The 476,670-nt window shown below is 37.2% G+C and overlaps 1 protein-coding gene across 1 annotated transcript; it reads left to right on the forward strand.

Annotated features, from left to right (window-relative positions):
- Window positions 1-52,456: 52,456 nt before the first annotated feature.
- On the forward strand, window positions 52,457-400,207 carry LARGE1 (LARGE xylosyl- and glucuronyltransferase 1). The gene is made up of 15 exons (XM_026695460.2): window positions 52,457-53,568; window positions 139,165-139,348; window positions 200,481-200,782; window positions 206,611-206,693; window positions 230,967-231,090; window positions 250,680-250,851; window positions 306,410-306,514; window positions 323,884-323,996; window positions 329,632-329,757; window positions 353,329-353,484; window positions 367,677-367,840; window positions 373,043-373,321; window positions 386,142-386,288; window positions 393,154-393,349; window positions 398,569-400,207. Exons 2-15 carry the CDS (start codon window positions 139,243-139,245, stop codon window positions 398,764-398,766), a joined length of 2,271 nt encoding a protein of 756 aa, XP_026551245.1. The 5' UTR covers window positions 52,457-53,568; window positions 139,165-139,242; the 3' UTR covers window positions 398,767-400,207.
- The last annotated feature ends 76,463 nt before the right edge of the window (window positions 400,208-476,670 follow it).

The raw sequence follows: 476,670 nt of genomic DNA on the forward strand, positions 1-476,670 counted from the left end.
TAAATTCAAGATTGGCCAGCTATAACTTGCCAGGATATAAGGGTGAGGGAAACAGATATATCAGGATTCTATTGTTATGCCCTGAAATAATGAAGTGGTAATTCTTCTGAAGTCTATTTTTCAATCTTGTCAGAATGATTGTAGAATTCCTCTAGAATCTCCTTTATATACTCTTATATTTAATTTTGTATTGTAAAATATATTAAAGACTATTTACCCACTCAATAATGCATTTGATAAGCTTATCGTCATCATTGTCAGGCATTCAGTTATGTCTGACCCTCAGGCACTCTATGGATCAGCACTCTCCATGCGGTCCTGCAACACCGCACCTTCAGATCAGTGATGGGATTCAAATAATTTACTACCAGTTCTGTGGCCATAACTTGGTGGGTGTGGCACGGGAAAGATACTGTAAAATCTCCATTCTCTCCCCACCCCACGAACCTACTTCCCAGCTCCGTTCTCCTGTGCAGGGCAACAAAAGAAGACCCAGACGATCAGCTGGGAATTGGGAGGCATAGAATAGATGGGGGTGGGGCCAGTCAGAAGTGGTATTCCGAACTTCTCAAAATTTCCACTACCAGTTCTCCAGAACTGGTCAGAACCTGTTGAGTACCACTTCTGCTTCAGATCCACCAGTGTCATACTTTATAGCAGGGATGTCAAACTCAATTTCATTGAGGGCTGCATCAGGTTTGTGTTTGACCTCAGGAGGCTGGGGGAGCATGGCCAGGGTGAGTGTGACCAGCTTGATGTCACTCATTGATACTCCATTTTCTGCCTTGACAGCCTCCTGGAGCCCTCTGCCAGTAAAAATGGAAACCAGGGAGGCTGCACGTGGCTTTCTCAGGCTCCATTTTTGCTGGCAGAGGGCTCCTGGAGGCCATCACAGCCAAAAACAGAGCTTGGACAGGCTGTATGCAGCCTTCCTGAGCTCTGTTTTTACTGGCAGAGGGTTTCAGGAGGCCCTTCTGAACTCCATTTTCTCTGGCAAAGGCACCATGGGATGGTCCTTTGCTGTTTTGTGGATGGGCCCATGGGCCATATCTAAGCACCTCATGGGCCAGATGCAGCCTGCAGTCCTTGAGTTACACACCTTAGCTTTATAGTGTCCAGCCAATGGATACTAGAGTGCCTCCTTCTCTTTTTTCTGCAGCATGATTAACTTTTTAATTGAGTCAGATCATATGACATGTGTCACAGCCTCTGCTTGGCTTCAAGTAATATTTTTGATGAGATTCAGCTTAGGATTTCTTGTTTGTTATTTTTGCAATCTATGGAATGTGTAATAGTCACCTCCAGCACCACAGTATCCAGCAAAACACACATACAAATTGCTCGAACATCTATATACATGAATATCCTAGTTTGCTGCCGGAGGAATTCTGGGTGTTGAAATTCACACAAAGTGAAGGTTTAAAGTAGCCAAGGTTTAGAAACATTAGCCTAAATTCTGCCTTTTCCTCAATACTCTGCTCTTATGTCATTTCATTCATACTAAACTAATAGTAACAAGTATATGATAGGTCCCTTGTGCTAAATTATGTAGTCTAAAAAAATGCTGAAAACAACAATCTAATCCAAAACAAAACAAAAAAAATCGAATTACAATTACATGTAAATTGATGTACTTAAAGTGAATCAGTTTTACACTGAGATGTTTTGAAGTGTGGGGAAATCATAACCACTCTGATATAGTCTCCCCCAAAATATTCCAAAGGAAACACTTTTCAACACAGATGGAAATATTGGTGAAAGCATCCGGATTTTGATTCACCCCAGTGGACTCAAAATGCTAGACAAAATGGATTTTATTTAGTGAATGCTGCCATTTTATGGGGGAGGGGGCAGACATGGAGACTCTGACAATAAATCAATAATTCCTTTTGCTTCAGGAACAGAGTTCATTATTGATGGGAGAGAAAGTAATATGCACTTCATTTTTTTAAAGGAAACAAAGCTAGAGGTTTGTAAAAGGATCACCTTTGGAACTTTTGTTATTTTAGCCCATAGCTTAGGGGCAACCTGTCAGTTTTGTTCTAGTATATTTCATCTAAAATAAATGTTATGACAGTTGCAAAGGCCATAAAGGAAATCCTTGGCCTCCCAAAGTATAAATGAGCAATCTCCATTATGAAAAGGGCACTGGAGATCTAGGGAATGCTTCTGCTGACCTCTTTTGATGGGGAATTTGCTGGTTAATGCACACAATCCAGGTTACAGAAGAAACCAATTATAAAGCAATTATGTAAGGACAGCCTGTCAACTTCTTTGATTGGCTGACTATGTGTAACCTTCTTTTATTGAAAGAAGGTGTCATATATAAAGTAACTAGCACAAAGAATAAGTCAGAATACATATGAAAACATCACTAGCATACAAAGTCACAACAGTTCACTCTGATTATATTTCATTTTTCCATAGATTTTACTAAAGCTACGTAAACAAAGCAACCATTCAAGAAAGAGATAAAGGGGCATTGTGGAAATTACAGGGTGAATATGCTCTGTTAGTGATTTCATCACGGTGATTCATGATGAACAATAGTAATTGTCAAGATCATCACAAGAAGACACTGAGTCCTAAAAGATACTTTTATCAGGGACTCACATGAACAAATAGTTCAACACCAAGTTACAGAATTTAATTTTCTATGGAACATTGGGCATTGGACCATCTGATTATCATTGTTTAATCATCTATAAAACCCCATTCTATTTTTTTAAAGAGGATATCTTGATTTTATGTTAATCTGTACTTTACTAGTTCATTTTTAAAAACACCCAAGAGGCAAGGTTAAGAAAAAGAAGTGGGGATTGTTAATTTATTTACTTACAAGTGCATATATCATTCATGTTTTGCTAAAATCCCCAAATAATTTATAATGAAATCATGAACATGCAAAATAAAATAATGCAACAACTTACATAGTAAATCAATCAATTAAAAATTAATAGCATGGAACATGAACATGAACATGAAGCATGAACAACTGTTAAGAGGAGGTGTTGCCATGGGATACTCAGAGAAATGCTTTAGCAGACAAATGGAGCTTTAATTGTCAGTGGAAATATACTAAACCAGCAATCCACTTCAAGTCAGTAAGGAGTTAATTTTTATTTTGGGCATCATAACAAAAAGTATATCACTGATGACTGAATTTCAACTGGCCAGTGAACTAAGCATCCTTTTTTGAATGTTAAAACTGAGGAGGATTACTTCTTGGATAACCTAGTCCCAAGCTACTTAGGGCTTGAACATAGCTTGCTGGTATTCTGCAGAAGACTGGTATTTTTGTAACAAAGCATTCCATTCTACAATCCAACTGCTGTGTTCTGCATTATCTTCCCACTTCTGAATATTTTCAAGGTTGTTTGAATATCACAAGTACCCAGGTTTTTGGTTACCAGTGTAAGGATCATAAGCCACCTGGGAAAGCCAAGAGGAATAATCAAAACGATAAAAAATGAAAGTTAGAATATTTTGGACATGTGATGTGACACTCGAAAAATATGGCATACTTTACTTAATCCTCCAAGGAAAGATTGAAGGCAAACGAGGTCCAAGCTGAAGAAAAACATCTTGGCTTCAAAATCGAAGGGACTGGAAATAAGGAGAAACTTTCTGACAGCGAGAACAATCAACCAATGGAGCAGCTTGCCATCGGAAGTTGTGGGAGCGCCATCACCTGAGACTTTCAAAAAGAGATTGGACTGCCATTTGTCAGAAATGGTGTAGGGTAGGGGTGTCCAACCTTGGCAACTTTAAGACTTGTGGACTTCAACTCCCAGAATTCCTCAGCCAGCTTTGCTGGCTGAGGAATTCTGGGAGTGAAGTCCACAAGTCTTAAAGTTGCCAAGGTTGGACACCCTGGTGTAGGGTCTCCTGCTTGGGGCAGGGGGTTTGGACTAGATGACCTACAAGGTCCCTTCCAACTCTGATTAGCTATTAAATTTGTTTGGACAAAGCTCAACAGCACTTTTTTGTGCAGCTGTTGACAAAAATAGGATTGCCAACATGATCGCCAATGTCCGATGTTGGATATGGCATAAGAAGAAGAAGATAAGGATCCACTCTGCTAGAATACATCAATGTCATATCAGCTGTAGGAAGTAGTTTGGATGATTGGTCATGTCACTGTCTAATGTCAAAAGCAAACTTATAAGTGTGTCTAGGTTGTTTGTTCCTTCCACCTTTCAGAGAGAAAGCAATGCAATCCAGAATAAGTAATTTATGTAATGCTCAGATCTGGATTGTATTACTCACAGGTGTAATAGGAATACAAAGGAGAAAGGAGCACATGCTGAACCAAGCATAATGACATCACAAAGCAAGGTCTGCACCTTTTAAACTTGTCACAATGTCAGATTTAATGATTCTGACAATGCCACAGAATGTCAGCTTGTTTGCTTTCAACCAGCACAGCATTGTATCAAAGCATTGTTCCATTTTTGTATGACTTCCACAATACCTTCCAACAGATGTTAATATTTAACAATGTGCGAAAAGGTGTTTTTTTTTTAAAGATATCTTGTGGCTACAAGAAATTGTATTGTGAAACCCCTGTTGCTCCAGAATTTACACACACACACACACACACACGGCTGAAAAGAAAAGTGAACATTTAATGTAAAAATCTTGGGACATATGCTTCATCCAGGTGATTCCTTTGTACACACATTCCTAAATTAAAGCATGTGAAATTACATGGAATATTCTCATGTGAGCAAGAGCAAATTTTACTTTGTTACTTACTCTCTATGGCAGGGATGTCAAACTCACGTCATCACAGAAGTATCATGTAACATACTGGGACTTTTTTCCCTTTGCTAAAATGGGTGTGGCTAGTATGTGATGCATCTGGCCTGTGGGCCAGGAGTTTGACAGTCCTGCTCTATGGGATCTTCTTCCCTTTCTCGGTTTAGACTTCTAGATGGATCATGTGATCCAGATAATCCATGGTAATAGCCTGTAATAATTATGTTTAAGTTCATACCAATTCATGTGTTTATTAGCTATTGCACAAAACAATAAAACATTGTGCAGAATACAAGCCATGGGTAGATTCGTGCTTCAATTCAAGTTGCAACAGTTTAGTTCAACTTCATTCAAGTTTATTAAGCATGTTGCTATTCTTATTGGAAAGATTGAAAGAAGTGAAAAAGTGGAGACATGGCAGCTGATAGGATTCAATGGATTACTTGGGTATCTTTGGAAGAGCTGGAGATAAGCAGGAAGGCAACTAGTTGTCCATAAAGTGACCAGGAATTGAGCTCAACTCAATTACATTTATCTAATTAACTAACTATAAGCCATTACACAAGGTTTATATAAAATAAGGAGCAAAACAATCAAGGTGTTGTTCACCACATTAAAGGAAAGAATCTCCTTTGCAATAAATTACTCTGACCTTTACTTACTTGATCTGCAATTTTAAAGCTGCCAAAGCAAAAGAAGCTATAGTACATATTAGGAGATTTGTCTGTTGTGATGATAATAGCAGCACCATTTTGTCCTCATCAGAATGTAGATGAAAGGGATGAAATACCTTAAGGATTTTATCCTGTAACAATTAATACAAAGAACAGTAAAGCAAGTAACAAATCAGATACCCAGTCTGGTTGTACACACAGAACCTTTTTACCAATCAGATTTGATGAAATCTCCCATTGATCATTGTGGTTTAATTAGATATTATTAATCCTAGTGGTGCACACATTCATCAAAAGTTTTGTCCTATTTGATATGTTCTTGGACTATAATGAAACCCCTGAGCTTCTATCTTGCCAAATTAGCAGAGATTCAAAATAAGCAGGTCTTTACATTCCCCTTTTATTGCATATAAAATGTGCAAAAACATTTTAAAATCTCCTTGAACAATCTGTTTGGTTAAGATTTTAATGCATTTATTGAAGATGTTGACAGTTAAGAGGGAAATTTATGGTTCATAAAAATAGACATAGCAATTCCCATTTTGAACAGTAAAATCAGGAGATGACACATGATAATTGCAAGTCAACACTTAAAAGTAACAAACGAGCCTCTAAATTATATTTATAAACTTTACAAACTGGTTCACACTTAACCTTGTTTAAATTATTCAGGAAGCCAGATGTGCAGTTCTGTTTCTTATAAACAAATGAATGAAAATGAAATTTAAAATAAACAAATGAATGAAAAGGAAATTTAAAATTGATAATTTTTTTCTGTGTGACTGAACATATTCAGAATGTATTACAGAATATTACATTTGCTTTGCAATATTAATTTTGGACAGAATATGAAAAGATTGCTTGACTGAAATCTGATGTCATCATATGCATTTGAAAGTCAATAGTTATTATTATGTAGCAGTAACACTAACAATATAATTATGGAATATTGTCTCTCTTTTATGAATGGTACAGCTATTATACAGTTATTACAAAGCTGAATGATTGCTGAAATGCATTAGCAAAAACATGTATATGAACATTTTCTTGATGATGATTTTTTAAAGAAACTAACAAATTGTATCTATCTTTTTCATAAAATTCAAGAGCAGCTTCTAGTTAAAATAGATATATTTGTTTTTATATGACCTTCCTCAATTCACCCCAGCTGAACCTTTGCACAAATTTCAAATCCACAGACCCATTTATCCAATTGAAAAAAACATAACTGGACTGTTGAATGCAGTATTTCATTTAATTATTAAGCCTCCCTCCCTCCCTCCCTTTGAAAAGGAAAAAATAATGCCCTCAACCTGTAGAATAAAGACCACTGGCAGTCTATAAAAATATTACATAGATACATAATGGATACACAGTGTCATCATCATCCCATGTATCCATTACTCATAATGTAATTTGCCTTACAAACAGCCTCATGTGACATAATAGACACTAAATTTAAATCAAAGAACTCAAAAATGGGAACCATCACTTTTGGCATGGTTAAGAATGTGGAAATGGATTGAAAATACAGTCCTTTATCTGAAAAGACAGTAAGTTCAAACTATCTTGCTTACATTTAGATTCTTACTATGTTACAGAGCCCCTGATTATGACATCGAACATGTAAACAAGCTAAATTCACTACTAACATGGGCAACATACTACCCACACACTTTTATCTTTCTTGGTAACTTCAATCTACCTCACATTAACTGGACCCTAAATGAATGTAAAACTGAACCCATACATTCAACCTTCTACAATGCTGAAACAAACCTGGGACTGAAACAACTAGTAACCAACAATACTCGACTTAACAACTGCCTCGATCTCATCTTCTGCAATAGCTTGAATTCAATTTACGGAATACAAATTAAAGAACCCTTTTCCAACAGTGACCACAGCATGATTGACTTTTGTCTCAACATACTTCCACACAAAAATCAACACAATGATGTGATCCCCAATTATAACTGCAAAAAAGGCAACGATGATCTTATAGACAATGATCTCTCATCCCTTTATTAGCAATTTCTATTCACTGGATGCAATACTGTTGAAGACCATTACAACATATTTTTACTTGAAGTCAAAAGAATCATCAAACTATATGTACCAATAACAACTCCAAAACCCAGAAAAAACAGATTACCCATAACAATAAGGAAGCTTGAATCCAAAAGGAGATCACTTTGGCGAAAAAACAAATCTGGTCATCTTGCCAACTTCAAAAGCCGATACAAAAATTTATGCTACCGGATAAAGACTGAATGCACCAATTATCACATTAAACAAGAGGAAAATCTTTTACGCACCAATTCCACCCGTACTTTCTACAATTTTGTAAACAACAAACTAAAAGACTCAAGGTCCATCCCACCCCTGAAAGGACCTAATGGCAAAGACTGCAATGACGACACTATTAAAGCCAACCTCTTTAACACATTCTTTGGCTCAGTATTTGTAAAAAGCAATGGATCATGCCCAGTTTTTCCTGGTCAAACCACAGACAACTACAATGATCTAATACATATCGATTTTACAGTAGATAATGTTGAAAAAGCACTACGCAATCTAAAACCATCTCTATCCATTAGACTAGACGGAATATGTGCCTACTTCTTAAAAAAGCTATCCACTGCCATAGCCGAACTTCTAAGCATAATCTTCTAAAAATCTTTCAGGACCAGCTCCTTGCCTAACCTATGGTCACAAGCCACAGTCATCCCCATCTTCAAAAAGGGAGACCCCAGTCTAGTTGAAAATTACAGACCAATCTCTTTATGCTGCATCACTGTAAAGTCATGGAATCAATTATTAACCAATCCATTATCCTCCACTTGAAGACAAACAACGTACTCTCTAATAAACAATTTGGTTTCAGAAAAAAAAAACTATCCTGCAATCTGCAACTCTCACACTGCAAAAACATATGGACTACACAACTCAATCAGGACAAAGCAATAGACGGAATCTACATAGACTTCTGTAAAGCCTTTGATTCAGTGGTACATGACAAACTACTCCTAAGACTAAAATCTTATGGTATCTCTGGACACCTGCATAACTGGATAGAAGCATTCCTGTCAAACAGACAACAAATGGTCAAAATTGGGAGTGTCCTATCAAACTCTGTACCTGTTAATAGTGGTGTCCCCCAAGGCAGTGTTCTAGGACCAACTCTCTTCATACTCTACATAAATGACCTCTGTGATCATATTAAGAACAACTGTGTCCTCTTCGCTGACGATGTAAAGCTATTCAACACCACAGACAATACTGCTACCCTTCAAAAATACTTCGACTATGTATCAAAATGGTCAAACAAATGGCAACTTCAAATCTCAACAAAGAAATGCTCTGTCTTACATATTGGCAAAAAAAATCAGAAAATAAAATACAGGCTGAATAGTCAAGACCTTGTTGAGGATCCAAACTTTGTCAAGGATCTTGGAGTACTCAGGTCTAATGATCTAAGTGCTAGAGCCCAATGTAACTACATAGCCAAAAAGACGTTAAGAGTTGTTAACCTAATCTTACGTAGCTTTTTCTCTGGTAATATTACACTACTAACTAGAGCATACAAAACATTTGCGAGACCAATACTCGAATACAGCTCATCAGTCTGGAACCCATATCATGTATCTGATATTAACACAGTTGAGGAAGTTCAGAAATATTTCACAAGAAGAGTTCTCCGCTCCTCTACTCATTGCAGAATACCTTATGCCACCAGGCCTGAAACTCTAGACCTAGAAAACTAGAACTACGCTGCCTTCGGTCCAATCTAAGTATAGTATATAAAATCATACATTGCAATGTCCTATCTGTCAATGAATACTTCAGCTTCAACCATAACAATACAAGAGCAAACAGTAGATACAAACTCAAGGTTAATTGCACCAAACTTGGCTGTAGGAAATACGACTTCAGCAACAGAGTGGTCAATGTCTGGAATACAAGTCTACCTGACTCTGTGGTTTCTTCCCCAAACTCCCCAAACTTTAACCTTAGACTTTCTACTATTGTCCTCACCCTTTTCCTAAGAGGTCTGTAGGGGGCGTGCATAAGCGCACCAATCATGCCTACCCTCCCTCTCCTATTGTTTCTTTTATTTTTCTTATATCTATCCATGTATTCATAACTATATTTTTACTTATACCTATTATCTTGTAAGCAATTGACAAACCAAATTTTAAAAAATAAATAAATAAAAATGTGTCTTCCAATGCTTTGGATTACATGGCATCTGGGGGGAGAAGGAGAGAGACAGAGACAGAGACAGAGACAAACACAGAGAGAGGGAGAGACAGAGACAGAGAAAGGGAGAGAAAGACAGAGAAACACACACACACACACACACACACACAAGGGGAGGGAGAAAGAGAGAAAGAGAATCTTTCCTATCCTGATTTTGGGAAGAGGACAAAATAGAGTAGAGTGAAGTAGAGTAGAGTAGAGTAGAGTAGAGTAGAGTAGAGTAGAGTATTGGCCAAGTGTGATTAAATACACAAGAAATTTGCCTCTGATGCATAAGCTCTCAGTGTACACACTAAACAACAAAATAATCAAAATCATAATAACAAAGAATAATAATCATAATAATGATACCAATAGTGGAACAGATGACAAGGATAAAAGTAATATAGCCATACTACATGGGTAATATATTTAGATGTAAGACTTAACTGTAGAAATTAAGTATTCAGCAGAGTGATGGCATTAGGAAAACAACTGACTTTGTGTCGACTTGTTACTTGCTACTCTGTAGCAGCATCCCCAGGAGAAGAGTTTATAACCAGGATGTGAGGGGTCTGTAAATATTTTCTCAGCCCTCTTTCTCACCCATGCAGTATACAAGTCCTCAATGGAAGGCAGGCTGGCTTCAGTTGTTATTTTCTGCAAACCTAATAATTCATTGAAGTTTTTTGTACCTGTCCTGTTTGGTTGCTGTACCATACTAGACAGTTATAGACGTACACATCACAAACACAATAATTCCTCTGTAAACTGCATCAGCAGCTCCTGCGGCAGTCTGAACCTTCTGAGTTGATGTAGGAAGAGCATTCTTTCTTTTTAATGATGGTTCTAATGTTAGATATCTAAGATAAGTCAAATGTTCTGAGAACAGGCTAAATTTAAGGTGAATAATGGATATCCCTGATTTAATCTAGTGGTGAAGGCATCAAGCCAGAAATGTTAGGTATCCATTTCAAATCCTGGGAGACTATAGAACCCCCAAACTTGAAGGATTCTACTGTTGATACTCTGTTGTCTAATATAATAAGAAGTGGTAGAACAGGAGGTAAAAATGGCCAGCGACCCCACAGGCATCCAAAATATAGATGGCAAGACACCATCAACAAAGATATGCAAACCATGGGCCTGGAGAGGCAGCTGACTGGGAAAAGTGGTGTTGAAGGATCTGAAAAGCAGACCCTGCACCTGCAGGAATACACTAGGAAGAAGAAAAAGAGGAGGAGGAGGTTAAAATAATACTGTTAAATTATTGAAAATAATACTATAATGATACAACATAGACCTCCCTGATTACTATGGCCATTTCTTTAAGTGAGTGTCCTTGCCAGCTCGAGTGCAAAAACTGGCCTATCTTGGATTAATCCTATAATCTGAGACATTCTGCATCAGAAGTGGGATTCCAAAATTTTTACTACCTGTTGTGTGGGTGTGGCTTGGTGAGCGTGGTGTGGCTTGGTGGGCATCTCAGGAGAAGGTTATGCAAAATCCCATTCCCTCACCACCCCACCAACCTGCTTTACAACTCTTGTGCAAAGCAACAAAAGAAGACCCAGCCAATCAGCTGGGGCTCAGGAGGCAGAGAATAGATGGGGGGGGGAGCAGTCAGAGGTGGTATTTGCCAGTTCTCCAAACTACTCAAAATTTCCGCTACCAATTTTCCAGAACTGGTCAGAACCTGCTGAATACCATCTCTATTGTGGAGATTCATTCAAGCCAATTCTGAGTTCTGAAGTCCTGGACTTTTTCCTCTAGTTCGACTCAGGCCTTATACAGGTAGTACACACTTCAAAGTTATAGGCTTCCATGAAACTAATAAAATATAAACATACTTCTTCCTTAACCTATTTTCCCCGCAACAACATTCCTTTGGATTGAGTGGGCTGAGAGAGAATGATTTATTTGCCCAAAGGCACTACACTGATATGTTTAAATTAATAATAAGAATATTAAATAAATATGGGATAACCAGAAAGCATGTCCAATTCATATGTTAACATGTTTTCATATTTACTTACATCTCTACCATGGAAAGATAGATAACTAACTCTTTAGAATATCCACTGAGATGTTCAGTAAACCTATAGTAAAGCTCCTTTTAGAAATTAGCCTAACTGAGAAGATGACAAATATTTTAACCAAACATATTGAAATACAGCAATTTAATGCAAGTATATTCTTTCTGTAGCTACTCTAAAACTGTAATTAGCACCATGTTGATTTAAGTTAAACATTCTTAAGCCATTTTTTTTAAAAAAACTTTTATATACTATATGTAAATAGGAATTATCACAGAGTCTGTTTCTCATGAGAACAAGGCTTATATTTAAATCTTCTTCTAAATAACATCCAGATTAATGTCTTTAATTCACAGAATACAACCTAATCAATCTAAAATTAGGCCTCCATACCTACTGAGATTTCAAGAAAAAACAAATAATAATTTCCCACTTGCATCTTTAGTGGTTCATATTCAGAATAGTTTTTATTCCCAAAAATCTCAGAAATAAATACTGTATATATGTGCAGTGATACGATTAAAAGTTTTCATATGGGTGTTGTAATCTTAAAAAGAGAAAACCTTTCATGAGGTCTGCCTGTCCCATGACAAATTTGTCAACATCTTACTGAATTTTCAGAAATATCTAAGTAGAATTAAGGTAGATAGTCCACTTAAACATACTGTATATCTTAAATCTGGAAATAAAATTCATTTTCATATTTATTTTTTTCTAATAAATTAATATTTTCAATAATCTTTGCCTTAATTGGCACCATGACAAAATTCAAACCTATGACAATTATATGGTTTTCAATATCAACATCCATTAACATTTTTCTCAGAGTTATTCTTTGCTTCTGAAGAATTTTTAAGCAATAAACAAATCCCAAATAAAAAGTTCTTATCAACTGAGAATAGATTAGATTTGTGCAGTTAACTGTATATCTACAGTATGTAACATATTGTTGTATCATATCCACAACATCAGGAAAATAATTTTGATCATTTATTACAGGAAATTTATACTTTAAAATGTTCTCTGCATAAAATAACAGTTTGTATTCACTTCCAGACTATTTGTATACTATATATCAGTGATGGACATGAGAGGGATGCAAGAGGTCGCCTGGAAGAACTCCATTGCGCATGCACATGCGCCACCTGCCCAACAGCTGATTGTTGGGTATCTGGTGCACATGTGTGGGGGTGTACGGGAGATGCATGTGCATGCGCAGAGACATACAGCGTGCACAGAGGGGGTCACATGCACATGCACAGGGGGCATTGGGGGCAGTGTGCATGGCCTTCTAGGTGCTGGCATGCAAGCACACGCAGTTTTCGTCATAGGAGCCGAAAAGGGTTAGCCTCGACTGCTATATATTGTCTAAGATAAGTCAAATGTTCTGAGAAAGGTTAAGTTTAAGTTGAATAATGGATATCCAGGGGTGGGATTCTACCAGTTCTGTCCGGTTCTATAGAATTCCTTGTTAACTTTCTAAGCAGTTTGGAGAACCAGTAGTTAGAAGCAATCTCCTTTTGTTTTGTTTTTTTCCACCCTTATTACATTCTTGCCAGTACGCCTAGACTTCCTGTCTCCGGAGCTGCTGAGACTTGACTTTCTTAAAGGGGAAGAGTTGTTTTAAGATTTTTACACTGCTGTTGGGAGGAAATACTTCTCTGGACAATCAGCACTTAGAAGAAATAATTGAATAATGAAGCAATGCTTTTAGTGACAGGGAACCAATATGAGTGACATTCAGCAAGTTTTCTTGGCCATCTAGAAAGATTGACATTCAAATGTGAGTTTACATACTCTTTCTGAGTTTTGGTCTAAAGCTGGTTTTTGGCAAAGGTTAATTCTGTGCTTGGTGATGTTTAATCCTGTGTTTATTGATAGGATAATTTTCCCTATTCAGCTTCAATAAGCAACAGCTACTGTTGTGATTTAATTATTTATATTGTGTTTGATTTTTTTTTCCTGCCTCATGGTTTCTTTTTCTATCTAGGGAGGGGGTCTTCCTCCACTGCATCTGCAACTGTCCTTTTGGGGTATACCTCCAAGAGGCAGGATGCAAGCTCGGCACTGATTTTTTTACTACCTTTCTGGGGGCATGTAACCTTTCCTTAAATCTGGATGATTTGAAATTTCCTTAGGATATCTTGTGAAGTGAGTGAGACCAGCTGGTATCTTTAAGTGGTGCAAATGGATATAAGGATTGTTTTTCTGGACAACTTAAATGACCTCTCTGCTGAAGGGTTTCACTTTATGAGCAAGAGTTGGTTATCATTGCATTTTAACTACTATTTTCATTCCTCAAGATGCTCTGGCAGCCTGCCTGATTTGTAACTCTGGCTTGCAGGTATTTTTAATTGAATGATTGGTATAGGGCAGCTTTTTGCAAGCAAAGAAGCTTTTTGTATTTTTGTGCAGGTAATCCTTGAGTTACAACAGTTCATTTAGTGACCATTCAAACTTACCATGGCACTGAAAAAAGTGACTTATGACCATTTTTCACACTTATGACCATTGCAGCTTCCCCACTGTCATGAGAGGCCAGGCAAGGAGAAGCCAGACATGAGTGATGTTGAGTTGGCCATGCCCACCCAGTCACATAACCACCAACCCACACCTACCAACTAAGTGATGCCCACAGAACCGGTTGTTTAAAAAACTGAATCCCACCCCTGTGGATATCCCTAATTTAGTTTAGTGGTGAAGGCATCAAGCCAGAAACTAGGAGACTGTGGGTTTTAGTCCTGCTTTTAGGTATAAAAGCTGGCTGCGTGACTTTAGGCCAGTGAATGACACCAAGTTCTCATGGCAAGCCAGTTAGTCAATTTCTGTCACAAACAAGGATCAACGCTTAACTTCTGATTGATCTGAAAAAAAGCAACCTGCATTTGTGGAAAACCCCCAGGAAGGAGGGGGTGGGGGAATGATATCCCTGATGAGTTTGAGAGCACATTTTATTTGATGTAAAAATAATAGCATCAGTAATAACCTGAGGAGACAGTCTAAATTATAATTTTATTATAATTCAGGAACCAGACTATGCACAATGTATGATTGATTGTATGTTTTTTATAACCTACATAGATCAATTGTAATTCATATTTTCCACCTACATTTAACAAGATAATCTCACCAAATGATAAGAGAAGGACTCCTTTTGAAAGGATTCATAATATAACTAAATGGTATAGGAGCTAAGCTTTTTTTCCAAAACCCACTTGAACTAGAGGACTTCCCAGTTTTCATCAAATTAATAGTATATAATATTTCTTGTAAAGTTAAAAGTACAGCTAAATCTACTAAGTGAGCTTGAGAATTATTTGAACCGTTTATTTTATGTTAAAGATCAATCTGCTCATCTGGGATCTCCAGATTCAAGCTATAAAGTCAAGTATAAAAATATAAAAATCACAAATTTATTGCTCCTGAGTCATTATATATTTTACCCATGGAGTCCTTAATTGTAGATATTATATTATGTTGTTGCAGTTGTTTCAGTTGAGAGACCAACAATTTTCCTGTTTTTTTTCTCCTGTTCCCAATAAATCTGCTTTATATGCTTTAATGAATATTCAATTTTGAAAATGTACAAATGACCAAGTTGCGGCTTGGCAGATATAAAAGCTTTATATAATTCCAAGAGGATTTCTGGTACAGATATTTAAAAGTTCCATGACTTCTTTCCCAAATTAGAATAAGTAGTTTCTTCTCCTTCTCCTTCTCCTCCTCTTCCTCCTCCTCCTCTCTTCCCCTCCCCTTTTCTTCTTCCTCTCCCTCCCTTCCCCTTTCCCTTCTTCTTCACATATGTGATAGTCTGACCCTGTACAAAAGCTCATAAGGCCTCCAGGTCAACATTCAATTTCATGCTTACTTGAAAGAAACAGTAATTTTCTGTTTATTTATTTCTCTTTGGCTAAGATCAAATGTCGTATAAGTTTATTTTTATTTTTTGAAATTATATTATTTCTTTTATACAGCTTATTTCCATACAAATCTGCTTAACCCCAGGGTAGCAGAAACAAACCACATTTTATACCTGTTGATATTCCTAAATTTAAGCAAGTTTGCAATGTGAAACCCCATGTGCACAGAGTATAATACATAGAATCAAATGCAGTATGGGTAATCTTATATTTTTGTTGCTTTATATCTGCTCTTAAAAAGTCAAGGTTTTGTGAAGCACGGAATGGCATGGTAAAAAGATAAAAAAATACAAACTTTGATGGTGTGATTCCAGACCGATCATTTAAAGAGAGTTGGTTATTAAGGCTGTGTCTAAAATTCCTTAGTCTGCTTTATTAGGTCTCCTGATAATGCAAGTAATTGTGGCTCAGCATAGAGAAGAGGAAAAGTTAGAAACTGGGGCCCCTCTTTACTGTCCCATCTACCCATTCAAACATATAGGTAGTCCTCGACTTACAACCATAATCAGGATTGGAATTTTCATACAAAGTCATTGTGGTCATAACATGAGTCAGACCCAATTTTACCATTTTTACAATGGGCATTAAGCAAATCACCATGACCGTAAGTGTGAACCAATTCTTTTGAATTGGGTTTTTTTTCCTGGAAACCATCAAAATAAAGTTGCAAATCATGATCACCTAACTGCAGGGCATTGCAATCATTCATAATGGTGACCCAGTTGCCAAGCCTCAAATTATTTTACTACATTCAAAACCAAACTTCTGGCATAGTTTCCAATGAATAATTCTGGCAACTCAGTCATTACCTGTTTCAGAGGTGGGATTCAAAAAAACTTACTACCAGTTCTGTGGGCGTGGCTTGGTGGGTGTGGCTTGGTGGGCATGGCAGGGGAAGGATACTGTAAAATCTCCATTCCCTCCCTTCCTGGGGGAAGGTTACCACTGGTTGTCTGAACTACTCAACATTTCTGCTACCTGTTCTCCAGAACTGGTCAGAACCTGCTGATCCTGTTTCTAATCGGTTTGCAAAGTATTGGCATAGTATATGTGCAGGTCCATGCATGTGGCCTTTTGCAATGAGAGAAGGACATTTTGTCAATAAACAGATTTTATAAGTGATGCCCAAGATTTTTTGGTGTGGCACCAGTGCTGGAACCACCATAGTTGCTTCATGCCATAATCTTTCCATTTCAATTTTCAGACCTTGATACTTTGTGTTCTTCTTCAGTTCTTTGTCTTTTATTCTGTTACTTCCTGGTTATGTCACATCAATTATGCACACTATTTTTCTTTTCAGCCACAGACATATCTGGTGTCTTATGATCCAAGACTTTCTCAGTATATATTTGAAAATTCCATAACGTTTTAACATACTCATTTTCAATTATTTTTTCAACTATATGTTCTTATCTATTTTTTATTACAGCCACATAATAATTTTACAGATGTTCCAGTGAATCATTTAGGCAATTCAATTATGTCATTGTTTATAATTACCGTGCATGATTTTCTTGGACAAGCTGAATATATGATCTACTGTTTCTTTTCCTTCTTTTCACATTCTGGACTTTGAGTCGTTTTGTTCCTTTTTTTAAATGTTCCAGTTGTAAGCCATTGCCAGGTCTTATCTTTATCCACTTTCAGCCTAAGCTTTTGTAAAAATTGACCCTGTAATGCTTTCCTTGTCAATATTCTGTTAGTGTTTTATTAGATTATTTTCATATTCACTTTTTATTTCATGCACGTTCAGTAAATTCCAATTTTTAACCTGCTTGTCCTTGGCTGTCTTTAACATAATCAGTGAATGCATTTTCTTCTTGCTTAACAGTTTGTTTCACTTGAAATAAACCTCTGCCCCCATTTCTTCAGCTTAGGTATAATCTATCTATCAATATTATTATGGGATATAATGCAGAGTGAATAGTCCTCAGGAGTTTGTTTGTTTTTTTGATCCAAACTGTTCAGCTCAGCATGTGTCTAGTTAATAATTCTGGTAGTATATCATATCCACCAGCACAGGTTTTCAAAAGACTGTGCCATGTTATATTATTTGAATACCTGTTGACCTCTCAATCTTATTCAATATTATATATCTTAAATATTCAGTTCTGGCAACTGAGTTTATCAGAATATATGCTCGCTTCACTCTCCTTTTGCTATTCTTTATGGAGAATGAAGAGGGAACTGTAAATCAAAAGATGATGGGAAAAGCAAGCATTAAATGGGCACTAAGACTTCTGAAATATCTGTTGACCACTTAGCCATGATTTTGAGCTCTCTGCTTGACAAATATCCCATGCAAACTATAATTCTTTTCACACTCAGTTGTATCACAATTTGCATGTTTTATATCCTTTCATTTATAAAATGTTTTTTTTCTTGGGGAAAAACATGTTATTTGATCATGTTTACTTGTAATTATTCAAAACAGGAGGGTGCAATGACTCAGCAGTTAAAAATACTGGGTTTGTCAGCTGGAAAGCCAACAGCCTGGGTTCGATAACTACGTTAAAGGATGTAAAAGGATGATCTTCAGAGATGGTATTCAGCAGGTTCTGACCAGTTCTGGAGAACCAGTAGAGGAAATTTTGAATAGTTCAGAGAACCGGCAAATACCATCTCTGACTGACCCCACCCTCATCTATTCTCTGCCTGCCACACACACCAGTAGTAACACAGGTTGCATAAAAAGCTTAGAAATCAAAATTGAGATCTGTACTTCCACATCATAACTTATTGCAGAAATTCTCTAGTAACCAAAATCCATCTTTGGTAAGATAGACTAGGAATGTTGGAAGTCCTAGGCAATGGATTGTGATTGCTGCTGCTGATATTATTATTAATAGTTCATAGTATCACTAATAATAATAACTTCCAAGTTTATTGGGGGGGATTAGGTCTCAATGGTTTTTCAACTTTTAGTGTTAATAAACCACTTGTTTCTTTGATCAAGTTTATGTAATTTAATAATGTATCCTCTATTTAAAATTTGGGTAATATCTGGAGAAGATGAGAAAATAAATTCATAGTCACAAAACTGCTAGCAAATTGTTAGGTGCTACTACCGGTATGAAGCAAAGCTCTTTGATGCTATCAGTCTAATTGCTCTCTGCTTTGCTGTTTGCATGTTGTTTGATTGAAGCCCCAGTTTTTCTCAGCAAGTCTTGATGAGGGTGAAGATCTTCCCTCGACAGGGACAGTTTTCCTCCTGAAAAGAGATGACCTTTACTTTCCATTTGCAATCAAGGAGCCTCCATCTCAATATTGGGCCTACCCAGATCTGAAAAGATTTTAATATTTTAGTATTTATTTGACTTGTCAAACGCTTACTAGATACAGGTATAAGAATAAACATAGTTTTGAATACATGAGATAGATACTTATAAGAAAAATAAAAAGAAACAATAGGACAGGGACGGTAGGCATGATTGGTGCGCTTATGCACAACCCCCTACAGGCCTCTTAGGAAGGGGGTGAGGTCAATAGTAGACAGTCTAAGGTTAAAGTTTTGGGGGTTTGGGGAAGAAACCACAGAATCAGGTAGACTTGTATTCCAAACATTGACCACTCTGTTGCTGAAGTCGTATTTCCTACAGCCAAGTTTGGTGCAGTTAACCTTGAGTTTGTATCTATTGTTTGCTCTTGTATTGTTATGGTTGAAGCTGAAGTATTCATTTGCAGGTAGAACATTGCAATGTATGATTTTATATACTATATTTAGATCAGACCGGAGGTGGCATAGTTCTAGGTTTTCTAGGTCAAGAGTTTCAAGTCTGGTGGCATAAGGTATTCTGCAATGAGTAGAGGAGCGGAGAACTCTTCTTGTGAAATATTTCTGGACTTTCTCAACTGTGTTAATATCAGATACGTAATGTGGGTTCCAGACTGGTGAGCTGTATTTGAGTATTCGTCTAGCAAATGTTTTGTATGCTCTAGTTAGTAGCGTGATATTACCAGAGAAAAAGCTATGTAAGATTAGGTTAACAACTCTTAATGCCTTTTTGGCTATGTAGTTACAGTGGGCTCTAGCACTTAGATCATTAGAGATGAGTACTCCAAGGTCCTTGACAAAGTTTGGATCCTCAACAAGGTCTTGATTATTTAGCTGGTATTTTATTTTCTGATTATTATTTTTTTGCCAATATGTAAGACAGAGCATTTATTTGTTGAGAGTTGATGTTGCCATTTGATTGACCATTCTGATACATAGTCAAGGTCTTTTTGGAGGGTAGTAGTATTGTCTGTGATGTTGAATAGCTTTACATCATCAGCAAAGAGAATGCAGTTGCTCTTAATATGATCACAGAGGTCATTTATGTAGAGTATAAAAATGATGTAAACAACTGTTCATAATACAAACCATCTGTGTTTATTTCTTTTAAATCATGCCTTTAAAAACTCTAAGTGAAAAATCTAGGGTCACCTTAAAGATGAATTCACATAATACCATTTAGAGTAGTTTGTTCCCTGTCACAAATTCTCAAGTCTCTACTGCCAGGTAGAAAAGTTTTCTGGGAGTTTTTTTCCCCTCTAAATTCTCATTAAATTTGCTGAAAGAAATTTTGTTTTAGAAGCACTTTTATAGGGGAAAAATGAATCTGAAAGCAGATGGAATTTGTACCATGTTTACATAACTCTTTATATGGTCTGAAGATATTTACTTCCTATCCTGCCATCCTGAGGCCTCATATTTAGACAGACAACAAAAAAGGAAAAGGGAGGGTGAATTTTAATATAAAAAAATCAGTTCCTTGGCCATTATTTCAATATAGCAGATGGGAGTTAGCAATCACCATCATATTTTCTTTGGGATGAAAAACAGGGGTGAGATTCAACCGGTGTTACTATTAATTCGGAACTTACATTTTGCGTGCGCGTGTAATACAACAAAAGCTGTGCCTCCCAGAGAGCTGATAAGTGCTGCGCACAGATGCGCAACATTTGAAAAAAGCCTTTTTTACTGATTTGTCAGCCTCAGCTGTGACACGCAAAGCAGCTGAGCCACACAAAGCAACTGAAGTTGAAAAAGCAGGAAATAAAGGTCAGGTAAGAGCCTGGGTGGGCGGGTGGACCAAACACCAGCAGACACAGAACCGGTTCTGTGGCTGCTCTTCAGGTTCTACAGAGGTGGACAGAACCGGTAGCATCCCACCCCTGATGATAAACCAGAAAGCAAAACACAAATATCCATCCCATCAAGTCCAAAGAAAGTCTGGAATGGTATAGGATTTCCTGCTATGGACAGTGGGCTGGACTAGAAGACCTCCAGGGTCCCTTCCAACCCTCTAATTCTATTTTCTATATTTTATGTTCTATGAAATAAGTATCCATTATTTCCTATTGCTGGAACATTCTAACTATTTCAAGTTTTGTTCCATTTAGATTCAACCAATCTGAATTTTGTCCTATTAGAACAAAACTAATTCAATACCTTCCAATAAAACAGTTTGAATGGGGCATTTTTGTCCGGAGTTCATCATGAAACACCCTTATGCATAGCCATAAAAATAAGACAATACAATATAAAACTGAAACCTCTTTCAAGAAGAAGAAAAAAAGTAATATTTCAAATTATAAGTGAGATTTCAGTAAAGTTTTATGATGTAGACTAGAATCTTATTACCATACTGCCTATAAAACCACCTAGTTTCTAGCAGGCCCATTTTATTCAATCAATTTTTATTATAGTAACTGACCAGTGCAAAATAACATAACAAATAAGCAAAGCATTAACACAAAAATCATATTGGCACAGTCTGGATAAAGCTAAGGGCAAAAATAATTCACTGTTAATTTGTTTCCTAAAGAGCAATTTAGCAGATTTGACAAGCTGAAGTACAACATTTGGCCACATTAAGAGTAACAGCTGTACCTGCCAATGAAAAGGAAGTACTGTATAAAAGATATCTGATGTACCTAACTGATTAGTCAAAACCAGAAAATATGAATGGCACAAATACTTCAGCAAACTAGGCAAAATAATTGGACAGGAATCAGGGTTTCAGCCTCCCCAAGGGCAGATATGGAAGAATATGAAGATATCTAACATTCAGGATTACTGGTGTTGAAACATTAAACTGAACCAGAGTAAATACTTTACTTAGCTCCTGGGTGGTTAGATAAATAATGTTTGTTGGATATGTTTAAAAATCCTTCATAGTAAATGGTATCTCGTAATTTAATCAGATCCTGTTGGTGCTCACAACCTAAAGTTCTTTGTCTAATACAGTAATTGGCTTTGCTTTTCATATATATAGGCAGGTGAAACCGATTTGGATTTTACATTTCTACATTAATTGAACTGAAAATTGTCACAATGAGAGATGACAAGTTGTAGTAGATATGTATAGGGATCAAGCACCCACAACTCTGGGAAGCAAACCGTTCTATTGATTAATTGTTCTCACTGTCAGGAAATTTCTTCATAGTTTCAGATTAGATCTCTCTTTCATAAGCTTCCATCTTTTGCTTCTTGTCCTACCCCCAAGTGCTTTGAAGAATAAGTAAAAAAAAAACCCTTATTTGTTACAGCCTATCGAGTACTGGAAGACAGCTGTCGTGTCCCCCCCAATCTTCTCTTTAGTAGGCTAGACATACCTAGTTCCCTTAACTGATCCTAATAACAGTTTAGTCTCTAGTCCTGTTATCATCTTTGTTCTTTTCTGCACACTTTCTAGGACATCAGCCTCTTTTTGTATTGTGATGATCAGAACTAGACACAGTATTGACCTCACTAGTGTCCTTCAGTATTTCATTTTCCAATGTTTCCCATGTGCCCTGAACTGTTTTTTCTCCTAGGATTTTCATCCATGAAATTCTTCATAACCTGTCCCTTAGTTTGTGGAAGTCATCTCTCTTAAAGTCTAACACACTGGTCTGACTTTGTTTAGTCACTTGTGCCTGCATTATGATGCATTCTAATAATAGTGCTGCTCTATATTACGCTTCACGTTTTCCCTGTTTGTTATTCAAACTCTGAGCATTAACGTAAAGGCATCTAAGTTCATTGTGACTGATCTTGCATTTGCTTCTTATGTCTCCTCTTTTATACCTCTTCTTTCTCATCATTTACCTCCTCATTTTTGGCTAATTGTCTTGTGGATTATGCTTGGGTTTTAGTCTAAAAGTTTGGTCTCCTCTCCTTCCAGTTTTACTTTAAAGCCCTTCAGATAAACAACATAATAAAACATAACTAAAAGCACAATTAAAGCAGAATTAAAAACAAGGTTAAGATTTATAGATAAACTAAAACTCAAAGTAAAAAAAAATCAGAAGACTAAAAAAGTTAACAAAACTGGAAATTCTTTCAAACCACCAGCCACTCCCAGGGTTGCATCACACTCTTAGACACACACACCTGTGCTAATTTGCAGGGCCAGAACTTAACACTTAACACCCCCACTCTTCTGGGGGTTCATGTCACCTCTGTAGATAAGAAACAAATACTAAAAATCCAATAATCTGGAGGACATCAGGAGGGGGAAGATTGGTTAATTTCTTAGAGACTGGCTAAAGTTTTTTTTTTTCATAAATAAAATGCTTATCAGGTTTTCACTGATAATTTGCCAGAGTGGAACGCCTTAAACAATGTTCCTCTCTATCACCACAGTCTGCCAGAAAAGTACTAATCCATCAACCTAAATATCTCAGTATTTATACAATATTTAGGATTAGGATTACGTTCTTGAATCAGCTCACTAAAACACTGAATTATTTAAAACTGATCAAAAGATAATTGTAAAATGTTGCACTGTATACGTTTCTTCTGGATTCATAAAAAAGAAAACTTGTTGTATGCTTAGATGAAGCAATGAATAGAAAAATATTTGAAGGAGAGGAGCAGATTATGTGCTGCAATTTGGAATTTCAAGTAGTAGAAAAGCAAATAATCCTTCACCTGAGAGCCAGTGTAATTTAGATGCTGCTGGATTAGGAAGATGAATGTTCTACTTTCTGCTAACAAAGTGAACCAAATTTATTTTAAAAATGAGATAAACTTTGCACACATGTTGTGAAAGTATATAAAATGCTTATTTGTTCAGGATTTTACTCTGCAAAAATTTGCTACACAAATAATTGGTATTATTAATATTTATACAGCTGCTATCTCCACAAATGATAATTAAAGGCTAGACAAAATTTATATCAACATACTTTCTTCATACAAAGCGCCTCTGTGTATTTCTACCCATTCTTTAAAGTGATTGCCAGGAGACAGGTCATGATTAATTTACTAGGATAATGTAAAAACTTGACATATTCTTTAACAATATTTGTTATTTAAATGCTGAAGTAGCTTATTTTATTATCTTAGTGTGTTTGGCCTTGGGATTGATTCATTTGCTTATAGGTATTCTCCAAGTGCATATACCTGGTGATAATTCCTACAGTCTGGCAGGTATTCTCTGTCAATGACAGAATAAGCCTTCTTTCAAAGACACAATTCTTCCCTTAAACTAAAGCCAGTTCCTTTCTAATTAGCATCATAGTTCTGGGGTGTGAAATGGTAAACCTTTCTGAAGTTAATGAGGCAATTCTGGGAACAATTAAACCTTCCAAGTATGAAGGCGCACAAATTTAATAGAAAAAATGTTGAGAAGTAAAGTCTTCATTTGTGCCACAGCTAAAGAACACTCTGGTTCTATGATTCAGTATCAGTTATATGATTAGATTTTAAACAATGAGTTAAATATACTTATTTCTTTGAGTATAGATAGGAGAGAAAGGATGCATTAACTATAATAGAATACAAATTAATTTATGTTTTCTTATCTCTCACATTCACTGGCCTTATGAATATAATAAATTATTTGATTTGATAAAAAGCAAAGATTGGACAATTAATAATAAGTTATTAATAACATCACTAAGAATATCATTGTGTGACATAAAACTAGGCTGTAAGGCACATGGAGTATCAAGGAAGCACGTTGGGGAAGGTAATCAGGTAAAATAAAAAAATGAGCTAAATTGATGAGAGTTGTGAAACTATACAGATTTTTTTTTAAATACCCTAAGTATACTTATTTATAATCATTAAGTCATCTTAGCCATGAGCCAAAACAGATAACAGAATCATAAATGAAGTTTTACTGTGTTCAATGATGTTAACTTCCATGAGCTGCAATGATAAAGGAACTAGACTTCCTTTAAGACTATAATAACTTGATTATTATTTCAATGTATAACCCAATATTTCAATCCTATCTAAAATACAAAATACAAAATAAGTGAGTAGCAGAGTGTTTAACAAAATAAGTAAGGAGTAGCAATGGTTGCTGAAATTGGGTATGTCTAGTTTAATGAAAAGAAGAACTAGGGGTGATAACAGTGTTCCAATATCTCAGGGGTTGCCACAAAGAAGAGGGAGTCTAGCTATTCTCCAAAACACCTTAGGGCAGGACAAGAAGCAAGGGATGGAAACTAATGAAGGAGAGAAGCAATCTAGAACTAAGGAGAAATTTCCTGACAGTGAGAACAATGAATCACTGGAACAACTTGCCTCCAGAAGTTGTAAATGCTCTAACACTAGAATTTTTAAAGAAGAGATTGGGTAACCATTTGTCTGAAATGGTATAGGGTTTCCTGTCTAAGCAGGGGGTTGGACTAGAAGACCTCCAAGGTCCCTTCCAACTCTGTTTTTCCATTCTAATCCTATAAACTAAGATTTCACCAATCTGGTAATCTTCAAGTTGATGGTCTTCAGCAACCATAATATTCCCATCCAGATATTGGGACTTATCTTGATAACATCGATTTGGACAAGGCTGGTATAAATTAATAGCTTTAAAGAATTAGTAGGATGATATTGTTTCTAAAAGCATGTTCTTAGGTTTGTAATTAAGGCTTCGTGATCTATGGGAGGAATAAATTCCTCTAAAAATTACTCAACAGAATTCCTATAAAAGAACATAAATGCCTATGTATTTTGGAAGACACTGCCTCAGCAAGAGCACATATCCTTCTTATACATTCAAATTGGCACAAATATTTAATTGCACCTTTTTAAACTACTAGCCACTGCAAAACAGATGCCAATCTTATTCTTTATCTCTTGACAGACACCTCAAAGATGACCTCTGGGAGAATAACTGAATTCTGCTTGATTGCACCCCTGTTCATTGTGTGATAATATCATTTTTCCTGTTAAGAACCTTATGGCGCTTCAGGGCAAAATGTTAAAACCCTGCATGTTATAACTTTACAATATTAAGCAATAGTTTGTGATACTAAATACATTTACATTCATTTATTCATGCTTACCTTCCTACAGATATCACTTAAGTAGCTTAAAATTTTAGTCACTACTGAATTAAAGTTTAAGTATTCACTGTTTCTATTTTTAGCTATTGTAATTTGCTTAATACATTCATCATCTGCCTTATATCCTATTTTTTTATATCTTACTGTTGCATTGTTATAATGTTTTAGTTTACTTCTAATTCATTGTCTTAAAATTATACTCAGCTTTGGTTACTGAACATTATAAAGTTTAAATGAATTGTATCCATGGCAAAACCTGTACTAGGATAAGACGGCACACTGTTTTAACATTAGTATTGCTGAGGCTCTCTCAGATTAGAAGACTGTTATGAAGACATAACAACAACAACAACAACAACAACAACAACAACAGTTGCTAGTACAAATTTGTGCCACAATTCCATGCAACTGAAACAAGACTAATTCAGTTTGTAATAAAGTGCCAGTAGTGAAAATATTCCTTTCTTGTGTAAAAATACAAATTTACGTTTCAGTTTCAGATGAATACTATGCAACCTTAGAAAAAGATGAACATTTTTTTCTTGCTGAATTTTTGAGATACATTTCAGGAATTATCACTGGTGGTCATTAGATCTGTATCAGTGTCTGTGAGTGAGCACAGATTTTCAAATTTTACCCTATAGTTAACTTTTTGACAGTATTTGTAGCACTCGTTCTGTTGTGATCATGAATTAATTAGACCAGTGTTTCTCAAACTCCATAATTTTAAGATGTATGACTTCAACACCCAATCTTGCCCAGACAGGCTCCATCCAGGAATTCTGGGAGCTGAAACCCAGATTGATTGAAACTGAGATTGATTGATCGATTACCTGCATTAGACCTTATAACTGTTTTAAGATGTAAAATTTACTTCACATCATAAAGCTTGCTTACTGGACATCTTCTAGATAATTTTTCTATTGCAAAGCTTTTGGCTGTCTTCTATAGAAAGCAATCCTGCTGGTCTAGGTTAGGTAAACCCTGCAGGTCCTGCTATGAATATAATTGTGTTGCATTCAGTGCCATGCAAAGCAGAAACTGGATATTAAGCATTTAGCACAGACTTCATGAGTTCTTCATCCTCTCCCCATGACTTCCCTCCTCATGCCCCACTGGCTATATATTCCACTGCCAGCTTGATATTTCAATGAAAAGTCTAAACAACTTTCAATCTATCTTACAGCATATATGTGATTTTTGTGTCTCCTGCTTCAAAAAGGTAACACAGAAAATCAATGGGGCTAAAATGGGGCTAAAATCTAAATAGAAAGAAGACCTCTGTCTCCAAATTCAGATATTTATTTGAATTACAGAACAACAGAATTGGAAGGTACCTTTGAGGTCTTCTAGCCCAACCCTTTGATCAAGCAGGAAACTATACCATTTCAGATGAATGGTTGTCTAATGTCTTTTGGAGTGTTGGAGTACCCTCAACTTCTGGAGACAAGTCGTTCCACTGGTTAATTGTTCTGTCAGGAAATTTCCCCTTAATTCCCAATAACTTCTGTCCTTGGTTAATTTCAATCCATTGCTTGTCCTGTCTTCAGACGTTTTGGAAAATAGGTTGACACTGTTAGGAGTGACAGTCACCTAACAGTTGGGTTGGCGATATATAAACCAGGATAGTTATTTAATGTTGTTTCTTTAAGAGAATGATGTAATTGTGATTGGCTGAGGTTCCTCCAACGGCCATAAGATGGAGCCAGAAATCTGGTTTCTTTCTCCTTACATTTTCTGTTTTGCCGTATTTGCCTGATTGTCATTCTACTTGGATTACTGTGAGTTTTTGCAACTGTTAGCAAACTCCGTTTACTGAACTTTGTTTATGATACTTGACTTCGTTTTTGGATTATCCCTGGACTGATACTGACTGCTTTAATTGTGTATGATTTGGACTGTTTGTTGGACTTTGTTTACCCGTTTACTGGAAGTAAAACCTACATTTTACTATTCAGTGTATCTGTATGCTGGTCATGTGTTATTCAACATCACTCTCACTATGTTTCCCTGAGTGCACTCATTCTCCTAACAGGGAATACCTCAACAGACACCCTCCTTCTTTGTTGCAGTCCCTTAGATATTGGAACAATGCTTTTCCTTGATATTTTGTGTTTGTGATTAAATAGGCTCCAAATGCAAATATCATAATTGAACTAGTAAAATTAGAAGAACCATTAGCTGGCCGCAAAGCATTACAGTTTTCTGCATTGTCTTTCTTTTTGAAAAATAATTATAAAAGTCTGCTTTTATATTTTAGCCTTTCATTCATAGTGGCCGTATTTTAATCTAGCATCTGAACTTTTAGTAATACTGTTATGCAGTATTTTTACATTTTAAAATTATGTCTTCTTTGAAATTTATGCGTCAGCTTTAAAATTCAGCTCTCACATTTCATGGAATGAGGGGTGGAGGAGTTAAAAAGTTCAAAGTTATTCTGTATGTTGTATTAAGAAATTCTAGTTGCAGTTAATTGGTTCTCGTGATTGTAGAAGTGGGAGGATAGAAGGTAGATTCTGTGTAACAAGCACGAAAATAATTTCACTTTGGGAAATTGCCTTTGACATGCCAGGTCTGTTTCTAAATAAATCAATTGGAGAGAAAATGTCTCGGAGTGATTGATATCATGGATACTTTCTGGATGCCTTACATTATGGTTGTATGCTATTATGCTTTTTAGTAAGAAACAAAGCATAGTATAGTATTATATGATATTATCATATATGATCACCTGACTATTGAGATCATTTATCTCTCCTAGTATTTGGCCACTTAGTATTAAATCACTAAACTACACAGATTAAAGGAAGTTGTCTATTGGGATCTTAAAAGCACATTTCTTTATGTCAATGGCTGTCCTAGGAAAGGTCTCCCAGACTGCAAGGTCTGCTAGATTTTTGGAGGGTATTGAAGACTTAATTCATCTCTCAAACCTATTGCTAAAATAACCTAAGATGACCCCTTTGAGCTACGAATAACAGGGATCTGGGAGGTCTTTAGTCCAAACCTCTGCTTAAGCAGGAGACCCTATATCATTCCAAACAGCTGTCCAATCTCTTCTTAAAAACCTCCAGTGATGGAGCATCCACAACTTCTAAAGGCAAGTCATTCCACTAATTAATTGTTGTTGCTGAGAGGAAATTTTTTCCTTAATTCTAGGTTGGATCTTTCTCTGATACCGTTATTTCTTGCCCTGTTTGCTGCTTCTGATGCAGGTGTGTGTTTTGTTGCTGCCTGTTCTTTTGTTGCCATGTTTTTCATGTTTCTTTTGTACTGCCCAGGGTCATAGAATTGAGGCATTTTACAAATATAAATAAACAAACAAACAAATAAATAAATAAGCTATCATGGCAGTGGTGGGTTTCAAAGTGGTTTACCACTGTTTCAGTGAGCGTGGCTTGGTGGTTGTGCTTTGCCAAATGCACACTATGTGCACGCACAGAGGCTTTCCTATTCACCTCCTGCAATCCTACACTCTCCCTGTGTCTTCAACAGCTAATGCGTGGCTATCTGCTGTGTCACGCAAAGCAGCTGCACTTCAAAAGCAGGAAATAAAGGTCAGTATGGGAGCCTGGGTGGCTGGTTGGACCCAACAGCAGATCGTCGGAGTGAACTGGTTCTGTCTCAGCTGATCTTCAGAGCTACCAGCTTGGCAGAACTGGGAAGAACTGATAGCATCCCATCTCTGCATCATGGGCTGGCTTCAGTGGGATTGTCCAGCACATAGCTATGTTAAATAAAATAAAGCAAATAAATCTACTGACCATATAGAGTTTTGCAGCTCAGATATGGGAGCTGTAGCTTCCAGAAGTTCCAAAAATGCAGGATTTTTTTTTTTAAAAGAGATGCTTGGATCTCATGTTGCCTGGAATTGATTTTGGGCTCATCAATCCAAACAGTCCTCTTTAGTACAGAGAGATTTGGTATTCAGATCAGTGGTTCAACTCCCAAGTTGTAAGGTTTTGTAGAATGTTCCATTCCTGTATTTTGTTCCCATGTTGGCTCAGAAGTGTATGAATTCTCCCCAAAATAACAGAGATACTCCTGTGTGACTAGAGCTTTCTTGTAAGATTGAAGCATCATGGGATCAATGTGGCTTTTGAATGCCCCTCAGCTTCATTCAGTAAAATACAAATTGGACCAGTTTGTGATTGTCCACCTATCTTTTGTTCAATATCATTTTGTTGTCATCAGCATTCTATTCCCTGTATTTCAGTTGAAAATTCCCTTTGTTTCCCATTGAGTTCTTTCTACCAACCCACATAGCCACACACAGTACACAGACCTTGTGCAAGTGTTATGCTGATCTGTTGTTCTCTTTTATGGTCCCTACTCTTCTCATCTAGGTAATAGTACCCCTGATACCTAGAGGCCTCATCATTCTTACTCATTATGCCAAGCTTGCTTCTTACTTATCACCTACCTCCTATGCTAAACAACATTGATTGGAAGCACAATTCTCTATCCATCCTATTCTTTTGAAATTATGATAACTCCCTGACTAGATTCACACAAATCCAAAGCACATACATCCCAAAGCATACATCCTCAATCTCAAATTATCTATCTCAATAACCTATAGTTTAATTTAACCATAATGTATAAAGTGTGTACAGCACAATGGCTGGCTTCATACAACAAGCGCTAATATGCTTGCAATATAAATTAGTTTAGAGTTTGTAGCTCAACATGCTGTGGGAGATATGCTGTGTGTTGCTTATGTGAAGCCCTAATGTGGCCTATTTGTTTTGACAAAACAGGAATTGCATTTTGTTAATCTAGGGTTAGGGCTTAGTTTACTATGTGAATTTACTAGAAAAATAATAATTGTGGTTTATAAAAATATTGAATGGCTATGCACTTTGCAAAATTAAAAACCAGCCCATTGGCTTACCACAATGCAAAGAGCAGGTTGTTCTCTTTTGAGAAAAACATTTTTCATATTACTGCCAGTTTATACAGCATGAGAAACTAGAAAAATCATGGAGACTACTATATACTGAAATAAATTGTGCTTGGCTGAGAACTCAGGCAAATATTTAAGAGATATAAAAATGATTTAATAGGTATAACAGAGATCTGTAGGGATGACTATCATGACTGGAATATAACAACTAAAGGATATAATTTGTTCAAAAGGAACAATCTCTGAACCAGAAAGCTCATAGGTAGTTGGGGAGTGTGCTACCAAAGTAAGTGAACAGGAACAGAGAAGTTGTGCAATATTGCTGGTGAGCCAAGTGACAAGAACAAATGTACTAGGGGTGGGCGGAGCTGGTGTCACAACGATATGGCACGCGATCTTGGATGTCTGAGATCGCTGCCGATATCTTTGCTCCTGGATGGTCCTATTGGATCTAAACCGTCCTGAAGAGATGGTGAAAGTGAAGAGTGCATCCTGTCGATCCCAGGGATACTGCAAAGTCCCTGGTAGATCCAGGAGAAACTCTTCTTGCCAGCAGCAAAGAGACAGCCATTAAAGCTGCTGAAGTTGGGACAGCTCCAAAACGGAAGAGAACAGAAAGAGAGAGTGTGCCGGTTTGGTGAGAACTTTTTTTATTCTAAGATCTGAAAGGACACCCTAAGGAAAAGAAAGGATCTCTAAAAGTTTTGACAGAAGTGATTAAGCGGCGATTTTAAACAGGAATGTCAAAGTAATGTTTTTTTTTCTCATTGCTGGATTTTCTATATATGATCTTGTATTTTGAAACTGGACTGTTTTTTTCATTTATATCTATTTTTTTCTTCTCCTTTTTGATTTTGTGATATTTTAGGCTAGAGGCTCCCTTTAGCTATTTCATTTTTCTTAAATATCTTTTTTTTTTAATTATTAATTCTTATTATATCCTGCTCGGAAAAGGAGGGGGAAAGTGAGAGCAAACAAACTTTGTAACACTGCCAACTAGAGGCTTGAAAATATTCTATTTCCCTGTGACCAGACAAAGCTGTGAAAGAAAGAACTGAGACTCTTTTTCCAGGACATTGCTATTTGATAAGATAGAGGGAAGAGCGTGGGAGAGTATTATTGCAGGTGCTCTTCTGGGTTTCTATCAATAGCTGGAGTCTGGTGTTGAAACTTAGAGGGAAAAAAGGTGATAAGTTTTTGGAGAAGAGAGATATAATAAGAGCCTTGGATAATTAAACAAAGTGCAGTGTGCCCTTTTTACTTTTTCTAAGTTGTGCTATCCCTCCTCACCAGCTTTATTGTATTTCTTTTTATTTATTTATTTATTGTAATCACTATATGGGTTTTTGGCTTTGCTGAAGCTTGTCTTTGTTTTTCTTTTTTTTCTTTGGAAGTCCAACTTCTTCATTTGCTTTTTATTTTAAAGGGATAGTCTTAAAAGCCTTTTTTTTCCTTTCCTGGTATTTTTGTTTTTTTCATCTACCTTTCTGGTTTATTCTTATGTACTTTTTTCTATTTGAGACCTTTCAATTGGATTAAGGTGTTGAAGAACCTGAAGAATTTTTACTTTTACTTTTTTCCCCCTTTTCTTCTTAAGCCTTTTTCTTCATCTATCTATTGATTGGATTAAGGTATACAAGAACCTGAAGAAATTTTGTCCTCCCTTCTTTTTTCTTTTTCTTTTTTTTATTATTGGACTTCTTTTTTCTACTATTTTTATTCTGAACTATAATTGGTTACTTCACAATTGGATTAAGGTTTAGAAGAACCTGAAGATTTTGAATTGCTTAAAATGAATAGGAAATTTACAGCTCCTGGTTCTTCAACTTCTACTTCTTCCTCTCCACCATCTGGAGGACAACGTTCAATACAGACAATGTTAAAGCAAGAAAAAGAACAAGAAAAAGTGACTCTGCAGATGATTATGCAAGGAATTCAAAATATTCAAGCAAGATCAGAGAATATTGAAAAGAAAATAGAGAACATCGAACAAAGAACAGAGAACATTGAACAAAGAACAGAAAACATTGAACAAAGAACAGAGAACAGAGAACATTGAACAAAGAACAGGGAAAACCAATGAAAAAGTGGAGAACATCCAACAAATGATGGTGAAGTATGACGAGAGATTCCAAAAAATTGAAGATACACAAAGAGACAAGAAGATTGGAGATACTGATAATAGATTAACGGAGGTTGAACAAGATAAAAGTGGTATGCTGAGATGGGAGATGGATAGATCAGAATTCTATCTTAGATTTCAAAACGTAGAGGAAGAAAAAGGACAAAACTTAGCTGAGATAATGATAGAAATACTGGCTGAAGCTTTGGAAATAACTCAAGAGAAGATGATGGATGGAATAGATGAGGTTTATTGAGTTTTCACAAGATATGTGATGAGAAATAACCTACCAAGAGAAGTTCATATTAGATTTACAAAGAAAGCCATTAAAACGCAAATATTGTAAGTGGCAAAAGAGAAAACATTGAAATACAGAGATAAGGAGATTGTGGTCTTGAAACAAATACCCAGAAGAGTGAGAGAGATGAGAAGAGAATATCGATTCCTGACTAAAATGCTACTTAAAAAAAGAGGTGAATTATAGATGGCTGATTCCAGAAGGTTTAATGTTCACATGGCAAGAACAAAGACATAGAATTGACTCAATTGAGAAAGCAGAATTATTTTATACAGAATTTTTTGGAGAGAAAAAGGAAGAGGCAGAAGAAGAGATCTCACTAATTGAATTCCAAGAGGACTGCCAAATGGTGACTGAAAAAGAAGAAGACGCAGTAGGTGGAAAGGTGGAAGCCAAAGAACAATGTGAACTAAGATCTGCTAAACCTAACTATAAAATATAACCATGGAAGAGAAAAAATTGATTACAATTAATATACAAGGACTTAACTCAGTCGTTAAAAGAAGGAAAACCTTTCATAAATTAGAGAAATTAAAATTTGATATAATTTGTCTACAAGAAGTACATATTAAAAAACAATATGAACAATTGTTGGTACAGCCAAACTTAGGGAAAATATTTACTTCCTTGACACAATGTAAGAAAAAGAGAAGTGGTTTATATATTAAAGAGACCACCCCAGCAAAATTGATCTATACCAATGATGATGGAAGAATACTAATGGTGGAAATAATGGACAATAATATGAAAACACTCCTGATTGCAATTTATGCTCTGAATGACAAACAAGAAGAATTCTACAAAAAATTACATATGAAAATAATTGAACTGGACTATGCTAATATAGTTATGATGGGAGATTTTAATGGAATTGTAGACAATAAATTGGACTATACAGCACAAAAAACAATAAAGCAAAACAGAAAGATTCTCCCTAAATCTTTTTTTTAAATGGTAGATGAAATAAACTTAAAAGATACATGGAGAGAAAGAAATGCTAAAACTAAACAATACACCTTCTATTCAAATAGACACTTATCATGGTCCAGAATAGATATGATATGGATGTCAACAGAATTAATAATTAACATTCAAGAAATAAATATTGAAACAAGTACCTGGGCAGATCACAATCCAATGACAATTAAATGGAAAGGTCAAAAAAGAAGATATAGATGGGTGTTAAATAATACTATTTTAAAGGAAAAAGATTTCACGCAGTGGATGGAGAAAGAATTGGCTTTTTTCTTTAGAAAAAACAAAAAAGAAGATACATCAATTCAGAATGTATGGGATATAATGAAGGCACATGTTAGAGGCTTGATAATAGACTATACAAGGAAAAGGAATACTATGAAAAGACTAGCCTCTAAGGCCCTAGAGGATGAGCATAAAAGACTTGAAAAAGAGCTACAGAAAATGCCACAGAAAAAGGACATCAAGCTAAAAATGGATATAATTAAACACAAAATGAATCAAATAGAAAAAGAAGAATTAGCACAGAAAATTAGAGGTGCTAAACAGAACTACTTTGAAGACGCAAACAAACCAGGTAGATGGTTAGCATATAAACTGAGAAAGGAGAAAGAATCAAGGAAAATATTGCAATTAATAGATGACCAAGGCCAAATTTGTCATGGTAGCAAAGAGAAGAAGGAAATCATTCGAGACTTCTATGGGAAATTATATATGCAAGAGAATATTGATGAGGAAAGAGTTAAACAGTACTTACAGAATGCTAATTTACCTCAGATATGTAAAGAGACTGAAAAAATGTTAGAAAGCAATATAACGATGATGGAGTTAAGTGAAGCACTCAAGAAGCAAAATAATGGAAAGGCATCAGGCCCAGATGGACTTCTGGCAGAATTTTATAAACATTACAAGAATCGTTGAATCTTCCATTGCTAGAAGTTATGAATGAAGTTATGTTAAAGAAGAAGATACCTAAATCATGGTCAGAAGCCTATATTACACTTATTCTAAAAGAGGAGGCCTACCCATTACAAATTAAGAACTATAGACCCATTTCTCTACTAAATGAAGATTATAAAATCTTTGCTTCAATATTGGCAGAAAGACTTAAAAAATATTTAAATAATTTTATCCATTCTGATCAAAATGGATTTCTGCCACAGAGACAAATTAAAGACAATATGAGAGTAATCTTGGACACCTTGGAATACTACGACGCACATCCTGAAAAACAAATGGCCCTGATATTTCTAGATGCACAGAAGGCATTTGATAATGTGAATTGGCGATTCGTGTTATTACTGTTGGAACAGATGGGTTTTGCTAGAAAATTTATTCAAGCAATAGAAGCTATATATTATAAGCAGATGGCAAAGGTAATGATAGAGGAAGAACTGACAGACTCTATCAATATAAGAAAAGGAACAAGACAAGGGTGCCCACTATCACCTTTGTTGTTTGTGTTAACTTTGGAAGTGTTAAACAGAAATATTAGAGATGAAAAGAATATAAAAGGAATGAAAATCAAAAAGGAAGAATTTAAGTTGCAAGCATTTGCAGATGATCTGGTTTTCATCTTAGAAGACCCTTTAGAAATAGCATCAATATTGATAGAAAAGATAGAGACATATAGAAAGGTGGCTGGTTTGAAAATAAATAAAGATAAGACAAAGATCTTGACAAAGAATATGCTATTAAGACAAAAGGAAGAACTGGCAGACCTATTGAAAATTCAGGTCACGAATAAGATTAAGTACTTGGGGATATATTTGACAGCAAGATGTAGTACATTAAAAGAGAATAATTATATTAAATTTAAACAGCAGTCAGCGCTAGATTTGGCGAAATGCGAAAACTTACAACTGTCACTAATAGAGAGAATTTCAACAATCAAGATGAATATATTACCCAGAATTTTATATTTGTTTCAAACAATTCCATTAGGCTTGGAAAAGACTATTTTGAAGACTTAAATAAAATTGTGTTGAAATATATATGGCAAGGTAAGAAAGCGAGAATAAAGTTAAAACTTTTGCAAGATGCTAGAATTAGAGGAAGGATTTGGTTTGCCTAATTGGGAGTTGTACTACCAAGCTACAAATCTGATGTGGGTTAAGGAATGGATAACACTAAGAAATACTAGATTGTTAACATTAGAAGGACATGATTTGTTGTTGGGGTGGCATGCTTTTTTATGGTATAAAGGAACTAAAACACAGGGGTATTTTAGAAGACATTGTATAGGGGGTGCTTTGTGGTTAAACTGGGAGAAGATTAAAAGACAATGTTATTTGAAAATTCCAGTTTGGTTATCGACTATTGAAGCATTTTCATATCCTATGACATGTCCTCATGACATTGCCTTCCTTTGAACCATTCTTCACATTTGAAGGAGCTTAACATTAGTTTTAACAGTTCAAATTTCAAAATAACATATTTGCTCTCAAGAGTCAGGGTACTATGGTGGTTAATGCATCAGGCTAGAAACTAGAGGTTGTGAGGTCCAATCCCACCTTAGATATAAAGACGGTGACTTTGGGGCAAAATCTACAATACTTCCTCAACAAAGAGTGTGGGACCTGTCCAGCAATTACATGTCACTTTAGATTGCTACAGGCACGTCACGTCACTTCCCTTCCAAAACCTGAGCAGCATTTCCCAAGCCCTTATCTCAGAGATCTTGGTCAGTGGAAACTGGTGATGGTAGCAGAGAGACTCTACACAAGGAAGCAAGAGAGAGACCATGAATGAAAGTAAAAAACGTAGCATTCTGAAGCATTTTTTTCAGATTAGCATTAAACCCATGTTTATAAGTAGTCTAATAAAGAGCTGATAAGACATAGAAGAAGGGCATGATCTGTGGTGGTGCAGAGGTTAGAATGCAGTACTGCAGTGTACTTCTGCTGATTGCTGGCTGCCTGCAATTTTGCAGTTTGAATCTCACCAGGCTCAAGGATGACTCAGCCTTCCATCTTCCAAGGTCTGTAAAATGAGGACTCAGATTGTTGAGAACAATATGCTGATCCTGTAAACATATAGTGGGGGCTGCAAAGCACCGTGAAGCAGTATGTAAGTCTAAGTGCTATTGCTGTCTCCTCATAATGTGTCAACTGTTTTTCAGTTGGGTGATATGTGCTGTCTTATGGCACGTTGACTCTGCTTTGCTGCTAGGCTGAGAGGAGTGGCAGAAAATGATAAACCACTCTTTTCTATTAGGTCCTTGGTTTGTGGTGATCTGGAGAGGTGAAGGAGAACTTAGCTCAAAAAAATTAAAAAAAATGAATTTCTCGACTTCTTTCCTTTATAATCTAAACTAGAAATCCTAAAAGCAATATGCTATCTGCATGGGATGCAGGAGAGAGAGAAGTAAAGATGTTAGTTAAAATGGTATGATCAAACCCTTTTTGTATACATAGCAAGGTTTCTCACAAACATACACAAAGAGGTAGAGAACCACTCCAATTACCATCTTGCCTAGTTTATCTCCTCCTAGTAGTTGCCCCCCTCCCCCAGACCTCTGATATATATTAGAAGGAAGTTTAAGGTTGTTTACACAAAAATTCCAGTGAATATTCTACTTTCAAATAAAAGTACATACTTGCCTATAAATAGACAGTCTAACAATCTTGAAGTGAATAACTAGCTAAGGCAATTTAAAATTGCAAAATCCTAGCTGAGTTAGTTTTCAAGGAAGATATAAGAATGTTGAATTAAATTGTCCACCTCTTCTGCATGGGTGGATGTTCTAAAATAAACCCTTTTAATCTTACCCAGATGTTTTCAATAATGCTTCTAAATACAGGGAAATGAATTTATTCTGAGTCTTCTTCAGATAAGAAACTACTTTTCCCCACTTTATATTAGGTGTATATCTTAAAAAAAAAAAAAAAAGCTTGATTATATTATTTGAATTCCATATTCTAGTCATGACTCTCATTCCACTAGTTCTTAGGACACCTATCAGAACATGTTTGCCTTCCCATGTTAGGATTTTCAGTTCTTTTCTTCCCCCTTTATCCAAAAATATGTTTATTGGTTTATGGTTTAGTGTTTTAGAATGGCACTCAATATTTCACCATATCTAACTGTTTGTTCCTTTATCATGGAGAAGACTATAAGTGCTCTCCATTGTCCCATATTAAAAAAAGTGAAGATAAAAATTATTGTTAGAAAAAGTTCTAACAATTGAAATTAGAAATAAAAATCTTAACAATAAAAACAGTTGGTAATGGAACCTATTACCCACAGAAGTGTGGTGCTCCCCAATACATGGTGCATTCAAGAGGAACCTTAATATTGTCTATCAGTGATTGTTTAAAATTTGGATTCTTGTACAGGGATTGCATTCATAGGTCCACATGGCCTCTTCCTAGTCTATAATACTATGACTAACAGGAATAGGCACATAGCTCTTTGTTCAAATATACAGTCAAAGTAGCGTCTTGTTTTCTGCATGAATAACATTAACTTTTTAAAATTGCATTTAGGATTAGTTGTGAAATGCTAATTAATGGTCATCTTCTCTGAGGCTGTTAAAAATTCATTCGATCATTTGAAGGTGATTAGTACAGTCATAAAAGAGAAGCAAGATAAAAGCTGAACTCTGCTTCTTGTTCTTTAGTCCTTGTTTTGCAGAAGAAAATAGATTTACAGGTACCTAGATATTTAATTAGTACACATGTATGTTCCAAAATACATATTCATAAACTTTTAAGCTTGGTAATTTTGAGAAATACTTATTAAGCCTGATCAAGGACTGCATAAATAGCTGGAATATTATTTTCTTTTCTTTCCTTTTCCAATATGGTACCCAATCAACATGATTGCCACAGATTTATGGGGGTGGGGTACTTAAGGGAAGTAAAGATGTGATTGAGAGAACATTTTTAGTAGTAAGAAAGTGGACATATAGGAGAAAGAGATAAGGAGAAAGAAGCACTAAGGGTGAGTATAAGGTACTGAGGGGAAGAGAAAACAACAGAAGACACAAGGAAAAAAATCCCCTATCCTCTCAGGGGGATCATGATGGCAAGGAACAAATAACCCACAAGGGGTAGAAGGAGTTAATCTAAGAGGACATTGGACTGGCAATTCAGAAAGAGGAAAACTGACAGTTTTATACTAGTCCCTTCTATCTGTGCTGTCTCGCACACACACACATACACACACACAAAACCATGGGATTTAATGGGTTTATTAATATCCCTCAGCAATTTCCTTCATCAAAACCCAGGACTGTCTCATTTGAGTCCAGTCAAAACCAGACCAATGCTACTCCACAGAGCAATGGCCAATGAGTTCATAAAGCACTTGAAAGTTTCCCAAACAAGACAAATCCATCAGACAAAATTAAATCCACAATACAAGAGGGTTCATGAGGTACAATCCAAAGTCAAAGTACCATGTTAATCCAAAGCAAGGCAGTTAATCCAAAGCAAGGAATCACAATGACCTGGAAACATGCAGCTAGGAAATGAACACATTGTTCCCAGCATTGTCTCCATCTGTCTTCTGTGCTAATACAGCCGCTTTCATTGCAGCCCATTAAGAGGGACAAGGCTTCTCTGATCCTGCCTTTTCTCTGCCCTACATGTTCTTGCATCACTGCAGAAGGCAGTTCTTTTTCCTCATCACTTACTGGCTGCAGCTGCATGCTTTCCCCACCTGAAGCCTCAGAGCTATCCTGTTGCAGCTTTGCTTCAGCCAATAACTCTGAGCTGTCATACGTTTTTTCCCCATCAACCACTCCCCCTCACTTGGACTCATAAACCCTGACTCGGAGCCGTTGACCAAGCCCCTCCTGATGTGCTAGGGACTGGTCATCCTCTTTTCAACTGACATCCAGAGAAGTATCTGAGGAAGCATCTGGGGCAGGCATTATATTCATTTCCCAGGATACAGGAGACCACACTGCTCCTGTTAATGAATACTAGGTCCGTATGTAGTCAGGTGATAGTTATCCATGCTTCAGAGGAGAATGAACACATAAATCTTGTATAATTCTGTTTCAGTGAGGATGGAAATGTAGTTTCATCAGAGATTTGCTGTCCAGGTTTCATGTATTTCAGAACTCCAAGACAGCCAAGATTGTAAGGCGGGGAAGGTGGTATTGCAACGATCCTGCACAAGACCGTGGTTGTAACCAAGTATGTTGCTTTACAACTGACTTGATATAAGAGCCTATATTTGAAGCACAGCTGCAAAGACACTCGAGGGTACATTTATGGTAGATTAGTCACTTAACTGGACACAGTAACTATCTTTTGTATTAAAAAGGCAGTGAGTATCATTTTATTTAATAGTGTATGGGGTTAAAAGAGATGTTCATCTGTCGCTTGCGTTTTTTCACACGGCCGTGCTTTCCGCGTGGACCATTTCGTTGATTTTTGGCGCAGGCCAATGGTCTCCTGCGCCCGTCGGTTCCCCCGAACGCGGTAGCATTGGATGTGTGTTTTGTAGTGGACGGACAAAAACGGACACCAGTGCCACGGTGGGCACGGCACAGGCGATACGAATGAGAATGGCCAGAGGATCCTGGACTTTGCCGACTCCCATGATATGACCATCACGAATACCTGCTTCATTAGGCGAGAATCTCAACTCCTCACCTACCATAGCAGAAACGGGAGCCACCACACACAGATCGACTACATCATCGTACGACGAAGAGCTGCTAAAAACGTGCTCAACGCCAAGGTGTACCCGTACGAATCGAGCAGTCAGCACAGGCCGCTGATGGCGAAGATCAGGATCAGCAAGCCCAAGACCAGGATTGACAAAAGAAATGCAGACCAGCCACGAATCAAGTGGTGGAACCAGAAGAAGATGGCGGGACCCCTCATCAAACCGGAGCAGTTCCCGCAGATGGTCGACGGGCCACAGGAAGCGTGGTCCATGCTGAAGAGCACTGTTCACACTGCCGGCTGCCAACAGCTTGGTTGCACCAAGCCAGGACGGAGACGCATCGAACGAGATACATGGCTCTGGACACCGGAAGTACAAGATGCCGTACACCTGAAGAAACGGCTCTACAAGGCCTTTCTTCAGGACAAGACCAGCGAGAAGCTCTGCGAATACAAGGCGGCCAAAAAGGCAGCCAAGAAAGCAGTAGCGACAGCCAGAAGCTCCCACTACGATGACATCTACGAGAAGCTGAACACGCGAGAAGGCGAGAATGAGATCTACCGCCTAGCCAAAAGCAGACACAGGAAGACCCTGGACATTGACCAGTTTCATGGGATCAACGACTTTAAAGGGGAAATTTGATCGTCAACCCCAGAGACGCCGGAGAGGTGGCGGCAATACTTTGAGAAGATCTCCACCGAGGAGTTCCCACACCCACGAACCCCGCGAGGTGACCCAGTTGAAGGCCCAGTCTCAGGCATTTATGCCAGCGGGTCGCCGACGCCATCAAGGCCATGAAAACGGTAAGGCAACAGGACCAGACGACATCCCTGCCGACTTCTGGAAAAAGGCACTACCGGGCTCGGCATTGTGGCTGTGCGAGCTGTTCAACAACATCGTCTCCACGGGAAAAGTGCCACACGACTGGTACCGCAGCACCACTGTTCCGATCTGGAAGGGAAAGGGCAGCCCAGCGGACTGCTCCAACTACAGACCGGTCAGGTTACTGTCACACACTATGAAGATCTTTGAACGCGTCCTTGATAAGCGCATTCGGGACACCGTCGACATCAGCGTCAACCAGGCTGGATTCATCAAGAACTGCGGCACCACCGACGCCATCTTCGGTGTGCGGATGCTGATGGAGGCTCACAGAGAGAAGAAAATCCGCTCCACACCGCCTTCCTAGACTTGGAAAAGGCCTTGACCGAGTCCCGCACGATCTCATCTGGTACGCACTGCGAGACCACGGCGTGCCTGAGCTGCTCGTACAATGGGTCCAACTCCTATACAGATGTCACAAAAGCCGTGTAAAGCGGCAGCTGGGATATCAGAGGAGTTTAATATTACCCGGCGTACACCAGGGCTCTGCTCTCTCACCACTGCTGTTCATTCTGGTGATGGACACAATTACACACGACCTGTACACGCCCGCCCCATGGACACTGCTCTACGCCGATGATGTGTTCCTGGCCAACCTGTGCAAGGCTGAACTAGAGCACCGAGTCCAACAGTGGCACGACCGCCTCGAGCAGTTCGGGCTCCGGCTGAACCTAAAGAAGTCCGAATACCTGACCACTGACAATGAAATGACAGGCTCCATCCACGTGAATGGGCAGGAGCTACCGCGCGCCTCCACCTTCAAGTACCTGGGAACTACTCTTGGGGAAGAAGGCCTACTACAAACTGAGGTGGCAGCCAGGATCAATGCAGCGTGGGGCAAATGGAAGTCCGTCACGGGCGTCCTCTGTGACAAGAAGATGCCGTGCGCCTGAAGGCGAAAATCTATAACTCTGTGGTGCGCCCGTGGCCATATACGGCGCAGAGTGCTGGCCGACTCACCAAAGAAGTCGAAAGCAGACTCCAGATAATGGAGATGCGAATGCTCCGATGGTCGGTAGGCCTCACCCTACTCGATCGCGTCAGGAACGAAGAAGTGCGAGACGGTTCAACGTCGTGCCCATCCCCACGGTCATGAGGCAGTCCCGGCTACGATGGTTCGGCCACGTGAGCCGCGCCAAGGAAGAATCCATCATCAAATCTGTAATGAAGGTGACTGTCAGAGGAGCGAGACCGCGTGGTAGACCTAAACAACGCTGGATGGACACGATCAAGGCCGATCTAGAGATCGCGAAGGCAGACCCGACACACGTGGCAGACAGAGAGGTGTGGAAGCAGTACTCAAGGACATTAGCGGACCTCGCCCGAGCGCGAGACAAACGCTGAAGAAAAAGAAGAAGAAGAAGAAGAAGTTCATCTGTCGTGTTTTGCTTGCTTATTTTCATACCTTTTAATTGGTAGTTTTTTAAATCAAAGTTTTATTGGTATATTGGTAGAATTCTTGTTTTTATTATTGTAGGATGGTGGATTGTAAGCCACTTAGGGTCCTGGAACAGGGCTGAATTTACTGTAATAAATAAATAAACTCAGAATTGTTGGCAGTATTAGTAGATGATGAGATAGATTGTGATCCACGAAAATGGTATAATTATTATTTTTTGCCTCTAAGTATAACGGTATGTTGGAATGACGTTGAGAGATGATGAGGGGCAAAACAGATGCTGCCTAGGGAATTATCTGCCTATTGGTCAAAGAGATTCAAAAAGGAACCTCCCTAACTTCTCAGGCTGTGAAAGAGATTTGCAAGATCCTGTTAATGTAGCTTTAACATCTACAATAAAGTAGAATTAGCACATCTGGTTATGTTTCCTGTCTGATCTGCCTGTAAAAGCTAACATTAAGACCCCTAAGGCCTTAAATCTTTTCATGCTTCCATGAGATTGATAGGTAAAACTGTATACAATGGGACGAGATACCGTCAACCCTCTCAAGTAAACCAGACAGAAAATGCAATTCTCTACAATTTGAGAAAGGGGCAGCAGAGTCCTTTCTGAGTCCCTTGTCTCACTCAAACTCCAGCTGTGGACTATGCTGTCTCTTATCTGACTATTCCATAGGCAGCATCTCTGGCCTGGTCTCCCAAGTCTTTTCCACATACCATTACATTGGACTTGAAAGCCAAGCAGGGCCAGGCATTAATACTTTGGACAGGGAATTAGGGCTGAGAATAAGTATGGGAACTTGAAAAGAAAAGAATAATGGCAAGCCATGTCCACACCATTACCAATCAAATTGCAGAGATGTTTCCATGAAGTGACCAGAAGTTGAATTTTATTTAGCAAAGAATCTTTTACATTCTCTTGAAGCCTTCTAGGAAAAAAAAATAAGATTATTTGTAGTGGTATTAATGCAGCACATCTATTAAACTCTTTATTATATAACAAGTTAGAATCAGGCATTTTAGATATGGAACATTGTCTATCAAATTACTACTACTATCAGTCCTTTATTTAATTACCTGAAGATTCTGAGTAATTTCATTTTAATCTCTTATTTGTTAGTTTACTAGTTTAGCATTTATTGGTTTTGTGGTTCAGTATTCTGTATTTAGCTAGGCTTATTCTAACATAAGAAACCGATTTGGAATTTAATGTACCATATTCTCATCTCTCATATATTCAGCAGATCAACAATTAAGTAATCCAGCTTTTCAGCATTTTAGATCTTTTGCTATATGCTAGCATTTGTATTTATATTTTATTTCAGCAGATTTACCTTTAATATATAATCTGTTTAGAATTTAGCATTCTCTATTTTGGTATTTAACATATTAGCAATTAAGTTACTTAGCTTTTTAGTATTTTAGATTATCTTTAATATTTTAGCTCTTATGTTTATATTCTGTCCTAACTAGCTCTGTCATAATTGTGTAATGTATTCAGAATTTCTCTTGTCATGAGCTTTGTAATTCAAATAAATTTGCTAAACAGAATTTGTATCCAATATTAGTTTACTAAGATTTTCAGGACTGTTTTAGAATATACTTTTCACTTTGTTAGCACAAACTGAACTCTATCTGGGCACACTGATGATATCTTTATTATCCAAATTCATAAAGAGAAGGCACCTGAGATATTTCATTGGGACATCAACAACCTGTCAATTTCTGGCTGGAGTATTTCCATGTGACATGCTTGCTTTCTGAACTCTACAGGGAAGCTACATAATGAACATTGGGAAATATCTTATGGCTATTAATTGGGAAATTGCTGATGGCTCCTAATATCTCTATGTTTTCACCCAATAATTTCATACTCAAACCACATGACATAGACAAATAGGGTATACTCAAACCACATGACGGGGACAAATGGGTTAAGCTAGACAGGTAACTAAATGATTTACCTGTACAAGATTTTAAGGTGGACTGTGAAACAAAAGGAAAGCTAGACAGTAAAAACTGCTAGGGGCGAGACCCCTTTTTCTATTCACAAGAACTCCTAACAGTTCTGAAAAATCATAGGTATGGGGGAAAGGGGAAAATGTAAAATGTTAATCATGATACAAAGTGACATAGTCATTCTGGGATATGTATTTGAAAGGCAACAAAACGCAACAAAAATAACCTTAATATAGCTGCCAAGAGACTCACAATCATTCAGACCATGACTTGGATTTACCCATGCTATCAGGGTTGCATGCTTGATGGCAAAGGCAGGTTGTGTGAAGTTTTCCAGAAATATCATTTTCTTCAATTGATCAGAAAAGGGGAAAAAGCGTCCCATGGTGTGTCTCCTATTCAGGATTTTTACACAATTATTCATGGCATGCATTTCTATTTCTCCAGCCCCCATATGAAATGGATGGGTTAAAGGGAAAGAATTTGGAAAATGGCATGTGCCAAACGGTTCTCTTGGCTGTTTAAAATTATTCTTTTAAAAAAAAAAATTCAAAGGGTAATTTATAACAACCATGACTTTATATCTACTGAGAAAAAAGAATACTGAAAGATGTGGCTGGTAGTTCATATCCAAGTCTTTGTGACTTGATTCGTGACTGCGATTAGCCACACTTAATCATAGTTTATCCAAAAAGCTAGGGTCACACAATATGCTACATTATATATCAAGACTTCCATACAACATGTTTTGGGTACATACAACAAGTTAAGCTGAAATGATTATATAAGAGCTTACGGATACAACAAATAAACCCTGCTAGTAAAAATAAGACAGCCTGGTCTTGTCATCCTGCATTCAGAACTCTCCCCAGGCTTCATGAGGTTTATTTCCAAGTAAATGCACCTAAAATTGTAGACAGCTAATACACTAAACACTTCTGACTGCTGTGTGTTCTTTTAGCTGTTTTCAGAGAGCAGCAAAATGATCACAGAGACAAATTCTATTACATTTCATTTTTCAAAAAAGTAAAAGAAATAGCATTAACATCTGACGTGTGAATGAGAACTAGGAAATTAGGTATTATTTTAGTATGTTGAATGTCAACATTTTAATGGCATGAGGAACATTAGATGTTACTTTGCTGCGTGGGGGACAAATCCCATGTAGAATTTTGTTTTTTAAAAGAAAAATATACAACAGTTTAGCTAGAAAGAAGATGAGATGAATATTCTCTCCTGAACCTAAATGTGCATCGATAGATTGATTATGTGTCATCAACTTGGTGTTGATTCTTAGCAACCTCATAGATTTTCTTCATGATGATAAATCCTTAATCTGGTCTTTCAAGTGTTGCCACAGTATACCCACAGCCACTGTAATTCAGTTCATCCTCCTTGCTCTTTGTTGTCCTCTTCTCTTTCCTTCCTTTCTTCTCTTCTCACTGTTCCCAACATTAGAGGTTTCCCCAGAGAACTAGGCCTTCACATAATGTGTTTCAAGCAGGATAATTTAAGCCGGGTGATTTCTGCCTCAAGTGAGAATTCTGGGTTGTTTTGTTCAATGTTCCATTTGTTTGTTTTGTTAGCTGGTATTCTCCATGGTATTCTCCGAAGTCTTCTCCAACACCAAAGTTCAAAAACATCAATACTTTTTCTATCCAGCATCTTCAAAGTCCAATTTTCATTTCACAGAATATCAGAGGGAATACCAAGTTAGCACTATTCTGATGCTTGTAGGTATACACAGTATTTGAATAAGTTTTCGAGGCTTTGAAGGCTGTTCCACCAAGTGCTAGTCTGCAGCGTATTTCTAGACTTTATTTAAATATTTCATTTAAAATGTTTAATTTTAGTCCATTCTTTTACTGTGCCCCTTGACATTTATTCTTAGCATTTACAAATTCTTTGCTTTTCAGCCACCAGGGTAATGTCATAGGGATCACGCAAGTTATTGATATTTCTTCGTTCTATTTTAAATTACGCTCATCTTCTTTCCATCCAGCTTCCCTTATTGTACATTCAGCATATGGGTTGCATAAATAAGGGGAGAGTATACAGCCTTATCTCACTTGTCAACCTGAAGCCAGACTGCTTCGCCATGTTCTGCCTGTATTGTGGTTTCCTGAGTTGCAGACAGATTTTGCATGAGGACAAATGAGATGATTTGGAATTCCCATTTTTCTAAGCACATTCTATAACTTGACATGACTGACACAACTAAAATCTTTTTTTTTTAAATTATGCAACGAAGCACATACTGACTTTTTGATATTCGTTGTCTTTCTCAATTATCCAGCTTGCATCAGCAATGTCTCATGTTCCCCATTTTTTTTTTCTAAAGCCAGCCTGAACACCTGGCATCTTCTTTTTCATGTAAGGCTCTAATCTGCATTGGATGATTGTGAGCATTATTTTGCTAGCATGTGAAATTAAGGATATTATGAGATGGTTTGCACATTCTGTTATACTTCCTATTTTTTTTTTATTGGAACGTGGATCAGCCTCTCCCAATCTTTGAGCCACTGGGTAATTCTTCAGATTTGCTGGCATCACTTAATTAGAATCTTTACCGATTCTGTTCATTTTCATATTTTGGGGATATCCCATCAATTCCACTAGCTGTCCAGTAACAGAAATGCTGATCTGACTTCATTTTCTAGTACTACAAATTCTTGTAAATAAGAAACATCTTCTAAGGTATATAGGATGTTCACTTCTCTAATTTATACTATTTCTGTATGCTCCTTTCACCTTTATTTTATCTTTTTGAATCTGTCCAATGGTGTCCTGTATTCCAAACTGGAATTTCTTTTTGAGTTCAGAGATCTTTTGGAATATTTTCCTTGTTTTTCTACACCTGTTCCCATCTTCAAAGTTCTTGTAGATATTGTTGTAATACCGCTTCTTGTCTTTTCTAACAAACAATTAGAAACACCTGTGAAATTCTTTGTGAAGATTCTTCTTGAGGTTTTTGTTTTGCTTGGCTTTGGTTTCTCTTATCAAATTCCAGTTTGTTCTGACATCCAGTTTGCTTTCTTCTCTTTCATCTTTGGTAATCTCTTCACATTCATCCTTAATGACTTTCTTAAATTCATCCCACAGTTCCTCTAGTTCTCCATCAATAAAGTTCAAAACTTCAAAGCAATTCTCCATCAATGAAGTTCAAAACTTCAAAGCATTTTCTCCTTGAAAATGGTGGATATATATGGGATATACCTTAGATGACCCTGCTTGGGATACCTTGACATATTTCTGGATTCTTCCTTCATTATTCCCAGGAACACCTGCACTACAATGAGACAATACATAAAGACTCTTGGGGGTGAGATAAATATGCATACTTAATTTTATTTTCAGTTCCAGTATCTATTAGAAACTAAGATGATCCCAAAATGACTTAATGTCAAAATGAAGCACCTTGCATCATGACAGATGTCACTTACCCTCATCTCCTTCCTCTCCAGAAGACACATGACTTCATGCATGTTTACTGAGCAGACCACTGGACTTCAATATAAAGAGAACATCTTGTTCCACATGGTACTAGGTTCAGTTGGACACATTTCAGTTAACAGAAAACAGGCTGGTGTTGGGAAAGAAACATTCATGGAAAAACTACTACTACTACTGCTACAAACGTGTGGCCCATTTCTTTGTTCAAGGTAGCTAAATAGGTAAACATTTGTTTGATGGATAAACATAATTCCTGATATGTTTCTAAAATTGTAATTTGAGTACAATTCCAGATTTAGAGATACTTCTAAGTTAAAAGACTATCCACTTTCCATTGTGTTGCCTCACACCAATGTTATTATCAACCAGCCATCCTCATTACCAATTACTCATTACTCTGTCTCTCTCGTGACTCCTTACTGAATCTTATTCTCTTGATTTATGTGTGTGCCAGGTGTCACAGGTAACATGATTGGTTTTCTCCACTGGGTTTGCTGCCCTTCTTCCTAAGCACATTACTACTAATGGGAAAATGTCCACCAATTGGATTACTGAAGCATGAGTAAGTGGATCTGTTGTTATGCAATTCTATAATTTTTAAAAATCTTCCTGGCTGTTTCTTCTGTTCTTCTTGCCATATCCATTTGAGTTTCTCAGATATTCCAGAGAATGTGAATTAAGAAACATAGGGAAATATGTTTCCCAAACAACTAAAGTGAAAAGTATAATTAGAAATATTAGAGCAGAAATAGTCTCTCTAACAGGGTACACAAACATGTGATGATTTTGCATCTATCCATGTCATTTAGAACCATAGAACTGATATTGATAAGTGGCCAGATGACAGCGGTGGGATTCAAATTTTTTTACTACCCGTTTTGTGGGCATGGCTTGGTGAGTGTGGCAGGAGAAGGATACTGTAAAATCTCCAATTAGAGGTGCTATTTGTTGGTGCTCCGAACTTATTCAAAATGTCCGCTATCGGCTCTCCAGAACTGGTCAGAACCTGCTGAATACCACCTCTTCCAGATGACATAGGGCCATCCTTCTCAACATTTCCAAAACAACTCTGGTCATCCCGGCAACAGGTTAGCTATTAAATCTCCAAGATAATCAGTATTGTTATGGAATAAAGTTGACTTTATATACCTTGAATCTGTGGTGAATAACAAAGATTTAAGGGAGAAACAAACTACTTACATTCTAGTACAGGGCTCACCAACCTTGGAAATTTTAAGCCTGGTGGACTTTAACTCCCATAATCCCCTAGCCAGCAAAGCAAAACTGGCTGGGGAATTCTGGGAATTGAAGTCCACCAGGCTTAAAGTTGCCAAGGTTGGAGACTCCTGTTCTAGTATATTAAGTGATCACACAAGGCTGTTTTCACTTATTGACTTGAGATGAGCCAACCTCATTAAGAGATAAGACTGAAAATATCAGGGAATAATATTGAGATTATGAACTAAAGTAGGGATGGGTCTTTGAATAAATCTCCTGAAGATAAGTTTTAAGATAAACATAACTTACTTAAATATGGCCTTAAGGTCTGAAATACGTCTGTTCCAAAAAAAGAAACCAGATTTCTTCTTTTCACGCATGTTAAAGCACTTGAGCTGGCAGTGAACTATACCAGCCTAAAATATCATGTCCCCACAGGCAATTTCTATCTTCCCATCAGCATGATACCAACAAATGGTGCTTTCCTTATTTATGGTGTACAGGACTAATTAAGACAGGCATTTCTGATTCCCCTGGCTTTCTTTCTTTCTCCTCCACAGTTGGCTGGAAAACACCTACCAAACACTCTCTTGGCTAGACTTGCAATTGACCAGATAGACTTTGGCCATCTGCCAAAAATTGTTCTGTTTTTACACAAATGTTTTGTGCAGGTACATTCAAAGATAACTTGTCAGCAGAAGTTGCAGATTTTGGAATTAGTTCTGAACCCATGTCTAAAAGCAGCCTAAACTACAACTGTTGGGCAGAAATGCTGTGAAGTAGCAGAGAGAAAACTTCCACTTCACTGTGCGGCTATTTTCAACTATTACAAGTATTATGTCTGGTCCACTGGAAGTAGCCAATTTGAAATAATTCCTCCGCTGCCCACAGAGCCACAGTGGAGTGGCTCTGGAAGGCCATCTGTCAGACTCCAGAGGAGGATGAATGGTCACACCACTCTTAAGTGACCAGTAAATTCAGGATCGATTCCACTCAGAGGTAGCCATCTAATGATGACCCTGACCAAATGGGTCATGAAATGTGTCAGACTCCTTGTCCTGTGAAAACTGAAGCAATCTGTTACTTAAAAGGGAAGCAATACTGCATCCACTTTTGGTCACTATTCTATAAAAAAAAGTTGTTGAGACTCTAGAAAAAGTGCAGAGAAGAGCAACCAGGTTGATTAGGGGACTGGAGACTAAAACATATGAAGAATGGTTACAGGAACTGGGCTTGGCTAGTCTAGTTAAGAGAAGGACCAGGGGAGACATGATAGCAGTCTTCCAATATTTGAGGGGCTGCCACGGAGAGGAAGGGATCAAGCTATTTTCTAAAGCGCCTGTAGGCCAGAAAAGGAATAATAGATGGAAACTGAACAAGGAGAGATTCAACCTGGAAATAAGGAGAAACTTTCTGACAATGAGAACAATCAAGCAATGGAACAGCTTGCCCTTGGAAATTGTGGAGCTTCATCACTGGAGGCTTTCAAAAAGAGACTGTCAGAAATGATGTAGGGTCTCCTGCTTGGGTGCGGTGTGGGTTGGACTACAAGGCCCCTTCCAACTCTTGTTAATCTTCAATTGGCTCAGGATGAGTTGAAGCTGTCTCAGATAAAGCTTGTGGATGTGGTGAAGGAAACATCATGAAACAAAACAAAAGGGTAGCAAGGACATATCATGCCGGAGACAGGGCAGGTGTGGAACTTGTGGCTCCACCGGATGTCTCTAAGTGCACCCAGCACTGTGGGTGATGTGCATATGTACGCATGCAGAAAGAGGGAGTATGGAAGAGATCATTCGTTGAGAACACAACCCACGAAGTGCCAGTTTCAGAGAAGTCCCCATGGAAACCGGGAAGACCGCAAGACAAGCACAAAATGTTTGTGGAACTAAAACAGAAGCATCAGCTTGCCAGGGTCTACTTTCTGGCTTCAGTTTTGTTTTTTTTTAAAAAAAAAGTCAGCTTCTTTTTCGCTCCGAAAGCCTTCAATTTGGAAAACGTGAAACCGTCAGAGTCACCTCGAAGTGATCAAAGTGCCCCCATCTCCTGGCAAACTTTTAGTCGAGCAAACGTTCCTTGGGACGGGAAAGCAGGATGGTGAAATTAGGAGGTGAGCCTAAGCGCCGCGCGCCGCTTCTAAAGTTTGGAACGAGCAGAGAAAACCCACATGTGGGTCTCTTTCCCGCCCCCTTTGTGGAGCTTTGGATCTGGAACACCCCCAACCCCCCACGAGCCCTTTGCATCTCTCGCCACAGGTAGTCCGCGGCGCGGAGTCCCGCGGCGCTCTCCGAGTAGGAAGCGCAAACGTGAGACCGCGGGCACTTGTTCCCTTCGGGTACTTGGGCCCGGACCAGATTATTCCCACCCCCACGCGCCTCCACCGGTGCCTATCAGGTGGAGGAACAGAGCCGGGCGACCTTAAGGGTCTTATCCTGGAGCAACCCGGTACGTGAGAAAGAAGGGTCCTTCCAGTTGCTTCCTTCGCGGGACTGGAATCAAAGGTCGCCCAACCGCCGGCCGCTCGCTCCCCTTTCTGGCTCGCTCTCCCGGAGCGGATGAAGGAGACACTGGAGGAGGAGGAGGAGGAGGAGGCGGCGGGGCGGGGGGGGGGGAGAAGGGGGAGGGCCTCTGCAGCAGGGGGCCTCTCCTGGTTGGGCCCTCGTGCGCCGCCTGTCACTGGGCGGCGTGTATGTCGGGGGCCTGGCCCCGCCTCGCCTCTTCGCAGCCCGCGGCGCGGACAGAGATGACACAGAGCCTCGGTGGCTACAGCTGCCTTGAGCCGCGGCTCTTTGCTCCTCTACCGTCCTGAGGCCGGGTGGGCGCGAGGGCGAGGAGTCTCTTGGCATCGCCCGCGAGGAGGAGGAGAAGGAGAAGGAGGAGGGGAAAGAGGGAGGGAGGGAGGGAACGGCGGCGGCGGCGGCGCTGCTGCCGCCGCTTTCAGTCGGCTTCCCCGCAAGCGAGAGAGAGGCTTACCCCGGGCAGTAGCTTTGCTTAAGCGCCGCCCGGGAGCCCGCCTTCCCCTGTGGAGAGGGGGCCGCTCGTCTGCTGGCATGGTGGCATTTGGACCGGCGGCGGCAGGGCGCTGCTGAGAAAAAGCCCAGCCGGCGACCCGAGAGTGAAGGAGTGAGTGAAGCCAAAGCAGCAGCCCCAAGCGCAGCGCAGCTTTCCAGGCCGGGCCGCCTAGCTCTTCCTCTTAGTCGCCCGCGATCTTCTAAGGGGCTTTCCCCGCCAGCCTCGCCAAACTACAAGCCGGGCCTGGCGTTCCCCGCAAGGCGTGCCTGCAGGCCCCGGGGAGGCCGCGGCGGAGCTTGGCAGACGCGCCTCTGCCCCGGCCACCTCGGGGTCCCGCGGGCCGACGCCGGCGGGGGTCTCTGTGCGGCTCGGGGCGCGCGTGGCCAGCTCTAGGGAGTTGCCTCCCCCAAGGCAGCATGGAGAAAGACGGAGCGGGCAGGCCCTGAAGAGGCAGCCGGGGAGAGGGGGGCTCCTGATTCCTCCCCGCTCCCCCCACCCCCCAGTTCCGCTGATCTCACCCAAATTGGGCCGACGGGAGCTTCCCCAGGCTGGGACCGCTGAAGGGACTCCGCAGCGCCGGGCTCATTTGGAGCGGAGCCTTGTTTTCTGTGGCAGCTTCCCCCCCCCCCCCCCCCCGTTCCCAGCATTTCCAGCGAATTAAAGCCGGACCAGGACGAGGGGCTTGTCTCCTGCTCTCCCGGCGAGTTCCTACGGCGGAGCAAAACAACCACTCGGTCTAGAAAGGGCCAGTGTCACCCAGGGATCCCCCACTGGCAGAGACTTGACAGCTTTCCGCGGCGGCGGCAGCAACCACAGAAAAGGTAAAGGGTTGCTCAGGGCTTGGGCGGTGATGCTCGATCGGCTTGGCGTTGCTTTGTGGGGAAGAAGGAAAAGGGGAGCGCTTCCCCCCCTCTTTGGTTGTTTTTTTTTTGTCCCTCTCTCTTGAAATTCTCGTGCACTTCGATCCCGCACATATTTCTGTAGAAGGAAATGTGCCTTCTATGCCCCCCACTCTCCAAGGGTCTGATAGAATTGTAGCGTTAAGGCTTCTGATCCAAAGAAAGTGGTTTATTGTACACGTAACATTGATACATTGATACATTGTACATATAACACTGCATCCTTGGGAATAAACATCCCAGGTCTGAATGGATCTGCACAGGATCACAGCAACTTTGAAAACATTCGCTAGTAGTAGATGATGTACCTTTTTCAGGAGCTGACAAAGAACGGCGAGATTTTATTTGGAACATAAGGCACTTGTGTAAGATTGAAACTCCTCTGTAGAAAAAGTAACTTTTGACTGCTTTTCACTTTTTTTAAAAAAAGAAAAACGTTGTTTCTGGATCTGGGACTTTAAAAAGTTGGGAGAAATGTCACTTGTTACCTGCCATTGAAAAGATTGTTTCAGGACACTTTGTAAGTGAACAAGTTGGGCGAAGTGGACTCCCCCCCCCCAATACTTTGGTACTCTGGTAGTGTTCAGCTTGAACACAAAATATTTCAACTTATTAGTGAGATTAGTGAGAATCTCCTCACTGACCTCAATCAGATATTTTCACTGTAGAGTCCAGACTGCATGACAGCATGCCGGGGGAGTGGTGGGGGCAGTGTTAGAATCCTATTAGTATCACTATTGCATTATATGCCACTTTTATAAAAAGGGATTAGAAGGTGGAATAGCAAAGAGGAGCATGTTTATAGTTAGAGTACAAAATCCTGTTAATCTCAGCATTTATACAAATACGTAATTTTTGAGCCAGTTCTTAATAAGAGAGAATGTGAAGCATGTCTTAGGCATTGAGAAAAAAGAGAAATTTGCCATGGAATGAAAGATATGAATGAAGCAGATGAAAATTTAGAAACAAATGTGCAGTTTGTCCATAAACATGTGTATCCCTAACTAAAAATCAGTTTGCCAAATGAGGCATATGTTTTAATAATTTGTGATATTAACTATAATTGGAAATGTGATCTGCAGAAATATTAATAAATGTAATAAAATCTCCAATGAGCAGCTTTGATTAACTTGAAAGCTTTCCTTTTATATCCGAATTATATTACATAGTATCTTTTGTTTATAATGAAACAGCTAGCAAAAGACCTTCTTCTTTATCTAAAAATACTTTTTAGTGTATCCACACCTGAAGGTATGTTAATTAGCATGCTAGAAAGGTCATTTCAACATTTTCACAAGCAAGCTTTCTGGCTGCTTTGACTTAACCGATTACATTCAATAAAGAGCTGTCACATTATCAGCTGTGTCCACTTCTTTTCCAGGATGAATGGGCAGTAAACATTTTTCAGTCTTTGAATTTATTAAAGCCAGTCTCCTCCTTTAATAGACAATGTGGTTAAATGGGATCTTTTCAAGGAATAGATTGCTTTCAACTCCTTAAGTACAGTGTTAGATGACTATTTAATTGAAAGGAGGGTGTATTATACACTGCTTACATTTATGTAACAGATTTTTGTTGTTATACTGTCTGTGTATTATATCATTTAATTCATTAAGTTCATCTCCCTCGGGAACAAATAAACAATGTATTGACTCTGTAGAGGTAACATGAATTTGTCAAGCCTTTCTTTAAGTATTGCTATAAATATTCCTAATTTATAGTCTGCATTCCACATCCACCTGATATAGCCCTCTTTTGGCTGTGTAAAATTTTTCTTAATGGAGACTCCTTTTGTATTATCATTAAAGACAGCAAGTAAAGGTTTTGTCATAGCTGACTGATTCTGGAGGCATATGTGAAAATGTTTTAATTAAACAACTGTAAAATCCTGAAGAGTTAACCCCAAATTTCTCTCTTCATTTTATTTTTATTTGTGCTTAGAATGGAATATGATAGACAAACCTAGACGTCAAGAGGTAAAATCATTAACTTAGTATGCTAAGCAGTGTTGCATAACTATAGTATACTTTTTAATGTAACAAACTAACTTTTTAAAATGTATTTCACTTTGTTCACCGAACCCAAGAGCTATTGAGTGACTCTTAAGTCTGATCCTACATAACCCACTTTGCATAAATTTAGTAGATTAATGAATTTGCTATGCGGTAAATATGTGGGAGTTATGTTGTTTTGTCTTGACCACCCTGAGATTTGAATTCAAGATGCCAAGTTAGAGTGGTATACAATTTGCAGTGTTGTAGGCAAATGAACAAGTGTGGGCATTTTGGACTGGAGAACAATAATTTAGTTTTTAGCTTAAATACTGGAAGTAGAGCTGGGAAGAACATGAACATCTGACAAGAACATGAATGAACACAAATTCTAAATAACTCTCTCATAATATTTGGAAATTTTCATGTTATTAATGTTTTCTAATAGAATATTTATAGACTTTATTTTCTCAAACTTTGTGGGAAAGAAAACTGAAGTGACCACTGGGATTTTCAGATAAGTCTTTAAATCATAATTCAGGATTGATTTGTAAGCAGATATGACAAACTAACTTTTAATATAACTAACTTTTTAAAATGTAAAATTACATAGGATCAGACTTAAGAGTCACTCAATAGCTCTTGAGTTATTTTATTCGGTGAACAAAGTGAAATACATTTTAAAAAGTTAGTTATATTAAAAAGTTAGTTATGCAATACTGCTTAGCATACTAAATTAATGATTTTACCCCTTGACGTCTAGGTTTGTCTGTCATAGCCATGTTTCCCTGGCTTTGACTCCAATTATGAATTCTCTCAGGCTTCCGTTTAACTTTAGTAAAATTAAGAGGTTTGAGTAATTATTTCATCATGTAGTTATACGGGAATGCTAAATTAAATGTGTTAGTGAGTGTGTGTTAGATGCTAATTCAGATCAAGTATAAGAAGTTATGCACTATACTTTTTGGAATCTTAGTACATTAGCTGTTAAAAATAATGATGACCCTTTTAGCTAAGAGGACATGCATCTTAATAAGATGAATGATAAATCACTCTGTACTCAAAATGTCATATAAATTAGTCTTTATAGCCTTTGTACTTGAGAAATACAGAAACTTTGATAAATGAACTGAAGGTTGCTTACCTTTCCCCTGTAGTTTCAAGAAGCACCTGTGAGTACTCCATTGGAATAATATTTTAATTTTATATATCAACAGTTCTAAATTGCTATTTGTATTCTTCAATCTTCTATTCAGCAATATATTAGAGCAAATACTATTGTTGCTATTCTTGGCCTCTCTTGGTACATTGGAAATCTAGTAACTACAATGTGCCCAAATTTTAATAAGATTGATAGAAAAATATAAATTAAAATTAAGTAGGTTCAGGAATTCCTACTACCTTGACATTCTTTTTCATTGATGGGATCACAACTTTGTGATCATTAAGGCTTAAAGGGCAGGTAAAAATCTGCAGTGGCTGCATAGTTATTGATAGGAAATTGACTTGGCAGCTTTGCGGTTGAGGGTGTACAAGTTATGCCATCTATATTAAGGTTAGTACATTCCCCCCCCTCCCATTTTTTCTCCCCGAGTCCTACTTAGAATCAGTATTTTGGCTGAATGTCTTGGCTGATGTCATGCATTAGCAGTTTTTTTCCCCCTTCCATTTAATCATCTGATTCTTGGAGACTGTCTAGATAAATCTTTACATTTTTCTTGGCAAAGATTTTTTTAAAAAGTGGTTTACCATTCCTTCCTTCCCTAGAGCTGAGAGAAAGTGACTGGCCCAAGGTTACCCAGCAGGCTTTGTGGCCAAGTCAGCATTGGAACTCAGAGCTTTCTGGTTTTTATACTGGCTTTCTGATTAGCAAATACTTATAATAACTATACTTTGGGAATGCACTGGAAGAATATACTTGAATATGTACTATTAGTAGTGCTAGAAGGTAAAACTAATAGCTATGAAAATGGAAGATATCCTGTCTGTTTTTTACACACACACACACACACACACACACACACACACACGTAGATTTTCATGGGTACAGGTATGTAGGTCTAGGTGTGTTCGGGTCTTTTCCCGTGTAAGATTAATCTTATACAGGAAAAGACCCGAACACATCTAAACTACATACGTATGTGTGTGTGTGTGTGTGTGTGTGTGTGTATGTGTGTGTGTGTGTGTGTGTGTGTGTGTGTGTGTGTGTGTGTGTATATATATATATATATATATGATTTGAAATGTCATCATACAGACTTTTAATAAACCTTTAAGATGTTGAAGAAGTACACATGAAAGAGAATTAGAATAGGGCTGAATACTAAAATGCTAGGTACTGTATGCAAGCTATTGAACTTTATTGGAATTCTAAGACTTCTTTAAGTACAATGTTGAACAGATTAACATGGAATTTACAAATATACTACGGGGTTGAAACAAAACTATATATTTTTCTGATCGTGATTATTATTAGAACATTTCGGCTAGGTAAAGTTGTTTTCTTCACAAATAAATTTCATTGGTGCACAGAACTATCTCTTATGTGAGTTTTATTCAGCATCTGTTATTTTGTGTCTCTCTTTTGGAAATGAAATGTTCTTATGTATTCTGCAGTGATGCACAATGCTACAAATTTGCCTAATCATCTAAGCATTTCTTGTAACACAGATATCTATGTACTCTATGTACAATATGGAAATAGAAGTATTCTAAAAATACTTAGAAATAGAAGTATTCAAAGTATTCCATATTGGCCGTCAAAATCCAGTTTTCATAATTGTCCTTTTTAATTATGTATCTTGGAGCTCAGATATTGGGATAAATTGATACTAGACAAGAGTGGCCATAAAGTGATTGGTTTAATTGGCTATGTTGGTATAATTCTAGAAACCATAATGCTTATGCTTTTTTTTCAACAAAAATGTGTTCACATTAAGTACATTATATGTGAAGTCAGGTAGTACAAAAAGACTGGTGGATAATTTGGGATGGAGGACTATTCCCTGATTACAAACTTTGACTCTGTACATGGATCATGACCTATTTCCTTGAGTTTGGGTTTAAAATGTTACATTGAGGCTAATATTTTAAAATTGAAGTAGGTAAGGGAAAATCTTGTTTTGCGTTCTCCTTTGTTGCAACTAAGAGCTCCTATGTTGCAACTATGTTGCACCTAGGAGCCTCCATAGAATATATAAACATTGCGATCACTTTTGTACTTTACAGTGAATTTTAGACACCAGAAGCTTTGCTTTTAAAGAAGAATTTGCAATCACTGTGAAGTTGCTTTTGTTGACCCACAAAAGTTGGTCACACCTGATTCAAAACAAGTCTATGTAACGTTCTTTATAGTATTAGATTTTTGCTTTTGTAAACTCCAGATAAAATGTATTTATAGGAAATCAATTATTTTGACCAAAAAAGCTCAATAAAATTCTGTATTCTGTTATTAAATTTGATTGGGGGGGGTTACTTGTTTGTTTTTATTTGTAAAAAATAAGCAGCATGTAAAAATGCAAGTTTCAAACATTAATTTTACTTGGTTGTTGTCAATACTCATATTTTGTACTGACCACATGCCACTGGTGAATTACTTGTTAGATATTTGCTTTCCAGTTATATAAACCACAAACCCAATGAGCAAACTACAGAAAATTTCAACTTAAATTTTTTCTAGCTAAGATTGTAAGGAAAAAAAACATACATTCTCTAGAGACATTACTGAGAACCCAAAGGTAGTGTTAATGAATGTGTAGGCATGCTGAAATTCAAAAATAGAATTAGAACAATTGAGTTGAAGTCTCTTTATATTTTTCCCTTCTGATTTTAATGATGGTTTTGGATGAACAGCAATCAGTATTAATCACAAGCCTTTTGGGTAATCAGACATTTCTGGCACCAAAAATGCCATCTTCCACCTGCAGCAAAACCAATAATATATGTCTTGTTCTTTGATAACAACTTGCTTCTCCTATACATTCTTGAATTCACTTTAGGTTTTGGTGCAAATGAGAATTGACAGTAGTATCTATAATATCTCTCAGGCTTAACTGCCTAGAGATACTGTATATATAAGCCATAGCTAAGCAACAGCAACATGGAAGATTTCTATCATCGTCACAAGGCAAAACTCAATCAATGTGAATGTATGCCACATTAATGCATTTCATGCTCTGTTGGTTTCCCATTTAATCTTGGATACAATTCAAGTTTTGATGCTCCTCATTTATGATTTTCAGGATTGATGCAAATTCTATTAAAGTCCACGAGAAGGTTTCACGGGTCTTCCACTGGGTTTAGAAGAACTCTAGTTTGTTAAAGTCACACTTCTTTGTGTGTTATAGTTGGTGTGTTATAGTTGGTGTGTTGTAGCAAAGCATCAATACTATTACATATCTCCCTGTTAAACTTGTGCAGAGTATACAGATAGTTACTTAATGACTGGTCGCTTAGTAACCATTCAGAGTTACAACAAATCCCCCAAAGGGTGGGTATTACTCTTTTCTGGAGTTCTGATGGCTGCACTTATCCCCACAGTCACATGACTTCATTTCAGATCCTGGCAACTGGCTCACCTTTTCTGATGATTGCAATGTTTCTTAGTCACATGGCCATGGTTAATGACATTTTTTTGCCTATTTTCAGCAGTTTCTGGCAAAAAATACCCATAGGAATACATTGATTTGCTTAGCAACCTTTGTATTTGTTTAATAACCATTGTAAAAAAAAAAATCAAGTCACATAGGTGCTTCAACATATAACCAGCATGACTTACAGTGGAAATTCTAGGCTCCATTAAGCACATAATATTGTCACATATTAACTCATGTCAAGGACTACCCATATGCTCATTTTTTAAAGATAGGACCAATTAGATTTTTAAGAAAAGTTTCAGAACCCAGCTTCAGATATACTGATAATTCCACCATGACTTTCCCTCTTCCTGGTTTGAAGTTTATAAGATTAGGAATAGAAAGAGAAGAACAAAATTTCTTCTTTCTTATAGTACTGTCTGTTCTTCTGTAATTTGAATCCATATTCTATGTCATCCTTCTAGAATGGTAAAACCTTAACCTTAATTGATACCAACTGGCTCCTATTGAACTACTTAAAAACACAATTTTAGTGTATAAAATGTAATTAATAATAAGATTCATAGGCATTGAAACAATGTGTTGCAAATGTTCTTAAAATTTCTCTTAATTCTAAAGTGACATTTCTGTAAAGGATTTCACAGATTCATTGGAAGCTCTTACTAGGAGGCAAAGTAAACAAATGAGATCTTGTTCAGGTGGAGTGATTTTCAAAATACCATATGCTAAGAATTTTATGGAGGCATCATAAGTTTCTTGGTGTCTATTTTTAAGAACAATATGTGACTATACTTACTATGTCACATAACTTTAATCTCGCCTATTTAAGACTCTTGGGTTGTACTTATGAACTTAAAGATATTTGGAACAATTTAAATCAGTAAACCCAATCTTGCTTGGTGCAGAAATACAAGTTAAAGCATCTCTGATGAGCATTTGTCATCTTGAATGCATTCAGTAAAATTAAATGAATTCTATCACAACCTTGGGGAATTAGTTCCATTCCCAAACTATTTTTAATATTAGAAAGGTGTTCTTTTCTTATATTCATTCACAGTCTGTCTTCCTGTAATTTGATTCCATTATTCCATGTCTTCCCTTCTGGAATGCTAAAGTACAAGTCTTGGCTTCTGTATAGAGTAATATCCTTCAGGTATGTCAGAAGTGTGGTATCCTATTTTTTTTTTTTTTGTTCTCTTTTCAAGACTACATTCAGTTTTTCCAGTCTCTATTTCCAGGATCTAGTTTCCCTAAGTATCCTTGCAGTGCATTTTGTCTTGTTAAACTTTCATGACTATGACACAGTACTCAAGGTAGGTTTAACCAGTAAAGATTAAAGTACAGCTGCTACTTTCTATAATTTTGGAACTATAATTTTGTTTGATGCTGCATCAAGTTGCATTATTCTTTCATCCATATCCCTACATTATCTGCCAATTTTTAATGTTCATTAGGACACATACAATTTTTTTAAAATGGTTGTTTTTATAAAGGATACTCAAGGATTTTGTCCTTTCTCAAAGCCTTTCTGAACAATTTTCCAAAACAAGGGAAAGTTTGTGTGTTTTACAGAAGACAAATAACTTCAACAAATTACACTTCTCTCTCTCAGTCATCAAGTGCAGTGTCACACTTTACTGTTTATCCCAGGGGTACTTGACCTAACCTTCAAGGGTTTATAACACATCTCAAAGCTAATGGTAGATTCTACATATTCTATGCATTCTCTTTCTATATATGTTGTAGTTCACATACATTACATAGAATGTGGCTAACTAATCAGATTAATATTTGTGTGCCTATGAAATTGTCAGAGCGTTTGGCAACATGACTACCTTTATGAGATAACCCAGGAGCAACACACATCACATAGAGACTTATACATTTTCTTCATTTATGTTTTTCTTGGTATCTTAATTGATCTTTGAAGTCTTTTGGTATTTTCTTTTTGTAAAAAACAAAGACAAAGTGCTGCTTTTCAAGAAGTTACTTTTATTCTAAGGTAGGAATCCATTAACCTTTATTCTTAGGTTAATGGATTCTGGTGTATGTGCAAATCAGTCACATGATAATTCTGGAAACTTTGTTGTCAGGTGGGCATTTGAAGAAGTGCTGTTTGTAATAGCAATAGCACTTAGACATATATTCTACTTCACAGTGCTTTACAACCGTCTCTGGAGTCAGCCTATTGCCCCCAACAGTCTGGGTCCTCAATTTATCAATCTCGCAAGGATGGAAGGCTGAGTCAACCTTGAGCCAGTAAGAATCAAATTGCAGGCAGTCATTGTGCGACCACGGCTCTTATACTGTTAGATACAGAATAATCTCCTAGAGCATAGGTTGGATCTGGTTCTGAAGAACAATCTTAATGATACTAATCAGATATCTTACATATCTGCTATTCTGTTTGCTTTTTATTGCATCTATCCTTTTCAGAACTGCTTTGGAAAATGAAAGGTAGATGATTTCTTTCACATGGAAAAGAGCACTCAAATGACTTTTTTCTCTAGATTTCATTGGACATTTCACAATAAAGCAATTATTACCTTTCTGATATAATCTACCTTTAGGCCAATCTTTATCTCAGCACTATTTGTATGTCTAACACATCTTATACAAAGGAGAAAGCAAAACTACTCTTTTTTACCAGCTGGGAAGCAAAAGAGAAAGGATGATTATTGCTAAGGTGATACTTCCTCTTTTTTGTTTCCGGTATGCCATTTTACCAATGCTTCATAGGTTGATAAAGGTTTAAAACAGAGGTGGTATTCAGCAGGTTCTGACCAGTTCTGTAGAACCAGTAGCGGAAATTTTGAGTAGTTCGAAGAACCGGCAAATACCACCTGTGACTAGAGATTTTACAGTATCCTTCCCCTGCCACACCCACCAAGCCATGCCCAGAGAACTGGTAGTAAAAATATTTGAATCCCACCACTGGTTTAAAGGAGCAATTTTAAAGACAGATCACAGTTAACTACATGGTACTAGGTATGAAGTAAAATTATCAAGCAGAATGATAGTTGGTGAATGGTATAAAAAGGGCAATTTCTCCAATAACAGATTCTAGATTTTTTTTCTTCCTTAAAAGCAGAACAAACGTAATAAAAACATAATTTCTCTTTATATAATGGTAACAATATTAAAGGAAAGCATGATTATAAGTAATTCCTCAACTTACAACCAATCATTTAGCACCCGTTCAATGTTACAATGACACTGGGAAAAGTGTTGACCAGTTCTACCAGTAATGACTGTCGCAGCTTCCCCACAGTCACAAAATCAAAATTTGGGAGCTTGGCAGCTGACATGTATTTATAGAAATTGCAGCATCCCAGGGCTATGTGCTCAGCATTTGTGACTTTCCCTTTTGACGAGCAAGTTAATGGGAAAAGCTGGGCTTGATTAATGACCATACGATTCACTTAATAACTACAAAGATGTGCTGACCAATAAAAATGGTTGTAAAATTGGGCCTGACTTACTTAACAACCACATTCCTTAAGCAATGGAAATTCTGGTCCCTATTTTGATCGTAAGTTGATGACTGCTGTATTATAACCTTATTATTTAGGATCTCAAGACTCAGTCTGAATTAATTCCTGTCATATAAGTGATTCCTTATGCTAAGCAGCATTTATAAGTCCACAGTTGCTTCAAATTTTCACAGTGGATACGAGAAGACAGAAGCATAAAACAAGGGTATGATTTACTGCAATTTCATAAATTGATTTGGGGGTCTTTTGTTTGTTGACTCTTGTTCCTTGGAGATTGTGTCTTCTGAATCTGCTTTATAGTTCTGGAAATGGGAGCTCACAGTAAGAATAGCTTGTTGCTTCCAGAAAAAGCAGTCCTGACTGTGAAATACAATAATATTCTCATGTTTTTTTCTTTTGCTGACTTATGAACATAACAGGAAACTGAAAATGATACACATTTTATATAATCAATATAATTATAGTGTGAATTGTCATGCGGCACAAATTGAAACATAATAATTCATAAATAATTCAGTTCACTTGAATGGAATTTACTACCCTCTGAGTTTAGGATTTGGCACTGGGAGCTTTGAAAACAGAAATTGTTGGGGTATATTTTATAAGCATTTAAACTTGTGTGCACATTGAAACTTTCTGTTTGGACTAAGCAAGAGTAAGTGAAAAATGGTAAAGGAATGTGAAAGAATAAGCAAAGACATTAAAAGCATGAGATAAGAAAAGGAAACAAAGTTAAATTTAGTTTATCCCAACATCATTTACTATACCTCAATATACCTTTCTAACTTTGCAAACCATCTTGACTTCTATGGTATCCATATACTGGTTCAGAAAGACACAAACATTTAGATATAATCTAAAACACTGTTATGTTCACTGTCCAGGAAACAAAAATGAAACTGGAATGATTAAGGTGTATATGATAGGTATGCCAAACACATTCACATAGGGAATTATCTGTAAACAGGAATCAACAGATTTTGGGTGGACTTCATGATGTAACAAATATGTCTTTTCACCTGGAAAAGTCCCAGTAGCCACATATTGTCATTTGGTTAGAGACAGCAGACAAGTACTAGTTGTCTTGACGATGCAAAGACAAATGTGTCTACCTAGCTTAGAAAGTCAGATATGTCTGATGATACAAATAGAAAACTAAAAGTTCTAAAACTTAACAAAAGATCAAATTGAAATAAGATATTAGCATGAACCAGTTAAGACTGAGGAAATGTATTGTTTTTTTGGTGATGATAATACTATTTGCTATACATTTTTAATACTGCACATAAACATTTGCCTTACATCTTCACTTTTGTATTTTGGACATATTTTTGGCATTCTTCCTACTGCTGTGAAAAGGAACAATAACTGAAAGCAAGCATCCTTTCCTTGTTCCTTTTGTGATTGTGGCTAAAAAAAAATCCACAAAATGTATAAAAATGTATCCTCCCTTTTCTTTAGTTATAACCTTGTAATGGAAAAAGGTGGCTGTTCTAAAACTACTCTTTCTTTTTAAATATCATCTAAGCAGCTGTCCTGTTGTGACTTCAATAATGCATTATTTCATGTTCAGAGGATTTAATGTGTTTTTTTTGTGCGTGTGATTTTTGTGAGTTGCAGTTAGATGATAAGAAAAATCACAGTAATAAGCTAGATGTAAATGCCTGCTGACTTCTAAAAATTTTAAACAACTGAATTTCCCTCAAGTTTTCCAAATATTGCATGGCTTGTTCATAGACATGAGATCCTAGAAAAGATTCAGCAATGATGAATGTCTTACCTTGCTGATGAATTCAATAGGTAAGTAATCTTAGTTAAATATTATGTTATATAGGTGAGAGAATGATGGCAAACCAGCTATTATATTGTTCAGAAAATTTAATCTCTAAAATTGATAAATAAATAGCAGCTGAGAAATGTTTGACTATGAAATAATTTATTTGAACCTGAGGTGTAAGGAATCCATGTTTATGACATATGCACTTAAGAAATGTTTTGAATTTGTACTGGGACTGAAGTTTGCTTTCTTTTGTAAAATCTTCAACATGAACGTTACATTCCACTTTTGTTTTTTGTTTTTTTTGCTTTTGTGTATGATTTCTTATTCATTTGTCTATATTAAGTATAAACCATCTGTGATAGAAAATGTTGAGTTAGGGCCATGATGGCGAACCTGTGGCATGCACAGCCAACTCTGCGGGCACGTGAGCCGTCACCCCACCTCAGTTCCATGGCGCATGTGCGCGCGCCTCCCACCAGACACCTGATTTTTGGGTATCTGTCATGCATGCGTGGGGAGCGGGGTGCATGAGGGAGAGCATGGGGGTCCTGCGTGCATATGCAGGGGGCGGGGGAGGTCATGCATGCATTGCATTATGGGTACAGGGTTTCGACACGTGACAACAAAAAGGTTAGCCATCACTGAGTTAGGGGCTATAAATATTTTAAATACAATTCAAGGCAGGAAAACCTGGTGCCTGTGTTACAGTCATAATACGAAGAAGACTTCAAGTATCTACTGCTTAATAAATTATTAGAATTATAATTTATTAAAAGGCACAATATGATACCAGATCTATTGTGCTGCCAACAACCTTGAATAATAATTTAGTAAAATAAAACACTAACTTTTTATACTATAATATAGGTACTCGTTAACTTATAACCATTCATTTAGGGATGATTCAAAGTTAGGACAATCTTGGAAAAAGCAATCTGTACTCACAACTAATGACCATTGTCCACTTCCACAGTCATGTAACTGCAATTTGAGCACTTGACAATTAGGTCACATTTATGATTGGATGCAGCATCCTGTGGTCACGTTACTGTGATGTGTGACCTTTTTTGCCAGACCGAGTCTTTTAACAACCACATGATTTGCTTACAACCACCAAGAAATGGTTGTAAAATCAGGTCTGGTCATGTGATAACTTGACTCCAGCAATTTATAACCAAAATTCTGGTCCTAATTTTCATAAGTTTAGGACTACCTGTAAGCCATAGGAATATGTGCTACAAGTAAAAATTGGGATATGCCTTGTGCTATTGGCATATTAAATTCTACTCTGTAACTAAGTTTACCCCATAGCATCTGTCGAACTACATTTCCATTCCCTTTAGGCACTCCGAAATATACATTTTATCTGCTTGTTTCAGAAACATCTATAAAATAAATGTATTTTCTGTGTGTGTTTTCTGTCATGTTATGTGTATAGTTTATACATCAAAACCAGCAAAAATAAATGTAAGTCATTTCCCCGTTGAACTTTTAATGCCATATAGTACCTGTGAACCCAGATTTTTATTAAACTCCTTGGCTGTACTTTTTCTGTAGTTGCTGAATTGTTGTAGTGTCATATTATTTTTTACCACACTTCATTAATTCACAGGTAGTTTATAGCTCCAGTTCAAAATGACTATCTTGTTTTTCTCAACCCCACCTGAGAAAATGAATGGGATGTGGGAGAAAGAAAGCACTCTGAGTAGCAAATTACTAATTAGGAATTCAACCATTTGCTTTTTAGTTAGAAATTTTTTCATCAGCTCATTGATTCTGTGCATGCCTCTATATAATTTATATATGCACAATATCTCTCATGAATAGAGTTTGCTAACGAGTGTCACTCTCTCCAAGGGTAAAATGTTTCTTTTGGGTTTTTTATCTCTGGAAAATTGAGGTATTTTTAAAGAGTTCTCTGGACAAGACGTGTGTGTGTGTGTGTATGTGTGATGTTTTAAACTGAAGGACTAGATCATTCAGTGAACATATATATCAACATGTATATCATATCTGAATATCATATATCATATCATATATCATGTCTTCTTTCTAGAGAATGCCTGTGGAATTGAGAAAAGCTAAACGACTTTTCATTGCATTTTAAAATTAATATTGTTGCTTCAATTAGCTGCTGTCCCTGATCTTATTCAGTAAGGTTTTTTTAAATATATTTTCATTGTTGATTGTCTGGTAATGATTTTGGATGATGAATAACGCAAACTGGTCCTCAACAAACTTGTAGATTTGCTTATGCTTTTAAGTTTAACTTTTTACCTTTATAACTGGTCCATAACTATCTCATATTTGTTGACAAAATCCACTGAACTATATTTATTTGTGTTTGGGGGAAAGCTTTATAGATTTCTGGATTTCATCCTAAATGTTAAGGATAAAAATTATCTTCTTGTCACCTGTTTCTCCTCTCTCCTTTCAAAACAATTACCATTTATTGTGGCTGGAGCACAATAAATGAATGAATGCAAATATGAAAAAGCAATATATGCCCTGTAAAGTTTTGGACATATGTGGACATAATATCATTATTCAAATAGTATTCAAAAAGAACCATCCATTTCTTTTTCCCCAACTATTTCTTGTGATTAACTGGAATGTTTAGAGCAAATGTCCATCTTTAAAGGTCCAGTTTTGCTTGAACTTCAGTTTTCTGACAAATGTCACACATTATCCTCAAACACCCTCCTGTACAATGAAGAATTCATAGTGGATTCTATGAAGCTGAACTGCCTTAGCTCTGATGCAGCAAAGCAGCTCAAATCATAACATTTTCATCACTATGCTTTGTAATTGATATAGGATTCTTCTGTAAAATGCTATTTTCGATTTTCACCAAACATATCTCTCATCCTGTGGCTAAATAACTCTAATTTTAACTTTCTGCCCAGAGCACATTGTTCCAGAAGTGTTGGTCTTTTCCTAGATGTTCAGGGCAAATGTTAGTCTTGCCTTGATGACATACCTACTATGTAGATCTAGATTTTCCCTCCAATGGGCTGGACTGGTAAATTTTGACACCATTTGTGCAAGAGCTACCTTTACATGATGAAATTCTAGAGTTTTTAGGACTTCTTCCAAATTATGCAGTCTGCTATTGGACTGAACTTGCTGAGATGGCCTGGCTTGAGCAAGTTGGCATTTGCTTGAAATTTTCTCCACTTGTAGATAATGTATATTTGTGTGTATTTCTGTGTATATGAATGTATACTGGAATAGATGAAAGCTCAATTGGTAGGGCAATTACAAGGTGATATCACTGAAGGAGGGTACACTTAGATTTCTGTGAGTATGGCAATCATGAAATAGCTGTTTTTCTCTCCCTCCTTTCCTTTAGTTTGCATGCTTTTAAAATGCATTTTACTACCAAAAATAGTGATAGTTTTATGATAGAATTCAGCACAGTAAAGAATCCTTCTGCCTCATGTCACCCATGGGGAAGAATGTCTTTATCCAAGGTATGTTTTCAGAGCTTGGCACATTCATGTACCTAACAATGTTTGAGATCTCCTTATTTTATTCATTTCAGTTTAGAATGAATTCTAAATTCTTAATGATGATGATGTTATTAATTCAGTTGGGTCCGACTCTTGGAAATTCTGTGGGCCACATCTTCTGATCTTGCACTACTTCTTTGAATTTTTCAATGCTCTGACCAGTGTCATCTTTGATGGTGTCAGGCCATGGTGTGTTCTTTGACATCTTGGTTTCTTTTTACCACTAATTCTTTCAAACATAATTGCTTTCTTCAGTGAATTCCCCCGCATAACGTCTGGTGCTATGTATTCCAGTACTTGTTTGTTTGTCACCTTTGCTATATAAGGAATATGTAGGAGCCTTCTCCAACATCATAGCTAAAAAAAAATAGAGAGATTTTCTTCCTGTCTTGCTTTTTTAAGGTCCAACTTTCATAACCATAGCTAATGAATTCTGCAATATGTCCAAATACGTAGTTCAGTTCAGTTTTCTAGACATGCTTATGTAAGGAAAAGGAATATGCTTTACAATAGTGCAAATGTAATTTGTAAAATAGCATTTTATATGTCCCAGAGGCAATATTAAAAAATTCGGGAATATTGCAGATATAGGCAGTAGTATCTCTAATGCAAGACTTACCGTATATATTCACTGTCAAATGATCTAACTTGCTTTATTCTTTTTATCTCTTCTGTTTTTCTAATAGCTTTAAAAGATGGGTAAAGAATGGAAGTGCTAAACAACTATTAAACTTACACTTAGGAAAGAAAGCATTATTTTGAGTTTATTCACTGATATTTTACCATTGTTAACAATGTGGTCTATTTTGTAACTTCAGTGTAGTTTAAAAAATGTAATAAAGAAAAGTATAATGTAGTTAGATTTTTCATGTTAGGTGCAACCATTAAAAAAAAAAATCTCACGAAGTGGTTTTGGGACATATAATAATTTTGATACAATGCCTACATTATGTCACATTCCTTCATTCCATTATATCTGGTAATTCTGCCCTATTTTTTCTCTGTCTAGTCTTCAGAAAACTATAATTTGATATACTGGAGAAACAGCTAGTTATTATTTACACTCTCCCTGAAAATGAGAGTTGGAAACCAATTTTTCTTTTTAGTTTTCAGACTTAGGTAAAAAGCTTCAAACAAAAAAAAAGATACATGAAGGAATAATGAAGGAACGTCATGAACATCTCAAATTTTGGTTACTCAATGCATTTAGTTATCTTAGTCTATACTATTTTAATACAAAATTGAAAGGTTTTTTTAAAATGAATAATTAGGTCAAAGAGTAACTTCCTTTCTGTAAATTATATGCCCTAACATTAATTTTATGAAATTGATCATAAAGTTTTGTTCTCATAAAGCAAAAGAATACAGTCCTTACTCATTAATTTTATCAGATAGCAAACTCACTAATTACTGCCTTCTGTGGTAACACTGCAGATTAATTTCTTAAAGCAACATAACTGTCAGGCTTAGATTCAGAAATGAATCTGTGAGATCCAATTGACTCCAATCCTTTTGTTTTCTTATACCAAATAGAAACTTGTCATCCATTTATCCATCCATTCATCCAAGTTGGGAATGGGAAATTTCTAAGTTGGCAAAATCTTCCCCCTCTGCTGCTGTAGGTGCACCTTCCATCACAGTAACAAAATACATACACTATACATGCACTTAGTAGAAAGGTTACATCAAACAATTAGAATATTTTTTTTCTATTAGATTCATATGTCAGTTTAGTAGTACTCCCCCTTTTAAAGTTCCCATTATGAATAATGACCCAACCAAACATTTTGTCTTGAGTACAGTAGTATGGTTTGCCTTCAAAATGACATGGGATTGAGGAATTTATGTCAGTTGAGTGCTTCCATTCATATTTTCCTGAAGGGGAGAAGTCCTGTGTGTCTGTGCTAAATCACCAGACACTATATTGGGAAATATGCACATGCCACTTTTTTCCTGGAAAGCGGTTCCATGTCTTCTTTAAACTTCAGTGGCAATTCAATTCTTCTTATAAAAGAATGGAAGTCAGTAATTGGACTGACAGCTTGCCAAAATGAATAAACAGAGTCAGAGTGAGTTTCTTGTTGTTTGCATTTAAATAAGAATGCATTGTGCTTTGCTTAATGTGAACTGCATGACAGATCTATATATAATTATTTTATTGAGGATAATTTGCATAAGAAATGCCATCTGAATTAAGCAAAGGGTTTTATTTTGTCCAGGATTTTGTTTCACAATAGCCAGCCATATGAATTTGGGCAATGCACAAGCATGGAATGTGTGAAGCATGTTGGCTATAATTCAAGAAGTGTTAGATGCTCTGACTAACAGGTATATTATCGTCTGTTATAAAATTTTATCTTAAATTGATATCACCACATTTGATGGCAACAAATTCCATAGTTTGACTTGGTGTTACATACAGACGTAATTATTGTTATTGGATTCAAATAGGATAGTATTTAGTTTTAATGGATGATCCTGATTTCTGTGTAAGTGAGAGAGAGAAAGGAGGAGGGAAAACTTTCTCTCCATGTTTTCTGCATCATGGAATTCAAGAAAAGCATCTGTAAAGTTATAATGACATATGGTGCTTTTGTTATTCTTTTGAGACAAGACATTTATGAATTTTTAATTTACTATAAGGTTTAATATGTTTTATTTATATACATTTTTAATATGAAGGATCAGTATTTTGTCTGTTTTTGCAATATTGAGGTAAATATTGAGGTAAACTCAGGATGATGTTACCCTTAGTTTTGTAGTTGTAAAGGAGTCATACTTAAAACCTCTGATTCTTAATGACTTGATGACATAAATGTGATTTAAATAAACTCAGTTCTTTCATCAAAATACTGGCTCTGAGCTACATAAGTGCTTATATAGTTATGTGGATAAAAAAATGGATGGATGAGTTGATAATCCATTTGATGTATTTCTTTCAGGTCAATACAGTATGAGAATTCAGGTAAGAGATAATAGCTTTGAATTATTTGTTGTACAATTCTATATTTACTTAAATGCACTCTGCTGGCTAGAAAAGTTCATAGAATAGCTTACGGAGCAATAAAAGGAAGATACTCTCTGCCATCAGGTTTGCAATGTGAAGAGAAATGAAACAAAACAGGTTCGTTTCAATAGAAATTTCTTCCTAGGAAAGAAAGGTGGTATCTTAGACAATCAGATCCCAAGTCTTCCAGGAATTTAAAATTATACCCAATGTATTAAAACTGTTTTTAAAACATAAATGTTTGCAGATCTTCAAACCCAGGCACCACGTTTGCATGATGTTGTACAAAGTTTACTTGCCTGGCCACCTTTTCCATCTAATAAAGTTTTTGGATAGACAGAAGTAGAGTGCATTGCACTCTGAGATATAATAAAGCATGGGCAAATTCAACTACTTGGCTTTTTTCAACCTATGTCATCATCCTAGCCATTGTTTACCCATTGAAGGATGAAAGCCTCTTCTGTGTGTTTCCAATCAATATAATATTGAGCTTTCTTTTGTCAATTGGGCCCGCAATACTTGCTGATGTCATTGCTCCATCTTGTTTCAGGTCTCTTTCATGGATGCTTTTTATTAAGTGGAATCCTTTCTATGACTGCTTAGTCCACCTGCCATCAGCTGATGTAGCAGACATGATTATGCAGTCTTAACAGTACTCCTTTCTATAATGATCAATGAATGTTCAGATTGCAGGAATGCGCAACTTTATACAGCTAGTTTTATCATAAACAGGTGGAATAGAAATAGTATAAGAGGAACCACATATAAACCTCTAAAATTAATTTTTTATTCTTCTTTAATCAGGTGGAGTAATCGCTGAATTGTAGTTGATTAGAATATGGAGGCTACAGGCCAATTGAATGGTGTTCCTTCCATATCAGGACAAAGTGTTATTCCTTAACACTTTTGATTGGCCCCATCATTGATTTCTTCCAGAATCTGCATTAGAATCAGCTCTGCTGTCTTTGGAAAAACTGTCTGTACTTTGTAGATTTCCTGTTAAAGACCTCCTACCTGATTGCTTAATTCCAGATTTTATAAGACTGAGGGGACAGGCGTTTCATTGGAGTGCATTCTCAGAATCTGAGGATGATGACAGAAGTTTACTTACATGTACTTCTATATGCTAATAGACTTTTCCTGAGGATTCCTCATTCTAATATTTTGCCCTGCAAAGTAAACTGAAGCACAAAGAGAGAGAATCCAGGATTTTTCAGACAGTGTAATGAAGAATAGGAAGAAAGTGTTTAATTTAAACCATTTTCTTGCAAAACTAACGATTTCTAGCTGAAGACTTGGTTATCTATGAATCGTTCATACATATACACACAGAATATCTAAATATATAAGCAAATAAAATCTCACATTGAAATATATGTAATAACAAATCATATATATATATTCTTAAGTTTTCGTGGGTATCTATATGAATGGTATTCAGCTTTGTTCAGGTATTTTCCCACGTCATTATAGTTGTGCTTTTAAAGTTGTAGCAATGTTTTGGCAGAATCTCATCTGCCATCATCAGGCTTCTGTATTGTGTTCTGTATTGTGTCCAGACGTACACACTACAGAAGCCTGATGATGGCAGATGAGATTCTGCCAAAACATTGCTACAACTTTAAAGCACAACTATAATGACGTGGGAAAATACCCGAACAAAGCTGAATACCATTCATGTAAGTACCCACGAAAACTTAAGAAAACACACACACACACACACACACACACACACACACATTATTTTCTGAAAGTCCAAAAGCACCATATTCCTAAGATGCGCAAAGGCAAACCTCAAGTGCTTTATAAAAATAAGTATAATGAGCCTTAGTGAAGACTGACTTTAGCACAATAGCAAAAAATTAACACTAATTGCTTCTATTATAATATTAGGAACAATTAAATCATTATTCATTAAACATTCATTAAATTATATTTTTATAAAACATTTTTATATTTTTTGGGCTCTTTGTCTTATAAATGAGATTCTGTCCATGGCTATACTGTATTTTGCACATCATATTTGCTACTAAAGGTGTTCCTTAATAGTTGTTGCTTAGTACTGTTTCATAACCAATAAAAATCTTTCTATATGCTGATTAACTAATAGCCAAACAGTATCTTGGTGACTAATCAAATATCTTAGGATGTTGTGATCAGTGGTGGGATTCAAATTGTTTTCCCTAAGGTTCAGTGGACGTGGCTTGATGAGTGTGCTTTGCATGCTTACGTGTGCCTTGCACATGCATGCGGCAAACACATGCTTTTCACATGTGCAGAGGCTTTCCTACTGACCTCCTGCACTCTCCCTGTGTCTTCAACAGTTGATATGTGGCAATCCACTGTGCCGTGCAACTGAGCTTCAAAAACAGGAAATGAAGATCAGTATAGACCTGGGGCAAGCAGGTGGGACCAGCAGCTGATCATTGGAGCGAACCAGTTCTCTCCCAGATTATCTCTGGAGCTACCAGTTGGGCTGAACTGGTAGAATCCCACTCCTGGTTGTGGTCCTCATCTCTATATAAATTGTTTTCTTATATGTATGTGTTTTGGTGTTAGTGAAGAATCAAAGCAACTTTTCATGGCTTTTACCTGAGTGGTTTAGAGCATATAAAACAAATAAAATTTCATGGAGGTAATATGTAGACCTGTGCAAAGTCCTAAGACACATTCTGCACAATTAAACTAGGGCCTAGAGCAGAGCCACCAATGAGTAAAACAACTACTTGACTTGTGTATATGTGCAGAAAAGATATTCCATTGAAGTGGCTAGGCACAGGGAAGCTGTCCACCTCAATCACTCAGTTGATACAGATAATCAGAGTTGGAAGGGACCTCTTAGGTCATCTATTCCAACCCCCACCCAAGCGGGAGACCCTATACCATTTCTGACAAATGTCAGTCCGATCTCTTCTTGAAAGTCTCTTAAAAGTTGAAGGTGCTTGTTGAAGATGCTTGGAAAAGTGGCTTGTTTTCCATGTTGTAGTGCTGCTGTACTCTATCACTTGGATACTAGGCAGTTCTGCTTAACCTATATGAACAGTTCATACAGATCTATCAATAACATATGACCATGCATCAGTACACTTGGAAAATAGGGAGGTCTATCCTCTAAATATTGAGCCAACTCTAAGTAAAGCTAAGGGGAGAGTAGCCAAAATGTATTTGTGAGTATATATACACATGACAGCAGGTTTTAAAAAATACTGGATGAGTCTGCACATGAAAGTCTTCCAGAATAATAGATTAATACATTATTTTCTTTAACTGCTGTCCTTGGTAAGATATTTCTTTTACACTATTAATTGGAGCTGTCAGTGTGAATACTGAAGCAATAACAGTAGTTTTGAATGCAGAGACAGGAATTAGTCACAGGTTTGAAAGCATCATCCCCTAATGGTTTATAGAAGATTAGTGTATAAAGTGAATGGCTTCACTTTTCACATTCAGTTTCTATTTAATTTTAAGAATTTAATTCAGATCATGTATAAATTTAATAAGATAGGGTTCAGAAAATCATGCCACCTAAAATATTATTGAACTCTTTTATCATCAATTAACCAAAATGGCAAGTGCTAAAAAACATGATTGAAGTTGTAGCCTTCTATTGACTGCCACTATTTTATTAAGTCAGACCAAATATCAAATAATCTGAATTTATTTCTGTTCAATAATTGACACTGACTGTGACTTAGTCAGTATACAATAGAATTATATATTTAAATAATTTAAGTACTGGGGGTTTTGAAATTTAGGCAAATTGCAGATTTATAATGAAATTCTTTGCAGGTTTTCTTATGTACTGAAATACTTGCTATTTTATAGTATGTATTAATTTGCAACACAGGGATACAGAAAGTCTACATATCCCTGTTAAAATGCCATGTTTTTGAGATATAAAAAAATTAGACCAAGATAAATTGTCTCAGAATTTTTTTCACCTTTAATATAACATAAGAGCCATGGTGGTACAGTGGTTAGGATATAGTACCGTAGGCTACTTCTGCTGACTGTCGGCTGCCTGCAATTTGGCTGTAAACTTTAAAGCACTGTGAAGCGGTATATAAGTCTAAGTACTATTGCTATACCACCTGTACAAGTCCATTGAAAATCTGAAAAATCTGAATACTATTCTCTCTTAATTCTTTTGGAACCCAATCATAGCCTGTCCATTTAGAATTTGAGGTGAGCATGTATGTGTGAATATGAGAAAGCAGTCTATTAAACCAACAATAAAAGTTGCAAATCCATTTGTCTATCACCTGAGTCTCTAAACCAGGGGTGTCAAACTCGATTTCACTGAGGGCTGCATCAACGGTTTGTGTTTGACCTCAGAGGGTGGGGTGGGGGCATGGCCAGAATGATATCACTTGTGTTGGGGGGCACCTGTGGTGGTCCTAGTGCTCTGCTGGTGAAAATGGACTCCCAAGCTCTGTTTTTGCCTGGGATGGTTTCTTGCAACTCCCTGCCAGTGAAAATGGAGCTTGGGGGGCCATGCAGGCGGCCCTCATGAGCTCTGTTTTCACTGGCAGAGGCACCATGGGCTGGTCCCTTCCCTATTTCCAGGATGGTCCCACGGACCAGATCTAAGCACCCTGTACAGGGGCCAGATCCAGCCCCCGGGCCTTTAGCTTGACACCCCTGCTCTAAACAAAGAGGTTACAGGTAGTCCCCACAGCAAGAATTGGCATTTTATCCCATAAAAGCAAATATTTTTATTTCCAATTTTAATTGGTAGAAATATCCATTTAGAGAAAAGAAGTTTGGGAACTATTGCTTTAACTGGAAATTTAGTGGTTAGGCACAGATTAACTAAGTTCTTATTTGTCTCTATTGGGATTTTTCAGATGATGAATTAGATTCCAGTGCAAATGAAGTGTGACAGAATACAATCTACATAATTAACTCAGAGAAGAACTGGTGATCTAGCATAGTGACATTGCATGGAACTGCATGTGATTGATTCCAGGAGGCTTAAAAAAAGAAGTCATATATAAGCTAAAACCTTTTATTATACTACAAATAATAAAACTTAACTAGAAGTTGAAGACTATGTTAATCTTTTTCATTTGCAATGAAAAAACTGTTCTCCAAATTATCAGAATTATCGAATTATCAGAATTATCACTACAAACAAGATGTAATACTAGTTATACTTCCTTTTGGGCTTTCAGTGCTTCTGATATAAAGAAATTTTATTTATTTTCTTGTTCATTTACTTTGGTACTATTTTAGCTGACTCTCTTACTGAAGATTGAAAAAAGATTGTTTGCTTTCAAAAAGCAGTAAAGTAAGTAGCAGCCATATGATACAGGGAAGAAATGAGGTTATAGTTCAAGGTGAAAGTTGTTATTGCTTAATAATGCTGATACACTCATCCCAATACTTTACTATGACATATTTCTTTGTGAAGCCAATCCTTTAGGTTGGGTTTGAAATCAAAACTGAATTAAATTTAGATTACATGGATTCTTGACTTGGAACTAGAGTCTATTAAATCAACATAATTTGCTTTCAGAAAAATTTGGATTTGATGTAAATGTTCCTGTTTTTCCCCCCTCTCACTTAATGGATTAGGTTATATAAGTTTAGGACCTAAATTAGACTCCTAGATTTATATCATTTTTTTAAATAAAAAATTTATTTGGGTTTTCACAAAACAAAATACAAGTAAAATTTCTTTTTTTTTTAGAATAGCATGGTCCCAGGTTATCCCTTCTCCATACAGACACAAATTCAATTTCATATTCATCTTTGTGTTCTTATTATTATTAATAATATTAATTATTATAATTATAATAATAATAATTATTATTATAGTAATATCTTATTACTATTTTAACATTTTCTCAATAATTTTTCCCTTCCCTTAGTTTTCTCAGCCTTACTTTTAACTATCTCATTCCTTTCTAAATTCAATTATATGTATCTTTTTCTAAGTTTCAATACCTTTCTAGTCATCATATTTATACTTTTGTCTGTCCTGTTTCAATTTCATATTTTCTTTTCTCATTAAACAAAATTTTTCCCTGTAGTTACTAATTGGAGTATGACACCTTTGTATCTTTTAATTTTTATCCATTCAGCTCTTTTTTAAACTTCAATTTATGCCTTTACAATTATAACATTCAACATAACACATAACTTCCAGTCAAATTCTGATTGGTACATTCTTAAAATACGCACTAAGTTCTTAAAGAGAATATATATATATAACAACAATAACTAAAATACTTATTCTATTCCAATTCAGCTCTATCATTAATGTTAGTTATAATCTTTGACATCTTTAACATTTCTTTTCAATAGGATATCATACTTCCAGAAACACTTATAATATTTCCATATTTTTTCATGTTTCTTTCATATTCCTCTTCACTTAAATTTTTATAACACATTTATAATAATTAACATGTTCCCCTCCTTTCCTAATTTCATTCTCTCATTCTCTTTATTTCATTTATTTATTAAACATTCCATTACATTACAATGAGTATTTTATCTAGCATTTTAATCACACTTGTTTCATATTTTCAAAGTTCATTTCTATTTCTAATATAACAATACTATCTTATGTACCCTTGTAGAATCCCCCTTTCAATTAAGTTTTCACCCATTATCTCTGTGTCTTGTACATTTTCCCTGTTTCTCTGTGTCCTGTTTCTGTCCTTTATAATTTCTTTTCCTTTCCCTCTTCTCCCTCTTCTTCTCCCTTCTCTTTTTGACCCTTTCTCTAATTCTGATTCTCTTTTCTGTAATCCTCTCTTCTATTTCTTCCTAATGTTATAATTACTTTTCAAACTTTTCTTTTGGGGGTTGTTTTTTTCAGATCTTAAATGTTTCACTCTCTTTTCCCCCATTCCCTTTCTTTTCCCCACATAGAAATACTTGGTCATTGAAAATGGCTTCTTTGTCCTGCTCTTCTTGTTCTATAGGCATTTCTTGTTGTTTCTCATAGTTCAGGATCTCCATTTCTAAAAATTGAAATACGAAGCCAAAAGAATATCTTCCTTCTTATGTGCCTTCTTTCTGTTTTTTAAGTTCCATTCTCAATTCTTCCAAGACTGATACCATTTTAAAAACTTTTAAACAGCCACCTGATTAATTTTAGTCCTTTAAATCCAACAGCCAAAAATCCAAAAATCACCAAGTAATCCAAATAATCCAAAGCTGTTTCTTCTTGGTTCTTTTTTCCACTTTCTCTTCCTGGGGTTCTATTATTTTGTTACAAAGTTTCAGTTAAAATGTATCTTTTAGGAATCTTATTAAAGTTTCACTGTTAATTCATTTCACTTCCAGGTGGTCTCCTCCATTTTTCCAACTCCCACCCTTTTGCTTTTTTCCCAAGTTTTTGGGAGTCCAGAAATCTTTATTATCCCTTTGACATTTTATTTTCAGCTTAAATACCTGTTAATGTCAAAGTGGATTTTTGCCAGTTTCTTGCTTAAATCTCTTAGTTGTCAATATAGGGAAGAAAAGAAAAAAACCCAAATCCTTTCCCTTCCCTCTCTCATCCACCACTTCAAAGTCTTCTTTGGGAACAATGTTGTTCTTTATACTTCAAATTCCAGGGTACCTTGTATTGTTGTTTTTCCAGTTCGACCCGGTCAGCCAAAACTTTATCTTCTTATCTTCCTCCTACACATTCTTTTCCGGTCGAGTTCTTCTTTGAGGTGGCCATTTCTGACCACCACTACAACCGCCTTTGGGAAAGGGAGTAAGGCCAACTGGGGAGGAGAGATGCAACTCTCCTCAACCCTGCTGGCAGTCTCCCCCTTCTTCACTAACTCTACAGGGTGGCTTAGCCCCAAAACCAGCTGGCTCGGGGCGCTGCAGCAGTGAGCACAGATCAAAACTGAGCACAATTGCAGATTTCAGTCTGTTGCCAAAGAAGCTCAAACCGGAAGCCTGATTTATATCATTTTTATTAGCTAACTCTCTACAGAAATAAGCAGAAAAATGTGTATCCTATTATATAATGCCATCCAAGGTATAACTGCTCCCAGTCCCAAATATTGCTTTTAAAGTGTAATATTTCTGGAATACTTAATAGTCTACATGTGTATATACTTGTATGTCAAGCTGTTTAGGACCAGACTTCATGAAATAGTTATCAAAGAGAAAGCTTAGTGGTGACTAAGAATGGATTTTTGAAATGTATACTTATTGACTACTTTGAAGTGTTTTATTTTTAAATAAGAATTACTTTTCTTAATTTTAAGCCTTCCTCCCACTTTCCCCTAAATAATCTTTTAGAGCTTGATACCTTCCATCTTTGACTCAACCTTCTTTGTGTGTGTGTGTGCGTGTGCGTGTGTGTGTGTGTGCGTGTGTATTGTTTTCATGTAGGACTGCATGGAATTTTGTAATTAAAGATATTGTGGCTATTTCTGTAGCAATGATAATACTATGCTAATAGTGCATCTCAGATACATTTTTCTTTGTGCAAAGTGATTTTGCAATATATACACCAAATTAGAAATACTATATAAGCCACCTTGCTAAAATCAGGGAAATTCCATGGTATGTATTATGCAAAGCAAGCTTTAAACTTTAAGAATAAAAGGAGCCTGTTCATCTCCCCCAGAAATGACAAATTCGTTAAATGGTCTTCAGAATTAATGTGTTTAGGAATCATTTGGGAAATAATATAAAACATGTAACAAGAGTTGAATGGAATTGCTTGGTTGAGGCCTTTTAGCTTAGACTCAAAGGAGTATGTACACAGTGGTATTTGCACATCCTTGATACTTTCGGTCAGAATGGTAAAAACAGTGCTGCAGCATAATACTTCAAGATCTTCCTCTTTTGGCTTGTGTCCTGAGAGTGCAGTTCTACTTCTATCTCTTCCCCTTGTCTGACTCTGCCTACAGACACATTGGATACAAGGTTGGCTGGAATTCTGAATTGCAGTGCTCCTATGATTTAAAATATACCACAAACACATCGCCTGCGGTAATAAACAATTAAATAATATTTTATTGTTTAGTTTTATATGAAAATGCTAAAGGCTTCACTTGCTGTCTTCTTTTAATTTTTAGAAATAATAAAAAGTATAAACACAGCTAGTTATGGACCAGCCCATTTAATGTCTTGACATGGTCTAAAAAAGATGCCTGGTACCTAAGAGAAATATTAATTCAAAACCAAAGAGTGACCCTACTTATACCACTGAGAGTAGATGCACATTGGTATGCTTGCATTTGGAAGAGAATTATTGTGTTTTGCTGTTTGATTTTTATCCTGCTTGTTTTTACTTCAGACATTACTGTATTCAAATCAAACTGAAATGGGCTTGATTTCTCCCTTGGTGAGACTGAGGAAAGTGAAAGAAAGTGTATAAAAAAGAGAGAGAGAAAAAAAAAGGAAAACCCAACAGCAAATATTTTGGAAAGTCCTAATATTTCTGGTTTCAATATTAATCCTTGTTGCAGCAGGGTATTAAATAAACAGAGTTCCTGAATCAGATACAAGGAGGTAGTTTGCAAACAACCAAAGAAATAATTTATAGTCTTATTGCTGCCCAGTTGCTGGGTGAGTGTGGCATGGTGAGTGTGGCCTACCAGAACTTTCGGGTGGGCCATTTTTTGCCTTCCCAGGGGTCCAGAGACATCCCTTGGGCCTCTAGGAGGGCAAAAACGGCCTCCCCCAGGCTCTGGGGGCCCTCAGAAGCTGGAAACAGGCCCATCTTGTGACTTCTGGTACTACTGGTAGGGCCGTTTTTCACCTTCCCAAGGGTCCAGAGGCTTCCCTCAGGCCTCCAGGAGGGCGAAAATGGCCTCCTTCAGGCTCTGGAGGCCCTCTGGAAGCTGGAAATGGGCCCATTTCCAGACTTCCGGAAGGCCCATTTCCCCCCCTCCCAGAGCTTCTGTACGGACCCTGCACTCAAAAATGGGCTGCATGGAGATTCCTGGGAGGGGAGAAGTGGGCAGAGCGGGGCCAACTGGTTGGTTCAAATACCGGTTGGGCAAACCAGATGCAAATTTAACATCCGGTTCACCTGAACTCGTCCAAACTGGTAGATCCCACTCCTGACCAGGTGGCTGCTTTTCCAGTTCAGTTGTGGTTGAGTCTATCCTTGTAAAATATTATGAGAACTAAACCAATTAAAACCATCTAAACTAGCACAACCAATTGACACCAGTTTGAGGGAAGCTTGTACATGGTGATTAAAAGGTAATCATAGTAGTTATTGAATATCAATTCGTATATGCATGGTATAGGACCAGTTGCTGCAAAATAAGTATTTCTTCCAAATGGCAGTAATTTGCACTAATCATTAAAGATTTATTAAGGCATTAGAAAAAAACAATTAAAAGAATGGAATCTATCAATTATTTTAAAATGAAAGGCACTGAATGATCCAGTTCTGTTTGTTTGTTTGTTTGTTTGTTTGTTTCGGATTCGTAGGTTAAAAATTGCCATCTTGTTTCAGAGCTAGGTTTTCTACAGTAGGCAGCTGAATCATTTTGGAAAATAGTATTAAACTGAAAGCTATCTTTAATTCTAGTCATCTGGTGGCTTTTTGCATTCTTTTGTTTTAATTGACCTTTTCATTGCCTTTCTCGTAAAATTAGATGCATTATCCAAATATTGCTCAGCCCTAAACATGGCCACTTAAATCTAATGGTCAGTGTTGTATGCCCTGGTACTCTATTCTAAAATATAATTATTTTTTTCCGATCATTTTTCAAATCCATATACATACATATAAATAGATAGCGTTTAGAGATAGTTGGAGGTAGCAAGGAATATTTGTTATGCATTCTCTAAAGCATTTCTCTACCAACGTTCACTGAACTAGCACGGTTGATTTCAGTCCATAAGCTTTCAATCAGGAGGCTTTCATTCTGTGATGGATTGAGGCTGATCATAATTACATCATGATTGTGATCATAATATATACTCATATACATACTGTTTTCCTATGCAACAGCTTCAGAATGTGTACCATTTTTAATACATTTAATTTTATTTTTCATTTTCCCAAAGTTTCAGAAATTCTTTGGGTGACAGATATTTCACATTTCAATGGAGCGGACAACAAGTAAATAGCAAATAATTTTAGTTTTGGACCAGTCTGAATAATGATTAAGAAGTAGGATTATGAGCTTTGCATGCCAAATATAATAAGAGGGCAGTGAAGTAAAACACTGAGTCTGAATAGATGCAGAAACTTTAAGCATAAGGGCTGTTATTATAACTTCTTTCTGTCAACAACTGACATGTAGCAAAAATAAATCTGTAGAGACATTGAGGAATGTAGAAGGACAAGGCAAAAGGTCTTTGAGACAGAATTTTAGATTTGTGAATTGTACTCAGAAGCTCAAACATGTGCCAATTGACACATGGGTTGCTGAATTTTGAATTATTGGTGGCTTTTGAATAGGCTTTAAATGCAGAGAGCATTGCATGAAAAGTAAGAATATAAGTTATAGTGACAAGGTCTTCTCACCCTAGGAAGATCTACAACTGGTACACCACGCAAACTACAGAAAAACCTCCTAGAATTGACTTCCATTTGCTATAGCATCAAGTGTTGTGACTCTGGGAAGACCTCAAAAACAAACTGGAATTAACAGACAATATCCATGCTTAGATATCAGTTCTGTCTTGCTTGGGTTTAATACTAGACTGCTTTGTATTATCTAATCCAGTGTTTCTTATTTTCTTTCCTCTTATGAACCCTTCCCACTTTCAAAGAAACTGTAGGTCTCAAAAACAGCTTTTGTTTGTGGGTTATATTTAACCATGTTTTTGTATTAAAAATTAAAATTGATGCATCCACTGCCAATATTGCAACTCACAATTGTTTGATGGGATTTTAATATTTTATTACTTCTCAGCATAGGCTGGCAAATAATTTTGTTTTTTCTGACCCTTGAGAGGGTCTTGGGGAAACCTCAGAGGTTCTTGAACTATACTTTAACAAACACTGATCTAACTCTTTATAGTCTTTATAGCCCCAAATTGACAATTGCCCCATACACACAACCTACTGTAGATATTACAACATTTAATTTGTAATGCTTTTTTTGGGGGGGGGGGAAATACTGCAATATTCTAACTTCTGGTAGATATTAAAAATAAGTGGGAGAGCAAGGCTAATAACAGGTCATCTGTCCTAACCACATATTCACAACTGACCTGCAGATTCTTATAGATCATTAATAGTAAATGGGACAACAGGCAGAATGAGGTCTTTTAGTACCAGGGAATGTAATCTGTCCTGATGTTGTCACTTGGCACTCCTACATCTATCACCACTGCTATCTTCTGGTCCTTAATCTACTACCAAGATGTGTGGTTGATACATAGAAATCCAATCTGGAGGACCCTCAGGATCTTAGCTATTATTCTCCATGATCTTTTGTGGAAGCTCACATTAGGATGTAGGAGAATGTAGTCCATACACTATACAGATGTTCCTCTGCACAATGCCAGCTGCTTGATTTGTCATACAGTGTATGGTGATCCTGCCTGTATCTTACACCCTGCCACTATCTGCTAAACTCTCTAAGGTCTTTCTGCACAGTCTGCATCTTGGATGCTGTCTAATGTAGTAGAACCCTGTTGCTATGGATATGGGGCTTAATGCTGTTCTTGTGTACAGTGGTGGTGGCACAATGATTAGAATGCAGTACTGGAGACTAACTCAGTGCTCACTCCAGGAGTTCAACCCGACCAGCTCAAGGTTGTTGCAGCCTTCCATCCTTCCAAGGTCGGTAAAATGAGGACCCAGATTGTTAGGGGCAATATGCTGATTCTGTAAACTGCTTAGAAAGGGCTGTAAAACACTGTGAAGCACTATATAAATCTAAGTGCTATTGCTATGATAAGTGTCTCAGTGCTGTCTTTTAATCTAGCCCTTTACCACCCACTGTTAGAATTTCCCAATATCAGCTACTGTAGCTATTTGTTGATGATATATCACATGCGAGGTCTAGTCTTTCCATGCCATTCCCTCTGCTTGATCTTGCTCCCATATTAGCTTCTCCTCAGGCATTCTCTCAGCAGCTCTTCTCTGAGTGTCATCTTACTAATTATCTAAATGCTGTAGGTTTCAGCCATGACATTGGTTTTGACACTTATCAGACTCTGCCTGACCTCTTTCCTGCTGATATACAATCTCTCAATATTGGACTTGGAATAGAAACCTATGTACATTTTGAGGAGCTTCTGGGTGTCCCCATTGGAAGTCTCTGTGTCCACCTTTAGCCGGTTCACTATACCACTAGGGATTCTGACGACTGGCAGAGCATATATGTTGTTGGCATGAATCTCATTCTGCCCATTGAGCTGGCTCTTCAGGACTTGTTTTAACCTTTGATGTATTTGGATGATGTTTCCTTGACTCCTCAGTGTGGCTCCCGTTGACTATGGAATACCAAAGTATTCGTATATCTGGTCTGTGTGTCTCCTATATTGCCTGCTGATAGTTCCACTCAGTCTGTCTTAATTATCTTCCCTCTGTTTATTACCAGCTCGCCACTCTTCTCTAGTCCAAATAATATTCCAGTCTTTTCACTATAGGTCTGTGTTATGGTGATCAATGAGTGGCTGCCTCATTCACTTTTGGTGTCTGATGGTAGTTTCACTCTTGAACTTGTAGCTGTATCTAGTCCTTGTGATGATTTTGCGGAGGTGATGGCTCTGCACAACAGCAGTGTGGACATTACATCATCTTGGTTTATGGCACACTCGATATCTATTTTCATGAGCTGTCTTGTTTTCCAGTATTGTCTTCAGCTGTCCCATTAAGTTCTTGAGCAAGTGTCCTGTTGACTTTATATAGTACTATATATTCACAGATCCATGTATGTAGCAATGAGCTGTAGTTTTTCCTATAGTCAATCTAAACTGTGCTCAGATTGGTCTGTCTAGATCTGCTCTATGTATGAGAAACTGATATTTAAGCCTCTAGTGTTGTTCCCAGTGGCCTTCTGAGCAATGCTGATCCATTTGATCCTGTAGCTTGGCCTGATAGATCTTCCCATGTTGTGGGGAGTTATTGGCTTGTAATTGGGTGGTGCTATTGCCTTCATAACAAGCACTGCCTTCCTTGGGTTATCTGGATGGGTGCCTATTGCTAGAAGCTGGTTCATCTGTGCTGCTGCTGGGTGTTCATGCACTGTTGTTAGTTTCCTTAGTCAGTGAATGATCAAAGTCCAACCCAGGTGCTGACCAGCTCTTTATTTTCTTGACCCACTGTTTGATGTCTGCTACTTGATGGTGTTTGGTTCCTGCACTGAGATATTGCTGTGGGTTGTTTTCAGGTCCTGCAGCCACTTTGCATAGATGTTATGTGTCTTTTCTTTCTCCCATATGTTCTTTCAATGCTGTTCAGTTCCTGTTGTTGGAGGCTCTGTGTTACTGTGTTGTTCCATTACATTTGGGAGTATACATGCATACAGTTTTAGAAATTAAGTGACCTAAATTATTGGTAAGGGAAAGAGGAATCTGCTTGAATAAATACTCCTCCCAAACCTTTATTTAGTTGAAATAAAAATAAAATAAAAAGCAACAGTGTAATGTACTTAATTTGTGCAATTCCCACTCTGTTATTCTTGAAAGTCTGAACAAATTTCCAAATGCAAAAGAGGATCTTAAGACTCTTACTTGTTGCATTGTTACCAACTAGAAAAGAATAAAGTTAACAGGCACAATACACATAAAAAGGGATAGACTTCAATTTTCATAGTCATGTCATCATATTAAGTATTTTGACTACTCTGTATATGCCAGGTTTTAAATAACTTCCAGTGTGATGTCCAAGAGTCCAATATTGGAAGTGGTATTGAAAGTGGTAAATGAAATGCTATAGGCAGTTGATTTATAGAGTTTAACTGCAGTTAATTTTATTCCAGACTTTTTGACCACTCATTAGAAGTTAATACGTGGAGAATAGAATGCTGTGCATGGAAGGTGAGAGGAGGGAAATAAATGGCTTGTTGAATGTGTTCTCAACCTCTTTCAAGTTTGTTAATCAGCAGCTCATGAAATCTTCAAATACAGATTTCTTCTCTGATTTAGTATTCCTAATTAATCTGATTTTACAAATATCAAGTCTGTTCGTGCAGTTTTCCTTTTCTTTACAGGTTTTACTCATACTGCTATGTACATGTAATTAATGCACAATTAAGTGCACTGATGAAAAATAAAATGAAAAAAGAAAGTTGATCATACAGGAAAAAATGCTGTAAAATCTGCAGTGCCAGTGACATCTTCAAATAAAAGTTGTCTATGTGAAATTGTCAAAATAATATCATGCACCTTTATCCATAGAACATTCTTTATAATGCCTCTGAACTGAAAGCATTATTCCACATAGGTCAAAACATAGAAGGAGAAGGGGTTGCTTATTGTGAAATCTTACTGCTAACTCTGCCTCTCTGCATTTGCCAGTTTTTTTAAAAAGGAAATGTATCTCATACAGTTTCATAGAAACAGTAACAATTTTAAATTGGGTAGCTTGAAGTAATAGTAATCAAGTTAAATATTTCAGCTGATGCAATTTGATAATGGCAAAATATAATAAAACAACGCCTCTAGACTTCTAGCCTATAGTTTAGACAATTTGGAAGCATAATGTTGAATCCTACAATTACAAAATAAACCTATGCTGGCTCCATCGTGTTCTGCTACTTGTCAAATATATCATTCTAATTAAATAATTAAGGACTGTTCCTCAAACCTGCTGTGTTAGCAGGGATATTCATAAGATTTCTTTACTATCTTTGGTACAGAAACTGGTAGCATTATTTGAATACCAGGTTAGAGGTACTGGTTCAAATGTTAAAAATAACCTCAGAATATGTATACAGGTTTTTGAATGCAGGTGCATGACTTAAAAATTTGCCAGATCTGCAGCCTTTTCCAAGCAAATTGAGAGGCACAAGTGAAAGCTATGTCATAGCAGTATTGTTCAAAAACTAAGAAAGGGGATTGCCTGCCCGGCATGAATCTGTTGTACCAGTTGCAGGCAGAAAAAGAGCAAACACATGCCTAGGGTGCCAATTGGCAGTCTATTTGTTTTATAAGTACAGCACATGAAGTGTGTATAAATACAGGATGGGGGTAGGGGCGGTGTCCCCTATCCTGTATTTATACACACTTCATGTGCTGTACTTATAAATTTGTTTCCATGTTGGCTGTGCCTTTATTTAAAAGCAAACTTCAGTGCTAAGCAAGTTAAAATTAAATTGACAGAATGCTATAGTAAATATCAAATGATATTCTTGTTATGGCATATTTGATATGTGATATTTTGCAAGGACCTCCTCTTTAGGAGACCTAGCCATTCTTTTTTCTTTTCAAGGGGAAGAAGGATTACTCTGTTGACAGAGCATGCAAAATTCTAGATCCCTCTCTGGATTTCTGAAATGCTTGGCTCAGTTAGAAGTAAGACAAGAGAGTAAGTAGGGACACAATGGGGAAATACACTGAGCTGTTTGCATAGTGTGCCTCTGCTGCTGCCACCACATTCCTTTTGATGTATATTTCCCATTGTGTGCCTTCTTACTCTCTTGTAATCCCTTCATCACCAATCTTTCCACTCTGCAAGGGGCGGGGAGAGAAACCCAGGTCAGATACAGGACAATATATACTGGCTGCAATAGCAATCATATGACAGAAGGAGGCCACAAAGGTTATAAATGCAACATTGGTTGCACTTGTGCCATTATTGTCTTGTTTTGTGTTACATCTTCCATCACATTTACATGTTTCTCTGATTTGAAAGCATTTGATCGCATTTTTGCCCAGTGCATTGTTAATGTTTCTGATCAAAATATATACATATTTGTAAATATATATCATATTTATATCACATAAAGTGTTTCGATTTCCTTTCTGTTTGCTCCTAATATAATTGTCAACTGATCTAAGTAATGATCTGGGAATAGTTTATAACACTGCTGAAAACCAAAAAAATATTGAGATATCTATGCATGTTAAATGTATACCCTATTCAACCAGCACATTGAACAATGCACTACTGGTAAATTATTGCATTTATTTTTAAATGAGTTACTTAAAGTAATTATAAATTTCATGGCTTGTATATACCACTCAAATAGTATCTACTTAAGCATTGCCTCTTTACAAAGTAAATCTTTGAAATGGATATAGTCTTACTTTCCTAGGACTCTTAAGATCAATGTTCTTCATTATTAGCACGATTTTGAAACGATGTAATAACAATCTATATCAACAAATTTGCATGTCAAGAAGGAGCTTGCTTGTAATGGGACTCTGCTGAAAGAGTAAGTCTAAGGTTACCAAATGCTGAAACATGTTTTTGTGTCAAGACAGTGGGATTTAAGCATATAAAGGCATGTCATTGTAATTTGTTGCAAATGCTGCTAACTACTTTTTATGGGAAAATGTATCTGCATGAACACTTCTAATTTATATTAAGTTGTACCTCTTTTCAATGCTGTCTATTAATTTTTTGCTAATGGCTATTCAGTGCAATGAAATAAATGGGAAAAAGTACTTCCGAGTCCCTGAGAACATGAATGTAGCACCTGTCTGTAACTCTCTAAAGTATTCTTTTTCTTGGAAAATACGCAGATATGATACAGTTATATGCAGATGCTACACTTGTGTTCCTGCAAACTCACCAAGTGTCTTTTCTAACTCATTTCTAATAGACCACAGCTTTATTATCTATAAACAAATATGTTGAGCTGAGCTATGCCTTTTAATACTTTTTCACACTTCAGATTCATTGCCTAATAACATTGATGATTCAACCATTTAATTTAAAAAATGAGAACATAAAACACAATTGCCCATTTATTTTTTCAGCAGTAATGCTAACCTTTGCAAGGACACTAACTCATTATATAAGCTGTATCTCCATTTACAGTATATTATAATTATGTCTAATTACAGGGAAATCGCATCCCTCCATCTTGTAGTACGTTTAATTCAGTAGTCCAGATAATCTGAGATTAGGAGATCATTCAGAAATTTAACATGGTTTGGAAATACTACAAAAAAATAAATGAATGTAGCCTGGCCTTTAAAAAGCCTGTGGATTCCTGATGTATGAATTATAATAGGATTTATAAAACTATCTGGTAGTGGTGTGCTTCCAGTTTGGACCGGTTCGACCAAACGGTAGTAAAAAAAAGCCTCCCACGATCAGCTGAGAGGAGGAAAAAAGCCTCCAGCAATCAGATGAGAGCAGAAAGAACAGAAAAACACAGGATCAGCCCTCCTACCGGTCCCTGCACTTTTCTCTTCTTTATCCTCTTAGCTGATTGGTGCTGCAGGCCTCAGCTGGTGTGTGGAAAAGCTGCGTGTGCGATCATCGAAACAGGAGTGGAACATGGAGGATCCAACTGCTGAAACTATCTAATCCTAAAACAACCAGATAATCTAAAACTTAAAATAATTCCTCAAAAGCAGTTTGAAGTTGATGGACGGGACTGCCCTCTGCAGCTTCCTGAAAGAGAGGTGGCTGCTTTAAACAGTTTCGGAGTAGTGTTATTATGCTCCAAAGTTTCTTTCGCTAACTGAATCCAAAATATTTCACCATAATAATAGATATTTCCCTTTTTTAATGCTTTGGCAAGCTACTGTTGGGCTGATCATTCTTATTTTTAGATCAGCTACACTAAAAATAGAAAACAAGGAAACAATGCACCATCAATCTTTTCTTTTGAAGCCAAAATTCAGTGAACAGTTTTGAGCTTGTGAGATGAATGTTGATTTGGAATTAACTTACTATTCAAGTAATGTCCTGTTATACTGAAAAGATTTTTAATAGGGAGCCACAAAAGAATTTAAAATGTATTTTCTCTCATTGCCGCTCCCCCAATAATTTTCAGTCATTTCTTTTCTTTTGGGAGGAATGAGGTGGTAATAACATTTTGTTTTGGAATTACTCTAGCTTAGTTTCTTCATTTCTTCTTCTGTTGTTTTTAATATCTACCTGGTTTCTAAGTTAGAATTTATACGATCATTTACACTTGTAGGTACTGGCCCCTGGAAGTTACATTTCTTGTGAATTGCAAGTTGTTTGTACACAGGGAATCTTCCCTTCTCAAGGAACAGCCATTATCCAGGTTGAAAGTTGAAATGTTAATGCAATATAATTTATTATAGCAATATTAAATGTTTATTCACCATAACAATAGTACATAATTTATTAAATATTTCAATTAATATATCAAGAACAATTATATTGTTCTATTGTAGTGGTCAGTTTTTTGTTTTTTGTTTTAAAAAAGATTTCCTCAGAAGGCCAATGTTCAAAGTAAGCTTTCTGTAGTTAGAATTTAGACCAGGGGTCTTCAAACTTGACAGCTTAAAGACTTGTGGACTTTAACTCCCAGTATTCCTCCTCCAGTCATGTTAGCTCAGGAATTGCCAAGTTTGAAGACCCTTGATTTAGACTTAGAAGTGGGTGTGTAGGGTCTCTAACAATGTTTTAAGCTCTAAGCACATAGCACTGAATAACAAGAAGTGACCTTCCTATAATCTTCTTGGCTGTCCTTACCATTCTCTGTATGGACTTTCTATCTGAGGCATTGCTGCCACCAAACCAAACAGTGATGCAGTTTGCTAAAATGCTCTCAATTGTGCCTGTATAAAAAATGGCCAGGACAGAAGAAGAATGTGCTCTCCACACCTGATGCTGGAAATGCAGATACTGGTTTGCACACTTCACTAAGGATGACGTGTGGAGAGACCAATTCAGATTGTTAGTTATCTGCTCTCCCACATACTTAATACTGTTGATACCTCTACAACTGCCTCCTTGATACTAAGTGAAATATTGTCTATGCTGGCTCTTTCTAAAATCTGCAATGATATCCTTTGTTTTATCAGTATTTAGAACCAGGTTACTTTTATTGTACCAGTCCACCAGAGCCTATAAGCATATTCATTCAGTTACTAGATATTGTAGTCAATGGGGCATATTTTGTAATGCAAAATATATTTTCCTTTTGGATGTTATTACAATTCTTGGAGTAATGTTATTGCCTCATATAATTACTAAGAAGAAACCTCATCTATAGTCAAGGATGCTTTCCAGGTCATAAGGCTCCATTACATGAACTTAACCGGAATATATACTGGGAGGAATTGGTGTCCTTTCCACAAATCTCTGGAGTACATACTTTGAGAGAGTGATCTGGATAATTAAAAATATGTGGTTCAAATTAAATGCATTCATTGACATTTATTTGGATAAAACCCTAGTCTCATGGTTGACTCAGATTGTTGATATATATGAGAAACTTTAAAGACAACATTAAACTTTTAAATGAAACTATAACCTCCATGAAGTAATTCATATATGTCTGGAATGAATGTTTACAGCCAGGCTACTTTTTCTGGCATCTTTCCTTGCAGGAATCTTGTTTCCAAAATAGTCATATATGTTTCTTTTCTATGTTTTCTTTTAACTGTATTTGAGTGCACATGTTTTCTGCAATCTAAGCGACAAAAGAACATGTTAAGTGACATAGTTAGATTAATGGCCTTAACAGGCCATGTAACAGCAATAAGAGCCAATAGATATGACAACCACAGAAGAATCTAATCAAGTCTCTTCTTCCCCCATTAAATAAAATAGAGTAGCAATAAGGAGTCTATGTGTTTTCTCATATTTTTTGCTACCACTTCAAAAATGTCAGGACGGAAGGTCTATTTTCCTTTAAAAAAAAAGCGAAGCATACGATTTAACCTGTTCTATGCAGTGTCGCTGTATTTGTATATCTCGTGTGAAGCATCTGCTGTCCTTTAACATATTGACAAGTTTGGGTTTTTTGTGTTGGGGGAATGGTGGATGGGTAGGGATGATCAATCTGAGTCTGCTTTCAGAATCACGTGGAAAATGGGACTAGAAGAGTAAAAGAATGTTCTATCTAACTAATATTTCTCTTTTCCTTAACATTTTCCCTAATAGTTCTGTATTTAGTATATGTCAATGTAGTATATGTTAAATGGGACGGGGTATTAGTGGGCCAATGGCAATATTTCAACACTCATGTCTCCAATGTATATGACTTCTAATGAAACTATGGGCAATTTTATTGATAATCTTTGTAAGTTAATTCTGGGTGGCAAATAGAAATAAAAACAACGTAGGAAATAATTGTCAACATCCCAATAGTTAACTTGGAGGGAACAACATACAACTAGCTCCTCTATTCACCCAAGCCCAAGGATGAAGCAAGAGACAGATCAGAAAGTGTCCTAAAGGAGAGTGGGTAGGAACTATTGAAATAGGAGGGCAGGGTGTTCCAGTTTCATAGGGCAGGTCCTGTAGTAGAAAAGGCGAATCCTATCAGTTGACATTACTTGATGCCAATTTTGTCTGAATTGATAAAAATCACATGAGATAGACCAATAACACAGAATGGGGAGGGGGGAGGTTCTCCATTGAAATTTGGACCAGATGACCTACAAGGCCCCGTCCAATTCTGTTAATCTGAAATAGAATGTCTGTTAATCCAAATAGGAATTTTCAAATGCATATTTTGTACATGCATAAAAGATGAATGGAATATTTTGCATAAATGTTCCATATATATTATGTACACATAAAATGGGATACAAAAATTAGTGAATTGATGTTTTCCATTAGAACTATCCCACTAAATCAAGATCTGCTTAAAGTTTACTGTAATCTAAAAAATTCAAATATTACCACTTAGGGAAAAATGACTTTTGAATTTTGATCACTAGAGAAAGATAGGGACTTACATTAACCACACAGTATCCTCTTAAGAGACTAGAAGGTTTTCATCATTTATGTGATGATCTGGGGTGTGGCACAGAGGCAACAAAGTCAAATAAGCAATTAGAGTCCCTTTATTATCTTCAACTTTGCCCCCAATGTCCACGGTACCTTCGGCTGGAGAAAAACTCTCCTAGGAACAGCCTCTAACTTTAGAAAATTCAGTCCAAAACAAGGTACACACAAACTGTAACTTAAAATTCAAACAAACCAAACTGAAGTAATTAGCTTGACAGGGCAGGAGAAGGAATGTCAGACTTGAAAGCATGGCAAAACTCACACAGTTGGGAAGATGCCAGGAACATAGATAAGCCACAACGATACAAGATAAATTCATGTTTGCTCCCAACAACTGGCTGCACGCAGCTTCCTTTTTTTATACACTGTGTTCCCACTTCAGCTAATGAAGGAAATCAGGGGCCCTTTCCTCCCCTGTAAGCCATGCAGCCCATGTTGCTCTCTTCTCTGTTCCTCCCTGCGTGCCCTAGGATGAAGAGAGGGTGGGCTTGGGTCTTCCTCTGAATTCCCTCTCCCTTGTTCTACCTCTTTGCTGCTCTACCCAGCTGGACTTTGCCCTTCCCCAGTTTCTTCCACAGCCAGTGGAACCACACTCCCACTCCCTGTCAGCTGTTCGGCTTCCTCCTCCAAGTCAGATTCGGACAGGGGCATGACAATTTGTTTATAGTTGCTAGAAATTCAGAGAAGCAAGGCAAAAATCAGAATTTCAATTGGCTCAAAAGCATCACATACAGTACAACCTAAAGAATAGAAGTATCCCAGCTTAGTTAAAGATTTGACACAAGGTCCTTATTCATTTGTTTCTGTTGAGTGAGAAGGCTTAATTTGTGCATGTGTTCTCTGGAATTTCTCATACATTTAAATATGAGTTGCTGCACTACCCATATATCTTATTTGTGTGACAGATGTTCCTTTATTCTCATTCTTTAACTGTGGAGTACTTTCATTTTTTGTGACATTGTTAATGTAGCAGGAACTTGAATAGTGTCATTAAATTCAGAGTTTTTTTGAGTAATAGAAAATAAGTTTGTGTCAAAAAGTCTGTGTCTTTATTGAGATGGGAATCCTTAAGTTGCAGCTAAATTTCCTGCAATACTAGTGCAATCTGATAGCTTAATCTTTTCCCCCAGGGGAACAGCATTAAAGATCTGAAGTGGTCACAGTGCTCAGTGTTCCTCATCCAATCAACTGCTTAGTCTTGGAAGAGGGAACTGTTTCCTTAGTTGTAAAAACTTTGCTGCCGTGTTTTGGTTGCATTGAAATATCGTCTACAAGAAGATAGAGGCAGAGGTAGAGATAGAAAGAAGAAATCGAGGCAAGGGAAAGAAAAGTAAAATAAAAAGAAATGTGTGTGGATAAACAACAAAATACCAGTAAATAAGCAAGGATTTACAATTATAAAATTTAAAATTTGTTGTTTCATTCGCTTTCCTCTACCAGCAAAATCTTCCTAAAGTTATGATGAAAATTACCTAACCTAATCGGCCATGATCAGCCATGATGCCTGCTAGAACTTGCACTGAATATCTCCTAGAATCACAGTAGTCCCCCGTTTTTAAATCTCAAACATTTGATAAGTTCATAAAATTTGTCTTTAAAAGTTGCATGGAATATAGAGATTAGGTGCCCTGGTGGCACAGTGGTACGAATGCAGTATTGTAGATTAACTCTGCCCACAGTCTGGAGTTTGAGCCTAATTGGGTTTGAGGTTGATTCAGCTTTTCATTCTTTCCAAAGTCAGTCAAATGAGGACCCATATTTGGGGGGGCAATATGCTGACTTTGTAAAACTCTCAGAGTGTGTTGTAAAGCACTTTGGAGGAGCAGTATATAAGTCTACGTGCTATTGCTATTAATAAAATGTTTTGGCTGTTTAATTTTGATCAACTTGATCCAAGAGATTAAAGAATAATCAGCTGGTAATCATTCTCACTGTCCATATGAGAGGAGAATGTTCCAAAAGTTGTGGTTGCTGGTTATACTTCTAAAGGATGTGGTTAATATAAGATATTAAAAGAATAAATGGCTGAAAGACATCTGATGTTTTCTAGACCATTAAATCACATAACTCAAAATTACATTTATATGTCATAATGTGTATTCTTGAGTGAGCTTTACGTGCTGAGTGTCAGTATGTGCAATTCTAGAGCCTAAATGCCCCAAGGTATTTTGTGTGGTTTAAAACTATTTGGGTTTCAGATTGCAGTTACCATTTTCAGTTCTTTTGATAGATTTATACAAACACACACACACACACACACACCAACACATACACACACACACACACACACACACACACCATTCCTAAGTTATTTCAGTCTAGGATAATTATGCCCCTACTACCTGAAGAATCTTCAAGGAAGATTTTGACACCATTTAGCCAGCTTTCATAATGAAAAAAAAAAATCACAATGCATAGCTTGCAGCATTGGATCTGAATGAATTTTGTTGGTTATTGCTTTTCTGTCCAAATTTTCATCATAACTTTAGGAAGATTTTGCTGGTAGAGGAAAGCGAATGAAACAACAAATTTTAAATTTTATAATTGTAAATCCTTGCTTATTTACTGGTATTTTGTTGCTTATCCACACACATCTCTTTTTATTTTACTTTTCTTTCCCTTGCCTCGATTTCTGCTTTCTATCTCTACCTCTGCCTCTATCTTATTGTAGACAAGCCATGTAGACCTTTGAAAAGATATGCAAATGCCATGATATATCTATAGCTATATCGTGGCAATGCTATCTACAGCAAGTCCAGGCATTGCTATCACTTTGATATTTTATGAAAGCAAAAGTTGGATTTTGAAGAAGTGTGATAGGAAGAATATTGATATTGTTGAATTTTGTTATCCAGAGTTCAAAGATATCCAAGAATGGACAGCCAAGAAAAGAAAACCAATGGGTCATTGATCAACCCAGTATTCTTACTTTGAGAAACAAATGATCAGGCTGAATTAGTCTACTTTGGACACATTGTACAAAGGCCTTGCTCTCTGGAGATGGCTCCAATGCTAGGAAAGGTGAAAAGAAAAAGAAGACTATGACAAGAAGAAAAATGGAAGGCTCAATTACGATAGAGATAAATACACCATTGGAAGGCCACATTAGGTATAGATCATCATGGAGAATATAATTGCTAGGAACATGACACAAAATCAGTCATTCAATTTTTAAATTTATGAATTTCTCAGTTATGAAACTCACAGTATTATCTTTAAAAAACCACCTTAGTTACCGATGTGACCTTTTTCCCATCAAATGCTCTCTGCTAGATGTGTGGTCTCTATGTGAAAGGATTGAATCTGCATTTCAGTGTTCTCTGTTTCCAAATAGGAGCATTTTGGCGAGAAAACAAGCTGGTTTATAGAATGGAATAGTAAGAGCTATGTCTTCAAGTTTCAAATAAACACTAAATATGTGTTGATTAATATATTCATTTTAAAATTAAAACATTTACGAGATACAGAGTATGTGCTACCAATGGGGAAAATTGTGCTCTGCAAAAATACAAACAATGTGTCAAATATATTAATTCAAGCCTATTGATGAGTATAGACTAGCTACAAGAAAGGAATTATATTAAAGAAAAATAAATTTCAGTTGATGCAACATTCTGCAGAGAAATAGCAATAATGATAGAAAGCTATGTTGTCACAAACATTTATAAGTGTTTTTCTGTTTTCTAAGAAAAGTGCCTAGTTATGTTTCATAAAATCTGTGAAGTGGGGAGGGGTTCTGATTTTTATTTTTAATGTTTGCTTTAGAAAATCAAATATTCAAAGTAGAATTAAAATTATGTGCAAATGGTGTATTTTCAGCAAGAGAAGGATTCTTTTGCATTCTAAAATTCACTTTTGAACTTCATTGTGAAATGGACAATGTCATTTAATTATTTCAGGAATATAAAAACTGCTGGAAAAGTTACTCAAGATGTATTATCCCTTACAGATACAGTAACTACCCTGATCATAGGAATAATTCATCAGAATAATGTTGAGGTAAATCTTCTGTATAAAATTTATCCATAAAAATTAGAAAAAGTAAGAGGAAATAAATTTCTTGTTAAATGCAATGCGAAAAATGTTGTTTTTGTTGCATGTTGCAGCATTTTAAGTCTCTATGCTAAATTTTAAAAAACTCAAAACCTACCATGATCAATACATTAGTCATAGAAACATTGAATTATGTGGAGTCAATGATAAGATAATAGTTTAAGTTCAAAAATTTTGCATTTACTTGGCTTATTATCTTACTAACATATAATACATATCAGTGTCAGGCTTCATAATAAGCCAACTGAAATCCAAAACTTCTGTCACATCATGCCTTTGATAAATTTCACTTTAAGAAGCAGTGTACCACAAAGCAAGCAGATAACACAAATGCTAAGAAAAACAGCAAAAACATGTTTACAAAGAATTAGTTCATACAGACTGCTTAGTTCAGAGTTATCATTGTTTTAATGGAAAGCACCCTGACAGTTTTGAACAAGAAGCTTTAGTTCATATGTAATCAGAAATCATTGTCAAAGTTTTGTGCAAGGCAAAGAAAGAATATAATGAATCGTATCTCCAAAATAAGTGCAAGAAATTATCATTTCCATGTGCTCTACAAGGATGGCTCTGCAGCAGAATAGAATTTGAGAAGAGGTTAGAATCCAAACAGTTTCCTAGCAAGACTAATGGCCTTGAAATAACCAGATCTGCAAAACGTTGGTTTTAGGATTAAAAAACACCTTTCACTGAATCCATGAATTATGTACAGTAGATACATAAAGTTTTTATAATATTAATTACTAGTCACAAATACTTTTATTTATATGGTAAATACTTTTATTAGTATGTGGTCTTCCATTTCTCTGAAACATCAACTTTGGAATTTTGAGTCAGAAGGACCAGAATCTTAATACTATAAGGAAGTTCTTATTCAGTTCCTATCTCTTGCACAGAGGGAAAGGAATAGTCATAACTAAGAAGAAACGATAAGGGTAGAACTTAAATATTTATTTGATGAATAAAAATGAAAGAAGTCCACACAAGTAAGGATTAGTTAAAACTGATTAAAAGTATTTTTGTGAGTAGTCTGGGTTTTGTTGTTTGTTTTAGTAAAATCACATCATATTTTAGGGGTTGGTGTTTCTTCTTTTGACAGATACACAAAGTAGTTTTTCTGGGTACTTGTGCCTTGATATTATTTGGTTGGAAATTATCTTTTTTTGCTACTTTTTTGTGGGGGAGGAGAGAGATTCATAAGGCCTCCCCATCAACTCAAAGCACAATATTACAAAATGAGTAATCCCCATCTCAAATCTTCTGTATTTAATTCCAGAAAATGTGTTGAACATTACTTGCATGAAGTTTCCTTCCAGGCCCATTTTATTGTTTGGTAGTAGTACTTTTATAATCCATTCTCCAGTCTTTCAGTATGTTTTAACCATGGGTGTTCCTGGCCTTGAAAAGCTGAATCCACTTTATTTTTCCCTTCTTCTTCTTCTTTTTTTTTTTTTTTTGCTATTTTTATGTGACTATGAACCTCTTCCATTCAACAGCTAAGGACTCTCACCTTTTGAAGTCATAACTCACTTTCTTTTTCTATACCTTTTATCTCAGAAATGGCTCACTTGTTCAAAGGGCTCTGTTCAATAGAACAGCTCTTTCTCCTCTCTGTGCTAGTATCCCTTTGAAGGAATTAAGCAGCAGCTGCAGGTGGATCTCCCATGAGCTTGTCTTGAGGAATGAATGCTATTTTAATCTTCATTATCTACATAACGATGCTATCTACATTCTGACTAGCCAGATGGCAGTCTGATTTCACTGCTTCTCATAATCAGTTTCATTTCATTTTTGTAGTAGCAAAAGGAAAATATTTCTTTATCCACTTCTCCAAGGCACTAACTTTGCTGATACACATTTCCAAATAATGGCATTTTTATTCTGTTTCTATCAGCTACTGTGATGTTAGAAAAGACTCTCTGCTTCCAGACCCTGAGGATTTTTTTTACACTACCAATAGCTTCATTTGCTTGAAAGCAAGAATAAGGCTGTATACACCTTACTGGGTCCTTCAGAAAATGAGCTTCCGCAGAAAGCAAAATAGTATTTTCCATACTATGCTACTTCCGTCATCAACTCATGACTTCCTGCACATACACATGTGGTTTTCCATACTGTAACCACAATTTTCCAATCTCTCCTAATCTGATCAAATCTTCCTTTCAAAATCAATGTCAGCTGTCATAAATGTCATAAATGTATTGGTGTTTTAAAATAGTAATGGAGTATGAAATGGTAACATTCAAATTATATTCACTTGGATCAAAAGAATTAACTGCAGAATTTTTATTTTGCAATGGTTCTTTTAAAAATCTGTGAGCAATCTGTTTCTGCAGAGCTGACAAGAATTCTGAAAGTAGCTATAACGATGATTGCAGTTTGTTAGAGAGATCCATTAATAAAATTTCATTCTGCTTCCAAAATGAGCTGATCTCAAATCTGCAAGCATGTCACCCATTCTAATTCTTTTACTATCTTGAATCAATGGTAGCCTTTCTAGGTAATCTAGACTAAGAAATCAACTCCACAGAAAGGCTAAAATTCCTTTAATTGAGATTGGCTATAATAACAGGATCTTGCAAGTCTGATTGTGCTTGATTTCCTCCCCTTTTTTATATCTTTGTGAATTAAAGAAGTGCTTATGAACACAAACTGTGTGTTGTTAATTTGAGCCATGTTTTTCCCCCTTGTTATTTTGTAATGCCTTCTAGGTATCTCCATGAGGGTAATCTTCCTTACTCTTTAATATTTCCTTCTTCAGTCTCTCTGCCTTGTTCTGAGCCTAAGTGATCAAGAAATCATATAGTTAGCTTAGTTTGCACACAGAACTGTGTATGGTGTTTAGTTCAGTTGATAGTATTTTCCACCTAAAGGTGTGACTTGTAGATGTTGTATGTAATGAACTTATGCAGGCCCCATTTAGGTGACTACATGTGTAGCTTCTGTTGTGAAGTAGAATTATTTTTCTGCATTTAAAAAATAGTACATAAATGTAGCCAAATAAATATTAATTACTGGCAAACTAAATATACAGTATGCCTTATATTAAAGTGAAATAAAGATAAATCTGAAATTTCTTGGCATGTAACTTCTTAGGTTTATTTTCAATCATTGCTTAAGTAGAAATTGTAACAGATTTTCTATTGTTGCTGTATCATTCAAAACTTTTCATCATGCTTAATTTTATTTGCAGAGGAAATATTTTCTAAGTTCTTCATTGAACACATTATTTGTATTTTTGCAAGCACATTTTTCAACTGGCAGCACATCTATATCCTTTAAATACTTTAATTTCAAATGAATGTTGCTTTTATATTGTTGGATTCTGGAGTAGACAACCCTGAGATGGATTCTTACTATTAATGGGGATCAATGTATCATTGGATGTCAGCTTCAACACACAACAGGCTATTTCAAGTTATTATTATATATATTATTTGAATTAAAATATTAAAATAAATGGAAAGTTACAAGTTACAGCCAGAAATATATTTACCTGCTCAGAAAACATAACCTGGTATGATAGAGAATGTGTTCGGCATGGGGTGCTCAAGAACTTGACACAGTATGGGCATATTAGTAATTGATTATGTTTTTATATGTTAATTTTTCAAATTGCATTTTTCGTTTCTCTAAGAGTTCAAGGAATTCTTGAAGGAGACTCTCATCTTTTAATACTCCCAATACACTGATTAATTCTTTTCACTGATATTTCCTAAGCTAAGCAAAGCCTTATTATAGGGAAGATAAATCTAAAATTTTCATTGAGAAACACATTTGTCTATATGGAACTGATAATGTTGTAACAGTTCAATATGTGTTTTTTTATGAAGCCATCCATAGAGACATTTGTAATGCCTATGTCCTGCCTCTTTTACACCAGTACCCTAGATCAGACAATACTTACAACCCAGTAGCAAAATACTGTGGAGCAGCTGTGAAAAGTAGGTACAAATTAATACAGTTGTAACATACTTTCTGTATCAGCTATTATAATTGCTTGTATTATTCTACTTTAATTATTGTTAGCTGTTTTAGTTACATCTTCTAGAGGTCCTTATCTATAAGAAGATTCATTAATTCAACCTATGAACTATTTTGGGGAAAGAGAGAGCACTATGGTCATGCTATTCTGCATGTGTTTTTTTAATTATCAAGTTTTTTATTTTATTCTACATATACACAACAATACATAAACAGTGTGGCACCTAAGCATCATGCATTTTGGTGCAAACAAAAATGACAACATTAATCATATCTCTTACATTCATCAAACTTATATGATTATAATGTTAATACACATATTTGTATTAAATTATAATCCTTCATTATTTAATTATTCAATATTCCAGTACTTTCTTCTAATACCAATCACCATATTATTTAAACATACATAGTAATTTCATTATTCACTTTCTTCTTTCATTTTTTTTATTATTTTTTAAAAGCATCTCTTTTGGCGAGCTGTGTGGTTCCAGGTTTTTACATTACAAACATGGGCATGCTTACTTCCATCATTTCCTTCATATCTTCTAGATCCAGTCTCATTTCCGCAAATAATTCTCCCATTTTGTACACTGCTCCTTTCCCCCCCTTCCTTGATAATTATATCCAATCCAAATGTCCAGTAAGTTGTTTCAACCAGCGTCTTTTATATTTATTTCAACAATCAATGTCCATAAGTCTTTGTTTCCAGGTTCCTTCTATTAGTTTCTTTTCCAACTTTTTCCCAAAGTCACTGGGTAGTTCCAAAGCAATTTCTTCAAATATCTTTCCCCTTGTAATGTTCTAAAATTTCACTTTTCAGGGTTTTTATTTTATTATGATGGAGTTCCTCTTATTTTCTTTTAAGTTCCAAGTTCCAATTTTAAAAAGACAAAACACTTTTTAGAGAGTCGCTGAAATTTTTCCTGTACCATTAGGTGGCACTCTCAGTTCTATTTCCACTTCCCACCCTTTCTTTCCCTTTTCCCTTTTCTTTTTATAACTTTTTATTAATTTCACCAATTCCAATTATTAGTTATTATTTCTTTTCAACATGTTCAACTCCAGAATTTACTTGTGCCTATTTAGTGCCAAAAGGCCAATAATTACTCAATTTAATTTCCAAGCCTTGTGTGGTCAAATATTTTTCTCTGAATGTTCACCTCCAAATTAATTTGTTTCAATATTCAAAGCCAGTTTTATAAGTTCCAATTTCTCTCTCTCCCTGATCGCTGCTTCTACACACTTTCATCCACAATAGTTCTTTGTTTCTTAATTCCGGGGTACATTAATGTCCATGTATTTCGCCTGGTTCACACTCCTCTCGCAACTTCACCACTCCATCACAGTCTTAGTTTCCCGGACTGCGTCCCATCTTTGTGGTGGCCATTTTTGACCACTGCTGCAACTTGTCTTTGGAGGGGGTTTATCTTGTCAGGGAGGGGAGATGCAGCTCCCCTCAACCCTCCAAGTGATTCCTCCTTTCTTTACCACCCCTCCAGGGTGGTTCCTGTCCCAATTGGGACTGTCTAACAAGTGAGCATGGAGCAAAACCACTCACAATCATGGATTCTGCTTCAACACAACAGACGAGCAACTGGAAGTCATACTATTCTGCATGTTGTCTAGCAATTTCTCTTGGTAGTCATGAATACATTATGAAAATCAAAGATTTACTTTGACATACAGCTGAAACTACAATGTTTTCCTCTGTGTTTGCTGTGCAGAGTTAATAATACTAAGTAAGTGTACAGTACTAGGAAGTAGAGGCTAGGTATTATTATTACAGCTGAAATTTGGATGTCCAATTCTACATAAGGGACAGAGACAAGCCTTGGTATGACAAGACTATCTAATATTGGAACAGACTCCAAAAATATGACTGTCACATCTCTACTTTGGATTTAACAGAGACACAGAAAGTAGTCCACTTCAGTGCTAAAGACAATCTAAAATTACATCCTGACAGAATTTGTTTCCTTTTTTCTGGCAGCAAAATAAATTATAGCTTATCACTTAAAAGATAAACAGAAGGGAAGCCAAAACCAATTGGACAGCCTGATAATAGATGGAACACCAGTGGTTTCAGAATCTCTGAAAATAAGTGGGAGCTTACAGGCTAAGTGCTCCAAAAAAGTTGGTTTCTGATTTATTGCTTTCCACCTCAGGCTGCATAAAGCTTGCCTTGGTGGAAATTTGACCTTAGGGTATTTTGGGGAAAGCTAGGCTTTCAGAAATAAATAACTGGAAAACTCTGAAATCGCAGAAGAATTCGTGGTCTCCATTCCAATTAAAAGATTCTAAAGATCATATGGCAGAACCCTTTATTTGAAGTAGCCTTTTCTAGTTTTTAAAAATGTTTAGCCAGAGGTAAATTATTTTTAAGAAAATAAATGATTGTACATAAACTATTTGCTAGAAAATAAATCTAGTTGAAATGTTATAATCATAGCTTCTAGTTATAATATACGATCATGCTTATTAATAGTAATATAAGCAGATGAGAGATGGGAAACCCATTTGTGAATGGTATTCATGCATGAATAGTAGATCAATTTTTAAAAGAATCTCATAATAGTTTGTCTTAAACCCCCAACCCCCAGAAAGAATATTAAACTTTAGAACAGTTCTACAAAGCATTACAAGCAAGTCCTATATACTACACCAAAAATACCCAACAGAAGCTCGGTAACCACTCCAGGGGTTGGGGAAATAGCCAGGATTTAAAGGACTTCTGGAACAACATCAGAGTGAGAGCCACATGGATTTGGGGAGTGATTTTACTCTGTGACCAGGCACCACAACAGAAAAATCATACTTCCTGGATCTCCGTGCTTAATAGATAAAACCTGGAATTGTACCACTCTGCCCACTCTTACTAGACAGCAAAAACCACTGAAGATGAATGGTCCCTAAAACAGCCTAGCTCTGTGCCACAAAGGACTTTATAACAACCAGCACTATGAGGTGCACTCAGAATCTCACCTGCAACCATTGCAGCTCATGGAGCAGAAGTGAAGTATGCCGATCACTGCTTATATCACTGCTTTTATGGACTAGCTGTACTTTCCAAATGGGTTTTCAAGGGCAGCTCCAAATATAGTGCATTGAAGTAATCTAACTATAAAGTGATTAAGGCATGAATGATTATTTGAAGGGTCTCCTTATCCAGGGATCAGGTCCACAAGTTGGAGTTATGGAAAGGCCTTTTGCTCTTTGAGCAAGAATTATGAAATCAAAATGAGTAGAGGACTGACAATAACTCATAATAAAATAAAAGGCATCAATGTTAAATTATTTCTGTAAGAGGTGTGTCTTAGACAATTGACAAAATCATGCTATAGAGAAATTCTGAAGCATCTCCAAACTCAAGGATTTCAGTAGTGAGGATGTTGAGAAGATTATTGCTTGAACACGCTCCAGTAACTGGCATTGTCATTATGATAAGTATCAAAGACTGGAGTCCACATAATATATCTTGTGTGATTCTAGATAGATTATTCTGAAGTATGCTCTAGTTGATAGTGTTAAAATCTGATTATATGAGAAATCTGATTGAACCTCCAACTTAGAAATGCTAATAAATATACAACTGGGTGTACTGTTGTGCAATAATAGAATAACTGTTGCTACAAAAGTCATAATACTGGACGTTGGGAAAAAACAGTTACATTGAAGATATAGGTTGTTTATATATTAAATGCATTTTATCCTTATAAAATGCATTTAATCTCCATATGTATCAGAAGATGCTTTAAAAGTTTAATAGCTAATATATATATATATATATATTCATATATAAATCTTTTACATGCACACAATTAACACACAAATTATTTAAGTCCTGTTATGCCAGTCTGAAATATTAAAGGTTTATTCAAATAAATTACTAACTGCAGTATATTCATTTCTAGAATGAATATGCTGCCTGCTTTATTAGTAGCTAGTAAAATGGTTTATCATTACATTAATGTGATAACTTAGAGACTTACATTGAATACTTAGTCTTCAGTGCACAAGGTCTTTGTGCATGAAGGTGAAGGGGCAGTTATGAAATTCATCAAGCTCTGCTTGATTCTTCAGACACATGCAAGGACAGTGAACAAATCACTAACTTGACAAGGTCAGGTCCAAATAATCATTAAGCTATATCTTATTCTTTCTCTAAACAGCAGTGTGTTCATAGCACATTGCAAAATACCTTTTAAAAATTAGTTACCTATCAAAAGCATATTGAAATAAGCTATTTTAACCCTGTCAATTAGGCAAACAATACACACAATGTTTTAGAAAAATTGTTAATATGTTGTTATTTTTCTATATGATGAAAGAACTAAATACGTGGCAAATTGCATGACTCTTTATACTAGATTTATAAAACGGTACATTACTTGTTCAGCCATATTTATGCCCCGGTTCAAAGTAGATGTCCTAACTGTTGTAGTTGAGCAATGAGAGGCTAGACCAGGGCTTGAGTGCAACAAGACTTTATTGGAACAATAAAAGACTGAACGTGTTAGCCCTGCCTGGAGCAGGCTTCCAGCGATCAGCGGCTGGCCGGACCCTGCAGCTGGCTTTTATAGCCGGCTGTCGAGGGAGGCCAGCCAATGAGGGCAGCAAACGCCCGCAGCATGAACGGACCTGGGTGGGGACTTTGGCAAGTTCCAGGGACATAACACCCCTTCCCCCAGCTGCGAACACGCATAGTCACTTAAATAAGCGGGCGGTCTGTGCTGGCGCCCCGAGCGTCGTAACTCCAGTGAGTTACCCAGTGTCTCAGAGTCCGAGGAACCCGGTAGGGTTGGTGATGGGTTGCAGCCTCGCTCTGGGGTTTGCACTGGCACCAGTGTGGTGCTTCTGGTTGGCGATGTTGTGGTCCCATCTACTGGTGCCGGAGGCGGATCCATCTGGCAGTCCCGGTCTACTGCCAACTCTCCTGGTCCGGGTGTAGGTGGTGCAGTGGCTCTGGCATGGTCTTCGATGGGAGCTTGGTGTGGCACCTGGGGGTCGATCTGAGCCCATGATCCGACACTGGCGAGGGTACCCTGTCGTTTCCTTAGCTGATCCAGGTGTCTTCTCCAGATGCGGCCGTCATCCAGCTGGACTCGACGACCGGGGGCCGGTGATGGCTACTATCACTCCTGGGATCCACAGCGGGTCTCCGGCATAGTTCCTCGCAAATACGAGTTCTTGCAAGACAAAATCTCTGACCCCGTCATTGAAGCGAGAGGGTGTCAGGACAATAGTGAGGGTGGAGCCTATCCAACACAGTTCTTAGGTGCCTACCCATTAGAAGTTCTGCAGGGGACTTGTTGGTGACCATGCAAGGGGTCGAGTGTTGCCTCAGCAAGAAACGGGAGAGCCTGTGATGCCAATCTTCTTTGCTGAATCTGGCTAATGCTTCTTTTGTGGATCTAATGGCTCGTTCTGCCAATCCGTTGCTGGCAGGATGGAAGGGAGCCGTGAAGATATGACGGATGCCAAGATTTGTGGCAAAACGGCTAAATTCTGTTGAGGCAAACTGGGGCCGTTATCTGAAACAATGGTGTCTGGTAACCCGTGTGTTACGAATAGGCGAGTTAGAGCCTTGGTAACTGCTAGCGTGGTGGTTGTGGATAGTTGGGCCACATCGATCCATTTTGAGTATGAATCTCGACCACCAAGAAGGTCTTGCCGTGAATCGGACCCGCTAAGTCAATGTGTAGCCTTGACCAAGGTGCGTTGGCGCTCTCCCACTTTGTGGGGGTGGTGACTGGAGGATGGTCTGGATTCCTGGCAGGGTTGGCATGAGCTTACCCACTTGACGATGTCGTCGCCCAGGCCCGGCCACCAGACGTAGCTTCGTGCCAACGCCTTCATCCGGACGATGCCCGGGTGGCCCTCGTGTAGTGCCTCTAAGACTGGTGTGCGGAGTGAGGCCGGAATAACCACCCGGGTGCCCCACAGCAGGCAGCCCTGTATGCTAGACAGCTCCTGTTGACGGGTGTTAAAAGGTGTGAATTCGGCTGAGAGGTTTGAACCCGGCCACCCCCTCCTCACCCAGTCCAGTACCTGGGCGATGGTTTTGTCCGTCTTGGATTTGGTGGCGATGTCGAGAGCGGCGACAGGGAGGTCGAGCTTGGTGACATCGAAGATGGCGTGGACCGGGGCCGGGTCTTCTGCTGGAGCTGGCAGGGGGCAGCGGCTGAGGGCATCTGCATGACTTAATGTTTTTCCTGGACGGTGGATGAGCTTGTACGAATAGGCCGCCAGGAACAGAGTCCACCTTGTCATTCTGGGAGACAACACTTGGGGAGTCTGCTTGTCCCTGGAAAGAAGACCCAGGAGAGGCTTATGGTCCGTGATTAGCTCAAAGTTGTGGCCAAACAGGAATTCATGAAATTTCTTAACCGCGGCCACTGCGGCTAAAGCCTCCTTGTCGATCTGACTATAGTTACGCTCTGTTGCTGAGAGCATTCTGGAAAAGAAGGCAATCGGTGCCTCAGAGCCGTTGGGTAGTCTATGGCTTAATATGGCGCCAATCCCAAAAGGGGAAGCATCCACGGCTAGTACCAGTGGAAGGTGTGGGTCGAATTGAATGAGGACCGTGTCAGATGTGAGCAGTGATTTGACTGCCCGAAAAGCGGTGTCTTCCTTATGTCCCCAGTGCCAAGGTGCTTTTTTATCTAAGAGCCTGTGTAGAGGCTCTGCTACTGATGCTTTGTGAGGTAGAAATGATGCATAAAAGTTCAATAATCCCAAAAAGGCTTGTAGCTCGGCTTTAGTGGTTGGCGTGGGTGCCTCATGAATTGCCTTGACCTTGGACTCTAGGGGTGGATGCCTGAGGCGTCAATCTTATAGCCCAGAAAGTCCACCTGTCTAGTGGCAATGGCACATTTTTCCTTTTTAATTTGAGGCCATGCTGTCTGAACCTGTCTAACACTGCTCTGACTCTCTGGAAGAGTTGGGGTCTGTCCCTGGCCGAGACCAATATGTCATCGAAGTAGGGTACTACGCCAGGGAGGCCCTGTAGTATACGCTCCATGAGGGATTGGAAAATCCCCGGGCAACACTTACGCCAAACTGGAGACGCTTGCACCGGAAGGCACCCCTGTGAGTCACAATGGTCTGCAGTTCCACCGTTTGGTTGTCAACGGGAACTGCTGATACGCTTGTGACATGTCCAATTTGGCAAAAATGTTGCCAGGCTCAAAGGTATGCAGTAAATGTTGAATGACCGGGACTGGGTACGCGCTAACTTGTAGAAAGCGGTTGATTGTTGTTTTGTAATCAGAACAAATTCTCAGACTGCCATCCTTTTTTAGGGGTGTGACAATTGGCGTCTCCCATTTGGCGAAGTCTGTCGGCTCGATGACCCCTTGCTTTAATAATTTATCGAGCTCTGCGTCCAGTTTAGGCCGAATGGCGAATGGGACTCTACGCGGTTTCAGCCGGACTGGAACCGCTTGGGGGTCAACTGTAAATGAGATGGGGGTCCCCTTATAGCACCCCAACTCATTGCTGAATACGTCTGAGTAGTCAGTGAATAAGGAGTCAGTGTCAGAAGCTGAGACAGCATGGACTCCTGTTAACCCTAGGCCGAGGTAGGGGAACCAATCAAGCCCCAGAAGACTGGGGAGGTTGCCGTTAACTACCACTAGAGACAGGTGGCCTTTAAAAGCTTTAAAATTAACAAGGAACTTGCCTTTGCCGAGCACTGGAATGTCTTTTCCCTGGTAATCTCTCAAGGAGATCTGGCACTTCTGGAGCTGGTTTCTGGATAGTCTGGGCTGGATTTTCTTGAGGGTGCTCCAAGAGATGATTGAGAGCGCTGACCCCGTGTCAACCTCCATACGACAAGGTTTACCTTCTAATAGAACGGAAAGTGTTATTTTACTAATAGAGTGACAGGTGTGGTTAGCATGGTAGCAAGTGTGACAATTGAGTACTTGCCTTTGAGGCCCAGAATGGGAAAAGGAAGGAACCTTTTGTGCTGAGTTGTGCGCGGCCTGGCAGACTCTAGCGATGTGGCCTTTTTGTGGCACTGGTTACAGATGGCACCCTTGAATTTGCACGTAGCTCTCGAGTGAGGTCCTCCACAGGATAGGCATAGGATGATGTGTTTGGGTGCGCTGTTGGTTTCTAGCCTGGCTCCTGCCTGTGGTTGTTTGGCATGGGTGAGGCGGTGGATGTCTGTTTGCTCGTTAGGGTCGTCTTCGTTGACTACCTCTTCTGAACGGTGGCGCAGCTTTGTTTGGGAACGGGGCCTTGAATTTCAGTGGCGGACTGAGTTGCCAGCTCTGCTGCCAAGGCTTCCTCGATGGCCTGGGATAGGTTGAGGTCCTTCCTGGCGAGTAGTCGCCTTTGGAGGTGAAGGTCTTTGACCCCGGAGACAAGCTGGTCGAGGAGCATGTCATCAAGATAGTTCCTGAACCCGCAGTGGAGGGCTGCAGTCCTCAAGGCGGCCATATACTGATTGACGGTTTCCTTTTCTGCTTGCTTCCTCATCCGGAAGGTGAAATGTCTCGCGATTTGTGAGGGCCTGGGGGAGTAATGGTTAGTGAGAATTTCTAGCAACTCTGGCCAGGGGACATTTTTTAACTCACGTGGAGCGACGAGTGCTGTGGCAGTATCAAAAACGATGGCTCCGCAATAGCTGAGGAAGAATGACTTTTTTCTGTGCTCCCCAGCATCAGCCAGACCGATAGCGTCGATGTAGTGGTTAAAACGATTCTTGTACGACTCCCATTTTTCTTCTTCCGGTTTGAACGGTGGGAAGGCTGGGTTGGAGTTCATGATGAGGACTCCTGTGTGATATGCTGTTGAGAAATCTCTCTGGGACACAAATGGCACTTGTGCTCTCATTAGTCTAGTGACTTCAGCTCTGGAGAGGCTTCATAGACCTCTCTGTTTTCTCTCTGGGCTACAATTGTGCTGAGCTGCAACGACTGTTGGCAGCGTTTTGAAATTTGCACTCCTGGAGAGCGTAGGTGGTGCTGGCTTGCCGCCTCTGATAGCGCTTTGAAAATCGCGCCTGCGTGAGTGTCAGTAGCTCGGAATAACAGCACCGCGCTGTATTCCGGCTAGAAATTCAAACGACAGCCGTTTGAATTTCGCGCTCTTTTTGTGCTGAGCGGCTGCGGCTCGCAGCGCTTCACTTTCCTCTGTAGCTTGCTAACAAGCGGCTACAGACGCTAGTACTTTCGCTCTTGCTGACCGAGCTCTCCGGCGGCGCGGCTGCGGCTCAGCGGTTATTTTAGTGATTTCAGCTGTTGCGAATTGCCTCTGGTAGCCATCCCACCTTCGTCGCCAGTGTTGTAGTTGAGCAATGAGAGGCTAGACCAGGGCTTGAGTGCAACAAGACTTTATTGGAACAATAAAGGACTGAACATGTTAGCCCTGCCTGGAGCAGGCTTCCAGCGATCAGCGGCTGGCTGGACCCTGCAACTGGCTTTTATAGCCGGCTGTCGAGGGAGGCCAGCCAATGAGGGGCAGCAAACGCCCCCGTAGCATGAACGGACCTGGGTGGGGACTTTGGCAAGTTCCAGGGACATAACACTAACCCTCGGACATGAGGCATGCATTCAATTTTTATGCCTCAAAATAAAACCTTTAAATGCAAAGGCATATTTTCATGTCATTCTGACTTTGAAATGGTTTTAAATAAGTATATGCCACATTCCATTGCTGTTACAAAAGAATATTTTCCGCTTGATTATTTATATTTCCAGTGTTTAAGTATATTGTGTGGATTACCCTAATTAAGTCACATGGGCCGTATTCAGTCTTATTTAATCAGGATGAAGTTAAATGACAAAAATGTATCTTGTAATATAAATATATGTGACATATATTGTAGAGATATAATAGTGCCCAATGAAAAAGAGTCTTTCAAAAGAGACTTTAAAAAAGGAAGATTGTATATCTAAAATTACCACCTCGTCTGTAGGAAAAGAGTGATAAAGCCACCTCAAATAGTATGTCATTTGTGTGAAGGCTTGTCTTTGGCAGCATTTCCCAAATTTCCTATGCAGTATGATTCTGTATCTGAGCAATGTCATGGAACGTAACTTTGGGTCACTATTATATGCCCTCAAATTATTTTAATCCACAATTTTCTCTGTACTGCATCTAGGTACCTTTCTCAATGCAGACCATACTTTTTGAAAGTGAAGAAAAAAGAAATGTAACTAAAATGGGTAGAATCATAACACAAAAAGAATTCAATGTGTGTATTTTATTTTTTTCAGTATAAGCTCTCTCTGGAAAGTATCTCTGAAGCTGAAGTGCCTTGCTTAGTATACTGAGTTTACCATTGGCGTGTGAATATAAGTTTAAAATGTCAGTTCATCAGTGTAAGGATTTGAAAAAAAACTATGGTACTGTACTTATAGAAGGACATCAAGAGTTTGGTTATTTGCTTGCCAATGTTTTCGTTACCACTTTAGGTCAATGCAATATTATCTAGTCTGGTAATGAAAGCAAATAACCAAATTAAGAGAGCACCAAAACTTCCACAGTTAAACTCTGAGCTACATATATTTTGTTCTATGGGAGATAATAAATTCCATAGTCAGTTATCATTTGAAATTTTAAGACTTAGCATTAATTACATTTCCCATTAAATATTTTCTAAAACTGTTGGAGAATCATACTCTCATGATTTAACAGAATAACAGAATAAGAGAGTTGGAAGGAACCTTGGAGGTCTTCTAGTCCAACCCCCTGCACAAGCAGGAGACCCTATACCACTTCATAGAGATGGTTGTCCAATCTCTTCTTCAACACCTCCAGTGATGGAGCACCCACAGTTTTGGATGGCAATCCAATCCACTGATTCATCGTTCTCACTGTCAGGAAATTTCTGCTAATTTTCTCCATTGATTGTTAAACTGTCCAATTCGCCATCCAAAAAACTCTACCTCCATTTCAAGCAAGTGCCTTGTACTCTTTGAACTGGCTTGGAACAAACCAGATTTTCCTTCTAATGAAAAATCTAGCTGGGATTTGAATGCTGTAACTCTGTTTCATCTGCAGCCCGTCCATTCTCTACCCACTTGTTACTATTTGGGCTGATCAGTAGAGAGAGAAATAGAACAACAGAGTTGGATTTCAAGTAGCCATTATTTTCTAAGTACTCTAATATAGCATCACTTTGATTTAAGCTGATTAAAAATATTAGGGAAAATACCCTATTTCTACACGAGTGTCAAAACATATATTGTAGCTTACATACGAATACATACATACAGATACATGCATGTGTCTTTTAGCATAAAAATGTACTTGTCAACATTCTGTAAATGCTGTTGATTTCAAACTTTGAGGTAGTGAATACCTCATCCTGAACTGCATAAACAATTGTTTTAGCAATTAGAAAAATAAATTTGAAATCTATATCTAAGCAATGTATTTATTAGGCCAATTGGACAATAGGTTTAACAATAGTTACCATCATTCTGAGTTTTAAAGAACTATTTATAAGGGAAATGAAAAAAATTTCCAGGAAAGAATATAATTGATGTTCAAATATGTTATACTTGTAGATGAAACAAATATGAGTCTTCAGATATGAAAATAATAACATCGTATATGGAAGTGATATAGGTTGAATATGCTATAATTGTTGGTCTGCCATTTGGAAATGTATACATACACACCTATGCATACATAAATACAAGTGTATACATACAACAAAAGTTTGTGTGCATGTCAATGTGTGGAAATAAATAAATAATATGTACTTACGGCCTGAGGAATAGTTCTTGGAAATTTGAAAGCTTTAACTTCTATTAAAAATAAAGCTACATTTCTGTTATTTTGTCCAGTTGTGCCTGATAAAAGCAGGTTATCTGTCTGTTGCCATAATGGACAGTAAAGGTGACATAGGTTGGGATATTAATTGGATATTAGTATGTTTCTGAAATAGTAAGGCAACACTAAATTGAAGTAACTGAAATATTTCCTCAATAATTTGTTTTTAAGAATTCCTTGCATTGTACACCCACTCCTTGGTTAACAACTACGTCAGTTAGTGATCATTCATAAATAGGATAATAAAAAATATTTTGTGATTATTGCGCACATTTATTACAAAATTTTGTGATCTGACAATAACACATACTGGAGTAATACTGGCCTAGCTGTACCAGATAACTTTTATCTGAATGAGATGGCAGCAACTAATGATTGCTCCATCTCCATCTCTCCCTCCCTCCCTCTTTCCTTCTCCTCTCCCCTTTCTCTCTCTCTCCCAGTGTCTCCCCCTTTCCTCCTCTCTTGTTGAACAATTTTTTTCTTCTAATGCCGAACATTTTTTTCCATTTGTGTTTCCCAGCAATTGATTTATTCAGATGAATACTTCCCAGCTTAACTTCTACTTCTTTGCATTTTTATATTGTATTTCATGATGCAATATCTTTTTCAGATCAGAGTTTGCACTGTATTTTTTGAGGTACTTGGTTATACACTTAAAGTTATCTCTACTGTTATTTCTTCTTCTGCTATTTGCATTAAATAAAAGACACAAAAATTATTTTGGAAGGTCAAGTTGTGTTTCTTTTATATCTGAATAGATGGATTGAATTTGGTTTTCTACACTCCATATCTGATGTGCCAGTTTCCTTTTCTATCAGTTGAATTGTTTATTCCTGCGTTTTACCAGAAGCAGTATTTGATGATGAGGCTCGATTCTGCATAAAAGCAGGTGTAAATTTTGTGTAGAAACTTACTTTCTTTTTCTCTCAAGGGAAGCCCTTCGGCTATAGTCTTCAAGGAATTAACTTTTTTGGAGGGAGGACCCTATGTGACCCTATAAGTCTGGTGGAATGGGGGGAAAGCAGAAAGAAAAGGCAGCAGATGTAAATAACCAAAGATGTAAGAGAAATGGCTTTCACACAGTGACAGAGGGCAATCAACTTTTTCAGGTAGCTTCATTATGGTTGGCAGTAGAGATTCTTATCAAGTTGAACCATATAGAAGATCTGAGAAAATTCAGACTGCCAAGTTTTAATTAAATGGTTGAAGGTCTGTTATTTACAGTCAGATCCTGACAAGAACTAACAAATTAATAGAATGTTGTAACTACTCTTGAATTCTCTTGCATTTCTTTATAATTTCATTATTTCTATTATTATTCATTATTTCAATACTGTTTGTATTCAGTAGTGTGCTTTCCTGTAAAGAGAATTGTGAAACCATTTACAATAACAAGTGCAAACTTTTGAATCCAGAATTAATCAGATCAGAGTTTGATTTGTGTATTTAGGGTTGTTATCCTGGAACAGTAATTGGCCAACATAAATTCAAATTTATTGAACTTACCATACAAGTAGATGGACTAGAAAAATGACTTAAGTTGGCAAGGCTGAAGGGGAAGTAGAAAAAAGGGGAAAGATATAGATATGGTAAGATAATGGGTGGATCTTTATAGGACTTTCGTTGGAAAAGCAACAAATTAGAGGTAAGTCAGATGGGAAACCTCTCTATGCAGTTCTTTAGGTGCAGCTTCACTGATTCAATGGCATCTCATATAAGTAACATCTGTTTAGAAATTTGATAGAAGGAGATTTGTGCCCAGGCATTGAAAATTCTTACAGTTAAAATTTACTGGCCTCAGTGCTGCATTAAATTGAGATCTATTTGCATGTCTCTCTATCTGTGTATCTCACTCTATATACAGTACATACCTAGATGGTGCTGGTTTTCATAATTTTTTTTTGTTTTTTTAATAGCTTGTTTTACTGATTAGTATTATTTGCTGGGCTTTTTCATGGATTTTATTTATTTTTATTATATTTGATGCTTTTATGAAAATATGTTTTGTTTCTATTTGTTGTTGTTTTTTACTTTTTACACATGTAAATATATATTCAAGTGTGTCTGTGTGTAATTCTGGAATGAATCTCAGCTTACAAATATCTTTAGTGGAATCAAAGTTTATTTGTTAAAAAGTTATATTGTAGCATTAGGCATGCATACTTGGAATATATTATGGTTGTTAATACATAAAGGTATTTGATATAATGGAAATATATTTAATGCCTTGATTGCAGATTTTGACTTTTTTTGATGCACAGCATTCAGACCTCCTACATATTAGCTCTTCCTTTGAGGATAAGGCAGTGGCTTAAAAATGAAGGCACATAATAATACTGTTTGGAATTTAATCACTTGAAGCTTCTTTTCTTATACTCCTTCTTTCACTTTTGACCTACTTTGTTTATACTTTGAACAGCATGTAAGCAGGAGGGTGTCTTAAACTGAAGATAATCTAATGAATATGTATCCAATTGTTTTTGCTACTATTAGCGGAAAATTGGTTCAATCTCCTATGCCAGTTTTTGTATCTCTTCGTGTGCTTTCTAGTTCGTGTTGATTTCTGGTGACTGCCTGGGTAAGTTTAGTTTAATTATCAAGGTGTTTTGGAAATGGTTTGCCATTGCCTCCATCCTAGGGCTGAGAGACAGTGATGGCTCAAGGTTACTCAGTTGACTTTGGCTTAAAACAGGGTAAGAATTCATGCTCTCGTGGTTACTAGCTTAGTACCTTAATCACTAGACCAAACTTTGTCTCTGTAGTCTGTTCTAAATTATCAGAAAATTATTTTCAAGTATTATAACTTTATGTAGCGTATAAAATGGTATTCTTAAAATTGGTGTTCTCCATAAGTTTTATTCATGCCTTAGCCACAGAAGTCAGCTATATGAACTTGGACCATTCACACTCTCCCAGCCCTAGGAAGAAGGCAGTGGTGAATCACTTATAAAATGTTGCTAAGAAAATTGTACAACCTTGTCAAGACTGATTCAAAGGAGTGTAGTCAATCAGTGTTAGATCGAGAATATGTCTCTTCCCTTATGCTATTCAAATACTAATTTTAAAACAAGAGAGGGTGTTCTTTTTTCTTGCTGTTTATTTTCAAACTTGCATTCATACCTGAATCCTTATGTTGAAAGAACTAGGCTATATATAAAAATTATAATAAACAAAATAGGTGACCAGAGTTATTTTCTACCCAGATTTCCTTTCTAACAGTAGCTGTATTATAATATTATAATTACCTAGAATTTTGTCCTTGCTACAGACATTTCAGGAAGGTCAGGTTATGAAAGATGTTGAACTTTTTGCTTGAGCAAAGTTATTCGGTGTGCTTTATTGATGAAGCACGGAAATGAATTCTCATTTTTCTATAGCATGGATAGCTCTTGATTGCTATGTCCTCTACACAACTCTTCAGACGATACATCTTGGATCTTAGATGTATTAATAGTGCATCATATTTGAAGATTCCATTGCATGATACCGTTCTTAATGCCATGTGATTCTGATACTTTTCTGATAACTGGTAATAGCTGCTTGCTCATTTTCTCTGGATTACAGTACAGGTAGAATATTTAAAATTTTAAAATAATGCAGTTACTGAGGTTTCTTATCTTGGATTTACTGATAATATGGAGGAGCTTCAAACCTCTACCTTATAAAAAGCAATCGATTATTACTGAAGTAAAATATATTCATTTTTGTGCCTTCATTTCAAACTATAAAGTAATAAAAAATAGAGGTAGCATTATTCATCTCTTTATCATTGATATGGTAGCTTTATTTCCAAATACACAGGAAGAATGTACAGGTAGTCCTTGATTTTTAATGATTTGTTTAGCGACTGTTCAAGTTACAATGGCACTGAAGAAAGCAAATGACAACCAGTCCTCACACTTTCAACTGATGCAGCCTTCCTACAGCAGGGGTCTTCAAACTTGACAGCTTTAAGACTTGTAGACTTCAACTCCCAGAATTCTTCCTCCAGTCATGTTAGCTCAGGACTTCTGGGAGTTGAAGTCCACAAGTCTTAAACTTGCCAAGTTTGAAGACGCTTGCCCTATAGCCATGTGATCAAAATTTGGGCACTTGCCAATCACATATGTGTATAATGGTTGCAATGTCCTGGGCTCATGTGATCATCATTTGCAACTTTCTCAGCTGAATTCTGACAAGCAAAGCCAATGGAGGAAGCCAGATGTGCCTAATGACCATGTAATTCACTTAACAATTGCAGTGATTCGCTCAACAACTGTGGCAAAAATGGTCATAAATCAGACTCAGTTCATTTAGCAACCACTTCATTTACAAATGGAAATTCTTATCCCAATTTTGATTGTAAATTGAGGGCTACCTGTACTCCCTTTTCCATTTTATCTAAATTAAATCTGAAAAGCGAGAAACATGATTGAATAAATAACATAGTTAGCATTCTTCATAAAATGAGAGTTTCCAAGTTAGCATATATAGTTTTTTTTAATAGTTATAAAAAGGAGCTTTGTGAAGTATGCTAAATGGATTACCTTAAATGAAGACTATAATGCTACCCTCTATAGACTGAGCTGGTAATAAACCCACTGAACACTCTGAGATTATGTTCTAGTGTGTGTAGGATTGCAATGCATAATGACTTCCTGAAAGTAAACTACATTAAAATTGTGTTTTAAAGTAATATACCATACTGGCCCAAGGTGTCTAGAATACCTGGATTACTATACAATTGTGGAAGTACGAAGAAAGACTGCACTGTAGCAACTATAACTTTATGCCTTGTCATAATCAAGACTTCCAGTCCTGAAATAGGTTATATTATATGCTGTCCTCTGATTTTGGCTGAATGAAGATAGACAGCTGTCTGTACTGTATGCAAACACGCATTTGGTTTTAAGATACTAAATTTTCAAGATATTTTGAAAAAATAATCGCTTTCAGTATGAAGCTACTGGAAAATATTATTGCTTTGGCATTTTATTAATATTGCCTACATTGAAATGTAGCAGCAAAAACGGAACCAAAGAGTAAGAACTACAGGTTGGAAAGAACTACTGGTAATCCTCACTTACCAACTAATTGTTCACCCACTTACAATGGTTGCCATGTCCCACAGTTATGTGGTCACCATTTTCAATCTTTCCTGCTGGCTAACAAAGTCAATGGAGAAACTAGTAGGGAAGGTCACACGTCTCTCTGGTAAGTTGTCCCCCCCACCCTCCCCGCAAACACACACATACACTCAGCCTTCCTGTGCACTGTGCCACATCTTCCTTCTCTTAACCTCTCTGCACTTGCACACCCCTGTGCCCTCCTCCCCTCCCAGCACTTCTTCCCTGTGGCACTCTTGTACTCCTTACCTGGGACTCACGCCACTTCCTGCTTAATGACCTGTGCTTCTTGAGGTTATGACCAGTGGGATGCCTGGATTCTTATTGCTAAACAATATTGTCATGTGACACCACACTTTACAACTGTATTGCTTAGCAACAGCAATCCTGTCCTAATTACTGTTGTAAGTGAAGGATGACCTGTACATTTCTTGTGAGGGTGGGGAATAATATGCTGTTTACTTGCTAACTAACTTGCAAATGGTATTTGTAGTTGTGCAGTTCTTTATATTATGTCTTCATTTATTTATTAAATTTCTAAACCTGACTGACTCTGGGAGGTTTAAAATCATAGAGTAATCCAGTCTTTGAAGTAATTTTGAAGTAACTTTCATTTCATTGTAGTAGGCTCTACTTCATCAGCACACTTTTGCGGCCTTCAGATACTCTCCTCAAAGCTTTATGGAGCAAAATATGAGATGTAAGTCAGCCGCTGGATCTCTTAGATTGGTTTGATTGATTACGTGCCATTAAGTAATTATCAGCTCTTATTAACCACTGAGATAGATTTTCTCAATGACAATAATCAATGGAAGAATCTATAATTCCAAAACAAGATTCTTAGCATAGGTATGCCTTGTAACAAAGAAGAAAAAGCTTCAGAAAATTAAAAGTGATACTGCTCATTTTTTGAAATATTAATCCTCAACTTAGTATACCAACTTCAAGTGGGCAAAAGTTGAGCGTTCCTTCTTTAGACTGTGCTACTGCTTGTAAACAAATATTTATTTCCTTCCAAAAGCCCCTTCCCTCAAAAGCACTAAATCTTTGGACCTTCTCCCTTCCTTCAGAGTTTAGGACTATTTTAAGTGTTGCTGGAGATGGTAGCTGATCCTGAGTTCTTGAAATTCTAAATGAATGAGTTTGCCTCATGAACCAGAATTTTGCAGGCTCAGTTTTACTGCAGATTTAGCAGCAAAATGCTGCAAATTCTTTTTTTAGAACTTGTTTTAAAAACACCTGCACAAATAAGGTTTATTTTAAAAGTGAAGATAAAATGGCAATTGTTTAAATTTGTAACTTCTCCATTTGCATTCTTCTGATTTGGATTGGGCCTTCATGTACTGAAACTTCATGGTATGTAATTTACATATTATGTACTTAGATCATTAGTTTTGTACAAAGAATAATTTCAGAACAGCAATATAGGTAGTCCTTGACTTACAACCATAAATGAGCCCAAAATTTCAGTTGATAAGTGAGACATTTGTTAAGTGAATTTCATGACCTTTATTGCCATAGTTGTTAAGTGAATCACTTCAGTTGATATGGTAAGTTAGTAACCTGGTTATTAAGTAAATCTGGCTTCCCCATTGACTTTCCTTGTCAGAAGGTTGCAAAAGGTGATCACATGATCCTGGGACATAGCAACAGTCATAAATATGAACCAATTACCAACATCTGAATTTTGATCACGTAATCATGGGGATGCTGTAAAGGTAACTTTGAAAAACAATAATAAGTCAAATTTTTCAGTGCTGTTGTAAGCACTAAAATGGTCACTATACAAACTATTCTAAGTTGAGGCCTACCTGTGTCTATAATATCTGAAGGATTCACATATTAACCAAACCTTTTTTAACCCATTTTCTTGGTTAGGGTATGATGGCCAGATTCAGACATTATCAAGCTATACATTGTAACCTAGATGCACATTTGCTGGCTCATGCTAACTTATTAAAAGACAATCTTGTATAGTTTAGGGCCGTATTTCATTTATTTATTTGATTTTGAGGATTGAAGTGTATGTAAGTTTATCCAATATGGTAAAGGTAAATACAGATAACAACTGAAGGACAGTAAAAAAAAAAATAATAGAAAAAACTGACATTCTTTGCTCTATCTGATGGTAATTGTTATGTCTGTGGAACTGGTTGGAGTTCCCAACCAGGTCCGCTGTTTGAGCGGGAGCACCAGCCGCTCCCATTGGCTGGCTCCATTTGACAGTCGGCTATAAAAGCCGGCTGTCGAGCAGAGCCAGCCCCGTTGTCGCCAGCTAGTCTGCTAGTTAGCAAGCAGACGCGACAACCCTTTATTCTCTGCAATAAAGCCTTGTTCGTTGTACGCTCTGGCTTCTGCCTCTTCCTTACCATCGCTCTACAACACTGGCGACGATGATGAGATCCGGTCGAAGGCTAGCCAGACGCGTCTGCTTCAAAGAGCTGTAGTCACTGAGAGCGAAGCCACGAGCGCTAAAGCCGCAGCCACCAACGCTCGCAAAGAGCGCAAAATTCAAAAAACCGCCATTGCTTTGAGCTGTACTCACTGAAGCGAGCCACGGGCGCTGTAGCCGCAGCCGCCGGCGCTCACAAAGAGCGTGAAATTCAAAAAGAGCTCCGTAGCCTAGAGAGACAGTCACAGCCTGCGCTCTTTTAAGAGCACGAGTTCAAAAGACGACTGAAGAAGACGAACCCTGCATTTTCACAATGAATGCTAATCCAGCATTCCCACCATTCAAGCCAAACGAGGAAACGTGGGACTCCTACAAAAATCGTTTCAGCCATTTCCTCGATGCCATCGGGTTAGCTGACGCTGCTGAACATAGGAAGAAGTCCTATTTCCTCAGCTATTGTGGGGCTGCAGTTTTTGACACCGCTACAGCGTTAGTCGCCCCACGCGCTATCAGAAGCCTCCCATGGGATGAACTACAAGAAATCCTCTCCAACCACTACTCGCCAAAACCATCCCAGATAGCCAGGAGGTACGCCTTCAGAATTAGAAAACAGGCAGAGAGAGAGTCAATCAACGAGTATATGGCAGCCCTGAGGACAATTGCCTTGCAGTGCGGGTTCAAAGACTATTTAGAAGACATGTTGTTGGACCAGATCGTCTGTGGGGTTAGAGACCTGAGACTCCAAAGACGTTTGCTGGCAAAAAAGGACTTGAATCTATCCCTAGCCATGGAGGAAGCCCTAGCTGCTGAGCTCTCTGCCCAATCAGCAGCCGAGATTCAAGGCACTCCATTAAAGCCCAGCAGTTCCACCATCCATTCAGAAGAAGTGCTCAGTGAAGAAGACCCCACAGACTCATCAGACATTAACCGCCTTAAGCATCAGAAGCCTTCACGGGTAGGAGCGGGACAGAGAAACAACTTCGCCCCCAAACAACCTCCCATTTGCCTAACCTGCGGAGGCTCCCACTCTAGGGCATCCTGCAGGTTTAGAAACGCCATCTGCCTGATTTGCCAAAAGAAGGGTCACCTCGCTAGAGTCTGCCAAGCAGGGCGCACTTTGTCTCAAAGACCTCCACCGCCTTCTAGTTCCCAAAGGCAGGTGGAGGACTGCTGTACCTGCTACCACGCTAACCATACTTCCCAGACCCCTGATAAAATCAAAATTTCTGTTTTCCTAGAAGGTAAACCCTGCAGGATGGAGGTAGACATGGGATCTGCGCTCTCAATCATCTCCTGGGAAACCCTGAAGAAGATCCAGCCCAGGCTGTCAAAGAAGCGGCTACAAAGATGCCACCTGTCACTGCGGGACTACCAGGGCAAGAACATCCCTGTCCTCGGGAAAGGCAAGTTTTTCGTTCAATTCCAAGCCTTTAAAGGCCATTTGCCTTTAGTGGTTGTTAATGGTGCCCTCCCCAGCCTGTTGGGGCTAGATTGGTTTCCCTCCCTCGGCCTTAGTGTAACTGGGATCCATGCTGTCTCAACTTCTGACGTAGATGCATTATTTTCAGATTATTCTGATGTGTTTAGCAGCGAGCTGGGTTGCTATTCTGGCACCCACATCTCTTTCTCTGTAGACCCCCAGGCAATCCCTCTTTGCCTAAAGCCACGCAGGGTGCCTTTCGCCATCCGTCCCAAATTGGACGCAGAATTAGATAAGCTACTTAAGCAAGGGGTGTTAGAACCTACTGATTTTGCCAAATGGGAGACCCCCATAGTCACCCCACTCAAGAAGGATGGCAGTTTAAGAATCTGTGCAGACTACAAAACCACCCTCAACCGTTACCTACAGGTCAGCGCATACCCTGTCCCTGTTATTCAGCACCTGTTACACACTTTCGAACCCGACACCATTTTCGCCAAGTTAGATATGTCCCAGGCATACCAACAGTTCCCTGTTGATGATCAGACAGCTGAATTACAAACCATAGTCACTCATAGAGGGGCATTCAAATGTAAACGCCTCCAATTCGGTGTAAGTGTGGCCCCGGGTATATTCCAATCACTCATGGAAAGGATTCTCCAAGGTCTCCCAGGGGTTGTTCCTTATTTCGATGACATCTTAGTCTCAGCTATTGACAGACCTCAACTTATACAGAGGGTCAGGGCGGTTCTAGAGAAGTTTAGGCAGCATGGCCTCAAACTTAAAAGGGAGAAGTGCGCCATCGCCACTAGGCAAGTGGACTTTCTGGGTTATAGGATAGACGCCTCTGGCATCCACCCAACTGAGTCCAAGGTAAAGGCCATCCATGAGGCACCCACACCGACTAACAAGACAGAGCTCCAAGCTTTTCTGGGGCTACTAAACTTTTACGCCTCATTTCTCCCGCACAAAGCATCTGTCGCTGAACCTTTACATAGACTGTTAGATAAAGACTCACCCTGGCATTGGGGACCCAAAGAAGCCCATGCTTTCAAGTCAGTCAAATCCTTACTCACATCGGAGGCAGTCTTAATTCAGTTTGATCAACGACTCCCCCTGGTCCTAGCTGCTGACGCATCCCCTTTTGGGATTGGGGCTGTCCTAAGCCACAGACTTCCCAACGGCTCCGAGGCACCAATTGCCTTCTTCTCTAGGACCTTCTCTATAGCAGAAAGGAACTACAGTCAAATAGATAAAGAGGCCCTGGCTGCGGTTGCTGCAGTTAAAAAGTTCCATGAATTTTTGTTTGGGCACCATTTTGAGCTTGTAACTGACCATAAACCTCTCCTGGGACCACTACTAACAAATCCCCTGCTGAACTCTTGATGGGGAGACGCCTTAGGACCACCCTGGACAGGTTACACCCCCACTACTGCCCGGACATCCCTTTAGGGTCTGACAGTCTGGTCAGAGACTTTGCCTTGCATGACCTGGTGTACGCCAGGAACTATGCGGGGGATCCTTTGTGGGTACCAGGTCAAGTCGTGTCAGTCACAGGTCCAAGATCCTACAGGGTCCTCCTGGAAGATGGACGCTTGTGGAGGAGACACGTGGACCAACTCAGAAGGCGACGGAGAAGTGCGGCTGATACCGACCCAACCCAACCTGCCAGCGCCAAAGTCTCCCTGCCGGTGCCAGACGGAAGCTCCCTGCGGGACCCGGCCTTCCCCGTCGATCAGGAGAGTTTGCTGGAGGACCCGAGTTTCCGGCTAGAATCACCGAACCAACAGCCGAGCGAGCCAGTTTGCCAACCGGACCTAGCGACTCGCCCTGGTCAGCCCGAACAGGGGGAATCGCCGAACTCTCAGAACACTACGCCAGGTCAAGCCCATGCCCCAACGACCATCGAGGCGTGTCCCGAGGGCCTGGACTTGACACCAACCAACAGTTTACCCGAGCTGCGACGTTCTGGTCGCCAGCACAGACAACCTACTTACCTACAGGACTACGCATGTTCCCAGCTGGGGGAAAGGAGTGTTATGTCTGTGGAACTGGTTGGAGTTCCCAACCAGGTCCGCTGTTTGAGCGGGAGCACCAGCCGCTCCCATTGGCTGGCTCCGTTTGACAGTCGGCTATAAAAGCCGGCTGTCGAGCAGAGCCAGCCCCGTTGTCGCCAGCTAGTCTGCTAGTTAGCAAGCAGACGCGACAACCCTTTATTCTCTGCAATAAAGCCTTGTTCGTTGTACGCTCTGGCTTCTGCCTCTTCCTTACCATCGCTCTACAACAGTAATCTAGATCTTTGCATGCTCTATATTCATGATGGCAAACCTATGGCACGCATGCCACAGGTGGCATGCAGAGCTATTTGTGCTGGCACGTGAGCTGCAGGCAAACTTATCTCACTGCGCATGCACACACCTCACAGCTAAAAATACCAGAAGTGATGAAATGGGGCTAGTTTTTGGCCTGCAAAGCCTGCAGAAGCCTTCCTCCAGCCTCTGGGAGGCTGAAAAAGGACTCAAACTGGCCGAAAATCAGCTGTGAGGCGCAGTGCAGGTAAGGGGGTGGTGGGGTGGGTAGGTGGGATTGCGCACGCGTGCGTAGGGGGCTTAGCGGGGCGCGCATTGCCTTCTGGATGCTGGCATGCGAGCTTGCAAGCGTGCACACAATTTTTGGCACAGGAGCCCAAAAAGGTTAGCCACCACTGTTCTATATTGTAGTTGAAAGGGAATGGGAAAGGAATTACTGGGTTTAAAGGATAAAATGGATCCATTACATCTTATAAAGGCATCTAGTTATCTTCTTTTATATCAAAATAATAGGGAATATATTTAATTAGATATAACAAACTAATATACCAACCCAATCTCGATCCTTGATTATGAAGCATACTGTTTAAGTTGATCTATTAATTTTGTCATAAAATAGATAAGAGGTGCACTAAGAAATTAAAGGAGTTGTAAAGTTAATGGCAGTATATGAGGTGCCAGTTGCAAAAGCAAAAGCAAATAATAAATGTTTTTGAATGATATGTGAACTCACAATACCTGCACATTAGTTAATAATAAGAATACACAGCAGCCTTGGATTTTTTTTCAAGCAGGCTTCCCACTATTTTTTATAAGTTTGGAGTAGATAAATTGTCAGTAGTCTCCTATCTCAAACAGGAAGATTTTAAATAATGGAAGGGAGACTTAATTAAATTAATCTTTTCATTTTGGTAGACAGCTTAATGTGCCAAATGGTTCTCTCCCATCCTGCACTGTCACTATGAAGAAAAGGGAGAAGTCATTATGTAGGACGCTAAGGTTATTGGTTAGTGTTTGTGGGATAGGCCCCATTTGACTGTTAGTGTCTGAGATAATACTGAACTTAGAATGTAAAATCAGGAATATAGCAATCATAATAGGAAAGTTTGTTGTGGTTTTGGATTACACAGCATAAACCTTTCATTTGTTGCTGTTATGTTGTCAGATCTTTATAAAATTAAAGAGTGTTCTCTGTCCTTCTAATAGGACGGCTTCTGTTCCAAAATTGGAGATTGTTAGAACTGCGCAGGTAAAAAACGAAATAGTTGGCAATCATTTTGCACTCTTCATAGTCCTCCTGTTAAATTATCTGTCTGTTGGAGATTTAAAGATGACATGACTTATTGACAAGAGGTAGCTTCCCAATAAGTTTTTTTCTGGTTTGCCCCAGAGTAATTGGAACAGCAGCAGTTCTAGTTACCATGAGAGGTTTATAAGAAGAAGAAGGATTAGGTAAACAACGTGTATTGGGAAAAAGAATACAGTTGGATGCGAAGAATGTATCTTCTGGAAGTATTTGTTTGTTTAGCAAGGGAGCAAGGGAGGAGAGGATTTCATCAGAGATCAAAAGAAATGATGGTTGAGACTTATGGTTAGTGGAATTCATTGCAGCTTTGAAAAAACTGTTTTCCATTCTGTCAATCAATATAGACAATGTAACAACTTTTTCATTAACAGTTATAAGAACACTTTATTCCAAGGTGATTACTGATTTCTAAATTACTGTTTTTAAGCAGTTAGTGCTGTTTTTGCATCATTAATTGAACAATGTAAAAATCCAAGTTCTAGAGCACTGATAATGGCATCATAAAACTTATGTCAAAATATCAAAATATTTGGGAAATTGAGATTATGGCATTTTGATTTTATAGCACCAGTTGCTCACTTTCCTTTGATACTGTTGTCAGTTAACATCAGAAATATGCTTTTTTGTTCTCTACGTATGCATTGATTTAACACCACCTAAAATGTTTAAATAATACATTTTTGCTCACTCATATAATATTGATGGCACATAAGAATAGCTTTCTGTATGCCATTTCATTCCTTAGCATAAGAGCTTGTACAAATGTTACTTACTAAAGCAGGACATAAATAGTAGTGGCAGTAGCTGGCAGTGTTTAAAATGCAATTTTATATTTAATTTGTTTAACTTGATTAACTATGGTAATACATGCTTAAAGTGGATAGACAATATTATGGCTTGGATCTTACTTGTCTAAAACTGCAACTTTGGTGTCATGCAGTTTACTCAGAAGAAGATGAAAATACCATTTAATCATAACTAAAGGTAATAACATACCTAATGTTACCTTTTGAGGGATTTAATAATTTTAGATAATGAGATTTATTGACATTTACAGTCATGGAATCTAGAGCTTATCAACTACTTCTTTGCATTCACATATTATTGAACAAAGAGCTACATTTCAGTTGGAAGGTAGTAAAAAATAAAGTTTTGATTTTTTTTCCTCAAGTTTATGGACCTCCAGGAAGAATAACACACATACAAATGTGTGCTCAGTATTTTGTGCAAAATGTCAAAATGTGAATTCCTGTGCATTTCTTTTAATATGAACCTATAAGTGAATACAAATAGAAGTAGGGCTCTACAGTTTCAGCCACATTGTGGCAACATGTACCATTTAGCATACACATCATTGTTTTGCTTCTTAGTTGTAGACTATTTTTATCAACCGTTTTGTCAAGCTGCTTTGTCTCACTGGAGCAGTTATGTTACTTAAGTTAGTCCTCTACTTTATCCCCCAATCTCTAGTTTAGTGACCACAATTGGAACCAGCAACTGGGACCTGGGACCGGCAAGTCATTAAGTAAAGGATTGCTAAGTTAAAAAACACATGAGCATGGCTGTGCTTACAATTTGATACAGAACAAAGCGTACTAATGGACTGTAATGGACAACCTGTGATGAGAGAGAGGGAGGGAGGGAGAGAAAGAGAGGGAGGGGGAGGGAGAGGGGGGAGAGAGAGAGAGGCTGCAAAGATTGTAAATAAAGGTATTGTTTGCAAAATTACTTTTTCATCACAGTTATAATGGCAAAAGTGTCTGAGGTGGTCATTAAAAGAGGACAACCTATATTTAAATTATAAAAAAATGAGGATCATATAATATGTTCATTAAAATGCATAAAATTTAAAATCTTAGCTGTGTCTTAGATTCACATGGTGTTTTAGGAGTTGAAGAAATCAGGAAGAAAGATTTTCTGTTGAAATACCGCTAGCCCCCGTTTTATATAGGAGTGCAGCCTCAATCATGTTTACATTTAGAATGGAATTCAAATTTTATCACCTGGAGAATTTAAATATATAGTTTATTTTAAAATATACTTCATATTTTGCTGAAATTCCCAAACAATGCTTGGTTTCTTGTGCAGTGGTTGGGTGAGAGTTTTTACAATAAGGCAGACTATGCTTAAAATACACTTATAGGCAAGCTGATTAAGTAGATGGAAAATTTTGACTTGAGTGTAAAGACTAATGAATGGAAAAAGAAATATTAGTGCTTTTCCATAAACTCTTAATCAAACTTGAAATTTCTTGCAGTAAGACATAATGGTGCATTGCGGATATCTAAATTTTATTATTCTTAGCTTCTTTAGTTCTATAGTGGGTGGGAAGCTGTATTATATAATCCATTTATAAAAGTATGTTCCCATTGAAATGGCCAAGAGGTATTAATTTCATTAAATTATAAGGACAGATGTTGTTCTACTGGGTTTGAGGGACATTTACATTCAGTTCCAATTAGTTCTTTATGTAACATCAAAACACAAGAAGCCTTGGGTAAATCAGATTCTCTGCTTCAGTTCTTGCATTTATTAAATAGTCCTATTCTTCTAGATTTTGTTTCTTGGTGTGTGTGTGTGTGTGTGTGTGTGTGTGTGTGTGTGTGTGTATTAAAAGGAACAACTTTTATTCAGCAAATAATTCCATATGTTAACGTTTAATGGGAAAAGGAGTATACGTCTAATCAAAGAAAGCAAATGTCAGTAAAGGTTTTGTAGGTATCTCATGAATTTAGTCAAGCTGAACTCATTTAATGAAGATATTAGATCGGTGCACAAACAATCCTGGGCTTCTGTATCAGTTGTGTGGACAGAGAAATTTGCTGGACAATTTCTCCAGGGAATAAAGACATTATCTTACAATTGTTCAAAAGCAAGTCCCTTTTCTCTTACAGTGACAGTACCATCAGTACTCATGCCTTAGAGGGGGATTGTCTTTATGATGTTTTCCCTTTAGATTTAATCCAAATGTGGTAAGCTAGGGAGAATGCAGTGCTCTCTCTCCCACTCTCTCTCTCACTCTCTCTCTCCTTCCTTCCCTCACCCCCTCCTTCTATCTCCATTAATATCTGCAGGGGTAGTAAGAAAGGGCAGGACTTCAAGCAAATTGCAGCTGCCAGTAAATTAATAGTCAAATTAGATGCAATCGTTTCATTTACATTTTAGAATAGAGCTATTGTAATATTCTTTTAAAAATCCCCACATCTGTTACTGACATGAAACCATAACATTTTTCTTCTTGTTTAAATAATAAAGCTTTCTTATTTCCTAATCAAATCTGAAGGAGGGGACATAGAAACATTGTCCTTATATCATTGTAATGGTGTCACAAAAGATATTATATAAATAGGATTAAACAGTTGCTTCAATCATAGAGTACTTCTTAATTTAACTTATCCATTATTTTCTCTCTTGTATTGTGGAGTTCTTGGTGCTCTTTGAGCTTGATTGTTTGCTTGCAGATTTCATTATCCACTAGGTAACATCCTCAATGCTAGAAGGGAGCAGAGTTTACTTTTTGTTTGTATACAGCAGCTTTGCCCTGACAGTGTTCGTGAGGATGCAGTTTATTCCTTGATTAGGCTATTGTCTATGTCTTGATTGCCTAAGTTGTTAGTTTCTTGATCAGGATATTGTTTATCTGGTGTATAAAAAAACCACTTGCTTTTAGTACTGAAGAAGTTAGCTAGTCAGGTAACAAAACATCTGCAAGCAAACAATCAGGCTCAGAGAGCATCAAAACTCCACAGTTGAACCCTGATATATTCACTTCTGTTGGTGTCTTGTGCTAATAATTCATAAGTTGATGAGTTGAACAAACAGGCCATTTATGTTTAACTTGAGGATAACTGATTAGATAGTTAGATAGATAGGTAGGTAGATAGGTAGGTAGGTAGGTAGGTAGATAGATAGATAGATAGATAGATAGATAGATAGATAGATAGATAGATAGATAGATAGTTTGTAACTTATATGGAAATACAGATTGAAGTGTCACCATTGTGTGATACTAACTCATGTTTTTGTCTTCTTTTTCTATTATCTTGGGGTGGTAGTTGGAATTTAAAAATCACATCTGAGTATGTTATAACTGAGAAAGTTAAGCTATTAGTGATCACTGAGTACTGACTAAGTGGGTATGTTTCATTGTTTGTTCAGAAGCATCTTTCTGTTGTCCTAAATAATTTTTAGGCTTCCCTTTGAGCCTGAGAAAAGATTTTGCTGATTTAAGGATAATGGTCACTAAAATAAATGATGGACTCCTTTAATGAACAGTATACAGGGATGTGATGGCTCAGCAGTTAAAGATGTTGAGTTTGTCAGCAGAACTTGTCAGCTGAGAAGCTGACAGCCCAGGTTTGAGGCCTGAGTGGGACACAGTAGGGTGAGCTCCAGTTACTTGCCTCAATTCCTGCCGATCCAGCAGTTTGAAAGCATAAAAATGCAAGTAGATAAATAGGTACCACTTTGGTAGTAAGGTAACAGCATTCCTTAAGCCTCGGCATATAGTCATGCTGGCCACATGACCACAGAAATGTCATTGGACAATTTCCTCAACTAAGAAATGGGGATGAGCATCGACCCTAGAGTCGTATGCAACTGGACAGAGCAACCTTTATCTTTACCTTTTAATCAAAAGTAAAGGGCTGCTGCTTGTGTAAGATCAAAACCATATCTTCTGAATAATTTTTGAAGTGTGAAGCCCCCTAGCATAAGTTTGTTTGGAAAAAGGATTTCACTTCTCTGAAAGGATCAGCATTCGAAGGGAGTTTTGAATCTAGCAATGCCAATCATTATCCAAACCTTTGATAGATAGTATGTAATTTGCTCCAAACACCATGAATACAACAGAATATCCACATTATATAAAACCACTACTAACAAGCTTCAGTGTTCTGCTTCAGAGCATGGAACAATGAAATATTTATTTTCACAGCACAAAGTTTAAATGGTGAAAGTTGCTACCAGAAGATGAGAAGATGGCTGCCAATTTGAATAACTTTGAAAAATCAGAAACTTTCAGTGGTTGGTTTCTGTCATGATGGGTAATAAATGACTTGTGACGTCATAAAAATATCATTCTCAGAACTAGCATCTAGGGCACATGAAAGAATTTTCTATTATATAACTTTCTGAGTGTATGGTAAACTTATGCATGGCCATCAGTTTTCTAAAGAGCACAATATAAAGAAAGAAAGGGATGCTCTCAAATTAAGTCAATTCTTGGTCCTGGACCCATGCAGCTTTATTGATAACATTATTTATTTATTTTTATTCTTTCTTTATTATAGAATTTTATTTATATATTTATGTATTATAGAAATATTTTGATATTGTCTTTTTTTTCAGGATGCATTTTTAACTTTTCAGTTTAGTCAACATCCCTGTACTGGCTTCATTTAGCTTTTGAGATAAATCATAGTTGGTTACCATTTGCTGAATCAAAAGGAAAACAAGCAGCTTTTAATTGCTTAGTTAGTCAATTTACACATAAACTTTGGTTACCCTTTCTTTAAAATATCGCAACACTTGATCACCATTGTTAACAAAATACCATAGTTGTAATTAGAATGAAAAAGAATCAATGTATTCTCCAAAGCATCTGAATTTGAACAAGAAGCAAGGGATGGAAACTAATCAAGGAGAGAAGCAACCTAGAACTAAGGAGAAATTTCCTGACAGTTAGAACAATTAACCAGTGGAATGGGTTACCTTCAAAACTTGTGGGAGCTCCAACACTGGAGGATTTTAAGAAGGGATTGGACAACCATTTGTCTGAAATGGTATATGATTTCCTGCCTGACTAGGGATTAGACTAGAAGATCTCCAGGATCCCTTCCAACTTGGTTATTCTGTTATGGACTAGAAATTTATGTTTCAAATTTAGTTGAGTTACTAACATTGAGTATAAAGGAGAATATTTCAGGGTAGCAAAAGAGATTGCATATGAGTATGAAGATAAACAAACTGGTGCGTATAAGCTAGAAACTGAAAATGCTTTATGCCTTCTATCCATTGAATAGCCAGAAAGACGAAGGAGGGAAATAAATTTGATCTTCCTTTTTTGGGTTACTTTTTTGTTTGATAAAGTCTAATTCATTCAGATTCAGAATTGACTTACTCTTGTGCATCCCAATTTATTTTTCTGACAGGTTAATTTTGTTGCTGTAATTGGACATCCTGCATGCAGATTTTTTTCTGGCTATGAGACCTTCATTTATTTAGTCAGCTGTCAAGTGAATTTGTTGAAGTCTGGATTTTTCCTAATTTTAAGAGCGTTTGAAAATGTACTGTCTCCAGACTAGGTATATTAAAAATCTGAAATCTTAAGGATATATCAGTAAAAACGATCAAAGAATTATAGAGATAGAGGAAACATTTGGGCCAGTAAATCCAACTCCCTGCTTCAGGCAGGAATGCGAATTAAATCATTCATGGAAGATGGTTGCTTAACTTCTGCAGGAAGGAGAAGCCATTCCCTTTATGGATAACTGGTGCTTGTACTTTTACTTTCTCTTGTAACGTTAAACCAGATTTTTCTTTCCTGTAAGATAGCACCATTATTTTGTACCAAACCATGAATGGTAACACAATGATTAGAATGAAGTATTGCAGGTTAGTTCTGCCCTGCAGTTTGAACTGATATGGCTTAAGGTTAACTCAGCCTTCCATCCTTCCAAGGTCAGTAAAATGAGGATCCAGATTGTTGGGGGCAATACGCTGACAATGTAAATGGCTCAGAGAGTGCTGTAAATTACTGTGGAACAATATGTTTAAGTCTACATGCGATTGCTATTTTGGGATGGGGGAGAAAACCTTCTTCGTGCCCTTCTCTGTGATGTCATTCAGGTACTAGAATTATGCTATTATATCATTCTCAGTCTTCTCTTTTCAGAGACAAACATACAAAGTAATTCCCACTCCTCTGATTATCCATGCGTCCTTTTTCTAAATTTCAGGTACTTAAAAAAATGGTGCCTAGAACAGGACACAGTACTTGAATTGGTGTTTGATCCATACAAAATAAATAGAGCAGTTATTTTCCATTGCAGTTGGGCAGGTATAATAAATGTGAATAAATAAATTTCTTCTCTCAATGTCTTGTAAAGTGGCTTTTCCATCAGTATGTTCAGTTTGTAATCAATTATTCCAATAATTGTAATCAATTATTTTTTCCCCTAAACATATGGCAGTATAATAATATGAAAACTTTATCATCCTAGATCTGTATATTTTATTGGTTTCCTATCCAAAGAGCTTTGCATATCTCACTATGATCTTTGCTACTCTCAAAACCTATTTAACTAGTTATATTTCTTTATTTGAGAATAAGGAAGCCTTCAACTTTCAACCACAATTGAGCCCAAAATTTCTGTTGCAATTTGATAAGCATTCAACACTTCATCAATTCATTGATGAATACATCAATATAATAATATATTATATATAATATGATATGATATAATAAATAATAATATAATATAATATAATATAATATAATATAATATAATATAATATAATATAATATAATATAATATAATATAATGATAGATTCAAACTCAAGGTTAACCGCACCAAACTTGACTGCAGAAAATACGACTTCAGCAATAGAGTAGTCAATGTTTGGAATAGTCTACCTGACTCTGTGGTTTCTTCCCCAAACCCGAAAACTTTAACCTTAGACTGTCTACTATTGACCTCACCCCCTTCCTAAGAGGCCTCTAGGGGGCGTGCATAAGCGTACCAATTGTGCCTACCGTCCCTGTCCTATTTTTTTTAATTTTTCTTGTAAGTATCTATCTCATGTATTCAAAACTATATTTATTCTTATACCTGTATCTTGTAAGAGATTCACAAATCAAATAAATACTAAAATACTAAAATTAATATTAAAACAGGGACCAGAATTAAACTGTATATTATCTTGTTCAATACCTTTCTCAGTTTTACGAAGAACCAACCACTGATGAGTATTCTTGAAATACAATTTTTGAATCAATTGTATATCTACTAAACTGTCACAGCATCCATCCCTAACTTACTAATTGGTAATGAAAGTGTCATGGCATTTGTGTCAGCTGTTTGTTGAAAGAAAGATAGTATGCTTAGAGCATTCCCGCAATATGTTAAGGGAATCCAATCAAAATGTGAGATAAGGTTAGTTTAGCAAGACCTACTTTTGATAAATCTGTGCTGACATCTGGTAATTACTACATTGTGTTTAAAGCACTTAACAGATCAATTGCTTTAGGATCTACTCTAGAATCCTCCTACATATTGATGTCAGGCTGTTGGGTAGTTTAGTTCTCTATTCTATCTTGGAATGTTTTTTAACTAAACATTCCTATTTGATGTCAATGCTCAGAGTACAGGTAGTCCTTGACTTATGACCACAATTCGGAGTGCAAAATTTGTTGTTAAGGAGTGTGGTTATTAAGTGATATATGACTTGACCACATGTAATTTTACAAACCTTTTTGTCATGGCCGTTAAATGAATTACCATGGTTATTTAGCAAGACATCACATAACCACAGCTTGCAACCCTTCCCGCCAACTTCCCCATTGACTTTGATTTTCAGAAGACAGCTGGGAAGATTGTAAATGACAATGATGTATAGGATGCTGCAATTTCCATAAATGTGAGATGTTACCAAGCACTTGGAACATGACCAAATGATGGTAATGGTAATTTACTTTTTTCCAACCCCTTCATAATTTTGAACAGTTGCTAAACAAATGGTTATAAGTCAGTTATATGTACCTAATATATATGTTTTCTAACAAATTATATATTAGCTAGTAAAAGATAATCCAGATCCATTGGAATGATTTTATGCTAAGGATATTTTACACGGTTTCTGGGATACAGTTTATTAATCAGAATTCTGTATTTAGTTATTAACTTAAGTGTGAATTCAGGAAATCTGCTTTCTAACACTTCTTAACTATGATTTTAGAAGTATTTTCTGCTAGGCACAACAGAGAACAGCTTCACATCCTATATTTAGTATAGAAGCAAATAATCTGAACAGGTATGATTATATTTATTGTATGACAGCTCTGCAATTATGGTTTCTTAAAAAAGATCTTAATGGAAAGAAGCCTGACTTAGCATTTTGGTACTGTCTTAGGATTTAACAGAGAAAAGTTTCCTCAGTTAAATTATTAAAGGATTCCAATCAGCAGGCTGCTTTTTATAAATCAAAGTAGAAGTTATTTATAGATATTAGAGATATTTGTAGATAACTGTCCCAAATCAAAGAACTACAGGGCCATAAATATGTATGTATGTGTATATATATATATATATAAAGAATTTCAACCTTGAATGTTAGCTATGCTGTAATAGCCAGTTTGCAAATAAGATTTGATCTTCACAAAATGTATACAATCTTCAGTTTAAGAAATAAAGAATTATGATTTTGGCAACTGTATACACACATTTTGGAGGTTATGTAACACTTTTTCTTTTAGAGGGCTGTAGGCTGTGAAATGACCATTGCCTTCCTAATTGCATTGTGCTCTGCTAAATAATACATAAACTATTGGATTGTGGCACTTCAATTTGCTTCCCGTCTTTTAATTTATAAAGAGTTTAAAATATAAGAGAAGAATAAACTCCACTTTGGTTGAAGTTCTATGGGTTTCTCAAAAGAATTTAAATGATATTTGGAGATATGTATTTAAGAGATACTTATTTGGAGATACGTAAGGTAAGACACCCCCCCACCCCAATTTATGTTATCTGTCTTGCTGCTTTCAATGGCCAAGATGGAACATGCTATGGGTGAGTTATATTTATACAGAAAACAGCTGAAAGCCATATGAATGCTCAGTTGAAAATGTAAGCTGAATTTTTGATGTGAAAAGAGCTTTGCATGTAATCACAATTATACATTTCCAGGTGACATCTTCCATTTGTGAATTTTCTTGACCCAAATATACTGATGTGAAATTTGAATTTCATCAGTATGACTTTTTAAAACTTTATTGTGATTCTTTATGTCACTGCAGCTAATGTTCAATTGGTTCAGCACTGAAATGATTCAGCTATACAGATTATCTTCCTTGACTTCTTTGTGACTTTGTTTTTTCTTTTGTGCCCCTTTTTTCTTCTGTAAAAATTGAACATATTTAAAATTTAAAAGCAAGTCTATTTCTCCTTATTTCCTCACATTTGACTTGTGTTTTGTAATCTCAGGAGTGATGTATGTCACCCGGTTAGAACAGTTAAGGAGTTAGCTAAAGTTCCTTAACATTAACTCAATTCTGGCTAGTATGTTTCTGTAGAACTGATGGTGACATTGCTAGCTCTTCATAGACTGCTAATTAACATGCTGTAGTTTGTATGTTATTTCAATTTCTATAGCATATTTATCAAACAGTTAGTCAAATCTTCATTATGGGTTATAGACCTGCATATTATATAACATGTTTAAAATTCATTGTTTTTATAATATATAACTCATTATTCTCTACTATTTCCTTCTAAAAAAAGGAAATGACTGATATTCCTATTTTTGATAAGTAGGAATAAGATTTCTATAAGAGATTTTGTAAAATTTAATTAATGCATTGTTACAATTAACTGAGATTTGCATCTCCTATATTTATGTTGCTGTTGTTGAGTGGTGCGGGGAGGGTGAATAGAACCCAGTTATATCACAGTGATTGTGCTGTTTGTTAACATTATTCCTGTTACCTTCAGCACTGGAGTTTTAAGGAAATTTGGAGCCATACTGTTATTACTAATTAAAATATCACCTTCAGCAAAAAGGAATAGGCATCAAGGCATCATTTTTTTACAGATTTCTTTTTCTAAATTAAAATTTAAACCTTTACACTCACACAAAATTAGAAATAACATATAGTAATAATTTCTATTCCTGCAATGAAGTGAATGTTACACAGCATAGTGAACGTATAATAATAACAGATGAATGCAGTATTACTTGCTTTTCCATGTGAAAATTAGGCAAATAAAACATAGCTACTGATTCTCTAAGGAGAATAAAGTCTATTAAAAATATTTATGAAGTTATGTGTAGCATCTCTCTCTCTCTCTCTCTCTCTCTCTCTCTCACATACACACACACACAATTAGAAATAACATATAGTAATAATTTCTATTCCTGCAATGAAGTGAATGTTACACAGCACAGTGAACATATCATAATAACAGATGAATGCAGTATTACTTGTTCTTCCATGTGAAAATTAGGCAAATAAAACATAGCTACTGATTCTCTAAGGAGAATAAAGTCTACTAAAAAGTTATGTGTAGCATCTCTCTCTCTCTCTCTCTCTCACACACACACACACACACACACAAAATCGGAGTCATACATTTGGCTACTACTAATTTTAATGTGTAAGAATTTACTATTGCAGATTTTGCTGCATTTTCCAATTTCATTATTAAATCTTTCCTTTATAAAGGAAAGTGCTATGTGATTCTCTGACAATGGCATACAGATTAAATGGAACAAAAGAGGTATTTGTTAAATATTAGATTAATTATTTAAGTTATTTAAGTTCTCTATGGAACTTTAGCACTACTAAATCTTTGCTTTCCAAAGCTGTGCTCATTGTATATATTCTCAGCCCTTAGGAAGATTTTTAATTACAGTTTTGAATCTAGACTTGTGAATAAGAGAATACACTTTCCTTTTTGTGTGAGAATGCTGCAATTGTAATATCTCATTGTATATCTTGAAAGATAATATTTATATTAATCATTGAATCATAACATTTTGATTTGGCCTAGATTCTGCCCTCAGATTCTTGAAGAAAGGAAATAATAATGGAACTTACTTTGCAAGAATAATTAAGAGTTGTTACTGATAAGTGAAATTCAAAATCTTCCTCCGTCTTAAAATCATTAGTAGTTAAATGAATAGCAGATATTTTCTTTCTCAATTTGTGGTTGGTATAACATGCTATGAAATCTGAATGGAGATTATATTATCACTTAATTACCAGTATTGTGCTAGGAAATCTGCTGCATGCCTTGATTAATATTATTTATTTCATTAAAGGTCATTACATATTAGACAAGGGTAGTGATCTAACTTTAGCCATGGGAGATAACTTCAAAATAGCCAGTGGACAATATCCTCCTTGCTGAATTTTCAGGGTTTTTTTCCTTACTGTTCTTGATACTGTTCTTGAAATTATTCCACTTTGTTTGATTTGATCCCAAATCCACTGTGTCTAATTTCAATAATGAAATTAATTTGCTTTTAAACTCATATTTCCTTCAACAGATTGCTTTATTTTTTCAATGAATACAACTGAATGTGAAATTAACAATAACAACAACTCTGTTTTGCTTTTATATATTATTTTGACTGCCATTTTTAGAAAACAAGACAAATGGTTAAAGTTAGGAATTTAAAACATAGAAGTTAAACCAAGAAGGTTTTGTGCCAAATTTCTTTTAATCCAAGTGTCTTTAATTATCAAGCTAGTGATGGTAGGAAATAATGCTAAGAATGAAGTCATACTGATCCAATCTATCCAATTTCAAAGTCATTTTGCAGCAATTATTTATTGCTAAGTGATGCCCAAAAATATTAACAATAATACAGGAAAGGTTCTTTTTAACTACATATCCCATATGTTTGCCAACTCTTATTTTCATTTACAGATATTCACAAGGTTATTTATATACTGGAAAGTGATAAAATAAAATGGCTTTTGTTATTCCCATTACTGTTCGCTATAGTTTCTGTTTCTTTATTGTTGTTTTAAATAAAACATGTGGTATCTGAGCTAGTATCATACACGATTGATTTATGTTCTTTCATCATACACATAAGGCACATATTTATAGTTTCCTACATTTTACGGTGCATTGACTTTGGGCTGGGTTTTGCAGCATGCATGGCTGTTTTTTAATCTTAGTTTTGCAGGAGCTATGAAAAAGACTAATTTTTTTAAAGTGAGAAAGAGCTAAGCTGCATATATTACATTACATTACTCTTGCTTTCAGATAATATGTGGGAGACTATGGACTCCATGCTTCCAACATAGGAACAGGACCAGGTTGGGAAGCTTCACTTCAGAGAGAATGCTGGGAATTTGCAGAGGGCGACGGAAATTCCTGGCTGCCTCTCTGACTCTGCTCTTCGTTCCTGCTATAACCTGGATTTACCTATTTGCTGGGAGCTTTGAAGGTAAGAAAGAAAACCTGCCTGATGTTAGAGTCTGGGGATTGGTGAGTTCAAGACTTTTCATCACTGTCACTTCAGATCTAGTAGCCTTGAGACAGATTGGATGAAGTTGTTCCCTCTCCTGTTTTCCTCATCTCCTGAGGGACTAGGAAGAGGAGGCAAGGCTGTCTTTGCGTAGTTGTGACACTGTCAATATCTATATTCTTGATTGTCAGGTTCATTCACTCCTGTCGGTATATTTGTTATGAGAACTGAAGTATACATTGATTTATTAACAACTTAGACTGATTTTTCTCCAACTGACAATTTGGAACAAGTATTTCAGCAATTAATTCTGAAGCTTTGAAAGGAAGATATGATATCTGTACATTTCTGCCTTATTTACTTATGTATTTATGTGTGTACACAGCTGTCTCAGTAAAGGCAGGTTCAGAACTGATGGCAATGTAGTTGAAAGTAATCTGCATGAGTTTTTGATGTAAACATTGTGCATTAGATGTAGTTATTTAAGTCTTTATTTTTAGTAGTTTTCAAGGGAACAGCTGTATTTTTATTATTATAATTTATTTAGTTTTAATGCTCAAAAAAGCTCAGTCAAAGATGTCATGCCATAGGAAATATTCTTTCATGTTTGAATGATTTCTTATTTCCTGTATTAAGCCTTTACAATTTCTTAGTGATTTTTTTGCCTGTTTTATGAACTTCAGGAAAATGGTTTAGCTCAATGTGAGCATTTTTATTTTTCCAGCTATAGAATACTCCATTCTTTTTTTCCCTTCCTTGGCCACCGAGCTTGTTAATAGCAGTTAAAAGAGTTGAGAAGTTTTTCCTTTAAAATGTTATTCACCAGATTCTCCCCCAAAGTTTTTTTTCATAGATGAATAGAATAGAATACTTTATTGGCCAAGTGTGATCGGACACACAAGGAATTTGTCTTGGTGTAAATACTCTCAATATACATAAAGAAAAGGTACATTTGTTAAGAATCAAGAATCATAACGTATAACACTCATGGGGTACAATCAACAATCAAATCATACTAGGAAACAATCAATATAAATCGTAATGATACAAGCGACAAAGTTACAGTCCTACAATCACAAGTGGGAGGAGATGGGTGATAAGGAGTGATGAGAAGATTAACAGTAATAGTAGTGCAGACTTTGTAATAGTTGAACAGCGTTGAGCAGAGTGTTGTTTGTTTAGCAGAGTGATGGCTTTCGGGGAAAAACTGTTCTTGAGGAGTTGAAAGGAGTTGAAACAGTTTATGTCCGGGATGTGAGGGGTCAGTAAATATTTTCACAGCCCTCTTTTTGACTTGTGCAGTATACAGGTCCTCAATTGAAGGCAGGTGGGTAGTAATTGTTTTTTCTGCAGTCCTAATTATACTCTGAAGTCTGTGTCTGTCCTGTTGGGTTCCAAAACCAAACCAGACAGTTATAGAGGTGCAGATGACAGACTGAATAATTCCTCTGTAGAACTGTATCAGCAGCTTCTTGGGCAGTTTGAGCTTTCTGAGTTGGCGCAGAAAGAACATTCTTTGTTGTGCTTTTTTGATGACGTTTTTGATGTTAGGTGTCCATTTTAGGTCATGTGATATAGTAGAACCTAGAAATTTGAAGGTCTCTACTGTTGATACTGTGTTGTCTAGTATTGTAAGAGGTGGTAGTATAGGAGTTTCTTCTAAAGTCTACCACCATTTCTATGGTTTTGAGTGTGTTCTGTTCCAGATTGTTCCGGTTACACCACGAGGCAAGTTGTATAACCTCCTGTCTGTATGCAGATTCATCATTGTCTCGAATGAGACCAATCACTCTTGTGTCATCAGCAAACTTCAGTATTTTAACAGATGGATTGTTTGAGATGCAGTCATTGGTATATGGGGAGAAGTGGAGATACAACAGAGCCTGGGGGGGGGCTGTGCTGATTGTACAGGTATTGGATGTGATTCTGCCTAGCTTCATCTGCTGCTTCCTGTCTGTTAGGAAGCTTATGATCCACTTACAAGTGTGTTCATATACCGCTAGTTGGTTTAATTTACTTAGAAGAGTGTCTGGAATGATGGTATTGAATGCTGAACTGAAGTCTACAAAGAGGACCCTTGCGTAGGTATTTGGGGATTCAAGGTGTTGTAGTATGTAATGCAGAGCCATGTTAACAGCATCATCTGTCAATCTATTTGCTCAGTGTGCAAACTGCATGGGATCTAACAGTGGATCTGTAATGGTTTTCAGGTGGGACAGCACAAGCCTTTCAAATATTTTCATAACTACAGATGTTAGAGCAACTGGTGTGTAGTCATTCAGTTCCTTGATGGAGGGCTTCTTTGGCACTGGGATGATGGTAGAACGTTTGAAGCAGGAAGGAACATAGCACATCTCTAGTGATCTATTGAAGATTTGGGTGAAGATGGGGGCCAATTGGTCAGCAAAGACTTTTAAGCAGGAAGGAGTTATCTTGTCTGGCCCTGGTGCTTTTCCTGGCTTCTGTCTGTGTAGTAGATCTTCCACTTCTTTTTCTGTGATCACCAGAGGTTGTAAGCCCAATGGATTGGGGCCAGTTGTAGGAAGCTGGGCTGTTGTTGGTGTGTTTGAGATGTGGGTTGTGGAGATAGGTGGCTGTAGTTTCTTTTCAAACCTGCAGTAAAACACATTCAGGTCATCTGCTAGTTGTTGATTTCCTTCTGCCTGGGAAGGAGGTTTGCTGAAGCCAGTGATGTTTTTAAGAGTTTTCTACATGTTTGCTGGTTCATTTGTTGAGAATTGATTCTTTAACTTTTCAGAGTAGCTTCTTTTTGCTGCTCTGATCTCTCTTGTTAATATGTTTCTCTTGTATGGCCTGATTGTATCGCATTCTGTCACCTTTTCTGTAAGGCTTTCTCTTTGGAATGACTGCTTAAGTTTAGCTGTGAACCAAGGTTTATTGTTATTATATATTTGCAGGTTCCTTGTTGGTACACATAAATCATCGCAGCAGCTGACATAGGATGTTACAGTATCTGTGAGCTCATCTAGGTCTGTGAAGGCATCTTCAAAAACATTCCAATCAGTGCAATCAAGGCAGGCCTGGAGTTTCAGCTTTGCCTCATCTGACCAAGTCTTCACTGATTTAATTGTTGGTTTAATGGTTTTAAGTCTTTGTCTGTAGGCAGGTACAAGGTAAATCATGCAGTGGTCAGAGTATCCTACAGCTGCTTGTGGTAAAGACCTATAAGCATCTTTTACTGTTGTGTAGCACTGGTCTAAAGTATTTTTGCCTCTGGTGGGACAATTTACATGCTGGAAATATTATGGGAGCACTTTCCTTAAATTTGCTTGATTGAAATCTCCTAAAATGATGGGAAGGGAACCTGGGTGTTTGGCTTCAGCCTCCATAATTTGATCAGCAAGAGTTCATAAAGGCTTGTGGAGGAACATACACAGCTATTAGGAAAAATGAGGAGAACTCACATGGAGAGTAAAATGGCTTGCAGTTGATGTGTAAAGACTAATTTTCACCACAAAGCTTATATATTATAGTTATATCCTGAGACCAACTGTTGTTGATATATAAACATAATCCTCCACGCTTTATTTTAACGGATGTCTCTTCAATTCTGTTGAATCTAAATGTCTGAAATCCTAGGATGTATATGGTGTTGTCCCCATTAATTTGTGGATTAAGCCAGGTTTCAGTAAAACAAAGAACAGCTGAATTATGAAAATCAGAATTCCATCTATTTAAGAGATGAATTTAATCCATCTTGTTAGCCAGTGAGTATAAATTAGTCAGAAAGACTAAAGGGAGAGGAGTTTTTTTCCCCCTATTCCTTAGTCTATTTAAAATTCCCACTCATTTACCTTGTCTCCTCTTCCGGGTTGGTCGCTTCTTTACTTTCTTTGCTGTAATCCATAGCACCAGGGAATTGGTTAGAATCTCCACTGCATTTGCAAAGGGGTGGGGGTCAGAAAGCTACTCCTTAAGGAAACATTGCCTAATTCTTAGCAGATGGTCTCATGAATATGAAATCCGTAGTGAATTGCAGATAATAATAAGGAATAAAGAAACCATTAGAGAGCATTTCACTGAGGCAGCTGTCATTGGCGCCATCTTGGCTAAAGACCAATTGGCCATTTTGAGACTAAGAAACAACCTATGAAATCAGATCAAGGACCAGTCTAAGACATAATATTGATTTATTCTTATATTGTTCCAGAAGATCTTTGAAAATTAATTTGAATCAATGGTGCTTTGCCAAACAAATTTTAGCTTGTTATTTTTAGTACCTAGAGCAGGAGATTTTGGATTTTACTGTTTTAATTAATTATAACATTGATTTTTCTTTTGTGTTATAACAAGTTCTATAAGTTACTAGGAATTATTAGGTTTTGGGCAGTGGACAAATCTCATTGATAAATAAATAATACTCTCCTAATACTGTAGTTTTTAAAATAATAATTTTTGAGCATTCCATAAGTAACTTCAAAATATAAGAACTCAGGTATATTTTTTAAGAAACCTAAATGAATTGGCTAAAGACTTATTTGGTAATTTGTAAATAGAGAGGAGCTAGGCAGTTCTGATGAAAGAAAAAAACATGTTTGACCACATACATAAAAAAATATAACACACACACACATACATGTTTATATTTTATTGACATCTAATTGCTGTTAATAAATAGCTACAGTACTTTTTTCCACTACTAATAAGATACCTGGGGAGAAAAATGCTATATCCAAGCTTCTTTGTCTAACAGGGAATGAAACCTATATAGCAAGCACCTACAATTCCCAAGTTAGTGAGAATTATTACTTTAAAAAATGATCTTGAAAGAATAGCTAAATATACATTAACTTGGAAATACAAGAGAATAAGCCTTTATTTTAAATCCTGAACCAGTGAATAGATATAGACTCTAATTGTTATATATTGCTATTGCCAGCTCTTCAGTTGTAGTTGTCTTTTTATTTTATTATTATTTTTTAATCAAATTTATATGGCTGCCCATTTCATTAATATGACTCTAGGTAGTGTACAATTAATCAAAACAATTAAAAATAACATTTAAAACCCTTAACAATTATAAAAAAATTAAGCAAAACCATGGAAGAATAAATTCAAGGTCTTACATGTAATAAATCATTTGATGGGCTTCCCATTTCCATGGTATTCCAAGCTTGTTGACAAAACCAAGTTTTAAAGGATTTTGAGAAAATCAGTAAGGTCAGGGCCAATCTTACCTCAGAGGATGGGGATGATATTCCACAAGAGCCCTGCCATAGTTCAGAAGTATCATCTCCTTGGATGATGGTGATGGTGATCTGTCCTAGGCCTCCTACAAAGCACTAAGTCAATTCTGATTCCCGGCAAAAACCTCTTTTATTGCATTAATGTGAATTTATTTCATTCACAGTTAGCCAACAGCTAACTGTGAGCTCAGACCTTTATCAATCCTGGAACATGACCCGGTAAATAATTCCACATTCAATGCTGCCAGGGAAGAGCTGGGTTATACAGACAAATCTCCACGAGGCTGGAACAAACAAATGAATGAACGAGTGAGTTAATTCCTGCAAAAGCCCCCTTCTCTTTTGCTTCTCTTTTAATCCTGATGGGAGGGGCCATTAATCATCCACTTGTGGCCTTACTCCCACGTTTACCCTGAGTTCTTAATTGTGCCTTCCTTTTGGCAGCACTGTACATGCGCAGACTGGGAACTGGTTCCAGAAGCTCCCCCGCCTCACTGCTGTCTGAACCCAAAGGCAGCTGATGACTGCCAGCCTGACCTGGCCCCATCTCTGCCTCTAATGCAGAACCCTCATCCGAGCCTTCCTCAGCCTCCAGGAACAGCCCAGGTTCCTCCCCAACCTCCTCACTACTGTCGTACTCTGCTGCCAGCTTCACCAGCCGCTGGCGGGCCACAACAGATGGAACTTCATAGCAGATGAGATCTCTACTATTGCCCTTCTGCCAGACCTGATATAAACAAGGAGAGTTAGTCCCTCAAATAAACCAGTTCATTCCATGTAGGGCTTGGTCAAAAAGGGAAACCACAGAAATGGAGGAAAAAAGAAGCAGTGTTCATATACGTATAAGTAAATATGAGTTTTCAAGCAGAGTATTAAACTCTGACCACACAAACTAATATTGATCAGTCTTTTGATCAATATTAATTTGATCAAAGAAGCCACCAGTTCATGATTGTACATTGAGTGACATTGATTTGCCATTACAAAATAATAAATTGTTTCAGGATTCAATCTGGGTTGCTCTGGGATCAAAGGTTTAGTCTTTGGACCTGGGCTGGAGCCCATCCTCAGTGCTCCAGTGTGAGTCCAAAACCTTGGAAAATTAAACCTCAGGTCCTGGTGATCCAGATTGGATCCTGCAACATTATCCTGGGACACATATATTTGCCTTCATTTGTAAATAGATTGTTTTGCTAAGCTGCATGTTTGCTAAATCCATAGTTCTTCATTTTGGTTAATACCCCAACTGTATGTATATACATTAAAATTATTAGTGTATTTAAATCTTATTCTCTCCAAAGACATACTACCAAATATATGGCCAAAATTATTGTATGAATATAATGAAAAGACTGATCAGTATTAGTGTGGTCAGAGTTTAATAATCTACTTGAAAATTCATATTTATTTATACAAATATATATACTGCTTCTTTTTCCCCTTTTTTTCCATTTTTGCAGTTTCCTTGTTTGACCTTTAAAGCCCTACATGGAATATAACAGAGGTGCAAATGTGTGTGTGTGTGTGTGTACAAATATCTTCTAAGATAATTTCTGTATTAGAAATCCTAGCTTTCATAAAAGGATATCATGTGCTTTGGCTAAAATTTGGTTTCTTCTGCCATATTGGAATATGCCAGATCTAACTGCTGCTATCTTTACCATTATGAACTGATTAGTAATCTAATATAATGTATACCTGCTGTATCTTATCAAAGATGTCATGAAGGACATTATGTGAAAGCCTCAATTGACTGTGGGTAGTTGAGATCATTATAGTAATGACTTTGGCATATGCAAAATTGAAATTGAGAATCTAAAATAAATAAAGTATTAAAATTATGTTAATTAAATTAAAACTAAAAAACAGGGATGGCATATTAGAACTGAATAAAAGTTGTCTGATCCTCTGTTATGAATCCATGCAAGAAATGAATTGTCTGGTTGTTAGAGATAAAAAGGTTGATCCATCATGTGTCTACTTTGCAAAAATTAATTCCCTGTTGATATTTATTACATAAATAATAAAAAATAAAGTTATAACCAACCTGCTCTTATGGAACTGGTCCTATTTATGAGATTTATGATTACATAATATGAACCAGGAATCATTCTGGAATCTAGACATATACAATAATGATAATAAATTAATGAACTGTGACATGCCACAAGTCTGTCCAGGTTAATTGCATCAAATACCTTAATCCAGCTACTGTTTATCCAACCTGATCTGGCCACAAGGTCATCCAGGCATGCTGGATATTCTTACTGAACCATAATTCCCAGGTGCCTTCCTATGCAAACAAGCAATTTTATAATGCCATTCTTATTCAGCCTGGTGACAATAGTGTTTAGATAGGCTGTGAAATTACATCTCAGTCTTGAATAGGGAATCTTAGACTAGAGTAATTGATTCTGGCATCAGTCCCGGTCTTGGGCTTGACTGAAGTGGAGAGGGCTAGGTGGATGGGATTGTCTGATTCCTCTTTTTCCTCTGAGGAGTCTATCGTGGCCAAGTTTCATGAAGTTTGAAAAGGATATTGTAGAGCAGAAAAAGTACAAAATCCTGTAGCCAAAATTATCTATTCTTTTATTTAAAAAAAGATGCCATTTAGGAAAAAAAGCAATCAGGAAAGCTCATATATAGTTTAAATAAAAATAATAAATAGAAGAAGGGGGTTTTGCTGTCTTAATTTTAGAATCCAGATACATCCAATGAAATTGAATTATGGGAGATAATAAAAAGGATCTCCATTCTCAATAATGTGTGCTGAAAACTATGAATTTCTACATCATAAAATATATTGCAGTCACCACCTGAGGAATTTCAAAGGAAGCTTAAGCAGATGCAAGGAGGATAAGAATTTTAATAGCTAACAGTCATAATGGCTATATATTAACTTCAGGATCAAAGACTGGGTGCACTTTAACAAAAATGCAAATAGGAGGATGTTAGTGTATTCACCTCCTGTTTGTTCATTCTTCATAGATATTCCTGGAATAGGAAACCTAAGTGTCACTCAACAGGAAGCTAAATCTTGAACAAGTAGAAAGAATGCCGAGATTGCAGCAGTGTGAGATTTGTCCAGGTTTGAATCTCCTGCCTATTAAACTATGATTTAAATTGCTGCAGCTTCATGGCTGAAATATACTTTGCATGGAGTAAGTCACAGTTCTTAACATCTTCATGAAAAATTGAGAAAGATTCTTTTTTGATGGTTCCAGTGAGCTATTTGTTTTGCTTAAATTGTCAGAAATGTTTGAAAATGATATTTGGGAAACTATTCAGGTTTTAGATTTTTTTTAAATGAATTGATAAGTTTTTTCTTGTTTATTTTTAATGTTGATAACCTGACTGGTTTACTTTATTTTTATGTAGCAATAGCACTCAGACTTATATATCACTTCACAGTGCTTTGCAGCCCTCTCTAAGCGGTTTACAGAGTCATTGCCACCAACAATCTGGGTCCTCATTTTAGAGACCTTGAAAGGGTGAGTCAATCTTGAGCCTGGTAAGAACTGAACTGCCAAACTGCTGGAAGCCAGCAGTCAGCAGAAGTAGCCTGCAGTACTGCATTCTAACCACTGTGCCAGCACGGCGCAGAAACTGATGCAATAAACATATATAAAATACCCAAAAAACATTTTCACTTTTTAAAAACAAACTTTTGTTGAATGTTGGGTAAATATATGGACAGCCTTCTTTTGCCAGTTAAAGCTTGGGGTGGGAGGAAAGGTATCTGCTTTTGAATGGTAGAGCTCCACTTACAACCATCCCCATCCCATTTGTATCTTTGGATTCTGCTATGTCTTCTAGCAACATAGTTTGAAATCTATTTTCAATGAAAGCACTGGACATGATAATAAGAGATAGGCAGAATAATAAGTGAAAACAAGCAGCTCTGCAGTGATTCTTCTTGATTGGAATATACCACTTCAGTAAACTTCTAAATGTGAATTATGGTCAGAACTTCACCAGAATCTTGATTATAAATTTGTTCATCAGAGTAAAACAAGGATTATCTCACAAATAAACTTTTATTTTTGCAATGTAACCTGGTGACATTATGCTCATCATTCATTTTTCAGTTGCTCTAATAACACAATTTAAGGAGGCTGCTATCTTTCAACCTATTCAGATTGCACCAGTATTAACCAACAAATTGGGGGGGAAGGAAATAGTAAAGCTTGAAAAAGAGAATGAATCTGATTTCCTGGTATATAAATATGCAATATTTGAATGAGCAGTAAAACCAAACTAGTTGTGGTTTTTGTTAAATTGAGAGAGAATGTCAGAAAACTCAATGATATTAAATGATATTAACTCAGTGAAGCCAAAATCTGATTTTTGTCCCTTTAGAACCTGCCTGTGCTAAATATAATTCACCAATACATGCCTACCGAGACCTGAACCCCCTTATCAGTTTTGTCATCTCAGACTAATTGCAAATCCAAACACTTGGTTGGACCCCTGGTGCATTTCTTTAAGTGTAGTATGGTAGCTTGTTTTAGGGCCATGATAGCGAATCTGTGGCACGCATGCTGGAAGTGGCATGCAGAGCCATCTCCACCGGCACACAAACTGTCGCCCCAGAGCAAGTGTACTGCCCACCCACCACTGATTGTTGGGTAGCTGCTGTGCATGTGCGGGAAGGTGCGCAGGAGATGCATGTGCATGCACAGAAACGTGCAGTGTGTGGGGGCATGCGTGCATGGGCAGGGGGTATGGGGCCCCCACATACATTGCCTTATGGGTGCTGCGCATGTGCACACATGCACTTTTGGCATGTGAGGACGCAAATCTTAGCCATCATTGCTTGGGGGTGGGGGGAATCTGTTCCACCTCTAGGATTTATAATAAATTTATCAACCTTCTTTACCAAGCTTATATTAAATGAGATCATCCTGGCTCATTATCAAATTAAGTACAAATGTGCTGTCTTCAGTTTTAACTTAGCAAAATGTGTGGATCAAAACAAGAGCCACTTTGGTATATTAATGAAAGCATTAGATTAGAATGTAGGAGACTGAGTTCCAGTCCTTCCTTAGCCACAAATGCAGCTGGGTAACTTTGGTCTAGTCACACTCTCAACCCTAGAAAAATGGCAGTGGCAAACCATTTTTGAAAAAGTTACAAAGAAAACAGCAGGGACCTGCCCAGGAACTTTCCAGATATCAAGGGTGGCTTGAAGATGTGAAAACTAAAAAATTGACTTTAATCATGCAGTTCATTCTAAAGTCCCAGACACCAACTATTGCTGTCACCTATTGAAAATATTTACAACAAATTCTGGACCTGCTCTAGGTAAACTGTTGGTCTTCCAGTGAATTAGAAACTCCCAATTTATCAGTCAATTTAATTGTAATGCGTATTCATGTAAATGTACCATATTTTTAATTGATAATCCTGCAAACTAAAATGGAATAGAAGATAAATACATGATTAACTCATTTTAATAAGGGAGCACAACTGTACTCCATCAGTGAAAATTATTTTTTTTCTGACTGTACAGGTAAAACATCTATAATAAGATTACAAATAAAAAGACTCTTCAGATGAAAGTGACTCGAACAGTTCAAAACATGTCAGGCAACTATGCAAATAAGATTTTAATTTCATCACATAATACTATGCATTAGTTCACCAAATAAATGCAATTAATGTAGGAGAAATTATGTTTACTCCTTATATTTTATGCATTAAGAATTTAAGGTGTTTTATCCTTTAAAATGTTTGTATCATGAACACATTAATGCAGTTTTAATTATTTAAAGTGTGTAAAATGCTGCTGTTATGCAGGGTGACTTCATTGAAATAGCACTATCTTAACAAAGCTTAGCAGATTGAGTAAACAAATGATAAATATCAAGATGCTCATTATAGTTTATATAGTTATTCCCTTGCTACTCTCCTAGTTCTTATTTAATCTCAACAACATTCAGGACTTTAGTTTAATTAGTGTTACTCACTACTTTTTGGGCTGGAAGAAAACTACCCTGTCACAGCAGCAATGCTGGGAAATTATGCAAGCATAAATGTGGAAATTAGGAACGGGGATAGCAAATTATTCTAGCTTTATTTCCATTCCATCAAATTTCTCCAACTGATTGGACAACATATATCATAAAGTCAGGCTGGAAGAGGAAAGAGTTTTGACAGAAGTCTTGTCATGTGTCAAAATGTGCTGTGATTTTTCACATGTGTTTTGCACAGATATGTTCGATGAGAAATTGGTTACTGCTTCATTGGGCAGTCATTTCCACTACCCTTGGTGCTATAATGTTCAGACTGACCCAGGATTTCAAGCTTGAGACTGTCTTGGAGATCAGTCAGGTGCAAGGCAGGAGTCCATTTTGAAAGAATCTGACTTTCCTACTGCCCAGAATGGCCCTGGGAGGAGGATGGCCCTGGGAGGAGGATGGCCCTGGGAGGAGGATGGCCCTGGGAGGAGAATGGGGGGGGGGCATTCATAGCAGCCTAATATAGCCAATAGTCTCTCTCTTTCTTTCCCCCTCTCTCTCTCTTTCTCTCCCTCTCTCTCTCTCCCCCTCTCTCTCCCTCTCCCACACAAACACACACTAAACAGGAGGAAGACTATGTTTGTTACTTCGAATTATTTCTAAAAAAAATAATAAAAGCAGGAAAATAAATAAATATGAGCATACTACTGATAGGATGAATGAAAACATTTGTGATTGTTTCATTGCAAAACTATGGTGAGATAAGGAGAGGAAAACAGGTATAATTAAGGAAACTTAAGGCTGTTTCAGGTATGGAATAGGAATCAGATGTTAAAAGGACACATCAGAAAAAAGAAGCTTTTGAGCAGGTTTCTCTCATATTTAATTCTAAATGAAGAAAAGTTCTTAGAGATAAATTAGATTACAATATTGCTCCCAATGATCATTGTCTTTTATAGATGACTGAAGATTTGAAACAAAGCTTCTCAAAACCAATCAGATAGCAGTCCTTTTCGTTCTTCTTTCTGCTTGTTTTAACATCCCTACATTTTTCTCTTCTGTATCTCCACTTGTCTTACTATTCTGCTTATCCTATAAACTCTTCAAAAAAGAAAACAGGGCAAGCTCCATATCTTCACCATAATTCCTAGCCTGGGGAAGAAGATTCTGGTAGATGTAAAATCACTCTTTTACTGAATGGGTGGACAACTGCTAACACGTGGACAAATGTGGACAAGGTACCACGTATACTGTACAGGTATAGTATATGTGGTACCGTGCTCAATAGTAGTAACTGTGAGGGGGATCTTGGAGTCCTAGTGGACAACCATTTAAATATGAGCCAGCAGTGTGCAGCAGCTGCTAAAACAACCAACACAGTTCTAGGCTGCATAAACAGAGTGATAGAATCAAGATCACGTGAAGTGTTAATACCACTTTATAATGCCTTGGTAAGGCCACACTTGGAATACTGTGTTCAGTTTTGGTTGCCACGATATAAAAAAAAGATGTTGAGACTCTGGAAAGAGTCCAGAGAAGAGCAACAAATATGATTAGGGGACTGGAGGCTAAAACATATGAAGAACAGTTGCAGGAACTGGATATGTCTACTTTAATGAAAAGAAAGACTAGGGGAGACATGATAGCAGTGTTTCAATATCTCAGGGGCTGCCACAAAGAAGAGGGAGTTAAGCTATTCTGCAGAGCACCTGAGGGCGGGGCAAAGAAGCAATGGGTGGAAACTAATCAAGGAGAGATGCAGTTTAGAACTAAGGAAAAATTTCCTAACAATTAGAACAATTAATCAGAGGAGCAACTTGCCTCCAGAAATTGTGAATGCTCCAACACTGGAAGCTTTAAAGAAGAAATTGGATAATCATTTGTCTGAAGTGGTGTAAGGCTTCCTGCCTAAGCAAGGGGTTTGCTTAGAAGACCTCCAAGGTCCCTTCCAACTCTGTTATTCTATTGCATTCTAAATCCAATCTGGGTTTATCAGATTAAATGAAGTCTTCATTTAAGTAGGCCGGTCACTTTCAATATATGAATTGGGACTGCAGAAAGTTAAAGAAATGTTATTGGGCTATGGACAACTCTAACTAAAAAAAATTTCCTAGTAATTTTATCTCATTAAATTAATATGAAAATTGAATATTAGTCAGCCTTTTACCCCCAAATTGCTACTTATGATAAATGGCTAGCATTTCACCATTTTCCTGATTGTAAGGTAGCTTCTCAAAGGAATTATTATAGAACATAAAGTGTTTCATATTATCTGGAGTACACATTTCTATCTCTCTGTACATAATTTCTGGTTTTCAGCAGCTTTAGCATATGTTATTTGAGCTCTTGCTAATATGCAAAGAAGTGAGTAAATTTACACATGTATTTTATTTTACTTCTTGTGAAAAATCATTTTGTGAATATTTATTTTGTTTATATTCATTTGTTGTTTCAAATTGTTATATTGCCAGCTCCTAGCATATAATATCTGAAGTGCAATAATATTATCAATTAAAACATACACAATATTTTAGAAAAGTTTGTCTGAAATTTTTTGAAGTTGTTTAAACTCAAGTTTCAGATAATATATCCACTCAGAAATCTTTATGTGAGTCAACCACATTACACAAGGTGTTACTCTTTTATACAGGTCATTTGAATGAAGTCATAGTTGCAGTCTATTAGTTGGGTGCTATTTCACACGTTAAGCTAATAATTGAAAAAAATAATTCCTGTTTGGGACAAAAAAGATACCAGGCTGTCTCAATGCTAATTGTAGAACTTATGTTTAACTCACTTATAAGACATGATATGTTAAGTTAATAATTAAAGGAAAAACACTTTAACACTTAGAGAAATTTAGTATTAATGGTTATGGATCGTTTCTCTGCACCAACATCATGGGTTAAAACTTCAATTCCATAAGAGAAATATTTCCTTCCTCACTGTCCATTGTCACCAAATAACAGACTTTGACAACTATCACTTCCATAGGTATCCTTGGGATGTTTAATAATCTAGATTGACAAACTCACTCCTTTTTATTTATTTCTTCATTCCTACTGAATTTTGTCAATGTAACTCCTAATTGAAAATCACTGTCAAAAAAGAAAAGAAGGATGTCTTTCCTTCATGCAAAGCTGTCTCATCAACTGATGTTTTTGCTGGAACTGGATGAATTAAATCAAGACAGCTGTTGCAAAAAACCCAGTCTTCTAAGCATTACTGTATTCTGAGTGTTTCATTGAACATTTGCATAGTATGATTGAAAAAGACATGGAAAGCTTTTGATAAGAGTTTTTGCTCTCATTGAAATATGAAATTGATATATGCCCAACTAAAACAGTAAATTATTTACCCTGATACACTCTGATTAAAATAATCAAAATTTATTTCATAGTAAGTTGCTCTATGAATCATACCCTTGGCAAGCTGACATATATATTAGTTGCTATTTGCAGATGGTAAAGTTTCCTATGTGATAGTTGCAAATATGGATTTTGATACAAGGTCATCCTTGACTTATAATCACAATTGATACTGTTATATCATTAAGTGATGTGCTCATTAAGTGATTCGTGCCTGATTGTATAATATTTTTTTTGCTATGGTCATAAGTAAATCACTATAACTATTATGCAAATTATGGAGATATTAAGCAATTCTAACTTGCCCCATTGACTTTGCTTGTCAGAAGTTTACCTGGGAAAGTCATAATGTGATCCCAAGATATTGCAGTCATGCTGGTGGCCAGGTGCTCAAATTTTGATCAAATGATGATGGGAATTCTGATGGTCCACAAGTGTGAGGACCTGTTATAAGTCACTTCTGTCATTGCTGCTATAACCTCAATGATTAAGTGAAGGGACTACCTGTTTTATGTCATCAAAATGAATTTATCCATGATAGGCTTTTGGATGGAAGAGTGATTGAACTAATTTGCAATAATATTTGAGAAGAAATAACTCAATTTTGAAAATTTATCTTTAATTTTGATTCTGTGGCCCCAACCTTGTGGGCACCAGGGACTAATTCCATGGAGAAAACTGTTACCACAGACTGGAGGGAGCTTTGTATGCTGCCTGCATCCTATGGATGGTGCTTCTCTTCTTTGTGTGGCCTTATTGCTGGCATGCCAGTCCACAGAGGTTATAGATCCCTGCACATTTTTATTAACCTAAGTCTCTTTTAAATTTAAAGGAACAAAGGAACTTAATTAGATAAATTTCTACATAATTATATTTTATGAGTGGATAATGTGTGGTATACCTATAGCTCCTGAATTCCTTTTTTGAACTTCCAAAGCTGAAGAATTCATGCTAACTATTAATAGCAAATTTGAAAAAGGGACAGATAAGTTAAAGGTTGTATGTGGGAAGCAGAAATATATATTTAAAACATGAAAGCCTTCATTTAGACTTACGATTCCAACAAAAAACAAACATTTTGTCCAACCTACCTAGACTGCTAGACATTTGGATGTTCTCCAGTTCACTGATCCTGTATGTTAATCAGTCTGCAAAATTTGTAAAATATATCCTATCATTTCCAGAATTATTTTTTTGTTGTATTATGATTATGTTGTTCTTTGCATTGTCTGACTTTGTATACCACCTAAAATTTCTGGAATGATACAATTTATAAATCCTATTATTTTTTTAAAAAAAATACATTTTATTTTCCTGTCACCAATTGAGCATCACATTTAGATAATAATATGCTGGTTATCCTTAATAGTAAATTGTAATGATAGATAGATAGATAGATAGATAGATAGATAGATAGATAGATAGATAGATAGATAGATAGATAGATAGATAGAAAATTCAAACAGATCTTTAGAATTGCCCCTTAATGATTCTTGACCTGCCAACTCCTTGATGACAATTATGTAACTTCTGCAAAGAAGAGACTGACACAAAGCTTAGGTAATATGACCTCTCAATCCAGTGTTACTTTTGACTGGATTTTGAAATAGCCAGCCTAGATTCTTTTTAACCTTGACAGTGACTTTGACCTTAAAAACAATTGGAATGTTTTTTATATTATTGTAATGGTGACTTTCTTAGAAAATCTTTTCACTCTGACCTTATAAATATTTCAGCTATTTTGTACTGGAAAGCTTTATCCATAACCAGGTTTAATATTTGCTCTCCATGATTTTAAATTAAGGTACAATTACCTTCTAAGTAAGTTATAATCCTTTGCAAAGATCTTTGTCCAAAGATTCTTTTTTTATGGAGATATCAATTTAGTCAAGCATGGCACTTGGACTTTATATTCCCTAACCTCTAGAAGAGTTGTTTAGTTTTAAATGATTGTGATTCCTCTTTAGAGGCTTCATAGTTTAACCATAACATGGAGGATAAACCTTGTTGGATGTTGATTTATTTAATTCATTTCAACTATTAATTAAACATTTCATTTATATTGCCTACTTTTTCTGTTGTATTCTATATATTCTGTTGATTGACATGCTTTGTGTAACTATTTTTTAACTATACCTTAATTTAAAAAACGAGTACGTTTAATGTGAGCAGCTGTTCCTATTTTTAGCACTTATTTTATGTCCTGGTTGTGAATTGCAACTGCTATAAAAGTTATAAAATTGAATGTGGTCACTTGACTTAATGATCACCACAATTTAAGACTAATTCTTGGCTCAATTGTGGTCATAAGTCAAGGAATGCACACATACACATTAGCTATATGGCTTTATGTAGAAATACATGGAAATGCTTATTATTTTTTAAAAAAAGAAAACTAGAAGCATCAGTTGTTGATAGAATAGATTTAAATACACACAAAACTGAAATGCATTACGGAGTCTGTCCTTTGAACTAAAGATGTGATATATATTTGGCACAAATAAATTATTTTAGAGTACATGAAGGCACATAGAGTCTACAGAACAGTTTTAATCACCCATAATTTTTAAAAGAAGAGTAAAAATAAACCCAGACAATTATTGTCCGGGTAAATAGGCAGAAAGAGTAATCCAGTGGAGAAAACAAGCTATCCAACAGAAGCTTTGCTAAAGAAAAATCATTGTGGATTTTTCAGGTAAATCCTGCCTAACCAATATTGTAGAATTTTTTGAGAGTATCAGCAGTTTTTGGATTCAACAGTGCTCCTATTGAAATTGTATCAAAAAAAATTTTCACAGAATTCCTCATCAAGAAATTTTAAGTAAATTTAAGTAAAGTATCCTCACGAGATAAGAAGATTCTTTTTCCTGAAAAATCAGAAAGTAAATAATAATAAATAATAGGAATAAATGGCCAATTTTCTCAGTGGAAAAAAGTAAGGCATATTCTTCATGAATTTTTGTTAGGACCAGTGCAATAGAATTTGCTCATATATAATCTTGATTTAGGGTAAAGTAGTAAATTGTATATATTTGTAACGGGACCAATCTATGAAGATAGTAAACTCAAAATGAATTTTAAGAGATCCAAAATGTTTATCAAATGGCAAATAAGATTCATTCTAAATAACTGTTAGTTGATGCACTTTGAGACAAAACCCCAACTCTATATACTTTGCTATCTTATAGTACTCAGAAAAAGGATCTTGGATCATGGTATATAGTTCAACTCAGTGGTTATCAGTGTGTTAATTCCACACTAAGATTCATTATGAAAAAAATAAAATGAAAATGAAACTGACAATATTGTAATATCCTTGTCCACAACCATGACAGTGCATCTACAGTTATGTATACAATTCTGAAAAAAGGATATAATACAGCTGAATGTAGAAAAAAACAGGAATGGGAATCATCCAATAAATAAAAAGAATTAGAACAGATAAAAGAAAGTGCAGCTCAAAAACAAAAAATAATGTGTACTAACTTGGATGGCTTTTAGACAGGATTGGATAAATTAAGGAGGGCGATATATCTATCAATGGGTATTAGTCTTGAAGACTTATTAGAGTTGGTTTAGGGTTAGTAGACTTCCAAATACCAGTTGCAGGGGAGGAATCATGTGGAAGAAATATGTCTCTGTTTGGAAACCTTCAATATCTATCTGGACAACAAATGCTCTATTATCATGGGCTTTTTTCCTAATACAGCTGGACAGTTCTTATGTCCTCGTGCATTTACTTACCTCATGTGGAAACTACTTACTAATAACGATGTATCAGAAGGACAATATACTTGGTACTAAATTGATATCAGGGTCAGGATGAACTATTATTTAAATTGCAGTTGCTGCTTGTAAAGGGAAAGACAATTTGTAAACTGCCAATACTGTTTCCTTTTAATCATCACTATTGCTTTATTTGCCAGGGGCCCAAGTATACAATATTATTAAGTATCAGTTGGTGGCAAGATGTAATTGATTTTAGCAAGAAAACAGGTGAATTAAGCTATAATGAACCACTATGCACAAGTGAGTGCAGGCAGTGTGGTTCTGCTGTCTCCCTTCCTTTTAAAGGGCTGAATAATCTGTTTGCCTTTGGCTTGAAAACATTTGCCTTATCTTAAATTATTAAAATATTTATTTCCATTCTAAATATACTAATAATAAAGTATACAAAGATGTTGGCATTAACCAGATTATGTCTAAAACATTTCCTTGAGTTTATAGAGAGTGGCAGTCTAAAGAAGTTGCAATTATCAATCTTCAGGACCAAAGAAAACTTGAAGTTTCTGTAGACTTTTAGAAACCTAAAAAATAGTTAACTTTTAGCAGGTGAATAAACTGTTATACCTGGTAATATCCTCTATGTGTTGATCAGTCGACATACCTGATTGAGTTGCTGTTGCCCGTTATTTCTGGCAAGTTTTTATTGTGTCATTGAAATGGCTATTCTGTTCATTTTTCTTTCTGTGCTTTTTTAAATAGATTTTTGAAGAAAGATATCAGATGAGCTAAGAACTGCTGATTATCTTTACCCAAAATGTTTTGATACTTTTCTAGCAATTTGGAAGTGTCCTAGACTTGAAATGATCACATTTCAAGCTTAAAACACTGGTTTCTAACAGAATTATTTTAAGCTTGAAAAAATCTGGTAAATATTGAATAATACATTCTGAACTTGAAATGTTTTGAATTCTGTTGCTCTTCTACTTCTAAGTACCTATTTTCTAAAAGCACTGGTCAGAATTACTACCCTGGGAGCATTATCTTATATAATCGTGCCAAATCTATCATTTGCTAAAAACTTTATGATAGAATGAAGCCAGTGAATGCTGTCTGCCATCTTGTCATATGATTTCCCAGAATACAAATTATGCCTGGAGGTGATAAACACAGTTTGAGAAAATAGCAGGGAAAGAAACTAGTAGAAATATTTTAACACAGAATGTGTTCTTAAAGAGGAAAGAAAGAAATGAAATTGTATAAGGAACTGCATGAAGAGAACTCCAGGAAGAATTGAAGACAGGGAAGGTGTAACAGGCAAATCAGGTGAAATGTAGGTAGATTTAATTAAAGAAATATCAGAAAATAGAGTTCTTTATCATGCTTCAAAACATCAGCCTACTCTGCATAGAATACCCAAATGAAAAGAGGCCAAAGATTAATATTCTCCTGGCCATAAAACATTGCCATCCAAGTTTTATTCAAAGACCTTCATTAACTGGGAGTTACGCACATTACTACAGCTTGCCAAACTGATTTCAGGAGTATCATGAACTTGCAGTTAATTGTCAAAGTTATTTATTTCTTCAGTAGATTTCAATTTTTACATGGTAGATACCAGAAGGTAGCGCTGGCCTGGAAATATCAAAGGACTGGCCTGTGGTGCCTCTGCTGGCCAAAACGGGGTGTGGGGCCCCACACATGACCCCCTCCACAGCCCATTTTCAGCCTCCACAGCCTCCTGCAACACTGCTGGTTGGAAATGGGCTGTGGGGAGGCGCAAATGCCCACCCATGCCCCATTTTGGCTGGCAAGATGCTGCAGGAGGCATCTGTCCCATCTTCCTTCCTCCCTGCCACCGTCCTCCCCCCCGCTGGCCCACAGAGGAGAACTACAATGCTGATCCAGCCCTCCAAGAAATCCAGTTTGATACCCCTGACCTAGGGAGATACTGAATAGCTTCACAAAGAACACCTTGCATGCTGTATATTATCTGTATATTGATCTGAAAAATAATTTCTGAAGAAATTTATTTTAGTCTCAGAAACCTAGCATTTTAACAGGGATGTATACATCTATTGTATGTGAGATTGTAAAATATAAACAGTAGTTTATGTAGTGGACATTTTCCAACAGTATTACAAACATCTTTAAACCTAAATTGAATAGTTTATTAATATCAACCTGGAATGATATAAAAGATTCTGTCTGTGAATACAAAACAGTTTTGCATATTAACTAGCTTGAAGAAAAAATATTTGGATAAATTAATGAATGATGATCCTATTCATGCTTATGATGAAAGTGTTCTTATCAATGGAATCTTCTAGCAATGTTTTGAATCTTCTATTCGGTGAGAAAGTGGTATGAATTTCCAAACATTCCTTTGATAACCAAAAGTTGCTTTAGAGAAACTTCTTCAAGATGAGTAGCTAGAATAATACCCAGAGAATGGTAACTCCTAGTAAGGAAAACTTAAATGTCTTTTTATCAAGCTTCTGAAAGCTTGGCATTTAGCTTTTAGGTCAGATTTTGATCAGCCAAATAGTTTTTAATACTAAAGTGAAATTAATAATTTAGAAAGACAGAGGGGAACATTCAGATCCACTATAAGTTTGTCCTGCTTAACAGCGAATAATAACAAATTGGTAATGGCCAGTAGTGGGATCCTACCTTATAGTCGCTACCAGTTCAGTAGGTAATTGCACGTGTGTGCGCACATGTGTGCCCCTAACGTGTGCACCCCTAACAAGCTAATCAGCTGAGAGGATGAAGAAATGAAAAGCTAGGAGTGACCCTCCCACTCCCCATGCACTTTTCAGTCTTTTATCCTCTCAGCTGATTGGAGGCTTTTCCTTTACTACGGTTTAGCTGAATCAGTCTGAACTGGTAGCATACCACCACTGGTAATGGCTCATAAGCATAGCTACATTTTTCTTTTATAGCTGCCAATAGCTACAGTCCTCACTGGCTTTTATTAACAAAAAAAAATTTTTTTAAAAAAAAATACAATTTTCATAGCATTTCTAATGAATAGAACTCAAGAATAAACTTATCTTAGATGACATGATTTCAACTGATGTTTATTAAATTTGTAGACATGATTCTCTTCAGATGTGCTGGACTAAAAGCCCCCAATATCCCAGATATCTTGAACAGCAGATTGGGAAAGGCATTGGAGTGACTAATCCAATTAATGCTTTTAAATAATGTACAAATATGAACTTTTGCTGCCCATTAAAACCTTTCAATGTTTTGAATTTATTTCTAATACTCAATATTCTTGTTATTTGCATTTAATGCCTTAGCCTTACATAATATGAATAGCCTTGTTGCATCCATTTTGTCTTGCCTGAAAGACAGTTTATTACTTGCTTCCTCAAGTCACTAATGCAGGCTGTGATCAGGGCTTTCATGGCAAGGAACAGAACATAATTTATTGTCCTGTTTTGTTGACCAAGATTAATAGGAAAAAGCCACTGTGCTTGTTCAATTTAAATCTCCTTTCTGACTAATATTTAAAATTTATTACCGCAGGTTGATGTCTCCCAAAGGATGTAATGATACTTCAGGGCTTGTGACTGCTTCAGTGTGAAGATGAAATGCATATAATAAATATTTCAGTATAATTGATGCTATTGGAAAACATCAGCTGATATTGACTAGAAATTTGTCACAGTAGGAAAGACCTTAAAGATCTTACTTTTCCCTCATTGTACCAGTGCAGTATTTTGAAGTATTAGCTTCTGTATGTCATATTCCCAGAAGTTGTAAATGAATATAAAAGGGGTAAGAAAACGTGTGTATAAATTCAAGCTTGGTGTAAAGATAAAAATAGTAGCATAAATATCTTTGAGCTATAGGAATTAAGTTGTAAAGAAAAAACAGGATTGTATGTGTTTTTGAATTAGTAGTGGGGAATATTGATAAGAGTGGAAGTCAGGCTTGGCAGATGTTATATCTTCTCTATCCTGCTCTGTGGAGAGGAGAGTTGGTCTCTGACAGAAAGTCACTTGAAGAGACTATAAGCATTTGAAATGTGGATTTACAGGTGGCTGTTACATATAAGTTGGTCTGACAAAATCAGAAATGAGGTGATGAGCTACCTGAGAAATCCAAGGAAAATAACCAAAACCATAAAAAAGTGAAAGTTAGAATATTTTGGACATGTGATGTGACACCTGGAAAAATACAGCATCCTTCACTTCACCCTCCAAGGAAAGATTGAGGGCAAATGAGGTCCAGGCAGAAGAAGAACATCATGACTTCAAAATCTAAGGGACTGGTTTGGACAAAACTCAAAAGGACTTTTTTGTGCCTATGTCCAATAACAGATTTGGAACAAGAAGAAGAAGTGAGGAATATAGGGTAAATGCTATTTCAGATATTTCTAAGACAGCTACATTTTGAAACATGATTGCAATCCATAAAAGGTATGTAAAAAACAAATATATTTTTTCTGTCCTAAAATAACAATATGATCTATATGTAGGAGTGATGGGAATAAGAAAGCACAGAGCTAGTAATTTGGAAACGTTGAGAATAAAAACAAGTGGCATTTTTCACATGCTTATGTCATCTCTTTCAGGTTTTAGCACAGCAAAGTTATATGTTCTATTAGTAGAGCAGTCTGTGAATAATCTGATTGAAAGGAGATTCTGAAACTTTGTGTGGGATGTTACAACATTTAATGGAGATTCTCAAAGTTATCATTAGATGTAATCTGATTATTTAGTTTCAAATAATTTATTGTGTCACAATTCTATATCAAGATTTGTCATAGGAATTAAGAACATGGTGCCCTAAAGGGTTTTTGTTTTTTTTAGATACACTGTCTCAGTACATTGCCATAGACTTTGCTGTCTGGAATTGATAGGGGTCCTCCACAAGGACAAGAGCAACCTTTTCTAAACCCCCGTTAACACTAGCTGGAACCAAACCTGAAAAAAGAACAATAATTTGGTATCCTCAATTTCCAACTCTCAGAGCCAATACAGAAAGATTCTGTGGTTGATTGTTTTGAATGTTGCTAACAGGTCAAAAACACAAGGATGAATGCACTACTCTAACCTCATCTCTGTCCCAGGTCATCAACAAGCACAACCAAGGCTGTGTCCTTACTGAATACCAACCTGAAACCTGACTTGAAGGTCTAGATCAGTGTTTCTCCAGCATGCTGGCTAGGGAATTCATGCAGCTGAAGTCCTCATATCTGAAAATTGCCAAGATTTGAATTATCTGCATCCTCCAGGATCCTTTGCAATTGAGGCCTGACCATCTTCTAAAAAGAAAAGGTTGACACAGGAGAATAATTGTCTAAAATAATTGATCCAGGAACAATCTCTTGAGAAGGCACCCCTCTTCCTACTCCCACACCAGAGATATAGCCCATAAAGAAGTCTCTTAAAGAAGCCAATTGCAAGGTTCCCAACTAGGAGTGGATAAATCTCTTTTTAAAATAAACAGATAAAAACTTCAGAACTTTTAAACAATGGATCTTCCCTTTTCAGGTTGTCTAGGTTTCTATGAAAAGACAGCATTAAAATATAAACATATTTTTTTGCATTTCCCTTAATTTCCTATTTATACCTATGCCACTCTTCCTTTCTTTGCTTGTAAATTTGTATTTTTTTACTGCACTGCAGTATAGATTTTCACAGTGTTTCAAAAATGTGAGAAGTAAAAATAATGACATTCCAATTTGTATGTTAATTTGGAAAATATGATCTAAATCAATTTGCATTAAAATGCAACCCCACCCCCCAAAAATCTCTCCCTGTTTATAGCATCAATGAAGACAGAAAGCAACATTGTGACATGTCTTACTTTTGCCAATATCTCCTTTGCAATTTTAGCCAGCTGAGCCACAGTATCTACAGCAAAGATAAAACAGGATGAGGTAGATTTTTTTTTTTGAAGAAGTAGAAGACTCTGCCCATTTCTCAGAATCAATGTTGACAAGAGTTTCAACAAATTATTGAAATATTCTCCAGTTCTAGTTGATGATTTTAGGACAGATAGTAAAATAGAACTGTAGCTAGCTCACAAGCAAGATGAACTTCTAGGAGTGCTGCTCTCTTGCACATCACCTGGGATAAGTTGGGTGGCCTGGAAATTCTCAAACTCCTTTGTGAGGCCTGTACAAACAGGAAATTGATCCAGGAATTGTTTGGGGTTTAATTATGTAGGAAAGCAGAATCTTTGAAGAAAAATTAAGGATCTTGAAATGGGAATGATAAGTCATACATGCACAGGTAGACATGAAAAGACAGAACACGGTCATTAATAATAAGTAGCAATCTGTAAAATCTTAAGACATTGAAGTTCTTAGAGCAGCAGATGAAGCAGACAAGATTCCTGAACTACTTAGTTCCAAATTTGGTTCCTAAGTGACACCTAAAAAATGTGAAAACAAACTGTTGAACAAAGTGAACCATCAGAGAATATGATCATTCTGTGTGAAGTTCCTCAAAATCTGGTAGTACGTTTCACAGACTGTATTAGGGTCTTTTGACATACTTTAACACCCACCCACCCCCATTTTGCATGTCTGAGTAAAATTTCTTGATTTTGTTGTTGTGGTTCAGTTGTTAAGCCATGTCTGACAGTGACCACAGCCCACCAGCCCACCCATCCTCCATTATCTTCCAGAGACTGCCCAAACATATGCCCATTGCTTGGATTTCATTATCCTCTGCTGCTCTCTTCTCCTTTTGCCTTCAATCTTTCCCAACTTTAGGGTCTTTTCCAATGAAAATTCCTTGAGTTACCAAAGTCAGTAAGAAGTTCTATCTAATACTTATCAAATAATGAGAGGTATGAGATACCTCATTGAATTAATAGGCTAAAGGCATGTACAATTTATGTTGAATGTAATTAAAATTGATTAAATACCAAAGAAAATACTGGATTAAATGTGTTCAAGTTAAATGGATGAAGAAATATTACAAAAGTATATTATTTGGTTTATAAGACTCATATATCCTAGTATGAAGGAACCTTAATTAATACTAATAAAATTATTCTTTGAAGTTTCAAAGACACAAGTTATAGTGGTCTAATGAATCAATCACTTTTGGGGGCTTATTAACTTTATAGATAAAGTAGTATTGAACTATCTTTTACACCTGTCATATCCATTACTTTCACTTTTAAATCTATGAAGAACTGTGCCTAAATAATAAGCATATACGCAAATAGGCGTAAAAATACAGTGTTTACCCTTGTACCACATAGTGACTATGTCAGCTTTTTTCACTTAATTATTTACTGGAAGTACATTTTAACCAGGAGTGCCTAATATTTTTATGAAACGGTAGGTAAAGAGAGAAGGCAGAACTGTGAGCTTGAAGGGAACCATGTTTATAGATCTTAGGGTTTATTTACTACTGTATTTTCCTAACTATATTTATGCATTTAGGATATTTTCCCTCCTTACCAAAATGCCTTCTGGAGTTACAATACTTTTTTTTCATTTTTTTTTTCAGGTTGCTGTCTATAAATCCCACTGATACGCTATAAAACTTGTTTTTTGGCTGTGATTTGTTTTTCATTTTGTATGTATATTTTTGCAAAACTCTGTTCTTTCTTCTCAAATCCACTGAGTAATTTTAATCTGGGTTCTGCCTCTTTTTCCCCACATACCATTCTTTTCTCCTATGTCCCAGTGTCTCCTCTAAAAATAAGTAAATGGTCATACACTCAGCCATTGAGTGAACTGTTTTCAATGGTTGTAGTGGCTTTCTATCCCATTCCGAGTACTTGATTTGAAACACTTAATGGTTTGCTTCTTATTTTTCTGCTCCTTTATCATATTCTGCCAGTGATCTTTTACTCCAACTTTTAATAAAAGCCTTACCTGTCAGAAAAATATTTTCAGCTCTTAAAGATCCCCTGCCTCCTTGCTGTCTCCTGCAGTCTTAAAATGTCTGCATTGTTAACCTTCTACTATCTGTGAAATTCCTTCCCTGATTTAGGACCATTAGAGCATCCTTTAGAGGACATATTTTTCCTCTTGTCGGCAAAGTCTCTCCTCTTTTCCCCTGTTTTGACTTTTATTTTGTTTAACTTATCAATGTAAGTGATATCTTCTTTAGACTGGAACCATTATAAATTTTATTTGATAAATTACTCCTTGCTAATGCTAGTATTTTATTATATATTATTATTACATAGAACAAAATATGATAATTTTCTGCCAGTTTCTGCCCATTTTTCCATCTTGAAATTTTTGATGGCAAAGCTGGTATGGAGATTCAGATTTTTGGTCCATATAATATAATCGTGGCAAGTTGGATTGGGTAAAAAAATATGAAGATTTAATTACATTGTAATGTAGAATATTGAATTATGAGGGTTGGAGAGCATGAGCACATTCTCAATATGAAAGTATAAAAGCCACAAGTTATTTGATTTTATCATTTGATAAATGCAGAATAAAACTTATTTTTGAAACTTCCTGCCATAAATTTACTCAGAAAGACTACTGGTCAGGATTAATGAGAGTTAAGTCCAAATCTTTGGTGAACATCAATTCACCAATTCCTATTCTGGATAGATCTGGTAAAGACATTAACTATCTGTTACTTTTTGGCGTCTTCTTCCCAAGGGGTCTTCAAACATGTAATAATAACAACAATAACTGTAGGGCTTTGTCAGAATATTTCTGGTCTAATTTTTTTCCAGCTATAAACTAAGTGTGTTTTATTTCAAAAACAGTTCCATATTTTAATTATTAACAATATAGGTCTATGCTATATTAGATAATTTTGGTGGAATGAACAAAAATATATCTGAAAAAATTATGCTGATTAAGCAAACAATTGATATAGAATCAAATGATAAATAACATAAATGTAGGGTATTTTTTAAGATAAAGAAAATATGCAAGTTTCAGAATGCAACACTCCTCTTATTCACCTTGAAGTGACAGGAAAAACAAGACAGATACACATTTCAGGAGAAACTGGCACAAGGAAAATGAAAGCAGCCTGAGTAAACAGATCTGAAAGAAGACAGTAGTCAAGAGACAGAAACAAGCTTGAAAGATATTTGTAAATTATCTCATGCTCTGCATAAACAATCACACCTAAAGTTTTTAAAAATGTGTAAAGTTTTCCTCTTTTTCAGGAGATATTCAAAAAAACAAATCTTAAAGTTCCTGAACCATCAAAAGAAGAAAAGGAATAGGGAGACATAAACAATGTTCGATTGGCAGCTCAGGATGTCAGAACAGCATCAATCATACAGAACTAGCTTAACCTAGAATTCTGTCTGTCTCAGCTTGAGGAGAAAGTCTCTTGTATATTACAAATGTCACAGTAAGACAAAAATAAAGAAAAAGAAGCCATCTTCCTGTTTCTGAATATAAGACTTAGAAAAAAAATGAAACATATAACACAGAAATATTTTCTAAATATTCAGTTAATCACAAGGATAGTTAAAATAGCATAGCTCACTTAAAAAAAATCTCAGGATATCAATAGGATAAGTTTGAGGAGTTGGTAGCTATTAACTGTTAACGTGAAACTTGATTTTCATAACTAGCTTTGCATTATTGAAACTTTGCAGTTAACTTCTGAATAACATTGAGGCTGGGAAATGTATAATAATTAATCTAACATTTTAGAGATTCGTTATTCAACTATCAGAGACACAAATAAAGAGAATAAATATTTTGGCATGTATGCCACTCTGCAGATGCAGATGTAAGTACAAACACTAGTATGGAATCTGGCTATTCTTGAATTGAATATCCTATTAGCTTGTTAGGTTTTCAACCATAATTCCAATCTTAATTAGCAGTACCCTAAACTTACCTACATTTTGGGTGATAGAGATTAATAACCTTTTTAAAGAAGCTATTAATGAAGTTATAGAATTGGAAGAGGCCAGATAATTCTTTATATGAAATTCACTTCAGGAATCCCAAATTAAAGCTACTAGAGATATGGAGAATCTGGCCCTTGTTTGAACATGTGCAGTGAAGGGCCCATTACTCCCTTATGTAATTGGTTCCAGTATTGAGTGCTCCCCCCCCCCCACCCTCTGTGATTGTACAGAGAAAATCAAAACCACAATTCAGTACTGTTCAATGGGGCTTGATACTCTACAATAACATCTTTTGATTTCATTATAGAGTTAAATAGCTGAAAAACCTCTTGGATCCAACATCAATCATTTTCTTCAAGGTAGCTTTCTGGTGCCCTTTAGTGTCCAAACTTTAAAGTATTCTTATTAACTCAAATATAAACAAAAGAACTTTTCCCAGGAATAAGGATTCTTTTAATTAACTTCAAAGTCTTTCTTTAATTCAAATTCATCTGAACACTTAATCCATTTAAAGCTTTTCAAAATCAGCACTATAATTATCCTTCTGTTGCAAAAAAAGAAAATTCATACAAAACATTAAATATGTAACTTGTTTTCTAAATGGATTGAAGAGAAACTCACCCAATGTATACAAACAATTTAAAAAAACCTCCTAAGTGATTAAAAAGATAAACTTTGGTTGAAACATCTGGCATTGCTACCTGAGCAGACCATAATCATTTTCACACTGAAGGCTTCTGTTATCAGGCACAGGAAATTTGGTTGTAATTGCTGTTCAGAAAATGTTTTTAATAATTAAATTAAAATAAGATAAACAAAGTAGCTGCTAAGTAAGAAGTGCCTGTATGCCCCATGTTGTAAATCACAGTTGGTGGGACCAGGTGATGAAAATGTATAACATTGCTTACTTAGCTAATGTTATGGAGAGCAGATGGCATTAAAATCAAAGCTTACTGGAAGTTGTGGAATCCTCATTTTTCAAAAACATATGCAATACCATTCATTCTGGACATCTTGGATTTTAATACTGTCCTCTAAATTTTAACTTATTGAAAATCTGCTAGCTGCTTCATATAATGAACCTGCAATGGGTAGTGTTTCTCTAAGTTAAGTTTTAGCGGGAAATAGTATGTGTAATTTTCTTTGGAAGTGCTGGAGCAAATGAAGATATATCTTCATTTTAATTAAACAGATTCTGTTACATAGGAGGTAAATAACATAATAATGTTGGAAGAAGACTTAGGGGTTATCTAGTCTAACCCCCTGATTGAACAGGAAGCGCTATACCAGGGGTGTTAAACTCATGCCATCACGGCTGCTTCATGTGATGTATCAGGACTTTTTTCCAATTCACTAAACTGGGCATGGGCGTGGTCCAGCAGCTGACACATCCGGTCCGCGGGCTGGGAGTTCGACAGCCTTTCCCTATACCATTTCAGACAAATGGTTATCCAATCTCTTCTTTAAAACTTCCAGTGTTGGAGCATTTACAACTTCTGGAGGCAAATTTAATTAATTGCCAACTGATTAATTGTTTTAACTGTTAGGAAATTTCTCCTTAGTAGGTTGGTTCTCTCCTTGATTAATTTCCATCCATTGTGTATCCAGATGTGTATTCAAACTGGAACTGGGGTCAGTTAACAAGCATTTTATGTGAAAATATGCTTCAATATTCCAGATGTTTTTTAAATGTTCTAAATTTTTAGAATGTTTTAAGAATATTAGCACTTGGCTCCTTCTCAATAAATAGTGTAATTCAAATCCATATAGTAAATCCTGAAGAAGAGTTTATAGCAGACTCTGTCTACCCATAATGTGTTTGCTACTGTAGTATAAACTCATAATATAATCAATAGATGTAAAACATGATAGGATAGTGCTGTGTCCAAAATTTCTTCTGCTGTTCTGATTATTGAATTCAGTTTAAAATAAAAAGTGTTTTAAAGAATGAAATTGTCGTGAAATACTTTTAGTATGATGTGAGGAATTATGTTTTGCATTTATTATACATCCAAAGTGACTAAGGGATATGTATGTCCTTTGTGTCTTTCAATATATAATAAACTCTTCAGTGTAAGATTCAAATGTAAAAGAAAATCTGAGAAACTAATGAGCGGAAACGTGGGAAGCATATTACAGAACCAAAGCAGGTGTCAAGACATTTCACAGTATTAAATGGGGATTTCTGTGAAAGTCTTGTTAACTTGTCACTGAAGAGGTTTTCAATTGACCCGAGTTCCCATTTGAATACACATTTAAATACGCAATGGATGTAAACTAATAAAGGAGAGAAGCAACTTACTAAGGAGAAATTTTCTGACAAAACAATCAGTGGAATGACTTCCTCCAGAAATTGTGGGTGCTCCAACACTGATTTTTTTCAGAAGAGATTGGACAACCATTTTTCTGAAATGGTATAGGGCCTCCTGATTGAGCAGGGGGTTATACTAAATCAGTGGTCGCCATCTGGTGAGCCGTGAGAAAATTTTGGTGGGCCGCAGAGAAATGTCACCCCTAGAGCACCACCCAAAGCAATTAATTCAGGCTGTGCAGAAACACAAGGCTGCACCGCCCACAGGGCCTGCGGGAATCCTCCCTGCCCACTCATGCCTTACCCGGTAAACTTGCCTACTAAATTGCTATTTTTCCTTTTTTTTTTTTTTTTTTGACCATCAGCTGCTCTGCTGTGCCAGGAGATTTACATTAGCTCGGAAGCAGGAAATGGTTGGGTTTCTTGCTTTCTAGCTAGTCTTTAGATCTTCAGCTCTGCTTTTAAGCACAGCCGAATCTCCCTTAGGACTGAAAGTTCTTTTATTCAGTGCAGACTCACGGCAAGCAAATTTTATGTGACAGATTCAGATAGCTGATGGCAGATAGATAGATCACTGAATGATTCTGTGAGCAACTCAATCTGCCTGCCTACTTTGCCTGATTTTGGGTAAAAGTTTCTCTTTTTTATATAAAAAATTCAATATTTACATACATGGTGTGTTGTGAGTTAATTTTGTGAGTTTGCTTGCAAGCAAATTTTATGTGACAGACTGAGCTAGCTGATGGCAGATAGATAGATCTCTGAATGAATCTGTGATTCTGTGAGCAACTCAACCTGCCTGCCTGCTTTGTCTGCTTTGGGGTAAAAGTTGCTCTTTTTAAATAAAAAAATCAATATTTATATAAATATTTATCATACATACAAGCCATGCCCAGCCAGTCACATGGCCACCAAGCCACACCCACAAATTAGGCCAAGCCCACAGAATGGGTTAGTGGTCCCTGGAATTTAAAATTATGACTTTGGTCGTCCTTGAGGTCCAAAAGTTGGCAACCCCTGTACTAAATGACTTCCAAGGTCTCTTCCAACTCTGTCATACTGTTATTCTGTTTTCTTTTATTTGTACTTTATGTCATTTAATATTTCACTATGATAAAAGAGCTTTAAGGGTACAAAACATATAGACTAATCCAAACGAACAAACTTTTTCTTCTTGCTGATTTTTCGGACACCATCTACAATTGAAACTGACAACTGTATTCAGCTAGAATGTGGGTTTCATTACCTAGAATGTTCCTGAACTTGCACATTTTCACTAAAGCTGCAAACCAAAGGTTAGGTTGTTACAAAAAGAAGGCCAAGCTTTAAAAGTTGTAAAAAAGTTACAAATTAAGCATCCTTCTTAACCATTCGCATAAAAAAAGTTTCCTATTTAAATGATTGGCTTAATGAGCTATATTTGCAGCTGTTAAATTACCCTTTGCTCTCACGAATTCCAAAGCATGCAACAGTGTTTGTCAATTGTAGCTTTTAAAGAGATTTTAACAACAATAATATTTGTCTTAATCCAAATATTGTTGTTATTGTATTACTTAAAAAATAAGTAAATATGGCTTTGTATATTTCTTTCTGCTATTGTGTCTAGATGTTTCTAGTCTCTGTTTCTAAGTTGATTTATTTGTTTCATATTTGTTGAGGTAATTCCTCGTTAGGAGAATGAGTGCATACAAGGAGACGTATTTGAGAGTAGTGTTTTAATAATACACACACAGCACACAGATACACTGTACAGTAAATGTAGGTTGTTTTTTTTTTGCTTTCAATAAAGGTTTAAGCAAAGTTCAAAACAAGCAGTCCAAAGTCATTCACAGGTAAAACCAGTCAGTTTTCATCCAGGGATAATCCAATAACAAGCTCCAGTGTCAAAAACAGTTCAGTATCAGACTTACATCAAATCCAAGAATAACAGTCAATTAAGAAAAACGGCAAAACTCTCCAACAGAAGGAAACGGAGACTCAATCACACTCTCTTCTGAGACAAAGACTAAGACAAAAACAATCCAGGTTTCTGGCTCCATCTTATGGCTGTTTGAGAAACCACACCCAATTACACTTTTTGCATTTTCTTAAAGATACAGTTTTAAAATGTTTATCTGGTTTATATATTTCCAACCCAAATAACTGTTAGGTGACTTACATTCCTAACATTCTCCCCTTTTGCGTAGGACAGTATATACAACCTTACATTCCAAGTCCATAATCTTCACAGCAAGCTTTATGCTTTATAGAACCTTAGGCCTTTGTAAAATGGTCTGCTATATTGTTTTCTGACATACAGTATTCCAACTTAATCTTCTTACTTTGCACACATTGTCTCACATTTAAATATCTTAAATCTGTGTGTTTCGTTCTTGTTTTATTGCTGATTGGTTATCTTCATAAACAACAATAGAATCTGTTACATTAATTACCATATCAATAATTGCTTATACAAAACTAAATCTGTACATAATAAAGATAAACATGAGAATTCAGCCTCCATTGTTAACAAACTTAGATGTTTCTGTCTAACAGACCTCCATCCAATCAATGCCTTTCCCAATAATACTACAGTACCCGATGTAGATTTTTGTATATTTATGTCTATAGCAAAACTTGCATCAGCATATGCAGTTAAACTCAGTTCATCTTTAGGCTCCAAATACAATGCATAATGCTTTTAGATATCTTAACACATGTTTAGCAGCTTACCAGTGCCCTTCAGTTGGCTCAGTGTTAAATCTAGTTAACTGATTAACATTGTATACAATATCTGGCCTTGACCAATTTCTGAGATAAGATAAACTACTTGACCAATTTCTGAGATAAGATAAACTACCAATCAAGGACTGATAAATGTTCTTATCAAAAATAGGATTTTGAACATCACTATGGCTAAACTCCTGGCTCATTGGTGTTTTAGCCAGCTTACAAAGTTCTATTTTAAAACTTTTTAGTAATTGGTTAATTTTATCTGCCTGTGAGATCTTGTATCCTCCCCTAGTTCTATCTATCTTTAATCCAAGATATTGCTTGATTTCTCCTAACTGTTTTATCTTAAATTTCTGTTCTAACAGTGAGATTATTTTAGTAGCTTCTTGATCAGTTTTGGTGATTAATGCTATGTCATCAGTAAGTAATAGCAACAATGAAATTACACCATTACTTTGTCTTTTAAATAAACATGGATCAGCCATGCCAGCTACAAAACCTATCTTAGTTAATTCTTTAACTATGCACTGGTTCCACTCATATCCTGATTGCTTTAAACCATAAAGACTCTTTTTCAATCTCCAGCAATTGGTTGTATTATCATTTTTTATACCTAAAGGTTTCTGTAAATATATAGTGTGTTGCAACAGTGCATGCAGATATGCCGTCTCTACATCTAAATGATTTATAATGTATTTCTCCTTAGCTGCCCACACTAATGTCTCCCTTAATGTACTAGCCTTCAGACTAGGTGCAAACACCTCATCATAGTCATTTGCTGTCTGATTGAACCCTTGTGCTACTAACCTGGCTTTATGGGTAACAGTCCCATCTACACCTGCCTTCAGTTTATATATCCATTTACATCCTATGGCATGTTTACCTGGTGGCAACTTAACATTTTTGTATATCTCCAGTCTGATGATGATTTTAGTTCCTTATCCATTGATTCTAGTTCCTTATCCATTGCTTTCTGCCAACCAGCCTGATCCTTAGCAGGATACAGTTTTAGTTCACTATAATTACTTGGAACTGTATTCACTTGGCATACAACACTAGCCTGGTATCTATTAGGTGGTCGTGTTACTCTGGTTGAACGTCTTGGTAATACGGGGCTTACTGGTGGACTCACCTGTACCACCTGTACCACCTGCTCCTGTTCTTCTACCTCCTCCTGTGCCTGTTCTCCTACTTCCTCCTGTTCTTCCTCTTTAATGGCTATTCATGGTTTACTTATTTTATTGTTAGGGACTATTTGGGTGTCAATAATAATATCACTGCTTGGATTCCTGTTCCAGTTTATCCCACCCAACGTGCTCAAGAAATTTTGCATTAGCACTACAATAAACATGAGCTGTGCCTTGATCCCAAAATCTTAAAGATCTATGATTGGCCTCGTAACCCACAAAAAAATAACTTTTTAGCTCTATGTTGCCTTTTCAGTCTTACCTGTGAGGGAATATGCACCCATGCTGGAGCTCCAAATGTGTGTAGGTAACTTAAATTTGGTTTTCTGCCATGCCAACAAGTGAATGGCAATTCACCAGTTGTTGTATTAACTACATTGTTTAAAACATCATTACTACACATTATGGCCTCACCCCACAGTGTTTCAGGTAAACCTGAATCAGATAACATAGTGAGAGCCATGGCTTGTAATGTTTGCCCTCTTCGTTCTACAGACGAGTTATGTTGTGGTCCGTAAGGTGCAGAACATTTATGCTCAACACCAGCCAATTTTAACATAGTTTGGAATCTTTTGTTAACAAACTCAGTCCCATTATCAGTAACTAAAGTAATTACTTTACTTTTCATTTTTCTCTCAGCAAACCTTAGCCAGTTAAAAAAATGTTGGAATGTTTCTGTTTTGTTTTTCATAAGATAGCAGAAACCATATCGTGAGTAATGGTCCATAATACTCCAAATATAACAGGCACCACCCAAACTTGGTTTCTTAGATCCAATTATGTCAGCAAAAACAACCTCTAAAGGTTCTTTAGTCTTAAACCCATTAAGTCTGTTTGCTGGAGTAACCTTACTCTTCTCTTGACTACAAGCATTACAGTTTAAATACTTGCTACAGGGTTTCAATTTTACTCCCTCTGACAATTCAACAGTTTGTTTGAGCATTTTGAAATTAATGTGCCCCAGATGTCTATGCAGTAAATGTATACATTCATCATGTGGCTTAACATTGTTATCAACTGAGTTATCCATCTTCAACTGGTCATCATGTATTACATATAAATCATTGTCTAAAGTAGCAATAACCCTTTTACCCTCTTTCTCTATTATACAGTTATCCCCCTTAAAGGTTTCTACCTAACCAAGATTAATTAAAGCCCTTTCTGATAGCAAATTAAATTTCAGTTTAGGTACATATAACATAGTTAAATGTTCGTTTATACAAGAACAATCCAAAGTCATTCACAAGTAAAACCAGTCAGTTTTCATCCAGGGATAATCCAATAACAAAGTCCAGTGTCAAAAACAGTTCAGTAACAGACTTACATCAAATCCAGAAATAGCAGTCAATTAGGAAAAATGGAAGAACGGCAAAACTCTCCAACAGAAGGAAAATAGAGACTCACTGAGACTTCTTCTGAGACTAAGACTAAAACAATCCAGGTTTCTGGCTCCATCTTATGGCCATTTGAGAAAACACACCCAATTACACTTTTTGCATTTTCTTAAAGATACAGTATTAAAATGTATATCCTGGTTTATATATTTCCAATCCAAATAGCTGTTAGGTGACTTACATTCCTAACATTATTCTCCCAGGAAGTTGTGATTTGTTTGAATCTTGGTTACAAATCAAACCAGATTTTTTTTTTTTAAAAAAATATTTGGTTGGTTTCATAATCCAGAGTTTTTACAGTTCTACAATTCTAATAGGGAATTGTCACTTCTCAGACTTTTGGCTTCAATTAAGTATAGTATAATGTGGTTTCTATGGGAGATGCAGGTCATGTTAACTAGACTTGAGCCACACACTCTTGCGCTCCTTCCCATTTATTATTTGGTTTGTTTGGTGAAAAATTTGTGAACAAATTGGTTTGTTTGGTGAAAAATTGGTGATCGAGTTACAGTCATTTGGCTTTACATGTATATTTTATGCAAATCTTGCCAAAGATAGTATTGTTATAAGAAAAGTTACCTATGGACGTAGGTATGGTAGAATATTGCTGAAGTCACAGTTTTATTTCTGAGAGTACCAACTCCCCCACAGTACATGATCTTAATGATACTTTAGTGCTATTTGAATGATTGGTAGTTCTTTAGTGTTTAAAATCTCTGGATTGTGCAAAATCAATAGGGCAAGGCAGCATATGTTTTTTTTTTTAAGTTATGATCTCAGGAGAATATTTTACTAAAACATTTGTGTTGATCGAATGACCATAATTAATTAACTACTACTAATATCTCCAAAGCAGATGTTTCTTAAATATCACATATTATTTAAATCTACCAGAATGCACATCAGGGAAAGAACTATGACCTTTTCAAGTCTGTGAACATTATTTGAATGGAAAACAATGGAATTAAAATGGTAATCAGAATAACACTTGACTAAACTGAATTAATACATGGTAAGTGTAAAAAGGCATGTTAGAGGCTGGTACAAATATATGATATGAGCATAAAATAAACTTTTTGGAATAATTTAATTTGAATAATCATGACCTTATAGAGTTTACAACTAACAAAAATAGCTTATGTTTTCAGTTGAAGTTCTTTCATAAAATAAGTACATTATCAAATAATACCTATGTTCCTTATGTTCCATATATTATGAAATAAAAGTCTTGATTGTGGTCAAACACCAATACATAATAATAGAATAGAACAGAATTCTTTATTGGCCAAGTGTGATTGGACACACAAGGAATTTGTCTTGTTGCATATACTCAACGATGTATAACAGATTGCATCTATACAGAAAGTTACAATCCATAAAATTAATGCAATATGTCTCCATACCTTAACAATATCCATTTATAAAAAAAATTTGGTTTCTTTGAGAGAGATTTAAATTTGGCTGCAATATTATTGGTATTGCTGATAGAATAAAATAGATAAGCTGGAGCATGTGTTGTTGCTAATGACAACTCAAAGCTTTAGAAAAGCTGCTTATATGTTAAAAATTGGTAAATTTGTTACACAGCATGTAGTTGAATGAATCATAAATGCTTGAGCTCCTTCCGAATCTTCTATTAAGGCTTGATGGAGTGTTCAATAGTTTGGTGGATCATTTCATTTTTGCAGGCACGCTTTACTGCTGAAATTAAGTCTAATAGATGTTCTTTGTATTCTTCCATGTTGGACCAAATGCTCTCTAACAACCCAAAACATCCATAGTTATAAATATAGTGAATTAAAACTGTAAGAGTGGGAGGAATCAAACTGTTATTAAAGTTATTTGTTTTCACATTAAGTTTTAAAAAAATAGAGAACTGGAAATAGAAAAACAGTTTCTGAAATAACTAAGTTGCAATTTGGGCTGTTTTTGTCTACTTCAGTTGATTAGATTTCTCGTCTCTGTTTTCCCAGGGAATGCCCAGTTTAAACTAGAATCATGTTACAGCATGAAGTCTAATACAAGTATAACAAAAGAATAGAATATAAACATTGAACAAAATTGTTTAACTGGTTGAACAGCTGATTCCCCAAAATAAGTGGCCTAGTTTCCCACTAGGCCATTAGAGGTGGCAAAGAAAGTGTGTATCATCTGCTATGGATTTACATTTAACAAATTCCTTGAGTTGGGCCTTCTCTGCTGTGGCCTTATGGAACATTCTTCCTCTTCCTCCTCCTCCTCTTCTTCTTCCTCTTCTTCCTCCTCCTCTTCCTCCTCTCCCCTTCCCCTCCTCCTAGATATTCTTGCAGGTGAAGGATCCGCTTTTCAGATCATTGAACTTTCTTTTGGAACATTCTTTCCCCCAAATTAGCTCCATATCTATATCCTTAAAGTCCCTTAAAACCTAGTTATGTCACCAAAGAACTAATAACACTCTTAAGTTAACTCTAGTGTTGCAGTTGATACATTCACTCTCACAATGCCTTACAGTTTGCAGTTTTTAAATTGTGGGCATCTTAATTGTGAATAATAATTGTTTTATAATAATAATAATTGTTTTATAATGATTGTTTTCTATATATTTGTTGTTTTACTTGATTGTTGTATGCTGCCCAGAACCGCTTCTTGTGTGATGTGTGATCATATAAATTTTATAAATAAAATACTTATAAATATTTTGCATTCTTCTAACTGGAAGTACTGAATGGAAAGTCCCAAGGGGTTTGTCTTTAGCAGAGAGCTATTGAATATGTTTATTAATGACCTAGAGATAAAAAGAAAGGGAACAATTTTTCAGAAGACAGTAAGGGAATTGACCAATACTTCAAAAGATAAAGTGATGATAATATTATGTCTTGTTGTTTTTGAATGCTGGACCAAAACCTACAGGATGATTCAGTAGTGACTCGTGTAAGCAGGGGTGGGATTCAGCCAGTACAAACCAGTTCAGGCGAACCGGTGATGAGTTGGCCTCACTTGCCTGCTCCTGTGCTAGTCTGTCCTATATTTCCTTTGTTTGAAGCTCAGCTGATAGGCACAGCAGAGTCTATTGCTGAGCCTCAGCTGTTTTACTCACCCGGGCTGCAGTAGAAGGTAAGTTTTAGAGCTGTTTTCAAACATACTGCGCTCACCGAAGTGGTTGTTACACTGGTTGAATCCCACCACTGTATGTAAGGTACTGCAACTGTAGGAAGAATCAAATGCAATAGGTACAGAACTGGCAAGGTCTAGTTTGGCGGGATAAGTGTAAGAAAGATTTAGAAATACTTGTGAATTACCAATTAACACCAGTTATGATATAGCAGCTAAAAAAGGCCAATGTGATATTTGGTTGCCTTTATAAAAGAATCTGTAATAGATGAAAGTTCTCTGAACAGGAGTAAAGATACCATTTTATTTATCCATGATGTACTATCTCCAGTTCAGGGCATTTAAAAAGGAAATAAAGAAGAGAGTATGCAGAATGAAAAAGGTCTGGAAACAAAGTCCTTTGAGGAATGGTTAAAAGATCTGTATACATATAGTTTTACAAGAAAAGACATTTAGGAGATAAGATAATGGTCTATAGAGGTCTCAAAGTCTGTCATATGCAAGCATCTTTCAAAGATGATTTAGTGAATATATATGCACTGGCAGGGGGTTGGACTAGATGACCTATAAGATCCTTTTCTATTGAACGGTTCTGTTCCAGGCTTCTAATAGCAAAGCCCCTTTAGGTCACAATCCAATGAACAACTCTGGGTTGAAAGAAATGTCACAAGGACATTGCATAAACGGTTGGAATGGTTCACTGACACTGTAAAACATGATAGATATTGAAAGGTATGCTAAAGAACAGCTTCCACTACTGAAAATTAGAATACAGTAATTGTAAGTCACACTACAGGCACTGGCTCAGGAAAATGCTCCATTGAATTTAGTGAGATTATAGACCATAAGATTGACCTTAAGCATTGGAATCTTTTTTGATCAATCTAAAAAAAAAAATCACCCCTACAATAAGTTATATGTAAGATCTCCCCAAGCTGTTTTTTTTTTTTTAGTGAAATGAACAGAACACACACACACACGCACACACACATACACGCACACACACACACACACACTCACACACTAAGCCAAACAGAGGCCAAGAGTTGTTGGAAGTTGGATGGTGCACAAATTTAATAGATAAGTAATATTTTGAAAGGGTTTTGTAAAGGTAGAGCACAGGTGTCAAACTTGATCACATCACATGCTTTATCATGAGATATCGTGATGCTTTTTGCCTTTGCAGGGTTGGGGTGGGTGTGGCCTATGCATGATGCATCTGGCCTGTGAGCTTCTAGTTTCACACCCCTAAGGTAGAGAGAAACAAGAAGGAAATCAAACTTCATGGGGCGTTAAAATGACAACAAATTTATTGACAGCTTCAGATTTTCTTCACCTTCTCTGTCGTCTTCTTCCTCTTCTACCACTTTGGGTTTTGAGGGAAATTTATCTGTATCTGTAATAAATAATAGTTCTCTGAATAGCGGGATGATTTTTTTCCCCAGCCCTAGTTACACACTAGGGAACCAACCACGTGCTGACCTACTCCTGCATTGTGTCATGTTACATTTATAATGCTACATAAAAGTGATTTAAAACAGCATGCTGTACACATGTAAAATTTGAGAAAGATTAGACTCCTGGCTTATACCATAGATGCCCATGATTTCTTCCACAGGCTTTAATGTGTATCTGACTTAGAATAAACAATTTTTATTGATAAGAAAAAGAGAATAATCAATACCTTGCCCGTATTTTGACTATAGGCTTTCATCAGATGTTCATTTGTGTAATTTTCATGCTGCAGCAGCGGGCAACACCATACCCAACCTTGGGAAATTGGGGAAAGGGATCAATAATGGCAAACCATTCTGTAACATCCCTAGAAAATAGGCCAAGAGCCTGATTTTAGAACATTTTTATTGCAAGAGACCAAATGCAAAAAGATGGGTTGAAATGGGTGCTCCAACCTAACAAGGCGGCCTACTCTCTCTGTAGTGTAATCTTATTATTGGCCTTATTATAATTCTACCCTAACTCCTTCACTATAACTGTGTGTGAGAATGACCTTAAGGGGCAAAGGAAAGAGATGCTGTGCCTAGGAAATGATCAAACAAAAGACTGGGGAGCCTTCCCCACCCCCAGCTTAATGGTAAGAGCAAGAAGGACCCATCCTGTTCGATTCAGTGATTAAAAATGATGGTGGGAAATTTGTAGTATCAAACTTGCAAGACTGATCAGCCTTCCCTTGTAAACCAGATAGGAAACACAACTAGACGAGCTAATTCTACTTTTGTATTGTAAGGCTACATTAACAGAATCTTGCAAGTCTGATACTATAAATCTCCCACCACCACTTTTAACTACTGAATCAACCAGGGCATGTTTTCCCTCTAATCATTAATCACTAGGACTAGGGGCTCTCGCCTACCCCTTATTTTTTTTCCTAATCATTTTTCTAGGTAGCATCTCTCCTTCTCACCTTTCAAGGTCATCCTAACATATTATTACATTCACTTCTATAAGGTATGAATGGACATACATGAGTAGGAGATATGAAAGGTTAGATGGCATCTTTCCACTCCAAAATTTGATTCCAAACTTTAAAAAGGGCAACATACCAGAATATGTGATTTAATCTGAATTAGAGGTTTTTTCCCACATTTTGTATCTTTAAAACAAAAATACCAAAATGCTCATTAGAAATGAACTGTTAGTAAACTCCTTAATACATTTTTAAAAACCTTTCCAAAGTGGATAATAGCATTTATCTTCTATAGAAAAGGATAATCCTTTGCAGATCATAAAGATTCCCCTGTAACATCTTAAAGACCAGCCAATTTATTATTTCATAAACCTAAACAGTATGATAACCCACAAAGCTTATGTGATGTAATTTTGTTAGTTTTATTGGGCTATATAGTTCCTGAGTGATGTGGTAGCCTAGTGGTGAAGACACTTGCCTCCCACTTGGAAGGTTAAGAGTTCAATCCTAGGTAGTCAAAGATCTTTCGGTTGCAAAGATAAAATATTTGCTGCAAACTCCACATAGGCCTCAGGAAGGGCATCCTGCACTAAACACTCAACACCATTCAGTCACCTCGACTACCCTGAATTAAGGGATAACAGCAGGTCAAGTCAAGGCCCACGGGCCAGATCCAAGCCCATGAGGTGCTTAGATCTGGCCTGTGGGCAGCCCTGGAAACAGCAAAGGACTGGCCCATGGTGCCTCTGCCAGCCCACCCAATCTCTGTTTTCAGCTATGATGGCCTCCTGCAATCCTCTGCCAGCAAAAATGTAGCTTGCATGTGGCCCTTCCAATCTCTGTTTTCGCTGGCAGAGCGCTCAGGCCACCATAAGCACCCCCGACACAAGTGATGTCGATCTGGCCACAGCTATCCTGACCATCCTGCCCCCCACCCCAAGATCAAACACAACCCTTAATGAAATCGAGTTTGACACCCCTGAACTACAGGGTCATAAAAAGAAAAAAATAGGGATATAAATTCCTGGATTGAATCACTTGCTCATTATGCTTAAAACTAACCACTGAAGTCAATGGGATTGAAATCAGCTATTATGCTAACATTGTTTGATTAATATGGGAGATGCTTTCAAATTTCTGGTCTTGCTTTCCAGTATGCTCTCACATTTCTTGTTTTTGAATTTCCTGGGTGATTATGGCAGTGGGAATTTTGAATGACACAAACGTCATCCTTTTCAAAACTTCAGAAAACTTCATAAAAGATATTTTAAAAACTTATGTCTACCTTACCCAACAACTTTGTTGAGGCATTACCAACAATGCAGGCTAAATTTAGTAATAATAGAGTTCATCGGTCTAGTTAATCTGAACATACCACAATATTTTTCTCTTTAGCTTTAGCAATATTTAACACATTTTCATCAATGCAGAAATGCCAAGCAAACAAGATTACCTGTCAGCAAAACAGAAGCAACATGACCAGCCTTGTTTGCTGACTGTCTGCTACATCTGCTAGAAAAGAATTGGTTGGGCCATGTTTATACTCTGAGTGAGAAAAATAGCGTGTTCACAAGTTGCTTACTTTTCCAAACAAGTGAAGCTAAATGAGCAATAGAGATCAGCGATGGTGTATTCAGAATATGCTGTTATTTTGCATTTTCCTTTCTCTGTTCTAAAGTGATGTTACTCCAATAGCAGGTGCTATGAATGAGAAATTGTGGGAAGGTGAAGGAAGAAATGAATATTTAAAGCTTCAAACTGCTTACTGCTCTGCCAACACTGGAGTAACACATTATATGTTAGCTAATGAGTGCAACAATATACAGGCATGCTTCATTGTATGCAATATGTTATTTACCCCCACCTCCAAATATTATGGTGGACCAGCATGGATTTTGAAGCATTAACAAAATAGTGATGAGAGAATCACATGCTTCCGTCCTTGCCATTAAGGTACAATTACATTGGTGACACAGGCAACTTGCCTAGGTGTTCCAGTCTGCTAAGGTTTCAGAAATATTTGTCTTCTGGTGAAATCTAAATGACTGCAGTTTAAATACAGTAGAAGCACCTGACTTGAAGCAAATACTTGATATCTTTAATTCTAGCTAATGTCCGGGAATGATTTCAGGAAAATAAAGTCATTACATTCATTATTTACATATGAATTCATCTTCTTTTAAGATTGCAACCTTTTCTGTTAAAGTAGGCTTAGTCTTTATCTATGCAAATAGAAAGAATTATAGAACTTTAGATAGCTGATTTACATTTCTGTGATCCAGACAATGTGCAAATTGTCAAATGCATTTCTTCAATGTGTGGGCTTTTGGCTTTGCATGGACAGCATACGGAAGCTCTGTTTTATTCACTATGGAGAACACATTATGCTGGTTATTATATAGGAGTTAGTTCATTCTTGTATATTTAATTCCTTTTCCAAAGTCATTCATGTGGAAATTAGGGGTTCTAGATTGCTTGTTTACTTGTTTGTTTTTAGCTCCAAGAGGATATTTGTATATTGCTTTCAGTGTTGTGAGTTTACTACTATAGTATCTACACCAAAGTTAAATAAAAATCAAGAACTATTCACTTCTGTCTGTACTGAGACACATTTATGGGCAGGCAAAAAGGTAAAGAAATCCCTTTTTCCTTCTTTTGTTGATGAATGGCTGGGCATGCTGCAGAATGAAGGTTTGGCTTACTGATTTGCCAGTTTAATTTCAGACGAGCACCTGAAGGCCCAGATGGGGCAGTAAAGACAGCAGGTCTGGGAACTTAGGGCTCAACTTTGAAACAATTCCAACTACTGACAGGGGAGGGGGAAATAAATAAACCAGGAAAGGTTTTGGCAGATGCCAAGAGAGAAATAAGGGAATGCATTGGCATCTGGAAGGGTGGTATTCCTGACTATAGCCTCTAGTAAGTTTCTTTCAAGATTCTCCCAATATATTTTTCTGCTCATCTAACATTGTCTTTAAATTCATTATTATGATAGCAACTTGAAGTCAGAGATGATTTAGTTCAGTTTAAGTTATGTTAAGACATTTTTTTGGAATTACTGGAAAAATCAAACCATTCATTCCAGATGCTTTAGTTGATATATTAACAATTTGCTTTCTGCTATTTATTTTTGGGTACTTCTGAATTCTGTGGCACCATAAACAATACAGAGATACTGATATTGTTGCTACTGGTATACTAAACTCTTGGTATATTGTCCAGTGCAAGCTAGGGACAAAAGATCCTGATCTTGTCCCTGGAGTTTTGGAGCTTTGACCGACCTAAAGCTAGGTCTATCTGACTTGGTTTCCTGGGAATGTCTCTGCTGTCATTTTACCCAGGTTCCTGATACCTAAAGGGAGATTGGTTATCTCCTTGTTACGTTATGCTTGTGTGTTTCTATTTAAATCTGCCTACTAAAGTTAACAATAAAACTTAAAATCTCTTTACTCTCTGGTATGTTTATTGGCTCTGGAATCTTCTGGCATTGCCTGCTACTCAGCTATACAAAGGTCTCAATGAAGGCTCCAGCTCTTTCAGATGATCACCCACACAGTGTATAGTTGGACCCAGTTCTGAAAGCCTTTAGAAAAACAGTTAAGATCAGTGTTTTCTCCCTGGGACTTGTGTCAGAATGAATAAAGCTCCATTGGTACAACCATGTTTAGTTCTGATTGTCATCTAATTGTTCTATTCTGTTTTAGTGGCATACACTGTTGTTCTTTGCATTTTGTGCAATAATTGTGTACACTATTAGAATCACAATGTTTGAATTGGGAAGCCACATAAACTCTTGGGTATAGTGTTTTAATAGTAATGATTCCTGGCTAAGTGTGGTTCAGTGATTGGCATTCATCTCTACTTCCAACTTTTTTAAAATACTTGCACAGTGGTCTATTAATACATATGTATGTACATATGTGTGTTCAGTAACATCTTTTTATGGGTTTCAGATTAAAAAAAAAAGGAGCCATGTGTTCCACATTTTCTTCTCCTGCAAATGAGGCCTTTCTTTTTCGTATTTTTAAATCATTTTTGGTTGATGTTTTTGAGTTCAGTTCAAGTTCAGTGTTGTACCAGTGCTGTTATTTTTCTTTCCATAATTATGCAGATGTATTCTCCCACTTGGAAAGACCCAGTGAGAGGGAAGTCTGCCTAGTATTCTCTTTTGGGGCTTAGCTGTGAGAAACTAGGGAAGTTACAGACCATGAGAAAGATGGTTGTACAGCTCTGCCTCATAGATAATAACCATTTTACCCCATGGGAATGTTACAGATGCTCTTTTTTTGGATGAGGGAAGACAGTTTTACTTGATCAAAATGATAAAGAATGGTTTAATTCTTATAGTACAGTAATTTATAACTACTGCAAAGGAATCTCCATTATATTTATTTATATAAATAAATGTATTTATATCCTTTAAACATGCTGTAATGTTTCATAGATTTTAATAAATCTTATCTAATATTTTAGCTCACCTATTTGAGGATGGTTAATTTCAGAAAAATAAATTGGGTCATATCTAGTTAATACTTGTATAAGACACTGCCAGAAAGTTTCAGAACTGCATGTAAGGCTAGGAAGGAATGAAATAAGGAAATAAACAAAACTTTAAAAGAACACAGTACAAATCACTTTTTATTGTTGTCAAAGAAAACTATATAGATGCATCCATGAAATTACTTGAGGTCAGGTCTTTCTTTTTAAATATTTACAGCAGATGTCTGTACATTCATATTTTCTTACAAGAACATTATCTAATGAAGAACATACTTTAATTCTGGGGACTGAGTAGCTATTTCCTACACCTGCACATATACACACATTTCTCTGTATGCACAGCTGTATTTGCTGAATGATTAATATTTCCGTTTTATCATCTGAAAGCAAAATGCAAAACACACCCTACCATGTGTTTCCCAGAACTGAAATGCTGCAGAACATCAATTCCAGCCTCCGTAGTTGCATCAATGGAAGTGGGAAGGCTTTACACAAGCAAATTCTACTCTGACATTTAACTCAATAATTAGAAGCTGGAATCTTCTGCTGATGAACAGCTGAATCTATTCATCAACAATAAAATCTGAATTTAAACACATGTGAGTGCTGAGTTAGCCTTTTGACCAGTATTGCATATAGTAATGCTGGTCAAAGCAATACATTTTTTGAATTATTCCACTCTTGAAAGCTGAGACTCATTGTGCTTCTTGGTTTGTCCCTGGAGTGTAATATTTAAAGTGTTGGGCTAGGTTTTGGGAGACCCAAGTTAAACGTCAGCCATGGAAATTCACTTGATGATTTGGGACCAGTCACCCTCATTCAACCCAGTCTCTCTGCAAAGATAAAATGAACAGAATTCCTCTCTTGCTTTACAGATAATAAGGTGACCAACCGTCCTCCTTTTGTAAGTTCTGTTCTTTCTCAAAAAGTGCCCTCCTTCATTTCCTCCTTTTTGATATTTGAAGATTAATCTATAAATCTCTGTATTTGATTGATGCACAGCCGATCAGTTGTGTGTGATGTGATGTATTTGTATTTGTATTTGACATGATGATTCATCAAGGCTCGGTACAGTGTGGCAAGACGCAATTATGAAACACATGCGCTCCATAGAGGAGATTTGTTTTGCGAGGTTGTGCCGCATGCAAGAACATGTCGTGTGCAAGTGGCTTTGATTTTATTTCTTCAATTTATTTGTATCCTCTTTTTCATTGTAAAAAAGTTGGTCACCTTACAGATAATCCCCAGGTTACGAGCATTCCCTTAGCGAACGTTTGAAGTTACGTGATCAGTCCACCTTAGTGTTTACAAACAAGCCCGAAACTATGAATCTTGCAGTACCATGGCAGTGGTTTGCTCTTACGAACAACAGCAGAGGCTGTATACCCCTCCGATGTTCCATTTAGGCCTGCGCAGGCCTCGCCTGGCACTTTTCCAGCCAAAACTGAGCTCTATTTAGATCTGCACAAGTCTTACCTGGCACTTTGCTGGCCAAAACTGAGTTCTGTTCTGGAGGGCAGGCCCATTCTCTGAACCTCAATTTTGACCTGTAAAGTGCTGGCCGAGGTCTAAAAGGGCCAGCAAAGTGTTAGGCGAGGCCTGCACACATCAAAACAGAGCTATAGAGAGGTGTGCATGGCTGAGAGGTTGAAGATTGAGACAGCTTGCCAAATCTCTGCACGGTCACTTACTATGCATGGCAAGTTGGGTGGGGGGGAAGCAATTTTGGGAAGTGTTATGTCCCTGGAACTCTAGGAGTTCCCACTCAGGTCCGTTCACATTGCGGGGGCGGTTTTCCCCCTCGCTCATTGGTTGGTTCTCCCCAGCAGCCAGCTATAAAAGCAGGCTGCGGGGTCCAACCAGTTGCTGATCGCTGCGAGCCAGTTCCAGGCTTGGCTAGCACGGTCAGTCCTTTATTGCTATAATAAAGTATTTGTTGCACTCATGCTCTGGTTCAGCCTCTCATTACCCAAACTTAACACTGGCGACGAGGATGGGATGGCTACCAGAAGCACCATGCAACCGCTGAGTCACTAGCCGCCGATCCGCAGCCAGAGAGAGCGATCGGCCGGCGATAAGAGCAACGCTGATCCGCAGCCAGAGAGAGCGGTCAGCAAGCAACGAGAGCGAACGCTGATCCGCCGACAGAGAAAGCGGTCAGCAAGCAACGAGAAGCGAACGCTGATCCGCAGCCAGAGAAAGCGGTCAGCCAAAAACGAAAGTGAGAAGCGTCTGTAGCCGCTTGTTAGCCCAGCTACAGGAAAAGTGAAGCGCTGCGAGCCGCAGCCGCTCGTTGTTTTAGGCGCGAAATTCAAACGGCTGTCATTTGAATTTCAAACCTAAAAGGTACAGCGCGGTGCTGTAGTCAAGTCACTGACGCCTACACAGGCGCGAATTTCAAAACGCTGCCAACGGCTGACAGCCTAACCTCATGCTAGCCCAGAGAGAGAGAGAGGATTGTGAAAAAGCCTCTCCAGAGCTGAAATCACTTGCCTGCCACCGGCACTAGAAACCTTTTACTGCTGCCCCAGAGAGATTTTATCCACAGATTGCACTACCGATTTCATCACTATGAATTCCAATCCAGTCTTCCCAGCGTTCAAACCGGATGAGGAGAAGTGGGAATCATACAAGAACCGCTTTAACCATTACATCGACGCAATTGGGCTGGCTGATGCTGGGGAGCACCGGAAAAAATCATATTTCCTGATCTACTGTGGAGCCATCGTTTTTGACACTGCCACAGCTCTCGTGGCTCCACGTGAGTTAAAAAACGTTCCATGGTCTGAACTGTTAGAAATCCTTACTAACCACTATTCTCCCAGACCTTCACAGATTGCCAGGCGATTCACCTTCCGTATGAGGAAGCAATCAGACAAAGAGACCATCAACCAGTACATGGCCGCCCTCAGGACAGCAGCACTCCATTGTGGATTTGGAACCTACCTGGAGGACATGCTCCTCGATCAACTAGTCTGCGGGGTCAAGGATCTCCACCTCCAAAGGCGCCTACTCGCTAAGAAGGACCTCAACCTCGCACAAGCCATCGAGGAGGCCCTGGCAGCAGAACTGGCAGCACACTCAGCCACCGAAATCCATGGCCCAACTTCCAAGCTAACGACAGTTCCAGTCCACTCCGAGGAGGTGGTAGCAGAGGAAGCCCCTAGTGACGAAAACGACATCCACCGCCTCACCAACGCCAGGCATCCACAGGTAGGAGCCAAGCAAGAAAACATCGGTCCACCCAAGCACATCACCCTGTGCCTATCCTGTGGTGGATCTCATCAGAGGGCCGCCTGCAAATTCAAAGGAGCCATCTGCAACACCTGCCACAAAAGGGGGCACATCGCGAGAGTCTGCCAAGCCCCTCAAAACTCAGCACAAAGGCACCCCCCCTTCTCACACCTTGGACCTCAGAGGCAAGTATTGAACTGTCGCACTCACCACCATGCCAAGCACACTTGCCATACCATTAGTAAAATCTCTCTCTCCGTTTTGTTAGAAGGTAAACCGTGCCGCATGGAGGTTGACACAGGGTCAGCGCTCTCAATTATCTCGTGGAGCACCCTCAAGAGGCTACAGCCCAGCCTATCAACAAGCCGGCTCCAGAAGTGCCAGTTTAGCCTGAAGGACTACCAGGGGAAGGCCATTCCTGTAATCGGCAGAGGCAAGTTTCTTGTTAATTTTAAAACTTTCAAAGGCCACTTACCTCTAGTGGTAGTTAACGGCAATCTCCCCACACTCTTGGGGCTCGATTGGTTTCCCCATCTCGGCCTAGGGCTAAGGGGAGTCCATGCTGTCTCAACCTCTGACACTGACTCCTTATTCGCTGATTACTCAGATGTATTCAGCGATGAGCTGGGGTGTTATAACGGTACCCCTATCTCATTCTCAGTCGACCCCCAGGCAGTCCCAATCAGGCTAAAACCGTGTAGAGTCCCATTCGCTATTCGGCCAAAACTAGATGCAGAATTGGATAAACTATTAAAACAAGGGGTCATTGAGCCAACAGATTTCACCAAATGGGAGACGCCCATTGTCACACCCCTCAAAAAAGACGGTAGCCTGAGAATTTGCTCGGACTACAAGACCACAATTAATAAGTTTTTACAAGTGAGCACTTACCCAGTGCCCGTCATTCAGCATTTATTACACACTTTTGAACCTGGCAGCATTTTTGCCAAATTGGACATGTCTCAAGTGTATCAACAGTTCCCTGTTGACAGCCAAACAGCGGAACTCCAGACCATTGTCACCCACAGGGGTGCTTTCCGGTGCAAGCGTCTCCAATTTGGCGTAAGTGTTGCCCCAGGCATTTTTCAATCCCTCATGGAGCGGATTTTGCAGGGCCTCCCTGGTGTAGTACCCTACTTCGATGACATCTTAGTCTCGGCCAGGGACAGACCCCAACTCTTCCAGAGAGTTCGAGCAGTATTAGAGAGGTTCAGACAGCATGGCCTCAAATTAAAAAAAGAAAAATGTGCCATTGCCACTAGACAGGTGGACTTTCTAGGTTATAAAATTGACGCCTCAGGCATTCACCCCCTGGAGTCCAAGGTTAAGGCAATTCACGAGGCACCCACTCCAACCTCCAAAACTGAACTGCAGGCCTTCTTGGGGCTATTGAACTTTTACGCGTCCTTCCTGCCCCATAAAGCATCAGTGGCAGAACCCCTACACAGACTGTTGGATAAAAAATCGCCTTGGCACTGGGGTCACAAAGAAGACTCCGCTTTTCGCGCCGTCAAATCACTACTCACGTCAGAGGCGGTTCTTATTCAGTTCGACCCCAACCTTCCATTAGTGCTAGCAGCAGACGCATCCCCTTTTGGAATTGGGGAAGTATTAAGCCACAGGCTCCCCAATGGCTCCGAGGCCCCCATCGCTTTTTTCTCCAGGACGCTCTCTGCAACAGAGCGAAATTATAGCCAGATCGATAAGGAAGCTCTAGCAGCTGTTGCAGCAGTGAAGAAATTTCACGAATTTCTTTTTGGCCACTTTTTCGAGTTGGTCACGGATCACAAGCCTCTCCTGGGTCTGCTAGCTGGGGACAAACAGACCCCTCAAGTCCTTTCTCCTAGAATGACGAGATGGACCCTTTTCCTAGCGGCATACTCGTATAGACTCATACACCGCCCAGGTAAAACATTGTCCCACGCTGACGCTCTCAGCCGCTGCCCCTTGCCGGCTCCAGCTGAAGACCCTGCTCCAGTCCACGCTATTTTTGAGGTCACCCAATTGGACCTCCCCATCACTGCCCTTGACATTGCTGCTAAAACCAAGGCAGACAAAACAATCACCCAGGTACTGGACTGGGTGAGGAGGGGGTGGCCGGGCGGTGATGTTGAAAACAAATTTACACCCTTCAAGACCCGCCTGCAGGAATTATCCAGTTTGCAGGGCTGTCTGCTGTGGGGCACTCGAGTGGTCATCCCGACCTCACTGCGTCCGAGTTCTGGAGGCGTTGCACGAGGGGCACCCTGGCATCGTCAGAATGAAGGCGTTAGCATGCAGCTACGTATGGTGGCCGGGCCTCGATGAGGACATCATCAGATGGGTAGCTCCTGCAACCCCTGCCAGGAATCCCGTCCAGCTCCTCCTATTGCCACCCCTACTAAGTGGGAAAGCTCCAGCGCTCCGTGGTCCAGAATTCACATCGACCTAGCCGGCCCATTGCATGGGAAAATGTTCCTAGTGGTCGTGGACTCCTACTCTAAATGGATTGACGTAGCACAGCTATCCATGACCACCACACTAGCAATTACTAAGGTATTAACTCGCCTGTTTGTAACACACGGGCTGCCTGACTCCATTGTCTCCGACAATGGCCCACAGTTCGCATCAGCCGAGTTCAGCCGTTTCGCTGCCAACCTGGGCATCCGCCACATTTTCACGGCCCCATTTCATCCTGCCAGTAACGGATTGGCTGAAAGAGCCGTCAGGACCACAAAAGAAGCCCTAGCTAGGTTCAGCAAGGATGACTGGCACCACAAACTCTCGCGTTTCCTGATGAGCCAGCACTCAACTCCATGTTCAGTCACCAATAAGTCCCCGGCTGAGCTCCTGATGGGCAGGCGCCTGAGGACTGTATTGGACAGACTTCACCCACATTACTGCCCTGACTCTCCCCTCGCTTCCACATCGGGGGTTAGACATTTTATCTTACAGGAACCCGTATTCGCGAGGAACTTCACTGGAGACCCTCTGTGGATCCCGGGCGAGATCGTGGCCGTCACCGGACCCAGGTCATATCGAGTCAGACTGGAGGATGGCCGAATATGGAGAAGGCACCTGGACCAACTGCGAAGACGTCACAGCACCCTCGTCAGCAGTGACCCAGAATTACAAACCAGAGCGAGGCCTCAGCATCAACCCCACATCAGCATCAATCCCAGTGACCTGCTTACACCAGCAACCGTTCCAGGGAATCCGAGCACGGACAGCGGCGTCCAGATGGCTGACCAGTCCGAACCAGTCAACGGAAGCACGCCCCCAGTGACCAGCCCTGCGAGTCCCGGGCCAACCCGAACCGAGGGGCGCGTTAGTGACACTCTACCGATTCTGCCTTCCCCTACAGACTCTGAACTGACAGACAATCCACCAGAGCTGCGCCCGTTCCGGGCGCCAGCATAAACCTCCTGCCTACCTCAAGGACTATGCGTGTTCGCATCTGGGGGAAGGGTGTTATGTCCCTGGAACTCTAGGAGTTCCCACTCAGGTCCGTTCACATTGCGCGGGCGGTTTTCCCCCTCGCTCATTGGTTGGTTCTCCCCAGCAGCCAGCTATAAAAGCAGGCTGCGGGGTCCAACCAGTTGCTGATCGCTGCGAGCCAGTTCCAGGCTTGGCTAGCACGGTCAGTCCTTTATTGCTATAATAAAGTATTTGTTGCACTCATGCTCTGGTTCAGCCTCTCATTACCCAAACTTAACAGGAAGCGTGAAGTATTTCAGTGGGTCGGGGAGGACTTGGGTGTCTTATGAAGGTGGGCTGTTCCATCACTAGCCCCCCCATGGCCTTCCTCTCTCTGAAATACCTCATGTGCACTTACTGAACCCTGCATTCGATTAGCGAATGCGTGGGCAAAAGGGAGTCATCCCATTCAAGGGACAAGATTCACTCCCACAAATCTTCAGGTTAAAAATGGAATGAGCAGGCTCCATTACATTCATAACTTGAGGACTACCTATATTTGGAAGAAATGCAGGATATAATTTGAAGGAATGAAGGCAAAAAAAAAGAAAAGAACAGCCATAATTGCTGTATGATTTGAAGATAAAGAATTGCTTTCATCATGGACATTAATGGCAAATGAAATTCTTTTCCATTTGTTGGAAACTTTAAGCACTGGTTCATGATTTAAGTTCTAATTCATTTTGAGGTTTGGGGTTTTTTAAACATTGTAATTTCTTGCCTTTCGACATATTTCCAGGGACTGCTCTGCATTCAGGTATGGAACATCTGGATAACATTGGTTTGCTTACTTCAGTGGTTTAGGCTGTTGGATTAAGACTGTTGAGAACAAGAACCAATTCCTCCATGAATTTCACTGGTGATTGTGGAAAGATCACTTTTTATTTTAGCCTAATTTATTTCTTAATGTTATTGTGCAAATAAATTAGAAAAAGTGTAGGAGTTTGGAAGAAAAATAGAATGTAATATTATAGATAAGAAAATAGTGTAATTTATCCTAGTGCATTTATATATATAGAATAGAATACTTTATTGGCCAAATGTGATTAGACACACAAGGAATTTGTTTTGGTGTAAATATTCTCAGTATTCATAAAGAAAAGGTACATTCGTTAAGAATCAAGAATCATAACGTACAACACTTAATGATAGTTATAGGGTACAATCAACAATCAAATCATACTAGGAAACAGTCAATATAAATCGTAAGGATACAAGCGACAAAGTTACAGTCCCACAATCACAAGTGGGAGGGGATGGGTGATAAGGAGTGATGAGAAGATTAACAGTAATAGTAGTGCAGACTTTGTAATAGTTGAACAGTGTTGAGCAGAGTGTTATTTGTTTAGCAGAGTGATGGCTTTCAGGAAAAAAACTGTTCTTGTGTCTAGTTGTTCTGGTGTGCAGTGCTCTATAGCGTCGTTTTGAGGGAAGGAGTTGAAACAGTTTATGTCCGGGATGTGAGGGTTCTGTAAATATTTTCACAGCCCTCTTTTTGACTCATGCAATATACAGGTCCTCCATTGAAGGCAGGTGGGTAGTAATTGTTTTTTCTGCAGTCCTAAATATCCTCTGAAGTCTGTGTCTGTCCTGTTGGGTTGCAAAACCAAACCAGACAGTTATAGAGGTGTAGATGATAGATTCAGTAATTCCTCTGTAGAACTGTATCAGCAGCTCCTTGTTTGAGCTTTCTGAGTAGTTTCATAGAAATAGTCATCAACATGCTTAGAATTCAAGAATATAATACAAAAAGAACTGAAAAAATTATAGCCTAGCTGGCATTTGATGAAGAAATAAAAATACACAGAGAAAAGGGAAATGGAAACATAATGAGCACAGAGGTAGCATTGCACTCAATACACAAGAAACTCTGCTATCAGGTTATGTTACAGTAATGAATAGTATCTAGGCTGAAATCAAAGCTTAAGGGAAGAGATAGTTTTAGGAGAAGTGTTTGAGTTAGGCATTATAAGTGTTGCTGCTGGTAGAAAGAAAGAAAGAAATGGCTACTAGACGTGAGCTACAAAACTATGAATGATCACTACCTATTTAGTGTTCAACTGGAAGTTTGCAGTCAAGATCTGCTAGTCCAAGGAAATAAGGCAGCGTCTTGTCAATTGGCTGGAGATCTATGAATAATCACAGTTGGTAGAATTATGCAGAAATGCCTCATTTTCCAGAGTTCAAATCCCACTAAGTAATTTTAGGGGATTTAACATGCTTAGGAAAAGATTTTATTAAACAGTTTTTGCAATAGTAATGCTTTCAAGAAATAACAGTACAATAAAAACAGCACAGATGGTTGATTTAAATTGTAATAGATATTAACATCCAATTTTCTCAAGCTTCTTTCCCAATATTGATAATGTGTTATCTTTGCCAAGCCTCTCTTCTTGATAATATACTATCTTGGCCAAGCTAAGCCCCTGATAAAATATTATTTTTTCACTCGGTACTGATAATTTTTTCTCTCTTTTTTGCTGCACTTTTAGCACTGCCTTCATTTTAAAAAAGAAGAGATAGAGAATGAGCAAATCATGTTGTTAGTGGAGATGTACTTTTGCCTACTTTATAAAAAGTAGGTTGCAAAACAAAAAATATATAGGAACAAAAGGAAAAAAGGTCCAACATGAAAAGGACTTTTGGGGTTTGGTCATTCAGGTTTAGAACAATCTCACTTTAACACAACACATGTAGTGGTTTGCAGAAAATGGCACATCTTAAAAAAATTAAAATATTAATTAATTAAGTAATATTTTTAGATGCTTATTTCTCTCTTGCCATGTCAATTAACTTGATGGCACCAATTTAATGTTCAATAGACAATCATTCTAAAAAGTTATTCATTATAATTATTTACATTCTATATATATTTCACAGGAATTGTATATCTTATTGGAAATTTATATCCTGTGTATGCATACTGCAAAATTATTATGTCAATATAGTTCATCTTTTCCTCAATCTAACTTTTTTGATTCTGTATGGTAACTAGATTAAACTATGATATTAACTTGTAAGATTGTTAACCATGTTTTTTGAATCAATAAAAAGGGTTGAATTTATGCTAATCCATCAACAAACCACAAGAGCTGATATGATAAGCCAAAAACAACTTTGAAGCTTAGTGCTATATCAGTTCTGACCAATAGCGTTTTCATATAGTATAATATGGCTGTCCTTTTGTGTGTATATGTAATGATGAAATCTAGTTGGTGTTTTCCCTCTGATTGTATGTCATAGTGCAAAGCAAGTTGTTAGTGCAAAGCAAGTTATCCATATGCTTTCAGTCCTCTATTCCTGTCTAGCCCCTACCATGAAAAATTGGGTGGGAAATACTCTCAGGAGAAAATCTGAGAATATAGGACTTCCAGAGAGAAAGAGGCAGTGATATTTTCTCTGATGAGCCCAGATAAAATTTTCCAGAATAGGATAGTATGAAATCAATGACAGAATATACAGTGTACATCAAAAGTTGGACTTGAAGATTAAGAATATTACAAACAATGTAAGTTTGGATATTCAGAAAGCAAGGCAATGATATTTATTTTTAAAAATGTTTATATAAACGATTTACATAGATTTATGCTGTGGCTCACAAATGTATGTTACAAATATGTAACATATCTATTACATATATTCACATCATTTTATTCTGTACGAGTCCTCATATTTCAGACTTTCACATCTCTAGTAAAAAATAAACTTCACTAAATACAGTAAATATGTACACCTTAGAAAACTACCAAAGGACTGTATTACGACTGAAGTTATGCACTGATAACTATAATGATATTTATATTATATAAAAGGTAATAACAGTGGGATTATTTGGGTCTTGCACAACAGGCTGGATTGGAAGGAGATTGATAATGGGAGGCTTATTTTATTTTGGTTTTGCATTGGTCATAACATGATTTTAATATTTTTAGATATTTCTAGATTTATTATTTTGATATTTTGCACAAGCTTGATAATGTTCTATAGAAAGACAGCTTAGATATACGGAAATAATGACACCTTATTATAATTGTGAGAACAGCTTAGGCTCTTTTTTATTTAGTATGCTTATGATTTATAAGAGGGATAATCATAATCAATATTCTGGCCCCTTCAATCATCAAATCTATCCTGGCTACCGTTTTGACAAGGCAGTCTTTATAATGCAGTGATATTGTGTGTGTGTGTGTGTGTGTGTGTGTGTGCAAATGATTTCATCACATATTGATCCACACATACGGTAGTGTTATTTAATTATAGGTGTGGAGCAATACTGTGTGTGTAAAGCAGCTTGAGCTTGGAGAATGGCCAGAGCTAAAAGAGCTTACACCCAAGGTGCTGTTTCGTTAACAAGCCTTTCTTAAAATGTCTTTGGCTTCAGTACATTCCATGTTTCTTCATTTCTGTTTTTCAAATTATAACATTTCTTAATTACTTTGTTGAAGCGGGGCTGGATTTTGTAACAACCAAAATAGACTTTGGGTGGTTAATATGATATGTGCTGAATGAACACACTGTTCTTAATCCCAATTATAGAGGCAGTAAAGTGCTGTCATACCATCTGACATTTCTCTGTTACAGTTATGCTTTAGAATAGATAGAGACAAGAAGACTAGGACCTCCACATATGGGAGCTGCACAATCCACATAACCCTCTCAAGGTCACATTGTCCCCATTGCTTCCTTTCTTTAATTTGTTTTCTTTCTTTCAGTGGTTTACTTATATTAGAATTAAAGGATGCCTTGTTTGTAGTGGAGGCATCTGGAGAAAATAGTTTGGCTTCATTTAGCAGCTCTATAGGCAGCTATCAACATTCCTCATCAGGCAGCATTTTGCGGTTCCAGCTGATGCTACGTCAGAGTGGTTTATAAATTTAGTGTAGGACACTGGGTGTGAACATTTTTGTTAGATATGGAAAGGAAATGCTTAGCATGTCTCATGATTGCTGAGGGAGGATACAGACATTATTAATAGCAGAAATCCTTCCATCTTAGCAATTGGTTAGCAATTGGTTCAAGCTGGGCTCTGATTGCCAATAAAAGGTGCATTCCAGAAAATGAAATTTTGACCTGCTTTAAAGTATGTTTTGTTGAACTTTCATTAGTCAATAATCATATTTCTATTATTGATGGATTAAATTGGAGGAATTTCTTAAGCCATTCAGAGATAAATTAAACTGTCCCTTGACCAGACCCTCACTTTAACACATTCAGTGAAGGAAAGCCACTACTCCTGTATATAAACTCTGAGGAAGGGGTGGCATGGCCTTTTTTATACATGGGGATCCTGTTCCTGCTTCACAACCATGGAACATGAAACCATGCAGAATAAAATCTTTTAAAGAACAAAAAAACCCACCTTTATTCATTTATATGCCTCTAGGTGGCGTGCAATAAAATGCAATTACAAAAGCACTCTATAAGTACAACTTTAATATTATTATTATAAAAGCCCAAAAATGCTAGGGAGACCATTAGATGCTACATGCAATGCAGCCACCTCATTAAATCTCAATTTCTGTGAAATGCTCAAGCCTGTTGACATAACTAGGTTTTAACAGACTTCTAGAAGAAAATCAAGGATTGAAAAACTGTCTGCCATTTAGTATTACAAATAGGTAGAAACATTTACTGAATTTCTTGGGATCTGGTCTCTGTTTAGCAATCATTGAAAAGAGATCTTGGATAATGAAAGCTACTCCCTCTTCCGCCCTCTTTTGCATACTTAATTGGTGTATTTGTCTTCAGATTTTGAAGACAGTGTAAAAGAGAAACCTCATTTTCTTTATTTTTTCAGATTCTTTTGTGGCTTGTTCCCTTCCATCTGATTACATGAAATATATGTGACCACAGATAATTAAGATTTATTTTAAATATACTTTTGTTACTTGGATTGTCATCTTGTAATTATTTTGTACCTATTTTTGTAGTTGTTGCAATTCATTTGTTGCATTTTGTTGTTTTTATATTTGTCTTACTAATTTGCATCAGCAATCCGAAGTTTGTTGAAGTTACCAAAACTGAATGAATGTAGGAATAAATGAAATAAATCCAGAATATTAACTATTTACTTTGTGACTATAGCCTGATATCCTACCAAGGAAATACTTCCTTGTGATTGGATTTATTTATTTATATATTTTTGTCAATTGCTTACAAGATAATAGGTATAAGTAAAAAAACATAGTTATGAATACATGGATACATATAAGAAAAATTAAAAAAAATAAAAGAAACAATAGGACAGGGATGGTAGGCATGTTGGTACGCTTATGCACACTTCCTACAGACCTCTTAGGAAAGGGGTGAGGTCAATAGTAGGCGTTTGGGGAAGAAACCACAGAATCAGGTAGAGTATTCCAGAGATTGATCACTCTGTTGCTGAAGTTGTATTTCTTGCAATCAGGTTTGGTGTGGTTTACCTTGAGTTTGTATCTATTGTGTGCTCTTGTATTGTTGTGGTTGAAGCTGAAGTATTCATTGACAGGTAGGACATTGCAATGTATGATTTTATATACTATACTTAGATCGGACCAAAGGCAGCGTAGTTCTAGGTTGTCTAGGTCTAAAATTTCAAGTCTGGTGGCAAAAGGTATTCTGCAATGAGTAGAGGAGTGGAGAACTCTTCTTGTGAAATATTTCTGGACTTTCTCAATTGTGTTAATATCAGATACGTAATGTGGGTTCCAGACTGATGAGCTGTATTCGAGTATTGGTCTAGCAATGTGCCATAGTTAGAAAGTTTACCCGCATGCTAGCTGTGACAACTTGTCCCAAGCATCCTTTAGTTCTGCTAATTAAGAATTTTACCCAGAAAGGTTTTATCCTTCCTGCACTGCTCAGCCACATTAAGAATTTGAGGTTTATATATATTGTCACAAAGCAGCAAATACTTTGACCCAGTATAATAAAGCTATATGGAATTTGCATACTCTAAGAGACTGAGATTAATTTTGTTTGCACAGAAAGAGGATCAGTTCCACTGCAGGAAATAGTGATGGGTTTTTTTTTTTCATTTATTCCGGGATAAATATGTTATTCAGACATTATGAAGCAACTTTAGAAATCGTAAGAGAGACAGAAAAAAAAAGTGCACAGAGAGATGTTAAAAAATAAAGGCAAAGGAACAAAAAATTAATGTATGAGAGTATAGATTTTCAAAGAAAAGGGTTCTGCCTATGACCTGCAGGTTGCATATTTCTACCTCTGCCATAAATCAAGCCAAAGATAATATGGAATGCCTGCTGTTTCTCTGTAGTGAGCAACTTTGGAGCAAAGCATAAAGTTTAAAAGAAAAATCATACACTGATAGCACCGCTCTTTTCCCCTTCACTGAATGTGTATGTATATAAAACTTCTATAGAAAATAATATATGAAGTTCACCACTTACAATAATAAAAATCACATTATTAGTTGCTCACACAACTAGATGTTTAGACTGGATTTGGCATTTTCATCCATATATTGAATCGTTCCCAAGGACCTACGATAAGCATATGTTGTTTGATGGTGTTAAAGTTATCTTCAGAGGATGCAAATTGTTTCAAGTAAAGCTGCCTTTTGCAATGGTGATTTTGTCAGTGCTGAAGATGTTCAAATGGTGCTCCATATGTTTTAAGAGTAATACATCTATAATTGTTGGTACTATCTTTGCTGTCTTTTGCTTTCTACTTGATTTGCAACTCTTTGTATTGGATATATTGGATACAAAGGGATGGTACAAGATAAAAGAGGCTGCAAATGAGGAGGAATGCACATGATTCCTACAAAATAATAATAATGCAGCAGTATCTGTATAAGTGGAAAAGATTAAAGAACATAGTCAAAGAAATCAGAAAGTTTAGAATAAAATAAACAGGAAAAAGACACATAATGGTTTGAAAGTGAGCGCAATGGAATCCTCCAGTCTGGTGAATGGAATAAAAAGTAAAGTAATAAAACATTCAGGATGTGACTTTTGGAGGGAGTATTTTAGAGATGCGTGTGTGAAGGATATGAATATATTAAGAGTGGAGCTAAAATGGTATAGGAATGTAATGTATTTGAAGTAACTGGAGAAATAGACATATATCAATATGGTTTGTTTATGAAGTATATCTGTGCAATTTGCTTAATGTGTGCGAATATTACTGCCTAATTGGAAGAATGCAATTATTGATCTATTCAAATGGAAAGTAGAAAAACATACAGCAGAATTAGTTTGTTCAGTTTGCTAGGAAAAGTTATTCATAGAATTCTGATTCCTACATCCCCCTCCCACAAAAAAATTAGGTGCAAAAATTAAATTCCCCACTTCTGCTGTCCAATCTCCATCCATTTAAAAACCATATTCAGATTCAGATTCAGATTCAGATTCAGATTCACATACATACATACATACATACATACATACATACATACATGGTATTCAGCTTTGTTCCGGTATTTTCCCATGTCATTGTAGTTGTGCTTTTAAAGTTGTAGCAACGTTTCGGCAGAATCTCATCTGCCATCCTCAGGCTTCTGTATAGTGTTCGTCTGTGAGTCAGACTTTCACAGCTGTTTCAGTTTTAAATTTGGGGCTAGCTTACTGCTGTGCTAGCCCCAAATTTAAAACTACTGCTAGCCCCTACTGCTAGCTCCAAATATAAAATCTTGATGCTTTTGCAGAGTTTTGACAGTTTAATTCCATTTGGGACAATTTCTGTTTTGTTTTTGTTTTTCTCACTACAGATGGAAAGCCAGTGTCATTGTCTCCAATTGAATCCCAGCCCCACAGCCCTCATTACACAGCCACAAGTCAACGTGAAAGAGAAAGTTTGGAAGTTCGCATGCGAGAAGTGGAAGAGGAAAACCGTGCACTACGCAAACAGCTCAGTCTGGTCCAGAGCCGGGGCATGTCTCACCGACGAGGCAATCACTCAAAAACTTACTCAATGGAGGAAGGGACTGGGGACAGTGAGAGCCTCCGGGCTGGCATTGTGGCAGGGAACAGCTCTGAATGTGGACAACAGCCAGCAGTGGAGAAGTGCGAGGTAGGCAGATTATTTCCTAGCTAAGCAATGTTTCTAAAAGCAAATCAGCTTGATACAATTGGAATAGACTGTGCTAGCTTTTGAATCTTGACTGTGACTGCAGCAAAGAAAAAAATAAGTCCGTGATAGAGACAGAATTATCTGCTCACTTTGTTTGTCACCTGCTACAAATAGGGAAAGAGAAGATGTATTTAACTGAAACCACACAGCTCTAGTTTAAGGCAGATTTAGTAGAGTCAATATGGCTATTGACTTCATCAGAGTGGCAAAAATGTTTTTTCTTTCTTTTTAAAAAATTTAGCTCACTTTTTCTTATGAACAACTCAAGGAGACAAATATACCAGTACTCCTTCCTCCTTGTTTTTTCTCCACAATAACAGCCACTTGAGGTGAGTTGGGCTGAGAGAGACTACCCTTTCAAGCAGACAAGAAACCAATACTAAAAGTACTAATCTTTATTATAAGGTTACAGTAATAGAGTCTTGCAATTCTGAAAGCACAGTTCCCTCTCTTCTTGCCATTATTTTCCAGGGAACTAGGGAGGCTCCCTTCTGAGAATATTTCCATGACCCATTTTTATTTCCCATTTCTTCTATGGGCTATTAGATGTCTCTTATCTGACAGTTGTCCTCGTGGCTCTTCCTCTCCTTATCTCTCAGGGATATTACAGTTGTGTTATTAAGATACATGCTGTAAGGTATTTGCATGTCACATATAGATATACTTTGACCTTGATCTGAGGACGCTTTTGTCAAGTTTGAATACATATTTGGTAAAAGTATCTCTTCTTTAAGGGAAAAAAAAGTTTTACTAATAAGAGATGAAATCTGTTTACCAATTTAGTGTTACAGAAATATAAGCTGGACAGAATCTATAATTAACATAACAAAACACATGTGACAGTCTGTAAATAGAGTTACATAATAAATATGGTATTAAAGAGAATCTTGAGGTATGGGGAGTACATTTTAATTGGTATTGAAAAATATTAAAATATAACAGGAGTAGAGGAATAGGACACCTAAAATCTTAGGCTAAATACATTAAATACATTAAATAAAAACCATTAAAATCTATGAAAAGTTATGGTATGCCTATAAAACTCCTGATAATTCTATTGTTCTAAATCTTAGAAGACATAAACATTATAAAATAAATCCACCATGTTCTGCTGTGTGCTGGAAGAGCTTTGCACCATCATTGTTCTTTACTCTGTCTGTAACCTACAATGAAAATTTCAAAAATGGGGGCAGAAATTAATAAAAAGTAGATTTTAGATTGTTATGTATAATCTGAATCATATGGAAGTGATTGTAATATAGTTAATGCTTGTTTCTTCTTAGTGTTTATCCCACACAATTGCACAATCTACTTTTGTTCCTGTAGTTCTTATTGTGAAGCTATCAACGCATGATACAAGACAGACATCTTTCTAAAGTGGAATTGTTCCAACCTAGCCCTCTTTATTATAGCAACAATAAAATATAATCAAGTATACTCTTTTTTACCTTCTCTATATATCTCATTTCATATTTATACTGTAACTTGGATATATTCAGTAGGCTTGTATATGCAGTAAGATCACACTTAATAGAGTAAGCAAAGGATAACTAAATAAACAGAAGTATAAATAAACTTTGGAAATAGCTCTAAGCCTGGGATGTCAAACTCAAGATCCACCGGACGGATCTAGCCTGTGGTGTGCTTAGATCTGGCCCGTGGCCTGCCCTGGAAACAGCGAATAACTGGCTTATGGTACTGCCTCCCCAAGTTCCATTTTCACTGTCAGAGGGCTGCAGGAGGCCGTCGTGGCCAAAAATGGAGCCTCGGTGAGTGATATCAAGTTAGCCACGCCTCTGTCTGTGCCCCCCCCCAGCCCCCACAAGGTCAAACACAACCTGAATGCAGCCCTCAATGAAATCAAGTTTGGCACCCCCACTCTAAGCAGTCACTGGGAAACTTCTAGTGTAGTTTTGTAATGGGAATTGTAGAAGTTAAATATCTTTCCCTGATTCTCACTCCCAAAGAATAAGGAAACAATTCTAAACACTGAACTCTGCAACAGAAACAAATTATCTTAAAAGTTTCAGATTTGTATCCTCCAGCTCCTTGTGTTTATGTGTTTTAGCTTAAAATAAAACATGTTCCACTCTCTTTGCTGTAATACTGAATGATGCAGCTCTGTGTACACTTCTCTGAGAGTTAGTCTCACTGAACATAGCAGCACTTATTTCCAGTAGGATTATACTACTAGAGATTGCTGAATCACACTTGTCAAGAGAATGGTTTTAAAAACTAAATTTTCATTATTTATCCTTCTGAATTAAAATAAATAAATAAAATCATCTTTATTTATAGCAATTCAAGTCTTCCTGCATTGGTGAAGGTGGATCCTTTACAGAACTGGCATGAAAGAGATGAAAGAGATAGGTTGGGCATAAGTGTAGAATAGCTAAGTCTGTCATAGGCCTTCAGAAGCTCAGGAATTCAGCAAATCAGCAGGTCAGGGATTTCTGCCTTTTTCTGGATGTTAGGCGAAGGACTGTATGTTGTAACAAACTTAGCATTACACTATAATTTTGGGGTTTCTAATTTCAAGGCAGTAGGAACTAATTTATCATTTCACCACAGTGGCCCTTATTCTCAATATTTCTTGGAGGTTCAGGAGCCGTATGCAGTTTCAGGGCACCAGGGGTAACCCTGGTTGGGGGAAAACTTTAAGGAGCATATCACACTTAGATGGCCCCATGACTTCCAGTTTTTGACAAAACCACCTCATAAAGAACTATGAATTTGCTTAACATCCATGGATTCACTTAACAACCATGGTGCTTCACTCAACAGCTGCCAGAGAAAAGATTGTAAAATCAGGTTAGTAATGTGACCCGTTTTACAACAGCCATGACTTAACGATTATAGTGGACAAGCTCCCTTATGATTGTAAGGTGAGGACTGACTACCTGTAATTAAAGTTATTCTCATTTTATGAGGGACCTTCTTGCAGAACATCTTTAAAATAACCTAGAGATTGTTGTTGTTTTCCTCTGTGTTGACTTAGAACACACATTGTTTTGTCTGCACTTTTTTGTGGATTTAACTTTTAGGGTTTTTTTTCTTAAAAGTAAAAAAGTCTATTAGCAAACTCCCATGTTTTCTTTTGTTTGAGATAAAATGTAATGGATTGAATTACTATTGTTATTATTTATCAAACTTAAATGTCACCTGATTAGGTGGCTCAGGACCCAAATATTCTTGGAAGTATGACCAGTTTTGGACAAGGGAACGACTGTTAAAAAGTTGTATAGATAAAATGGCCTTTGAGGTTATAATATATTTTACCAATTAATTGCTCACCGTAGAGTAGTGTTATGCTGTAGGCAATAGTTCTGTGAAAAAGGAGACTTCCTGATGCTCGCCACCCACTCCTTTGTTAACTATTCTCAGTACTGAAATGGTTCTCACTTTTTCCTTTCATAAGGTTCTCAGTAATTCAGTAGCCTGATTGCGAACTTAACAGAAACCTCCCTATCATCAGAATTGCCTTCAGGGCTTTCATCACTTATCCTATTACTAAAAATGCCAGTTATGTGTTTATATGAGAGGCTTATGTTCATTCCCTGTCAAGGATCCATTTTCCATAATCAGCAATTATTTGAGCTGAATTGTTACTATATATTGCAGCTCAAGTGACAGCTGTGTAGAGTAGATATTATTGAAATAATTCACACTGTTACTTTTAAAAAATACTTCTTCTGTCCATCTTATTACCTTACATAATAATTCGGTTAAAAAAAAACAAGAAAAGCTACAGGTTTTCCTGTACCGCAGTTCATTTAGTGACTGTTCAAAGTTAAAATATCACTGACAAAAATGACCTATGACTGTTTTTTACATTTACAATTGTTGCAGATCCCCATGGTCACAGGATCAAAGTTCAGATCCTTGTCAATTAACTCATATTTATGATGGTTGCAGTGTACCGGGATGGTGTGAGCACCTTTTGCGACCTTCTGAAAAGCAAAGTCAACGGGGAAGTCAGATTCACTTAATAACCCTGCTACTAATTTAACAGCTGCAGTGATTCACTTAACAATGGTGGCAGGAAAGGTCATAAAATGGAGCAAAATTCACTTAACAACTTCCTCACTTAGCAACATAGTTCGGGCTCAATTCTGGTCATAAATTGGGGACTTATATTTGACCAAATTTGATAATTTTCAATGCAACATTTCAATGATTATATTTTCCTCATTCATATATCTGCCTTAACAATCACCTTTACGGATGAATTACTTGTGAAATTATCTAACAAGTCAACTTGTTAAAGGTATTTAAAAGATTAAATTAAAAAAAAAATCAGTGGCCAATTCAAGTAGGGAGGCAGGATTTTAAATAATAAAAAAAAATGCTGAAGGAGTTTTATGAGACTGCAGAGACTGAATTAGTTCTTTGCACACTGACTGTCTTTATAGAAGAAGTTGGAAAGATGTTCATATGAGACATATTTATTTTCAGGTAGGGAAACGGAAGCGTTACATCAAAGATAAAGAATAAATATTTTAGAAATTCACTGCTGGGAATGTACAAAGATAGAAGATATTGTCTTTGGGGCTTCCTATCAGGATTCCCTCTTCTAAACAAGAGGGATGTTAATATCTTTTTGTCAATGAATGAAGACATTTATTCGTACTTACTTAATTATTAAATTACTTGATATTCTCAAAGCCACACACTGGGATCTGACTCAGTGGTATCTGCTCTTTTAGTGATCCAGTATAAAGTAATTAAAGTAATTAGAAAGACATACTTTCATTCATTGGTAAAATTATTTTCTTCCATATTTAAATAAGAAATAAAACAATACTAAAGGAAAGTTAATTTGAAAGATTTCAGTGAATTTGGCTACTTCAGTGGGACCTTTAAAGATTGTTTTTTCTTTACATTGCCATTTTCGTCTTCTATATCTCTCTCTTGTGATGATTTATTCAGAAATAAGGCATTGCATGCTCAATGGTCTGTCTCTAAGGCAATACATTGGAATTGCAAATTTTATAGCTAGGTTCAAGAAAAGATACCAATTTATTCAATAATTATGTCAAATTTATAAAAGATTATATTGCTATAATTTTGGCTAGAAACCTTCCTGCAAGTCCACACTTTATTTACAAAGTAGCAGCACATACACACAGGGTAGAATTGGTTTTGAGGAGGATTACTTTGAGTAAAAGACACACTGTTCACATAATTGAGATTTTGACAGCCAGGTTCTGTCTTGGTTCTCCTCACAATCACTTTGCCAGGGATGCCCATTTGCTAGGAAATCTTGCATATTGTTTATTTTTTTCTCCAGAACTGGTATCACCAGCTCTTCTTTGTTGGTCAGTTCCTTAAATACTTGTGTAGAATAGCACTATACATATGCAGAATATGGCATCTGATTTTTCCAAAAGAGTTATTTTTTTTCCTTCATTGTGGGTAACACAATTAAAACAGGTACAGGTTCAATTACACCATCATAACTATTCTCTTGATATTTTTTTTTGACCATGCCTTTGAAATATAGGTGATTTAATTTGTTTCTATCTATGCTTGTATCAAAATGTAGTGAATATTTTCTGCGTAGTATAAAAAAATAGCATAAGACTTAAGTTTCTAGAGAAATTATGTCATTGGTACTTCACATATTCATGATGTTATTACAACTTTAAAAATATATCAGGAAGTGTTAAACATCAAAAGCCTCAAACTGACCAGATTGCACTGATTTTACTAGATTGTAATGATCTTTCTTCTCCTTGCATTCATTGTTTGTTTCTCTGTCTTTTTAGACAATCCACGTTGCCATTGTGTGTGCTGGATACAATGCCAGTCGGGATGTTGTCACTCTCGTCAAATCAGTCTTGTTTCATAGGTAAAGCGTCTTTATCTTGCTCCATGCTTCTTCTTCTTTTTTGGGGGGTAAAAATGATTCAATGTGTCTTTGATCCTTCATAGTAGAAATGATGGTCAGTGAACCTGAATCTAGCTAGATGGGTTGTTTCTTTTAAAATGTTTAAAACTACATAGTATATAAAATACATTTCTTACCAAATGATATTGCTTTGAAGTGGCTGCTTTAAATTTCTGTCAACATGCACAGTTTTTATTGATCTCAAAAATTCAATAGAAGAAAATATATGTAGAATTTAATAATGATGCAGTCATCCAACCATTAAAAAAAATGACTAATGGTTATGAAATCTTCACTTTTAGGAAATAATCTCTCCATTCCTTAAGTTTCTCTGTTTCCAACCTATTCCAATCTATTCCTAACTTGTTGCTATTTTAAATTTCTTCCTGGCTTTTTAAAATGACTATGCTTTTCTCATAAATGTGCCCACGTTTTTCTTGAGGTTTATTTTTAATGAGTTACAAGCATGGATTTGAAGTGGGAGAGCTATGGAAACCAGATCAGCTAAGTAAACATCTAGACAGTTTTTACTGATCTCAAAAATTCAGTAGAAGAAAATATATGTAGTTCAGGGATGGATTGTGTAGTCCTTGGTGCTTTCTGAGTTTGGTTGTTTGCTTGTGTTTGTTTCATTACCTGACTTTACAGAAGCTTGATCTACCAGGGCTGGTGGAGGTGTGTTCCCCTCTACCCCCTGGTAGTTCCTTGATTAAGGTAGTATTTTCTGCTCAATTGTTTCTCTAGTATTAATCCCTGTTTATCTGGCTGCTGGCTGCAAATCTTTGTCAAAAAGATTTTAAAAAGCTTAGCAGAATTAGACATGGTTAGTTCTTAGATGAGCAACCTCTGGGAAATATTAGAGTTATAGGTTAGACAGGGAAAGAAAAAAATCTCAGAAAAAAGGGAAGCACAAATTACGTTTGTTCATTCCATAGAATTATAACTAAAACTGTAGTTATAATTTTAAATTACGAGTTAAATTCATAAATTAGGCCATTTTTTGAAACAAAATAATATAAAATTTATGGAGACTTTTTCCTACTCAAACTAAATTTTATTTAATTTTGTTTTGTTTTGCATTACATTGCAAAACATTTTAAAGGGTTTTCTTTTGACTAAAATCTAACCCTTCAATGTTTAAAGTAGTAGTACAGATCATTCATTTCCATATCTAAAAGCAGTTATTTTACCATCGGCACTTGTCTTGGAAATAATTAAGGTTATAGGTAAGGAAGGAAGGACATTCTGTGCAATAAAGGGTTGTCAGATGCAAATCATAAATTAAACATTCTGGTAGATCTTCCACAAACAATTAAATTAGTGTTGCCCTGAAGAATAATTGTTTGGAGGTTGACTGAAGTATAATTTTATTGTACTGCTATTGTGAAAATTGGCTCAGAGGGGTGTCATTCCCCTCTTGAGTAGGGCACATCACAAAACTTCCACATAATTTAGTTATGTATCAGGCTGAGGTAAGAGGAAGAGGTAAATAACTTTTAAACTGACAACCATGTCTTGGGTCTTACAATTAGGGTGAGGAAAAATAGTAAAAGCATGCCAACTCTCTGTTCTTTAACTCTTAGATGCTGTCATGACATCAAAGGGTTTGCTACCATATGAAATATTTCAAAGGAAAATATATGTATTTTCAGATGAACAGCATTCCTCCTGCTTTGTCTGATTTGTCCAATTTTAAATGTGTCGTTAATCTTTCTGATTAATAGTCCCAATACAACAATGAAGATAAATGAAAAGAAAATAATGTATAAGTAATAAATTTAAAGAAAAAAATGTATTTCCGCTGTTTCTTTCAATATGATGCTTTCTGTTTGTTTATGCTCTACAAATTTAGGTAGTGAGCATATCCTGGTTTGTTGAAAATTTCCAAAAAAATATTTAACTGGAAGAAAAATAGTCTTCGTAGAACTGTTTCACCTGACTGAGTCTTTACAAAGAAGACTCTGTACTACTTTGCCATTTGAACTTGGAATGTGGTTGATCCTGCCATAGAGTATCCGTGCATATACAGCATGCACACCAGTGATGGTATTCTACCGGTTCAGCCTGGTTCGACTGAACCGGTAGTAAAAAAATTGCTACCGATTTGGCCGAACCGGTAGTGAAAAATCTACAGGTTCAGCCGAACCGATATTTCCATTGATCAGCTATGCTGCACGCACCCTGTTTTTGCTCCCAGGAGGCTTCCCAGAGGCCCACTATACCAAAAACAGGGTGCTGGGGGGTGCTGCAAAAAAAAAAGAGAAAGACAAAGAAAGATGACACAATTCTTGATGACACAGTTTTTACTGAAAAGATTCACAACAATAAAGTTATTAACCAACCCTAGTTTGTAGCCTCTTTATAATAATGATGATAAGGTTATCCACTCAGTTGTATCTGACTCTTGACAATTCTATGGGCCAGGTCTCTGAATATCTTCCAATTTTGCATTACTTCTTTGACTTTTTCTTTATATATATATATAAAATTTTTCTTTAGTAAACAAATAAACAAACACAAAGACACACCTTTTCTCTGCTCTGGCTGGTGTCAGCTTTGATATTGTCCAAAAACTTTGTTCTTTCTGGTTTCCTTTTACTGCTAACTCTTCCAAATATAATTGCTTTCTCCAGTGAATTCCCCTGTATGATATGCCATAGGAAGTGAGATGCAGTTTCTTGATTTTGCCTTCTAGTGACATGTGTGGTGTTATGTGTTCCAGTACTTGTTTGTTAGTCAACTTTGCTGTCCAAGGAATACTCATGAGCCTTCTCTAGCACCACAGCTCAAACAAATCTATTTTCTTCCTGTCTTGCTTTTTCAAGGTCCAACTTTCGCAACCATAGGGAACTACAGGGAACACAATAGAGCAAAGTAACTTACAGTTACCGGTAGTTGCCAGGCTGATTTCCCTACTTTTCCCTATCTGCCTCATGTTCATCATTGCTATGTGACCCAGTGCAATCCAACAATTTATTTCTGTGCTGCATTCACTACTTTGAGCTATCCATGGTCCTAGGAAAGTGATTTTTTTGCACATATTCTGTGTTTTCACTATACATTTTTATTTTGATGTTTCCCTTCCTTATAGTGGTCATGAGCTTGGGTTTTTTCATGTTTAGAAAGAGACCAAAATTCTCACTTTTTTCTTTGATTTTCTTGATCAGATGTTCTAGACCTTCTTTGGTTTGGGAGAGGAAAGCTGTATCGTCAGCATATTGAAGATTGTTGAAGTTTCTTCCACCAGTTTTACCCAATTTTTGAGTCTTCAAAATCTAGTTCCCTATGATTATTTCAGTAGACAGACTGAATAAGAAAGATCGAGAATGCAACCTTGTTTCACTCCTTTGTCTATATTAAACCAGTGTCTGTCTCCATACATTGTTTGCACAGTGGTTTCTTGATTTGTGTACAGATGTGCAAATGTACAAATGTGCTGGTATCCCCCAGGTCTTGTAGGGCTCTCCATAGCTTCTCATGATCAACATAATTGAAGACTTTCTTGTAGTCAAGGACATGTAAATGATCTTTTGATTTTCAAAATATTTTTCTATCAGCCAGGACAGTTTTGCAGTATGGTTGTGCGTGCCAAATCTTTGGAAGCTGCCTTGGACATCTTGTAATTCCCTTTTAACAGCTGGTGCTAGGTTTTTTGGTATAATTTTAAGCAGAATCTAGCACCAACCATCAACAAGTAGAGAAGCTTTCCACTGCTCTAGCAAGTTTCTTGCTTACAGTAAATGCCACTCCATTTGTTTTCTTAATATCCTGTCCTGAATAATAGACGGTCTGAAGTCCTCAGATTGGAAAAAGCTATTGCCTGACCAGTGTAGCTCACTGACACCAAGGAGATCAATTTACAACCTATTTATCTCTTGTTTGACAATATCTAATTTACCCTGAATCATTCCTTTGACATTCCATGTGGCTCTCCAATGTATCTAGAACCATGGTGGAGAAAGGAAGGTAGGTATTTATGCCAACAGTAGCCTTCCTTCTAATTTTAAAGTTAAGGTCTTAACTTTAAAGTTTAATACTGAACTTAATACTGGTTTCACTTAAAACCCATATTTTCAAGTTTTTATTCAAGCTTTACTCTCATAGATACCCACTTAAATTTTCAGACAGTTAATTATTTGTTTATTTTGCTATTTATCAGGCAGCTACATTCTCTCAAAAGAACAAAAATTGCCTAGAAAAACTGTATTGGGAATTCTTCCTGTCTTTTAATGGAAAGTGATCCTGATAAGGCAGGTGACACATTTTCCACAGGACTTGCCAGAAGTTCTGCAAAGCAAAGCAACTTGGTCACTTTGGTTCACCATTCGAAAAGCGATGTCCAAGTTATGTTATGAATTGGCTCCAAAGGAATGCTTTTTTTGAGCCTTTAGAGCTTTGACTTTTTTTTTTTTGTTCTTGCTACTATTTGGCTTGTGTTTTATTGTAAGTGTATTTGCTTATATTGCTTTTAAAAAATTACATTGCTTTTCCACTAAGTAGAAGTGCTTTAGGTAATTTTGTAGATTTTAAAAAAATATTATTATTTTTTAGCAATACTCATATTTTAATGTGAGCAATCCCGAGAACAGAAAAATGTTGCAAAAAACTCTGGGTTTTCTTTACATTATTTTGCCCTGCAAAAACAGGAGGCCCAGGGAATTCTCTCCAAGCAGGAATGAGCAAAAAAAAAGCTACTTAAAAACTTCTGCAAAACTGCTAATTTTGGATCAATATAAAACTTTGGGAGAACTAAATGAAGTATCTTAAGCTTGAGGCATAAGGCACTCATTTTATCTCCTAAGTTTTTGAAGCACTTCAAGTGTTGAACAAATATACTGTATTTGACTCTTGGAGGCCAATATTAATTCAGCTGAGTCTTAGAAAGTTGGATAGCTTGAATATAGATATACTCAGGCTGAGTGCACCTTGAAGCAGTAACAGTAGGAGATGAAATATCCTGTACAGGATTCTGTGTTCTTATGTTCACTAATCTATTTAAGCAATGGAGGAGGAAACAGCATAATTGGTCAGTCCTTGTCTCTTTCAGGAAGAAAATAATAATAATATAGACATAAGCAAAGACTGTGACTATATTGTGGACAGGGAGGCTATTTTGCATAAATATGTCCATCAAGTAGAAGTACCCTGCCCATAAGTAAAACCAATTTTCTAAATACTTTGCAAGAGCTCTTGGCTAGAGTTTTCATGGCTTTTCACCATTGTAATATTAGAACAGCAATAGCACTTAGACTTATATACAACTTCATAGCATTTTATAACCCTTTCTAAACAGTTTACAGAATCAGCATATTGCCCCCAACAATCTGGCTCCTCATTTTACTGAATTTGGAAGGATGGAAGGATGAATTTGGAAGGATGAGTCAACCTTGAACTATTCATAATCAAACTCCTGGATTGAGCACTGCATTCTAACCACTGCACCATCATGCCACCACGAATGTCAGTTCTGGAGATCAGAGGCAGACCTATATCGTCTTGGGGCTAGAGTCCAAAATTTAAAGTAATTTCATGGCTTGGATTTTACCTCTTCTCATTATATTCCCATAGAAACAACTTCCTACTTCTATTCAAATGGTGGGTGAGGCTCCTGAAGGGTAACTTACTGTTCAATAGGATTATTAGCTAGAGAACCATTCTTACCTATTCATATCATAAGGAAAAAAGTATCTTTCTACATAGCAGGAACAGACACATCCTTGCCCATAATTTTAGGAATGGTGGACCTTCCTTGTAGAACCCAGATTAACCCTATGACCTATCATTCTATAATTCCTAATCTCTCTTCACATCCATCCTGTTTTTCACCAAGTCTTGCTGATGCCTGATCTTCTTCCTCAACCAGCCCATATCCACCTTCCCTACTGGTTTTCCTTGAAGGAAATGAGAAATTAGAGGCAGCCATGATCTTAGACTGGAGTCGTCAAAAATGAAATGAGAGCATTTAATGAATAAGTCTGAAACTGATATGAGCCCGTAGTTTTATGAGAAATGCAGTTGAGGAGTGAGCTTCCTGGTTGACTCAACATTTCTGTCAGATGTATTTTGACCAAGCACATCTTCCAACATAGAAATTAAAAGCATGTTACATACAAGCAGAGAAATAGGTACCACTTCAGTGGGAGGAAAATTATGCTTTGAAGCAATATTAATACAACTGATGTTGGATCTTTTTGAATGCAATGCCCAAATGCGAGGTGACATTGTTGGTAGAAAAAGTCCCGGATAATGCTAAAGAACACCATGAAGCCTTCTGACTGTGGAGCTAGTACACTCTGGATAATGCATGAGCATGAACTGAACAGCAATCACTGGCATCCAAAAAACATCTTTATATTAATACTGTAGTCTCCTGGCTAGTATAACATCACCATATACTAAATAATAATTTGATCAAGCAATGCCAGCATGTTCTGGGAAAAAAACATATTTGCAGGAGGTAAATGTTAGATGCAATTTCTCCTTCAAGTATTTTGTGGATCAGAATTGTATTGAATCATCTTGGTTGGCTTAATTTCACATTGTCTTCTGGACTATACTTTAGCCAATTCTCTGGCATCTAGTATTGAAGATTCTTAAACATTCTCTGCAATGACAGTTGTCCATGAGATTGTTAACTGCAGGACACAATGACATTCCAAAAGCTGGCAATGGGCCAGCTGCACTATCTTCCTGCCAAGAACATGTCATAGATATACATATGATGTCATCAAGTGTTGAGTTCAATTTGAAGGAGTCTTGATGTTTCTAGGGAGAAGCATTTGAAAGATGGAATCACCCCTCTTTCAGGGAATATTAGAATTCATATTGAAGAATACCTGTGGGGATTTATTCCTTGGTTCAAAATTCAAAGTTGGGAAAACCATAGGACATATTTTAGTTGAAGGAGGTTATTCTGCAAAATGCTTTTTGTTTTGTTTTTCTTTTAAAAGAATACATAGAAATAGGCATCCCCCTTTCAAGATGGCTGCTTCACATAAGAGTTTATTTTTTCTCTTACTGATGATCTGCTGATTTCATTGCTAAAGCTGGTTCTTTGGCAGTGCTGCTCCCTGGTTTTGAATGGGAGCATTTAGGATTGACCCAAGATTACTTCTGAATGATTGTGGACTGAGTGGGTCTTGAAGATTCTGATTCCCTCTGGAAGTGATTGAAAAGTCACTGGGCATATCCACCTTCCTGTCAAGCAGTTTCGATTTTTAAGCATGCTGGAATTTTAATTTTAATTTTTTGAATTTGTTTTACTTTGCTTTTTGCTGTAAAAGTTGATTAGTGGTTGAATGCTGGTTTATTTCAACCCCTTGCTGGACTCTAATTGCTCATCCCCCCTTTTTTCCTTTTGATATATGTTGTTCTGGATAGGCTTTATCTCTTCCAAATGGAAAACACAGCAACGTTTGGGATGGTACTTGGAGTTTATTTCTACTGAATTTTTCTGATAAGTTTGGATTGAAATATAGAGGAATATATACATTCTTTGTTCCTTAATTAAGTTCCACGGATTAAAATGGCTGAACAGTGTCTGAAATCTAAGAAAGGAGGGTGGGGAAATATGCAACTTTTAGCTAAATTTCTGTTATAAAAACTTGATCAAGCTTTAATATTTATTCAAAAAATGATAGAACCTTTATCTTTGGATAAAGATACACAAAAGGATTTTGATCCAGCTCCAGATCAAAGTGATTTGAGTCTGTATACTTCTCCAACATTACAGCTAGAAGGGAGGGAGACAAATTCATTTTCTCTACTAAGAACCTCTACAATGTACTCTCCAATAAACAATTTGGTTTCAGAAAAAAACTATCCTGTAATCTGCAACTCTTACACTGCAAAAACATATGGACGACACAACTCAATCAGGGCAAAGCAATAGACGCAATCTACATAGACTTTTGTAAAGCCTTTGATCCAGTGGTACACAACAAACTACTCCTAAAAATAAAATCCTATGGTATCTCTGGACAACAGCATAACTGGATTGAAGCATTCCTGTCAAACAGACAACAAATGGTCAAAATTGGGAGCGTCCTATCAAATTCTGTACCTGTCAATAGTGGTGTCCCCCAAGGCAATGTTCTAGGACCAACTCTATTCATACTCTACATAAATGACCTCTGTGATAATATTAAGAGCAACTGCGTTCTTTTCGCTGATGATGTAAAGCTGTTCAATACCACAGACAATACTGCTACCCTTCAGAAAGATCTTGACTATGTATCAGAATGGTCAAAAAAATGGCAACTTCAAATCTCAATAAATAAATGGCAAAAAAAATCAGAAAGTAAAATACAGGCTGAATAGTCAAGACCTTGTTGATGATCCAAACTCTGTCAAGGATCTTGGAGTACTCATCTCAAATGACCTAAGTGCTAGAGCCCACTGCAACTTCATAGCCAAAAAGCCATTAAGAGTTGTTAACCTAATCCTATGTAGCTTTTTCTCTGGTAATATCACACTACTAACTAGAGCATACAAAATGTTGGGTATATGAATACACCAACTAGGTTTGGGTGAATAAATATATAAACCTAGGTTTAAGTGTTTGTAGCTTTAAGCTCCAAACTGCAATGTAATTTGATAATTAAGGGTGCGGTTGCAAGCAGCAGTAATAAGGCAGTGAGAGAGACGTAACATTTCCTGGTTCCTGGTTTCTGGTTCCTGGTTCCTGGTGTTACTGGTCGCTGGTCTGCTGGTCTCTCTGATCTCTGCTGCCTGCTGTTTTACTCCTGTATGAGACGTCTGCTTGTTGGCTACTGTGCAAGATACCATTTCTACTGAACAAAAGGACTGTTTACTTGGTGAGCTGTGTATACTCAGCGTTGTCTTCGAGAGAAAGGTATCGGAAGGAGAAGATTTACAAGCAGATAAAGACATTGTATTTACTGTTAATGGACTAGGTAACTGGATGGATATATTGGATATTGACATATGGACTGAATGACACTTCTTAATCTCTGTGTGAATTAAATAACTATTTAAAAACTACAAACAGTGTTTTTGTCTCCAGTGTGTGTATACTCTTGGGCCCAGTCTCTCTCTCACTTGGCTGCCTGGCTTGACTGCTGCTGTGCACTCTGCTTGGGGGTTTGTCCCCAAACACTAACATTGGTTATGGGCCCAGCAGAGAGCACAGTCTAACTAACCAGGATAAACCAGTGAGGTTTGGGGTGAGTTGCACATTACTGTACAAACTGTTTGTTGGATAGTTATTTATCTGAAGAGCAATGGCACAAGTAAAGCACCCGGAAGAAGAGAAGTTATCTTCAACGGCATACACAATTAAAAAGTGTTTTAATTGTGGAGGCAGAGGACATTTGGCAAGATTCTGCAGAAAAGGAAAAAGCCAGAATGTAAAGAAGCCAAAGAAATCCTTTGAACTAGCCACGTTCAGCAACTGTGATGTGAAGAGTGATTTATGGGTGGTGGATAGTGGTGCATCCCACTGCATCACGAGAGATAAGACAAAGTTTATAAAAATGTCTACAAGCTCTCAGCATATATCACTCGCGAACGGCTGGCACCTCAAGGCCAAGGGTGAAGGTATTGCATATTGTCCATGTTTAAAACAGAATGTAAAAATGTTATATGTACCACAGTTAAAGATGAACTTACTTTCTGTAAGAGTATTAGATAAACTAGGTTATGTAATCAGATTTAAAAATAATAAGTGCATACTGGAAAGAGATAACAAAAGGGTAACGGCAGCTTTAAATGGAGCATTGTATGTCTTACATGATAGTAAGAAAGGGGAGGCACAGACTGTATTTAACAATATCAAGCCTCATAATGAATGTATCCATTTATTGCATAGGCGTTTGGGGCATGTAAATTTTAAAATGCTAAAACGTACAGTAGAGTTATCTGAAGGAATAAGGTTAAAACCTTGTGATAAATATTTGCGTTGTAATGTCTGCTGTGAAGATAAGAGTAAAATATTGCCTGCAAATAGGCTAAATGGTTTCAAAACTAAAGAACCTTTAGAAGTAGTATTTGCAGACATTATAGGTCCAAAGAAACCCAGTATGGGGGGTGCTCGATATATACTGAGCATTATGGACCATTACTCTAGATATGGGTTTTGCTACCTAATGAAAAGCAAAACTGAAACATATCAACATTTCTTCAACTGGTTAAAGTTTGCAGAAAGAAAGACCAAACGGCAACTGATAACCTTGGTGACAGATAATGGTACGGAATTTGTTAATAACAAATTCCAGAATAGATTAAAGGTAGCTGGAATAGAGCACAAGAAATCTGCACCATACAGACCACAACACAACGCATTTATTGAGAGAAGAGGCCAAACACTACAGGCAATGGTTAGAACAATGTTAACTGATTCTGGATTACCTGATTCTTTGTGGGGGGAGGCCACAATGTGTGCTAATAACATTTTGAACAACGTTGTTAACTCAACTACTGGTGAAATACCATTCACCATGTGGCATGGCAGGAAGCCTGATCTGAGTTACCTGCACACATTTGGTGCACCAGCATGGGTGCATATCCCTACACAACTCAGGCGTAAAGGGCAACACAGAGCTAAACAATTTTTCTTCGTTGGTTACCAAGCTAACCATAGGGCATATAGATTTTGGGAGAAAGGCACATCTAAGGTGTTATGTAGTGCCAATGCCCAATTTCTAGAGCACGTAGGATGGGATAAGTTAGAGCAGGATAACAATAAAGAAGTGATTATTGAATCCTATAGAAATCCCATTAATTATCCCTGTAACTTTAAGAATAAAGTAAAAAGAGAATTACAGGAAGAGATAGTGCCCATAGAAGAAGAAATAGAACCAATAGCTGAGCAAGATGAGGAAAATGAACAGGTAGTAACTCTAAAAAGTCCTCATACAAGCCCTGTAATTCCCAGAAGAACTACACGAGTATCTAGACCGCCTGATAGATACCAGGCTAACACAGTGTGCCAGGTAAATAGAGTTCCATATACTGTGGATGAAATAAAAAAGTATCCTTCTAAAGATAAGGAAAGTTGGTATGCAGCAATGAATAAGGAGTTGAAATCCTTGAAGGATATGAAAGTATATGAAAATGCGAGATTACCTGTTAATATAAAACCCATTGGCTGCAAATGGATTTTTAAGATAAAAACTGATAAGGATGGAAATAGAATCCATAAGGCAAGATTAGTAGCCCAAGGTTTTAGACAAAGTGCAAATGACTATGATGAGGTATTTGCACCTAGTCTTAAAGCAGCAACGTTAAGGGCAGTTTTAGTGTGGGCAGCAAGCAAGAAATATATAGTTAACCATTTAGATGTGGAAACTGCTTACTTGCACGCTCCACTAAGACATACTGTATATATGAAAAGGCCTATTGGATTGAAAGGTGAAAATAATAATGATTGTTGGTTGTTAAAAAAGAGCCTCTATGGTCTTAAACAATCGGGCTATGAATGGAACCAGTATATTGTAAAAGAACTGAACAATATAGGGTTTAAAGCTGGTTTAGCCGATCCATGTCTGTTTAAAAGGGAGACAAATGGGAAAATATCATTATTATTATTGTTCACTGATGATATTGCCTTGATTACTGAGACTAATGATGAAGCAAATAAAATAATAGCATCATTAGCCAAGAAAATAAAAATCAAGCAATTAGGGGAGATAAAGAAATATCTAGGTTTAAATATAGTGAAAACACAGAAAGGTTTTAAGATATCTCAGGAAGATAAGATATCTAAATTGCTAATAGATTATAAAATGGAACTTTGTAAGCCTGCAAAGACTCCAATGAGTCAGGATATTTGCAAAATGGATACTCAAAGTCCCAAGTTTGATAAGGCAATATATCAATCTTTGATTGGTAGCTTATCATACATTAGCAATTGGTCAAGGCCAGATATAGCTTATAGTATTAATCAGCTGGCACGACATAATAATGATCCGCTTCAATGTCATTGGAATGCATTGAAGAGAATCTTAAGATATCTTAAAGGAATATTACACCATGCACTGTATCTAGAACCAAAAGATGATCTCATACTGAGTGCTTATGCAGATGCTAGTTTTGCATCAGAAAGAGACACAAGAAAGTCGACTTCAGGAACAGCCATAATGCTGGGTAAGACATTAATAGGTTGGAAGTCAATAAGACAACAGCATATAAGTTTGTCTACTATGGAGGCAGAATTCTCCTGTTTATCACTATTATGTACTGAATTAATTATGTATAGACAAGTAAATTATCCTATAATTGTACATGAAGATAATCAGGCAGCAATTCAAATGGCCACAAATATTGCAGTAAAAACTAGGAGCAAGCATACAGATTTGAGGTATCTAAACGTTAGACAATCTGTACAGAGTAAAATGATACAGCTGGAGTACTGTATGTCGGAGGACAATATAGCTGATAATTTTACTAAGGCCCAAGGTGCTATTAAGCACCAAGAGAGTTGTGAAAAATATGGGTTTAGAATGTAAGGGTATTATATATTTATATCACCCAAAAGGGGAGAATGTTGGGTATATGAATACACCAACTAGGTTTGGGTGAATGAATATATAAACCTAGGTTTAAGTGTTTGTAGCTTTAAGCTCCAAACTGCAATGTAATTTGATAATTAAGGGTGCGGTTGCAAGCAGCAGTAATAAGGCAGTGAGAGAGACGTAACACTTCCTGGTTTCTGGTTCCTGGTTCCTGGTGTTACTGGTCGCTGGTCTGCTGGTCTCTCTGATCTCTGCTGCCTGCTGTTTTACTCCTGTATGAGACGTCTGCTTGTTGGCTACTGTGCAAGATACCATTTCTACTGAACAAAAGGACTGTTTACTTGGTGAGCTGTGTATACTCAGCGTTGTCTTCGAGAGAAAGGTATCGGAAGGAGAAGATTTACAAGCAGATAAAGACATTGTATTTACTGTTAATGGACTAGGTAACTGGATGGATATATTGGATATTGACATATGGACTGAATGACACTTCTTAATCTCTGTGTGAATTAAATAACTATTTAAAAACTACAAACAGTGTTTTTGTCTCCAGTGTGTGTATACTCTTGGGCCCAGTCTCTCTCTCACTTGGCTGCCTGGCTTGACTGCTGCTGTGCACTCTGCTTGGGGGTTTGTCCCCAAACACTAACACAAAACATTTGCTAGACCAATACTTGAATACAGCTCATCAGTCTGGAACCCACATCACGTATCTGATATTAGCACAATTGAGAAAGTCCAGAAATATTTCACAAGAAGAGTTCTCCACTCCTCTACTCATTGTAGAATACCTTATGCCACCAGACTTGAAATTCTAGAACTAGAAAACCTTGAATTACGCCGTCTTTGGTCTGATTTAAGCATAGTATATAAAATCATACATTGCAATGTCCTACCTGTCAATGAATACTTCAGCTTCAACCATAACAACACAAGAGCACACAATAGATACAAACTCAAGGTTAACCGCACCAAGCTTGATTGCAGGAAATACGATTTCAGCAACAGAGTGATCAACGTCTGGAATACTCTACCCGACTCTGTAGTTTCTTCCCCAAACCCCAAAAACTTTAACCTTAGACTGTCTACTATTGACCTCACCCCTTTCCTAAGAGGTCTCTAGGGGGCGTGCATAAGCGCACCAACATGCCTACCGTCCCTGTCCTATTGTTTCTTTTATTTTCTTTTATTTTTCTTAAATGTACCCATTACATGTATTCAAAACTATGTATAAACTTATGCTTATTATCTTGTAAACAATTGACAAATCAAATAAATAAATAAATAAATAAGAAGATGTTGGGGGACTGTATGGATTTATTACAGTTAATTGTTAACTACTTTTGCTTGCACTCTGACTTGAAGATAGACCTATTCTGAAGACTGAATTTACTACATTTAATTAAACGATGGACAAGAGAGGATAGTAAGAAACAAACAGGATGATCTATTTATAACTTTTGGGATAATCTGGGATGGTAAATTTTCTACCAGTGGATTACAATAGCAGTTTATTAACAAAGAGTTTTGAAACTCTAAGTTAGTTATGTGTTAGTACTATTGTTTTTCTGGTTAATTACTTTGTCACTAATATAACATACAGAGGACAGGCCAACAAGTTGTTAATAGATTTAATACTTTAAAAATTCTGGGTGGACCTGTTTCACAAGGGGTGGGAACTATGTTGTAGTAATATATTAATCAGTATTCAAATAGAGGGGATAATATGTGTATATGTGTTAGTTTTTGATGCATCTTTTTAATGTTCTGATTGCTTTGAGTCTTGTGCTTTTTTTTCTTTTATGTCTTCATGGATTTTTATTTATTTTGTATTTTATATTTTAACTTTTGTTCTGAATAAAATAAAAAATATAAGGAGAAAAAGAATACCCAGAAATATATTTGCTATCTTTATTTTTACTATGCTTTTCCAAAGAACCTTCTTCACTTATCAGATGAGCTGCTGTGTTGCCATGGCATACTCTCTAGATGTCCTTTTTTCCCTTTGAAGTTTTATTATTTCATTGTTGTGTTACAGTTGTTTTGGACTGATAATAAAATGCATGTTTAGAAAGGACGTCCCACAATGGTACAAATAACTATAAAAGTTAGCAGTCATTTTTAATTGCTAGCAGTTGAATTAACAGGCAGTATGTGAGCCAGCCAGTTAGGTAAGAATTCTTCACTTAATTCATCTAATTTATTTCCATTTATATCAGCAGCATGGCTTTAAAAGCTTCAGGGTAACTAACAGCAATTAAAAACAACAATAAAATCTCATCAGTACAATAACATTAGTTACAAATGAACGGCATCAATACACATTATCTAGCATCAACAATTGCTAATAAAATAGGTCACTCTGGAATAAAACCCATGTCTTTCCCATATACTTGCCAACACTGTAAGTTTTCAATTTGGCTTCTAAAAAGCAAAATCAGTCTGGTCACCATTGGGCTGGATAGGAGGCAGATGTTCTAGAAAAAGAACCATGATACAGAATTGTCTATTTCCATACATACTTAATAAGGCTTCCAAATCACGGAAGGTCCCAAATGCTAATTTGGTATGCAATTTGGGTGTCCTCCTGGACTTGCAACTCCTACTCAAAGAGCAAGTGACAACTGTGAGTAGGGGACCCTTTGCACAGCTTCTCTTAGGAAGTACCCAGCCTGGCAGGGAAGAGGAATCAAGCACAGAACTAGCCTGGAGTCACTATGCAACTACAGAAGGACTACAGCTGTTGCCCTCAAAGTTCCCTGGAGCCTTATCTAACTGTTCCCAATAACAGGCTGGGAGAGTCCTGTATTATAGGCAGAACATAATAAAGTAGTTAGCTTAAACTCTGTACATTACACTTTACACTCCTATTTAATTTTAATTGGGGGGGAAATGGTCCACTTTCTTCGCTAACATCCTCATCCATATTCTGTGAATTATAATGCTAAAATATTGGAGGGGACCAAAATGGAGAAGACAGATTCATAGCAATATATTTAAGAAGTCTAGTAGTATTAATTAATGACATTGATCAGAAGATCCAGTTTCTTTCTCTTTTCCAGCCTGGGAATTATCACAATTGTGGTGCCCCATCCATCAAAGATAATTGCTCATGTTTCATTTGATTGTCAACTGTGTGCCCTTTTAGGTTTAGGTATTCAAATCCCTACTTGAAAGAACAGCCCACTGGGACTTGAATCACACAAATTGTCCTATTTCAGTCTGTGTTATAAGGTATATATTGTAAGCAGAAATACTATGTTTATAAACAAAGCACTCAACTAATAATCCATTACATTGAACAGTTCAAGGCATCATGTAAAGAAACATTGGTTCTTTGTATTTAGCACACATGTAATATATTATTATACTTTCTTTTACCTATTTTACCCTAGAAATAAATTTTGTATTTTACTTTTGATTTTATTTGATATGGTTGTAAGGCCATCAAATTCAATCAATAAACTATCTACCGATGGCAATACTTTTTTTTTTAAAGTGATGATATTTTCTTTAAAAATCAAATAATCTGGAAAATACGGTCCGCTATACTAATTTATTTTATTATCTCAATTGCTAATTATTGCACAATTGGATCATCTATGTAATGAGGTACATTATTCTTAATAGCATTTTTATTTTATTTTTTTTCATTTGTGTTGATTATACCCAATTGTTTAAAGTATATTTGTAGCTCTTCATTCTGCTCACCAAATTTCCCACATGATTAAAAAGCTTTCAAATAGATTTTTCTTTGTAAGACATTTACAATGAAATTTCTTTGCAAGATGTGAAATTAAAGACATCCATAAGTCTCCATTCACATTTCATATGTCTTGGGACATATTACATTTATCACTAGTACCAGTAATGTCTTTATTTGCAATTAGTGTAGATATTTTTTTGCTTTTAGGTAACTAATTTCAATTCTAATATTTAGCTTACTTGGTATCTCAGTCCTATGTGGTTTGAAGGATGGAGTCTTTTGTTGTTAACATTTTCCTTCCTACCAGATAAAAATGCATTAATTTTTGTGAAAAGCTTAGAAAACAAGAATTCTGCACAATCTCCCCAAACATTTTACCTGGAGAGTTTGGTACCTTTAGGATTTTCATGGGAAAAGTGACCTTGAAATATCTGTTGTTAAATCACACAAAATTCAGCAGGAATTTTTTTGGCCAAATTTAAATATGCAAGTTAGGGTGACAGATTGGTGATCTTAGCAAAATAATAAAAAGCATTTTTGCTGGAAGTAAAAATAGCAGACATCACAGTCATCCAGTATTATTAACACAGCTGAAAACAACAATTAACATTTTGTGCTGGGAACAGTAAAAACAATACCTTATTAAGTCTAATCAAAATTCACAGTGTGGTACACAAGTTTTTTGGGGTTATATTCAGCTCTTCTGCTAGAATATTAAACAGACTGAATATTAAGGAATAAACTATGTTTGTGATGTCTGCTCTCTTAAAAAAGAAGAAATACAGTTTGGAAAGGAAAAGAGGACAAGCAAGAATTGGGAAGAGGCTGAGGAAAGACAGTGAGTTTCGGAGCTAGTCAAACGCAACTAAGGAGGGTTGTTTGGCTAATTGAGAGAGGCTTTTTTCTGGCTGAATGGAGTATATTGCTTACTGGCTGGGCAGATGGTGTAGGAGGGAGGAACTTACAGCTGCAGCTGACTCACTGACCAAGTGATTAGTTAGTGGATGGAGCTTCATGGCTCATCCAACAGCTGTTGCAGCCAACACTCTTAGAAGGAGGCAGTTACAAGCTTGCAATAATAATTGGTGAATAGGATAGCAAATAGAAATAGGGGAATTTTAGTAAGAAGGAACATACTTACAACCACAACTGAGCCCAAAATTTATGTTGCTTAAGTGAGAAATTTGTTAAGTCAGTTTTGCCCCATTTGTTAATGACATTGTTGATAATGATTGCAGTTGTTAAATTGGTAACCCAGTTGTTAAGTAAATCTGGCTTCCCGGTTGACTTTGCTCATCAGAAGGTCGCAAAAGGGGCTCACATGATCCTGGGACACTGCAACGCCATAAATATGAACCAGTTGTCAAGCATCCAAATGTAGATCACGTGACCATGGGGATGCTGCAACAGTCATAGGTGTGAGAAATGGTCATAAGTCAGTTTTTTCAGTGCTGTTGTAACTTCAAAAAATCATTAAATGAACTATTGTAAATCAAGGACTACTTGTTTCCTTTTCTAACTATTGTAAATCAAGGGCTACTATTTTCCTTTTCAGAGACTAAGCATCAAGACAAGTTTTGTGACTGTGAGGAAGCCAGAAAAAGAATATCAAAGTAACAATATCTAGTATGAAACTAGAAAACCAGCAGGAAGAAAGGATGTTTCTGGTTTATTGTATTATTGGGTTGTAAATGAGTATCTGACAGATGCTGGACAGAAGCTGTGGGTTTGTTCTCAGAGCAGTAAGCTGCTGGCTCTCAGGGAACAAATCTATTCCCTTAAAAATAAGGCAGCCAAGCTAGACATACTTGGAGAGGAAGAGCTGTAAAGAGGAGATATTTCAGAATGTGAAAATTTTGCTCCAGGTGCAGGATAACACTCTCTTGTTGTCAAACAGAACAAGGGCCTTGGAGAAGAAGAATCGTTTTGAGGAAGAGAGACATGTTCCTTTAGGTGGAACAAATAGTTGGATGATGAGCTGACATCCCCTTACACCAAGGGGTATCCTCCAGGGAGGATTTTGGTGTGAGTAATGAATTCATTAGAAACTCAGGTTAAATTCTAATGTAGATCATGTGGTGATTAGTTTGCCTGTGTAAAGGTTGTGGATACCTTATAGCAGTAAGAGATATTGGCGGTTAATGCTGAAGAGGAGACAGTGGGCATGGTCCACATCGCACCAATGTCTTGAGAAAGACATAATATCAGAAGGAGGAAAAGGCAACTTTCCCTGAGGGAAAGCTGGTAAGGCTAGATACCATCCCACAAGGAAGGTATATCATGCATGCTTCAGGAACCTCTATAAAGAATAGCACCAATGTTGGGATGGACTAATGAAGAGTTCATGCCAAAACATATGGAGAATATGGTATAAATATGTCATCCCAAGATGGAAGACGTAGAGTGCATTTTAGTATATGAAAAAGGTAGTCCTTGATTTATGACCACAATTGAGCCCAATATTTCTGTTGCTAAGTGAAACATTTGTTAAGTGAATTTTGCTCCATTTTTACAACTTTTCTTGACATAGTTGTTAAGTGAATCACTGCATTGTTAAGTTAGGAGCAAGGTTGTTAAATAAATCTAGCTTCCCCATTGACTTTGCTTGTCAGAAGATTGCAAAAGATGATCACAAGACCCCAGTACATTGCAACCATCATAAATATGAACCAATTGCCAAGCATCTGAATTTTGATCATGAGACCATGGCAATACTGCAACAGCCGTAAATGGGAAAAATAGTCATAAGTCATTTTTTTCAGTGCTGTTGTAACTTTGAACAATCTCTCAATGAACTGCTGTAAGTCGAGGACTGCCTGTATATTATTTACTAGAGAAATCCAGTGAAGGGACTTAATAAATGGTATACAGCCATCGTTTGACACTAAGTCTTTAGAATGGGTAAAGGTCTTTATATCAAGTATCAGAATAATATGTTCTTTATTTCAATATAATGTAATGCAAGAAGACTGTATTCTTCTACAGGATTATCAGTGGGTTTGATATATGGTCACAGAGATAAGGAAGATCTAGGAAACGCTATTTTCTGCTTGAACCAAGGATATTTTAAGGCAAACAGTGCCCTTGTTAGAACCAACTCCTTTTTAATAGATATGCTGTTCTTCTCTGCTACAAGCAGCATACATCCTTTTAAAATGATTTTTCTATTTTAATTACTCTATTTGCCTTAAATATGAACTTCTAAGTTTTAAAATTAGTTTTAATTGGCTTTACTGATTATGGGTTTTTTACTTTGTTATTCTAGGGATTCACAGACAAGGTCACATTCTGGGGAGTTCTGCCAGGTTCAATTACTGCCAGAAACAATATCCTTCCTTCCTTCCTTCCTTCCTTCCTTCCTTCCTTCCTTCCTTCCTTCCTTCCTTCCTTCCTTCCTTCCTTCCTTCCTTCCTTCCTCTATGTATTTGTTTTGTGCAATACCTTTAAAATTTAAAATTCAGTTGAAATAATGCAACGTTACTAACCAATGCCAGTAAAGAAGGATCTGTGTCATTGTCACCTCTGCATCTCATATTTCTAACACATTGGTTGGGCAGGGAAATTCTCAAAAGCCTAAACATAATCCTTAACTGCTTTCTATCTTCAAAGACAGGAATAGAGGGCTTGCTCTCTAATGCTTATGCTTTCCACTTCACTGGTTTTTTACTTTGTTTCTCCTGACTTTTTGTCTTGGAGTGAAACATTTTTGTTTTTGTTTTTTCCCCTAATCTCTCCAGTGAGAGTATATAACATTTTCAGCTAAATGGCCTTTTCTTTTCTACAGTCTTGGGGAAATGCTTTAATGACAAAATGATCCATTCACATCTATTGGCAACTGAGATCTTCCCCTTTTCTATGCCATAGAGACACATTTGGTCACTCACTTTTAAAGATGGTTTACTTTATATCTCTTAAATTCTTCAAGACCTTCTCGGCTGCGTTTATAGAATTGTAAAAGTAAGTCTTTTTGTTATTATCATTTCTATTTATATTTCCTTCTTCCAGGCACATCCAAGGTACCTAACAACAATAAGTAAAGGGAAATTGGTACCTTCTCTGTACAGCAACCTCCCAACTGTGATTTATTTGGTCTTTTTGATGGCCAGGAGACCTGACTTCTTCCTGCCCCCCTTCCCCCCCCCACCCCCATTAGAGCATTAGAGCCAGAAAGTTGGAAGAGGCCAATATTTATATTATTATAAACTAATTGTGTGATACATTGGTTTTTGTACTGGATTATTTAGCTCCATCCCTGCCAGAATTATGTATTTAACATGGACACCCATGTAATTTAAAATGTGTGTGTGTGTGTATGTGTGTATGTGTGCATGTGTCATAAAAACGATTAAAATCACTACTAGGTTTCAATATATATAATGCTTCATGACAGCAAAGAAGAACTTGTTCTATTCCATTTAATTACAGAAAAGATGCTTCAGTTTAACCCTATATGTATAGAATTCCACAAGTGCATGCAAAATTCATTGGAACTTTTTGGATTATGACCCTTGATCTTGTATGGTCTTTCTATAATTAATGTGTAGTGGATAATCAAAATAGACCTGAAAGTAACCTTGGAGGTCTTCTCCTCCAGTCCCCTGCTCAATCAGGAGATCCTGTACTAGGGCTATCAAACTCATATACTAGGGCTGTCAAAGTTATGGGCTGGATGCACCATGTGCTGGCCCCGCTCCCCACCCACCCAGTTTGGCATAGGAGAAAAAAGTCCTGATACATCACGTGACGCCACCACGATGACGTGAATTTGGCACCCCTGTCCTATATCATTTCAGAGAAGTTTTCTTAAAAAATACAGTGATGAAGCACCAACAACTACTGACCGCAAGCTGTTCCACTGGTTAATTTTTCTCACTGTTAGGAAGTTTCTCCTTAATTCTAGGTTGCTGCTCTCCTTTATTAATTTCCATCCATTGTTTCTTGTCCTGTCCTCTGTACTTTGGAAAATAAATTGACCCCCTCCTCTTTGTGGCAGCCTCTCAAATACTGGAATTTTCTATTTGTTTGATTTATTTTTTTAGTTCACCTGAAAGAAGCAATACATTATTACATCACCTCAGCAATGAAATTCAAATGCTCCCATTAAAGCAAGTATGCGTCTTTAACCTCTTTCCATTCTCTTTCCTATTGTGACTTCTTTTTCAGCTTTGGAAAGTCCTTTGTTGTAACACTAAAGAGAAGAAAAACCACATGGACTTTTCCAGATTGGTCCCAGAGAGCAAACATGATCCTTTAAAAATCAGGTGTTCCCCCCCCCCCCAAACTTGGCAACTGGAAGATGTGTGGACATAAGTTACCAAGTTTGAAAATTACTGATTTAAATTAAGCAAACAACTATGTAATGATTCTCTGTATTTCAATACCCCAGCGAATATAGACAATTGACTTAGGTATCCACTAAGAGATGCTTTTGCAACAGAATCATTTTAATTTTGTGGATAATTCAAAAAGTCCATTGTCTCCCTTTCTAATGTAACATTTTCGAAGCATCTCATCATGGATGAAAAATTATACTTGGCAGGCACAGGTATTTAACTTTTTAAATTGTAAGTAAATGAGAGCACACAGTGATAATCAAAGGCTTGAGAGAAAGCTGTGAAAATGCTAAAGGCTAAGTGGTCCATCTGTTTTCTTCTAGCTTCTACATCTTTTTATTCCTTACCCCAAGTGGGAAGTCGCACAGATATAAATGGATAAGCAGTACTCCTTTTTGAAGTGACCATAAGCCCTTACTATATTTTTCTCTGATGCTTAAAAATGGAATGTACAACACCTGCAATCCAAACCAGTGTAATTCAGATGCAGATGTAATAGTGCGTATTAAAAGTGTGATTCCTTTGTCATTTTTTAAACAAAGAAGATAAATATATATGTGAGATAGAAATTTTAAAATGCCATTATATATCTAATTTAATGTCCAGAATATTTGATCAAATTTTCAATGATTTTTTGGAATGGTTTTCTAATCAAATACAGTAATTTACCACCAACATGCTCAAAATCGAAGAGTTGCAATGGTAGCACAAATGTACTTCTTAACTGTACAGCAGGGGTTCCCAACCTGGGGTGCTCTCACCCCCTGGGGGTGCGAGACAATATTCCAGGGGGTGCGAGAAAAGTCCAGGTAAATAATAGGATATTGGCTATATGTTGGTATTTTTATTTATTATGCAATGGATTAACTTTGTTTTCATTTTAGAGTTAAGTATCGTTATTTAGTGGCCATCACATACATAGCTGAAAAGACTCAATCCTACCATATATTTAATGCGTTCAGTAGTTCCTAAAGTCTAAATTTCATGGGGGGGCGAGGTTCGAGTGAAATTTCTTTAGGGGTGTGGGGTGAAAAAAAGGTTGGGAACCACTGCTGTACAGCATTGGCCTTAACATAAACAGCACAATATTTAGCTTCTTCATTTAAAAGATCATAGCACAAATTCTCAAGTGATATTACCAAAGTATGTACTAGAAATAGGAAATCCTAAATAGATTGTTGAAGAAAATTTAAATTCTACTCACAACACAATAAAAAATACACCTGTACAAATTGTTGGATAATTTTTACTTATTTTATAACCTGTAAGCTGCCTAGAGTAATCTCACAGAGAGGATGGGTAGCTTAAAATGTAATAAATAAATAAATAAAAGTAGTTTGGCTGCATATGCATCTTATTTTTAAAAAACATATGTGGATCTCCTGCTAATAGTTGTATATATAAAGTGAAGTTAATCCTAGGTAATTAATTTCAGATTTTTTTTCATACATTAATAGACTACATGAATCATTTTTTCCAAGACTAATTTAATTTGTGAACCTAACAAATGTACTGTAAACAAATAATATGAATGAAATTTTTAAATATAAAATTTGTAAAATAAGAAATCCAGATGTTGTCGGAGAGGTATAGTACAAGAATTATTATTATTATGGCTTTTGATTTTATGTCACATTGGTGATTAATAGTGGAAACAATTAGTTAAACGGGTATATATTTTTTTCTATTTGGAGCTATATATAGCTGTTAAGTAAACTATGTTAGTCTTTCTAATTAGGCTATAGTTCTTTTTTTTAACAACAGACTTGTTTAATGACCATTCAAAGTTACTATAATGATGAAAAAGTAACTTTTATCTATAACCTTCACAAGTTTGGAAAGCAAAGGAAAGCTGAAGATCATAAGCACAGTTGCAGTTTCACTTAACAGCCACTTCACTTAATGACCAAGATGCCAGTTACAAGTACAATTGATAAGTTAAAAATTTTGTTGTTAAATAATTTGGTTGTTAAATGAATCTGGCTTCCCCATTGACTTTGCTTGTCAGAAGGTCACAAAAGGTGATCACATGACCCTGAGACAGGGCAAAGGTCATAAATAGGAACCAGTTTCCAAACGTCTGGATTTTGATCACATGATCATGGGGATGTTTCAAGTCATACATATGAAAAATGGTCATAAGTCACATTTTTCAGTGCTATAGTAATGTTGAACAATCACTAAACAAACTGCTGTAAATTGAGGATTACTTGTAATTTATATCAGAAAAGCTATGTAAAAACCTTCTGTCCAGAAGATAAGAGGCCAGAACTTTCCATTAAAGTGTTTCCAGTTTTATTACTTCATAATGACCAAATAAAATCCATTGTGCATCTCAATCGCCATGTGATGTAGACTTAACATTTGCAGGTCAATGAGAAAAAATAAAACAACTATTTTTTCCATTCTTTCCATAAATCATTATGGTGAGTCCTCCAAGGTACCTCAAAATAATTCAAACAAACTCAACTAGTATTTTCAGTGTTCAAATTTGGGAGGGTATTAATCTTTGAAGAAGCAAACTGGATATTGTGAAAAAAAAATTAACCATAGCCAATAAAAAAATGGATTAAAAAATACAACCTGTTCTAATGTGATGTACTGCTGCCTATACATAAAGCATAATGTAAGTGATCTGCAAAGGGACAGGGGCAATTCTTTCTGTATAAATGGAGGCTGAAGCCTTCACCATTCTTTTTTCCTTCCCTTTTCTTTCTGACAGGCGGAACCCACTTCACTTCCATCTCATTGCAGATGCCATTGCCAAACAGATCCTGGCAACCCTTTTCCAGACATGGATGGTCCCTGCAGTACGCATAAACTTCTATGATGCTGATGAGCTGAAGGTAAAATATAATCCAAAAATTGCTTCATGTTTACATTTCCTTGTGTAATTATATAAACCTTAGAAACAGGAAATAAATCCTTTTGGCTCAGAGATATATAATCTGAATTTGTCCAGCTACAACTTCCTGAAATTGCCTGGGTTAAGCAGTTCCCTGCTTTTCTGTATGCAACCAACTTAAAGGCCTATGCCTACACTTTTTAACATTTAACAGTTCAATTCCCAACTTACAAATTTGAAATAAATTGTGCAATATGGGAATCTGTTTATTAAAAAACACACTGCAACGAAAAAGGCATTATAAAATGTCAGTGTGTACCAGTATACCATAAAAGCCTTCCATATACAATGAACATGTTCCTAGCTAAGAGTCTGTAGAGATTCCCAGACATCCGGGTCATGGTTGTCCCAGTGGTGCTTTTTCAGGAGGCAACTGGACTTCCTTGGTTGTTTTTTTTTTGAAGACATTTCACTTCTCACCCAAGAAGCTTTTTCAGCTCTGACAGGATTCCATTCTCCACTATCCTGTCAGAGCTGAAGGAGCTTCTTGGTTGAGAAGCAAAATGTCCTCAAAGAAGTCCTCAAAACAAGGAAGTCCAGTTGCCTCCTGAAAAAAGCACCTTTGGGACTCTCCTAGCTAAATAAAATTAAACTTACGCTTATGAAACTGAAAAAAATGCATGGTAGAGTATATGACCAGTAGTCCCACATGTTCTATGTGATAGATGATAGATAAATAGAGACAGATAGACAGACAAGAGTATAGAGTAGATAGACCCAGGTTCAAATTCCCATACATGAAGATTTTTGGATAAATTTGGACTAATAATTGGTTTTCAACCAAACCTACATTGTTGATACAAGTATAAAAGGCAGTTACAGGAATGTCATCATGGTCTTAGGGGTTATCTTTTGAAATGTACTATAAACTATTTTATCTAACAAGGTGCCTAACAGGGATATGGAAGATATAAGCATGTATTCTAGGTTACTTTTCATTGCTGGTGTTTTTCTATTATTACCATAGATACTTGTTCTCCATTTTCCATTCAAGGTATACTTTTTTAAAAAAGAAATATGTTTCCTTTTGAAAGCAGCAAGTCCTTTTTATTTCTGGCAATCACATATGTGCTTAGAACTGCAACTTTAATTAGATTGTGGCTATTTACAGGTGGGTGGGAAGTACAGAAAAAATGTCATCCTATGAAATTGTTGAAAATACTTTGACATCTAAAGGCTGTGATGGTGATTTTCATGGCATATCAAATCAATGTCTTGATTAAGATCCTGTAAAAAGCTAAAAACATATTTAGCAAATTGCTGTACTAATTTCTAAGCCACTCCACACATTAGAAGGCAGTGAAAACAGAATGTAATTTGAGAAAGTGCAAAGTGAACGAAGGATTATCTATCAGAAAATACTCCCATCTTTTTTTTAAAAAAAACCTAAATTTCAATTTAGTTTGTATATTAAGCAATAAGCAAATATTGACTCAATTTATCTTCCTGCTGAAAACTACAGTTTGAAGAAAACTGGAACTTAATATGGAATTAATAGATCAAAATTATTTAATTAAGATGGAATGGAATCCAAAGTAATTATTGTGATTAGAGTATTCGTTACTTTAAGAATCTTGCATTGTCTTTTAAGAGTTTCCCAGAATGATTTTCTAGCTAGGAAATAGGATCAGCTTCTGCTTAAGTTCATATATAATTAGAAACTTAGATTTTTGCAGATAGTTTTCTTGGCTGCAACATATTTTGCTTTCTTCCAGATGCATTACAGTACCCACCACTTCCAAATGACATGATTGGCCATGCTAGTTCAGGTAGATAAAAGCTGTTATCCAAAGCATTTGAAGAATAGCCTATTAAGAAGGACATTGTCCAGTTAATATCTTACCCAGAAAATGAATAAAAAATCATGTTTATAAGAGTCTGGGTCTTAGACTAGATTCTCAGGTAAGTCATTTGATGCTTCATGCATGGGAAATAAAATAATAAAGAGGGGAAAATGTAGGCTGTATATTTGAACACTGTATATTTGTCAAGAATTAACACATAAGAGTTCTTGCTTGCTTTTGGTTTTAGTACTAGTTGCAGTTACTGTGCACATTTTTATTCCCAAAGGACTTCTGGAAACTGGTCTGAATACAAATCATTTGAACCTTTGTTGAGAGAAGCCTAGGGAAGGTCACCTTGATCAGATAACTTGATAAATCTATCTTGGCAATTGTCATAATATCCTCAGAATTTGAGATTCTTAGCGTACGAATATAAATTAATCCCGAACTATTTTGGATTTCCAAATCGATTATGGATCAATTGCTAAGAGATCTTACCAATAACTTTTAACATAATTCCTTAAAACACTTTATATGCCTTTGATGCATAGCAAATGTCTAGTAGCATGGAACTGTAAAGATTTGAGTCTTGCAAGCTTTCTGTCTGGCCATCACTATCAGCAATATGGTAATAATAAACCTACCAATGACTCTGTAAAAGTAAAAACCTTGTCAAATCAATGTGATCACAATTGATTAAAAAAAAAGTTGGATAATATGTCAATGATTTTTTTTTTAGCCACTAAGGTTTGCATAAGATACTGTACTGTAATTATTTTAATTGTAGATTGTAGATTGTTATACACTGTTGAATCTGATTCAGTATTGATTCAGTATTGCAATAAATAAATAAAATATTGTATTCCCCTCTTTTTAAACAGATTATTATAATTTCTTACCTGAAATTTGATCATACAGTTGTTTATCCTAATGCAAACACTTGGATAGGCTTGATGAACTTTGAAAAGTCACTTTCCCTTTTCAAAGACTTATAAAATAAAGTGGAATATATTTGTAATTACAGATTTTTTTTGTTCTTAATGTTTTTATTTATTGTGATTTTCTTCCCTTTTTTCTTTGAGTGTGATAAATTTTTCACTTCACTTCAAAATACATTATTTAAAAAAAACCTTAATGTCAAAGTTATTTTTTCTCTTTAATACTCATAAATCTTCCAAAGCTTTGTTTTTAATCTTTTCTAGTGATATCTGAAGTATTATCTTTGATCTGTTTCTTGATCATATAAGAAAGAAATCAATTTTGATATTTGAACAACTTTCTTGCCTGTTTTATTTATCAATTCATTATTGTCCCTTGTTTTGTTTAATACTTTATTTATTTACTCAGATTCATTTCCTATTCAATTTGTTATGTTCATAATATTTTATTAATTACTGCCCCCTCCCTTAAACTTGGTTGCCTTTTGTTTTGCTTTTATTTCTTTGGCTTCTGTACTGTATATACATCACATAGAAATGTTAAGTTCTCATTATACTTTTATATAGAAGTAATTTTGTATCTGCTTATATGTAATCTCTATTGAGTGTAGTGTGTTCCCTTTTCCTGGTCTCATCTTCCATCTGCAGACTGTTTTTATTTTGTTGCTGGAAGGTCAGTCTTCTGTTCATTAACATTTGGGCAGGAGATGTCTTACCCTCAGCTAGAGACTTCATCTATTCAGGTGCCTTATGGCCAGTTTCCATGATCAGTGCCTTAATGGGATTTTTCACATTGAGCCACAAAGCTTTTTTCCTTTTAAGCATAATTGGATTGTGTTAGAAACAGTGAGTTTTCTGCATTTTAGCAGCTAATTAGTTATCACTTTTGGCAATCATACTCTTCTTATTTGAGAATGCAGTCAGTCCATTTGTTGTCTCAGTGTCAAAATATAAGTCTAGAGAATCTTATTATGAATTTATTTTTTTGGAAGGCTCATTCCAAATTAATTACAATCTTTCCCTGAGTAGTTCCCTTGATGATACCATCATTTATTCTGGTCTTACAACTAGTCAGTCATCTTCATAATAGCTTTCCACCTCTTGTTTAGAGTTTGGAGTTTCCTATTATTCCATTTTTCTGATTTTGTCTGTATCTGCAGTCCAATGTAAATATAATTATCACCCCAGTGTGCATCCAATTTGGGTTTAATTTCAAATCTCTGTCCTTCTCTTTTTTAATATTATTTTCAGGATCTCTTTCAGTAGATGGTATCATCATAAGTGATTTTCATGAATGTTAAAAAAAAAAACCTACATTAAGAAGTCCAAGAACTCCCGATAATAAATTTTGGAGGACAAAGGATATTCCTGTCTAAAGACTTTGCACCCAGTGGGAAAGCAGCTATGTACTTTAACAACCTCAAAATGTTAGGTGTTTTCTAGAGCTAAACTAATTAATGTGATTGATGGATGAATGGATGGATGATGGATGATGGAAGGAAGGAAAGGAAGGAAAGGAAGGAAATAAGTAAGTAAGTAAGTAAGTTTGCCTTGGTTTTTCTTTGAAATGTTATTCCTCTATGGAGATTGTAAGTATTAAATATTTTTCAGGAACCTCTACCTTACTATGTTTATATTACTTGAATTTTGGACAAAGAAAGGTGAACTGATGTCTTTGCAACAAGTCTCCTTCATAGGAACTACTCAGATTTTTTTTCCAGAAAGAAGTGGGGATTAAAAAAAAAGATTTCTCTTTTGCATGGAACTGTAATGAAATAGATCCTGTAGGGCTTGGAATAGCTTAGGGTGGGGCAGTATTAAATTATTGGGGGGGGGGGGGTTGCTTGTTTTTGGCATCTTGATTGCCAGATGTTAAATGTGGATCATTCCTGCAAGGGATTAGAGTATGGTGGTTGTGTGAAAGTATCCCAAGTGGTTTTTTTTTGTTGTTCTGCTTTTCTGTTGTTTGCCATTTTTCTGGGCACTGCATCTAGAAAGCATTTGATATTAATGAAGCTGCAAAGAAATCTTGGAGAGATGTAGTTCTTCTGTAAACTGTATTTACAACTTTGTTTGATAGATTATTTGCCTGTTTCTTAGCCTGAAAAAAATAATTTCATGACCTCCCTATTCAGATTAGTCTTTAGCAATTTATTTATTAGCAATTCCATTGCTTACAATATACTCCCAAGTTGCAAGCTGGGAGGTCATATAAATTGTTTGCTTATTTAATTATTTATTCAAACATGCCTAGTACTGTCAAAATCAAGTTCTGCTTCAGACAGCCATACATTTAAATAGGTTCAGGTATAAGCAGATAAATACCAAGAACAATACCAAGAACTGAACTGAGTAAATGGGGAATGTTCTAAAAACGAAAGTATTCAGAGTGTTTCAAATAAGCACTACTTCCAACAGTAAAGACAAATAGGCTGCTTTAGATCTACAATAGAACACAACCCATATGAAGTTTTTTTTTTAATTGAAAGAAGTGCTCAATTTATAACATAAACTCTGTTTATAATCTCAGACTTGGTAGCAAACTTCAAATTAAGTAACTTCAAATTACTTAATGGGATAATAGATAACATAGCATTTCTACAAAGAGCTATGGTTAGTAAATGGTAGTTTGTAGAACAGATATAGCACTAGAATAATACTTATATATACTTCACAGTGCTTTACAGCCCTCTCTAAGTGGTTTACAATGTTAACATATTGCCTCCAACAATTTGGGTCCTCATTTTACTGACCTTGAAAGGATGGATGGCTGAGTCAACTTTGAGCTGGTGAGAACTGAAATGCTGATAGTCGGCAAAATTAGCCTGCAATAGGGCATTCTAACCACTGTACCACCCCAGGTGTTATTGCCACCACAGTTTTTAAATAGGAAGTGTGTTTCATTTTGTTTCTTTATCCTTGAAAGAAAATAATATAGTAGCAGATCATATTTCATCTAGTGCTTTGAAAATAGCAAAAAGCATCTATATGGTCTGGGATAGCTGACATCTGTATGGGTGCTGAACTATGGATCACAGGTAATGCAAGATACTTCTGTTTCTGTTTTATTTCTGGAACAACAATGGGACAACTGCCCACAGGCTCCAGCAATCTGACTTTGTTTCAAGGGCCCAAGGAGAGAATGTGACACCAATAAATTGTGAGTTCTAATTGGTTGCAGCACATCCTCCTGTTGTATCACCTTGAACAGCGGAAGGCTTATCTGTATCACTTCAGTGTAATTTTTCCACAGACTGCAGCATTCTCTTCCACACATCTGTCACGTCTGACCTCCAGGAATCACTTACACATTTCTCCTTGGCTGCTGAGCCATTGCTGTTTAGCACTTTACGTGGAAGGTACCAGTTAGAACACCTTAAAACAGGGGAAAACATAGTGTGCTATTTTTGTACTGCCTCAGTCAACCAAATTTGATGGTTAGCAATAAACATAAAATAAGCAACCATAGTAAAAGTACTTTCACATCTGCAAAATATAGCTAAAAAAAGGTCTTCCCTGCCAACATCTGCTAAGAGAAAATGTCTGTCTAAAAAGGAATTTTCAGGGTCTTCTGGAATATCAAGGGCAAAACCACCAGCCTTATCTGTGGGAGTCATGATTCACAGCATTGTAGCAGTCACAGCAAAATGTGCCTATTGGCACATGTTCCTTTCACCCTATTGCAGGTCGAGATCTCACCATTCTTATAAGATGGGTTGAATTTGGTAAGGCAGTCCCTAATATACCTCGCACAGTGCTATACAGAGCTTTATAAGTAATTAGACACCCTGCAAACCATTTGGTTTCAGAAATATTTCTTTACCTAAACAGAATAACACTAAAAAAAGCAGTGGGAGCAGGAGCAATTTCCAACTTCCTGCCAGCTCCTTCTTAAGTTTGCTTGTGGGAATCTGGTCAAGAATATCAGAAATCTCCCCTCCCCTTCCCTTCTGGCAGTGAGTGGCTACTGCTAAATGAGAGAGGAATCAAGAGATTGTGAAACTGGCTGGGAAACGTTCACAGAACATTAAAAACGAAGATCACATGATCACAGGAACAACCCAGCAGTGCAGCAGCAGCTAGTAGGACTAAAACATTTATACTTTCAGGAGTCAGGGTTCTGAATTTGTATGCTAGGCCATTTGAGGCACCTTGCTTCAAAAATTGTTGCCCTCCTATGATGCACTGTTTCATCCAATAAAAGGTCATGACAGTGAGATTTTTACTAGCTTTTAGATAATGAATACTTTGAATTGCCAAAGCAGGGTGTAGTGCTGACAAAAGGATATAGATAACGGAAAGTCTGGGAAGTTGGAGGCAGTCTGTTTGTTACCTTACTGAGACTTGAGGCTGGAAAAGTCCAAACACAGAATGGATTGAGATACTTCCTTCCTTAATGATCCACAGTTCTCAATTAACCACAACTGGGACAGTGGGACTGCAGTTGCTGAGTGATGTGGTCATGTGATGTCTCACTTTACAATCATATCACTTGGCAATTGAAATAATCTTTCTTTCTTTCTTTCTTTCTTTCTTTCTTTCTTTCTTTCTTTCTTTCTTTCTTTCTTTCTTTCTTTCTTTCTTTCTTTCTTTCTTTCTTTCTTTCTTTCTCCCAGTTGCACAGCAGAGAGTTTGGAGAGGAAAGGATTTCAAGACAATATGTTTTTGCATAGCATACCCATGATTCCTACCCCCAGACTGTGGTACAATCACATTGCCTTTGATGTATACAAGAGACTAAGTAGGCACTTCAGCATTCCAAAAGGCAGGAAGGAATGGTTAGGAGGCAAACTTAATTCCAAAGTGTGAAACTGGATAGGCTTGTGTTTCTGCTTAGTCATGTAGTGACCATGTCACTTAGCAGTGAAAATTCCAATCCCTGTTAAGGTTTTTATACGAGATCTTCCTATATTTAGAAATAATCAAAGTGAGCAGTCTTATAATGACAAAATCATGTTCTTCTCTTCTTTAATGTGCCAGTTTAAAAATATTAAGTATGCTGGCTTTGGAAAAATTACTGTTTTAAAACTTGCTTCTTTTTTTAAATACTGTTTCTAAATGCATGGCTGCTGTATGATTGACTAGAGTGCTGCCCTGAAAATTGAAATAACACTATTATGCAAGATAACCTTAATTTAGAGTATGGTCATATTTTAAAATAACAGTGCTGTTATCTAAGCTGTAGGCAGAAGTCAGATTTCCTATTCAGACTTGAAGTAGTAATGTGTAAAAGTCATTCTCGTCCTTATGTATAAATTACATCAAGAAAACTTTAATGTGCTTTTCCAATAGGAGCAGCACTTACTTTTATTATACTTTTTTCCTATTCTATTTCAGAAATCAAGTTTCAGTTTTAGATTACATCTATCCGGGGAATAATTCCTAAATGTAGAAATCAAGTAATACTTCTGTTTAATTTAGCAGTATGGCAATCATACACAATTCTGAATTTTACTAAAATACAAATAAACTGCAGTAGAGTATCCTGCTCCAATTCTGTGCATAGACATGCTCCCAGAGGTTTTGTTATCTCAACGTAACAGAACATATAATTTTTTTCCTAGTTACTGTATCTATGAATTTGTTGGGGAGATTTAATATGCTTTTAAAATGTATATTGTACCATTTATATTCTTTTATATAATTTTCAAGGGAATCCTGATGTTATCCTCCTAGATATTCTACTAAAACTGTATTTGCATTATTTTCTTAAGAAGAAACTGCTGAACAATTCTTACTATTACTTCTAGAAACCATCTGTCTGAAAGCAATCATTAGTCAAAGCATGAAATAAATGTTTACTTATGCAGCTACTGTTGATCAACAATGTCTGTACACTAACCACCTTCCTTTTTTCTGAATATATAACTTTCATTACTATTTTGTTTTTCTATATAAACCAAACTTTGCTATGGCTCATTCCAATATATCATTTTATTTTTAATTGCCTATGCAGTGCAAATTATTAAATTAAAACATACTTAAGAGTCACCCAAATACTGAATGTTAATCAACTCATTGTTTTGTGTAATTAGAATAGCAGAAAGTTACTTTTCAGGTATGTGAGGGTCACAATTCCCAGAATTCCCAGCTAATGTGGATAAGACTAGTTATAGATGGAATGATAGCCAGAAATTACATTGTGGTACATTTTTCCTTTTGAAAATTATCACCAAAAACAGCTTCTTATTAATTCCTGGAAGCCAGAAAGTGATCTCTAATTATTCATTTTCATCAAAGGAAAAACTAGATTTCTGTAATCTAGTCTGTCTATCTGGTATAATTTTAATTTCTCAACTTGTTTGAAATTGGAAAAAAAGTGAGGAAGCATAATTTGCAGATGATAGCAGTGGCTGCAGATAGCTGTTCTCATGGTGACATAAACTCCACCCCTTTTCTACATGTCACATGACATCACAGAAATTCCCTAAACAAATTGATCTTGCAGCAAGTCATTGCAACATTGCTTTTGCCATTCTGGTGAAGGCATGATCCTGTAAACGCCACTAGCAAATGATAATGCATTATTCAAGGTAATGATGAGAAGAGCACCAGCATTACATTGGCCACATTCAGTTCATGTTTTATGCATGTCTTTTCATTATCACCTTCTCATAAAATGCATGTATCTTCATGTATCTGGTTGGTTCTATGGAACTAAAGAGTATTTTTGGATATACCGTAAGTTGAATATTATGACCTCTTCTTTTAGAAATCGAGTATATTATTGAGGCATAAAGAAAGCATAACTGATAATATCAGTTCATTTTATACAATTCTTTGAAAGATGGATGAGAATATAGAAGCAAGCTAAAATTTGGATCCGTTCCTCTGGCTAGCAGGTAGAAAAAACTAATTTATAAAGGTTGTTTGGATATTAATTCTTTCTCTAAAAAAAGCAGTGAAGATTTTGCTTATTATATTATAAGCAAAATTATATTTGTATCTCTAATTCCCAGTGCAGCTATTCTAGTAGGAGAATTCTGACAGGAACATGATTAGTATGTTCTAGGAGTTTCCTATCTATCAGTAACACTTCCAATAATCATGTTACTGCTACCTGGATTAGGCATAGTTCTAGAGGATTTTCAAAGTTTTTATTTTGCTTTGTTCTGTTTTTTTTTTCAACATATAGCCTAATTTTTGTAATTATGATTCAGAAATGAAAGGGAAAAATATTTGAAATAGGGTTGTGTTGGTCTTGAACAGTATTTTTCAAACTTGGTAACTTTAAATTGTGCGGATTTCAGCTTTCAGAATTCCCCTATCAGCATGTGGAAGTTCATACATCTCAAAGTTGCCAAATTTGAAAAACACCGATCTGGAGACTAAGAGAATTCATTGATTCTAACTGAATAGCTCATAGTTAGATGTTGCGGAATAATTCAGAAGAGACGTTCATTTTTACAGAGCAGACAGATAAAAATTGCTCTGTTTGGGTTATTCCAGAAATTCTTTTTTTTTTTTTTTACTTCTTCAGATTGAAAAATAATGTCATTGCTGCAGGTAGTAGAAAAACACCTTTTTGGAAAGGGAGATAGATTCAGTGACTGACAGATCTATTTTCAAGTCAAAGTATTGTTTGCAAAGCATCTACCATTGCTTTTTCCAGTCACAACATATTGGGGAATGGAGAACTTGAAGGTTGAGAGAGAGCCTTAACTTTACCATTTGTGACATCTCATTGACACTGTCCCACATCCTGAACAAGAGAGAATCATGATTTATTTGTGTGTGTGTGTGTGAGAGAGAGAGAGAGAGAGAGAGAAAGAGAAAGAGAGAGGGGAGGGAGGGAGGGAGGGGGAGAGAGAGAGAGAGAGAGAGGTTAATCTATACTGCAACAAGATTCTCCTGACATGAGTAAAACATAGAAATATTCCAGCAAATGGGAAAGAGAAATTTCTGAAAATCTTGTTCTCATGACATGATTGATATAGCTAAAAGTTAAGAAGATGTTCAGCTACAAGCTGACACATTTCCACGGGTAGCTAAAGAATTATTAACTTCATTTTTATATATAATTTTATTAAAGACTTTTTAAAGAAAAGTTTGTACATTCGAGCAATCACATGTTCATCCTTCATATACAATAGAATTTCAAGTTCTGTTGTGTGTTTGTCAGTTCTAATTACTTTATTGATATAAAATCACTTTCCATAAATCTTGATATGTTTACCATTTTTCTTAGCCCTCTGTTTCTTTTCAATATTTTTTTTTCTTGTGCTGAAACCATTAAAGACATTTTAGGTACAGCCTGCATTTTATCTATTTCATATTCTTAGTATGACATTCATAATTATTTTTAAATTTACAATAAACTTCACCATAAATGTACATTAATCTTATTCATTATTACATTAACCTTAATCATACCAATTCTAACATTCTTTTATTTCTCAACAGCGCCCACTCTTTCATCCAAACCAAATAACAGGCTGTGAAATACGATTTGAAATCAGGCAATCCTAATCCTCTTTTTCATTTTCATCAAAACCATATTTAATATTCATGAGTAGTCTTGCAAAATCATCATGAATATTTCACTTCTAATTTATTTCAGTGTCATGTTCTGTTTATCGGTCAAAAAGGCGTATTCTTTTCTCTTACACAGTATACTCTAATTATAGGTATTTCTTTGAGGACAATTACTCCTGAATTATTAATATTTATTAATCTTCAGTACCAATAACATTTTAAGTACTAAAATGTTGTTGTAGAGCCTGGTCTCTTGACCTCTTCCTAACAAAGTGCACAAATATGTTAGTATATTTCTTAGTATATTTCTTACCTTTCTATATCTTATATCACTTCTACATCACAAAAAGACTTTCATGTGGAGTATCCCAGCCATTGAAAATATTGTTTGTGTTTTGTTCAGAACTGCTAACTTTGAATTAAAGCAATTTGAGCTAACAGTCCGATATTTTGAACAAATTGGGATACCCTGCAAGGGAGATCCACTAATTTGGTTGCTGACTCCTTATGTTATCTTTTATATATGTTTATTTTTTATTTTTTATTTATTTTATTTGTCAAATGCTTACAATATAAGAGAAATAACAATAAACATACGTATAAATACATGAAATAGGTATGAATAACTGGGGACAATAGGACAGGGATTGTAGGCATGATTGTGCACATATGCACACCTCTTATAGACCTCTTAGGAATGGTGTGAAGTCAATAGCAGTTAGCTTGAGGGTAAAAGAGTAGGGGTTTGATTATGTGACAACAGAGTCAAGTAGTGAGTTCCAGACATTGACCACTCTGTTGCTGAAATCGTACTTCCTGCAATCAAGTTTGGGGTGGTTTACATTAAGTTTATATCTGTTGTGTGCTCTTGTGTTGTTGTGTTGTGGTTAAAGCTTAGATATTGTAACAGATATTTTTATATACTATGCTTAAGTCCAATCTAAGCCAGTGTAGTTCGAGCTTGTCTAAGAACAGAATCTCGAGCCTGATGGTGTAGGGTATTATGTCGCAAACAGAGGAGTGTAGTACTCTTCTTGTAAAATACTTCTGGACTTGCTCAATTGTATTAATGTCTGCTATACAGTGCGGATTCCAGACAGCAGAGCTGTATTCAAGTATTGGTCTAACAAAGGTTTTGTATGCCCTAGTTTACAAATCAGTATTAATGGAAGAGAAGCTTCGTAAGATTAGATTTACAACTCTTAAAGCCTTTTTGGCAATGCTGTTGCATTGAGCTCTGGCGTTTAGGTCATTCAATATGAGTAGTCCAAGGTCCTTGACAGAGTGAGGGTCGTCAACGACGTCATGTCTACCTAGCTTGTATTTGGTGTATTGTGTAGGACAGAGCATTTGTTGGTCGAGATTTGGGGTTGCCAACTGACCATTCGGACACATAATCAAGGTCGCTTTGAAGGACAGTAGCATTGTTGGTAAATACTTTTACATCATCAGCGAAGAGGATGCAGTTGCTTATAAAGTGATAACAAAGCTCATCTATATAGAGTATAAAGAGAATAGATCCTAGAACACTCCCTTAGGGGATACCACTGTTAACTGGTGCAGGGTTTGATAGGACGTTTCCTATTTTAACTATTTGTTACCTGTTTGACAGGAAGGCAGTAATCCACTTATGAAGGGATCCGGAGTTTAATTTTAATTTTAATGTATATTTATCACTGTATTTTTTCCTGGAATCAGATTATGTATTTTATTTTTCTTTCATCTTACTGATAAAGTCATAAAATAATCAATTAATAAACTATTCTATATATTTTGTCCAGATCTGCACTAACATTTTATTCATTTCAAAAACTTTCTAAAGATTTAACAATATCTTTACAGATTTCACTGAAATAGCTCTTTCTCAAACAAAATTCTTTCTTCATTCCAACAGTGCCATATTATCTATTTTTCCCATCTCTTGATTATTGGTTTCCTTTTTGGAAATTTCCATTTTGTCTTTAATTTTTTCAATCTCTCTTCTCATTTATATTATAGTTTCTTTAAATTTTTTATTCATTTTTTTCATATTTGCAAATCTTTTTTTCATTTTCCCTTCAAGAGAAACCAGACCTATCTTAATACATGTAATCTTCAATTTACAACATTTAGTGACCATTTAAAATTACAGCAGCACTGAAAAAAGTGACTTACGACCATTTCTCACATTTATGACTGTTGCAGCATTCCTGTGGTTAGGTGATCAAGATTCAGATGCTTGGCAACTGACTCATATTTATGACGGTTACAGTGTCCTTTGGTTATGTGATCACCTTTTGTGACTTTCTGACAAGCAAAGTCAATGGGGAAGCCAGATTCATCAAATAACTGTTATTAACTTAACAACTGAAATGATTCACTAAACAGCTGTGGCAAGAAGGATCATAAAATGGGGCAAAATCACTCAACAACTGTCCCACTTAGCAACAGAAATTTTGAGCTCAATTGTGGTCATAAATTGAGGACTACTGGTAGATTCAGTTACTGGTGCAGTCACTGATGCTGTAACATTCTTCTCCAGTTTTTCAAACATTCTTTATAAAATCTCTGACATAATCTTTTTTTTCTGTTATTTGCTCTGTTAATCTTCCTTCTGAGATTTTTTTTTTCTGATCTCATGGTAGTAGCCATGTCTCTGTTTTTATTTATAACCCCTAAAGGAAACAGAAAAGAGAACCATTTTTTCTTGTTTCTTTCTGCTTTCTTAATTCTTTGGCCCCATTCAGCACTCTCTAGTTCTATGGTCATATGATCCTTTGCAACCTTCTCTTTTTTTTTAATGAAACCAAGTAGTTGTCTTCTTTAGCAAATTTAAATAGTTCTCGTTCCCACAGAAGTATGTATTATTTATATAATAAAGCAAAAGTACTTTAAAATAAAAGTTCAAATTCATCTGTCCCCTTAATCCTTTCTAAACTTGCTTAACTCATGTTCTTGGCAAGATTTTTGTTTCTAATTGTTTTTTAACATCATTGCAATTGTTTTTTGCTTTTAACTTTAATCCAGGTTGAAAGATCACTCACCAGCTGTTGTTTTTCTGCTCCTTGGCAAATCTCTATAACTTTGATAATATAAATGTGCCCTAGTGTCCTTAAACAGGCTCCATATGAGACTCTGAGCTTGGTACTTCTTCCTTGCTCCAGCACTCTATCAATTGCTCAAGGAGTCCTTCCAGATTCTCAGGTTCCCTCACAAAGAACCAACTTCCAGAGCATATGTGAGAGATCCCTCGATTCATCTTGTCTAGAAAAGTCTCACTGGTCCAGCTTGCTTCCCAGTTGTCAGTCTCACTTTTCAGACCATGTTAGTCCTCTATCTTCTCTTGGAAGTTACAAGAATTAGTAACTTTTAAGATTTTTTTTTTTAATTCTTCCAAAGCAGTCAGTGTTGCTGTGCAGTACTGGCATTCCCCAAAGTATAGAGCAGAAATACAATATTTTATATAATATAAGCATGTGTGCTTTCTTTCTCATATTTTTGTTATAAAGAATATATATCAGAATATTTATGAAAATGAAAAGGTTCACTCGCATAATCCTAAAGGGTTCTTTCAGAAGAACATAAAGAGCTTGTAACACGGCAGTTTTATAAAGATTTCTGACTTAACTTAATCAAATACTTTAAAAATGTATCTGGGAAAATGTCAAATTAAGGTCAGGAACAGTCCATTTCAAATGACTCCCACTGAGTTTAATTTAAAATCAAATTAAATGTGACATTCATGTTGTTTGGGCTTGGACAGTTAGTTGTGTAATGTTGTTTTATTTTTTTGTCAAACTGCTTCTTTGTAGTGAGACCAAATTTGTAGTTGGGGTGGAGAAAACTAATACTTGGCCCTGGCTGCAGCCCCCATTCTATTGAGCATTCTCATATTTTCTACTTGCAGTGGGAATAAAGCTCCAGCTGTTGCCAAAGGAAACTTTTCTTCCATAGCAAATGGCAGATGTGAGGGCTTTATTTAACACTGGGGTGACAATGAAGCAGAGATTTAAAACTTTCTTCCATCCACTTCTCCATCTGGCTCTTTCCCTAGAATTAATTATTTATTTAAATCATGCCCATGCATACATCACACAGGCTAGTAAACACACAAGCCAAGTTACACAAAGACGCTTTAATTTTGTAAATCTTGTTGCAACATAAGCATGCTGAAATGATATTATATGGAGAAATATAAGGTGACCAATTTGCTGCAGTTTTTTAAAATCTTTTTGTTTCAATATAAAATGATAAATGAGACAGACTCATTTTCTTAGTCAAATAGCAATAGCATTTAGGCTTATATACTGCTGCATAGTGCTTCCCAGCATTCTCTAGGTGATTTACAGTGTAGAGTAGGGGTGTCAAACTCACGGCGTCACATGACATATTGTGACTTTCCAAAATAGGCCACTATGACGTTTTAACACAAATGAATGCAATAGCTAACCTTCCCATTGAAATTCAGTTCCACAACTGAAGTTCCACTCTGTGCTAATTCCATAAACACTTAATAAAACCATGTTCCAACTGGTACCCCCATGAGGATATGAAAGACTAAGTAACTGCAGTATAATTGATGTCCAAAACCTTCCTTTTTCGTTGTGTTCTTATAGATTGGTTGGGTTCCAATCTAGAATTCTCAGCTAATAAGACCAACAACTGTTTGAAAAAGCTATGAGCAACTGGAAGATGCCCAATATCAAATTTCAAAATGTTAATGCTTGTTCCTACTGGTCAGTTTCATAAAAGACATGGACCTTATTGTAGTTGTCGACTTATAACCAGAATTAGGGCCAGAAGTTCTCCTGCTAAAACAAGGCAGTTGTTAAGTGAGTCATGCCTGATTTTATCATTTTTGCCATAGTTGTTAAGTGAATCACTGCAATTGTTAAATGAATCAGGCAGTTGCTCAGTGAATCCATTTTCCCCATTAACTTTGCTTGTCAGAAGCCAGGTGTGAAGGTTACTAATAGTAATCACATAACCGCAGGACACTGCAATCATTGTAAATGCATGCTGATTGCCAAGGACCCAAATTTTGATCATATGATAGTGGGGAATGCTGCAACAATTGTAAGCACCAATAAAGGAGAATATTTGTAGTTCAGGATTGGAATGAGGGGTCCTTGGTGGTGTCTGAGCTCCCTTGTTTTCTTGCATTATCCAAGCTAGGTAACATCATTGGTGCTAGTTATAAATGCAGGGATTGGTTACTTTTTTCAGCCTGTTGTAGGTTTACATGGTTGGTAAAACAAAGTGTTTTGAGAAGACAATTATTTGTTAATCAAAAGTAGGTTTGTACATCAAAATTGCAACCCCACAAGAGGGCTGCAATTTCTTCCAGAATATGGATTGTAATCCATTTTCCACTCCAATGTGGTAAACATTTTTCTTTTCTTTTTTAAAAAAACTGTATGTTCCATAAGAGGGACATATGTGTCCTTGTGCTTGAAAGATAGCATATTCATGGTTCAGTTAAAGCTGTATCCTTGAAACTAAAATACAATACAAATGTAAAGCAGACATTGTTAAAGGTATACAATGCTTATACGTATTGCAGCTTCAGTTTTTTCTAACTTATTTCTCTAAAGAAATACTATGACAACTTTTAATGAAAGGGTTTGAGGAAATTGAGAAAAATGGGATCATCTGGGAACAAGTGATCTGGCTGCCTACATGCCTACCCACATAAATACATTAACTTGGCAAATACTATGATTTAGAAAGATTTATTTCTTTATTCTTGACCTTAGCAAAATCTTTCAAAATAGGATTCACAGGGATTGCCTCTCAAGATAAAAGAATCAATATTTGTCAGTGAAATACTTTGTAACAAAAGGCAAAGGCAAAGAGAGACTTTTGTACTGTTCGTTTGTTTTTGCCTTCCCATCAGTTTACCTATGTTGACCACATGGAGATGTCCCTAAAGTTTTTTGGCAACTTTTGTTTGTTTTATTGCATATTTCTTTACCACCCATCTCTCTCCCACTGTTTGGAAGGGGTTTGCCATTGTCTTCTTCCTAAAACGCAGAGAGAGACTGGTCTAAAGCTGCCTCAGGAGGCAGGACTAGAATTTATGGCCTCCCAGTTCATTTAACCACTTCTTCAGACTAGACCTTTTTATAAGCACTACAGTGCATAATCTACTTCTGAGTAAAGGGTGTGGTGACTAAAATATTTACATTAATATAGGATCCAGAATATCCATTGCCAAGGAATTTGGTTGTGAAGCATTGCCACATTGCTTAGCGGTGGCAATCCATGCAATCCTGGTTTTCATCATTAATTGAATCCCTTAGTCCTTAGTCGATAGGTGAGGCAACTTCCCTCCAGCTTCTCTCAACCAAGCTCATTAGGGAAGCTGGCGTGAGCTTTCAACTCTCAGGCAGACAGGTAAGTGACTGCTGCAGGGTGAGGAAGGAAGGAGTGTGGGGTAGGGTTGGAGAGGATGCAAAGGAAGGGGATGCACAAGAGGCATGGCACAGCTCAGAGAGATTGCACGAGGGTATGAGGGTATATGAGAGATGCAGTGTAGGTCAAGGATAGTTCACAAAGGTGTGAGGGATTGCATGAGAGGTGTGCCATGGGCTGGGGAAGACCAGCAAAGGTGCAAGGAGGGTGTGGCATGAGTTAGGGAGAGTGTGTGAGGATGCACAAATGTGCAAGGGATACTTGAGTATGCAGGGAAGTCACAGTGAGGGTTAGGTCGGTGCCTGAGGTGGGAAGTCTTATGCCAACAACTTAAGAACTTCCCTGCCTGCTTCACCATTAACTTTTTGGAGAAGATGGCAGAGAAGGCTATAAATGGTGATTACAGTATATGATCCTGGGGTGCTGGGACCAGTTGCCAAATGCCCAGATTCTGTGAACCAGTTGCCAAATGCCCAGATTGTGATCATGTGGTCATAGGCATGATGGGATGGTCAAATCTCCAAGGACCATTTGTAACCAGAGTTTGTTCAGTACCATTGTAACTTTGGATAGTCATTGAATAATTGGTCATAGGTTGAGGATTTATAACATGTTTTACCTTTGAGAGATAAGATCCAAATACTGTAGTCCTGTACTTGTTACTAGAGCAAGCGGAAATATTTTCTACCTGGTGAATACTTATTTGCCTTCCCTACTCATTTTTATTTTCTCTTTTTTAAGTCATGGCTTAGCAGTACTATGGCAAAACCCAGAACCCTCAAGTTATAGTTTTTAATCTCCTGGTTGAGATTTTAGAGCACAAATTACAACAACAACAACAACAACAACAACAACAACAACAACAACAACAACAATAATAATAATAATAATAATAATAATAATAATAATAATAATACAATTTGGTAAGAAAAGTTTTTGGCCTATAGTTATCATGCCATCCTAAAAGATTGCTGAATCTTGTTGTAGTTTGTAATTCTTAACTATTCTTGGACTCCATTCTACAATTATCCAACCCTGTAAAGGAGATTTGAGATGATTATAATGTTAACAACTGCTAACTTTGTGGAACAATCATGGAGCTGGAAAATACAGTTTTATTTAAAAAAAATGCTTGTTGCCAGCATCATTTCCAATTTCCATCATTTCTCATCAGCATTTCTAATCAACCAATTTTTATTTAATTATATGCTTTGGGTTGGATTTATGTTTCATTTTAATATTGTATGCCATCTTTCAGGATAGGAAAGCAATTCAAGGAGATAAAGTAAAATTTTAAAAACATGAAGTTTCATTTACACATTAAAACTAGTACTGCAGCATAAAATAATTCCAACTCAAAACTAAATCACAATTTGCAGTATATAATATCAGATAATGAATGATAGCAGTTTAAAAATCCAGCTAAAAATCAGATGGAACAAAAAAAGATTAAGAGGCAGTCAAACATGTGCATCTGGAAAGAACTTCCAGAAAAAGTAGACTGCAATTAAAAAGTCTTCTCCATTATGATGGTGCTTTAATTGGCATCTTTTTGGCCCTTTTGCAAAACTAAAATAAATGCCATGAGTGGCAGATTTTGAACAGAAGTTTAACAGTCCAAACACATTTGTAGGGCGATCAGGTGAGATGATTTGAAAATCACAAATATACTGTATATCCTTGAGCACACTAAAGTTATGCTGATGCTGCTGGGATGTCACTCTGGATATTTCCGAGGCTTTTTTGTGGGTGGAATAACATTAACTTTTGGAGTAAAACCCTGTATCTCAGTTGTCTTGCTTTGATGAAGAATATGTTCATTGTTCTGCAAAGTGCTATTTGTCATTTCAAAAACCAGTTTGTTTTGACATCAAGTATTGTCTCTAGTAAAGTGTTTTCCCTTCCTCTTTTCTTTGTTCCTTATCCTTTCTGGCTATTAGTCTGAAGTATCCTGGATACCCAACAAACACTATTCTGGCATCTATGGACTGATGAAGCTGGTGCTCACAAAGACACTTCCCGCCAATCTTGAACGAGTCATTGTCCTTGATACTGACATTACCTTTGCTACAGACATTGCTGAGCTTTGGGCTGTCTTTCACAAGTTCAGAGGTACTGTAATGCCTTTATTTCTTATTATTTGTGTTAATATTCATGATTTATAAAGTTCTTTGAAGTTTGAGGTGTTTGTGCCCTTGCCTGCTTTTATTTACTCCTTCCAGACTGTTACCTATTAATTTACATTTTACCACAGTTAATTAGAAAACCTCTGGAATATATTTTAGTGAGTATAAACATAAATAGTAGGGTGTGACTATTTACAATTGCATGTACTGTTGTTAGCCTCTGGTACATCTAAGATTGCAGCAATTATTATAATGGCAAAGCTGATGATTGAAGGAGAAGGATCAATTCAAAACTGGTTGTAAGGACAAGCAATGCAATCACAGAATTAGAATGACAAGATGAAGTCAAAGTACTGAGTACCATTCCTGCGTTGTCTTGCATAGCAAGTAAGAAATAGACCTTTAAGTGTAATGCAGTTAAATTGCTGAAAACTCATCATAATCAAGTATTATTAGATTAAAATATAAAAATGTAATAGATTTTTTTCATCTCTTCACCCACCTCCCTATAACCCCATGAATTTTCTGGGATGCTGGAAGACTTTCTGGAACATATTTTTCAGGAATAAATATAAAATCCGCCTCACTCCCTCCCCTCCCCCAAATCACAATTTTCTTACATACACTCTCATAAAGTAATAAACTGTTTTAGACAGAATGAACAAGGATGTTCATTGCAATTGTTATCAATTATTAATTTTGTTGGCGGTAAAAATATCCATGAAACTTTCCAGCAAAGCTATCCAACTATACACATTCTGACCAAAGAAATGTTTTTTTAAGCAAACAGATGAAATGCACTCATACTAAATTAATGAAAGGATTATCTCATTTATCTGCATTTGCAAATTATTAGGTGCATTTCATCTTTCTCTTGTCTTTTAATAGTAATAATACCCCCAGTCATTACCGTGATGTAGTTGTGGGGCAGAAGGAAGAAGAGAGCTATGCCAGAGGTTCAACCTTACTAGACATGTCTCATCAGAGAAGCCAGACAAAAAGTGTCCTTTCTATAAAGAATCTGGTGAGGCATTACTTACATAAATTCATATTGGACTGATCATTTCCCAGATCAACAAGGGCCATATTAGGAGTTGGAGTTTCTGGACTTCTGTTGACAAATGGACTACAGGATTCAGGACTTTTGGTTGAGCAAACAGGGCCAGCAGCTGCAGGAATACTGGTCAAAACGTTTCTTCTCTGTCACAAATACACAAAGACTGAAAACAAAGACATAAAGATGTGCTCTTATAAATCAAATCCAATGAGAAGAGACATCTGAAAAAAATGCCAGTTATGGAAAGAACAACATCCATAACCAGAAGTAACAGAACAGAGGCTAGAAGATCAAAGTCAATTTATAATATAAAATAAAGTATTCACAGAACCAGAGTTGGAAAAAATGGGAAAGTCTCTATCCAGGGCAACGAAATCAAAAGCTTCCAGAGGTAGCTCAGACAGTACAGACAAAAAGGCAGAGTCAGCAGTAGAGAAAGCCAGTATAGACTTTGAAACATTTCATTCCCAAATGAAATGTTTCAACCTCTCCTCTACCTTCTTTTTAGAAAAAAGTAAAGCTCTGTAACTAAACAGACAAGAGGAATTGAAACAAATAATAACTGAGCATCTAGAAGAGTATAAAAGCAACAGAATAAGACTGTCTGCATTGAAACTTGTTACTAAAAAACTAGCACAAGTATTAAGAAATGCCAATGCTATAATATCAAATAAAAACTACAAGAAGCAATTGATGGTACAGCACAGCTGCAGTTATAATTTAATACCTTGGATGGAAATCAACAAAGAAGAAGAAAGAACCCAAACTGCATTACTAAAATCAGTTTGGAAATAAGATCAGGTACAAGCAAGGTAGAGCAGGTGAAAGAAAAGAAGCTGATGAACAAGAAGACTAAATACTTTCTGCCTGATAATTGTCACCTAATGACAAGGAATATCACAGAAGCACTAGAAATAATAAAGTAACAAATAACAATCATAGCCAAAAAAAACCCCCAGCAGATTCAAAGCTCCAATTGCACACGCTATATGAAGAATCTCCAATTTCAATTGAATCAGAAACATTTCTACCAATCCATTTATGGAACACTGCAATGAACCAGTCAACACCTGACAAAGAAGAAACCATGCAATTCAAATTAAATTAGGAGCCCCGAATATGAAGATCAGAAAAATAATAACAGAGAATTGTGCCCTTATTTATCAGTGAAAACGGTGGAATGTTACAAGTATACCAGAGAGGAGAAGGAGGAGAAAAAAGATGAAAGAAGAAGAGAAGAACAGTGAAGAAGATGTGCTGAAGTTAATATACCAGGAAGGCTTATTGAATACTGAAGATACCAATCTAGTCCATAAGAAAAAACAAATGATGAATAGTTAAAAAAAAGTTTAGCAAGCAAACCAGAAAACAACAAGACCTGGCAATGACTAAGTGCTAGAAAGCTGAAAAGAGAAACAGGAGCTAATTCTGGATGCATAAGATCAAGCCTTAAAAACCAATGCATACAAAGCCAGAATTGAGAAGACAGAAACAGACAGCAAATGCCACCTTTGCAAAGAAGCTGAATAAACAATGGACCACTTTATTCGCTGCTGCAAAAAGATCACACAGACTGACTACAAATAATGGCATGACAAAGTAGCAACAATGGTGCATTAGAATATCTGCAAGAAATCCCATTTGACCACCATCAAGAAGACCACAAAATACACAAAGTAATAGAAAATGTAGAAGTTAAAGTTATCTGGGATTTTAGCATTCAATCAGACAAACATCATACAACTCTCAAGACTTAAAAACTATTAATAAGAAAAAAATATCTGGATAATGAACATTGCAGTATCTAGAGATAGCACAAGAGAAGAGAAAAACTGGTGAAAACCACAAAATACAAAGACCCACAAATAGAAGTAGAATGACAGTGGCAAAAGAAAACAAAGATAGTACCAATAGTAACAGACTGCTTGTATGCAGTCCCAAAGCACCATCTGAACACCATTGGTATTGACGAAATATCTTGCAAAAGGCAGCTTTACATGGAAGAGCCTACATCTTATAATACCATTAATATCAAAAAACATTATCTGCCTATCCTAAGTCCTTGGGAAAGACTCAATAAGTGGACAAAATGCCATGTCCAGTTAAACATCTGGCTAGGTGTGTATGACCAACCATAATTTATTATGTGCCACCAACCCCAATGACCCTAGGAAGTTTAAAATTGTTAAAACATTTTAAAAAAACAAACAATACAGAAACATAAAAACAACACAAAATGAAGGGACAAGAATGGCAGGGAAGAACAGAAAGCAAAAAAAGGGCATCGATCTTCCTCTCTAAAAAGCCTTCAAGATCTGGACAAAGAGCCAGATCTTGAAGGCTTTTTAAATCCTTGGAGAGTTGGAGCTGTTCAAATATCGGGGTGGGGGGTGGGGGAAGGAACCTGAATATTTCCACTTTGCTTTTAGAACTTCAGTCCTACTTCTGAATTTTGATCAAAACATCTTAGTGCAGTTTTGAAAGATTGTCAACTTAATACACAAGGATGGTAATACTGTCATTAAAGATAGTTCCTTCTCTGCGGGAACTTGACTGTCTAATGCTTCTATTACTGAAGGCTTTTCTATATCACTGACGTTCTTACTAGAATCAGTCAGTCACCCAGCTGTTGGCAACAATTGACTAGTTCAAGACTTGTCCAATTTGATATTGCTTGAATTGTGAGAAGAATTTTCACAGCAGGTGATGCAGGGAGAAGTAGAACTATCTACCTAGAAGAGGCAATCTGCTTGTCCTGGTCGCACCATACCTTAGGGATTTTTGTAAAATATTTTAAAATAAATTTAACTAATTTCCGTTTGAACTTAGATTTATGAATGTTTTATTCAAGAATCTTGTTTAGGGAACTAAAATTAGCCACCAGCTGCTACCCTCTATCTGGCTACAGTAGAAATGTTTGAAAAATTAATTTAGAATATCAATTACTTATGATATAACAACAGTGATGTTTTTCTAAACTTCATTTTAACTATAAAACACCATAATTTTAACTACTATGGTGCTTACCTGGAAACAGAGGCTAAAATAAATTTTCCTTATTTTATTTCAAGATGTGATTTTTTGGAATGGTTATTACTTTTGAAGTATAAGTGTTTTTTCTTCAGGAAAAAGATGTTTTGTATTGTCTCTGGGAAGGTCATTGCACAGTAGGATCCAACCTGTGCTTTAGTTAAGCAATAAACAAGGATGGATTCCTTCAGCAGATATGGGAAGCTACACAATTACCATGTCAGAGGGCATTTCTTTGTGCTGGACTGATTTACATGGGCCATCCATATTTCTGATCCTCTGAGTTATTGTACAAGATGCTAGTTAATTACTCTAAGTTCTCTAATGGCAGCTGATATATAGAATCTTAGTTTCAATTTGCCACTTGACAGGAACTTTTATGTTATAGTAGCATCCTAGAAACATATGAGACAAAGAGACTATTATAGAGGTCAAAGGCAGAAGAAGGAGCTTTAATTCTTGTTCTACAATTTTAAAGATAGATGGAATGAATATCAATACATTCCACACAACAGATCTGCTGCTAAATTGACTAATTGGATATACTGGTATGTATATGAAGATATGAAATCTTTGATCCCATTTTTCAACTGTGGCACTCAAAACAGCTTCATGTAGAGATGGTTCTTTTATACTGATAGATATTAATTATTGATTTAATTTCTTATTTAGGTCCTCATCTGATGTATTTTTCAAACAGTACTATTTTCCCTGTATATTGCTTAGAACTTCAGAATTATGCTCAATTTATTAAAACAAAACCCCTACTTTAAAAAATAAAATAAAAACAATAGACCAAGAGCTGGTTAATGAGAAGTTACAATGGTTATGCCATGAGCACTAAATGAGCAACTTTCGAAAGATAATTCCATAGTTGTAGGTGCTTAAAAATTGTGTCCTATGTAATTACACAGTAACATGTAGATCTAAAATGCTAGCTAGATTAGAAAGCAGTCCCAGGTAATCTTCTCCTAAAATTATATATTCATAGGGTTTTTTTCCCAAATCACTAAAAAGCTACTGCAGATGGAAAGGTCTTCTAGGTGCTTCCAGAAGATGCGCAGCATACTAATTGGTTACTCTTAAGGAGATACATTGAAAATTAAAGTGACAAATATACGTATGCATTCTTTCATCAAATTCATTGAAAGATCTATGGTTAAAACTTTTTATTTATAGGTGCACAAGAATACATCTATTGAAATAGGCATATTTCTATTCTATAGAAATCTATTAATCTATTGAAATAAACTAGAAAGTCAGGGTGAAAAACAGCACTATATGTAACTCCAGATTCACGCTAAACTTGTTTCACGCACAACATTTTCCCAAGGGGATGGCCAAATGAATGCAGGCCAACCTGATTCCATCAAGCACTCTTATACAATGTATTCTCAAGCAGATATTGCATTCATATACTATATTACAAGTATCTGGTAAAAATACTTTCTTTTGAAATTGATTGCTATTCAAAATCCCCCCCCCAATTCTATTTTTAAGTGGTTTTAAAAACACCCAACACTGCTAAGCAAAAGGTGAGTTTTGTTTAGCCTCTCCTGAATACACACAGGCTACTATATCTGTTTGCCTTGCATCAGCAGTTCAAACAGAAAGAAAAATACCTTTTGACATCATAAATGCCAGAAAAGTTTAGCAATGTTTTGGGTACAGTTTCATGTGCCCACAGCTAAGGATCACATAATCAGTTTGGAACTTTAAATCCTTAGAACTGCAGCATGTAAGAACATAAGAATATTGCTCTTCTGAGGGTCCAAAGCAACATTAGGTAGTAGGTGCAGTTTTGAAGCCTATTGGCATGAGTGTGTGTATGTATGCACTTTTGAGTCATTGTTGACTTCTGGGGACTACCTAGACAAATCCCTTCAGTGTTCTTGGCAAGATTTTTATAAGTAGTTGCTGGGGTTGAGAGAGACCAGAGGGGCAAAGTTATCTAACTAGTTTCATACCCAAAGTGGGACCAGAACTCACACTTTCCTGGTTTTTACCCTGATGCCTTAAATCGCTACACTAAGTGGTCTCATTGGAATGGGTAAGATAATTAAAATAACTCTTCGTAGCAGACTTGCTAATATTCTTATAAGAAGCAATTCTTAAAGGAAGCCATCCTATGACAGCTGCCATGAAACAAACTTTTTGTCCTAAAAGTTATTTTAATCTCTACAAGGTCATAATCTTTCACAGGGAGTTTGATACCAATTATGTTAATGGTCAAAATATACAACAACTATTTCCACCTGGAGCAAAGTTACAATAAGCTTAGATCTGTTAGAGTGCCAGTGCAACATCTTGCCCACACACATTTATCTTTCTTGGTGACTTCAATCTACCTCACATTAACTGGACCCTAAACAAATGTAAAACTGAACCCATACATGCAACCTTCTACAATGCTGTAATAAACCTGGGACTGGAACAACTAGTAACCAACAATACTAGACTTAACAACTGTCTCGATCTCATCTTCTGCAATAGTTTGAATCCAATTTACAGAATACAAATTAAAGAATCCTTTTCCAACAGTGACCACAGCATGATTGACTTTTGTCTCACATACGTCCACACAAAAATCATCACATTGACAAAATCTCCAATTATAACTTCAAAAAAGGCAACTATGATCTTATAGACAACTATCTCTCTTCCCTTGATTGGCAATTTCTATTCACTGGATGCAATACTGTTGAAGACCATTACAACATATTCTTACTAGAAATCAAAAGAGCCATCAAACTATATGTACCAATAACAACTCCCAAAACCAGGAAAAACAGATTACCCATAACAATAAGGAAGCTTCAATCCAAAAAGAGATCACTTTGGTGGAAAAACAAATCTGGTCATGTTGCCAACTTCAAAAGCTGATACAAAAATTTATGCCACCAGATAAAGACTGAATGCACCAATTATCACATTAAACAAGAGGAAAACCTTCTACACACCAATTCCACCCACGCTTTCTACAGTTTTGTAAACAACAAACTAAAAGTCTCAAGGTCCATCCCACCCCTGAAAGGACCTAATGGTAAAGACTGCAACGACGACATTATTAAAGCCAACCTCTTTAACACATTCTTTGGCTCAGTATTTGTAAAAAGCAGTGGATCATGCCCAGTATTTCCTAGTCAAACCACAGACAACTACAATGATCTAATACATATCGATTTTACAGTAGACAATGTTGAAAAAGCACTACCCAATCTAAAACCATCTCTATCTATTAGACTAGACAGAATATGTGTCTACTTCTTAAAAAAGCTATCCACTGCAATAGCTGAACCTCTAAGCATAATCTTTGAAAAATCTTTCAAGACCAGCTCCATGCCAAAATTATGGTCACAAGCCACAGTCATCTCCATCTTCAAAAAGGGAGACCCCAGCCTAGTTGAAAATTACAGACCAATCTCTTTATGCTGCGTCACCTGTAAAGTCATGGAATCAATTATTAACCAATCCATTATCCTCCACTTAGAGACAAACAACCTACTCTCTAATAAACAATTTGGTTTCAGAAAAAAACTATCCTGCAATCTGCAACTCTTACACTGCAAAAACATATGGACTACACAACTGGATCAGGGCAAAGCAATAGATGCAATCTACATAGACTTCTGTAAAGCCTTTGATTCAGTGGTACACGACAAACTACTCCTAAAACTAAAATCTTATGGCATCTCTGGACACCTGCATAACTGGATAGAAGCATTCCTGTCAAACAGACAACAAATGGTCAAAATTGGGAGTGTCCTATCAAATTCTGTACCTGTCAACAGTGGTGTCCCCCAAGGCAGTGTTCTAGGACCAACTCTCTTCATACTCTACATAAATGACCTCTGATCATATTAAGAGCAACTGCGTTCTCTTCGCTGACGATGTAAAGCTGTTCAACACCACAGACAATACTGCTACCCTTTAAAAAGACCTCAACTATGTATCAGAATGGATTTATTTAACAAATATTTGAGGATTTAGAGACTGCTCAACTCTAAAATGACTCGAGATGGCTTATGTTCAATAGGAACAAGAAGAACAAGAAGAAGAAGAACAAGAAGCATCATGCATCTGGACAAGCATACTCCTTCTAACAAAAATACACACCAGCTTTCTGGAAGAATATCAGAGTTGGACCAACAGAGATTTCTAGGAGGATTTGATTGTAGAAGGCAGGCACTATAACAGAGAACATTGCTAAATATAAAATTGAATTGTGGAAACATCAAAGCCATAAAAACCTGGGCTGTATTTGTAATGTGATACACTGCTGGAATTTTTAACTGGACAAAGCTGAACTGGATAGTTTGGATCAAAAAAATAGTGTAGTGTGATCACTACACATTATGTATTACATCCCTGTAGGGATATTGATAAATTATACCTGCCCTGAAGAAATGGAGGCAGACATTTACTTCAAACCAAATAAACTGTCAAAGAATAAATGCATGTATCATGATTATGATTATATAAAACACAGCCAAGAATAAGCATTCATGTAAATTAAAAATTGGAACTTATTAAATGTACTGGAAACAAGAAGTGAGTATTGAAATAATGTAGTAAAAACATGAACATGAACATTGGCAAGGAAAAGCATTGTATGGTCAATTTCTACAAAAGATCAAGGGGGAAAAAAAAGATAAAACCTAATAATGGCTTACAACTGGAACATTAAAAAAGAAAGTGAGGGCTTGATTTTGGCTGTGCAAGAGCAAGGTATTCCAACTAGCCAGGATTGAAAAGTCATCAAAGTTCAAATTGTGCAAAAAAGCAGAAGAAACAGTAGATAATATCCTCAACTCATGCAAGAAGGTCACACCTGATTATAAATAAAAATATAACACAATTTCCAAATGATTCATTGAAACATCTTAAATAATTATCATACCAATAATAAATAATTGGTGGAAGCATATTGTTGGATAAGTAGTTGAAAATGAGCAGGTTGAAATGTTGTGGGATTTCCTAATGCAGGCTGGTAAAAGCTTGGTTTATAAAATATCATATAACATATCAACCATAGGTTTAACTGGTTGAAAAGGGGAAAGTATGGATAATTGATGTCCTGGTACCAGGGCATTATAAATAGAAAGTAAAGAATTGGAGAAAATCACAAAATATCAACATCTGAAAATTAAAATGGAAAGACTATGCATTAACTAGTGGTATCTACTCCCTAGGTTCTTGGCAAGGTCTTGATAGGCATGAATGCCAATACCATGTAAAGAACTAGCTGATACGATTTTATATTTTTGGGTATATAACAATCAATAATAATAATAATGGTTATATTCATGTGAGAGTCAGTTTGCTTATCAGTTCAAATCAGTTCTGAAATCTTGCCAAGAAAAATACAGGGACTTGTCCAGGTAGTCACTTGGGGTCAAAAATTGACTCAAAAGCACACATACATTCTGGGTAAGCTTTTATGGCCAGTATCTATTGGACAGTGTTAAGATTTCCTGATATTTCTCCACAGTTCCATTCATAGTGACTGGCGAAATGTTAGGAAAACTGTTGTCTAAACCACAATCACTAAATCCTGAATCCCAACACTGTCCAATGTTTGTATTCTTTATTCTGTAAATTATATGCATGTTTTTATTTATTTATTAAATCCCTACACCTCCTATCCCACTAAATGACTCTGGTCAGTTTACAACTATATAATAAAACAATATACATGGCTAAAACCACAGTTAAAAACCAAATTAAGTACAAGTATCAACTTCGAATCGGAAGCCATTTTTCTATTCCTCAGTTGCCACATAGAGGGGAAAGGGGAAAGAAGGATGAAATACATTGCTAGACCAAACACAGAACTTTCTCATGGGAACCAAGGTCATCTCTACAGGTGGTGGATAGAGACAAGGTGGAGTGCCTGGAGAGCCTGCCAATTGACCTAATTGGCCAACGTGACCTGTGACTTTTTGGGAGGCAGTTATTTGCTATTTTAATTATACTGAAACCATGGAAACCATTTAGAGTTGGTTTTCCATTTGATCTTGCCGATATGATGTACCCAATAAAGAAGTTCTTAGAGGAAGATCTCAGCCTCAGAGTTCTAATTTGTTTGGGTTCATTAGTCAGGATCATTACATTAAGATGAAAATTTACAAGTAGATATGAATATCAAAATTAAAACATTCAAAAGACTACAAAGGTTTACAAAATAGAAGGAATGCCCTCAAGCTATCAGCTACCCTCAAGGTTTCAGTGTACTCTTAGTCCCTCATACTAATTGGCAGAGCTAATTTTAACACTCTTCTGGAAAAAAACAACAGAGTGGGGGCTTGCCTCACCTTTGAAGTAAGATGTTCCAAAGGGTGGGGTAACTAAGAGAAGGCCCACCTCCTAGATCCTATCAGTCAAAATTATTTGCCTGATAGATTCATAGCATGTCCCCTTTGCTTGACATGGTGGGATGGGTCAGTGTAATTGGGACAAATCAGTTGAATTCAGCTAAATATTTAAATGAACAACTTAAAATCATTTGATCAAGCTATATTAGAAATATTTCAAAACCATTGTTAAAAAAGAAAAATCAAAAGAATTTTGGAAAAAAAAATTAACAGTGTATTATTTTCAGAACTTTTTGAAAGGTAACAAATTTATAAATTTATTATAAATTTACACGTAAGAATAGTGGAGCAGAACTGGAATACTTTGTATCTTCTAAGCCAGTTTTAAATGTAATTATAATTCTAAATCATTAGAAACAATCAAAACATCCATGGCACTTTAGAAGACAATAAAAAAGTGAAGTTTACAAATTATTTTTTAAAATGTCTGTAGTCCTTGGGAAATTAAAAGATTTACAGCTCACTAAGATAAAAGGCTCTTGGAAAATAAGGCTGCCATAATTAGGGACACACAGTCCTAACCTGATTGCCTCATTCTAATTCAAATAAAATTTCCAGAAACTTGTAAAGGCTCCTATGTAGAATCCATATAAGCTTGTTAGAATGTGGTTAGTTCTTTAAAAAAATTACATCCATAATAAAACAGATTTTGGAGGTTGCCAGCATGTTTTACTATTCAGAATTCTAAGTATCAACAGTTAGACAAAACTAACTTTGGATAGCTTTCTCAACTTGTTAGTAACATCTCACTCATTGTTTTTCTGATCTACATTGTAATGTAGGGGATGAAGGTAACAATTTCTATAAATCAGGTTAAATTGCTGGGGTTTTGCATAGGAGAATCTAGGTAGCTTTCTTGTCAGTAATACAAAAGATCTTTGCTGTTACTTATTCGGCCATTGTTAGTTTATTTATTTGTTGCTTGCTTGCTTGTTTGTTTGATTAGGGGACTGGAGGCTAAAACATAAGAACGACTTCCACATTCACTGTAAAAGAGAACAGTACCATGATTACTGGGGTTACTGGGCCATAAAACTGTCTGGATTTTGTGCACTTTACAAAGCATACCTTTCACAAGAGAATATGGCTTTTGTGTCTTAACGTTGGTTCTAAATGAACTTGATTAGTTTCCATCCATTGCTTCTTGCCCTGCCCTCAGATGCTTTGCAGAATAGCTAGACTCCCTCTTCTTTGTGGCAGCCCCTGAGATATTGAAACATTGCTATCATGTCTCCCCTAACCCTTCTTTTCATTAGACTAGATATACCCAGTTCATGCAGTCGTCCTCATGTTTCAGCCTCCAGTCCCCTAATCATCTTTGTTGCTCTTCTCTGGACTCTTTCTAGAGTCTCAACATCTTTTTATATAGTGGTGACCAAAACTGAATGCAGTATTCCAAGTGTTACCAAGGCATTATAAAGTGGTATTAACACTTCACTTGATCTTGATTCTATCCATTTATGCAGCCTAGTAGTGTGTTGGCTTTTTTGGCAGCTGCTGCACACTGCTGGCTCACATTTAAATGGCTGTTCACTAGGACTCGGAGATCCCTCTCACAGTTATGATTATTGAGCAAGGTACCACATATAGTGTACCTGTGCATTTGATATTTTTTTTTGCCTAAATGTAGAACCTTACTTTTTTCACCATTGAATTTTATTTTGTCCTTGTTCATATACCTTTAATGACAATTATCTGTTTATAATTCTGGCCATTTCCCCCACTCACAGGATATGCCATTTCAGAAAGGAAAGAAAACAGAGATATGTAGACTGTTCTTGCATAGCTCCTCCCAATAAACAAAGAATAATGCACAATTTAATTTTGCATGTATCTAGGCTTCTCTGTGAAGTGTTTTTACTGGCATTGATTCCTGTCAATTAGCACCAGAAACTCACATCTCATATAGCTCCTTCCAGGAAGGCAAGCACTTAAGTAAACCAGAAAAACTTTTATGTATTTTATGCCTTGTATTTACAGTACATGCACTTTATGTATTGTACTTCTTCAGCTTTCATGAGCTATAATTAGGTATCACAGTTCATTCTTGACAGTTGGGAAGCACAAGTTAGAATTTCCAGTTCCTACCAATTACAAAGCAGTCCATTTCTTGCTTATTTAACTACAATGCTCACTTTAATGAGAAGAATCTGAAAGATGATGAACTCTGCTATCAGCCAACAGATCTTTAATAATTTGTGTAAATCTGCTCTTATGTGCTGAAATGTTATGTAACTACAGTAGCATGACAACTTAAAATCAAGTTCTCCTTCCGCTATGGAAACTCAAAGGGTAACTTTGGAGTAGTTCCTATCCCTCAGCCAAATCTACTTCACATGATCGCAATGAAGATAAAGTAAAACCATGTTGGACTCCTGATGGAATAGCAGAATATATAATCAAATCAAATACATATATAAATAATTCCTTTTCTACTTTACAAAATACTTCAGTGGTATACTATATCAGGCCCAGCCTTTAATGGATGAACATAGTAAAGGTACTAGATGTTGATTTTTTTAACCAACTTCTGTATATTTTTGATTTTTCAGTGTAGCTGATTTATTTTACTTCCATTTCAAACCAAAAGGCAAAGCAGGATGAAAATATTTGCTTGTAAAACTACAAACATAGTAAAGCTTTATCCTTGAGTTACGGCATAAAGGCAAAACTGTGGACAAAATTTTAAAAAATCTCAATTGTATCTGTTCAGATGACTCCATGCAGTTTTCAAAGAAATGTATTATCAAGCATTTTAGAAGAACGGTTAGAAAAATATTGCAAGGATTATTTGTAGGAGGAGCAGATAAAAATTAAGAGGCCACTAGTGCCTAGCAGTGTGGGAAATCTCTTTGATACCTTGTTTCCCAGAAGCTCTATTATCAGTTGTGAGTTATCTGAGAATACTGGCACTTATCTCACTAAAACAAAATATCTGCAAGGATCTGCTCATGGCTGTCTGGTACAAAGCACAAGAGATGTTGGTCATCCTTTGGGTACATAAACAGAAGGTGAATGCATAGTCTAACACAGATAATAATTTAGATGCAGAACTGATAGGACAATTGGGGTCAGAACAGAAACAGAAACCTGCCAGATTAATAACAGTTTTCATTAGAGATCTTTGCAGCTGGTATATTCTAGCATCAATTAACAGAATTAATTCAGAATTAGTTAAAGGACAGTAAGCCTTGCAGAGGAATAAATAGGGAGGAATGAGCTATCAGAACATTATTTTGACAATGTTATTTATAACTATTGTCATTATTTGGCTCTGATGTGTAAAAAGAACCAAAGAAGAGTTCCAATCAGTTGGGTCAGTGACTTAAGTTTGCAGTATGTTTTATTGGGGATAAAAGATGAGCTTTATATTTTATAGACAAATTCCCATACCTAAGATTATGGTACTAACCACATGCATTCTATCAATACAATTTACATTTTCACACTAAATAAGCATAACCATTGCTTGATATCCTATTTTATCAAGTCATGCCTGGCCCCTTCTTAGTTCTCTTTGGCAATAGTAGTAACAGTCTATATTTCCAAGGTCTAATTTTCTATTTATAATAATAAACTTCATGGTGGAGAGTTCCTTCTGGATTGGGTTATATTTTTCAAATTCAGTATGGAAGATTATATTTGGCAGCATAAAAAAGTACATTAGAGCATGTCTACTTTACCCATGGAACCTAAAAGTACTCTCCATTGCCCAGAGGTCTCCATTGCCCAGCAGGTTCAGAATAAGTAGTTTTATGGCTATTATGGAGAGAAAGGTTCTGTTTGAAGTCACTGTTTTATTACAACATGGATCGTTATTTTTAGAAGGAGATATAAAGGCAGTTCTCTCATATGTAAAGTATTTGATGTAGTTTAAGACAAAAACAAATGAGATTATCATTATAACTTGGTCACTGACTTCTAGGTAAGTAATTGTGAAACAGTACTGTGACCAGCAACAGAACCAAGGAAGCAGTTGCTGTTCATAATACCTATGAGCACAGTTGGAATTGGAATTTCAGTTGCTAAATGATGCAGTTGTTAAAGGAGTCACCATGTGATTTTTATGGCCATTTTTTTGCCATGGTCATTAAATGAATCACAGGGTTGATTCTCAGTAGATTTTGCTTGTTGGAAGCCAGCTGGAAGGTCACGAATTGTGATCATGCAAGATCAAAGAAGATGCTGTAACCATTGTAAATGTGAGCCAGTTTGCCAAGTGCTGAAATTGTGATCACGTAAGAGTGGTACAATGGTTGTAATTGCAAGAATTTTCATGGTAAGTAATTTTTTTCTGAGACGATCGTATCTTCAAACCATTGTAAGTTGAGGACCATCTGTAGCCTCTTGTTAAGCTGCCATGACATTTTCTACCAATACTGTAGCCTGAAATTGATGAAATAGAAACTAGCCGTATATCCCAAATTTTTGCCAAGAATCTATTTAAGATTAGAAGAAAGGAATAATTTGATTCATGGCTTGGAATCATCAAAAGTAATGATATATTGGCACCAGTATTATTTGACGGTTAGGTTATTGCTTTTTAAAGGCTTGGTTGCCATAGCTACAGGAAACATTGTTTTATATTTCCATAGAAACAGACTGCTAATATTTCCTTTCCTCTGTTTTGTTTTTTACTTGAATAAGGGATTCATGATAATGCATTAAACTTTTTTATATCATTTCTTTCCTTGCAAGAATAGAATGGAATTGCAAAAATTTGAACAAATGAGAGGAAAGGAAAGAGATGACAAACCATATATTCTTCCCATTTTGATTTTGAAAGTGTTACTTTAAAAAGTGATGGACCAGAAGAAAGTTATTTCTTGAAAGATGTCCTCATTTTCCATCTTTTCCAAATCTATTGATTTTTATCCCTCCCAGTGCACATGCTTTGAAGCTATTATTCAGAATATTCCTACATTCTTTCTGAAATATAGGCAATGAAATGAAGCGAGTGTAGATTTTCCTGAATCCCTTAAATACAATCTCCCAAAGGAAGGTTAATTCAGTATTGATGGAAATACTCAAGAAATTATAGTGCATTATCTTTACTTAAGCACAGAGCTCATTATATAATCCAAGCAACCTTTCTCCATTCTTTTTATTGCGACTTGTAATTGAATTTAGTTCTCATCCCCCCTAACAAAAACAGTGCTTCATAACAGTAATTTCATTTTTCTTTAACAGTTTCAGTCTCCCTAATCAATACGATTGAATTCTAAACAATTCTGTCCAATTATATTTTTCTCTAACAAAGTCAATATTGATAATCATACAGGTTTGTTCTACAGAGGTGTTTTCTGCTTTGGGAATTATGTCTGGGAATTCTGGTAGTTTAAATGTTCACATTCTAAGATTGCCAATTTTGAAAAATTTGCTCTTTACAAAATAACTTTGTTTCAGACTGGGTCTATATTGTCAGTAATGCACAGCTTTGCAAATTGTAGATGGCTGTACCATCATGATAATTCTCATTGGTAATATTTCAAATACCTTCCATTTTTTTACCTATTCCAAGAGTGGCCTTCTAGTTTTTCCCTTTTATTCTCCTCTAGTCATTGGATCAGCATTTAGCCTAGTAGATCATAAAGTGTAATGGTGCAATCCTATGCATATTGACTCATCTTTGAGTCAATATGCATAGGATTGCACCGTTACACTTTATTAACTTGAAGACACTTCCTCTCTGATAAATGTGATAGGATTACAGGACAGACTATATTTAGGAACTTCAAAAAATAATGAGAAAATGACAACTAAATAAATTGCTCATAATTTTTATATGCAGGTACTTGTCAGGCACAAGTAACCAGAACCACTTATGGATAGACTCAAATAGATTTTTTTATTGTTGATCACTTATATTACAAGAATCTTTCCAAATTGTGTTCCTTCCTTGGGAAACAGAAGATATTTTATCTGTGTTTGTCCTCCCCTGAACAGACTCTATGCTGAATGTCTCTCTACTCACCCTGGTGGGGCCCCTTCCTCTTCAGCTGGTGGTCCCACTATATCATTCTCACTTAATGGTCATTTGTTCAATGACTATACAAAGTTATAGCAGCTGAACCAATGTTATTATACCCTATTCCCAAAGTTATGACCATTGCAGTGCCTCTACAGCACGGGTGTCAAACTCGCGGTGTCACATTGCCATCATGTGACATTTCACAGTGTTTTTCCCATTCACAGAGCTGGGGTGAGTGTGGTCTGCACATAACACATCTGGTCTGCGGGCTGCCAGTTTGACACCCCTGCTCTATGGGCTCATGATCAAAATTCAGGCACTTTGCAGCTCTCCAGACTTACAACCATAGGGGTATTTTGACTCTCCAGGAGCTCTGCCTTTTTCCCACCCTGCACTCCGATGCCTCTACCCTGGACTTCAGCTGACCCTAACACCCAGACTTTGCTCACCTTGCACTCCACCCATCTTGCTGGTCTGCTCTCTTTTGCTAAAAATGTGCACTTGACCTTCATAAGGAAGCTGCTCCAAAGCCTTGTGAGAAGGCTGCATGAAATTTGGAATAGGATGCACACAGCCTTGAAAAAAAAAGGCCTGCCACAGTCTGCAGCTGCCTTATGAAGGGCTTGACAGATGTGCCTCATTGGTAACAGGAAGGAAAAAAATAGTTAAGGTCAGCTGGAGGTGGCAGGGCAGGAGGCCAGCAGGACCAATGGAGCACATAGCCTCAGGGCCTGTGAAAGTAGGTTGGTTGGCGTAGCAGAGAAGGCAGTCCCTTACCTTACACAGGCTAATGGCTGAGAGAGATTAAGTCAGGAATGGTTTGGATCTGGTGGGATTCAGTTAAGGATGGCAACCAGGACTATGGTTTACAACCACTTTGCTTAGCAATAAAAATTTCAGTCCCAATTACCATTGTTAACCAGGGACTACCTGTAGTTAGATGAGGTTTGTCATATTCACATATAGGCAAGGACAACCTTTGGGCAAGCGATAATTAAGTCCATTTTATTTAGCGTTTATAAAAGCAGAGTTTTTAAGTGACTGAAACTTGCTTTGATAGAGAGAAAGAAAATGTTATATGTCAAATATCTGTATAGTGCAGTCGTGTGTAAGTTTAATTATTTGGCTATATTTAGAATGTCATCAATAATATATAGAATATATACCCAATTCCTTATGAACTAAATTGCTTAGTTTAATTAAATTAAAAAATTTACATGATAGTAATATTAAATAGAATAGAATAGAATAGAATAGAATAGAATAGAATAGAATAGAATAGAATAGAATAGAACAGAACAGAACAGAACAGAACAGAATAGAATAGAATACTTTATTGGCCAAGTGTGATTGGACACACAAGGAATTTGTCTTGGTGTAAATACTCTCAGTATACTCTCAATATATAGTTATCTTCAATATAATATATCTTCTTGTTTCTTTTTTATTGCTAAAAAGGCAAGAAAGAAAGAAAATTCAGTCCGTTGGATAATGAAAATATGAACTTCAGTGTAAAGATTTATGGGCTATATCAGTGGTGGGATTCAATTTTTTCTTCTACTGGTTCTGTGGCCGTGGCTGGGTGGGAGTGGCAGGGGAAAGATACAGTAAAATCTCCAGGTATTTGCCAATTCTCCAAACTACTCAAAATTTCCACTACCGGTTCTCCAGAACTGGTCAGAACCGTGTGGAATAACATCTCTCTGGGCTTTATATTAATATTCATTAATTATTGATGTGTATTTCTCATTTCACTTCATAATTGGTTGTATTCTGACTTCACATAGTGTGAATGCTTCAGCAAGTATTCATATTTGAGGCAAGAGGTTTGTTTTTCTTAATCAACTTTAAATTAATTTCTATTACCCTTAAGTTATTGAAGACTAACCACTGTGCAATATTATTTCTGCCATCATTAATCTTACTGACTGGCTACATTTATTACAAATCATTTCCCAGTATTATCCTCCTACCTAAGTTATAGAACTGCCTATGTCAACTTCAATAATGCATTTTGTTAGCAATATCCTTTCTTATACTTTGATTTGTTGTGAGTGGTATTTTCCTAGTGAAGCTCATAGGTCTTCATTTAATGGACAGTTAGGTAACAATCGTCCATTCTTCCTGTGCATACAATCATTTTAGAATCTAAGATTAGACTTAGATGGACATGCTGTGGGAGATGAGCGTCAGTGGAGGGGTTGCTGAAATGCCAATTTCATCTCTAGCATGAGAAGCAAGGGGAGAGCAATTCAGAGACTTAGCAGTGGAAAACAGCTAATTTAACTCAGCACTTATTCACTACTTCTGTGGGTTTGATATGGCTGTTGCATTAGACTTTTTTTTAATCAAGTTTCCCTGATCCATAAATAGTAAGATTTGCACTACAGGAGTATATCAAAGGAGAGACGCATGATATTTGCAAATTTCAACATGAACTCATTTGAACCCTACCTCCTAGATCAGTGATGGCAAACCTTTTTGGCACTGATTGCCCAAGCTTGCTGGCACGCACATGCCTGTTTTTTGGCTGTTTTGGCCATTTGGGGAGTGTTTTCAGGCCATTTTGGGGCCATTTTTCAGGCCATTTTCTGGCACTCCGGCGCTTGCAAATACCAGTTGGTCAGCGTGCATATTCACGCTGAAAAGCAAAAAAGCAGCTGTCAACGGCAGACATGCCCACAAAAAGGACTTTGTGTGCCACCTCTGGCACACGTGCCATGGGTTTGCCATCACGGTCCTAGATTAACATACTGATCAGAACATATGGCATTTCATGCTTCTTCAAAATGCATATTTTCATTAGTTACATTGAAAAATATGCATTTGGATGCACTTTTGTGCAGATTCTTTAAAATCTTCATATTAATTCATTAAACAAGTAAAAATGGGTTCATAAATAACTGATTTGAAGTAGTTATATATTACAGCTTTACTGAAATTAATAATTGTGCTGTTTTCCTAATATGTTTGTGCTTTGTTTATGTAATGCACAATTAAAAAACAAACGAACTTTCCCCTCTCAAAATTATGTTTCATTCTCTAGGATTTCAACTCCCAGAATTCCTCCCCTAGTCATGTTAGCTCAGAAATTCTGGGAGTTGAAGTCCACAAGTCTTAAACTTGCCAAGATTGAAGACCCTTGATTTAGGAGCACAGATAATGAAGCTAATAGTTTCCAAAATCAGTATGATGATAGTGTGTGTTTTCAAATTCCCCCATCCCTGACAGTTCTCTAACACTTTTGTTTGTTTGTTTGTTTTAGACTTGTGAGATTTTATTGTTAATCGAGACTTTGGATCTCTATTGAGCTTTCCTGGTGATATAACTACCTTAAGACTGTTTGGTAATCATGTTTAGGAATGGACAGATTTGGATTCAGATCTGTAGATCTGAACTCATGCTGTAGCTATCAATTCTAACTGATTTTCAAGGATAGTCCCAAATTGAGCACATTGCAATAATCAAGTTTAGAGGTGATCAGATATGAGTGATCAAGCTGAGGTGGTCAAGCTTCCCAGTCTAGGAATAACATGATTCATGTCCCAGATAGAGTTCTACAAAATCCTCCTGAGGCCCTTAACTACTACTTGCATTGATCAAATACAATTATTTTTTAATTCAAAAAAAAAAGAAAAGGAAGCAAAGGTTTCATCCCTTACTATTTTTTTTCCATCAAACCCAAGAGGCTCTTAGAATAGAAGTAAACTCTGTATAGGGCAGCACAAGCCCATCTGGGATAACAGGTAGAATATCACTGGATTCTGTTCATTTCCAGACCCACAATTACTTTATATTTTTGGGATTGAGACTGACTATTTATTCTCATTCAGACCTTAACAATCTCCAGTCTCTAGGACAGAATTTCAGCTGCATCTTCTACTTGTCACTTGAATGAAATATATAGCTGAGTACACTGATGATCTCATGGTGAACATAGCATAACTTTCACCAAAATTAATTTCTTCCTGATGTCATGGAGTATTTCCACAATATTATTTCCAGTCATCTTATTTTCTAGCTATCATATTCAGCAATCTGAATTTGCTGTGTATCTTTTCCCTTGTTGTACTTACCTAATATAGACAGTTATTAAACACTTTTCTTCTAGTCTTTTGGGATCTGTAAAAAGTTACCTCATTTATTCTCTAATTTTAGCTGAAGTTAAGAGTCATGACTTCTTCAAGCAGATCCAATAATACTCTTTCTTCCTTTTCTTGCTTGAGGAAGTTCTTAAATACTGTATAAGGTCCTCCTTGCTTTAGTGCAGGCAGTGAGTTGAATAAAATTAAAAGCAATTAGCACTTCAATAACTGTCAGTTGCTATTCAGTTTCTTAATGAAGATGTAATTAGTACTAATGATGGAAGAAAATAGCTGGGGACGAAACCTTTGCTTCATTCTCTTTTCCCAATGAAAAAAAGTTTAAATCAAATATTGTGATTTAGAAATAAAGCATTAAACCTGTGCACACTGTGTTCTTCTGCAGTTAAAAGAATTTTGTTTGAATATTTTGGTTAAAATGTTAGAGCATTTTACAGAAGAAATTGAAAAATGTCTAACCAATTTCTAGGCAGAGAATTGGTGCATGATTTCTCTAAATTTCTGCCCAGAAAATAATTCTTTAGCAATTAGTTATAAAAATACGGGTGGGATTGAAAAGTAAATTTAAAAAATTCTCAAGGACAGGGCTCTTTAGCAATTATGGCAGCTTTGCTATTTTAAAACCCTATAGGAATTCCCCTATAATGACTTCCCTAGAAATTTAATTAAATAATGGGAACCAAGGAGATGTGCAGACAGAGGGAATTGTGATGTTGCTGTGAAGGACTCTCAATTAGCACACAAGCTCTTTGGCCACTCAATAAGTGTAAGACCTCCAGTTGCGTGATAGAATCAGCCTTTTAGGATAGGTGAAGTCAAGGATAGGCATAGCAGAGATTCCAGGGATGTTCCTTATTTTGCAGAATATTATTTGTTTTTTGTTTGTATTCTTTATTGTCCTAGAATAAGAGACTTTCTGAAAGCTGCTAGAATTTCTTTCCATTTCAACTTATTCCAAACAAAATCAGTGGAATTATTTGGAGCTTCTGATGTTTTCCCCTTCCAAGCACTGTTCTCTTCAAAATTTCCTCCTAATTTTCTTATTGCTTCCCCATTTCCAAGACCATATTAATAGCTAAAAATAACCTCTTTTACATATGAAATTGCTCTCAAATTGTCTTTGAGGAAAAAATATCCAATGTATCAAAATGAATGAGAGACTAGTATTAGGCCAAAACTGAGAGTTCAATTAAAACCAGGATTGTTCCAACTTACCAATTACTTTTTTGAAAGAATATGCTATTTTTCAGCTAAAGTAACTTGTAGTTGTGCTTTTTGATTATTCTTTTAACCCTAATGCTAGAGGATTTAAAATAAAAGTTAATGCATTTGTCTAGAATATAACACTAGAAGAAAATAACAGAGATCCTACTCAACACCATTTTAATTGCTATACTCATGAAACTAGATATAATGTATTATTATGAAATACTCAACGTAAGAACTCAGTTCTATTTTGAAGATCTATAATTGTAATTTCAGAATGGCTCAGAAGAATCTACATCTTAAGTTTATGAATTAATGTAATTTTGCTATAGCCCAGCTCGGCCCCAAAGAGATTCTGAAGATTGTATCAGTAAATCCTGAAAATTGACTCTGGAATGGTGAGACTGTGAAAATAACTATTTTGTTGTTTCATGTACCTTTGGTAGGATGCTATACAAGAATATGGCCAGAGTTTGCAGCTTTATGACTGCGTCCGAAACAAAATTGACAGACCTACTCCAAGACTCCACATACAAACCATAAACACGGACCCAACAACATATCTGGAAAAAATAACCAAGAAGAAAATTATAACCAGCCACATGAGCAAAGAGATCCAACAGACGATCAACCCAAGAGAAAAATCTTCCAGATGCCCCAAACTATACAGCCTCCCAAAAATACACAAAGAAGGCATACCTCTCAGACCCATAGTCAGCTCCAGAACCTAGCCAAATACCATAGTCAGCTCCAAAACCTAGCCAAATACCTAGCAAAGCAGCTACAGCCCCATGCTGAAGCAGCAACTTCACATGTACAAAATTCATATCACCTCTTGGAAATGATCAAAGATCTACACGTGGAACAAAAAGATCTGCTTGTAAGTTTTAATGTGGTTTCACTATTCACTCAAGTCCTGATAAAAGAAACCCTAGAAATCATCAAAAATAAATGCCAACCACCCAAACACCTCATGGAACTAGCAGAACACTGCTTAACGAACACATATTTCATATACAAGGGACAAAGATACAAGCAAATTGAAAGAGCCCCTATGGGATCACCACTGTCACTCATTATTGCAAACCTGTTCATGGAAGAATTTGAATCCAGAGCCCTAGCCAATGCCACCCACAAACCCAAACTATGGTTATGATGCATCGATGACACATTCGTTATTTGGCCCCATGGAAAAGAAAAACAATTTCCTAACACACCTAAACAGCACAGACCCCAAAATCAAATTCACCATAGAAATACCTGCAAAAACTTAAGAAAACACATATATATATAATATATAATATATAACAAATATATAATATATATATATATATATATATATATATATATATATATATATATATATATATATATATATATATATATATATGGATCTTTGGTTGTTCGGGTTTTCTCCGCGTAAGATTTGAAGTATCTAGGCAACGTTTCGATGAAGTCTCATTCATCATCTTCAGGCTTCTGTCTCCGGCTCTGTGCTTCTCAGAGTAATGGAGATTGCAGCTGCTTCCTCCTTTAACTGCCAGTGGGGGTGGGACTTGATTGGGTGGGGCTTGGCTGTGTTCTGATTGGGTGGGGTGTGTTCTCATTGGTAGGGGTTTGGCTGTGTTCTGATTGGTTGGGGGTTAGCCGTGTTCTGATTGGTTGGAGGCGTGTTCTGTTCAGGTGGGGGCTTGGTTGTGCTCAGGTTAGTCTTAGTTGCTGGGGATTTGAGCTAGAGAGTTGTGATCTGGCTGTTTGGCTTCTAGTTCGTGGTCCTGCTGCATCTTCATAGTGGGTGTCGGTTTGCTTCATGTATGGCTCAGAGGGGTTTGAAGTGTGTAGTGATGCAGCTGCAGTGCAGCTTCTGGTCCATGGTCGCTTCTCATTTTCTGAATGGGTGGGAGTCTGTTTTCTACATGGAAGTGTGGTGGTGGCATCTTGTGTGGCTCTCATGGGTGTGGGTCCGTGTCCTTCTTCATGTTAGGTACTCGCCTGTTCATGAGGGTGGGTTTCAAATGGCTGGAAGGCGGGAGGTGTCATCTCGCTTGTTCATGCTGTGTGGGCGTTTTCTATCTCTATGGCTTCTCTTATTATTCTGCTGTTGAAGTGTTCGGTTTTGGCGATAGTTCTGGTATTTTTAAAATCAATTTCATGTCCTGTGGCTTTGAGGTGTTGGACCAGGGAAGAGGTCATTTCTTCTTTTTTGATTGAGTTCTTATGTTCTTCAATGCATGCACTTATTCTTCTGTTGGTTTGTCCAATGTATGTGGTAGGGCAGGCAGTGCAGGGGATTTCGTATACTCCTTGGTTTTCTAATTCGATTTTGTCTTTGGGGTTTCTTAGGATGGTGGATATTTTTCTGTTTGTGCAGAATGCTGTTTTGATGTTGTGTTTTTGGAGGATCTTGCTAATTTTGTCTGTAGTGACAAACCAACAGAAGAATAAGTGCACGCATTGAAGAACATAAGAACTCAATCAAAAAAGAAGAAATGACCTCTTCCCTGGTCCAACACCTCAAAGCCACGGGACATGAAATTGATTTTAAAAATACCAGAACTATCGCCAAAACCGAACACTTCAACAGCAGAATAATCAGAGAAGCTATAGAGATAGAAAACGCCCACACAGCATGAACAAACGAGATGACACCTCCCGCCTTCCAGCCATTTGGAAACCCGCCCTCATGAACAGACGAGTACCTAACATGAAGAAGGACACCGGACCCACACCCATGAGAGCCACACAAGATGCCACCACCACACTTCCATGTAGAAAACAGACTCCCACCCATTCAGAAAATGAGAAACGACCATGGACCAGAAGCTGCACTGCAGCTGCATCACTACACACTTCAAACCCCTCTGAGCCATACATGAAGCAAACCGACACCCACTATGAAGATGCAGCAGGACCACGAACTAGAAGCCAAACAGCCAGATCACAACTCTCTAGCTCAAATCCCCAGCAACTAAGACTAACCTGAGCACAACCAAGCCCCCACCTGAACAGAACACGCTCCAACCAATCAGAACACGGCTAACCCCCAACCAATCAGAACACAGCCAAACCCCTACCAATGAGAACACACCCCCACCCAATCAGAACACAGCCAAGCCCCCACCCAATCAAGTCCCACCCCACTGGCAGTTAAAAGGAGGAAGCAGCTGCAATCTCCATTACTCTGAGAAGCACAGAGCCGGAGACAGAAGCCTGAAGATGATGAATGAGACTTCATCAAACGCTGCTTCAGATACTTCAAATCTTACGCTGGAGAAAACCCAACAACCAAAGATCCACATATAAATACCATGAGAACCTCAGAAAACACACACACACACACACACACACACACACACATATATATATATATATATATATATATATATATATATATATATATATATGGTACTCAGCTTTGTTCGGTATTTTCCCACGTCATTATAGTTGTGCTTTTAAAGTTGTAGCAACGTTTCGGAGAATCTCATCTGCCATCACCAGGCTTCTGTATTGTGTTCATCTGTGAGTCAGACTTTTAAAGTTGTTTCAGTTTTAAATTTGGGACTAGCCTACTGCTGTGCCAGAATGGCTTTTTCTTCATCCTGATTGGTTGGAAGTCTTGGTCTGTGTTTACTGCTCTTGGAGTTTGCTCTGTTCTGCTTGATTGGTGTTTCTAATATCTTCTGTCTGTTTTGTGGCTTTCTTTGTGTCTTGATTGGCTGGCAACATTGTATTCCTGTATTGGAGGCTTTTAGTGCAGCTTGGCTCCGAGTAAATGGATGGCTATCATTTGTTAGGAAGCTAGGTTTCATCTGGGTGCCTGGTTGGGGTGTGTTTGAGCTGGAGGTATCAGAGGGGATCTGTTTGTGCCCAGGTGTTTAAATTTAAAACTGAAACAACTGTAAAAGTCTGACTCACAGACGAACACAATACAGAAGCCTGATGATGGCAGATGAGATTCTGCCAAAACATTGCTACAACTTTAAAAGCACAACTATTATGACGTGGGAAAATACCCGAACAAAGCTGAATACCATACATGTAAATACCCACAAAAACTTAAGAAAAAAAATATATATACACACTCACACACACGCACACACGCTTACATACACACACACACACGCACACACACACACACACATATATATGTAACTGCAAATTCATGTTTAATTATCCATCCACAATCAAGTAACACAGCACTTACCACTTATCTTTGCAATGATTTATCAGCCTTATCTAATTTTTACCAGTATTTCTACAATTTATGGCAGTAATATAACTCTTCCCCCACCCCCAAATGTATTTGCTGCACTTGCAAAATGAAATGAAAATAAAGACAATATGATTTGTTTGGGGAGTTCAGTTCAAGTTCTGGTATCTATAAACAAGCAGAATTAAACTTGACTCAATCTGTTCTTTTCTGTTAAAACTTCAGTTACTTTTTTTCAAGCAAAGAGAAACAGGATTAAATAAAATTTCCTGTCATTCCTTTGGCCTTGAGAAAATGCTGATGGAATATTCATCACTCAATCTCCTGGAAGTGTTCCTTTCTGATCATGCTAATTGGTGAGCAATTGCACACTGTGAAATGTTGGAACCTTTTCAAATCAGTATAGCTGGGGCAGAGAGTAGAGGATGAATTTTTTTAAAAAAAGAAACAAGATGAAACCAATTATAGTATACTTCCATTATGTATGTACTGTAAAGTAAGTTCTATCATTGATCTCTGAAATGAAAATGGTTCATAGTTCATTTTGTGTGACACTTTTTAATATGTTGCAAAGTAATTCCCTGTTTGGTTTATAAGTTAAGTTAACCTAGTACCTTTGAGGTATGTTGTATTGCAATTCCCAAAATTCCCTGCCTGCAGATATGACAGTTCTAGTGGAATACACCTAATGTAGGGGGTGTCAAACTCACGATGACACATTGTTGTCACGTGACATATTGCAACTTTTTTCCCTTTCGCTAAACCAGGGGTGGGTGTGACCAATGTGTGATGCATCTGGCCTGCTGGTTGCAAGTTTGACGTGTCTGATCTAGTGGGATACATGTGTTTAGGAAGGCTGAGTTAAGATAAATGGAGACCAATGTTAGATTGCATTCATTACTATTAGTTCACCAGCTCTACTTGTCTTACAATAATTTGAGGAAACTTTGAAATTAGAACAGGATTATGAAATGCACTGGGGGGGGGGTAGGATTGCCTCAGCTATATGAGTTTAAGCATAAACGATTAAGAAATAGATTATTTCAAATTTTGGGAATTGGAATAAAATATTAATTACTTCTACCTATACAGATATATGATAAAGCTCTTAGTTTGGGTGTTAAAAACCAAGACTTCCATTTAGTCAGGAGTTGTGTTTGGAGCCTTAAGCCAGACCTCACTGTCTCCTTCTCAGCCACCTTTAAGAGTCATAATTGATCCAGGTATCAGATCCTTTCAAGCTCAACTCAACTACCTGTTGCTCAGATATTCTTCTTCTTTCTTTTAAACTGGCAGGAATGCAGCTGGACAGCTTTTTTCTTTTACTTAAATCAGTTCATCACTCCTACTACAACTGCCATCCCAATCTTGTTTTGCCTTGAGCTCGCCAGTTGTTTGGGGGAATATTATATTCTCATGAAGTAGATGGTGAATTTTAGCCAGCTAGGATCCATCATTCTTCCATTCAAGAATCAGTTATCTTGAACAATTGCATAGAGGCAACAGAACACCCTTAATAAGAAAAATACAATAAGAGGTGATTTTTTATATAGGATATGGTATGACATGAAATTTGTAGATGTTTTTCCTAACAATGCTGTCAACTCATAAAATATTTATATGGTCTTTTTGAAGTTGGCAACAGAAAAGGAGGGCGGCAGCTTGCAAACCAAAAGTGCATTCTGTAAATAGTTTTCAAAGATAGTAAAAGATAGTAACTAAGTGACTGAAGTTTCTGCCATGCAAAATTCTAACTGGAGAGCATGATTGATCACTCTTGGCTATGGATTTGTGCCATTGGATAATATGAGTTATGATACACCCAAGGGGTGGGGGGAACCCAGGTTCAAGGGTGACAATGAATTATGTGTCTTGGAGTCAGCTACATCCAGGCAGTGCTGGACATTTTAACTCCCAATAAATCCTTTTGAAGTTTCAAAAGTTTGGCTCGAGACTCATGATTTAAATGGGGGTAACTGCCAGAATCCTGACAGCTGTATTGCACATACTGTGACTACCTAGCCACAGAGTCTATTTGCTAGGATTGTAAGAAACAATATTCTTATTTCTGCAGTCCCCACAAGGAAGCAAAAATGTTTAGTCCCCAACAGAGTGTTATAAATGCTAATAGGCTAAACTAAAAATTATCAGCTATAATCTGTACACGCCTCCAAGTAAATATAAAAATGAACTATTTCCGCATTGCTTGCTTTAGTCTTAAATTGCTTTAGCTTGGCTCCTTTGGGAGGAATACAGCTATAATAAGACCATGTTGGTTTGTTTTTCCTTGCAAATTTTTTCTTACTGCTTATCCTGAAAAGCAGCTATCTAGAATAGAGATGGAGTCTATCCAGTGTTTTGGTAGTTACATTCATGTCTTCCATTTTTGTCCCCTGCCCCCACTTTTTCTTCCTTCTCTCCAATTTTCATTCCACACATTAAATGTCTTGTATTCCTTTGGTTTAAAATGATGCACAGATGAAACATTCCAAATTCATCTCAAAACTATTGCATCTTTCTGATTCTAAAGCACATTTCTAACCTTTGCCACAAGACTTTGTATGCACATGAAACTTTGAGACAGGGTCAGAGTTCTCCTCACATTAGTGAGAAAAATCAGCAGAAAAAAATTATTTTTGCGGAGCCAGCTTTCTTTTAAGTTGGGCCACAGCATAATAATTGAGGTTTTAATCAAATTTGCCAAACCCAGATTAAACAATAAAGGACATGAAGTAGATATATCATTTCTTCACAAGTTACAGGGAGTGCTACTTTAGGAAATAGTTTGCCTGATCTCTGAACTGGTATGTTTGCAAAACTCCATTCTGCAAATTTCACCAGGCTTCAGTGCAGGGGTGAGAATGATCTGGAATCACTTTGGAGCCAAATTGCTGAGGATTAGGATTTCATTTCAATAACTGTTGATGTTATTTGGTTGACTTTAGATATGAACTATCCCAGTGTGTGTGTGTGTGTGTGTGAGAGAGAGAGAGAGGGAGAGAGAGAGAGAGAGAGAATGCTGTGCAAAAGTCTTAGGCCACTATCTGCGTTATTGTTTTAGCAAAGTTTTAATGACCATAACTATTTTTTTGTTTGAATACCTAGTTTGTTGGTTTTCCTTTGAGAGTGGCCTTGCTGATGCAAAAATATGATTTGATGTCCATCAAATTTTGTGACCTTTGGCATTTTTACTGGAATGATGATTGAAAATTGGTTTTATTAGCAAGTTTCCAATAAATTGCAGTCAGCCAACATGTGTCTGTATTGTATGTAATGCTCAAGCATAACTTGCACAAACCTGGTATAATAGATCTTTTTGCACAGCAGTCATTTTGGCATGGAATAATAGGATATATACAGGTGTTAGCAATACTTAAGGTTCCATTCAGTTTTATGGGAGTCAGGTGTCTGCTTTTGCTGAAGTGTAAGGGGAGGTCATACTAAATACTTGCCGCTTTTGCCTATAGATGTTTTTTTCTGCTTTTTCTTGTTTTTTTGAATACTGAATACAAATTTTCTGTATTTTCTGCTTTTATTCTAACAAGGAGACTGAGACCATGTGGCCATTATACCATTGCTACAACAACAAATGTAATGGTGGCCTACGACTTTTGTAAAGTACTGTGTGTGTGTGTGTGTGTGTGTGTGTGTGTGTGTATGTATGTAAAATTTACAATCACTGCAAGAAATATACTTGCGTTAGATAACACTCTTTAAAGCAACTTCATCTTTTTCCAAAGGTAATATAGTGGCCATTGCAGTTTCCACATTATTCATGGAAAAGTCGGAATGGTTTTGCAGAGAGGTGCCATGCTTATGTCTCTACATGCTCCAAGGCATCTAGTGTGGAATTAAATTTGAAGCATCATACAATCCTTATTTATACTTCTGAAGTATTTTCATATGGAAATACTTACCATCAAAGTTCCTTGGACAATATGGTTATATGCCCGGTTTGATTCAGGGGAAAAACAAGTTGAGTTGAATATCTGTTGTGCAAGATTGTTTCTTAGAAAGAAAACATTGTTTCTCTATGGGCTGCAGAGAAACATGGCTGGGTCAGCAGGGGTTAACCAGATATCTGTGGCATCTTAACCTGCCAATTGTTCAGCAGGAAGAAAAAGACCTACTGTTTTTGCTGCAAATGGAAAAATCATCAATAAATATCATATCCTAATAAGATACTATGCAGGATAATGGAAGCAAAAGAGGGATTTTAACAAAAGAGAATGATGCTCTTTAATTATTTGTTGCCTCTCTTATTGCATTTCTTTGTACTGTATTTATTGCTACAGCTGATAAATTAATGCAAAGTCCCTAACTTAAAAGATCTATAATGCATCATTGCCAACTCTTGGAAGGGAGATGAAATTTCAGGCCTGAAAGATTTATTCTCTTTACCAAGCAGAAAACATACATATGGTGGAATAAGAGAACTAATGAAGAAAATGTCATGTTGTACCCACCATTTTTGAGCCAAGCACTTCTGTTTCATTTGAGAGACAGAAACTTTCTAATTCTTATGGCAAAAAACTTAGAAGAAATGTTTCCTTTTCCTTTTGTTTCTTTTTCTTTGTTTGTTTCAATATTATTGCAATTCTGGGAACGTCTAGTATTTCAAACTTTCTTGGAATTCTGAAGGAAGTTGCCTTATCCTACGATAGGTGCATTTGAGCACCAAACTGGACTTAGAATTGGCTGCTATACTAAAGAAAGCTTGATAGATATTCATGGCAAGGATCTTTTTCTTATCTTTAGATAGAAGTTACACTTCCCATATGACAAGTACATTCTGGACAGTTTTCTCTATTAGATATTATATGACCCTGAAGTAGATAATAGCATTTTCATCTTTGTGCTTTGCAAACATGTTGCAATATGTCTAAAATGAGTCCTTGACGAAATACAAAATTGGATTCTCTGTATAACCACAGTGACACACACTTCAAATCATAAAGTTTATATGGGGATATATTAAGAACTCAGACAGAACTCTAGCCCACCAGATACCTAGAGGGGTTGTGGGCTTTTCTTTGTCAGAAATGATTAAACAGAGGCAACCATGTCTTGGAGAGGTTCTAATTCTGAGTTTCTTGCTACAACAAAGGGAGCTAAATATTCTTAAAGGTCCCATTTGTTTCCTATATAGATGGCAACCTCAACTAAAATCAATCCAAAGAGAAAAGATGCTTTATTTTGAAACAAAAACCCAAGAAATACAATAGTAAACTAGAGATGAATTGGCAAGGTTATTTGGGGAATTGAAGTTGGAAGAAAGATAAGATAGTTTCCTCCATTCCTAACCTAATATTAACTTCAGTGAGTGTGTTCCTCAAAGCAGCCACGTCTTTTTTTCATGCACCTCAAGTTTTAAAAAGACTGCTGTAATGAATTGCCGAGATACATCACACTTGTGTGGAGTCTGAAGTACATCTTCAGTATCATTTTTAAGGATCTGATATGATCTTCAAAATCTTATTAGTGCTTCAAAATCTTGAAGATCCAATAAGCTCTAATAATAAATAATAAGCTCCTTCTACATAGAACAGGGGTGTCAAACTTGTGTTGTCATGGCAGCATCACGTGACTTATCATGACTTTTCCCCCTTTGCTGGGCATGGCCAGCTCATGACACATCCAGCCCATGGGCCGCAACCTCTGACTTAGAATATAACAAACTACTGAATTGGGCCAAAGGCTGGCTAGCCTATCCTGTTTTGGCAATGAAGGTTGTGAGGGCCATACCATTTCCTGTTTGTGTTTCACAGCAGTTGATATTTAGAGGTATCCTGCCTATAATCACAAAAGAGTTTGAACTGGCTGGGCCAACTTTCATTGGGCTCACAGAAATGAGTTAAAAAGAAAACCACACACAAAAAACTAAAAGCTACCCCACAAACCTCCTTAAGCTTCAAACGCTTGATGGAAAAACACAATCTTCATCACATTTAAAAAAATTGAAATGCCGAGCAGCAGTGGGACAGTGTCACCCAAGCCTCAGAAACATGGTTTCATCATCAAAATGATGGGGATTGTAATCAACGTGATATTTCCAGTTTCATCCCCATCCTCCATCTCCCTAGAGGAAAGAATCTTCAGCATTCTCTCTTCAGCTATTTATACAAAATGGCAGATATTATTTTGTATAATAATATACAATCAGATACTACAGGTGGTCCTTAGGTAACCTGAACCTAAGTGATACAGAACTTTATAGCAGTTTAAATTATAATCAAAAAGATATTGGCAACCAGTGCAGCACAAGCATTTTAGAGTAGATATTGTAGTATTAATATGGTTCTTACCTGCCAGCCAGTGGCTGCAATGTTCTGTATGGACAGAAAATAGTATAGCCTTCAATAATTCCACCCAGAAATAAATGTTGCAGCAATCCAATTGAAGGGGATGACAATATGCATAACTGTCGTTAAAGCTTCCTACTCTAAAAGAGACCACACCAGAAGCATTAGACAAAATTTGATAAAAGCCTATTTTGACATAGCCAGTAGCAATTGTTGAAAAAGAAAAACTGTTGTGGATCCAGAAAAAGTTCCAGACAACCTCTGTCACAAAGAATACAATTCTTCCCAGATCATATACAGTATAAAAGTTGAATAAACTGGCAGGAACTACTGTTAGATAACTCAAATTGCATTCTAAACTCTAGAAATAGTTTAAAAAATACTTTAGCAGAACTAAGCTTTTCTGTTCTATGTTAAATTGGTCCAAAGTGAAAGACCTAATTTACTTATATATATATATATATATATATATATATATATATATATATATATATATATATATATATATATATATATATATATATATTGAGTATATGTTTCGAACTGGGATTATCTGCTATTATAGAATGTGCATAGATAAAATATTCAGTTACATACCTAACCACTTTTTAAAATCTGTTTTTTGCAACTTTTGTATTAAACTGATCCCTAAATGTATAGGGAACCCATATAGTTGTTGGAATTCCAGAATAGTAGCTTTCAAAATGAGCCCAAAGAGAGATTAATGTGTGAATCTAAAATAAACCTACAATGACAAATCTGGTAGTGGTTTAACTTTCCCAATAGGTAATTTTACTTTACATGATAAAAATCATGAGGGATATCCCTGTCAGGGAAAGTTATTTAATATCTATAAATTTGAAGTAACATGATTGAATAAAAAAGGAGGACCTTTAAAATGTTTCTCAATGCTCAGAGTTAAATTTATCTTAATCACATTTATCTTATCCTAAATACTCAAAGGAATAATAGACCATCTGTCTGTATTTTATTTCATTTGTGTCAAAATCAGGCATAAGTTTATCAGCTCAGAAAACATCCTAATAATCCTTATTCCAAGATTACAAAGTAGTCAAAACTTGGACTCCCCATATGTACCAAAATTATTACTCCGATCAATGCAGTAACTCTGGCTCACTCTGATGTATGAAATGATTAAGATAACAAACTTCTACATAGAGAAATAAGATTAAGAATTGACATTTCTAGCTAACAATGAAACATAATACACTATAGCTATATACCAGGATCTTATAACTTGGCACTTCTATTTTAGAGTTTCCTATACACAGGTAAATGATTCCATACCCAAATTCAAAGGAGGAAAAGCATATTTTTGACAAATACCATGGCATATCTTTAATTAGACTGACACACATACATACAAATTAGACATTTTTAAAATATTGCTAAAATGTATTCAATTTCACAAAAAAGTGCAATGCAAGTCAACCTATCATCAGAGAATTGGAAATTAACCTAGAGGTTATCTGATTTGATCAATGTGAATGGTCTGCTAAAACATTTTGATCAGATGGATATCCAGCTTCTGTTTAAAGACCAGCAGTGACCACCATTTCATGAGGCAACCCAGTCCACTGCTTGAAAGCTTTTACAACTGACAAATTTGTCCTGATAATTTAATCTGAATTTACCATATTTGGCTCTGCCATCTAGAAAAAACAAAGCATAAATTTACTCCTTCCTTTATATGAAAATAGCTTAAGACTTCTATTATAACTCCCCCCAATCTTCTCTGCAACTTAAACATAATCAGTTTCTTTAATTATTCTGCATAGAAAATAACTTCCAGTTTTTCATTTATTAGCAGTTTAGTTTATTTATTTATTTTGTTTTTTTATTTAGTTTAGTTATTAACCTAAGGGCCATGATGAAAACTTAAATTTCATAGTACATGGACAGCTTCAATTGGGAAACTAAGCATCCCATTCCTGGAAGCCTTTCACTCAGACAAATTGGCCTTCAATAGGCACATAGAGATAAATAACTTCTACATACCACTCAAAATAGACATCAAAAAGCTAAAAATGAAACAAAAACAGCACAACACATCCCTACCAGTAATCAACAGAATATGAGCAGAGATTAACATCAAGATTAACACTAGACAAACAATTAAGAAATATACAATTCACCAATCGAGTGATTAGCACAGAGAAACAAGCTAACAAACAGTCTAATCAAAGAACCATCAAGACGACTTCCACCACCATTGACAAGGCAAGCCTATATAAAAATAAGAGCAAACCCCACTCCCTTCTAGCATTGATGATGTTAACTAGTTCGGTAATGAAATATCTGCAGATAAAGCACCAAGGTCAGTAAGAATCAAAGTTCCTATAGTTCAACCCTTTGAACAAAATTTGATCATTATCCCCTCAACGGCTTTATCCAAGTCTTTAATAAAAATATTGAGCAAACAGAGCCCAGGACTGTCTTGTAACACTCTACTTCAGGGGTGTAAAACTCGCAACGTCACAGTAGTGTCACATGACGTGTTGGAACATTTTCCCCATTCACTAAACCAGGCATGGGCGTGTCCAGTGCATGACCAATCCGGCCTGTGGGCTGTGGCCTGTGAGTTTGACAGCCGTGCTCTACTTCATATCACTCTCAGAAACTCTGCTGTTGAGTTGTTATAGCATTTAGCCCATTTATAGTGTAATCATTTTATCAATTGAATATGTAATGAGTTATGAACATTTTCTCACATGTTTTGCTAATATCAGGCTACATTGTAACAAGGCATTTCCAGGCAGCACCTAGAACCTCTAGAAAAAGAGGTGGGGGAGTTTATTCAGGAACTATCATTCTTTATTTGTAGATAATTTAGAATTTCTGAGGTAAATGTACCTCAGGGAGTTCATTGAGGAAATATATTTGTCTTATATACGATATCTCACCAAATTGAATTTATTAAATTAGATATACTATTCTGTATAAGACTAAAGACTTATTAGTATTTAGTATTTTCATTTGGCATGATCTTATATCCAAGCACTATAGAAGATCTACATGCTACCACAATACTCATGTCTTTTATTTATTCAGGTGTCATTTTAAATGTTCAATAAATAATTCATGTTTTCTCATTTCTAACTTCCAGTGTCTGCTCATTTGTCTGCCTATTGTTTAGGCTTTGCTACCCATTTGTCAATATATTCCATGAGGTATTCAACACTTCTGCATATATCCATCTATACCATTCATTCTGTGGGTCGTTACACCCATGCCTGGTAGCTGCATATCTGTCTACCTAATTGCTCTCTCTTGTCCCTAATCCTCTTTCTTTTATTTTCCCATTATATAGGTGAGTAATAGCCTTGTATTATTAGAGATCTTGTGAAGGGAACAATATTGATTGAATCTCTTTTATATCTGTAGTTAAATAAAACCAACTAAATAAATAATTGTGTCCCATCATTATAACCTAAATGGTTTGCATTATATAAAACACAGGGGAGTTCCAGTCTGCTTATTCTTTAATTAAAAATAAGTTTTCAACCGCCTCTTTCATCATAAGAATTTTCTATCACCTTGAAATGAAGACTCTGATGTTGCTTTCTAAAATTAAGAGCCAGCCAGCTGGGGGAATCAAGTTTAGAGTACGCATTAATCTTCCTAACTACTTCATCAAGATTTCTGCTAAGGCTGTCACAAATAAAGATTTTATTCTCGGTCTCATTCACATATTTGTCCATACTTGTATGCATAAATGTTATGTGTGAGTGTCTATCACATGAGCTTAAATTACTTGCTTCTTACTTAAAACTATGAGTCAGTTATTTGGAGTCTTACTGATTCTCCCTTCCCTATGTTTTAGGTAGAGTCAATAAGATAATAAAATAGGAATCATGGTTTTCCTTTTTTAAAACGCAATTCCTTGTTCAAAGAACAGCTGCTGGGATAGCTATATCTCCTGTGGAAATCTGTGTTTGCATTCATATGTGTCTTTTATGTGTGAAAGGGACACAATGTGATAGTTAACTAAATGCTAACATTAGGTATGCACATTTCCTTCCCTCATTCCCCAAGGCAACATTTTTTTTTATCTTTGTTTCTTCTATTATAAAATCTACATATGTACGTACATAGAACATTCAGTGATATGCACAAATGAAGCTGTTGAACAAAAATTAACAAGATACAAATGCAGAGAACTTTCCTGTACCTTTATACCTTTAGATGCTTTTAAAGATTATCCTCTCTTACGAAGAATAGGTCACGATCAGACACATATACTTGTCATAAAAGTCATTAAAGAAGCATATAGTTGTCAGTCAAACAAACATGTAGATAGGTGGAGCACCACATATACATCCTCTCATGATATGGCAGGTAATGGAAACATCCATGTTTGGCAATGGAATCCAACAATTCAAATTTTGCTCTAGAGTAGGCTCTTCTTAAGAATTGTCTCAAACTCATTAACAGATATTTTTCAAATTAGGAAATAGTTTTGTTCTTAGACAATTAATTTAAAGATTCATTTTTGTCAATAACTTATTAGACTGAGCCATGCTTGCCTAAATCACTCAACATATTTTGGGTAGCCTATTGGGTGGGTGGTGGGGGAAGGAAATTAAGACTGGGCCTGTTCTGAATTCAGAAACATAGGTATCACTTAGTATCAAGCTTGGCCCAATTGATCCTTTGTTTTCTCTTCAAATTGTAAATCATTGATTCAAAATTCATCATTAGATGAGATGGCTGGGAAGTCTGTAAAAATTGGTTTACAGCTCTACAAGGGAAAATGCAGCTTCTATTGCAAGCATTCATGAAAAACAACTTGATGATCAGCTATCTGCATTGAAAAATTTTTTTTTGCAACAATTCTATACCTGGATTTCAGATTTTTTTTAAAGTAAATTAAATACAAAGCCACTCAACTTGAAATAAAAAGTATTTATATTGTTCCCCCATAGAAGACCACAAAGTAATTTTTTTTAAGCTATAAGGGCAGACAAGTTCAGAAAATTATATATTGATTATAAGCCTATATGTTCCAGATATAACAGGGTGAAGCATTATCAATAAGTATATAGAGCATGAATGAACAAGAGAAGCGGTGATGTAGTGGTGATGGTGGTAGTGATGTTGGTGGTGAAGGTGATGACAATAACAATGATAGGATCACATCCAGAATCACAAAGTGTACAACAGTGACATAATGTATAAGTATAGATTTTACTCCGCTAGTAATTGCCAGCTATAGTGGGCAGTGCTCATCTCCATTTCAAGGTTACTGAGCCAGCATTGTCCAAAGACATTTCCACGGTCATGTGACCAGCATGATGTCATGGAATGCTGTTACCTTCCTACTGAAGTGGTACCTATTTATCCACTTTGCATGCTTTTGAACTAGTAGATTGCCAGGAACTAGGGTGAGGACAGGAGTTCACTTCGTCGTGTGGCGCTCCAGTCTCGAACCTGGGCTGCTGGCTTTCCAGCTAACAAGTCCAGCATCTTAACTGCTGAGCCACCATGCTGCCCATAAGTATGGATACAAATAAATGAAAAGAACTAAATGTCTTACTATGGTAATAATTAGATGATCTGTGAGCTTATTTAATCACTGATGGGCAACACTAATACTATTGACGCCTTAAAGCCAAAGGGCTGTCTTCTATAAAGTGGACCTGACCATTTTTTATTCATCTTAATATGCTTATTTACTGATGTCATTAATATATTAGACAACTTGGATACATTTCAGCCCATAGTTTAGCTGGGCACCTCACATGGTTTAGAGGCCCGTTATTAAACTTTGACAGTGGAATGTCATTTTTGTTTGCACAGATATTTGAATTTAAACCCGTTTGTGCTGCACTGTATAATTCTCACTGCAGCAAGCCTGATGAGTCATTTGTTGGCTGGATTCGTGCAATAGACTGACACCTAAATCCAGATAAACAAGACACATTTCCTATGTTCACTTTATAAACTGCTGAAATAATATGCTATTGGTTTAATGTAATAGCATCCTGATCAAACTTCAAATTGCCCAACTCCATCTTAGTTTAGACAAATGTTTGATGCAAATCTAATCCCTGTGCATTCCTTGAACAGGATGTTTAGGACCCTGACCCTAGTAATACCTCATGCTAGGTGCATGGCTCTCTCATGAATCTATCTTGAGAATATTACTCAGGTCATAAGGTTAAAACTTGCTTTATTTTATTTTCACTTTTAATTTCAATTTATTTTCACTTCCAGAATAAAAAAATGCTGAAGGAACATTGGATAACTTAGCCAACCGGGCATCATTGCTGTGTATTTCTTAAAGATGAGATCAGCACTAGAGAAAGGCATAGCAATTTGTTTGAAATGGTATAGTGATGTGAACCTATGGTACACGTGCCACAGGTGGCACGCAGAGCCATTTGTGCAGGCACGCGAGCCCCAGCCAAACTTACCTACACTATGCATACGTGCACCTCCCAGCTGATTTTCGGCCCTTGAGGCCATTTTTGCCCTTCCAGAGGCTTGAGAAGCCTCTGCAGCCTTGGGAAATTGAATTACCAGAAGTGCCGAAACAGGGTGAAAACAGCCTCCCTCGGGCTCCAGAGGCCCTCCAGAGGCTGAAAACATGCACTTCCAGTATTTCCGGAAGGCCCATTTTTCTGCCTCCCAAGGCTGCAGAGGCTTCCCTCAAGCATCTAGGAGGGCGAAAATGGCCTCAAACAGGCCGAAAATCAGCTAGGAGGCGCTCACATGCTAAGCAAACCAACCAAGTGAGTTGGCAAGTTTGCCTGTCCTCTCTGTTGTAAGATAGCCAGGCTGAACATTTCCATTTGATTTAATATAAGCTGCTTCTTTATAAATTACATTTAGCATTGTGATGATGCAAAATGATCAGATGGTAGAAATGATGAGCTATAACAAGCGTGTTTGATGTAGCCAAAGCTAAATATTTTTAAATACTATTTATTTCTAGCCTTCTACTTATATATGTGAAGCTTAAAAATGGGTTGAATTTCATGCCTTTTATTCAGATATTAAACTGTCCTTGTTCAAAGACATTCCATCAATTCTGTGAATTATTTCCAGAGCTTGTCAGTTATTAGCACAAATCTTTTGTTCAGATATGTATGTAAATTCTTACTTGTACAGACATATGCTTGAATAAAACATATTTTCGACAAATGTAGCTCTCCACCATAGATTTATGCACTGTTTCAATTAAGTGAGAAATAACTACTACTAAACGTGGAATAATTAACTCAAACCATTTCCCTGGTTATAGATTTTATACTACACAAGAGCATCTATTTAAATATAGAAAAGTGTCTTCATCACTATACCAAACATGCTATTTGTAATGGAAATTTACAGGCTTTACAGAGGACTTTACAGGATAAGAGATTAATCACAGTAAACATCTCTTTTAGATAAACAATTCAGAAAATGTGTCCACAAGTTCCATATATACCATGCCAAAAATAAAATTAGAAGAATGACTAGATTGTTGTTTTTTGTATCTCTTGGCTGCCATCTAATGATTGTCCAGATTTTGGCAGGTCAGATCTGCAGCCACATCCATAGGAAACAGGACAACTTGCCATAGACAACTTGCTGCAGCCAACTCATCATAGCCAACTCACTGCAGGACAGCTTGCCATAGCCAACTTAGCCACGGGACTCGCTGTAGGACTCTGTAGTTTCTTCCCCAAACCCCAAAAACTTTAACCTTAGACTGTCTACTATTGACCTCACCCCTTTCCTAAGAGGTCTGTAGGGGGCGTGCATAAGCGCACCAACGTGCCTACCGTCCCTGTCCTATTGTTTCTTTATTTTTCTTTTATTTTTCTTATATGTAGCCATTTCATGCATTCATAACTATGTATACACTTATACTTATTATCTTGTAAACAATTGACAAATAAAATAAATAAATAAATAAATAAAATTTAATAATTCTACTTAATTATTTAAAATAAAAATTATTATAATTTTTGCCATTCACATTTCATTCTTTCCCTTCTTTTGCATCACTTCTTTAATATTAGTGTAATGGCGAGTTAGCCATGTTGAGTTGGCCATGGCAAATTGTTATACATCCTCATCCATAAGTATGTAATTTATATTGATTTACCATTTTGATATTCTCTTTTGGTAAGTAATTTTAAAGATAGAAAAGGAAAAGAAATCTAATAAAATCTACTTTACATGAATTCCATTTATCATTGAAAACGATCCTTGAAAATGATCCTTGCTTTTATCGTATCCATAAATAGTTGATACAAATCTTTCTCTAATCCAAAATTCTCCTCTCTTTCTTTTAGAAAATGAACTCCATGTAACCTTAATGTTCTCAGTCTTTCTCTTCCTCTCAACACATTAATTTTCAGTTCATATATTTACACTGTGATTTCGTCCTTATTTATTCTTTCAGTATGATCAAACCATCTCAGCATATTATTTTTATTCTAGTTATTCACTTTTGTATTTAATTCATATTCATTCAGCATCCCTTTATTCTAGAACCCATTTATCTTGTTTTTTTAATTGCACACACTTTTGAAATGCCACATAACTTTGGGATTTATCCTGATATGTCAAATTTTCATCCTCATATTGGATGACATGGGGAGAATCACTTTTAAACATAGCCATTTTAACAAACATTTACTTTTCTTGTTCACCGTGTTACTCACTATCTTTCTTAAAGCATTTGTACATCTTAATATATCTGCATTTTTAGTAACGTTCTACTATTCCATTTCGTATAAATTTTCATATTTCATTTATATAACTTGCAATTATTCATTTCATCTTCTCTGTCAAATGCAACTCCCTTGGCTTTCAAAATGTTAAATTTCAGATCCATGTTCTCTCACTGCATCATACAATCTAGCATTCATCAACAACATAATATCACCTGTAACAAAAATAAATATACAAGCATGTCCCTAACCAATACACCTCTAATAATAGCACAATCAACTATTATACGTATATCCATATATGCATGAAACAACTAAGGAAACACACACATCCTTATACACAGCACTACTTCAAAATATCAAATATTTTCATTTAAATTTACTACCAGTTTTTCTTCCTTTCATCCATTTCCTTTCAGTATGATATACTAAACTTACATGCCAAGTTGCAATTTTCCTCATGTCCTGAATCAGAGCCCTTAAATTTATATTTATCAATGAAGAATATTTTCAATATTTGAAAAATGATATATATTCGTATCATTTAAAAATCAAAAGTACACAGTATAGTTAATGTTTATATTAAATGTGACAAGTCATCTTGAAAGTATTTTAAAACTATGAGAAAGTTTATATGAACAGGGGGTTAAACTAGAATACCTCCAAGGTCGCTTCCAACTCTATTATTCTGTATTCTATATTCTATTCTAAATATTTGACCTTCATAGTTGATGTATTAATGCAGAACAGTTTATATTCTAAAATTCCCTTCAAACCTACTTCAGAAGTAGACAAAAAATGACTAGAAAAGCAATTCATTAGTAATACTATATCCGTTTAAAAAGTAACTATATCATCCAAAGATTTTATAGTGTGTTGTCAAATTTTATTTTTGTAGAAAATTGTTCAGAAGGTTAGAAGGATTATACAACAGCCTTAGTAAATAATTATAATGTTACTCCATTAACCCTTTTTCACAAGAATAGTTAACATAAAAAATTATTTATTTTTTGCTATTAGCAGATGTGTATGCTTATAAAATATGAAAAACAATTTTAATGCTTTCTTTCATAATGTTTGCACCTTTATCATTTTTCTCTTTTTTGAATTTGTTTTGTTTGTTTTTTCCCCTTTTATTATGCTGGTTTGTACCTTACAATTGTTTACTATTCCCCAAATTTGCTCTTCCTGAAATAAAACACTTTTTTGAGTCCTAAGTCTTAAGTCAAGTCTAGAAAAATGCAAAGCAATTTGATACATGAACTAAGAAATAATAGGCTGAGGGTTTTCGGTAATACAATACAACATTTGAAATGTACTCCAGAAAGCTCCTCTATTTTTAATTTGCATATGAAAGCTAGTGGCATGGAATCACTTCACAGTGGTGGTCTCAGGCTATCACAAATACAACCAAGGGGGAAATGCCAGTTGTGCATGTCTCAACCATTATTCTTTTCAAAGGAATGCCTTTAAATTCACAGTCACTCTCTCCATGGTACCCAGGCTATTGCCTTTATATTACTGCGCATATACAAATCCAAATGCATCTGTTGATAAGTGACATAGAATGCACTGCAGAAAATAGCCTCTCAAAATCTAATTACCATTTTAAAACCATAAAAAAGTTTACACTTGATAGCTCGCCTCGCTATGAGGATCTGAAGAAGAAAGAAAACTTGGGGATAGGGTAGGAATGGGAAGAGGATGTCTTTATTAAACAACAAGAATTCTGTCATTATGTAGACTTTTGCACCCTGTTGCCTTCTGCCCATCAACATTACCCAGTGTGCAAACTCCCAAGTAATGAAGTCTGAGTCTTTCCCCATCTGTCTCACTAAATGCCACTTGGAACAAGCGCCTTTTCATTTGACAATAAAATCAATGAATGAAATATTATAGAGCTGAAAGAGTTGTTGTGTAGAATTCATAATGGGAGCTGCTTCTGCTCCAGTGAAGTTCCCAGCTGTTCACCAGCTTTTTTTATCATATTATTCCTTTATTTGTTTTATCTTTACTACTAATTCGTAATGAAAATCCCAGCCTGACTTTAATCATCTACTTGCTTGCTTTTCAACCCTAACTTTTGTAATACTTCATTGTGTCAGTGATTAGGGATTTTATGAATTAGGTATTTGCTAAGTATCTATTTTAAACTCTCTCCAAGCAGCCAGTTTCAGCTAACTTTGAATTGATGCAGTGCTGCTGTGTTTTCATAACATTTCAACTTTTCAGTACTTCTTCTGCAGTTGAGCCTGTTGGGTTCATATCAGCACAGCACAGGATGAAATGTTATCAAGAGAGTTTACAGCATTAAAGCTGAAGCTGCCAGGCAGCGATTCCCCATTGGTAAGAATTTGCCTTATTCCCCTTACTGCTTAAAGTCAAGGTATTGCGGTACCTCACCACGTTCTTAAAATGTGCAGTAACATAGGCCTTTCTCTCAACAATGCTAAGCTTTTTTGTCTCGTGTTAAAATCAAGAACAGTGACAGAAGGCAAAACAATCTTTGCATTCCTCCATGGGTAAGCTGAAGAAACAATGATTGGCTAATGGGAACTATTGAACATTGTAAGGATGATAATTGCAAGTTACTTGTGGAAGAGTGTGAAAATGGTTTTGAGCATCTAGTGGTTGAAGTTGATTTGTTTGGGAAGAAGTAACATTTATTACAGCAACAATCTTGTTGGAAAGGCTAGAACTTGATATCTTCCCCCCATCTTTACAAAAAAATCTGATTCTTTTTGATTCAATGGACAGAGATCAGAATAAGGAGGCTCATATATTTAAGAAAACTACTCGTGAGGGATGAAAAAATTACTTCAGGTTAGGTTAATTGAGTACATTATCTTATTCTTTTCATATGCACATAGTTTTAATTCTTTCTTGGGAACATTTTTCTTTTAGTATTATGTATCTCTAAGATTGAGTCTTAGAAATAATGTACTAATGATTTCGAAATAATCATAGCATGAAAAAGCTAGCAGGGATGCTGAAATTCAGAGTGTGTAAACCCTTACTTTATATGTATTCTGAAAATTATACTCAAGAGGACTTCCAAAAAAGACTATTCCATATAATTTGGAAATATCTTACAAGAGGAATATATTATTTTACAGGATTATGTATATGACAAATCATTGACAAGAAAGTGGTTATTGGTAGACAGAATATAAAAGAGACATGAAATCTTTGCAAAGTTTGAGATTACTGAATTTTCAACCAGTTCATAACAAAAGCCATGGTTTACAAAAATTAATATAATTTTAAAAATTGATGAAAATGCAGTTTTTCAAGAAATACAAATATAGATATAGATTCCATATTAATTATTTAAATATATGTTCCTTAAGAAAACAATTTGTTTATGAAGTTATGTTTTGCCATTCTGGTTCTTGGTTCTTTGTTTGATTTAGGGCCCACCCATCATAAGCACATATTCCTAAAGGGTTACTGTGAAAGGGATGCACCCTTCAACAGGAAAAAAGTTGTGTGCTGTAATCCAAAAACCAAGTATATCTCACCAAATGTAATACATTACAGCAGTGGATATAGATAGGGGTGATCTAATGCATTCTTTAGGGAAAACAGTGCAGCTCATTAGAACATTCTAGTACTATGCTCATCGTTGGAACCTTTCCTTTACCTGATCAATTTATTTGATTTACCTACATGTGCTCAGAGGCCTGGGAATTTCATTCTCCTAGAGGGCTTTACCCTGGGAAGACTTTACTTCTTTGGCTAAAGCAGTTTGCCTTGTTTAGATCCAGTATAATTCAAGGGAAATCAGTGCCTGAATTCTATTGAAAATCTGAGGATTTATCATTGTTTCTCCATAGTAAGCAGCTACTTCATTGTCTGTGTCCTACGAAGAGCGGTCAATTACACCTTCAGAACTGTTAGTACTTTCTACTCCCAGCATTTAAATCTTTCTTTGTAACAACACTGTAGATCTATAACTTGTCTGGAAGCCAATTGTGAATTGGCTTCTGCATAAAAACAAATCAATCGCTTCTGTGAGAAGCAATAGGTATATATGTTTACAAATAGCTGTATGTGTCAGCTGGAGGCAAGAATATTTTATGTTTTAATCTCCGCAAGGTTCATTAGTAACCCTGGAGAAATAGGCCCTTCAGTTTTTATTTTTAAACTTCAAAATCTGGGGAAAACATCACAGTTACATAATGTCTGAAACCAGCCAATCGTCACATATTTTGAACTAGCAAGTATTGAAAATAAGACGCCTCAGCCTGCATCTGATGGGAGCTTCTGCTTCCATTATAATTTAGTTCTTGTTTCCAAGGGCAATCATTTCTAAAGAACCTCTCAGCTCTGGCTTTTTTTATCATTGTGAATCAAGGCTGTGTAGCTAGCTATCCACGTATTTGTTTAATTTATTTAAATTAGAGATGATTTACATCAAATTTAGTTTTTGCTCTGATCTTTCCTGGCCCTTGGTTTTAATTTTACCTTCCATTATTAAATATATATGGAGACATTTTATGTAGTAAAATAATATATGGTACTAAAGATAGGATTTATTATCCCAAAGTAAAAAGTATAATATTCCTGGGTTCATATTTCATGCTGGTACGTGGGATGCTTGTTGGGAAGAGAATCTGCAGTTGGGTTGTATTTGCAAAATTTCTGCAGAAGAAATAGTTCTACTAGTATAACCACTGAATATAGTATAAACTTTCTTAAACTGATAGATAAGAGAAGTTTAGCATCAAAATGCCTTTACTTGTATCTCAAGATACGTTTTGGAGAATCATGACCAACTGCACATGCCAAGGAAATGACAGTGTTCTCAATTACACAGATGCATGACCCTGACAGGACTCATGCTAACTACCTGGCTTATCAGACAGTTTAATCCTCTTGAATAATAAAATAATGCATCTGTGAAAGACATAGTCGTGCTGCATGAGCAATTATTTTCATGCCTTCAGCACAGATTTCTTCAAGTTCATTTCACTATGTTATTGTTAGCAGTCAGAGAGTGGGGAGAGAGGGATACCCTTTTATCCCATAACCATGTTTCTTCTTGATATGGAAATGTCCTTCCCCACAACAACTCTGTGAAATTTTCACATGACCTTTATTCAGCATAATGGGCTTAACTCTGTGAGATGAGAAATCTGTCAAAATGAATCCTACTCACCCATTAACGGTGCTTAGCATTTTTTGATATGCATTTGTTCTTAAATCCACTTTGATTTTTACTTGGTCCACAAACTCCAGCCAGGTACAATACGATATTCCATAAGCTGTGGTTTATAAATCACAATTGTATTCACACATCCTGTTAATCCAAAAACAAATAGCATTTAGCTTAGTACTGTTCACACCCAGCCAATTAATCTGCTAATGCAATACAGTCCCAGGTGAGATCTTTCTGCACAGGCTAGAAAACATCTGAGATTTATGGCTTAAAACAAGAAAGCCTTTATCCTCTGGGCAAATTCTTTAGTTTAATGTCCTTTTCAGGAAAGAACATCCTTTTTGTGAGTTAGAAAAGGTAATGCAATTGATTAAATGTGATGTGATAGAATTATTACTATTTTTATGATGATATTTTATATTGAGATAACTAATGCTATTAATGCATAAGTCTAGTGCCACTAGAGACTTGTGGCACTAATATTTCATTATCTTGATTCTGATCTTTAAGGTACAAAGTACAGTTAAATCATTATTCACTCTGGAATACTGCCTTAGAATATCTCAATAATCCATAACTGACAAGGCTGGGTGGTTGTCAGGTTTAGTGAAAGGTCTTGAGTTTTTTTTCTCTTCCATTTTAGATACTTTTGCTGACACTATATTTTAAGGAGTTTAGGAGAAGAAAATTAAAGTAGGTATGGAGAACTCATTTTAAAATTTTTAAAATTTGTTAAGTTACTTAAAAGTCACAAAGGAACTGGTAGATTAGTTTATGAGTATCAAACTCAATCGTGTCATAGGATGGGTCATGACACATCACAACAGTTTTTTCTTTTGAGGAACCAGGGTGGGCATGGCCTGCACATGGCATATCTGACCCACAGACCATCAGGCCTGCATGATAGCTGATGAATTATCTTCAAGGTTATAAGACAGACTAACATACTCCTGGACCTCCATCATAGTAGAAGTATTCAAATGAAGACCTTACTTATGTTTATGTATGCACATGGTTACTACAATTTCCATTCATTTGAAAGGCCTTACAACTCTGATGCCAGTTTTGAGGGATTGTTAAGATTCCCTTTTCTACTTCTTTTCCATAATCCTGGCAATATTGTATGCCTCATTGAGTTTACAAGGAGGCAAGGATAGTTCCATTAGGGGAATTGCCATACTTTTTATTTTCAAAATTCCATCCAGCAGTGACTGCAGAACTTGGTTGGGCTGAACCACCATGAATATATTTCATTCCATCTTTAACACAGCAGTAAAATGAGTCATTATGCTACAAAATAAAAGAGACCTGGGATGGGTGGCTATATTTTTCCTTGTGGATATATTGAAAATTGTTGAGTTTTGTATTAGTATATTTTTGATTTTGTAAAATTAAGTAGCCCTTTGTAATATCAACACACAGCTTCATAAACCTGTATTTAAGGGTATTTAGATTATTTCTGTCCTTGGGTTTATAATCATAGTAATGAGTATAATTTTAAATAAGTATTAAAATCCAAATAGTTTACCAGAATATAATGTTCATGGTGTGTGTCTCAGCTACACTGCTATGGGTACTTAAAAGTTAATACTAAATCACATATGGCTGCAGACTGTGTAGAAACATTTTAGTCAATTGAATGGAAAGAAGGGGCCTTAAAACTCTACTCAGTCATGCTGGTATTTAATATATAACATAAAATAATATGTGATACATATTGAAATCTAGACATTACATACAAGCAGCTTTTCTGTTAGATACAGATAAGGAAAAACATTCTTACTTCCTCTATTGCTTTGATTAGACATTATATTTTCTTGTTGGGAATTCAGTGTTTCTGAAAATAGCCCTACACGGCTAGATATGTTAAGCTACCTTTGAAAACCATTTTCTCAGCAACTGTGCCTTCTTGGTATTATCATTTCTCTGCTTCTCCATCCAGTAATATTTTATACAAAATCCTTTTTGTGTCATGCCACTACATGCAGTATTTACTTATTATGCTGTCCCTTATTGGATCATTTTTGTCACCTGTGGTAAAGTTTAAGTACTCACAAATAATCAAGTATAAGAGATTTTGAAAAGACATACCATTGGTTTTTTCAAATGAATTCTTTTCTTTAGCCATACAGGATGCTGAAGAGAATGACCCAGCTTTAACTTACTTGATAAATCTTCTGTATGGCCATAGTCAGTACTGCATCTTTTGCATTTTTTTCTTCCTAGCTATTAATAATGCTTTATGAACAAATAAAGAACACAGCTTCATTTTCATAAGCTAAACTTGTATCTCAAGAAGCAATGAATGAGCAGAGTACACTTAATCATAACTGTAAGGCTACAACAAAGAAACAAAGACAAAGCTCACACTGTTAGTCACAGGGTTTTACCATAATTATTCTTAAGATGGACAGACAAGTGGAATAGAATATTAGAACACTTCAAATGCATTGTGGTCACTGTTGCATTCTCTTCAAGCAAAGGATCATAATATTTTCTTTGTCTTTCAAAAGAAAAAAAGGATTGGTTTTCTTTTCCAGGAGTGCCAAAGATTAGAGGAGCTAATTCTTCACTTCAGAGAATCTAGGTTTGAAATGCCAGCATAGTAAGAAATGAAATGTGTTTGGGGAAGAGTCTCCTTGGGGAATTGATCAGAACATAATAGAACTTCCAGAGTGCTAAAAAGAAGTTCTAATTCTATCTGTGTCTTCAAGGCCAAATGAGTATCAGTGGCTGAAACTGGAAATCAATGGCAGCTAGACCAAAGCTAATAAGGGAAGTCTGAATGTTTTTTCATCATGGGATTAAGCAGACCAATAGTACACCATGAGTATATGAATGGGGACATTAACAATAAATTAACACTTTTTTCTTAGTGATCTGAGTCAAGCCAGTTAAGAAGTTTTAAGAGTTATACAAGAGTTGTTGCTAATTTTCAAATGTATTTGAATTCTATTATATGCAATATATATTGAATACGTTGATATCCCATTAGTGGAATTGAACAGAAAATGAAGAAAAAAGAGTGAGGATTTTCATGACAAGAAGCCAATTGCACAATGACAGTTTTCCTTCAACAGATAAACAAGTCGATTTCATGAAAAGGAAATCTACTTGAAGGTGACTTCTTTCCGTATGCTACAACTCCCAAATTTTTTACAAAGTATAGAAAAATTGCTTTCTTATCAAGGAAGAAGAGGGAATTGTGTCCCTTTTATAGGTAGATGGTATTATTAGTCAACATTTCTCAAGAGTAAATACATGGCAGGTTGTAAAAGAATGTCTTCATATTCCTTTTCAAGCAGGCTTCTCAGTTGGATGAAATATATTGAATGAAAACATCCAAATAGTTTCAGAACTCTATACGAGGGCATCAGATTTCCATGAAAAGCTCTGATAATTTAACCTTACCTTCACTCTCCAGGGGCTATTATGATGGAAAAGGAAGATAAAATAGTTTGTTTCTAGAATTATAACTATTCTGAAGGCTGTTGTTTAAACAACTACTTGCAAGCTTCTTTGTTATAAATGGAAATACCACCACAAAGGCACCTAATTTTTTTAAAATGTCTTTGCCCTAATATACTTTAGGGGGTATATTGGTTTCATTATGTATTGGTTTTTCTTCAGTTTTCTTGAATTCTTATATGCCCTTTCTTCTCAATAAATTGTCAAAGTGATTCTGAGAATCATTCTTGGAACAAAATCACTTTTGGTTTTAGGCAAAACCAGAGTCTGGCAAAAGAAGGAGATAGCAAGAAGGAGATATTGATTGTTATCTCAATGTTACTTCATTGGAGGAAGGACTCAAAAGTTATTATAGACTACCAGTTTTTTGCAAGCTACAGCATTTTAAGACATGCTGACGTAAGGCAAGGAAATAATCAGAAATGTCAAATATCCTTGCCTTTTCTTTCTTTCTTTTTTGTAATTTTCCCAAGAAAATTCTCCCATTGACAGAATGAAAATAGCTTCTCAAAAAAGAAAGCCAAATTTCACAAGAATTGTACAAAACATGTGAAACCCCTATCCTTTAAAAATATTGTTTTAAACTAGTTTTTATTGGGGGGGAGGTCATTTGAAATTTCGTTTGGAAATTTTCATTTTATTTTCTATAAAGTAATATTTCTTACTCATGTAGTGAAATCATGAATTTTATTTGTAGAAGGTTCCAACTAGTTCAAGGTATCATTTTACAATCATAGTATCATTTCCAAAGTTTAAGAGTCCTTAGACTAATACATTCAGTTCAAAAATTGAAGTGCCAGCAGAGAATTGTCTAAAAGTTAGTGGTTAAGGAATCAGGCTAAAAAGTGGTGGACTATGAGTTAAATTTCAGCCTTAGCCATGAAAGCCAATTGGGTGACTTTTGGTCAGTCACATACCCTCAACCCAATTTACCTCATAGGGTTGTTGTTATGGGGAGAATAGGAAGAGGAAAGTAAGCTTCATGTCATGACTATTAGCAAGTTTAGCTTAATTATTTAACAAGACAATAAGGGAGACACTCCTTGAAGTGCAGTCCTTGAACAAAAGGTTCAGTCAGTGTCCATCACTTCATCCCACATTCCTTAGAGCAGAGATTGCCAACCTCTGTTGGGAACTGGGCCATAGAAGTAGGGCTGAGCGGACGAAGCTTATTTGCACAGGCAGCCCTGCTGAATTTGCCATCTATATAGTAATGAAGATCAAACAAGGCTTGGTGTATGTAATTTATAAATCCAGTCCTTGTTCCAAACCATGTCTAAATGACGTTTAAGCATGTTTGTGATAATACATTTGCAATAGCAGCAGAAAATGGAAAACTATTGGAATAGAATGGCTAGGAATGTTTGTTATACATACTCATATATTCTAGCTTTTGGAGTCTTTACCATGTAAAGACTGGTTGGCCATGTCTAAATAAAATAGCAAACAGGAACATTCCACTAATTTCATTGCAGTCTTACTTGTCCATCAACATTCTTTCGTGTAAAATAAAACTACTAAAATGTGAGTAGTGTATATCTCTTTGTTAAAAGGGATACAAATTTAAGATGAGAAAACAAATCAATTAATAAGTAACAAGGTTTGCCATGACCTGCTATGAGAGATTTGAAGATTTACCCCATCAGTATTTGGACAGTTTAATGAAAACAAACTGATAAGTCTTCAGAAAGGGTATTCAATGTCAACTTTTTGCAAATGGGACTCTCACTTTTTTCTTTGGATGCAAAATCTTTGTAGCAGTGAAGACTGCTGAGATATGAAATGTGCTGTTGGACCAAACAAACAGGATTACCTTGTTCTTATTACAGATAAAGTCTCTTTTCCATCTGAGCCATGCTTGTTTATTGTCAATCTGTGCCAGATAGGAGTATAGATGTGTGAGATGGGGTATATGGATACAGACAGAGGTGGTATTCAGCAGGTTCTGACCAGTTCTGGAGAACAGGTAGCGGAAATTTTGAGTAGTTCGGAGAAACAGCAAAAACCACCTCTGACCGGCCCCGCCTCCATCTATTCTCTGTCTCCTGAGTTCTAGCTGATCGGCTGGGTCTTCTTTTGTTGCCCTGCATAGGAGAATGAGCTGGAAAGCAGGTTAGTGGGGTGGGGAGAGAATGGGATTTTGCAGTAACTTTCCCTCAGGAGTGGGGAGGGAATGGGGATTTTGCAGTATCCTTGCCCTGGAGTGGGATGGGAATGGAGATTTTACAGTAACCTTCCCCTGCCATGCCATGCCACCAAGCCACACCCACCAAACCACGCCCACAGAACAATCGTAAATTTTTTTGAATCCTACCACTGGATGCAAGCATATTATAGTTACTTGTACAAAGAAGAAAGACCTGGAAAAAAGCACTTTCTTTCCAAGATGGATGTTCATGCTACTCATAGAATATTAAGATTTATATTAGCTTTTGCTTTATTCTCTGAATTTTTCTTAAATAAGAATATAAAATATAGAATATGAAGGAAAATCTATATTCTAACAATTGCATACTGTCATAAAAATATATGGTGTAGAACAACTTAAATCAGTTAAATTTATATTCAATTTTCCACCTTTTATTATGTTAAAAAAGAATGTGAAACAAAGAGGAAAATGATGAGCACTGATAGACTAATGGTGGTATGCTTTGCTTGCATCAATCCTAACATTTCAAATTCATGGTGAAAATACTGAAACAAGGAAATATTTTAACACGGTATGTGATACAAGGACAAAAAAAAATGTGGTACTTTAAGACACCATTTCTGGTACCTGCCAAGTTTCCTATCTTGTTTGCCCTTTTCATTAAATTGCAAACTGGAATTTCAAATTACATTTATAAACACCCAGCATTAAGTGTATTTGCAAGGGTGAAACCACATAGATCCATATCCATTCTTAGAAAATAAAAATTATGGGTGGCTGTTTGGAAGCATTTATATATATCTGTCTAGAATATCAGGGATAGTAGAAAACATTTTGGGAAGTCAGAAAGAATCACAGAAATATCATCACCATCTTGCCTTGGTTTAATGGGTATTTTATAACTGATCTCACTGCAACAGCCATTTTATAGATGTATTCATCATTTGTGCCTACCTATCCCAAAAAATTACTTAGCCCTGATTATTGTTGCTTGAGAATAGGTAGTTAGACAGGCAATGGATCTCATTCGCCCACATAAGCTAGCTTCATGTGACTATTATTAATAGTGTTACTTTGATTTATTGTCAATTACTGTCTGTCTGATATAAGATAGTAATGGGAGTTGAATTCCTAAACTACTTATTCTCAAGCAACAGTAATCAGGGCTAAGTAATTTTTTGGGGATAGGTAGGCACAAATGATGAACACATCTACAAAATGGCTGTTGCAGCAAGATCAGTTATAAAATACCCATTAAACCAAAGCAAGATGGTAATGATATTTCTGTGATTCTTTCTAACTTTCCAAAATGTTTTCTACCATCCCTGATATTATAGATAGATACATTCAAATGCTTCTGCAGGGTATAACGTTGTAGAAGATATGATTATTTTATGAAGGTGTAAAACCTGCCTTCATAAGATTTTCAAGTAAGGATTGAAGGAAAACATGTTGCAGATCAAGTAAGAAGGGCATGTGAACAAATATATACAGCTAGTCCTTGACCTGTGATGTTTTGTTCAGCTATTTTAATGTTATCAAAATACTTATGTCATCCAATGCAATTTAAAGCCTATAAGGAAAAAGAGATGCCAGATAATCAGGTTGACCTTAGACAAGGTTGAGGAATATGTGACATTGTTGACACTTGCTAGATAATTAGAACAGTCAAATAATGCCCAAAAGAAGTCAGCGTGTGCTTCATTATTTATTGAAAATGAAATAGGCTTAGAAAAATTGAAATTCCAGAACATGTCATTGTCCTACTGCAAAGCATATATGTAGACAGAACATTGCGAAATGGATTAGCTGCAGGTTGACAGAACAGTCAAGCAAGGCTATGTACTTATTTGCTAAAGCTACATGCTGATATATAAGAAGGGAAGCTGATTTGTGAGAAGATGAATATGATTTTAAAATTGAAGGAATGCAATCAACATCAAGTTCTCAAAACACAAATGATAAAGCTCAAATTATCCTTCTTTGAACACATTCTGTAGAAAAGCTGTAATGCTGGTAAAAATGGAATGAAAAAGAAGATGACTACTAGTGGATGGATTCACCGTGACAGTGCATTGGAAGATCTGGAGGACTAGATTAGGAGAAAATCTATGGCAACACTGTTGACAGCAACTTGATGGTTCATAATTCAATTTGATGAGTCCATAGGTATGTTCAAGGGACTATCTATCCTTATCAGATGAGATAAATCACACCTATTACTAAATAGAGCAATAGTCAGTATATTCTTCTGAAAAATAAAAGATAAATATCTGTGTATTGATTTTTCCTACTACTTAAAAGATAACGAAATTCTGATGAAAAAATAAAAGACAGTACTGATTGGGATAAACTAAAATCCTTCATCCAAAGTTTGGAATCAATTCATTAAAAAATTTCCAATGAGAACTTTACAGATTTTCAAACATTGAGAAGAGTTCAACATGGTTTGAATAATAAGTCCCTGGTAGTATCTTATTAAATCACTTTGTAGCTTGAGCAATATAGATGCAGAATGTTGTTCAAGTCATTTTCTGAGCACAGTTGCTACTAATTATTTAACCTTGAAGTTCAGGTAGAATGGCTTAGTTCATGTTGCAGATCAAGTAAGAAGGGCATGTGAACAAATATATACAGCTAGTCCTTGACCTGTGATGTTTTCAAGAGAAAACATGTTTTCAAGAGAAAACATGGTTTTCTCTTTTAACATACCTCATTGACCCAAAGAGGGGGGAAAAAAGAAACATTTTAATTAAAGATAAAATATTAATCCCACACTTCTTTAAGAGTCTGGGATGCTTATAGAAATAAATTAAGTCCAGATATCTCACTGCTGTTGCCAATTATTTACCATGCTGAGTTTAAGACAAAAAAATTGGAGGGTACTTCTTTCAGGGAACAAAATAATCTAATATGACTATATGGAATGATAATAAACAATATTATTCTGCTTTCTACAATAATGGAAAAAATATCTAAAACTTCTAAACATCTAAACTGTCATACTGATGAATAACAAAAGTGAGATTTAATCAATTACAATTTTGAGGAACCCATGGAATATAGGTTGTATTGATCCAAGCTTATACAATGTTTTGATGAAAAAATTCATGTAACACATATGTGCAGTATATGCTTAGTTGGCTACATTTTAAATATAGTATCTTATGACATGGAAATTTTTTAATTGTAACTTAACTTGATTATATAATACTGAGAGAGAAGGAGAGAGAGAGAGAGACTTTCGTAGTAGAAGGATTTGTGAATAGTTGTAAATAGAATTGTATTATTTGGAAAATATTACAAATTCATTTTATCGCTGAGTGTTGTTGGAAGCTGGTGTAGTTACTACAAAGAACTGATTAACATTTTTAAGTATCTCAATTAAAAGTAAAATATTAATTCTACTTTTCAAACAGTTTTGGAGAACCTTAGAATTTTCTTGAATGAGGAAAATGTGTTATAGGTAATAAATCATCATATGGTATTTGATTAACTTTTGGAAAGAGAAGAAAAGATTGAAAGATTTTTATTTACTCATATCTTCCATAAAAACATGGTCAGGATAGTTCTCAATAAGTATCTTATTTATTACTATCACATACTTGTGGGAACTTGCATATTTCTGTATTTTATTTTGCTGAATATATAACTCATTATATTTCTAAGTTAATTCTAAATTGTAATTACATTAAACAGATTTACATTTCATATATGAAATGTGCCGAATGCACATTTTTGCATCTACTTTTCTATATATTATAAGTATTTCCCTACAAGTCAATTTTTGACATTTGATTTGATTTGTTTATTTGTGCATTTTTAGGCCAGCAGGTTCTTGGTTTGGTAGAGAACCAGAGTGACTGGTACCTAGGAAACCTGTGGAAAAATCACCGTCCCTGGCCAGCTCTTGGAAGAGGTTACAATACAGGTATGTTCAATAGCAACCTGAAAGAAAGGTTGTTTCTGACTATGATGATACCTGAAATTCTGAAATATTTTTAAGGAAAATCTTTTATTTTAAAGAAAAGATGTTCTTTCCCACATCATCTGCCATGAATGTGGAATCAATCATCTCCTGAAGCATATGAGCACCCTCTAAAAGCTAGGAATGTGATTGCCACTAAGGCCAAATTATGACAAGTAGAAACTACAATCATATATTGTTTTCTTTCTGTTTTTGCTGCAGCACAATAATCTATTCAGTGTATAAACAATGTATGTTGTATGTATAAGCAATGTGTTTTGACTGATTTTTTGTTTTGTCTTCTGTACTGTATCCCCTTCAAACATTTAGCTTTAGTTCCAGTCATTTTCTGAAAAAAATGCCATTCAGTAAAAAGTGATAAGAGCATTCTAAGCTCATATAATCAAAATCTGCATTCATAAATATTAAAGTGCTGCTTGAAACTAGTTCCCACAAAATGAGTTGTTGGACAACTAATGGTTATAGGTTGATTGAACATCTTGCTGTTTTATAACGGTTTTATATTTAAGCATTGATTGTTACCTTTTAAATATGTGAATTCTGTTTCAAATGAAATGCATTCAAATAATACTAGATATATTGTACCCCTTTTTTGATGGCAGCCTAGCTGTTTGTTAAATAAGTGATGTCATCAAAGAAATCAAAAACCATATGACTGACATTTCCAAGTCATGGCCCTAACTGGAAATAAAGTACATAGCTACCTCCCCTTCCAGATATGAGGTGCATAACCCTTCTCCCTAGATATGACCTAACTCTCCTCCCACAGTGTGATGCAGAAATCACAAGGTCATAACCATAACCAGATATGATGGGTTGAAACTAACTCCACCAAGAAAAGTGTGAGAGTCAAAGCTAGGTACATGATTAGTTTAACCCCGAACCTAATTCTATGTATATTCAAACCAAAATATCAGATTTGGGGATGGTGGGTATGCATATCATATCACTTCTGATTAGACCTCTGACTTATGATGTCACCACATGGAGTTTGTTTACTTTGATGACATCCGTGATTTTTTTAAAAAGCTGTAGTCTAAAAGGGGATATACTACATCTAATAATTTTGTCTTTATAACATCTCTTCATAATTTAGAATATGAAATGATATGAATTGCTTTCTAGTGGTCAGTTCATATGTAAAGATCATTGTAGAATTTTCTCAGATGTACAATATTTCACGTCTTTGAAGTTAACCTTCTTTTCTAGCTTGATTATTTGTGGTTACTTGTTAACCACAATAAGACAGACATAAACCATCAATTGTTACAGCTGGAGTTATGTTTGTAATTCAGTGGCAAGGCTATTATTAAAACAGGAAGAATTGGGTTCAAATCCCTGATCTACTACAAAATGTAGACGCATCAAAATATGGATGGTATATCTTCAGCATAGTGATAAGATCATAATAATGATCCAAATAAATCTAATGCCAAGCTGTCAAATTCCCTTCCCCCATTGGAAAAAGAAGCATGCTTTCTGTGACTTGATTTATGGGGAGGGACAGGCTTCTCTACTGATTTGTGTGTGAAATGTGAGCAGACATACCAGGTGGATAAAGAACATACCCATAGGCATCTAAATCAGTTCCATCTCATACTTTAGGTGGCCAGTTAGTGACTTATATTCTGTTAGCATCTTAAATAAAACAGACAGCAGCTGGGGAAGGATCCATTTCTAAAGGAAATATTTCTGTTAAATAACTTTGTACCACCAACCAGTTCTTTGTGACAATTGAAATGTTCACCAAGGAATTTCTTCAGTCTCTGTGAAATAGATTTGCTATTGTGAAAAAGTTAATACACAACAATTAAATTAATGTCATTATTTATAATATGATGTAAAGGTATAAACAGATTATAAATACTTTCATTTTATGATTTTGGAGACAGTTACTACGGATTGCTAGAAGACCTACTCCATCAAATAAAGATAGCCTTCTCTGTTGAGATGATGATCATCAAATATAAATTCAATATTTTAAATGAGTGTAACAAGTGGAGATGGTATACAAAAAATGGCATTGCTTGATAAAGTTAAGAGAAGAATAAAAGGGGAAGACAGTGGATTAAGTAAGTGGATAGAATCTATTTATTTGTTTTATATTAGAATTCCAGAAATTATAGGGTGGTTCTTAGAACAGCTACAAATTATTACCAGCAGTAGAGCAATATGACAGGCATAAATGTACATGCAGTCATCAATAGTCCTGTCTGATTTTTCAGGAGCACCAACCATTTAACCAAAAAGCAAAACACTAATTGAAATGGTTCCTCGGGCATACAAAAATGAAAGAGTACTCTATCCATTTTATGAAACCCTGACATTTAGCATAGTCAATTGTTATGCAGAGTGGAGAAAGAATTGTATTATTATATTCCACAGTAATTTTGCTTGGTATTTGACACCTAGAAGGCAACAAATATCCCATCTATTCCTATGATGGAAAGGCAATAAACAATGTGGTGTCCTCATTCAGTTTTGCCCCTAATATACATTCTAACTTCACAAATTTAAACTTGCAAATGGAGAAATATTTACAGGATCTGAAGAGAGATCAGAGTATATTTACTGATATTTTATTTTCCAGCCATCATGTATTTTCTCATCCTCTATTTTTTTCCGTTTATGTAATCGTTTATCTTTTAAGTGTCTTAAATATTTTTTTTAATAAACTTGGGACATTTTGTCCCTGACTCTAAGCCTGGTTATTGTTGCATATTTGTTGCACAGGCCATAATTAGCTGTATTGTCACAATATATATTACAAAATACAATTACAAACAAAATAAATACTATTTTAGTAATGTCTAATAGGTAAATCCAGTCAGTTTAGCACTGTTGAGGTACAAGAGTACCAAAAATATTTATTGCTAGTTTGTTTTCTGCCTACAGTGCTGCAGGCACATCAGCGGGGATGTACAACATTTAAAATGCCTTTAGTATAATATAAAATATTTTAAAATAAGACATATTATGGCAGATTATAATTATATTTAATTCCCATGTACTTTTCTCATATTACAAGAACACTATCACTTGTTATATTATAAAAAATATACATATTTATTTTGCATCCCTATTGAGTCGTCAAAATCACTTGATTAAAAATGCTGAATTAATAAATACCAATCAAACTGATTCTCTCTCATTTCCTAGTAAGCCAGTTCACATACTTGTCTAACCAACAACATTTTTTCTTTGCCACAGAAATAAGCAAGTAACTTCAAATGTAATAAGGATTAAAGCTGGCTAGGTAGGAACAAGCACGGCTGATCAAACAAAGCCATTGAGATGCATTATTATATCTCAAGACTGGGAAAGGAATAGGCAAATGGATGGAAGAAAAGGTTTGTTTGTAGGTTCTAGAAGGTGAGCACAGATATCATACCCTTTCCTAAAGATTGATACACTCCTCCCTAAATTAGTTGTCTCTTCCATGAGCACACAGTTTATGGAAAAATAAAAATGGAGTGGAATGAAGGAAGGGGACACCTGCCTAGCTAGCCAGATCAGCTGAATTAACTGTGGTATCAATGGGGTGACAGATGGCGCAGACAGATCATCCTCACATCCAGAAGGAGAAAAAAGGTTTATGATTGAAATGATTGAGATTGACTGGTTTTCTCTGTTTCACATACACGCATGTGATAGATCAGGGTTGTCAAACTCCCGGCCCACAGGCCAGATGCGTCACATGCTAGCCATGCCCATGCCTGGTTTAGTGAAGGGGGAAAAAGTCCCAATACATCACATGGTGATGCCATGATGCTATGAGTTTGACACCCTTGTAATATATAGATTGGTTGATTGAATGAATGATTGAATGAATGAATTTTTAAGGTAATTTTTTTATTTTATTTTTAGTACAAACAATCCATCTTTCATTAAACAGTGTGTCGTCTGGGTACAAATATCTTGTGCAATAACAATTACAGTTTACAGCATTTTTCATTACATTCATATTAATTCTCTACTCTTAACTTAATACTAATATACATAATATATCTCATTATTATAACAATCCTCATCTTAACATATTTAATTCTATTAACATATTTTCTATATTTCACTAATCTTCTTTCGTTTCTAATTTATTCTCTAGCATCGATAAAATAGGTGCCATATCATATAATATTCAGTTTGTTCTTTCTCTTTAATTGCCAGTGTTAACCTATTCATCCCAGCACATTCCAATATCTTCCTGATCACGCTCTCATCAGTAGGAATCTCTTCACCTTTCCAGTTTTGCACAAAGACAATTCTAGCTGCAATCAATACATGAATAATTAAATATGCATTCTCTTTACTATAAATTTCAGGTAAAATCCCCAACAAAAATATTTCAGGTTTAAATCAACATGTTGTTGTATGATCCTTTCCAGCCATGTATGTACACTGCTCAAAAAAATAAAGGGAACACTTAAACAACACAATGTAACTCCAAGTCAATCACACTTCTGTGAAATCAAACTGGCCACTTAGGTAGCAACACTGATTGGCAATCAAAAGCAGAGGCAGTTAGCAAGACATCCCCAATAAAGGAGTGGTTCTGAAGGTGGTGACCACAGACCACTTCTCAGTTCCTGCGCTTTCTGACTGATGGTTTGGTCACTTTTGAATGCTGGTGGTGCTGTCACTCTAGTGGTAGCATAAGACGGAGTCTACAACCCACACACGTGGCTCAGGTAGTGCAGCTCATCCAGGATGGCACATCAATGTGAGCCGTGGCAAGAAGGTTTGCTGTGTCAGCGTAGTGTCCAGAGCATGGAAGCGCTACCAGGAGACAGCCCAGTACATCAGGAGATGTGGAGGAGGCCTTAGGAGGGCAACAGCCCAGCATCAGGACCGCTACCTCCGCCTTTGTGCAAGGAGGGACGGGAGGAGTACTGCCAGAGCCCTGCAAAATGACCTCCAGCGGGCCACAAATGTGCATGTGGCTGCTCAAACGGTCAGAAACAGACTCCATGAGGGTGGTATGTGGACCCGATGTCCATAGGTGGGGGTTGTGCTTATAGCCCAACACCGTGCAGGACGTTTGGCATTTGCCAGAGAACACCAAGATTGGCAAATTTGCCACTGGTGCCCTGTGCTCTTCACAGATGAAAGCAGGTTCACACTGAGCACATGTGACAGATGTGACAGTGTCTGAGACTCCATGGAGAACATTCTGCTGCCTGAAACATCCTCCAGCATGACTGGTTTGGCAGTGGGTCAGTAATGGTGTGGGATGGCATTTCTTTAGGGGGCTGCAGAGCCCTCCAAGTGCTCACTAGAGGTAGCCATTAGGTACTGAGATGAGATCCTCAGACCCCTTGTGAGACCATATGATGGTGCAGTTGGCCCTGGGTTCCTCCTAATGCAAGACAATGATAGACCTCGTGTGGTTGGAGTGTGTCAACAGTTTCTGCAAGATGAAGGCATTGATGCTATGGACGGCCCACCCATTCCCCAGACCTGAATCCAATTAAGCACATCTGGGACATCATGTCTCACTCCATCCACCAATGCCACGTTGCACCACAGACTGTCCAGGAGTTGGGGGATGCTTTAGTCCAGGTGTGGGAGGAGATCCCTCAGGAGACCATCCGCCACTTCATCAGGAGCATGCCCAGGCATTGTAGGGAGGTTATACAGGCACGTGGTGGCCACACACACTACTGAGCCTCATTTTGACTTATTTTAAGGACATTACATCAAAGTTGGATCAGCCTGTAGTGTTTTTTCCACTTTAATTTTGAGTGTAACTCCAAATCCAGACCTTCATGGGTTGCTAAATTTGATTTCCATTGATAATTTTTGTGTGATTTTGTTGTCAGCACATTCAACTATGTAATGGACAAAGTATTTACTAAGAATATTTCATTCATTCAGATATAGGATGTCTTATTTTTGTGTTCCCTTTTATTTTTTTGAGCAGTGTCTTTTTGTCCAACATTTCCCAGCTTCTACACATTGATTGATTGATTAGTTGGTTGGTTGGTTGATTGAGGCTGCATCAGGTGATCTGCATAAATATAACATTCTGTGCAATAAAATAAAAGATACTCAAGTGGTTATATTTTGACCCTGAATCACAAGAAAAATTAATGTGCAGTTATCTACATTTGAATGTACAGTACTATGGAAGATATTTTCTTAGAATGCCTGCACCAAACAAGGAATCAATACTTTGAATTATTTGATTTTACAGATTTTAAGAGATTGTGTTTTGAATATAACTTAGATTTTGAATATATAGCTTATATTTATATTGCTTGGCAATTTTACAGTTGAAACATATATTAATTAAAACAGTGCAGCTGAGCGGCCTTATCAGTCTCCAAAGTCTCTACAGTCCTAGGAACTAATTCTAGGATTAGTTTTATTTTCTTTTGTCAGGTTTAGTTTATATCACCATGAGATATCTGGGATTTCTTTCTCTTTACTCTATAAACACTGTTTATCTTTTTTGTCCCTCTTGATGTTACAGTTTTCTATACTTCACTACTAAAAATAACTTAAATATTAAAAAGAAAAGTCCTGCTAAGCAGATATTCCATTCCCCGACTTCCTCTTCTTGTCTTAGACTGCAGAAGTGGTTAGTTATGGGGAGGATCCTGTGGAAATAGCTATTTTATTTGACAGCCTCTGATATTGCTTTAACTTGAGTTCAAGTAGAATAGCTGACATTACTCTGAACAATTACTCTTGACAGTCTTGCGTGCTTACAATACACTCATGCATTATTCTTCTATGTTTTAGTCAGCTCAAGCTCTTATTTTTCAGTTCCACAAAGCTATTAAAACCTTTTTTTTAAGTTTATATGGCTGAGAGAGAATAAAAAGGATATAGAGATGAACTAAAAAAGCAAGTGAATGAAAGGAAGTTTGGAGAGGAGGTAGCAGCAAATGTAACAGCATTTTCCTGAAACATAGAACAAGAGGTCATTTCATGCGACAGTTTGACTTCTCCAAGATAGCAAAGGATGGATTATTGACAGAGTCAGCATGTCGCTGTAAAGAAAACTGTTCAAAATTGAAATGTATTATTTGACTCTCAGCTCTTGGAAGGAACAAAAAAATAAATCTCCTGGGAACAGAGGGTGGTGGTAAAAGAAAGGTAAGGCTTATCAGATACCTGCTCCATGAATTAGAATAGATGTCAAACAATATAGCATTAGAATAGGAGGAACTCAGAAGCCCCTTGAAAAGGCAGAAATACAAACAAATTGTGCCAGAATAGAGGAGGGAGGGAGTAGCCCCAGCTCTTGTATTATTTTTCCTAATAAAATATAGCACTTTAAAAAAAAAAAAAATCAAATATAACACTGATTTGGCAGAAAAAGAATAATGAAGATACCATCACTTTATTTTCAAAAAACTGAATTTGAAATCCTACTGAGATCAGCTTAATTGAATCATTAAATACATTATAAATATTCCTCCAGGAAAGATCTAACACCTTTTGATTTCTTCTTTCTGGCTATGTGAATGCTCAGAATAGCCCTGGGGATATTTCCAGGCCAGACTACATTTTCTCTCTCTCTTTTTCTGTAGGTATGGATAAATACTTTCCTTCCTCCCTATAGGAATATGGGTGCATTTCTTTTTTGCAAGGAAACCTGAAGCATTTAGTTGGCAGCAATACATCAATACATCAACCAAATCTGTCCCTGTGAGAAAAAGTCACAACAATGGGGAATTCTATTGCTTGGTCTTACTATTCCTTGAACATTTAGGAAGCACAACTACTTGTTATAGTGTGAACAGTGTCAACAGGTTCTGACCAGTTCTGGAGAACCGGTAGCAGAAATTTTGAGTAGAGCAGAGAACCATCAAATACCACCTCTGACTGCAGATTTTACAGTATCCTTTTCCTGCCACGCCCACGAAGCCATGCTCACTGAACCGGTAGTAAAAAAATTTGAATCCCACCACTGACTATGCAGTTATTGTCAGGTTAATGATTTCTTAATTAAGGAAGTTCTACAGAGTAAGCTAGATCTTTTTAGATGTAAATTGGGTTTGTTTCTTAACTGGTTGCTGTCTTCAGGTTCTGAAGTAGACATGCTACTTTCCAATCAATATAGGTAGGAAATAGCCTTGCTGAAATATTAATATCTTATAGGGTCAGTTTTCAAAACCAGAAATGCCAGACCTCTGTTCCACAGAGTTCAATACTGGAGAGGTCAGGGATTGAACATAGCCTATACTGTTTCACCGATTATGGAAGTTCACCAATTATGACTTCTGCTTTCAGACAGTGGGTCAGTAGTAATCTCTTCATTGGTAAGAAAGAAAATAGGAGTATAATATGCTGTGAGCTCTCAGGGCTGTAAACAAAATTATATGAGTATTTAATTCAGGAATTATAGAACCATAAAATTGAAAGAAAAATAGAAGAGGAATTCAGGGAATCAAGGCGTACTTCCTCCTTGTAAAAATCTGAATTAAAACATATCTTTAGTTTCCAGTTTGCATTGAACATGTCCTTATTTCAATTTTCATCTAGTGATGTGTTACTGTAAAATGATCAAAATGCAAGCATTCAACATTTAAAAAAAAAAATCCAGTAGTTTTTGTCTTTTTTTTATATGCTTTTGAAGGACTTTTCAGGTAGAAAATATAGTTTGGCTTTGGGAGTTCAATTAAAGTGTGGGAGTAGAATTTTGAATGAGAAGCAGAAGTGTGAAATTAAAGAGTGAGAATAAATATGATTCAAAATGAAGGAGGCCTGTAATGAGTAGTCAGTTTTTGCTGATGGCTAAAACTCCCTTTTCTGATGCCAAAGCCATTGGCTTTAAACCCTGCAAAGGGGGATACAGAATGAAAGATTCTTCTTTCTGTGACTATTTAGAGAGGGGCTATACTTTGATAACACAAGCAAAATATTTTATTTTACTGTCTGCAAAAGAATTGGCAAATTAGAAGCAGACATATACTAAATATGTAGAATAGGTGGTTCGGTGAGTATGCATGTGCACCTAAGGCACTTGCACACAGTGCTGAAATTGGAGTATGTAGAAGCTCAGCTGCTTACCTTCCAAGTCAGCAACGGTAAGTAGAACAGCGAGGGGAGGGGGAACAGGTGTGCTGTGCAATTGAGATGATCTACAAAGCAAGAAATAAAGGACAGGATAGGGCGGGGATGGGTGGGCGGGACCAATTGATCATCAGAACTACTGGTTTGTGTGAACCAGTCTGAAGCAGCAACATCCCACCACTGAGAATAGGGGATAATATTATAGGCTTAAATACTACTTATTAAATACTAGTTAATTAGTCTTTAATATAGTTATGAAAATAATGATTTCTGAAGCTGTGTCACAGTGATAGGAAAGTTCTATTGAAAGCTACTTTTTATTTCTAGTATTTGAATGAGTACTAATAAAGATTGTATTCCTAAAGATTCTATACTTTATTTAGTTGAATTCTGACATGTTGCTTTTACTAATGGATGCTTTATATGCAAACGGCTCTACTCTAATAAAGTGGATTAAATCCACTTTGGAGCACTGGGCTTTATGACACCTATGTAAGAGTAACTGAGAGAGTAGTAGTCAAAGATGAAAATTTGTAATTCATTTTTGGTAATGAATTCATTTGTAATTCATTTTTGGTAATGAATTCATTGTTGGGTTCCTATGCTGTGCTGAGATTTGTTTTCATTAACATGCTAATTGTTCAAACATTTCTCTGCAGGTAACTAGCTATAGGCATCTGACATGTTTTATTTTTAACATAATTATTCCCATTATCATCTGAAAAAATGATCCCTGGCTATTCTCTCTTAGTACAGTTGGTTCACAATGGGAGGCATACAGTTTTTTAAAAAATACACACAATGATTGGCTGAGTTGACACATTGGGCACAGATTGGCTTGTTTTTATCACCGATGAACAGCTGTTATAACTTGGTTGACACTTTATGCTAAGACATCAGCCATGATTTATAAATCAAAATAGCTGGGTTCATGCAGTGCACTACTTCAAAATAAACTAAACAAACCACATTATGTCTTGGAGTAATTGCTGAAGCCAATATCAGACAGATCTCTTCAATTGCTTTAAGGCATTGAAAGTATATAACCAGAACTGAAGGACAAAACCATGGGATAAACAAGCAATCATACACAAATGTGCCCATGAAGAAGAAACTTGTGATTGGTTAAGGCATCAGAAAAAGGCTTTTTGCAGTCCTGTTTAGGTTCTGAAACTTCTAGGAAAGTCTGATGATAGTATTCTGGTAGTAGGATCCTTCATTACCCTCTTTGACCAGTATTAAATTTTAAAAAAACAATTGAATTTACACGCACAAAATAAAAAGCTGTTCCCAAATATTATATCCCCACAGGAGGTTAGGGCAGCTGCTCTGTCCCATTTTAGAAGGTCCTTACTCCATTTTTATTCTTATAGTTTCCTGAACTGCTGAATAAATAGTGTTTCATCATTCAGATAAAATTTCATTTTAGGATATACTTTTTGTTTGCTTAATTTTTATATTGTCAACATCTTTTTGGAAAAACTGGAAAGGCAAGATATAGATTTCTTCATGTATGTACTGTTGGAAGAAATGTCCATCTGGACTCAGTTCCAAGTAGGGAGAAAGACACTAGAAACATGGACGCTATTTGAAAAGATGGTTTAATGGTGGATAGGACCATGTGGTTTGAAGTCCTGACCACACGGAGTGGAGAGTAAGATATATTTATACCCTCTCTTGGACTTTGAACTTGCTTCCTGTTCCTGTATTCTGATTGGTTGTCAAACTCCCATGGGGTCATACAAGACAACTTTGTAGGTTGTCTTGAATCCCAGGTTTGGTTGAATCTTTCTAGGTGATGTAATCTTTCCAGGTGGCATGTAGTGAAATGGGTAGAGGGCTATTCCTATTATGAGGCTGAAGGTCTTTTGTGTTGTAGATAAGCTGGCCCAGCCTTTTGTCTTGTAGATAGGATGGCCCACTCTTTCTGGGGCTATTAATAAAGGTGGGGGCTGCTTTTCAAGAGCATGTTTCTCCTTTTCTCATCCAGGGAGGTATAATATTCTGCCTTTTTAATATTTCCTAGAATATTTCATTCTTGTAGGAGAAGGGTGGATGCTAACTTTCTACAGTACCATTCCTACCAATCTCTAAATATGCCTAGGAATGAATGTGTATGTGTGCATTTGTGTGCATGCATCTGTGTATATATACACACATAGATACATACATATATACATATACATATACATATACATATGCATATACATACATACGATATATACATATACATATACATATACATATACATATACATATACATATACATAAAATATATATATATATATATATATATATATATATATATATATATATATATATATATATATGGATCTTTGGTTGTTGGGTTTTCTCGCGAAGATTCGAAGTATCTAGGCAACATTTCGATGAAGTCTCATTCATCATCTTCAGGCTTCTGTCTTCAGCTCTGTGCTTCTCAGAGAAGACAGAAGCCTGAAGATGATGAATGAGACTTCATCAAACGCGTTGCCTAGATACTTCGAATCTACGCGAGAAAACCCGAAAAACCAAAGATCCACATACAAATACCCGCGAGAACCTCAGAAAAAAAAAATATATATATATAACATGTGTGTGTGTGTGTGTGTATATACACATACACCCCACCAGGAATGAATGTGTGGCAGAGGTGGTATTCAGCAGGTTCTGACCATTTCTGGAGAAACGGTAACAGAAATTTTGAGTAGTTTGGAGAACTGGCAAATACCACCTCTGACTGGAGATTTTACAGTATTCTTCCCCTGCCACGCACACCAAGCCACGCCCACAGAACCGGTAGTAAAAAATTTTGAATCCCACCACTGATGTGTGGGTGTATCTGTGTACAAACACACACACACACACACACACACATATGTACATATACACATACATACACACTTGTGTGTACATCACATGCATATGCGTAGTCACACAGACTCTGCTAAGAAACTGATTTGGAAAGAGGCATTCAAAGTATCAAAATCCTGGACTGCAGAATGCAGGATTTGTTTATTTGTTTTTTTGCTGTTCCTTATTGTTGTGTCTTTGTGAAAGAAAGTGCTAAATAATTAATAGTGCTAAATCCAAAAGCACTTAATTTGGATATCTTCCAGTCCACTATCAATACCACAGAAAGTAACTAAAAACTATAATTTTATGCAGTCCTTCTCTGCTAGTTTGTTACATAGTCACAACCTGGCCTTTCCCTTCTCCCTTTACTTCTGAGTAGAACCTTTATGGTGAAAGTGTTCACAGCAACCAGCAGTTCCAGTGAAATAATGAAAAGTGTTGTGATGGCAAAGATGCACATTCTGCCATTAGGTGCTTATGTGCAACATTATAATACAACTAAAAAGGGACAGAATTTTTTTCATAGCAACACAAGGGACATTTCATCTTTAGTCTTCTGCTTGAGTGATATAACAGTTTTCTATAAAATAGACATATTATTGTCAATTTTATCTACAGCTCCTTTCCTAATGTTCCATAAAGGATTGTGTCTTTTTTTTCAAGTGCCACATACTGAGTTGTTTTCCTTGAGCTGTTTGTTCATGCTGTGTAGCTGTTCAGTTTTGATCTGCTTGAGGTAGTTCCAGAGCATTCTGGATTCAAACCTAGCACCTGTCTCAACATACAGTTCTAGGAAAAGGTACAAACCATTTTAAGGTGAGGCAAACAGATGCTAAGCTTGCATTCCGATGCACTCTCCAAAGCACCTTTAAATACTGAATCTGAACTGCAGCACTGCCCTATAATTTCCCCAAAATCCAAGAAGTTGCATGTAAGAAAGCATGGAAATGGACTATAAACGCTTAACAATCCAGCACTTAGTGAACAAAGTTACCACATACCCCCCCAAAGGTACTTAGGACCTGGTTCCAATGTTCTGATGGTGGCACCTCCACCCTTTTCAATCGTATGACTGTATTTTGAGTAGCTTGGCAACCTTCTAATCTGTATAACTGGTTGCACTGTTTTATGACTTTTTTTTCAGATAAAAAATGGCTATAGGAATGCACTGACCTGTTTATCAACCACAGCATTCACTTAATGACCACCAGAAAAATGTCATAAAAGGAGGTCGGTCATGTAGATGCTTCAACTTGTAACTATCAAGACTTACAATGGAAATTCCAGACTCTATTATAGTCATAAGTCCAGGACAACCTGTAGTAGCATTTGAGTGATAAGGCCTGCATTATCATTGCCATTTCAGGCACCACAACATGAAAATTTATCAACCTGTTGGCCAGTACTATACTTCATATACACATCTATAACGCTCACTTGTTTGGCCTGGTGATGAAGGATGTATGTGACCATTCTCATTCTGTCATGAGAAAAGATGGGCGGTTTCTTTTCCAAAGGGCTGCTGCCCCTTAAAAGGTATTAAATTCATACTTCAGCTATGAAGTAAAAATAAATAAATCAAACTTTACTTGAACAACTTCGAGTAAATTCTCAATTTACCAGATATTAATTGAACAGATATTCGATGCAATGGAGAATTTTTTCTGTATACTGTACACCTCTATGTATTTGCCATTTCTGTACATATGCAATTGTCATTTTAGGCACGCAGAAAAATCCTATTTGTATTTAATCGGGTATAATGGATACCCCTTCCAACCAGTAATCCATTAAATTGAAGATTTACAGTAATTGGTTCTATCAAAGCTTGTGTAACAATACTTCACTTATAATCAGCTTTATGGTATTTTGTTTGTTTATTTATGAAATTATATGGCTGCCTAGTCTCTCACAGCAACTCTCGGTGGCTTACAAGCAATAAAAACACAATCTAAAAAATTAAAAACCAATCATTTTAGTACCTTAAAACTGGAAAATAAAAGAGTATTCACAGTGAAAAATGTAACCAAATGTAACTTTTGTATGTTCCTTATGTGCATAGTATTTGCCTGATTTTGATTTGAAACAGCTTTGTCTATCGAGTGTAACTCATTGATCCCAAGGAGGTTGATTTTCAACCTGGCCATCTTCCATTTGATAATATCCAATTTACCTTGGTTCATTCCTTGAACATTCCATGTTGCTGTATGAGTGTTTTCATACGGTACAGACCTTTGCTTTTAACCACTGACTGCATCAGAATCTGGGATTCCTGTTGGATTTGCCCTAGGTGCATCATTAATGCCTTGACTACTCAAGTACAGATCATAAATATCACACCTTCTGGCAACTCATTGAATCAAACACATCTTTCCCTGGAATCAACCAACACAATACCAAGAAAACACCCAGCTTCTTCAAAGGCTTGTTGACATGTTACACCTGTTCCCACAGGCTTTGAATCACTTTTTTCCTTTTTGAATCCAGGTTGCTGCACAACTCTGATAAATAAATGAAAGTATTTTAAACTGTTACGGTAGTGATGGCAGCCTTCATCTTTAAGTATTTGAAATATAACAATAAGGCATTGTACTGGATTTGACCATCAATTCAGTGTGTTAAGTTTCATTTATTATTAATGAAAAGAATGCCCCAAATCTTGGGAGATTCCTAAGAGAACTAAAAAGTTTTTTTTAATAAAGTGTTTCTTTTCATCCATAACTATAAGGCACTTTGGCTATATATGAATTTAGAGTCTGCTTGCCTTGGTAATACTGCTTTTATTTATAAGAGGAGCCTTCACACCTATCTGTTATTTTGCTAATTCACTTCTGTCTCTGTTTCACTTTGACAAACTTTTCCATCTCCTCCCATTTGGGAGGTTATACTGCTAATGCTATCTCTGAAATATAAAAGATTCCATATTGGGATCAGATATCTAGGGAGGGGGAGTTTAATTTCTCTTCTCCTTCATCCTCCAGGGTCTTTTTTCACCAACATAACAGATGAGAACAACTCCCTTTCTACCGTGTTCTACTGCTTATCATTATAAATGTAGCATGATGCTAGAGAAATTAGGCTTATACAGTAACTCACACCTCTTGCACTGAATAGAATTTGGTGGTCAGCTTTGGAATTAATTCATTTTGAGCCTCTAGTGTTGAAAAGAGACTTACTCTTTTTTGCCACTTTTTATATAAGTATATATGCAGGGATACACTGAACAATACACCTCCAAATTGTTGGGGGGAATATGTTGACATTTGTACAGAGAGGGCTTAGAGAGGGCTGTAAATCACTATGAAGCGGTCTATAAGTCTAAGTGCTATTGCTTTTAAATGAGTGGAACTAATTTGCTTCCCCACCCCAGCATAACTTCCATAATCTTACTATATCTACTAGAACATTTTCTCCTTTTTTTCTCTCTGTTTCTCTCTATTTGTTTCTCTATCTCTCTTTCTTTGTGGAAATAAACATTGCAAACTACTTAAAAAATATTGGGGCTTATGTTCTTTGTAGCAATGTTCATTTTTGATCTTCAAAGCCCCGGATTTGATAATATTAAAACAAAATTCCTTTGATTTAAGAGTACAGTTATTTGTGTGTTTATTTAAGAATGAGTATAAATTAAACCCCTGTGTTATTGTGAGCGCACTTCTAGTCTAGTATCATCCAATTTATTAGTAGTTTGTTCTCAGATATTTTGTTTTTAAATCCCTTTTGGTCATCTGTGAGATGCCTTAGTTGATAGCCCTTTAATCTTTTTAGCCAGGACAGGATTATCTGCCTGCTTGAAAGAATGGGGAAAATGGAGTGGAGATATAGTAAATGCTTTCAAGGCAGCTATATTAAAGAGGTGGTTATTAGATCATTTTTCTTGTTTCATAGATAAAAATTAAAAACTATTTCCAAAGAATGGGAGTGAAGGAAGATTCATTTTCTACCCTTTTGAATGTATTACATTCTTATTAACTAAATCCTTGCCGTCTCAAGGTAATCCACAAGTAGGAAGAGGCATTTTATTATCCGTAATCTGAATTTGTGATAGAAGATTCTGCTTTACCCTGACCTTCAATCTCAGGGATAATACCTTTGTGATATACTTGGGCACAAATAGTCTTTCTGATTCTAGCCATCTATGCAAACTCCAGGCAGGATTAAAGTTCCTTTTCAGAGCATTAAACAACAGCAAAATAAATAAATAAATCAATAGTTCCATGTTGAAAAAGGCTGGTTAAGATTTCATCACAGAATATTATAAAGGGATTCCTCCCTCCCCCATATTTCACAAATCCTTTTTTGCAGCAGAAACAAATAGGTATTTGAAATATTACTTTTTTTTAAACCCGGTGAATCAATGTGGTATTTATTTTCATAATAAATTCAGAGGGCATTCATGAAATCACCAAGAAGTCTCTCCAAACTCATTACTCAAAGCATCATGTTGCCATATTTTTATTTGACGTTTCAGATAAGGTGCTTCAGGATTCCAGCTCCTTTTGGTATGGTAACATTAAAGAATAATTTTATAGCTCATGGTTGAAATGTGGGGTACTTGGTGCTCTTTGAGTTTAGCTCTTTTGCATTAGCAGCAAACCCAGTATAAACACGAAAGTGTTATTGGTGAATATATCCTATTATGTCAGTCTTGTGAAACTTTTAAATTTTAGTGATGACATGTGTGAGTATGCATTAACGTCCTTTGATCTACTAATCTTTTGAAGATTAATTATCCATGTGCAGAACAGGTAGTCCAAATGGAAAGGAAACTGACTGTAACAAATGTTGTACTCTTGATAATGAATTCTGCATTCAATATAATTAATTTACATAAAGATTTATGTATTGTGATTAAAACAGTCACCTTATCCAATATAACTTACTCTGATATTTATATTGGTCCTTTTATTAACTTTGTGTAGGGACATATGAAAAATACATCTTTTTCTTCTGAAAATGCTGGGTGTTTTAACATGAGCCTTCCATTTGCAGATGACCTGCATTTTTTGATTTCTTTTTTTAACCAGAAAAAGATAAATTAAGTGGAAAAGATCGACGTCCTTTACAATGTCATTGATTGCTACTGGAACTCTCCATCCGAAAACACCAAGTTTGCTTTCTGGCATGCACATATTTCTGCTATTTAAAACCCTGAGGTGCACATATAATTGAAAACTATTATGTTTATTTGACAGGTAGATTGACAGAAAGAGATCCAATTGTTTATTCAAGAATGCTTCTAATTTGTGAGGTTTCTTAGGCTAATTTCCCTCCCTTCTTTTTGTCCTCAGCATGATGGAATTGCTCATAGTTTACAGTTAATAAAACTTCTGTTTTAATCCTGATACAACCATGCTGAATCACAAAGGACTAGCTTTTTGCCATTTTCACTACAGCTTGCCTTTTTCTTTGTTTGCACTGCTTATTGATTCCAGGGGTTATTCTGTTACTTCTGGATAAATTGCGCAAGATGAAATGGGAGCAGATGTGGAGACTCACAGCTGAAAGAGAGCTAATGAGCATGCTTTCCACCTCTTTGGCTGACCAGGTGAGTGTGTACTGACTAATCCTGAATGTAGGGAATGGAAAGAGAAGACTTACCATTTACATTCCAAACTTGTCCAGCCAATGTTGATGGTTCCCTACAGATAGTACTTGACTTAGAACCATTTGTTTAATGACCATTCAAAATTATGACCATGCTGAAAAAAGAGACTTATGACCATTCCTCACATTTCTGACCAACACAACATTCCCATAGTCACATGATCAAAATTCAAGTGCTTGTCAACTGACAGGTATTTAGTTAGAGTGGTTGCAGCTCACGTGATCACCATTTGCAAACTTCCCAATAGAGTTTCAACAAGCAAAGTCAAATGGGGAAGTTGGATTCACTTAACAACAGTGTGTTCGCTTAACAACAAGCCAAAAAAGGTCATAAAATCATAAAATGTGTGATTCTCAGAGCGATAGAGATTCAGGTTCCAATTGTGCTCATAACAGGGATTTTCCTAATAATAGATTCTGGTTGGTATGAGAACAACAAATCCAATTTTCCCAGAATAATCAAAGTGCTGATACAGATTGTATAAGCAAACTATGTTGAGGTATTGGAAATAGCTTTCAAGAAGCACACTTTTATCAATTTATAGTTATTCAGGGTTAAATCTTTTTAGGAAAGGAATTTTACATCTTAAGAATCATTTAACTATTTAAATATCTATATGCTATTTTCTCTGTTGCTCACTGTTCTGTTGAAACAATTTATGAACAAAATAATTATGAATGAATCAGATAAAATTGTAGTAAATTTTAATTGAAAAGCATGATGCAGAGATTAGGAAAGTCTTTGGCTTGATCTAGTTTTTTTTTTTTTCCAAAGTCTATTTTCCACTCACCTTCAGGAGCTCCCCCTTTTAGAAATGGAAAGCTACAGATTTTGAAGAAGCTTTTAAAAATACATTATTTTTGCCATTATCAGTTCGACAAGCATTCTTTATTATTTCCTCTGACTCCTGTTTTAACAATCACTTTTTGTCTTTTTCATTTTATACCATATCATGAGAGTGCCTCACAGACATTAAGGATATTATCCTCAGAGTATACCTGAGAGTTGGAGAAGACTCATTATTCCCAATTTTTCAGAAAGGATACAGACATGTGAAGCAGTTAATGTTCTGATACAAAACCAATCAAAACCCCTCAGTTCAGCTGCCATTTCAAAACCATTTCCTTCTGCACAATCTATGGAAAGCCATTGTGACTTCTCTAGAGTTCATGTTTCTAAATTTAATTTGGCTTTCAGTTTGCCTTTTTAAAATTATATATTTTTAGGACGGGAACTCCTGTGCTGAGTTGGAGAAATGAAGTGGGATTTGAACTTCGTTTCTGTAACCAACAGCAAGTGTTCCTCTCCCATTCCGTGCATGGAGTGGAGGAGAAATATTTGGGCAAGCTGCAGCAATTTACAATCTATCCTTCCAGCTTCTCCACTATCTTTCTGGGGAAGTGGCAAAGAAGTGCAAATGAAGATCACTTGATCGCAGAGCATTTGGCAAGCAATCCTAAGTGTGACATGTTGCCAAGCACCCGGATAACAATGATTTGACTACTGGAGTGTCAGGAATAATGTTTTACAATGGCCAGAATGCTTTATGGAACATTGTGTGGTCATTCCAGTTGAGGACTGGAAAGATTATGCTACAACTTTCAAAACAAATTTATTTTGAAAGCCATTAGGAGAGACTTGAGTAAGAGATTACACAGTACAGAGACAGAAGTAAGTGTAAGGAAGAAACTCAAAATAATCCTGCCTTGATTTTGTGTAGTATTAGATGGGACAGCAAGAAACTTGGACAGGGTTTCAAAATTATGTATGTAACAATAAGGTAGCATTGCTGGAATCCCTAAAGCATTTCCTAAATCCCTAAAGTTTGTTTCTTGACCTACCTCAAAGGTCTGAGAAGAACAGAAGAACATTACATTAGGGACTTCTGTCCTCACTGTGAGTTGTGTTGGGGGGGTGCACGAAGGGAGGCTCAGCCAATCTTGTTGTACACATGTACTCTGACAATAAAGGTAATAATAATAACATTAAAACTTTAAATTAAAATAAAAACTACATTAAATAAACATCAACATTTAACCAGGCTCACAATACATTTTGAAGAAGCATGGTCTTTATAGTTTTCCTAAAAGTTAAAGATAGAGGCTATCCATACTTTGGGATTGGGCTAGCTTCTCCAAAGAGCTGAGGCAGCCAAGGAGAAATCCTATTTTTTGTTCCCGCATGTTTAACATTTTGAAAGGAAAAACTATTTGAAGCATTCCGTCCTTAAAAGATTGCACAGCACAAAGACAGATGACTTGAAGATGTTCCAAAAGTATCCTGGATCCAAAACTCTATAGGTCAAAATAGAACTACATCCAGAAACATTAGGTATCCAATACAATGCTTAGATGAAATAAGAGCTCACACCCATCAGCAGTTTGAAGTTTTCAAGTGAAAAATGAATCAAAGACAATCAAAGATTGTGGAACTGCCATTCTTCCCAAAGCCAGATAATAAGTTCACAATGAGCCAGGTGATTTTTTAATAGACTGCAATTTCATCTTAATAATAAAAATAGATTGAGCTACTTTTTTCCCATCCTGTCCCCAGCTTCCAACACCAGTTAAGAACATACATTATATCTTCTCTTAGTCTAGTGTAGGGGTGCCAAACTCAAGGACCGTGGGCCAGAGCCAGCCCATGGGGCCAGTGAAAATAGACTCCCAATCTCTGTTTTTTACTGGGACGGCCTCATGCAACCCTCTGCCTCCAACACAAGTGATGTCAAGCTGGACATGCCCACCCTGGCACCCCAAGGTCAAACACAACTCTGATGTAGCCCTCAATGAAATTGAGTTTGACACCCTGGCCTAGTGTGAAAATATACAGGTGGGTATACCATCTATATATTGGTGAAACCTTGCTCTGAACTTATCAATGATCTCTGGGACTACCAAATGAAAATAATTAGAACCATTGTGAAACAGTCCATGCCCTCAAAGATAATGTAAGAAGATACTATGGTTGATGAATTTCATAACTGCCTGGTAGTCTGAAAGTCCAAGATAACAATATTCCTTCCATTCAAAAACAGTGTTTTTCCACAGTGTTTCCAGTTTCCATCACACAACCAGATCAAAAGTCTGAAAACTTTCAGGATAATCTGCTTTATTCAGAGTCTCTGAAAATTATATTTCATCATAATCTCTGAAATGTTTCTTAAACAGGAAAGGATAGGGACTGGACAATAGTTGTCCAATATTGCAAGATAAGAAAATGGCTTATTCTATTTTTTTTCTCTTTCTAGGGAAAAAGACTGTAAGGAGTGATATATATGTAGGCACTGTTTCATTACTTTTGCAACATAATGGTTAGGATCAATCACACTTTCCTACCTAGTGCTCTACATATAATGCTAAATGGTGGGAAAGTAGACAGACAAAAAGATAGTGCTTTTCCAATATTGTAGATACCGAGATCCTTGTAAAAAAATGTTTCAAGTAAGGCAGCCTGGGTTTAAATACAACGGTTATATATGGAATTCAATTTAACTGTCTGGTGAGAAAAGTATAATCTTATAATCAATACCCATTCTGAACTGAAGGCAGAAGTGATTGAAGCATTTTGGATTAACTATTAGCCTTGACAATATATAATCACACGTTGCATTTCCAGGATGATACACATCTAAGTACCTGTAGATGTTTTATCTAACCATGTTTTCTTTTTTGCTCCCCCTGCCTTCTATGTCTTTTTATCTTATTTTGTTCTCCATTTTTATTCAAAGTGTGGCTTTTCTGCAATGTTCCCTGAATTTGTCTTCCTATTCATCACTACCACCACCATCAACAACAACAACGAAAAGAGATAAAATACAAAATCTCTATTGTTTGTTTCAAATTTATCACTTTTCTTCTCACTCTGAGTTGAAGAGATACCACTGGTGGTATATTAGATTGCACCTTATGCATAAAGCTACATTTCATGATAGCCAGCAAGCTTCAGCAGAGTCAGAACTCCACTACTTAGATTTTAAGTAGTGTGTCAAATAAGGCCACTATGTTCCTTCACTAAAATTCTGAAAGAACAGCATTGGTTTCAGGTTTCTTTTTAAGCCTAATTCAAAGTGTTGGTGATCATTATTAAAGTCCACCTGAAACAGAAATCACCACACTCAAATTATCATATTTATGACAAATTATGTAAAGATCTAGCTCTCTCAAGAAATGTGTATTCCTTGGAAAGGTGAGATAGAGATGGCTAAATAGGGAAATACGGAAATTGCCTTGAAGAAAGGTTAACTCAACCCAGGAAAACAGTGATGTGTGTTTTCCAAAAGAAAACTCAAGATTGGCCTGCTTTGACTGTGTTTGGTGTAACAGGGAGAGAAAGAGAAGCGCTGACAAATTTTCTGCGGTTATAGCCTATATCAGGGGTGTCAAACTCATGGCATCTTGTTGTCATGTGATATATCATGACTTTTTCCCCTTTCCTTAAAACGGGGGATGGACGTGGCCAACATGTGGCTTATATGGCCTGCAGGCTGCAAGTTTGACACTCCTGGCTTATATCAACAAAGTTCTAGTATTTGTGATGTCTGTTTTCCAGTCTGGTCTATTTCAAATGACTGACAGATGGGCTCACAGTATGATAGATATACCATTGGAAGGACCTAGGCTAGAAGGAGATCGTGCTGGGGTGTATCTATCTAGTTGCTAAGAATTAGCACCAATTTGATGGCATATAACTAGTCAAACAATGTGGAAAGTCACTATCTAAAGAAATAATATTCCTATCATGCCCTTATCTACACTCTTCTGTTAGAAGAAGTATATTATTAAACTTTTTTTTAAAGGAAGGGTTTTTTGGAACACTGCAACACTGGATGCTCTCACTAGGGAAATATAGTAGAGATTAGGATATATCCTTTTAGCTCCAAATTAAAATACACCTGTTTACTTTTGAAGGTAACATTGAATATCTTGAAGCTCTTGTTTTTAAGTTGTTAATTCAGTTAAGTCTAAATATATTTTTATGGTTTATTATGATTTGTTGGTTCATCCTTCTTAGTTTGAAGTTTGATGCTTTTTACTTCAAATGTTGTTATAGAATGTTTTTTTAATCTTTTATTATGAAGATACAGTATTCAAATTTGATAGTGACATAATGTATGTGGGCAGATTTTAACAAGGGAAGGGGTAGGCCATTTTGTTTTATAGTTAGTCTTTCTTGAGAACCCAACAGCTGTCAAATGTGAATCAGCAGCGAAGTTTCAGGTTATATTGACAAATACAGAGTCTGACTGACAACACTTTTTTTCAAAGCTAAAACCCCAAACCTTGACTTTTAGTTCTTATTTATTTTATTTATTCAATATATTTGCTGTCCATCTTCATAGAAAACCACTGGGCATTTTCCAGCATTAAAACGTTGAAATCCTTATACATAAAATACCTTTAAAAGTATAAAACTAGAAATTCCAATCAAGATAAAATAAGATACTTAAAAGATGGGGAGCTGTATATATGCAGTGTTTTACCCATATTCTTACTATAATTATAAAGACAGTTTACAATATGAAATTGCTTTTCTGCAAGGTGAAAAATGTTTGTCTGCTTGTTTATTTTTCTAGGATATTTTCAATGCAGTCATCAAACAGAATCCCTTTCTTGTCTATCAACTTCCCTGTTTCTGGAATGTCCAATTGTCAGACCACACTCGCTCTGAACAATGTTACCGGGATGTTTCTGATCTTAAGGTAAGTTTCAATTAATTGACTGACTAGTAATAGCCCACTCTGCATGTGAGTAGAGAGAACAAAATGATGTAATATATCTGGTTTGCTTTAGTTTTGCATATACTTATTCACAAGTGTTTTCTGCCAAATTTCCTCAACATTAAAATTAAAACATACTATTTTGATAAATACTTTTCTCTGAGTTGCACAATTTGGCATGCAAATTTCCCTATCCTAAGCAGTTTTAATTCAACTTCCCCTTATATATGCATTTTAATACAAGAGTTGCCTTACAAAATATATTATTTTAGCATTATATGAACAAACATGGAAGTAAGTATTTGTATTTGTGTAAGAGGAGATTATAAAAGTGTGGATAATGCATTTTAGAATGATATATAAGTGCGTCAGATGTAATTAACCAGACTTTCTTCCCTCTCTTTCATATATTTATGGCATAAAACCTAGAGATGTTTTCAGCTCCAGAAAAGAAAAATGCTCATTAAAACTATTTGAAGCTGGAAACACCTGCAGGGTCCAATGCTTTCATCAAAATGAGAACCGCAGCATTATTGCCATTGCAATGGAAGCTCTTCTCGGTTTTAGATATATGCGCAAATACAACCACATACAAAAGGGCTAACTTAGCATTTTAATAGCATGGTGTCACTTTTGTTATTTACCATTATCTCTCTATCAGAGCAATCTTCAGTTTCATTTATAAATAAAATGGAACCAAAAGAGAATATCACTTCTTTGACATTTTTGTAGATCAGGGTTTTTATGCCTATTAACGTATAGTTGTTTTCATGTGTATTCAGAAGAAATAACACTGTTCAGTGAGAATTGTTTCCAGATAAGTAATGCAATGGTTTATTGTTCTTATGCCTTAAAAGTGGCTGGACATGGGAGATTAAATGTAATTATTATGATCTTATTATCACCATGGATGTTAGCTGAGAACTTAGAGCAGGGGTGTCAAACTTGTGTCGTCACGATGTTGTCATGTGATGTATCATGATTTTTCCCCCTTTGCTAAACCGGGTGTAGGCATAGTCAGAGCGTGACACATCCAGCCCAAGGGCCTTGAGTTTGACACCCGTGGCTTAAAGCATATCTTCCTTTGGAGAATTGTTAAATAGATTAAATAAAGCATATTTCAGAAAAACGATCATATTATAGGTAGCCATCAACTTACAACAGTAATGGAGCCCAGAATTTCCATTGTGACTCATGGCGGTTGTATATAAAGACACCCACATGTCTGACTTAGTTTTACAACCTTTTGTGGAGTTCATGAAGTGAATGTCATGGTCGTAAAGAAAATGCTGTGGATATTAAGTGAATGCTGCAATCATTGAGCAAGTCAATAGCAATAATACTTAGACTTATATACTGCTTTACAGTGCTTTACAGTGCTCTCTGAACAGTTTACAGAGTCAGCATATTTGCCCCCAACAAAATCCTCATTTTACCCATCTTGGAAGGCTGAGTCAACCTTGAGCGTGGTGAGACTTGATTTGCCAAATTGCAGGCAGCTGGCAGTCACCAGAAGTAGCCTGCTGTACTGCACTCTAACCACTGTGCCACAGTGACTCAATGCATTCCTATGAGCAATATTTTTGCCAGAAACTAGCTGAAAAGGTTGCCAAGTGCTTGAAATGTCATGTGACTGTGGGGTGGGAGTGCTGCCATTGGAACTCCAGGACCAAGTTGTAGCTACCTATTGGGGAAGGGCATCATAACTTTGAATGGTCCTATTCAATTGGTCATTTACCAGGGACAATCTGTATTTTGTCTTTCTCAAACATTGGCATTATTGTTGCTCCAGTCATAAGGATATTGCATACAGTAGGATTTTCCAGACACTCAAAAATGTTTTCCACTTAAAAACCGTAGATAAATTTTGGAATTTTTACTAAATAAAATACCCCTATGCTTAGATATCTACATATATGATATCTCACATAAATGAGTACACCCACTCACATTTTGTAAATATTTAAGTATATCTTTTCATGTGACAACACTGAAGAAATGACACTTGGCTACAATGTAAAGTAATGGGTATATAATTTGTATAACAGTGTAAATGTGCTGTCCCCTCAAAAATAACACAACACACAGCCATTAATGTCTAAACTGCTGGCAACAAAAGTGAGTACACCCCTAAATGATAATGTCCAAATTGGGCCCAGAGTGTCAATATTTTGTGTGGCCGCCATTATTTTCCAGCACTGCCTTAACCCTCTTAGACATAGAGTTCACCAGGTTGCCACTGGAGTCCTCTTCCACTCCTCCATGATGATGTCATGAAGCTGGTGGATGTTAGAGACCTTGCACACCTTCACCTTCCATTTCAGGATGCCCCACAAATGGTTCAATAGGGAGACATGCTTGGCCAGTCCATCACCTTTATCCTCAGCTTCTTTAGCAAGGCAGTGGACGTTTTGGAAGTATGTTTGGGGTCATTATGTTGGAATACTGTCCTGTGGCCTACCCTCCAAAGGGAAGAGATTATGCTCTGCTTCAATATGTCACAGTACATGTTGGTATTCATGGTTCCCTCAATGATCTGTAGCTCCCCAGTGCCAGCAGCACTCATGCTACCCCAGACCATGACATTCCCACAACCATGCTTGACTGTAGGCAAGACGCATTTGTCTTTGTACTCCTCACCTGGTTGCCACCACATACGCTTGACACCATCTGAACCAAATAAGTTTATTTTGGTCTCATTGGACCACAGGACATGGTTTCAGAAATCCATGTCCTTAGTCTGCTTGTCTGCAGCAAACCATTTGTGGGCTTTCTTGTGCATCATCTTTAGAAGAGGCTTCCTTCTGGGATTACAGCCCTTCAGATCAATTTGATGCAGTGTGTGGCATATGGTCTGAGCACAGACAGGCTGATCCTCCCACCCCTTCAACCTCTGCAGCAATGCTGGCAGCACTCATACATCTATTTCCCAAAGTCAACCTCTGGATATGATGCTGAGCACAGCCACTCAACTTTTTTGGTTGACCATGGTGAAGCCTGTTCTGAGTGGAAGCTATCCAGTTAAACTGCTGTATGGTCTTGGCCATCATGCTGAAGCTCAGTTTCAGGGTCTTGGCAATCTTCTTATAGCCTGTGCTATCTTTATATAGAGCAACAATTAGTTTTTCAGATACTCAGAGAGTTCAGTGCCATAAGGTGCCATGTTGAACTTTCAGTGATAAGAGAGTGAGAGCAATAACACCACATTTAACACACCTGCTCTCCCTTCACACCTGAGACCTTGTAACACTAACAAGTCACATGACAGCACAGAGGGAAAACAGCTACCTGGGCCCACTTTGGACATTACCACTTATCCTCACTTTTGTTGCCAGCAGTTTAGACATTAATGGCTGTGTGTTGTGTTATTTTGAGGTGACAGCACATTTACACTGTTATACAAACGTTATATCCACCACTTTAACTTGTAGCCAAGTGTCATTTCTTCAGTATTGTCACATGAAAAGATATACTTAAATATTTACAAAATGTGAGGGGGTGTACTCACTTCTGTGAGATACTTTATAATCATAGACCTTGGAGATCTTCTAGTCCAAAGATAAATGGCTGTCCAATCTTTTCTTGAAGACTTCCAGCAATAGAGCACTTTCAGCATCAGGAGGCACGCTTTTCCATTTATTAATTGTTAAATGTCAGGAAATTTCTCCTTAGTTCTAGGTTGGATCTCTCTTTAATGATCTTCCATCCATTGTTTCTTGTCCGTCTCTCAGGTACATTGGAGAATAAGTCGATCACCTCCTCTTTGTAACAGATTCTCAAGTATTGGAAGACACCTATCATATCACCCCTAATCCTTCTCTTCAATAGGCTAGACATGCCTAGATTCCTTAACTATTCATCATACGGTTTAGCCTCCAGACCTCTTATCTTTGTTGCACTTTTTCTAAGGTCTTACACTTTATCTAGGGTCTTACCATCTTTCTTCTAATATGGTGACCTAAACGGGACACAGTATTCCAAGTGAGGCCTCATTAATGCAATATAGAGGTATACTATCATTTTTCTTGATCCAGGTACCACTTATTCTATAGATGCGCATTTGATTTTTCCTGCCTAAGTGAAGGACCCTTCTTGTCTCACCACTGAATTGCATCTTGTTGGTTCATGCACAGACATAAATATATAGGACTGTGGTCACCAACCTTTGTGGCTTGGCAGCCCGGCTTGCAGGGGGGGGAGGGAACAGGGCCATGTGAGTGGTGGGCTGGTGCACTCAGCCTTGTGCAAGTGGCAGACCAGTGTACATCTGCATAGTTTGACTTACACAAGCAGCGGGCCAGCATGCATACTCACAAGTATACGCATACTCTGGCCTGCCATCAGGCAAGTTGAGTTGCATGCTTGCATTGCCAAATTCTGAATAGGCCATGGCCCAGAGTTTGTATAGGATACTGCTATGTGAAGGCAAAATCTGGCTGGGAATATAAACACATTTTGCTGTTAATGTTCACATTCTGCTCCTAACAGACTTGCCAGTGGAACAATCCTAACAGACTTGCCAGTGGAACAATCACCACAATCAAGATAACTCTCAATAGATATCATTCCCCCGCCCCCCAAAATAATTGGGGCAAGGAAGATGTTGTGAGATGGTGCGCTTATTTTATCACATTTACAAGCTGCAGGTATCTTTTTTAAAATGTAAACAACATAGATTTTCTTCATAGACTCCCCAAGTTATTTTTACAGAATATTTTGGGCAGTCAAAGAAGAGTTGCTGTTGAATAAAAGGTTTGTACCTTTTGCAAAAATAGTCATTGTCAAGTCATAAATTAAGTATAACTCCCAAAAGCTGTTTGAGAGCCAGATCCTAATACAAATTGACTAAAGTAATGCAAGAGAGGGGAATTTTACAAATATGTATATTCCTCATGTTTGCTATATAAAGTAAGTAGAACCAAAGTAATTTCATTCTCTTTGTACACTTTTGATGGGGGAAGTGGAAAGGAGAAAGAGATCAAGTTTTTTCCCTGTTTGTATTATAAGCTAATGGGATAACTGTGCAAATTGCTTTCCATCTCCAACCTAGTGTCAGTTAACAAATCCCTGTTCTATAATTACGCCTAGCAACACCGGGTGTCTCACGGAAGTCATGTTCAGCTCTATTTTTGAAACAGAGCTGCAGCTTAAAGTTGTTGCTTCATGAGCGAGGCCCTATGGATCATATTAAGCTGGACCGATCAGTTTCATCCAAGAATAATTTCACTTGTGGATCTGCCCTACTTGCATTGAGAAATACTATATCTATTAGTTTAATAGGCAGTCACTGGTGCATATGTGTGGTCCATGGGGAGGAAAAGTGTGGTTGACATATTTAGCACAAGCTTGATTTTTAAAACAAAAATGTGAAAATTAAGCAGTTTCAATGACATTTAAAATAAATGGCCCGATAAAGTATATTTGGCACATTCAGTATTTCATACTGATTCCAGCTGGAATGAAGAATAATGTAAAAGAAACCTTCAGGGGATAGAAGAGAAAGAGATGAATGGTACACGTTGGCATTAGAGGATTAGGAAGGATTGTGTGGGAAGAAAGAATCATTGCAGATTTTAAATTCCGAACTAAGCTGGACAAGATCTTAGCATTCCTTAAATCAAACAAAACAAAATTATTCCTATCAAGCAAAAAAAAGGCAACAATTTAATTTCATCTGGTCCCAGGATCCCAGGGATTTAGGGATTTGTCAACAGTTACCAAAGTATTCTATTTCAAAGTTAGCTATTATCATAAGTGGCTGTTGTTCATTTGTATGTTTTTCTCTGTTGCTTCGCTTGTAATTTTGAGCAATGAATGCCTTTTGTGTGAGTTGTGTGAGACAACTTGAGGCCCAAGAACCAGCCCTCCTAGAGATAGTTGGAGGAAGGGGGAAACATCCTAGCCCTCACTGAGCACAACTTCCAAACTTCGTGGTTTCCTGTTATTTTGATGTAGGAAAGACATAAGTAATATTGTATAAGCTCTAAAATAAGTTAGAATAGCAAGCATAACTGTTTTGTTTGAGCAATGAGAGGCTGAACCAGAGCATGAGTGCAACAATACTTTATTTTACAATAAAGGGCTGACCGTGCTTGCCAAGCCTGGAACTGGCTCGCAGCAATCAGCAACCGGTTGGACCCCGCAGCCTGCTTTTATAGCTGGCTGCTGGGGAGAGCCAACCAATGGGAATGGGGGAATAACGCCCACGTAAAGTGAGTGGACCTGAGTGAGAACTCCTTGAGTCCTCAGGACATAACACCCCTTCCCCCCAGATGCGAACATGCATAGTCCTTGAGGTAGACGGGGGGGTTGTGTTGGCGCCCGGAACGGCGCAACTCGGGAACATTGTCTGTCTGTTCGGTACCAGTCTGTGATGGTCGAGCCGGCATAGTGTCGCCAACACTCTCTCTGGACTGGGCATCCTCGGGAACCACCGGGTTGGTTACTGGGGTCGAGCTCTCGTGGGTTGGATCAGGCTGGTCAACTCTCTGGGCGCTGTTGTCCAAGTTTGGACTGACCGGAACGACCGCTGGTGCAGACTGGTCGCTGGGTACGATGTGGCTGGGCGGCGGATGAGGCGGTTCCCCTTCGATTGGAGACTCTGGATTCTTGTTAGCAAGGGTGCTGAGGCGCCTTCTAAGCTGGTCTATATGTCTCCTCCAGACGCGACCATCCTCCAGCCTGACTCTATACGATCTCGGCCCGGTGATGGCGATGACCTCGCCTGGAATCCACAGTGGGTCCCCAGCGAAATTCCTTGCGAATATCGGCTCCTGTAACAAAAATGTCTAACCCCAAGTAGAAGCGAGGGAGAGTCAGGGCAGTATTGTGGGTGCAATCTGTCCAATACAGTCCTCAGGCGCCGGCCCATCAGAAGTTCCGCTGGGGACTTATTGGTGACTGCACAGGGGTTGAGTGCTGGCTCATCAGGAACCATGAGAGTTTGTGGTGCCAGTCATCCCTGCCAAACCTAGCGAGGGCCTCTTTGGTGGTCCTGACGGCCCTTTCAGCCAACCCATTACTGGCAGGGTGAAATGGGGCTGTGAAAATGTGGCGAATGCCCAGGTTGGCAGCAAAACGGCTGAATTCTACTGATGCGAACTGTGGGCCATTATCGGAGACAATGGAGTCGGGTAGTCCATGTGTAACTAACAGGCGCGTTAACACGTTGGTGATTGCTAGTGTGGTGGTCGTGGATAGCTGTGCCACGTCTATCCATTTGGAATAAGCGCCCACGACCACTAGGAACATCTTTCCATGCACGGGCCTGCCAGATCGATATGGATTCTAGACCAAGGGCGTTGGCGCTCTCCCATCTGGTAGGGGTGGCGATGGGGGAGCAGGACGGGATTCCTGGCAAATGCTGCAGGAACTTACCCAATTGACAATGTCCTCGTCTAGACCCGGCCACCACACGTAGCTGCGTGCTAATGCCTTCATTCTCACAATGCCGGGTGTCCCTCGTGCAACGCTCCAGGACTCGGGCACGCAGCGAGGTCGGAATGACCACCGAGTGCCCCACAGTAGACAACCCTGCAAACTGGACAGCTCCTGCATGCGAGTCTTAAAGGGTGCGAATTTGTTATCAACGTTGCCTCCCGGCCACCCCTCCTCACCCAGTCGAGCACCTGGGCGAGCGTTGGTCTGCCTTGGTTTTAGCGGCGATGTCAAGGGCGGTGATGGGCAGGTCCAACTGGGTGATTTCAAAATGGCGTTGACAGGAGCTGGGTCTTCAGCCGGAGCGGGTAAGGGGCAGCGACTGAGAGCGCCGGCGTGATAGAGTTTTGCCCGGCGGTGAATAAGTTTGTATGAGTAGGCCGCTAGGAAAAGTGTCCACCTTGTCATTCTAGGGGAAAGGACTTGAGGTGTCTGTTTGTCGCCGGCCAGTAGGCCCAGGAGGGGCTTATGGTCGGTGACCAGTTCAAGAAATGGCCAAAAAGGAATTCGTGAAACTTTTTCACGGCTGCAACAGCTGCTAGGGCTTCCTTGTCTATTTGGCTGTAATTTCGCTCCGTGGCCGAGAGCGTCCTGGAGAAAAAGGCGATGGGGGCCTCGGCGCCATTGGGGAGTCTGTGACTAAGGACCGCCCCAATTCCAAAAGGGGATGCGTCTGCTGCCAGTACTAAAGGAAGGTTGGGGTCGAATTGGATGAGCACTGCCTCTGACGTAAGTAGTGATTTGATGGCGTTAAACGCCTGGTCTTCTTTGTGCCCCCAGTGCCACGGTGACTTTTTGTCTAGTAATCTGTGTAGGGGTTCGGCTACTGAGGCTTTATGGGGCAAGAAGGATGCATAAAAGTTCAGCAGCCCTAAGAAAGCTTGTAGCTCCGTTTTGGAGGTTGGTGTGGGAGCTTCGTGGATTGCTCTAACCTTGGACTCCAGGGGGTGAATGCCAGAGGCGTCAATTTTATAACCCAGAAAGTCCACCTGTCTAGTGGCAATGGCGCATTTTTCTTTTTTTAACTTGAGGCCATGCTGTCTGAACCTCTCTAACACTGCTCGCACTCTCTGGAAGAGTTGGGGTCTGTCCCTGGCTGAGACCAAGATGTCGTCGAAGTAGGGTACTACACCAGGGAGGCCCTGTAAAATCCGCTCCATGAGGGATTGAAAATACCCGGGCAACACTTACGCCAAATTGGAGACGCTTGCATCGGAAGGCACCCCTGTGAGTGACGATGGTCTGGAGTTCCGCTGTTTGGTTATCAACAGGGAACTGCTGATATGCTTGAGACATGTCCAATTTAGCAAAAATACTGCCCGGCTCGAATGTGTGCAATAAGTGCTGAATGACGGGCACAGGGTAGGCGCTAACTTGTAAATATTTATTGATTGTTGTCTTGTAGTCCGAGCAAATTCTCAGGCTACCATCTTTTTAAGGGGTGTGACGATGGGCGTCTCCCACTTGGCGAAATCTGTTGGCTCAATGACCCCTTGTTTTAGTAGTTTATCCAATTCAGCGTCTAGTTTTGGTCGAATAGCAAATGGAACTCTACGTGGTTTTAATCTGATTGGGACTGCCTGGGGTCAACGGTGAACGAGATGGGGTTCCATTATAACACCCCAGCTCCTTGCTGAACACATCTGCGTAGTCAGCGAATAAGGAGTCAGTGTCTGAGGTTGAGACAGCATGGACTCCTGTTAACCCTAGGCCGAGGTGGGGAAACCAATCGAGCCCCAATAAGGTGGGTAGATTGCCGTTAACTACCACTAGAGGTAGGTGGCCTTTAAAGGCTCTAAAACTGACAAAGAACTTGCCTCTGCCGATCACGGGAATGGCCTTCCCCTGGTAGTCCTTCAGACCGAACTGGCATCTCTGAAGCCGGGTAGTAGATAGGCTGGGGTGGAGTCTCTTGAGGGTGTTCCACGAGATTATTGAGAGCGCTGACCCTGTGTCAACCTCCATGTGGCACGGTTTACCTTCTAGGGAAACGGAGAGAGAAATTTTACTAACAGCGTGGCAAGTACGCCTGGCAAGGCGGTGCGTGCAACAGTTTAATACTTGCCTCTGTGGTCCCGCGTGTGAGGACGGGGTCTGTGTGCAGCGCTTTGGGGGCTTGGCAGACTCTCGCGATGTGCCCCTCTTATGGCAGTTGTTGCAAGTGGCTCCTTTAAACTTGCAGGTGGCCCTTTGATGCGATCCCCACAGGCTAGGCACAATGTGATGTGCTTGGGTGGACCGGTGTATTCTTGTTTGGCCCCTACCTGCGACCGTCTGTCGTTGGCGAGGCGGTGGACGTCATTTTCATCGTTGTGGGTTTCCTCCGCTTCCACCTCTTCGGAATGGACTGGGAACGATGCTAGCTTGGCACTTGGGCCCTGAATTTCGGTGGCTGAGTTCGTTGCTAGCTCGGCTGCTAGGGCCTCCTCGACCGCTTGCGCGAGGTTGAGGTCTTTTTGCTAGCAGGCGCCTCTGTAGGTTGAGATCCTTGACCCCACAAACTAATTGATCGAGGAGCATGTCCTCCAAGTATGTTCCAAACCCGCAGTGCAGGGCTGCTGTTCTGAGGGCGGCCATATATTGATTGATGGTCTCCTTACTTGATTGCTTCCTCATACGGAACGTGAACCTCCTGGCGATTTGTGACGGCCTGGGAGCGTAGTGGTTAGTGAGGATCTCAAGCAACTCGGACCACGGAACGTTTTTCAATTCTCTCGGCGCGCTACGAAGTGCTGCGGCGGTATCGTAAACGGTGGCTCCGCAGTAGATTAGGAAATAGGATTTTTTCCGATGCTCTCCCGCATCCGCCAAGCCGACCGCATCGATGTAATGATTGAAGCGGTTCTTATACGACTCCCACTTCTCTTCGTCTGGTTTAAACGCCGGGAATACTGGGTTGGAACTCATGGTGCTGGAACGGCTGGGCTACCTGCGGAAAAAATCTCTCTGGGACTACGGGCGCCGTGAGTGATATCAGCTCTGGAGAGGTTTTTTGCTACCCTCTCTTTCTCTCTCTGGGTTACCACGTTGGCTGCTAGCCGTTGGAGGTGTCTTGATTCCGCCAAAAAGTGGGCGCTAGTGACTTCCTACAGCGCTGTGCTGTGTCTCCTACTGGCTCGAAATTCAAATGACACCCGTTTGAATTTCGCGCCAAATACAGAGCGGCTGCGGCTCGCAGCGCTTCACTTTCCCTGCAGCGGGCTAACAAGCGGCTACAGACGCTTCTAACTTTTTGAACCAGACCGCTTTCTCTGGCTGCGGATCAGCGTTTGCTCTTTTTGATCGCTCGTTTGTTGGCTGACCGCTCTCTCTGGCTGCGGATCAGCGTTTCCTTGTCGCCAGCCGATCGCTCTCTCTGGGCTGCGGATCGGTGGCTAGTGACTCAGCGGTTGCAAGGTGCTTCTGGTAGCCATCCCATCCTCGTCGCCAGTGTTTTGTTTGAGCAATGAGAGGCTGAACCAGAGCATGAGTGCAACAATACTTTATTTTACAATAAAGGGCTGACCGTGCTTGCCAAGCCTGGAACTGGCTCGCAGCAATCAGCAACCGGTTGGACCCCGCAGCCTGCTTTTATAGCTGGCTGCTGGGGAGAGCCAACCAATGGGAATGGGGGAATAACGCCCACGTAAGTGAGTGGACCTGAGTGAGAACTCCTTGAGTCCTCAGGACATAACAATAACTCATACCCCAATCCCCAGCCAGAAGGGAAGGGAAGGGAAGGGAAGGGAAGGGAAGGGGAGGAGAGGAGAGGAGAGGAGAGGAGCTATCTCCATGCATTACAGAGCCTCTCCCAGTTCAGATTTTTGTTTCACCTTGTGCAGAATGTTGTTGCTGTTCAGTCATTAAGTTGTGTCTGACTCTTCATGACCCCATGGACCATAGCCCCCCTCCCCACCTCATCCTCCACTGCCCAAATTCATGTTCATTGCATTAATAACACTACTAGTTTTTGAGGCTAAACAGGGTTAGGTGTTATTGTTGTAGCTGTTGTTGTTGCGTTCAAATAGTAATCTGTCCAATATCTCATTCCAAATGCTGCCTTTGAACAGGAAAACAGTTACAGAAGAAAGTGATTTAGATGTTTATTAACTTTCTTTGATTAAGCATATAAGTGAAATAATGTCCTTTCATTTTTGGGGAGGATTCACTTAACAACCAGGTTACTAACTGCAGTGATTCACTTAGCAACTGTGCCAAGAAAGGTCATAAAATGGGGGGGAAATTACTTAACAAATGTCTCACTTAACAACAGAAATTTTAGGCTCAGTTGTGGTGATAAGTCGAGGACTACCTGTGTTATTTGAAATTTAAGATGAGTTAAATTCAGTTATACTCTGAATCTCAGTTCACGTATCCAGATTCCTCTCTGTATTCAACAGCCTCCCAAAGAAACAAACAGCTTTTCCTTCCAAGCAGTTCGTTATTTCTCAGGTCACTCTGAATTTCTGGCAAAATTTGCTTTTCTGCCTCTGCTGCCTTGGCTTGCTTAATCCATACTAATCTTGGTTTCCCATTTACTTTAACACGAGCTGGCTTATGTGGAACAAAGGCATTGATTTTTCTCCATTTGGTCGCTTCTTAAATTTTGGTTCCTTTGGAGTCAGGGTGGAGCAACTATAAAAGCTGTGCTTCTCTTTGCTTACATTCGCTAACACTGGCAGGGAGGAATAGGGCAGGATAAGCTACCCTGCTTTGCCTTTTCTTCCCAGAAGGTAAAAAATACAATGCAGAATCAAGATCAGCAGGCCTGCCCTTGCTCTGCCCAGCATTGGATAATAATTGGGAAGAGATGAGGTGAAAGTCCAGGTTGTACTGCTATGATCATGTTTATGGCACTATGATCATGTTTCTCACTTTTCTTTCCCCCTGTAAAACAGAAGTCTTTTATAGATACATTATGGCTACCTGTATAAAGCATCTGTTGTCTTCAGAATGCTGAAGAGACAAAATTGATCTATTTCTCTGAAATGAACTTCACTAAACAGGATTCCTCTGAGATGTCCAAGATCTTGTTCCTTCAGGAGCTTCAGCCTTGCTTTGGGATGGGTCCTGATATTGCGCTAAGTCTTGATCTGTTTAATTAAACATTTGGCTCAGGTTTATACACTACTAAGATAAAGCCAAGCTGTCTTATTATGTCACCACTTTGCTTTTGTCTCTTTTCACCTCAGAGCCTTTGCTTTGGCCATGCTTGCTGGATCTGGCTTCTTTAAGCTATGAACAGCCACAGAAAGCAATGTAGAAAATATAGAGGATGGCCTTGAGGGACAGAATGAAGATCCAAGGCAATGATCAAATAAAAGTTGTCCACACCAAGGAAGTAGTCTGAAAAAATATTTCAGATAGCAGCAGCACCCCAATTCACACAGAGATAAAAGAGGAAAGCATATGCAGACTTGAAATATTCCATTATTGTAGCTGTTCTAATAAAAAATGCTTTAGGCCATATAGTGTTTGTTTCTTAGTCTGGTTTACTTTATAGGGTTGACAAGAACCAACAATAAGGATATGAAACAGGCCTTCCTCAAGCATCCCAAGCACTCGCTGTTAAATCATTGGGAAGAACTTGCATTAAAAGACGTATGGATCACATATTTAAAGTCCAAAAATCTACAAAGGACCTGCATAGGTGTTAGCATGTATGTTCTTAATTCCCCAAACTAGTCACTCCCATGGCCGTGGACTGAACTGAAGCTTTGATCATAGTAAATACATACCTTAGCTCTTTCTACACGGTGGCTCCCTTTTCGTTCTTGATGCTCCACAAATTAATCAACTTTATTTAAACATTTGGTTAGAGCAGGAGTACTGTAATTCGTGACCCCTGGCTCTCCATTTTGTAGCCTCTGTGTGCATTTTGACCATGAATGCTGAAAACTGCAAGGTTAAGTTATTGCAACTTTGAGGCAGAAAAAAATATTACATATTCTGATTATTATTGTTGTTGTTATTATTGGGGCTGGGGGTGGAGTCTGTATCTTGTTTCTGCACCCAAATATTAATAGCAGCCTCAGCCACTAAATGTTGCCCAGACTTAGGTTAGAGAGTGCATTTAGATCTGACACTCCAACTTAAGAAAAAGAATTTTTTTCTGCTGGGTAAAGAGTTTTCAGCCCCAGAAAATTGTCAAAGTCCACACAGCAACTGAAATCCTATATAACAAGTTAATTAATTGTGAATTTCCCCAACAATGAATTCAGTGACCTCACTAAAGGAATCAGGCAAAGAATTTGCTGGTTGTCAAGGATACAACATAGATATTTTGGGCACTGAAAATAATTGCAGAAAACTTTTTTTTCAACAAATAAAAAATAGTCCAATAAAAGTTCATTTCAGCAATAGATTTTAATTACTGAAAATATGTCCTTTCCCATAAATCCCTCCCTTAATATTCCTTGTTCAGTTATACCATCATGTTAAACATAATCTGTGCTGAACTAACTGTTGCTTCTGCAGCGATCAAAATCAAATACCTTCTTGTGAAAAATAAACTGCACTAATTAGTTATTTGTTATCATATCTTTCTAGCTATATTTTCCAAAAGAGAATAACCTTGTGAAATTTGTTTGCTAAAATATCTATATTATCTCAGCACTGTAACCCAAAACAGACCTTTCAAATTCATCACAACTCTTTTTGATTTGTTGTATTTCTTGCAAGGCCTATAAATTAGACTGGATATAATTCTGATTGTGAATACTTGCCTTAATCCTTGGCTTTCTTTGTTTTTCATGCATAGCAATATTTCCTGTATCCCCAAAAGCAAATTCAATTCCCAGAAAGTTAGGGAGATTGACTGTTCCTTCAATTATGCAGCTTATATTAGTTGACATTTTTTGGTTGTGGAGACTTGTAGTGATTTAGTTGCATTAGTTTCATGTAATTACTGTACCCCACACTCACTAGCACTGAGGATGTTAGCTAGTTGAGTAATAAAATGTGTGCAAGCAAACAACCAAGCTCTAAGTGAGCACCAAGAACTCCGCAGCTTAATTCTGAGCTACCTATATTCTGTTACATTGAATTTTCTTGACCATGTGATCAAGGCAATCACTTTTTCAAATAGAAGAGTTATTTTACATTTTACCAAACTAAACTGAAAAATAAAAACAATATATCTTCTTTGATCTTTTTTGCAATTGATTTGTTTGTTTATATGCCACCCTTCTCACCATTAAGATGACTCTGGGAACTTACAAACAGTAGAAATGTTAAAAAAAAGATATCTATATAAAAAGCTAAAATGAAGGCAAGCATGGCAATCAGATCTTCTTACCCCATCAAGCACCATCATCAATGAGTGTCCCCTCAGGGCCCCAAGCCAAACAGTAAAACCAAGTTTTAATATCCTCTGGAAGGCCAAAAGGATGGGAATGGTAGAGTGTGCCACAGAACCAGGATCAAAGTGGAAAAGGCTCTTTTCTTTGATCTTACCTGCTAGAATTTCTTAGCAGATAATGAACAAATTGCGGTGAGGTGGTGTAAGATCTTCTGACTTGAGCAAGGTACCAGCTGCTGTAATTGATACTTTCTTATGCATGTAGGATTGACTAGCCTAAGAGGACCACACTTTGTTTAATTGCCTAGCCCAACAGAACACTCTGTTTAATAGCAAATCTTAGTTTGCCAGTTTACTTAACATTCCTTTGATATGGTGGACAAACCACAGGTTATTGGTTTTGATATAATGACCTGTTGCATATCACAAGAATATTTTCATGATTTCATGATATGAACAGAGAATATGCAAGCTAAACTTGTATAGGAATGCACATTTACCTTTTCTCACTCCAGTATCAAATACAGTATCACCATGTATTTTTTTTAGCAAAGTTCCAATATTTCCAATGTTAAGGAAGGTTGTTTTTCCCAGAGTCTTTCAGCTTGAAGGACAAAACTTATGATCCTGACCTTAAAAATGTCTTTATTCTATAGCACATTACGACAAACCTCCATTACTTTCCTAGTTTTTGGAAACTTTGATCCATCAATTTGAAATGCAAATATGCTTCAATTCCACAGTGTGGGTACAACTAATTCTGTTTCACTGTAATAGGATAGTTAAATTCCCCAAACTCCTAGAATGGCTAATCTTCTTTTGAGCATGACTCCTTAAGATTTGGAGTAGCATTCAATGAAAGCTTCTGTTAAAAAAAGGTCAGGTTGCTAATAGTTCAAAATTCAAACATAGAAAAGATAAATATTCATGGAATTCTGTATGAAGTATGTCAATAGGGAAAAAGATAGTCAAAAAGACTGCAAGGAAGAATGGGCTGCTCTGACCATAGAAGTATTCAAAATTAGGGATAGGTACTTGCCCTAGAAAAGTTTTCCATTTATTATTTATTTAAAAAATATTTAAGGGTGTTTAAGTCAACATTCATAGTTGAATTATGGGAGGTATGAGTTCAGTTGAATTATAATAAATTATGCATAATTGTGTATATATCAACAGAACTTTCACCTGATTTCATCCTGACTAAGGATTATGGTAGTTGGACTTCAATGTTGTAAACTTTAATGAAATTATTTTTTAAAAAAAAATATATCTAAACAGAGCCAGGTTAGACAAAGTTGTTCTACTTCAACCCAATTTATTACTGTAAACCTATTGGTAGAAAATGTGCCATACTTAAATGCTAAATGGGAGAGTATTATTTTATGGCATTCATAAATTCTTAAACATTTTAAAAGCATAAGAACAAATGCATATTCTCAGATCCATGTCCTGTTAAAACTCTCATTGCTATGATCTTTAACTGGGCAAAATTGTGCATCAAAGGGTAATAAATTCTGAACCAAGGTACCTTAAATGAGCTAAGTTACAGAATGTGTCCAAAATCCAAAACCCATTGGTCCTGTTGGAATAAAATTTGGGAAAGTTGAGGATGCTTCAGTGTTTCTGGTTACTGCAACACTGCTGGATTACTCCAGTCTCTTAATCCCTCACTCCCTCTGTCACTAGCAGCAGCTACTTATCTGCCTACTGAAGAAGGGAGGGAGGGAGGGAGGGAGGGAGGAAGGATTTGTAATGCTCCCTGCCAGCTTCCCACGAGGAAACTCAATAGGGAAGCAGTCAGGAAGTTGGAAGTCACTCATGTTCCCGCTATTTTTTGCCTATATATTCATGTTACTATATTGTTTTACAAGATCTACATTTCTGCACAAATTTTAAATGGAAATATATTTGTATTATAATATCACTTTTTTTTTAGTATTTATTTATACAGGTAGTCCTTGAGGTACAACAATCATTCAATGTTTGACGTGACGATACTCTCCCAAAAGCTACATATGAACCCGTTTCAAACTTCAAATGCCTGCAGTGCCCCATGGTCATTTACCCTTGTGGCCAATCATAGAGACACTGGACAGACCTATATACCTATTTCCCTCGCATCTTGCCCCGCTGGCTCCCCATAGAGTCTGCCACTCCAGTCTGCCACTCCACTCGGATCTATTCACACATTCCTTCCCACTCCCACTCACTTAGCTTTTAAAGATATCAAGAATTTAGGAAGTCAGGATAGAGAAGATGCTCCATTGCTAGGCCATTGCTGGTCTACATGGCATAATCAAGAATAAATCCTGCCATTTTTTTCTTTCTTCACTATGCTTTGCTCCCCCAAGTCCTGTAGCACTAGCATAAAGGTAGTGTTCGTCGCTGGGTGAGCTGAGAATAAATCCTGTCAGTTTTGCCTTCCTCACAATATTTTTTTACCCCAGGGTTAACAGCGCTAGTGTAAAGTAGCATGAAGGATTGTGAGGAAAGAAAAACCGGCAAGATTTATTCTCAGCTCACCCAGTGCCACAAACGCTAGCTTTACGCACTAGCTGGCACTGGCGGAGCAAAGCATAGCAAGGAAAGCAAAACCAGCAGGATTTATTCTCCTCAGTTGTGCCACGTCACCCAGCAATGGAGTGGACATCCTTATTCCAATTTCCTGACCTCTGGATATCTTTCAATGTTAAGTGTACAATTGTTTGGGGTATAGTAGGGAAGAAGCCCATAGGGCTGTGGGGAACGCAGGAAGGGTGTGGGAAGGGGTAGGAAGCAGAACATGGGATACCTCAGAGAGTGGGGAGAAGCCTTGGAAGGTCCAATGGAGATGGGTCAGTGCCTCCACCAAGCCTCCTATGTTCTTCTGTACTCCTGAATCAACACATGCTCTAACTAATGATCTATATATTTATTTAATGAATGGATTAGAGACACCAGGCTAGGAAGGTGGTTAATAATGCAGTTATTTAATGTAGACCTCAACTATAGATGGTAATGGGCAGGCTCTGTTACTGTCATAAGTCAAGGACTACCTGTACAGAAATGCATTTGAAAACAATTACACTGATGTGGTTCCATTTCAATCTGAGAGCTCTATGAAATTCTTCTTCATTCCTAAAGAATATTGTTTATACTGTTTACTGATCTACAAAATGGAAGTTATCAAAATGTGAAGGCAAAATATAACTGTAATCTTTATTTGGCCATTTATATAAAAAAGAGTTAATGAGATTGTAATTAGGAGATTAGATTTAGAATAGAAAGGCTAAATTAAAATGCTGTGACTGGTTGCCAGCATTATGTACTCTTAAGGTTGAAATATATGGGCATATTATTAACTCCAAAAGAAGTAGGATTTAATTATTCATACTAATTTCTAATAGGTGCTGATCAACATTATGTTAAGTTGTAAATTAAAGTATTTCAATAGTTTTAACCTGCATTTCGATTTTGCTCAGGAGTTTGTTCATATAAAATGCCAAATCATTCTGCAGACATGACCCTCCCATCTTTCATAATACTAACCCAGGATTATAAGGATAAGCAGAACTATAGAACAGGATTAAAAGAAACGGAGAACTAATTACACTTACACTTAAGTGGACTTAACTTTCCAGATGTTTTATATCCAGTTATAAAATAAATAAAAGTAGTTTGTTACATGGGATTGGTGCCTGTTGTTGAAGAAAAGGAATTCTCATCAGGGGAGAAATATTTAAAATGAATAGTCAGGACGTTGATGCAGATGGGGATAAAGTTCTAAGAAAGGAATATGGGCAGGGATGGGATTCAAATTTTTAAAAACTGGTTCTGTGGACGTGGCTTAGTTGGTGGATGTGGCTTGGGTGTCATGTGACTGGGTGGATGTGGCCAACTCAAAGTCACTCATGTCGAAGGATGCTTCTCCTTGCCTGGCTTCTCATGACTGTGGGGATGCTGCAATGGTCGTAAGTGTGAAAAATAGTCATAAGTCACTTTTTTCAGTGCCATTGTAACTTTGAATGGTCACTAAATGAACTGTTGTAAGTCAAGGATTACCTGTACAAAAATACAAAAAGCTTCTTTGCTTGCAAAAAGCTGCCTTAAATACCAATCATTAGATTAAAAATACCTGCAAGCTGGAGTTACAAATCAGGCAGGGTGCCAGAGCACCTTGAGGAATTAAAATAGTTAAAATGCAGTGATAACTATCAGCAGCCAACTCTTGCTCTAAAAGTGAAACCCAGAGGTCATTTAAGCTCTCCAGAAAGAGCACACCCAGGAAAAGCAATCCTTAGATCCATTTGCACCATTTAAAGATGCCAGCTGGTCTCACTCACCTCACAAGTTATCCTAAAGAAATCATCCAGATTTAAGGAAAGATCACATGCCCCCCACCCGAAAGGCAGTTAAAAAATCAGTGCCAAGCTTGCATCCTGCCTCTTGGTAGTACACCTCAAAAGGACAGTGCCAGATACCACTAAAGCTTTGAAGGAAGACCCCCTCCTCAGATAGGAAAAAAAAAACATGAGGCAGGAAAAAATTCAAACACAATACAAATAATTAAATCATAACAGTAGCTGTTAAACCAATTACCAGAACAAATAGACACAGGAACTAGTCAGATTTCTCACCCCAGTTTATTTTCAGGAACAGAAATTAACCTTTTCCCTTCCAAACAAAATAGGGAAAATTATCCCATCAATAAACACAGGATTAAACCTCACCAAGGACAGAATTAAACTTCACCAAAAAACAGTTTTAGACCAAAACTCAGAAAGGGTTTGTAAACTCACGTTTTAATGTGAATCTTTCTAGCTAGCCAAGAAGCCTTGCTGAATGTCACTAATCTTGGTTCCTTGTCATTAAAAGTTCCTTTCCGGTTGTTCAGTTATTTCTTCAAAGTGCTGATTGTTGCATGTGGCTGGAAGTATATCCAGGGGAGTATCTCTTCCTAACAGCAGTATAAAAACTTAAAATAATCCTTCCCCTTTAAGAAAGTAAAAAAAAAAACCTCCTTCAGAGACAGTACCTCTAGGCATACTGCCAAGAATGTAAATAAGGATAAAAAAAACAAAAGGAGATTTCTTCTAATTACTGGTTCTCCGAACTGCTTAGAAAGTTAACAAGGGGTTCTATAGAACCAGACAGAACAGGTAGAATCCCACCCCTCAATATGGGAGTCAAGTTAAAAAATGAACAATTAAAGCTTTAAAGTGAACAAGAGATGACCGATAGAAAGGATGTGTTTTTAAATATAATGGTGGCATGATTAAAAGTTAGAATAGGGATAAAAATAAGAGGGGGCAAATATTAGTATACACATTTTTATACAATAAGAAAAAGTAATAATAAGAGAGATTAGAAATTGAATTATTATGTATGTTTAAACATAATTGTGATTGGCATTGAAATAATGTATTGAAACATTGAATAATTAAATAATGGAAGTCTATAATTTAATAAAAATATGTGTATCAATATTAGAACTAAATAAGCTTGAGTAATGTAACAAATATGATTAATAGCTATTTTATTTGTACTAAAATGTATGACACCCAGGTGCCACACTGTTCATGCATTGATATGGATATATTGCAAAACAAAATAAAAAACCTGAAAAAGCTTTTGTCATCACAAGCTCATTATATTTATGGAAGCCATTATCCATTTCATGTATTTTAACATATTGAATGGCTTGTAACTACTTTGTAATTACAAAGTAAGTTAATTCTGTGTTTGTATATTTTTTTGTGTTTCCTTTTTCTTTAAATTTGGATATACATTTACTCTTTACATGCTTCTCTATTACCAGCACCACTGGAATAAAATGACACTAATCAGTTTAACTTATTTTCTTATAGGCTCCATTAACTTCTGTTCACATATAGATTCCTGACACATCTTTCAGTCCTATAACCTTATGAACAGCAAGTATTTGAGATCCATTAAAATTTGGACAAACAGAAACTTTTTTCAATTTGTATCTACCTAGTTGGCAGATATTAATGAAGTAATTGCCTAGAGTGACTAACCTTTTAAAAAAAAAAAATCCCTGATTTGATTAAGACTTATTCTCACTAAGGTCATATCAATCCCCAAGGATCTGTGCAGTCCTCTAGGTTCCATGCACTTCTGCCACAGCCGTTTCAACGACAAAATATGTACTGTAGATGCAGAAAGACAAAAATGGGAGGTCTACCTCAGTGTTTCTCAAACTTGGCAAATTTAAAATATGTGAACTTCAACTCTCATAGCATGTTGGCTGGGAAATTCTGAAAGAGGAACTCCAGACATTTTATTTGTCAAATTTGACAATCACTAATCTAGATAAATTCATCTTCTTGCAAGTCTTCATTTCACTAGTAACTTCTTTGCTTGGTGCCTGGTATTTTAAATCCTAAAACTTCCTAAAACAACTACATCCAAAGTCCTGAACAAATAATAGCATGGCATGTAGCCTATTTCAAAACACACTCCTCATTTGAAGGGCTGTTCATTTAATATACATTTTAAAATGAAGAATTGAAAGAAGTAATAGCATAGCCTTGAACCTGCTTATAAATAATTATCATTTGGAGAGCAGTCCCCTTGGTCACAATTTTTCTCAACTGGTATAACAATTGTATTGTTCTTCAGATTTAGGTAATTATTTCTAAATTGGTATCTGTGCATGTGAATTAACACATATAAATTCCATTCAGTTCGATGCCCTTTTTTAATGATGCATTTTTCTCTTTTTTTTCCTTTTCTTTTTGGCAATTTTATTCATTGGTAATGCATAAATAGGCCCTGATAAACTGCCCAAATTCCTTTTTGTAAAATAAAAATGTAGTAAAAAGATGTGTCAAGGTCCCTGAGATATGGGCTCCAGAAACTTCAAAACTTGGCTCTTGTCTATTATAACAAAAGAGGGAATGATCAAATACCTACTAAACTGGAAAGTAATACTGTATATTCACTACACTTAATTTACTTTAAATGGAAATGGAAATAAAATAAGATCAGGTTTAATTGTTAATCTACCACAAGGGTCTTCAAACTTGGCAAGTTTAAGACTTGTGGACTTCAACTCCCAGAATTCCTGAGCTAACATGACTGGAGGAGGAATTCTGGGAGTTGAAGTGCGCAAGTCTTAAAGCTGTTGAGTTTGAAGGCCCCTGGTCTAGAGTACCCCTTTTCTTTTTGGAGCAATCTGTAAAAGGTGTGAACCTCTACTTCAATTAACAAAGCAACAATAAGTTGTTCAATAGATTTTTAAAAATAATTGCTACTTAGTAAATATCAAAATTTTAAATTCCAGGGTTAGAATTTGTGGAAAGATCATATCAAGGAGAAAATCAATCTATGTTGTTAGAAATAAAAAAACTAGTTGATGGCATATAATCATATAAAGAAACTTCAAAAGGAAATTATTCTCAAGTTGATGTGTTGATATTTTTCCTCTTTTCTTCATTGTATCCTTCCTTTAAAAATTTGAGGAATAATTTCCATTTTTGCACTTAAGAAAAAGCATTTACTTTCTTGTAAAAATATTTAACTGGCGCTTAAGTGCTCTTTCCTTTATGACTTGCATTAACTTATTTTTCTGTTTCTACAGAGGCAAGAATTTTCTTACTGCTAATGCTTTATAGTTCACTGCTCCTTGGATTTTATGCAGTGGCCTAAAAAGGGATGTTTCTTCAGAGGGTGCTAATTTGTCAATAAATAATGTTACTTCACTTTATTATATGAACACCTCGCTGCATTGTGTGTACTGATTCAAAGATCAAATTACATTCTATAAAACAAAAGGTATAACTTGGTAGAACTGTCCTAGTTTTCTAGTCAAAATCTTTTTCTGGATAGTTGAGGTAACTTTTTTCTTCTGTGAGGTTTATATGGAGTATTTTTGTCCATTTCTGAATTAAGCTTGTTTATTATTGTTTATGTTCTCTTTGTTTCACATAACTCATTTTTATTGGCTTTTCCTCAGTAGCCAGTAAATGATCCTGTCAAACTTCAAACTATTTTAATATCATTACCTAAAGAAGATGTTTTCTTACTAGAAATAGGAAATGTTAAGAAGATACAGTTTGCAAAGCTGTAATGCAGCTGTTGCTTATTCAGCACTTGGCAATCAGTAGCAGCAAAATATATTTGCATCTTAAAGTACTATCTTACCTCTATCTAATTTTTTTAATGGACATGCAAACTCTTAAGAGCTGAACTTTGGATAAGTTTCCAATAAATCCCTCTTTCTCTTTCTTCTCTGTATAGATTGTTTGGATCTTTTTCAAATGCATAAAATTAATGCTTGGAACAATGAATCCTTTTTATAGCTAAAATATAACCTCTATAAAATCTTTTTTTTTCTAATTTGTCTTTTTTTTTACTTTCCTTTTCCTGAGGGCCTTTAATTCTCACTCTTTTAATCGTCTTCCTTTATACTGCCAAAAGTAGGATTGTTGATTTGGATTGGAGGGTAGAAAAAAGGGACAGTTTAACTTAACTAATATTTGCAAAGAGATAAGAAGGTAAGATGTGGTAATTAATAAGATGCTTATTTCAGGCAAAAGACAGCATGTTTCAAATATATTTTTGCCCAAGATGCAGATTTGTGGAACAGAGCCCATTATATAGATAGAATTCAATAGGTAGGATTTTCTATTATTAATTTTCCTTCCTTTCTTTTGGTTTCCTTTAAAAAGAGGAAAATGTAGAAGTCCCTTAGTGATACCTTTCCCACTGGTATGTTCTTACGATTTCTGTACTGAGGAGAAAGAAATGTTGTCAAATGCAAAAAGAAAAAAAGCATATTTAGAAGATAAACCAATAAAGCCGAGTTTTGATGCCTCCATTGTTTTCTCTACCAGGTAATACATTGGAACTCGCCCAAAAAGTTGAGAGTAAAGAACAAGCATGTGGAGTTTTTCCGCAACCTCTATCTGACATTCCTAGAATATGATGGGAACTTGCTGAGGCGAGAGCTTTTTGGATGTCCCAGTGAAGCTGATGTCAACAGTGAAAATGTAAGCTGGCCTTAAACATGGGGTAGCTTTGATTTCCACAAATGTATACAATTTGGAAGGGTGGGAAGGGATTTCTCTTAAACAGAAGATTATAATTGTGCCAAATACCATTAGGGGGACCTGGACAGTAACTAGCAGAGGTTAATGCATGGCCAGCTCAAGACATTGGGTTTCTTGTGACAAAGAACTGAACAGTACTCCTTTCAATTTCATTTCTGAAATCTGACTGGACTAAGAGTTGAATATTCCTTCAGTGCTGGGTACGGAAGAGTTTTTCACTATTTATTGAGGCAAAAGTTCTCCAGATTGTGAGGCAAGCTTTTCTAAAGGGGTTCCTAGCTCCTTAGTTAAATCCTCAGACCTTTTTGCATTAAAAATTCTGAATTAAAATGAACTTTTTACCAAGAATAGGAATATAGAGGAAAATAGTCTAAATAGTCAAAAATTTTGTTTGGCACATAATGTGTGGTGGTAAAATGATAAAGAAATAGTTGTTTTTCTAGTTTTAAGCCCTATATATATTTATATATTGTAAGCAATGCAATAGGGAGACATTTTAAAATGCAATTATTGTGTCAGTGTATGAAATTTCAGGTGGTTTTCTTCAATAATAAAGCTATATACAGAATCCTTTCTCCTTCCAAGTAGCTATGAAATATAATAGCAGGTTTCTTAACAAGTAGAACAAAATTGGCCATTCAAGTCTCTCAAAAAAGTGGTTCTGTAAATTTAAATTTAGGCATATTTATACTTAGCTTCTTTCTTGTTGTGCATGTAGTAGCCATTCATTTAATGTAACGTTAAGGAGACTTTACTATGTGATGCATCTAAATTGGTGCTCATCAAAAGTAACAAAAGTCAAGAACCATTAATAGCAAGAGAAAAATGTGTGAGAATGACATAAGAAGAAGAGTATTATTCTGTTAGCTTCTTTATATATTGATTGGTCATGACTGGTTATAACTATTGCTTGGTATGCTTATATATATCTTATGAGGAAATCTAAAGGCCAAAGATTATTTTATGAACTACGGCTTATAGCAGTGTTTTTCAATCCTAGCAACTTTAAGATGGGCAGACTACAACTCTCAGAATTCCCCATGTAATTCTAATGTAATTTTGGGAGTTGTAATCCACCCACTAAGGATAAGAAACACTTACTTTTAGGTTTCCTCTTTGCACTAATAGTCCTACCCAACAAGATCCATGATGGGAAGTATAAATCAACAAATGTGGAAAGTTGGGGTAGACTAATTTAGCAAAACCTGGCTTATTCTTCATTTGAGTCAGCTATAGTTTCTTTTTTTCAAGCCATACAGACAAGGTCATGTTTCTGTTGTACTCCATTTTCCAGTATTCAGTGCCATTAAATTAGAAGTGTTGATGATCTGAGGGAAAAATCTTCAAGATCCTGTAGTTTTTGTTTTGCTTTGTAGAGACACATTTACCCAATCTGAACATGGATGTAAGTAGGTCCACAACCTCAGTGAGAGTGAAGATAGAGGTAGACCACAAAGGCAGTAAAAGAGCTGTCTGTTTATGTGTCTAGCAGGTGCACATTTAATTTGACTTTGAGACAAATAGTAGCTAGATGAACATGGGATTCAATAGTTTGGGGTTCAACATGTTAAGTTTGGTAGCTATTTTCTTTCCATGGCCATCACTGTGAGCCATATTAATATTTATTTATTGGGTGTAGTATGTTATGTAAGCAAAGCAAATACATTTTGTTAACCAGAATTTAGTTATTAGCGTGCACACCAATTATGATGTATTTGAGAACAGCAAAAATCAACAGGTTTTCCCCCAAAGGTAAAAAAGCTTTGTTGACTTCTAATAAGGATTGTTTTAATGACTAGACTGATACATCCATGTAGATTTCTTTGCAAGCATTGTATGTCAAAGTCTTATTTCAAGTTTTTTTATTAAAAGAAAAAACTTTATAACTTGCCTATAGCTTTGATATTCCTTGGTGATCCAACCTGCTAGGAACAATAACTAGATGGCTTTCGTGATTTGAGATGCAGCTTTGTTACAGCAGACTTGCTTTGATCCTCAAAAATATCAGATGTGACATATGAAAAATAATTAGAAGATTGGGGGGATGGCGGCATCTGAAATACCAATCATTTGGGGTCTTTAGGCAAGAGTATATAATGTCTATGTAAAATGATTATGTATGCAATGTATTTCCATCATTTTATTATAGTTATTTCCCTAGCCCCAGACATTTTGCAAAATGTGACTAAAGATACCAAAAGAAGACATTATTTAGTAGTGCAGCCTATAATCTTCTCTTGCATATTCAAGATGAAGTATGGATGATAATGCAGTCAACTTTTATTCAGAAAATAGAATAGCAGAATACAGGGACGGAGGATGCTTGTATTTTAAAATGAGCTTCTTTGCACTACATGTAATTTTAGTGCTGAAGGCAGGAAGCAAATTATACACGCCCAGTAGACAAGTTGGCCATTCACAGAAGAAGACAGAGTTTGGAATTTAAACAGCTTTGCTACTGATAATTTGGGTGCTGGCTGAATGGTAGCTTTCATTATTTACAAGATCAATGGTTTATGCCTGTCACTGGCAATCTGGCAGTATCAGAATTCACCCTCAAGGGGTTCTTACAATGTGTAAGCTGTTACAATTTAGCAAGTTAGGTTATTAGAGGTATTGCTTTAGAATTTAATTTGTAATTAAGAGAGCTGGTTTGGAATGCAAATATCTGTTAAATACCTAATGGAGTTCACTTGATTTTATGTTGCCCTCAGTTATGTTTTGGCCTCATTACAATACACTAAGTACTAAGAACAAGCATTACTATGGGCATAAATTAGATTGCTTTTGCCTTATTCTTTTTGTTTCTTTTCTTTTATTTCTTTTTTGCAAAATAATCCATTCTTCCCATATAATAAATATTTTTAACATGCTGTTGGCTCATTTTCCTGTACATTTTTTCTTCTTCTTTGGATTTCAGTGTTTTGAATTAAAGTTAATGGTTGTTTCTACTGTTAGTTTGATGATTGACTGTTATGGAAGGAGGTAAGATATAACATTAAACCAGCTCCACAACTGCTAGCCCCATAGAAAAGAAATGGATCACAGTTTTGTATTTGTGTGTGTATGTTGGTTATATATTTTTAATAAAGTATATATTCAAGTTTTTTTCCCTGTGAAATAGTTGTTACCTAATCATTGCTATAGCAAGGAGAAACATTGCTTCTATTCTGGAATTATCTGAACAATTTACTTGGAAGTCTGCATAGATATGACAACTCTACGAATGATAGTGATCTTCAGAGGAAGAAACACAAAAATTTGGCATACCTGACCTTGGAGTTAAGATGGAGTGTTCAGAACACTAACGTGTGTAGTTGTCATGTGACTTTACAGTCGTTTTGCCCTTATTTCCCAGAAAGGGAAATAATAGACTCTTGAAAGAACTTTTAAGCAAGTGAATTTTAAGTTGTGTGGGTTTGTATAGGCAAGGGAGTCCAATTCCATTACCATAGCAGCAAACCAACTGGTTGGGGATAAAAATGAAGGTTTAAGAAAGAAGTATACCGTAAAAGCAGAATCTGTAAAGTGGAATATGTTGAGATTTACCAAATAATTTTTAAGAAAATATGTGAAAAAATATCAATATTAGATAATACTTTTATGGAAGAAAGTGATTGATAAACAAGATTCATTTATCAAAATTGAGATCTTTGAGAAGGTCCCACCAAGAAACTGGCGATCATTAGCACGAAAACTGCCTTTCTTCACAAGATTGCTTTTCTTGACTGTGCTCCAATCATAAACTTCCCAAAATAACAGCCAGGAATATAAATGTAGAAAAGGAACTGATTGATTGTATTTGTTCATTCATCACTTGTGTTTGTTTCTTTTTCTTTCTTGGAAGTATACAACACAAAATGCTAGGTAGTATCTTGCTCCAAAGTCCAAGTCTGAACAATGTCACTGAGGCCAGTTTAATTCTCTGACTTCCTTCGTATTTAGGTGATTGTCAGAATTGAACCGAAGCAATTAAATAGTCTGTCTACAGAAGAAAATAAAAGCAGAGCTTTGAGTTAAATTGAGAATAACTACTTCACTACTTGGAAGAACACTAATTAATTGTTGTGTATCAGCAGGACAATGTTGTATGTATGCATCCTGCTTCTAAAATGTCTCTTCTGTACAATTATTTGTAAATATTTTAAAGCTAAGATTTTATAGATATTTCTATGTATTTTTAGTATGACCCCAGCAACACTTTTAGAAATCAGAGCTAGTAATTACTAATTGACATTAAATAAATGAATATTAGATGATAAACATATATGGGCAAACATTCTTTTTCACCCCTGTGGAGAGCTACTCCTTAGAGAAGTGGTTGAAAGAGCTATAACAACTACACATTTATATTACTAGCTGGAAAACAAATCTATTAAGACAATTTTCAGCATGTTCTTCTGTGTACCCATTCTGTTGATTGATAACAGATTGAAACTTCATGTAACATTATAATTAAGAATAAAGTGATTATCTGTAATCATATCAGAGAACATTTTAAGAGATGCAGCTTCAGGCTAAGTCTCAGATATGAGAATTATCATGCCTCCAAACAAATATCTTCGATATAACTGTTAAAGATGTATTATTTGTTAATTACATTACTACTGTAATGCAATCAAAACAAATTTTATCATCTAATAGTATATATAAAGCAAAAATTAAAACTTCTGTGTTTAGATTAAAACTAATCAAAATCATAATAGCAGTAATTACATCAAAGCCTACATAAAACCACAAAAAGCAAAAGAAAATAAGATGGTATCAGGTGTCCACTAAAGCAAAGGCCCTCCAACAACTACATTTTAAGCATTTTCTGGAAATCCAAGAATACCAGCATTAAAAGCAGAGCCTTCTTGCTTTAGCCTTCTGAACCTCTTAAAAATGTTCCTCCCTAACTATAACTCCCTAACTCCCTAACTAACCAAGCCAATAATGGTTGGAAGAGATGCCCCTGTAAGTATCTAGGTACCAAGCTATAAAACACCATATAAGTCAATACCAGCAACTTAAATTGTAGTTAGTAACCAATCAATAACCCATACAGAACCTACAGAATTAGTATTATATGTTCCCAATGATGAGAGCCAGTGTGTCAGCAGGCTATCATATTTCTGAGTTCAGTTTTCAAGTAATCTTCAAGCAAATATACTGCAGTATACTGCAGTAGTCTAGCCAGGAAGCATTGAAGACATGAGCTACTGTAGCTAAATCTTCTTGCCATAGGTATGGTCACAATTGACATATTCATTAAATGTGTGTATAAGATTTGGGAATCCTATCATTTTTGTATGTATCAATTTTGCCTCACAAAATAAAGGTCTGCTACTGGAATCCATAATAGTCATGCTCGTAAAAGACAGGATCATGTTAAACTACAGTAGTCAGACCTGGTGGAACTGTAACATTAATGTGACTGCAAATACTGAGGGTTGCAGTCACAGCAAATTTGCAGAGTACTAGATTGAGGAATTCTGCTGTAGAGGAAGAATAATGGATACTTCTATAATTTGGTAGGTCAGGAATAAACTTTACTTCCCTAAATTAGGTTCCATTTACATTAAAAAAAAACAAATTATTTGATACTTGAAAAAAAAAGAGTGTTCAACTGGAAAGCCTTTGTGCAGGTGGACACCTTAAACTTCAAATATTTCTGTAGAGAAAACAACATAAGAGCAGCTTGAGTTTTCAGCTCCTGGGATCATTGCTTCGTGCAAGTTTATAAGATGAAAAGCTGTATACAATATGCAGAACTTTAGAGTAAAATTCATCTAGAGAGAATAATTCTAAATGAATATGTGGATGGATGGATGGATGGATGGATGGATGGATGGATGGATGGATGGATGGATGATGGATAATGTTCAAATCCTGTCAGTTTGCTAGCCATAGAGAATCACATAATTATAAAACATAGGTGTGTTATGCATGCAAATTAGTTGCATACATCATTCCACAGATCATATTGTGATCCCTGGAAAGATGATGTGTATTATTGTTCTTTGGGATAAAGAAGATGAAAGGTTCTTTTTGAATAGAATGAATAGCAATTAAGAGTCGTATCTGAGATTTAAAAAAATCTAGCTCTCAGTGTGAAGTATGCAATGATAACAGGTAAGTGTGCTAAAGTATGATACACTAAAAGGCAAATATTCATTATCTTTTTCCCCCAAGGTGCATGATTACCTGCTTATTTCTTGATACTTAAGAATCCATCTTCCATTTTTTGAATTAACAATACTGATATTGAAGTATCACGAACTTTGCTCATACAGCTCAAATAAGAAGCATGTTAATTAAAATAATAATATTGACAATTTAGCCTTGCAGTCTTAGTCTGTAATCCAAAACACTTACAGGTGCATATCCAGATGCTTAAAAGAAATATCCTGGGATTTCTTTAAACCATTCAGAAAGAATGATTGCAAAAAAAGACTAACATTTCATCCTTTATGCTTAATCAAAAGTAAATTTACTACCCAAATGTTGCAAAGAGAAAAACAATAAAAAACAGTCTGTGGTCCTTAGAACAGGGGTGTCAAACTTAAGGCCCAGGGGCCAGAGCCAGTCTGCAGGGTACTTCGATCTGGCCTGTGAGGCCATCTTGGAAACAGCAAAAGAAAGGCCCGTGGTGCCTCTGCCAGCGAAAACAGAGCTCGGGAGGGTCACATGCGCTCTTCCCTGAGCTCAGTTTTTGCTGGCAGAGGGTTGCAGGAGGCCATCACAGCTGGAAATGGAGCTCGGGAGCCCATTTTCTCTGGTAGAGTGCTCAGGCCACCAAAGGCACCCCTGACACATCTGACATCAAGCTGGCCATGCCCACCCTGGACAAGTCCACCTTGGCCTCCCAAGGTCAAACACAATCATGATGCAGCCTTCAATGTAATTGAGTTTGACACTCCTGCCTTAGAAAGTGTGAAGAAATTTCTCAGAAAATAGGAAAGGTGCTTCTATTTAATTTGGTGGCTCTTACAATTTAATAGAAAGACTTTCAAATCCTTTGTAGCATAGTGACCTGATTTGGATCCTAACAGTATCATAACCTAATGTTCAATATCTTGAACTTACTGCAAGAAAACTAAAGCATTGAGTTAAAAATAATCCATTCACAGATCTCTTCAAGGAAGAGATAGGCTTTTTCACAAGTCCAAGAGTTCACAAGGTCCTGTGGGCAGCTTTCAAACTGCAGAAGTTTTTCCAAGTATCTTGAGCAAGTTGCCAACAGAAAATAAATAAACCTATTATAAATGAACTGTAAAAGCTGTAAAATAAATAGTAAAAGCAAAGCAATGGGTAAACTGAGCAACAGGGACCAAGATTTCTGATTTGCATAACTTTATCTAATTCCCAGGGGTCATATATTATAATTTAATCTCAGAATGTACAGCAAATACCACATGCAAACTAGTCATTTCTTGTTTAGGATAGGATAGAATATAAGATGTTGTTATAAATGAATATAACAACAGGAGAGGATACAATAGGGATAAGGATAGGATTATCTTAGGATAGTAGTCCTACTTGTAAGTATTTATTTGTGCTATTACTATTAAGCAAGCAAGGTACTTTTTACTGTTGCCTGTGGTCAGATGGAAGACTCTGTTTTTAACTGAATAAGAGAACCCATGAGCAGAATGTTGGCCAAATGTGATCCACAAGACCAGATTATGTAGTTTCAAGCAATTCTATCAATTTTCAGTCAAAGTACATATAAAAAGAGCTTGGCCACAGTTTCATTTATGAAGAAAAGAATAATAATGTCAGGCAGTAATTAAAAAAGAACATTCCACTCTCTAATAGTGGGGTGGGGTGTTTTTTTTTTTTTTTTTTTGCATTTCTCTTAACTGGATTTCATTTATAACAACATGAGTATGTTTAGGTACATATATTCTACAACTGAGATATTTTTGATGAAAAAAATATACTTATGCATATAATTGAGTTCAGGCATTAATACAGCATTGCAGTGACAAAGAAGTATTTTGGGCCACTATCTGGAGGACAGGCATTGTAACAAGTGTAGAATTAGTGATCATATTCAAAGATGGAGAGGAGAAGAGGGAGAAATGCACATACACACATAATATAGCTCCTTTCCAATACTTTTCTTAAGTTGCAGTTAATATAGTAAGGAATAAAGATAAAGTGGGCAGGTATTTTGCACCATTTTTCTATAGTAGATAAATAATTAATTTCATAACATTGTTCCATAATCCATAACTAAGTTATTATGAGTTTAGAAGTTTGAAGTAATCTAAAAATCATTTGTGACCACAGTACTTAGATAATTGCTGTTTTGCAAGTATAAACATATAACCTGAGTATTTGTGAAATTGGAAAAAGAAGATATTGTGATATGTGATATCTTAAAACAATGATGCAGTTATACAGTAGCTAGTTTCAGCTTTTTAACACCTACTTAGCCTGATGACTTGGATTGATAAGAGATGTTAAATATCTTTCCAAGAAAAGAAATTGAAAGAAAATTAAGATAATTCATGTAGCAATTTCTGAGTTTATTTAAAATGTTGATATTATCTATACTGTAGAGAAAATGAAATGAATTAGGTTGTGATCATTTTTAGTGATAACTATGCTGAAATTTAAGTTGATGAGTTTGCTCTCGCAATGATAAGCAAAACAAGAGTGAGAGAACAATCCAAAATTAGTGTTTGAGCTTAAAAGCTGCAACTGTTAGAGTTTTGACGCCATTTATAACCTTTATGGTACCTCTTAATAAGTCATTTCTTGTAAGTAGAAGCTTAGAAGATGACTGAGGCAGTCAATGAGAAAGAATAAAAGTACAATAGTCTTCAGTTACTAACCACGGTTCGGACAGGCAACTCTGTCACAAAATGAAACATCATGCAAAACATCACAACTGTGACTTTGCCAACTTCCCCACTCTTCAGAAGCTGACTGTGAAGCATGCAAATGGAGATTATGGGACACTACAACAGTCTTGAATACCCACCAGTTGTAAAGCACCCAAATGTGACCAAGGGAATAGTCCAGCGCCAGTTCTAAGTGCAAACACCTGTTGTAAAGAGTTACGAATGCTGTTGTAACTTCAGACATTAAACATGAGTCATTAAGTAAGAACAGCCTGTAACAGAAGTGGCTATTCAGAATTAATTTTAAAAACACAGGGGCTAGAATTATTGTAAAAACAAAAATATTCATTAATGTGCCATTTGTTACTGATATCAAATGGTTTTATTTATTAATTTCAAAGGGCTCATTAAACACCATCTAAATTCTTGAAATATCTAATTAAAAATGAAAAAAGTAATTATAATGATAGTTCTCACATAGCAGTTGGAAAACATAAAACATCAAATCTGTGGGAGAAAGTAGAAGACTCTTTTTCATTCAAAGATATCCATTGGCCATCAAAGGAAACTTTGCTGTATCTCATCAGAAGTTATTTTGATAGATTTAGAAAAGGAGAATAGTTGCTCAGACTAAACACAATTTTTGAAGACCAATTGAATAAATTCTAATTTACAAAATTACTTAAAAAGTAATGGGGATTTATTGAGAGAGGAGTTGCTTTAGACCAGGGGTGTGAAACTGATAGCCTGTGGGCCTTATGTGTCACGCATAGGCAACACCCACCCCAGCTCTGGGAAAATGTCATGAAATGTGATGTGGCTAGTCTGACACCTGTGCCTTAGGCTGTAGTTTAGATCAGGACCCTATCATGTGAAACTTACAGAAGTTTGCTTGTGGGTTAGTAGTGGAGGTGGGATAAAAAATTCTAGATTTGGCAATGGATAACAGAAAAAAATATTGCTGTAGCTTATATTACTGTGGTGTAGTTTGGTTTCTGTTACTATTTTAAACAGCTGTTATGAAGCATTAAAATAATGGGGGACAGGATTCTTGGAGCCAACCAAATGATGATATTAAAAACTGTCCATACTTGATACAACCCTGAAGGCCAGGGTTTTTGTAAAAGGTGATATATTGTTGCAGCCCGGTTGTTTGTAGATTTGGATGAAAAGATGGGATATAGATAATCAAATTAAAACTCTATGAAATGGAGAACAAAATTAGATGGAACCACTAAGAGGATGCTTAGGATTCTATTGCAAGACTGGAAATTGCTTTGGTGACATGTGAATGTGTACACGAGTATACGCATGTATGTGTAAACTTGACTGTGAATGTATATTTCACATCCTAACACAGTAATTTTCAGCATTTGATCCCTAGATTATGTTTGATCATAACACCCATTATTCCTGGCTAGTGTGGCAAATAATTGAAGGTAAACCAGCAGAGATAAGGGTTTGGAATCCCTGAGTATGGTTACTTGATTCAGAAGCAATTTTAGTTCCCTTCTCATTGCTGCCCCATCAGTCATGGTGTGAGGGAAATCCTAAGATCTATTCTATTTGGAGGGATGGGAACAAGGTAAAAAGTGTTTTCTGAGATGGGTAGAAGTCCAACCTGGAATGCAACAGCTTTCTAAATTCTTGTGGCGTACTTGCTCTTTTATTTTCACACCTTTCAATGTCTGAGAAATATAAAATGCTGCTCTTAGCAAGGAGCCCTGAGGGACTTTCCTCCTGGATGCTGCTGTGAAGGAGAATGTTTTTCCATCACAGCAATGCACTGTTCCTGTAGAGATTCGCATCATGTACCACCTCTCTCTTCCCACAAAGTCCAGCAGTTCTAAAATAAGTAGTTTCACCTTCTTAGCACATTATAAGAATTTGATCAACCTTTTTGTTGCTTTAATAATGCTTAGAGGTGCTATGATTTCTTTATCACACATCCTGTAATTTATATTTTAGATAACTGAATAATGATGATGTCTGCAAAATATTTTCACAAATGTTTGTTCCAATATTTTACTTGGTGATATACCTATTTCTATGTGAGTTTAGAGGAGGAGGCCTAAAGAGAACATATTTATCTGTCTCTCTTCCACGTTTTTTGTCCATTGCTGCAGCCAGATTTTCTTCTTTATGCCATAGAAGTCACAGTCAACCCCATAATAGAGCTTTGCTGTCTCAAGCTTAAATGAAATGGCCATAGATTGGCTTCAATTGAATCTCATAAAATATGGCATGCAAATGGAGGAGACAATCAGTAAGATTGGTAGTAGAGACATCTGGTAAGCTGCCAATGGTGGCTCACACTCAGAACTACACAAGACATTTTGGTGTCTGGGCCAAACAGCATGATAGTCCTACTGTCTACAAAGAAACTCTGGATGCTGTAATCCTTACGCTGAGAGTTAGAACATTCATTTAGGACTGCAGGGTGGACCATACAACTTGTAGCTCAATTTGACTTCCGGTTGCGTTTCCTTCAAGGACGGATCGAAGACCATGATTGTGTGCGGCTTCGATCCATGTTGTATCTGTTAGAAGGCTCTGAACGGGGCTAGAACCACCTTGGAGGGGTGGGAAGAAAGGGGAGACCACCTGTTGGGTCAAGGGGAGCCACATCTCCCCTCCTTGGTTAGGTAAACTCCCCCCGAAGATGGCCTGCAACGGTGGCTAAAGAAGCCACCCTGAAGAAGAAGAGCTATCCAGGAAAAAGATCATGCAGGAGCAGTGAAGAAGCGGACAGTGTGTAGGCCAAGCAAATCAAGCGCAATATCTGAACATAAGGTACCCTAGATTTAAAACTTTAAAGAGACTTAAAAAAAAAAAAGAAAGATTGGAAAAGCAGCGACCAGAGGCAGTGGGGAAAAAAAAAGGACATAAGTAAAAGTGCTTTGAACTGTAAAAGAATTAAATTGAAAGAGGAAGCTAGAAGAAAATATCTGTGTAAATTGGATTATACTAAATTATATAATTGGCACTAAATAGGCATACTTAAAAGCTGAACTTGAATGTGCCAAAAAGAAAAAAATATGCAATAATTGGATTTATTGGATTTTTCAAACTTAAAAGCCCTAAAAGGGAAAGGAAATTGAAAAGAAAAGGTGGAACTTGGATATAACAGAGAGTGCCACCTAATGATAAAGGAAAAATTTCAGTGACTCTTTAAAAAGTATTTGGTTCCCTAAAAACTGGAACTTGATACAAAGTAAGAGGAACCATGAAACAATAAGTTAGAAACCCTGAAATGTGAAATTACTATACTATAAAGGAAGAAGAAAGAAGTCTGAACCCTGGGAATACTAGGTGACTTTGAGAAAAATTTAAAACTCAACAGAAGGAACTTAACAATAAAAATATATGAACATTTGACTATTTTGTCCCTGGAAACTTGAAACAGGATTTAACAGAAGTGGATGGTTAGAAGCTGGTTTAAATTAATAACTGGACAACTGGACTGGACTTAAATACTGAAGAAAGAGATAAAAGAAATATTAAAATTAAAAGAGGTGCACAAAAATTGCAGAATAGGGTTTGGAAATAAAATTGGACTTAAGAAGTATAAGAGAAATGATATGGAGAAAAGTGGAATTGTGCAGTATTGCTTTACAAATGCTAGAAATGGTGTCGTTGGAGAACAAAGATGAACAAGGAGAACCAGAAGGGGAGGAGTTGATTAAAGAAGAGGCCAGCCTCAATGAACAAATGACACAATGAACATTAAAACCAGGGGGAAAGCATGGAAATTAAAACTGGGAGGTCTGAGGGGACAATTAAAGAGGTAATTGTTCGGAAAGTCAAACAAAGAAAAGGGAAACAGCGGAAAAGAGAATTACAGGAGAAAGGTCAAAAGAGGGAGGGGGATAAAAATTGGAGTCAGAAATGGAGGGGAAAAATAAAAAAAAATAGAGGAAAAGCGGAATAAGGGAAAGAATCAAAAAAGAAGGGGATATAGAAAGCCAAAAAAATGAAAAGAAACTACATGGCTAGAAGACCTAGAGACAGAGAATAAGAAAGGGGATTCTACGAGGTAATACATAAAGAGGTATAAGAATATAGATTGTAAAAAATGGAATGATTGGAACTGATGTTTTTTTCTTCTTTTCTATTTGATTACTTTCTAAGAATCATTGTTAAATTAACTGGAACACATGTAACAATGGGATTATTATAAGAATGTCAATTACATTAAATGAAATTAAAAATATAGTTAAATGAACTATGAAAATTGTACTAAAAAGACAAATATCAGTTTCTACAATTAGCTGAAAAGATTAATGTATTCAAAAAAATAAATATCTTAGAATAAAGAAAAGAATATCATGTGGAATCTAACCTAAAATGTATATGTGATATGTAGTATTTAGGTGATAACTAAAAATGATTATATTATGGTAATTTTTAATATGAGTTAAAGGGGAGTAAACTGAATGATGTATAAGACAAAAGGGTGGTGCACTCAAATGGGGAAATGTTTGGAATTATTAAAACTAAGATTAAATGTATTGAATAATGAAATAAGAATATAAGAGGAAATAGCAAATATGACAGCTAAAAGTATAAAAGTACAATGAATATAAATTAAGAAATAAGAATTTTAAGATACTATATAAAGAAGATAAGGGTATAATTAAAGAAAAACAATAAGTTAAGATATGAACTAAAATGGATAGAATAAATGTGAAAAACATAAGAATATTTCTGAAAATTTCTAGAAAATGGAAAATGTAATGATACAATAAGAATCTGAATATGTAAGATAAATATGTAATTATGGTCATGTTTGTATGGAAATGTAAAAATTTGGAATCACACTGTTCACCAAAAGAGATGTTTGTAAAAGATAAAAATAAAAAAAACTTTTTGGAAAAAAAAACACGTAGCTCAATTTCTCCACAAAATTTAGGATGAGCTGTCAGGAATTAATATCAGTGGCCCCATGCATCTGCTCTCTGAGGCACTTAATTAAACAGCTGCAGGAAGGTTTGAGTCTGGGCTCATCCAAACTGTCAGGATGGGCTTATCCAAATTGCCTGGTTACCTCATTGCCAAAAGAGGCTGGCAACTATTTAGGGAGAGAAAAACAGAAATCAGTGACCTCTATGAACCCCACACTAACATATGAAGTAGCTCTTCATTTAGGGCTTGCAAACTGACTTTATGGTTTGGGAGGCGGTCATATACAGAGTAGATATGATATCATATGAGACACTTGATTTTATATTTGTTCTTCAGTAAAAGATTCTAATTAATATTCTCTTGTTTATAGTTTTTTGTGTTTTTGTGTATTAGCTACAGAAACAACTATCCGAGCTGGATGAAGATGACTTATGTTATGAGTTTCGGCGAGAGCGTTTCACCGTCCATCGGACTCACTTATATTTTCTACACTATGAGTATGAGTTTGCTACAGATAATACAGATGTTACACTGGTGGCACAGCTCTCCATGGACAGGTAAGGAATGTAATGTTATGTCCTCATAGACAGTTTATACAAATGCAATTACTTCCAGTTGGTGATTTTAGAAAATTTTATATGCAATCTCTCGGTGGAAGAAATTATATTTTAAGCCTTTTGGCAGTAAATACCACAGTTATTTCCTTTTCTTTTGAAGTATTAGCAGTTAGACTAACAAGAAGGGGAAGATCAAGCTTAGAGTGAGAAATTTCTGTGATGTACATTTGAGAGAATTATGTGTTTGGAATGGATAGATTGATTTTGTTTGCAGTTAGGTTAGATATATGGCATTATTTAGAAAAAGGAATAACCAAGTAATATTGAATGGTGACTCAATAAGATATTTTTATTAATTCTCTATTTGCTTCTGCAGCATAGTTCCCTTGCTCGAGTTGTATTGATTATTTTTTTCTAAATTAGTTTTTTGACCTACAGTTACCACTGACCTTGATACATACATAAGAAATACAGGTCTATCAAAGGCAATACCTTTGTGTGGGACACACTGTAATCCTTATCTCAAGGTCAAATGGCTTGGAGAAGGCATCACCTCTAGGGTCTAAAAAGGTACCCATTTTTTGGAGAAAGCAAGATTCTTCCAATTTTCCTCCAGGATTTTAATTCATTTTGGATTCAAGAGAATAATTTGTATTGATGGATGGAGGCACTTGTCTTTATTCAGAGAAGAAAAAAATACTACTCAGTCTGTTAGCCCTATCCTGTCCTATCTCATCTAACCTGTTTTCAGCTTCTTTTCAGTATCAGGGGTGGGCTTCAAAAATTTTAGCAAAGGGTTATCTGCCTGGTTGCTGGGTGAACATGGCCTAGTTGGCCTCCTGCACCATGGCAGGGGTGGCATTTTTGCCCTCCCCAGGCTCCAGAGGCTTTCCTTGAGCCTCTGGGAGGGCATAAAAGCCTCCCTGGACTCTGGAGGCTCTCTGGAAGCCAGAAATAGGCCCATTTCTGGCCTTCCCGAACTTCCGGAAGGCCCGTTTTTCACTCTCCCTTAGTGTCTGCGCACCCTGCACTTACCTGCATCCAAAACAGGCGACGTGGGGACTCCTGGAAGGGGTGGGATGGGCGGAGCCATCTAGGAATGGGATTTGGGGTTCTCTGAACTTCACAGAATCTTAGCTAAGGGCTATCCTAAACCCCTGCGAACCCGCAGCAGCCCACTCCTGATCAGTATGTTATTTATCAGACTTAGTGATTATTTCCTTCATGAAAAATCAACACGTATTATTCCTGCTAAAGAATCACTCAGTCATTTTATTTCCTGTTATGTGTTTCAGTGTGGGGGTTCTTATTTGTTTGGGGTTTTTTTTCAATTATCTTCAAACCTTTTTCTTTTTTCAAATTACATTTTTCCCATAGCAGTTGCACTCATTTTCTGTGATATTGTCATGGACAAGCTGAAATACTAATAATTGAGGCAGCTAATGTATTGATCTAGCAAGGCATGCAGCAGAAAGAGAGGACTAGATCAATCTGATTGCATAACTTTATAACCTGCTTCCTCTGAACATAAGGCCTGTGGCAGAGACTAGTTTTGTAGCAACATCTAAGTTTTAAGGTGCACTGTCGTAGGAAGTAAAATATTAAGAGCTGAACATGGAAGAGAAACATTGAGAAGAACAAAGCAGAAGCAGTTTCCAGACATACTGAAAAATCTCTCAGACTCTGCGACAAAAGCCTTCTGTTTTCTTGTCATGAGAAGTTTTTTCCCTCATTCAACAACTGAAAGAAGTATTATCTTGGAAGAGAAGGTTAGGTAATAAAAAAAAAAGTTATGTACTTGTACTGCAAGACCAGGAAGATAGAAGAAGCTTTCACTTTGGATTAACAAAAGATCCTAGTTTGTGTTAATAATTTACTCATTTGCTTTTAATGCAACCTTTAGCTATTCTACAGCATTTGGGAATTATGGTTTGATAAGCTGAACTGAAAATGTTTTTCTCTCTTTTAATTACTTTTCAAACTTCATTTGAAACTCCACTGATAAGCAGAAAAATCTGCAAAATAGACAAACAAGAAGCTTGATGTATTCACCATGAATAGCTTGGAGTTTTTCTTCACCATTTACTTATTACCTTTACTAAGACTATGCAGATTTTGAAAAATAGCTATCAGGGAAATACTAAATCAGAAGTAGTCCAATAGCATCTTTTCCAACATTTTACTAAAAAACATGTACTTTCATGAATAAATGTATTTGCTAGTTGGAAAAGGTGCTTCCAGATTCTTCCTATTTATTTGCCGTCATAGACTAACATAGATTTCCTTTTACAAAGAAATATTAGACTAGAAATTCATTAAGACCTGTTATTCCTTTCTTTCTTTTTATCAGCTACATTCCCAAACACAAATAACTCAGCCATTTCTTCTCTCAGTCAATAAACTGAACTGTGGTGCTGGCCATTTTTTCCATTTCTCCCAGAAGTGTCGTGGAGGCTGCATTACCAGCTGTCTTTCTTTTTTATTTCTATGCCCTTTCCACTCTGGAGGTAAAATTTAAAAACCCAGTGTGGTACATTTGGAACCATTGCTCAGACAGACTCAGAGGCACGTGAACATTTTCTTCTGTTCCTTAGTAGTTTTTTCCTCCTGGCCACAAGGGGAAAAGGGAGGAATGAAAATAAGAGATAAATGGAGGACTTATTAATCCTCCATTTATCTCTTATTTTCATTCCTCCCTTCTCCCCTTGTAGCCATGAGGAGAAAACTACTCAGGAACAAAAGAAAATGTTCACGTGCTCCTTTAGGGTTTTCACACACCATGAGGTAGTTAGTTGATCATAGAACTGAATGCTTAGTCTGAAGCAGAGGTGGGCTGCACATACTTTAACAACCGGATTGCCAAAAATGTGAGCGCATGCACCATCCTCACTTGCACGCAGCTGAAAAACCAAGGAAATTTCCTGCACGCAGCAGCCAGGGTAAGTAGATCAGGCAAGGCGCGGAACGCAGCTAGGTGGGGCACATGAGCAAAAAGGTGAGATATATAGGATGGGATAGGGCCTGGGTGGGGGGGCTGGCTCAACTAGTGTTCATAAATACCAGTACAGGTGAGCCGGTCTGAACTTGCAGCAGCCCACCACTGGTCTGAAGGCTCAACAGTACCAGATCTACTGTATGTGCAGAAATCTGATCTCTGGGTTTGACTGAGTATTTTACACAGGTTAGAGAGCCAATACAACATGCTTCCCACAATGAACTAGTTAGTGGTTTTAGTTCTACATCTACATCTACAACAAATTATAACAAAAGCCTTAGTAAGACCACACCTAAAATACTACATCCAGTTTTGGTCACCACACTATAAAAAAGATGTTGAGACTCTAGAAAAAGTGCAGAGAAGAGCAACCAGGATGATTAGGGGATTAAAGATTAAAACATATGAACTGTTAGAGGAATTGGGCATGGCTAGTCTAGTAAGGAAAAGGACCAGGGGAGATATGATAGCGGTGTTCCAATATTTGAGGGGCTGCCACAGAGAGGAAGGGCTCAAGCTATTTTCCAAGTCATCTGAAGACCAGACAAGGAATAATGGATGGAAACTGATCAAGGAGAGATTCAACCTAGAAATAAGGAGAAATTTTCAGACAGTGAGAACAATCAACCAATGGAACAGCTTGCCTTCGGAAGTTGTGGGAGCTTCATTGCTGGAAACTTTCAAGAAGAGATTGTACTGCCATTTGTCAGAAATGGTATGGGGTCTCCCAATTGGGCAGGGGATTGGATTAGATGACCCACAAGGTCTCTTCCAACTCCGTTAATCTAATTTCCAAATATAAGAATAATCTTCTTAAGGAAGGAGGAGGGAGGAAGGGAGGGAGGGAAGGAAAGGATGGATGGATGGATGGATGGAAGGAAGGAAGGAAGGAAGGAAGGAAGGAAGGAAGGACATTTCAAATTCAAGCTATTCACATTTGAAACAATTACATTAAATTCAAAACATCCAGCATACCACTAGTGCTTAATGTAACTAGGAAGCAGATTCTTCTAATCACTTCCCCGCAATTCTACTAAAAGCATACTCTTACTTTGGCCAAGGCTGAAAGCAGCCTCATTCCGCAAATGAGTGAATTCTGAAACAAGATTGCTTATTTCACAGGATGTCTGAAATAATATGGATTTTGATGGATCTTACATTTCCTACCCTGACTTTAATAAGCAAAAGAGACAGAAAAACTATTGCATCTCTGAATAAAAACAGCTTTGCATAAAGTCATATTGTTTTTTGCATTTATATCTTCATGATCATGTATTTTAATTGAATCTAGAATGGAAATAGTTCCTGGAAGCACACAGATTATATTGCAGTGCTGTTAATTAATGCAAGACTGTATTGTGCTTGCTAAAACACCCATGGCATATCTTGGAAATAAATTGTTTAAGGTGTTCCTCATTAATATTTTCTTCTGTATGTATTTGTGATTCACCATCTTTAACCAGAAAGCCTTGTTTTCCTGAGCGCAAAACAACCCTTTTTACTATTAGACTTTTATTACTATTATTATTTATTTGATGAAGCTTCTATTTATGCCTTTTTAATTTATCAATCTTTTTTGAAAAACCACACTGCCTTGCATTCCTTATGAACATAATAAAATGAACAGTGAAGTAATTACTTATCCCTTCCTACTTCTTGGCTTATCTATTTTCACTGTTTAGAAAAATACATGTTTTGTTCTGAAACAATTACATAAAACTGCTGCATTTGTTGCTTTCCCTGTTCTCAGTGGAGACATAAAACCTTGAAAATTAATTATTTTTTCCCTTCTAGAGAGAATAGACAAGGTACTACAATAGTTCTTTCTTAGGCTTTGATTCCCTAGTGTTTTAACACAGGCCATGTTTAGCTAAGGATTTCTTCCTTTTATTTTTTCGAGTGAATCTCTGTGGAGGTGCACTATATAACATTTGGATGAAACAGGGTTGATTCTGCTTGGTCTTTAGACAGGAGACTAGGTGGAAAATTCAGGGTGCAGAGGTAGAAAACAAGGAAACTGGAAATTCTTCCTATGTAGTGCCCCCCCAAAATGTATGGAGGTCTCCAGGCTGTCACCAAGAGAATGGTAGACTTGAATACATTTTTAACCTTTTGAAAATCAACACCAAGACAGGAAGGCTTGCCTAGGTCAACCAAACTAAGGAAGATGCCTTTTTCTGAACTTTTCTTTCTTTCTCTCTTCCTAGACTGCAGATGCTTGAAGCCATTTGTAAGCACTGGGAAGGGCCGATCAGTCTGGCACTCTATCTTTCCGATGCAGAGGCCCAACAATTTCTGCGCTATGCTCAAGGTTCTGAGGTCCTCATGAGCCGTCATAATGTTGGATATCACATTGTGTATAAAGAGGGACAATTCTACCCTGTGAATCTTCTGCGAAATGTGGCTATGAAACACATCAGCACTCCATACATGTTTCTGTCTGATATTGACTTCTTGCCTATGTATGGACTCTACGAGTACCTCAGGTAAACTCCCCTCCCCCCAAATCATTCCTCTCACAAACAGGGTGGCCAGGGTGGTGTAGTGATTAGGACCAGAAGTGGGAGAATCCAGGGTTTAGGACTTTGGGCCAATTACTTTATCCAAGCCTACCTACCTCATACATTGTTGCAGGAAAAATTGGAGGGGGAAATACTTTGTAGAACAACTTAAACTCCTAAATAAAAAAGTGGGACAGTAACACATACAATTTTCAGTCCTTAAGCACAGTTTTGATAGAGACAAGCTATATCAGTTGGGCTGGTTATATAGGAGTAACATAGCTTGAACTGGGAAGGCAAGAAACAGCCAGGAGATACAGCTTCATTTATTTATTTATTTATTTATTTATTTGTTTGTTTGTTTGTTTGTTTTTTTATTTATTTGTATGTTATATTTGCCTAGACAAGCATAAGAGACAAAGAAAGAGATGGTTTAATGCAGTGGTTCCCAAAGTAGGCGGTACCACCCCCTGGGGGGTGATGGAATGCCTTAGGGGGGCGTGAAGAGGCAAGGGGGCTGGCAGGGGGCATTAAGAGGCAGCAGGGGGGCATTTGAGGCACCAGCCCTGCAGGTTCACTCATTGACTGTAACACCGGTCCAGAGCCGGCGCCTCCAATGCGGAAGCAGTGGCACGTTATATGCCGCCACAGCTGCATTCGATGTGCTGCCCCGTGCCACCTCTTAGCACCCCTCTGCTGGCCCCATTGGGGATGCTAAGAGGTGGCAGGGGGGTGTTCAAGGTGCCAGCCGGCCCTGCAGATTCACCCCTTGAGGCGCTGGCTCCAGAGCGGTGCTACAGTCAATGGGTGAACCTTCAGGGCCGGCGCCTCGAATGCCCCCCTGCCACCTCTTAGCATCCCCAAGGGGGCCAGCAGAAGGGCACTAAGAGGTGGCAGGGGGGCGGCGCATTGAACACAGCTGTGGCGGCATGTAACGTGCCACCACTTCCTCATTGGAGGCGCCGGCTCTGGAGCAGTGCTAGTCAATGGGTGAAACTGCAGGACTGGCTGGCACCTCGAATGCCCCCCTGATGCCTCTTAGCCCCCTCTGCCAGCCCCCTTGGGGATGCTAAGAGGCGGCAGGGGGCGTTCGAGGCACCAGCCCTGCAGGTTCACCCATTGACTGTAGTAATGCTCCAGAACCAGTTCCTCGAATGTGGCAGCACGTTGGGAAAAGCCGCTGCCATTGCTTTCCCAAAGTGCCACCGCTGTTGCATTCTGTCTGTCTGTCCGTCCATCCATCCATCCAAAAGGTCTGTCTGTTTGCCTGCCTGCCTTCCTGCCTGCCCCCCCTTCTCTCCATCCATGTTCGAAGCGCTGGCCCTGCAGGCACATCAGGAAAGTAGAGCAAAGCCAGTCTGAGAGAGTGGGAGGGAGGGAGGGAGGGTAGGAGGGAGGGAGAGAGAGAGAGAGAAAGAGAGAGAGAGAGAAAGAGAAAGAAAGAGAGATACCTGATGTATCAGATTGAATGAGGCCTAGTTTAGACTGAGACCCTTTTCCACACCGAAACATCTTTGCCAGCACATTGACACCTCTTTGGCTTCTATTAAAGGTTTTGTGGATGAAACATGGTCAAGACTATCGCATTTTGTTGAGGCTTTAAACAGGATCCATTGGACCAGATCTCCACCCTAAAAATTATTTTTCCCCAATGTATTACAGTGCCAATTCTGAAGAAGGCAAAACCAAAACGTACTGGTAAATTACAAGGAGAACACACACACACACACACACACACACACACACACACACACACTCTCCCTTCTAACCCTGCTGGAGCAGGTGATTGGACTAGAATAGATATCTCATTATCTTTCTCCTCCCTCCCTCCCTCTTTCTTTTTCTTTCTGTCCCTTTCTTCTATCCCCCCCCTCTTTCTTTGTCCCTTTTTCTTTCTTTCTCCTTTCTCTTTCTTTTCTCTCTCTCTTTTCCTCTCTCTTTCCCTCTCTCAGCTCATCCGTTTGGATCAGGGGTCGCCAAACTTTTGGAGCTCAGGGACCACCAAACTCATAATTTTAAATCCCGGAGACCACTAATATGAATTTTGACTGACAGTGGCTTTCTGGTGTTGGTAGGAGAGAGAAAGATCTGATCCAACCTCTCTATCTCCCTCTCTCTCACACACACACACAGGCAGGGGTGGGATTTAGACCCCCGCCTGTGATCTAAAGCTGTCAAAACTCCAAAAACTGGTCAAGTAGCTCTGGGAAGGCCAGTCATAAATTAGAACACTTGCTAAATAACCAGTCATTAAGTGAGGACCACTTGTATTTGGTTTGCCAGTCACCTGGCCATGCCCACCCAGTCACATGACCAGCAAGCCACACCTACCCAGTTATGTGGCCAGCAAACCACACCCTCAAATTAGGCCACACCCACAGAAATTTGAATCCCATCTCTGGAGGGGGCACCGAGGATGAGTTTGTAGCACCAAGGGAGCAGTGGACCGAAAAAGTTTGGGAACCTCTGGTTTAATGTAAAAGCAGAATGGACAGTTTTGTGCAAGATAAAATTCAGAGACTTGGGGGCGGAGGAAGTTAATGTAATAGAGGCTGTGGGATAATGGTTATTATGGCTCACAAAAAAAATCGAAGAACAGTTTCAAAAATGGGGGCACCTAATGTCTTATTTCTGCTCTCTTTATTTATCCAAGAGCCTTTTATTTTTTTCTGATGTCACATCTTTCTCCAGTCTTATATTTTCCTTCCTCTTTTTCTCTGATTCCAATAACCTTCAAGGACAGAGATCTAAATTAGGCCAAAGCTTACATGTGGCCCTAAGGCCACAGATTTTTGCCAGGCTATTTTAGGTAGAAGTATCATGCCTGAGAATCGTCTAAGATATTGCTTACCCTCAGGAGATGCAAATCTTGATAAATGAGTATGAAGGGGGTCATTAAAGTTAATGTAGCTCTTATAGCAGCAGTATTTGAGGCATGTGTGGAACCTGAAAAAAAATTGACTGCTTTAATGAAAAGCAGGAAACAGCTATGATGGCATGATGCTGAAAACATTTCTTTCTTAACATTGGTGGTGCAGGACTTAGAATGCAGTATTGTAGGCTAACTCTGCCCAGTGCCAGGAGATGGATCCTGACTGGCTCAAGGTTGACTCAGTCTTCCATCCTTCTGAAGTTGGTAAAATGAGGAACCAGATTGTTGGGGGCAATATGCTATCCCTGTAAACTGCTTAGAGAAGGCTGAACAGTGGTGTACTGTGAAGTGGTATACAATATATATTGTTTTTCAAACCTGTTCTAACCTAGTAGACATCTCACCCATTTTCTGAAAATTAAAGGAATCTGTAGATGACTATATCTGGAATGTTGACATCCTGGTTTTCTAACCATCTCCTAAAAGCAAGGTATCTCAAAAAACATGCAGTCTTTTACTAGAGATGATTGAAGATAGATGAAAGATAGATAGATAGAGACATAGAGATATTTAGAGATATAAAATATATAGGACAGTATATTGTGTGTGTGTGTGTCACTAGAACAGCTTTCCAGTATGATCCTTCCAGATGTGTTGAATTCCCAACTTCCATAATTCTCAGTTGGCATGGCTATGCTACCTGGAGGAATGTGAACTGAAGTTGAGCACATCTGGAGAGAACCAGCATAGTGACACTTGCATTACAAGGTGTATTCCCAAAGAAGCAGAGAACTGCTCCATTTCTAAGTCACCTTAGCTTAGAACTGGTTAAAAACTTCAATAAATGTACAATCACATTCTGTTTCAGCATGGCAAAGGGCCAGATGACTTATAGGTCACTCCCATCTCCAATATCTGTACTTCCAGGATGATTTTAACAGAGCGGCTGTGAAAATGTTATTGAAGTTGTTATCTCTTTGACATACTGTTAACCCATCACTATACCTTGGAAGCAGAACTGTGATCAAACAAGGTAGATAAATGATTGAAAGACAAAATCTTGTCAAGACAGAATAATTATTGTACTCGACTTTGGAGGTGAAGGGAGGGAATGACTTCAGTGTGTACTGTATGAGTGGTAAATGCGAATGTTGTTTTTTATGGGCTTCAGTCTTTTTCTCTGCTTACATGGTCCTTTGCTCATGATTTTATTACCTTCTTCCTGTGTGTAGAGCAAGGAGGACATCTTGTGGCCAAAGAGCTTTGATTTTTTTGAATTCTCATTTTGCAAGGAGATTATTTTCTATCCACTTTTTATTATGAATTGTCCAGAGTCACTTAGGTAAGAAGAGTAGTGTAGAAATGCAACAAATAAACTATTACCTCTTTTTTTTTTTGCTTACATACTGTTAAACTATTTGATTATCTATTGATGTATTGGCACAATCATAGCATGTGTTCTTAAAATATATCCCTCATTATACTAGTATAGATAATGCTAAATATAAAGTTATGTTACAATCCTCTGAATTATTTTATCTTGCTTGATGCTGAATATAAATTACATTAGTGCTGTCAAAATCTGCATAACCACTCTAGCACCCAAGTCTGGAAAATATGTGTTGTGCAGTTATTACCCATTCAAGTTTGCTTTTTTTCTGATGGATGTGGCTATTGTCCTTTGCTTAAATTCCTAACAAAGAATTATATTCCTCTGGACTCTGAGGTACCCTTAGAGGTATCCTAGGTAAAAAAGTTAATTGAGTATTTTGAGAAATTATTTATATAACGGTTATTTAGATAATGTTGCATTCAAATGCAATGTTAAATAGTAAATGGTTTATTATAAGATGAGTAAGTCTTAGATCCTTTCCCCTCCTTATTCAGTTCTACCAAAAGGAGGAAATTAGCAGGTTTTGCATCCAGGTTTAATTAGTCACATATGGTTTGTCCTAGTTATGCTTTACAAAATAAGCCAGATTCAAACCGAGTTATGAAGTTACTTTATTTCTGTTAAAACATAGTCAGTTGTTATATAGTCAATGTTCTGTTAAAACATATTCAGCAATAGAAGTCATTTTCTAAAGTTTGAATATAATATTTTCTCAAAAGAAAAACTACCTTAAGACAATCTGCCCCCAATCCATCTCCAAACAAGAACTACAAAAATTATGAACATGGGAAAATCCTCTGCAGTGCTGAACTTTGCCATTGTGTTAACCGGAGTTGTCAAATAAAGCCAAGACCATTTCTAGACAAGAATGTTTCTGTTCTACATATTACAGGTTCATTGAGGTAGAAGAGGTTATGAAAGTGATGTTTGTTGACTTGGTGCTGAAGCATCTAAACACTTTTATTTGCTAAGTTAATTATTAAATGATAGAGTAGATTAGCATTTTTTTACCTGCCTAATGCAGAGATGCAATTCAGCTAGAACAATCAATCAGTGGAACAATTATTCAGTGGAACAACTACCTCGAGAAGTTGTGGATGCTGCAATACTGGAAGTTTTTAAAAAGAGATTTGACAACCATTTGACTGAAATGGTATAAGGATTCCTACCTGAGCAAGAAGTTGGACTAGAAGACCTCTAAGGTACCTTCCAATGTTGCATTTCTGTTATTTTTTTAGTTACACAAAGCATTGATGGTGCATTTATAAAGACAGGTCCAAAGGTTTTGTTAATAAATTAATAAATTTGTTAAGAAATTGTAAATCAATAAAAATTCAACTCCACTCCTTACATATCATGACATAAAATACTTTAGCTATATGTTGCCTCATTATCACTTGGGTTGAATCATATAGATTTGAAAATATATTAAGTTGCTTTACAGCTGTTTTCCTAGCAGTATAATTTAGTGCACTATGGGATGATGCGAACACTTCAGGCCAGAATGTGCCTTTTCCTCATCCCAGGAAGTATGTGAATGCTAAGGTTCAAACTTCTAAGTAACATGCTCATTATTTCTCCCAATTATAATCTCCAAATATATTTGGAATAAAAGAATCATATTGGTAACCTTTATGTCTTATAAGAAACAAAAATATTTTCAAATTATTCTTTATTCTAAGAAATAAAAATTGCATTGGTATAAGTCTTATATTCTAAAAACCTTTCAACTATAAATACAGTAAATTAAACTTCTTTTTTGACTCACCACTATCCTCTTTATGTCCCAAACTGCAAAATACCCAAAATAAATTAATTGCATTGTGATAAATCAATCTAGGGCCTCACAAGTCCAAAACTAGAGATGGATACCAAGAATGCAGTCAAATTGTTTTCAAGGCCAAGGTGTTCCAAACCAGCAGTCCCCAACCTTTCTTGCACCAGGATTTCATGGAAGACAATTTTTCCACAGACCGGAAAAGGTGGTGTGTGTGTGTGTGGGGGGTGTTTTGCAGAAAACATAGATCTTGCACAAGCTTCATTCGCTCACTCGCCACTTGCATGCTCTGTTCCTAACAGGCTGTGGACCAGTACTAGTTTGCAGCCTGGGGATTGGGGACCTCTGTTCCAAACAATCAATGTACAAGGTTTTTTGATAAACATGAGTTAAGAGACCAGGCTAATTGTTTTGTTTCCAGTGCATGACAGGCAAACAGAGCACCTGTGACTCTTACTGGGCTTTTTGAGGAAGTCATCAGTTCTATAAACTTTTTCAAAATGGTACTGGGTCTCACAGCTTGCATTTTCAAATGCCCCTTCTTCCTTATACCAATTCAGCCACTGCATTATCTTCCGCACTGTTTTGCCCAGTTTCCTCTTTATATTCTGTCAGTTCCTCCTGGACTTGATCTTTCAGCTTCCCAGGAATGAGATTTATCTGAACAACATTATGATCCTGAATAAATATTCCACATACTTCTTTTTTTTTTTTTTTGTAAATTTTATTTGAGTTTTCACAAAAAGAAAAGAAATACAATTAAAACATATTTTTTGAAAGCAGCATAATCCCGGGTTACATTTCTTCGTACAGACGCAAATTCAGGTTCATGCTCATTTTTATATTCTGTTCCATATCTTATTACTATTTTACATTTTCTACATGGCTTCTCTCCTCTTTTAATTTCCTCAATTTTATTTTATTTATTTCATCTCAATTCAAATCATTAAATTTATATTTTTTGTCTGTCCTGTTTCAATTGTCTATTATCTTTTCTCATTAAACAAAATTTCTCCTGTAGTTACTGATTGGAGTATGGCACCTTTATATCTTTCCCCTAAAGTTATAACACTCAATATAATACATAACTTCCATTCAGATTCTGCTTGGTACATTCTTAAACTACACACAGTATTCTTGAACAAAAAGAAGAAGAAAAAATTATAAATTTATATAACTAAAACAACACTCCATTCCAATTCAATTCTATCAATTCTATATTAATATTCATTAAAGTCTTAACATTTTTCACGTTACTTTTCAATTAAATATCATACTTCTATGGGAACAATTATAAACTTTCCATAGTCAATTTCCCCCCCTCTTCACTTATATTTTATAAAACATTGACTAATTAAAATGTTCCATTCCTTCCTAATTCAATTTTCTCATTTATTTTATTTCATTTACTTTATTCACAAACATTTCACTAAATTACACTAACCATTCTATCCCTCGTTCTAATCATACATTGTTTCCAATTTTCTAAAGTTATTTCTATTACAAATATAACAACACAATCTCATGTACCTTTACAGAATCCCCCTTTCAATTAGATTTTCACCCATTATCTCTAAATAGGTCCTGTTTCTTTATATCTTGCTCCGGACGTTTGTAACTTCTTTTCCTTTTTTTCTTCCCTCTCTTATTCTCTCTCCCCTTTTTACCCTTTGTCTCTCTCTACCTCTATTTCCCTCTTCTGTATTCCCCTTTTCTGTTGCTTTCCAGTATTATACTTATTTTTTGAATTATTTTTCTTTTCTTTGGTTGTTTTTTTGAGTCTTAAATTCTCCATCCTCTTCCCCCCCTTTCCTTTTTCTCCCCACATCGAGTTACTTGTTCATAAAAGATGGCTTCTTCTTTGTCCCAGTCTTCTTGTTTTGCAGTCTTTTCTTGTTGTTTCTTGTAATTATGAATCGCCATTTCTAAGAATTGAAAAACGGAGCCAAAGGAGCCCTTCCCTTCTTGTGCGTCTTCTTTGTACTTTTTAAGTTCCATTTTCAATTCATCCAAAAGTGATGCCATTGTAGAAATTTTTAAACAACCACCCAATTGATTTTAGTCATTCAAATATAATAACCAAAAATCCAAAAGTCACCAAGTAATCCAAATACACACAAGCTGTTTCTTTTTGCTCTTTTTTTTTCCCACTTTCTCTTCCTGGGGTTACTATTTAGTTGCAAAGTTTCAGTTAAAATGTATCTTTTAGAAGTCTTATTGAAATTTTACTTTAGATTCTTTTAAAGCCCAGGCAGTCTCCTCCCTCTTCCAGATCCTGCCCTTATTCTTTTTTGTCTCCCTTCCTCCTTATAGAAGAAAAAGGTTTTAATGTCCAGAAATCTTTATTGTCCCTTTGGCATTTAGTTATATTTTCAGCTTAATTGCCTACTGATGCCAAAGCAGATTTTTCCGATTTCTTATTCTTAATTGTCAATATAAGGAAGGAGAGAGAAGAAGAAAAAAAAGCCAAACCTTTCCCTTTTCACTTTCTTTCATTGCTTTCGACTCTTCTTTGGGAACGATGTTATTTCTTGTAAAATTTAAATTCCAGGGTACCTTAGTTGTTGCTTTTTCAACTTAGCCCGGTCAGCCAAAACTTTCACTTCTTATCTTCCTCCTGCATGTTCTTTTCTGGTTGAGTTCTTCTTTGAGGTGGCCATTTCTGATCACCGCTCCTACCGCCTTTGGGAAAGGGAGTAATGGCCAGCTGAGGAGGAGAGATGCGGCTCCCCTCGACCCTGCTGGTGGTCTCCCCCCTCTTCACCACCTCTATGGGGTATATTCCACATACTTCTTATGACTCAATTATTTTGTTCATTGTTTTACTAATTCTCAATCTTATATTAAAATGTTATTAAACTTTAAAACTAAATTAATATGCCCATTTCCCTTTCTAATTAAAGCCAAATGTTTTCAACAAGATGTTATTTCCAAAACAATTTTGAAGTGAGATGGTTGGCAAATAAGTCTAACAAATAAATAAATAAAGTTTCAACAAATATTCAAATAAATATTTTATACATTAAATGTATTCACCTTTGCCAACATTTTAGTGGGCTTTTATTCCCCTATCTTCTGAATTTTCCCCATTTTTGTATTTTTGGACAGATAATTTTACTGCAATTTGTTTAGTGCAAAAACAAAAAAGATCATTTGTGTCCAATTTCTGTGGTTCTGAAAAGCATGAATTTTGATTGGGTCATACATAATTAAAATCAATCAATACTTATCACAGTTCATCTTAAAACATATATTTAGAAAAAATACTTTTGAAGGAAAGTTAAAAAAATAAACCAGTCTGGAGGGAGAACACTTTTACTAAAAGCAAATATTTATGTACTAACTTAGTACTAATCTTCTTGGCATTGTATTAGTAATAAATAAACAGCTCCCTAGGTTATAGTTAGACTTGTAACTTGGCTCATATGAAGCACCTCTTTGGACAACTTCTGAACAAAGCTTTCTACAGCACACAACAAAAATAAATTTAAAATGGTGAAACTAAACTGAGTCAGCTTTTAAAATGTCTACATTTAATCAAATTTAGCAATATGAATTGTTGATTATTTTTTAATTAAAGAAATTGAAAAGATTGACATACATTTAGAGAAAGTGATTGATAAAGTAAATAGACGAATTTCAAAATATTTTGTGTAGATATGGTCTTAAAAGTTGGTGGTTGGCTGCAATAAAAGAGGCTTGTGATGGAAGTTAGGTATGTTTATGCATGAGAATAAATGTAATTCTTAGTGAAAGGTTCAGCAGTGTTCTGGGACTGTATATAAATAAAAATGAGCAGGGAGTAAGAAAACTATGTTTGGTTATTTGACTCTTTAATATATTTATGTATAAAGGTATAAAGAATGGTTGTGGTGAAGTGAAGAATGATGCAATGAGGATTATGGTTCGAAAATTAATATACTGAAAACCAACATAATTGCATTTAACAGGGGAAATTGAATGAATTACTGTAAGCCATTACATAAATAGTGAAAAAAACTAAAACAGATAGATGGATTTGTGTAAACGAGTGGATGTTTTACTGAAAATTGTGGGGGAGAGAATGGAGATATTTTAATACATGGAGATATTAATAGAAGGGTTGTGGGTAGCATGTGGTCCTTTGTACTGCACAGAATTAATATCCCCCAACAGAAGCAAAAATATCTAGTTATAAGAGTGTCTGGCCATCTTGTTATTTTAAAATGATAGGTGGATGTGTCAAGAAAAACGAAGTAATTTGCATGCATTGGAAGTGGGGTACTTAAGTTGTACAAAGAAGTAAGGTCAAGAATAAATAAATACTAAAGAATGTAGATTGAATATAATGGGCTGTTGAATATATGTTAGACTTGTTTGACCATATAGAAAGAATGAAAATCAAATCACAAAAACAATATATGAAGAAAAGCTGACTAGGTCAAGATGAGAGAGAAGACTCAGTTGTGGTTGGATGAATTGATGAGATGCTCAAAAAGAGAGAAGCAGATAGTTTAAAATGCAAAAGGCAATTATGAAGCTGCATATGGTCTTGGTGAAAGCAAAGATGGTTTCATGGATAAACTGATATGAGCAGTAGAGTGAATGGTGTTGATGCAAACTGGATATATCCTTTCCTTTTTTATATCTTGTCTTTTGTATCTTCCTTATTTTTTCTGTGTTTTCTATGCTTTGCATATTTATCCTAATCTATAATTAATAGTGTGGTGATAAGTATGTATGTAAGTATGGTCAGATATGCTATAGGAGATATCTCTGTTTCAAACAGCATAAGAGGGCAGGCCTTTCTTCAAAGACATTCTACATTTGAAGGAGTGTCAGTCAAAATCTAGTTTCAAATTAAAGAATTACAGTAAAGGAGACAAAGAAATTAATTTCCATCAACAATGAGAAATTAAACAACATATGAAATCTATATCTTTTTAACCCTCTTTTGGAGTAATATAGATTTTTTTCCCAGCAGTGCAGAAAAGGGCATTTTATAGCTAATATTCATGCTACAGCTTGTTTTCAAAAATGGGTCTAATCACTAGTCATTAGTCATTCTAGTGAGGCTGTACTTATGTTTTCCTGGAAAACTCTGGGAGTTTGGACCAGTAAGAGTTCCACTTAGGTTTATGAGTATCTGTTGCCCTGGAGAACAGAAGTGTGATATTATAAGGAATATCAGAAACTGTGTCAGTCAGATTACTGGTCCACCTAGCCCAATATTGTTATAGCAATGTTTAAAGATTTTTTCCTCTGAAAAATCTTCCTGCCTAAGCCAATGTAAGCAGTGTTTCTTTTAAAAAGTTCTCTCAAGACCCATTTCTACTTTAAAAAATTATGAAAGACTCCAAAAGGGCTTTTGTTTGATTATAAATATCAATATTTAAAATTGACACATTTGCTGTCACTATCACTCCCGCAATTATTTGTTGGGACTTTAATATTACATTATTATTTTTTAACATTAACTGACAAATAATTTTGATATCTGGGACCACTGAGTGGTTCCTGGAGGAACCCCAGGACTCCTGGGCCATGCTTTAACAAAGACTTCTCTGTAGAATTGACATTTTGTACAGTTTGTAACCATTTTTCCACCGCTAACTAGACAAAATCAAGTCATTTCTGCAATAACTCATTTGCTCTACTAGCAAACTATGGCCCTCTCCTTGTAATGATCATTCTTCCTACTGCATGGGATCTTATTTTTGACTCCTATTTTCAGTGAGCAAAATAAAATCCTAGAAGTCTATTATGACAGCTGAAAAACTTGAAATGATGGTCTGTCCACGAAACGACTATGAAGGTACATTAACTGGCTAAGCCCAAGAACACTTAATGAGACCTAAATGACTTTGGTATTCCTCCTCCTTGCTTAACCATCTTGTCGATCACACCAAGTTCTGTGTCGAATCAACAGAAGAAGGTACCACTTAAACCTGGGGGTGGAATTGTTAAGAGTGACATCAGCACTGAATAATCTTGGCAGCTGGAGGAGGTGGATAATAAATTATTTTTTTTATTTAGAAGCAGTTCCCGGGGTCAATTAGAATTGATGGAAGGAGAGAGAAAAAAAGGAAACAAAGAAAAAGTATCCAAAACTTATAATAGGAAGCTGACAAAATATAGTAACCTTTACACAGTGAAAAAGAAATGTGATTCAGACACTTCAAATAATTTTCAGAAAAGTTTGTCAGTCATTTAAAGCTAATAGAAAAATCCAAAGTTTAAAGTTTATTCAGAAAAATATTCCCCAAGAGACGTGAAAGTGAATCTTATTCCATTTTCACATTGCTGTTTGAGGACTTCAGATAGGTTAGACCACAATTCTGCAACTCATCTCCAGCATTGCCAAAGGGTGGCTGATAATTCTTATAGGCAAATACATCTGAATATAGATTGGGGAAATAAACATATGAATGATGAGCTTTTAAAAATTCAAACAGGAAAAAAATAAAAACCTTACTTTTCACAGTTGGAGCAGTGCTTTCTGAATGTTATTTACTACAGAACAGAATCTATTGGGGGGGGGGGGTTCTTATCAGGGAAAGTAGAAATTTCCTTGGTAGCTGTAACTAAAAATATCTGCCAATTGTGGTTTCTATTAATGCAATTATTAATGTATACAAAATAGCTTTGAATGTAAATGAAAATTTAAATGACAACCAAATATAGCATACTCTGTGGAAAATAATATAATTCGGTTGTAATGCTACTTTCTTCTAGAAAGCTAATTTAACATTCAGTTGATTTTATTTGCTGTTTTTTTCCCCAGGAAATCTGTTGGCCAACTTGACTTAGCCAATACAAGAAAAGCTCTAATTGTACCTGCTTTTGAAACTCTCCGCTATCGCCTCTCTTTTCCAAAGTCAAAGGCAGAGCTGTTATCTATGTTGGACATGGGAACACTCTTCACATTCAGGTATTGCATGTATTTGATTTGATTCGTTCAAAAAATCTGCTCCCTCCCTCTCCATTTTAAGCAGTTGGGTATAAAAGAAGGCACTCCGTAGTGTACATTTAAAACATTCTAAACCTTAGTTAGAAACGTGTTTTCATGCTGCTTGTTATTACTTAAAATGAGAAATCCATTGTTTCCATGAGATTTAAGAGGTTGTCTAGAGGTTTAATCCGAAAGGATTAAGATTGGAGACATTGAGACAATAAACCACAGGAAAAAAATTTTGGGAAAGGCTTTGTTTTTTGGAAACAGAGGATTCTTTGTTATTCTGCCTGAGTTCCAATAGGAAAGAAAACAGACAGACATCATTCAAAGCTCCATTTTTTAAAAGGACAGCAAAACAGGCAGTATTTTGGATGGAGGGTGGTTGCCAGGTAAGATATTGTATTTTTACCATTAGGACTCTTAAGTTCAGTAAGAAATCTCTGAGAGAAGATTGCTGTGGACCTGGTGGGAAATTGGTTTCCATCTTCTGAAACTCCTCCATCTTCTTCCCCTACCAGAAGGACATAAGTGGTTATGTCTGTGTGTTTGTGATGTCATCCTCTCTCTTAATAGATCAAAGTGACTTCTAAAAAAATAAAATACAGTAAAAATCAATAATAAAAACATTATTTAAAATGAGTTATAGAACACTAGAACTAAAACGATTATCCTTGAACGATAAACTATTTAATATTACAAAGCTTCAGTAAATATGGTTTTTTTGTTCCTCATAAACAAGGGACGAGTGTCAATTTATAACAATGCAATGTGTTTTAAGAAACACACACAACCCCACCCCCCCAAAAAAGTCAGATAACCAGCATCCCAAATTCAAGACTTGAGTGCCATGCAATGGGGGTGAGGTCCGGTCCTCCCAACTGGTCGAAAGCCTGCAAATGTGAGTGGAATAATAGATATCACTTTGGTGGAAAGGTAACATTGAACAGCACTGTCTCAATGACCTTGAAGCAAAGATGAGCACCGCTCCTATAGTCAGCAATGAATAGCAATGTAATATTCCTTTACCTTTTTTTTAATGTGGTTCAAAACCTGAATCTCATCCTGGAAAAAGGAGAATTGATCATTAACCCATCCTGGAACAAACATGCCACAGGTTCCCTATTCCCTACTTGCCACCAGAAGTTGTGGGTGCTGCAGTACTGGAAATTTTTACAAAAAGATTGGACAACCATCTGTTTGAAATGTTATAGGTTTTCCTGCTTGAGCAGGGAGTTGGACTAGAAGAGCCCTTCCAACTCTGTTATTCTGTTATTCAAAATGGTCTTCTGGAATTGGTGGCCCTATGATCAGTTTGGGTCAAAGTCATGTACTGTAAGTCTTTATATATTGTAAAGAACACCCTTGAATCAACTTCAGAAAACAACCAGATTTTCTGATTATATGAATGTTATATATGGAATCTTTCAGGACCATGTAGCCAGATTGCATTCTTAGACAGCTGCAGTTTCTGAACAGTCTTTAGCAACTATCTACTACAAGGTACTTCTTGAGTTTATCAGCATACAAACCTTTACGGGATCCATGTGGAATCTCAGACTATAAAGCTGATCCTTAAGGAGGATTATAATCCCAACCATGTTTGGAACCCAGGTGCTGGAGATCCTATCAAAATGGCAATCTGCCTTGCCAGGTGCTTGCAACACTACATATCCCTTGTTTTAGGCTAACATTGCATCTCATCTATCTAGCATAACTGCTCTGTGAAATATTCATTTCAAAAGGGTAGGATTCATTTGAACCTCCTACTCTGATTGCTTGGCCTTAGTGCTTGATGAATTGTGCCCATTCAATCTAGTTTAAACAAGTTTAAACCAGAAGAAAGCAGAGTCAATTAAAAAAAAACATTCCACCCTTTAAAAATAAATTCTACCCATATCATTTTGTAATCTGTGCAAGTAATTGCAAAGATTTATTAATTAAGAAAACAACTGCTCCATCCCTAGTTAAAAGAAAAATCTACTGGAAAATAAGATCATACACATGCTTGTTGCAGTTTTCTGCTTTATCATCAATCAAATTTTCCACAGGCATGGAATTTACTTTCCCACTGTTTGGTTGTTGGTTTTTTGTTTGTTTGGTTGGTTGTTTTTTGCATAAAGCACAAGATATCACAAAGGAGACAGAGTTTCTGAATTATCAGTATCTCTCCATATGGTTAATCAGTCATCTGATTGTTCCAACCTTTTCACAGCCCACGTCCACCAATCAACCATTTCTAGCTTTGTTTTCAGGGTGATTTTAATAAGTTTTTAGTAACTATTGAAGGCCAAACTAATAGGGGAAAACTTGTATGACGATGATTCCTGGTCATTCCTGTAGCATTCCAAACTTTTTTATTTTTATTTGGTCTCCTGTTTTCTAAAATGGTTAACTTTTTTCCCTTTGGGCATATGTGACATATAAATTAGTTTTCCATGGTAAATGTCTTCCTTTTATTTCTGTTCCAGAAAATGTTGTGATAGCCTGGATATTTTGAGTATGAGAGTTTTGTAAAGGAGAATAATGGATGGCTTCATTGTAGATTTGTCCCAAGGGTTTTATATTAAAGTTCTGGAGATTTCCCTGTCTGTAGAGAAAAAATAAACTTTGCTCCACTAAGGTTTTGGACTATGTTAATTGCTGCTGCTCTAAATCTACTTCCAAATACAGTGCAATTACTTGCTGTCTGATTATTCAGGGAAATTTAGAGAAAGAAAGTCACATTATATAATCCCTTGTCCAAGGAGAATTTTCCGTATTACACTAATGTGTATTGACCTGTCCATGTCAACAAGTTTGAATGCAATTATATTGAGACAAAAAAAACCTAAACAAAATTGGCAATTCTCTCTTTAACTTATTTATAATCATCTTCTCTGTGGTTCACTCTGGGGGAAAAAGACACTTAACAAAATGAATGCTGCTACAATGATTTTAGAGAACTTCTGGGAAATATTAAGGAATGAACCCACACATACACACATATCTCATAGTATTTATTTTCTTTATTAATTGCAGCTCTGTTCAGAAGAACTTGATAGAATAGAAACTTATATATTGCTAGAACAGGCAACAAATAATATATTGATAAATTAATGAAATCTCCCCAGATTCATTGTAGAACTGTGTTGGGAATTTAGATCTCTCAAGGATTCTTTAGGGCTGTAGCAGAAATGAATTCTCATTTTCTCTTCACATATTGTCAGAGTAATGATTAATATTACCTTCAAACCAGAGACAGCATACTTCTAAAAACCAATTATAGTGGAACAACAATGGGAGAAGGACGTATCTCTATCACCTTAGAGACAACTTGCTGGCCTCTGTAAGAAACAAAAAGCAGAACTAGATAGGCCTTGGCCTTACCCAACAGGACTATTCTTCTTACCATTTCTTCTTGTATCCAAGGAAATAATAAATATCCCAAATAAAGAATAAATACAGATACTCCCTTTATCCTCTGATTTCATTAATAGTTATTAGCATATTACAATAAGTATTATTGTAATGTATTTTAATTACATTTTTATCCTAAACAGAATAGAAATATTTCCTTTTTGAATGATTTGGAAGCATTGGGCTCTATCCAGTGCAGTTCAGTGGTGAGAAAAGTAAGGTCTTGCACTTACTGAGTCAGGAATAACCAAATGCACAGGGGTAGAACAAGCAGTATCTGGCTCAACAGTAGTAACTATGAGAGTGTTCTAAGTTTCCTAATGGACAACACTACTGGCTCATACTTACCACTTAGGTATAGCCAGCAGTGTGCTACAGGTGGCAAAAAGACTGCATCAGATTACAAGAAATGTTAGTACTGCTCCAAATTGCACTAGTGAGGCCAAATTTTGAATATTGTGTCCAGTTCTGGCCACCACAATGCAAAAATGAAGCTAGAAGCTAGAGCCTAGAAAGAGTGCAGAGAAGAACAACAAAGAGGATAATGGCACAAGGAGCTAAACCAAATGAAAAACAATTAAGGGAACTAGGTAGGTATGTCTGGCCTGTCAAAGAGTAGGATTAGGGGTGACATGATAGCTGTCTTCCAGTACTTGGTGGACAGGTACAAAGAAGAAGGGGTGATTTATTTTCCAAAGTACCTGAGGAAAGGAAAAGAAATGGATGGAAGGTCATTAAAGAAAGATCCAAACTGGAATTAAATAAAAAAATTCCTGACAATGAAAACAGTGGATCAGCTTGTCTTCTGGAGTTGTGGGTGCCACATCACTGGAGGTTTTCAAGGAAAGATAGGATGTCCATTTGTCTGAGATGGTATAACGCAGAGGTCCCCAATCCCCGGGACGCAGAACAGCACCAGTCCGTAGCCCCAAGCAAGCAAAGCCTCATCCACACACGTGCAGATCCAGGTAGTGCCAAAACTATGGAACCCACCCCCCCGTCCACCGAAAAACCATCCTCTACAGAACCAGTCTGTGGCACCCAAAACATTGATGCCTGTTCTGACCCAGCCAAAATTCCCTGAGAGCAAACACAGATAAACTGAAACTTTCACAGCTTTAATCTACAAATAAACCTCTTTGTAGATAACAGATGGCTTGCAACCAATTAGTCCAATTACAAAAACCTTGGCAGAAATCTTCCAATAAATCAGAGTCTGTAATCACCACACTAAGTCCTTTGAACATTTGCCTTTTGCAAAGGCAAAAGCCGATCGAAACCAGGCTTATATTCCCTAGAGGGAGGGGCCATTACATTGCATCCTTACTCCCGAGTTGTCTGTGCAACTTCAGCTGTTCTCTTCTATGAATCATCCTGCGCTCACGCGCACTTGCACAGGCTCTTCTGAAACCTCCTCATCATTGCTGCCAGCCCCCACCATCCCTGAAGGCAGCAGTCTACTCCCTGATGGTCCCGGCCCCTCCTCCGAGTCCTCACTCTTTCCACCGTCTGCACCTGCTGCTAGCTAAACACAACAATGCCTGCTGGCAGGGGGTTGGATTGGAATACCTCCAAGGTCCCTTACAGCCCTATAGATTCTTTGTATTCTTACCCCACATATGCTTTTTCTGTGAGCATAATCATAGACCTTGAATCAGATCCTTTAGATTCCAAAGTTAAATCAAGACAAAATTTCAAGCTGAATATTTCCAGTATTTTCATGGAGGTCTCTGAAATTTAAATGAAATCTAGATACTATACCAAGTCTGTCTGACTATATTGGGTTTTAAAGTAAACATTGGAATATGGTATAATATATGAACAAGTGATGTAATGGTGTCCTGATTTAATCAATAGATGTGTGGCAGTAGCCAATATCATTCTAGAATGACATAGTGAGCACAATATATTCTCTCATATGCCTGTTTTTTAAAAAAGTTTTTTTAAAAATAATGACTGGTTTATTATATGTTTACTATGTATAACTTTGTTGTACATGCCCAGAGAGAGGTGGCCATATAAATTTGATCTATAAATAAATAAAAGCAGGAGAAAAGTATTGATCATTGTCTTAATGGAAGAATAGTAGCTGTGCTTGGATAGGCCTTGCAATGACATGGGTAAAATTAACAAATTATAAAAGGATCCTTTCTTGTAAATTGAATTGATTGTCTAGATGAAATCGTGTTGATGACACATGGCAACAAAACAATAGCTTTGATGGCACTGATAATATTTGCCTAGGCTTTTATTTAATGCTTGTATTGATCTAAATTTCTGCCATGATGACAGAAACACCTCCACAGAATTCTGCATGCCTTGAAAACAAAATACTAAATTACAAAGAAAAAAAAGCATTATAACTGAATGGTGGCTGAGCTCATTTACAAAGCATTTATCTGCATGTCAACATCTTCTCAAAGTACCATTTTTAACAATTTCGGCAATTAAATGTCACAGTCCAGAACTCCTGTAGTTAATGTTTCTTCATCAGTCATGATTACTTGCTTTCTGTAATTATAGAAAATATCATTTTTCACACGGAAGCCTGGGTGGTAATGCCCACCAAATATGTGACATCTTTGAGATTCTCAAAGCTGCATCCTGAGGCACCACAGTGCCTTTTTCTAAGACCAAAACCACATGGCCAAATTGCTCACTTTGCCCTTCTTTGAGGCCCATGCAAAAGTTACAAGATACTTCTTTGTGTGCTATGCATGTGCAGCAGTGGTGGGATTCAATTTTTTTTACTACTGGTTCTGTGGGCGTGGCTTATATCCTGTTCTCCCAGCTGCAACTAATGAAAGGGATCAAGGCCCTTTTCTCTCCCCTAAGCCACATTGCTCCCTTCTCTGTTCCTCCCTGTGTGCCCGAAGATGAAGAGGAGGTAGCCCTGGGTCTTCCTCTGAATACCCAGCTGGACTGTGCCCTTCCCCTGTTTCTTCCACAGCTACTGGAGCCACATTCCTACTCCCTGTCAGCTGCTCAACCTCCCATCTAAGAATCAGACTCCAATAAGGACATGACATTCCAGGGGAAGGATACTGTAAAATCCTCATTCCTCCCCACCCCACTTTCCAGCTCCGTTCTCATGAGCAGGGCAACAAAAGAAGACCCAGCCAATCAGATAGGACTCGGGAAGCAGAGAATAGATGGAGGTGGGGCCAGTCAGAGATGGTATTTGCCAGTTCTACTCAAAATTTCTGCTACTGGTTCTCCAGAACTGGTCAGAACCTGCTGAATACCTGCTGATGTGCAGGAACCTCTTCTGACTTTTGTATCACCAGTGTTGTCAAGAAGTGGATCAAGCTTCTTGTCAAGTGAACAAAGCAAGAGGTGAAAGTGAAGAGAAATGAACCAAACTGTACTTTCACAGGTCTCTCACTGTGGATTGTTTCCAGGTCATATTTCCATCAATGATTCTTTCAATCAATATCTTTTCCAGGTATCACGTATGGACAAAAGGGCATGCACCAACCAATTTTGCCAAGTGGCGAACAGCCACCACACCATATCGAGTTGAATGGGAAGCAGATTTCGAGCCATATGTTGTGGTAAGGCAGGATTGTCCAGAATATGACCGGAGGTTTGTTGGATTTGGTTGGAATAAGGTTGCACACATTATGGAATTGGATGCACAGGTGAGGAGTAGAAATTTTAGTTACAGCAGTTTGTTTCCCCATTTTTTTAAATATAAAAGATACTGCTTTTATAGAATGCTCTAGAAAGTTTGCTTTCCGTTGCATCATAGATATGGGAGTACACTCCTCACTAATAAGGAAGATTTGTACAGGAAATCTGAATCAGTCACTGGAACCAGAGGTTTTTCCTTCTGAGCTTTTTGGATTTGTGCTGAAGCCCATCTTCAGGGAACTTCTCTCCAGCAGAGTCTCTCTAGCACTCTAGCACACTCCTCTGGTCCCAATGACCAATCCAGATTGGATTCTGCAACATTATGCTGGGACATGTATATTCACTTTCATTCGTGAAAGAGTTGTTCACTTTGCTTTTGAACAATTAATTGATTGATACTGTTAACAGGAAGCAGAATAGAATAGCTTTCCTAATCAAAAACTCCCATAACTCCTAGACAGCACAGCCAATCGGTCTATTCTTCCTAGTTCTGGGTAATAACAATAGTGCTGAGATTTATATATCACTTCATAGTGCTTTACAGCATTCTCTAAGCAGTTTAGAGAATTGTCATATTTCCCCTAACAATCTGGGTTCTCATTTTACCAACTTCAGAAGGATGGAAGGCTGAGTCAACCTTGAGCCAGTGAGGATCAAACTGCTAGCAGCGAACTGAATTAGCAATTCTGCATTCTAACCACTGTGCCATCTCAACTTCATTTGGTTGGAATATAGTATAATTACACAGTCAGGATTCTTTCCACTTCAGAGGGTGGGGTTGTTGTTTTTGTTTTTTGCAATGTTCATGCATTGTGGGCTTCACGTTTCCATATAAATATTTGGTGTTCCAAATTAATTCCAAGAGACAAAAGTGAAAGACCATAAAAAACTATGTCTCATGGAAAGAAAAAATGTTTTTGTGCCAAATAACACCCAGTAAGATCATTCCCCTATCCAATAATCAGTTTAGCAAAAGATGGGTAACAATTAAACTGTATCCTGTGCTGCTAACCAGCACCTCTAAATTTGCAACTGGCATCTTAAATTAGCAGGTCTGCCCTACAATTAGTTCTTTGCTTTTCTACAAAACAGTTTCCCAGAACAGGTGGAAAGATACAGCTCACTCTTTGGATTACCTCTCAAGGAGCATTTACTGCTTTAAATGAGGCAAATGTTTCTCAGGGGGGCCATAGGACGATTCATAATGGTGTCTTTGTACATACAATGTCAGAAAGGTTAACACAGAGAATGAATTGAAGTTGGCAACGAACGCTAAGGACATAAAACAGTTTCTTCAAAATTCAAGACGTATCAGTATATCTACCAGCTGTTCAATAAAAAAGATAGAATATATATAACAGATAAATGTACAAAGGACAAAGCTACTCAGGTCCTCTACATTATTGTCACTGGGTTCTTTCAACAACAGTCTTAAGCAACTGGGCTTCCATGCTAAATCCAAGTTTAAATGAAGACAACTCAATAAATTGAGTTCAGATTTGGAAACAATGCTGGCCAATAATTATGCATATGATAGTTGGGAGAGTTTTTTTTTTCTACTGCCATTTGTACTGGTAAAACAAACATCAATAACTTTCCTTTCCATGGAAAAAATTTAAATATGTGTGGTTCCAAATTATAAAAGCTTTTTCAGGACCCCCAGTCCATATTTGACAGCTTCCATCTGATATGTCCACTAGTTCAGCAGCCCCAATCTTTTGGACATCAGGGACCAGATCCGTGGAGAGTTTTTTCCCGTGGCTTTGTGTGCTGCCTATCTTCTGTGGATGGGGCTTCGTTTGTTTGCAGTGGTCTGGTATGGAGTGGAATGGTTTCTGGCATGCTGCAGACCGATGCCAGTCCATGCCAGCAAAGCTTGCTGGGAAATTCTGGGAGTTGAAGTCCTCCAGGCTTAAAGTTGCCAAGGTTGGAGACCCCTGCACTAGTGGATCACTGAAAGTAAAATAAAGAAAACATGTGTTTTTCTTTCTTCCTATATCTTGGGCTAGAAGGGGAAAGTAACAGAACTCTTCTAACATTCATGACAGAGGGAGGGAGACTATTGTTTCACTGGTCCACTAGTGAACCTGTTTATTTTTTTTAAAAAGACCAACCTTTTATCTGTCTTCCCTTCGAAAGGAATTCTGCTATAGTGCACAGTATCCAATCTGGAGTGAAAATATTTGCTTATAGTAAAATGAAGAACTGCAGGAAGAAAAGATAGCCAGAGATAATGGGACATTCCTGTCCTCAAGAGATGATTAAATGCTGATCCTATGCTCAGAGTAAGCAGGAAGTTCAGATGAGCTTTCTGTTCTCTCAGAGAGTATCAGTGTGTTCTATCAGTCAATCCTGAAGAACAGAATGAAACAGCAACATTAAGGACTGAGAATAATTAAATATATATATCAGAGAACGATTGTTTACTTTGAATGAGTTTATATCTCCAAGACCAAATGAATTGCTTCCTCACATAGGTAGGGGTGTGAAACTCACGTCATCATGATGTTGTCACATGATGTATCATGACTTTTTCCTGCTTTGCTAAACTGGGCGTGGGCATGGCCAGCATGTGACACATCCAGCCCGCAGGCCAGAGTTTGACAGCCCTGTACTAAGGGAAAGGAGAAACCAAAGAATGACAGACATCTATACCAGGAAAATTCTACAAATGTCTTAATTTCCTCTTTGAACAAGGGGCTAATCTTGATGGCATTGATCTGATATTGACCTTGATATAGCATTCTTAAATAATTCCAGAAAAACTCTAATTTGTCGATCCTCTAAGGTAGACCAGATTTGTGTCAGTTAGTAATCTCTTGCTCTAAAATGCAAAGTTTTTTCTATGAAGAAGCAATTGTCAAGATTATAAACTAGGATTGGACAGACCAAGGTTCAATTCGAGTCTTCAACTGTGGGAATGAATTGGATGGTTTTGAACCAATCGTTCTTCTGTAACCTAATCAAACTCTCAGGTTTGTGGAAATAAACTGAAAGATGATGTGCACATATACTACCATGAGTTCCTATAGTAAAAAATAGGATATAAATCAAACACAAAATTAAATGTTCAAAACATTTTGCATAGTTGGGAACAAATCATGATAACCAAAAAATTATATTGAGGAAATCTTGTTATAATGAAACAGGAATTTTAATTTTTGGATGAATGGATTGACAGTGAACAAAACTCAAGAGTTTTTTTTTTGGAGAGAAATAGAACAGTTGAATTGAACAGTTGAATTGTCTAAGCCATTGCATATTCTTAATAAGTGTTATTTTTGTCCCTTAAAGTGTTTTTTAATCCAACTAAATAAATATAGTCCTTGATTTATGATCACAATTGGATACAGAATTTCTGTTGCTAAGTAAGACTGTTATTAAGTGAACCTTACCCAATTTTATGAGCTATTTTGCCATGGTTCTTAAACAAATCACTGCAGATGATTGAGAAACTGCAGTCATCATAAATATATGCCAGTTGCTTAGCTTCCAAATTTTGATTGTGGGGATGTTGTGGTGGTTGAATGTGCAAGGACTGTTCATAAGCTACTTTTCTTCAGTGTTGTAACTTCAAACAGTCATTAAACAAAGGGCTGTAAATTGAGGAGTATCTGCACAGAAAGGAAGAACAGTGAGTCCAGTGGGATTAGCTCTTTGGGAGCCTCCTTTGGGGTAACTTGTTTATACCATAGTTAAGTTAGAATCAATATGTTTATTGGAATAAAGGATAAAACTCTGGGGTAACTTGATGTGATGTGATGGGGGGAAATAGCTCCTACTTTGTAGAGCAGGGGTCCCAGTTCAAATTCCAGGCACCTCCTGTGAAAAGGACATCAATTTATGAAGATTGAGAAAATGCCTCTATTTCTGTAGAATTGTATGCCTGCAGTTAAAATAGGGTGTTCAGCCTTGGCAACTTAAAGAGTTGTGGACTTCAACTTCTAGCATGGCTGGCTGGGGAATGCTGGGAGTTGAAATCCACAGATTTTAAAGTTGCCAAGGTTGGATGTCTCTGAGTTAAACAATTAATACATTTTTTAATCAAGTTCAATTCACAGTGATGCTTAAGCTCAATTCATGGATGGGGACAGCCATGGATTGGTATTTCTTCTCCTTTTACTCCTCAAATTTATCATAGTAATGATACCTCAGTGGGCTCTATTTTTACTGTAAAAATATGTAAGCAGTGAAGAGAAACAACTGCTCTTGGCAAAATTGGAATGACAACATAACCGAGGAAGGATGAAAGGGCAGCAGAGAAAGGCTTTGATGTCAGTAAAAGATCACTGCTTTGAAGCAGAAGGCAAAACAAAGCTGCAAAATTCTCTTAGCCCAGCTAGGAGTTGAATCTAACATTGACTTTAGATGTATCTGTATCATCAAATGTCATTCAGAAACTGAAGGGTTGCTAATCAAAGGCTTTCATTTTTAGCAGAATCCTGCAATAAATGCAGAGTGATTAATAGGGAGTTTCATCTCTCTGTAAAGAAAAGCTTCTTGAGAATTGCTTAGGTAGTTTTGGATTGCTGCTCTGTAACAGATGCAAGCAGACTTTCAGATGATAAATTCCAGGATTTAACATTTTATGCATTTCATGTAGCTGATAAATTTCTGATTCTATTCTAAAAAAATAACTTCAGCAGAACTCAGTTCTATTTATATGTCCTGTTAAATTTTACCATAAGAATGCTCACTTATTAGACTTCTATTTGCCTTGCAAAGATGTAACTGCTCCAAATATAGTTTAAGTGTCCTCTCCTTCCCCTCTAGCACAAATTCTTGGCTTTCTTTCTTTGCCAGTCTTAGCCATGATTTAGAAACATCAGCAAACATGAGTAAATACATTTACACTGGGGTTAAGAAAGGATTTTTATTTGCGCACCATCATTTTACAAGAGTCAATGTTTTACTTACGCATGCTATTTTGCAGTTTTTGCAATGCTTAAGGCTATGGGTGGTGGGGGGAGAGATGGAACAAAAAGAAATGTGAGGTCCTTGCTCCTCTCTGAGCTTGATGGTTCTCTTGCAGATGTTTCATTACCCAGCTAGATAGTGCTGATGAGGTTGGGTAATGAATTGTCTACAAGAAAAAAATATCTAAAAGCTCAGAAAGCACCAAGGACTCCACAGTTCAACCCTGAGCTACAAATGTTCTCTTACTGGCTTGAAAGAATTATGAGACATTGGTCTTCTTGCTCACTCTTACTGTGACTGTCTTCCTCAGGAATATGAATTCACAGTGCTTCCCAATGCCTACATGATCCACATGCCACATGCGCCCAGCTTCGACATCACCAAATTCCGTTCCAACAAGCAGTACCGTATTTGTCTCAAGACCCTCAAAGAAGAGTTCCAGCAGGATATGTCACGCCGCTATGGCTTTGCTGCATTGAAATATCTCACGGCTGAGAACAACAGCTAGCACCACCGAACTCTTAATGGAAAGCAAACTGAAAAGAGGAGCCGTTTCATGTCTGTGGACCCCGTTCTTAAATTGTGGGAGACCATTGGTTGTTTTTGGTTTTGCTTTGTTTTTAAACGACATCAAACAGTTCTGACAGTAGAGCTTTGGAACAAGATGTGTCTGGACGTTGCTCAAAAGCTGAACTCATCCACCACTTACAAAACTTTGGCTTGATTGACCAAGAGGTGGACACAAAATGTACGGGGTTGGGGGACAGCACTACCCACATCTGTTGGCAGACCACAGGGTGGCAGTAACTGTGTAAAACAGATCTTGATTCTTAAAATTGCACACAGATCTTCTTTGGAATATAGGCTTTCATGTTACTATTTAATAATATCACAGTTTTTTAAAAAAAGAAATGTAAAGGAAGGTCTTCAGATTACTATCCTGTGAATTAAATGAACAAAAACAGCCCCTACTTCTCCTTATTAAAGGAATTTGCCTATGTCACACAACTTTTGTCTAACCACAGAGAATACTATACAGTAAGCTGAACCAGACTTCCCCGTCAGATGAATGGGAATCATATCCAACCAATGGGACTTGTGATATATTATATTCTGAATATTCACAGCATTGTGTATGCACTTCTGTGGCATCACTCAGTCGTTGCTCTTATGCTGCAAGATGGACTCTTCTCCAACTCCCCACTACTGTCACCTGCTCTGTTCATATCCTCTTTCTTTCCAAACCTAAATTGCATCCTTTCACACCTCAGATGTCTGCCCAAATCTAGCCCTTCCCCGCAAGAAGATCTGTGCTTTTACTGACCTGGGAAAATATCCATCACATTCAATTTTGCTTCCATTTTATAGGGTGGTTTTTTGTTTTTTTTTTGAAGTCTTATTTTGCAACACAGATCAAATTGGAATCTAAAGGATTGGGAAAGAAGGATTAATATTTAATTAATTAATAAACTCAGGTGATTGGGGAAAATCAGTCCAATAGCTCTGCCACTTCACATACATTTGGTGTGAGTGGACATCATTACTAAGCAGGAGGATGGAACCACAGAATTACAGACTTTGGGGAACTAATTCAATCAAGTGTTGTTAAACTAAAACAAAATCAAAATGAAATGATGTATTGGTGGGGGAGAAAAGAACGGGAAAATCTTGATGGTCTTTGCTTGGAATTGAATCAATTCAATTCATTCCTATTATTGTAAGTATGTAACTAAGTATGGGTGAGAACCTTGAACAAGGAACATTAACACATTGATGTGCAACCCAACACTGGATATTTTATTTTTTTTATTATTTCTTCAGTATTAATGTTGTGTTTACATGGATGGAGGAGATGAGGTTTAATGCACTACCCTTATTTGGGGCTATTTGTATTTGGTTGCAATGTTATTCAGAGAGCAGAATTTGAATAAATCAGAATTATGTCTCTCTTCCTTTCCCCAAGAATGTTAAAGAGTCTTACCAACATCCTTACATGACTAGTCCCTGTGAATTTTGTACTATTAATTAACTATCTCATATTTCCTTGTTGGCAAAGCCAATGTGACTTCTTTCAACTTTTGTAGTAAACTGTCTGGGTTACAAAGATTTTCCAAGATTTATGCATCAGTGCTGATCTATAACAATTACGCTCAAGAGATCAAAGCTGCTACTTCAAGTCAAAAGGAGAAGAATTCTTGGCTTGGGATTTTGTTCAGAACTTCCAGACAAACAATAGGGCATGCTTAACATATTTCTGTTTCCTTTTCTTCTACTGAGCAATTTATACTAGAGCAGATACATCTTGTTTCTTTTGAATTCCACAAAGCTTGGGAACCACCTGGAGCTCAGCAATCTCATTGCTAGTAAATATATGCATTGCATGGCTAACATATGCATTTGGTTCCAAAGAGACCCCAAAATCACGTTAGAGGATTTATGTTCCTATTGGCTTTATATAAGAATTTGCAAGAAAAAAAGGTGGGAAGCTCAACAGGAACTGCATGAGAACAAAATCAGGAAAAGGAACATCAATCTGTTCTTAGCATAATTAGCTCTTAAAAAACAACCAAGCTAGCAGCAAATAATAAAACTTGCTCCAACATTAGTTGAATATAATACTATGTGATACCAGTAGGTATACTGTAAAGCTGAATAAATAAGAAATGTGAATTAAGTTTATTTAAATATCCATTTGGACTTCAAAAGCCTATAGAAAAAGCCTGAATGCCAAGACTCGCATTGCTCAAAATTTTCTGATGAAATTCATTACTCATAATTTCATACTTTTTATGTACCAAAAGATAGGCTTTGGGGGAAATACACATAAAGATTATTCCTGTGAATTGAAAGGTTTACATGGATATGTTTCTATAGTTTTTTTGGCAAAAGTATGGAAGTCATTTGCAAGAATATTCTTCCAGGATAATTCCAGGATTGCTGCATGTTCTGGTGGTCATCATCAAATAACTAACCAAGTACATATCTGCTTCAAGATGCATATATGTGAGAAAGGTAGGCATAAGAACACATTTCCCTGTGCAAAATATTGCTTGTAAAAAGTACCTGGTTTTGGAAAGCTCTTTTGTTTCTTATACAGCACAGCCTAACATAAATTGTGGTTGGTGAGAAAAGCAATAGGATGAAAGTGCAAATGACATTGAAATAATTGCTCATTCCTAGCAAGCATTGACTAATATGCCTATAACAGGAAAATACAGAAAGACAGAAAGGTTGGTCTGTTACTAGTTTATTCTCTGGAGGGAAAAGATTTAAGATCATATTAAAAGATGTGTCTTAGAGCAGGGCCCTCAATCCTCTGCAGTGTACAGGGACATACACAAACTTATATGAAAGCAGACTCTAAAGTTTGGATGCTGCTATATTAGCGAAACATGTCTGAACATAGAATAATGAGAGAACCGCAAGCATTTCATGCACCCCGGGACAGCCAGCAAAGCAAATGAGCTGCATTTGTGTGCAGATCCCTAGAGACAGCCTTCAAACAGTCATGTGAGATGAAGAAAAGGGAAGCAGAATGAAGGAGTAAGTCTTGACATTTTAAGCATGATCTAAATTATAGTTTAATGGTGTGTCCAAACCTGTTCATTTCTCCATAGAGCGTTTTCATATATAGTCAAAATGAAGGTTTTGATTGTATGAACCTGCCTCAAAAAGATAAGGCCCAATGGGCTTTGTCTTGTGTCAATTCTCTATTACACTGATATGGCTTTCCTATTTTCTGAAGCATCAAGATGTAGATAAGTTATGACAAAGTTACAAGACAAAAAGAAAATATGTTATTCCACAGGCAACTTTTACCTAGCTAGTTAAGTAGAATTAAAAATCTGATTTAAAACAACTTTTCCCAACATAGGACCCTTTTAAATATGAGGACTGTTTACATTTCTAAAGTCTCACAGACAGCAATGCTGCCTGAGATATGAGGAACTGAAATCCACACATCTGGAGATCAGTCAGATTGGAGTGAGCTGTTGCAAAACATTTCAGAACGTAGCATCTCTAATGCATTAATGTGAGATTTTTTTTTCCCTTCGCAAGTCTGCATTTAAAATGCAAACAACTTTATGTTTTGAAAACTGATATAAACAATAAAAATATGAACGACATATTGCCAAACACAGTAGAAATATTCCACGTACAGTTACCTAACATTGAGTTCCATGGACCAGTGACAAATACTTCTAAAGAATGGCATAAGTCACACTGTTAATATTTTAGTACAAGTTTAACATTAAAATTTAATGTTTCCTATCCTTTGAATGTGCCAGTACGCTGCATATACCTTTGAGCTGGTAGGATGTGGAAACAGTTATTGGTTTACAAAGTGTACTCTAGATTAGAGATTCATCTATAGAATAGAATGAGCATGTTTTTGCTGTAAAAATGGACTCTAGTTGTGGAACATTTATCAAAATGAGCTAGAATCAAATGGTACCATCCATCAGCAGGGAAGGTTACATGTTGGAAAAGTACAATTAAGGCTAGTAAGCTGGTTGACATTTTGACCTTGATCCAAAATAGGAAGCCGAGGTCAACATCTATCGGTCATCTGGTGATAATCGTGGCATGTAGAAGATTGCAATTTGAAATGAGAGAGAAGTTAAAAAAAGGAAAAATAATAAAAAATAAAAATTAAAGCTATGTATTTGTGAAATTAAAGAATGAGAAGAAAATAATATATATGAATGAGTATGATCTGCTCTTGTGAAGCTGATGAAAACATTCAGAGAAGTGAAGGCATAGATATAAATGAAAGGGTGACTATGTATGTCCAAATTATAAATATGCATCATATAGATTATCAGCTAGGATCCAATTAATTCTATAGTGGATGAACTAGACATGATTTTTGGAGAAAAAAATGTGCAAAATTCTAATTGCATGATATCCCGGGAAAAATATTTCTGTAAGGTGACAATAGGATGACTTGGAATAGATAAAAGAATACTGAAAATTGTAATCAACCATTTGAAAATCCCAGGATGAATTAGTAATTGATAAGCATTTTCTTAAGGGAGATGATGGGTGATCTAGAAATATGAAATATAAATAAATAAAATTTCCATAGAAAAAGGTCTGCTTTAAACTTTAAACTGTTAAACTTAAGTGTATACATGAGGCAAAGAAATTAATATAAATCCAAATGAAAGATTGATTAGCTTGTGATGAAAAATTGAGAGAAACAAAGATATAATCATATAGTCTGGTTGTGGGACAGACTATTTTTTTGTAATCAAGATGAATTTGGGTGGAAAGGGACAAGAAAAGAAGTGAAAGAAACTAGAATGAAAGTAGAATGATTGCAGAAGATGAAATATATGAGAAGGTATTAGCCAAAAGTTGAAACTCCATCAGAACAAATGGAAAAACATGAGAAATCTGTTTGGCACAGAGTGAAAAAGAAATATAGAGTGCCAGAAAAGTGTGAGATAGTATGTTGATGGTAAACATGAAAAAGAATGCTTGGTGGAAAAAATAAGGAAAAGTGCTGTGAATGAGAAAAATATAAAAGGTCATTATGCAAAATATTGGGATAAAAGATACAGTATAATATCTATAGTCAGAAAAAAAGATAGCTATATAGAATGTAACTTTAAAAGAGCAAGGAATAGTTAAGATTAATAAAGGTACCAAAACCTACAGAGTAATTTTGATGGAAATAAAATTTTTGGAGAAAGTTGAAAAAATGAAATTGAAGTATAGGCAGCATATCTGGGGAAATAATAAAAAATATGCGTGATTTATTAATGAGCAAGCTTTTTATGTGTATGATATCTACACTAGTGCCTGACTTGAAATGATGACATTATTATTCCCATAAATACATAGAAAGTAGTGGAAGGGACTGCAAAAACTATGACAGAATTCATTTAAGTATGTCTGGCAATATGTTGGATGACAGGATGGATGGTGTAGGATTAAGGAATTTTCTATTGTGAGTATAAGAGGTTGTTTGCGGAATGTGATTAGACTAGAAATAAAGCAATAAACATTGGGCAGTGTTAAGACAAGGATGTCTGTTCTCCCTTGGATATGTAATACATCAATGGATAACTGTGTAAAGAGTGCTTGTGATAATAGAGGCATGAATGTAGAATATTTTTGCATGCAGGTAATGTTGGTAATTCTGGCTAAGAACTTAAATGATTTACAGCAAATTTTAGATTATTATAAAACAAGGAACATGGATCTTAATGTCTCAAATGCCAAGGCGATTTTGATGATTGAAGAAAACAAAATCCCTAGAGCAAATAGATGCGTTTGTAATGCCTTGATATGTTTATTAAAAATGAAAGAAAGGAGACAGATATTGCAAGGCTACTATAAGAGGTGTAATTGCTGGTAGAAATGTAGCAGTATGTGTGGGGGAAATGAGTGTATGTTGAAAGAAGCAAAAATTGCTTTCTGTCCACTTATTTATAAGTGGCAGAAATTTGTTTATGTCAGGAGAAAGATGCCATTAAGATGAGTGCAATAGGAATTCCTAAGAAGTGTACTTTGTGAAGAAAGAAGGCATGCGTGATTAATGTGCCCTGAATACAGAAGCAAATAACCAGTGTCATTAAGGTAGCCTGGGCATAGAGAGAAAACTATATTACAAAATTACAAAACAGAAATATTCACGTATTTATTTACTTACTTATTTTTGTACATATTTTAATATCCTGATCATTTTCATAAACTCTGGGCAGCTTACATTTTAAAAAATATCAAAATCATAAAATAATCAATGAAAAGCAAGCATCATTAAAAAGTAGGAAAATGACAATCAAGCTGCAAAACTTGGCAAAATATTAACACCTTTATAGTTTCCTAAATGCTGAAAAATATGGGCCACCCAGATTTCAAGAGGTAGAATATTCTAGAGATGGAGTCATGACAGAAAAAAATCTTCTAACATCCAGAGGGGAAAGGATTCAAAGAAGTGGTTCCTGGCCAATCATACAGAGTAGTCAGATTTGTTGGGGAAAGTGGGTTGCACAGGTAACAAAAATCAAGCCATTTAAGCTTTGTATACCAAAACCAGTATTTTGAACTCAGGAACAAAAGGTTGTGAAAAGTTTCCCATGATTTGAGGTAGGTAACTATAACAGGGAACTGTATCTTCTGCCCAAAAGAGAATAGCTTCTAGCCTTTTACACAGAGCAGTTAAGAGACAAATAAGTAATGTGAACATTGATTATGATACACAGAACTCACATTTGGATACTCAGCAGTTGCTGGGATTAGTTTGTAATGGGTTCTTAGCTTTTCTACAGTAAATTATTCATTGGAAGCTCCTGTGGGTTCTGGTATGACTGCTTAATTAGATTCAGTTCTACTTGCCAGGGAAAAGTCTGGTAGTAGTAACAAATTCAGGGCCTACAATATACATATAACAATGCTGCAGTGGCTGTCCCATCAACATAAAGGATGTCCTATTCTGTACCAGCTGAATTTTCCAGATAGCTTCAAAAGCATCTCCAAGTGGAATGTGTAGCAATAACCCAATTTCAAGGTAATGAAGATATAACCGACTGTAGCCAAGGCCCTCCATTCCAAAAATAGAAACTGGAGGTGGGGGGGATCACCCTAGTTATTGCCTTCACATGTTCTTAAGATAGAACCTGTGAATCAACAGAACTCTCAAATAATGGACTTGCTCTTTTGTGGGAGTGTAATCCAGTGTAGAATGAACACAGGGGCCACTACCAAATCTGGTGATTTCTCGATAAACAGTAATTTTATCTTGCTAAGATTCAGGCAGCAAATACTTTAACAAATACATAAAGTCCCTTTCTTTATATTAACATGACATACAAATATCCACTGCATCTCTGTCCAGGGTGGAGAGGAAATATATGCGGATATCTTTTGCATACTGACGGTGTCTCATCTGAAATTGACAAATAATCTGTAGATTTAAAAAGAAACATATAGAAAAGAATTGAGCTCTGTGGCACTTCATATAGAAATGACCAAGAGTTTGCCACAGAACTCAGGAATAAGGGACTGTATGGTTCACTATCATCAACTGGAATTCCATCAACTAGAATTTTCTCAGTGAAAAGTAGAGCCATGGAAAAATTATCCCTCACTCCCAATCTTTGGAGGTAGCAAAGAAAGTAAATGGTTCTGAGTGTGCCAAACGAATTCAGTTAGAACAGGTGAGAGTGTCAGGATTCCAACAGTTACCTCAGTTAAATCATGAGTCTCGAGCCAAACTTCTAAAACTTCAAAAGGATTTACTTGGAATTAACATGTCCAGCACTGCCTGGGTGTAGCCGACTCTGAGACCCATAATTCATTGTCACCCTTGACCCTGGTTTTCCCCCACCCCCTAGGTGTATCATAATTCATATTCTCCAATGAGACATATCCATAGCCAAGAGTCATCAATCATGTTCTCCGGTTAGAATTTTGCATGGCAGAAACTTCAGTCACCCAGTTACTATCTTTGAAAACTATTTATGGAATGCACTTTCAATTTCCAAGCTGCTGCACTGCTCTTTCAAATCCCTTTCACCCCTCCCTTTCTGTTGGCAACTCTAAAAAGATCATAGAAATATTTTATGACTTGACACAGAGGCCATCTACAAGAGCAACCATGCCTTTCTTGGATCCAAGTGAATCTGAGTAAAAGGGATCTAGATAATTCATTTTGTCCAGGATTCTTTACATTTGTAATCCTACCATTTTCTCCAAAACACATTTTTGGCTGATGCTATCTAAATATTTGAATCAAGAGTTTGGCTTTTGGGGAAGAGTGCACAACTGCTTCTTTCAACTAATAATTTACTATCTCTCAAATCTAATTACACATACCCTACCTAATTTCTTGAAGGAGTCAGGTGGATCATATCTGCAGATGACAGACCATGTGATGTGTGGGTGGCCGACCTTAATTTACCTCCTAGCTTGTATGGCTTAATGCTGCCATCGAACTACAAGCTGGGCAGAAATTGACCTGACCACAACAAAGCACTTATCACAATGTTCACCATTTTAAGTTCTTAAGAGAAGGGAATCTGGTCATGTTCTGACCCAAACCTTGTTCCAAGGAAACAAACATGAAACAGAGGTAACAGAAAAACTTTTTTAATGATTCTTTATGAATTCCATTCCTTCATGGTTAAAAGGCTGTTTCAAATTAATTATCTCTAATAAGAACGAGCCTTGCCAAGATGGTACAAGGCTGTCAAGAACATTAGATAAAGTTACTAAGAAATATTTCAAACACAAAGAGTCTCCAAACACCAACCAAGATATTCTGAACGTCCACAAGGCTTGAGTGCAAAAATTTCTTTGCTTCCTGCAAAGAAGTCCAGTTTCTCAGCCGGCTTTTATCTCTTGGGAGGGGCCATTACTTCGCACCCTTATTCCCAAGTCGCCCATACTGCTGCAGCTGCTCTTTCCTTCAAGCAGCCCTGCGCACATGTGCACTGGGCACAGGCTCCTTGGGAACCTGTTCATCACTGCTGCCAGCTTCCACAATCTCCGAAGGCATCATTCCACTCCCTGATGGTCCTGGCCCCATCCCTGCATCACACTCAGGCCCCTCATCTGCGTCGTTGCTCTCCAAGACCTCAGCTGTCCACACCTGCTGCCAGCAAACCACAACAGGTCACAAAGTCTCTGGTAAAATATGATCCCATCATCATGACTTTGGAGTCATGGCTGTCAAAATAATCCACAGTGAGTCTCAGTTATAAATGGTCTGTTCATTCTGCCAACCGTTCATTTAGTCAAACTGTGGAGAGTCCAAAGTCTTATTGCAAGCAGTTGTTTGAGGTAAAAGTACCCAGCAGCCGTACATTCAGAGCCTAATCAGACAGTCAGTTGAGCCTGAAGTGGTGACTTGCACTTAATTGTTGTTCCTTTCTCCTGGGATGGCAATATAATTCTTCCTTCAATCTCTATTATTGGTAAGTATATATCTACTTCCTTCGTCTCTCTCATATATATTTTCTCCCCACATCTGATAATCAGAGTATCACTCCAACAAACTCCAACTTTGTGATGACCTGGGACAAGGCATGAAGGTCACAAAGCCAGCTGAGAGTTCAAATTCCCCTTTAATGCTCCAAAATTCCCCAAATGCTCCCATGTTCTTGCCAAGTCCCAGAGCAAACTGTGCACACACATTAGACAGCAGTCTCTGGCTGCATGCAGTCCAGCAAAACAAAGGAACAGGGAAATGAGTCCACAAAGCAAGTAACAAACAAAGAATCCACAAAGTAAGGAACAAGGGTCTGAGTCCACAAAGCAAGGAATAAGCAAGCAGTCCTGCAAATTCCAAATGTCTTCAATGGTACACCCAAAACTCTACAAATTTAGCATATGTTTTGGACAAACACCCCTCCCACAGCATCTCCTTAAATCTCAGTCCTCAGGTGTGCCTTGTGAAGTGGGGTGGGGTGCTCTCCTCCTGAGTCATTGGGTTGGCCTGCACTGTTCCCTCCTTCTCTCTACTCTCCATGCTCAGGTATCAGGAGGGGGTGGTCCATCCTCATCACCTCTATTGCTCTACATTTCTACTGCTTGCCCTCTCTTGGTCATCCTGCCCCCGTTCCTCCCTGCTATCAAGCCATCCCAATCATCGGGGCCCTGGGCTGCCTCAGCTTGCCCTTCCTCACATTCCTCCAAAGCCAATGAAGCCACCCCCTTGATCTCTATCAGTTCCAGCTCCGGCTCATCCTCCACATATTCAGGCTCTAAAGGGGGCATGAGTATACTTTGAGTATGCTCCACCATGAACATCTAAGATGCTTTGGCCTAGCTACCAACTTAATAGTGTCTCTTTAACCCATCTCTTTAACCCCAACCCTTCAACCCATAAAACTACTAGGACCAGTCTTGTATTTCCCATTCCCCTATAGAACTTTCTCCCACTTAGATTTTATAAAAGTGGTAATGCCTTCAACCTACCCAATCATTCTAAGTTACTCCAGACTAAATTCTAATAACCTTTATATTGTATATAGAGATCTCATGCCATTTTTCTATGAGGTAAAGTTCTATTTATTGTATAGAACTGTAGCTTGGTCCTGTTTATTCTATTTCTAGGTGATTTGGCACTCCTTTCAGGTGAGATGTTTCAGTACCTTCCACCAGTATTGTTGGTGCTTCTGCCTTCCTTTCACCTTGTTCAGCTCCACAGCAGTACTCAGATATATGACAAGGGTCAGTGGCACAGAGTTGCTAGAGTAGCTGGCTCATTCCAGCATCAGCATTGAGGTTGCCTGTCCTAATATTGCTTTTTCCTCCTCCTACACCGCCACATAGATTACTATTAAATCAAATTCTGGAGTTGCCACTGGTAGGAAAAACTAAAGAGCCACTACCACTACATAATCAGTTCCATCCATCCAAATGGGCTTCTTCCTTTCCAAAGTCAAATTCAAAGAAAACCTCTAGAGAGGTGAACCTGCTTCTACAACATGATTTTCTGCAAATGCTTGCTAGTAATGATGTGCTGTAGCCACTGTGCTATTCAAAATCCAGGATGAATGCATCAGTGAACATAAAAAAACCAAAACTTCATCAGGTACTTATGTTAATTAATTATTGAGGCAATTGGCAGAGGCATCCTTTCGAGAAAAAAATCTGTTTTATCAAAGGTGCAGCAGCTGGAGCGGGTGTCTGTCTCCTTGAGTTCAATCCTTATTTTCAGGAAGGCATTCAGAACCTTGATTTTCTATTTTTCAGACATGGAAGCTTTCAAGAATGAATAAGAATAAGAATCAGTATGACCTTCCTCGTCCATCTGGGTTTCCCACAATTTGTGCAGCTGGATTGCTATGGCAATTTTGTTTGGCAATTAGCCACCGAGTCACACTGAGTTCTCTTTGCAGCCATCACAATGAGAATGAAGAACAAGTAAATGGAGGGAGAGGAAGACTCAGGTTGATGGGGTGGGATAGCATTAAAATCCTGAAAAAAGGAGAGGCAAAAAGGCTAAAGAACCAAAGCATGAAGCAATATATGGCTAGGACGGAAGCAAGGACACAGAAATGAGGTTGACATAAATTAGATTTAGCCATATTTCATCTCATGGCTTCATTTGATTACCATTTCTTTCTCCCTTTCTATAGTTTACAAAATGTTGCTTACTTACAGATGCTTTCTATGTGAATTCTCTCCTTCATCTTTTTTACCCATTCAGACTCCTTTTCTCTATTCAGAGATAATTCCTTCTCTCCATTCTTGTCAACATTTTCATAGGATTTACCCCTCCCTATTTGCCTACTTTGATTTGTCGATCGCTTACAAGATAATAGGTATAAGTATATACATAGTTATGAATACATGAAATGGGTACGTATAAGAAAAATAAAAGAAACAATAGGACAGGGACGGTAGGCACGTTAGTGCGTTTATGCATGTCCCCTACAGACCTCTTAGGAAAGGGGTGAGGTCAGTAGTAGACAGTCTAAGGTTAAAGTTTTTGGGGTTTGGGAAAGAAACCACAGAGTCAGGCAGAGTATTCCAGACGTTGATCACTCTGTTGCTGAAGTTGTATTTCCTGCAATCAAGTTTGGCCCAGTTAAGCTTGAGTTTGTAACTATTGTGTGCTCTTGTATTGTTATGGTTGAAGCTGAAGTATTCGTTGACAGATAGGACATTGCAATGTATGATTTTATATAGCATACTTAGATCAGATTTGTACCCCCCATCCAAATATTGGTCCTGGGGGCTTATTTAATGCTTTGCCTGTATATAAACAGATACATGCAGCAAGACTCTTCCCCAAGTCATATGCTTTAGGCCAAGTTGAAAATTGATTCTGCCAATTCTTTGCTAGCATTTAATAAACCATGACAGTAACTTACTCCTCTATAGTTTGAATAATTAGCTTCTCTTCTCTATATATTCCTACAGGGAAGCCCCTTTTTGGAAATATTGCATGGCCTTTGCACTAAATAGGTCTTAATCCTGATAGCATTTGCTTAAACAAATAATGGATAATGAAGATTTCCATCTGTAGCAATTAAAAAAGACAGAGGTGTTTCTCTTTTTTTGTCCCTTAAGACTCATTAGCTAATCATAGAAATATTGTATGTATTCAACTATATAACCAAGGAGTAAAGAGCTTTAACAAATACAGTGTAGCCAGTCTTTTTCAAGCAGGATTGAAAGTCAAAGAAAGTTCAATACAAGGAAAAGATGCATAAGACAGAATTGACACCCTCAAAACAGAAGTCGTATTTCATTCAAGAGTAGCAATTTCATCAAATAAGGATAAATCAAAAATGCTGCAAGGCTGATAGTAGGATATAATAACAGCCCAGGTTATACAAAATTTAATGCTTATAAATAAGGCTGTGGTATATGGCCTGCAGAACTCCAGGTAACTATTGATGGCTGCCTATACGCTGTACCAACTGTGCCTGTTGTGTCCCCAAGGACAAAGCTATTAAGAAGTTTATCATTTGAATTTTTTTTTTAAAAAAAACCCTCTTAACTCTGATCATAACTACATCTAATGATTGCACAGATTTTCACAATTCATGTCTGTGTGCCCTGTTATAAAGCCACACCTCCATGCTCTGAGTGGTGCCATGATAACACAGAGGTTAGAATGCAATATTGCATTCTCTGCCCACAGCCAGGAGTTCAATCCTGACCGGCTCAAGATTGACTCATCTATGCTCTATCCATTAAGATTTTGGAAGATGTCAATTTTGATGGCAGCCTTTCTTTGTAAGTTTTCTCTATTTCTAAATAACTTGTATTTTATTTTCTTGTATATGTTTGTAAATTAAAGCTAGAAGTTAACTACTGTACTCACTATTATATCTACAAAACACCTATCAGATGATCTGAAGGTGTTGTGCTTTTTTAAATCATCTGTTAATTTGGATTAAGGCTTAGTTCAGGCTATCATATCTGTCTTCAAGAAGTTAAAGGACCATATGATAGTTCTGTGTATAAATGATGAAGACAGAATGTTAGGTCCCTTAAAGAATTATTAACTGGAAAAGAGATATGAATCTATTCTGATATAAAAGTCCTACTACCATACGGCTTTTTCTTGGGAGCCTTTTTAAAAGACCCAGCTTTTAGTATGTGCACAACGTATGCCTGAGTTAATTAGAGTTCCTCAAAGTCTCTCATCTGAAGGTTCTGATTCAAGCTTGAAAACACAGAGCTGTGGTGATGCAGTGGGTAGAATGCAGTACTGCAGGGTCATTTCTAACTCTAGGGGTTTGATTCTGAATGGCTCAAAGTTGACTCAGCCTTCCATCCTTCTGAGTTCGGTAAAATGAGGACCCAGATTGTTGGGGTCAATATGCTGTCTCTGTGAACTGCTTAGAGAGAGCTGCAAAGCACTATGAAGTGGTATATAAGTCTAAGTGCTATTGCTTTCTCATAAATGTTTTCTCAATAAACACATGAGCGAAGTAAACTTCAGATTGAAGATATACAATTTGTATTTCAACACAATCCATGCCAACACAATTAGTAACCTATTAAGTAGACTAAATTTGTAGAATTTGAGAAGTAGTATATTTAATAAGAGAGGCATAACTATTTCTGATGGCTGGGAATAACACAAAAATGCTACATTATTTCATTCAGTACTTTTTATGATATCCTTGAGATTTTAAAATTGGCATATTGATTCTATATTCTGTGATCTTGTATATTTAATTCTGGGTCCCAGAATTTGCAACACATTTAGAGAACAAACTTTTGTGAAATGTTGGCTTAAAATGTCAATCTCTAATGTAAGACCTGCCAGTTATTTTATAGTACCTCTGTAACCAGGGTATGCTTGCCAACTGACATATATATATATATATATATATATTCAAAATGCAAATGTCATATTTGTAGAGATATATTTTAAATTCAGCATCCATTTGTTTAACTACTCTGGAGGTTAAATGTGTCAGCAAACTTAAATTAAGGATAATATCAAAGTAATTTAAGAGCTTATGTGATTTGAGCTGGCTAATGCATTAATATTTTAAGATAGGCTTAGAAAGGAAAGGCAAAATGTGCATAAATATTGGACGGCACTTAAACAAAATTGAAAGTGAAAAGCTGGACATTTTTTCTCTACACTGTGTCCCCGAAGTAGTTAGCGAGAAATACATATTTAACTTCAAATGTAGAATTCTGAAAAATGTAAATGGTCATTCTGTAGTGGACAATGAGGCTCTAAAATTAATATATATGTGTGACCATATGACTTCAGTAATATTCCTTGCTGTGTTCCTCTGTCAGCAATCACTCTTGCCCAGTAGTTCTAGATCTACAATAGATGACTGAGAGTCATCTAATAGGACAGATACATCTTCAAACAGCAGGCTCTGGCAAGTAGTGGCAGAAAAAATTATAACTAAGAAGCAATTGCTTGTCTAAATGGACTAACAGTGTGATTCCCATTCTTTAAGGTCTCTGAAGACCTCAGGAGAATTCTAAGCCCTGGAATATTTTCTATTGAATGAAGAAGTTAGCTGGGGGAAAGTGAATATAAGAACATAGAGCCGTGATGGCTTGCTGGTTAGAATGTAGTACTGCAAGCTAATTCACTGCTCCCTCCAGGAGTCTGATTCTGATTCATGGTTGACTCAGCCTTCCATCCTTATGAGATGGGTAACATGAGCCAGATTGTTGGGGGCAATATGCTGACTCTGTAAAACCACTCAGAAAATGCTGTAAAGCAATATGAAGGGGTATGTGTGTTATTGCTATAAGAAAAATGACTGATGGATCAGGAAAGTGGCACACTAATCCAGTATTCTGTGGCCAAGTGAATACATTTGTGAAACTCACAAACTTGGGTGATAGAACAATGTTCCTCCCTTCCCAGGAATTAATATTTAAAATATGCTACCTATGATTCAGAAGAGGCAGCCATTGAGAGCTTAACCTTCCATGAATGTATCCAATTGTCCTTCAACATTCTCCAAACTGATTGCTGTATTGCCACAACTGCTGCTAGTGAGTTCCAAAATTTAAGTTCTGTTGTGTAAAATAAATAAATAAAGCCTTGCACCTTTCTGCATATAGATTAAAGAAAATGATGTCTGATAGCAAGCAAATAAGAGAACATCAGTGCAACAAAGAAATAGAGTGTTCATCAAAAAGAGAGAATATTGGTGGCACTTAACTTTTGTTAGTATATGTGGTTTTTAGCAGATTATCACCAATATAGAATATAGCCTATGAAAACAAAACAAAAAAAAGCACTCTGCCCTATTGTCTCTACTTTAAACTTGCATATTGTATAATGGAGGACTAGTAAAGCAATTGAGGCTTTCACAGATATGTTTGCAGGGAAGGGAATAAGATGCAACTGAAATTCCACTCTTTTCACACAACAGGCAGAATTTTGGTTGCATTTTGGTGCTACCATCTTGTCTTCTTTTTAACCACATCTTATGGACACTCCTACAAGAACAAGAGTTCAGCACCTGTTCCTGAAAAAAAAGAATAGGCGAAAAGTTTGTACTCATACTCTGTCTAAAAAATAAACAAACCTAAAGCAGCAGAATCATCCTCCTGCAATAATCCCAATTTTCCATGCACTCATCACTTTAAAAATCTAATGAAGTTCATAAAGCTTTCATGGTTTAACTGTTTATGACATTGGAAATCAATGGGATTAAGGAATGCTCTTTGGGCACTTTGAATGCAAAACATTTTTTGACATTAAAATGAATGCGAATGCTACTGTTTTCATACAATGCTGGCTGCTGATAGAGGCTCTCTCAACTGATCAGTGGAGATATCTTCTGGGACACCATGAGCAATAAAATTTCGGTATACTCAGCATGTTAAAATTAGCAACACATTGACTAACAGAAGTACTTATACCTCTGGAGGCTGCAAAGTAAGCACTGAATAATTTCAGTCATTGACAACTTGTATATTAATTTCCTTGGCTTGAATTTGTACCTGTAGTTTCAGAAACTGCTCTAGCCTTAATCAGAGGTAATTCATATCAAGTTGTTCCCAGTTCTTTTAGTTTTTCTTTTTTGTTTTCAAATACAGGTACACAACTGAGCTTAGCAAATTTCTGTTGCTAACTGAAATATTTGTTAAAATTTTACAAGCTGTTTTGCCACAGTTCTTAAATGAATTACTCTAGTTCTTAAATTAGTCAAAACTGTTGTTAAGTGAATCTGGCTTCCCTATTGACTTTGCTTGTCAAAAGATCACAAAAGATCAGGTGACTTCAGGACATTAAAACCGTCATAAATATGAGTCAGTTGCCAAGCATCCAAATTTTGAACACATGACCATAGGCGTGCTACAATGGTCGTAAATGGGAAAACTGGTCATAAATCACTTTTTTCAGTGTCGTTGTAGCTTTGAACATTCATCAAATGAACTGTTGTAAATTGAAGATTATAATTATAATAGTAAAAAGCAATACAAATCAAAAGAAAGATAGAAAAATAGAAAGATGGAATAAAAAGTGAAGAAGGAAAAAATAGAACATGAAGAAGAAAAAAAGAAGCATACAGTAAGGAAAAAAGAAATATACACAGAAGTTATTTCTAATCTTCATGACAAATTTAAATAATTTTAGTAACTTCTCACCTCCTCTTAATTACAACAATGATTTCTTTTTCCCAAACCCCATCCTTTCACTTCCCATATCCCATTCATGAATGGATCCAGAAGTGCATCCATGAATACCATTAGGAGTCAGAAGACAGAATAAAAACTTCTTAATTTCACAACACAACATAGACAGACTTAACCATAGTTTCAACTGGAAAACTGGGAGCATCCTAAACCAAGTATAATCTAAAAAAATACCTGGAATTCTTAGAAGCTTAGCAGACAAATCAGCCATCAATAGATATATAGAAATAAGCCACATTCATACACCTTTCAAATGAGACAATAAAAGGCTAAGAAGGAAACAAAAAGATGAGATCACATTGTCTGCAGTAGCTAAATTTCAGATAAGCAGGGATTAACCCTAAACAAACAATGAAGCAGAAAACAATACCCAAATCAAGGAATTGCCAATGAGAAACCTCACCCCTTCATACAAAGCAACCCCACACTCACTAGCAATCATTACATTGCCCTCATGAGGTACCTTATAACTCATGCAGAAACATCTTGCAAGCAAATAACTGTGCTCAGAGAACCCCAAGGATGTATGTCAGAATGAAGTATGTCAGAATTCAGTTGAATCTTGAACAGAGGTCTCCAAACTTGGCAACTTTAAGACTTGTGGACTTCAACTCCCAGAATTCTGGGAGTTGAAATCCACAAGTCTTAAAGTTGCCAAGTTTGAGGACCCCAATCTAGAATATTGTACATTTCTGTGCTGCTAGATTCGACAGCAGCTCTTAAAAAATAAACTGAGAATTTACAAAATTCAAGAGAACAAAGATTTAAACCAAAAGAATAATGTGGTCATCTTTCCCCCCATATCTCAACTCTCCATCTTTCTCTCCTAATCACAGAAATGGTTTAGTGTTATCACTTTGGGCACAAAATTGAAAAAAAACAGCAACATATGTGGTACCAATAAAGGAGAATATTCATTAGCACTGATTTTGTGATATAGTTTGGGTAATAAAATTTCTGCAAGAAAACAACCAAGTTCAGGGGGCTCCAAAGACCCCTCAATAACAACAGCAGGTTTCTGTGCAATTACTACTCTATAGCATATTGGAACATCACCAGGAGAAAGAAGCTTCTCAGGGGCAACTTATATCAGAGAGGTGACAAGAAGGAAAAAGGCAAATTTAAAAAGTATTTGAAGAGTGGTGACAAGTGTTTTATTATTTTGAAAGCTAATTGATTAGAAATCACACATACCTTTACGTATTAGCTATTCAGGCTTAGTTCAAAATATAGAAGCCTGGATTTCATCGTCTGTCAGTTCCTTCATCTGAAATCAGTTCTGAAACATTATTTTATTGATCTATTTTACAAGATTTTTAAGCCACTCCAATTCCAATTGACTCTGATCGGAGTACATTTCCCATCTTTGTAACTCAGATCAAAACAATTGAATAGGATGAATAAGATAAGCAATTTTATTCTAACATTCAGTAGGAAAAACAGGATTTGTAACAGTGCCTTCCTTACCAAACCTTTACAGGCAATCCAGAAAGATACTGTGACTGATTAGAAATCAAGCAACACCAAACTCCCCTTATTTCAGTTTCCTCATCCACAAGACCATCTTGTGGAGGTCATCTCTGTGTTACACCTAGCCATGAATCCTGACTCAAAAGGGTTAAGATAATTCATTTCTTCTAGAGCCCACTAATGCAGCCCCTCCTCTTTCTGAACAGACTTCTTCCAAAAAGTTGGCCATAGATCAGAAATTAGTTGATCATTGTCCAGAACATCCAGGTTGAGCCATGGTTTCTTAAGAAGTGGGTCAACCATCAGCTCCTTCAAGGAGGATACTTTAGAAAGTTAGTACCCACCCCTCTCCCAAAAGAATGAAATATTTTGAGAAATATTAAAAAGACAGAATATTGTATTTCCCAGGATGAGAAGTAGAGAAACTTGTTTTTCTTCAAGGATAGAAAGCAGACTCAATCTCCTTCCCCTCAGCAGACTTTTGTGCCCATTGTGAAAGACTGGACCATACTATCTATAAAACAAAAGACCTTCAGATCCAGGATGATGGGATTAAGACATGACCCTCCAGAACATAATAGGGTTAATCCTCTACCATCTAGCAGCAGAGCTCATCATATTGCACAAGCTCCTGGGGACATTGCATCACTCTCCAAATTCAAGCTTAGCTCAGACAAACTTCTAGGATTTGTATATGGCACCATGGGAGGAGTCTGACAACAGCCAATAGAATACATGTTCTTGCACAGGAACAGGAAGTTTAAGTGCAAAGCCCAAGAGAAGGTACAACCCCCCCCCCCACTACTCTCAACTTTATGTGGTCAGCTGCCCAGAACCCATGTGGCTCTGCTTCATCATTAACCATCTTTCCAATTAGCCTCCATGTTTCCAGTGTCTTTCTCTCAGCTTGGAACTGAACCAGATGGATAATTCTTCCAACAATACCAACATCAAGGAGGCATTTATCACCAACCTGTCCCAGCCAGCCATCATCTCCAGAATGGCAAGGGTCCAAGTCTACAAGTTGCAGAGCTGATGATGGAAAGCAATAAAATAATTCAATATAGGTATACAAAGCTATAAAAAAGTATGATTTTATAGTAAGCTGAATAATGTAAAATATCAGTTTACTGCAAGTTCTGTTTGTAAGGTAAATCTTTTCTCTTAAAATCTCAAGACCTCTTGTAAAAGTCTATCTCCTACTTTCATCCCTTACTATTAAAAATTCCCAGGGTCCTAATAAAATGCAAAAATCTCAATCTAAAGGAACCTACATTTTGCAGAATCTGGATGCAAAGCATCATATTTCTGTCAAGATATCTCCTTGAAATAGCCCATTAGTTTCAAGTAGTCGGGATCTGCCAGTTTCATATATATTAACTTCACATTAATTTTTACATAATGCCAATTATGTCAATTTATGAATGACAATTTATATTACTTGCATAATGTAATTTGCTATTTAATGGACATTCTGTGGGGTACTCAGTTCACAGCAGAGTGCTGTGAACTGAGTCATTTTTGCATTTGATTGAGAAGCAGCTCTGTTTGGGATATTAAGAGTTACAGTTGACTGGAAATGCTATAGATATGGATATCATATGGGTACATGAATCTGTGTGTGCTTTTGATTGTTGTGCATGCAAGTGTGGCTTTTGTGATGTACAAAATCGGTATGAATGCTCATTTCCAGTATAGACAAAGATAAGCTTGTTTCCAGTATAACTACCATTGAATTGAGAACCTGATTCACTAATAGCTGGATATGGCAACATGCATGCCATATCAAACATATACAGGATATGTTTGGTCCTCTATTCTCCAGGGAAGATTGAACTGCATATCTATATTATTAATTCATGTCCATCCTCCCTCAGCTAATGATGCATAGTTTGTAATTTATCCTTGAGTTATTTGGGTTCTATAAAGATCTTTGATAACTGTCTAAAAGGAAAGCACCTGCATATCTGTGCATATTTCATGGCTGGCTGAAACAGTAGTAGAAAGAGGTATGTGATGCTTGTCAAATGTGACATTATTTCCATTATTTTGATGTGCCACCATATCAAACACTGCTTGCTGTATGAAACTCTAATCTGCACAACGTTGAACATTTTACCTGGTGTAAAATCTAGCCATCTTTGCCACAAAGGTATTACATGCTCAAGCAAAAATCACTGTAGTAACTGTAATAAAAAATTGGTATCCAAGAATGTACTAGCTGTATTTCTCAAGGATTTTTGTCTATAATTCTTTTTTTTTTTTTGTAACCAAAGTTTCCTGTGGTTCCTTTTATTTCTCATCATCACCATGTTCACATTCTTCATATTTATTGGCTAATAGTTATTATTTATTTTAGTTTACTTGCCAGTATAATTCAGAAAGTTCTTTGGATAGTTAATTTTTTTCTATTTTTCCTGGAGTGGGCATTCTATTAAGAGGTGAGTGTGTGTGTGTGTAGCTGAAATCCTCCTAATGCATTTGATACTTCTTCATAAAATGGACATATATTATTGGCTAACAACTCACAATTCTTCAGTGAATTTACACTCATAGCTCTCCATCAACAATGATTTCGCTCTGTTTCTTGTATAAAGACCTGGGTGGTGCAGCTGGTGCAATCAACTTTAAGACAGCAACCATTTAAAGGCCAATTACAGACTATGTAGTATGGAACTGTGATTAACATTTCAAATATACAGAGAATGCTATTTATCTCTCCCCAGATACTGCCTCACAATATCACACTGTACTTCCTCTATTGTTTGATAATATAATGTGGTATGATCTCCAGGAACAGCAAGATGAGCTTTACTTAAGATCAGATAGAAAAGTAAGAATTAAGATAATATATTGCTTGCTTAAAATTATATTTCATTTGGGTCTGATTTCTTGGAAGGGGATTGAGGAATTGATTAACCTCCAGATGATAGAGAAATAGTGGCCATAATGCTCTTGAGCATACATGTATTTATTTTTAAAAATTATATTCTTTCTCCTTAAGAGACTCGAGATAGCTCATGAGAAAACATTAAAACATATGCAGAAGTGAAACTAAGAACTAAGCAGTGGTGTCCATCAGAACTTAATTTGATTATAAAATGAGTAACATCTCAAAATAAGGATACTGGTGAAACAAAGCCTGGAAGGATAAATTAAAGGTGCCAAAATTCTTCCTAGCACTTTTTGCTTATTGAAAACCACTGTCATGGAAGCTCAGCTATAATATATTTCATAAAGTCAAAAAGGACCAAGTCTAGAAAAAGCCGAGCATGACTTTCTAATAGTACCCATAAGCTTCAAGACCTGGAAAGGAAATCCAAACAAGAACAGTAAATTTGGCAAAAATTAAGGTGACAATAAGGAATGTTTCTGGAAATTCTCAGTCAACCAGGTCACAGTTATCCCAAAAATGCTATTTTCAACAGACAACTAGATTTTGTTTTTCTCATCCAAGAAGCAAAATGTCTTCAAGGAAAAACAAAAGTCCTGTTTCCTTTTGAAAAAGCAGCTTTGTGACATTAACAAAACAAAACATAATTTCAAGAATGGGGAGGGAGAGACAAACAATAATAACTTTTAAAACATATTAGAAAAATAGAAAAACAACCAAGGTAACAATTGACAATTAAGTAACAAAGCCAATAGATGATAAAGTTGTGAAAGGAGGATATAGAAACTGTTGTAAGACACAGGTCTGTAGAGATTCTCAGTCACCCACGTGCATCCAAAGGTGCTTTTTTCAGGAGGCAACTGGACTTTCTTGTTTTTTCCTTGAAGATGTTTCACTTCTCATCCAAAAAGCTTCTTCAGCTCTGACAGGATAGTGGGGAATGGAAGGATTTATATTGTTCCATGTTATATCTTATAGGACAGATACTTCAGAAAGCATTGATTTTCTTAAAGAGGCTATTAGAACAATTAGCATTTAGTATTTAGACATATACTGTCTCATAGTGCTTTGCAAGCACTCTCTGTGCAGTTTACAAATGTCAGCATATTTCTCTCAACAATCTGGGTCCTCATTTTACCAATCTCAGAAGGATGGAAGGCTGAATCAATCTTGATCTGGCAAGAATCGAATTGCTGGCAGTCTGCAGAATTAGCCTGCAATACTGCATTTTAATCATGGCACCATCATGGCCCTTAATTAAAACCAGCTGAGGTAACAAGAGGAAGACTTCATGAGAGATTTCTCCCTAACAATAACTAGGTGCAGATAGCTGAAGAGGTTTAAGCATTCAGGGATAAAGTTGCTGACTTTCTAGCAAAAATATGTAGCTCATTCCTCAAACAGTTCAGTAAGGAGAGGGCTGGAGGATAACCAACTTCATTCAAAAGCCTTTGAATAAAGTTCCTCTACAAAGGCAGTTACATAAACTTAGAGACCATAGGATAAAATCTGCCCTTTTATGAATTTATAACACATTAAAAAAACACAGAAAGCAAAGAGGAAGAATAAATGGGCAATATTTTCAGTGGAGAAAAATAAGAAGCACAATCCCTCAAGAATCTAATTTGAAACCAGTACTTTTTAAAGTTGTTCTAAACAGTCTTGATTTAGTGGTAAGCAGTGAGCTTGCCAAGTTGATGGATGATGCCAAACTATTCAGAGTAATTAAAAAAAGCAAAAGTAATAATATACCACTCTAGAAGGATGTCTTTAAACTTGGTGAAGGGCCAACCAAATGGAAAAATGGGCTTCAATTTAAGTTAGTGTAAAGGCCATAGTACATCTGCAACTAGAATACGGATTTCAGTCTCTTTTGTTACATTTGAAAAAGGAAAAAGCTGAAAAATATGCAGCAAAAAACAAGCAAACTAATGAAGCCTGACATTCCTAACGAGAAAAGGCTAGACTTTTTGAAATTCTTTAGTTTGAAAGTAGGATAGGAAATAAAAATCAAGAAAATGCATAACATGGAAAAATGGAAGGGATATTTTTTTTTCCTGTGCTTTGGAACACTAGGACCAAGTGTCAATCAATTCAGATGATTAAAAAAAAATAGTCCAAATAGATTAAATAAGTATTTGTCTTCATAGTGTGTAAGGAAAAAAATTTTCAAGGGAAAAAAATCAAGAAAATGCAGTTGCCTTTTGAAAAGCACCTTTGGGGCAACCATAACCTGGATGATTGAGAATCTCCATAGATATTTAGTTCTGAGATTCAATGTTATCTGCAAATTGCAATTGTAAGAAACCAATGGCAAGAGAGAGATACATCTCTTGCTTGCGATAAACTAAATCTAAGAAACTAAAGAAAATTAAAACTAAGAAAACTAAAATTCCGATCTGTCAAAGTCTTGAATTTCAACTTTGAGAAACATAGCTAAAAACTGCTATATAAATCTAAGAATGCAAATTATTCAGAATTCCTGTATACAGTATGTTTGTGTGTATATATATATATATATATATATGTATATGTATATATATGTATGTATGTATGTATGTATGTATGTGTATATATATATATATATATATATATGTTTTCTGAGGTTCTCAGGGTATTTATATGTAGATCTTTGGTTGTTCGGGTTTTCTCCCGCGTAAGATTTGAAGTATCTAGGCAACGTTTGATGAAGTCTCATTCATCATCTTCAGGCTTCTGTCTCCAGCTCTGTGCTTCTCAGAGTAATGGAGATTGCAGCTGCTTCCTCCTTTTAACTGCCAGTGGGGTGGAACTTGATTGGGTGGGGGCTTGGCTGTGTTCTGATTGGGTGGGGGTGTTCTCATTGGTAGGGGGTTTGGCTGTGTTCTGATTGGTTGGGGGTTAGCCGTGTTCTGATTGGTTGGAGGCGTGTTCTGTTCAGGAGGGGCTTGGTTGTGCTCAGGTTAGTTTTAGTTGCTGGGGATTTGAGCTGGAGAGTTGTGATCTTGCTGTTTGGCTTCTAGTTCGTGGTCCTGCTGCATCTTCATAGTGGGTGTTGGTTTGCTTCATGTATGGCTCAGAGGGGTTTGAAGTGGGTAGTGATGCAGCTGCAGTGCAGCTTCTGGTCCATGGTCGTTTCTCATTTTCTGAATGGGTGGGAGTCTGTTTTCTACATGGAAGTTTGGTGGTGGCATCTTGTGTGGCTCTCATGGGTGTGGGTCCAGTGTCCTTCTTCATGTTAGGTACTCGTCTGTTTATGAGGGCGGGTTTCCAAATGGCTGGAAGGCGGGAGGTGTCATCTCGTTTGTTCATGCTGTGTGGGCGTTTTTCTATCTCTATGGCTTCTCTGATTATTCTGCTGTTGAAGTGTTCGGTTTTGGCGATAGTTCTGGTATTTTTAAAATCAATTTCATGTCCTGTGGCTTTGAGGTGTTGGACCAGGGAAGAGGTCGTTTCTTCTTTTTTGATTGAGTTCTTATGTTCTTCAATGCGTGCGCTTATTCTTCTGTTAGTTTGTCCAATGTATGTGTTAGGGCAGGCTGTGCAGGGGATTTCGTATACTCCTTGGTTTTCTAATCCAAACTAACTTATCCAAAGAAGAACAAACTGCACTACTTAACCTGAAAGAAGACACCAGCATAATAATCCTACCAGCAGACAAGGGCAATGCGACAGTGGTAATGAACACATCTAACTACCAAACCAAGCTAACCAACCTACTCCAAGACCCCACATACAAACCCCTAAAGACAGACCCCACCACCTACCTAGAAAAAACTACCAAATCCAAAATAAAAGCCTCCCCCATCAGTGAAGAAATCCAGCAAGGAATCATACCCAGAGAAAAAATCATCCAGATGCCCCAAGCTTTATGGTCTCCCCAAAATACACAAAGAAGGAACCCCACTCAGACCAATAGTCAGCTCCATAGGCTCACCTCTACAAAACCTGGCCAAATTTCTTGCCAAACAACTACAACCCTATGCAGAATCCATCAACTCACACGTAAGAAACTCATTCCAGTTCATCGAGATCATAAAGAAACAAAACTTACAACCTAGCGACCTACTAGTAAGCTTCGATGTCACATCCCTCTTCACCCAAGTGCCAATAAAAGAAGCCTTGACAGCCATCCAAAACAAATACAACCCCCAAGCACATCCTAGATCTAACCAACCACTGCCTATCCAATACTTACTTCACCTACAATGGACAAAAATACAAACAAATAGAAGGAGCACCTATGGGATCACCCCTCTCACCTGTCATCGCAAACCTCTACATGGAACACTTTGAAACACAAGCTCTAGAAAAATACGACCACAAACCCAAACTCTGGCTCAGATACGTAGATGACACCTTCATAATCTGGCCACACGGGAAAGAAAAACTGAACAACTTCCTCACATACCTCAACAGTCTACACCCCAAAATACAATTCACCATGGAAACAGAAGCCAACAATCAACTTCCCTTCCTAGATGTCTTGGTATACAAAAGATCCGATGGCTCCCTAGGACACACCATCTACCAGAAGAAAACACATACTAACCGCTATCTACATGCACTCTCACACCACCACCCAGCACAGATCAATTCCGTAGCCAAGACACTCATCTCCAGAACAAAATGCTTAGCCGATGAACAACACCAAAAACCGAACTACACACTCTCACCAACGTACTCACAGCCAATGGATTCCAAAGAAAGAAGATTACCCACCTAATCCAAAAAGAAGCCCCAACCAAAATCCAAGACAGAGAACAAGAAAACGGAAAAGCCCTCCTCCCATATATAAAAGGCACTACAGACAAAATTAGCAAGATCCTCCAAAAACACAACATCAAAACAGCATTCTGCACAAACAAAAAAATATCCACCATCCTAAGAAACCCCAAAGACAAAATCGAATTAGAAAACCAAGGAGTATACGAAATCCCCTGCACAGCCTGCCCTAACACATACATTGGACAAACTAACAGAAGAATAAGCGCACGCATTGAAGAACATAAGAACTCAATCAAAAAGAAGAAAGCGACCTCTTCCCTGGTCCAACACCTCAAAGCCACAGGACATGAAATTGATTTTAAAAATACCAGAACTATCGCCAAAACCGAACACTTCAACAGCAGAATAATCAGAGAAGCCATAGAGATAGAAAAACGCCCACACAGCATGAACAAACGAGATGACACCTCCCGCCTTCCAGCCATTTGGAAACCCGCCCTCATGAACAGACGAGTACCTAACATGAAGAAGGACACTGGACCCACACCCATGAGAGCCACACAAGATGCCACCACCACACTTCCATGTAGAAAACAGACTCCCACCCATTCAGAAAATGAGAAAGCGACCATGGACCAGAAGCTGCACTGCAGCTGCATCACTACCCACTTCAAACCCCTCTGAGCCATACATGAAGCAAACCAACACCCACTATGAAGATGCAGCAGGACCACGAACTAGAAGCCAAACAGCAAGATCACAACTCTCCAGCTCAAATCCCCCAGCAACTAAAACTAACCTGAGCACAACCAAGCCCCCTCCTGAACAGAACACGCCTCCAACCAATCAGAACACGGCTAACCCCCAACCAATCAGAACACAGCCAAACCCCTACCAATGAGAACACACCCCACCCAATCAGAACACAGCCAAGCCCCCACCCAATCAAGTTCCACCCCACTGGCAGTTAAAGGAGGAAGCAGCTGCAATCTCCATTACTCTGAGAAGCACAGAGCTGGAGACAGAAGCCTGAAGATGATGAATGAGACTTCATCGAAACGTTGCCTAGATACTTCAAATCTTACGCGGGAGAAAACCCGAACAACCAAAGATCTACATATAAATACCGCGAGAACCTCAGAAAACAAATATTGCACCTCTACGGGAGGAAACCCACCATCTGACCAGGACTTATGAAAAACTTGAAGTCCAAAGAGCCTCCATTTTATGTGACCTTGCATTCCTATGCAACTGCCGAGATCAAAATTTAATTCCCACAAGCTTCCAATTGAAATTCCACACCAACAGAGCAGCCACCAAACGCATCCTTAAAAGAACAGAACTGGCCCTAATTAGAAATGAACTTCACACAAAAAGGTTTCTCCTAGACCAAATCAACAAAGATCTCCTCACACTCCACCTCAAACTCAGCAACAAGATTCACCCTCTACTTTGGGACAAATCCAAACAACTCGCTGTCTGGAGAGCGAAACACAGACCATCCTCAAGACAGACACACAGACCAACAAACTCAGGAAACTACAACAATGCCAGAAACCAACTCTTCCCCCCACAGCCACACATGAAACAAACAGTGCACAACATCTCAGACAAGATCCTCACTGAAGCTGAAACCAAGATCCTCTCAAAAGGATTCAACTTTGCTGTCGCTCCCAAACACATCCCCACAGAAACCATCATATGTGGAGTTGAAACCAGCCTGACCAAAACCAACCCTGATGATGCTAACAAAATCAGACTCGAAATCACCAACATCCTCTGCACTAGCAAACCACCCAAAAGCAACTTATCCAAAGAAGAACAAACTGCACTACTTAACCTGAAAGAAGACACCAGCATAATAATCCTACCAGCAGACAAGGGCAATGCGACAGTGGTAATGAACACATCTAACTACCAAACCAAGCTAACCAACCTACTCCAAGACCCCACATACAAACCCCTAAAGACAGACCCCACCACCTACCTAGAAAAAACTACCAAATCCAAAATAAAAGCCTCCCCCATCAGTGAAGAAATCCAGCAAGGAATCATACCCAGAGAAAAATCATCCAGATGCCCCAAGCTTTATGGTCTCCCCAAAATACACAAAGAAGGAACCCCACTCAGACCAATAGTCAGCTCCATAGGCTCACCTCTACAAAACCTGGCCAAATTTCTTGCCAAACAACTACAACCCTATGCAGAATCCATCAACTCACACGTAAGAAACTCATTCCAGTTCATCGAGATCATAAAGAAACAAAACTTACAACCTAAGCGACCTACTAGTAAGCTTGATGTCACATCCCTCTTCACCCAAGTGCCAATAAAAGAAGCCTTGACAGCCATCCAAAACAAATACAACCCCCAAGCACATCCTAGATCTAACCAACCACTGCCTATCCAATACTTACTTCACCTACAATGGACAAAAATACAAACAAATAGAAGGAGCACCTATGGGATCACCCCTCTCACCTGTCATCGCAAACCTCTACATGGAACACTTTGAAACACAAGCTCTAGAAAAATACGACCACAAACCCAAACTCTGGCTCAGATACGTAGATGACACCTTCATAATCTGGCCACACGGGAAAGAAAAACTGAACAACTTCCTCACATACCTCAACAGTCTACACCCCAAAATACAATTCACCATGGAAACAGAAGCCAACAATCAACTTCCCTTCCTAGATGTCTTGGTATACAAAAGATCCGATGGCTCCCTAGGACACACCATCTACCAGAAGAAAACACATACTAACCGCTATCTACATGCACTCTCACACCACCACCCAGCACAGATCAATTCCGTAGCCAAGACACTCATCTCCAGAACAAAATGCTTAGCCGATGAACAACACCAAAAACCGAACTACACACTCTCACCAACGTACTCACAGCCAATGGATTCCAAAGAAAGAAGATTACCCACCTAATCCAAAAAGAAGCCCCAACCAAAATCCAAGACAGAGAACAAGAAAACGGAAAAGCCCTCCTCCCATATATAAAAGGCACTACAGACAAAATTAGCAAGATCCTCCAAAAACACAACATCAAAACAGCATTCTGCACAAACAAAAAAATATCCACCATCCTAAGAAACCCCAAAGACAAAATCGAATTAGAAAACCAAGGAGTATACGAAATCCCCTGCACAGCCTGCCCTAACACATACATTGGACAAACTAACAGAAGAATAAGCGCACGCATTGAAGAACATAAGAACTCAATCAAAAAGAAAAACGACCTCTTCCCTGGTCCAACACCTCAAAGCCACAGGACATGAAATTGATTTTAAAAATACCAGAACTATCGCCAAAACCGAACACTTCAACAGCAGAATAATCAGAGAAGCCATAGAGATAGAAAAACGCCCACACAGCATGAACAAACGAGATGACACCTCCCGCCTTCCAGCCATTTGGAAACCCGCCCTCATGAACAGACGAGTACCTAACATGAAGAAGGACACTGGACCCACACCCATGAGAGCCACACAAGATGCCACCACCACACTTCCATGTGAAAACAGACTCCCACCCATTCAGAAAATGAGAAAGCGACCATGGACCAGAAGCTGCACTGCAGCTGCATCACTACCCACTTCAAACCCCTCTGAGCCATACATGAAGCAAACCAACACCCACTATGAAGATGCAGCAGGACCACGAACTAGAAGCCAAACAGCAAGATCACAACTCTCCAGCTCAAATCCCCCAGCAACTAAAACTAACCTGAGCACAACCAAGCCCCTCCTGAACAGAACACGCCTCCAACCAATCAGAACACGGCTAACCCCCAACCAATCAGAACACAGCCAAACCCCCTACCAATGAGAACACACCCCCACCCAATCAGAACACAGCCAAGCCCCCACCCAATCAAGTTCCACCCCACTGGCAGTTAAAAGGAGGAAGCAGCTGCAATCTCCATTACTCTGAGAAGCACAGAGCTGGAGACAGAAGCCTGAAGATGATGAATGAGACTTCATCGAAACGTTGCCTAGATACTTCAAATCTTACGCGGGAGAAAACCCGAACAACCAAAGATCTACATATATATATATATATATATATATATATATATATATATATATATATATATATATATATATATATATATATATATATATATATATCACAATATAACAGAATAATAGAGTTGGAAGGGACTTTGAAGGTCTTCTAGTCCAACCTCATGTTCAAGCAGAAGACCCTACATCATTCTGGACAAATGGCTGTCCTATCTCTTCTCTAAAATCTCCATTGATGGAGCACCCATAACTTCCGAAGGCAAGCCATTCCACTGATTAATTGTTCTCACTGCAGGAAATTTCACTTTAGTTCTAGGTTGGATTCCTCCTTCATAAGTTTGTATCTATTACTTCTCCTGTCCTCAGGTGCTCTGGATAGTCTATTGCCACCCCTTTCTCTATCACAGCCCCTCAAATATTGGAATACTGCTATCATGTTACCCCTAGTCCTGTGATGACAAACCTATGGCACACGTGCCATCCCCTCAGCTCAGCTCTGCTGTACAGGTGTGCACGTACACCTCCTGCCAGCCAGCTGGTCTTCAAGTCTCTTGTCAGGGAGCAGGGTGTATTGCATTTTGGGGATGAGCTCTTGTGCACTTTGGGCACTCAATGCTGAAAAGGTTAGCCATCACTGCCCTAGTCCTTTTCTTGTTTAGACTAAATATACTCAGTTCCTGCAACCATTCACCATACAGTTTTGCCTCCAGACTCCTAATCATCATTTTTGTTCTTCTCTGCCTTCTTTCTAGAGTCTCAACAACTTTTTTGTATTGGGGTGGCAAAAAAATCATCTATTTCTTCTTTTGGTTGAGTGGTCTGTAGCTTATACTTTGCTCCTTTTATGTTAACCCAAAATGCATTTTAAAAGGTTTTCGTCCTAGTTTTTGCATTTCTACAGAAGTGAAGCTGTTTCTTATATATAATGCAACTCCACCTCCTCTTTTATTACTTCATTTCTTTTTAACAATTTAAATCCCTCTAGCTGTCCATGTCAGTCATGGATTTCACCTCACCATGTTTCGGGAATGGCAGCAATGACATATTTGCCCTCATATATTAGGACTTTAAGTTGACCCTGTTCTTCATGTAATAATTTTTGTTTATTAATTTATGAGTGAAAAATTTATGAGCCTTCAAACCAGTGTTGATTCCTGGCAACTGCTTGGACTAGACCCTTTGATTATCTTGACAAGCTAAAATCATTTAAAAGGGATGTAAGAGGAGGGACAAAATGAAATCTGAATGACAGAAATTACAACAATTTTTAAATTTTAACTAGTTAAATTGAATGTTTGAATTGACCCACAGCTAGTTTTCCCATGATGAGTTGGCCATGAGTGGGCTATGCCTAGTTGGCCACAGCAAGTTGTCCCATTCTTGCCTCCTTCCTACGAGAGAAAAAGTAATTGGCCCAAGATCACCCAGAGGGCGTGTATTTAATGAAGCAAAGGTAAATTTTAGTTCTAACCTTGATCTTCTGATCTTTTCTGAAACCTGTCTGTACATTATTATTTTGCCATGTATGTAGCTCCACATGACTTTGTAAAGACTCTGCATGAGGAATGTATGAGAATGAGTCCAAAGCTTCAGTACAGTATGCATTCTCGAATATCTAAGCCAGACAGTCTTGCTCCAAGTATGTTAACATAAAGCCATTAGCACTTTAGTTGCCTTTTCCCTACAGATTTAAGCAGTTCATATTTAATCTAAGCTTCCTTATTTCCTTTCCTATCTCAGAATTAGTCTATTGCCTATCACAACTCACATTTCAATGGAGTAAGTTCTTGAATATACTATCTCTCTGCAAAGGTTTCTTTCATTCTATAAATCATCAGTTTTGGTACAGTTTTTCCACCTTCCTTTAATCTCATTTGCCTCCATTAGATCTCTTTTATGTTATAGTTGAGTACTCCTACTTAGCTACTCATTTTCCTGTGATTCCTGTTAAGTTTTTAGAAAGGTCTCTCATTTTCTTTTTCTTGTTAAATTCCTCCATTTGTTGACATTCTTGACTGAGATTTTCTTTCTTATCATTTTTTGCTTGACATTGAAAGTCTGCATTCAGTTTCTGTTCTTTTGTCACCCAAAGCTTTTATCTTCTGTCTCTTCCTGACTTAACTATTATGGTAGCTTGTTCCAATAGGCATCTTTTAGATCTTTTCTTCTTTGAAATATTAAGAGTCTTTTTTCTACTTCTGTTTTTTTCAATCTCTCTTTTTTTTTTTACCATAGCATCTCAGATGATGTTTCTTATAAATGTACTGAAGATTTTGTATTTTGCTAGCATCACATCTTTACATTTGTAGCTTTAATCATTCCCACAACTTACTGGCTGCAGCACAAAAATACTTTATTAGCTGGGTTTGTGAGAGCAGTTCACACAATGCCTTCCCCTCTCATCGCTAGCCCACTGCTAAAGCAGTCTAAAGCATCTTTAGTTTTTCCAATACGGAAAGGGTGTTTTTCTTTTTCTTTTGACATACAGTTTGCTATTCAAACCACCTGCAGAGGCTTGGTGATGACTGAGGAGATTGGCTAGGAATCCAGCTACTTTTGGTTATGCTCCATTTTCCTAGTTGGTTTGACTTAGAGCCAGTCACGCTCTCTCAGCCCAACCCAACCCAGGATTGTTGTTGTGAGGGAAATACAGGAAGAAAGGAGTATTAGGCATGTTCATCCGCTTGAGTTATTTGTAAAATAATAAAGATGGGATATAGAGGCTGTTAGATTTGGGGTCGAATGAATGAGAACCAGAAAGTAATATTCAGCTAAAGCTCTTTATTAACAAAGTGAAACAACCAGCAAACAGTCTGGCTGACAGCGCTCCCTTTATAGGGAGCTGTCAGCTGGGCAACCAAGCAGCTTAAAGCAGTTCTCCCACTTAAACAGTGGAACTGAGTGAAGACTTCAGCTCTTGGTTTCAGTAACTATTTACAATATTTAACAGAGGCCTTCATTGTTTTTCATTATAACCTTTGTTGCTATTATTTTGTACTGTGCTTTGTGATTTTATTCTACCATTTTATGTTTTAACTCCTCTATTGTACAAAGAGTATTAGTCACCCAGGGTCCTATAGGATTGGTGCATATGAATGGTGCATAAATATAAATGGGTCCCACACCTCCTGCAGAAATGCTTTCCCCCATCTTGTTATTGGGCATCACCCTATAGGGTCATTTGGGCTTTGGCTGAACAAAGACTGGGTTTCTGGCTTGCACAGCTTATTTCTTTGTTAGTGTGACAAACCTGGTGCTGAGTTGAAGGGAGGAATGAAACAGCTGACTAGTCTTGAGTTGCCTATGGTGAGGAAGAGACTGAATGTAGATCCTCTCTAATACTTCACAGTATTTATCTTGGAGTTTTCTACTGTGTGCTTTAGTCCACAGGTTGCAATCCTTTGGACCTCAGGGACCACCAAACTAATAATTTTAAATCCTGCAGACCACTAAATGAATTTTGACTGATGGTGGCTTGCTGACATTGGTGGGAAAGTTGGTCCCATATGCCAGAGCTGCAGTAGTCACAGGACTAGCCCTTTGGTCATCCTGGAGCAGCTTCTCCAGTCCATGGCAGGCCAGTGCACCCAGGTGGAGGAGCAACTGCTCCAGGATGACCAAAGGGCCAGTCCTGTGACTACTAAAGCTCTTGAATATGGGACTGACTTCCCCACCAACGTAAGCAAGCCACCCTGGGGAGGATTTCCCTCCCCCACTGTTGGTCTTACCTTTCAGTTCCAGCTCGCATGGCCCTACTGAAGGTAAGGTTTGCGCTTGGCTGAAGGATGAGAGCCAGCGGTTGGGCGGGCCATGTGGGTGGCACAGCCTTGTGTTCCCACACAGCTTGGATTAATTGCTTTGGGGGAGGACATTTCTCTGTGGACCACCAAAATTTTCTCACAGACTACCCGTGGTCCCTAACCCACTGGTTGGTGACCACTGTTTAACCTGTCTGTAGGCAAGCAGCAATAAACATGCCACTCTGATCAGATCTGATCCTGATGGGCTCAAGGTTGACTCAGCCTTCCATCCTTCCAAGATTGGTAAAATGAGGACCCAGATTCTGGAGGGCAATTGCTGATTTTGTAAACCATTCAGGGACTGCTGTAAAAGCACCATGGAGTGGTACATAAGTCTAAGTGCTATTGCTCTCAGCTCTTTGTATCATTTCTTTTACCTTGTGCCTGACAGTTAGTGCAGGGGAAGGAGTGATGACGGGAATCAATATTGCCATGTTCAAACAAGATAAAACAAAAAAATCCTAAAACTTGATTTAAAATTTAAAAATGAGAAAGTTAGGTAAATAAGGGAATAAGGGAGTAAAAAAATATGTTTTAAAGGAACATTCAGTGGTGGGATTCAGCCAGTTCGCACCACTTCAGGATAACCAGTTGTTAGCTTTCTGAGCAGTTTGGTGAACTGGTTGTTGGAAGAAATCATTAGGGCAGAGAACCGGTTGTTACCTTATTTGAATCCCACCACTGGGAAGATCCATTCCTGAATAACAATTTGAACCATAAATGGGACCATATTTCATATTCCTGACTGAAAAGATGACAGGACCAAAGGAAAATAAAAGCATTCCTGAATGAATGAGATATAAGAATTCAGTTTTAAAGAAACAGCTAAAATGGATTTTTTCAATAACCTGTCAGGATTTTCAGGATTCTTATCAACATCATCACCAACAACTGTCATTTTTTTTAAAAAAAAACAATTTAAATTCTATATAGGTTACAGTCCAGTCCATATTTATTTAAACACCATTGAAATACAGGCTGCAGCTAATATTTGTAATTCCAGAATTATATCCCAAAGGTGCTTTTTTCAAAAGGCAGCTGGATTTTCTTTGATTTTGCTTGAAGACATTTCACTTCTCATCCAAGAAGTTTCTTCAGTTCTAAGAACTTTGTATGCATACAATTCTGAAGTATCAGTTGAAGGGGATAGCAATTCTGCTTATGCCCTTGGAGTTGAGCCCCCAAAGTCACCACAACATATGTATTGAAACAGAAGCCTGGACATCATTCAACACCATTCTACAATAGTTCCATCCTGAACCCAAGGGGAAAAAGTGGTAATATGTTATAAAAATTCTGTTCTTTTATTCTTAATGTGCAACATTACAGACAAACACATTAGAGCAGGACTTAAACTCGTGGTCTGTGGGCCAAATGGGTCATACGCTGGCCATACCCATGCCCGGTTAACAAAGGGGGGAGAAAGGTGTGATGCGGCACATGACGATGTGATGTTTGACACCCCTGCATTAGAAGCAAAAGAGCTTCACTGGTGACATCACCAAGCACATTTGCTGCACGTGCCCTAGATTTTCCCCTCACCTGTATATATTTTATCATTGTTTGCCCTTATTCACCTAAGTACAACATATATGTGGTTAAGCAGAACTGCCGTCAGGCATCTGCACCTTTAAGATGATTCCAAAACTTGTACAGTTTTCTTTTGGATAAAATACTTGAATGAAATAAGAGAGATGGCATTGTATAAGTGTGAGGGAAAGCAAATGAAATAATGGATCCTTTTATTGCTGATGCTGATATATGTGACAGAATTATCAAGTTTTAAGAACTTCATTTAAGGCAGGATGTAGTTTGAGTTTTACAAAAATACTGTGGCTTTGATATGCTATCACTGCCCTCTACTGTTAAAATGATATGAAGCTATCTGTTTAAAAATAGCTTGTGCTGGTAAAAATGATAAGAATCATCCCATTGCTTCTTCATTATTCTTGTTTTTTAGGATATATACTGCAGAATATGTACTGAGTTGGACTGTTTGTCTAGCTCATTGTTCTATTAATAGTTTAAAAATAAAAAAAAGTAAAAGTATGAGAGCTACTTTGATCTAGTGCTAGAAAGTTGGAGATCATGACTTTTTAGTTATGAAAGCCAGCTGGGTGATCTTGGGCCAGGAGTACTGAAGGAGGAAGGAGCATTGTGTGTGTTTGCCAAAATAGTAAAAGGGATGGATGGACGGATGGATGGATAGATGGATGGATGGATGGATGGATGGATGGATGGATGGATGGATGGATGGATGGATGGGTGATAGATGTTTTTCCCCCAATTTACCTATTGTTGTTCTTCTAAAGTCAGAAGGCAAGATGTGAACTTGGTGATGCTACTCACTGGAGGCTAAACAGCTTTTCCAAAATCAGTGTAGAATTTTTAAAAGCCAATTGGATTCCATGATGCAAAAATGGAACCTGATGTACAGTATCTTAGGATATTTAAAACAAATGTTGCAGGAACTCCTAAAATGCTGTCACATTCTTTGCTTAATATTATAATAATATAATGAATATTCTCAAAACCAAAGAGAATTGGAAAAGGAAGGATTCTGAGTTCCCAACATTTAACAGGTTGCTACATAAAAATAGCAGTAGCACCTAGACTTATATACAACTCCACAGTGCTTTACAGCACTCTCTGGGCAGTTTTCAATGTCAGCATGTTGCTCCCAAAAATCTGGGTCCTCATTTTACCAACCTCAGAAGGATGGAAGACTGAGTCACTCTTGATCTGGCTAGGATCGAACTCCAGGCTGTGGGCAAAGTTAGCTTGCAATACTGCATTCCAAGTACTGTGCCACCCAGGCTCAGTTATACAAGACATAATACATATTAACACAGAGAAGATTTAATTTTGTGATGAAGTTCTGTTTTGTTTGCAAAGGGTCCTGGATTCAATCATAGGCATTTCCAAAGACCTAGGGGAAGAATTCCAGTCTCATACTTTGGAAATCTACCAGCCTTTGTAGATAATATTGAGTTTGTTGTCAAATTGTTTGGATCAGTCAACTTTCTATGCCAGTTATCTTCGATACCAGCACAGCTTCAGTGTCAGATTCCCATTCCACTCATTGCAAGTTGAGATAAATTTATGCCAATGGTTGGAAATGATGTGATTGCACTTTCAGTATCCATGGTACTTCTTAAATTTTCTTATTTCTTGCCTCTTTCTCATTCTCCATTTTATGCTTTTTATCAACTAGGTAGTCTGATAGGCCAATAATTAAAACAGCTTCTGATAAAACAGGAAGTAAAGGAACATGTAAAACTGAGAGCAAGATTTGGACTTTGTCAATTTTTCCACTGACTGATGTAAGGCAAGAACTGGAAACTGGGAGCTGCTTTTAATAGAAAAATGAGACTGCTAATTTTAGTGAGGAGATAGCACAGTAAATTTCTTATATTTCATGACCATTTAAGGGCACAATTGTCAAAGTTTTGAGAAAGCGAGAACTGTGTCTTATGTAACAGTCTCATTATTTCTCAATTTTTCACTCACGAATGTAACTAGATATCATGTCATATATTTCACTCGTGTTGCTTTTTTTCCTTGGCTTTTTTTTCTGTGCCCTTTCATCAATTAGATACCAGCAGAGACATGATTACTGAAAACACCTCATCAAAATAATTGTCATAAAAGGCAATTGGAAAAGGCAAACCAGACTCAAATGCCTATCACTACAAGCAAAATCCACATTTTCCAGCATTGTTTAGTACTAAGGAATTAGTTCCATTCTACTGCCAGTTTGTTTCACTTTGGAAAGTCAGTTCTTGTGTCATTAGCTTTTGCGGGGCATCAGTTTTAACAAGCTTTAGCTATATCAAAATTATTGTGTGATTTTTCCATCACTATGTGCAGGGGGAAAAAATTATCTTTGTGCAGTTCTGCCATGTTACCAAATAACATCTCAATAATTAGAAGCCATCTCTTCATTTGTGAGTATATATTTTTCCAATGAAATTTGCAGTACATTTTAGACATGTACCTATAGCTAACTCCATTTCTTTAGCTTCTATCGAAATTAATTTCTTCCACATCAGTTCCCTGACATTCCAAGCAGAAACATTGCCTGTGTAGGTATGCACCTGTGCAGGGAAGAGGGGGCTCCCTTCTTGGCAGCCATTCAAGCTTTCCTGAAGATGTGGCAGCTTTATCATTCAGAAGAAGGCTTCACACATGCAAAGCAAGACTTGCAAGGATCCCTTTCAAGTGCTTTGCACAACCATAATGGTTTTTGAGTAGATTAATTTTTCTTCCACCTCGAGCAGGTGTGCATTGTGAGTATGAAGCCCTTAGGAATGGAAATATTTAGTATTCTAAACCACTCTAGTCTATCTTTTTTTGTTGTTGTTTCTGGAATATAGGATTGCCCATAAAGATGTACAGATGACAACAACTGAGCCCAAAATTTCCAAATTACTAAAATGTGAATATTGCCCCATTTCCTTTCTTAAGAGTATCACTGCAGTCACTTAGTAACCTGATTGTTAAATGAATTGGGCTTTCCTATTGATTTTGCTTGGAAGAAGAAGGAGGAGAAAGGGGGGAGGAGGAAAGGGGGAGGAAAGATAATTGCATGAACCCAGGACAATGCAACTGTCATAAATAGGAGCTAGTTGCCAAGTGTGTGAATTTTGATCACGTGGGGGTGTGCAATGGTCATAAATGTGGAAAACAGTCATGTCACTCTTTTCAGTCTCATCATAACTTCGAACAGTCATTAAATGAATTGTTGCAAGTCAAGAACTATCTGTACTGTACTTTTGCCAGGCTTGCATGAGGCTGGAAATGCCAATTCTAACTTCTCCTCTCAGCTACTTTCCTCTCACTGTTTCCTTGACTTCTATTTCACTTCTCAGTCTTTGACATCCATTCTTTTAGTGTATATATCAGGGGTCCCCAAACTTTAAGACTTGTGGACTTCAACTCCCAGAATTCTGGGAGTTGAATCCGCAAGACTTAAAGTTACCAAATTTGGAGACCTCTGGAAGATATAGTTCCATGCAGAGTGCAGTTATGGTACTTTGCATACATCCATGATCCCATCAACCACAGTTGAGGTCATCTGTAGTCATAGTGGTTCTGATCAATCTGTTTCTGCACTCCCGGGTACCATACTGTTTCCACTACTCTAAGACAGGACAGAGTAGGGCTGCTGGTATACATTGGCAAATTCAATCTAGTTCCCTCTTTTCACCAATCTTATAGAGAAGGAAGATGTTTTGTTTATGTTCAATCATGTCTGATTCTCAGAGACTGCCTGGAGAAGCTCCTGCAGCTTTCTTGGCAAGGTTTTCACAAGTGCTTTGCCACTGCCTCCTTCCTTGGACTGAGAGTCAATGACTGGCCCAAGGTCAGCCATTAATTTTAAGTTAATTTCTACCATTTCAGGAGAAATAGGCAAGCAAAAAAATGAGATTTGAAACATTCCCCTCCCCCCACCCTTTTTAAAACAAATTTTCTATTGCATTTTCACACTACTAAAATCAAAATAAACACTTCAGGATTCTTAAACCTCATATACAGAGAAATACTGTGCCTTCCCTGGTCCAGATTTCTCATTGTATCTCAGCAATAGCACTTAGACTTGTATGCTGCTTCAGAGTGCTCTATAGCCCTCTCTAAGCAGTTTACAGAATCAGCATATTGCCCCCAACAATCTGGGTCCTCATTTTACCCACCTGGGAAGGTTGAAGGGCTGAGTTAACCTTGAGCCAGGCGAGGATCGAACTGCTGCCAGTGGGCAGAATTAGCCTGCAATACTGTATTCTAACCACTGTGCCATCAAAGCTTTGCTATTTTGGGGAGTATTGCAGAGAAAATATATTTAGTGAGAGGCACAAATGTCCTTTCCTGACAGTCTAAGCTAAAATGACAAAGCATGCATTGTGATGTCATGGTGCAAAGTGGCATTCACATGAATGTCACATGTAAGTATGTATATAAAGGGTGGAATTTGTGGCATAATGCAATTATTATACTTCCCGCCTCCTGCCTATGCTGCATACATTTTTAATAAGATGATTTCTTGGATGAACAATCTTTGGTGGTTGGTGAGTTTTTCATCATCATCTTTAGGGTCTGTGCAGAGTACATAGAACAGGAAGTGTTTTCTAGCAGTTTTGACCATTTGCAGCATTGAACAATGTCCTAAGGAACATGGACTTTTGGCAGCATGTTATACATGCTCTTCCAACATGTCAGTTAAGAAGGAAGTGGAAGAATGATTAGCATCATCGATCATAACATAGCTATTTATCAGAAGATTACTTTGGGTGCCTCTTATTTTTCAAATTAATATGAGTCTTTAAAAAAAAATAAAGTCAAGATAAACTGGAAGAATGGAAGCCATGTCAGGTAGTGGCAGTTTGGAATAATCCAGTAGTCCTAATTTTCTTGAAATATCTCGTGCTCCATAATGATCTGGACAACATAAAGAATCATGCAGAAGAGGAAGAGGAGAGAAAATAGATCCTTGGTGCAATTACAAAGTGTCTTTTGAAGATCACAATTTGTATTCTAGATAGCCTGGAGTTGTTTCTGTTTATCACTATTCAAAACAACCAGAAGCTTCTTGCTCAAAGTTACATCTGTCAACTGTTCAGCATATTTTGATGTCTGAATATTGCACAATCTTTCCTGGAGGAAAGAAAAATAAAAGCATTTTTGGCATGAATAGTCCAGAGAAGGATCCTCAACAGCTTTTAAAGATGCACAGCTTAATATGAGATTATCTTCCATCTAGAGACTTTCCTAATTTATCAACAGATCCAATTAATATGGTCTAACAACATGTTACAACAGATCAGTATTTGCAAAAAAAGTATATGGGGAATTCAGTCAGGCCATGTAATGTTTACCCTGTAAGCACACATATAGAAAATTGTGGTACAGAGAAGCAGCTGAATAGTGTTGTCAAAGAAAAGATTACAACTCTTTTAGAGAAAAACAGCACTTCAAATGCCCGTTGGGTAGACGGAACCAGATCAAAAGCTATATAGGGTTTAATTTAATTTAATTTATCATTAAAATAAATCTGGAATGATTTCATTCAGACACAGTCCATAAGTGTTTTATAAAATATGTGGGTTTTTTTGAAGACACAGACCAAAGGTGGGGTATATACAATATAAATAAACAAACAAATAATAAATAAATCCATTATAATTTGTCTCTTCTGTTCAGTTTTAAGATTTCTGGGGGAGTCTGTGGCTGTTCCCAAAATTTGGGGGAACAGTCTTGGCCCTGACAGTTCAGACTGTGCACACCAGCTGACATTATATGAAAAGGTGACGTATTGCCAAAATAGCCATATATTCAGTGATCTCTTTCCCAATGGCTTATAGACAACGGTGGGATTCTACCAGTTTGCACCTATTCGCTAGAACCGGTTGTTAACATTCTAAGCAGTTTGGAAAACTGGTTGTTAGAAGAAATTACTGGCCTAAACCTGTAAGGAAGGCAGGAAGGAAACATTTTGGTGTTGCTTACAGAAACTGCCTCTCCATTAACTCTTATTACATTCTTGGTAGGATTAGACTTCCTGTCTCAGGAACTTCTCTGGAGTATTTTTCTCTGGAGTGACCGTTCAAAGTTACAGTGGCACTGAAAAAAGTGACTTATGATCATTTTTCAAACTTACGACTGTTGCAGCATCCCCACAGTCTTGAGAGGCCAGGCGAGGAGATGCATGCCTCGATGTGAGTGATATTGAGTTGGCCATGCCCAGCCAATAACATGACCACCAAGCCATGTCAACCCAGTCACATGACCACCAAGTCACACCCACCACCTAAGCCATGCCCACAGAACCAGTTGCTAAAACAATTGAATCCCACCCCTGCTTATATATCTCTATAATTCTAACTACCACTTTTCTCAGCTGACACTGCTGATGGGGAGAAAGAAAACAGAAAAATATGTCTGATAATTTGATGAAAAGAATGGAAAACAAGACAGGGAAGACTGACAGTTAGTTAAATCCAATGAGCACAACCTAAAGTTCTATGTTCCCCTGAAGATCCAAAAACTTACAACTGTACTTTTTTAAAGGTCCAGGAAGGAGAAATAATTAAATGCATGGAGAATAATCATTTAGCTGCTTTTCTTTTATCTTAAAAAAAAAGTTCAATTCAATTAAAAATTATTTTTCTCTTCAGCTTTACAATTTCTTTATCCAAGCTTTCTATATGGAAAATAATTCCCATCAAGAGTGGCACTTAGTCCAAAATCAGTTAAGCACAATTACACTAACTAGGACAATAATAGATAAGACGTTTGTAAAGAAACGTTTTGAAGTGCATGTAAGTACATGCTTTTGCAATTTATCATGTAGAAATAAATGCATGCTTTATTCATTAATAGAGATATACAGATTAACACATTTACAATCTGCTAGTAAGATTGCGATTTATTGATCCTACCTGAGAATAAACCCCTCTGAAGGCACAGATAGATTTCCAGGTTCCATGCTCACATTTGTGTCTTATTCTTTGCAATTATAGCACTTTAAATGATGAAACAATGCATTAAAAATATAGCTTCAATTAAACAAACACAAAATCATACCTTGTTATCAAGTTTCAGTTATAGATGCCTCTTATTACTTGCCTGCATGTAACATTTTTCCTCATGGTCTGCTAATTATAATCAATATAGCATAGTCAACAGACCTGAACAAAATTTCCAGGCTAGTGCTTGCAACCTGCCCTTGTCTTGCAAGAGGAAAATATATTCCTTTCAAGGAATAAGCACAGGGGTGGGATTCTATCAGTTTTCACCTATTCGCTAGAACCAGTTGTTAACATTCTAAGCAGTTTGGAGAACTGGTTGTTAGAAGAAATTACTGGCCTAAACCTGTAAGGAAGGCAGGAAGGAAACATTTTGGTGTTGCTTACAGAAACTGCCTCTCCATTAACTCTTATTACATTCTTGGCAGGACTATCTCTGGAGTTTTTTTCTCTCCTTTGCTGGTACTTTGCTTGTGTGGAGTGACCATTCAAAGTTACAATGGCACTGAAAAAAGTGACTTATGACCATTTTTCACACTTACGACTATTGCAACATTCCCACAGTCATGAGAGGCCAGGCGAGGAGATGCGTGCCTCGATGTGAGTGATATTGAGTTGGCCACACCCAGCCAATAACATGACCACCAAGACATGTCCACCCAGTCACATGACCACCAAGCCACGCCCACCACCTAAGCCACACCCACAGAACCGGTTGTTAAAAAATTTGAATCCCACCCCTGAATAAGCTAATGGTTCTGCCATGACCTTGTTTATCTTTTTAATTTTGTCTCAAAGCCTAGGACAAAACACAAAATCTAGGAAAAGACATAGTTACATGTAGCCCCCTGCCTACTTTTTAATTGATGGTTATAACTAGTATTTCTCAACCTTGAAAACTTTAGGATGTTTGGACAAGGTGGAGAATCACTAGCTGTAAATGAAACTGAGCTAAGATAGAATTCATAGCCTTCTCCCCCATGTATGATTAACCCATTTATGCTGTGTTCCAATTCTTTCTCACCAAGAATAACAATAAAAATATGTACTTAAATTACTTTCTATGCAATTTCTATTATTGTTTAGGATAAACATACTGTACTATATAGGTAGTACATTTTTTAAAACAAAAACTGTTTCTAAAATACATAATTGCAACACATTGGCTGGCTTTTGGTAAGCAAGTATGTCTAAATGCTTACTTTGTTTGCTCCTTTTCCATTACATCGTAGAGGTTTAGCAATGCACTATTCTCTTTAACCACTAGATGTCATTATTTCATCAAGCCATTAAAGCTGATTTGAAACTGGTTCTAAATCAAATACCCCACATTTTCCCACTACCTCTCTGGATTTTATCAGTAACCAGTTTAATTTATAAATAGTTTTTGAAACTATTGTTCAGTGGTATCCTATAAAGATACAGGAAAGGGAGCTATTACATCACCATGCTGTGATGATGACTTGGGGGTCTATTTCTACCCATCACTATGTAATTCCACCCAATTTCCCTTTGATGAAAGATAACTAGAATAAGAGCACAGGTTATATGCAACTCCGCTAAAATAAAGACTTCCTGGTTCATTCCCTTGTAACATTTTCTAATGTCCAAAACGTTCTGCACATTTGCCCCGATTTCAACTTAACCCAATGCAGTTTCTGAAAAGATCCAGTTCCATGTCTGAAAGTTCTCCTTCATTTAATAAAGACATTCTCCTAAGATGGTTCCAGGTTAGCTCTATTTCCTCTTGTTTTCTGCTAATTTGCTCAATAAGGAAAGATTTCATGAAGGTCTGAAAGCTCATGGTGATTATACAATTCAGTTAGCCTAATGAAGGCATTGCCTTTGTAACTTTTAAGATGGTTGTTTTTCAAGAGATGTTGTTTATATAAAAGATGTATGAGGATGGGATTCTGGCCTTCCTAATTATCATCTGGGCCATAAATCTTTTTGCAAATAAAATAAAATTCCTCTGTACCGCTGCAAATGAATCTAAAAAAAATAAAGGAAAAGTATTTAGAGGAGAAAAAAATAACGTCATAGTTAGATTGTTCTAGAAATGCAATTGTTCATTTCAAAAATATACATACATACATACATACATACATACATACATACATACATGTTATGTCTCCTCTTGGAAATTCAAACGAACAAACATAAAGCAGCCGTTTCACAATTAAATCAAATGGAAAGAAGTCTTACAAGATAACGGCTGGCAGAAACCACAGCATAAATCTTTACTCTGTCCGGCAAACCAGTCCTGGCAATAAATCCTCAACCTCAGAGCTCTTTGCTGTAACGTCCTCACTCAAATAGTCATTTTGTTTCTGGCGAAATGCACCAGCTCAGCTGTGTCCTTTTATACCCATTAAGGCAACGTGCTAATTAACTGGCTTGCCCTTCAGATTAACGTTTCCTGGTTCTGACATCAATCCACGATCTAACAGTCATCAGAGTCAAAACTCCCAACAGGACCGATCCTTCCAATCACAACATATATATATATATATATATATATATATATATATATATATATATATATGTAGATCTTTGGTTGTTCGGGTTTTCTCCCGCGTAAGATTCGAAGTATCTAGGCAACGTTTCGATGAAGTCTCATTCATCATCTTCAGGCTTCTGTCTCCAGCTCTGTGCTTCTCAGAGTAATGGAGATTGCAGCTGCTTCCTCCTTTTAACTGCCAGTGGGGGTGGAACTTGATTGGGTGGGGGCTTGGCTGTGTTCTGATTGGGTGGGGGTGTTCTCATTGGTAGGGGTTTGGCTGTGTTCTGATTGGTTGGAGGCGTGTTCTGTTCAGGAGGGGGCTTGGTTGTGCTCAGGTTAGTTTTAGTTGCTGGGGATTTGAGCTGGAGAGTTGTGATCTTGCTGTTTGGCTTCTAGTTCGTGGTCCTGCTGCATCTTCATAGTGGGTGTCGGTTTGCTTCATGTATGGCTCAGAGGGTTTGAAGTGGGTAGTGATGCAGCTGCAGTGCAGCTTCTGGTCCATGGTCGTTTCTCATTTTCTGAATGGGTGGGAGTCTGTTTTCTACATGGAAGTGTGGTGGTGGCATCTTGTGTGGCTCTCATGGGTGTGGGTCGGTGTCCTTCTTCATGTTAGGTACTCGTCTGTTCATGAGGGCAGGTTTCCAAATGGCTGGAAGGCGGGAGGTGTCATCTCGTTTGTTCATGCTGTGTGGGCGTTTTTCTATCTCTATGGCTTCTCTGATTATTCTGCTGTTGAAGTGTTCGGTTTTGGCGATAGTTCTGGTATTTTTAAAATCAATTTCATGTCCTGTGGCTTTGAGGTGTTGGACCAGGGAAGAGGTCGTTTCTTCTTTTTGATTGAGTTCTTATGTTCTTCAATGCGTGCACTTATTCTTCTGTTAGTTTGTCCAATGTATGTGTTAGGGCAGGCAGTGCAGGGATTTCGTATACTCCTTGGTTTTCTAATTCGATTTTGTCTTTGGGGTTTCTTAGGATGGTGGATATTTTTTTGTTTGTGCAGAATGCTGTTTTGATGTTGTGTTTTTGGAGGATCTTGCTAATTTTGTCTGTAGTGCCTTTTATATATGGGAAGAAGCCCCAACCAAAATCCAAGACAGAGAACAAGAAAACGGAAAAGCCCTCCTCCCATATATAAAGGCACTACAGACAAAATTAGCAAGATCCTCCAAAAACACAACATCAAAACAGCATTCTGCACAAACAAAAATATCCACCATCCTAAGAAACCCCAAAGACAAAATCGAATTAGAAAACCAAGGAGTATCGAAATCCCCTGCACTGCCTGCCCTACACATACATTGGACAAACTAACAGAAGAATAAGTGCACGCATTGAAGAACATAAGAACTCAATCAAAAAGAAGAAAGCGACCTCTTCCCTGGTCCAACACCTCAAAGCCACAGGACATGAAATTGATTTTAAAAATACCAGAACTATCGCCAAAACCGAACACTTCAACAGCAGAATAATCAGAGAAGCCATAGAGATAGAAAAACGCCACACAGCATGAACAAACGAGATGACACCTCCCGCCTTCCAGCCATTTGGAAACCCGCCCTCATGAACAGACAGTACCTAACATGAAGAAGGACACCGGACCCACACCCATGAGAGCCACACAAGATGCCACCACCACACTTCCATGTAGAAAACAGACTCCCACCCATTCAGAAAATGAGAAACGACCATGGACCAGAAGCTGCACTGCAGCTGCATCACTACCCACTTCAAACCCCTCTGAGCCATACATGAAGCAAACCGACACCCACTATGAAGATGCAGCAGGACCACGAACTAGAAGCCAAACAGCAAGATCACAACTCTCCAGCTCAAATCCCCAGCAACTAAAACTAACCTGAGCACAACCAAGCCCCCTCCTGAACAGAACACGCCTCCAACCAATCAGAACACAGCCAAACCCCTACCAATGAGAACACCCCCACCCAATCAGAACACAGCCAAGCCCCACCCTATCAAGTTCCACCCCACTGGCAGTTAAAAGGAGGAAGCAGCTGCAATCTCCATTACTCTGAGAAGCACAGAGCTGGAGACAGAAGCCTGAAGATGATGAATGAGACTTCATCGAAGCGTTGCCTAGATACTTGAATCTTACGCGGGAGAAAACCCGAACAACCAAAGATCTACATATAAATACCCGCATGAGAACCTCAGAAAACAAATATATATATATATATATATATATATGGATCTTTGGTTGTTCGGGTTTTCTCCCGCGTAAGATTCAAGTATCTAGGCAACGTTTCGATGAAGTCTCATTCATCATCTTCAGGCTTCTGTCTCCGGCTCTGTGCTTCTCAGAGTAATGTGAGATTGCAGCTGCTTCCTCCTTTTAACTGCCAGTGGGGTGGGACTTGATTGGGTGGGGGCTTGGCTGTGTTCTGATTGGGTGGGGGTGTGTTCTCATTGGTAGGGGGGTTTGGCTGTGTTCTGATTGGTTGGGGGGGTTAGCCGTGTTCTGATTGGTTGGAGGCGTGTTCTGTTCAGGTGGGGGCTTGGTTGTGCTCAGGTTAGTCTTAGTTGCTGGGGGATTTGAGCTGGTGAGTTGTGATCTTGCTGTTTGGCTTCTAGTTCGTGGTCCTGCTGCATCTTCATAGTGGGTGTCGGTTTGCTTCATGTATGGCTCAGAGGGGTTTGAAGTGGGTAGTGATGCAGCTGCAGTGCAGCTTCTGGTCCATGGTCGTGTCTCATGTTCTGAATGGGTGGGAGTCTGTTTTCTATATGGAAGTGTGGTGGTGGCATCTTGTGTGGCTCTCATGGGTGTGGGTCTGGTGTCCTTCTTCATGTTAGGTACTCGTCTGTTCATGAGGGCGGGTTTCCAAATGGCTGGAAGGCGGGAGGTGTCATCTCGTTTGTTCATGCTGTGTGGGCGTTTTTCTATCTCTATGGCTTCTCTGATTATTCTGCTGTTGAAGTGTTCGGTTTTGGCGATAGTTCTGGTATTTTTAAAATCAATTTCATGTCCTGTGGCTTTGAGGTGTTGGACCAGGGAAGAGGTCGTTTCTTCTTTTTTGATTGAGTTCTTATGTTCTTCAATGCGTGCACTTATTCTTCTGTTAGTTTGTCCAATGTATGTGGTGGGGCAGGCAGTGCAGGGGATTTCGTATACTCCTTGGTTTTCTAATTCGATTTTGTCTTTGGGGTTTCTTAGGATGGTGGATATTTTTCTGTTTGTGCAGAATGCTGTTTTGATGTTGTGTTTTTGGAGGATGGATTAGGGATCGGAAATGGGAGACTCTCTCCAAATGTTGATCTTTTCTCAGCAATGAGGTCTAGTATAATAGCCCCAACCAACTCGACTCACTCCAGCTGTCTCATCCTGGTTGACTCGCCTCAACCAATTCACCATAGGACAACTCACCATGGGTTATCATTGCAAGATAACTCAAGTGTTAAGTTTGGGTAATGAGAGGCTGAACCAGAGCATGAGTGCAACAAATACTTTATTGTGATAATAAAGGACTGAACGTGCTAGCCAAGCCTGGAACTGGCTCGCAGCGATCAGCAACTGGTTGGACCCCGCAGCCTGCTTTTATAGCTGGCTGCTGGGGAGAACCAACCAATGAGCGAGGGGGCAGCCGCCCCCGCAACGCGAACGGACCTGAGTGGGAACTCCTTAGAGTTCCAGGGACATAACACCCCTTTCCCCCAGATGCGAACATGCATAGTCTTTGAGGTAGGCGGGAGGTTTATGCTGGCGCCCAGAACGGCGCAACTCTGGTGGGTTGTCTGTCAGTTCAGAGTCTGTGGGGGAAGGCAGGATCGGTAGGGAGTCACGAACGCGTCCCTCGGTTCGGGTTGGCTCGGGACTTGTAGGGCTGGTCACTGGGGACGTGCTCCCGTTGACTGGTTCGGACTGGTCTGCCATCTGGACGTCGCTGTCCGTGTTCGGATTCCCTGGAACGGCTGCTGGTGTAAGCAGGTCACCGGAGTTGGTGCTGATGTGGGGTTGATGCTGTGGCCTCGCCCCGGTCTGTAATTCTGAGTCACTGCTGACAAGAGTGCCGTGGCGCCTTTGCAGCTGGTCCAGGTGCCTTCTCCAGACTCGGCCGTCCTCCAGTCTGACCCGATATGACCTGGGTCCGGTGATGGCCACGATCTCGCCCGGGATCCACAGAGGGTCTCCAGCGAAGTTCCTTGCGAATACGGGTTCCTGTAAGACAAAATGCCTAACCCCCGATGTGGAAGCGAGGGGAGAGTCAGGGCAGTAATGTGGGTGAAGCCTGTCCAATACAGTCCGCAGGCGTCTACCCATCAGGAGCTCAGCTGGGGACTTATTAGTGACTGTGCACGGAGTTGAGTGCTGGCTCATCAGGAAACGCGAGAGTTTGTGGTGCCAGTCATCCTTGCTGAACCTAGCTAGAGCTTCTTTAGTGGTCCTAACGGCTCTTTCAGCCAATCCATTACTGGCAGGATGAAATGGGGCCGTGAAGATGTGGCGGATGCCCAGGTTGGCAGCGAAACGGCTGAACTCGGCTGATGCGAACTGGGGACCATTGTCGGAAACAATGGAGTCTGGAAGCCCGTGTGTTACAAACAGGCGAGTTAATACCTTGGTAATCGCTAGTGTGGTGGTTGTGGATAGTTGTGCCACGTCAATCCACTTAGAGTAGGAGTCCACGACCACCAGGAACATTTTTCTGTGCAACGGGCCGGCTAGGTCGATGTGAATTCTGGACCATGGAGCGCTGGCGCTTTCCCACTTAGTGGGGGTGGCAATTGGAGGGGCTGGACGGGATTCCTGGCAGGGATGGCAGGAGCTTACCCATCTGAGGATGTCTTCGTCGAGGCCTGGCCACCATACGTAACTGCGTGCTAATGCCTTCATTCTGACGATGCCAGGGTGCCCTTCGTGCAACGCCTCCAGAACTCGGGTACGCAGTGAGGTCGGGATGACCACTCGAGTGCCCCACAGCAAACAGCCCTGCAAACTGGATAATTCCTGTAGGCGGGTCTTGAAAGGTGTAAATTTGTTTTCAACATCACCGCCCGGCCACCCCGTCCTCACCCAGTCCAGTACCTGGGCGATCGTTGTATCAGTCTTGGATTTGGCCGCAATGTCAAGGGCAGTGATGGGGAGGTCCAATTGGGTGACCTCAAAGATAGCATGGACCGGTGCAGGGTCTTCAGCTGGAGCCGGCAGGGGGCAGCGGCTAAGGGCGTCTGCGTGGGACAATGTTTTACCTGGGCGGTGTATGAGTCTATACGAGTATGCCGCTAGGAAAAGGGTCCATCTCGTCATTCTAGGAGACAGGACTTGAGGGGTCTGTTTGTCCCCAGCTAGTAGACCCAGGAGAGGCTTATGATCCGTGACCAGCTCGAAAAAGTGGCCAAAGAGAAATTCGTGAAATTTCTTCACTGCTGCGACAGCTGCTAGAGCTTCCTTATCGATTTGGCTATAATTTCGCTCTGTCGCAGAGAGCATCCTGGAAAAAAAAGCGATGGGAGCCTCGGAGCCATTGGGGAGCCTGTGGCTTAACACTGCCCCAATTCCAAAAGGGGATGTGTCTGCTGCTAGCACTAATGGAAGGTTGGGGTCGAACTGAATAAGGACCGCCTCTGACGTGAGTAGTGATTTGACGTGCGCAGCGGAGTCTTCTTTGTGACCCCAGTGCCAAGGCGATTTTTATCCAACAGTCTGTGCAGGGGTTCTGCCACTGATGCTTTATGGGGCAGGAAGGATGCGTAAAAATTCAATAGCCCCAAGAAGGCCTGCAGTTCTGTTTTGGAGGTTGGAGTGGGTGCCTCGTGAATTGCCTTAACCTTGGACTCCAGGGGGTGAATGCCTGAGGCGTCAATTTTATAACCCAGAAAGTCCACCTGTCTAGTGGCAATGGCACATTTTTCTTTTTTTAATTTGAGGCCATGCTGTCTGAACCTCTCTAACACTGCTCGAACTCTCTGGAAGAGTTGGGGTCTGTCCCTGGCCGAGACTAAGATGTCGTCGAAGTAGGGTACTACACCAGGGAGGCCCTGCAAAATCAGCTCCATGAGGGATTGAAAAATGCCTGGGGCAACACTTACGCCAAATTGGAGATGCTTGCACGGAAAGCACCCCTGTGGGTGACAATGGTCTGGAGTTCCGCTGTTTGGTTGTCAACTGGGAACTGTTGATACGCTTGAGACATGTCCAATTTGGCAAAAATGCTGCCAGGTTCAAAAGTGTGTAATAAATGCTGAATGACGGGCACTGGGTAAGCGCTAACTTGTAAAAACTTATTAATTGTGGTTTTGTAGTCCGAGCAAATTCTCAGGCTACCGTCTTTTTGAGGGTGTGACAATGGGCGTCTCCCATTTGGCGAAATCTGTTGGCTCAATGACCCCTTGTTTTAATAATTTATCCAATTCCGCATCTAATTTAGGCCGAATAGCGAATGGGACTCTACGCGGTTTTAGCCTGATTGGGACTGCCTGGGGTCGACTGAGAATGAGATAGGGGTACCGTTATAACACCCCAGCTCATCGCTGAATACATCTGAGTAATCAGCGAATAAGGAGTCAGTGTCAGAGGTTGAGACAGCATGGACTCCTGTTAGCCCTAGGCCGAGATGGGGAAACCAATCAAGCCCCAAGAGTGTGGGGAGGTTGCCGTTAACTACCACTAGAGGTAGGTGACCTTTGAAAGTTTTAAAATTGACAAGGAACTTGCCTCTGCCGATTACAGGAATGTCCTTCCCCTGGTAGTCCTTCAGGCTAAACTGGCACTTCTGGAGCCGGCTTCTTGATAGACTGGGCTGTAGCCTCTTGAGGGTGCTCCACGAGATAATTGAGAGCGCTGACCCTGTGTCAACCTCCATGCGACAAGGTTTACCTTCTAACAAAACGGAGAGAGAGATTTTACTAATGGTATGGCAAGTGTGCTTGGCATGGTGGTGAATGCGACAGTTCAATACTTGCCTCTGAGGTCCAGAATGTGAGAAGGAAGGGTGCCTTTGTGCCGAGTTGTGAGAGGCTTGACAGACTCTCGCGATGTGCCCCTTTTTGTGGCAGATGTTGCAGGTGGCTCCTTTGAATTTGCAGGTGGCCCTCGGATGAGATCCACCACAGGATAGGCACAGGGTGATGTGCTTGGGTGGATTGATGCTTTCTTGCTTGGCTCCTACCTGCGGTTGCCTGGCGTTGGTGAGGCGGTGGATGTCGATTTCATCACTGGGGCCTTCCTCTATGACCACCTCCTCGGAGTGGACTGGAACTGTCGTTAGCTTGGAAGTAGGACCATGGATTTCGGTGGCTGAGTGTGCTGCCAGCTCTGCTGCCAGGGCCTCCTCAATGGCTTGTGCGAGGTTGAGGTCCTTCTTAGCGAGTAGGCGCCTTTGGAGGTGGAGATCCTTGACTCCGCAGACTAGCTGATCGAGGAGCATGTCCTCCAGATAGGTTCCAAACCCACAATGGAGTGCTGCGGTCCTGAGGGCGGCCATGTACTGGTTGATGGTCTCTTTGTCTGATTGCTTCCTCATACGGAAGGTGAATCGCCTGGCAATCTGTGAGGGTCTGGGAGAATAGTGGTTAGTAAGGATTTCTAACAGTTCTGACCATGGAACGTTTTTTAACTCACGTGGAGCCACGAGTGCTGTGGCAGTGTCAAAGACGATGGCTCCACAGTAGATCAGGAAATATGATTTTTTCCGGTGCTCCCCTGCATCAGCCAGCCCAATTGCGTCGATGTAATGGTTAAAGCGGTTCTTGTATGACTCCCACTTCTCCTCATCCGGCTTGAACGCTGGGAAGACCGGATTGGAATTCATAGTGAGGAAATCAGGCTGTATAATCTGTAGGAAAAATCTCTCTGGGGCAGCAGCAGGAAGGTTTCTTGTGCCTGTGGCAGGCAAGTGACTTCAGCTCAGGAGAGGCTTTTCGCAGCTCTCTCTCTCTCTCTGGGCTAACACGAGGTTAGGCTGCCGGCCGTTGGTAGCGTTTTGAAATTCGCGCCTGCGTGGGCGTCAGTGACTTTGAATTACAGCACCGCGCTGTACTTTTAAGGCAGAAATTCAAATGACAGCCGTTTGAATTTCGCGCCTAAAGAAACGAGCGGCTGCGGCTCGCAGCGCTTCACTTTCCCTGTAGCTAGGCTAACAAGCGTCTACAGACGCTTCTCACTTTCGTTGCTTGCTGACCGCTTTCTCTGGCTGCGGATCAGCGTTCGCTCTCGTTGCTTGCTGACCGCTCTCTCTGGCTGCGGATCAGCGTTTGCTCTTATCGCCTGCCGATCGTTCTCTCTGGCTACGGATCGGCGGCTAGTGATTCAGCGGTTGCATTGTGCTTCTGGTAGCCATCCCACCTTCGTCGCCAGTGTTAAGTTTGGGTAATGAGAGGCTGAACCAGAGCATGAGTGCAACAAATACTTTATTGTGATAATAAAGGACTGAACGTGCTAGCCAAGCCTGGAACTGGCTCACAGCGATCAGCAACTGGTTGGATCCCGCAGCCTGCTTTTATAGCTGGCTGCTGGGGAGAACCAACCAATGAGCGAGGGGGCAGCCGCCCCCGCAACGCGAACAGACCTGAGTGGGAACTCCTTAGAGTTCCAGGGACATAACATCAAGAGAGGGACATGTGAATTGCCATGGGCCTTTTTTTGCTTTAGGTTTGGAGTTTCTCAAGTTAGAAGTCCTCAAGGCTAGGGTGAGATTCAGTTCTACAGTTGTTCCTCTCTTAAGTTATCCTGCATTGAATTGTCCCACCGTGAAACGTCCAGTGGCAAATTGGCTATGGCAAGTCAGCTGGGGCAAGTCAGTCACAGTGAGTTGTCCCATTTTGCCATTGATGATGCACAGTATAAGCATGGCATGGAAGTAACTTAATAAAATCTCAAATCCAGAAATAAATAGGTTTCCCAAAAAATGTTATGAATTGTATTATACTTGCTATTGTTTTACTATGGTTCTCTTATTGTGTTTAGTATCTTATTTATCAATGTTATCGTATTGGTATGTAATCATATGATGTGTCTGAGGGGAAAAAAGCTCCTTCAGTTTTTAGTGCCGTATTGCAACTTCTGAATTCAGTACCTTCTCTTGTAAAAAAGGAGGAGGAAAGAAATGCCTTGTACCTTCTTGCAGAGATGGTAATCTTACAAGTTGAAAAAATTATACTGAGACATTATGTTCTGAAAACTAAGGACATTTTTTTTTTGCCCTATCCTCAGGGGGTTGCCGAGCCTATGAAACGAACTGGAAGCGAAAGAACAAAGCACCACAAAATAGCAAGAGTGATCAAAACTGTCCTGAGGTTCACTACTGTTCAAAATTATAAGGAAATGTCTACAAGAGTGTGGCCCAGCACCGGAAGCTCTTTATTGTTGGAATCAAAAACATTGGGCAACACATCTGTGTTTCACAGTAAGCAAATCAGAGTGCTATAGTGATATTTATTGAAAACAGTCACGGAATGCCAATCTTAGCAACAAAATCCTTCAAGACATAGGGTGAAACTTGGCTTTCCAATCTTATGTGTTTCTTAGTCATTCTAATAAAGAATGTCTGTTAGCATTGATTGATACCTGTGCTAAGTCCATACATCCTTTGCATCCAACACAATTATATCATGAGAATTGGTGAGCTGCTTTGTACTTAATTAGTCACTATTCTTTTATCCCTGTGCTGAATTCTAGTTTCCCAGAGGTGTCAACAGGATATAGATGAAAAAGGTCAAGATGGCTATAATGGTGCAATCAAAACTCTAGCTGTTTTATAAATGCATTATGGAACATACTATCTTGATTTTTTTTAACCATACCCTATAGTTAGTCCTGATTATCTCACAAAATTCTTTAAAATAATATTAATCATAATCATCCAATCTCTCACATATCTTTATGCTAAAGAATCTCCTTATTCTCCCCATAACCTCCCACACTCCTCATGAATTAAGAAGGATGATCAAAAATGGTTTTCTTCTTTTGTTTCTAATTGAAAGATTAGAAAATCCTGCTTTGGTTTTCTTCTAATTTACCAAAATTCTCAGTGAAAGCATAACAGATACAAGATTTGGTGAGAAAGAAAACGTTCAGCCATCTAGCCTTCTATTCAACCTGTTTCTTTAGAAAAAGATCAAGTCAACTTCCATCCAGTGGAAGCCATGGAAACAAACAGATATATTTTGTTACTCACACCTATTTTTTCTAATATATCCTTAAACCATTTAATATGTCCTATGAATGTTTTTTTTTTCAAAATATAAAAACTTGAAAAGTGGCAAATATACCTGAAGTTTGTGTCTGATGAACTTCAGCTGTTTCTTTCTTGATGACAAGAGAACATTTTCAAAGAAAAAATCAAGAAAATCCAATTGCCTTTTGTAATAGCAACTTTGGGGCAACCGTGACCTGGATGATTGAAAATCATCGATACTTCTAATTATTTATATATTATTGAGATAAATTGGTATATTTTACCAATTTTTAAAATGTCATTATCATCATCTACTTGCTAGAATATTTTTTTCATTTTTCATTTTTATTTTGATATCAAGCTATTTTGCATATCTCAAATTATTTGTATATTTCTCCTATTTCAGCTGCAATCTCTTCCAATCCTTTTTATATTGATAGGTATGCATGCATCTTTCCTTCACTAGCTTGCTTATTCTGAATCATTCTATTCCTCCAGTTCTTATAATAATTTTCTATTCTTTGTTTCTCAGAAGAATAATCAGGTGTTCTGGTATATTCAGGGGTGGGATGCAAATATGTTTACTACCGGTTCTGTGGGTGTGGCTTGGTGGGAGTGGCTAGGTGGGAGTGGCCATGTGACTGGGTGGGCGTGGCTTCTTCTTTTTTGTAACGCACCCCCCCCCCCCGCGTGCTGGGTTGTTTTTTTTTTGCCTCCTGGGCCTCAGGGAAACCTCCTAGGAGCCCATTTTTTGCTTCCAGGAGGCTTCCCTGAGGCCCAGGAGGCAAAAACTGGAGTGGAGGCGCACACAGCACACACCTCCCTGCACACCCCTTTTTGTCTCTTGGGCCTCAGGGAAGCCTCATGGGTGAAGCAGTAAGACAGCGGAGATCCTGGCAGAGCTGATTGTCAGAACAGCTGATCATCAAGAGGGGGAAAAAAAAGAAATACTGGTTTGACTGAATTGGTAGCTGTATTTTTACTACCAGTTGTCCTGAACCATCCCAAACCAGTAGAATAACACCACTGGGTATATCATATAGCTTTGATAGTAGAGTGGAAAATAATAGAGTAGAGTAGAGTAGAGTAGAGTAGAGTAGAGTAGAGTAGAGTAGAGTAGAGTAGAGTAGAGTAGAGTAGGGTAGGGTGGGGTGGGGTGGGGTGGGGTGGGGTGGGGTGGGGTGGGGTGGGGTCGGGTGGAATGGAATGGAATAGAATAGAATAGAATAGAATAGAATAGAATAGAATAGAATAGAATAGAATAGAATATTTTGCCAAGTGTAATTAGACATTTAGGGAATTTGTCTCCAGTGCAAAAGCTCTCAGTGAAAAGCAACAGAATAATAATAATGAAAGCAACAGAGTAATAATAATTATCATAATGATTCCAATAAGAGAAGGTAGTAGATGAGAAAATAACAGTACTACAGCCATACAACATGGGTGAATATACAAGATATTACTGTGAGGATTGGGTGTTCAGCAGAGTGATGGCATGAGAGAAAAAACTGTATTTGCGTCTAGTTGTTTTGGCATGCAATGCCCTGTTGCAGTCTCCTGAGGTAAGGAGTTGAAACAGTTTATGTCCAGGATGCGAAAAGTCTGTGGATATATTCTCAATCCTCCTTTTGACCCACACAACATACAGATCCTAAACGGAAGGCAGGCTGGTTGCAGTTGTTCTTTCTGCAGTACTAACTATCTATTGGAGCCTATACCTGTCCTGTTTAGTTGCTGTACCAGACTGTTATGGAAATACAAATGATAGACTCAGTAATTCCTCTGTAAAACTGTATCAACAGCTCCCAGGGCAGCCTGAACTTCCAAACTGATGCAAGAAGAATATTTTTTTATTGTGCCTTTTTGATGATGGTTCTAATATTAAATGTCCATTTCAAATCCTGGGAGATTATAGAACCCAAAAATCTGAAGGATAGTGCTGCTGATACCGTGCTGTCCAATATAGTAAGAGGTGGCAGAATAGAAGGAGATAGATCATAACAGAATGATATATTCCTCATTCTGGCATAATTTACATAACCAAAGAATTTATTCTAGCCAACAAAGGAAAATTTGCTCTTTCCATTATCCAACTTATGTTAGCTATCCAATCTCATGTCCCTCTGCTTCTGCTGAAACCTGACTGTTCATTTGACTTTTCTTTCTTCATAGTTCTTCAAAATAAATGAGCACAAGGGTTTGGTGATTTGTTTGATAATTTCCACTTTGTAATTCATTGTGCAGTCCACTTTGTTTTTTAATAGGAACTTAAGAGAACAATGCTGGATGAAATCACATATACAAATGGGCTGGATACACACTGTGCAAAGCATACCAATGTTCTTCCAAAAAACTGCTGTGTGAATATATTCTTGTTGCCAGCAATTCTGAGTAGAACCCAGAACTGTTTTATTCAGCCTTTCCACTGCCATTAGGAACTCTGGCTATTATTAACCAAACACATCTGACGACATCATGCTGTACTCACACGCTTAATCACTAGCAGGCAATTGCCAACTTGTTTGGAAGGGAATAACATTACTCATTGAGATGACTGGCTATGTCCCTGGCCTATTGTCCCACACATTAAGAAGGGACATACAGAGGTATAGAACATACAGAGGTAACAGTCTCTCACAGAGAAATACATATAAAACATGGCATCATCTACTTAGAATCCTTATGCTGCATTATTGCTCCAGTAGGATTGGTCTGAGCTGGAGAGATAATTAGGGCATCACGGTGACAGAATCCAAGTAAAATAGAGCTGTCAAACTCCCAGCTCACTGTCCAGATGCATCATGTGCTGGCCATGCCCATACCCATGCCCAGAGGTGGGATTCAGCTGGTTCACACCAGTTCAGGTGAATTGGTTAACTTTTTGCCCAGTTCATAGAACCGGCTAATTCCACCTCTGAGTTGGCTGAGGAAATTACAGCTATCAAAATACTTGTCTGGAAATGAAAAAGATTTTCTATAGAAACATATCTATTGCCTTTCTTGGCAAGGATTTTCAGAAGTGCCCCCAAGGCTGTGTGTGTTATCTCCACTTCGCTTCTCCCCATATACCAATGACTGCATCTCAAACGATCCATCTTGTAAAATACTGAAGTTTGCTGATGACACAACAGTGATTGGTCTCATTTGAGACGACGATGAATATGCGTACAGACAGGAGGTTAGGCAACTTGCCTTGTGGTGTAACTGGAACAATCTGGAATTGAACACACTCAAAACTGTAGAAATGGTGGTAGACTTTAGAAGAACCCCTCCTATACTACCACTTCTTACAATGCTAGACAACACAATATCAACAGTTGAGACCTTCAAATTTCTAGGTTCTACTATATCACATGACCTAAAATGGACACCTAACATCAAAAACATCATCAAAAAAAGCACAACCAAGAATGTTCTTTCTGGGCAACTCAGAAAGCTCAAACTGCCCAAGGAGCTGCTGATACAGTTCTACAGAGGAATTATTGAGTCTGTCATCTACACCTCTATAACTGTCTGGTTTGGTTCTGCAATGCAACAGAACAGACACAGACTTCAGAGGATAATTAGGACTGCAGAAAAAACGATTACTACCCACCTGCCTTCAATCAAGGACCTGTATACTGCACTAGTCAAAAAGAGGGCTGTGAAATTATTTACAGACCCCTCACATCCCAGACATAAACTGTTTCAAAACGACGCTATAGAGCACTGCACACCAGAACAACTAGACACAAGAACAGTTTTTTCCTGAAAGCCATCACTCTGCTAAACAAATAATTCCCTCAACACTGTTCAACTATTTACAAAGTGTGCACTACTATTACTGTTAATCTTCTCATCACTCCTTATCACCCATCTCCTCCCACTTGGGAATGTAGGACTGTAACTTTGTCGCTTGTATCCTTACGATTTATATTGACTGTTTCCTAGTATGATTTGATTGTTGATTGTACCCTATGACTATCATTAAGTGTTGTACATTATGATTCTTGATTCTTAATGAATGTATCTTTTCTTTATGTATACTGAGAGTATTTACACCAAGACAAATTCTTGTGCGTTCAATCACACTTCGCCAATAAAATATTCTATCTCCTATTCTATAAAGTATTCTATGAAGGGATATGATTGGTCCAAGATCACCCATCTGGCTTCATGCACAAGATCGTATTAGAATGAATGGTTTCCTGATGTCTAACTTGATACCTTAATCATACACCATGGCTCTCATCTCTTTGACACATCATCCTGATCTTACTGGCAGTGGCTGTTCATGTCTCATTTGAAGAAGTTTGAATCAATGGGATCTTCTGCTTTTAAAGAATGTGCTTTAACGATTCTGCCCCTCACAACCTAAAAATAATCTCGATGCTATTTTTTGATTTGGATGTAATTTGAGTATTCCTGTTGCATAATCCTTGATTATTAAATAATTAACTAGTCATCCTCATGGCTTGTGAAATTGCCTCATGTTCACATTTAGGTGGATTGATTATAAAGCAGGCTTGTCTTGGATCCTCTCTGACCAACACCCACACAGATGTTGTCATTCACATAGTTTGGTGAGCATAAAAGCCAAAAAAATTGGTATGAAACGGAACAGGCCAATCACATGTTACTAAATTAGCAAAGAGAAAAGGAATGCTGAAGGACATTGTATTAGAACAATTAAACTCCCATTCATTCTATTCTTACATACAAAGCCCTTCTTTCCACCCATAATAACTTCAGCTACACATGGATCTAGTTAGGGGGAAAAAAACTTGTGTCATTTTTCCTCTTTTTTAAAAACTGCAATCAATGTGGCCAGGAAGTCCTAATATATTTGTAGACATCCAAATGGAAACAGCTCACAACTTTAAGTTTTTTGATATGATGCAATTGTACCTATAGAGAAGGTTGCTTCCTTCATATGGTAATAATTTTACATTACATACTTTAATAGGATATGAAAAATCGTACTGGGTTATTAGGTGAAATTCAATATGATTTTTTTTTCTCTCATGTTAGTCTTTTCAGGATCTTATGTATTTAAGTTTATATATAGCTTTTGAGTGACAAATAAATATTAGGGCTGTGGCTACCAAATTATTTGGAAGAAGCATTTTAGATGTGCAACATCAGAGGTGGGATCCAGCAGGCTTGCACTGGTTCAAGTGAACCAGTTGTTAACTTTTTGCCTAGTTCAGAGAACCATCTAATGTCCCCCCCTGCTCCTCCCCATTTTGGCTTCCAGGTTGGTGTAGGAGGACTTCCAGGCCCAAAACAGGACATGGGGGTGTCATGCAACCCCCCTGCACTAGGGTGAGTTGGGAATGGGGATTTTGCATTATGATTGTTCATAAGTAGGAACCAGTAAAAGAGAAATGGAAAAATCCCTATCTGTAGATCAGCATATTTCAGTCTTAGCAAGTTTAAGAGGGCAACCTTCATGTTGCCTGGGGAATTCTGGGAATTGAAGTCCATGCACTTTAAAGTTGCCAAAGTTGAGAAGTATGGGTCTACACTAGAGCTTAAGATTTTCCATTCCTGTTTTATTTAGAGTTTGGTGCAATTAAACAAAGTAATTGTGTTTTTGTTAACAAATAGTGATTAAAGTGATATAAACCATTACTGGACTTTTTGTGAGAAACTGAAATTAAAATTTGATTTGGGCTTTGATGATTAAATAAGGGATTATGGAAACAACGGAAACAAATGTAAATCTTAGAGTAAGAGTTTGATATATATTTTTACTTATATCTGTACCAAAGAAAGTTGGAAGTAATTCTTTTTCAGATTCCCTTCTTTTCCTCTTTCTTTCTTACTCTTTCACTCTTTTTCTTTCCTGAGCCTTTTCTTTTTTCAAATCTATTTTCATTTGTTTATCCCTTAGCTTTGTATATATTTTTTTTTTGATGTATGAAGGATTAAATAGTCAGCCATTATAATTCTACATTCCTTATTTACATAAATAATATCAAAATTTAGAATGAAATCCACTGGGAGCCATCTCATATAACGCAGGCTCTGAGTGCCTGTAACCAAAAAGTGTTTATCAATAGAAGAGAATATTTGTAGCACAGGGTTGACCTGTGGGTTCCTTGGTGCTCTCTGACCTTGATGGTTTTCTTGCAGAAGTTTCATTACCAAAATAGGTAATATCATCAATACTAGAAGGGAGTGGAGTTTGCTCTTATTTTCATATACTAGTGGCTTACCCTGTCAGTGTTGATCAGTTGCTTCACAAAAAGTGTTTTGATTGGTGCCGGGTCTCTACAGCCTCCAGCAGAGGGGGCTACTCTTCCTCCTCTTCCTCCTGTGGTTACTCATCCTAAAATGAATCCTCTATACCTGGTGCTTCAAAATTGCTGTTTGCTGGGGAGGTGTGTAGCTAATAATCAGTCTACATTTAGTGTACACCTGACTTTGGGGATATTTCCTCACAACCAAACAAAAGTGTATTTTTCTGTGCAGCTCACACCCCTTGCTTGCTGGATTTGGATGTCAGAAAGCAAAGCCCATATTTTGTAATTAAGCCCTGTGCCCCATTTTGGCTGGCAGAGTGCTGCAGGAGGTTGAGTGCTGTCACACACCCTGGCCAGATTCGCCCAGCCTGTCATTAGAGCAGAGAACCAGTTGTTAAATTGTTTGAATCCCACCACTGCCCATTCCCAGTTTAGCAAAGGGAGGGAAAGTTCCAATACATCACGTGACATAGCTGTGATGACAAGATTTTGAAATAAGAGGATACAGACAATTTCAAATAATGCTTCCAAATAAGATCCAACTGGGTCTTAAATCTTGTGGACTCTGCTTTAAAGTACCCCACAAACTCATGTAGTTTGTTGTTTACCTTAGGGCCTTATCAATTTTCTTGTGGAGTACCATCTATCTTACATGACTACCAATTTTAAATGGCTATCGTCATATGTGCACAGTATGCTTCTCATTATGTCTATGCAGGAGCAAATGTGGCATTACCCTTAATGAGAAGTAATGTCGTATCCAGTTCCCACTTAAATGCAGACAGAAAAGGGAGAAATCCACTTTGACAGTAGAGTTGAATGAATTGGTCTGAAACAGCTTGCACTTAAAAATCAACATGGAGAAAGTTGTGTCATAAATGTTGTATGGATACAAGCAACAAGCCAAGTGAGGCTCTAGAGATCCTACAGAACAGATTTATAAAAAAGCTAACAGCCTTTCATCAGAGATTTGTATAATCAGAAGCAGATTTACCATCTATTATTATATGTAAAGATTAACCAGTGCATTTTACAACATAGATATAGTGCTGCATCTTTACTACTATCTGCTTAGTTTGTGCTACCAGAAAGAACTTAGATGAAGCTTAAATGAAGGGTTATGTATTTATTTGTCAATCAAAACAAATCTCTACTTTCCTATAACGATAGAACATCATCTCTCTATAAGGAATCGGATTCATGATTTTAATTTTAAATTACAAGGGATAAACCATTGACCCTTCCTCAAGTGGCATAACAACATTTAAGATTTTTTAAAAAAAGTTTTAGCCTTTCCTTCATTAAGGAAGGCCTTGTCAGAACTGGAATTCCAAACTATGGTTTCAATGCTATTTTAAAGGAGATGGTTTCATCTTCCTTTGGCTTTCCCAACAATTAAACAACTGAACCTATTTTGCTCTTTTTATTTTGCTTCCTTCATTTGTTTTGCCAAGTATATCCTGATCACAGAAAGAACTTCCTTTTTTATGAAACAATAGAAAAACCCTATGGATGCCAAGAGGGTGACAATACATGTGTGCTTCTGTCAGACTGTGCCATAAAACAAACATGTGTCATTTTTTTTAAGAACAAGTTTTTAAAACCTGTATTTTTGCAATAAAGGGATGATAATCTTACATTTTGTTTTTTTCTTTCTGTAATTTGTCCATTTATATTATAATGGCCTTAAAAGAAAAATAAACAAAACTTTAATAGGTTTATTATTCAGTGCTAGGGTGTAGGTTGACCATTTGGTGATTGTAGGGACAAATTAGCTGTGGAAGTTCAATTGCTATTAAAATGATTATACCACAAGAAGGAAATTGAAATTTAACATTAAGCCTATTAGAAGCAATGGCACAAGAAGCATCAGTAGTCCCTTATGACCATCTCTGGGATTACAAGAGTTAATAATTACTATAACATCCTCAGAATTAATAATACATAACATTGAGGAAGGGAACATGACTGCAGGTGCTTATGTTTGCATTCAGAAGTTATTTGCTAAATCTGGGAAAGGAGAGAGATCTAATTCTCTTTGTTCAATGAACAGAAGATAGTTGTAAGCTATTCCGGCTTCCATTTCACATGCGTGGAAAATATCTCCCCCCCACCCCCCACCCCAGCCTACACTGTCTTGATCACATGAATAATAGAGGAGAATTTCTCTGCTAAAGCTGGAAGCATTGGCAGTTTAAACTAGACATGAATTATTGAGAGAATTTATCGAGCACCTTTCATTACAGGATCAAATGCAGCTTCCATTGAAGCTGCTAATTTCATTCAGCTCCAGATGCTGCTCTCAGATGCACCTTCGTTGAACTTTAGCTTATAAGAATACATAAGGTTCATCTCTTAATATTTAGCATGAGATACTTTATTTCTTGGTATCCTGCAGTTACCTAGAAATAAATGCTATAGATTTTGCTGAAATGTACATCTGAGCAGATATGCATGGGGTTGTACTATAATAATGTATATTCAGTTGTACAACTGATTGAATCACATGAGATTTAGTATCAAATATAAACTGTTGTAGCCTTAAAATGAAAATAAATATATCAACAGACATACCTCTGGGATAATCATTTATAAGGGGCCAGTTTTTGAAGAGAAAGATTCAGAATATTAAAACCAGTGGGTATATTTAAGAAAGTCTGATATGCAACAATATTCTATTATTACTGGAGTAGTGAAAGAACTTACACTGAAATTAATGAAAGAAGTCTACAAAAAATGAAATGCTATCAGATGTTCTCAATTAGACAGAAACCTATGAGCATTGTTGATCTGGTATTATGCCCTGTTTGAGGACATAAAAGTCTACTAGAAAAGATTTACTACTAGAAGAAGTGGGTGTAAATTCACTGGCAAAAAAGGATCAAAAGACAGTCTGAAAATCCATCAGGAATGGGCAGGGCAGTGGAAAGGATTTGGTTTTCCAAGTTTAAAAAGCCTTAATTGTCCAACACAATACGGACAAAGGTGGCAAGTTTAACCAGTATTGTGAAATTTTCTCTTCTCATTAGCATTAGTGGGTGGGATTTTTAAAAAGTGGACAGAATAGAAGAGAAAAAAAATCATCATAGCAACTATAGTGATAGAGACATACAAAAAGTCCTAATTCTGATATCTATTCTCTGATCTGTCTTAAAATGTCCTTGCCTTGCAAGGCTAAATTTAAGAACATTTGTTTGGGAGTGTTTTATAACATATTCATTGCATCAGCAAGTCAACCAACACTGAACAAATGTAAAGATTGGGCAGAAAGCAAGAAAGAAGTTGATGGAGATATGCAAAACCTGTTGCATAAATAAAAGGTGCTGGAATTCAATTTAAGTCCAGAATATCCACCTTCAGAAGTGGCCTTGACAGAGAAGTCCCTAATTTATTAAACTTTAAGAAAAAAGAAAAGATACAGAATAATCAGGTATGCAAGATTCTGTTATTATAGCCAATCTCAATAAAGTAGAATTGATTTTCCGCTCTGGTCATCTTTACTATTGCTTTATAACTCTAGATGATGTTGTTAATGCTATTGAGGAAATTACTTGTGTCTCATTCAAATAGTGAGGGTTCATTTCTAAGAAAATATATATTTTATATAATTCTTATAAGAGATGTTTATAGAAATAAAAGATAAATATGAGAATATAGATATATAAAAAGAAAAACTGTAAACAATACAGATGAAAAAAGATAATAAGCAACTCCTGGTTTTCTTTACAACAATTATAAACAAACAGTATATATCTTCCTTCTTTAAGATTACATTACATAGTTCCTTTCTACCGAATATTCAACCCTTTTAAAACAAGAAATCCAGAAATCACCATTTCATTTTTTCCCATTTTCAGCAAAATTTCCATAAAAGATTTCCAGTTTTTTTAAATTAAAGTACTTTTTGTTTTCTCTTTTTCTGACCAAACAAGTCAATTTTGCCAATTCTGCTCATTTCACCATCTTCACAATCCAATTCTTTATTATGGCTATTTTGTTATTTCTCCATTAGTCTTGCTGCAGTAGCTATATAAAAAAACAATCTTCTATGAATTGTTTCTAATTGGCTGTCCATGAGTTCAAATAAAAATAGTTCTGGTTTCATCTGAATACTGATATTTAAAGTTCTTTGTATCATCATGTGTATTTGTACCCAATATTTTTTGTTCTTTCTCCCATGCATCATGGTAGAATGCCCCGTCATGTTTTTCACATTCCTGCATTGACTAGAAATACTTTTAGACTGTACATCTCAGATAATTTCTATGGTATTGTATATCAATGATATATCATTGTATAAAAATTCTGTCTTAAATAATGAGTAATTTAATGTAATCAAAAACTGGCCCACTTTATCATGCATTCTTTAATTTGCTCTTCCATTTCAAATCTCAACAAACTTTATACATTTTAGCCATCATATGTTCATCATTTCTGCATAGTTCAATTAGAATTGCATTTTATATTGTTCAATTCAGGACAATTTATATGTCCTGAATTTGCACCATACTGAATCACTCAACACAACTGTGCACATGAGGAAGTATTGCAGCCTGTGCCAGGCTTCGCAATACTTTCTCATCTCCCTGTGGCACCACCATGCTTTGTCCTAGGGACTCTCTCTTAATGATACACATGTCTTGGTGTTATCATGATGACAATTGGGATTGCCTAAATTGCTTAATTCCGATCTCAATTGCCACTCAATTGAGTGGCAATTGATAATGTTGATCAGATCAGAAAAAAGAATTTCCTAATCCATTGGATTCTTTGTTTATAACACATGTTGTACCCATGATACACAAAAGTTGTAATTCTAATGTTGAAAGGCAGTAATTCAATCATGAGATTGCAAGAGATACTAGAAAAAAAGTTCTGGCCAAGTCAGGCAGTTAACAGAATTCAATAATATTAGTTATAACTTCAGGAATTAAATAAGGTCTCTTTTGTAATCTGAAATGTTTCATTAATACATTTTGTAAAACAAACAAAAAAATTCTGATCCTTGTGGACATATTATTTTGGTGCAATCACATTGACTTTCCTAATGCAAAATTAAAGCTGATCAATAGCAGTTTTTAGTTTTTAAAGAAGTAATCTACTATATTCAATGGTATTTGTTTTCAAGCAAATGCACAAAGTTATGCAGCCTAGCTTTCATTCATATTAAAAACAAATATTTATAAAGATCCCAAAACTTAAAAACCAAGGGATATATGGAAGTGGATTTGCTGGAAAATGAAAAAAATGCATTATATATCTTTTAAGACCCAAGGTGGCACAGTGGTTAGAGTGCAGTACTGCAGGCTACTTCTGCTGCCTGCCAGCTGCCTGCAGTATGGCAGTTCGAACTTCACCAGGCTCAATGTTGACTCAGCCTTCCATCCTTCCGAGGTCAGTAAAATGAGGACCCAGATTGTTGGAGAAATAGGCTGACTCCGTAAACCGCTTAGAGAGGACTGTAAAGCACTGTAAAGTGGTATATAGTCTAAGTGCTATTGCTATTTTTTGAATTCTGCTAGTTTCACTAACTAGCAATAAAAATATAGTTAAGGACTAAGAAGTGATACAACACACTAAAGGTACCTACTGCAGTGTTCAATTTCCCCTCCTTTACTGTTATTTTATGGATATTGAACAGCATTGGGGGAAGAAGGGACAAGAACGTTCTAAAATTTCTAGCAGAAACGAGCAACCCAAAACTGCATAGCTACATACGTCCTTGAATTATTTTCTCAAAGTCCAGAATGATTTCAGAATGTCATCATTTTCTGCCATTTTACAATGGAAACACACAAAAATATAGCTGTAAATCTGATATAATGTTTGTTATAAGTTATAATTTAATTTGTAAAAAATATATTTTATCTTTCCTGATACTGCATGCTTCATTTTATTAATTTTTTAAATTTGTGTAATAAATGCCCCCCAAAAAAGTACATTTTCCCATTATTTCCCCTTGTACTATTTCAATCACTCCTTTTTCATCACCATCCACTCCTGGAAATTCAGAATGTCCATGGAGTCCCCTGGCCATCAAAGGGTTGTCCACCTTTGCAGGAGATCAATGGTTGTTTTCAGCAACAACACTATAACACTACTAAGTCTGCATAACCATTACTATTAATCCTCCAATTCTTCCATTCACTCATCTCCTCCACTTATGACTGTATGACTGTAATCTTGTTGCTTGTATCCTAACAATTTTATTGACTGTTTCCTAGTATGATTTGATTGCTTATTATACCCTATGACTGTTATTAAGTGTTGTATCTTACGATGAATGTATCTTTTGTTTTATGTACACTGAGAACATTTGCACCAAGACAAATTCCTTGTGTGTTCAATCAAACCTGGCCAATAAAAAATTCTATTCTATTCCATTCCATTCCATTCCATTCTATTCTACTTCTGGACATGGTTAACAGGGAAAACCCAACACTACTCCAAACCAATGCCCTTTAGGCTTAGGCTGAATCCTGCCAGAAGGCAAAGGAGATTTCATGATGTTAAAAGCTGCACTGAGGTCCAGGAGAACTAATAGAGCTGTTCTGCCTTCACCCAGTTTCTAATATAGCTCATTCACTAAGACTATCAAAGCAGTTTCAGTGCATAACATTTCCTAAATATTTAGTTTTTATAAGGGGAGATAACGGAAATCTCAATTAAGCTTCTTAGAGTCAGAATGCCTAAAAAATGAATTCACACCACCTTAGGCTGTGCTTAATTTGCTTTGATTATGTCCCATGGTCATATTTATTTAAATTATTTGGACAGAAAACAGGAATATGTGAAAACCAATAGTTACTGAGTATAGTAACTCAAGAATTTTTGGCTCATTCACTGGGAAGAAAAGAAAGTGATACAGACCCTAGCTGCTTCAGAAACATAAAACATTTATAGATTAACAAAATAGAAGATAGCAGGAAAAGTAAGAAAGGTTCTGATTTTTTTAAAGTCATATTTTCTTATTAGCTGTGATATTAAAAGAGATACTGATGATTAAATTACAAAAAAAAAATCATAGAAGGGAAACCGACAAGCCTGTGAGCTTATCCAGCAAATACAAAATATTGATAGTCCATTACGCTATTGTACTCTCCACACTATGTGAGCCCTTACAATGTGACTGCTAAAGTGTTGTCAGCTCAAAATGCCTTCTCCCTTCTCATGGAGAAGACACCGAATCATTACTGAGTCTGTCATCTGCACCTTTATAATGGTCTGGTTTAGCTCTAAAACCAAACAAGACAGACACAGACTTCAACAGATAGTTAGAACTGCATAAAAAACAATTGCTCCTAACTTTCCTTCCATTGAGGATCTGTATCCTGCATGAGTCAAAAAGAGGGCTGTGAAAATATCTACAGACTCCTCATATCCTGGACATAAATTGTTTCAACTTCTACCCTCAAAATGACTCTATAGGGCACTGCACACCAGAACAACTAGACACAAGGATGCCATCACGCTGCTAAACAACTAATTCCCACAACACTGTAAAATTATTTACTAAGACTGTATTACTATTACTCTTCTCGTCGTTCCTAGAACCTATCACTTCCCACTTATGACTATAACCATGTTGCTTGTATCTTTACAATTTATATTGTTTTATTTGTTTCCAAGTATGATTTAATTGTTTATTAGTAACCTATGACTATCACTAAGTGTTGTATCTTATAATTCTTGATGACTGTATTTTATTTTTCTTTTAGATAAAATAAGAAGAACTTTATTGTCATTGTACAAGTACAATGAAACTGTGGATGCACCCCAGCAACTGTTCACAATACAATAAACCAAAGCACTTAAAAATGAAGATAAGAAAAATAGAGTACCCACATCTCCATTTGCAATTAGAGAGTACAATATCTACGAATATACACAAAATATGCATCCAACACTGACTGTGACGCTTTGCCAAGTGTAATACACAACAGATGGATTGTACTGTAATATGTTATTGTACCTCTGAATGTGATTTCACATCTTTTCACATCTTAATAAGGTAGTGACTTTGTATTTATTTGTGGTTCGGATGGCCCAGGGAAAGAGACTATTTGTTAGTCTAGTGGTGGGGGATTTTATTGACCTAAAGTGCTGTCCAGATGGCAGCAGGTCAAAAAGATAATTGCCAGGGTGTGTGGGGTCTTCTATGATGGCCTTGATTCTGCTTTGACAGTGGGACCTGGCTAAGTCTTCCAGGGAGGGTAGAGGGCAACCAATGATCTTTTGAGCTGTGTTTATCACACTCTGTACAGTTTTCCTGTCCTCAGCAAAGGAGCCTGCATACCACACACCCAGACAGTATGTCAGAGTGCTCTCCACAGAGGTTTTATAGAAAGCCAGCAACAGCTTCTTATCCAGATTGTTTTTCCTGAGAACCAGCAGGAAGTGCAGCTGCTGCTGAGCCTTCTTCACTATGGCCTTGGTGTTAGGGGACCAGGAGATATCAGCTGAAATATGGATGCCAAGGAATCTGATTGTAGGGACAGTTTCCACTCATTCTCCATTGATGATGAGTGGGGCATGGTCCTGTCCATGTTTTCTGAAGTCCATAATCAGTTCTTTTATGGACATTCAGTGACAGATTGTTCTGTGAACACCAGACAGACAGGTTCTTTACTTCTGCCCTACATGCCATCTCATCCTCTCCGGAGATGACACCAATCACAATCGTGTCATCTGCAAACTTTATGATGGTGTTTGTTGCGTGGCTTGGTGAGCAGTCAAAGGTGTACAAGGCATATAGCATGGGGCTCAAGACACAACCCTGTGGAGAACCAGTACTGAGTGTAATAGTGGAAGAAAGGTGGGGGCCAAGTCTAACAGACTGTGGTCTATTTGTCAAAAAGTTCTTAATCCAGGAGCACGTGGGGGTGAGGACCTGCAGATTATACAGTTTGGTTACTAGTATATCTGGGATGATAGTGTTAAATGCAGAGCTGTGTATGTACACTGAGAGCATTTACACCAAGACAAATTCCTTGTGTGTCCAATCACACTTAGCCAATAAAGAATTCTATTCTATTTTATTAAAGAAAAGCAATGAAGATAGCAAAGGGTCTAGAAATCAGTCTGTGAGTAATGATTGAAGAAAGTTCTTTCTCAAGGTATGTTAGGTTTGAGAAATGATTATTAAGGAAAAACTTAATTTTACTTTTTAGACACCTAAAAATCTCACAAATGGAGATGCAGATATGTTCTCTGTCTTTTCAAACCACAGGCCACAGAATAATCGGTTTAAATTACAGGTAGATACAAAATAGAAAGATATGAAAAAAAATCTCAAAAATAAGAACAGTCTAACAAGAATACCAATTACCTAAAGGGGTGGATGTATTCAGGCATAGGTTATAAACCCATCTCTCGGGGACACTTTAATTTGTTTTTTTTTTTAATTGAGCAGAGGCTGGCTCTATGGCAATCATAGGTTCTTTCCAACTCTATGATTCTGTGGTTCTGAAAGGAAGGCATTTTCTGGCTGTTACCTGCTATTGTATGACCCAACAAGTCAACCGAAGAACGTTTTTCTATAACAAACTTCCCTTACAGATAGTTGCTTATTACCAGCTGTGATTTTTAGCATCAGTCTAAATCAGTTGAATATAATTTCCATCTACAATAGTTTTGCATCTTAATGATGCCTGAATTTGGAGGCAAACCAGTCTGGCAAAAACATTTCATTATATGTTAATGAGACAGAAAGCCATTCAAGAACATATCACCTTATTTATCTTCTACAAATTATTTGCCATTATACTGTAACTACCTACATTTTAATTAAATTATGAATACATTTGTTATTAAAATAGAACTCTTAAGAAGATTTTGACTTTTGAATATGTATTTTTCATTTTGCAGTGTTTTTGTTGTTTCTTGTTATGGCTTATATTATCTTCTTTCTATTTTAATTTTTTATCATTTGATTTTGGTTGCACTATGGATATTTTATTTAAAATTACTGGATGTAACCTACTGAGAATTGAAGAATGGCAGTAGGCTAAACAGGACTGAATGAACGGATGCATGATTAATAGATGAATAAATAAGTAATTCAATTCCCAATTCACAGTCAGAAATTCACATAGGACTCATAATTCTTTCAGATTCCTTATATAAGTAAGCAAAGCGTATACATATCTGTCATATCTCATGATCAAAACTATATTTTCAAGAACTCAGTTACATCATTAGCTCAAACTATGAAGCACTGCCTATTTGCTTCAGTATCAAAATATTTTAAAACATTTTTGCTGTTCTTGATTTTCATCCAATTGAGTTTGACTCTTGCTCATTTTTTGTGGGCACTAATGCTTCCTGACTCCTACACTTAGTAATCAGAGCAGATCATTCTCTGCCTATGACTAAATAGCAGCTAGTCACACTCAAATCAAGCATAGACCCTGCTCTGTGTTGTGCCAGCTGCATATGTTATATTTAAATAAAAAATGGCATATGGCACAATATTGGCCCCTTCTGCTCTGCCATGTTCCCTTAACACAGAATCTGGCTAATTTCAGAGATTTAGTGCCAAGGAAAAGGGAGATGAGCTTGGTTTTTTATTTCATTAGAGCAGAATGATTGCTGAGCTCTTCAGTGACTAATACAGTGATATCCCAGGGAACAATTTCTGACAGTTTTCCAATCTCAATTTCCTAGAGATGGAGTATGACCTTTAGCAGAAAGTCATATGCCATGGAATTTGAAGGACACTTGTTCTCCATGGTTTCTACCATCTGGTAAGATAAAGCTGAGTTGGATTAGTGAGTAATAAGGAATATTGGTGACCACAGAGCCTTTCTACATGCCTATGGAGATCTAAGTCAATGCTATCTCAAATGTTGCAAGATGAGAGAAAGTTAATAATCTATGTTGATTCCTTTTGTTTTTAAAGGTTGCTTGACATGACTAAATTTTGAATCTCCTGGTCAAAATCAACATGTTAGCTGTATAGAGTTGTCTAAATAGAAAAAGTTATTAGGATGATTCATGTGAAATCTAACTGCCAAAACTCACCATTACAGGGTTGCAATTTCAATTCTTATCATGGCATTTGTAACTGCATTATGCTATCAATAGTTGTTAGAAGGAAATGTTAGTTCCATATCATAATTCCTCTCATCTAATATTTAATTATTGCTTGAAGCAATACCTCAGAAGTAAGAGTCACAAGTGTGATACAGAAAAGCAATATGCCCTTTTTTGTATAGTAATTCAAGGATAAGAGGGTATTGAATCACTGTATGAAAGCATTGATCTGGTCCAGTGGTGGGATTCAAAACTTTTTACTACTAGTTCTGTGGGTGTGGCTTGGTAGGCGTGGCATGGCTTGGTGGGTGTGGCAGGGGAAGGATACTGTAAAATCTCCCATCCCACCCCACTCCAGGGAAAGGATACTGCAAAATCCCCATTCCTTCCTCACTCCTGGTGGAAGGTTATGGCAAAATCCCCATTCCCTCCCCACCCTACTAACCTGCTTTCCAATTCCATTCTCCTGTGCAGGGCAACAAAAGAAAACCCAGCCAATCAGTTGGGACTTGTGGGGCTGAGAATAGGTGGGGGCAGGGCCAGTCAGAGGTGGTATTTGCCAGTTCTCCAAACTACTCAATATTTCCACTACCAGTTCTCTAGAACTGATTAGAACCTGCTGAATACCACCTCTGATCTGGTCATTAAATAAAGGTTTTAACTGCATCATATAAACTTAGTTTCTTCTTGAGGAATGTTTTAAAGGACGTACTGAATGAAGGGGTGGGGGGGAAGGATTGCGACTGAACTACAACTCCCATTATGCCACACCATCACTCATAGTGCTAAAATTAGTATTAAAATTAGTCCAAAGTATTAAAGAGAAAAAAAAATAGAGAATTATTAGTGAGAAAAGTTTCTGTATAAAATGAATTCTCAGAACACTTATAAAGGAAATATAAATAAATAAAATACACTACCTGGATATGACTCATTCCTAAATCAGACATCTATGAAAGCCTTACAGCCAAAGAGCACACTTGATTTATTCAGACTATCCCTGGAGGAAATTATTTTTCTCAAGTGTTATCACACTTCAATAAATACAAAAGGAAACCTGTTCCTCTTATGAAATTTCACTACTTTGCAAATTTATTTCCCTTATATCTTCCTCAAAACTTACTTAGCTAAGACTATTAGATGAGAGGTTATCAAGGATGACAAATATTAATTCAGCCAGTGAAAGTACTGTTAACTATCACTATGAACCAGCATTTGTGATGGACACCTAATTTAAAAATAGACCATTTCACATTTGTGAGGCATATCTTTATCATTTTCAAAAGTGGTAGAAAAAGCTGGACTCTGATGATACCAAATGTTGGTTTTTAAAATTAAAATGTCTTGATATTGAAGGTCAGGAAGAGATAAAAGTATGTATCAGCACTGAGGAAAGGAGAAGGGAGAGAAGGGGAGGAGAGGAGAGGATAAAAGTGGCTATCTAAATCAGCATTTCCTAATATTTTCTGTTATTTAGAAATGCATTTGATCACTTGATTCCTAGTGAAATTTCAGATGATATTGTTGAGTTACTCATTTATAAGCTCACTTCTTTAAAAAAATCAGCTAATAAAACCCTTGTCACAAATTATATCACTTCAGATTACAAGCAGCATGACCAAATGCACCTGTAAACAACAAAAATGCCTTGGATATACAAGGAAAACCCCTAGCCAAACAGGGCTTCATATCAGGATAAAGGCCATAGTATGTATTTCCTCATTTACAGGAGATGAACTTGGGGGGAGCAAATTGGAGCCCATTTACTTCTGCAGGTAGAGAAGCAGCCTTTTCTTCCCCATATTTTGAATATGACAAAACACCGTTTCCTAAATTATCTGAGAAGGGATGTTAAGTTTTGACTTAAATCAGATGCCTGGACAGAACTCATATAAAACAGCTGCAGAATGGAACTGACAAGATAATCTTATAGATCATGATGTGTGATGTCTCATTAAATTTGTTGTTGTTTCAGCCTCTCCTCCTCATCCCTCTGAAAACTGCAGTAATGCTGGCCACTATTCCGTGTTAAATTTGACCAAGGGAAAATTATTGATTCATTGTTCAATTTTTCCACTATTGCCTTAATATACTGCAATGTTTCAGAACCTTGGTACTTTGGGATGTGTGGGTTTCAACTCTCAGAATTCCCCAGCTAGCAAGCTGAAGTGCCTTACATTTTACTGATGGAAGTTATGAGGCAAGCTATAGTAGTAATGTGTAGTAATGAGTAGTAATGTGTGCAACTAAATAGTGCCAGGATCATTTGACGTACAATATAGCAATAGCAGTTAAATACCACTTCACCGTGTTTTTTTAGCCGTCGCTAAGTGGTTTACAGAATCAGCATATTGCCCCCAACAATCTGAATTCTCATTTTACCAGCCTCAGAAGGCTGGAAGGCTGAGTCAACCTTGTGCGGGTGAGAATTGAACTGCCGAACTGCTGGCAGTCAGCAGTCTGCAGAAGTAGCTTGCAGAATTGCATTCGAACCACTTTGCCATCACGGCTCTTATTCTGTCTAACTATTCTAAAGAGTAAGCTCATCCTAGACAAAACTAATCAGAATAATTTTTTTTTCTGTTCTATAGGATTTATAACTCTCTGATTGCATAACCTCCAGTATACTGAGTCTCTGTGTGTGCATTACTCTTTTTATTCCCTTAGGATAAGGGAGCCTCTAGGATCCTTATTAGAATAATTATAAAGCTACCATAATAACAAGCATAGTAGCCATGACTGTTTAATTGGGAAGGGAAAACAACCTGCTTCAAGGGATTGTTTAAACACCTTTAAGAGTATGGCTCAATTCTTTATTAAGTAGAAAATGGTTTTGATAGAGTTTGCTTCAATTGTTTTTTCTGGATTTTTTATATTGCAAAACTGGTTCCATCAATTTTGAAGATTTCATCAACTTCTTATCAGTATGTTGAACATATTATCTTTCTTCAGAACTGATTCTTTACCAAGTAGTGAAATAAACAGTATCCTGAAATATTGTAATACAGTCAGTAGGAAGCCATACCATATACATTTCTGATATCTTATTTACCCATCTCAATCTTTCTGATATGCAAGTTGCTTCACAAATTACTTGAAAAAAATGTTAGAATATGAACCATTTTATACCTGCCCACAAAAATATTTATTGTTTATTTACTGTATTTATACACAACCACATTCCACAAGGACTTGTGGAGTGTAGAATGAAAAACAACAGTAATACTGAAACAACAATTCTTAAAATTGTCAATATCTTTCACAATTTGAATTAACTTTAATAAATGTAACAGTGACAAATTTTGACTAAATATATTTCTGAAGAATTCAAGTTTTAAAGGTCAAAAATGATGAAGCTTGGTGAAACATTATACTATAACTGGTACTACACTAAGAAATAAGATGTTTATGATCAACCCTAGATCTTACAATAGGAAGCACTCTTCACCATTCCAAAGGCTGTATTGTTACATTGTTTTATATATTCCAGGATATTATTATTGTATTTTCAATGTATAAATAGTAAAGTACCTAGAGTCTGTCTTTGAGGCAATACCATAACATCAAAAAATCGTATCTGCCTATCCCAGGTCCTTGGGAAGAATTTGATGGGTTAATAAAAATGTCAAATCCAGTCTAAACATCTGGCTGACCAACCATAATAAAACTATTCAATTTGCATGTCACCAGCTCTCAGCACTTCTGGGCCGTTAAATAAATATGAGCACATACAGTATTAAAAACAACAGCAATTATCTAGTTACTGTAGTGGTCTTAAAAATGCCCTTTTGTCTAAGTAATGGTTCCTGAATATCTTTGTCAAGGTCGTATTTACTCCCTACACCAGTGGTGGCTAACCTTTTTCATCTTGCTCCCTGCGCATGTGCATGTGACTCCCCTCCATGCATGCCACACATCTCTGTGCATGCACACGTGACCCCCCTGCATGCCATGCATCTCTGTGCATGCGTGCACAATCCCTCCTTGCTACACACAAGATCCCAGCACATGCGCGTTAGATACCCAACAATCAACTGTTGGGTGGCGGCGCACACGCACATGCGCAATGGGGCTCTTCCGGACAACCTCTCATGTGCCAGCAGAAGTGGCTCTGCATGCCACTGCTGGAACACATGCCAGAGGTTAGGCATCACAGCCCTACACTATATAAGAAGTACAAATCAAACAACTCAAAATTGTTTGGCAAAACTTTGAGTCCCTTCCATTATACAATGGTATCTTGTTGGACCCAGGAGTCATACTTTCTCTGTAGCTGCACCTACCCCAGGGGCGGGATTCAATTTTTTTAACAACCAGTTCTGTGGGTGTGGCTTAGTTGGTGGGTGTGGCTTGATGATAATGTTACTAGCTAGGCGTGGCCAACTCAATATCACTCACATTGAGGCACACATCTCCTCACCTGGCCTCTCGTGACTGTGGGGATGCTGCAAGTGAAGTGTAAGTGTGAAAAATGGTCACAAGTCACTTTTTTCAGTGCCATTGTAATTTTGAATGGTCATTCCACACAAGCAAAGTACCAGCAAAGGAGGGGAAAAAAACTCCAGAGATGTTCCTGAGACAGGAAGTCTAGTCCTGCCAAGAATGTAATAAGGGTTAACAGAGAGGCAGTTTCTGTAAGCAACACCAGAATGTTTCCTTCCTGCCTTCCTTACAGGATTAGGCCAGTAATTTCTTCAAACAACCAGTTCTCCAAACTGCTTAGAATGTTAACAACCGGTTCTAGCGAATAGGTGCAAACTGGTAGAATCCCACCCCTGACCTACCCTATAAAATACATCTAAAGAACTCGATGGCCCCAACCATAATATTGTCATGCCCCTGGTGAACACTGACTCTGAGGAAGAGGAGGAACAGCTAACAGGGAGTGGAAGTGTGGCTCCAGAGGTGGTGGAGGAGGCTGGGGAAGGGCAGAGGCCGGCTGAGCATTCAGAGGATGTAAATCATTTATTTACATTTTGGATTTTGTTATGTTTGTGTTACATTCTGGGTCATCATAAATATAGTCTTTCACAAAGCATTAAAGACCTGGATGTTCTACTAGGCATTTAGGCAAGAAGTTTAACCAAGCTCTGTGGTTAATGTTGATTTATTGTTGATTGGAACTGCTGTTTGTGACCTCAGACAATTATGATCTGGATTGTATATCACCCAGAGTTACTGCCATGGGATGGATAACCATAAAAAATCAATTCAATAAATAAATAAAATAAAAATATTGACTTCTGATTAGAAAGATACATCATATTATTTGTTCAAAATACCATTATTCTGCAAAAATAGGAAGTTCATTTATATCAAATTAGATTATTAATATAACTCACAATTGATTAGGTACTAGGGAACACCTTTCAGGAGGTTTTACCTATAGTTTCCATCAGTGGTGGGATTCAAAAAATTTTACTATTGGTTCTGTGGGTGTGGCTTGGTGGGCGTGGTGTGGCTTTGTGGGCATGGCAGGG

Source organism: Pseudonaja textilis, chromosome 5, assembly GCF_049901715.1.
Source record: "Pseudonaja textilis isolate UNSWEBS1 chromosome 5, rPseTex1.2, whole genome shotgun sequence".
Lineage (NCBI taxonomy): Eukaryota > Metazoa > Chordata > Lepidosauria > Squamata > Elapidae > Pseudonaja > Pseudonaja textilis.

Coding starts and splice junctions, on each gene's coding strand:
- LARGE1 (XM_026695460.2), top strand. CDS start 139,243: ATGCTGGGAATTTGCAGAGGGCGACGGAAATTCCTGGCTGCCTCTCTG. Junction 306,515..323,883: donor TGGAAGAGGTTACAATACAG/GTATGTTCAATA, acceptor TATTGATTCCAG/GGGTTATTCTGTTACTTCTG. Junction 329,758..353,328: donor GGGATGTTTCTGATCTTAAG/GTAAGTTTCAAT, acceptor TTTCTCTACCAG/GTAATACATTGGAACTCGCC.